General features: G+C 27.6%; 11 protein-coding genes and 1 long non-coding RNA gene across 20 annotated transcripts in view; 5 read left to right on the top strand and 7 right to left on the bottom strand.

The window, feature by feature from the left end:
* Positions 1-33,211, top strand: part of LOC127289949 (microphthalmia-associated transcription factor) — a 113,071-nt gene extending 79,860 nt beyond the window's left edge. The window contains exons 6-7 of the mRNA XM_051318282.1: positions 20,102-20,384; positions 25,937-33,211. Of these exons, the coding sequence (XP_051174239.1) occupies positions 20,102-20,384; positions 25,937-26,173 (520 nt within the window). The 3' untranslated portion in view covers positions 26,174-33,211. The remainder of the gene's footprint in view (positions 1-20,101; positions 20,385-25,936) is intronic.
* Positions 33,212-91,803: 58,592 nt separating this feature from the next.
* LOC127289953 (junctional adhesion molecule 2A-like) lies at positions 91,804-258,716 on the top strand. Its single transcript, XM_051318286.1, has 5 exons — positions 91,804-92,516; positions 197,953-198,155; positions 212,203-212,338; positions 230,976-231,109; positions 252,235-258,716. Exons 1-5 carry the CDS (start codon positions 92,270-92,272, stop codon positions 252,547-252,549), a joined length of 1,035 nt encoding a protein of 344 aa, XP_051174243.1. The 5' UTR covers positions 91,804-92,269; the 3' UTR covers positions 252,550-258,716.
* On the bottom strand, positions 136,392-291,501 carry LOC127289957 (uncharacterized). Its single transcript, XR_007844238.1, has 6 exons — positions 291,411-291,501; positions 290,821-291,165; positions 290,576-290,670; positions 290,059-290,314; positions 269,497-269,592; positions 136,392-136,525 (listed from the first exon to the last, which is right to left on the bottom strand). It is a non-coding gene; the product is annotated as an uncharacterized LOC127289957 (long non-coding RNA).
* A 1,650-nt stretch (positions 291,502-293,151) lies between these two features.
* LOC127289906 (myotubularin-related protein 14) lies at positions 293,152-297,762 on the top strand. The gene is made up of 7 exons (XM_051318168.1): positions 293,152-293,464; positions 294,579-294,953; positions 295,143-295,723; positions 295,878-296,197; positions 296,276-296,822; positions 296,896-297,228; positions 297,383-297,762. The coding sequence occupies exons 2-7, from the start codon at positions 294,831-294,833 to the stop codon at positions 297,546-297,548; spliced, it is 2,070 nt and encodes a 689-aa protein (XP_051174125.1). The 5' UTR covers positions 293,152-293,464; positions 294,579-294,830; the 3' UTR covers positions 297,549-297,762.
* LOC127289908 (peroxisome biogenesis factor 10) lies at positions 297,748-299,498 on the bottom strand. Its single transcript, XM_051318171.1, has 3 exons — positions 298,712-299,498; positions 298,384-298,635; positions 297,748-298,309 (listed from the first exon to the last, which is right to left on the bottom strand). The coding sequence occupies exons 1-3, from the start codon at positions 299,003-299,005 to the stop codon at positions 297,995-297,997; spliced, it is 861 nt and encodes a 286-aa protein (XP_051174128.1). The 5' UTR covers positions 299,006-299,498; the 3' UTR covers positions 297,748-297,994.
* A 339-nt stretch (positions 299,499-299,837) lies between these two features.
* LOC127289909 (ras-related protein Rap1) lies at positions 299,838-328,804 on the top strand. The gene is made up of 4 exons (XM_051318173.1): positions 299,838-300,312; positions 326,011-326,319; positions 327,204-327,485; positions 328,558-328,804. The coding sequence occupies exons 2-4, from the start codon at positions 326,137-326,139 to the stop codon at positions 328,645-328,647; spliced, it is 555 nt and encodes a 184-aa protein (XP_051174130.1). The 5' UTR covers positions 299,838-300,312; positions 326,011-326,136; the 3' UTR covers positions 328,648-328,804.
* A 455-nt stretch (positions 328,805-329,259) lies between these two features.
* LOC127289907 (carboxylesterase 5A-like) lies at positions 329,260-342,175 on the bottom strand. Of its 2 annotated transcripts, none has more exons than XM_051318169.1 (4): positions 341,950-342,175; positions 337,921-338,191; positions 333,361-333,470; positions 329,260-332,159 (listed from the first exon to the last, which is right to left on the bottom strand). In XM_051318169.1, the coding sequence occupies exons 1-4, from the start codon at positions 342,109-342,111 to the stop codon at positions 330,846-330,848; spliced, it is 1,857 nt and encodes a 618-aa protein (XP_051174126.1). In that variant the 5' UTR covers positions 342,112-342,175; the 3' UTR covers positions 329,260-330,845. The 2 variants fall into 2 exon arrangements, with proteins under 2 accessions (XP_051174126.1, XP_051174127.1); XM_051318170.1 differs by having other exon boundaries at positions 341,864-342,089.
* Positions 342,176-344,175: 2,000 nt separating this feature from the next.
* LOC127289905 (acidic mammalian chitinase-like) lies at positions 344,176-347,728 on the bottom strand. The gene is made up of 6 exons (XM_051318167.1): positions 347,634-347,728; positions 347,223-347,286; positions 346,708-346,978; positions 346,106-346,496; positions 345,300-345,592; positions 344,176-345,111 (listed from the first exon to the last, which is right to left on the bottom strand). Exons 2-6 carry the CDS (start codon positions 347,284-347,286, stop codon positions 344,967-344,969), a joined length of 1,164 nt encoding a protein of 387 aa, XP_051174124.1. The 5' UTR covers positions 347,634-347,728; the 3' UTR covers positions 344,176-344,966.
* A 1,263-nt stretch (positions 347,729-348,991) lies between these two features.
* On the top strand, positions 348,992-353,140 carry LOC127289903 (putative inactive tyrosine-protein kinase Wsck). Its single transcript, XM_051318158.1, has 4 exons — positions 348,992-349,528; positions 349,652-349,812; positions 349,916-351,666; positions 351,744-353,140. Exons 1-4 carry the CDS (start codon positions 349,359-349,361, stop codon positions 351,810-351,812), a joined length of 2,151 nt encoding a protein of 716 aa, XP_051174115.1. The 5' UTR covers positions 348,992-349,358; the 3' UTR covers positions 351,813-353,140.
* LOC127289904 (protein trapped in endoderm-1) lies at positions 352,577-360,844 on the bottom strand. Of its 7 annotated transcripts, none has more exons than XM_051318160.1 (4): positions 360,687-360,844; positions 357,222-357,412; positions 354,698-354,944; positions 352,577-354,472 (listed from the first exon to the last, which is right to left on the bottom strand). In XM_051318160.1, the coding sequence occupies exons 2-4, from the start codon at positions 357,340-357,342 to the stop codon at positions 353,824-353,826; spliced, it is 1,017 nt and encodes a 338-aa protein (XP_051174117.1). In that variant the 5' UTR covers positions 357,343-357,412; positions 360,687-360,844; the 3' UTR covers positions 352,577-353,823. The 7 variants fall into 7 exon arrangements, with proteins under 7 accessions (XP_051174117.1, XP_051174118.1, XP_051174122.1 ...); XM_051318161.1 differs by having other exon boundaries at positions 360,653-360,842; XM_051318165.1 differs by having other exon boundaries at positions 357,222-357,396; positions 360,653-360,842.
* A 3,774-nt stretch (positions 360,845-364,618) lies between these two features.
* On the bottom strand, positions 364,619-379,519 carry LOC127289902 (laminin subunit beta-1). The gene is made up of 14 exons (XM_051318157.1): positions 379,215-379,519; positions 377,963-378,099; positions 376,306-376,350; positions 375,143-375,368; positions 374,592-374,900; positions 373,792-374,354; positions 373,535-373,714; positions 371,505-371,830; positions 370,980-371,390; positions 370,578-370,770; positions 369,084-369,530; positions 368,501-369,008; positions 367,337-368,420; positions 364,619-367,274 (listed from the first exon to the last, which is right to left on the bottom strand). Exons 2-14 carry the CDS (start codon positions 378,027-378,029, stop codon positions 366,291-366,293), a joined length of 5,343 nt encoding a protein of 1,780 aa, XP_051174114.1. The 5' UTR covers positions 378,030-378,099; positions 379,215-379,519; the 3' UTR covers positions 364,619-366,290.
* Positions 379,520-385,207: 5,688 nt separating this feature from the next.
* Positions 385,208-392,447, bottom strand: LOC127289901 (glycine receptor subunit alpha-3). 2 transcript variants are annotated; one of them, XM_051318156.1, is made up of 9 exons: positions 392,035-392,447; positions 390,483-390,627; positions 389,827-389,909; positions 389,527-389,670; positions 389,142-389,224; positions 388,592-388,726; positions 388,233-388,333; positions 387,426-387,752; positions 385,208-387,164 (listed from the first exon to the last, which is right to left on the bottom strand). In XM_051318156.1, exons 1-9 carry the CDS (start codon positions 392,121-392,123, stop codon positions 387,012-387,014), a joined length of 1,260 nt encoding a protein of 419 aa, XP_051174113.1. In that variant the 5' UTR covers positions 392,124-392,447; the 3' UTR covers positions 385,208-387,011. The 2 variants fall into 2 exon arrangements, with proteins under 2 accessions (XP_051174113.1, XP_051174112.1); XM_051318155.1 differs by having other exon boundaries at positions 385,212-387,197; positions 392,035-392,444.
* Positions 392,448-418,095: the final 25,648 nt, after the last annotated feature.

Raw genomic sequence — 418,095 nt, 5'->3', positions numbered from 1 at the left:
ATTTTTTTCTACACTTTTAGGTGTATTTTGTGCAAGAATATGCAATAAAATCTTCTGCCTAAGAAAAATTGAATTTTTTTTGAAATTTTTTTTTTGACCTGGATGACTTTTTGGTGGTAATAGAGGTGTTCCTCTACTCGGATTTGTCTGTCGATTTTTTTCTACACTTTTTAGGTGTATTTTGTGCAAGAATATGCAATAAAATCTTCTGCCTAAGAAAAATTGAATTTTTTTTGAAATTTTTTTTTTGACCTGGATGACTTTTTGGTGGTAATAGAGGTGTTCCTCTATTCGGATTTGGCTGTCGATTTTTTTCTACACTTTTAGGTGTATTTTGTGCAAGAATATGCAATAAAATCTTCTGCCTAAGAAAAATTGAATTTTTTTTGAAATTTTTTTTTTGACCTGGATGACTTTTTGGTGGTAATAGAGGTGTTCCTCTACTCGGATTTGGCTGTCGATTTTTTTCTACACTTTTAGGTGTATTTTGTGCAAGAATATGCAATAAAATCTTCTGCCTAAGAAAAATTCAATTTTTTTTGACATTTGTTTTTTGACCTGGATGACTTTTTGGTGGTAATAGAGGTGTTCCTCTACTCAGATTTGGCTGTCGATTTTTTTCTACACTTTTAGGTGTATTTTGTGCAAGAATATGCAATAAAATCTTCTGCCTAAGAAAAATTGAATTTTTTTTGAAATTTTTTTTTTGACCTGGATGACTTTTTGGTGGTAATAGAAGTGTTCCTCTACTCGGATTTGGCTGTCGATTTTTTTCTACACTTTTAGGTGTATTTTGTGCAAGAATATGCAATAAAATCTTCTGCCTAAGAAAAATTCAATTTTTTTTGAAATTTTTTTTTTGACCTGAATGACTTTTTGGTGGTAATAGAGGTGTTCCTCTACTCGGATTTGGCTGTCGATTTTTTTCTACACTTTTAGGTGTATTTTGTGCAAGAATATGCAATAAAATCTTCTGCCTAAGAAAAATTGAATTTTTTTTGAAATTTTTTTTTTGACCTGGATGACTTTTTGGTGGTAATAGAGGTGTTCCTCTACTCGGATTTGTCTGTCGATTTTTTTCTACACTTTTAGGTGTATTTTGTGCAAGAATATGCAATAAAATCTTCTGCCTAAGAAAAATTGAATTTTTTTTGAAATTTTTTTTTTGACCTGGATGACTTTTTGGTGGTAATAGAGGTGTTCCTCTATTCGGATTTGGCTGTCGATTTTTTTCTACACTTTTAGGTGTATTTTGTGCAAGAATATGCAATAAAATCTTCTGCCTAAGAAAAATTGAATTTTTTTTGAAATTTTTTTTTTGACCTGGATGACTTTTTGGTGGTAATAGAGGTGTTCCTCTACTCGGATTTGGCTGTCGATTTTTTTCTACACTTTTAGGTGTATTTTGTGCAAGAATATGCAATAAAATCTTCTGCCTAAGAAAAATTCAATTTTTTTTGACATTTGTTTTTTGACCTGGATGACTTTTTGGTGGTAATAGAGGTGTTCCTCTACTCAGATTTGGCTGTCGATTTTTTTCTACACTTTTAGGTGTATTTTGTGCAAGAATATGCAATAAAATCTTCTGCCTAAGAATAATTGAATTTTTTTTGAAATTTTTTTTTTGACCTGGATGACTTTTTGGTGGTAATAGAAGTGTTCCTCTACTCGGATTTGGCTGTCGATTTTTTTCTACACTTTTAGGTGTATTTTGTGCAAGAATATGCAATAAAATCTTCTGCCTAAGAAAAATTGAATTTTTTTTGAAATTTTTTTTTTGACCTGGATGACTTTTTGGTGGTAATAGAGGTGTTCCTCTACTCGGATTTGGCTGTCGATTTTTTTCTACACTTTTAGGTGTATTTTGTGCAAGAATATGCAATAAAATCTTCTGCCTAAGAAAAATTGAATTTTTTTTGAAATTTTTTTTTTGACCTGGATGACTTTTTGGTGGTAATAGAGGTGTTCCTCTACTCGGATTTGGCTGTCGATTTTTTTCTACACTTTTAGGTGTATTTTGTGCAAGAATATGCAATAAAATCTTCTGCCTAAGAAAAATTGAATTTTTTTTGAAATTTTTTTTTTGACCTGGATGACTTTTTGGTGGTAATAGAGGTGTTCCTCTACTCGGATTTGGCTGTCGATTTTTTTCTACACTTTTAGGTGTATTTTGTGCAAGAATATGCAATAAAATCTTCTGCCTAAGAAAAATTGAATTTTTTTTGAAATTTTTTTTTTGACCTGGATGACTTTTTGGTGGTAATAGAGGTGTTCCTCTACTCGGATTTGGCTGTCGATTTTTTTCTACACTTTTAGGTGTATTTTGTGCAAGAATATGCAATAAAATCTTCTGCCTAAGAAAAATTCAATTTTTTTTGACATTTGTTTTTTGACCTGGATGACTTTTTGGTGGTAATAGAGGTGTTCCTCTACTCAGATTTGGCTGTCGATTTTTTTCTACACTTTTAGGTGTATTTTGTGCAAGAATATGCAATAAAATCTTCTGCCTAAGAATAATTGAATTTTTTTTGAAATTTTTTTTTTGACCTGGATGACTTTTTGGTCTTAATAGAGGTGTTCCTCTACTCGGATTTGGCTGTCAATTTTTTTCTACACTTTTAGGTGTATTTTGTGCAAGAATATGCAATAAAATCTTCTGCCTAAGAAAAATTGAATTTTTTTTGAAATTTTTTTTTTGACCTGGATGACTTTTTGGTGGTAATAGAGGTGTTCCTCTACTCGGATTTGGCTGTCGATTTTTTTCTACACTTTTAGGTGTATTTTGTGCAAGAATATGCAATAAAATCTTCTGCCTAAGAAAAATTGAATTTTTTTTGAAATTTTTTTTTTGACCTGGATGACTTTTTGGTGGTAATAGAGGTGTTCCTCTACTCGGATTTGGCTGTCGATTTTTTTCTACACTTTTAGGTGTATTTTGTGCAAGAATATGCAATAAAATCTTCTGCCTAAGAAAAATTGAATTTTTTTTGAAATTTTTTTTTTGACCTGGATGACTTTTTGGTGGTAATAGAGGTGTTCCTCTACTCGGATTTGGCTGTCGATTTTTTTCTACACTTTTAGGTGTATTTTGTGCAAGAATATGCAATAAAATCTTCTGCCTAAGAAAAATTGAATTTTTTTTGAAATTTTTTTTTTGACCTGGATGACTTTTTGGTGGTAATAGAGGTGTTCCTCTACTCGGATTTGGCTGTCGATTTTTTTCTACACTTTTAGGTGTATTTTGTGCAAGAATATGCAATAAAATCTTCTGCCTAAGAAAAATTGAATTTTTTTTGAATTTTTTTTTTGACCTGGATGACTTTTTGGTGGTAATAGAGGTGTTCCTCTACTCGGATTTGGCTGTCGATTTTTTTCTACACTTTTAGGTGTATTTTGTGCAAGAATATGCAATAAAATCTTCTGCCTAAGAAAAATTGAATTTTTTTGAAATTTTTTTTTGACCTGGATTACTTTTTGGTGGTAATAGAGGTGTTCCTCTACTCGGATTTGGCTGTCGATTTTTTTCTACACTTTTAGGTGTATTTTGTGCAAGAATATGCAATAAAATCTTCTGCCTAAGAAAAATTGAATTTTTTTTGAAATTTTTTTTTTGACCTGGATGACTTTTTGGTGGTAATAGAGGTGTTCCTCTACTCGGATTTGGCTGTCGATTTTTTTCTACACTTTTAGGTGTATTTTGTGCAAGAATATGCAATAAAATCTTCTGCCTAAGAAAAATTGAATTTTTTTTGAAATTTTTTTTTTGACCTGGATGACTTTTTGGTGGTAATAGAGGTGTTCCTCTACTCGGATTTGGCTGTCGATTTTTTTCTACACTTTTAGGTGTATTTTGTGCAAGAATATGCAATAAAATCTTCTGCCTAAGAAAAATTGAATTTTTTTTGAAATTTTTTTTTTGACCTGGATGACTTTTTGGTGGTAATAGAGGTGTTCCTCTACTCGGATTTGGCTGTCGATTTTTTTCTACACTTTTAGGTGTATTTTGTGCAAGAATATGCAATAAAATCTTCTGCCTAAGAAAAATTGAATTTTTTTTGAAATTTTTTTTTTGACCTGGATGACTTTTTGGTGGTAATAGAGGTGTTCCTCTACTCGGATTTGGCTGTCGATTTTTTTCTACACTTTTAGGTGTATTTTGTGCAAGAATATGCAATAAAATCTTCTGCCTAAGAAAAATTGAATTTTTTTTGAAATTTTTTTTTTGACCTGGATGACTTTTTGGTGGTAATAGAGGTGTTCCTCTACTCGGATTTGGCTGTCGATTTTTTTCTACACTTTTAGGTGTATTTTGTGCAAGAATATGCAATAAAATCTTCTGCCTAAGAAAAATTGAATTTTTTTTTTTTGACCTGGATTACTTTTTGGTGGTAATAGAGGTGTTCCTCTACTCGGATTTGGCTGTCGATTTTTTTCTACACTTTTAGGTGTATTTTGTGCAAGAATATGCAATAAAATCTTCTGCCTAAGAAAAATTGAATTTTTTTTGAAATTTTTTTTTTGACCTGGATGACTTTTTGGTGGTAATAGAGGTGTTCCTCTACTCGGATTTGGCTGTCGATTTTTTTCTACACTTTTAGGTGTATTTTGTGCAAGAATATGCAATAAAATCTTCTGCCTAAGAAAAATTGAATTTTTTTTGAAATTTTTTTTTTGACCTGGATGACTTTTTGGTGGTAATAGAGGTGTTCCTCTACTCGGATTTGGCTGTCGATTTTTTTCTACACTTTTAGGTGTATTTTGTGCAAGAATATGCAATAAAATCTTCTGCCTAAGAAAAATTGAATTTTTTTTGAAATTTTTTTTTTGACCTGGATGACTTTTTGGTGGTAATAGAGGTGTTCCTCTACTCGGATTTGGCTGTCGATTTTTTTCTACACTTTTAGGTGTATTTTGTGCAAGAATATGCAATAAAATCTTCTGCCTAAGAAAAATTGAATTTTTTTTGAAATTTTTTTTTTGACCTGGATGACTTTTTGGTGGTAATAGAGGTGTTCCTCTACTCGGATTTGGCTGTCGATTTTTTTCTACACTTTTAGGTGTATTTTGTGCAAGAATATGCAATAAAATCTTCTGCCTAAGAAAAATTGAATTTTTTTTGAAATTTTTTTTTTGACCTGGATGACTTTTTGGTGGTAATAGAGGTGTTCCTCTACTCGGATTTGGCTGTCGATTTTTTTCTACACTTTTAGGTGTATTTTGTGCAAGAATATGCAATAAAATCTTCTGCCTAAGAAAAATTGAATTTTTTTTGAAATTTTTTTTTGACCTGGATGACTTTTTGGTGGTAATAGAGGTGTTCCTCTACTCGGATTTGGCTGTCGATTTTTTTCTACACTTTTAGGTGTATTTTGTGCAAGAATATGCAATAAAATCTTCTGCCTAAGAAAAATTGAATTTTTTTTGAAATTTTTTTTTTGACCTGGATGACTTTTTGGTGGTAATAGAGGTGTTCCTCTACTCGGATTTGGCTGTCGATTTTTTTCTACACTTTTAGGTGTATTTTGTGCAAGAATATGCAATAAAATCTTCTGCCTAAGAAAAATTGAATTTTTTTTGAAATTTTTTTTTTGACCTGGATGACTTTTTGGTGGTAATAGAGGTGTTCCTCTACTCGGATTTGGCTGTCGATTTTTTTCTACACTTTTAGGTGTATTTTGTGCAAGAATATGCAATAAAATCTTCTGCCTAAGAAAAATTGAATTTTTTTTGAATTTTTTTTTGACCTGGATGACTTTTTGGTGGTAATAGAGGTGTTCCTCTACTCGGATTTGGCTGTCGATTTTTTTCTACACTTTTAGGTGTATTTTGTGCAAGAATATGCAATAAAATCTTCTGCCTAAGAAAAATTGAATTTTTTTTGAAATTTTTTTTTTGACCTGGATGACTTTTTGGTGGTAATAGAGGTGTTCCTCTACTCGGATTTGGCTGTCGATTTTTTTCTACACTTTTAGGTGTATTTTGTGCAAGAATATGCAATAAAATCTTCTGCCTAAGAAAAATTGAATTTTTTTGAATTTTTTTTTGACCTGGATGACTTTTTGGTGGTAATAGAGGTGTTCCTCTACTCGGATTTGGCTGTCGATTTTTTTCTACACTTTTAGGTGTATTTTGTGCAAGAATATGCAATAAAATCTTCTGCCTAAGAAAAATTGAATTTTTTTTGAAATTTTTTTTTTGACCTGGATGACTTTTTGGTGGTAATAGAGGTGTTCCTCTACTCGGATTTGGCTGTCGATTTTTTTCTACACTTTTAGGTGTATTTTGTGCAAGAATATGCAATAAAATCTTCTGCCTAAGAAAAATTGAATTTTTTTTGAAATTTTTTTTTTGACCTGGATGACTTTTTGGTGGTAATAGAGGTGTTCCTCTACTCGGATTTGGCTGTCGATTTTTTTCTACACTTTTAGGTGTATTTTGTGCAAGAATATGCAATAAAATCTTCTGCCTAAGAAAAATTGAATTTTTTTTGAAATTTTTTTTTTGACCTGGATGACTTTTTGGTGGTAATAGAGGTGTTCCTCTACTCGGATTTGGCTGTCGATTTTTTTCTACACTTTTAGGTGTATTTTGTGCAAGAATATGCAATAAAATCTTCTGCCTAAGAAAAATTGAATTTTTTTTTTTTGACCTGGATTACTTTTTGGTGGTAATAGAGGTGTTCCTCTACTCGGATTTGGCTGTCGATTTTTTTCTACACTTTTAGGTGTATTTTGTGCAAGAATATGCAATAAAATCTTCTGCCTAAGAAAAATTGAATTTTTTTTGAAATTTTTTTTTTGACCTGGATGACTTTTTGGTGGTAATAGAGGTGTTCCTCTACTCGGATTTGGCTGTCGATTTTTTTCTACACTTTTAGGTGTATTTTGTGCAAGAATATGCAATAAAATCTTCTGCCTAAGAAAAATTGAATTTTTTTTGAAATTTTTTTTTTGACCTGGATGACTTTTTGGTGGTAATAGAGGTGTTCCTCTACTCGGATTTGGCTGTCGATTTTTTTCTACACTTTTAGGTGTATTTTGTGCAAGAATATGCAATAAAATCTTCTGCCTAAGAAAAATTGAATTTTTTTTTTTTTGACCTGGATTACTTTTTGGTGGTAATAGAGGTGTTCCTCTACTCGGATTTGGCTGTCGATTTTTTTCTACACTTTTAGGTGTATTTTGTGCAAGAATATGCAATAAAATCTTCTGCCTAAGAAAAATTGAATTTTTTTTGAAATTTTTTTTTTGACCTGGATGACTTTTTGGTGGTAATAGAGGTGTTCCTCTACTCGGATTTGGCTGTCGATTTTTTTCTACACTTTTAGGTGTATTTTGTGCAAGAATATGCAATAAAATCTTCTGCCTAAGAAAAATTGAATTTTTTTTGAAATTTTTTTTTTGACCTGGATGACTTTTTGGTGGTAATAGAGGTGTTCCTCTACTCGGATTTGGCTGTCGATTTTTTTCTACACTTTTAGGTGTATTTTGTGCAAGAATATGCAATAAAATCTTCTGCCTAAGAAAAATTGAATTTTTTTTGAAATTTTTTTTTTGACCTGGATGACTTTTTGGTGGTAATAGAGGTGTTCCTCTACTCGGATTTGGCTGTCGATTTTTTTCTACACTTTTAGGTGTATTTTGTGCAAGAATATGCAATAAAATCTTCTGCCTAAGAAAAATTGAATTTTTTTTGAAATTTTTTTTTTGACCTGGATGACTTTTTGGTGGTAATAGAGGTGTTCCTCTACTCGGATTTGGCTGTCGATTTTTTTCTACACTTTTAGGTGTATTTTGTGCAAGAATATGCAATAAAATCTTCTGCCTAAGAAAAATTGAATTTTTTTTGAAATTTTTTTTTTGACCTGGATGACTTTTTGGTGGTAATAGAGGTGTTCCTCTACTCGGATTTGGCTGTCGATTTTTTTCTACACTTTTAGGTGTATTTTGTGCAAGAATATGCAATAAAATCTTCTGCCTAAGAAAAATTGAATTTTTTTTTTTTGACCTGGATTACTTTTTGGTGGTAATAGAGGTGTTCCTCTACTCGGATTTGGCTGTCGATTTTTTTCTACACTTTTAGGTGTATTTTGTGCAAGAATATGCAATAAAATCTTCTGCCTAAGAAAAATTGAATTTTTTTTGAAATTTTTTTTTTGACCTGGATGACTTTTTGGTGGTAATAGAGGTGTTCCTCTACTCGGATTTGGCTGTCGATTTTTTTCTACACTTTTAGGTGTATTTTGTGCAAGAATATGCAATAAAATCTTCTGCCTAAGAAAAATTGAATTTTTTTTGAAATTTTTTTTTTGACCTGGATGACTTTTTGGTGGTAATAGAGGTGTTCCTCTATTCGGATTTGGCTGTCGATTTTTTTCTACACTTTTAGGTGTATTTTGTGCAAGAATATGCAATAAAATCTTCTGCCTAAGAAAAATTGAATTTTTTTTGAAATTTTTTTTTTGACCTGGATGACTTTTTGGTGGTAATAGAGGTGTTCCTCTACTCGGATTTGGCTGTCGATTTTTTTCTACACTTTTAGGTGTATTTTGTGCAAGAATATGCAATAAAATCTTCTGCCTAAGAAAAATTGAATTTTTTTTGAATTTTTTTTTGACCTGGATGACTTTTTGGTGGTAATAGAGGTGTTCCTCTACTCGGATTTGGCTGTCGATTTTTTTCTACACTTTTAGGTGTATTTTGTGCAAGAATATGCAATAAAATCTTCTGCCTAAGAAAAATTGAATTTTTTTTGAAATTTTTTTTTTGACCTGGATGACTTTTTGGTGGTAATAGAGGTGTTCCTCTACTCGGATTTGGCTGTCGATTTTTTTCTACACTTTTAGGTGTATTTTGTGCAAGAATATGCAATAAAATCTTCTGCCTAAGAAAAATTGAATTTTTTTTGAAATTTTTTTTTTGACCTGGATGACTTTTTGGTGGTAATAGAGGTGTTCCTCTACTCGGATTTGGCTGTCGATTTTTTTCTACACTTTTAGGTGTATTTTGTGCAAGAATATGCAATAAAATCTTCTGCCTAAGAAAAATTGAATTTTTTTTGAAATTTTTTTTTTGACCTGGATGACTTTTTGGTGGTAATAGAGGTGTTCCTCTACTCGGATTTGGCTGTCGATTTTTTTCTACACTTTTAGGTGTATTTTGTGCAAGAATATGCAATAAAATCTTCTGCCTAAGAAAAATTGAATTTTTTTTGAAATTTTTTTTTTGACCTGGATGACTTTTTGGTGGTAATAGAGGTGTTCCTCTACTCGGATTTGGCTGTCGATTTTTTTCTACACTTTTAGGTGTATTTTGTGCAAGAATATGCAATAAAATCTTCTGCCTAAGAAAAATTGAATTTTTTTTGAAATTTTTTTTTTGACCTGGATGACTTTTTGGTGGTAATAGAGGTGTTCCTCTACTCGGATTTGGCTGTCGATTTTTTTCTACACTTTTAGGTGTATTTTGTGCAAGAATATGCAATAAAATCTTCTGCCTAAGAAAAATTGAATTTTTTTTTTTTTGACCTGGATTACTTTTTGGTGGTAATAGAGGTGTTCCTCTACTCGGATTTGGCTGTCGATTTTTTTCTACACTTTTAGGTGTATTTTGTGCAAGAATATGCAATAAAATCTTCTGCCTAAGAAAAATTGAATTTTTTTTGAAATTTTTTTTTTGACCTGGATGACTTTTTGGTGGTAATAGAGGTGTTCCTCTACTCGGATTTGGCTGTCGATTTTTTTCTACACTTTTAGGTGTATTTTGTGCAAGAATATGCAATAAAATCTTCTGCCTAAGAAAAATTGAATTTTTTTTGAAATTTTTTTTTTGACCTGGATGACTTTTTGGTGGTAATATAGGTGTTCCTCTACTCGGATTTGGCTGTCGATTTTTTTCTACACTTTTAGGTGTATTTTGTGCAAGAATATGCAATAAAATCTTCTGCCTAAGAAAAATTGAATTTTTTTTGAAATTTTTTTTTTGACCTGGATGACTTTTTGGTGGTAATAGAGGTGTTCCTCTACTCGGATTTGGCTGTCGATTTTTTTCTACACTTTTAGGTGTATTTTGTGCAAGAATATGCAATAAAATCTTCTGCCTAAGAAAAATTGAATTTTTTTTGAAATTTTTTTTTTGACCTGGATGACTTTTTGGTGGTAATAGAGGTGTTCCTCTACTCGGATTTAGCTGTCGATTTTTTTCTACACTTTTAGGTGTATTTTGTGCAAGAATATGCAATAAAATCTTCTGCCTAAGAAAAATTGAATTTTTTTTGAAATTTTTTTTTTGACCTGGATGACTTTTTGGTGGTAATAGAGGTGTTTCTCTACTCGGATTTGGCTGTCGATTTTTTTCTACACTTTTAGGTGTATTTTGTGCAAGAATATGCAATAAAATCTTCTGCCTAAGAAAAATTGAATTTTTTTTGAAATTTTTTTTTTGACCTGGATGACTTTTTGGTGGTAATAGAGGTGTTCCTCTACTCGGATTTGGCTGTCGATTTTTTTCTACACTTTTAGGTGTATTTTGTGCAAGAATATGCAATAAAATCTTCTGCCTAAGAAAAATTGAATTTTTTTTGAAATTTTTTTTTGACCTGGATGACTTTTTGGTGGTAATAGAGGTGTTCCTCTACTCGGATTTGGCTGTCGATTTTTTTCTACACTTTTAGGTGTATTTTGTGCAAGAATATGCAATAAAATCTTCTGCCTAAGAAAAATTGAATTTTTTTGAAATTTTTTTTTGACCTGGATTACTTTTTGGTGGTAATAGAGGTGTTCCTCTACTCGGATTTGGCTGTCGATTTTTTTCTACACTTTTAGGTGTATTTTGTGCAAGAATATGCAATAAAATCTTCTGCCTAAGAAAAATTGAATTTTTTTTGAAATTTTTTTTTTGACCTGGATGACTTTTTGGTGGTAATAGAGGTGTTCCTCTACTCGGATTTGGCTGTCGATTTTTTTCTACACTTTTTGGTGTATTTTGTGCAAGAATATGCAATAAAATCTTCTGCCTAAGAAAAATTGAATTTTTTTTGAAATTTTTTTTTTGACCTGGATGACTTTTTGGTGGTAATAGAGGTGTTCCTCTACTCGGATTTGGCTGTCGATTTTTTTCTACACTTTTAGGTGTATTTTGTGCAAGAATATGCAATAAAATCTTCTGCCTAAGAAAAATTGAATTTTTTTTGAAATTTTTTTTTTGACCTGGATGACTTTTTGGTGGTAATAGAGGTGTTCCTCTACTCGGATTTGGCTGTCGATTTTTTTCTACACTTTTAGGTGTATTTTGTGCAAGAATATGCAATAAAATCTTCTGCCTAAGAAAAATTGAATTTTTTTTGAAATTTTTTTTTTGACCTGGATGACTTTTTGGTGGTAATAGAGGTGTTCCTCTACTCGGATTTGGCTGTCGATTTTTTTCTACACTTTTAGGTGTATTTTGTGCAAGAATATGCAATAAAATCTTCTGCCTAAGAAAAATTGAATTTTTTTTTTTTGACCTGGATTACTTTTTGGTGGTAATAGAGGTGTTCCTCTACTCGGATTTGGCTGTCGATTTTTTTCTACACTTTTAGGTGTATTTTGTGCAAGAATATGCAATAAAATCTTCTGCCTAAGAAAAATTGAATTTTTTTTGAAATTTTTTTTTTGACCTGGATGACTTTTTGGTGGTAATAGAGGTGTTCCTCTACTCGGATTTGGCTGTCGATTTTTTTCTACACTTTTAGGTGTATTTTGTGCAAGAATATGCAATAAAATCTTCTGCCTAAGAAAAATTGAATTTTTTTTGAAATTTTTTTTTTGACCTGGATGACTTTTTGGTGGTAATAGAGGTGTTCCTCTACTCGGATTTGGCTGTCGATTTTTTTCTACACTTTTAGGTGTATTTTGTGCAAGAATATGCAATAAAATCTTCTGCCTAAGAAAAATTGAATTTTTTTTGAAATTTTTTTTTTGACCTGGATGACTTTTTGGTGGTAATAGAGGTGTTCCTCTACTCGGATTTGGCTGTCGATTTTTTTCTACACTTTTAGGTGTATTTTGTGCAAGAATATGCAATAAAATCTTCTGCCTAAGAAAAATTGAATTTTTTTTGAAATTTTTTTTTTGACCTGGATGACTTTTTGGTGGTAATAGAGGTGTTCCTCTACTCGGATTTGGCTGTCGATTTTTTTCTACACTTTTAGGTGTATTTTGTGCAAGAATATGCAATAAAATCTTCTGCCTAAGAAAAATTGAATTTTTTTTGAAATTTTTTTTTTGACCTGGATGACTTTTTGGTGGTAATAGAGGTGTTCCTCTACTCGGATTTGGCTGTCGATTTTTTTCTACACTTTTAGGTGTATTTTGTGCAAGAATATGCAATAAAATCTTCTGCCTAAGAAAAATTGAATTTTTTTTGAAATTTTTTTTTTGACCTGGATGACTTTTTGGTGGTAATAGAGGTGTTCCTCTACTCGGATTTGGCTGTCGATTTTTTTCTACACTTTTAGGTGTATTTTGTGCAAGAATATGCAATAAAATCTTCTGCCTAAGAAAAATTGAATTTTTTTTGAAATTTTTTTTTTGACCTGGATGACTTTTTGGTGGTAATAGAGGTGTTCCTCTACTCGGATTTGGCTGTCGATTTTTTTCTACACTTTTAGGTGTATTTTGTGCAAGAATATGCAATAAAATCTTCTGCCTAAGAAAAATTGAATTTTTTTTGAAATTTTTTTTTTGACCTGGATGACTTTTTGGTGGTAATAGAGGTGTTCCTCTACTCGGATTTGGCTGTCGATTTTTTTCTACACTTTTAGGTGTATTTTGTGCAAGAATATGCAATAAAATCTTCTGCCTAAGAAAAATTGAATTTTTTTTGAAATTTTTTTTTTGACCTGGATGACTTTTTGGTGGTAATAGAGGTGTTCCTCTACTCGGATTTGGCTGTCGATTTTTTTCTACACTTTTAGGTGTATTTTGTGCAAGAATATGCAATAAAATCTTCTGCCTAAGAAAAATTGAATTTTTTTTGAAATTTTTTTTTGACCTGGATGACTTTTTGGTGGTAATAGAGGTGTTCCTCTACTCGGATTTGGCTGTCGATTTTTTTCTACACTTTTAGGTGTATTTTGTGCAAGAATATGCAATAAAATCTTCTGCCTAAGAAAAATTGAATTTTTTTTGAAATTTTTTTTTTGACCTGGATGACTTTTTGGTGGTAATAGAGGTGTTCCTCTACTCGGATTTGGCTGTCGATTTTTTTCTACACTTTTAGGTGTATTTTGTGCAAGAATATGCAATAAAATCTTCTGCCTAAGAAAAATTGAATTTTTTTTGAAATTTTTTTTTTGACCTGGATGACTTTTTGGTGGTAATAGAGGTGTTCCTCTACTCGGATTTGGCTGTCGATTTTTTTCTACACTTTTAGGTGTATTTTGTGCAAGAATATGCAATAAAATCTTCTGCCTAAGAAAAATTGAATTTTTTTTGAAATTTTTTTTTTGACCTGGATGACTTTTTGGTGGTAATAGAGGTGTTCCTCTACTCGGATTTGGCTGTCGATTTTTTTCTACACTTTTAGGTGTATTTTGTGCAAGAATATGCAATAAAATCTTCTGCCTAAGAAAAATTGAATTTTTTTTGAAATTTTTTTTTTGACCTGGATGACTTTTTGGTGGTAATAGAGGTGTTCCTCTACTCGGATTTGGCTGTCGATTTTTTTCTACACTTTTAGGTGTATTTTGTGCAAGAATATGCAATAAAATCTTCTGCCTAAGAAAAATTGAATTTTTTTTGAAATTTTTTTTTTGACCTGGATGACTTTTTGGTGGTAATAGAGGTGTTCCTCTACTCGGATTTGGCTGTCGATTTTTTTCTACACTTTTAGGTGTATTTTGTGCAAGAATATGCAATAAAATCTTCTGCCTAAGAAAAATTGAATTTTTTTTGAAATTTTTTTTTTGACCTGGATGACTTTTTGGTGGTAATATAGGTGTTCCTGTACTCGGATTTGGCTGTCGATTTTTTTCTACACTTTTAGGTGTATTTTGTGCAAGAATATGCAATAAAATCTTCTGCCCAAGAAAAATTGAATTTTTTTTGAAATTTTTTTTTTGACCTGGATGACTTTTTGGTGGTAATAGAGGTGTTCCTCTACTCGGATTTGGCTGTCGATTTTTTTCTACACTTGTAGGTGTATTTTGTGCAAGAATATGCAATAAAATCTTCTGCCTAAGAAAAATTGAATTTTTTTTGAAATTTTTTTTTTGACCTGGATGACTTTTTGGTGGTAATAGAGGTGTTCCTCTACTCGGATTTGGCTGTCGATTTTTTTCTACACTTTTAGGTGTATTTTGTGCAAGAATATGCAATAAAATATTCTGCCTAAGAAAAATTGAATTTTTTTTGAAATTTTTTTTTTGACCTGGAAGACTTTTTGGTGGTAATAGAGGTGTTCCTCTACTCGGATTTGGCTATCGATTTTTTTCTGCACTTTTAGGTGTATTTTGTGCAAGAATATGCAATAAAATCTTCTGCCTAAGAAAAATTGAATTTTTTTTGAAATTTTTTTTTTGACCTGGATGACTTTTTGGTGGTAATAGAGGTGTTCCTCTACTCGGATTTGGCTGTCGATTTTTTTCTACACTTTTAGGTGTATTTTGTGACAGAATGTGCAATAAAATCTTCTGCCTAAGAAAAATTGAATTTTTTTTGAAATTTGTTTTTTGACCTGGATTACTTTTTGGTGGTAATAGAGGTGTTCCTCTACTCGGATTTGGCTGTCGATTTTTTTCTACACTTTTAGGTGTATTTTGTGCAAGAATATGCAATAAAATCTTCTGCCTAAGAAAAATTGAATTTTTTTTGAAATTTTTTTTTTGACCTGGATGACTTTTGGTGGTAATAGAGGTGTTCCTCTACTCGGATTTGGCTGTCGATTTTTTTCTACACTTTTAGGTGTATTTTGTGCAAGAATATGCAATAAAATCTTCTGCCTAAGAAAAATTGAATTTTTTTTGAAATTTTTTTTTTGACCTGGATGACTTTTTGGTGGTAATATAGGTGTTCCTGTACTCGGATTTGGCTGTCGATTTTTTTCTACACTTTTAGGTGTATTTTGTGCAAGAATATGCAATAAAATCTTCTGCCTAAGAAAAATTGAATTTTTTTGAAATTTTTTTTTTGACCTGGATGACTTTTTGGTGGTAATAGAGGTGTTCCTCTACTCGGATTTAGCTGTCGATTTTTTTCTACACTTTTAGGTGTATTTTGTGCAAGAATATGCAATAAAATCTTCTGCCTAAGAAAAATTGAATTTTTTTTGAAATTTTTTTTTTGACCTGGATGACTTTTTGGTGGTAATAGAGGTGTTCCTCTACTCGGATTTGGCTGTCGATTTTTTTCTACACTTTTAGGTGTATTTTGTGCAAGAATATGCAATAAAATCTTCTGCCTAAGAAAAATTGAATTTTTTTTGAAATTTTTTTTTTGACCTGGATGACTTTTTGGTGGTAATAGAGGTGTTCCTCTACTCGGATTTGGCTGTCGATTTTTTTCTACACTTTTAGGTGTATTTTGTGCAAGAATATGCAATAAAATCTTCTGCCTAAGAAAAATTGAATTTTTTTTGAAATTTTTTTTTTGACCTGGATGACTTTTTGGTGGTAATAGAGGTGTTCCTCTACTCGGATTTGGCTGTCGATTTTTTTCTACACTTTTAGGTGTATTTTGTGCAAGAATATGCAATAAAATCTTCTGCCTAAGAAAAATTGAATTTTTTTTGAAATTTTTTTTTTGACCTGGATGACTTTTTGGTGGTAATAGAGGTGTTCCTCTACTCGGATTTGGCTGTCGATTTTTTTCTACACTTTTAGGTGTATTTTGTGCAAGAATATGCAATAAAATCTTCTGCCTAAGAAAAATTGAATTTTTTTTTTTTGACCTGGATTACTTTTTGGTGGTAATAGAGGTGTTCCTCTACTCGGATTTGGCTGTCGATTTTTTTCTACACTTTTAGGTGTATTTTGTGCAAGAATATGCAATAAAATCTTCTGCCTAAGAAAAATTGAATTTTTTTTGAAATTTTTTTTTTGACCTGGATGACTTTTTGGTGGTAATAGAGATGTTCCTCTACTCGGATTTGGCTGTCGATTTTTTTCTACACTTTTAGGTGTATTTTGTGCAAGAATATGCAATAAAATCTTCTGCCTAAGAAAAATTGAATTTTTTTTTTTTGACCTGGATTACTTTTTGGTGGTAATAGAGGTGTTCCTCTACTCGGATTTGGCTGTCGATTTTTTTCTACACTTTTAGGTGTATTTTGTGCAAGAATATGCAATAAAATCTTCTGCCTAAGAAAAATTGAATTTTTTTTGAAATTTTTTTTTTGACCTGGATGACTTTTTGGTGGTAATAGAGGTGTTCCTCTACTCGGATTTGGCTGTCGATTTTTTTCTACACTTTTAGGTGTATTTTGTGCAAGAATATGCAATAAAATCTTCTGCCTAAGAAAAATTGAATTTTTTTTGAAATTTTTTTTTTGACCTGGATGACTTTTTGGTGGTAATAGAGGTGTTCCTCTACTCGGATTTGGCTGTCGATTTTTTTCTACACTTTTAGGTGTATTTTGTGCAAGAATATGCAATAAAATCTTCTGCCTAAGAAAAATTGAATTTTTTTTGAAATTTTTTTTTTGACCTGGATGACTTTTTGGTGGTAATAGAGGTGTTCCTCTACTCGGATTTAGCTGTCGATTTTTTTCTACACTTTTAGGTGTATTTTGTGCAAGAATATGCAATAAAATCTTCTGCCTAAGAAAAATTGAATTTTTTTTGAAATTTTTTTTTTGACCTGGATGACTTTTTGGTGGTAATAGAGGTGTTCCTCTACTCGGATTTGGCTGTCAATTTTTTTCTACACTTTTAGGTGTATTTTGTGCAAGAATATGCAATAAAATCTTCTGCCCAAGAAAAATTGAATTTTTTTTGAAATTTTTTTTTTGACCTGGATGACTTTTTGGTGGTAATAGAGGTGTTCCTCTACTCGGATTTGGCTGTCGATTTTTTTCTACACTTGTAGGTGTATTTTGTGCAAGAATATGCAATAAAATCTTCTGCCTAAGAAAAATTGAATTTTTTTTGAAATTTTTTTTTTGACCTGGATGACTTTTTGGTGGTAATAGAGGTGTTCCTCTACTCGGATTTGGCTGTCGATTTTTTTCTACACTTTTAGGTGTATTTTGTGCAAGAATATGCAATAAAATCTTCTGCCTAAGAAAAATTGAATTTTTTTTGAAATTTTTTTTTTGACCTGGATGACTTTTTGGTGGTAATAGAGGTGTTCCTCTACTCGGATTTAGCTGTCGATTTTTTTCTACACTTTTAGGTGTATTTTGTGCAAGAATATGCAATAAAATCTTCTGCCTAAGAAAAATTGAATTTTTTTTGAAATTTTTTTTTTGACCTGGATGACTTTTTGGTGGTAATAGAGGTGTTCCTCTACTCGGATTTGGCTGTCGATTTTTTTCTACACTTTTAGGTGTATTTTGTGCAAGAATATGCAATAAAATCTTCTGCCTAAGAAAAATTGAATTTTTTTTGAAATTTTTTTTTTGACCTGGATGACTTTTTGGTGGTAATAGAGGTGTTCCTCTACTCGGATTTGGCTGTCGATTTTTTTCTACACTTTTAGGTGTATTTTGTGCAAGAATATGCAATAAAATCTTCTGCCTAAGAAAAATTGAATTTTTTTTGAAATTTTTTTTTTGACCTGGATGACTTTTTGGTGGTAATAGAGGTGTTCCTCTACTCGGATTTGGCTGTCGATTTTTTTCTACACTTTTAGGTGTATTTTGTGCAAGAATATGCAATAAAATCTTCTGCCTAAGAAAAATTGAATTTTTTTTTTTTGACCTGGATTACTTTTTGGTGGTAATAGAGGTGTTCCTCTACTCGGATTTGGCTGTCGATTTTTTTCTACACTTTTAGGTGTATTTTGTGCAAGAATATGCAATAAAATCTTCTGCCTAAGAAAAATTGAATTTTTTTTGAAATTTTTTTTTTGACCTGGATGACTTTTTGGTGGTAATAGAGGTGTTCCTCTACTCGGATTTAGCTGTCGATTTTTTTCTACACTTTTAGGTGTATTCTGTGTAAGAATTTGCATTGAAATCGTCTGTCTAAGAATTGATAATCGTTTCCATAGCAACCATTACTATAGCAGTTTACAAATAATGTAATTATAAATTATTTAGTATATACAAATAACTTTGGATCTGATTTTAAAAAGGCACGAAACTCTATATGTAGGCGCTTTGCGCCTTTTTCATTTTCTGTCTTTTTTATTTCTATTAATAAAGAAAGATATATATACTTTTCCTTGTGAGAAGGTTCAAAGTTGAAGGGAAAAATGGAAGTTCAGTTACGCTTTCTATCCTTCGGGGACTTGTTCTATGCTCTTACACTTTCCGCGTGTGTGTGTATGTCAGTCTATCGTATTACCTAAAAATGTCACAGATAATCTTGGCTAGTGATGTGCGACAGGCAAACGCGGATTCGATTTTTCCACTTGGAAGGATAAGGCAAAGAATTACTTTCTCCCAAAATGGAGCTCTCTCGCATGTGCCAAAGAGAAAAGAGAAGCATCAGAGAAACTAGAAGGGAAAAAAGTGAAAGGGTCGGGAATGACGAATGTTCAGTCATAATAGGCTTTCTATTTGTCGTTTATTTTACCAAAAAAAAGAGGAGAAGAAAATAAAAAAATCGCATTTATTTCAAAGATGACAAATCCCCATCGCCAATGACGCAAATTCGTATTTTTCTTGACAACAAAAAAAAATGACTAAAAGGATAATATGATAAAATTATGTAAAACCTGAATTTTTCAAACAAAAATTTCAATTTAAAAAAAAATTGTTAATAAAATTTCAATGCAATAATATAAAAATAAATCTGATAAATTCCAAAAGTTTAAGAGAGAGAGAGAGAGAGAGAGAGTTAAGCGCATTTTTCCTTAAGGCTGATTTTCATGAATTTTTCCTCCAATGGGTGGGAAATTCTTATATACGAAATAGTGATGCGAAGGTAAAAAGTCAGGACAGACACAAACAGGGAAAAGGAAAGAAATAGAATGTAGAAAAAGAAAATGAAAAAAAGAGAAGACAGTAAGCAGGACGACGTATTATGAAAATTCTTCGTGATTTCTTCGCGGTTGAATCCTCCATCGATATCGCGCAAGACGAATTGCGAGCCTGTGTCGAAGTGATGTAAAATTTTCACTTGCTTGCCCATGGCATTCCACGTGAATTCACTTCCGGAATTTTTCTCCGGATATCCCCGGAGATAGTTCCTCAATAGACAAAAGGCAAGGAAGAAAGAGTGTAAGAGAGAGTAAGAGAGAGAGACTGAGAAAAGGTGAAATATCGTTTATTCGACGCGGGCTTTTTGCATTCCTTCGTAAATTCTTCGCATTAATAATTCCTTCAAGATGTCCCTTCGCTTTTCTTCTCTATATAGAATTTAATGAATATTTGAATAGTGCGCGAGCATAGACTGTTTCAACATTTTCTCAATGATTTGCCCGTATTTAAATTGAATTTATAATTGAATTTTGCTTTTATTTATATTAGAGAGAGAGAGATAGAGACACAATATAAAAAAGAAGGGACAAAAATATTCTTTTTTTGAATTAAGTAAATAAATAGTTGATTAAAAAAAAATTGCTAAACAATAATTCCTTAAAAAAATTGTAATAAAACAGTTTTTTTTACACCCCAAGAAATATTTTATTGACGTTTATTTGAGAAAAATAAAATTTATTTGAAACAAATCAATAATTATTTGCAAAAAAACAAAAATATTTATTTAGCTCTTAAAAAATATATCTTCTCTGGATGCATTACAAAAAAAAATTTTTTGAATATTTTCTTGTTTAATTTTAGATACTGAAGAGGATGTTAAAATCTAGAATTATGTTTTAATTTCCCTGTTTCGTAATGAACGTTATAGTTAATAAAAATAATAGTCAATAATAAATTATTACCTAAAAATAAATTATTTTAGTAATTTTTTTTTTAAATAAATTATAATTATGTAAAAAATTGAATTTTTTATTTTTCAGATATTACGAGATTGTAAGGGATGTGAGGCCAAATAAAGGGACTATTTTAAAATCATCAGTAGAATATATAAAACTTCTTAAAAATGAATTAACGAGAATGAAGCAAAGTGAACTGAGGCATAAACAGTTGGAGAATCAGAACCGGAGGTTGCTCTTACGTGTTCAGGAGCTGGAACTTCAGGCGAAGACACATGGAATTCCGCTTGCGGATTTTAGCTCATGGGCTTCTACATCGGAAGGCCTCTTTAACGCTTATGCCAAGCACAAACTCGAACATCGAAAGGTAAGCTATTTTTAAACTTCACTTTAAACGGTTTTTCTATTTTTTTTTTTTTTTTTTGCCCAGGCAAAGCTATGAGACTGAATTTTAAAAAATATTTCTCCCTTAGAGGCATATTTTTTATTTTTATCCAGTGAAAAAAAAAAAAAAAAAAAATTTACAATAAATTTTTCACATTTTTCAGTTTGCAATATTATATAAAATTTTTTAAATTCTGATAATCTATGAAAAAAATCTCGCAGGTAATTAACGTCCTACAAATAATAATTTTTGCTATATTAAATAAATATCAACATAAATAATAATTATAAAATTCTCCAGGGGAAAAATTTTAGGAATTTATCTGTATAAACGAAAATTATTTTCCACATGAATAGGATTTTTTTTTTTTTTTTATCAAAAAGCTGTGAAATTTTTTTTTTTCGTTACGTAGTTGGTGACCATATGAAAAAGTATTAAAGAAAAAAAGAATGGTTAAATTCGAAATATTGATGGAATTAAATGGTGGGTTAAAAAAATGCGAAAAGATTTATAAGATTTATCGAGAAAAAAATCGACATTTTTTTTTTTTTATTGAATTTCATGTGAAAAGAATTTTTTTTTTTTGGTTTTTCTAGTAAAAAAAACATGGAACTTTTTTTTTTTTTTTGGCAAATAGAGATAAAATAATCGAGAGAAATTGGAGGCTGTGTGTGGGACCTCAAAAGCTTGTAACCGCCTATCGGAGTATATGGCTGGTTCGTTTTCTCTTTGACTCGTCAATCCATGTAAACATTTAAATTGTTTTAAGCTCGTTTCGTAATCTGCATCTGTTTTTACGAGAATCTAGCATGGCTGTTTGTTTTATTCGATTGCTCATTCGCTAGGGATGCGTGTAGGCACTAACGCCCTATTGATACGAGAGTATATGTCTATCTCTCTTTTGTGTTGTATAACCACCAGTCAATTGAATGCTCTTTAAAGGTGATAGTACCGTTGTCTTCGATTTTGCATGACGCGTGCTTTGTAATTTTAATTTTTATGAATGTTTTTAGTATTCTTTCCTTAATTTTATAAGATTTCATCAGATTTTTTAACAATGCCAAAAAAAGAGAAATTATTTTCAAAAGGAACTTTACAAAAAAAAAAATTTATATAGATCAAAGTTATTCTCGATTTTAGAAAAAAAAAAAATTATTGTATTAAGTTATTTTTGATAAAAGAAAAAAATTATTTTCAAAAGTTATTTTCAATAAAATAAAATAATTACTTTCTAAAGTTATTTTCGATAAGAAAAAATTATTTTCTAAAGTTATTTTTGATAAAAGAAAAAAAATTATTCATAAGCGATGGTAATTCATCGGCAATTTAATTAGCAATTAGATAAAAAAAATTTGTTAGCAATCCATTTTTTATTAACCGTTTACTAGGAAACTAATATTTACTAGTATTATTTTCTATTTACTTGAAACTTATTCGTAATTTTTTATTAATAATTATTTAGCAGTTTGTTGTGATTATTTATTTTTACTATTTAGCAATATTTATTAGCAAATTTATTTAGCATTAGCAATAAATTAGCAATTATGAAACTTAATATTAATTGTAAATTATTTATTGTTTTCTATAATCAACATTATTATTAATTTTCCTAAAGAAAAATATAAAATTTATAAAGAAAAGTCTTTTTTTTATACAATTAAGCTAATAAAAAAAAAAAAATAAATAAATAAAAGTCCATTAAAAAAAAAAAATTTTACAATATTGATGAAATCAATTGAAAGTTTCAGGGACATTTTTATTTTGAAATTATCAAGCGCTTATTTACTCTGATTTATAAGTCACTAAGAATTTATAAATAGTTAATTGTAAATAACTTGATTGTCTGTTACAGTAAACGTAATATATTTCAAATTGAAATTGTTTTATTTCAATTGTCATTTCAAATGGCTCAAATATTTATGAAGAAATAATGAAATGACTTTGAAATAATCATGGAAAATTGTATTATTATAGTGACAGGAAAATATTATTGAAAAAACATTGTTATTTTCATACCTATAATTGGATAGAAAAAAAAACCGCTTCTTATAAAAAAAAAAAAAAATTTACATATAATTTAATGGAAATTTTTCAAATTGTGAATTTAAAAAAAAAAAAGATTCAGGGAAAAATTCTTATAATTATCAATAGATAATTTTTAATTTAATTTAAAAAAAAAATTTTTTTTTTTTAGATAATTTCACATTTTAGTGAAATTTTTTGCTTATTTTTCAGTGAGGAAATTATTTTTCTCTATTTTTTCCCCCTTGAAGGTGCACACATTGAAAGTGGATTTAATTTCCCATAAAATGGTATTTAAATAAGTAAATCAGTTTTTGGTTAAAATATAATAAATTATGTGCAAGAATTTGCTGTTATATAAAGTGATTGTTAGTTTAAAGTTGTTTGTCTCGTTGTAGTTCTCTGCTCAATGCGAAGCAACACCATTCATTATCTGACTACTATGAATTCTTAATAGCCCGAATGAGGTGAAGTGTATTCATGAATGCGTTCTCTCGCACTTCCTGTGCTTCGCTTTCAGGAAACTGTGATTTTGTCTTGTGAATCTCTCAGTGAATTGTTTGAGAAAGATGTTCGAAGCTTTTCGTATAGGGTGTGAGTGATGAATTATTACAGGAGATAAAATTCCCCCCCCCTCTCTCTCTCTCTCTCTCTCTCTCTCTCTCTCTCTCTCGTTCTTTGAAAATCGTACTTTACGATCGGTTGCACTCCGATTAGATAACATTCTTCTAAAAAAAAAAAAAAAATGCTACTTTTGTGACGTTCTATTATCAAGAGTTGTGATTTTTATTGAGTCAAATCTTTTTTTTCTCTCTTCTTCACCAGGCAAGAATAAAAAATTTTTTTTTTTTTCCCCTTATCAAGTGTGAATTCTCTACCTTTAACATGATAATAGTTGGAAATTATTACAGTTCTAGATAAAGTAACACATCTCATGTAGCTGAAATCTCTCCGTCTGATTGGTAACGTAAACAATGATAAGAATACAAATTCTCTAAAAGATTAAATATCACCCATTTTTTTTTCTCCATTATTATTTAACTTCTCAATTTTTCAGTCATTTCTTTAATTTTGCTTTTTTTCCCAAAAAAAAAAAAAGGTTTAAAAAATGTTGGTATTGCGGTATTTCATGATTCGATAAAAGTTGTCGGGTTTGAGCTGTCGTGTCCTTGGGAAAGTAATCGAAGATCTGAGGTTTAAAAAGTTTAACCGCATTTGTTCAGGATTGAGAGACATCCAAACTTCTTATATATCCCAACCCCGTACGCTTCGCATTGAAGCAGGAAAATCGAAGAAAAACTTTCACCGCTTTGGCCACACCATTTGGAGTGAGGACTTTCCATGGACCAGTGAAAATGTATATCTGTTTACAAAAAAAAAAAAAAAAAAAAAAAAAAAAAAAAAAAAAAAAAAAAAAAAAAAAAAAAAAAACAACGGGCAAAGACAGTTACAATTCGTGATGAACTTTTTTTTTCTCACACTTTTGCCTCGCTGAACTTTCGATGAAGCAATTAGGCGATTAGGATCTTAATTGCTTTTGACCGCACACGTTCAATTTGCTCGCGTAATGCGACAGCAAAACGTCGATATTTCCGTTGATTTTTCGCTGATATTACCTTGCTCATATGTATATATGAGACTCATCTTCGCGTGCACTAGTGGAGAATGAAAAAAAAAAAAAAAAAAATAGAACAAATCTTCTTCCGTTGAGATTTTATCATTGTGATGACATAACACTCGTCCTTTTAACAAATTAACATGTTCAAGTTGACGGGAATATTACTTTGTTAGCTTGTTTTGTTACGAGTCTCATTATAGCTTCCTAAGTAACTCATTTTTTTTTTCTTTTTGTCAAACTCGAACCGTTATTATTTTATTTTATTATCATGTAAATTCGAGAATTTATTTATAACTTGTTGCAATTTTCACTACATAAAGAAAGATATAGCCGTGATCTCGTTTTTCAAGTTATATAAGAATTAGATCATATATAATAATTCGACAAAAATAATTCTGTCAAAAAAAAAAATTTTGAACCGAAAGAAAAATTAAACAAAATTTGAAACAAGAATTGACACTTCTAAATATTATGATAAATAAGAATAATCAATAAAATTAGGTCAGATAAATATTAGACCTAATATTTATTAGGCTAAAAAAATATTAAGCCAAATACATATTAGGCCAAATACATATTAGGTTAAATAAGAATTAAGTTTAAATAAAGTCCACATAAAAATGAGATCAGAAATAAATTATTATTAAAAAATTATTATTGTAATTGGCTAAATATTTAGCTAACGACGAATTTGGTTAACTAAAATTTACATCCATTGGGTCAAATGAAGGTCAGACAAAATTTTTATTAAATCTAATAATTTGGCCTAATTTTAATTTTAATTTGTGTAATTTTTACTAAATCAAATTCGTCATTGTTTCAATATTTAGCTTATTTCTAAAATAATAATTTATCAATAATAATTTATTTTTGATCTAATTTTGTTATGTGGACTTTTTATTTAGGTTTAAATTATTTATTATTTATTTTATTATTTGACCTAATATTTATTCAGCCTATTATTTATCTGATTAAATTATTAGATTTAATAATGATAAAATGACAATTATATTTCATAAAATTAAAATAAAAATTAAAGAGAAATTTTTTTTCTCCTTAAAATTTTCCAAATAAGAATTAAGTCAAATTATAGTTAAGCCAACTAAGAATTAGGTCCAATACTTATTTGGCTAATAAATAATTATGTTAAATAAAGATTAGGTTAGATAAATATTAGGCCAAATAAATATTAGGTCAAATAAGAATTAGATTTAAATAAAATCCACATAACAATTTGTTCAGAAATAAATTATTTTTGAAATTGGCTAAATATTTAGCCAATTATTTGTTCAACTAAAATTTTCACCAATTGACGAAAAAAAAATTAGGCCAAATTATTCGATTTACTAAAAAATTTGTCCTAATTATTAGATTTACTGAAAATTAAGCCAATTAAAAATTAGGCCAAATAAATGTTATGCCAATTAAGAATCAGATCGACTACACATTGCGTTAATTAATAACTTTATGTCAAGTAGAGATTTGGTTAGTTAAATATTAAGCCAAATAAGAATTAGTTTAAATAAATGCCACATAAATATTATATTTGAAATAAATTATTATTAATAAATTATTTCAGAAATTGGCTAATGATTAATTTGGTTAAATAATTATTAAATTAATTTTAGTGTAGGGCAAATGAAAATTAGGACAAATAAAGATTAGACCTTTTGGAATTGATAATAAATAATATTAATAATAGTAATATAATTATTATTATTATTATTATATTGATAATTATTATAAGCGAGAGGAGTAATTTTCCGATATTCTCGAGAAAAAAAGATTTTTTATTACAATTTAATATGAAAGATTGAAAGATTTGTTAAAAATTTTTTGTTTTTAGGATTAGATGAAGAAAAAATTAAGAGGCAAAAAAAAAATTGTGTTTCAGATGCCAGACGTGATAACGAATGGAGCAGCTGTGTTAAGTATGTCTCAGTTGGAGGATTTGATGGAAGATGATACAAATGGACCAGTTCACAGCGGTGATCCAATGTTGTCGTCACCTCATCTTCAACCTTTGAGTCCACCTGCACCCTCGTGTCATCATCCTCTGCCCGACGATGAAACTCTTGGTAGTTTAGCGCCAACGTCATCAAATCCTTCTGATATGGATATTGTTGCGTAGCAAAAAGCCCCCTCTCTTTCACTATCCATTTTTTTCACCTCCCCCCCCCCTCCGCAACCCTCCATTATTATCTCCCATATCACAAGGTCCACCGAGATAGAAGAGCACCTGCGGCCTTCATTCACTATTGCCAAAGTATCAACGACATCATTTTATATAGTCAATTTTTTTTTTTCTTTTTTTGATTCATCTAAATCCAAAACATTTTTTTTTTGCATTGATTATTTTCTCGTATTCATAAAATTGTTGAAATTTTAGTTTCGAGAAGTTGGATACTTTTTCAGCTGTGCTCCCCAAGTTTTTTTTTTCACCCAGATCGATTACGCGTTCGAGCGGAAGAGAGAAGTTTGTTTCGTTTGAAGAAATTGTAAAAAAAGAAGAAAAAAAAAAAACGGAAGAGTGCACATCGACTCAATTATCTTCATGTTCCTGGGATGAACAACTCTGAAAGAAACAATTCGAAACTTAAAGTAAAGAGAAATTTTCAACCAATTTTTTTTTAAATTTCTTTTTTTTTTTTTTAGCTTGAAACTCGTCAAGTGAAAGCAAACATTGTGTGTATCTGTGAAGGAATGAATTTACAAGAAAGAGAGAGAGAGAGAGAGAGAGATACAAAATTAAGGAAAGGTAATTTTTGAAAAGCTTAATGAAAATTAAAAAGGGAAAAAAGTAGAGAGATGGGATATCCAATGTCCGTTAAGTTTATATCTTGAAAGAGACTTCCTGGACCTCATTTCCAAGTTGGGGAACTAATTTCTAAGAGGGATAAACCGACATCGTAATTTCAACATAGCGCGCTCTCTCAATGCGCCGACCACTATATCAATCTAGAGACGCTGCTTGAAATTTCACGGACATTATTCGATTTGTTACAAAGTTTGCTAATAGTTATTGTCTGTGTGTGAGGAGAGAAACGTTCGATCTCAGCTAATGCCGAGAAAGCGATATTGAATAACGGTGTGCCGACTATTACGCCTTTGATGCACAGTGACTGTCGATATATAGAATCTTAGAGCCTCTAGTGTTCAGCGACCTGTGTATAGTCCCCCCCACCCCACATCTCCCTTCATTCCCCTAAAATTCAAACTTAGTCCTTAGGAAGTCTTCGAAACTTTGGACGAGACACTTTTGCTCATAGACATTTGACACAACTTTGGCAACGAAGGAAGTTTCAATTACGAATAATATACACATATATATATATATATATATAGAAATTTATATTTTAATAGTCAATTTTACATCTATAAAATATAACATTGAGAAAAAGGCTACTAATTAAAAAAGAAAAAGTTCTCTTTGTTTTTTTTTTTTTGCGATTATAAATATAAATGATCCGATATTCGGATTAGAAAAATTCACCGTTTAATGTTCAAGAGCTTCAAAAATATTCAATATAATATGCTATTGGTTAAAAACTATTACCCATCCTACGATAGAAAAAGATATTTTACTAAATTGCTAAATATACTAAAAGAAGAATTTTTCGAGTCTTAAGACACACTTTTACGATATTAATATAAAAATTGGAGATAATTACATACTTTTTTCTAACGGATTCTTTTACTAATACTAGTAATTTTAGTACTTTTAGAAATTTTATTATTTTAGTACGTTTAGTACTTTGGTATATTTGGCACTTTTAGTACTTTAGCAACTTTTGTACTTTTAGTACGTTTAGTACTGAGTACTTTTGGTACTTCAAGTACGGTGAGTACTGAGTACCTTTGGTACTTCAAGTACGTTGAGTACTGAGTACCTTTGGTACTTTTAGTACTGAGTACCTTTGGTACTTTTAGTACTGAGTGCGTTTGGTACTTTTGGTATTTTTAGTACGTTGAGTACTGAGTACCTTTGGTACTTTAGTATGTTGAGTACTGAGTACCTTTGGTAGTTTAGTCTGTTGAGTACTGAGTACCTTTGGTAGTTTTAGTACGTTGAGTACTGAGTACCTTTGGTACTTTTAGTACTGAGTACCTTTGGTACTTTTAGTACTATAGTACGGAGTACTGAGTACTTTTAGTACTGTAGTACTGAGTACTTTTAGTGCTGTAGTACTTTAAGTACTTTTAGTACTTTTTAGTGTTGTTATTACTTTTAATACTTTTTAGTACTTTCACTACTTCAACTAATTTTATTTCTTGTATTAATTTTACTATGTTTGCAAGAATTTCAATATTTTGTCTGATTGTAACAGAATTTTAATACTGAATCTAAAAAAAATTACTCTTACTATTATGTCTGACTAAAATGATATTTTTACTACTGATATTCCAAAATACAGAAAATTTTTTTTTAATACAGATACTAAAAATTATTTTAAAAAAATAAATAAAAAAATACAATTATAATTTAGTATTTAAACACTTCTGTCTGACTAAAAATTACTATTACTCCTGCTATTAAAATTAAATTTTTTTAAAATATTTATCTGAAAGTGTTTTCTATTACCTGAAAAGTTAAAAAAAAATAGAAAACGTTTTGTCTTACTCTAACTCACTTTTTCTATTTATATAAAATTCATGAGAATGTAAAATCTTTTGTCAGACATAAATTTTATCACTATCAAAAGTTACAAAATATGTAAAACATTTTGTTTTGCCAAAACTGTCTATATAAATAAGAATAAAAAAGTTTAGAAGAATTTGGACAAAAAAAAAATGTCTGACTGAAACTGACTTTAACTACTAGTACCAAATTTACCACTAAAATCAACTTTTTAAAATTAATACCAAAAAAAAAAAAAAATTTCAATTAAATAGTAATTTTAGGGTGGGTAAAAATTATTATTGAACCATAGTGTAGACTTAAAAAAAAAAAACAATTATCGCTGCCATAACGATCTTTCCAAAATCACGATGATTAAAGATCGATTATAATCGAAAATCTTTGCAGTAACTTTGAAATAATTTTTCTCAAAGTTTACATTTTTTCCCCTTTTAAATCATAAAACATATTTTCGCGCTGGCCGCGTTTCAATAGCATCACATTTTAATAAATAAAATAATATGAAAAATCATCTCGACAATAGTCATTATTATCCTGTAATTGTGTTTTTTTTTTTTTTTTTTTTTTTTTTTTTTTTTTTTTTTTTTTTTGCCTTTGCTTTAGATAATAGAGTACTCGTCACGATCGATCGCCCAGCATCCAAGGCGCCATTAATTCTTTTGTATTATAGATTAACGGAGACAAGGGAGAAAAATAATTTAATTACGGTTAATAAATATCTTTTTTTCTTCTCCTTCTTCTTCTGTTACTGTGTGCAAGCTCCTTACAGAATTGTTTTTTTCCGACGCGACACAAAAAAAAAAATAATAACCATGAATAAGAAGCGAGGGATTACAAAATATTATGAAAAGAGAGAAAGAAATTTTAAGCTCGACAGTGGGGAGAAATCTTTATAGGTCTGATCTTTCTCGCTGATGTAATCAACACTGACTTTTATTATCTCTTTTGTTTCACGGAAAAAAAATCTTTACCTGAAACAGCGATATGTTTTACTAAAACAGGGATAGTTTTCGCTATTCTAGAGAAACATATCGCTGTTCCAGATAAAGATTTTTTTTTTTTTTTGAGACATAAAAATACTTTTCACTTAAATATAATTTTTTGCGGTTTTTGTAATCCTTTGACTCTGCAGTTTTTGTTGAATGGGAAAATACTGAAAATGAAAGTGTAGAAAAAAATATATATATGTAACACAGCGAGGGGTAAAAAATTGTTTTAATAACGGGTGCGCGCGAGAGAAGCGTGCAATGTATAATTGAATTTCGTGACTTCCAAAGGCGTGTTGAAGGGGTTGAAACGTCAAGTAAATATACATATATATATATATATATATATATGTATAGGAAGAAGAGTAAAACGTTTGAGGAAATCTTGTGTACGCGAAGTGAAGTAAAAGCTCGCGAAGAGTTTTCCGCTTGTACATCGCGACGTGCGCTATACACTAGCTCGTAATAAATTTAACGTATTTCGAAACTAGTAAATGTTACAGCTACTAAGGGTATATATATATCGAGCACTCGTCGAGAGTTTCTTCGTGTTAAAAAAAAGCCAAAAGTTGGCATTCAAAAAATTCGTGGCACGCAACTAACCAACAAAAACAGTCCATAATTCAGTACGAATTTAATTCACCTACAAAATTAATTTTTAATTCGCAATATTTTCGTCTAAAATAAAAAAAAAAAAAATGCTGTTAACTTTAAATTACTATTTCTATTTTTTTTTTTTTTTTTGCTTAAAAAAAATAATTTGTAAAGAATTTTAAATTAATTCCATTAAACAGTTTAATATTAATTTAGTTGTATTAAATTAATTACATATTGATTTATTTGTATTAAATTTAATTTAAGAAAGAAATAAAAAATTGACAGCATTTTTTTTTCTTTTTTTTTTTTTGAAACGAATAATATGAGTTTATTAGTGATAATTTTCGAGTGCGTAAGCAAAAAAGTTTCTCTCGTTAATAAAACATGTCGTGAAAAAAAAGGGTATTGAGAGAAGGAGGGACAACTAACTGCCCGTATGCGTATCAAATTAATAATTTACTCGCGCATCGCTGGTCATGGGCTTCATTTTGAACGTGAGCGCTACATTCACTAATTTTCCATATATTCTTCTCACGTTTTTTTGTGTCAGTAAACACAATCTATCAAATGACCTCAATTTTTCAGGGACCTAGGCCTAAATCAAAGAGCTGGTCAACAAAATTATCTCGAAATATTAAATGTTTAGAGACGAAATATAAAAAAAAAATACAAAACATCAACAGCCAAATCGAGCGAAATTTTTTTTTTTTTTTTTTTAAATATGGATGACGTTTTTTCACTCAACTGATTAAATCATTTTTAAATTAACTATTATTATTGCTATTATTATTTATTAAAATTAATTATGAATGCAATTTTCAATAAATTTAGTTTGGAAAATTTTTTTTTTTAATTATTTTTTCAGTTTTCAAATTAAAATAAATGTAATGAATAATCTATTTTCAAAAAGTCGAAAGTTACTTGAATCCTATTATAATGGAATATTTCAGAAAAAAATAATTCAAAGTCGAATCAATAAATTTTTGTAAAAAATTCTTAAGTCTCATAAACATTATGTATTTGTTAAAAAGACAAAAGCTTGTTTATTTTTTATTTTTGCATTTTTTTTTTATTTTAAATAATTGCTTATATTTAGATAAATAAGTTTGTTTCTGATTATTTGAAAATCAAAAAATTTTTTTTTGTCTACAAATGTAAGGTAAATTTTTGTAAGTTGGATTTAAAAAAAAAATGCTCGAGAGAGAAAAGAAGAATAAAAATTCAAATGTAACTATTTTTTTTAGCAAAAAATCATTTACGTACATAGAGTATGTACCCATATTTTTTATTTTCTAGGAGAGAAAAAATACATAGAACGAATTTATATATATATGAACACATATATATATATATATATAAAACGTGTGTATGTATATATATATATATATATATATATATATATATATATGTACAATGTACATATATATTTTTTTCAAGTATTTTACGCTGGCGTAGACGTGTGTGTCATGAATGATGAAAAAAATAACGAAAAAAAAAATATATGAATAAATAAAAATAAAAAAAAAATAATTCTAAATGTGCATACATATATATATATATATATGTTGTACCGCGGTGTGCAATACTTAGGCGCATAAAAATTCACGATTGCAGGATGATGCGTGCACTCGTGCTATGAAAATGCGATAAATTGCGATTGCAGGTATGCATGTCAAACAGAGAACAAGGGAGAATCCACAATGAAATGAGTGAATCGTATATGACAAGTGTATGGTTCACATTTAAAGGGCACAGGTCAGAAATTGTTGGAAAAAAAAATACTCGAAATGAAAATAATTATTAAATCACTAAAAAAGAAAAACGAAATTTACACTTTCTTAATTTTACATAAAATATAATGATATTTAAAAATTTTTTTTTATTTAATTTCTAATTTTTTCTTTACTTGAAATTTTCCCTGTCAATTTTTTTTAAAAATCTCTTCTAACAATTATAATAATTAATAATTAATAATTAATAATTAATAATTAATAATAAAATAATAAATAATATTATTTTGAAAGTGAAAATTTCGATTTTTGTTATCATTTTCTAATTGTAATTAGCTTAAATCGCCATCAGTATTTTGTCTAATGAAAATTTTACATTCAATCTGTGTTCTTTTCTTTGAGTACTGATTTCAATGTTAATTTTTTAATAGGTAAATATATATATATATATATATATAATAGAAAAAATTTTTTTCAAAGAATGTATGATTATTTGAAAAATATTTGAATACAAAAAGAATTGAAATATAAATAAAAATAAAAAAAAAAAAAGATTGAATGAATAAATGTAAAAAAAAATGGTATAATTAAAAAAATATATTTTTTACAAAATAGAATGTTTGCAATGTTACTTTAACAACTAACTTTTGTTATCTTTTTCAATATTAATTTTTTTTTGTATGGTGAATTCTCCAGAAGTTGCATATATATAAATATTGATAAAAGAATGCATTGTTATTAAAATGTTATAATCGCCGAGATATTTTATCGTTGTTATCACCAGTGTTTCCACTGTTTTTTTAGTGCGTTTAAAAAAAAAAAATGTATATAAAAGTAGATTTTGTAGTATAATTTTAAGGTAGAATTATAGTCAATTTATTGTTTTACACTCTCGGCAGCAAAAATAGTGCGCCCCGTGTATATTGTATCGATTAATTTTTTTTTTTATATCTGATAGAAAGAAAGTAATAATTAAAAATATAAATATAATTTGAAAGTTAGAATAATTTAGTTGACATGTCAGTTTTTTTTTTTTTTTATCAAATTAATTGACACAATTTACACGTAGCTCTATTATAAATGAAGAGAAGGAAAAGAAAATGTAGTTTATATCATTGTTACCTATAACTCTGTTACCATTTTCGCCATAAAAAATTGTTTACAAGCGATTTTGTTACTTTCAGAGAAATAACAATGTCTAAAAATAGCGTTACCAATTGTGTGTTTTATTTATTTTTCCCATCATTTTGTAATGTTTTTCTTTTCAGGACTTAAAAGTGAATATTTTCTATTCTAGGGTTGAAAAAAGATGATTTTTGGCCCTAGGATGAAAAACGGTTATTTTCTACACTAGGGTTAAAAATGATGATTTTATGCCCTAGTACAAAAAATGCGTATTTTCTCCCCTAAGAAGAAAATTTTGTTCTCGAGAATTAAAAAAAGTATCTACTTTGCAATTATTGTTTGACAATTACAATAATTGAAAGAATGATAAAATAAAAATCTATTGATAAAAACAAATTTCCTGAAGGTAGTATATTATGTATATGCAAATGGTGAGTTTTATAATAAAAAAAAAAAAATGAGAGAAAAATTAAAATTGAAGCAATGATAAGTATGAGTGGTTGAAATATCCGAGTGGAAACGAGCCTTAATCGACAGAACGGGTTTAATTATCGTGGCAAAACGTGAAGCCATTTACACTGGAGACAGACGATGGCCGGAGGGCTCGACCGGAGAACCACCACCCCCAAACTCTAATAGCTGTACCAATTAATAATGCATACGAGAGAACCGGAGACCGTGACTATGAATTTCTGCGTCGGAAATGTTTCGAAACCACAGGGGAGATGTATAAAAACGACTATGGTGATTGTCTCATGAAAGAAATTATTTTCTGAGTACGACGCACGATAATCACACAATTTAAATCCAATATAATTCCTTTATGTGTGTGTGTGTATACTTAATTATTGAAAGTAATTTATTTATCAATTTTTTTTTGCATCACTACATGTCATAATAATATTCATTATCCTTAAAAAGGATATAAAAACGTAATTTGCTTTTTTCCGGATATTTAGATTTAATTACAATCTCGTTAACAGAAAAAAATAATGAGAGACTGAATATTTTTTTTCTAATTCTATGGATTTTTTTTAGCTAATAAATATAGTAATAAATAATAATAAAAGTAATTTAAAAAATACAGAATAGGAATAAAAATTTTTATTTGTTATAAAAATCCCACTTGGAAAGATTCCACGGAAAGTGCCCCCTGGAGGTTCTATCAGAATTCCGCCGCAACTTCCAACGTAATTCCGTCGAAATTTCATTGGAATTCCAAAGAATTTCTGATGGAATTCCAACGGAATTAGGACTCTAAAAATTTAAAAAAAACAAAATTAATCGGAATTCCGTCGGAACTCCATCGGAATCCCATAGGTCTGACTATAACTGTCTTTTACTACTGAAAAACAAAAGAATTCAAAGAAATTCTCTAATGCCATGACATAAGCCTTTTTATGAACTAAAATTTGTCTAACTAAAACAAACAATTACTACTGCGAAAAAAATTAACAAGCAAATACTGAAACTGCATTTAACTACTGATTGAAAATTATTAAAAAGGTCTTAATAAATAATGATTTTTAATTAGAATTTTGACATGAAAAAATTACATACATTTTGTAACATATATTTTGTTTTTTTCATAACTGAAAATTTCAACTTGTAAACATGAAAAGGTATTAATTTGATAAAAATCTACTTTTTTTCGGTTTGAAAATTGCATTGCACACACGTCTGACCAAAACGTGTCGTTATACCACTTGTGAAGCTATTCAATTTCACGCTGTAAAAAGAACTTTTTATTCAGATATTTGGAAGAGATTACTTTCCAATAAAAAAAAAAGAAATTCCTTTTTTTCGTAGTAAAGGAATCCTTCTTCTAACCAAACTCGATTAGTCATGAATAGCACAATACTGTTGTTTGACAAATGGCATTCGAAATTTAATTAAATTAAAAAGAAGAATTCTATTTTTTTTTCTCTTAAAAATAACAGAAGAAAAATAATTTAATCTATTTTGTTTTCTTTAATACTCCATTAGTAATCTCTAAATTTAAATTAGTAAAAATTTTAACAAACTTGAATTAGTGACTCACTTTTTGCTTTTGAATTAGTACTAATTCGATAATAAAAAAAAAATTTACTATTATTTACATAAGTATTAAATTTAACTAATTAATAGTAAAAATTTGTTGCTATTAATAATACTAATAATAAATAAATACAGTAAAACCCACGTATATCGGATTTTAAGGGATCGAAAAAGAAACCCAATGTAAGAGGGAATGAAAATTATGCGGGTCCAATATACGATGGTTTTATTGTATTAAATAAAGTTTAAATCCTTAAAATAGCAGGTTTTTTTTTTACAAAATTATTTCACATTAGGGTAAAAATTTTTGAAAACTGAAAATATAAAAAAATACCGACACAGAAATCTATCTTACCGACTGATGGCAATTAACATAAGTCGATAAGGTAGATTTCTATACCGGTATTTTTTTATTTTTCAAAAATCTAGTTAAATTGATTATTTTTTCGCATACCTGTATTCTAGTTAATTTTACCAGAAATTAATCAAGTTTTATTAACTATTTTTTCTTGTTAAAATAAGTAGAAATTTGTTTTTTCTGTGATAGATAAAAGTAGAGAGAAAGAAAGTTTTTGGGAGTTGAATATGTAGGTAATTTTGGAATCTAGTTTGTTTTCCTCTTTACAAAGGTAAGTTCCTAATCGTCTCGAAGTGACCCCAACCAATCGTCTTCTTATTCTATAATACTATATATATATATATATATATATATAGTTTCGTTTTGCTCAACATGAGAAAAGTTTGTCAACGAACAGGATCTTGAAGCTTTCCTCCAACGTCATTGGAAGTTTCTTCAAGTGTGCTTCTCTCTTGCAGGAAGAATTCGAAATTGCAGGTTACTTGGGAAAAGTGGATATATATATATATATATAAGTACAAAGTGACTAATTTTGCAAGCATCCGGAGCCTCGAAGGCGATGCCCCCATTATAATGAAATCTCAGTTGCTTCCGCTCATTCGTTCGGGAAGCTGGTGTATTGCCTCATGCAGCAGGCTCATTTTTCTCTTATTTTTTTTTCTCTCTCTCTCACTCTCGTTTCTTTCTAGCTCGTTTACTTTTTTCTTTATTTTTTTTTCTTATATACAATTTTTCGATTTTCCAGGCGAAGGGCGCAGCGTGTGTCAGCCGGAGGGTCGAAGAGTAAATTGAAGCTATCCATTATACGTTGGGTGTTGGGTTGTCGAGAATCGGGTCGAAGTGAACTGGGAGGGAAGCACGACGAGGTGAAAATAGGGTAGCCGCTAGTCGTGCCGCCGTTTCTCAACACCCCGCGCGTTCGTGCTCACCTGTCGCCCTTGCAAATAGCCTCGAATTTTACCTGTATATAATTATCACCCATTTCTTGATTTAAAAAAAAAAACCCTTTTTCTACAAACAGGTGAATTAAATTGCAATTTCCTTTTTTCAAAACAAAAAAAAAAAATTCTTTCTAATATTTCGAAAAATGTTTTTACATATATTTATTATTATTTATATTTTCTTTTTTGTTTATATAATAAATAATTATAAAATAAATTTTTTTTTATTGTGGAAAAAAATGCAATTTTAGTCAAGACAGAAATACTTTTTTTTTGTTGTAACAAATAGAGAAAATATAAAATACACATTTGCATTTTGAAAAATTTATTACAAATTTTCAAGTTACTTGAAACAATTTTTTTTTTGCTCATTCTTGTAAAAGAAAATCAGTCATATTTACATCAAGTTATTTGAAATTCACAAAGTTGAGACGAAAAGATAAAATGCCTCTTATGAAAAAAGCTACTGGGTAACGAAATATCGTGAAGGAAGAAAATTTCGATGTTCAACGTTGTCAATTCAGTTATTGGAGCGAAAACAAAAGACATGACTCCATCCATTCGATAGCTTTCAATCGCTTTTAGATCCTGTTATTTTTATACTGTCTAGGATGAGTAAAAGACTACACAGTTCAAAAGGTTCGTAGGTCAAACATCTTGCTTTTCCTCGAATTTTATTTTACCAATAAAAAAAAAAGAGGAACTCATAATTTTTCGGAATAAAACTTAAAAAATTATTATTAAAGAATTCTTATTTTTTTTTAAATTATTATATAAAAAATCATTCCACTTAATGTTTATAAATTAATTTCTCCATTGATATAAGTAAAATTTCAAAATAATTAAAAATTTAATTAAAATGTATCCAAAAAATTTTAAAATTTAATTAAAATGTATCTAAAAAATTTAAAAATACAATTGAAAGTCTAGAGGGGAAAAAAAAATATGTACCGTTCGTTATTTGAGCAAGGGACATTTAATTAACTTAATTAAATAATTAATCTCGAGGAAAAGTGAAACGCTTGTTATTTATTTCAAGTTTCGTCTCTTGTATAACAGAAATAAATTTCAGGGATTAGAAATACATCAGCATTGGTTTCTGCGCGTGCCAAATGATATAGAAAGGGATGACGGAAACTAGAATTTCCGTTTACAAATGATATTACGTTCCAAAATCGAAATACACAGGAACAATTGATTCAATTAGTGACTAATTAATGACCGCATCCCTTTTTTTCGGTAACGATTTACAAAGAGAGTATTCAGTTGATTTTAATTATCTCATTAAAATTATCTTTTCATTTGTCAAAAAAAAAAAAAAAGGAAAATGTAAATAAAATAAAATTTCAAAAAGAAATATATAAATATTTACAAGTATAGAATATAAATATAAATTATAAAATTTTTTCTGTAAAACAATGAATAAAATAATAAATAATAATTAATAAATTAATTAAATAATTTCATTATGAAATTCAAAGAGAATTTGTAATTGATTTGCTTAGAAAAACGTAATATGGAACAATATTGTGTAAAAGTGAATAAAAATGGGTTTGTTTACTGTCATGAAAAAAAAAAAAAAAAAAAATTGCTTTGAGTGTCAGACTGCAATAGTGAATTTGGATTAATCGCGTTGTCTCGTAAAAGGGAGTGATATGATGGAAGTACACTGGGTGAAATTACGTGCTAAACCCCTGTATAATGTCATTGGTCGGGCTCACTGACATAATTCACACTATCATGCTCACCTATCGCATGCATGATTTGTGATGATGTCATTGGGGTGCACGAACTGGACAAATTTTCGTTCTCAAGTGGTTTCATGTTTAGCTGATGAGTGCGATAGCAACGTCAATCAGGTTTTTAGAGCATGATAAATTAGGAGTGAGAGAGAGAGAGGGGGGGGGGATCACGCATCCTGTAAACTAAAGCACACGCTCGGCAAAATGAATTAGACAAATTTTATATACTTACAGAAAATAGACAATTCATATTTTAAATTACAACAATCTAAATATGATAAATAATAATATTTTACTCTCCCCGAAATTGATAGTATAATTTTTTGTTATATATTTTTTTTTCGTTTCTTATTGAAAAAAAATTTGTAATTGCATTAGTTGCAGGCAAAAATTGTGTTATTTTAATTGTTACTATATGACTAAAAAGGACAATTAATAATATAAGAATTTTAGGAATTTTATAAGTTTTTATTAAGTCAAATGTTGCACCACTTCTGTAAGTTGTAATTTTTGTTCGGTCTGACTAAAACGTATCATCACTACTGAGAGTTAGATTTTTTAACGTTGGCTGACTAAAAGGGTCTTTTACTACTGATACAAAAACCTTAGCAATTGGACTAAAATATACTATCACTACTGCAAGCGAGAATTTTTTTACGTTTTTTCTGACTTAGATATTCCATTACTACTACAAACTACAATTTTTACGTTTAGTCTGACTAAAACGTACCCTAACTACTGAAAGTTGAATTTTTTACGTTCTGTCTGACTAAAACTGTACCAACACTACTGTAAACGATTTTTTTTACTGTTTGTCTGACTTAATTATTCCATTATTATTACAACCTACAATTTTTACGTTTTGTCTGACTAAAACCTACCATAACTACTGAAAGTTGATTTTTTAACTTTCTGTCTGACTAAAAATGTACCATCACTACTGAGAGTTACATTTTTTTAATGTTGGCTGACTAAAAGGGTTTTTTACTACTGATACAAAAACCTTAGCAATTGGAAATATTTTGTCTGACTAAAATATACTATCACTACTGCAAGCGAGAATTTTTTACGTTTTGTCTGACTTAGATATTCCATTACTACTACAAACTGCAATTTTTACGTTTAGTCTGACTAAAACGTACCCTAACTACTGAAAGTTGAATTTTTTACGTTCTGCCTGACTAAAACTGTACCAGCACTACTGTAAACGATTGTTTTTACTCTTTGTCTGACTTAATTACTCCATTATTATTACAAGTTACAATTTTTACGTTTCGTCTGACTAAAACGTACCCTAACTACTGAAAGTTGAATTTTTTACGTTCTGTCTGACTAAAACTGTACCAACACTACTGTAATCGAATTTTTTTTTTGCTGTTTGTCTGACTTAATTATTCCATTATTATTACAAGCTACAATTTTTACGTTTTGTCTGACTAAAACGTACCATCACTACTGTAAGTGAGTTTTTTTACATGTTGACTGACTAAAATAGACTTTTACTAATTAGACAAAAAATTTGTCTAATTGAAACATTTCCATTAAACTAATAGAGATTTTTCTATATTGTAAACGATTCGTCTGACTAATAATGTCCATTACTACTGCAAAACATATTTTTTTTACATTTAGTAAAGGATATTTTACCATACTGAAAGCTAAAATTTTGTAACATTTTGTTTAATTGAAACGTTCCTTTACTACTAATATAGAGATTTTTATGAATTATAAACGCGTTGTCTGACTAAAACGTTCCATTACTACTGTAAGAGAGAATTTTTCTACACTATGTCTGACTAAAACTTGCTGTTTCTACTAATGAAAAAGAATTCAATTCCACTCACTTTCAAGGCTAATTATTTATTTCCGACGCAATTCAAAAATTTGTTTTTAAAAATCAAAAAAAAATATATTTTTTTCTCATTTAATTCATAAAGAAATAAGAAGCAATTTTGTTTTATTTCAATTTTTTTTGTTTTGTTTATTCTTTAGCCCAAGTAAAATTGTATAGAGTCACTATTGCCAAGGATAAAATTGAAGTTTTACTGTCAGCAATTTTCATTTGCAATATAAAGTGAATAAAACTAAAAATGATATTTCTGCTAAACATGCAATGATATCCCCTGAGAAGATAGAGACGGAAAATGTCTTTGGAACAAAATGAAGCCATGATAATGTAGTATATGATACAAAGAGGTGGTCGAGAGATGTACTCTCCCTTCGACTATTTCTCATTAATCATTTCAGCCTCTTGGCCTTTCCTGTTTGCGTGCAAAAAGGGGCTTTTACCAGAGCGTGCCGTTTTTTTATTTATTTTTTTTTTGCATTGAAGGAAAGAGACTACACATCTTTAAGAGAGAGAGAGAGAGAGAGAGAGAGAGAGAGAGAGATCTTCCCTCTCACAGACAAGATGATGCTTAAAACGTGTAAGAATAAGGATGTGAAATAAGAAAGACTCTCTTGAAGATATAGAGTGAAGACCCGTGAAAAGTAAAGGATCAAGAGACCCTCAAATTTACCCTTTGGCATTTCGAGCTAAAGTGACTTTTGTGGGGAGAGAGGAAAAAAAATTTACCCATAGTCTCCTTAAAAATAAAACTAGGGCGAAGCAAAAAAAAAATATATATATATTTAATTCAAATATAATCTGTTATTTTTTACTATTGTCAAATAAATATTCATTATTTGAACCAAATTGACAAGTTTCACTGCAACAGCAATATGTTTCACTCAAAATAGCGAAAGTTTTCTCTATTCTAGAGAAATATATTGCTGTTCCAGATAAAAAAAAAATTTTTTCCATAAATATAATTATTTAATACAAATAATTAAATAGAATTAAATAAATTTATATATTTTATATAATTTATAAAAAATTTAAAAAAAATTATAAATTAAATAAAAATTGTTTCAAGAAGCAATAATTTTATTTTTTATTTTTTGAGGGGGGAAACTCATAAAATTGAAAAACCACTGAACGTAATTGTCAAGAAAGTGACCCATTAGAGGCGAACAAATCTTGGTGAACGAGGCTGGAATTGTAAAAGTTTCAGACATAAAAATAATTTCGTTGAAACTTACACAGAGGGTGTATGGGAAAGTGTGAAATGCGAGACATTCGAGTCGAGTCACGTGAATCAAGTCTAAGTGTATATGCTTATAAATTTCTAGTCTTGTTTTGCTTACATCGCCACTTGTTGAATCAGAAAAAATAAAAAATTATTTTCTTTTTGCAAAAAAAATTATATTAAAAAAAAGAGAATTTCTAAATTTATAAAATTATTTAATAATTTAAAAAAAAAAAAAATTTTCTAAACTTCCTTTTTTTTACCATACTATGAAAAATAATAGTCAATATTACCCCAACGGGTTAATTTTTACCTGGAAAAAATTAAATTCCAAAAAATAAATATAATAAAATTTTTTTTGAAAACATTTTTAATTTATAATTTCTGGGAAAATTTCTTTTTTCATTTTTATTCTCATGATGCTGTAAATTTTTTTGTGGCAATATTTTCCAAATTATATAAAAAAAAGGGGGGAAGAAAACTAGTGAAAATCTTTTGAATTTGATTTTATTCGATTTTGAAAAAAAAAAAAATTGAAGACAAAAGACAATTTTATGTAGGTCAGTCAAGCAGGTGGACAAGCAGTTGCGATTCGTATTTATTTATTACAAACGCTCCGTAAATTCAAACTTCCGGCCGAGTGGAATCTCCGTTTCTCCGTAAATGTACGATCGCTTTCGATATATTGAGCGGCTATCGATATAACACCCACATAAACATTTTCACATGTATATATGCTCAACATACATATATATTGTCATTTATTTTCCTCTGTGTGCGTAGGTATCCCTATATATATATATATATATATAATGGTGTCTGCGTTAAATCGGAATTGCACGCCTCCGACAAATCGTTCGAATAAATCCTTTCATTTATTATGGCTTCACTCTTATAGCCATTGCTACTTTGCTTCTACTAGGACAGTAATTATTTTTGTGGATTTTTCTTTTCTAAAAATACAACAACAACAACAACAAAAACAATAAAAAAAATACATAGAAAACTTTTGCACCTTGAAATTCGTTTGGTTATCTATTGCCAAATCCTGATTCGTACACCATTTGTCTCACCATTAATTACAATCAAATTGCTCTGTTGTTCTCGAAGCATTTTATACTTTTCTTTTCTTTTTTTTTTTTTATTCTTTTGTGGGAATTTTTTTTTTCTTTTTTTTTCTTTACTGTTTCCACTTTGAGGTCAAATTTTTAACTGTTCTAATTCACGTAATTGCAGTTTGTAACCTTTTGGGAGTAGCGGAAAATCTCATTTAAGAAAAAGGCCATTACAGTTTTCTGTGTCAAAAGATTCGTTGACGGAGAAAAAATACTTTTCAATATATATATATAGATAAAGATGGAAAAGAAAATGGTTGTTTAATTAAATTGGTGGAATCTAACAATTATTATTGATATTACTAGAATATAATTTATAATTTTTATTATAATTATTATTATTATCATTAATTAATATTATCATTATTCTTAATTTTTCTACGAAAGGACTTGTCCCATTTATTGTGAAATGAATAAATTATTAATTTTATTAATATTCTTAATATTATTATTGTTACTATTCACTGAGAAAAATGTTTAGTCAGAGCAAACCAAAATTTGGTTGGGCTAACAAAAAAATTTTGTTGGTATCTAAGCAACCAAACTATTTGTTTGAGTCAACGAAAAAATTTGGTTGAGTGTTTTTTGTTGACATAACAAAAATGTTTGGTTAGCTCAACCAATTTTTTTTTTTGTTAGGTCAACAAAAATGTTTGGTTAGCTCAACCAATTTTTTTTTTTTTTGTTAGGTCAACAAAAATGTTTGGTTGATGAAACCAACCGTTTTTTTTGTAAAATTAAAAATTTTTGTTCTTCCTTATTATCCTTCTTTTTATCTTTTTTATTTATTTTATTATTTATTTTGTTATTCAATTTGAGAGATTTAAACTAACTGTTCTCTTAAGCTGAGAGCGAATTAAATTATTTGGTTGTCGCAACAAAATTTTGGTTAGGACAACAAACAATCATTTGGTATTTTAGACCAAACTATTTTGTTGTGTTAACTAAATTATTTTGTTGTTGTAACTAAATTTTGGTTGGAATTTAAAAATGTTTAACCAAATAATTTGGTTGGCCTAACCAAATGTTTGGTTTAGATAACTTTACGATTTCGTTTCAGCCAACCAAAATTTGGTTACAAGAACCAAAATTGCCTCACCAAACAATTTTGTTGCAAACACTAAATTTTTTTTCTCAGTGTTATTATTACTGTTAATGTTATTATTAATTTTATTAGTATTGTTATTATTTTCACTATTATTATTAGTTATTAGTTATTAGTTATTAGTTATTAGTTATTAGTTATTAGTTATTAGTTATTAGTTATTAGTTATTAGTTATTAGTTATTAGTTATTAGTTATTAGTTATTAGTTATTAGTTATTAGTTATTAGTTATTAGTTATTAGTTATTAGTTATTAGTTATTAGTTATTAGTTATTAGTTATTAGTTATTAGTTATTAGTTATTAGTTATTAGTTATTAGTTATTAGTTATTAGTAGTTTTATTATTATAACAATTATTACTAATTTTAATTACCAATAATATTAATAGAATTAAATTGATTACGTTATTTTTCTTTTGTTTGTTAATAAAATGTGAAAGTTTTTTTTGTTTTTTTTTTGTCGAGCTGTTGTTTTTTTATTTATAGACATTAATTTTTCATGAATGAACATATAGCAAAATTTTCATTGTGGTTGGCAAATTGGCATGAGAAGTTTCAAATCTGTGAGACATGTGTCATTTTAACGGGAACTTTTATTGGGTACTTATAATACATTTTGCGGAAACTGGTCCAATGTAAACAGCCTTAAAGTCGCCGAGATTTGACTCTAATGCAGGGAAATAGGCAAATAAGGGAAACGATAAAAACGAGGCGAAGTGTATGAATGTATGTATAGCAAAAACCCCCTTCAGAAAAAGAAATGACAAAAAAAAGAAGAAGAAGAAGAAGAAGTTTGTATAGAAGGATATTCGTGTCTGGCGTATGTTGTGGTCAATGACGCGATCCCTTCGTGACCGTATATATATATATATATATAGCTCCTATATATGAATATTATATCGCATGTTTTCTTATATATATATATATATATTTATATGTATGTCGTTTTCATATTCTTTAAAATGTATGTTTTATCATAACACTTTTTTCTCTGAGAAATATAAGTTAAGAAAAATGGCGTAAAAAAACAAAAGACTTAATTTGGATAAAATTATAATAATTGGAAATTATAGGTATTGAGAAAAAATAAAAATTAATAGTTTTTTTTTTTTTATTTTAATTTACTTTGAAAATTGTGAATGCCCCCAATTTCTTTACTGTTTTTTGCACTAGTTTTGCATGCTGTTTCAATTTTTTAAAAAGGTTTTTGTCCTCCATAAAATTTCCAACACTCTTGACCTATTTCAACTTTTACGCCATTTCCGCTTCGATAAAATGTCAAAACTTTTCTTTTCTTATATGCATTTTCTCCATTTTACTTGAATTTATGTCCTTTGAAATACGTTATATAGGATCAAAAACACTTTATTAATCGTTACTAACAAAAAAAAAGAAGTAAAAGAGAATAAATATATTTTTATTAGAAGATTTTTTCTCATTACACTGGTCAGTAAAAGGTTCCTTTTAAATTGTAATGACTTTTTAATACTAGTAGAAAAAAAATAGTGAGGAATTTAAAACGTCTCTGTCTGACTATAACTGTCCATTACTACTGCAAGTGAATTTTTTTTTTACTTTTACTCTGATTATAACTGTCATGTTCTACTAATAAATAATATATAAGCAAATATGTAGGTATTGTCTGACTAAAACGTACCATCACTACTGAAAAATAATATTTACATTTTGTCTGTCTAGAACTGTCTTGCACTACTAATAAAAAATATATAGGAAAATCTGCACGTTATGTCTGACTAAAACGTCCCATCACTACTGAAAGAAAATTTTTACGTTTCTGATTAAAATTTGTTATGTACTACTAATAAATAATATTATAAACAAATCTATAGGTTTTGTCTGACTAAAACGTTCTTTTATCACTGAAAAAACAAAAATTTCGAGAATTTCAAAAATTTTTAAATTGTGTGTATCTTGTTTTTCTTATTTCCCCCCCCCCAAATAATAAATATATCAGATGGAAAAATAATAAAAGTTTTCCTTTAAAATACAATAAAAATTCATTTCAATTTATTTTTTATAATTAGATAAATATAAACAAAAAAAAGAAAAATTATTTTTTTTCCCATACCAAGCTCTTAAACTGTAAATTATTGCCAATTAAAAGGGTAAATATTTATTTTTATAGAGAGAAGCTGGAGAGAACTAAAGTTTTGAAAACTTTTCAAAAGAAAATGGAGGATAGAGAAGAGGCTGATTGTTTGGTTTACTTTGGTTTGAGAGAAATAAAATGTAGGTCTCTCTCTCTCTCTCTCTTTCTCTGTTAAGGAAAGGAATCTTCGGTTAAATTTGTAACTTAGCCAAAAAGGGAAAAATATGTGCGAGAATTGGGGTTGACAAGGGGTGACGTAAGCGGGTGGTAAAGAGGCCTGAAAAGAGCTTGAGGATGAAGAAAGATGGAAGATGCAGTTCGGTTGGATAGAGCGGAAAGAAGGAATGGGCTTGCGAAGTTACTGCTGACATTAAAACCACGGAATGGACTTAACGACTCGTGGCGTGTTGGTGGTTTGTAGGTGCACCAATCTCTCCTATAACCCCCCTTGACCCCCCCCCCCCCTAACCCATCACCAAAACCCTTCTTCCCATACATTCTTGCTCTGCCACGCCATCTCCTTTTCTCTCTGAACCTCTTAGCATCAGCACCCCCCACCCCCTCCACCCAAGAAATAAGGAGTTCAAAGTCCCTTACCGTATAGATGTATATATATATATATATACTGAGTGAAATTTCAACTCAATGTGAAATTTTCTAAACGAAAAGTTTACTTCCCCGCGTACTTCTCTTATAAATTAGCCTCTAAATCTTAAGTTTCAACATTTCTTTCAAAAATTGATTTCTTCCCTCTATAAACTTTGTCAATCTTGACAAACTTACTTTTTTTTTGTTATCTTCTCAATTTTTATGAATTATTTTCCACTCCATTGATTTTTGGTGAAAAAATTTTTTTTTTTTTATTTGAAAAATTCACGTCAGAAGGGCGCTATTTTCTTTTTGTTTCGACATAAATATAATTTCTAATTAATTATATTATTTTTCGAACTGTTATTATTATTTTTATTAGTATTTTTAGAATGCTTACTACTTTTTATTACTGTTAATATTATTATTAATTTTCTTAGTATTGTTATTATTATTATTACTATTATTATTATTATTATTATTATTATTATTATTACTATTATTACTATTATTAATTTTATTAATTTTATTGGTAGTTTTATTGTTACTATTGTTATTAATTTTGTTAGTATTTTTATTATTAGTACTATTATTATTAATTCTATTAGTATTTTTATTATTGTTGTACTATTGTTATTAATTTTATTGGTTTATAAAAAAAAAACCTTCTCCTATTAATATAATACAATTAATAATTTTTGTATTTTGTCTGCCTAAAACATACCATTACTACTAAAAGTTATATTTTTACGTTTTGACTGATTAAAATAATTTTTTACTACTGACACAAAAATATTAGGAATTCGAAATGTTTTGTCTGACTAAAACGTATCTACACTACCTGCAAGCTAACACTTTTTTTTACTTTCTGTCTGACTAAAACGTGACATAACTACTGAAAAATAATATTTACGTTTTGTCTGAATAGAACATTTCATCACTACTGAAAGAGAGAATTTTTTACATTTTGCCTGACTAAAAAGTCCTATTACTACTACTGCAGGAGAATAATATTTTAATACATATTGAAATGTAATAAAACGTATTTGATTCATTACTAAATGTAACCGAATCTGTTTTTTAATGTCTTTATTTAAAATTATAGCAAATAATCATAGTTGAAAATATTAATTTAAATAATTAGTAGCTATATAAAAAAAATAATCTATAATTATAATCGAGAGAGATATTTTTTTTCCAAAAAATGTTTTCCTGTTTTTTCTATTCTTTTTTTTTTGATGAATATTTTCTAGTTTTTCTTTTTTTTTTTGCTTTTCAATTTTTATCATTCAATTAAATTTGCTTATCAATATTGTACGATATTTATATATATATATAAAATAATCCCTTTAGATATGTTTTAGCGCACTCAACCAAATATATATATATGTATATATATATATATATATATATATATATATATATATATATATATATAAGCAATTTTATTTTATTTCTCAAATTATACAAACATTGTAAAATCGGTGGTGAAAAAAAAATTTGTTTATCTACTTATAAAATATATGCAATAAAATAAAATGAACGAAAGGAAAACATTTTATATTGTTTATACTCTTTTTTCTATTTTTTAAATTTTTTAAAAAAGCTTATACCTATAAATTGTAACAATATATTTATTTTTTAGTATAAACAAAAAAAGTCCTTTATGTACAAAAGTACAATTGTAAAAAAAAAGAAAAAAAAATCATATGGTTTTTATTCTTTTAATTCTAAATTCTTTTTCAGTTTATATTATAAAAAACGAAGAAAAAAAAATTTAATTTAAAATCACTTTTTTTCTGTATATAAATATTTTTTTTAAATTGAAACATCGAAAGTTGTCTTTTAAGTTAGCTATCAATTACAATGCTTGCATATATGGCTAATTAGATGGGATGTTTTATCACATTTAACTTTGGTCCGAGTAGCTAAAGGGGATATTCTCGAATGTTATGTGGAATATCAGAGAAGATAGCTCTCTCTCTCTCTCTCTCTCTCTCTCTCTCTCTCTCTCTCGCTCTTTAGCTGGGCTTCACAATTTTGTCGCCGCGGCTGCTGAATGGAGTTAACCGGGTGCTCCTTTCGCGAAAAGCAATGTAGGTACAATTCGAGCTGCAATTAAACTAGAGCTTTAATTGCTCGACAATCCAAGTCTTACTATGAATTTCTAATGCGAATTACGAAACGGAAATCTCTTTATTAATTTCGACCAAGGCGCACAAAATCAAGGTAATATTAAAGGCGTGAAGAGAATATTCTACATATTTTATACGCGGATAATGTCCGCTCTAATGTGTCATCCCTCTCTCTCTCTCTCTGAATTTATCCCATAAAATGATAACAAATTTTTATTATAAAAATTAGATTATATGAATTTGTATTATTATATTATTTTATATAATTTTTTATTATAATTATATATTATATATTATATATTATATATTATATACACCCAGAGAAATGTTTTATTGACGTTTATTTAAGATAAAATTTATTTGAATGAAATAAAAATATATTTGTCTTAGAGCATAATCATTTTTTGTTCTAATTAAAAAAAATTTATTTAGCACTAATAAAATTTTTTATTTAAGGCAAATATAATTCGTATTTACTTCAAATGAAATTTATTTGAAACAAATATATATATATATATATATATATATATATATATATATATATATATATATATCTTCTCTGTGTGTAAATTTTTATTTAATTTATTAATTATTATATTTTTATTTATAAATAATATAAATTATAATAATTAATTTCTACATGAATTTTTTTATACCATAAAATTAATTTTTACTATATTGTCATTGGATACTCACCACTGGTACTGCAGAAATGCATTGAAGGTAGTCTACTTCCAAGGGGCACTCTGAAAATAGAAACATATTTCACATTATTTTCATTATATGAATAATTTTGTTTATTATTATTCGAAAATAGAAAAAAAATATTAACAAAATTTTTAAAGCCTTTTTAAAAATTTTTTCAAAAAAAAAAATTTTAAATATATAAATAAAATATATATATAAATAAATATAACAATTTTATTTAGTTTAAATAAAAAATTTATTTGTTTTTAAATAATTTTTAGTTGGTTTAAATAAATTTATTTACGCTAAATAAAATTTTATTTGCACTAAGTAATTTTTTTTTTTTTTTTATCTTAAACAAATAAAAAGTTGAAGTATATTTTTAATTGATTTTAAAATAAATTTCATTTATCTCAAATAAACGTTAAGAGAAAAAATTGCATAACAAAATTTTTTTTAGTCAATTAAAAAATATATACACTAAATTCTTCTTTGCAATATTGAAAGAGAAAATTAATGACGCACAACATAAATGTATAACAATAATTATAGTCACCCACGTTTATGCGTATTGTTTAACTTTATCTAATTATTTAGTTATCAATTATTTAGAAAGTAATTTTCTCGTCCAGAAAGTTTGACACAACTTTGGCCAGTAATTAATAGATTTTATGATGTTGGTGGGAAGGAGAAATTTGACGATGGTTGGTAAGTTGTATTTTGATGATGTTGAAACAAGTCAATGGAGCTCTCTCTCTCTCTCTCTCTCTAGCCTCGACCAAAATTTTGACAATGCGTTCCCAATAAATATTCTCGGATGCAATATACATAGAGAGATACGTCGATATAATAGATCGCTTCTACATTATCCATGCCCCATGAAGCAAAGGTTTGACGGTATTCGTGCGGAAAAGATTCAAATCTATTGCTTCGTTTGTAAAAAAAAAAAAAAAAAAATACTAAAAACGAGTCACTTTCACGGCTACATTTTTTTTCAATATGAAAACTTATTTTAAAACAAAAAAAAAAAAATTTAGTCCAATTCTTTATATCGAATTTCGTGATTACAATTTTTTTTTGTTTTTTATATTCAAAAATCAAATTCTTTCTATTGAATAACTATTTGGATCATATTTTTCCCTACAATATGGATAGGAAAAAAAAATTTAAGGTCAGATTGCAAATATTCGATTTGAGTTTAAAGCTATCGTTGCAAAATAATATAGGATTTGGAGAGGGGTGGCTCGCAATAGGGATGAGAAAGAGAGAGAGAGATGCAAAAGCCTTGATACAATGCGGAGATATTAATATTGGCAGTTGATACATCGCCGCGGTTTCAAGCGTCGGCTACGTGCCATCGAAATACCGGGTGACATTTTAATATTCCATCGGCGTTCGTACATGAACGGGAGCGTATACGAGTAGACTTACAAATTTTGCTGCGACTGCAGGGAAATGAGGGCTGAGAGCATACCACACCTCTTGGAAATCTCCCATTATCGGAGCTGAATAAAGTACGAAAAGAAGCTGTAAAAATCCCCGCCTGAATGAAAGGAAGAGGAGGAAAAAAAAAAGCTGAAATTTTACCCTCTCAAGGCAGTATTCACTTAATAAGATAAAGGAATTATCCGTTTTTTTCTTACAAAATAATTTTTTTTTTATCTTCAATTAATTTTTCTATTTACATTAACAATAATTTGAATATAAAAAAAAAAATGTTTAAAATATTAATATAACGATACTGCACTCCGAAACGTTCAAAAGCGGAATGACTCTCTCGACCTTGCGAGCGCTTTATTTATACTCCGCCTGGTGGGGGGAAAGTCACGCCTACGGCTGGCGAGTCGGCGCACTGGCTCCTACTTCCTCCCCACTATTCTTCCCTCTCTCTCTCTCTCTCTCTCTCTCTCCCTCTCTCTCTCTCTCTCAAATATATTCTTTCGCAACAGAAAAATTGTTTTTCGACAAAAATTTTTCTAATTTGGCTAATTTCCAAATTTCTTTTAATTTAGCATATATATTTATATTATTAAAATGTTGCTCGTTTATTAATTGAGATAGTGTTGGCAAGTGTTTTGTTTTCATTAGAGACGGAATTTAAAAAATTGCCATTAGAGATTGCCAGGGGGAATCCTTGCGAGGAAATCTGCAAGAAAAGTGGGATACGCCATGTAACCAGGGTAACGAGATTCGGGAAAATTTAATAATACCTTGGCACGGCTTTTCGAGGTGATTTATATATTATGATACAACCCGATGTGTGTCCTCGATATAAATCAGGATCTCCTTACCTTGGTCGCAAGAGAGAGAGAGAGAGAGAGAGAGAGAGAGAGAGAGAGAGAGAGGGTCTTAAAAGTGGAATGAGATGCAAGTATTTGTTGCGAACCTATATTATATAATCATATTTTCAAAATTATTTTTTATCACTAATAAATATTTTATATTTTTTTTCAAATTTTTTATTAACTTGAAAAATTCAATGTGATTTAAAAAGCTTTCAAAATGTTTTAATCCAAATAATCTATTGTTAATTTTTGCAAATTTTTTTCTCTATAGATAACAATTTAAAAAAAAGACAACTTTTTTTTTTTTAATTGAATTTGAAATAAACTGATATAAATTATCGCAACTACGATCAATGTTTATTCATAAATTATTGTGTAGGTAATTAAGGTCCGACACGTCTTGAACAATAAATCAAGATTATCCGAAGCAAAACCTTCATAATCTTTGTTTTTGACGAATTAATCACAATTGGCTGGACTTTCTCCGTCAACTTTTGATGGATAGGTCGCACATCGTATATATATTTATATATATATATATATAAACGAGAAATAAATTAAAGATTATATCCATCATAGGATTTTTTTTTATATTGTGATGGAAAAATACGTTCACAGCTTTTTTACGACAATATAAACGCGAGGGACGTTTCTCACCAATTGATATTAATAGAATGAAAAATACGTATTCTTTCAAATACAGCGCTTTCTCTCGACATTTATGACTTTTATATTTACAGGCACAGTTTTTTTCACCCATTGAAAATTTTTAATGAGATTTTATTTTGCAATTGTTTTTCAATTTTTATATTTTATTACTTTTTTGAATTTTTTTTTTTTTTTTTTATAATTTTTTTCTTATGTTCAACTCCTTTAGAGATTACGCTTCTTCTACTTGGTATTAATCTTCTTCAACTCAGGCGTCATAAAAGTTTATATTCAAGGATAGAATTATTGGACCACTGAATCGATGGTAAGGGAAATTCACGATTAAAATTCTTCCGACTTCCCGACGGGTTAATCGAATATTCAGGAGCGTGTTAAGAAAACTTTCTAAAGTTAAGTTTCAGCACGTGCGTATTTCAGTCTTCTTAGAATTGCATCCCGATTGGTCATTTATAGAAAAGACGATTATAAAAACTTTTTCATTAAAAATAGCTCAATGATAAATATTTTCCATAAAAAATAGAATTAAAAAAAAAAAAATAGAAAATTTTTTTATTAGCGTTAAATACCTAGATGATTTTGCTTATTTATATATGTGGCTCGATTTGTGGATTACATATTATACAGTTATGCAAAATAGTATATATATATATACAATACAGCTTGTAACTTAATTATAAGTTATTTTCAAAGTTTCAAAATGAACCTCTAACCTCGACCCTCATAAAGATACACAGGAACAAACTATGAAATCCACTGACACTTGTTTACGACTTTCCTACACGAAATGACCACCCCCTCCCCACGCCCCCAAAGAGTTAAATTACGTATTTCCTATTTTCCTCATGTTTAACGTTTGAAATTAACTTTTTATGTCATTATTCTTGTTTTTGAATATATAAAGTTAGCAATAACCGGAAAGTAGGTTTGTTGTTTTAATTTGTTTATAAAATAGTAAAATTTCATATTGCAGCGCAAACAAAACTTTATACTTAAACCCCTCTCAATTTGGTTTATATTTACAGAATACAATTCACATTATTGCCACTGAAAATTTTAACGTGTATCACATTACATTTTTAATTACAATGAAAATTTTTAATAAAGTCCGTTTATACTAGAAATAAATAAAAAAAAAAAAATTACAATGAAAATTTTTAATAAAGTCCATTTGTACTAGAAATAAATAAAAAAACATACTTTCCTCCAAAAAAAAAATTTATATTACATGATTAAATTAAAATTAATTTTTATGTAATTTATTTTAATTTAATTAAATTTTAATCTAATTTAATTACAAATAGAATAAAAAAAAAAATTCAAATGAAATTTACAACTGTAATTTTTCAATCGCACGTCAGCACTTTTTTTTTTACTTTTAAAGGAAAAAAAAAGAATGTGATTTTGGATTTTGTAAATATGGGGAGAAAAAAGAAATAAAAGGTGAATAGTTATTTGTCAGCGCATCATGCAGAAATGTAGTGGAAATTTGATTTGTAAAATTTACGTGCACTTGTTCCTTTCGTGAAACGAGCAGCTGTTGCAAATCAAACAAGAACCTGAAAACTTTCTCACCCTCGGCGAAATGTGCCTCCCTCTTGCAAATACATTGGGCTCTCTCTCTCTCTCTCTATCTCACTCTTTTTCGCTTTCAAACGCGTCAACTTTCTCTGTTGCGCGCATCACGCTTTTCAAACTCTCTATCATCGTCCGTTTTGCAATTAAAATCTTCTGACACAAGAGAAATGCATTTTCCCAGATTAACGACGAAAAATTCAACGATTGACAATTTTATAAAATATATATATAAATTTTCGAAATATTAAATATTCATTCATCAAAATTTACATATATTTGTTTATATGTTATTTAATAATTCTACAAAATTTGAGATTATTTAGCGCCTTTGAAATTCAAATTTTCCAACAGTTAATAAACTAATATTAATGATAAAATAATTATTCAATATAATATAATTATTACAAATTATAATAATTGTTATAAAACACCGTTCGACAACATTCAACTTTTTTTTTTTTGACCCACAAAAAAATCCAACACACAGAAAATTAAAAGGTATTAAAATAAGCTGCAACGCTTATTATTTTAATCCAATTTTGCTTATTTTAATCTATTTTTGTATTAAAATAAGCAAAATTGGATTAAAATAATAAGCGTTGCAGCTTATTTTAATGTCTTTTAAATTTCTGTGCATTTTTGGAAACTAGGACCCAAAAAAAAAATACCCGTGTCTGACCGTTTTGCTAGATTAAGTCATTTGTGATTTTTAGGGGTGAAAACAGCCCCTTAATAAAAAGTGACAAGATATCTTTTAAAAATTATTAATATTTTATAAAACTTGGTATCTGCGGGTTTTCGGGGTCGCTGATTATTAATCTGATGTCAGATTTTTAAAATTCAAAATGGCGGATTCAATATGGCGGTCAAAATTTTAAAAAGTTATTAAATTTTTTTTTAAACCTTGATATCTAGGGGTTTTTTGGGTCGCTGATGACGAATCTGATGTTAAATTGTCAAAATTCAAAATTACGGATATAAAATAAAAAATTAATAGACCTTTTTAAAAATTTGATCGCCATATTGGATCCGCCATTTTGAATTTTGAAAATCTGTCATCAGATTAAACATCAGTGACCCCAAAAACCCCTAGATACCAAGTATTACAAAATATTAATAATTTTTAAAAGATATATCTTGGCAATTTTCATTTAGGGGTTGTATTCACCTCTAAAAACCACAAACGACTTGATCTAGCAAAACGGCCAGATACGGGTATTTTTTTTTTGGTCCTAGCTTTCGAAAATGTTAAATTTTTTTCTGGGTTAAAAATTCTGTCGGACGATGTTATATATTGACTTATATTACTGAATTTTTAAAACTCTTATTAAGTATCTATTTGGGTCCTAGATAAATGCTAAACAAATATATTTTAGTTGGAAAAAAAACTAAATGAATAAAAAAAACAAGATATTAAAAAAAAAATAATCTCAGTCTGACTATAGTTGATTTATACTACTTAATTATTAAATATTATTTTCTTTCAACTGTATTTAAATGACAAATATGTGAAGAATATAAAAATATTAAATAATAAATTGAAATAATAAATTTCGAATAAATAAATAAATTTCAGTGCAAATAGTAATTATAACAGTGTATGTCTGACCTGTACGTGTTCGTACTACTTATTGTAAAGTTTCCTTTTGTTTGGTATAAAACTTTTAAAGATTTTTATTTTAAAATAAAAACGAAGATATATAAGCAAACTTTAAATATTAAATTTTCTCTTCAAATTCTAAATGAAAATACATCGTGGAATAAATATTCTCAATATCAGAGGAATCTTTTCATTTTGATGGAAATTTTTCTTTTCACATGGTCAATAAATTTTTTTTTTGCATTTTTATTCTTATGAAAAAAGAAAAATTGACTAATTTTACCAGTTTTAAAATCGTCATATTTTTAGAGAAATAATGATAAATATTAGGGAATATTTGTAGTAGAATAGTAAAGTCATTATTAAATTTTCTCTCAGGAATAATTTTTTTTAGTGAAATATTCTTAATTTAAGAAGAAAATAAAGGGATTTTAAAATAAAATATCTTCTTAGTTTGTGAATTAAAAAAAAATTACAAAATTTAAAACACTTCACAAGACGTAATTAATAGTTTTGAAAATTTAGTAGTATAAGTTAATATATAGTCAGACAACTGATGAAAATTTCATTTACAGGTAAAATTATTTATTTATTATATATTTGAATTGACAATTTTCTACAAAATGAAACCAAATATAAAATAAATTTCGATTTAACTCAAAATGTAAAAATAATTAAAACAAGCGTATTTACTTTCAAAATATGAAAAAAGTTTTTTTTTTATTGATTAATAACTATTCAATTTCTGAATTACTTTTATATGAATAATTTTATAAAGATATCTTGCCACTTTTCATTTAGGGGTTGTTTTCACCCTTAAAAACCACAAATGACTTGATCTAGCAAAACAGACAGATACGGGTATTTTTTTTTTGGATCCTAGTTTTCGAAAATGTTAAATTTTTGTCTGGGTCAAAAATTGTGTCGGACGGTGAAATAATTATTAAAAAATGTAAATTTTCTATTTTTATCACCTTTTTTTGTTTATTTTGTAATTATTTGAAGAAAAAAAATTTATTTCTTATTGCAATTATACTTGTAGGAGAAAAAAGAAAAGTTGGAGTAAAACTTGACTTTTTTTTAATATATTTTTATTTGTTGAGAATTTTACATTTCAAGTGTAATTTAATTTTTGCAATGGCGAGTAATTTTGCTGAAGCTTGTTTTTGTGGAGAAGCAAAAAAAAAAAAGAAAAAATCCCCCTTTCTCCCCCCCTAACCCTCGCAATCGCCTCCTACTACTTTTTCGATTTAATAGTAAGGAAGAAGAAGAGAAACACTTCTCGTGTTGTTAAGTACAGCTGCTGTGCCGTTTAATTAAATAATTATTCAGTCAGAAACGAACCCTTCGACTTTTCACCCACGAGCTTGTTCAGTTTTCAATAACTTCCCGGAAACGAATTCAGATTCCAAACTACGATATTGCGTAATGAATTCTAATTAAGGTAACCGAGCGCGACACGGGATATTAAAGCGCTTTCTCTATCTTTCTCTATCTCTCTTCTCTACATATAATGTCAAGATACACACTCTCATCAATTTCTCCTGAGGTCAATGTTACTTGAAAATAATAAGTGGAAAAGAAATTTTTTTTTATTCCCAAACGGAATGAACCAGTTTTTAATTAATTAATTAATTACCATCACTTTTTTAATTTGCTAAAGATCCACTAAAAAATTGAAAAAAAATTTATAGATTTAAATAAAAAAAATATTTTAATTAAAGATTTAAAATTTTTAATTAAATTAAAAAAATAGTTTATTTAAATATAAACTATTGTTAGTTTTTTTTTTGATAGCGGGACATTAAATATATTAATTAATTGTGTGTACGACACTTGTTAATTGAAATATTTTTTATTTTTTTAGCTAACTACAATAAGTTTAATAAATAGAATTAAGAAAACTGATTTATAATTTAATCATAAAAGAAAAATGAGTTCATTTTTAAATAGAAAATTTCTGGGCATTAATTTTTCTTTCTTTTTTCAAATCTTTGTTAGTTTTTCTCTTTTCCCATTGAGTTTTGTAATAAATTGAAAATCTGCTGAAGGTGGAAGTTTTAATTAGGCAGTGACCTAAAATCGAGAAGTGGATTTTTGTAGAATAAACCCTTTTTTTTGTTCTTAAAAAATATAATTTAAACCTATTTTTTTTTTTTGCTATAACGTGAAAATGAGAATGTTTAATTAAATATTCTCAAGTTTGATTAATATTGATATAAGTAATTAATTTTAATTATTAATTAATTAATTAAAACTATTTTTAATTGTTTTAAATTTTTTTCGAATTAGTTTAAAAATTATCATTAAAATTTATTATAATTAATATTATTAAAATTATTATATATTAAAATTGAGATGTTGAAAAATTATATTAGAGTCAAATTCTTGTATACACTTAGAAAAAAATTCGTTTAAAGCAACCAAATTTTGGTTAAATCAACAAAATAAATGCATTGATATACAGTTAACCAAACATTTGGTTGCATAAACCAAACGTTTATTTAGCTCAATTAAATTTTTTCTTTGTTCAAAAAATTTATTAAAATAAACCAAACAGTTATTTAGATCAAATAAATATTTATTTGAATTAACCAAAAAATTGGGTAAATATAAAAAAATGGTACAATTGGTTCAAACATATCTTTTTCTGAGTGTATATTCAGTAGTAAAGGGCAGTTTCAGTCAGACATAATTTTTTAATTTTTGAAATTTTGATTTAAAATTAGTAGTCAAAGTCAGTTGCAGTCAGACATGAAATTTTAATTCTTAAAATTTTGATATTTTGAAAATACAATTTAAAATCAGTAGTAAGAGTCAGTTTTGATCAGACAAAAAATTTTAATTCTTGAAATTTTGATAATTAGACAATACGATTTAATATCAGTAGTAAATATCAGTTTTAGTCAGACACACATTAAATTCTTGTAAATATTGTATAAGTAGTTAATATCAGTTTTAGACAGACAATGTTTAATTTTTTCGAATTTAAACCAAGTAGTTTAAGTAAATTTCAGTCAGACAATTTTTTTTCAAAATTTTTTTTAAAGTTATTATTAGTCGTATACCAGCGAAATATTTACTTTTTTTATACCTTGAGAACGAATAATAATTCCTTGTGATAAATAATAATATTAATTCATATCAGTAGAAAAAGTGAGTTAAAGTAAGATAAAACGTTTTTTATTTCTAGTAATTTTACAAGTAGAAAGTTAGAAAGAACTGTATAAATTCTTCTACTTTTTGTGTGAGTAGGTAAAGTATGTTTCAGTCAGACAAAAATATTTAAAATAAAATATTTAAAATATCAGTAGTAAAATTTTTTTAGTCAGACCGTAGGTTTACTTTCATGTATATTTAGTATCAGTAGTAAAACCAATTTGTAGTCAGACAGAACGTTAAAAGTTACTTTTAGTGTCAGTAGTAAAAGACAGATCGAGCTGTTTATTTCTTTGTATTAGTAGTAAAACTCACTGATAGTTAGATTTGTCTCATTTTTTTTATAGTCACTTATCAATCAACGTTTGACATGCTTTTTTTAATATCAGTAGTAAAGGATATTTTCAGTAAGACATAAAATTCTCCCAAATCTGTTATCAGTACTAAAGTTTAAAAAAAAAATTTTAATAAAGTAGTATTTCATTTTTTTACCGAACAAATTAGTAAAAAAAAAAATACCTCGACTGCAAATGCGGTGAGAGATAAACGAAAATAGAGGAATTTAATTAGTATAGTAGAAATTCTGATGGTATTGTTATCCAGTTAATTCAAGCGACTTCTTGGGAAGATAATGACAAGAGGTTGCTCCCTCTAAGAGACGAACAGAGAATTTAAATAGGTCTTTTGAAAAAGAGAATTTAATCGAATCAATCGGATCCAATTAAACGAGAGAGTGAGTGAGAGAGAGAGAGAGAAATCTTGCTTTCTTATCACAGGATTCATAAAACTGATTCAGGTCGACATTGGCTTGAAGGTATAGGTATAACAGGTGTCCAGAGTTTTCCTTCAAAAATATCAGGACGTGACGTACGAAGAGCCTTGAAAGGAAAGTTTTCAACGAGGCCGACAGAGTGTCGTTGACGTTGGCATAAAATCCAACACGCCGTTGAAAGCCACGAGTACCCCAGTAGCTACTGCTTCTGCTGCTGCTTCTGAATTTGTGAGGAAAAACGGTGACGGAATCGTTCGCCTCGTGCAGTTTCTGCTTTACTTTTCTCATCTCTTTTTCCTTATTCTCAGTTCCATTTGCCATCCTCTTCCTCTTTCCTCCTCCTCTTCCTCCTCTTTTTTTCCTATCCCAGCTTCATTTCTTTTCCCACCATCATTGCCACTACTCACCTTGTCATCCGTTGATAAAAGCGTCCAGCTCCGACATAAACTTTCCGACGCCGACGACGACCGTTTCCCGGTGCATTTTTAATTATTAATTAAGGCGTAAAAGGTAATTCCCCGGCTTAAAACTTCCGGTGCAGCGTCACTGTATTTATGGAACAACGACTTGCAACGATACGCTCATTAAATTGTGGATCAAACCGCGCACAATTCTAATTTCACGTTTTTCTCATTCTAAAACGATAATAAAAAAAAAATTTGCCTTTAAATTTATATTAATTTTTGTAAATAATTAAACGCTCTACTGATTTTTAAATTAATTACAAACAATTATATTATTACGATTAAAATTTTATTGGTTTTATAAATTCGTGCTTGTTTTCTACTAACGATTACTTTTCTACTATCAATTAGCATTTTTCTACTAAAAACCAGTAATTTTTTTTACTAATAATTAGTATTTTTTTTTAACCAATAAGTAATTTTTTTTTATTAACGACTAGTGGATTTCTACTTATAATTAGAAATTTGCTACTAACAATTAGTATTTTTCTACTAACAATTATCGGTTTTTTTTTAAAAGTAAAGCAAGTCTGACTAAATATTGTCTCGCACTACTTACAAAATTATAAATATTTAACAAAAGTCTGATTAAATATTTACTTTTACTACTGATAAAAAAATACAAACGTTTAGAAAGTCTGACTTAATATTGACTTGTATTACTGAAAAAATTACAAATGTTTAGAAAATCAGACTAAACATTGGGTTATAATACTAAAACAAATATTTTTAATTTGAAAAAAGTCTGACTAATGACTTCCTATTACTACTTACTTTCTAATTTTTGTCATAATGTATGATTAAAGCCGATGTATACTACTGACTTAATTACAAATTAAAAAACACTGACTAACAAACTTTTACTACTGATTTTCTAATTTTTGTTATAATGTCTAACTAAAGCCGATTTATACTACTAATACAATTACAAACGTTTAGAAAGTTTCACTTAATGTTGACTTGTACTACTTAAAACATTACATAAATACAAAAGTGCTAACTATTTATTTTTACTACTAATTTTATTTTTTTTGGTCATTGTGTCTGATAAAAAATAATTTATACTACTTAAAAAAATTACAAACAATTAGAAAGTCTGACTAAATATTCACTTTTACTACTGATTTTCAATTTTTTGACATTATGTCTGACTGAAACCGGCTTAAACTACTCATAAAATTAAAGTCCGACTAAATATGTACGTTTACTATTGATTTTCTAATTTTTGTAATTATGTCAGTCCAAAGTTGGCTCAAACTAAACTTGTAGTTTTCTACTAACATGTAGTAGGTTTTTAACTAACAACTATTATTGTTCTAATAACAATTAGCAGTTTTCTACTAACAAGTAGTAATTTTTTACTAACAATTAGCATTTTTCTACTAACTTTTAGTAGTTTTATATTAACAATTAGTTGTTTGTTACAAAAAATTAGTGGTTTTCTCATACATTGAAAAAAAATTTACTTGATTCAAACAAATTGAATATTTGACTATTAATTTCTCAAAAACAGTTACTAATTCATTTAATGAACGAATCGTTGCAATTAATTTAGTCAAAAGTGTATAATTGAGAATTTGAGAGCATTGTAGCTAAAAAGAAAAAAATCGCGCACCAATCAGAGCCTGTAGGCGTGGCTTCCCCCACCCTCTCAATATAGACCAATAGCGCCCATTGAAATTTTGATCAATTTCTCAATAAATAAAACATGAATGTTAATATTTTTTACTAAATTCCTCTATTTTTATTTTGAAAAAAAATACATTTTTCTCTCAACTTACAAGAAGCTCGAAATTTCTAAAGAGAGAAAGTTATATTTTATGACTAACACGAACTTAGTGCCTCTCTCATATTGTGAATATTGAATACGAAGAAAGGTATCATACTTAATGTTAGGGCAAATTGCAAGTTTCTCTCTCTCTCTCCCCACCCTTCTTCATCTCGAGTGAAGTTGAAATCTAATTTCTTATCGCAATAATAGTAGGGCATTATGAACATGTGCTCTTGTGTCTTCTGCAAGAGAGGAAATGCGGCGTAATATTACACCAAAACTGTATCTTCCAGCTCGTCTTACCTAACGACGAGTAACCAAGAGGATCTAAGCGAAGACGAGGAGTATATTACTGTATAGAGTATATATATATACACGTTTACAAGCGCACCATTCTACAATGGACCAAGAAAAAAAAGAGGAAGGAGTGAGAGGTTTGTAAAATGCAAGAGCGGTTCCACTATCATGAAAAAGAAAGTAAGAAATAATGGACGGGAACAGTAGACGGTGAGCTACGAAATAAAGGCCTGAATAAAATGATGTCATAAAGTTCCCCTGTTAAATACTGAGTTCATCTTTATCACAAAATTGTATTTTACAAAACACAACAACTTTGTTTAACTTCTTATAAAAAGAAAAATCGATTTTCATTACAAATTTTTACTGAATAAAATTTTATACTAAAAGATTTACTTTTTTTAAATAATAAACAAATTTTTAATACTGTTACTTCGAAAACCGGGATATTTTACATTTCCGACAACTATTTATATAATTGAGGGTTAACAGTGGATAAATTTAATTTATTGAAAAGGGTGTACATAAATAACAGGGTTGAATAACATTATTCGCGATATTTATTTTAATTTATTGTATTTTTAAAAATAATAACATTTGAAATTAAAATAATAAATTTCACAATCACTTAATACCAAAAACCATAATAGTTTTAGAATATAACTCTCCCAATTCGTTAACACTCCACACCCAAAAATAACGACTATGTTAGCTTGAAATAACTAAATTTGAAAAAATATTTACACGAACCTATAATAATTTTCTTCGAGCACTCCCGTCGTTATAAAACAGTTTTAGTTAAAAAAACGGAAATAAAAAATAATAAAAAACCGTAATTGTGATAAAAATATAGTCACTCTCTTCAGATTTGATCAAAGGGAAAAACGTCACACCCCGACGGAGTATTCTTTCATTTTTTACTGTTTCGAAATGTCACTCCCCGACGGAGTATTCTTTCGTTTGTACTGTTTTAAAACTATTCAAGTCAGTATTAAAACATAAGAAAGTCACCTTCTCATAGGTGTTCATGATTATCACAAATAACACAAATAATTATAAATGTTAAGTTTCTACTCACCGTTCAGACGATCTGAAAGCCCTAAATACGGCCCTCTGTCTCGGTCGGAATAAAAAAAATCCTTTTTTTTTTAAACTCTGCCAACAAACAATACCCTTTTTTTGATGATGCTCGCACACTGGTCAAAATTAAACTGAGACTCTTTTCTTTTAAAATATACTATCACCTCTAATTTCCCTTCGATTACTCTATTCCATCAGGTAGTCGAACCTTTTCGGGTTTCAAGGTAATAAAGGTTTACGACAGTTTCAAAACATATATTTTATTTTGTACACAAAAACAGTTAACTATAACGAAAAACAAAACTTTGAATTTATAAACTGAAAATTAAATAAAATTAATTCTAAACTTTTCATCATATTATTCTATCAGTTACAAATACTATAATTTTTTTTTTGTTTTTTTTCTGTCTGCTTATGAAATTCATACTACTTCACTCTAAATTTAAATTAGTAAAAAATTTCAACTAATTTAAATCAGTGAATTTTTTGTCTTTTATCTATTAATTAATTAAATTTAAATAATTCCAAGGTAAAAAGTGTGTGACTCACCGAGACAAATGTTTAATTTCTCTAAATTTCTGTCAACATTGGACAATTTGTTTATAATTTGAGAATAAAGAAAAAAAAAATTTTCAATTCAGTAGGAAAAAAAAAGAAATTCCCTGAAAGCTTTTTTTTTGTACAGGGAAGAAATATAATTTCCTTCGACGATACATAGTGAGATAAATTCACAAATAACGACGGTACTGAGTGCTGAAGTAGAGAAGGAGGTGAACCGTTTCGCATCCGTTTTTATCATGTTTCCATGGAGCGAAACCAAGCGCGTGAATGAAGCATAGGTTGCACGTGAGGCGAATATTAAAAAAAAAGAAGATATATATAAAGAAAAGACGATAAGGGAATGAGAAAAGTTTTTCCTTTTTACATTTCATCTTCACGCATCAACCTGTCTCAATTCTCAAGAGCTCATTTTGTTTTCATCTCTTGTTCAAAGACGAAAATCATGAATCATTGTATATACTTTACAAGCTTCTTTTATTATCTACTAAACTTCCTATTATTTGATAGATGTACTATGACCGATTTTTTTTTCAATTCCTTTAAATAAAAAATCCACTTTTTTTTTGTGATGAAAAAAGTTTAGCTTTACAAAAATTCTTTGATTTAAAAATACATTTATAAATAGAAAAAAAAAATTACGAAACTAAATCTCATTTTAGTTATAGAAATATTTAATAAAAATAAAAAATTTTCCAATTTAAATAAATATTAAAATGAAAAAAAAAAAATTTCAAAATCTAATAAGGATTAAATGTGTGTCAAGTGTGTTTATAATATACAAATGTCAAAAACATTTAAAATGAAGGTTAAAAACTTTTAAAAAGTCTAGAAAGGATTACTAATGGACAGTAAACAGAACATCGTTATAAAGTACGACGACAAAGTTTACTTAGTGTACATGCACTTTCCTTCTAACGTTCAATGTCTCTAAACTATAATTCACAAACATATTTGTCCTCAGAATTACTCTGATTAAAGCTAAAAAAACATTATTGTCACAGAAATTTAAACATATATCTTTAACAAAAAAAAAACACAAACTATTGAAAAAAAAAAAATAAATAACGAAGAAACAATCACAAGAACAGATTATAAAAGAGAAAAATATTTTTTCATAGAGAAATTAAAAAATAAATAAAAAAAAAATAGAGAAGAGAAAATAGAAGAAATAAGAAAAAAAAATTCCTTGTATTTCTTGGATTTATAGAGATGAACTCTCTAATTTAAAAAAAATATTTTCTTTCTTAAAGAAAACTTCATTTCTTGAAAGTAATATATTTCGTTTAAGATATAAAATGAGTATTTGTAAACGTGAACTAATTTTGAAATTCTGTTGTTTCATTTTTCACATTATTTATCACTTGGAACAATTTTTCGAGACTAGCGTCACAAAAAAAAGATAAAACGCTTTTTACTGAAAAAAGGAGAATATTTTTTTTTATCAAATTCAAAGTAATTTTTTGTTAACAAAAAAAGTTATTGTATGATAAATTTTTGTCGATGTTTGCACTACTTAATATTTGGGGTGAAATTTTTTTTTTTATTTTAAGTGAATACGTACTTTTGTATTACTTAATAGTTCTTCAAATTGTTTTGTCATCATTTATCATTTATGAGAAAAAAAATTAGTATCTTAAGTGGTTGCACTCTATTTGGTGGAATAAGAAAAGAAAAAGAAAAAAAAAAAGAAAAAATGAAGAAAAATGCCATTATAATCGTAGGAGACTAAAAGTCTTATTTACCAAAAAAAAAAAAAATAATATTCTGTAAGAATATAATTAGCTGCTATTTTAAATTACGATTTTTGCATTTTAAAGTATAGAATATATAATAAAAGTAAAATATACACAGAAAAAATTAAAAGGCATTAAAATAAGCTGCAACGCTTATTATTTTAATCAAATTTTGCTTAATTTAATCCAATTTGGTATTAAAATAAGCAAAATTGGATTAAAATAATAAGCGTTGAAGCTTATTTGAATAACTTATAATTTTCTGTGTAATAATAAAAATAATTATTAAACTAAGAAATATTATTTTACGAATTTTTAGAATATCGTTTTTTTTAAACTATCATGGAAAAAATTATCTTAAATTGATAAAGAATATTAAGTGGAATAATAATTTTTTTTTTAATAATACCTCTGTAGTATAAAGATAAATACACTGATCTCTATCTTTTGAAATATGTCACTTGTCTGACTTAATTAAGTCTTTGCTGCTTTTATTCTCATAAAATTTTCTCAACCTTATTAAAATCTTGGGCAAAATTAAATATTTAACTATAATTAATAAAACAAAATTCCTATGAACACTAAAAAATGAAAATTAATTATTTAATTGAATTGAATTTTATATAAATTTTAATAAATCAATAATTTATAAATTTAATTAAATTTTCTTTCCTCATCTATTTTATATATAAAGTAAATACAAGCAAGATGATTTAACATTTTTTTTTTTGCACTATTATGGAATTTACATTGTGATTGTATTTTCTTGTTATTATTGTCGTTGTTAGTTTGTGGTTCAAAATCGACTATTTGAGATCTCAGGGACATATATAGAAGGACAAGATGCAAAAGCCAGGTAAAGCAAAAGCTCAGTAAATACGTTGGTTGGGTGTGAATCTCCTATTATACGAGCTATGGTCGTCTTTAAATTCCCCAAGAGCCTGAGTAATTGGTGATAAAGTTTCATACAAAACAATTTACTGAACTGGAATTAAGTTCTGCTTTGTTTGCAATGTTTCCCTAAATATTGCCATATAATTTATTATATATATATAAACATAAAAAAATGTAAGTGAATTTTATCCAAGTTTTTAATAACTACTTTCATTTTAAATTGAATTTTTAATTTTAAATCTAATTTTTTTTCAAATTAACTATTATATAATTCAAAAATTCACTATTCTGAAATTTTTTATATTATTAATAGAGAATCACGTTTATGAATAAAACATGCGTAAAAATTGAAAAAAGGAGATTTAGAACGTGAAATGTAGTTGTCAATGATTAAAGTGACAGAAATATAAAAAAAAAATCCACAGCAATCAATGTCTTTTTTTTTGAGCGGGAGGAAAAAAACGCGTTTACATGACAGCACGAACGACAGTGAATCGATATCCCTAACGAGTGATGAGGCAGACGGATTTACCATGGCTTTACTGGTATCGCGTGACCCGAATGAAGAACTGAAATCGGTTCTCATTCGCATTTTGTCGCCGAAATCCTTCCACCTGCTCATTTTTCAGATCTCGACGCAAAGGGAGAGGGGGGTTGGTGGTTTGTCGATATTTCCTTACAAATCCCGCGCGAGGCAGTACGAGATCAAAGTCAAATGTCCATTACAAATAATCGATTGTTACAAATTATTCTCCATGTTTGACTAAAATTGACTTGTACTACTTAGGGAAATTGAAAGAATTTTTTTTTAAAGTCTAATTAAATATTTAAATTTTATTACTGTTGTTAAATTTTTTGGTTGTCTGACTAAACGAGAGTTATACTACTGATAAAATTAATCATAAAATTATTGATAAAATTATTTATAAAATTACTGATAAAATTACTAATAAAATTACTATTTATTTAAGAAGTCTTACTAAACATTTACTTGTACTACTGTTTTCTACATTAGACGACAATATGACTGACTAAAATCGATTTAAACTACTGATATTATTTTAACGTAAAGCAAATCTGACTAAATACTGACTCACACTACTTACAAAATTATAAATGTCTAAAAAAGTTTAATTAAATATTTATTTTTGCTATACTGGTAAAAAAAGGAAACTTTAGAAAGTCTCAATAAATATTGACTTGTACTACTGAAAAAATTACGAATGTTTAGAAAGTCTGACTAAACATTGAGTTGTAGTACTGAAAAAAATTTTAACTGAAAAAAGTCTGACTAAATACTTCCTTTTACAACTGATTTTCTAACTTTTGTTATTATGTCTGACTAGAGATAATTTATACTACTGATATTATAACAAAAAAATCTGAATAAAAGCTTACTTTTACTACTAGTTTTCTATTTTACTTTTTTAAACGATTATAATTTTGGCAGTAGTATAAGTCAATGGTTAGTGATACTTTTTATATTTTTTGTAATTCTTATCAATGGTAAAAGTCGGTTTTAATCAGACTTTCTAAACATTGGTAATTCTATCAGTAGTAAAAATCGGCTTTAGTCAGACACAATAAAAAAAATAAAATCAATTGTAAATATTTAATCAGACTTTCAATATATGTAATTGTTTTAAGTAGTATAAATCAGTATTTAGTCAAACTTTCTTAACGTTTATAATTCTGTGAGTAGTATAATGTGACTTTAGTCAGACACAGTAACACAAATTAGAAAACTAGTAGTAAAAGTCAGTATTTAGTCAGACTTTTGGTTAGTAATTTTGTCAGTAGTATAAGCCAACTTAAGTCAGACATAATTACAAATATTAGATAATTAGTAATACAAGTACAGATTTAGTCAGTTCTTTAATTTCGTAAGTAGTATAAGCCAGCCTTAGTCAGACACAATGACAAAAATTTGAAAACTAGTAATAAAAGTAAGTTTTTAGTCAGATTTTTTGTCATTGTGTCTGACTAAAGCTAGCTTATACTACTTACAAAATTAAAAAGACTGACTAAATCTGTACTTGTACTACTAATTATCTAATATTTGTAATTATGTCTGACATAAGTTGGCTTATACTACTGACAGAATTACTAACCAAAAGTCTGACTAAATACTGACTTTTACAAGTAGTTTTCTAATTTATGTCACTGTGTCTGACTAAAGTCACATTATACTACTTACAGAATGATAAACGTTAAGAAAGTTTGATTAAATACTGACTTATACTACTTAAAACAATTACATAAATTGAAAGTCTGATTAAATATTTACAATTGATTTTTAAAAAAAATTTTATTCTGTCTGACTAAAGCCGATTTTTACTACTGATAGAATTACAAATGTTTAGAAAGTCTGACTAAAATCGACTTTTACCACTGATAAAAATTACAAAAAAATATAAAAAGTATCACTAACCATTGACTTGTACTACTGCCAAAATTAAAATCGTTTTAAAAAGTAAAACTAAACATTGACTTATACTACTTAAAAAAATTTTAATTCAAAAAGTCCTACTATTCTACGTTTTATTATAATTTGTAATTTACAATATTATTTTTAAGGTTTAAAATTTCTTAAAAGATTTCGTTTTTGCCAATTCATTTCTTTTTACTAAAACTTTTTTTTTTTTTTTGACAAACGCATTGAGAATGTATTTCACGATTTAGAAAAAAAACAGTTATTTGAAAAGTAATGTGTGTGTGTGTGTGTCTATGGATGCCATATAGTAAAATCGAAAGAGATGTTTTGAAACGTTACGCGTTCCAATAATGCGGTGCAACGTGGGTGAGGATGAACCATAAAGGTTGAAGGTATAGTGTAGTTGTAGGGTGTAGTAGAGGCGGTCACCATAAATACGGCTGTGCAGAAACACAAGCGAAAACCAGGGGGCAAAGTACATCTATAGTTAAGAGAGAAAGCCTGACCTGAATGCGCACCTACACAAATACACACAAATATTACATGTGCTATTCCGCCCAACACGTCCTGATCCCCCATATTCCGCCTTTTCACGCACAACCTTATCTAGATTTTATTCTAACAATATATAAATATAGTGGTAAAACTCATTTGCCTTCTCTATCTCTCGTTTTTTTTTTCATTTACTTTACAAAATATTATTTTTTTTGTTGCATTTTTAAAAATAAAATTAATTTTATAATTAAATTTCTGTGCGACAATTATTTGAAAGTAACTTTAATTTTTTATTATTTGTTATTATTATTATAATTATTATTACTACTATTTATTATTATTAATACTATTATAATATTATAATTATTATACATTGTAATAATAGTTAGAAATCGGCCGATAAATATTTATACTAAATATTATTGTGAGTCGATAAACATGTTACCGACCGCAGAGCACAGTAACGTAGTACCCGATTTTGCCGCGCGGGCCGCATCGCTAAAAGCTCTCTCGCATACGCCCAGCCCACCGATCGGCTATATAAGCTGCGCTCTCGCTAAGGATCGTCACTCTCGTGCTACACCGAGTCCGAGAGGGTCTTACCCACCTGACTAGGAGTTTTACTCCGAAAATCTTTGTAGAGAGTTTTACTCTCGTTCGTCGGGTTTTACCCGTCGAACATTATATTGGTTTTATGTGTAAATAGTGTATAGTAACGAATTGTAAAGTAATGTATCGCGATGTAAAGTAACGTAATGTATAGTAAAGAATTGTAAAGCAACGTAATGTATAGTAAAGAATTGTAAAGCAACGTAATGTATAGTAAAGAATTGTAAAGCAACGTAATGTATAGTAAAGAATTGTAAAGCAACGTAATGTATAGTAAAGAATTGTAAAGTAACGTAACAAATGTATAGTAAAAAAATATTGTATTCCCGCAGTTTAAAATAGATTTTTCGTTCTTTTTACCGTTTTTTAGATATACTTAGAGTTTTACTCTTTGTTTAATTGGAACACGAGTTTTACTCGTCGTTCACCAGTATATCAAGAATTTTTAGGCAGTATTACAATTGATTTCACGGCTCATCGCAGCGAGTTGAAGCCGATTTCGTTAATGCGCGGCTTAAATAAGCGACGTCACCAGATTAATGCCGATTCTTGTTTCCGCGGCTCAATGTATCGCGATAGACGCCGACAATCGTTGTAGGAAACCGACTTCCGCAATTTTACTGTACCCCTGTATATTTTCGTCACCTGTAAATACCGTTGTAAATAAATAATTTGTTTCAATTTGTAATTAACCTGTAATTATCCTGTTATTATTTTTTTGTATGAATCAAAACGAACCCTGGCTCGGCGAGCTAAAATATTGATTCTACAATTACAAACGTTACAACATAATTACTACATTTATATAAAACAATGTTCGTTTTTTAATATAGTGCAGAAGAAAAGAGAGAGAGAGAGAGAGAGAAATATGAAATCAAAAAATTAACATGTAGAAACTTTTGTTACGTTTTAGTTAACAATTTTGCTATGGTTCGTTGATAGGGGAACTTTATTAACAAGTTGGAGTATTAGTTTAATTAAGAAAACATAGTCACGGGGCTTCATTGAATTTTAAGTAGTCTTTCCTCACGTTAGCGCCTTACGAGGTAAACTCACTTTTTCATTTTCTGATATATATTTAAAGAAAATATTTTAAAGACCAAAAAAAAAAAATTCTTTATTTTTTCAACCGTTTAGACAATATAATTATCCAAAGCGATATTAAATTATATCTAAATTACGAAAAAAAAATTTCTATCTAAAGATATTTTTTATTTAAAAAAAAATTTTATTTTATTAAAATTAAAAGATATTTCTTTTTTTTAGGAGGGCAAGGGGGGAGAAATTTTAAAATAAACGAAAATTAATTACATTGATCAAGTTATTAAATTGAAATGATTTTTCAATAAAATTAAAATGCTTTTTAAATGGAAGACATTAAATAAATATGAGATATATACATTTAAAATGACTGCGTAAAATTTTAATTGGTTCGTAAATTGATTTAATTGGGAAAACATAAAGAAAATAAGGACGCAAGGTATTGTTACACTGTGAGTTCATTCTCCCGGAAGACAGGAGAAATACGAAATATATATATATATATATATATTGACGATCTGAGTGCAATTCATCAACAGTGTCGAGAGTTGAACGATTTCGAAAGCTTTCTCTCTCTCTTTCTCTCTGAAGAAAGTAGATGAGAATCACCGCGTCACGACGTTGCAACGCTGGACGCTTACAAATGAGCTTGCAAATGTTGGAAGCGCCTAAGGTTAATAACCTCATCTTGAGTCTTGAACGGAATTAAATTGAAGCTTTTTTTGCTCGGTGTAAGCGTTACGCGACACGTGGCACCACACGAAAATTCACATTGCTTTTTATGCACCAAAACACTTTCTTATCAAATCGAAAATAAATTATTATTATTATTTTTTTTTTTTAATAAAAAACCTTTTTAAATAAGCAATTTATGGTTTGTGTTAAAATTTAATAATACACACAGAGAAACTAATTTTTTTGATTTAAAGAAACTAATTTCTTTGATTTAAAGAAACCAATTTTTTGATTTAAAGAAACCAAATTCTTTGATTTAAAGAAACCAATTTTTTTAATTTGTTTCCTTTCATTCAAAATAAAATTTTCATATTAAAACTAAGAAGCGCTTAAACAATTAAAGAAATTCTAACATTAATATTATAGGTTTAAAGAAACAATTATTTAAATTAAATGAAAAAATTTCTTTGAAACGAAGATAATTTTTTTTTCAGCAAAGAAATTATTATTAAATTTGTCAAAGAAATCCTTTTTCTGGATATATACAAAAAAAATACAATATGAAACAAACGATTTAAACAATTTAAATGTCATTCCAAGATGAAATTAATTTTCTAAAAAATCACCATAGTAAGTAGTATAAATCACTACAAGTCAGACAAACATTATTCCAGAATAGATTTTCTATAAAATTTTATCATTTAAAATTAAAACAATACTTTTTTTTCATTTTTTTTAACTATCATCAACTTAATTTTAAACATAAGAATTATTATATAATTCTAATTAAATATAAAATAAACAATTATCTTTTGATAAAAAACTTTTGAAAAAAAATATTCACGAAATGATAACAAGAAATTAAAAGAGAGTAAAAAACAAATGCAAACTTTTTAGCAGTAAAAAAAGTAATCCAGAAATTCAATAGTTATTATTTGTTGTTACTATGATAACTTTCAACAAGCAATAAAAAAAGTCAATTTTTAGTTTAATGTCAACATTTATTTTGAAAATATTGTTTCTATAGAAACTTTTTAACAAACAAAAGCAATGAAAATAAAAAAAGAACTTTTTTTATATTTTAAAAGTAAATACGCTTGTTTTAATTATTTTTCATTCTGTAGAAAGTTTCATTTTGTAGAAAATTGTCAATTCAATTATATAATAAATAATTTTACCTGTAAATGAAATTTTCATCAGTTGTCTGACTATATATTAACTTGTACTACTAAATTTTCAAAACTATTAATTACGTCTTGTGAAGTGTTTTAAATTTTGTAACTTTTTTTTTTAATTCTCAAACTAAGAAGATATTTTAGTTTAAAATCCCTTTATTTTCTTCTTAAATTAAGAATATTACACTAAAAAAAATTATTCCTGAGAGAAAATTTAATAATGACTTTACTATTCTACTACAAGTATTCCCTAATATTTATCATTATTTTTCTAAAAATATGACGATTTTATAACTGGTAAAATTAGTCAATTTTTCTTTTTTCATAAGAATAAAATTGCAAAAAAAAAAAAAAATTATTGACCATGTGAAAAGAAAAATTTCCATCAAAATGAAAAGATCCCTCTGATATTGAGAATATTTAATCCACGATGCATTTTCATTTAGAATTTGAAGAGAAAATTTTATATTTAAAGTTTGCTTATATCTTCGTTTTTATTTTAAAATAAAAATCTTTAAAAGTTTTATACCGAACAAAAGGAAACTTTACAATAAGTAGTACGAACACGTACAGGTCAGACATACAATGTTATAATTACTATTTGCACTAAAATTTACTCGAAATTTATTATTTCAATTTATTATTTAATATTTTTATATTCTTCACATATTTGTCATTTAAATACAGTTGAAAGAAAATAATATTTAATAATTAAGTAGTATAAATCAACTATAGTCAGACTGAGATTATTTTGTTTTAATATCTTGTTTTTTTATTCATTTAGTTTTTTTTCCAACTAAAATATATTTGTTTAGCATTTATCTAGGACCCAAATAGATACTTAATAAGTGTTTTAAAAAGTTCAGTAATACAAGTCAATATATAGTCAGACAAGTGATAAAAATTTCATTTACAGTTCCAATTATTTTTTTATTAATTTTATTATTGAATTAACAAATCATTGAAATCAATTACAGTTTTTAAAAACATTTCTCTACGAAATGAAACTGAAAATAAAATAAATTTTGTTTCAATTCAAAGTTAAAAATAATTAAAACAATCGTATTTAGTTTTAAAATATGAAAAAAAGTTTTTTTTTCCTTGCCTTTGTTTGTTAAAAACTTCCTATAGAATCAATATTTTTAAAAAATAATTCTTTGACCTTAAACTAAAAATTGATTTTTTATTGTTTGTCAAATGTTATCATGGTAACAAATATAAAAATTGCTATTCGATTTGTGAATTTTTTTTTTACTGCTTAAAAGTTTCCATTTGTTTTTTTTACACTTTTTACATTTGTTATTTCGTGAATATTTTTGTCAAAATTTTTATTCAAAAAATAATTTTTTTCGTTTTTAAATTCAATTTAATTATAATTATAATTCTTCTATTAATTATAAATTAGTTTGAAATTAAAAATTTTCCACCTAGGCAATATATTACACTAGAAAGATATTTTTCGTTTTTTCTCAAGATATGCAAAAAAAAAAGGAAAAGTGAATATTTAATTTAGGATTAATTAAAGAATATGATACCTCCAAGTAGTGTAATTAAACCTTCCCTTCGGCTGACTATAGTACACCGCTTCTACTTAATTTACAAGGTGTAATCAAAAGTATCGTATAACATTAGAGAAAATAAATTCCATCGGCGTTTGAAAAACTTTAGAAACATGCGTAAAAAAAAAATTTTTTTTTTAATTCACTTTGCAATTGCTTTACGTTATTTATCCATTAAATAATGTCTTCATTGTGTATTTTATTTAAATAATTTAAAAAAAATTACTAAGAGAAAAAATCAAATTTTCTTCAATTTCAAACAGAAAAAAAAAATTATAATTTTTTGAAATTTTCCCAAATCTCAGCAATAATTTTTATTAGTTTTTCATATATATATATATATATATATATATATATATATATTCGAAAAAAAATCGTTACACCGACTTATTGGGTATAAAAAAGGGGGGATTTTCTTTAACCCACGTTTGTAGAAAAGCTGATAAAGGATAAGAGTAAGGTAAGGACTTGTAAGGAGTAAAAAAAAAAAAGTAAAAGCATGCCAGCGAAAAAGGAGTAAGAATATTTGTACTTATAGTACCGAAAGACATCAAAAAACAGTGGGAAGTGCAAAGAAGGAAATACAATGGAACAAAGGTCTCAAACTAAAGCCGCGAAATAAACACTCCAAGAGGTTTTTATTTAAAGAACAGAAGAATAAGACCATTGACAATTTGTTTTTTCTTTTTCTTTTTTTTTGAACAATCGACGAGAAAAATGTCAGATTTAGAAAAAAAAATTTCCCTTTCTCGTTTCCTTTTATTATAAACCAAAAGGCTTTCTGTCTTCTTTCATTCAGTTTTATATAGAAAATTGCAAGATCCTGACGTATCTCCTCTGTCACAATAACTTTTCTAGGCCAAAAAAAGTAGAAGTCAAATCATATATATTTTCAATTTTTGCCAATAACTTTGAATGACAGAATACAATTTTAATCGCGTTTTTCTATACGTCGAATATTCTTCAAAAAAAAAATTTATTTTCCGACAGCAACAAAATATCTATTTTTTTTTTTTTTAATCATTAATAAACAAATATTTCAAGAGACGATAATCTTGTTTTTTTGTTTTTATTTTGCATCAGACGATTTGTTTCTTTTTTCCATATTTTGTGGAGGGTTAATTAATCAAAAAATAAATATTCTCTCCTTTGATGGTGGATGACTAATCGTGCATGTGTGTAAAACGTCATGCGATATCGACAGCTCGACCTATCGATCAGAAAGTGTTTGAAAAAAAAAGTGTGTATTTTTAACTTTTTTTTTTCATTGAGGTTACGTATCTGTATATATGGTACAATGCTTTTTTTTCAAATATATAAATATATATTTTTTATAATAATGCTGTAAAATTTTAGTTGGTTTAAAAAAAAAAATAGTTGTGAGCACATATTGAGTCAAGCGAAATATATATATATATGGATAAAAGAACCTTTATCTCAGCGGTAGCCAATAAAGTGTTCAGATTGTTTCCGGCGTTCTAAAAGCCCGCGTCGCACTTTGCGAACGTCGCTCGAAAATAATTGGATGAAAGAGCTCGACTGTTTTTCCGTCGCAGGAAGCCGTATCCTTTCGAGCTGCTTCCGATATGAGGACCGTTTTCCTCAGTATTGCAAACCGAATATTTCCCTCCTCTTTATTGCGCTCAATTTACGGATTTTCACTCGACAAACTTGCACATTCACTCTCGATAATTTCATAACAATTAATTTCTCATTTCTCGTCAACTACTTTTTTATTCTTGTATTTAGACTCGAAGAAAAATAAAAAAAAAAATTTCAGCTAACTCCTTTTATTATTAAAAATATATTTTATAAAAACAAATGAAAAAATTCAATCTTTAAGTAATATAAATTGTTATCAAAAATATTTTTTCTTCAAGAGTTTTTAATTTTAGAAGAAAATTAATATTTATCTACCAAGCATAAAATCATTATTTTTTAATAATAATAATAATAATAATAATAATAATAATAATAATAATAATAATAATAATAATAATAATAATAATAATAATAATAATAATAATAATAATAATAATAATAATAATAATAATAATAATAATAATAATAATAATAATAATAATAATAATAATAATAATAATAATAATAATAATAATAATAATAATAATAATAATAATAGGCAATGAAATAAAAAAATTATATAATTGACTGAATTTAAAAAAATGTAGATAGGTAATTTTTTTTTAATATCTTGTTTTTTTATTCATTTAGTTTTTTTTTAACTAAAATATATTTGTTTAGCATTTATACCGAACAAAAGGAAACTTTACAATAAGTAGTACGAACACGTACAGGTCAGACATACACTGTTATAATTACTAAATGCACTGAAATTTATTTATTTATTCGAAATTTATTATTTCAATTTATTATTTAATATTTTTAAATTCTTCACATATTTGTCATTTAAATACCGATGACAGAAAATAATATTTAATAATTAAGTAGTATAAATCTACTATAGTCAGACTGAGATTATTTTTTTTTAATATCTTGTTTTTTTATTCATTTAGTTTTTTTTCCAACTAAAATATATTTGTTTAGCATTTATCTAGGACCCAAATAGATACTTAATAAGTGTTTTAAAAAGTTCAGTAATACAAGTCAATATATAGTCAGACAAGTGATAGAAATTTCATTTACAGTTCCAATTATTTTTTTATTAATTTTATTATTGAATTAACAAATCATTGAAATCAATTATAGTTTTTAAAAACATTTCTCTACGAAATGAAACTGAAAATAAAATAAATTTTGTTTCAATTCAAAGTTAAAACAATCGTATTTACTTTTAAAATATGAAAAAAAAAATTTTTTTTCATTGCCTTTGTTTGTTAAAAAAATCCTATAGAAACAATATTTTTAAAAATAATTCTTTGACCTTAAACTAAAAATTGATTTTTTATTGTTTGTCAAATGTTACCATGGTAACAAATATAAAAATTGTTATTCGATTTCTGAATTTTTTTTTACTGCTAAAAAGTTTCCATTTGTTTTTTTACACTTTTTACATTTGTTATTTCGTGAATATTTTTGTCAAAATTTTTATTCAAAAAATAATTTTTTTCGTTTTTAAATTTAATTTAATTATAATTATAATTCTTCTATTAATTATAAATTAGTTTAAAATTAAAAATTCAATCTTTATAAGTAATATAAATTGTTATCAAAAATCAGAAATATTTTTTTTTCAAGAGTTTTCAATTTTAGAAGAAAATTAATATTTATCTACCAAGCATAAAATCATTATTTTTTAATAATAATAATAATAATAATAATAATAATAATAATAATAATAATAATAATAATAATAATAGGCAATGAAATAAAAAAATTATATAATTGACTGAATTTGAAAAAATGTAGATAGGTAATTACAAAATTGAAAACACAAAAATTATTCCTGTCACAACAATGGATGACTTAATTTGCCATCATCATTAAATTTATTTATTGACAAACAACACTAATTTACAATTACAAATTTGAAAATAGAAGATAGCTGATTTCTAATAATTTTGCATTAATATAGAAGAAATTATATACAATTTTTTTTTTCGTTTGACAAATTTATTGTTTTCTTACAAGGGGGAAAAAAAGCTTCTCTGAAACAGCGAAAGATTTAACTGAAACAATTAAAACTTTTGATATTCTAGAAAAAATTTTTGCTATTACAGGTAATTTTTTTTTTTTTTTTGGTTTTTTTTTGGTCTTAAATGTGCGGATCTTTTTTTATAAATTAATAGTTGGTTGAAGTGTTTTTGCAAAAGGAAAATTTTTTGTAATTTATAATTGACAGTTAAAGTTAAAAATCGTGTTTATGGCGTTTAAGTGTCTTTTAAAGGCTAATATTTTGTTCATTATAATTTAAATTAATCTATTTAATAAGTCAAAAAAAATTCTCAGTTTGTATTTTCTAAATAATTTATACTAAATAAATTAAAAATTGAAAATACCAAAATATAGTTTAACAAATAAATTTAACAAAACAATTTTTTTGAATCAAACAAATTTCTTTTCTTGTGTGGAACAAACATTTTTAGTCAAATGAAATAACCCTTTTAGTTGATTCAAATAAAAGTATTCAAGTAAATAATTTGGTTGTATCAACTAAACGTTTGGTTAACTGTATAGCAATGTATTTTTTTGGTTGATTCAACACAAATTTTTGTTGTATCAAAACAAATTTTCTTCTTAGTGTAAGAAGAATTTGTTTTTTCATCAATCATAAATCTAATGAACTAAAAAGATAGAAAAGTACAAAAGTTATGTTTTTAAAAATAATTATTAAAGTATAACAAAAAAATTTTCAATATAAAATCGTAGAAGATTTAAATATTGATGAGATAACAAAAATTTACGTTATATTTCTGAACGTATATAAAATATTAAATAAAGTTTTACGCAAATAGTTATATCTATTTTTGAATAGAATTTTTAAGCCAATTTTGCTTTAATAAAGTTGAAGCAATTTGCATAAAAAATGTTGACTTTTCTCCAACTGATGACACTTAGAATTTCTGCAATAAAAGCAATTATAGCCAATGTGTATCCAATGGTGATTACGTAAAAAAGTATTAAAAGCAATTTTTCCTTTTCGATTGCATCTGGTGATACAACTTTGTCGAATCTTTTCAAATTTGGATCAATAAAATTTTTGAGTAATCCACGATCTGATGCACTTCGAATTATTTCATTGAAACGATCAATGAAAGGTGAATTGTATCTTGCTGGCCAGGTTACTAAGTAATACATCAAAGGCTCCTGCAGTATTTTCATATTTAATTCTGTTCCATCAGCAATAAAATTATTTACATTCATCTCAGCATTATTTATTATACACGATACGTTTCTGTTCTTAGCTAAATAAGTTAAGCATTCAAAGTCGTAACCTAAACCAGGAAGCTTTACAGATTTTGATGCTAGTTTCTGGATGTAAGGAAGAGGACTAGTTATCAATGATTGATTTAGAAAATCATACATCATCGGCGTCAACGACGACTCTGCAAGTTCTTCAAGACTCGAAATTTGTGGTTCTACTCGGAAAGTAATATCCAAAATTATTGAGTAAAAATAACCTGAGTAAACAATGCAACATAACATCAAGATACCAAAAAATATTCTTTCTACCATCTTCTCAGGTTCTTTGACAACAGACATTCCCATTAGAATTCGAGTAATGTTAAATGTTTCCCAAGTTTTTTTGTTAAATTTTAACAAGAAAGCCATAATTCTCAGAACAGCAATAGCAATGATGGTTGTAATTATCATGAATAGAAATTCCTGAGAGATTATCAGAACTTTGCTTTCTTTTTTTATATTTGGAATAACTGCTCGTACGGTTACTATCGTCATGATTCGAATATGTGGGTTATTTGGCGCATTATGCAAGAATTTTAGAAGCACTGGGTTTAACGTCATTTCTGCCCTTCTTTCGTTAAGAGTAGATTCGTTTATTTCGTTTCCATTGTATTTAACAGGTGTAATAGAGCAATTCATTGTTGTTTCAAACAAGTCCATGAATTTTCTGGCTTTCTTATAAAAACTATCAGATAATGTGTTACGCAAGTTAGTGTAGAGAAATTTAATTGAATACCCGTGTAGATTTAATAATTTGTTTGGTAACCATTTTGTCTGAGATTTTATTTTTCGAACTCTGTATGTTTTGGAAAATGGATTGTATTTATGCATAATGGGCTGATCATCTGTTTGACATCTCAATGATGTTTCATTTTCAGGCAAATGCTGCAGAACAGTAATGTCGAGGGCATCAAAGAGCCATTGCGCTTTTAGATTCTTTTCATACGAATAAGGCTTTGTTTGATTAAAGAAATTGAACAAACACTTAGGATATGAATTTCCTTGTGTCATGTATTTAAGTTCATGAGTCACAAAATTCAATTGAACTTTAATGTCATCTCGTTTACTGTTTAGAAGAAAAACAAACAATGTTGTTCTTCTTGGTCTTTGTGCCATGGGTGGAAAGTGTTTTTTTAGATCAACTCCTACTTTATCTAAGCCAATGCTTAATGATGGGAATTGTTCCAAAATATCTTTGATAAATGAGTTGGCTTTTGAACTTGAATTCATTAATGAGTAATCATCAATTATAAACATTACCTGGTACAGTCTCGATTTTTCTTTTAGATACTTTATTAATCCCTGAGTATAATTGCTGTTGGCCGTCACTCCTAGAATTACCACCGAAACAATAAAAGACCATAAACTATAGCGTGAGATCTTCATTTTAATTTTTTAATCAAATATTTTTGAATATTTTTTAATTGCAATTACCTTATTCTTGTAAGAAAACAACTTTACTTGTTAAAGGTTGAACACTTTCTGTTGACAGTTTTTCTTTTAAAATGAAAATAGCTATCTTTATCAACAAGATCTACAAGATTGTATCTTTTTTTCTTTTAGAAATAATTGTTTAACAATTTTCAGAAAAATATTGTTCTTCATAAAATAGAAATTTTTCTAATTGTCAACTATAAAGTTGGTAAAATAATATCATGTAAAGTTATTAAAATTTTTTCTTTTAGATAATTTATGAATCCTTGAGTATAATTTCTTTCACTCCTAGTATTAAATAACTAAACAATTTAAGAAGCACAACTGTAGCTTATACAACAAACTATTAAGAGAAATTTTTCTTTTTTCGATGTTTTTGGGTTTACAAATTTTATCGATTCTTTGCGAATTTTAAAGAAAATTATTAAATAGACCTGGATCGAATTACAAAAAATAACCCAATCAAAAATTTACTAATGGCGCAGTACTGGTGCAATACTGGCACCCAGTATTGGCGGCAGAGTTGGCGTAACTTTGGGATGATAACATTTTACCAGTATTGGCTACCAGAGTACCAGTACTGGTAACCACTACTGGTTTTACTTACGATTGTGTTTAATTTTTTAAATTAAATTTATATTATAAATTTTATTTTAAAAAATATTAATTTTTTATTAACAAATTTATTTAATTTTAGTTTGATCTTTTAAATTTTTTTTTTTTTGGTTTATTGCATATCTGAAAACAAATAGAAAATCTTGCAAAATGTTTTAGACTTGGTATCAGGAAACTTTTTGTTTAAATAATTTTACCCACAGAAAAGCAAAAATAAAGTACATTTTAATTTTAAAAAATAAAATCAAGTTGAAAAAATTTTGATGAACAAAATATTTAAACAAAAAGATTCATTGGGTTCACTCTAGAACTTTTTGTAAACTATTATTAATCAAAAAGAAAATCTATTTGAGCCAATACTGAACCAGTACTCCGCCAGTAGTCAACTCTGGTATAATACTGAAATTTTTGATTGGGATAGGATTGATTTTTTTTCTCTAAATCTTTTAAGTAGTGTAAACCATGTTGTGGTCAGACTAGGACAGTTTTTTTTTCCCTCACATTCTGTGTGGTCTCGACTAAATGAAAAATGCTCTTGTTTACTATCAACTTCTGACAGGATAAATAATGAGTCATTATCTTGGGAATTCAGTGATATAAAGTTAGTATGGTCAGACAAATGACTGTTCTAATCGAAAATCTTGAAATACTGCATCTCACGATACGTAATAGTAAAAATTAGCAGATAATTTGAAAATTTCCCAGATAGTTTGTTTCAATTATGTAATATCGCGTGTACATAATTTTAAAAAAGGAATATTTTTTATCAAATTTTTTTTTTTTTTTTTGCTTACTATGCAAACAAATTTTGAAGGCAAGGGCCTTTAACCACATATGAGTTTTCGGTGAAATGCAAAAAAAAAAAAAAAAAAAAAATAGGGGTTTAGCATGAATTTTGAAAAGCAATTTGACAATAGTTTGTCGAGAAGGGACATCGAGACTGATAATACACTCGAGGGAGAAAGAGAGAGAGAGTCTGTAATACGTAACTGTTATTCAAGAGTAGCTTTGCATGATGCATAATGTTCTTATGAAAACGGCAGTTTCAAAGTGTTTTCTCTTGGATTTTTCTCGGCGTCTCGCTCATTTTTTGCTATATTCTCGAATAAATCATTTGACACATTCTCCGTTCTCTCGCTTTCTACATCGAGCTTATCATCCCTTCTTTTCTTTTGGCTACGCCCTGAATAATCTGAAAAATGTTTTTTATTGTGGCATATGTAACAGCCTTTTCATTTCCGATTATGAAAAATGATTTTCAATATATATATATATATATATATATATATATATATATATCCATTTATTAAGATTGACGTCATATATGTAAATTAATTTTTTTTTAAAAAAACCCTATTAATTAATTTTATATTGAATTTTTTCAAACGATTAATTGGTCGGTTTTGTTGTGACAAGAGTTTTTGCTTTCTGAAAAATAAAAATCTATTTTTTTTTTTTTTCATAAAATATAAATGAGAGAATAGCATAATGAGAAAGAGAGATGGATGATGTTTTTTGAATGGAGGGCTTGGAAATATCGACTCCCTTGAATCCCCCTCAATCCAATTGCATCTGTTCCTGACTCGAATTTCGAAGGTTGGTTAATCCTATTCTTGGAACACAATACTAATTGCTCGACTTCTGGCTTGCATATTGAAACTCGGAAATTCAAAGTTTCTACTGGAATGTCAGTCCAACTTTTCCTGCCTGTTGGCAATTAAAATAATACAATAAAAAAAAAAAAAAAAAAAAAAAACTCGATACACGTGATTAGAATAATTATTTTTTTTTATTATTACAATTTTTAGAATCAGTGTATTTTTTTAAAATTTTTTGCACAGCAATTTTATTTGAAAATTTCTATTTTACACCCAGGTGGAAAAGTTCCCGGTAGTGACTACCGTTAGTCACTACTGGTAGTCATTACCGCTCCCGCTACCGGAATATTCACTACCGTTAGGCACGACCGGTAATTTTTCCTAGATTACCGGTAGCCACTACCGGTAATTTTTCAGGTACTACCGGTAGTCATTACCGGTAATTTTTCCTAGATTACCGGTAGGCACTACCGGTAATTTTTCCTAGATTACCGGTAGGCACTACCGGTAATTTTTCCGGTACTACTGGTAATTTTTCCGGGACTACCGGTAGTCACTACCAGTAATTCTTCCGGTACTACCGGTAGTCATTACCGGTAATTTTTTCGTTACTACCGGTAGTCACTATCGGTAATTTTTCCGGGACTACCGGTAGTCATTACCGGTAAGTTTCCGGGAATTATAATCAAAATTTTATTACCAAATAACAAATTTTGATTGTAACTCCCGGAAAAATTTACCGGTAATGACTACCGGTAGTGACTACCGGTAGTGACTACCGGCAGTACCGGAAAAATTACCGGTAGTGGCTACCGGTAGTCCCGGAAAAATTACCGGAAGTGACTACCAGTTGTGAATATTCCGGTAGCGGGAGCGGTAATGACTACCGGTAGTGACTACCGGTAGTCACTACCGGGAACTTTTCCACCTGGGCAAAGTTGATTAATTTTCACAATTTTAGGGTTTTAACTAACAGCTTTTATATTCTTTTGTTAAGAAATTTTGACTAATTGGAAAAATTCTAATAAAAATCATATAAGAACACAAAAGTATATTCTTTTAATATCATATATCATTGTAACGAGATCATATGTTGCCTGTATATATGTCCCTTTTCTATTCAAAATTTTCTTTTTCATCTCTACTAGCTCATTGTGATTATATAAACTCTCGTCGACAATGTAGAGGAAAATTTACCTATTATCAAAAAAGAAAAAAGGTTATGGGTAATAGAAAGTAATTTTCACTAAAAGAAAAAAAAATTTTCTTTTTTCTTAATAAAAAATAATTTAAAAAAAAAATTATTAAAAATACAATTTTAGTTTCAAAGCATCTGGTAATTAATGTAAATTAAAATAGAAATTAAAATTTGAAAATGACAATAGTGCCGCACGGCAAGATGAGAATATTTAGCTTCAATTTAGGTTTGGTGAGAGAAATCCCCCAGCTTCCCTCTCTGTATGAGAACAGCTTTTGTCCAAAACGAGAAACAGAGAGAGAGAGAGAGAGAGAGAGAGAGAAACGGTGAAAACGAGGCAGAGTCATTCGTCGTTGTGTGTCGGGGTAAGTATAGAAACAGTGCCGGGATCTCTAAAACAAGCAAACCACCTTGGTCACCTATCCCATGGTAGTAGTTTCGAGATCGTAGCGTGCTATCTAAATTGTACTTTACCACTCGTGTTGTAGAAACACTGAAAGTACGACTTTTCATGTGGAGGATCTATCCTGAGAAATGCCTAGAAGTGTACTTTAGTCCCTTTCTATTCCCCAAGAGAGATATGACTTGAGATATCTCTATCGAAGATAAATTTTCCCATTACTATATATATATATATATATATATATATACACTTACTTCCATATATACATTTATTTACTCATTTCTCAACCACTTCGCCTCCCCCCTTTCTCTTGAATTATTACATTACTTTTATTTCATTACCTATTTTCAAAATGACTGCATTTATCCAAGTTTTCTCTAGAGTCGAAATTACATTTAATTTATTTTACTTTTCATCAATATAATGAGAGGGATTATTTTCCTAGGGACAAATGTGAAAATAAATTATCAATTATTAATATAATGAGATTAATTTTTTCATTCTCTATAATTAATATTTTTTAAATTATTTAATTAAATAAATAAATAATAATAATTCCCACTTGGAATGATTCCTCGGAAAGTGCCCCCTGGAGGTCCTATTAGAATTTCGCCGGAACTTCCAACATAATTCCGTCGGAATTCCATTGGAGTTCCAAAGAATTTCCAATGGGATTACGACGGAATTCCGATTAATTTTTTCAACATTTTTAGAGTCCTAAATTAAGAAAATTATTATTATTATTATTATTATAAAATAGAACTTTTAACATAGAAATTTTACTAAAAAATTATCTTAGTGTATGACTCAGAAGATTGAATTATTTATCAGAGAAACTTTGTAAAAAAAAATGTATTTTTGATGAAACATTTCCGACTTTAAAAGATTCCCCAGAAAGAGTTCCCTGGAGATTTCATCGGAGCTTTCTACAGAATTATATTCTAATATATAGTAATCAATGATCAGATGATTTTTAATATCCTTTTTTAAGGAGCCTTAAAAACAAAAAGCCTTGTAATTATTATTTCCAATTGTTTAGGAGTAAAAAAATTGATAAAAATTATAATATTATTAATTTATATTAATAAAAATAATTTCTTGCAAGACTACCGAGGGGGAATTTACTCAGGGAGTCAATGGTACACTTGTTATTATTATTATTAAAATGATTAATAATTTAGAAAAAAAAAATTCTTTCTAGATGCTTGTCCAAATGAATACTGGACAATGGAAAGCCATTTGATTTCTAGCTCTGCTGATAAATATTTCATAAAAAATAAAATTCTTTTTAGTAAGGTTTCTATGACAAAAATTCTATTTTATAATAATAATAATAATAATTTTCTTAATGTAGGACTCTAAAAATTAAAAAAAAAATCAATCGGAATTCCGTCGGAATCCCATCGTAAATTCTTTGGAACTCCGATGGAATTTTGACGGAATTCTGTTGGAAGTTCCGACGGAATTCTGATAGAACCTCCAAGGGGCACTTTCCGGGGAATCTTTCCAAGTGGGAATAAATTGAAAAGTAAGATTAAAGAATAAATTCAAATAGAAAAGTAGATTTTAATGCTTTTTTTTGCAGTACATTCGAACCTCGATAAAAGAGCGTTCATTCAATAACTTTGCTTTTATAGAGATTCGACTGTAATTTAAAAAAAAAAAAAATTTTAAACTAATTTTCTTACCCACGATTTTTTAATAAAAAAAAATTCCAAAAGATCTGAAAAATTAATTTTTTTTAAATTGTAGACAAATAGAATAAAAATAGAATTTTTTTTAGTTATTTTCAAAAACAAAATTGCTATTTTCGGGAGAGAAAAAAAAAACCCCCCCGACAAGTATATTCGCATTCAAAGAGGAAAAGTAACTTTTCACCCCTCGTTGGAGGGTGAATTTCAGAACGTAATTGGGCAACTTATTCTGATGGAACATCTAATAAAATAAAACTACTTCTTTTTAAAAATTAATTAATCCAGAAATTTTATTAAACCACCCCAAACGAAAAAGAGGGAACGAGAAAAAAAATGTTATTAGGCCTCGAACGAAAAAATTAGTTCTTCTCTTTTTTTTTCAAACATATTTCACAATTCTTAAATTATTTTGCAATTTTTCGCTCATAAAGTTTTCCTAGCTTTTTTCATGTATTTTTACAATTTTTTACGATCAGCGCGTAAATTGAAAGTATAATATACTTTTCAAAATGCAATTCATGAAAAATAATTTTTCTCCTATTACAATAAAGTTCAGAGAAGGGGGAGGGAGGGGGGGTAGAAAGAAATGCAATTTTTAGCATTTTGGTGAGGGTATATATATAGAGAGAGAGAGAAGGGACTTAAAGAAAGACGAAATAAAAGAACCATGACTCCGAAAAGAGCAGTTTCTCGTTGTCTGGACGTATAACAGCACACATCCCGTTCCCTTCGTTGCGATTTAAGTGAAGTAGTCTCCAAGTTCTCTCCAATAAATTCTTGTTGAGCGTGCAGAGTCCATGTGCGCAACTGAACATTTACTCTACACACGGCAACGTCAGGAGATGAAGTGAAAATGCTCATTCGGCGAAAATAGCGAATAGGAAGTGAAATAAGGGTAACTATTACCCAAATTGAAGACGTGACGATGTTTGAATATTCCGCATTCTAACAAGCTAACTACACATACCTTTTCTCTCTCTCTCTCTCTCGCTCACTCACTCACTCTCTTAATGCCATATAGAAACTTTCAAAGCTAAAGTAAACAGAACAAAGTCATTTTAACAAACTCCGGCACCCAAAATAACCTACCTTTCACTCTATCATTATTCAATTATATTCAATTTATTCTCAATTGATGTGGTTATCGATAAATTAAGCCGATATGATAATGAAAAAAATATTCACTCCTTTTGATATCAATTTGATATATACTTTTACAACTCAGAGAAATGATATATATTTGTCCTAGAACGAAATAAATATTTGTTTTAAATAAATTTTATTTTGTAATTAAAAAAAAATTAGATTTGAGTAAAATAGAATTTTATTTGTGCCATGAAAAAAAAAATTATTTGATTCAAATAATTGATTACTTGACTATTATCACCGTCCGACAAAATTCAACTTTTTTTTGACCCACAAAAAAAGACCAACACACAAAAAATAAAAAAGGTATTAAAATAAACTGCAACACTTATTATTTTAATCCAATTTTGCTTATTTTAATCCATTTTGGTATTAAAATAAGCAAAATTGGATTAAAATTATAAACGTTGCAGCTTATTTTAATGCCTTTTAATTTTTTGTGCATTTTTGGAAACTAGGACCCAAAAAAAAAATACCCGTGTCTGACCGTTTTGCTAGATCAAGTCATTTGTGATTTTTAGGGGTGAAAACAACCCCTAAATGAAAAGTGACAAGATATCTTTTAAAAATTATTAATATTTTATAAAACTTGGTATCTGGGGGTTTTCGGGGTCGCTGACTATTAATCTGATGTCAGATTTTCAAAATTCAAAATGGCGGATTCAATATGGAGGTCAAAATTTTAAAATGTTATTAAATTTTTTTTTAAACTTTGATATCTAGGGGTTTTTTTGGGTCGCTGATGACAAATCTGATGTTAAATTGTCAAAATTCAAAATGGCGGATATAAAATAAAAAATTAATAACCTTTTCAAAAATTTGTTCGACATATTGGATCCGCCATATTGAATTTTGAAAATCTGACATCAGATTAATAATAAGTGACCCCGAAAACCCCTAGATACCAAGTTTTATAAAATATTAATAATTTTTAAAAGATATATCTTGGCAATTTTCATTTAGGGGTTGTATTCACCTCTAAAAACCACAAACGACTTGATCTAGCAAAACGGCCAGATACGGGTATTTTTTTTTTGGGTCCTAGTTTCCGAAAATGTTAAATTTTTTTGTGGGTCAAAAATTGTGTCGAACGGTGTTATCAAAATAAATATTTATTTGAACCAAATGATTTTTATTTGCATTAAATAAATTATATTTGAAACAATAATTTCTAAAATTATTTAATTTGAAACAAATAAAATTTTTTTTCACTGTGCTTAATTAAATTATTTATTGAAACAAGTAAAATATAACTAGGCTCTATTAAAAATATCAAATTGATACCAAAAATATCAAATTGATATAAAAATTTCGATCAATTTGATATTTTCAGTATCAATTTGATTCTTTTAAATTAGTGTGTGAGACAAATATATATATTTATTTAATTTAAATAAATTTTATTTTTCTCAAATAAATGCAAATAAAATATTTCTCTGAGTGTAAATTAATTGTGATTTCAGATTTTTTAAATTAGAGAACTCTCTAAACAGATTTTCTAAAAAAAAAACTCCTAAATATCCCAAATTCAAATTTGTACGATTTAATTTTTTTTCAAATACAAAAATTATTGATTCAAATACAATTTGTTTAATTTAAATAAAAATTATTTCGTTCAAGTAAATATTTATTTGATAATAGTCGAGTAATCGAATATTTGAATCAAATAAATTTTTTTTCAATGCATCAATTATCTAATATTTTCAACAGAAGATAAATTTCCCATCTGAAATACAACATAAGATAAATAAATTCTTAAAAAAAAAATTCAAAAATAAAAAAATTATACCAACTAATAATTCAGTGCCTACATTTATCTATATCGATACTTCGAGGACAAATTATTGAACACATTTTCAACACAGTTAAAAAATTATTGCGCTTTTTAGAAAAGCACTTTAGTCCTAAGATATACATAAAGAAGACTATTTTACCTATACGACAGTAAAGGAAGAAAAAATTTTTTAAAATATTTCCCCCTTCGTTTTTTCTTTTTTTTTTTTTGAAAGAGAGAGAGAGATATGTGTTCGTTAAACGGGAAATTTGAAAACATTGTTTAACTTCGCTTACAGAGGCAAAAGAGTTTTCAAAGAAGAAGAAAAAAAAAGAAGTTTAGTATGTTCGAGAGTTTCGAACAAGTATATAAGAAAAAAGAAGTTGAACAGGAAAAGTAGTGCGCACCCAGTCCTTGTCGGCACTTTTCGTCGTCGATCGCTCGACCTACCTTGTGGAGAAAATTTTTTTTAATTTTCTTTTTTTTTTTTTAAGAAAATCGACTTGACAATTCCTGACCAAAAGAAGGAGACAATGTCACTGTAGACTGTTCTCTCGTAAGTTTTGAACGATCTTAAAATCCTCTATCTCTCTCTCTCTCTCTCTCTGTTGTATATTTCTTTGAAAGTTTCTCGCGCGACATCTGGAACGATGACAAGGGGAGTAAAAGAGAGAGAATATACCGGAAATATTTGTATCGGCAGGTTAAACGAGGGATGAACCGACACGTGACGACTAAGTCAATTCTGTAGGGAGCCAACTGGTCTTTGCGCTATAGGCGAAAGGTTCGTTTCGCCATAATCAAGTTTTCATGAAGTTAGTGTTGTGTTCCCCCTTTCGTCCGGACTCACTCTGTCTCTCTCTCTTTCTCTCTTTCTCTCTCTCAGTTACTCTCTGAAGGGAACAAAGTGAAAGTTCAACAATTCAAGCAATGGAGGTTTTACGATCTTCTATCAGAAAGGGACCTCAACTTTAATGAAACTCAACTTTTCAAAAGCCTCGAGGGAATTTCATGTCCCAACAAAAAAGAAACTGATTTTCAATGTCATTTTTTATTCACCTTCAATCCAATGTATTTTTATAGTGACCAGTTTCAACTTGAAACTTTATCCATTTCCGCATTTTTGTAAAAAAAAAAAAACAAAGTAACTTTTTACTCGTCATCCTTCACTTTTTAAGATTGTGCGAACAGTCGAAAGTAACTAACTGACAGTGGAAAAAGAATGTAAGAAAAATAAATTGTTATTTTTCTGGGTGCGATAAAATTACTGAAATCTGAGGATAAAAAAAAATTCGATAAGGATCTTTTTGCAAAAAAATTTTTTTTATTATTTTTATAATTACAGTGAAACCTCTTGTAAGAGTGCAATGATACGATTATAGAGTTTCAACTGTACTAAAAAAGAAAACAATCAAAATTTACTTCTTGATCTCTAATTGATACAAAATTTATTAAAAATTTCTACTAATTCCGATTAAGAGAGTATTATCAGAATATAAATTTATATTGAATGCAAATTAATTATAATAACGATTAAAATAGCAATCAGGAAAGAAATCAGTAAAAAAAATTTTCTACTTTAGAAAAGGGACCCCCACTTGGAAAGATTCCCAGAAAAGTGCCCCGCTGAAGGTTCTATCAGAATTCCGCCGGAACTTCCAAAGTAATTCCGTCGGAATTCCATCGGAGTTCCAAAGAATTTCCAATGGAATTCCGACGGAGTTCCGATTAATTTTTTTCATAATTTTTAGAGTTCTAATTCCTTTGGAATTCCGTCAGAATCCCATCGGAATTCCATCGGAAATTCTTTGGAACTCTGATGGAATTACGTTGGAAGTTCCGGCGGAATTCTGATAGAACCTCGAGGGGGGCACTTTCCGGGGAATCTTTCCAAGTGGACCGTAAAGGCAATTTACACTAAGAGTTGATCCTCTTTCTGTATTTTCAATCAAAAAATTACAAACATAACCTAAAATTTTTTTTTTTTTTACCTCAAAGAACCCTTTTCTCGTTGAGAATCACATATATCACAATTAGAATCACAATTAGAAAAAAATAAATAAACAATAATTTTACTCTAATCTAGACTTATAGGATTGTAATCAGAACACAGAAAATTAAAAGGCATTAAAATAAGCTGCAACGCTTCTTATTTTAATTCAATTTTGCTTATTTTAATCCATTTTGGTATTAAAATAAGCAAAATTGGATTTAAATAAGAAGCGTTGCAGCTTATTTTAATGCCTTTTAATTTTCTGTGAATTTTTTATTGAATTGTAATTAATTATATTAGAATTCAATCAGCAAAAAATTCTTTTTACGTTCTCTCGTTTTCTAATAAATTTCCCTGCACAAAACATCAGGAAAAACACAACCAAATAGTAACGACCATTTCTAGATAATTCAACTCTAAATGACAAAATACAAAACTAAAAAATCCATTCATAAAAAATTATACCTCTCAACTAAAAAAAAAAAAAAAAAAAACCCCTCTTGAGATGAAATAGAAGTAAATTTTCTATCTTATAAGGAACACTTACTTTTTTACATTAGTCTAAGTGTTCTGTATCTTTTCAAAAAAAAAGAGAGTACAGCTCATTAGATCGGAGCGTTATCAAAGGATGCATCTTGCTTGATTTAAAAGTACGAAATCCTTTTTCTCTAGTGCTTTATTACTTCGAATCGGATTTCCCTTTTTCCATGAAGCTTTTCTCTCTCTCTCTCTCTTTTCCTTCCTTCTACTCTTTCAGAGAAATCAGAATCTATATTAAATTCCGTTCTCATGTTACCAGGAATATCGCTTTGGACTTTATATATATATATATATATAGGGAGAAAAGAGAAGAAAGATGATCCCACGGGGTCGAGGGTCCGCAAGTCGCGTATCATTCCAAATCATCATGAAAAAGAGGGTTTTCTCAACACACAATTCGTATGTACATTTTGTCTGTTTCTGCTTTTTGGCGGTGGCGCGTGATTTTAGATTTTTGGTAGAGAGAGAGAGAGAGAGAAAAAGATCAGGTGTCGCGATTCTGGTAACCCAGAGCGCGCACACACATATATATATATATATAGATATACAAATACATTGGCTTTTCTGCGCTGGCTCAACTCGGCACCCCACCATAGAATTGACAGAGGGGGAAAACCACCCTCTCTCACCTCTTTCTACCTTCAACCTCTAACACCCTCCACCCCCTAGTAAGCACCAGCAGCGCCTCGACTCTCAACCTACAGAGAGCCGGCATCCCCATCTCTCTCTCTCTCTTTCTCTCTCTCATTCTCTCTCTACATCATACTGGGCTTTTGCTGTAACCTCCTTCGCTTCACTCAGTAGCGCCGGGCGTCTCAACGCGGCAACACGTTTTGGAGGGAGATTTTTGACATTTCATTCTCTCCTACAAACAACCCCCGTGTGTATAGGGATCCGCCCACATTCACGAAACTACCCACTTTTTTTTTGGTAACTAAACTTCAACGTGTAAAAAAAAAAAAAAAAAAAAAAAATTCCCCCTCAATTTTATTTAAATATTTTTTACAAAAAAAAAAAATTTTTATTTTTTTTTATTTTTTCCCTTTAATAACAATGTGCAAAAAAAGAATTGGATTAATAGAAAAAAAAATTCAATGAAAATTTTTAAAAGTGGATATTTCAAATAAACGAAAAAAAAAAAATGGAAATTTCGGATTATTATCCAACATTAGACGGAGGTGGTGGTGATAACAACAATGTTAGTGACAGTGATTCTGGTGTTGAAAAAGTTTTTTGTAACTGTGTTTGTTGTGATTATTATGATGATGATGATGTGAAGGAGAAATTAATAAAAAAAAGTGGATTTTCAAGGATGTACTTGGTGACAATTAGTGTACTTATGATCCTGATGAGCCATCCTCAGGGAATGATGGCCCACTCGAGTAAGGGTGAGTTGAAAACTTTTTTTCATCCCCCTTTTTTATAGACATATATATATATATATATATATATATATATATATATATATATATGAAAAAGACATACAATAAATTTTCGCGATGAAATTTAAATTTCATTCAAAATGCTTAAAGGATGTTGACCTTTGACGATGAATGTGAAACTAGCTTTGCTGAAGTGAAATATTTATCTCTTTCGAAACAGAAGGAGAGAGAGAGAGAGAGAGACAGAGAGCAGGCAATTGTAAACCGAGGGCAATTGCAATATGTGTGTTTACTTAGCAGTAATACAAATTGAAACTCAAAATGACATTATTATTATTGCAAAATTAGTTAATTAACAACAGTAATTAGTCAATTTAATTTTCATTAATTTTTGAAATTAATATCCAAAAATTTGTAAACAATTCTTTGGGGTTTTAATTTTTACACGTGTTTTGAAAAAAAAAATTTTTCTTCTATCAACTAAAATTTTAGTTAATAGAAATTAATTACAATTTACGTTAATTTTTTTTAAACAATGTGTACTCTCTAGATTTGAATTAATGAAAAGTGAGCTACTAATTTACATTTACTAATTTTTCTCTCTAAATCTGAATTAGTAAAAATGTTTACTAATTTGAATTAGTGACTCACTTTTTGCTTCTGAATTAGTAAAATTTTACTAATTGTTAGTAAAAGTTACTAATAATTAGTAAAATTTTACTAATTCAGAAGCAAAAATTGAGTCACTAATTCAAATTAGTAAACATTTTTACTTATTCAGATTTAGAGAGTTTGTAAAATATTACTAGTTGATTTAGTAGTTTAAAATTTTTTTACTAAAATTTTAGTAAAAAGTGACTAAAAATTAATGGCAATTCTTACTAATTTCAAATTAGTAGCTCACTTTTTACTGATTCAGATTTAAAGAGTAACTTTAGTAATTTTTTTTTTGTACAAAATTATTTTTGGTAATAAATAAAAATAAACAAAATTATTTAGTTAAATAAATATTTTGTTTTATATACATTTTCCTATCTTGTTTTCTAATTAGATGACTAATAAAAACTTGAATTTTAATTGAGAAAAAGTAAAGGTTTTTTTTTGCTATGACAAAAAAAAAAAAAAAAAAAAAATTGTACAAGATATATAATTTACTGTTTTAGTAGTTAATAAACATGAATTTAGAGTTTAAATTACAGTTTCCGTGAATTTGTTTTATGTAAAGTATATGTACAATAAAGTAGGGAACTTTTAAAATTTTAATTGGGATTGAAAAGAGTTTTGAAGTGTTCTTGTATTGAAGTGTGTGTGTGTTTGTGAATATGAAAATTATAATTAACGATTTTTTTTTAACTATATCTCGTGGAAAATAAATTTCTTTTTCTCTATACATGTATTTAAAAAAAAAGTTCATTGAACAAAACTTTCATTAAATGAGAGAAAATAATTTTTGTTTGTATTTAACAATAACAAAATTATATTTTCTTTTTTTAACAATGAATTTTATTTTTTGATATTATTTTGTTCAATAACGAAGTTTTATATTATTCGTATATGCGGAATATAAATTTCTCCCTCCGTCTATTTTCTCCTTTAATTCATTAACCTACTTTTAATTTAAGTTTATACCATTCTCCATTAATGTAACTCAATTCAATACAATGGATATTAATAATGTAATATTTGCAGTAAATTGAACAGACTGAAAGCTAAATTTGTATCGACAAGTTATAGAAATGAAAACAATTCTCAATATATAGGATTCAGTTGAGAGAGAATGTTAAATTATATATATATATATACGAAAATTTCAAAATAGCACAAATAAACGTATTTGTTTATTAATTTAATATTTAAATGAGCTTAATTTTGTTAAATATTCGCGGAAATATTGACGGAAATACTTATAATTGCTCTAATGAACAAACGCGCTTTGTATGCGTAACAATTAAATTGTTTTCTCAATAAAGAACGCTTTTTCTATAAACATACATATACAGACACATAAAACAGTATTATAAATGCGGTTCTTTGAAAATATTTGTTTGTATATTTCGTTTTCCAAATTGACAAAAAAAAACTCTACCTGTCGCTATAACAAATAAAAAAAAAAAAAAATAACCCCTTCGCGAATTATTTCCTATAACAAAAGCGAAAATAATTGCATTTCTAATTTTAATGTAAACACAAAATCCAAAGTATAAAACATTAGACCTCGCGAAATACCAACCTTTTAATTTCTTGTATAAGTTTCACGAATTATATTTTCTGCCTAGAGAAAAAAAAATACATTTTATTTTTAAAAACCATTAAATTATATATTTATATAAATATAACATAATATAAAGTCCTCAACTTTCGTACTAATGATTTCAAGTTTTCTTTTATTGTTCTTCGTGAAATTTAAATCTCAGTAACAAGAAATTCAAATTATAACTGAACCTTGAATTCTACTTAGCTCCAATTATTTTCCTATTAAAATAGCAATTATATTTCCGACAAAAGGTATATATTCTTTATATTCATCTCAATTATTTTGTTTAAAAAAAAAACACTAAAATCGGATCTTCACAAATCGTTAAAAAAGAATATAAAAAAAATAAAATTCTGACTACTACAAACAATAATAATCATCATTGTTATTATAAAAATGTATCATTGATTATCTACTTGACAGTAATGTTTCCATTTGTAATTATACCAATAACTGTAATTCTAATAATGATTATAAGTTTTAATTATTGTAAGTATTAATGATTATAAATAATAATGACTAAGTATTAATAACTTTATATTAATTATTGTAAGTATTAATAATTTTAAGTAGTAATGATTGTAAGTAGTAATGATTGTAAGTAATAATGATTGTAAGTAATGATGATTGTAAGTAATAATGATTGTAAATAGCAATGGTTGTAAGTAATAATGACTCTAAGTAATAATAACTAAATATATATAACTATAAGTATGAATAATTGTAAGTATTAATGATTGAAAGTAATAATAGTTGTAAGTATTAATGATAGCAAGTATCAATAGCTGTAAGTATTTATTAATGTAACGAGCAATGCTTGTAAACAGTAATAATTGTAAGTATTACTGATTGTAAGTAATAATGACTAAGTAATAATAACTAAATATCTATAACTATAAGTATGAATGATTGTAAGTATTAATGATTGAAAGTAATAATAGTTGTAAGTATTAATGATAGCAAGTATCAATAGCTGTAAGTATTTATTAATGTAACGAGCAATGCTTGTAAACAGTTATAATTGTAAGTATTACTGATTGTGAGTAATGATGATTGTAAGTAATAATGATTGTAAATAGAAATGGTTGTAAGTAATAATGACTCTAAGTAATAATAACTAAATATCTATAACTATAAGTATGAATGATTGTAAGTATTAATGATTTAAAGTAATAATAGTTGTAAGTATTAATGACAGCAAGTATCAATAGCTGTAAGTATTTATTAATGTAACGAGCAATGCTTGTAAACAGTAATAATTGTAAGTATTACTGATTGTAAGTAATAATGATTGTAAATAGTAATAACAATTGTAAATATTAATGATTGTATCAATGATTGTAAGTAATAATGACTGTAAGTAATAATAACTAAATATCAATTACTGTAAGTATGAATGATTGTAAGTATCAATAACTGTAAGTATTAATTACTGTAACTACCAATGCTTGTAATACTTACAATTATTACTGATTGTAAGTAATAATGATTGTAAGTATTAATTTTTGCAATTTCTGCAAGCAAAAAAAAACCTTTACCTATAGAACAGCTATATGTTTTACTAAAACAGCGAAAGTTTTCGCTAATCTAGAGAAATAAATCGCTATTCCAGAAAAACTTATCGCTGTTCCAGGTAAAGATTTTTTTTGCGTGTGATGATTGTTATTACCACTATTGCTTTATGAAGAATTTCACCCAAATATTACTCAAATTCGAATAGAATTGTATTTTTAAAAAAGTATAAATGTAAATCTATTCATCATATCTTGTTTGAAATAGTTTTTTTTTTTTTTATTTTAAAATTTAAACGTTCGCAAAATTTCAACTTCATTACAAAGCTTTCATTGGCAGTTAAGAATGATTGCTCTGTTTTCAACAAGCGCATCTACTATCAATCAACTTCTCTCTCAATCTTTTCAAGCCATAAGTTCCGGAAAGTTTTGCATATACTTTTCAAAGTTTATATATATATATATATATATATATATATATATATATATACTACATTATACACAAATACAATTGGAAAACGATCCAAAGCATTTTAAAGACAAGTAAAAATATTGTTTCAAGAACAAATATTAAAGTATAATTTTTCCAAAATATATTCATGTTTTCAATTAAAAGACGATTTTCTATTTTTTTTTTTTTTGACAAAACTATGCAGTCAATATATGTATGTTTATTGGGATGAAATATTTTAATTAGAATATAACTCGAGCTATTTTTAATTATAGGAAAATCGAATATCAATTTTATCAAGTCAAAATGAATATATTGCATTGTTGATGTGCGCGGAAAGTTTGAAACCTAAATTCAGAATGAAGCCTAAAAAAATAAAAAAAATAAAAAAAAAATTGGTGTGTGCTATAGTATATGGTCGACTTTAAATTAATTGAAAGTCGCCTGTCGCGCGTTGCGAATGTGGTGCAGTTACAAGTGTGCTATATACTAGCGTTGCTTTAAAGGTAGTGAAGTGCCGAGTGACATTTTGATTCGTGTTTAATTAAACACCGATTGCAAGTTTTCCAACTCACCCTCTCCCTTACCATGTCTACACGATTTGAAAATGTCGTTCGCAAATCGAAACGGAATTTGTCTCGATATATACTTCTATTTTTTTTTTTCATCACATTTTTCCATTTTTCATTGTCATATAATTTCTATTTTTATTTCAATAATAGTAAAATTTTTATCTAGCCAATAAAATTTATGCACAGTGTAATTTTAACTATTCGGCAAAATAACAAAAATTTTTTAAATAAATAAAATATAATAAATAATAGAAATAAATAAATATTAATAAAATAATAAATAAAGGAAAAAAAAATGAATAAAAATTACGAGATAGAAATAAATGGATAAATTAACTATAAAAAGAAATAACAGAATATTTGAGATAAAATTTTTTAAAAAAATTTCTCCGGGACAAATGCCTTGCAATTTGAATTGAAAAATTGAATTGAGTTCATCATTGGTGCTCAAGATGTATCAAAGTTATGCGTACAATTTGACATTTTCATTCAAATAGTTTTATATATAGATATATGAGGGGTGAAATTCACAAGTCCTGAAAATTCAGGTTCCATTCAATGAATACAAAAAGACGTGATAAAAATCACTGTTGGATACGTGGTGGCATAATTCATGAATACAGTCTGTGTGTGTGTGTGTGAGAGAGTAACTATTCTTTTGAGGTCAGCCCGTAAGCAGCTGTACCCTTCAACTTTTATTCAAAAAACTGATTCTTCATTTATATATACATAATATATATATATATAAAAGATCTGCCAGTTATATTAAAAATTTTGTAAAAAAAAAAATTGAGATAAAAATAAAAGCAATAATACCACATATTGTCACAGAAAAATGTATAAATCTTTTACATGAAACTAGTTTTTTCTTTTTAAATCTGATATGAATTTTGAATTATATATTCTCATTTAAAAAAAAATAAATAAATTTAAAAAAAAAACAAAATGACCAAAAATGGTATTTAATTAAATTAAATAATTAATTAAAAAATGGAAATTTTAATTAAATTATTGTATTAAAAATAATAATAAGTGGAAAGCGGCAATAGTATTCGAAAAAAATGAAAACAAAACTAAATAAAAAAAAAAATGAGAAACAAAAGAGATTTTGAAAAAAGGGTTTAATGATCGCGAAATTAAACTTTCTCATCGAAATACGATCGTTTTGCAACATTTTCTTGCGATCACGCAGAGAGCTCGTTAGAGCTTATACGAGTCTCGTTATTGCTTTTGGGATAGTTAGTTGATTGCATCCAAGCTAATGGGTTCCCGTTCGTTGAAAAAAAGTGGGCATACAGGGAAATAACCATCGAAACTCACCCAAAACTCGGGGTAAAAAAAAAAATCGTCCATCCCTATCGATTTAAAGCTTACAACTTTTCAAACCCAAATAAATATACAAACTCGGAACTATTTTTTTCCCTCACGATAATGGATACCACAATTCGATACTGTTTTTTTTAGTTAAAAAAAAAATCTAATAAAATATACAGAAAAAACTACAAAAATATTTGTAATACTTTTTTTTGAATAATAGTGAAATAAATTTTATTATTTAATAAAATTTTTTTTAAATCTAATATTGTAAATATAAGAAAAATATATATATATATATGGTGTAAATTTCGTCGAAGAGTGGATATATGGTTAACCTATTCATCACCCACAGGCAAAATTACACACACCGTCCCTGCAATCTGATCCTTCGTTAAGGACACTCGAACTTAATATCTGTTATGTTGGGTAATAACGTTCGATCGATACACCTCGAAGGGTATCTCTTCGTATAAATCAAGTACACATAGGAGTCCACTAAGGACAAGATCCGTAAATTAAAGCCCTAAGAAATTATTAATTAAAAAAGTTAATAACATTTTGTTATTAAAAAGAATTTATCACAATAGAAACAAAAATTCACTTTACTCACCGATAAACTCCTCGAAGCTTGTTCTCTCGCCTTTTTATTTTCGCAGTCTACCTATAAATTAAAAAAAAAAAAAAAGAAATTTTTGATTTAGTATCTTAATATTAATTACATTCATTATATTCAATATTATTTATATTCATTACTAATTAGATTAATTATTTATTATATAAATTACCAATTATGTACTAATTATATTTGATACTAAATTCAATATTACATTAGGTATATTAAATATCTTTCCATTGTTTGGAACTATCGTCGATAACAATTAAATCACTATCGCTTTCAAAAGGACTATATATATATGAAAACGAAACTTAAGATCGAATAATCATTTGATTGAATGAAGAAAAAAAAATACTTTATTTATGCAACCGAATTATTTGATTAAATCGAAAAACATTTCATTGTTCAATGATTTTCGTAAGAAAAAATAAAATAATTAAAATACTAAGATATAAATTCAATTAAACGACAATTGAAGGAATTACAGCTACAAACATTACATTCGAAATCTAAATGAAAGAAAAAACTGTTGAGATAAAAAAATAAATAAAATGGAAAAAAAACAATACTTTTTTTTAAAAAACTCATCAATGAACAATTAAGTTTTGTGCGGAAAAAGGCAATATTTTCAAAGAGAGAGAGAGAGAGAGAGAGAGAGAGAGGTACTATTCTCTCTCTCTCTATCTTTCTGTATAGGAATTAAAGTTTTAAGTATAAAGCAAAGTACGCTCTTTTGTTTTCAACAATCAAGAGTCAAGTAATTTCTTTCTTTTTAGTGAATACACATCAGACAAAGAATGAAGGAAAATATTCTCATTCTTCCAAGGGAAAGAAAGAAAACTTCCAACCTCTTCAATTTATGGGATACATTTCTACTATACATACGTCAAGTTCTCTTCAATCTTTTGGTTCATATATATATATTCATTCAACGACAGTGCAGGAATGCATCACTTGAGCAGTTTTCCCATTCTTTTGAATTGTTTTTCTCCGCTCTTCGTCTTTCGTTTATATTGTTCTTTCGTTTATATTGAAAGTTATTTTTCAGTCATTTTCTCATAACACACATATGAATATATATATATATACACATTTTGAATATATTTGCATCGATCTTTTCAAACCGTTCACTCATCACGAATATACGAGCCGGATATATTTTTTTTTTTTAAAGTCGATTTTCATTTTATTATACACTGCGTAAAAAAAAGGGCGAGTTGATATTTAACTTCCAATGAACTTTTATATAAAATGTCCCTATTATTTTAGAATTCAAGCAAATTTCATAAGAAAATTCAAAAATCAAATTTTACTCATTTGAAAGAATTAACAAAAAATTTGGTACCATCTTTTTTTTTACTATTTTAAACTTAATAGAAAATTGTAAAAATTCTCTCAATGTGAGAATATTTTGAGGTCCACAGGATATAATGGAATTAAATTCTCTATTCAAAATTTTTTTAATAAAGAATAAATTTATCAAATAATAAATAGTCCAAGTAATAGACATTCCAAAATAATTCCAAATAATTCCAAACAATACATATTTCAAATAATAAGTATTCCAAAAAATAAATATTTAAAGTAAGAAATATTCCAAAAAATAAATATTCAAAGTAAAAAATATTCCAAATAATATATATTCTATTTAAGAAATATTCCAAATAATTCCAAGCAATAAATATTACAAATAATAAACATTTAATGTAAGAAATATTCCAAAAAATAAATAATCCAAATAATTCCAAACAATAAATATTACAAATAATAAGTATTCCAAAAAAAAAATATTTAAAGGAAGAAATATTTAAAGTAAGAAATATTCCAAATAGTACATATTCCAAGTAATAAATATTCCAAATAATTCCAAGCAATAAGTATTCCAAAAAATAAATATTTAAAGTAAGAAATATTCCAAATAATACATATTTTAAGTAATAAATATTCCAAGTAATAAATAATCCAAATAATAAATATTCCAAGTAATAAATAATCCAAATAATAAATATTCCAAGTAATAAATAATCCAAATAATAAATATTCCAAATAATTCCAAGCCAAACAATAAATATTACAAAAAATAAGTATTCCACAAAATAAATATTTAAAGTAAGAAATATTCCAAATAATACATATTCCAAGTAAGAAATATTCCAAATAATGCCAAACAATAAATATTACAAGTAAAAAGTATTACAAAAAAAAATATTTAATGTAACAAATATTCCAAATAATACATATTCTAAGTAATAAATATTCCAAATAATTCCAAGCAATAAATGTTTCAAATAATAAAGATTTAATGTAAAAAATATTCCAAGTAATAAATATTCCAAATAATTCCAAATAATAAATATTTCAAATAATAAGTATTCCAAAAAATAAATATTTAAAGTAAGAAATATTCCAAAAAATAAATATTCAAAGTAAGAAATATTCCAAATAATATATATTCTATTTAAGAAATATTCCAAATAATTCCAATCAATAAATATTTTAAATAATAAATATTTAATGTAAAAAATATTCCAAGTTATAAATAATTCAAGTAATGAATATTCGAAATAATAAATATTCCAAGCAATAATTATTCTAAATAATGAATATTCCAAATAGTAAATACTCGAAATAATAAATATTCTACACTGAAAAAAAAATTTATTTGTTTAATTTGCAAAAAAAAAAAAAAAAAATAAACAAAAACTCAAAATTAAAAAAAAAGTTTAAATCCTATACATCAGTGTTAACATAATGTGATAAATAAATTTAAAAAGAAACGAGACATTTTTCTCTCACACAGAGGAGAAGGAATGAAAAAGATATTTTTATATTTCAAAGAATAATTCTTTTTTGAAGCGTATATATGGAGTTTATCACTGTGCGGGCACTATATATTTTATGAGTAGAAAAGGAAGTGAGGTTTAGGATGCTGACGAGGTCCCTTTCTTCTTGGCCAATCGCCGGAACCCACAATCGGACAGATGGGCCGATGACTTTATTATCCACCCGAGACTTTCGAGACCGTTCTCCCTATTATCGCGTTACGGCCCTCGCAATATAATGGCGCGCGCGCCGAGAGAATTATCCACTAGCTCTCTCTCTTTATATATATATATGTATAGGCGATAAAATAGGCGCCTTGCATTGAATACGAATTTCACTTTGCCCACTACTGTGTGACCATTGGTTACAATTCTGAGAGTGTGAGAGAGTAAAATAATTGACATCCGCCTTTATATAGTGTCAAAGCAAGTGACCCGCTCAAGTGCGTCCTGATGTTCCTCTTTCTCTCTATAGATATATATAAATGTCAATACAAAATCCTTCAGAGAATATTGTTCCGTTTAACGGAATTCAAAACATTTTCTCAGAAATTCTCAATTTTCAATAGGATCCTTAATTATAGTGATGATTTAACATTTCTGATTTAATCTCAATAAATCTCAATTTATTAAGAGTTATTATTATTCATAATTATTATTTATTGATTTATTATTATTTATATTTACTATTATTATATTTTTTTATTTATTAATTTTTATTAAAAAATAATTTTTTTTTTTTATAATAAAATCTTTAACGTCCGAGTAGAATATATTTGAATCGTTGGAGGAAATATTAAAATCCATTTGTCCGAATGTTATTTGTTTTTTTTTTATTTAACCATATCTAATTTTTAATTTATTACTATTTATAATAATATTTTTATTGTTTTTATATTTTTATTTATAATAATTATCATTTACTGTTTTATTATTATTTATGTTTATTAATCCTTAATTTATTAATTTTTATTAAATTTAACGTTCCACGAGGGACCTTAAAGGAAAAAAATTTTTCAGTTATGTTTAGTGATAGTTTTATTTTGATTAAACGTTCATTTTTAATTAAGTAAAACAAAAATTAGTTTCTATTGTATATTTTCGATGTAATGTAAACATTAGTAATTTATATTAAGAGTTGATGCTCTTTCTTTATTTTCAATCCTAAAATCACAGACATAACCTAAAATTTTTTTACGAAAAGGGACTCTAAGGTCCCTTTTTCTCTTAGAGTGTCAAAAATAATAATTTATTTTCATTTATTATAATTATCATTTATTGTTTTATTATTTATCATATTTTTATATTTATAATTACAAAATTTATAATAGTTATTACTAATAATAATTATTAGAATTTATAAATCTGTTATTTTTTTATTTTTATAAAAACTAATTTCTTATTAAAATTTTACTAAATGTTTTTCTTTTTTTTAGTAAAAATAATTGTTTACTACTCTTAGCCAGAAATAGAGAAACTTTTCTTTGTAAAATTCAATGAATTTTTAATATTAAAAATAAATTTTTGTAAATATTTTGGTTTATAAGCTTCTAGATTTTCTTTAATTTTAGTACTTTTTTCCATTTTCTTTTTACCAGAAAAAAAATTGATGTTAAAAAAACGAAATTAATAATAGAAATAATAAATGCATAGATAATGATGAGACAAAGGATTGAAAATGAATTGTTCATTAGGTTTTTTTTTTTTATTTTCTTTTGTGGTTAAGTTGATGCACGTGTAGTTCATTTGAAAATCACTCATTGAAGCCTTCATTACTCTTTTGCTTTTTCCATTACGCCTCCATTTCTGCTTTACTCTCGTATATCCCTTGCATAATTTCGTTTTCCTCGTGGCACCTTTCTTTCTTTTCGTTTTTACCTTTTCTCTCTATTTTTCCCTCTCTCTCTCTCTCTCTCTGGTTTACTTTATCTCTTTTTCTCTATCATTTCTTTTTTTTCGTTTTTCTCGTCCTTTTTCGCGCCCCATCATTGGTTTTGCTTCCGGGCCATTTCGTAACAGATCCATTAGTACCTATTTCATTTTGATCCCATCCTATTTTAACCCCATCAAACTTTGACCCTCATTCCATTTTATTCTAGACGCAATTTTATCCTTGACGCATTTATCCACCCTCTCACTCTATTTCATTTTGACCTGATTATTTTAGTTTCGTTCATCACAATTTTAACCACTATAGAATTCAACTTGCCTATATATACATATTCTTTTTATTGTTGTACTATTTTTTTCTACCATTCACATTCCGGTACATTTTTAAGTTTGCTGAATATTTTTTTTTTTTTGCAATTTAATTACATTCCTTCACTGAATCTTATCCCAGGTGAAAAAATTAACGTTACTAACATTACTAATGTTACTAAAGTTAGTACCTATAAAAAAATTAAAAGTATCTAAAATATATTTTCACAGAAACTTTGACACTACTTTCCCATTATCACTTTCACTTCCACTTAAACTTTTTTTAATTTTCATTCCCATTTCCACTTATACTTTTTCTAATTCTCATTCGCACTTCCATTCTCACTTCTACTCTTTTTAATTCTCATTCCCACTTCACTTCCACTTTTTCTAATTTTCATTCCCATTCCTATTTCCACTTTCAGTTTTATATATTCATTGCGACTACCACTTTTTCTAATTCTCATTCCCGCTTTCACTTCCACTTCCACTTGTTCGAGTTTTCATTCCCATTTTCACTTCCACTTTTTCTAATTTTCATTTCCATTTCCACTTCCACTTTTTTATATTCATTGCCACTTCCACTTTTTCTAATTCTCATTCCCACTTTCACTTTCACTTCCACTTGTTCCAATTTTAATTCCCATTTTCACTTCCACTTTCTAAAGTGAAAATGGGAATGAAAATTAGAAAAAGTGAAAGTGGAAATGAGGATTAGAAAGAGTGGAAATGGGAATGGAAGTGCGAATGAGAATTAGAAAAAGTTGAAGTGGTAATGTAAATAAAAAAAGTGGAAGTGAAAATGGGCATGAAAATTATATAAAGTGGAAGTGAAAATGGGAATGATAATTAGAAAAAGTGAAAGTGGAAATGGTAATGAAAATAAAAAAGTGGAAGTGATAATAGAAATGATAATTATAAAAAGTGCGGGTAAGAACATTAAATACTTCCTGGTGGTCGATTTTCGACAAGTTTCTTCAAAAATACAATTTAGAAACAATTTCTTAATTTTTTTATAGGTACTAACGTTAGTAACATTAGTAACGTTAGTAATATTAGTAACGTTAGTAATGTTAATTTTTCTACCTGATGGGGTATTTAGGAAGAATTTGAAAAATTTCAAAAATATTTGCTATAAAGGAAAATCACATATACGTATGTTTTTTCCATTGTAAATTAAATTTTCTATTTAAATTAATTTCTTTGTTTTTATAGAAAATTTTTTGTTTTTAATTATTTATTTTCAATAATTTACTGTTTTAATTTTATTTTCAATTAAATATTCTCTTGTCATGTGTAATTAATAATTAATTAATTTAAATAATAATGATAATTTTAATTACCCAATTTTAATTATGTTCAAAAGTTTATTTGCTTTCATTTTATTTCAAAAATTGTGAAAGTAATTAAATTTTACTAAATGTGAAGAAATAGTAAACTCGTATATTTATTTTGTGAATTAAAAAAAAAAAATGATTTTGAAGAGAATGCAATTACATTTATATATATATATATAAAACTGGTATAGGGCTGGAGGCGAAATTTAAATTAATTCGTTACTGTCATGGTATGTTCTGTGGAGGATTTATTTTTTTTTCGGGATTTTAATTTTTGTAATCGAAAAAGAGTTAATGAAACATAGTTACTCTCTGATAATAATAGTATTGGAGTGAGAGAAAGACTTGTATATATATATATATATATATATATATATATATATATATATATATATATATATATAGTGAGCGTACTAAACGAGAACAGTTGATTCGACCATCTCCCCTTTCCCTCCCCTTCGACCTGAAACTCGTGCCAAGTACTGACCCTTGATAATCCATGAAATATTTCATCCCTTGCGGCTGAAATTATTGGCGTGTATCGATGTCCGAGGTTCAGGTCGACCACACTTGATTCACTCGTTCTATTTACAAGGAAACAGAAAGAGCAACCATTTTCTGTGAACTTCCGCTCGATTTGATCGATTCTTTTTGTAAACATAAATTTTAAAACACCTATTGAATACTCTCTCGTGAGCTTTTACATATTTTTTCACCAAAAAAAAAAAAAAAAAAAAAAAAATCCTAATACAAATTCTGTAATATTTTTAAAAATCTTTAAAATTTTATATTTTTTTTTTTTTTTAAATAATTTTAAAGTCAATAACACATTTATATGAAAAAATTGGACAATTTTTCATTTCAAATATGACTATCTGAGAATTTGAAAGTTATTACTTCGACAGAAAATTTGAAATGTGCGAACACGTACCACAGTGATGTGAAAATTCGTTTTCATAAAAATGCCACTACCAAAAGGTGCAAACGAGCCGAGCTAGAAGCAACCATAACTTCATTTGTTGCAATAGCCTTATTCCCCCCCCCCCTTTCCATATTATCATTATACTCTCGGTATATAGCGTAACGTTTCGCACAATATATAGTCGAAAGTTTTTACTCTTTTCAAATAAAAATATGAAGAAAAAAAAATACTCTTCTTACACATTGTGTTTATATATTTACAAAATTTATGTTATTATCTAAATTAAAAAAACAATAATTATAAATAAATTTACATTAATAATATAATTATATTATACAACTGAATTTTATTGTAAAAAACATTAGTAATTTACACTTCCGTTTTATGTGAAGAAATTTTTTTTTTTTTTAAGAAAAGAAATATTTTCTATAGAATAGAAATATAACAATTTTTTTTTTTCAAGGATGTTAAAAAAGTAGGTCAACTTGACAAATAAATTCTTCATCTTAATTCGAAAAAAAAATATATAAAATTGTTTCTTTTCTTCAAATGGAAATAATAATCTTTTTTTCTATTCTTCGTTAATACGTGTGGTGATAAATGTTTAGAGCACATATTAAGAGATATTTCTCTTTTTTTTTTTTTTGATGGGGTAACGCAGGAAAGAATAAAAGAACAATCCATAAGGGTTGCGCGCAAAGCTTAACAATATCGTCAATGGGTTTCCCGCAGTTGGCAACACCTTTTCTATGAAATGCGTCGTCTAGGGCTCACAGGGGTGGTTGGATAATGGCAAAAAAAAAAAAAAAACAAGGAGGGATGGGACTCATCCTCCTTTTCACGTTACAGACACTGCGATTTCTCTTCATTTCTCCATGACACGCATTATTTCCCAGCAGTTTATCACAATTCCCGTCTGCTTTTGGTCGTTGGCTACTCTTCTCTACTTCTATACTCATTCTTTTTTCATATATAGCCACCCTGCGGATATATATATATATATATATATATAAACACATCCCTCTCGCATTATTTCGTACGTGAATTTATCGATATAAGAACAGTGGAAATTTTACTACAATTTACTATTTTCTACTGATAGTAAAATTACATTTTTTAGACGATATGTCTGACAGAAATAGGCTTTTACTACTGTGGATAAATTTAGAAGATCAAAAATGTTTTGTCTGATCAAGACAGTATTGTTCTGTATGACTAAAAATGTATTTTACTACTTAATTCAAAAATTGAAAAAAATTAAAACTTTATTGTCCTGACTAAGGGGGGGCTTATACTACTTTTACAAAAAAATGGAAAGATACTGAAAACGTTATGTCTGACTAAAAACATATTTTACTACTGATTTGAAAAATTGTATAAAATTATATCGTGTTGTCTGACTGAAGTAGGATTTTACTACTTTTATCTAAAAATTTACAGGTATTTCAAACATTATGTCTGACTAAAAATATACTTTACTACTAATTTCAAAAATTATATAAAATTATATAAAATTATATCGTGTTGTCTGATTAAAGTGGCCTTTTACTACTTTTACCAAAAAATTTACAATGTTACAAACGTTCTACCTGACTGTAACTTATTTTTTTACAACTAATATTAAAAAATAGAATAATTACGAATGGCTCGTCTGACTAAAACTGAATTGTACTACTGATACTAATATTAAAAGAATACAAAAATTTTGTCTGACTAAAAATTTACTTTACTACTAATTTCAAAAATGACAAATTAATTTGTGTTGCCTGACTAAAGAGGGAGTTTACTACTGTTACTTGCAGAATTTTTGTCTCTCTGTCTGTAACTTAATTTTACGACTAATTTTAAAAATACAATAATTAAAAACGCCTTGTCTGACTAAATCTGTTTCTTACTACTGATAACAAATTTAAAATTTAATTAAAAGTGGCTTCTACTGCTGTGTTTGAAATTACAAGAATTTAAAACGTTTTACTTATTTCTTGAAAACAAAACCTCTTCTTAAGAAAAAAACTATTTTTTAACTATCTACTGCATTTAGGTTATTTAAAATAGTCAAGATAGTTATTCTATCTAGTTTCTAGATACATGAACTTCCTGGAAACTATACTGCAACTATCTAGTTTCTAGATTTTTCAACTATATGGAAACTATATCGAAACTATCTAGTTTCTGTATATAGAAACTATATCCGAACTATCTACTTTCTGCATATGGAAACTATATCGAAACTATCTAGTTTCTGTACATTTAAATTATATGGAAACTATCTATTCAATTTCTAAGTACGTGAACTTTATCGAAACTATCAAGTTTCTTGATACTTTAACTATATTGAAAATATGTAGAAACTAACTAGTTTCTGGATATTTAAACTATTTGGAAACTATCTAGTTTCTGGATATTTAAACTATGTGGAAACTATCTAGTTTCTGGATATTTAAACTATATCCGTAATATCAACTTTCTGTATAGGGAAACTATATCGAAACTATCAAGTTTCTGTACTTTAAATTACAGGGAAACTATCTATTTAATTTCTAAGTACGTGAACTTTATCGAAACTATCAAGTTTCTTGATACTTTAACTATATTGAAAATATGTAGAAACTAACTAGTTTCTGGATATTTAAACAATTGGAAAACTATCTAGTTTCTGGATATTTAAACTATATGGAAACTATCTATTGTATTTTGATTATTTTAAAAAATCAGAATAGTTATACTATCCAGTTTCTAAATACATGAACTTCTATACTGCAACTATCTAGTTTCAAGATACTTCAACTATATGGAAACTATATCGAAACTATCTAGTCTTTGTGTATAGAAACTATATCCGAACTATCTAGTTTCTGTATATGGAAACTATATCGAAACTATCTAGTTTCTGTACATTTAAATTATATGGAAACTATCTATTTAATTTCTAAGTATGTGAACTTTATCGAAACTATCAAGTTCCTTGATACTTTAACTATATTGAAAATATGTAGGAACTAACTAGTTTCTGGATATTTAAACTATTTGGAAACTATCTAGTTTCTGGATATTTAAACAATTGGAAAACTATTTAGTTTCTGGATATTTAAACTATATGGAAACTATCTATTGCATTTTGATTATTTAAAAAAATCAGAATAGTTATACTATCCAGTTTCTAAATACATGAACTTCTATACTGCAACTATCTAGTTTCAAGATACTTCAAGTATATGGATACTATATCGAAACTATCTAGTTTTTGTATATAGAAACTATATCCGAACTATCTAGTTTCTGTATATGGAAACTATATCGAAACTATCTAGTTTCTGTACATTTAAATTATATGGAAACTATCTATTTAATTTCTAAGTATGTGAACTTTATCGAAACTATCAAGTTTCTTGATACTTTAACTATATTGAAAATATGTAGGAACTAACTAGTTTCTGGATATTTAAACTATTTGGAAACTATCTAGTTTCTGGTTATTTAAACTATATGGAAACTATCTATTGCATTTCGATTATTTAAAAAGATCAGAATAGTTATACTATCTAGTTTTTAGATACTTGAACTGCATGGAAACTATATTGAAACTACATACTTTCAAGATATTTTATAAATATGGAAACTGTATCGAAACTATCTAGTTTTTGAGTATTTAAACTATATGAAAACTATCTAGTGCATCTAGATTATTTATAAACGTCAGTAGTCATACTGTCTAGTTTCTAGACACTTAAACTAAATAGAAACTATCTAGTTCATCTATAAATTATTTAAAACAGATTTCCTAGACAGAATCTATCTAGTTTCTCAGTGAAAAAAAAGTTAATGACGTAAAAATATAAAAATTTTAGGCAGTTTCGGTATAACTTTACCTAACCAATTAAACGAGTCGTTTACTATACAGTTACTATCTTGATTATAATGTACTAAAAAAAAAAGAAAAGATAAAATTTCCAAAATAGTATTTTTATATGGGGGAATTTATGATATTAAGTCAAGTCAGATTTCTGAAAGGCAATTCTATGCAAGATGAATGCTTTAGAGAAATGAGAGAGAAGGGTGTGGAGAGCATTATTTTGGTGGAAAGGCAGTGAGGCGAGGAATTATGGTCCGAAGGGAGAACATTAATGCACTACCCTTCGACGATCCTCCCAGTCTAGTTTTCAACGTTAAGCCACTGACGCTAATCGGTGACGAGATAAGGTTAGAAGCTTCCAGTTTCACAGTGATTATGGCAATTATATTTTACAACGTAATAATGAGAGGCCCACATAACAATAGTGTCAGTCAACTAGACGACAATTTGTCAAGACATCATGGCTTATATACTTCTCATATTCTCCTATTTACAAGCAAATATTCATTTAAATTAACAAGATTTAGTTACCAATATTCATTTAAATTAACAAGATTTAGTTACCAATATTGTTTATATTATAATAAAATTTAAAAATCAATATATTTTTTCAAAACTAAATATAAATTTTATTCTTTTCACACAATTTTTGTTTTTTTAACAAATTTATTTTAAAATAATTATTATTTTATTGTAATAAAAAAAAATAATTTTTATTTAGTAAAATATAATTGAAATTTTCATTTCTTTGATTGAAACTATTTTTCTAATATCGTTAATTAAAAATTATTTACTATCGCAACTTAATTATATATAACTATTTTGTAATTTGTCAGAAAATAATAGTAGTTTCTTGCAATCTCTGGATTGAAATATATTTATGTATGTATATATGTATAACCACGACACAAACACAAATGCGCAGATGGAGACCAAACTTTCTAGATAATGCGGTAAGAATTACTGAACCTGGGTGCATAAAACCATGAAGATTAACTGCACTGCCTTCCAAATTTACGTAATTAATTAGATTTTTTTTTTCACATCGGCAAAGAGGAAGAAAATTTATCGTCATTATACTACACAAACGAAATAAATTTTCCCCAATAATTCTCTCTCCACTTGTGTGTGTGTTTTTTTTTATTTTATTTACATTATATATGAAATCAAACAGGAAATTAAAAAATTTTCCCAAAAAAAAAAATTGAATTTCTTAATTGTGTTCTTAATTTACTAAAATAGATAAATGCTAATTGAAATGTTACGTAAATTACGTTATTATTTTTAAATTTCTTAATTACATTCGTATCCAATTTATAAATCAAATTGATATTAAATTAATTTTTTTTTCTTTTTATCTACGTATATATATATTTTTTTTGATAAATCGATATTATATTTCATGTTTTCTCGTTTCATTTTATTTTTTTTTATAAATATTTGAAGTCTTGTTTCTTTATACCAGCAGCGATGCAATAGTTTCAATTTTTTTTTTTATTTATGTAAAAACAAAGGAATAGCCCGATAATTAAAAAAATTCTAAAAATATAAAATATCGTATTATTTTATTATTGTAAATTAAACAAAAAGTGAAAAATTTTTACGAAGAATTATGTTACATATATGTTTCTATTAAAATACATTTATTCTGACAAACAAAAATATATCACAAATAATAATAAAACATTTTATATTTATTTATTTTAATCTGATATCAACCTAAAGGAATATATATTGATAAAAATAAATTTAAAAAATTTTATTCACAAACACTGGAAATTTTAAATATCTAAATATAAATTTTATTTTTTTTACTTGAAAATCAAATTGAATTTTAAAAATTTTACTTAAAGAATAATAATTACATAAAATAAAAATATTTTTTAATTTGTAATTTTTGTTTTGTTGTATTTCAAATTTAATTTCTATTTCAACATTGCAAATAATTTATATATCTTTGCTCATTTTCAGCACAGTGTGCTTTTCTGATTATGAATAATTTAAAATTATTTTAGAAATTGTGCATTTCAAGAACATCTAAATTTTCTTGAAAGTAAATTAAACCGCAAGCGAAAACAGTGCGCCAACCGTTTTCAATTATAGAGTAATTTGCTAACCAGTTATCCAATTCTATTTTGAACGAGTTAGATTATATGTAAAGTTGGATGCGACAATAAAGACATATAACGACATACCATGAAATTGTATATGTTTATATTTCACCCCTACTCAAACCATCATCACACAAAGGCTAATAATTTTAATGCAAGCATAAAATAATTAAAAAATTTTTTTTTTTTTTTAATTATATACAAAAGTATAATTGTCGAATTTTCAACCATTTAATTAGCATTTTGTGTCATTGATCATTTAATATATATATATAACGGTGATAAATTCGAGTAATTAAATCAATTTGCCTCTATTTACTCGACGCTTATTAATTAACGACGAATAACAGCATTTAATTAGTGAGCCTCAATGGTTAAAGCATTGGATTTAGTCTAAAAGTTCATTATATATCCAGTCTCTAATTATAGTCAACCCCATTTTCACACCTAGTTTAGAACTTTGCTTTTCATTAACCAGAGATATATCTCATTATCAGCATTCAATATTTACAATTGATTTTGATTTTTTTTTTTAAACTATTCTGATGCTTTACGAAAAATTTAAAAAATTTACAATTATATTTTCAAATATATTCCACTTTGTTAATTCAGATATTTATGTATGTCAGTTTCACAATGTTCAGTAACAGAATCGACTCTTCACATTTTCGCATCACTGAGAATAATTTGAATTTGTTTCACTGATTCTTTAATAAGGCTGAAAAATCATTTTGACATGTTCATTTAAAACATAATTATATGATTCACTAATGTACGGGGATTTAAAACATATTAATTATTTTCATTTTTTATATATTCGAATAATAAATGTGCTATTTTATCAGACTATGAGTTTTTTATTTATTTATTTTATATAAAATATTGGAATTTATTAAAAAATAAAAAATTATTATATATTAATATTAAAAAAAAATTTTTTTTATTGATTAATTCAAGAGAGAGAAAAAAAATTATTCACGAAATTAATTGACTATATAATTAGTTTATAAAGTAAAAATTTCAAAAGAATTAAAATCAAAATATTATAATACTGAAAAAAATTATTCGATTCTAATAAGTTACTTGACTATTGTCAAATAAATATTTATTTATATCAAATAATTATTGAGATGGTATTTGTTTTAAATACAGAAATGGTATTGATTCAAATACAGTTCCACTATTTCAAAAATTATTTGGTTCGAGTAAATATTTATTTGATAATAGTCAAGTAACCTATTTGAAACAAATAATTTTTTTTTACAGTGTAGCTAAGCAAAAAATTTTACTAAAAAATATGAAATTAAAAAAAGATTATTCAGTTTTTTTTTAATTTATTATAATTATTTTTAAATATCTTGACGATTTTTTTGTATCTAATTTCAAAATAAATATTTGTCAAAAGAATTTAAAAAAAAAATGATCTAAAAACCACATATTTTATTTTATGAACGATAAAAGTGATCAATTTAGGGAATAAACTATACACATATGAAAATGCAGAGACTATATATATATATATACGTTATTGTCGTGATATATATAATCGTGACATGCTTTTGTTGTGATTGTCAGAGCTTTTAATTACTCATGAGCATTCTGAGGATTACTACGAGTCTCGGTATTCCCCGATCGCATATTAAAGGCCTTTGGTAGGCATTATGCGGTAGTCAAGTTGGTTTATGACGCAACCCAAGTGTAGTGTCATCGCATTCGTGTGTATGTATGTATGTATATATATATATGTAAATATGCTCCAACGTATATTATCCACTGAACTGAATACTCAATATATTTCAATATCTTTGATCCACAAAGTCTTTCGAGAAACGTCTTTTCTAGTTCTTGGGTTCACTTTCTTTAAAATTCACCAAATGTATCATCGTCGTCAACCGCGAACTCAAGGGAAATTGCAATTTTTTTTTCCTCTCAATAAAAAAAAATTTTATCCTTTTTAGAAAAAATAAAATTTATAAAAAATATTATTTATTGTTAACTAAAATGCTTATTAATATTTAAAACGTTCACTTTCAATTTTTTCATAAATATCTGGTTAGTAAAAAAAAAAAAAAATCAAATTCAGGGATTCGAACCCAAGTCAATTGATTAGAAATTTAGTAACTAAACCTCGAGGCAACTCAGTTCCAAATGTCTTTCTATTTGCAAATCGAAAAATGCAGGTAAATTTTAAACGATGTTTCTCTAAATAAAGTGTATCGAGAAATAACAATTTGTAAACCTGATAATAATTCAGAATTTATACTTTTTACTAAAAATAAAATTCATAGAAAATATTCCTTATATTATTAACTAAAACGTGCACTTCGACTTTTTTTTTAAAAAAAAAAAAAAATAACTGGTTAGTAAAAAAAAAAGTCAACCCTGCACCAGGATTCGAACCCAAGTCAATTGTACAGAAATCCATTAACAAAACCTCGAGTCTACTCTCTAAATCTGAATCAGTCATATTTTACTGATTAGCAGTAGAAATCTACTAATTGCCATAGTGAGAATTGAGCAACTGATATAATTAGTAGAAATTTACTGATTCAATTAGTAAAATATCAATTACTGATTGAATCAGTAATATAAATATATGTCGGCGGCCAAAAAATCTACTGATATAATAGTTAATTTTAAAGGTTATGTTATATACAAATTACTGATGTACACAAGTTATTTTCTATTGCTTGCATATTCATTAATTATATTATTAAATTTCAAAAAAATAACTGAAACTTCAGTTAAAATGAAAATTACTGATTGAATTAGTAAAATTTCTACTGATTCAGATTTAGAGAGTATTTAGTTCCGCACCGAAAAAAAATATTCTTGTATTCAGAGGAAAATTCCTCTTACAGAATCCTTTTGAATTTTATTCTTAAAGCAAGATTATTATTCTTTAAATGAGACTATTTTCCTCTAATTTCAAGAGGATCGAAACAAAAGGACTATTCTAGAGTATTCCTCTTATATTCAAAATAATCTTTTTAGAATAAAAATAATACTCTTAGAATTTAGAATAATCTTCTATGTTTAAAAATATTCCTCTAAATTCTAAGAGGATTTCCCATTGAAAGTCGCTCATGCGCAAAGATGATTGCGTCATAAATCGAATGTTATGCGTGAAAAAGTTTTAGTTTCTCTGTGAAAAAAGGGGAATAAACCAAAACGGATAATAATCTTTTAAATATCTTGATAGAATTACAACTTACACAATACGTGCCTATTTTTGAAGGTAAAAGAAATTTTGAAGAAAATTTAAATAATTTTGAGGTTATGCTATTTAAAATTTTATTTCATTACAATTTTTATTTATTTTAATTTTATTTAAAATAAATTTTCAAATTTAATGAATTATATGTTTTGCACATAAAAATATTATTAAAAATAGATTTAGTTGATTTTATTCTAAAAAAAAAAAAAATTAAAATCAATTTCAATCTATTTATACTCAAACAGGATGTAAATCATGGAATATTAAATTTTATTCCTTTTAATTTTATAAATTATATCTATGACATACAAACTAGATGATTGCATTTTTATTATTTCAGAGTTCTTTTTAAGATAATCCTCTTAAAATAAGAGTATCCTTTTTAAAATTAAGAGGAATAATTTTACATAGATGACAATCCTCTTAAACCTAGAGGACATCCTTTTGCAGCATATACTAGAGGAAAATATGCATTGAAATAATTTGAAACAAGAGGATTTTTTTTTTCGGTGCAAGTTTTTTTATTTCTAAATTGAAAAATAGTTTTTCAATTAATTTTTTCTGAATAAATTTTATCCAATAGCCATTTTTTTTTTTTTTGCATTAACTTCAAAAATACAGTGCAAATAAAATTTTCTATAGACTAAATTGTTTGAGAAGGAAGAAAACGATGTCTTTTGAACTGAGAATGCAAGTGAAATTCGTGACAAGGAGAAATTGAAAAGCAACTGCTGATTGTCTCTCTATTTCAATCGCTCTTCAAAAGTAAGATTCCTTATTCACGGATCTAGCAATAGTCATGTCACTTTTCGCTTTTCAATTGGACGCGCGTTTTCCATGAAACAGAGTGATCATGTTAGTTAATACGGGAAAATCAGTCAGTGAGAGAGAAAGAGAGAGAGAGAGAGAAATTCAGAATAGTCGAGAGAGTCGTACAAAGGGTGGGGCAGAACATCAATGGGGAGGTTTGGAGTGACAGTCATGGAGAAGCTGCTACGACGAGAGAAGCGAAGCAGAGAGACTAGATAACGTTAAGTGCATTACGCTTCTGCACAGGCTTGCAAGCACACTATATATTTTATATATATATATATATATATATATATATATATAAAAGCACAATGACCAAGCTGCACAAGTTTCTGCTTTCTTCAACCCCTTTTGTTTTTGTATCGGCACCTACCTATTTGATTCTCTCTTTCTCTATTCCCCCACTTTTCTACTTTTGTATTGTCTCTTGTCCTACCCTTACATGTACGAGAAACGTGACGTTCATTTTAAGTTCACTAGACTTTTTCCGCATTCCCAATGAAAAACTCGAGAGTTTTCTCTTTCAATTTACTTCACTTTGGTCCTTTTTTCTTCATTTTTTTTTTCTATTTTGTTTTTGTTTTCCAAGAAATATCTAATTTATCTGTACCTGTACTTGTATTAAATTTAGATTTTTAGCCTCTCTATTGTCATTATACATAGCCACTCGTTCGAAAGAATTACAAATATAATTTTAAATAAAAATCTTATCGATTTTAATAAAAGGTTAAGAAATTTTTACACTGGCGAGAAATGAATTAATTTTTTTTTTTTAAATAGTAGTAAAAGACAATTTTAGTCAGGCGAAATGATTTAATTTTCCGTAATTATGAAAATAGTAGTAACAAGAATTTTTAGTCAGAATGATATAAATTTTTGTACTTTTCGTAGTAGTAGTAGTAGTAGTAGTAGTAGTAGTAGTAAAAGTAGTTTTTAGTAAGACAGGAAGTTTTTACGATTTTCCTATAAGTAGTAAAAGTAAATTGTAGTCAGACAAAAAATTTTCTCAGTATGGTATTATTAGTAAAAGTCAATTTTAGACAAAAGAATAACTATTAAGATTTTTATTTTTATATTAGTAGTAAAAGTCATTAGTCAGACATGATGTTTTAGCGATATTATTCCAAGTAGTAAAAGCTGTTTTAGTCAGACAGAACGATAAAAATGGTTCTAATTTTTTATTCTTTTTTTCTTTTGATAAAAATTTAATGACTAATATCATTAGTTAATCAGAATTCTAACTAATTTTAAAGGCAAGTTTGTTCATCAGTAGTAAAAGTAAATTTAAGTAAGACGATGTTTTAAAGATTTAAAGTCCGAATCTACGACTTTTTTCCTCTTAAAAAAAAAAAAAAATTAACAGAGCCGAGTTAAATTTTTCGTCTGAGGTACCCACAATTATTAAAATTACCAAAATAAAATATCGTCTTAAAAAAAGAATTTTGTATGTGTGTTAAGAAACAAACCCTTCTCTTTATAATTTCTACCTCAACGCAGACGACTTTTAAATACCATTTTTAATTTCATTTTTTTTTTTAAATTTTTTTTTCCTCTCCCACTGTAAAAATGTATAATACTACACTCACTCGGTTAGCTTCATTGTTGACAAGAAAAAAAAAAAAAAAAAAAAAAAAAAGAAAATCCCTCTTTTGCGAGAGCAGTAAACTTCTTCAATGCAATCACCCAATTTTTCTCTGTTTCTTTCATCGTTTCTCATTTTCCTCGAGCGCGCGCCCTCGACGCGAAATCCCGTTTATATATATATATATATATATATATATATATATATATATATAGTACCTCGCAATTGCGTGTGCAAGTGACACTCAAAAACACGGGGAATATCAACTTCAACACATACAGTTATTTTATTATTCCTTCATTGGATTTTGTGCCTTCATTTTCCATTGCCCCTCCTTAAACAAGAATTTTTCTTTATTCAAAAATTCCTTTATATAGAATATCGTCTTTCAAGTAAATTAAATTCCCAACCTTTAGGGGGTGTGATACTTTTTATTTGGAGGAAAAAAAAAAAAATCTCATATACCCCTCCGGGCATCAAGTGTAATTTAAATGAAAATTCATTCGCAAATGAAAAATAAACTCTCTTGTTTATAAATACTCTTCTCGTTATAAAAAAAAAATATATATTCATTTCTTTTTTTCCTAATAATAGTCATAAGAGAAATATTTCTTTTATGTTTATAATTTTTATATTTTAATATTAAATATTTAATTCAACAGAAATGAATTTATTTTTAAAAATTAAAAAATCATTGTAACGTACAAAAATAATTAATTATTAATATGTTTTTTGCCAACTGGGAAAATAATAATAATAATAATAATAATAATTTGCGTGGGACACCGCAACTTCTTGCTAAACTGAGAGTATATTCTTAGTTGAAACTTTAAAGGCAAACAGTCATTTCAGTGAGGTTTATATATATATATACAATCTTGTGTGAGCCGACAAGAGGTTTTCTCTCTGTTATTATAATTTTACATGAATGAAATTTATAAATGGGATTTATAATGAAAGTGTAATTAAATTACGCGCGTAAACTTTGACTACAAGGCTGTGTGAGTCGTGATAGCGACGAAATTGAAGCTTACTGACCGTAAAATAGCAAGCATAGTGATTCACGATTCATGCGTATTTCGTGCATGTGTGTGTGTACCTATAAATGCAGATATAATACACTCGAGAATTCGACGGTTTATGGAAACCAAACGTTAGAGGCTTGTATGATTGTGAGCAGTGTGCACACATTCAGTACAAATATACACATATACATATATATAATACATTATATCCATAAATAAATAAATAAATAAATAAATATATATATATATATATACTGTATTACATATACATATTTACATGAGCTTGTATACACTATGTTATATGTACGGCTTTATAAGGAAGAAAAAAGAGCAACGGGAGAATGTTAAATACATTATATGCCTTGCCAAGCTCAATTCCTGTACAAAATATAAAAACATAAAGAGCCAAAGCTGTATGGAAAAATTCCCGGGCGGCTATTTTCTAAAAAAAAAAAAAAAAATTTCACCTTTTAAAATGTAAACGAAAAATTTTAAATAATTCATTGAGAAAGAAATTTTCTCCATTTTTTTATGTTCTTATATTTTCTTTTGTTAAGTGTTTCAATTTTAATTAAAAAAAATAATTATTTACAATATCTAAAAAAAAAAGTTTTCAGTCCCCCCCCCCAAAAAAATAATATAAAATACAAATTTACCACTTGGTCGTATTTTCAATAATAATAAATTAAAAAAAAATCAATGAAATTAAAAAAAAAAACAAAGAGAAAAAGAATGGAGAAAATTTGTTATTTCGGTAGCAAAAGAAGTCTTAAGTTTTTGTAATTTTTTTTTTTTATAAGTAGTAAAGGTCAATTTTGGTCAGACAAAGCGATTTATCTATTTTGTACTACCTAATACTAAAAATTAAATTTAGTACCACGGGAAGTTTTTGCGATTTTAAAAAAAAAATTATTTTAAAAAAATAGAAATGAAATGAAATGAAATAGGAAAGAAGAGTAAAAGGAAAAAGAAGAAACAAAAAAAAATACTAGCAAAAGCAAACAGAAAAAAGAAAACAAAAAAAAAAAACAGTAGAAAAATGGAAGAAAATGAATCCAAAAGAAAAATTTTAAATAAGTTTTTTTTTATAACAAAAAACAGAGGAAAAATATGAACGAAAAATTCTTGTACAAGAATTATATAACTGGATAGGAGAATTTTTATATAATTTCATCACTTAATGGGTTCCTCGATTGAAGTAGGGTTTTAGATCATTGGAAGAAAAATTTTTCAACTTCCACAGAAGCTTGAAAGACGAGAGTGGACTTTAAAAATTCAGAGTGTAAATCAGCGACACGACGACGAAGCGTGCCGCTGACAAGTCTGCAGACTGCAGACCAAGCAGTGCTTTCTTTCTCTATTTTTTTTTTTATTCTTCTCTTCTTATTTTCCCTCACCCACTCACTTCTTTTCTCTTTTCCCCTTCTCACCCTCTCTCACTCTCTCTCTCTCTCTCTCACCCTTTTTTCTCCCTCTATCATTTTCCACGAAACGACACATTGCACTTTCAGGAAGAGAAAGAGGGACACACACCAGAGATTTCTTTTCGTGTAAAAATTACTCTTTGTCAGTTATAATCTGACCCTTTTGCGTGTTTCCTGACTATGGAAACTTGTGACTTTGCTTGTCTCGAACAAGCTCCGTATTAGCATCTCTATATATATATATAGTTAACAAGCTTGCAAAAATGTCTCCATGATTTTCTGCTAGGAAATTACCTTGTTATTTCTACAAGACATTTTTTTGACGCGTTTGATCAAATAATTCACATACCTTTCATTACTTTTATACTCTTTTATTATTTTATTTCACGCCCTACACTATATTAAGAAAAATGTAAAACAATTTTAAAACGAATGAAAAAAAGAAAGTTAATTAAAAAAACTTCATTAAATCAGTTAAAGCTCCAACGTGTCTACTCTTGTAAGAGATAAAAAATTAATCCGAAAGAAAAATTCAAAAATAAATTCCCCTTTATCTCGAAATAAAAAAAAAATTGAAATTGAATTTTATAACTAAAATTAAATCTAAATTTTTAATATTTATTTATAATTGTTTATAATAAAATTTCAAAAAATAATTTCCTCAATTCCTGTGTGTGGTCGTGAAATTATTGTATACTTTATAATGGGGATTGAGATAAAGTCTGGTTTACTGCATTAAATTTTATATATAATTTATGTGATGAACAGATGTAATTTTTAAAACTGAATATGACCAATTATGCACTTCCTCCGGGGATAAATGATAATACGTGCACGTACACAATGTGTCCTAAAACCCCCAGAGAATATTCTCAACGAGACGGTATCATTATAGCCAGTGACCCTTTTGATCCCATCCAATTGAGTTCGCTAAATTTCTCACTCATGACGAATGGGTTTAGTCGAGCATATAAATGATAGGCACTCAAGATTATAGAAATGGTCCAACAGTATACATGAAAAGCATTGCTCATTTAATAACTTTATTCACATTTGTAATTTATATTTGAAAAATTTTATTTCAAACCATTACGTATATTTAATGCACTGTCATAAAAGTATAATAATTTTATTGACATTTTTAAGGCAAGCAATGTTATATCTAGTTCATTAAAAATATGATCAATTGAGCACAGATTATTATTTACATTAACATACAATAATACTAATTTTAGAAAAATAATAAGAAACTGAAAAAAACATATGGAGCAATTTTCAGCAATTTTAAACCCGGGAGTCTCGATCAAAAAATGTATGGCGCACTTTTTGATTGGTCCAGCGGATGCTGAGCTACACTCAGATAAATTTTACAAAAAATTTTGAAAAATTAAATTTGCGAGATAATAGATCGGAAATACTGTCAAAATCTTAACCCGGGAGTCTCAAACAAAAAAAGTATTGCGCACTTTTTGATTGGTGCAGCGGATGCTGAGCTACACTCAGATAAATTTTTTAAAAAATTTTGAAAATTAAATTTGCGAGATAATCGATCGGGAATCCCGTCAAAGTCTTAACCCGGGAGTCTCGAACAAAAAATGTATGGCGTACATTTTGACTGGTCCAGCGGATGCTGAGCTACACTCAGATAAATTTTTTAAAAAATTTTGAAAAATTAAATTTGCGATATAATTGATCGGGATTACCGCTAAAATCTTAACCCGGGACTCTCGAACAAAAAATGTGTGGCGCACATTTTGATTGGTCCAGCGGATGAAAAGCTACACTCAGATAAATTTTTTAAAAAATTTTGAAAAATTAAATTTGCCAGATAATTAATCGGGAATACCGCCAAAGTCTTAACCCGGGAGTCCCGAACAAAAAATGTATGGCACACTTTTTGATTGGTCCAGCGGATGCTGAGCTACACTCAGATGAATTTTTTAAAAAATTTCGAAAAGATTAAATTTGCGAGATAATTAATCGGGAATACCGCCAAAGTCTTAACCTGGGAATCTCGAACAAAAAATGTATGGCGCACTTTTTGATTGGTCCAGCGGATGCTGAGCTATACCCAGATAAATTTTTTAAAAAATTTTGAAAAATTAAATTTGCAAGATAATTAATCGGGAATACCGCCAAAGTCTTAACCCGGGAGTCTTGAACAAAAAATGTTTGGCGCACTTTTTGATTGGTCCAGCGGATGCTGCGCTATAATCAGATAAATTTTTTAAAAAATTTTGAAAAATTAAATTTGCAAGATAATTAATCGGGAATACCGCCAAAGTCTTAACCCGGGAGTCTCGAACAAAAAATGTATGGCGTACATTTTGACTGGTCCAGCGGATGCTGAGCTACACTCAGATAAATTTTTTAAAAAATTTTGAAAAATTAAATTTGCGATATAATTGATCGGGATTACCGCTAAAATCTTAACCCGGGACTCTCGAACAAAAAATGTGTGGCGCACATTTTGATTGGTCCAGCGGATGAAAAGCTACACTCAGATAAATTTTTTAAAAAATTTTGAAAAATTAAATTTGCCAGATAATTAATCGGGAATACCGCCAAAGTCTTAACCCGGGAGTCCCGAACAAAAAATGTATGGCACACTTTTTGATTGGTCCAGCGGATGCTGAGCTACACTCAGATAAATTTTTTAAAAAATTTCGAAAAGATTAAATTTGCGAGATAATTAATCGGGAATACCGCCAAAGTCTTAACCTGGGAATCTCGAACAAAAAATGTATGGCGCACTTTTTGATTGGTCCAGCGGATGCTGAGCTATACCCAGATAAATTTTTTAAAAAATTTTGAAAAATTAAATTTGCAAGATAATTAATCGGGAATACCGCCAAAGTCTTAACCCGGGAGTCTCGAACAAAAAATGTATGGCGTACATTTTGACTGGTCCAGCGGATGCTGAGCTACACTCAGATAAATTTTTTTAAAAATTTTGAAAAATTAAATTTGCGATATAATTGATCGGGATTACCGCTAAAATCTTAACCCGGGACTCTCGAACAAAAAATGTGTGCGCACATTTTGATTGGTCCAGCGGATGAAAAGCTACACTCAGATAAATTTTTTAAAAAATTTTGAAAAATTAAATTTGCCAGATAATTAATCGGGAATACCGCCAAAGTCTTAACCCGGGAGTCCCGAACAAAAAATGTATGGCACACTTTTTGATTGGTCCAGCGGATGCTGAGCTACACTCAGATAAATTTTTTAAAAAATTTCGAAAAGATTAAATTTGCGAGATAATTAATCGGGAATACCGCCAAAGTCTTAACCTGGGAATCTCGAACAAAAAATGTATGGCGCACTTTTTGATTGGTCCAGCGGATGCTGAGCTATACCCAGATAAATTTTTTAAAAAATTTTGAAAAATTAAATTTGCAAGATAATTAATCGGGAATACCGCCAAAGTCTTAACCCGGGAGTCTTGAACAAAAAATGTTTGGCGCACTTTTTGATTGGTCCAGCGGATGCTGAGCTATAATCAGATAAATTTTTTAAAAAATTTTGAAAAATTAAATTTGCGAGATAATTGATCGGGAATACCGCCAAAGTCTTAACCCGGGAGTCTTGAACAAAAAATGTGTGGCGCACATTTTGATTGGTCCAGCGGATGAAAAGCTACACTCAGATAAATTTTTTAAAAAATTTTAAAAAATTAAATTTGCGAGATAATTAATCGGGAATACCGCCAAAGTCTTAACCTGGGAATCTCGAACAAAAAATGTATGGCGCACTTTTTGATTGGTCCAGCGGATGCTGAGCTATACCCAGATAAATTTTTTAAAAAATTTTGAAAAATTAAATTTGCAAGATAATTAATCGGGAATACCGCCAAAGTCTTAACCCGGGAGTCTCGAACAAAAAATGTATGGCGTACATTTTGACTGGTCCAGCGGATGCTGAGCTACACTCAGATAAATTTTTTTAAAAATTTTGAAAAATTAAATTTGCGATATAATTGATCGGGATTACCGCTAAAATCTTAACCCGGGACTCTCGAACAAAAAATGTGTGCGCACATTTTGATTGGTCCAGCGGATGAAAAGCTACACTCAGATAAATTTTTTAAAAAATTTTGAAAAATTAAATTTGCCAGATAATTAATCGGGAATACCGCCAAAGTCTTAACCCGGGAGTCCCGAACAAAAAATGTATGGCACACTTTTTGATTGGTCCAGCGGATGCTGAGCTACACTCAGATAAATTTTTTAAAAAATTTCGAAAAGATTAAATTTGCGAGATAATTAATCGGGAATACCGCCAAAGTCTTAACCTGGGAATCTCGAACAAAAAATGTATGGCGCACTTTTTGATTGGTCCAGCGGATGCTGAGCTATACCCAGATAAATTTTTTAAAAAATTTTGAAAAATTAAATTTGCAAGATAATTAATCGGGAATACCGCCAAAGTCTTAACCCGGGAGTCTTGAACAAAAAATGTTTGGCGCACTTTTTGATTGGTCCAGCGGATGCTGAGCTATAATCAGATAAATTTTTTAAAAAATTTTGAAAAATTAAATTTGCGAGATAATTGATCGGGAATACCGCCAAAGTCTTAACCCGGGAATCTCGAACAAAAAATGTATGGCGCACTTTTTGATTGGTCCAGCGGATGCTGAGCTATACTCAGATAAATTTTTTTAAAAATTTTGAAAAATTAAATTTGCAAGATAATTAATCGGGAATACCGCCAAAGTCTTAACCCGGGAGTCTTGAACAAAAAATGTATGGCGTATATTTTGACTGGTCCAGCGGATGCTGAGCTACACTCAGATAAATTTTTTAAAAAATTTTGAAAAATTAAATTTGCGATATAATTGATCGGGATTACCGCTAAAATCTTAACCCGGGACTCTCGAACAAAAAATGTGTGGCGCACATTTTGATTGGTCCAGCGGATGAAAAGCTACACTCAGATAAATTTTTTAAAAATTTTTGAAAAATTAAATTTGCGAGATAATTAATCGGAAATACCGCCAAAGTCTTAACCCGGGAATCTCGAACAAAAAATGTATGGCGCACTTTTTGATTGGTCCAGCGGATGCTGAGCTATACTCAGATAAATTTTTTAAAAAATTTTGAAAAATTAAATTTGCAAGATAATTAATCGGGAATACCGCCAAAGTCTTAACCCGGGAGTCTTGAACAAAAAATGTATGGCGCACTTTTTGATTGGTCCAGCGGATGCTGAGCTATACTCAGATAAATTTTTTAAAAAATTTTGAAAAATTAAATTTGCGATATAATAGATCGGGATTACTGCTAAAATCTTAACCCGGGACTCTCGAACAAAAAATGTGTGGCGCACATTTTGATTGGTCCAGCGGATGAAAAGCTACACTCAGATAAATTTTTTTAAAATTTTTGAAAAATTAAATTTGCGAGATAATTAATCGGAAATACCGCCAAAGTCTTAACCCGGGAATCTCGAACAAAAAATGTATGGCGCACTTTTTGATTGGTCCAGCGGATGCTGAGCTATACTCAGATAAATTTTTTAAAAAATTTTGAAAAATTAAATTTGCAAGATAATTAATCGGGAATACCGCCAAAGTCTTAACCCGGGAGTCTTGAACAAAAAATGTGTGGCGCACATTTTTATTGGTCCAGCGGATGCTGAGCTACACGCAGATAAATTTTTCAAAAAATTTTGAAAAATTAAATTTGCGAGATAATAGATCGGGAATACCGTCACAGTCTTAACCCGGGATTCTCGAATAAAAAATGTATAGCGCACATTTTGATTGGTCCAGCGGGTGCTGAGCTACACTCAAATAAATTTCGTAAAAATTTTTGAAAAATTAAATTTGCGAGATAATCGGTCCGGAATACCATAACTATCTTTAGCAAATAGTAGCGAACAAAAAATGTATAGGGCACTTTTTAATTGGTCCAGCGGATGCTGAGCTATAATCAGATAAATTTTTTAAAAAATTTTGAAAAATTAAATTTGCGAGATAATTGATCGGGAATACCGCCAAAGTCTTAACCCGGGAGTCTTGAACAAAAAATGTGTGGCGCACATTTTGATTGGTCCAGCGGATGAAAAGCTACACTCAGATAAATTTTTTAAAAAATTTTAAAAAATTAAATTTGCGAGATAATTAATCGGGAATACCGCCAAAGTCTTAACCTGGGAATCTCGAACAAAAAATGTATGGCGCACTTTTTGATTGGTCCAGCGGATGCTGAGCTATACCCAGATAAATTTTTTAAAAAATTTTGAAAAATTAAATTTGCAAGATAATTAATCGGGAATACCGCCAAAGTCTTAACCCGGGAGTCTCGAACAAAAAATGTATGGCGTACATTTTGACTGGTCCAGCGGATGCTGAGCTACACTCAGATAAATTTTTTTAAAAATTTTGAAAAATTAAATTTGCGATATAATTGATCGGGATTACCGCTAAAATCTTAACCCGGGACTCTCGAACAAAAAATGTGTGCGCACATTTTGATTGGTCCAGCGGATGAAAAGCTACACTCAGATAAATTTTTTAAAAAATTTTGAAAAATTAAATTTGCCAGATAATTAATCGGGAATACCGCCAAAGTCTTAACCCGGGAGTCCCGAACAAAAAATGTATGGCACACTTTTTGATTGGTCCAGCGGATGCTGAGCTACACTCAGATAAATTTTTTAAAAAATTTCGAAAAGATTAAATTTGCGAGATAATTAATCGGGAATACCGCCAAAGTCTTAACCTGGGAATCTCGAACAAAAAATGTATGGCGCACTTTTTGATTGGTCCAGCGGATGCTGAGCTATACCCAGATAAATTTTTTAAAAAATTTTGAAAAATTAAATTTGCAAGATAATTAATCGGGAATACCGCCAAAGTCTTAACCCGGGAGTCTTGAACAAAAAATGTTTGGCGCACTTTTTGATTGGTCCAGCGGATGCTGAGCTATAATCAGATAAATTTTTTAAAAAATTTTGAAAAATTAAATTTGCGAGATAATTGATCGGGAGTACCGCCAAAGTCTTAACCCGGGAATCTCGAACAAAAAATGTATGGCGCACTTTTTGATTGGTCCAGCGGATGCTGAGCTATACTCAGATAAATTTTTTTAAAAATTTTGAAAAATTAAATTTGCAAGATAATTAATCGGGAATACCGCCAAAGTCTTAACCCGGGAGTCTTGAACAAAAAATGTATGGCGTATATTTTGACTGGTCCAGCGGATGCTGAGCTACACTCAGATAAATTTTTTAAAAAATTTTGAAAAATTAAATTTGCGATATAATTGATCGGGATTACCGCTAAAATCTTAACCCGGGACTCTCGAACAAAAAATGTGTGGCGCACATTTTGATTGGTCCAGCGGATGAAAAGCTACACTCAGATAAATTTTTTAAAAATTTTTGAAAAATTAAATTTGCGAGATAATTAATCGGAAATACCGCCAAAGTCTTAACCCGGGAATCTCGAACAAAAAATGTATGGCGCACTTTTTGATTGGTCCAGCGGATGCTGAGCTATACTCAGATAAATTTTTTAAAAAATTTTGAAAAATTAAATTTGCAAGATAATTAATCGGGAATACCGCCAAAGTCTTAACCCGGGAGTCTTGAACAAAAAATGTATGGCGCACTTTTTGATTGGTCCAGCGGATGCTGAGCTATACTCAGATAAATTTTTTAAAAAATTTTGAAAAATTAAATTTGCGATATAATAGATCGGGATTACTGCTAAAATCTTAACCCGGGACTCTCGAACAAAAAATGTGTGGCGCACATTTTGATTGGTCCAGCGGATGAAAAGCTACACTCAGATAAATTTTTTAAAAATTTTTGAAAAATTAAATTTGCGAGATAATTAATCGGAAATACCGCCAAAGTCTTAACCCGGGAATCTCGAACAAAAAATGTATGGCGCACTTTTTGATTGGTCCAGCGGATGCTGAGCTATACTCAGATAAATTTTTTAAAAAATTTTGAAAAATTAAATTTGCAAGATAATTAATCGGGAATACCGCCAAAGTCTTAACCCGGGAGTCTTGAACAAAAAATGTGTGGCGCACATTTTTATTGGTCCAGCGGATGCTGAGCTACACGCAGATAAATTTTTCAAAAAATTTTGAAAAATTAAATTTGCGAGATAATAGATCGGGAATACCGTCACAGTCTTAACCCGGGATTCTCGAATAAAAAATGTATAGCGCACATTTTGATTGGTCCAGCGGGTGCTGAGCTACACTCAAATAAATTTCGTAAAAATTTTTGAAAAATTAAATTTGCGAGATAATCGGTCCGGAATACCATAACTATCTTTAGCAAATAGTAGCGAACAAAAAATGTATAGGGCACTTTTTAATTGGTCCAGCGGATGCTGAGCTAAAGTAAAAAACAAATTCGGAAATAATTACGAAAAATTAAATTTGCGAGATAATCGTTCGGCAAAATTGCCAATAAAATTCGGAAAAAGTTTCGAACAAAAAATGTATGGCACACTTTTTGATTGGTCCAGCGGATGCTGAGCTACACACAAAAAATCGTGGAAAAAATTTTCGAAAAATAAAATTTGCGTGATAATTAATCGGGAATACCGTCAAAGTCTTAACCCGGGAGTCTTGAACAAAAAATGTATGGCGCCCTTTTTGATTCGTCCAGCGGATGCTGAGCTACAATCACTAAAACTGGGGAAAAATTTTCGGAAAGAAAAATTTGCCGGATAATGACTCGGGAATAATGCCAAAAAATTGAGCAAAAAGTCTCGAACAAAATATGTATGGCGCAGTTTTTGATTGGTCCAGCTGATGCTGAGCTAGACTAGAAAACAAATTTGGAAAAAATTTAGAAAAATTAAATTTGCGAGATAATCGTTCGGGAATACCGCCAAAGTCTTAACCCGGGAGTCTCGAACAAAGAATGTATGGCGCACTTTTTGATTGGTCCAGCGGAAGCTGAGCTACACTCAAATAAATTTTTTAAAAAATTTCGAAAAATTAAATTTGGGAGATAATTGATCGGGAATACCGCCAAAGTCTTAACCCGGGAGTCTTGAACAAAAAATGTGTGGCGCACATTTTGATTGGTCCAGCGGATGAAAAGCTACACTCAGATAAATTTTTTAAAAATTTTTGAAAAATTAAATTTGCGAGATAATTAATCGGAAATACCGCCAAAGTCTTAACCCGGGAATCTCGAACAAAAAATGTATGGCGCACTTTTTGATTGGTCCAGCGGATGCTGAGCTATACTCAGATAAATTTTTTAAAAAATTTTGAAAAATTAAATTTGCAAGATAATTAATCGGGAATACCGCCAAAGTCTTAACCCGGGAGTCTTGAACAAAAAATGTATGGCGCACTTTTTGATTGGTCCAGCGGATGCTGAGCTATACTCAGATAAATTTTTTAAAAAATTTTGAAAAATTAAATTTGCGATATAATTGATCGGGATTACCGCCAAAGTCTTAACCCGGGAGTCTTGAACAAAAAATGTGTGGCGCACATTTTTATTGGTCCAGCGGATGCTGAGCTACACGCAGATAAATTTTTCAAAAAATTTTGAAAAATTAAATTTGCGAGATAATAGATCGGGAATACCGTCACAGTCTTAACCCGGGATTCTCGAATAAAAAATGTATAGCGCACATTTTGATTGGTCCAGCGGGTGCTGAGCTAAAGTAAAAAACAAATTCGGAAATAATTACGAAAAATTAAATTTGCGAGATAATCGTTCGGCAAAATTGCCAATAAAATTCGGAAAAAGTTTCGAACAAAAAATGTATGGCGCACTTTTTGATTGGTCCAGCGGATGCTGAGCTACACTCAGATAAATTTTTTAAAAAATTTCGAAAAATTAAATTTGCGAGATAATTGGTCGGGAATACCGCCAAAGTCTTAACCCGGGAGTCTTGAACAAAAAATGTATGGCGCCCTTTTTGATTCGTCCAGCGGATGCTGAGCTACAATCACTAAAACTGGGGAAAAATTTTCGGAAAGAAAAATTTGCCGGATAATGACTCGGGAATAATGCCAAAAAATTGAGCAAAAAGTCTCGAACAAAATATGTATGGCGCAGTTTTTGATTGATCCAGCGGATTCTGAGCTACACTAGAAAACAAATTTGGAAAAAATTTAGAAAAATTAAATTTGCGAGATAATCGTTTCGGAATACCGCCAAAAAAGTAGTCAAAAAGTTCTCAACAAAAATGTATAACGCGCCTTTTGATTGGTCCAGCGGATGCTGAGCTACACTCACAAAAATTTATGAAAAATTTTCGAAAAATTCAATTTGCGTTATAATCGCTCGGGAATACCACCAATAAACTAGGGAAAAAGTTTCGAACAAAAAATGTATGGCGCACTTTTAGATTGGTCCAGCGGATGCTGAGCTAAACTCAAAAAAATTTATAAAAAATTTTCGAAAAATTAAATTTGCGAGATAATCGTTCCGGAATACCGCCAAAGTCTTTAGCAAAAAGGAGCGAACAAAAAATGTATGGCGCACTTTTTGAGTGGTCCAGCGGATGCTGAGCTACACTAGAAAACAAATTTGGAAAAAATTTAAAAAAATTAAATTTGCGAGATAATCGTTCCGGAATACCACCAATAAAATAGGGAAAAAGTTTCGAACAAAAAATGTATGGCGCACTTTTAGATTGGTCCAGCGGATGCTGAGCTACACTCAAAAATAATTTGGAAAAATTGTCAAAAAATTAAATTCGCTAGATAATCTTTCGGGAATACCACTATAGTGATTAGAAGAAAGTTCTGAACAAAAAATGTACGACGCAGTTTTTGATTGGTCCAGCGGATGCTGTGCTACACAAGAAAACAAATTTGGAAAAAATTTAGAAAAATTAAATTTGCGAGATAATCGTTCCGGAATACCGCCAAAAAAATTGTTAAAAAGTTCTGAACAAAAAATGTATGGCGCAGTATTTGATTGGTCCAGCGGATGCTGAGCTACACAAGAAAAAAAAATTTGGAAAAAATTTAGAAAAATTAAATTTGCGAGATAATCGTTCCGGAATACCGCCAAAAAAATTGTTAAAAAGTTCTGAACAAAAAATGTATGGCGCAGTATTTGATTGGTCCAGCGGATGCTGAGCTACACAAGAAAAAAAAATTGGGAAAAAATTTAGAAAAATTAAATTTGCGAGATAATCGTTCCGGAATACCGCCAAAAAAATAGTCAAAAAGGTCCGAACAAAAAATGTATGGCGCACTTTTTGATTGGTCCAGCGGATGCTGAGCTACACTAGAAAACAAATTTGGAAAAAATTTAGAAAAATTAAATTTGCGAGATAATCGTTCCGGAATACTGCCAGTAAAATAGGGAAAAAGTTTTGAACAAAAAATGTATGGCGCACTTTTTGATTGGTCCAGCGGATTCTGAGCTATACTAAAAAATAAATTCGGAAAATTTTCGAAAAATTAAATTTGCGTTATAATCGATCGGGAATACCACCAAAAAAATAGTCAAAATGTTCTGAACAAAAAATGTATGGCGCACTTTTTGATTGGTCCAGCGGATGCAGAGCAACACTCAGATAAATTTCGGAAAAATTTTTGAAAAATTAAATTTGCGAGATAATTGTTCGGGAATACCACCAAAGTGATTAGAAGAAAGTTCTGAACAAAAAATGTATAGCGTACTTTTTGATTGGTCCAGCGGATACTGGGCTACACTCAAAAATAATTTGGAAAAAATTTCGAAAAATTAAATTTGAGAGATAATCGATCCGGAATACCATAAGAGTCATTAGAAGAAAGTTCTGAACAAAAAATGTATGGCGCACTTTTTGTTTGCTACAGCGGATGCTGAGGTACACTCAAATCAATTTCGGAAAAAATTTTGAAAAATTAAATTTGAGAGATAATCGATCCGGAATACCATAAGAGTCATTAGAAGAAAGTTCTGAACAAAAAATGTATAGGGCACTTTTTGATTGGTCCAGCGGAGGCTAAGCTACACTAAAAAACATTTTGGAAAAATTTTCGAAAAATTAAATTTTTGAGATAATCGCTTCGGAATATGCCTAAAGTAGTTAGAAGAAAGTTCTGAATAAAAAATGTATGGGGTATTTTTTGATTGGTCCAGCTGATGCTGAGCTTTAGTAAAAAACAAATTTGGAAAAAATTACAAAAAATTAAATTTGCGAGATTATCGGTCAGGAATACCACCAGTAAAATAGTGAAAAAGTTTCAAACAAAAAATGTATGGTACACTTTTTGATTGGTCTAGCGGATGCTGAGCTACAGTAAAAAATAAATTTGGAAAAAATTAATTTTTGGAGATTATCGGTCAGGAATACCGCCAATAAAATAGGGAACAAGTTTTGAACAAAAAATGTATGGGGTACTTTTTGATTGGTCCAGGGGATACTCAGGTAGGTTGACAATGAAATTTGTTATTTTATTAAATTGCAAATCATTCGCTCCGAAATACCACGAATTTCTGAACCCGGGAGTGTCGAAAAAACAAATGTATGGCACACTTTTTGATTGGTCCAGCTGATGCTGAGCTAGAATTAATTCTTCTTAAATAAATGTAGAATACTAAACTGTTTAATTAGCTAGAGATGGAAAATTGAATTTTGAAAAATTTTCTGTTCAACTGATAATAGAATGAGAATGACATACAACTGAGAGTATTCTCGATTGTTTCTTTTTAGTTTCGTGTATATATAAACAAAAGAAACAGAAAATTAAATATGCAAAACAAAACCCTATCCTTTGCAAAAACCGTGATGCGAAATATCTCTTGCGAATAATAACTGAATGGGAGAAACATTGGACTCGCTATTATTTAAATTTACGCTCGGGTGCAGTGACTCTCTCTCTCTCTCTCTCTCTGCAAGTTTTCTGAGAGTCATTACATATTTTGAGGAAAGGACGCAGAAAAGAAATTTACATCTTTGTGAAAAACTGTTATTATCCAGAAATTGGAATATACTTGGTTGATTTTTATGCAAATATTTACGTATATAAAACTTCCCTCATTTCCTATGAGAATCATCTCTCTCTCTCTTTCATACAATTCCATAAATGAAAAAAAACATTTTTCACTCATATACAAAAATTTTTTTTTACACAGCAACTGTGGAAACAATTTTTTTGCGAATAGTTTTAAAACAAAAGAATTTGTAGTTTATTTTTTTTTTGTTTTAAACGAGGAAAAAGGCAGTATGAGAAAGTTTTCGCTCTTGTAGAAAATTTGAATAGAGCCTGGGTAACGATATGGAGGAACAAGAACTCATATGACAAGATGCAGAGTATGTTCCCATGCGCAAAAGGGTGGGTTAGGATCACTCTTTCACCCGTTAAATTGCAAAATATCCCACGGGAAATTCTTCTCGCCGCCGGAAGTTCGTATACACTTCCTTGAAACTAGTGTTCCGCGAACAACGAAGATAAATGACTCGGGCATCGACTTACGATGCGTTCGCATCTTTTTATCAAAAGAATAAATCAAACTGTTTTTACGTCATCATTTTCACTGGACGATCGCTAATTTTCTGCTTTATTTACCATTCGCATTTATAATTTTCACTTTTCAACTATAAATCTTCATTTATATTTAACTATTATATTTATTATTATTATTTTTTTTAAATAAAAAAATATATTCTGAATCTCTAAAATTTTGTTTCTAAGGAAATGGACCACACATGTGATAGTTATTGTTCGGCAAAAAATTCAAATGTATCTTTTCATCCCACGCGAACAATACGAATAATTTTTACCTGACAGATAAATGTGTTTCTGAATCAAAAAGATATCCTCTTTCTTTTTTTTTAGAAAATTAGCTGATTGTTCGAGGGAGAGAGAGATTGAAAATTTATATAAAGCTTTTATATATTAGTACACTCCAGATATATATGTAGAGTATATAACTGGTCATAAATATAATAGACGAGAATGATGAATAGCATTCGTTCGCAATAGTTTTGTCCTAAAGTTGCTGGCGTTGCGGTAACAGACGAATGGAGCCAGTGTGTGAAGTGGCCGAATATTCTTGCCTGGCTCAATGTTCCTCGCCCTGTAGCTTGTAATTGAATCGGTTGCATCAGAAAAGCACGTTTCTGGCAGTTTGCGGATGCTCCCCAGGGAACCGGAGAGAAAACCAGAGAGAGAGAGAAAGAGAGAGGCAAAGAAGCGAAGGAATGACCAGAAAAGAGATAAAGGGTGTGAGAATTAAAGGATGAGTGGATATCGAGAGCCAGCTCTGCTTTCTGGGTAATCTTCTCTTCAGACTACCACCGAGCCGCCCCCACGCTTTTCCAGCTTTAGTAGTTCTCATTGCAAAATGTTAAAGTCACTATACAACTCCCTCTTTCTCTCGTAACAGATTAAAGCTCCACAAATCAAATTATTTATTAATCGACTGCTTCTCACTAAATCCTCTCTTGTAACTTCTATATATATATATATATATATACTTCTCTCTATTTTCAAATAAGATTATTTATTTATTCGCAAAAAAATTATCCTCCATCCCCATCAATGATTCTGTTGCTGAATTTTCCAGTGAATTGATTTATTCATATAAATTTTTTCTAATCCGTATTTAGTGAATTACAATTTTTTTTTTTGATAATAAGGAAACGTCAATATTTCCTTATACCTAGGGTTATATTTAGATTCACTTATATTTCCCATTCTAACCTGATTTTCTATATCTATACCTCTTCTTTTGATTATCTCACCTATTTTTCTCCTTTCAATCCTATATTTTTCAATCTCCATCGTGCTATACCCCAAACTATTATAAAATTTTTCCCTTTCTTCTGAATATTTTTCCCAATTTCCTTTTTTCTAACCAGCATAATTTAATAAGCCGTTCATCATCCTGATTCGCCACATGTTCCTCATATTTTATTGCTCTTAGAGCCCAACCAATATTTATTTTTCTCATATTTGTTTCTTTATATATTACATATCTTGAAGTATTAATGTCCAATCTTAAAATCCATCTGATGTAGTCGATAAGTATCTTTTCCAATTCTTTCTTTTCTTCCCAACCCCAAATTTCACAGAATTGATTGGTATATATAAAATTCACATTTAAGGTAAATTTAATAAATTAATGAAAGTTAAAAAATAGAAAATACACATTTTAGCTAAAATTTTGTATTTATTTAAATTCAAGTTTAAATATAAAATAATTGTGTTAGTTGGATTAAAACGAATCGATATAATTGTAAATAATTATAAATTACATATTATTTTTCATTAATATTTAGAAATTTCGGTTAAAATATGAATTGTTGATTTTTTAACTTCCATTAATTCTTTAAATTTAACTCAAATGTATAGGTACTCAAATGTTTATATTATTATATTATTTTTGTATGTATATTTCAATGTTAATGTTTTCTCCACAAGGAAGCAAATTTTTTGCTGATCGTAAAGAGGAAGCACAATGTTTTTATTTTTTTTTATTTTTATATAAAATTAAATATTTTCTATTATCTTATATATAATCGTATTGCATGCAAATATTAATTATTTAAAATCAAAAAACTCACCACGTGGTCTTCATCCTAAAAACGGCGTTGTTTTCCACTTTTAATGAAGAAAAAATACTCACACGCGATTGTAATTATTTCGAACACTCCCGAAAATTACATTAAATACTTATTTTTATTGAACGAACGCGGTTTTAAGATATTTCGAACACTCCCGAAAAAATTAGAATAATTTTTTTTTCTCAAATTGGAAACAATTTTTTTATCGCGATTTAAAATAAATTCAAACACTCCCGAAAAAAAAGAACATTTTTAATTTAGGAAAAATATTTATAAAAAAAACACTCCCGACAAAATTTTTTTGGTTTTAAGAAAAATTAAATACGCACACTCTCAAAACGATAGACAAAATTAAACTGAATTCAAAATGTATTTTCCCATTGTTGATAGACATTTTACTATACCTGCTATTCAAATCGAGTCTATAGTCCCTGATCGAAGGTCAAAACACTAACTTGAGATGGAAATAGAAGACGAACTGCATTATCTGAAAAATAAACAAACAAAACCAATAATAATGTATTTTTACTTTATATATATATATATAATTAAATATAAATAATCTGTTTCTTTTTTTCAAGAAACAGAAAAAAATCTAATATATTAATTTACTTAATGATTTTTTTTAGTTAAAAATTAATTTCACATTTTAATTATATTATTAATTAAAAATTGTTTTTTTTTTAATTTTACAATTTATTTAAATGGCATGTAAATTAATTTACATATAAATTAAATATCAATAAGCGATATAGCAATCAATGAAAAAAATGCATTATTTAATTTCAAAAATAATAATTAATCGTTAATAATTAAATTAAATGTATTGTATGTATTATTAAATTACAACTATGGATTATTGGATAATTGAGTAATCAGAGAATGTTAATTTTCCTAAAATATGAAATATGCCCATATATGTGTATAATTAAATTATATATTATACATAAATAAAATATATATTTAGTTTATATATAGATAGAATAGTAATTAAATTGAAAATTCAGTAGTGCGGCTTGAGAGAATGGATATTGCTCGAGCATATATAATATTATATATATATATATATATATATATATACAGACAACGTCAGACAATATAAATTTTATGGCAATACGAAATTTGCTTCGCAATTTATAATGTCGTTTGGTGAACCAATGTACTTATTATGGACTTATACCTAACATCAAAGAGAACGCAAAGCAGAGGCCATGAGTACCGGTCAAAGGTTTAATTACCTCTTTACACCTCAACTACAGGCTAATTGGATTAAGCCAGTGACCGAGAGTGAGAGGAGAGAAGAGCCTTGGCTAGACAAAATATAGTTTGGATTATTAATTTTACAAGAATTTTCTTTAAATTTTCATTTGCTAAAAAATTTTTTCAATTCTTCGGTTAAACTAATAATTTCTTAATTTTGATCATTGGTAAATTTTCATTCTAAAAGAAGCAACGAAATTTTCAATTTATAACCAACTTAATAACTGGTAACTTTAACTAATTTTTTTTATTAGTAGTAAACTGAAATAATAGAAACTTTGAACTAATGGTAGTTTTAATTAGTAGTAACTTAATTAGTAGTAACTAAATTATTAGTAAGCTGAATTATTCGTAACTTTAATTATTTGTTTCTTTAACTATTGGTTGTTATAATTAATGTTAAAATCAATTGCTGTTAACTTAAATTACCATCAATTAATTGTTGTTTCAAATACTGATAACTTAAGATAATTGAAGCTAAAATTAGTTGAAGTAACCAATAATTAAGGTTAATTCTAATTGAAACTCCAATTTAAAGTAACGAATAACTAAGGTTACTACTGTTTGAAACTACTATTAATTGAAGTTAACGTTACTTAAATTTACCAATAATTAAGGTTATCACTAAGAAAAACTATTATTCATTCTTTTTACTTGAAACTACAATTAGTTGAACTAAAATTAATGAAACTACTAATTGAAGATAAAATTAGTTAAAACTACTTATAAAGTTAACATTAATTAAATTTACCAATAACTAAAGTTACTTTTTAATAATTAAAGTTACCACTTATTGAAATTACAAATTAGAATTATTAGTTTTAGTTACTATTAGCTTAAGTAACTAATATTTAAGGTTACTTCTAATTGAAGCTACAATTAGTTAATGTTATTAATAATTAAGGTTACTGCTAATTAAAGTTACTTATAATTAAGGTTGACATAACTTAAATTAACCAATAATTAATGTTACCACTATTAGAAATTAGTATTAGTTCTTATTAGTTAAAACTACAATTAATTGAAGTCACCAAAAATTTAGGTTACCACTAATTGAAACTACAATTAGTTAAAGTAATAAATAACTAGGGGTACTACAAATTGAAGCTACAATTAGTTAAAGTAATTAATAATTAAGGTTACTGCTAATTAAAGTTACTTATAATTAAAGTTAACGTGACTTAAATTAACCAATAATTAAAGTTTTCACTATTAGAAATTTGTATTAGTTCTTATTAGTTAAAGCTACAATTAATTAAAGTCACCAAAAATTTAGGTTACCACTAATTGAAACTACAATTAGTTAAAGTAAGCAATAACTAAGGATACTACAAATTGAAGCTACAATTAGTTAAAGTAATAAATAACTAGGGGTACTACAAATTGAAGCTACAATTAGTTAAAGTAATAAATAACTAGGGGTACTACAAATTGAAGCTACAATTAGTTAAAGTAAAAAATAACTAAGGGTACTACAAATTGAAGCTACAATTAGTTAAAGTTATTAATAATTAAGGTTACTATTAGTTGAAGCTACAATTAGTTAAACTAATAACTAATAAAAGTTACCAGTAATTGAAGCTAGCATTAGTTGAAGATACTTATAATGAAAGTTAACATTACTTAAAATTAACGAATAATTTTATTAAATTTACTAATAATTGAAGTTACCACTAATTGAAACTACTGTTACTTTGTATTAGTTGACGTTACTATTAGTCGAAGTAATAAAAGTTAACACTAGCTAAATTTTACCAATATTAAAATCAGTTTTAAAAATATTTGTACCTAAAAGATTTTTTTTTTTGCTTTTGAAATATATGTTTTTTTGTTTGGTATAATGACAATTTTAAAAAATAATATTTCTCTACCCATATTTAAAATGTCAACTTTCCCCTTTCCTTTGAAATATAAAAACATACACAAATCATCGACGTTACAATATTAAACAGACGATGATAAATGATTTGACAATAGAAAACTGTCAAAACAAGTTTGAAAGAAAAAGTATTTGTGTTATTATAGAGGGGTATATTACAAAACGCATTGCGTGAAAATGAAGAGGGTGGAACGCGCATTTAGTTTCGATGCCCATTCTGAGATTCACTGTCGGAGGTCGACTTACCATTATATCTATATATATATACATATACAGCATCAGAGTGAGGGTTGATATTCTGCCAAAGCATGAGGTTGCCATGTACCATATAATGGCTTAATATTCCCGATCGTGCCAACAGGCGCCTATACAGACGCGTTGTAATTTCCCTAAAGCGTGCCAGAACTAGACAGATGCCTTATTAATAATCCTCCATCTCCGCATGATATTGGGCAGATATACACATATAGTATCCCACTGTCGACGATGAGAAACTTTTGTAACCGCGAAAAAAAAAGATGGCTCAATAAATTTCATTCACGATCCATTCTCCAGGTTCATGAAGAAAGAAAGAAAGAGAGAGAGAGAGAGAGAGAGAGAGAGAGAGAGAGAGAGAGAGAGAGAGAGAGCCAAAGCTTTCCAATTCTTTATTTATTGTTACAAAAAGGGCATTACAAATTTGTCGCGTGAGAATTCAAGAGAGATGGAAAAAAGCACTCGTCAAAATTGCTAGGAAAATTTATTTAAAAAAAAAAAAGAACCCAGGTGAAAAAATTAACGTTACTAACGTTGCTAACGTTACTTATGTTACTTATGTTACTAACATTACTAATGTTACTAACGTTAATACCTATAAAAAAATTAAGAGTTTCTAAAATATATTTTTACAGAAACTTTGCCACTTCTTTCCCATTACCACTTTCACTTCCACTTAAACTTTTTATAATTTTCATTCCCATTTCCACTTCCACTTTTTCTAATTTTCATTCCCATTCCTATTTCCACTTCCAGTTTTTTATATTCATTGCCACTACCACTTTTTCTAATTCTCATTCACACTTTCACTTCCACTTGTTCCAATTTTCATTCCCATTTCATCTTCCACTTTTTTATTTTCATTACAACTTTTTTATATTTTCACTCCCACTTCCATTCCTAATTTTTTAAATTTTCATTATCACTTTCACTTTTTCTAATTTCCATCTATGGTAATTAAAAAAAGTGGAAATGGTTGCGTAAATGGAAGTTAGAAATAGTTTTAGTCAAAATGGCAACAGCTAATGAAAATTAGAAGTGGAAAAAATGGGAGTAGAAGTGGGAATGGAAATTAGAAAAAGGGAAGTGGGAATAAAAATTAGAAAAAGTGGAAGTGGTAATGAAAATAAAAAAGTGAAAGTGGAAGTGAAAGTGGATATGAGAATTAGAAAGAGTGGAAGTGGGAATGGAAGTGCGAATGAGAATTAGAAAAAGTGAAAGTGGAAACAGTAATGAAAATAAAGAAGTAGAAGTGATGATAGAAATGAAAATTATAAAATTTGCGAGAAAGAACATTAAATACTTCCTGGTGGTCGATTTTCGACAAGTTTCTGCAAAAATACAATTTAGAAACATTTTCTTAATTTTTTTATAGGTACTAACGTTAGTAACGTTAGTAATATTAGTAACGTTAGTAATGTTAGTAACGTTAGTAATGTTAATTTTTCTACCTGGGAAATGAAGGAAAAAATTTAATTTTTAAACTTTCTCCAAACTTAAAATGGAAAAATATAAGATTAAAAATTTTTAGCCAATGATAATTAGAATAAGAATAATTATTATTATCAGTAAAAAATGTTTAGATAATAATAATAATTAGAATAATGATAATTATACACTGAGAGAAAAAATTGGTTGTGCCTACTATTTTTGAGATGACCATTTTTAGTTAGTAATCACAGAAAATTAAAAGGCATTAAAATAAGCTGCAACGCTTATTATTTTAATCCAATTTTGCTTATTTCAATACCAAAATGGATTAAAATAAGCAAAATTGGATTAAAATAATAAGCGTTGCAGCTTATTTTAATGCCTTTTAATTTTCTGTGATAAAATAGCAAAAATACTCTTACTAACGAAATGGTAATTGCAACCAATCGTTTCTCTCAGTGTAGAAAAAATAATAATAATAATAATAAAAGATTAATTAATCTATTGTTAAATTATGTATAAGTAAAGTACTATAAAATTTTTGGAAAAAGAAAAACTGTTTCTATATGTATACATGTCGTGATGGAAAAATAATGTTTGCGGGGAAAAGATATGATGCGATGCATTAAGAAAAATAAGTTCCCTAAAGTGTTTGGGAGAAGAATAAAAGAATGAAGAACGATCTGATGAGGTCTATAGGTGAGAGGTCGCTACACTATATATATATATATAAAATTCGAAACGAGATATCTATTACATTAGTTATAGTTGGATATCGTTTATGGGGCCATACCTCAAGCAGAATTGAGCCCTGAAAACGTTCATTGTGTCTATCACAATGGACGGATTATAACGGCCACTGAACACTGACCGTTTCGCAACGATGAGAACGACGTGCTGTGGCAAACGGATTATTACCTTTGCCAGTTCGCTGCAAGTTAAATAAACACTCACGTTTATATATATATATATACATACATACACGAGTTCTTCCGACAAACTTGGAAATGTACACGCGCGGAATCCTTCCGGAAAACCCCCAAATCCACGAGCAAAATAATCCCCCACACAAATCTCTATAAAATTGCAAACACCTTATCCATAAATTATTTACGTCCAACTGAGAATTAGGAGCAATTTTAAATTTTGATAAATTGAAATCAATTTTCTGTTCATTTTCGAATTTTTTTTTTTTTTTAAAAAGTAGAATAGGAATTGTAAAATTTGATCTAATTCTTCTTTTTTAGGGTTCCGTATACATACGTATTTTCGCAAGGAGATTAAAGGAAAATTATAGCGAATCCAATTGGAATTGAATTTAATATAGTTATAGTACAATCGAAAATTTTCCAATCATATTTTAATTAATTTAGTGTTATATATTTTATCTTGTCTAATTTTTATTTGTCGTAATCTATTCAGGCCTAATCTGTATTTGATTTAATTTCTAATTGGCCTAATATTTATTTAATCTAATTTTCATATTTTACCTAATCATCATTTCACCTAATTCTCATTTGACTTAGGATTAGTTTTACCAACTCAGGTTAAAAATTAATCAGCGATTAAATAAACCTAACCGACCAATCGTGAGCGATTAAATTGGCTTTAATCGTTGATTAACTTTTAACCGGAGTTGGTGAAATTGGACCTTAATCTTTCTCTCTTTTCGGTATATATAATTTTTCATGAACATAAATTTTATTCGGTTCAATCCTTATGTACAATATTTCCTTTTACGGTATAATTTTTCATTAATCCTAAATGGTCCTTAACTAATCTTATTCCTTCCTTCTTTCTTAATTAATAAAATCTAAATTTTATTTAGCCTAATTTTTCTCTAACCTAATTTGTTTTTTGGTATATAATTTTTATTCATCCCAAATTTTATTTGGTCTAATTTTTATTTGTATAAACTAATTTCCATTTGAAATTATAACTGGTCAAATTTTTATTTAATTTAATTCTCTAATATAAACGGCTAAATAAAAATCAGATTAGAAAAAAATAAATGCAGATGAGAATTAGATAAAATTAAATACAATAAATCATTTGCCAAATTAATAAAGAAAATAATTCCATTTAAAAAGTTTCATTAAATCTGGTGTTTTGGTTTTTTTTTTTTTTGTTCTTTTATTTCTGTTTGCTCGTTAAAGAATCGCCAACCGAAACTTGTTAGTTGGAATATTTTTCGGGAGGGAGGTAAGCAATCAAGGAAATGACATGTTGTTACGAGTAATGAAAGAATAATGACCGAACTGAGGATTAAAAAGAGAACTATCGCGCGGGCATTTGCTCTGGACGATCGCAAAAATAAACGAGGGCGACGGAGCGTAGGAAGAGTTTTGCCACGAGATGGGTAAACTTCCAGTTAGCGAGAGAGCAAACGAACGTTTCTTCTCATTCACCTTTCTCTCTCCTCATTCTCTCTCTCTCTCTCTCTCTCTCTCTCTCTCTCTCTCTCTCTCTCTCTTTTTCTCTCTTATTTTACTCTCACCAACCCTCCCGTGACGACACGACACGACCCCAAAACGCTTTTCAGGAGACGCATAAAAGGTCCACCCGCTGCTATTTTACAATGTTCACTACTCCTGGTGCGACCCCAGTGCAAAATTTTAATAGCTCCCCCTTCCTTCCCAACCATTCACCAAACTCCTGACATTATTTCACATGAAAATTACCTTATTTTGACAATGAAACTAATGTCATGTCATTTTAGATCCTTAATTATTTTCCGAAATCTCTGTTTTTTCTCTTTCTAATTAAAAAAAAAAAAATATTTTCTATTTTAAACAAAAATTAAAATAAGTAGTGTTAAAATTTAATCAAAAACTGAAAAAAAAATTATTTGATACGGAAAAAAATATTTACCTGAAATATCGAAAGATTTCACTAGAGTAGCGAAAGATTTAACTGAAACAAGTAAAACTTAATAATTAGTGAAATGTTTCGCTGTTTAAGATAAATATTTTTTTTTTCTATTATCAAATAAATATTTATTATTTATTTTTAGTCAATTAAATGGTATTTGTTTTAAATTAAAAAATTGTTTTTAAATAAAAATTATTTGGTTCAATTAAATATTTATGAAGTTTATAAACTAAAAATTTGATTAAATATAAATTAATAGTATTTTAATACTACTTTTCTTTTTTTTTTTTGGTGTTAAAAAAAAAACTTGAACTTCCTGTCAGTTTTAAGAGTGCTTATCTTCTTTACTGTTTAAAAATGTAAACACTTTTGCTGTAATTTTGTTTCAAGTTGAATGTATATTTTTTGAGTGAAATTGTGAGACGTAAATTAGATTAGCAAGAAGCTTATTAGCAGACTGAGTAATTTTCAACTCCACTTAGCTATACACATTTAAAATAAGAAGACCGATTTTCACAAATTTAATAATTTTACTTTCATCGGAGATTTAAACTTCGTTACAAATCCTTGCGAGATAAGTTACCCTTCAAGTAAAACTAGAAATCTACCAGTTCGTATATATATATAACTTTCATGACGCGGAGGGCTCTCCCGTTAAAGTGCTACAGGGATATTAACAAGTAATTAGAGTTTCTTATAAAACTTTCGTCAAGTTTAATTTCTACGATATTGAGTAAATAAACTTCAATAAATAAACGCGTATCTCTCTCATGCAATATATAGTTAAAGAATATTCTATATATATATATATATATATACTAGAGAGGCAACGCCCCCCTGCGCGCTTCGCGCGCCAACCCCCCTATTTTAATCATTTTTTTTTAATTTTCCATTGATCTTATTTTTCCAAATGAACCACCTATTTCAAAGAATTATTATTACAAATTCATTGAAATCTGAATAAATATTATTAAAATTAAAATTATTAAATTTTAATTAATAAATTAATTAAATTAATAATAAATAAATAATTAAATAAATTAAAATCGACATTAAGAAATTATTTTTAAAAATAATTTCAATGAAATTGCCTAACAACCAATAAATTATTAAAAAGTCTTGAAACGAACATAACCTTTAAATTCAAGTCATTTTTGGCGGAAACTCCATCTTCACTTGTGGCTATATTGAAAGTCTTGAAATTTACATAACCTTAAAATTTATGTCATTTTTGGCAGGAAATACAGAGAGAGATGAGGGAAAGGGGGAAGGACTTACTGCTTTATTAGGGTCTTAAAACAAACATAACCTCAAAATTTAGGTCAATTTTTGGCGGAGGAGGGGAAATGAGAGGAGGGAGGGGGGACTTGCGGCTATATTCAGAGCCTTGAAACGAACATAACCTCAAAATTTAGGTCATTTCTGTCGGGGGAGGGGACTGGCGGCTATATTCAGAGTCTTGAAACGAACATAACCTCAAAATTTAGGTCATTTCTGTCGGGGGAGAAGAGAGGACTTGCGGCTATATTCAGAGTTTTGAAACGAACATACCCTCAAAATTTAGGTCATTTTTGACGGAGGAGGGGAAATGAGAGGAGGGAGGGTGACTTGCGGCTATATTTAGAGCCTTGAAACGAACATAACCTCAAAATTTAGGAGGGGGGACTCCCCCCTCCTAGGTCAAGAATTCTTGAATCAGCGGCGGCGGCGCTTTTTAAAATAAGAAAATAAAATTAAAGTTGGAAAATTGTTTTCAGTTTTAAATTACGAAAAGAAAATTATTTATTCAATTTACGATTTAAGAAGCAAAAAAAAAGTTTTATTAAAAAAAATAAACAGAAAGATAATAATTAGCATAAAATTGTAGATTGCCTTTTTCAAGATTTGCTGACTCGGTGAAAAATAGAATTTCAAAAAATATGCATAACATGACAGATAAGTTTTCGAAACGAGAAGATGGTCTGTGGGTGTGAGAATTTCCATCAGAGAAAATAAACTCGTGTGAAAATTGCCCCTCGGTACCGTACGTTCGATTTGCGAAACGAGGTTTGCACATTTGATTTGCCGCATCGTCGTACCGATCTATGATACACGTTTCTATATATATATATATATATATAAAAAGCGCAAGAGAGAGGGAAAATAAATAAAAACCTCTATCCAATTTGACGTTGGGTATCGTGATTGCATCAACGTCATGGATTTGATTTAAAATGTACTAAATAATAATTAAACAAAAATATTGACAGTCATCGAATTTGTATTATTTTGATTTAAATTGAAAAGAATTTGATAAAATATTTTCTTTTTTTCCACTAAAATTGTTTGTAGATTTAAATAATTTTTGTTATTAATTCTAAATAAATTCAATCGAATAATGTCTGACTGTAATCCACTTGTACTACTAATAAAATTACATAAAAAGTTCAAATGTCTGATTGAACATTGACTTATACTACTTAGAAAATAAAAAAAAAACTTTAAAAAGTCTGACTAAATATTTATTTTTACTACTGGCTTTTTAATTTACTCACTATGCCTTAATAAAACTCATTTGATCTACTAATAAACTAAAAATACTAATAACTATAATTAATACTAATAACTAAAAAATTATAAAGTCTGACTCAATATTTACATTTACTACTGATTTTTAAATTTAATTAATAAATTAATTTAATTTAATATATTAATTTTATTCCGTCTGACTAAACTAAAGTTCTACTACTGTAAGTCTGTTTAAATATTTACTTTTACCACTGAGAGACTTACAAAAGCTTAAAAAGCCTAATTAAAAAAAGTTTAGAAGGTTTAACTAAATATTTATCTGCACTACTGATAATATTACAAAAATTACAAAAGCCTGACTAAATATTTACTTTAACTACTGATTTTTTAATTATATTTTAATTAAACTGTTAAAATTTTAAAACAGCCTACTATTTAAAAGTTAAGTAAAATTGTTTCCCTGATTAAAAAAAAAAAATTACAAGTCATTCGAAAATTATAATTTAGATAAATTAGTTATTTGCAATAAATAAAAATTAATTTAATCTATTTTTCCAAAAAAAAAAAAATTATAAAAAAATATTAAAAAATACTTAATATTTGTAATTTGTCATCGATCATCTTTATGGATCGTTTAATTATTTAGATAAATTGGACACTCCATCGGAAATAATTTCCTTTTTGTTTCGAATCTCATTTCTTTTTTTTCTTTTTTTTTTTTGCAATTGCTGTTATATAGTAAAATAATACAATAACAATTTTTCCTTGTATTTTTGAAGTGGTAAAAATGCAAGCTACATGCCAGACAGCGTGGCATGTAAACTGATCGACAAGCATTCACAGCCACTTCGACGGCTTTTATGTGATCGTAAAATAACAATAGGCATAGTGCACAGCCTCGGGATTTTGAATACAAACATATATATCCTTTTCTCTGTTTCCCTTCATTTTTTTTCCCTCTTTTTTCGATAGATAGAAAATGCTATTTTGAATGTAATATTACACGCCGCGCCGTGAAAGCGATTTCTCTATGGGAGCTTAGAGCACTGTTTTTACAGAGAAATATTCCTGTAGAAGCGAAAAAAAAAAAAAAAAAAAATGGTAACTTTTTTTTCGAGTACCTATTCTGAGGTTTGTATTCGCATTCAATGTGGTTATTGTCATATGTTTGCAAATTTATTTCAACAAGAATTTTTTTTTTTTTTTTTTATTCTCAAGGATATTTGGAAACTGGATTTTTTTCAGATTCTTGTTCATGTATATGGTAATTCATAGAAAAAAAAGTGTATTTTCTCACACACTTTGTGAGGTAAATTTCAAAAAAAAAAAAAAAAAAGAAGTTGTACTATGTAAGGTAATTTTATGATACTGTCAATTTTTTTCTACCTCGAGAAAGGTCAATCTTATATCACTTTGTATAAAATAAATTTCATTCAACGTGCATTGAGGGAAAAAAAAATTTTCTTCTTTTATTTTACCAAATATTTTCTGTTATAAAATTTAAATTTATTTTTAAGATACAATTTTACAGTTCTTTGCAAAATATAAATTTTTGATATTTTTTTCCAATTACAAGATTTTGTTGAAATATTAAATAAACATCTTTCAGGTATTTTTTAATGTAAATTTTTTTTTCGAGTAATTTTCCTTCATTGTAGTTATTATATTATAGAAAGTTAATATATAATTTTCGACATTTTTTTTTCTTGAACAAATTTTAATTTTATTTAAGCACTCAATTAAATTTTCCAACTTAATTACAATGAAAAGCATTTCCATAAATTCAGATTTTCTCAAGTCTGTATCAGTATGCAAAACTTTAACATCGTCTCATCCATAATCATGATTCTTACAGAATTTACATCTTGTATTTCGTTGACACTTTTCGATATAATAAGAATATATTTAAAAATTACTTCGATTATTATTATTATTATTATTATTATTATTATTTATTTAATATTAATTTTTTTCAAAATTAATTTTTTTGAATTAATGAAAATTAAAAGTTTCTAAAAAGGTTATCACTTTTTATTTTTATTTTATATAATAATTTAGTAATAAATTTTATAACTTTTTTTTTATAAATTATTATTAGTGAAGTCGTATTCTTATATTATTATAATTATTATTATTTTTTCTAAACACTGTTTAAATTTTGTACCTATATCTTTTAACACGATAAAAAAAATTTATTTTATTCAAATACTTAATTACTTGACTATTATCAAATAAATATTTATTTGCATCGAATAAATATTTTATTCCATTATTTATTATCAAAGAAATAATTATTTGTATCAAATAATTATTTGTTTGATCGAATTAAATGATATTTGTTTCAAATATAGAAATTATTGGTTCAAATAAAATTTATTTAATTAAAATAAAAATTAATTGTATTCAAATAAAAATTAATTGTGTTCAAGTAAATATTTATTTATTAATAAGTCATGTAATCGTGTATTTGAATCAAATACATTTTTTTCAGTTCATTGTCTATTTTCTAAAATGAAAAATATGAGTTAAAATATATTTTTAGAAGAATCGAAGTAGAACATCTTATAAAATATGAAATTCTGACTTTCAAAAAAAATATATATATAAAGAATTGTAATACTGCTATTATCCTTCTATTTCCATTATTCTCTCTGCCTGTCTATGTCCAAGTCTATCAAACAAAAATTGTCTTTTTTTTTTTTTTTTTTTTTGAAAGCCCCGAGAGTGTCTTTTTTTTCTATTCGCGTAGACGGTTACAACCATTTATATGAAAAATTAATGTTATCAGACTCGGAAATTCATTTCTCGTATTTCGGAGTAGTTGAGACGGTATCTGACGGAATAAAACGAAGAAAGAGACAATTTGACGTTGTTATGGGAAAAGGGATAAGGAGAGACGAAAAACGGAAGTGAAAGGAGAAACGCGATAAGAGAACAGTAGTGGAATGAGAAGGAAAATGGTGGGAGGAAGAGAGAGAGAGAGAGAGATACGGATGGTGAGGAAGAGAAGGGAGGGGGGGGGGGTAAAAAGGACCAAGTCAGAAGAGAAAGAGAGACAGGAAACATCCGTCTAAACGTGACTCCGCCCAAAATCCTTCCCTCCTCCTTCCCCCCCCCCACCTCCAGTTCAGTGTTCCACCCACACGATGGAAATCCCTTCGCAGTGGCAAGGACCCTTAGACTGCTAATGGTTTACAAACAAACGTTGACGTATGAATCTATGCGCGAATCAGCCGTGACGAACCACTTATACACAAAGAAAGACGGATTATTAATTTACGAACGGGACCCAGACTTATTATTGTCCCTTGTGAGATGGCGTCTGTTCCGAACAGGACAAATGCTCAGTAAACAGAAGAAACGAAGGGTGTTCCCATCTCAAGAGGAACCAAAGTAAGGACAAACTGAATCGTTCGTTAATGATGCTGTCAATTCTACAAACTCTCCATGGCTTCAATGAAACTATATATATATATATATTTTTTTTTCCATTCGCATTCATTCCAAAAATCTAATTCATATTATATGAGATGGGATTTGCGACAAAATATTGTTACAAGAGTCTTTTGAAAAGACCCATGAAAATTTTGTATGTAATAAATGAAGAGGAAAGAAAGGGGCGTGAAGGGGGCAATTACGAAACAAAATTTACTAATATTTTTTTCTGCTATTCTCTTTGGACAGAACAAAATATTATAAATGAAAAAAATAATTAACAGTAATAAAAGGTCAACAACAAAATAATTATTATACTGATAATATAAAAAAGAATAATAAATTTTTTCAGTAGTAGAAATAAATATTTAGTTAGACTTTGTAACTTTTTTGTATTTTTTCTAGTAGTAGAACTAAATATATAGTTTGTTTAATATTTTGTAATTGTACCAGTAGTACAAGCTAATTATAGTAAGACAGAATGAATATCGTACAAAAATCAGTAGTAAAAGTAAATATATAGTCAGGATTTTACGGTTTTTTTTTAAAATTTTATTAGATTAAATTGGTTTTATTGGAAAAAAATGACTAAAGTTGAAAATCAGTAGTAAAAGTAAATTTTCGGTCAGACTTTAAATTTTAATAAGTTTATCAGTAGTACAAGTCAATAGTTCATTCGACTTTCTATAATTTTGTTATATTACCAATAGTGCAAGCTAATTATAGTCAGTCAATAAATTATAAAAATCAGTAGTCAATGTAAATATTTAGTCAGACTTTAAATTTTTTTTAATTTTCTGAATAGTACAATGAAATGTTTAGAGACATTGTCAGTAGTAAAACGTTAATTTAGTCAGACATAATTGCATTTGATAATAAGTAGTAAAAGTAAATATTTAGTCAGACTTTCCCATTTTTTTTTTTGAAAAAATTTTATTTTATGAAATCGGTTTTATTTGAAAAAATGACAAAAGTAAAAAATCAGTAGTGAAAGTAAATTTTATAGTTAGATTTTAAATTTTAATAAGTTTATCAGTAGTACAACTCAATATTTTATTCGACTTTCTACAATTTTATTATTTTACAAGTAGTCCAATTTAATTATAGTCAGACAACAAATAAAGTATAATATTTAGTAGTCAATATAAATATTTCGTCAGACTTAAATTTTTTAAATAGTACTAGTAAATATTTAGTGAGATTGTCAGTAGTAAAACTTTAGTTTAGTCAGACATAATAGACATAATGATTAATTAAAAAAAAAAATAGTAAAAATAAATATGCAATCATAATTTTTAAACGTTTGTAATTATTTAGTAGTGCAAGTCAATGTTTAGTCGGTCTTGCAAAGTTTTTGCTAAATCTATGGAATTTTATTAGTAGTACAAGTTTTTTACAGTCTGGCATAACTGATAATATAAAAAAAAATAAACAGTAAAAAAAGGTTAACAACAAAGAGAGATGAACAAAATAATTATTATAATAACAAAATAATAATTATACTAACAAAGTAAAAAAAAGAAATAGTAAAAAAAAAGTTATTAAAAAATGTTTTTTTTTTTTTGGAAAGAAATGTAATTAAAAAAAAAAGTTACATAACTTTTTTGTTTTGAAAAATTTATACAAATATTCAAAAAGAATAACCAGCTGTGGTGTACATGGGAACTAGGGAATAAATCGTTGTATTAAAAATTGCAGTAGAGTAAACCGAATTTGGTCAGACGGAAACGGTAGGAAATTTAACCATGTCCTATCAGCGTTTTATTTTTCATTGCGTGTGACCACATTAAATGTACTCTATATTCTGTGTAATTTTGTCGACCTTTATATATGTTATTGTAATTGACACTGAGAGTTAGATAAAGAGAGAAAGAGAGAGAGAGAGAGGAAAAGAGAAAGGAAGAGAGAGTTCTGCAACATTTTTGTGGGCAAAAACTAACTTGAAAAACAAAACATTAAATGTCTAAACATTTATAATTATATTTTAATTTAGGTGAAATTTTCAAAATTCTCTTTACACTAAAATAATATATATATTTTTTTTTTTTTGTTACAGGTGAGTTCACTTCCCATCTATTTTCCCTTATTATTCCTGGTGAGTAATTTTTTATTATTTTCATATTATTCTTTAATTTATTATTTTATTTTTATTATTATTATTATTATTATTATTTTAAATTAAACTTTTTAATTATTTAAATTTGTATCAAATTACATATGTAATATTGTTTGTTTCAAACTTGTGTTCTTTATTTATGTTTTTTAAAAACAAATTTTAATTGCATTTTTTTTTATATTGTTCACTTTTTCATATGCGGTAAATTTGAATTTTTTTTTTTTAATTCTCTAGGTTGAAATTTGCGTAAAGTGGGAAAAAAAAAAAATTAAAAGAAACTTTTTTTTTCGACTCGAGTCAAAAGATAATTGCTCCTCATTACCTGATGATATAAGCGTGTTATATATTGTTATCAGATTGCAACAGCCATGTTATGGTGCTGTGTCCTTTAACCAAAGTTTCCCTAATGAGATAACGTCAAGGAACATATTTATCTCAGCGAAACTATCTAACAGTGAGAAACGTGATTATCTAGAGAACATTCTCCCGTTTAATATAATCTCAAACATCTCTCATGTCGTTGAAAACTTTTGTGATGGAATTTTTCACCCGTTATAACTGTCCTCATCATGATGCGTTTATAATTTGATACATATATATATATAACATCCGAGGAAAGTATTTTTAAAACGTAAAAACATTTTATTTGAATTTCTTAGCAATTTTTGTTTGTTTTTAAACTTATTTCGACATTTTTATTGTTTGATTTTATTTTTTGCATGAAAAAATTATAGGTTTAAATTTAAATTTTATTTAATTAAAAATTATTTTATCAATTAAAAATTTAAAGAAATAGTTAAAATAAGATATAATTGACAAGAATAAGAGATAATTTTCAAAATTTTTGAGATTTTGTTATTTAAAATTTTTTAAATAGAAAATAACAAAAAGAATAAAAAAAAAAAAAAAAAAAAAACTGTGAGAGAAAATTCATGGGGATGGTCGTGGTGGCACTCTGGGTGATGGTACAGGTATACGATAACCATATCTATGGAAGAAGTGAGGCGAGTCGTAAGAGGAGGCAAGAGTATTGCAGCTTGCGCCCTCAGGAGCTCTCTCAGTGGCAACACCGGGGTTGAGAAACGGCTCACTTCCGCTACTGCCGGAAATGGAACACCGTTTCATTCTTAGGGGAGTACAGTGAGAGAGAAAGAGAGACTATCTCTCGGTACTTTAAAGAAGTTTAAAATAAGACATGTTCATTATTCTATTATATAAAAATAATGACAAAATACTGCTCTCAAGAGATTTCATTGTTAATAAAAATCAAAATAAATTATTTTTATAAAACTTTAAAATGATAAAATATTTATTAAGAATCGAATTATTATTATTATTATTATTATTATTATTATTATTATTATTATTATTCTTTATAAAAATTAATTGACAAAATATTTACCTGAAACAGCGAAAGGTTTCACAAGAATAGCGAAAGATATATAATTGAAATAAGTAAAATTCTTACTACTATAGTGAAACGTTTCGCAGTTCCAGGTTAATCTTTTGTACAGTAGTAGAAGTGAATATTTAATCAGAAGTTCAAAACTTTTCTACTATTGTTAGTAGTACAAGTAAATATTTAGTCAGACTTCAATTTTTAAAATTTTAATTGTAGATAAAATCGGTTTTAATCAGACAGAATTATTTAATTTGATAATCAGTAATAAAAGTAAGTATTAAGTCATAGCCATATTTAGTCAGACATTTTTATATTTTGTAATTTTATAAGTAGTACAGGTCAGTGTTTAATTTGACATTTTAAGTTCCTTTTATTTTCGTCAGTAGTATAAGTTGGTTATAGTCAGACCTTATAAATAAATTTTAGTACTAATTTTAAAAGTAGTAAAACTTTGGTTTAGTCAGACAATAATGGAATTATAAAATCAGTAGTAAAGTTTAACATTTAGTCAGACTTTTTAAATTTTTTTAATTTTCTCAGTAGTACAAGTCAATGTTTAGTTGGACATTTTAACTTTTTGTATAGATAAATTTTAGTAGTAATTTTAACAGTAGTAAAACTTTTGTTTAGTCAGACCTTTTAATTTTTGTAATTTTCTAAGTAGTACAAGTCAGTGTTTAAGCGGACATTTTAACTTTCTTCTATATGTTAATTATCAATAGTACAAGTCTGTACTTAGAAATTTCCATTTCTACTGTAAAAAAAACTTTATTATTTCAAAAAAAAAATAAATTTTAACTATGAAATAAGATTGCTAGCTATATATATATATACATATAATCGTGAAATGCGGATTTTCGTCAGTATTTGTGAATAATATGTTTGTTGGGGAGGGGATGGGTCTCTCTTTGAATGCGTGTGCTCGACGCGATCTGTACTCAACTTGCACAGTTTCTTCAGAGAATGTCAGGAGTGAAGTGGATGACAGCTTTCCCAACGAGACGATGCAGGACGACGTGACATCGTCTGAACGCCTCGCAGAGTATGACATACAGCTCTGTAATGTATGCATTCCTAGAATGCATGAGCATATTCCCTGGTTTTCGTGGCAGAGAAGAGACTGCGTCAAGCACTAGAAACTCATCTATATATATATAGATCCACCTTCTCTGTTTTTCTCTGATTTTCTCCTCCTCCCCCCAACCAATATCTTTCGAATCTTCCCTTGGGATGTCAATCGTCCTATCTTATTTATTTATTTATTTTTGTTTTGCATTTTTTGTACTGCATGAAACCACTCTGCAAATAGCATTAATTTTTATTTCCTATAAATTTGCCGTTTGAAAAAAAAATTCTTCAAGAGAAAAAAGGGGGGGGGGGGAGTAGAAAAAAGGTATTTTTACAGAAGGAAAAAAAAAGAAATAATTATTTGTAAATCAAAACTGAAATACAATATAAAAAAAAATTAATTTTAAACTCTCTAAATCTGAATTAGTAAAAATGTTTACTAATTTAAATTAGTGACTCACTTTTTGCTACTGAATTAATTAAATTTTACTAATTATTAGTAACTTTTACTAAACTCACTTTTTGCTTCTGACTTAGTTAAATTTTACTAATTATTAGTTACTTTTACTAATAATTAGTAAAATTTTACTTATTCAGAAGCAAAAAGTGAGTCACTAATTCAAATTAGTAAACATTTTTACTAATTCAGATTTAGAGAGTTTTAAAGTAATTTTTTTTTTTTGCTTCTGATTTATACTTTTTTTAATCTGCAAAGAATTAGTAAAAAAATTTAGTGAAAATTTTAACTAATTTTAATTCCTGACACAGTTTTTTTTTTTTTTTGAATTAGTTCTATTTTACCAATTCGAATTAGTAATTAGTATTAGTGTAGTAAAAAAATTTTTGTTTAATATTAATTAAGTTAAATTACACTAATTCAGAAGCAAAAAGTGAGTCACTAATTCAAATTAGTAAACATTTTTACTAATTCACATTTAGAGAAAAGAAATGTATGAAAAAAACAAAAACAAATGAAGATGAGAAAAACTTTGCAATGATAATTTTTCATTCTCCTTCTTTTATGGTGAAAAAAAAACAATTCTACTTTCGTTAAAATGATTTACCTAGACGGGAAATATATTTGTAAATAAATAATGTAACGAAAAACCGCGAGAAAAGACACGAGGAAAAGTAGAAGAGAAATATTGAAAAATTGAAATAAAGTATGAATTGCATGATGTGTAATAACGAGAAAGTGAGAAAGTGATCGATAAAAAACTCATCTCGAAAATGACAAAAGCGTAAAGAACATTTTTCATATGAATTGCTTTCGACATGCAAAAAAAAGAGAGAGAGAGAGAGAGAGAGAGAGAGAGAGAGAGAGAGAGAGAGAGAGAGAGAGAGAGAATAAGAGAGTGGGGTTTGAAAACAATTTGTTGAAAGTCTTAATATTCGTTCATTCTGAATAACGTGACACATGTATTTTTTTTGCCCCTAGGAAAAAAAGAGGTGCTAAAATGGAAGGTCCTCTCTCTCTCTCTCTCTTTCTCTCTTACTTGACGAAGTTCACTATATGCTTGAAATTTTATCGCTGCGCTACACATTGTCAAGCCTGAGTGATGAAGACAGACGATAGCAATAAAAAGCGCAAGAAAAATGTACGACAAAACTGCGCGAATTCGTTATTTCGAGACTTACTTCATGGACTCTGAGACATGGTAGATATTATCATTTTTGAAAAAAATCTTTTCTCTTCCAAGGAGGGTGGGGGAGGGGGTGGGGGTAAAAAAAATATTTTACAGCTACGAATGAATTTTTCCACATGAGAAAATAAAACACTTTTTTTTTTTTTTTTAGTGTTTGATGCATTTTCGGTTTTTCAACTTCACAAAAACGCAAACACGATGATACTAGATGTTATTATATGGCGAATAAAATGAAATTTATTACTCCGGATATTGTTCCTGAAATTTTATTACCGGCGAACATTCCAGACAGATTTATTTCGATTTAATGCTGATGTTTTTTTAATGTTGGCATTTTTATTGCATTATGTGAAATCGAATTGATCTTATCTAAACAAAAGCAATGTAGATTATATTTAAAAAAAAGAGAGAGAGAGAGAGAGAGAGAGAGAATATTTTATTTTTTTCTAAATATTTATTTACTGGTATAAATTTTATTTATTTCATCAATTGAAGTAAATTAATTGTCAATTAATTATTTAGCTAATTAATTAGTAATTATTAAAAATTGAATTCTAATAAGAAATTTTTGTTTAATAATCAGTGGTAAAAATAAATAATTAGTCAGACTTTTTTTAATTTTTGTAATATTCTAAGTAATAGAAATAAATATTTAGTCAGACATTTTTAATTTCGTGTATTTTTGTCAGTAGTATAAGTTGGCTATAGTTAGACAAGAATAAATTTCAGTAGTAATTTTATTAGTAGACAAACTTTGTTTGAGACAGACATAATAACTAAATTATAAATTCAGTAGTGAAAGTAAATATTTAGTCAGCCATAATGAGTAAACTAGAAAGCCAGTAGTGCATGTAAATATTTAGTCAGGCTTTTTTAAATTTTGTAATATTCTAAGTAGTGGAGATAAATATTTAGTCAGACATTTTTAATTTCATGTATTTTGTCAGTAGTATAAGTCGGCTATAGTCAGACAAGAATACATTTCAGTAGTAATTTTATCAGTAGTCAAACTTTGGTTGAGACAGACAGAATAACTAAATTATAAATTCAGTAGTGAAAGTAAATATTTAATCAGACTTTATAAATATTTTTATACTATTATCATATAGTACAAGTCTGTACTCAGAAATTTTAACTTAAATTTTTTTTCCATCAATTATAGTTAGCTAATTAATTATTAATTATTAGAAAATAGATTTTAGTAAAAATATTTTTCTTTCTCTTAAAGTGTTAATTTTTAAAAAATATTTATTCACAATATAAACGTGCCAAGTATTCCCCAAATGTAAATTAGTAAAATTTTTAACTAATTTGGATTATTTACTCACTTTTTGCTTTTGAATTACATTTAACTTAATTAATATTAAACAAAATTTTTTTTTACTACACTAATACTAATGACTAATTCGAATTGGTAAAATTAAACTAATTCAAAAAAAAAAAGAAACTGTGTCAGGAATTAAAATTAGTTAAAATTTTTGACTAATTCTTTGTAGATTAAAAAAAAATATAAATTCTAATTGTTCTTGTAAAAGAATAAAAGAAAAAAAATTCCTTTAAAAAATAATTATTAAATTAAATAATTATTTAATAAAATGACATTTTATTAAAAATGTCAAGATTATCAAAGGCTTTCTCTCATATAAACACACACACACACACAGAGACTTGCCATCGACAAAGTAATTTTTGCAAAGTAAAATAAATTAGTATGCTTATTAGAATATAGCTCATGAGTAAAGATAAACTTGAGGAAATTAGTTTTGAAAATTTGTAGAGAAGTTTCAAGTTCCATCGACGATGGAAAGTTGGTCTGACCGAGATAACGGAAAGTTGGGTTCCCCAGTACATTAAGGCGTTTCGCTGCTTAATGGCTGGTAGGATCTTTTCATCGACAGCAAAAAGGAAAGGAAGTAAAGGAAGGAAAGAACGAGCTGAGCGAATGAAAGAAAGAAAAAAAAAAAATCTCAACGTTGATGGGGGTGGGGGGGGACGAAAAAAAAGGCTTCATAAGATGAAAGTCGTCAGTGAAGCTCTACTCGGTCTTCAATTCGTAATAAACGAATCTTGAATGTTACAGAAAAATGGTTTGGCAAGTCAAAATGAAAGAGAAATATAGCGAACACGATAGAGATATATAATTTATATATATATATATATATATATATATATATATAAAAAGAACTTAATCGTCCGTATATTCTAGAATTTATTTTTTTTTGAAACGATTATCAAATCCAAATTCTTTTTTTGTATTAATATTCACAGAATTTTTTTTTTTTAAACAATTGAAATTGTACAAAAAAAAAATTAATAGAGTGTAAAAATAGAAATATCAATTTTTTTTTATTCCGGAGTCATTTGTTTGGATTTTTATGATGTGTAGTTGGCATTGAAGCTTTTTGGAACGAAACTTCCGCTCTTGGGAGGGTAAAGCAGTTTGAAATTCGAACAAGTTTCCAAAAAATAAAAAAAAGAGTATATATATATATATATATATATATATATATACAAAAAAGGGAGAATATATAAACATCTCTCTGGTAGTTTTGGTTAAAGTCTCTCGACCCTTTTCTCTCTGTCTCTCAGGTGGTGAGTCGTGATGTGAATATTTTCCGGCTTGTGCTATCATCGAGATGAAGGTTAATGTTAACATTACCGTTAACCCTTACTTCCTGCCACAGGGGAAGCACCGAGGCACAATGAGAGAGATAAACTTCCGTTGGATATAATGTGCTTTAATTACTGGCTTAGGGTTGCTTCTAAACAATCGAAAACTACCAAAACCCCCTCGAGACTAAATCACGCAAACAAGATGCACTATGCATATATACTCATTTTGCTTTTCCTCGACAAAATGATTGATATGAAAATAGAAGAAGATAATCTCAATTTTTTTTTATGCAAAAAAAAAAAGAAATTACACTCCCTTTAATAATAATCAGAAAAAAAAAATTCATTATTATAATTAATTAGTTACAAAAATCATATTTTAATAAAGGAAATTATTTTCCCTATACTTTCGTACATATTAAAAAAGTATATAATTAACAATAAAAACATTGTTGTTTACGGCTTTTTTTACTTTGGACGGCAGTATACTTAAATAATTAATACCCCTTTTTTTTCTTCATAAGAAAAATTCTCTATTTTAATAAAATATTTCTGTTATTTACTCAAAAAAAAAAAAATATATATATATATATAAAACTTCGCGGATCACAAAAAATTCATGTTTTAATAAAAAAAAAACAGATATTTTCCACGTTATGTATTTTATCACCTACTTTTTTTTTTATTTTATTTTATTTTAAAACCGTAAAATACGTCTTTTGCTTGCGCAAAAAAAAAAAAAAAAAAAAAAAAAAAATGTTGAATTTGTCCTATAAATGTAAAAGGAAAAAATTAACTGAATATAATATTTAAAAATTAATTAATTTAGTATATTAAAAAATTAAAAATTGGAAATTAAAAATTAAAGAAAAATAAAGTTAGAATAGGTAAAATTTAAGAAAGTTATACAATATAACGATTATTCGCAAAACTACAACACTGGGCAAAGTTTCTGACTTATTTTCATTTGTGAAAACTTGGATAGCGTATATGACTGATATCTCGAAAAGGAAACAAGGTTGCGTAGATTTCATGTCTAAAGTTCAAAATTTATATATATATATATATATATATATATATATATATACATAATATTCGTCCTCTCTATTCGCGATAGAGAATCACGACATTTGTGCATGAAACTGAGGCAATTTCAAATGATGAACTTTACGTCAGTGGCCCCTCTCAATCCCCCACCCTTAGTTCCTTAATTGGGTCGACTCGAACCAAGATAATTTCTACACGTTGAGAAGTCTTATCTTTTGTCTCAATTCAGACGAAAGATCTTCCCACTAAAATTATCTCTTTTGTGACGAATTCGATGTGCCTCTCCCTCTCCCCCCTTCCAATTTTCTCACCAAGCGCGCATATATTTTATCAAGAAAACTTTATTAATTAAATTATAAAATTACTTAATCCCGTGTTAAACAGTTTTCGAACTGTCGATTATCAAAAACGTTCAAGTAAATTAAAAAGTTATTTTGTCTACTTAATTTTTTTTAATTCCTTCCTTTCTTTCTCTTTCTTTTTTTTTTAAAAAAATTTAAATTATTATTAATTTAAAAAAAAAAAATTTTGAAACATTTCTTCGAAAAGAAACAATTTTTTGTTTTTCTTTTTGTAATCATCATTATAGTATAAAGTTTTTCTTTCTCTCTTGTTTTAAATTACAAAAACGACTTTCAAGACGTTGAATATAACTTTTGAAAATATGTACATTTACTATTCGCATAGATCATGTCAGAGAATTTTTTTTTAAAAAAATACTCTCTCTTTCTGTTTTTGCTATTTTGTGCGAAAGTTTCTCATTACATACACACGCAAGAGGAAGAGAGAGAAAAAAAATTTCAACGAAAAAAAAAAAATAAAAGAACAACACGGAAGGAAGGGTCCCAGAAAACTCAGCTTCCAATCGAAATGCATTCTGTTACAATGTGCTAAAGTTCATATCATCTTCTCTCTCTCTCTCTCTCTCTCTCTCTCTCTCTCTCTCTCTCTCTCTCTCTCTCTCTTTTCTCGGGTCCTCTGTTCTTTTGTTTCCCGTTTCACACTCTCGCGCCCTGAAAATAATATCCTGTGTAAAATCGCAGTATTCCTCTACTTTTAACATTTGTTTTTTTTTTTTTAAACATTCGTTCTCCATATTTTTTTTTCTTCTCTTACAATCTCTTTTTCAATTCCCCTTCCCTCTTTTTTCCCTCCTACCTCCCCCCCTCCCTCTCTCTCTCTCTCTCTCTCTCTCTCTCTCTCTCTCTCTCTCTCTCTCTTACCTCACATTTCACGTACTCTCCTTTAATTCCCAGCAGTGGTGCTTTTCTAAATTGACTTGCAATCTGGTGAGATAAAAGCTTCCTTCGTTTTGTAAAACCATCCTGCGGCTATTCAAGAAAGAAGTGGCTTGTTCGAAGAGATAGAGGGTGAAAAGACAAAAGCGAAATGGTGGGGGGGGGGGTGAGAAAGAGACTTCTAAAATCATCTGAGGGAAAGTGGTTGACTAACTCATTATGTTAGGTGCACCCTCGTTGCTCTCACGTGTCATCAACACTTTACGAGCAAGAAATGGGCGTGTCTTAAGTCATGGACCTCGAGAGTCCAGTTTCTCCTACAGAAAAGTGAGTAAGATAGAGAGAGAAAGAAAGAAAAGATACTGCAAAAAAAAAAAAAAAAAAAAATTTACCAAAAAATCTTAAATTCTATTTTTTAATTTTTACCAAAAAATTTTGAAAACAAATTTATTCGTTTATTTCGAATATTTGCGAGAAAAAAAGTGAATTTTATTTAATTATGAGAAGTGAAATCAAAAAAAAGATTTATTATTACAATCTTGTAATACGTATATGGAAAAAGAGAAGGAACGAGAGAAGAGAGAGAGAAAGAGAGACAGAGATCCTTATAATTTACGAATGTGAATTTCTTTGAATGTTTCATAGTTTTACTTTGATAAATGTTTGACCCAGAAATTTTAGATTTTTTTATTTTATTTTTAAACTGAAAAAGATTTAAAATGTTCCATTAGTTTATATTTTCAAAGATTTTTTTTTTTCACTTTACCCCCATTGCGGAATTAAATTAAGAAACTATTCATATAGTTTTATGTCATTTTTAGTTAGAAAAATCTACATTCTTTATTGCATTTTCAACAACAGTAGTACAAGTTAATTTTAGTTAGAAAAAACCTTTTACGAATTATTACGAATTGGTGTAAGTAGTAAAAGACAGTTTTAGTCAGACAAAATTATTACAATTTTTAGTAACAAGTAGTAAACGCTAATTTTAGTCAGACAAAACAGAAATTATTGTAAGATAATTACAAGTAGTAAAAGATATTTTAAGTCAGACGAAACTTTTTTAAATTATGAAAAATTGTTGCAAGTAGTAGAAGGAAGTTTTAGTTTGTATTTCTTTTTTGTAGCAAGTTGTAAACGATAATAATTATAGTCAAGACAGAAATTTTATAAATTGTAATATTAGTACCAGTACTAAAAGATAATTTTAGTCAGACGAAACATTTCCGAATTATTGCAAATTTTTGTAAGTAGTAAAAGGCAGTTTTAGTCAGACAAAAGTAGGAATTGGTACAATTTTCGTAACAAGTAGTAAACGATAATTTTAGTCAGACAGAATATTAGATAATGTCAAAATTTCTGTCGTTTTTTTTTTTTTTTTTTTTTTTTTTTGCTAGTAGTAAAAGTCAGTTTCAGTCAGTCTTATCCTCTTGTTTTATTATCTCAAATAATTGAGAAAAACAAATCATCTCTACAATTAATTTATTGTTTTCCATTAATGTACAAATTGTACATTTCAAAAACCAATAAATAATATTAAATTTTAATTGAAAATCCCATAATTAGCATACATATATTGTATACTCATAATAATAATAAAAAAAATAATTATTATTATAATTAGGTATAATTATTATAATTATATTTATATTACTATTATTATTAATATAATTTCAATAATAGTTATTACATATATGAAACATCGAATTTCAATAAATAATCCAAATAATCTCAATGACCTGTATATATAATAAAAGAAAAAATTTTACGAGTTCAAAATCAGAGAACGATTCTTTTCCTCTCTATTCATATATATATATATCTGTAAATTTTTTTTCTCTCTCACATACACTCACTCACAAAAAAAAGTGTATCTTTACAAAAAAAAGCAATTTACTTGCCATATTTTTCCAACTATCGGTAACACATGCAAATATCAGTATTTTGCTGAATAAACGTAAATCTTTGGAATTTTTAGTAATGCTGTAAAAATGGTAATTAACTTGTAAAACAAAAAAAGAAAAAGTAATAAAATTCAATTCCCTTTTTTTTCTTGTTACATATAGTATTTTGATGTCACAGTGAAAAAAGAAACATACATTTTATTACTTTTTTTTTTCCAATTATCACATTTTCAAACTAACATAACGTCGATGAGTTCATTATAAGCGGTGAAGTGTAAACTTTTAAAAATGATTGCATCTGTACGAGAAATAAATGTAATTACAAAGTCACCAAGTCATTACCAAACGAATTCATTTAACCAGTGCATTTCAACTTTTTAAATTCATTGCTTCTCTCTCTCTCTCTCTCTCACTCTCTCTGTATCCCTCTCGTAGCCTATATTCGTAATCACATTTTGCCTCTTTTTTTTCCTTTTGTTCATTTTATTTTCTGAAACTCCAATGGTGCAATGTGCAGAGAGAGACCTGCATTTTGCATATTTTATGACACTGCCGCGCCGCTAGGTGCCCTCATTGGCTTCACATATATACATATATACATCTATATACATCTGTGTAAAGGCTGAAGACTAATTAATTATTATTTGCTAAATGAAATGAAATACAAAAGCCGTGAAAATTCACAATGTCGATCGAAATAAAAGGTGAAATGGTTAGTAAATGAAAAGTTTGGATTGCCCCGTTGTTATTGTTCCTCTATTTATAGTTGAGCATAACGTATAACTTATAAAAATTCTAATGTTCCGTTGTTTTTTTTTTTCTTTCTTTCTTCTTTTTTTTCTCAAATTATACTCGTTTAATTTGTTAAAATATACTTGTTTAATGTTTAAACTAATATTAAATGTAATTTTACACTCAAGTTTCTTTTTTTTTACACATTTTAAAATTCATTGTCAGTTCAGATTTTAATTAAATGAAAGAAAAATAGAATACATTTTTAGCAAATTTTTTTTATTTCAAAAATGTACTTTTGAAACCTTTAGAAAATATTCCCATATACTTTTTCACCCGAGTGTTGAATAAAATTCAAGCTACTTTCTTCCCGTACAGTCGCTGACAAAAGAATTTTTATAAAACATTAATTTTTTCTAGATTTCAATTAAAAAAAAAAATTGATTTTATTTAATTAATAAAATTCAGTAAAAGTATAAAAAAATACGTTTCCTTTAATTTCGAAAAAATGACTTTTTTTAATTACTAGAATTTGCAAGATTAAAAAAACGTAATTCTTGCAGGCAAAAGAAAAAAAAATGTTCTTTTTTTTTTTTTTATCCAGTGTGTTTCAATTCTATTTAATAAAAAGGCGGGGATTTGTTTGGGAGAGCTATAACTTTCACAGAGCAGAAGCAACAAAAAAAAAAAAAAAAAAAATAAAGAAAAAAAAGGAACTGACTAAAAGTCCGTTGATGCAGAATCGAGATGAGTAACGAATGTATCTCATTCGTCACTAAACGAAAAATTTTTTTACCGATCAATACGATGAAAAGTTGAGCTCTGTGTGTGATAACGAACGTCGGATCGTGACGTTTGTTTGTATACCGGATACACGCTCACTCCCACAAAACTGTCACTTTTTATTATTCATCGCACCTAAAACTTATCACATGGAATTTTTAAATTTCTCATTCCCCCTCACTTCACCCCTATTTTCACGTTTGGAATGTAAATGTCTCTTCCTTATATACTTATCGGCATAATTTTCTTCAAATTCCCCTCAAAAAAAAAAAAAAAATCATTGCCAATAACTTTTCTCCTAGAAAATTTTTTTCATTTCTTCTCATGAATTTTTTTTTATCTTATATTTACTATTTATTTCTCTTTACTTGTTTTCGAATATAAAAAATAGTAATTAGTAAATAAAAGTAGTAAATAAATAAATAGTAAAAAAAAAATAAATAATAATAATAATAAAAAATAAAAATAATGAAAAATAACAAAAAATTTTTTATTACACTTTGTGGAAAATAAAAATTTTGTCCGAGAATGTACAGGGTAAGAAAAGTATGTTCAAAAAGTCGTCTCCTAATTTAGGTATGACAGTAAAAATTAAAAATTTTTTTTTTCCTCCTCTTTGGAATACCCTTACTTTCAAAATCTCCATATTTAGTAATTAATTAACGTCGGTGTAGGAACTTGCCAAAAGTACTTAAGATTCAAGTAGCCGTGGGTTGGGTTTTTTTTCTACCACCAAAAAGTGGAAAAGACAAATAGAAGCGTAGAGGAAAAAATAATCACCAAAAAATAGAAAAAAAACAAAAAAAAAAGAAAAGAAAAATAACGCAAGAAATAAGAAAATATATATATATATATATATATATATATAGAGAGGTAAAAAATAAACGATAATCTGAAAAGTTGCACGTCATTCTACCCTGTATAGAAGTGGTCACGGGAAAAAATATATATATATATCACTCTCTCTCAGATTTGAGGGATCCTATACCTCGCGCTTTTCTAAGCCGAAAATAATTGTGGTCGAGCGAGGGAAACCGCGACGTGAGTTGAGTATCTGCCAAGAAATTGCCTTGTATATATATATATATATATAAAAGAGAGAATAGTCGTACCAGCTGAGACGAGAGTATAAGTGAAGAAGCGAGATCAGAATGAAAAAAAGGTATTCCAATATCATATCCTTTTATAAATCGTTTCTATAAATAAACATTCACTTCTGTTTTTAGCAAAAATATTTTTCTTCAATATACATCATAGTTTTCATTTAGAAAATTGGAAATTGCATATATAACTTTGCTATAAAAATAATTATTATCGATAAAAATTAAAAAATTTTTTATTCGAAAAAAAAATTGCTGTGTAACTACAATTGCGTTATCAGTTTAGTTTATCATCCCCCCTTTTTTTTTTGTTTCCAAAAAACGTACCAATGGTTTGATTGTCCTAAAAAACACTTGTCTGGACAGCATTCATTTTCGAGGGTCGCAGGAAAATTTATTTCTTTAAAAAAAAAGAGAGAGTAAGAAAAAACTTGACCTTCGACCTTTTCTTACGATAAAACGTCTTTTATACGAGAAAACATTTTGTTTGCTAAATAAAAACAAAGGGTATCATTGGGAATATTACGTTTCAGTGTGTCTGACATTGTTTTTTTTTTTTTTTTTTTTTCACATCCGTTATTTTTTTTACAGTATTAAGCGATTATTTTTATTATTTTATTTAAATTTAAATTTTGCAGCATTTAAATTGTTTTGTCTGACTACGAAATTAATTTTACTACTTTTATTTATTGTAAGAATTTAAATTTTTAATCTGAGCCAAAATTACTTTTATAAATAAAAATAAAATTTACTACTGATGTAAAAAATTGTAAAAACTTTAATTAGTTTGTCTGACTTCAACTTACTTTTTACTATTTAAAATACAAATTGTGAGAATTTTTAAATTGTTTGTCTGACTCAAACTTACTTTTACTATTGACTTACTTTATTAGACAATTGTTTTGTCTGACTTAAAAATATTAATACTACTGACTCTAAAATGAAAAGAATTCATAAAAAATTTTCTGACAAAAACTGACATTTACTACAAACAAGTAATTTATTTTTGAATAAATCGAGAAATTTCAATTAAAACTCATTTTTTCCACTGATAATAAAATTACTAGAAAAAAAACGTCCTGTCTGACTAAAATATTATTCTACTACTAATAATATGATTATAAGAATTACAAATGGTGAAATCAAAATCGATAATCAATTTTTCGATTCCAATATCCACTATAGGAATTTAAGAAAATTTTGTCTGACTAAATTTACATTTTACTACTGATAATAACAAAAATTAAAAATAAAATCACTATCGACTATTTTAATTTTAATTTTCTAATTTGTAAATAAAATAATTTATTGTTTTATTATTATTATTATTAAAAATATTATTTTTTAATTTCTTCATTATTATGATTATTATTCAATCGGCAATTTAATTACAATTCATTTTAATTTAAAATCAAATATAGGAAAACAATATTTTCCCGCAGTGAATATTGTATTTAAAAATGAAGAAAACCACGCTTCTACACACAAAAATATATAGGTATATATAAACGAAAAACAATTTAAAAAATATAATGGAGGTCGTTTGGGGTTACGAGATTAAATTGCACATGTTAATCACAGGTACTTCTCGTTAGACGATAATTTTTCTGGCTTTGTTCTTAGCCAGGGCGTATGAATTGAGGGAAAGAGAGAGAGAGAGAGAGAGAGAGGTTCCCTTTTTCCATTCCTCATATACCGTTTTATATACCTTTTGCGCCAACATACACACACACATATATACAAACAGCAAAGAATAAACAGAGAAACTGTGTGTGCGCGCCCAGCAAAACCCGACGCGAAGGGTGGCTGGTGACGAGAAAACAAGGAGGGCGTTTATTAAGGTGTCCCTGAAATCCCTTGAGGCCAAACCACCCAAACCCTCTACCCCCCTCCCACCTACCCCCTTTACCCCTCAACACCCTATGGACCCTCCGGCTTGAATTCCAAATGAATTTCCAGTCCAGTCGTAACTCAAGCTTAGAATAAAATAAAATAAAATGAAGAAAAAAAGAATGAGAGGATCATCGATTTAGACACTTTTCATATTATTGTATTTTTTTTTCTATTTATTATTTTTGTAATGTACTCTAAAGTTGGAAATAATTTTTCTATTATATAATTCTATTTCTATTCCAATTCCTATTTATCTTACTATTCTTATTATATTTCTATTTTATTTTCTATTCTATTCTTTTTTATTTTATTCTATTCTATACTGAAAAAACAAATTTATTTAATTCACATAATCACGGTTACTTGAATATTATTAAATAAATATATTTACTTCTACCAAATAATTTTTATCTAAAACAAAAATTTCTTTACTTCAAACAATTACCATTTAATTGACTTATATAGTTATTATTTAATATACAAATAAGTGTATTTATTTTTACAGTTGTCAAGTAATCGATTATTTGAAACAAATAAATTTTTTTTTTTCATTGCATTATATGATTACCGAATTTAAATACAATTATTTAAGTCAATTAAATGTTATTCCTTTGAAATATATAGAAATTATTGTTTTAGATAAAAATTATTTGATTCAAGTAAATATTTATTTGATAATAGTTAAGTAAACAATTATTTGAATCAAATCAATTTTTTTTTTAAATTAATTTCTATTTAATTTTTTTTTTCATTTTGCAAGTTAATTATAAATACAAAAAAGGCTATTATTACACAGAGAGAAAATAAATATCAATTTTTTTTTACTTTTACAAAATTTAAAAATAATTAAAAAAAAAAATTGTTATTTTCTTACCTCGGTGGTAGGAATTAAAAAACAAAATTTATTTGTATCTGCAATTATTCTATCACATCCCACTTGGAAAGATTCCCTGGAAAGTGCCCCGCTGGAGGTTCTATCAGAATTGCGCCGGAACTTCCAACGTAATTCCGTCGGAATTCCATCGGAATTCGATTGGAAATTCTTTGGAACTCCGATGGAATTCTGATGGAATTCCGACGGAATTCTGATAGAACCTGCAGGGGGCACTTTCCAAGGAAACTTTCCAAGTGGGATAATATAGATAATATATTATAATATATTTTAAATACCCAATCAAAAATTTACTAATGGCGCAGTACTGGCGCAGTACTGGCACCCAGTATTGGCGCCAGAGTTGGCGTAACTTTGTGATGATAACATTTTACCAGTATTGGCTACCAGAGTTGGCACCAGTATTGGTAACCACTACTGGTTCAGTACTGGCGGAGTACTGGCAGCTTTGTAATTTATTGTATACGAAAAGAAAGCTTAACTGTAACAGAGATAAGTTTCACTCCAGATAATACTTTTTTGGTATACTTAGGAAAAAGTGTCTGAACTTTTTAGTAACCCAAGACAAATTAAATATTAATTAAATTAGTCAAATAACTAATTAATATTTTATTATATAAAATCGAAAACACCAAGAATTTGCAATTCATATATTGCAAATTACAATAATTTTATTGACCATTGAAATATATAAGTTTGTAGGTTCAACTATTTTTTATAATTTCTATTAAGAAAGGTTAATTGTATATTTTTATTTTATATTAATTGATAATATAACATTTGTGCAATTTTACTTGCGATTGTGTTTAATGTTTTAAATTAAATTTATATTATAAATTTTATTTAAAAAAATATTTATTTTTTATAAACAAATTTATTTATTTTTATTTTGATCTTTGAAATTTTTTTTTGGTTTATTGCATATCTGAAAACAAATAGAAAATCTTGCAAAATGTTTTATGACTTGGTCTCAGGAAACTTTTTGTTTAAATAAAATTTTACCCACAGAAAAGCAAAAATAAAGTACATTTTAATTTTAAAAAATAAAATCAAGTTGAAAAAATGTTGATGAACAAAATATTTAAACAAAAAGATTCATTGGGTTCACTCTAGAACTTTTTGTAAACTATTATTAATCAAAAAGAAAATCTATTTGAGCCAATACTGGCTCAATATCGGCTCAGTACTGGTTTGCCAGTACTGGGAGGGTGGTACTGAAACAGTACTGATACAATGAAAATACCATTACTGGTTCAGTACAGACTGCCCAGTCTCGGCAGCCACTACTGAACCAGTATTGCGCCAGTAGTCAACTCTGGTATAATACTGAAATTTTTAGTTGGGTATATAATATATTATAAATATATTATATATTATAAATGTATTATCTAATATAAATTATAAAATATAATTATTTATCATTGTTTTAAATTTATAGTGTAAGTTATAAAATTTCTGTAGATTCTTTAATGTGTTAGTAGTAGTACGTGTTTGTTATCTCAGACGAGTATAGATGTTAAATAGAAGTACGTCTATACAATAGGAACTTGTAAATCTACTGTGCGGTATATTTGTATGGCAGAGTACAAGTTCGCGGACAGTATATCTGTGGTGAAGCGTCGCGTGATAAAGGGATCGGGGGTAGTGGGTTCAACTAATTTATAGCTTCACTGCAAAATATTGTTCCCGCCGCAGAGATTAGTATAGCGGCCCACACAGTTTTTAATTTCCTGTTTTTTTTTTGTTTTTCATTTTTTTTTTTTTTTTTTTTTTTTGCGACAACCAACTACTCATAACGTTACATATCGTTAGTCAAGTGAAATACAGCAACAAAAAATACTTAGAGATACTTCACGAGGAAGAAGAAAATTACTCCAGTTAGTTTTTACTCATGATTATATCAATTTGAATGAATTGTTTTTATACTAAACTAATTTATGCCTTATAAATACAATTTTTAAAGTTAGATATATTTTTTATTCTATATATTTTTTTTATTTACTTTTTTTTGCTTATTTATTATTATTATTATTATTATTATTATTATTATTATTATTATTATTTTGTAATTTATTATTATTATTTGCTATTATATGATATTTATTCTTTCTATTATTTCCGTTTGATGTTTATTTAGTATTTTAAAATTATTATTAGATTTTGATTCATTTATTGGCTATTGTTGTAATATTCAATGTCTGATATTATATATAATTAGTTGTAATTAATTAAATGAATTTAATATTCAATTTACTGTGTTTGTTGTTTTTTGGAATATTATTTAAATTCTGTTAAATGATTAGAATTTATTTATTAAACGAATTTTTTTTTTTCTTTTTTTACAAAAAATTTCAATTGGGGAAAAAATAAATTTTTTACTATAGTGAAAATCAATTATTATTATTAATTATTTTAATAATAAATTGGTAAAAATATAAAAACGTTAGAGCAATTGCGTTTTAGTCAGACAGACATAGAGGGGGGGGGGGAAATGACTATCATTTCCTTATGAAATAAATAAAAATTTTTGTTGATACTTTTATATATTTGGAATATCTCCAAAAATTTATTTCTGAGAAATTCAGCAATTTTCTTTTTCTTTGACATCGTCTATATTATACTCGCTCATCATTTACCAATGAGTAAGATTGATTATAATTAATGTCAGACAAACGAGAGAGCTTTAATCCTAAAAAATATATATATATATATAACGAAATGATGAAAAAAACACCCAAAGAGAGAGAGAGAGAGAGAAAAATAAGTTACAACGGGAATACGTAAAAACATTTCGAGTCACTAACAGTAACAAACCTATATATGAGACCTGCATGCGGAAATGGACGACATTTCACAAGGTCTGACGGATTGCGAGCTTTTTCTGCTTTAGTGTTTTTCGACTAAATATACGAGTCTGTTATAATGAAATCCGACTTTATACTTTAGAGTAGATAGAAGCTTGTAAAGAAGTCATGAGGGTGGAAAAAATACGAGCTAGGGGTGAATTAAAGGAGGGCACAACTGTATTATATCATCAACACACACAAAAAAAGGGTGGGCTTAAGTGCACACCATAATCATAATATATATATATATATATATATATATATATTGTTCATAAATAAATAATGAGGGTATAAAAAAATTGCTCTCTCGTCGGCTTTTTTTTGAAATTTTACCCAATTTTCTTGTTTTAGCTTGTCAAATTACAATTTTAACTTTTTGATTACTTTTTTTTTTACAAATCCTGTAAATTTTACTCTTATTACAATGAAAAAAATGATTGATGAGATTTTGTCAACTCTCTATTCTTTATTATATATATTAAACAAGATTATTTTAAATTTAAAAAAAAAAAAATTCTAGGGGACTAAAATTAAAATTCATTTTGCATTAATTCTGGAGTATAAATTAATAACAATGTAAGTTACATCGACATGTAAGTATAATTTAACTTGTCAGAAGGTAGTTGATAATTTATAAACGATTAATTATTAACGATTTAATGAACTTTCTCAACTTCTGATATGTTACATTTTCACTATCTAATATTCCTATTAAAACTAATTTAATTCATTTAGTTGATTATTTAATTTCAAAAGTTGTAACCAAACTTCTAAACTGAAAAAAAAAATTGATTTTATTCAAATAATCAAATAAATTGGACCATATCTATATTCCAATCAAATATTTATTTCTATTATAAATAATTATTATTATTGTAGTTAATTAAATTGTATTTGATTTCAAATAGACAAAATTATTGGTCCAAATATAGTTTATATTTAATTTGAATAAAAATTATTTGGTTCAAGTAAATATTTATTTGATAACAGTTAAGTAACCGATTATTTAAATCAAATTTAATTCATCAGTGTATTCTAATTTTTTTTTTAATAAGCGACAGTTTTTTTTTTTTTTTGTTCCTACCAATATATAATTTCGTAATGGAAATAATAATTACTTTATCTCTAAATTATTTGAAGTAAAATTAATTTTTTTTAAATAAAATAAAAATAATTAAAATGAATAATCGGTAAAAAAAATGATAAATAGGTAAGTTTCTTTTGAGTATAAGTATACTGAAAGTGGTATTGCAGAATAGGAGTATAGAAGCAGATGCGCGAGTTTGAATTTTGGGAGTGCCACTGGTGAGCGGTGATGGTTGGGTGGGGTTGGTCTGTGGCAGATAACGCAGGGTAAGCTTCACGATACCCAGGGGAACACTAGGCAGGCTTGCCAATACCGGCAAAGAGATAGGACGTTGAGAGAGCTAAACCGTGGCAACGCGAGGAAATCCCTGTTTGCCTGACATCTGCAGGTTCTGGATATTCCAACTATAGGAAGCTGATTTACATCACTGTGAATCTCTCACTATATAACCAAGGCGCACACACACACACACACACACACACTTCATGTAAATCATCACTAATCTTGTACCTGCTTAGAGAAGCCTCCCCCGAACACGTTACACAGACAGATAGTAATCACCTTAATGGAAAATTTTCCAAATAATCCATCGCCATTGAAATTCATCCCTTATCATTATACCATGTATGCAATTTTTATTCTCCTTATCATAAATATTTTTTTCTTTTTTAGTTATGTACGTTACCAAATTTAGTTTGTTGATGTTTATTTTTTGAACTTTTTCACTCACCTGAAACAAAGGAAAAGTAACAATTTATTTTTTTTTTATTTATATTTATTTATTTACAATACCTAGTGTTATTATTGTACACTCAAAAAAATTTTTATTTCATTCAAATATTTTTAGCTATACTATTAAATATTTACTTGAACTAAATAATTTTTATTTAAATTAAATAAATTCTGGTAGAAACAATAATTTATGCATTAATTTATTTATCAAATATCATTTAATTTGACTTAAATAATAATTATTTAATACACATTCGGGAAAAAATTTGAAACAACCAAATTTTTGGTTGAATCAACGAAATAAATACATTTTTATACTCTCTTTAAATCTGAATTAGTAAAAATGTTTACTAATTTGAATTAGTGACTCACTTTTTGCTTCTGAATTACTTAAATTTTACTAATTGTTAGTAAAAGTTACTAATACTTAGTAAAATTTTACTAATTCAGAAGCAAAAAGTGAGTCACTAATTCAAATTAGTAAACAATTTTACTAAATCAGATTTAAAGAGCTGTTAAATAAACTTTTGTTTTGATTTAAATCAACAAAAAATTTATTTATTTTAAATAAATATTTATTTGAATCAAATAATTTTTTTTTTTAAACAACCAAAACATTGAGTTAATACAAAAAAATGGTATATTTGTTTCAAAGAAAATTTTACTCTGAGTGAAAATAAATGTTTATTTAGGAGTCTAAAAAATTTAATCAAATTAGTACACTGAGAAAAAAAATTTAGTGTTTTCAACAAAATTGTTTGGTTAGGCAATTTTGGTTCTTGTAACCAAATTTTGGTTGGCTGAAACAAAGTCGATAGAGTTATCTCAACCAAAAATTTAGATAGGCCAACCAAATTATTTGGTTAAACATTTTTAAATTCCAACCAAAATTTGGTTACGACAACAATATAACTTAGTTAACACAACAAAATAGTTTCGTCAAAAAAAGCAAATGATCGTTTGTTGTCCTAACCAAAATTTGGTTGCGACAACCAAATAATTTGATTCGCTCTCAGCTTATAGCTTAAGAGAACAGTTAGTTTAAATCTCTCACAAGAATAGGTAGTCCAGTGGTCAGAGCTCCCGACCTTCAGTTTTAAAACAGAGGTTCGATCCTAGGCGGAGGTGAGATTTTTCAAAGTCCATAAATATTTCAATTAGATAAATATAAATTCAATGTTAAATTGATAAATAAATAATAAAATAAATAAAAAAGATAAAAAGAAAAGAGATAAGGTAGAATAAAATTTTTAATTTTACAAAAAAAAAAAAACTGTTGGTTTCATCAAGCAAACATTTTTGTTGACCTAACAAAAAAAATTTGATTGATCTAACCAAACATTTTTCTTATGCTAACAAAAAACACTTAACTTAATTTTTTGGTTGACTCAAACAAATAGTTTGGTTGCTTAAATACCAACAAAAATTTTTTGTTTGCCCAACCAAATTTTGGTTGCTCTGACTAAACATTTTTCTCAGTGGAAAACATTGAGTTAATACAAAAGAATGGTATATTTGTTTCAAAGAAAATTTTACTCTGAGTGGAAATAAATGTTTATTTAGAAGTCTAAAAAATTTAATCAAATTAGTATAGTAATTTTAGTATCAAGTAGTAAAAGTAAATTTTAGTCAGGCGACTATATAAATTTTTTTGTAATTTAAGACTTCAGTAGTAATAGTAATTTTAAGTCAAGCGCAATGATGAAATTCATAAAATATTTGTCACTAGTAAAAGTAAATTTTTGTCAAAACAATAGTTAAAAAATTTCGTAATTTTACCACAAGTGGTATAAGTAAATATTGATCAGACAAAATTTTGTAACAATTTTCTCTATTTTAAAGCAAGTAGTAAATGTAAATTTTAGTCAGACACAAATTTTATTTTTCACAATATTCCCTTGCATTTCAACGTAAAAAAAATACATATTTTTGTTTGGGGTCAGAAAATTTGCTCTTGCTAACAATTTTCAAGTTTATATAGATATGAGATAAAGACAGCGAAAATCCTAAAGAGAGTTAGAGGGATGAAACTTTTGTATTTTTTTTTTTTTTTTTTTTTATTTATATATACATACAACATTGTTTTGTCCGATGGATATATTCTGTTGTGAAACTTTTTAATCTTTAGCTGTAAAAACGAAAGATAATGTTTCACTCGGATCGGTGGTAAGGTATAAGGAGAGAGGAGTGTAAAGAGAGGGGATGAAAATTACAATAAAATTTAACTTCAGAGGGATAAATTTTCCCTAACTATAAAAACTTTCTTGGATAAACTTTCAACGTGGCAAAAGCTATTTGTAGTCCTTTCAAACTTTATTATGTTTTTCTTCATTGCAAACATACAATGCGCAATTTATTGTCATGATATATTTTGCTTCTTTTCTATTCTTTTTTTTACTCTCCTTTCTTGTTTCATTGTAAAAATTCTTTATTGAAAGAAATTTTTATTTATTTCTAATTAGGAAAATTTTTATAAACTATTTTTTTTTATTCTTAATTTTAATATTTATTCTAAAATTAATTTTTAGATATCAATTATTGTGTGTGTTTTTTTAAATAAAAAAAAAATTGAAATGAAAATTGTGAATTAAAATAAGATGAGAATATATACACACTTTGAACAAGAGACAAATGTCAATAAAGCCAAGAACAGATGAATTCCAAACAAATGTTTCTCATCATCATGTTGCAAATGTTGGTGTAAACCAAAATTGACTCAATAGTGTAAACAGTCTGTAGAATTAACGATATGCACGGAGAGCAGTTATCTATCCTATGTGCCATGAGACCAATGCAAAATGGTCCAAAGCTTTCCTAGTGACGGAGGATCATCGGTGGCTGGGAGAACTTTGAGCATTTCAAATGACGTTGCACTATTTGGATGGTTTACTTCCTCACTTTGTATATATAAATACGTGCGTCAGAAATCACCAACGACGACGAGAACTAAACTTAACTTTTTAATTGATTAATACAACTTTCAATCAATTACAATCTTCACTTATATCTGTATCCAAATTAATTATTTTACTGTTCAATAAAAAAAAAAAATGCTAATAATACTAATAATAATTATTAATTTTTTTTTCTAATATTAATACTTTAATAACACCAAATAGTTTTATTTTGTTTTTAAATAACCAAAAAAAATAATATTTCTATTTTCCAAAAGAAACAATAATAAAATACCGAAATTTGTTCGCAATGACAGTGAAATTGCGCATAAAGGAAAATTATAAGACCGCAGAAAACAGTTTTGCCTTTCATGATTGTTGAGAAAATATCACCAACTTCATTTGAATGTTTCCTATATACAGAGGGCGAGTGAATCTAGTGTTTTTGGCCCATTGCCGAAAGTTCCTTTTGGATAGGCCAAAAAAGATTCGAATGTCTTGCTTTAATTTTTTTTTTTTTTTTATTTATATTTATTTATTCCTCCTTGTTTTTTCTTCCTTCTCAAATCTAAAGCTTACGGAAAAAGATAGTAGCCCATACAAGAACACTTTATGAGTCCGGTTTTACGAGATAAAAAATAGATAAGGAGAATCGTTGATGCCAAAAGTCGACTTTTCTTTTTTTTCTTTTTTTTTTTTTTTTTTGGTTCTCCAATACACATGTTGATTGCAAAAAAAAGAGTCCTAAGTCTTTTCATGGTTATCGCGCGCCCTGAGGGGGAAATAGAGCATGGAATACGCGAAATCGAGGAAAGGTGAAATAATGGAAAATCCAGAAGGATAAACATTCTGGCATTTGTGTCTATGTGTGTGTGTGTGTGTGAAGATGGAAGTGAGTTTTCGGATCGTGGCCAATAGCAATTGCAGGAAATGCTATTGGCTTGCTGAGGTCACTTTTGTGAGCCACGAGTAAAACGAATATATATACACACACATACACAGGAACACGTAACAGTCGTCGAGAATGATTGTTTCTCGAGTTGAAACGAGCCTCGTTGTATCAAAGATGAGATCCTGGGGAAAAGATTTTTCGCGAAATCTTCGAACAGGGAGTGATAAAAGATGTGGGAGAAAAAAAAGACAGAGAGAGAGAGAGAGAGAGAGAGAGAGAAGGATGTGTGATATGAAGAGATGTGTGAGAAACTGGCTCGAATTTACGACGATCGCACAATAAAACCTTATACTATAACTAACCAATCTTTCATGAGCCTTCACGCAAACGGTTTTTTTTTACCATCCAAACAGACAAACCATAAAAAAAAGTGACGAAATATGGCAGAATTATTATGTAATTCAAAATAAATTATCGATATCTAGATAAAATGATAGAATCTAAATTTGATGATCTAGATTAAGAAAAATGATATACAAAATTTTAGTGACAGGAATTTTTTCACTTGTCTGACCAAAAAAGTACTATACTACTAAAAATAAAAAAAATAACGAGAATTTTAATTAACAAAGATTAAGTCTGACGAAATCTTAATTTTACTACTGATATCTCGAGAAAAAGAATTTTTTATACTATTTTTTAGTCTGACTAAAATTTACTTTTACTACTGAGAAATAATAATAATAATAATTAAATTGTGTCTGACTAAAATTCTCTACTACTACTGATAATCGACTTGTCTGACTAATACTTAATTCTACTACTGATATCGTTGTGAGAATTTGCAATTTATCAAATGAATTTTTTTTTTTACTTCCAACAGGAAAATAACAAGTTTGAAAATTTTTGACAGACTAAACCTATATTTACTACTAATAATACTAATAAAAAATGATTAAAAAAAAATTTTACTGACATTTTATTGACAATAAAATTACAAAAATTTAAATAATTGATTATTAAAAAGTTACTTTTATTACAAATATTACATTTTCAAGATATTAAACACTTGTCTGACCAAATTTACTTTTACTACTTACAAATAATTTAAAAATTAATATAGTTCATGCTAACTATAACTTACATTTACTACTTTAAAAATACATTAAATTAAACGAGTTTTCTTACTATTTTTATAAGTCTTAAATTTTGTTGCTTTTTTAAAATCTACTTTTACTACTTATAATAAAATAAAATCAAAGATTAACAGAAGTAGAGTTTTCCTCTCAATATAAGTTTACAATATTCTTTCTCTAATTTTCTACTCTCTAAATCTGAATTAGTAAAAATGTTTACTAATTTAAATTAGTAACTCACTTTTTGTTTTAGAATTAGTTAAATTTTACTAATTGTTAGTAAAAGTTACTAATGATTAGTAAAATTTTACTAATTCAGAAGCAAAAAGTGAGTCACTAATTCAAATTAGAAAACATTTTTACTAATTCAGATTTAGAGAGTAAAATATATTTTAAACTATATTTAAAATATATTTTAAATATTTAAAACATATTTTAAATATTTAAAATATGTTTGAATATTTCAAACTTAAAATAAATAAAACTATTTTAATTAAATTCTAAATATTTAAATGAAATTTCAAATATTAAAAATACATTTTGAATATTAAAAATAAATTTCTAAAATATTTTAAAAAAATTATTTTCTAAAACCCAACTTTATGAATACTAAATTTACACTGACAAAAAAAATTTAGTGTTTGCAACAAAATTGTTTGGTTAGGCAATTTTGGTTCTTGTAACCAAATTTTGGTTGGCTGAATCAAAGTTATCTTAACCAAAAATTTAGATAGGCCAACCAAATTATTTGGTTTAATATTATTAAATTTCAACCAAAATTTGGTTACGACAACAAAATAATTTAATTAACACAAAAAAATAGTTTCGTCAAAAAAAGCAAATGATCGTTTGTTGTCCTAACCAAAATTTGGTTGCGACAACCAAATAATTTGATTCGCTCTCAGCTTATAGCTTAAGAGAATAGTTAGTTTAAATTTCTCACAAGGATGGGTAGTCCAGTGGTCAGAACTCCTGACCTTCACACTTAGAAAAAAGATATGTTTCAACCAAATGTACCATTTTTTTAAATTTACCGAATTTTTTGGTTAGTTCAAACAAAATTTGTTTAATTCAAATAAATATTTATTTGATCTAAATATAACTGTTTGGTTTATTTTAATAAATTTTTTGAACAAAGAAAAAATTTGATTGAGCTAAACAAAACGTTTGGTTTATGTAACCAAATGTTTGGTTAACTGTATATCAATGCATTTATTTTGTTGATTTAACCAAAATTTGGTTGCTACAAACGTATTTTTTTCTGAGTGCAATTTTAAAACAGAGGCTCGATCCCCATGCGGAGATGAGATTTTTCAAAGTCCACAAATATTTCAATTGGATAAATATCAATTCAATCTCAAATTGATAATAAATAAATAATGAAATAAATAAAAAAGATAAAAGAAAAAGAAATAAAGAATAAAATTTTAAATTTTACAAAAAAAAATTTTGATCAACCAAACATTTTTGTTGAAAAAAATAACTGTTTGTTTGATTAACCAAAGATTTTTGTTGACCTTACCAAAAGAATTTGGTTGATCTAATCAAACATTTTTGTTATGCCAACAAAAAATACTCAACCGAATTTTTTGGTTGACTCAAACAAATTGTTTAGTTGATTAAATACCAACAAAATTTTTTTATTAGCCCAACCAAATTTTGGTTGCTCTGACTAAATATTTTTCTCAGTGTAACGATAATAGTGATATTGACAATGATAATAGAGAAATATCGTACAGCTATTAAAGAATAAAGCTATCTTTGCATCAAAATCATTAGAGCAATATAGAAATTAATCTATTTTCTATTGACATATACATAATGCATATTGCAATATAAGGAAAGAGATATTACCCAATGAATTTCTCATGAGAAATTAGTCTTGCATAATAATGGCGTTCGATAAACAAATTAGAATTGAGCAAGATGTGGTATGAGGAAATACCATAGAATGCAACATCCTCTATTTGTGGTTACAATTCGATTTTCTCCAACGTAAATCAGCAACGTCTAATTTCCTAACGCCGCTGGGTACCAACATATCAATTTCATTGTATCAGAGACTTGTTGTTTCTCTGTGTATGTATGTATGTGTGTGCGTCTGTATTTTGCTTATATACACGACGACGGGGGTTTTCAAATAAATCACCGCGCAGTCTAATTTCCTAAGAATACCTCGTCGAGTGGAATAATGTTAATGTTAGGAGAACTTCAGAAAATAGAGTTTCAAAGGGATGAGGAAGGAGGAAAGGGGAGGTGGGGGAGGTCTGTGGGCATTTCTTCCTTCCTTACATTTGCCTTGAAATGTGCAAAATGAGAGAATGAGAGTGGGAAAAGTACCAAAAAAGACAAAAGGAAGGAGAGAAAAGAGAAATGAGCGAAAAGAAGAAAGAATTTTTCGTTGAAAGAGAGAGAGAGAAAGTTTCCCCCTCGTGAAGAAAAGGATCATGAGGGTAATTTAAGATAACAAGTTTCCACCACGATTAGCGTAAAATCAAATCACTTCTTTCATCTCCATGACTTTAATTCTACTCATAATTTTCATTCGCTCGACAATTCAACATTTTCAAACGAGTGAAAAATTTGCTTTTTTTCCTTTTCTTTTTTGTGTCTTGTCTAAATCAACATTTTTTGTTGAAATAATTTCTTTTCTTTTTTTATTCATTGTTTCAATATTTTCTTATTTAATTGGAGTCTTTTTCTTTTTTAATTTCATAAGGAATTTCGAATTTTTTATTATTAAAATCTTGTTTGTGGACAGAGTAAAATTTAAATAAACAAATAAGTAAATAAATCAGTTAATAAATGAATAAATAAATAAGTAAATAAATATTAGTATTTGAGTAAACGATTTTCTTTGGCAGACAAATTATTTTTATTAATTTTTTTTTAAGCAGTAAAAGTAAGTGTTTGTCAGACACGAGTGTTTAAATTCTTACAATTGTAGAGTTAGTGGTAAAAGTAAGTTTTAGTCAGACATGAATTTAAAAATGCAAGTTTATTGTTAGTAATAAAAGATTATTATGTTTTAAAAAAAAAATTATTATTCGTGCTTTGTCAGTAGTAAAATGTAGTTTTAGTCAGACTTAGAAATTTAGCATCAGTAGTAGTAGAATACACTTTTAGTCAAATAACATTCTAGAATTATTTTAAGTACTTATAAATATAATTATTTATTAATAAAATAAAATTATAATAATTAATAGAATAAAATAAATATTTACTCTTGTCGGGCGTATAAAATTTTCCATCGAACTATCAGTAGTAAAAGTATGGTTTTGTCAGACACTTTAAACATTCATTATCACAAAATTTTACATTATTAGAAGGAAAAACAATTTAAGTAACACAATTTCCTGTTAATTTATCAGTATAAAAAAAGTACATTTCAGTCCCGCAATTAATCTTTACTTTTTTTTAATATAAATTCAATCAAAATATAAATTAAAGAAAACTATTTTCCAATAGAGAAAAAAAAAATAAGGCCACACGCAGAAATAGTAAAAGAAAAAAGTAATTTCACAAGATAAAAAAGAAGTTATTTAACAAAAAACTATATATATATGTATAAAATGTAATTCTCTGTCGTTTATGAGCCTAGTGAATGATGGCCTAGTAGATAAATAGTCTGCGTGATGAAGGAACATAACTTGTTGCACATAAAAGTCTCGTTCGCAAGTATGATGAAACAACCATTTCATTTTGTGGTGAAAAGATTTGATCATCCTTGAAGGAAATGGTTCTTGAATGAAACTCATTCCTGTATTTCCAAGACAATACTTGTTTATAGGATATAGCTTTTAGAAGAAAGAAAAGCGATAAAGTAGACCGCTTTGGATTTTATTGATCCAACGGTTTAAGATTGTGTGCGCTTGCAAAGAAAAACCCCAAAGGATAATCTTCATCTCACAGGATTCGCCCTCTATATATATAAGTTCACTTGGCGGGTTAAGACTGCCCACATGGAATGAAGAGCGAGGGACTACTACCTTTTTTTTTAACCCGTGATTTAGCCGAGATTCGTGTTGCCGCAAGACAATGATATCCATGTGAGAGTTGAAGAACATGTACGATCCGTGGCGGAAAACTTTTATGATACATTGTACCGAGCAGTAATTAAAACTGGCACGGAACGTGAGTCGCGTAACGAATGATGATTGCGATGATGATAATAATAATAATATGACGAGCAAGAAGAGAGAGAGAGAGAGAGAGAGAAGCGATAATAAAGATAAATACACCAAAATCTAATAATGTGACTTTTGGACTTTTTCTTTTACAATTAAATTACAAATTAGAATCATTCTCATATATATGGGTAAAAAAAAAGAAGTAAAATTCTAACTTTGAAATTAATTAGCCAATAAGTTTCTATATATTGATATAATCTTAATGGCGCTTCAGAAATAAATTTCATATACTTTCGTGAAAACTTTCCAAGAAACTCACTTGGAAAGATTCCCCGGAAAGTGCCCCCTGGAGGTTTTATCAGAATTCCGCCAGAGTTCCAAAGAATTTCCGATAGGATTCCGACGGAATTAGGACTCTAAAAATTTTGAAAAAAATTAATCGGAACTCCATCGGAATACCATCGGAAATTCTTTGGAACTCCGATGGAATTCCAACAGAATTACATTGGAAGTTCCGGCGGAATTCTGATAGAACCACCAGGGGTCACTTTCCGGGGAATCTTTCCAAGGGGGAAATTGCTGTCAAAGTTCGCAAGATTTTTTTTTTTTTTTTCAATTTTACAAGCGACAAATATTTATTTAATTCAGGGTGTCTACTAAAAATCTGAATTAAAATTCCAGGACTTTTCCAGGACTTTCCAGGACAAATTTCTTATTTTTCCAGGACATTAAATTGGATGACTTTAAGGAATAAAAAAATTTTTAATTTAACTATTGTTTTTAGAAATTATTAAAAAATTAATTAATTACTTAAGTAAATTTTGATTTTACTTATTTAATGAATTTTTTTTTTAACTTGATTGATAAAATTAGAAATTTTTGAAAATTTAAAAGCAAAATATAAAAAATTCAAGAACAAAAATTTAAATTCCAGGACTTCCAGGACTAGTAGACACCCTGTTAATTTAAAAAAAAATTATTTAATTAATTATTTATCAAATAAGATTTAAAAAAAAATTTCCATTAACAAAATTTATTTGATATAAATAATCAGTTACTATTATTAAATAAATATTTAATTGAAACGAATAATTTTTCAAATCAAATAAATTTTGTTTCAAATAGAGAAATTATTAAATTGTAAAAAATTGTGTTTTACCCCTTATTTTTGGAGTTGATGGATATTAGTGTAATTTTCGACTCACCTGAAACAAAAGAAAAAAGAAATTCATTAATTATGGAAAAAAATTTTAAACTATGTCAACAACTATGAAACTGAAAAATTTTCACAGCTGTATTGAAACAAAATATATATATTTGTCTGAATGGTATTGAATTTTTAATAAACCGTCAAACAAATATTTGATTTAAAAAATATATATGGAATAGAGAACAAAACATGTTGTTGAATATTTTTCTTATGAAATATTTTTTGTTTTTTTTTTTTTTGCTTTGTTTTTTTTAAATGAGTATAAAGTATTTCCTCCCGCTATAGAGGTATTTGCGACCAGAAGTTTCGTGTCAAGAGGAACAAAATCGAATTTTTCACAACGGATAGTTGGAAATATTCGTTGACAGCTCCATTTCCGGATAAGGAGGGATCCCTTTTTATCAATACCCGTGTCACTCATCTCAACAAGAAAAATAAAAAAAAAAAAAAATTCATATCGGAAATTCCCATTCTATCAACTTCTATGTAAGTAACCTTTTTATATATATATATATATATATATATATAAAAAAAAGAAAAAAACCCCCGATGGGAATGCATTTGCGGAACACTCTTACATCCTGAATCTTGTACGTGCTCTTCTGGAAACCCATCCTTGAATATGCTGCACTATCCTTGTAAGCGAGCATAAAAAGGAATGTCTTTCCTGAAATATGCAATAATCTTAAATCTTGTCAAAGAATAATTTAGTAATTTTTTTTTTTTTATTAATAATTTCCAACTTTACTAAGCAAAGCCTTTTTTTAAAGAATAAAACAACAAAAATTGCAATAAAGTCTCAATCAATTATTATGACAATAAAGAATTTTAATTATAGTACAAAAACAATAATAGTAAGGTACATATTATTATATTAAAGGTTAAATATAAAAGAATTAAAGAATCGTATTACAATTTTAGAAAACTAAAAAAAAAACGCATTTTAATAAGAAATTCATGGAACATCAATAATCAAGAATCTTGCACGTGCTTTTTTGAAGACACAATCTTTGAATATGCAGCAAACTATTCTTGTCGAGCTAAAAGTATAAGAGAATATTTCTTTCTAAAATATTCAACAATCTTAAACTGAGTAATTTATGAATATTCAGACATCGTTCAAGGATGATACTTCTTCTTTTTTTTTTTTTTTTTGCAAATTTCGAGCGAGCTTGTCGTTTATATAAACAGAACATTATAATATTGAAGTGTGAGGGTGTGAAACGTTTAGAAATTTTACAAATATGTTTTAATCAACAAAAGCTGAATGCAAGACTTTAGGGTCAGAATATCAAATGTGAATTAATTCATGTGCCAAAGTGTCTTTAAGGAAAAAAACATTGACAATGTCGACGAAATTCAACAAATTTTCCCCACAAGTGTCGAGTTGCGCAAGCTAATATTTGAAGTTCCTGAAATAGTTATGTGCATGGCTAAGTTAATGAGCTGGTGCTCTAATAATCATTTCCTTCAGGAAGAGCGCATGTCTGGTCTCGAAAATGGAGTGAAAGAGAGCGAGAGGGAGAGAGAGAGAGAGAGAGAGAGAGCAAAATTAGTAAATGCAAGACAAGGGCGAGGAGAAGCTCAAACGAAACTTACGAGAACAAGATGAAGGGAGAAACTACTTCATTTGGCAAGGAACGCTTAATAAGCTACCAGCTAAGCAAGCATCGCCTGAAGCTAATCTTGCTTCCATTCGAAGATTCAACTCAATTCTCAATCATGAATATTTTCACTCCTCGTACAAAAGTTACTTTAGTTGAATTCAAAATATCATTTTCATTTTATAGATAACGTGAATTGTCAAATTTCACAGAGACAGAAAAGGAAAGTATACAAAAAAAAAAATTGATATTTAATTGTTGTCAGTAGTAAAGATCAAGTTATTGTCAGACAGACAGTTAAAGATTTAGTTATTTTATTATTAGTAGTTTCGCAAATTCAGTAATCTCATTTTGCGAGTTTCGTTATCTAATTTCGCTAATTCTGCGACCCTGTTTCGCAAAAAAAAAAAAAAACCGTGACGTAGTTTCACAAGGTCTGTGATGATAGTTTCGAGGAATCTGCGAACTAGTATCGCGAATTCCGTGATCTAATTCCGCGAAAACCATGATCCAGTTTCGCGAATTCCGTTATCTAATTCCGCGAAAACCTTGATCTAGTTTCACGAATTCCGTGATCGTATTTCGCGAAAACTATGATCTAGTTTTGACGAATCCGCGACATAGTTTCGCGAATTCTGTGATCTAAGTCCTCAAAAACCGTGATCTACTTTCGCGAATTCCGTGATCTAATTCCTCGAAAACCTTGATCTAGTTTCACGAATTCCGTGATGGAATTCCGCGAAAACTATGATCTAGTTTTGAGGAATCCGCGACATAGTTTCGTTAATTCCGTGATCTAATCCCTCGAAAACCGTGATCTAATTTCGCAAATTCCGTGATCGTATTTCGCGAAAACTATGATCTAGTTTTGAGGAATCCGCAACATAGTTTCGCGAATTCTGTGATCTAATTCCTCGAAAACCGTGATCTAGTTTTGCGGAATTCGGGACTTAGTTTCGCAATAACAGTGATCTAGTGTGGCGGAATCCGCGACCTAGTATCGCGAATTCTGTGTTCCGATTCCGTGAAAACCGTGATCCAGTTTCGCTAATTCCGTGATCTAATCCCTCGATTACCGTGATCTAGTTTTGCGGAATCCGCGAAATAGTTTCACGAGTTCTGTGATTTAGTTTCGCGAAAACCGTAATCCAGTTTTACGAATTCCGTGTTCTAATTTCTGCGAAAACCGTGATCCAGTTTCGCTAATTCCGTGATCTAATCCCTCGAATACCGTGATCTAGTTTCGCAAATTCCGTGATCGTATTCCGCGAAAACTATGATCTAGTTTTGAGGAATCCGCGACATAGTTTCGCGAATTCTGTGATCTAATTCCTCAAAAACCGTGATCTACTTTCGCGAATTCCGTGATCGAATTCCACGAATGCCATGATCTAGTTTTGCGGAATTCGGGACTTAGTTTCGCAATAACAGTGATCTAGTGTGGCGGAATCCGCGACCTAGTATCGCGAATTCTCTGTTCCAATTCCGTGAAAACCGTGATCCAGTTTCGCTAATTCCGTGACCTAATCCCTCGATTACCGTGATCTAGTTTCGCAAATTCCGTGATCGACTTCCGCGAAAACTATGATCTAGTTTTGAGGAATCCGCGACCTAGTTTCGCGAATTTTGTGATCTAATTCCTCGAAAACCGTGATCTAGTTTTGCGGAATTCGGGACTTAGTTTCGCAATAACAGTGATCTAGTGTGGCGGAATCCGCGACCTAGTATCGCCAATTCCGTGTTCTAATTTCTGCGAAAACCGTGATCCAGTTTCGCTAATTCCGTGATCTAATCCCTCGAATACCGTGATCTAGTTTCGCAAATTCCGTAATCGAATTCCGCGAAAACTATGATCTAGTTTTGCGGAATCCGCGAAATAGTTTCGCGAAAACCGTAAACCAGTTTTGCGAATTCCGTGTTCTAATTTCTGCGAAAACCGTGATCCAGTTTCGCTAATTCCGTGATCTAATCCCTCGAAAACCGTGATCTAGTTTCTCTATTTCAGTGTTCGAATTCCACGAAAACTATAATCTAGTTTTGCGGAATTTGCGAAATAGTTTCGCGAATTCGGTGATTTAGTTTCGCGAAAACCGTAATCCAGTTTTGCGAATTCCGTGTTCTAATTCCGCGAAAACCATGATCTAGTTTTGTGGAATCCGTGATCTAGTTTCGCGGTAATCGTAATCTAGTTTTGTAAATTCCCTTATATAATTTCGCGGAATTCGTGAACGTATACTATGCCGCGAGTTCCGTTATCTAATTTCACGAAAACCGTGATTCCAAATGACAATTCAATCAGACTCAATTTGAAGTACAACAAAAATAAGTCAACGACATAAAAACATGGCGCCATCTTATTAATTTTCATTTCACTTTAAATTAAGTCTGAATTCAACTCATTTTAAATTCAGCTTTTTTCTGTACGTAAATAGTCAAAGATAATGTGTTGAAAATCCTTGAAATTTTGAGAAAATCAGTATTAAATATAACATTAAGAGAAATTATTTGAAAGCACAGCTAAATATATTACTGTATTAAATATTGAATCATCATCATAGTGAATAGAAGAAACGCGAGAAAATGTAAATGGTAACTTAATGAATTTACTCATATAATTAGTTTTCGTGCATATAGCCCTTTATATATATATATATATATATATATATCTTAAGATTTTGTATTACATCTCTAAGGTGTTTTCCGCCCTTTAATTGTGACTCAATTTCTCGTCGCTTGAAAGATTTTTCATTTCCTGGCGTCAGCAGAGAGAGAGAAAGAGAGAGGGAGTGTTACTGTTTGCACACGGAAGACAGTATTTACACAAACAAAATTAGATAATTCCGTGAACCCAACACACGCGACGACTGCAAGGTGGTTTACAGAGAGATGGGAATTGAAACGTATTAACAGTTTCTCGCGCGCGCCTATCTACTACATGGGAAACTCCTTACACGCTGATGCTCCCGTTCCCGTCTGATGTTAGTAGTGCAGACTCTCTCCTTCATTACGGGAAGTGCAACCAAGTTCTCTGGTATTGAAACACACTATGACGCGCGACACCTATCTCACTCTCTCTCTCTTTCTCTCTCTCGCCCTCTCTTATATACTCACGCTTTATGCACATATGTCGTTCACCGTTGTTTCTGTTTATCTTCCTAGCCTTCACCACCACTGAAATCGTGTGTCACATTTCTTGCTCCTTCGCTCACATTATATATAAACTTGATGCAAAACCGACTTATAGTATAGTGAAAATCAGCTTTGTCATGTACATGTCTTTATGAGTAATTAATAATTAACTTCTGATGCCTTATTTATACCTAAAACATTTTCATTATTCAGGGTTTGCAAAAAATTACCCTATTTCTCTCATGGATATTTTTTTTTACTAAATAGAAATTCGACATTTTTTTTCTAACGTATTTTTTTACTTTCAGTTATTTAATTCTATTTCCATTTTTACCATTCTACTTCCAATTTCACTATTCCACTTTCACTTTCACTAGTTTATATCCACTTTTACTAGTCTACTTCAACTTTTACCATTCTACTTTCAATTTCACTATTCCACTTTTACTTTCATCATTCCACATATACTTCTCCCATTCCTCTTCCATAATTCCACTTTCACTTCTACCATTTCTCACTATTTTGGTGATAAATAAGTAGAAATAGTAGAATAGTGAAAGTAAAATAGTGGAACAGTGGAAGTGGAACAATTGGAAGTGGAAATAGAATAGTATAAGAATAGTGGAAATGGAATGGTGAAAGTGAAAGTGGAATTACATAATGGACCCCCTGTTATTTTCACCTATTCCAATTGTAAATAATTTCTATCCAATATCGTACATTATTATTTAAAAATTTCTTCTTTATTTTATATTTTTTTCTATTTATTTTTTTATTTATATTTAATTATATTTATTTACATATAATTTATAAATTATTAATCTCCATTCAAGAATTAAAGAACCAAAATTTAAGCCACAATGCCACATTTAATTATTAATTTTGCAGTATAAATAACCAAAACATTTATGAGAACAGACATTATAATAATCGTATTTATTCTCCCGTGAACGTGAGAAACATAATTTGCAACGAAAGGGATAAACGTAACTCAATGTTTTGAGCTGTTTTATACATATAAGTCAAAATCTACTTGGTTAAGCGTCGTTCATGTTGAAAAGGATTTGAATCATGGTGGAGTGCATTTTACTTGGCGTGTGGGAGTAAAAAAATAAAAGTAACTCTTTTTCTCACCAACTCTTGTGACAAAAGAAATGTCTTTCACGAAAGACAATTTGTGTGCGAAAATTTACAAAATGAAGAGAGAAAGAGAGAGAGAGAGAGAAAGCGTCGTCAGCATTCATGGAAATCGCGTGAAACGTTAATGTCCGGTGGATTATAACCCGACAATAAATTACGCGGGCGAAACGACTATAACACAACTCCTCGCTTGTGAATGTGTATATATATGTGTGTTTCGAACGAGCGAAAATGTCGCAGGAACTATATTAACCCACCACCATATAATTCAATTTCGCACGCCGTTCGCTTTTCCCTACATGCCACACTGCTTTTCGAAATATACACGCGCCAGCTTTACATTTTAGTTGTTGTTGTTGCTGTTGTTGTTTGTTGTTGTCTCTCGAATTGCTCATTTTTTATGCTCTCGAAACATTTTCTTCACTAACTAGAAATTCGACTCAATTTTTTTTTGTTTGTGTACTTTACAGCTATAATTAAATTTTTAATTACAAAGATTAAATAAAAAAAAAATTTTTGTTTTAATTTGAAAATTTTCAAATTTTTTTGTTAGATGAAAAAATGGTTATTTGTGTAATTAAAAAATATATATATATATATATATATTTATCGAATTAGATCAGCTGTCACGTAAATTGTTATTCTCTGGATTTAAGCGGTCACTCACCAGTTTCACCACAAATTCAATTAATGAATGCAACAGTGTTAGCATACGGAAACCTTGTTTCTCGTGTATTGGAAACATTTTGGAATACGTTTTAGGGGGAGAATATCAAATTATCCGATAATAGATGCTGGGCTGGGTACCTTTTACTCAATGTGGGCAGCATCAAAACGAGAGAGAGAGAGAGAATGATAAAACAGTAAAATGTTTTTGCCTGTTTGTTGTCAGTGTGGTGGGTTTTCTCGTCCGAGTTATTCTCTCCAGAATGATATTGTTTCGTGGGGATGTAAAACGTCACGACGCTCCTACCTCGTTGAAAATAAATGGTACTTCCGCTTTTCTACCATTTGTTTTTCCTTCTGTGTTTCACATCGACCAAGAATGTTCGCATTTACGAGTTGTCTCCCTCCCCTCCCCTTCCACTATTTGCTTCCTTCAAGACGTTACATTTTTTTTCAAATACAAATCAACTATGAGAAACTTAAAAAAATTTATTATTTTTACAAAAGAAGGTAAAAAAAGGTTAAAAAAGGTTTTAAATACAAGAATTATTTTTTAAATGAAATAAATTTTTTTTGGGGATAGAAAAAAAGAATATAATTAAATTACAACAAAATGCAGAAATATGTTGAGGAAAAAAGTTTTATTGAATGGATCGAACATACTTCTTTTTACGCAGTACTCCATCTACGGAACATTAACTTTTTTAATTTAGTTAGAAGGATAATTTATCAATATTAACTCTAAGTGAATTAAGGGTGGGGGGGGTGTAGATTGGAACACCGATCATTCATTTAGAAAGCTAGATTATTAATCTAAGTCGCGGTAAGTGATCGAGATATGAAAGGAAGAACTGAGAGAGTGAGAGAGAGAGAAACCAAGAGAGAGAGAGAGAGAGAAAGGAGGGGGGTAAAGAGAGAACTTGGTCTCTTTGCAAAGCAATGAACTTCTGCGTTACTCTTAATCCCGGTTCAGTTCAAAGTTACACGAGTTATGGTCCTGATTCCTTCGAACTTGGCTGGAATTGGCTATACACAGGAAGAGCCAGCCTCAGAAGCGCGGGATTACACTCCCATTCGAAACTTATTCTCGATGACCCAGAACCAGTTCGATTCCACACGATTCGTTGCTAACCACTCGAATTAAAAGTTTATTGTATTTCCCTTGAAAGTACTTTTACGCACCTGGCATATAAATTGCGAATCAGCAAAAAAAAAAAAGAATTCTCATTTTTCTTCAAACTTCTTTTTTAATTCAGAAAATTGTCAAAAAAAAAATTCATTCCATTTAAAACTCAAAAAAAGGCAATTTTTTTCCCACGAAAAAATACAAAAAAAAAATGTATTTACAAATTCTCAAAAAGTAAAAATTCTTATTTTTCTCAAGTTGAAAACTTACATAAAAATGTTGGAACAATAAAAATGTAATGAAATAAAGTAGGAGAAGAGAGATTTTTGCCTTATCAAAATGTTCAATCAAATGGGATTGGAAGACGAAAGGACCTTTTGTAAAAGGATATATATATATATGCGCGCGCGTATACACTAAAACTGTTTCTGAAACTTTGAGCAATCTATCTTAGAACTCACATTGCCCACCACCCCCTCCTCCCACCGCTTTTCCTCAACCCCCCTTTTAATGCAACCTACGAAGTTTCTGTCTCCTTCATTTCATAGGTAAACGTTGCCGCTTTCCAACGTCCGGACGCGCGAGAGTTTGAAACAGTGCAACTTCTACATGGGCCATATATTTTAATTATACACACCACAAAAGCCATATACTTTCTGCAATATTCGTTCTCAAAAAAAAAAATACATGAAAAAAGACGAAGATCCACATAGAATATACTGTATATATATATATATATATATATATATATATATATATATATATAGGAAAACTGTGGGATAAACTTTAGAAAACAAATATTCCGTGACGACGACAAAACTTCACTATATTTTGTAAAAGATTTTTTTAAATGAATTCATATTTGCAAAATAATTTATTTTAGATGTCAAAAGTGAAAAAAAGTTAAAGAAAAGGCAAAATTGGGGAAATTTTGTAAATTTAAAGACAAAGTAGCAAGGGAATTTTTTGTCAGACGAAATTTAATAAAATCGTCACATTTTTAAGTAGTATAAACTGTATTAGTCAGACAAATAGAAAATTTCTTATTAAAAGTATCATAAACGTAAGTTTTTGTCAGGCAAAAATGGTTACATCTTGTAATTTTATAATCAGTAGTTTCAATAGATTTTAGTCTGACATGGAGATTTCAGTTTTCTTATTTTAGTAAAAGTGGAAAAAGTAAATTTCAGTCAGACAACGATTTAAATTTTGCAATTTCAGCATAAATACGGTGAAAGTAAATTTTGGTCAGACAAAACGGATAATTATTTTGTAATTGACTGATCGTAGTAAATGTAAGTTTTAAGAGTAAGTTAATATAATTGTTCCATTTTCGAAATCAGTAGTTTAAGTAAATTTTAGTCAGACGATTTAAATTTTGCAATTTTAGTATAAGTAGTAAAAGTAAATTTCAGTCAGACAACAATTAAAATTTTGTAATTTTAGTATAAGTAGTAAAAGTAAATTTTAGTCAGACTTATAATTCTTGTAAATTTAGTGTCAGTAGTTTAAGTAAATTTTAGTCAGACTTGTAATTCTTGTAAATTTAGTGTCAGTAATTTAAGTAAATTTTAGTCAGACAACGATTTAAATTTTGCAATTTTAGTATAAGTAGTAAAAGTAAATTTTAGCCAGACAACGATTTAAATTTTGCAATTTTAGTATAAGTAGTAAAAGTAAATTTCAGTCAGACAGCGATTTAAATTTTGCAATTTTAGTATAAGTAGTAAAAGTAAATTTTAGCCAGACAACGATTTAAATTTTTCAATTTTAGTATAAGTGGTAAAAGTAAATATTAGTCAGACCTCCAATTTCTTGTAAATTTAGTGTCAGTAGTTTAAGTAAATTTTAGTCAGACAAATAAAATTTCTCAAGTTGTCAATAGCTTTAGTTCTTGTTTTAGTTTGACAAATTTCCAAATCATGTTATTAAAGTATCAGTAGAAACATACATTTAAAGACAGAAAAATCACAAATTCCTTTTATTAAAATATTAGTAATAAAACATAGTTTTAGTCGGGCGACAATTTAAAAATTATTGTCAGTGGTTAAAAACTGTTTTAGTCAGACGAATAGAAATTTCATAGAATTAAGAAATAAGTAGTAAAACTACGTTTTGGTAAGCAAAAAATACTAATCTCTTTACTTAATAAATTTTTTTAAAATTCAGTAGTAAACGTAACGTTCAGTCAGACAGAACGAAACTGTTGTAATTCTTAGAATTTTACACGATCAGTAGTAAAAATAAGTTTCAGTCAGAAAAATTATTTATTAGTCAGATACACAGACACAACGGTTAATTCTAATAATTTAATTATCATCAATAGAAAAAAAATGAGATTCTGTCCAAATTTCTCAATTATTTCAAAAATAAATTAATATCAATAGTAAATATCAATTTTCGTCGGACAAATAATTTTAATTACTACTTATTTTCATATATTCCCATGTATTAATAAACCTGAATAAAATAAATATCCCTGAAAATTGAGACAACTTTCAACGACTAGAAATTTCTCTACACTCTAGAATACTAATTAGTAAATAAATTTCAATTACCCTTAATTCCACATTTCTAAAATTACATAAATATATACATAAATGATATCGTATTTTTTTTAACGATACTTTCAAAAAAAAATTTGCAAATAAATAGAAAAAAAAACGTGTAGACTTGGCTGTTAAAAAAATGTTGACCTAATTTTTTTTTTTTTTTTATACCTTGAACATTCGTATATTTCTATGAGGTATTCATGTTTCAGTGAACAAACCTTGGTTTACAAACTGGTTTCTAGAACTTACCAAATTAACGTTCCGTTAACGTAACCCACGTTCATAAAGCTCGTTGGATATAACTTTTGAGTTACTCGAAAGGAATTTTGCATTTCACTGTGTTTCCCCTCCCTACCTCTTCCTTCTATTTCCAGTTTTCCGACGAGTCAAATAACAAACCTAAATTGCGCACTTCTTGTGCATTAATGCAAATCTTCTCATTAAAATTGTAATCTTATTGCGTGAGTGTATAAACTGATTAAAATATAACCAATTATAAGTTTCTGTTTAAAATTCCCCTCAAACAAAATTTCTCTTCTTGAATAACAAATAAGAGAAGATTTCTTAATAAGCTACATTGAAAACATTTTTATTCAAAAACAACTTTTTTTTTCTATTATTATAATTTTTGCTTTTAATTTTGAAATTTTTTTTTTTTAATTTATTTTTGAAAAATTTGCAAAATCTAATTTATTTAATTATAAATGGAATATTTTAGAAATATTCCACTAAAATAATTTTTCTATTATGATGTTTAAAACTATTTTTTCTTTTATAATTTTTTTTTTAAATCTATTTTAATTTACTGTGGCATATAACTATTTTTTTTTGTTTCTTTGCATATATTTAAAAACATTGGAGACTATTTTTTTCAGAAGTAATCCTAACTCGTATAGCTGCTGGATTAATTAAAGTTTATTCTTTCTTAATTTAAAAAGTTGCGATTTTTGCGCGGCATTTAGCTCTTAAATGAAAACAGCAATCTTCGCGTTCCTTCTAAAGAGAATTTAGCACGCGACAGCAATTATGTTTTAGTAGTAGGAAAAAAAAGCCCCTGCGTTCGGTTTACCACAAACATTAATTTCAAAGTAAAACAAGTTTCTTAGTTGGCATTTACGTGCATCCTTGAACCATTAAATTTCAAAAAAAAAAACCTTTTGTTTCCCACTTATAATTTACAAAAATTTATAATTTTTTTTTCTTTTGTAAAAAAAAATCTAAATATTTGCTTTTTGTCAAAAACCGTTTTCTTTTTATTATTTTTATAATAAAAAGGCCTTGTACAATCAATATTTTTTCGTTTTTTTTTCTAAATCCAAAAAAAGTTAATTAAATATTAAATATTTTAATTTTTTTTATTTTTCGCCACTAAATTTCAAACTAATTATTCTATTTACCATCTCATATTTTTTTTCTAATTATCCCAAAAAGTTAATTTTTTTAATTTCTTTCCTCCGACACAAAAAATTCGCAATATTTTCTATACTTTTTCGACGGGAGTAATTTCTCTTTTCACAGGATGATTTCTTTAAAACTGAAATTTAACAAAATTGGAGGACAGGGCAATTTCAACACGTTTTGAGCCTCGGAATAAAACCGGAAGTTGTTCATCGCAGGGTGAGAGAAGCGGGGGGGGGGGGGGTAGTTAAGGTTTTGGACCAGAGATGAAGTGCGGAGAGAAACGTACAGATAATTGGTTTTTGCCGACAGCAAATCGGAAGGGCGAATTACTGCAATTGAGGGTTCGTGATTCCCTCGGACAGTTCTACAGATAATAAGAGTTTCCCGCGAAGGAGAAACTTGCTTGTTAGAAGACCGGAAATGAGTGTCATCGATAAAAAGAAGAGGGCTCGCTTGCAATTTTTCCTTGCACGCTGCTTGAAATAAAATTCAATTTCCGTACACTGACCGACCCTCATCGAAAAACCTTTTATACAAAAAAAAAAAGAAAAAATGCTACTATACTCTACAAAAATAGAGGAAAAAAATAAACCAAACCAACTTCTAACCAAAAAGTAATAATACCATATTATTATTATTATTATTATTAACTTTCTTAGAATTACGTTTCAAACATAATGGAGAATAAAAAACAAAAAGAAGAGATTTATTTTTGAATGAATAATAAAAAAATACTAAAAGAATTGAGTAACAGTTAAAAATAAAATTCTAAATGTAATTTTTGAACTGGAAATTGTAAAGAGCTTTCTTGGGCATTGGGAAAAGTAGAGTATTCAAAAGGCCAAGCAAAAGTCGATAGTACCAGCGACAGATTTAAGGTTCTCTCACTGGGAGCAAAAAATCTTCATTTCGTTCGTGTAGAATAGAAAGAGAGTCAGAAGACTTGTAAGAAAGAAGACAGCAATGAAGAAGAAGTATTAGAAACCTTGGTATGGGAAAGAGATCGGTGGAAAGGCTTCGGGACACTGAAGGGAAACGATTGAACGTTTCGTATCAATGCTGGATTCGAAGCACACACACACACACACACATACACACATACAAAAAGAATTACAAGCAAAAAAACCATCACCCCTTTTTCTTTCTTTTTTTTTTTTTTTTGCTTCATTTTTTATATCCCAACTAAAGAAGAAAAAGATATCTCTTCACACGAAAATCTTCACTTAAATTCTCATATTTCATGGCTATATGAACTTAATTATAGAGTTGCATGAATTCTTTTTTAAAAAAAATTTTATTTTCCTTTTTATTAATAAAAGAAATGTATGAATTTTCACTGAACAGTAAATTTATTTGTTCAATAATAAGAAAATAAAAAAAATTATTTATTTACTTTTTATTTCCTTCTTTTTAGCAAAATTCTTTTATTCTCTGCATTTATTCTTTATCGTTTGTCAAAACGATTGACAATTGTGAAATTTTCTCACATTCAATGAAATGAAAATTAATTGTATATAAAAATTATTAGACCATATTCTTTATGCTAAAAAAAAAATATATAAAAATTTTTTATTTCTCTCTCTCTTTATATATTTAGAGTCGTTCTTGAATTTTCCATTTCTATCACCTAAAGATAAAAACCAACTCCAGCTGCATTCTTAGACTAAAACTTTTCAATCGATAACACTTACTTTCAGGGGAAAGAATTTCTCGTAAAATTTATAGACCCTTTGTTTTAAACAGAAAATAGATCAAATCGACTTGAAAAATTATATCCTTTTTCTTTGGTCTCTCTACCTATATATAATACTAAAATCTTCGTTTTCATTCTTTGGATTAAAATAGATTATTGATGAAAACATTATTGATAAAAAAAAAAAAAAATGATAAAAATTAATTTAAAAAATAAAAAAAAATCATAAAATTAATAACAATATTAATTGAAAAATTAATAAAAAAAAATTATAAAAAAATTAATAAAAAATAGATTTAAAAAATTGATTAAAAAAAAATTATTTTTCAAAAATAATCGTTATTAATTAATAAAATTGATTGAATTTATAATTGTGAAAGTTTTCTACACTCTGGAAAATACACGATGAAACGCTAACCGCAATGGAAACAGTTGTGAGTGACACGATGGTTAAAGTAATCATGTGGAACATCAAAGCAACGTGTTACAAATTTCCACAACTTAAGGAATTCTCTCTTTATAAAACGTGTGCAAAAGTAGAAATTGAAAATTTTCTCTTAAATTTTACTTTATCAATTTAAAATCATTTTCTATTTATTTTTTATTTATTTTCTATTATATTCAAATATTTTTGAAAATATATATATATTTTTTTATTTTTCATTTTTCTCTATTGTCAAAAAATATTCCCTAAAAAATATCTATCATGTAAGAAAAATTTTTCTAAAAATTCAAAAGAAAAATTCCTATCAAATTCCCCGAAAAAAGAACGAAAAAAAATTTTCATATAACAATTAAATAAAGAAATAAATTCAGGTTAAAAGTGCAATTGCACCGTCATAAATTGTATTGCATCCTGCGGTAATCGAGTACTTGAATGGGATTAAAATGTATTTTATGTTTATAAATGAAAATGAAAATGTCACTCAATAATATTGATTTTTCATTGATAGAATGGGAGCGGAAAAGAGAAGCATCATGATACATTTTTCTCTATCTATTGTTGATGTGTTTATTAAATCCTTAACCCTATATAACAAAAAGCATTGCAGGAAAAGGGAAAAAGTCTCTTTTGTATCACTCGATAGAACTTTAATGACAATGAAACTATATAGAGCTTCCCAACATTCACTTAAATGTAGTGGCATCGTAAATGCAACTCTCTCGTAATTGTTGCTCAGTACCTACTTTCTACGCTATCCCAGTAACTTTACCCAGTTTCCTGGCCTATTTACTAACTATTCACGAGTTTAGATACTGAAAAAGGCAAATTGCAGATATAAAACTTTCCTATATATAGATGAAAAAAAAAAGAAAATTTATCTTTCAAATCCTTTTCGAAAAAAAATTCCAACTAAATTAAAATAAAATAATAAACTTTTTTTCATGAAAAAAATATAAAAATTCTTTTTCTAAAAGAAAAAACCATAATTGATTTCATGTTTTTGTTTACACATTCTTTATAACGATGTTAGTATCCTAAAGGCTAAAGTATAATCTCAAAAAAAAAAAAGAAAGTTTCAAGTATATACAAGGTAGTGTTTTAGATTTGTTCAATAATTCATGTGAGTACTTAGAGGGGCTTCTTTGCTTGATGTTTCAGGTGGAGACATAAGAGTGAATGTCATAGTGCCTAAGGAAGCCGAAGTTGGCACATCCATAAATTTAAAATGCGAGTGGATTCTCAGTAAAGGGGATACTCTTTACTCGGTAAAATGGTATAAAGACGATCACGAATTTTTTCGATACGTTCCCGACCAGAATCCAAAAATTCAAACATTTCCATTAAACGGAGTCTATCTTGACGTAAGTACACTCTTAACGTAAATTTTTTCAAAACCCTTAAAAAAAAAAAACCTCATTTTAATTTTAATGAAAGCATGTTTGATTTAAGCCGCATGGAAATCACATTTTCTTGAGAATTTTTATTCTCAACTAAGTTTTTTATCTTCAAGATACCGCGAGAGAATAGAAAAAAGAAGGAAATGAATACAAAGTAAAGTGAATAAAAGATATTATCAAGAGAGAAGGATAGAGTAAAAAAAAACATGACGAAACGTAAGTTTTAATTTGATAATGAGCTTTAAATTAATCATGCTTTTAAGAAAATTATACACTTGAGAAGAAAATTTTGATATAAATATTTAAGTAAATTTTAATCTGATGTACGTTTTTTCCCCTCTATATATATATTATATCTTGATTGTATTTTCATTTGCTTCCTGTAATAAACTTAGGAGATTGTATGATATACCATCTATCCTTATGAGAAGAAAGTTTTCAAGTTTGATGGGCGTCTTTATAGTATCTTAAAAGCGTTTTAAAACTTCTGAACATCTCATCATGATCACTTCAAAGTTTCTAAGTTCTAAAGACGAGCGCCTTTCAGATAAAAATATTACAAAACTATAATAATTTTTGATAATAAAAAAATGAAACAAGACTTCAAAGTATAAAAGTCGACAGCTAAATACAGTTTTTTTTTCCCCACAAAATAAATCTCAATTATCTTTTAATTTATTTTTTGTAAATTTATTTTATATTTTATAAAGTATTCAATCCAATTCGATAAATTGATACCTTCAACCTTTGAATTAAAAACAATAAAATTCTAAATATCGTATTTTTAAATAAAACAGACAATTCTTTTTTTTTTTGAAACTAATTAAATATAATTTGAAATTAAGATAATTGCGAATTTAAGGAAAATAACCTCTTACAACGATAGATGGGTATAGTATTATCTTGTCAGATGACACTCGAACTACGCTTCGGGCAATGTAATGCGCTATACATCTTTCGTAATTCTCTTCTCCTAAGGAATTTGGCAGGATTTGCATTTAGACGACTCACATCTCGACGTTGGCTCGCCATTTCCGACTCGTGGGAATAATCTACAACGGAACCTTTACAAACCCAAGGAGAAGTACTTCTCCCCCAGAAAGATATACTGCACGTCGAAAATGCCCTGGATCGCATTACCCAAGGCATAATATAACTCGCCTCCCCCACCCCCCTCCCCCTTTTCAACCCTCCTTTTAACCATCACGAAAAATTATGTAATGAAGCGAACTACTTTCACATGAAATATTTTCCAAGATATTTATGTCTTATATATATATAAATATACTCATATGAAATTATTTGCCTACCGAAAATTTCGAGAATGAAAGTGATTTGGAAATATTAAAAATTCCTCAGCTTCATTTTTTTTGTAAAGCCAGACTAGAATAACAAAAAGTTTTAATTTAAGATTTTTTTCAAAAATCTCTTTTCAAAAAACTGATAAAAAAAATTGATAAATTATAAACAAAAAAATATGTCTGTAATAAAAAATGGAAATACTTTGAAAATCGAAATAAAAATTCTAAATGAGAAATATTTACTCTCTAAATCTGAATTAGTAGTTTTCTACTAATGAAATAGTGCGTATTCGTTTACCAATTGAATTAGTAACAGTTTTGACTCTTTTTTAGTAGAAAACTACTAATTACTAGTAGAAAACTACTAATTCATGGAGTAAATCGTATTTTTTACTATTTTAAATTAGTAAGCCGATTTACATAAAGAATTAGTAATTTTCTACTAGCAATTAGTAGTTTTCTACTAAAAAAAGAGTCCAAAACTGTTACTAATTCAATTGGTAAACGAATCCGCACTCTTTTATTAGTAGAAAACTACTAATTCAGATTTAGAGAGTAGTCATGAAGAATCGAACCTTCGTTATCTTGTTTATTGAGAAATCGAGTATGGAAACCACTCACCTACTCTCTAAATCTGAATTAGTAAAAATGTTTACTAATTTAAATTAGTAACTCACTTTTTGCTTTAGATTTAGTTAAATTTTACTAATTGTTAGTAAAAGTTACTAATGATTAGTAAAATTTTACTAATTCAGAAGCAAAAAGTAAGTCACTAATTCAAATTAGTAAACATTTTTACTAATTCAGATATATGGAAAATTTCAATTTTCAAAAATATTAATTTTTAATGAAACACGCGAAAAAATAAAGTAGAATTTTTATCCCGCATTTCGGTATAAAAATTAACTGCAACAAATTTTATCCTAGTTAAAATCGAATTGGTTAAAATTACCTGCAACAAAATTTATCCATCATTTTTTCAGTGATAATGCAACGAATTTTAAACTATAATTGAAAGTTTTCTGAATTATTTCGTCGGAAAATCTCTCTCTCTCTCTCGAAAAAAACCATAAAATGTAACACACGTTATATACATAAAATTATCTTACTCAAAAAATTGGATTTTCCCCAGAGTCGAGTTGATATCAAAGAAGCATCGTGTGCGATGCTTTTTCAGGAAGCATTTCCATTTAGAGGAAGACCTCTTCCTAGCAAAGCTGAGGAACAATACAAATGTCGTGTGAGCCACTTCCTCTTTGACCAAGTACAAAAAAAAAAAAAAGAAAAGAAAAAAAAAACTCTTTCCTTTTCCACGAGAGAAATGAAATGGCTGGCCGTAAAGTGGTGCAAGGACGAAGACGACGACGACAACGATCACGATCAGGGGGTTTCTTTCCTCTGTGTATATGTATATATAGGTGTACACGGAATTCAATGCAATCAATCTTTTCTCACATCCTTGGGTACAGTCTGTGTCTGAATCAAGAGTTCAAGCTATTTTCACCAAATGCCAAAAGACCTAACACTACGTCTATTTTTCTCTCTCTCTCTCTCTCACTCTTCCACAGGTAAATTCGGAATAATTTCGAATGTCGACTGTACAACCATCCGAAAGCTAGCTTTCGACTCGATTCGTCTTCTTGGCATTGCCGACGACCTCAGCAGCATCAGAACTACTAAAATGGCTCGGAACATTCGTACAAACGAGGCACTAGGGTTCGTTTTGTTACCCCTCAGAGAGAATGAGAATTCCTCCCGCGATTTTACTCAGTAGTTTACTACCTTTCTTTTTTTTTTTTTTTTTTTTTTGCCCCCACCTCTAGAAATTTGACAAAAAATTCCTCGCTTTGGTATTTTTCAATGTTTCGAAAAACAAAAACATCACGTTTGCTTTTAATACTCGACAATTTCAAAAATTTAATTACTTTTTTAATTGTTTTTCCACCATTTTTCAATATGGCTTTCAAAAACCGCTATTTGTCCTATTTTTAGAAAAGAATTTTGTATTAATTAATTTTAAATAAAAAAAATATAATATAAAGGAATAAAAAATAATAATAAAAAATAAAATTACATATTTTTACTTTATCTAATTAAAAAAAAAAAAAACAATGAACTCGCTGAGTTGAGTAAACAATATTTCCGCAAGATCATAAAATTTGCATAAACATAAACATCAAAATACTCTCATTTCATCTTAATAAAATTGCCTCATGCAATAAATTTATCGATAAACAAATCATAATTAAAAATTTAAAGACAAACACATAACATTAACAAAAAAAATATATATATTTTAGAATAATATTAAAAATAATAATATACAGTGTTTTCTTTTTTTTTATTTTATTATTATAATTTACTACTTTTTTATACAAAAGGACATATTTTCCCCTCTATTGTAAGCCAATTTATATTATCAATAATTTAAAGAAATAATAATAAACATAATAATAGCAATGCAAATAATAAAAAAATGAAAGGAATAGAAAACAATAGTTTAATAATAGTTAAAAGAATATAAAATAAAAGTAAATTTCTATAGAAATAAAAACGACTTTAAACAGAACATATGAAAAAAATAATCGAGGTAATTAAAAAAAAAAATGAAAAAAAAGAGCGAAAATAAAATTCTAGAAAACCAAGAGCGAACGACTCACGAGTCAGGTTGTAATTTCATTTCATACTTTTATCCACGTAAATTTATCACTTGCTACCGGACGTCCGGTTTAATCTACTAATTTGCGTTATACAGAGAGTGGGTGTCTTCTCCTTCTCTCTCTCTCTCTTTCCCCTTATGTAGGTAATGTGCTGCGTCGGCCTGCACACGTAAACGTGCAGTGCGAAAGTAACGAATGTGAGACGGCCCCGACGGAATCACGAAAACGTGGTTTGCAACATTCTCTTTTGTCCGCCAAACACAAGCCAAGGGAAAAACTCACTTTGAAAAATTATGCTTCATTTTCTATGTTGCCACCGACAATTTTCCACATTCAATCCCCCTTTTTCTATATATATACATATATGCCTCATGTGGAAAAGTTACACAATTTTTGAGTGACACTTCTAAAATGAAATATCATACATGAACATATATACCTATCTATGGTAACGGCACCAGTGAAAGAACATTTAAGGAAATGCATACTTTTATCATTTATTATTTTTGAATGCAGTTATTAAAAATTTTTTTACCAATTTTTTTTCGATAGCTAATTAAGTGTAGAATGCGAAGGTCATATTTAATTTTCATAAATATAAGATGTTAATTAAAATTTTAATTAATAAGTAAAACATACCTATTTCACCAGTGAAAGAACAAATTGTCTAATGAAAGAATTTTCTGCATCCAGTGAAAGAACAATGTGAAATATATATTTAAAATATATTTAAAAAATATATTAAAACAAAGATAAAGTAATCAAATGTTTGTAATATACTAAAATAAAGGTAAATTAATGATAATTATGAATATTTTTTAACTAAGTTTGCGGAATCTTATTTTTAATTGAAAATGCATTTATAACCTACAATCAATCATCTAGTTGCAATTTATTTTGACAATATTATTGTAACCTAACAGTGTTAACCTATTTGATTTTTTCATTTTTTTGTTTAACTTCAGACTATTCGTTGAAGGTGTTCCTTTATTGGATTGCATTGGAACCAGTGAAAAAACATTTCTGTTCTTTCACTAGTAAATAAAAAAAAAAAAAAACCCAATAACGGAATTTGCTTTTCTTATGGCAAATTAATATTTTATTAGCTTTTAAATGAAAAGAAGTATTTCTAATACACAAGATAAATTTAGTTTAAAGAAGACCGACGATTTAAGGCAGTTTAAATTAGTTAAATGTGAAAAAAGAAATAACGTGTCAGAGAAGAGTTCTTATTGTTGAAGATAAATTTGCAACACAACATTTTTAAAAATTATTTTTTATAAAATTTACGTGTTAACTCTCTAGGTATCTTAGATACTAAAGACGTAAATTAAATAAGGAACATAAAAATATATAATTTATAATACCAAATTGCTTATTACACTAATTAGAATGCAAAACATGAAATTTGTTCTTTCATTGGTGTCAGTTCCTTCACTGGTGCCGTTACCCTATATATAAAAATTCTTCATTTACCCCGTTTTTATCTAAAACAGTATCTATATATTTATAAATATTTTATATATATATATATATATATTTTAATTATAAATCTATATATAAATTGTTCTATTTAGACATCTGCTACAATTTTTTTGAAATATAAAATTTCTAACAATAAGTCATTATTTGTTAAGTTTATGAATGCGTTAAACTTTTGACAAGATTCGATATATATATATATATATGTTCTGTCGAAAATTGCAATTAACAAAGTTTAAATTTACCCAAGAGCGCGTCTCATTTTCTCGTATCAATATCGAACCATTCAAATATGTTTGTACGCTCTCGATACGTCAAGTACTAACGTTGAATTTCCATTAAATTCCCCCCCGTCTTGTGTAATTTCCGGCCACGTGATCGGCATGTTATAAACGAAGGTTCTATACTGAAAACAGCTCCTTATAATATATCGAAAAGCAACTTATGCCAAAGACACGAGGGACATAAAAAAAAAATATAATTTGAAAAAAAAAATAATTTTTTAATAAAAACTTCCAAAATTTTTTTTTTCTTTTAAATAATTTTGAAAAACAATTTTTAATAATTCTGTATTAAAACAAATTATTTTTACACATATAAAAGGAATTGTTACACTGATAATTGATTTGTTACTCTCTAAATCTGAATCAGTAATTTTCTACTAATGAAAGAGTGCGGATTTGTTTACCAATTGAATTAGTAACAGTTTTGAATCTTTTTCAAGTAGAAAACTACTAATTGCTAGTAGAAAACTACTAATTCATGAAGTAAATCGTATTTTTTACTATTTTAAATTAGTAAGCCGATTTACTCTATGAATTAGTAGTTTTCTACTAAAAAAGAGTCCAAAACTGTTACTAATTCAATTGGTACACGAATTCGCACTTTTTCATTAGTAGAAAACTATTAATTCAGATTTAGAAAGTAATATAGAAGTAATAAATTTTGTTTATGCAATAAATTTTTTTTTTGTTTTATTCAGTTTTTTCACACGGAGAAAAAGAAAAAGTAATTTTTACTACTTTCAGAGTAAAACTGGACCAACTCGAAGTTTCTGCGCATCTCTGGCAATTTTTACTCCAAAAATAGTAAAATTTATTATTTCTGTAGTAAATTTTACTGTTTCCGTAGTAAGTTTTACTATTTCTAGAGTAAATTTTACTATTTTTGGAGTAAAAATTGCCAGAGATGCGCAGAAACTTCGAGTTGGTCCAGTTTTACTCTGAAAGTAGTAAAAGTTACTTTATAAAAGAAATCTTTTTTCTCCGTGCAGTTACAAATTTTTCATTTTTAACTTTTTTCTATAAAAAAAAGAAAGAATCACTAAAAATTGTTTTCTCTTAAATAAACCTTTTATTATTAAAAAACAAACATGAAGCACTTTTTAAATTATAAAATTCATTAAAATAAATTTCATATCCAATCACGTGTCTCAAACAAAAAGTCGATAACTTCGTTCTTCCTTCTAAGAGAAAGAGAGAGAGAGAGAGAAAGCATTATATTTTTTTTTGTTCCCCTCGATATATCTTAACTGGAGATTGAAAAGAAAAAATGGATTTCTTTTGATGAAAAGGAGAGCGATAAAAAATTGGCAAGAAAAAAAAAAAAAAGGTGAAACAAATTACAGGAAATGGTAGATCGGAAACTTGTGAACGAGAGTGGGAAGGGGGGGGGAGTGTTTTATTTGGTCGTAAGATTTTGAGAAACGTTCTCTCACTCTTTGAGACTTTGAGAAGAGCTATCGAGGATGATAAGTGGCTCTTTAAAAGACACTTGCGCGGCGCGGCAACCGTTGTAAGAGAGAGATTCAAAGACATGACCGTTAACGCCGCGGCAGGGTAGCCATATCGATGCTGTGAAGATTACTTTAAACTCTGTGATTCTCACGAGATACTAACATTTCTCTAAAGTCCAAATGATTGGTCGTTACAAGCTTCGTTAAAACTTACATAATATGTTGACATGACTTGAATTGACGAGTTTTTTCTTACACTTTAGTTGAGTGAAGGTTGAAAAAAAAAATTGAAGAAAAAAAGACGAAAAATCTATCAGAAACGAAATTTTTCTTTCAAAATAATTCCATTACCACTTTTTCTAATTTTCATTTCTATTTTCACTTCCACTTTTTTAAATTTTTATTCCCATTTCCATTTTCACTTTTTCTAATTTTTATTCTCATTTCCATTTCCACTTTTCTAATTTTCATTCCCACTTCCATTTTTTCCAATTTTTCTAATTTGCACTTCCATTTCCACTTTTTCTAATTTTTATTTCCACTTTCTTTTCCACTTTTTTTAATTTTCATTCCCACTTCCATTTTTTCCAATTTTTCTAATTTGCACTTCCATTTCCACTTTTTCTAATTTTTATTTCCACTTTCTTTTCCACTTTTTTTAATTTTCATTCCCACTTCCATTTCTTCCAATTTTTTTAATTTGCACTTCCATTTCCATTTCCACTTTTTCTAATTTTTATTTCCACTTTCTTTTCCACTTTTTTTAATTTTCATTCCCACTTCCATTTCTTCCAATTTTTCTAATTTGCACTTCCATTTCCATTTCCACTTTTTCTAATTTTTATTTCCACTTTCTTTTCCACTTTTTTTAATTTTCATTCCCACTTCCATTGGGAAAATTAGAAAAAGTGAATGTGGAAATAAAAGTGGGAGTGAAAATTGGAAGAAATGGAAGTAAAAATGGAAGTGAGAATGAAAATTAGAAAAAGTAGAAATGGAAGGAGGAATAAAAATTAGAAAACGTGGAAATTGAAGTGGGACTAAAAATTAGGAAAAGAGGAAGTGGAAATGAAAATTAGAAAAAGTGGAAGTGGAAATGAAAGTTAAATCGAATTACATAATCGACCCCCTGGTTGAAAATTATACTTTTTTCCCTTTGCCACACTGAGAAAAATGTTTAGTCAGAGCAACCAAAATTTGGTTCGGCCAACAAAAAAATTTTGTTGGTATTTAAGCAACCAAACTATTTGTTCGAGTCAACCAAAAAATTTGATTGAGTGTTTTTTGTTGGCATAACAAAAATGGTTGGTTAGCTCAACCAAATAATTTTGTTTGCCTAACCAAATGTTTTGGTTGAGATAACTCTACGACTTTGTTTCAGCCAACCAAAATTTGGTTACAAAAACCAAAATTGCCTAATCAACTCTCTAAATCTGAATTTGTAAAAATGTTCACTAATTTGAAATAGTGACTCACTTTTTGCTGATGAATTAGTTTTTTACTAATTTTTAGTAAAAGTTACTAATAATTAGTAAACTTTTACTAATTCAGAAGCAAAAAGAGAGTCACTAATTCAAATTAGTAAACATTTTTACTAATTCAGATTTAGAGAGAAACAATTTTGTTGCAAACACTTAATTTTTTTTCTCAGTGTCATATCAGAATTAATAAAAAAAAAAAAATAGTTTTAAACGAAAAAAAAAAAACACAAACAATGACCTTTTACTCAATTAACTTTGGAATTGCAAATAGTGACTTTTGAACAGGGAAGGTAAACAGAAACTGTGTCACAAGTTATGAGAATCAATGGAAACGAAGAGGAATGGAAGCGGACAGATGCCGCTTTAGACACAAATGATACGCCGCAATCGTGCTGATTGTAGAGAGTCAAGTGGCAAGTTGTGGCCGCTGAACATGACGGATAGCGCTCTCCTGATAACTATGTAACCACATAGAGAAACGTTACACATACATACATACATATACAATGGAAAATGTATTTTCATCGTCAAATATACGAGACTTGATCTCGACAACATACGGAGGTAACGGATTCGTAGCAGAATTCCTGTTTCCGTATTTCTGGGACCATCAGGCACCACTCGCAGTTTCGCCTATTGTCTTTTCGATTCCGTAGATACACATACATGTGTGTGTGTAAGTGTGCGTTTGTGAAATGTTCATATTGTTCCGACTCCTAACTTCATTGATAGAATGCGCGCTGATGCAACTGTCGAGCTTATCGATAATTTATGGGTTACTGGTGTACCCCCGAAACACCAGACACGACTCAACTGGCATTAGCTTCGATTAGACACATCCATGGTCCAATTAGCCTTCTACAGTACTGCGAAACCGGTACTCTGTAACGGCTTTTCCCCAGAAACGTCACGCGGGAAATTGAGCGATGGTCTCGATTGATAGGTGTTCTATTGAATTATCCGATGACTGATAGTCTCCGCACATTTTCCCTTCGACCACCACACACACACACACACACACACACACACACACACACACACACACACACACACACACACACACACACACACACACACACACACACACACACACACACACACACACACACACACACACACATAGATACACAAGAGAGAAATGAATATTGGCCCTGCAATTGGGACCAAACTCTAATTCCCAAGTTGAACTCTGTAATTCCATGAATAACGTGTTTTCCCGATGTTCCACATGAGAAAGCATCTAACGGTATTTTTTTTTTTATATTTCCCCTCTTTTTTTTTTGACGCGCCAATATATTCAACTAATTTAATTTTTGTATTAGTGTCAATTTGTGTTGAGTTATTTTATTTTCGATTTTTTCCCTTCTTTTGTTGATTGAAAATGATGAAGACAATATTAGTTTGAGTTGTATTATTTTTTGGTAGTTTGTTAATTAATTATGTTTGGTAATTTCACAGAAAATTAATAGGCATTAAAATAAGCTGCAACGCTTCTTATTTTAATCCAATTTTGCTTATTTTAATCCATTTTGGTTTTAAAAGAAGCAAAATTGGATTAAAATAATTTTATATTTTTTATTATTTTAATCCATTTTGGTATTAAAAGAAGCAAAATTGGATTAAAATAATTTTATATTTTTTATTATTTTAATCCATTTTGGTATTAAAAGAAGCAAAATTGGATTAAAATAAGAAGCATTGCAGCTTATTTTAATACCTTTTAATTTTCTGTGTTTTCTGTCAGTTGTAAAAGAGAGTTTAAGTATTTCATTTAAATTTTGGTAGCAGTAAAAGTCAATTTACATCAGACAATTTTTTTTAAATTCTTCTAATTTTACTCTTTAAATTTGAATAACCGAAACTTATTATTGTTATTATTATTATTATTATTATTATTCACATATTCAAATGTAAAAAGTAGTATCAGTAGTAAAGTCAGTCAGTAGTAAAAGTAGCATTTAGTCAGAAAACTGTTTAAATTCCTGTTATTTTGGAGTCAATGGAAAATGTAAGTTATAGTTCAGAAAAATTGTTAAACTACTTTTAATCGTAGTTTCAGTAGTAAAAATAAGTTTTGGTCAGACAGAACGGTTTTATTTTATGTATTTTTAGTATCAGTAGTAAACATAATTTACCGTCAGACATATATGTTAAAGTTCTTTTAATTCTAATCACAGTAGTAAAAATCGATTTTGTCCAGACAAAATTTAAATTCCTGTTATTTTAGTATCAGTAGTAAAAGTCGGTTTTTGTCAGACCACAAAGATTGAATTTCGTCTATTTTTAATGTCGCTAGTAAAAAAAAAAAAGTTACACTCACACAATTCTGTTGAAATTCTTATAATTTTATAATCAGTAGTAAAAATCAATTTCAGTCAGACAGAATGTATAATCTCTTTTGTAAAAAATATATTTTATTATTTAATCTTATTTTAAAATAGAATATCCTTCTCTATACCGCATATTAAAATAAAAAGAATAATAATTAAAAACTCAATCTTTAATTTATAATATTATTTCCATATTTAATAAAATACATTTATTTATATATAAAAAAAAAATTAAATTAATTTTGTTCAATGCTGTTTTCTGTCAAGATGAAAATATTTTATTTTTGTATTAAAAAATATTTAATTATTCAAAAGAATTAAATTACATTTTTAATTACTATATTAAATATAATAATATTTCAAGGCTTTTAATATATTTTCTTTAGTTTTCCCATTTTCTGACACTATACGAAATTAAATTATTTCGAAATATTAAATTACGTTTCTAATTATTAATTTCTTTATATTTTCATTGCTTTCATTTATGTCTGACACTGTATGATCCCTGACTATTTACTATTTCATAACGTCCGTTTATTAATTAACTTCGACTACTTTAATAATTTTAATTGAAAATAGTTAATTACTTGAACACACATTTCAATTTTAAATATTGAAAGAAATATTTAAGTTCTTCTTCAAAATTATATTTTTTTTGACCGTAAAAACAAATCTCTGGTATTCTTTTTTAACTAATTATTATTTTTTTTCAATTATTATATTATTATAGTTATTATTTACCTTTAATACACCTTGACTCCAAAAAAATTTCCCGATGAAGAATTTGAAAATCAATTTAAAACATGCCAACAATGTTTACAAAACTCACCTGAAACAAAAGAAAAATAAATTTAATATAATATGTGACAAATAAGTCATTATATATATATATATATATATAAATTTTTAAACAAAATAAAGACTTGTTATGCCAACTGTAAAAAAGTCAAATGAAATTTTTTATCTCTACTTAATAACTCATAACAGATTTTAAAGCACCCAAAAAAAAGAGGAGAAAGAGGAAAATGGGACAGTTTGTAAGAGAAGATATAATATGAAATTTTGAGATGAGAGGACTTCATTTACGAGATTGAGATGTCGAATAAAGAAGACGAGCTTTTTCAAGCGTAAGTCATAAATCCTCTCCGAAGGAGAGTTTCGACATAATTTTCCCCGAGCTTTGTCCTTTCGTACCGTAAACATCATGTTAACTCCCAAGTAAAGGAAGCAAGGTTCGTATTATTCCCGGAAATTTAATCTCCTACACGACGGAAAATAGATGGACGAGGAATTCGCTGCGGATTGCTGGAAGCGAATCTCTCTTCTCTCTCTCTCTCTCTCTCTCTCTCTCTCTCTCTCTCTCTCTCTCTCTCTCTCTCTCTCTCTCTCTCTCTCTCTCTCTCTCTCTCTCTCTCTCTTTCCAAACCCATGTGTCGTTTCAGCCAGGAGAATATATTTCAGTTCTAGTATTTCTTGACCATTGGTATAATTTACTAAGGCTATCACTCGTCGCGGATTTGAATTTTTAATGCCCCAGGGAGTCACCAGAGCTATATATGCTCTCCCGTAGATCGTCGCTGCAAAGGCAGAGGTACTCAATCTTCTTGGGATCGTTTCTTTTAACTTTTTCGTGCAGACGCAAAGCCTGAACACGAACTTTTCTGATCGCCCAGAAGGTCGCTCTGTGCAAAACTGCATGTCAAATTCTCTATCTCGCTTCACTTTTATCCCTTTCTCAACAAAGTTCAAGTTTCGCGGTATTTTTTTTTGTAACCCCTTCTCTATGTAAATTAATAAGTTTTCAAAATTTTTTTTTATTGTAAAAATGAGTTAAATTTTTTTTTTCTTTGTAACTTTTTCTTCTTATAATGATCTTTTAAATAACTTTTTTATATTCATTTTTTTAAATTTTTACTATTGTGGCACGATTATTACTTTAAAAAAAAATATATATATTTTACTATGTAACTACAAGGGTAATGTAAAACTTGTTTATTTAAGTTTTTAGAACTTTAAAAATAAAAATTTTTAAAAAAAGTATTAACAACGAACAAGAAAGCTATATATTGCTTTTAAGATTGTTTACTTTCACAAGTCTTTTTGACGTAGCAGTATATTTTCAATAGGTAAACATGTTCGTTGATCGAAAGAGCCTTACTGTCAACTTTTCCTCCCATATATTCTTGTTCGATACTTAAAGATAAGCTGATTACCTAATAAGAGAAAAGTTCAATGACAGCATCAAAATATTTCTCAAATAAAAATATATTAATAAAAATAATAATAATAATACTAAACATTATATAATAATTTATAATAATATATAATAATATATAATAAAAATTATATATTAAAAACAATGTTGTTTCAAAAAATTTGTGCAAATTTAATAGCAAGATATGTTTTAATTTTCAGTAGTACGAATCGATTTTCGTCAGACAGAATATAAAATAAAATAAAAATAATTATTTTCTATTTTCAGACTACTCTAAACTTTAATGATCTTTAATACGTAATGTAACATTGAAATTTTCTTTTAGTTGATTAATTTTTCATATTTTAATACTGAAATACTTTAATACACGATGTATCATTCTTTTTATATATTCTTTTTACTTTCTATAAATTTTACAGTATTATTCAATTTTCTTTTACAATATTTCCCATATGGATTGTAATTAATGTTATTAAATAATTCAATCCCATTAAAATACTGATTAAAATATTTTATTTATTCTAAAGAAAATAATTTTCTACTATCGTTCAGTGTAAATAAATCCTATTATATATATACATATATGAAAATTAATATAAATTTTTTTAAATTATTTTTTGAAATTATTTCAATTGTAATAATAATTTTACTGAAATTTATTACGTATTTTAAATATAATAAAACAAAAGGTGAGAAATGCAAATTTTAATCGATAATTTTCTTGTGGTAAGAGAGACATATGTTTCAAACAATGGCTCTTCATTACGAAAACAAACATTAATGGTTTCTCTCTTGGTTTATCAACAGAAGACGGAGAAAACGGAGAATTCGATACGGTTGACGGAACTTACTTTGGGAAGTTCCGGCCAATACAAGTGCGAAGTATCCACGGAGGCACCAAACTTCGCCACAACTTATCGCAAGGCAAATCTCACAGTCATTGGTGAGTAAAAAAAAAACAAGAAACTTTACACCTAATGAAAATTAATTAATTTTCGATGTAATTTACTTTTTCTATTTGTTTTTTTTTTCACCAACTTTTATCATCCTTTATTTTTTTTTAATTTGTATTTTAGTTTTTAATTTCAATTTTTGTAGTTTAAACATTTTTCTGTAAAATCTATTTCAAATATAGAATTTTATAAATACTATTAAAATATTTAAAAAAATAAATCTATTTTGAAATTCGTTTTTTTTAATCAAACTTTTCCTAGCAACGTAAAGGAGATGTTGCAATCTCTCATATATATATACAATGAGCATAAATCGCAATTAACCGTAAATTAGGCAAGTTTTCTTGGGAATAACTTTCTAAGCATAAGTCTAAATGACTGAATATATTTGTTGGGACGGGTGGCGTACTAATTTAACCTCAATTACAATGTTCATTGTGTAAGAAGGTATGCCATGAAACATCATATTTCAAAAGCTATGTGCTTTCCAGAATACGCCAATATGAAAGTCCGCGAGCATTCTCTCTCTCTCTCAAATTCTCTCTCTCTCTCTCTCAAATTCTCTCACACACTGAGCTTTGGCCGACCAAAGGTCGACCTCATCCACTTACAATCTGGCAACAGAGGTACCAGTGTAGCAGAATCCGCATGGAAGCCCCGAGCTGCTTTTATTCCTTCCTGCAAAATACGAGGACCATGAATATGTATAAGAACAATTTTCATTTGCGATAATAATACATTCCGAACAAAGTTATGTGTCCTGTTGGGGGAAAAAATATCGGTTCGCTATCTAGCCGAGAATTTATAAGAGTATATTCGCTTTCTCAATTTTTATCATTTTTGAACAAAAAAAAAAAAAAAATATAATCTATACTAACGGAAAATCTAAATTTTTAACCAAAATTTAAAAATTAATCTAGTTTGACAAAAAAATAAATTACAATTTTTTTTTTTTTTTAATATAAATTGAAATAAACCAATCGCACATCCCAATCAATCAGTTTCAACAAGATTTGTTTAATAGTGAAATCTTTTTTACGATAAAATGAAATTCATTTTATCAATTCAATCTATAAAACGCTGCGAGTTATTAAAAATTGTAACAATTTTATTTCGTGAAACGCTCCCTTGTATATTTTACCATCAATGGAATTTTCTATTTTATGCTTTTATAAGTTTCAAATGAAAAAAAAAAAAAAAAAAAAAAAAAACTCACAAAATATATTAAACATCGACTAATATTCTTCATTGAATTTCGATTAATTTCCTCTCCAATTATAACGATGAAAATTAGAAAAAAAAAATTTATTTTCAAATTGAAAAAATTATTTTCATGAAAAAAAAAAAAAATTCGTTTTTCTCAATATTTTCAAAGCAAACATTAATCGTCAACAGAGAAAATTGAATTTTCGATGATAATTTTCTTAATTTACGAAAGAGATAGAGAGAGAGAGAGAGGAAATATTTCCGGTTGACTTTACGACATGTTAAGACAATTAACATTGTTGATATAATGCGCATCGCTCGCGGAAACATCTGCGGAAATAATGTTTGTCTTCGCGAGATTCGTTCTATCAGGCACGTCACACACGTTTGATTCTTCCCACTGGGCGTAAATCACAAGCGAATAACGAGAGGGTTGAAAAAAAGCAAATATATATATATATATTCATTCTCACCAATGCGAATTTGGAACATTGAACGAGAGAAGCGACAAAATTTGTATCTGTCTACGTGTGAACGTGCGCGAGAGAGATGAGAAAAAAAAACCGGTAGGTCAGAAAAAAAAATTTACATCATTTATCACCATTTATCATCGAGCGTATTTCTAACTGTATGTAGTCCTATCGAATTCTACGATTGATACTGGCAAAATTTGCTATACTCACGTAAACAAAACAAAAAAAAAAAAAAAAAAAAAAAAACTTCCCGACAATTCTGATTGACCGACGAAACTTAATTTCACTCGCTTGTTGTTATTAACGTCTATTCCTCCATTTGTACGAAAATTAAAAAAATAAAAAAAAAGAACAGCGATGTTGATAAAGCGCCGAGTACATGTAAAAGCGATTTATGTCCTCGAATCAAAAGTCGCGAATGCACACTTTCATTTTGCCTTTGAAAAATAATTGTTTTGGCTAGAAAATTTATTTTTGTTCAATTATTTTAATTTTGTCAAAAAAAAAAAAAAAAAAAAAAAAAACATTTTCGCATTGAAAAAAAAGATTTTGTGTTTCCAACAAAATCATTTCGTTAATGAATTTTGGTTCTTGTAACGAAATTTTAATTGGCTGAAACAAAGTCATAGAGTTATTTCAATCAAACATTTGGTTAGTCCCACAAAATTATTTCGTTGTACATTTTTAAATTTCAACCAAAATTTTGTTACGACAACAAAATAATTTGATTAACACAACAAAATATTTGTTGGTTTGATCAAACATTTTTGATGATCTAATTAAAAAAAATTTTGGTTGAACTAACCAAACATTTTTATTATGTCAACAAAAAATACACAATCAAATTTTTGATTGACTCAAACAAATAAATTGCTTATAAATAACAACAAAATTTTGTTGTTGTCCCAAACAAATTTTAGTTCTCTCAGTGCGAGAAAAAAAATGTTTCGAATTTAAAAAAAAAAATTTGAAAAAATATTTTGTGAGATAAAAATATATAGATAAATATTATGATATGGATCACTAGTCGAGATATAAAAAAATTCTAATTGTAATTGTAAATGAAAAGAGAAAGATCTTTTAACGTTAAAAGAATATCAACAGTAGAAAGTGAAATAGTGAACTAATTTTTAATGTTATGGAATCGTTCACTCTAAGCTAAATAATCAAGAATCTCCAAGGAGAAAAAATAATATATCTTTCGTAATCCCAGCCATGGATTCCTACGAGTTGAGAGGCTTTTCCAGGGAAAATATAGGCTCCTGGATTATGCATGAGCCGCACGAAGCGGGATTTGGTTTTCCCTCGATCGTTCACCTTCCAACATTCGTTGTTGCATTTCGAGCTGAGAATATTCATCGTTCGACAAGGATTAAGGGCACCAACATTCGAAATTGCCAGACAAACCACTTTACTCATATCTCACGAGCCAAGATACTTTTTTTTCCTCTAACCACCCCACCCCCTGTCCCCCATATCTAAACCCCCTCCCCCACCACTCTTTTCCTCTTCACTATCTCTCGCGCTTTATTTCTCCCAGAATCCTGAATTCATCAATTTAAATCGACTTTTATTTTACACTTTTCTTTCTGATTAATTTATATTCGAAGACTTTCAAGTGTTTCTGATCCCTTTTTAATTAAATTTCCGAACAAAATCGTATTTCAAACGAGATTCATCTCAAAGGGGAACTACTTTTATAATTTTTTTTTTGTTTTATTTATTTTTATTTGTTGTTGTTAATTTCAGGTTTAATGTGATTTTTTTTTGAAATAAAAGTTGTTAGATACTTGATTAATTAAAAATGGTAATTAACAGAAAGTTAACAAGTCTGTCTTAATATTGTACCATTAAAAAAGTTACAAACGTTTGTAAACTCTAACTTAATATTTACTTGTACTACTGATTTAAAAAAAATAATAATTTTTTTTACTAGAACTAATTTAAACTACAAGTAAAATTACAAGGTCTGACTAATTATATTGACTTGTACTACTGAAAAATTTTAAACTCTGACTAAATATTTTCTTATACTACTAAATAAATTACAATGGTGTATATTTTGCTACTGATAAAATTAAAAGCTCAAAAGTTTGACTAAATATTTACTTTTACTACTGATAAAATTAAAAGCTCAAGTCTGACTAAATATTTATTTGTACTACTGAAAAATTAAAATATCAAAAACCTAACTAAATATTTACTTTTACTACTGATAAAATTAAAAGCTCAAAAGTCTGACTAAATATTTACTTGTACTACTGAAAAATTTAAATATCAAAATCCTGACTAAATATTTACTTTCACTACTGATAAAATTAAAAGCTCAAAAGTCTGACTAAATATTTACTTCTACTACTGACAAAACTAAAAACTCAAAAGTCTGAATAAATATTTACTTGTACTACTGAAAAAATAAAGCCTACCTAAATATTTACTTGTACTACTCAATAAATTCCAAACATGTAAATAATCTGACTACATATTTACTTATACTACTGAAAAATGAAACTGTCAGAAGTCTGATTAAATATTTACTTTTACTACTTGTTTTTTTTTAGTAATATTCTTTACCAAATATGGTTTGATCTATAAATAAAATTAATTATTAAACAAAAACTAATATTTTCATAAATAATTAATTATTAGAAAAATACATTATTTTAAAATCTTTTAATTATTTTATAATAAAAATAATTTTTTTTTAATTAATTTGATTTTCAAATGAAACTTGTCATTTATAAATATATATATATATATATATTATATTTATATTAATCAAGTACAAGAATATACTTGTTGATTTGTAGCGAAAAACTATATAATTATATTTCTCTAATTGTAAATACAAGTTTTCAAGTACTTCGTGTAACGCTTTACACACCCGGGAGATTGAAATCTACCTGTTAACAAACTGTTTTAATTAGCATTTCTATTTCTCATTACATCTAGAAAACTTGGCAAAAATATAAAGAGTTTTTTTTAATTAAAAGAAATCTCTTCATTATTATTTATAATTAAAAACCATAAATTCATAAAAGTTTTAACTAATAACAATTATTATTATTATTATGAAAAAATTTCATTTTTTCACGTATGTAATTATAATTTAATTTCTAATTAATTTTTCATATTTTATATTTATTTCCTCTATAATTAAATAATTAAAATTTAATACTTAATTTTTTAACATTTTTTCTATTTTGAAATCTTTTCCTGTTCCAGGTAAATTGATTTTTTTTTTATCTCAACATCTGGATGAAAGTTCAAAGTAATTAGTATTAATATGCGAAAGACATTTATCGAGATATATGCCAGTGAATTTCAATTCATTGTTCAAGATTTTCGTTATTAATTACAAACTTAGGCTCAAAGTTCCATATAGTTTGATAAAGTAAATCTTGTATGTGTACTTATGTATTAGATATATGTATATATGTGTGTGTGTATTTTATATGATTGAAGAGAATCACGTTTCAAATTGAAATTAAGGGACTGGTCGTGCGAAATGAATGCCTCCAATGTGTGTAATTTGAGTAAAGTGCATAATTGGAATACAACAAATGGACATTACATATGGCCTATGGAGCACACACGCTCGTCGGCCCAATGCCAATTCATTAAAGGTATTCAATTGGCCGAAACATTTCGAGTTCGCCACGAAAATCCAGCGTTACCAATAGTTACTCGAATATAGTTTCTATCGGATTGATCATTTGTGGGTACAACGTGATTGCTTAATTACATCTAATCGGCCTATGACAGCTTCGAATCAATTTCCTCTTAATTACTACATGCAAATTTTTTTTTCTTCAAATCTATTAGAAAAAAACAAAAATTTGTAAAATTTTTTCTTTCTTCAAAATATAAATAAAAATAATATTAATAATAATTAAATTTCAAATAAAATTCTCTAATTGAATAATTAAATTTCATGCTCCTATTTCATTATATTATGTTAATATAATGAGGGACAAATTTTCCACTTTTAGTTCTTATTAGTTTTAAAATAGAAAAAGTTTTTTTTTTAAAAGCGTTCTCATTATAAATTTTACCCGAGACTCTTTGGTCTATAAGCAGGTAATTGGAAAGATGTCAAGGAAAAACAGGTCCTCGAGCCTAGTTTGAGTACCTCGAGTGCCTGAGATACTGATATCGAGGGTAGAAAGCTGTGGCAACCACAAATCTTAAACAAGAAGTAGTATATAGGAAGTGAGCCAGGGAGAAATTGCTTTCTTGGTCGCGAGATTCGCTCGTTTTCCTCTCTCTCTCTCTCTTTCCCTCTCTCGTTCTCTTCACCCCTCATAATCCAAGGACTGCTTCGTAATTATTTCAAACGGGTTAATTCGACCTACCTTCTCCCTGCCGCCTACTTTGTCTTCGACATTACACATTCCCTTTCTCTCAATTTTCTAACTTCCCACCTACACATCCACCCAACTTACTATTCTTATATTAAAATAAAATTTTCAAATATCTTACTCTCGTCACACGTTGTTATTATTATAATTCTTCATTTTATTTTCCTATTTTTTTTTTTTGTAATTTCTAATTAATACCTATTTTAAATTACAAAAAAAAACTAATTACTGAATTAAAGAAACTCAAACTAATTAAACTGATTTTCAAATTAAGTTACAAAAAATTTAATTAAAAAAATAAAATATACAATAAATATTGAATTTGTACGATTTATTAATTTTTTTGTGAATAAATTATGAGAGAATAAAAAAGAAAACCTCGAGGACCGTGTGATTTTAACGAGAAGAGAAATTAGTTTTCCAGTAGGATGAAAAAAAAAAGTGATTAAATCTTCTATAATTTTTATATTCCAGAAGATGATGTAGATCATGTGAAGAGCTTAAATTTCATCCTACTTCATATTTTATTTTTGTACTGCACCAAGTGGTTCATCCTCAGAGAATATATATATATATATATATATATATCAAGTTATAATCTCTGTTCATTTCGTAGGAATGTCGTGCAAACTTGAAAGTGACTCTCACAGAATTCGACAATAACTTCCAGTTTATAAAAGATTAGCCAATTAGTGTCATTTTTTTTTTTTTAATACAAGAAAGAAATTTTTACTACTTATACAAGAGCAAATAAAATTTTCTATAAATAATAATTACGTGGATTTTGGTTAAGATTTAAGAATACTTTTTTTCTCTATCGTAAATAAACGATTTCAAGAGAAAGAGAGAGAGAAAAAAGAAAAAGAGAAGAGAAAATGGAAAAAATGTTTCCAAGAAAGGTAAGGGATGCGGTTCATTCGGTTGGAAGGTGCCTGATGCAGAAGAGTAAAGCGATTTTAGGCACTAGATGCCCAGGGGGATTTGGCGAGAGTCCAAGATCAGTCAATCGGGTGTACGTATCCTCAGATTTGTTCTGCTCTCCAAATCTTGTCTGTAAGAAGCTTTTTAGCCACGGAAACCTTGGGAAAAGAGGTTCAAGAAACTTTATTTCTACCGGTTTCTGCGGAAAGAACTTTTAGGAAAATTTACATTTCAACTTGATGCCACGACTTTTCTCTCATTTATTGCATTGAAAAACCTTTTTACCACGCATATACATAGTTTTTTAGAAAAAAAAAACTCACATTTCCCCTTTGAAAATTACCATCACTTTTTTTTTCACAAAAAATATTTTAAAAATCCGTAAAAAAAAATTTTTTTTTTCTTTTCTTCTGCAATAATGAAATAAAATACAAAAGAGGAAGAACAATTAGTTAATTAATTAGTTTAAACCAATGAGTAAGGGCAAAAAAAAAAAAAATCGATTTCTCAAAAGTGAAAAGAACCCGTTTTCCAGTTTTGTGACAATGCGAAATTATTCACAGGTTTAAAGTGCAGACAAAATCGATAGTGGCACTTTACTTCAATTATCGCTAATAAGTGATCAGACGACACTCAATTAAGAATTTAAACGAACCCAAAGAGATTCCCTCGTTGGAATCCATAGCGTTAGCGACCAAGAACTCAAGTCTTGGAATAAGCCAAAGTCCCTTTTCTCTCTCTATATGTACCGCGGGGTAACAGCTTTTCTCCAACTTGCAATTGATTTAGAAAGTAATTCACTTCCAACTTTTAAAACTTGGTTAAATATTCCTCTCTCTCTCTCTCTCTGTCTTTTCATCTCAATGTCGATCAAATATCTACGATTAAATATCTCGATATGCTAAGGAATCATTGAAATCGTTTTTATAATCTACCACCAGTGAATTAATTTATTAAAACTTTCAAGGAAATTTTAATATTTAAAAAATTGTAATACTATTTTTTTATTGATATAAAGAAAATAGTTTTATAATAAATTTAATTTCTATGTAATATTTATTTTCAAATGAAAATAACATTTATAAAAAAAGGAGGTTTTATATACAAAAAAAAAAAAAAAAAAAATTGTAAGTTGAAAAGAAATTCAAGAGACGTGTATTAAAGTTTCTAGGTGTGTGAAGAGGTTGAATAACGAGTTACGATAAAGGTATCGAACATCCAAAGGAAAAACGATTTCCGATGCACTAACGTTAAGGCGAAACTTAAGCGCCAAGCACGTTTAGAGGGTGAAGATCAAGTCAGTAACGGGGAAATTCACGAAATTTCCATCGCTGCCTCCGATAGATAAAAGTGTCGAAAAGTTTCAAATTAAATATATTTGCCTATATATATAGATACGACGCGAGTGTGGAAACGAAAAAATAGAAAAAATAAATCGTCGCCTCTGTTAAGTGGATAAAATTTTAACTAGATTCAGCGATATATATATATATATATATATATATAGTGATAGTAGCAAATATAAAATGAAAAAAGAAATCGAATATCGCGTGTGCCAAGTCGCTTAATAGTACAGTCCAGCCATATGTTGCGTAATATCGCGATTTCTATGATAACGTTTCTCCCTTACAGAACTTTCTCCCCTTTGTGGATTATATGCCCTCGACAAGCATACGAATGGACTTATCATGTTTTCTATGCCATGTACACACGATACGTGCTCATCAATCCAATTCTTTTTTCGGCGAGATGCCAAATTTATGAGACTTTATAAACAGTAAACATATAAATTAAAACCTAATTTTAAAATTTATTTAAAAAAAAAAAATAAAACTTTGCCTCACAAAATTTATGTATTTATTCTCTAAATCTGAATTAGTAAAAAATTTGATTCTAATACTCGATTACTTTGACTATTATCATTTACATAAACCATATAATTTTTATTTGAATCAATAAAACAAATACCAATTTAATTGACTCAAATAATAATTATTTAATTCAAGTAAATATTTATTTAATATGAGTCAAGTAAATCGATAATCAAATAAATTTTTTTTTTCCCCGTGTATAAATTAAATCCCTGCGAGGAAAATAATATTTCACTGTCTGACTATTATCAAATTATGAGAATATATTAAATAAACCTTTCATTATTTCCCACATTGCAAACATATATTAATTTGTTCATATAAAAGAAAATATTTACAATTTAATTTAAATTCAAATTAAATAGTAATTAAAAAAAAAAAAACTTAAATTTTCAAAAATCCACTTAATTAGAATTTAATTTAACTAAAATTAAATTAAAACTATAAAACAATTATAGTTAATAATAAATTAATTAACAAATATCCTCGAAATATTCGACTAATGTCAGAGGCTTTTATCCATATTGCAAAATATGGAAAATAGCTGAAAATTATATTAAATTTCTATATAGTTATATGTTTATGAAATATAAATGTGAAATTGAATTAGAGGGTAATATTTGAAATACCTATACACATATAAAGGATTCGCCATTTAAACTCAGTGAATAGGATAGAAAATGACCTCATTTTGAAAAGGGTACGTCAAAATTTTGTGTGCGTTATTGCACATGATGAAAAGCCCTTCATGCTAATATAATTGCTTATAGGCGTGTTCTTAAATGCGCTTGCACAATAATATATTTCTGTCAGAAATTTCCAAACTCTAAAAGGCCTATATAATATTTTTACGATGACATTAAAAATTTTCAAAGGCACTAATTAATATATGTGCTGCGTAATAATAACAACAACACAAATACAAGCGAGAATGAGATGATATTTTCCTCATTTTTTTTTTTTTTTTTTTTAAACAAAATTAAATTTTAATTTGAAAAAAATAATCTTTTCTCGTATTCCTCGTTTCTTGTTATATTAACTCAGTATCAAATAAAAAAATAAGAAAATATATACATAAATAAAATAAAAATAAAGAAAGAAAGTAAATATTAATTAAGAAATTTAGTATACTTTGAGATTATTTATGATGTTTACTATATAAATATTTTTTTTAACGAAAGAATATTAAATTTTGTGTTTAATAACATTTTAATTAGTGAGCGCGACATTAAACTTAATTTTCAGTAGTAACAGTCAACTTTCAGTCAGACCGTATCTATCCACGTATTAAGTCATTTAAACTAATACTCAATATCAAAGTTTTCTATATTTAATAAAACTTTGTTTATAATAATGAAATTCAACTATATTTAAATTTTTAATTCAAATAAAGCTGATTAGTTATTAAATAAATTAAAATTTAATTTCAACTAAAGAATTCATTTTTTTTTTTTTTTAATATTACAAATCTTTATCATTTATAGTAGAAAATTTATAATTTTTTCCAACAAATTTTTCCACGAAAAAAAAAAATCGTTAAGTACTTTATATTAAAACTCGATAATTCATTTTCTCCAAGTGTTGAAATTTCATTTTCGCATTTTTTTTCTCCAATTTCTCTATTTAATCAACATTATTTTTTAAAATTCCTCTCGACTCGCGATTCCCATCAAAAGCGACTCAATGAGATTGAAAACAAAAAAAAATTGCTACACTCTTTCTTTCAGCACTGACATATATATAACACTCTCTCTCTCTTTCTCTCGACTGTAATCCAAATGACAAGATCAATATCCTCTTTTGTTTCATTCCTATCGCTATATCGAATGACTGTAATTACGTTAATGCTCGGTTCATGTTTCCCAGAATAAAAAATAATTAGATCGAAAGATGCATTTCAGCTTATATATATATACATAGAAGAACAAAATATCATTGTATTTCATAATAATAAAGAAGAGTATATGTCACATGATAACATCCATTAGCGAGACAAACAAGTTGCTGTTCGTTAATGAACGAATAATTCACACACACACATAAAAAAAAAGAAAAACAGAAAACGAGAAATGATTTTTATATTCATTTCGCGAATGCAGCTGCTGAATATCGTTGAATAAAAGATCCACATTGAGTAATAGGGAAATGGCAATGTCAATTGACGCTGATAAGTAAAAAAGCAAAGCACAATCAAAGAACTTTTTTTTTCCCTCTCTCTCTATCTCTCTTTATCTTTTTTTTAAAACTACGTTTCTCATGCAAACTTGGGAAAATAAGAGAAGAACATTACTATTCGCTGGGGTTTTCTCGTTTGAATAGTATCCTATATATATAGTGGCAAGGGCGTACATCGTGAGCACTTAATTTGAAATCTAAACGAGTGCACGAGCCACCCGCTATATAGGTCGCCGCAGATATAATTGAATTAGACCAACCAACCGAATGTCTCCAAAGCTTAACTCGATTTCCAAGACCAATGAAGATTCCACTAATTTTAAAGAAGCGAAGAGCGCAAGATCCGACCACTGGAATCATTCCTCCCTCCTCAACCCTCCCACCCCTCCTTTTTTCGACCAATCAGAAATAAGGACAATTTATTTTACTTTGACCCATACGCGAAATGAGAGAATGGCCCAAAAAAAAAATCTTAGCTAAAGAGCTAATCTACATTTATTCTTTTACAATACTAAAAGAGTTAAGTTAATAGTAACTCAAAACTGTTTCCTTCAAAGAGTTATTAATTTTTCATATTCGAAATATCGCTGTCATTAAGATAATAACAATAATAATAATAGTAATAATAAAAATAATAATAATAAAAAAATTAGTAAATATTTAATAAGAAGTTTTAAAGATTTATAATTTTCTCAGTAGTACTAAGAAATAATTATCAGACTTTCTTAATTTATTTAATTTTATAAGTAGTAAAAGTCAATATTTAGTCAGACTTTTGATTTTCTATTTTACCAGTAGTACAAGTACATTTTTAGACAGACTTTTGAAATTTTAATTTTTTCAGTAGAACAAGTGAATATTTAGTCAGACTATTTATACATTTATAATTTTTTCAGTAGTGGAAGTAAATATTTAATCAGACTTTAATTTTTTCAGTAGTAGAAGTCAATATACAGTCAAACATTTTATTATTTATTTTTATCAGAAGTACAAACAAATATTTAATCAGGCTTTCAAATAGTTTGTAATTTTTTTCAGTAGTACAGGTTAATATCTGGTCGGACTTTTTAAATTTTTTTTAATTTTATCAGTAGTACAAATCAATAATTAGTCGTACTTTTTAATTTTTGTTTTTTTTTTAATTTTTTAAATAGTACAGACAAATATTTAATGAGACATTCTATCCATTTGTAATTTTTCAGTAGAACAAGGCAAATATACAGTCAGGATTTTGATTTATTTGATCAGTAGCATATCAGACTTTCTAAACAGTTATTATTTTATCATACAAGTCAATATATAGTCAAAAATTTTGAATTTTCAAGTAATTTTATAAGTAGTACAAGTCAATGTCTGCTCAAATTTTTTAAATGCTCGCAAATTTATCAGTAGTACAAGTCAATATTTAGTCAAAACTTTGTTTAATTTTCCTAATTGTATCAATAGCACAAGTCTGTTACAACCAAACAAAAAAAACAAATTTTAGTAATCATTTCTTTGAATCAGAAATTTTTTGATATTTTCTCTTTTTTAAAAAAAATTAAAAAACATAATCTAAAAATTAAAAAATTTTAACACTACTTATTTTCTTTTTTAATAAATTTGTTTTAAATATTACAGCCAGTATTCAGTCAGCATTGTGCCAGTTGTAAATTTTTTTTTTTTTGTTTGTGATATTTTTCCATGGTACAAATCAGCAAAAAAAAAAAAAATTCCTGCAATTCATTCCCAATGCTTGAGCTAATCTGCATGACTACCTACAGCTTACGATAATCCATAAAACTGATTTCTCCCAGGGGATATCTTCTTCTTCATGCCATTACTTTTTCATTCTCATTCTTTTTGTTTTTTTTTTCTTCTCTCTCTCTCTTCTTCTATTTCCCCCCTCTCTTTTTTCCCTCCTTTGTGTTTTAAGTATAGAGATCCTATTTGCACTGTGAAACGCTGGGATACGGTTCGTTAGAAATAATCTAAGTAGAAGGTAAATATTCGAATTCAGTTAATTGCAGTGAAATTTACATTATAGTGGGTTGAGAGTTTTCATACTTTACTTTCTTTTTTTTTCTCTACTTTGTCATATTTCGTCTGTTTTAGTCATTCTTTCTTTTATATTTTTTTCGTTTGCTTTCATCTTATGAATATGACTTTCATTCATTTGTACTATATTTCATTCGTCAGTTTTACCTGGTGTTCTTTATTCCCTCTCGAACTTTCAAATTTTTATTTCAACTCTCGTCGTTTCACCTGGTTTTTTTTTCTCATTTTTTTTTCTGCTTTTCATTGTGTGCAATATTTTACTTTATAGTCGGGCAATTTTTCATAAACAAAATGATTTCTTTCAAATTCACAAAGCAATTTCAACTTTTTTTACAGCAATTCTTTGTTTACAAAATTTACAATTTTTTTTTTTAATTATATTTTCTTCTTTAAAAGCAAATAAAAAGAACGAATTTTTAATTATATTTTAGTCTTTTTGTAACAAACAAAAAAAACTCAGCAAAAACTAATTTTTATTTCCAAAATCACGAGAACGAATTTGAGTATTTGAAAACTCTTTTAACATTTTCCAAACTACAATTGCATTTACATCCTGAAAAAATTTGTATTTCCGAGGAAAATCAAATTTTCCTAGTTTTAGTCCAATAAAGCTATTCTACTATTTAATTTGATTTTACAGAAAAAAAAAATGCCTCAGATTAAGAAAAATGTAATTTATCATCAATTCCATTCAATATCAGTGAATAAGAAAATACTTATATTTCCAACTATACGAAAAAAAAATTTTTAAATAATAAAACTGAAATACGGTCTCTCTTTATGGTTGAAGTTTTTGAAATTAAAAACCCAAACCATTTCACCTTTATATATTTTTTAAATTTCCTGACTATTCTTACTCTAGGCATTTAAATTTATAAATCATGAAACATGAAAGCACTTAAAATTACTTTTCAAAACCATCTGGAATGTGAAAAGCGTACATAAAGCCTTCATTTACAAACTATTCCACATCTTGAAAAACTTTCAATATCTTCCCATGGCTCTGTGAATGTCTCCCTTGTGAAAAATTTTCCATCTTTCCATTTTTATATTTATATATTTCCTGATAAGCGGGTATATATATATATATACATATGCAACTTATATACATATAAATACGTCCTAGCGTATGCGTACTTTTGGAGTATCGTAAATATTCATGAGATCATAAATATTCATGTCCGCAGTTCAAAGAGAATGGTTTAAAGAAGGAAAAACCAGGAGAAACGACGTCAAGATCCTTCCAGGAAATATCGTCTTTCCTTTCCTGGTCTCGAAGAAAACCAACCTCTCTCGTCTTCTGAGAATACTGGCAATTGCACCAAAGAGCAAAATTTTTAAAGTGACTTGATTCAATTGGCCCATCAGAAACAACCCTTTGCCATATTTATCAATAACTTCCCCCTTTTTTTTTTTTTTGGTCCTCTTTTTCAAAAATATTTATCAATATTCCAAAAATTGTTCATTTTTATCTCAACAATAGCATCTATTTTCTCAAATTTTATTAGAGAGAGAGAGAAAGAGAGCAATATTTTATAAAACTTATTAAACTTGAAAGCAATATACTCGTGTGAATTATAAATTTTTTTCCCTTTTACTAATTTCCAATGGAGTCGTTCATGATCGATGAGACCACTACTAGACTTGCCATAAATCGCAAATCGATCCCAAAAGGAAAGGTATGCCTGATTTACGATCTCGCTTTATGTGAAACTCATCATGTGGGAAAAAGAGAGTCCGCAGGTTATAGGCGCAAGAGCACGAAAAGGAAATTAAGGATCAAGGAAAACTGCGGGCATACCATCTCCTCACTTCGTTTATATCAAAAAAACTTAAAATTGCCTTTTCCCCCTTGTATAAATATTAACTCAAAAAATCTCTTGTCTGACCATAAATTGACTGCCAACTCAAAGTAAAATCTACTCCAAAATTTTTACATAAAAAAAAACAAATTGCTAACACATTTATCAATTAAAATTGTAAGATAACGACAAAAACTTTCGTCAATAATAAAGATACATTCATATATATATATATATATATCGCTGATTACGAATCTGCTGATAGTTTTCAAAAATTCAAAATGGCGAATCCAATATGGCATCAAAATTGATGGCAAATGGTTTCTCAAGCAAAAACGTCTATTACTTCTAGATTAACACCAGATTCGTAATCAGCGACCCCAAAAATCCCCGAGTGGCAATTTTCAAGTGAATTTAATTAATTTTATGAAATTTAATCGCCATATTGGATCGGCCATTTTGAATTTAAAAACTATCATCGGATTCGTAATCAGCGACCCCAAAACCCCCTGAGTAGCAATTTTCAAGTGAATTTAATTAATTTTATGGAATTTAGTCGCCATATTGAATCCGCCATTTTGAATTTTTGACAACTATCATCGGATTCATAATCAGCGACCCCAATAACCCCTGTGTGGCAATTTTCAAGTGAATTTAATTAATTTTATGAAATTTAGTCGCCATATTAAATCCTCCATTTTGAATTTGAAAACTATCATCGAATTCGTAATCAGCGACCTCAAAAACCCCCAAGTAGCAATTTTCAAGTAAATTTAATTAATCTTATAAAAGTTAGTCGCCATATTAGATCCACCATTTTGAATTTTCAAAAACGCCAGACGTCATCGAAAAGTATAAAACTATTTTTGGGCAGAAGGGGGCTTCAGAGAGAGAGAGAGAGAGAGAGAGAGAGAGAGAGAGAGAGAGAGAGAGAGAGAGAGAGAGAGAGAGAGAGAGAGAGAGAGAGAGAGAGAGAGAGAGAGAGAGAGAGAGAGAGAGAGAGAGAGAGAGAGAGAGAGAGAGAGAGAGAGAGAGAGAGAGAGAGAGAGAGAGAGAGAGAGAGAGAGAGAGAGAGAGAGAGAGAGAGAGAGAGAGAGAGAGAGAGAGAGGGGGGGGGGGAGGATCAAACGCAATTATGGGATTTAGCATCTTAATTAAAATCCGGATATTTGACTGTGCATAAGGCATTATTAAGCTTGCAAATTTCCATCGAGAAATGAAACTAAATTTTCCCTCGGACAACAGAGTTGATGTTTAATGGAGCATTTCGTTGTCGTGAATGTGTCTCATAATCCAATGTACCAATTAAAGCTATTAGGGACACTAGAGCTACGGTTGTGGTCATCAAGCTGATAACCCTACTAATAATCGACACTAGAACACTTTCGCATGTCATCAATGCTGATAAACTGTATTCACGAATAACTCATAATATCCCTCCCCCCCCTTCCAATAGTGAACAAATGTTAATTTATTCATATCAAACGAAATAATGTTATATCACACGAAATATACTGCTACTAATAAATACCCTTTAGAATTCAATGAATCAACAAATATTATTATGGAAATTTTCAATTTAATTCTCCGCGGATTTCATATTAATAATTATCTTCAGCCATTTTGAGAGAGAGAGAGAGAGAGAGAGAGAGAGAGAGCAAACTTTTTAATTAATAATTTATTATATAGAGAAAAAAATCTCGAATTTAAATAACTCTTGTCGAAATTAATCAATATTGTGTTCACTAATCATTGGATAATTTAATTCGAATTCAATTGAATCAGGGGAAATAATAAACTTAACTTATTATTTATAACTTCACGGAGAGAAATAGATGGTAAGAACTTATGATGTTAAGATGGTAAAAAGTAGATATTATCCGGATCCGGTACTATCAAAGATGTTACAAAATGTATGGTTATGTTACCCACTACAATCAAGATGTTACTTCGTACAATCTGAATAGTAACTGATAGAATCCAGATTGCTGTCCGTATATCTAGATAGTACCCCATACCGTCTATTTCTCTCCGTGTTATAGTAATAAGTAATAAATAATATAATAAATAAAGTTTCTTATTTTAAATCATAAAACTATCAAGTCAACAATTAAATTATTTTTATTAATTGAAAAATAATTACTAAAAAATGGTTATCTTATACCAGACTTTCAGTTATAAAATCTTTAATAATAATTCATAAAATAATAACAAAAACTAATTTATCAAAAAAAAAAAAAAAAACAAAAAAAAAATATAATCAGTGAACAGTATACGATGAAAATTAATTCTAATCCTAAATATGGCTTTTATATGCTAATTACCTTCAATTAAACTGAAAAAGCATTTATTAATAATTCGATTATGCAACACCATTAATATTAACAAATAGATGCAAAATATTCAAAAGTCCTTTAAATAATTAAATTATTATTAATAAAATAATATGTAATTAAATTTTAAAACTAACAATTAAAATTTTTAATTAAAAAAGTAATTAATAACAAAATTAATTACTTGAAAAATATTACATTTTTTTTTTCCTTTTTCATTTTTCATCTATAATTATATATCATCAAATAAAACTTGCAATTATCTATTATTACCATATTAAAAAAAAAAAAACGGTAAAAAAAACTTTTAAAAATCGGTATATTAAAAATAAAATTTAAATAATAAAATAAAATAAAAAGCTGAACAATATCAAAGTGAAATGAAAAGTAAAAAAAAAAAAAAAAAAAAAAAAAAAAAACTAGATGTGGATCTAGAAAATGGACATAAAATTTTGCAAATCGTGATCCAGGTGAAGTTGCTTCATATATAAACTCGCGTGGCTTTTGCGCGAATTGTGAACAGAATTCGAATGAGGAAAGTTCGGGAGCAAAAACAGACACCGTTGTGCTTAGTACTGGTTTAATTAATATCGCAATATCCGAAGGTCTCTCTCTCTCTCTCTCTCTCTCTCTCGATATATATATTTGAATATTCGTATATAGCTTCTGGTTTTCTCATGTACCATTTACTGTAGTGGAACAAATACAAAACGCGCGCAAACTTGACGTGTATATTTGCACAATGTTTCGAGCATTGGCAACTCTGCTGTTTAAGCTAATTATTAGTTACTAGCTCCTAAATTACAATACAAGTACCGAAATATTTCACGAGAGGTCAGATTTTCAATTTCAAGTGTTTCAATATCATGTAACATGATTATATTCCTATTTAACCAATGAACGTCAATATTCATTAAACTAGATATATATTGTAAAATAAAATTTTCCACACTCGAAATCAAATTCAATTGTAATTCAACAACCACAAATTGAAAAGTCATTCAAAATTTTGCAAAATAATTGACAATTTCTAGCCACACATTGAAAAAAAATTACTTGACTAAAATCAATTAAATATTTATTTATATTAAATAATTATAATAATAATAATAATAATAATAATAATTAGGTCAATTAAATGGTATTTATTTTAAATACAGAAATTATTGATTAAAATAAAATTTATTTAATTCAATTATTTGGTTTAAAAAATTATTTAATCCAAGTAAATATTTATTTAAAAATATTCAAGTAAGCAATTATTTGAATAAAATAAAATTATTTTTTTTTTTCAATAGCAGTATAAAAAACAAAAAGTCCCTTAAAAAAAACATTACTCGAAAGGGTTAATTTTATTATATGCGAGAAATATATACACATAGAGTGATATTAAAATAATATTTGTATTGAAAATAATTTTTATGCAATAAATCAAATTGGTGTTTCAGTACCACCGGAAAGAAATCCAGAAATCAACGGTCTGGCTGGTGAATACACAATTGGTGAAAATATCACCGCTAACTGCACAGCTTTTGCCTCAATTCCAAAGGCAAAAATGCATTGGACCATTAATGGAGAAACGGTGAGATACTTTTTTTTCATAAATACAAAACAATTTTTTTAAAAAAAAAAAAAGTAACATATTTACTAAATAAAACAAAAACCTAATTTTTAATTTCACAAAAAAAAAGATGTTAAAAAATAAATTAACCTTTTTAAAAAAAAAAAAAAAAAAAAAAAAAAAATTATATGATATAAAAGTATCAGAGTTTAGAAAGAGGTAATAAAAAGTCAATATGTTCCACCTATATAATCGAGGAATCACCTTAGTAGAAGTTCCTTTAAGCAAAGTAAAAAGCGATTCTCGCTTTTCCACTTGAAAAGAAAAATTAATACAATCTTTTCCGCTGGGTGAATTCAATGGTTAAAAGGAACGGCAGTGAATCGGCCTATTGCTCAAGAATGAGGGTAGCTCACTTCGAAACTATATATATATATATATATATTGGCTAGAAATTGAGTGCCTCGCGGGGGAAATCGAAGAGGCTTCCCTTATCTCCTACGTGCTTTTACACGACAAAATAAAATAACCTCCTCTCCCTGTCACTTTTGATTATGTAGACTTGAATGTTGCACTTTTTTTTCCTTTCTTTTTTTTTTGTGCCATGAAATCTAGTTTCACTTCTGCGCCAATGTCGACATCTCGCCAGTAAGTACATTACTATCCAATAACGCGGTATGTTCTTCCTGCTTGCGGATTTGCACACAAGAAAATTGCGGTTGACACTTCTGGTTATGCCTCTAGAGATTTTGCCTCTCTTAATCTTAACCAAAATAGTATACAGAAAATAAAGAAATTTACCCCTAACCTAATATTGCAATTAAAAAAATTAATTTTTTAATTTTCATTTCTAACTGCGGGTGGAGCAATTAAAAATTCTTATGATTTTGTGCAACGAGATGAAAATGTTTTTTGATTACAAAATTAATAAGGCGTCTTTTTCTTTTTTGAAAAAAAAAAAAAAAAAAAAAAAATTAAAATGAAATCTTACGTGTCAAAAGACATGTTTAAAAGTCTAATTTAAACATTTCATTTAAAATGTGACCTTTTCACTCCCAATGAAATAGGATTAAGAAAATCTGGGTTATGAGGCAAACATTAAAATATATACTTTTAATAAAGTATAGTCTGAAGGAATATACTTTAAGCTCAAATAACACCTTTATGTCACTAATTACGAATCTCATAAAGACATTTTATGCATATTATCTCATTTCTTCTCTTTTGCGAGCAAAACTTTCCACGTATTTTGTTACAGAAACCTTCATACTTGATTAACGATTGTCATAACTTACTTAATTATTCAAACCATAATTCCTTAACTATCCATTACTCAAATGATGAGCATTTTAAAAAGGCTCAAATTCAATTTTCTATCTCTAAACACTGTAACATATTTTCAACTTATATTTTCATTCACATTTTTATTATTTTTTTTTGTTTCTTTTTTTTCTTTAAGATTAGACGCAATATAAAAAAACGTAACATAATTATTAAAAGTGAAAAAAATAAATATTCAACATGAAAGAAGAATATAAATATTTATGAATATTATCATGCTTAAATTATCAGAAAGTAAAAGTTTTTAAATACAAGAGACGAAGTAGAGAAAATTCTCCAATTTAATCCAATATTTGTAACGCGCTCTAAATCTCAAAACCATCTCTCATTCAAATTGACCTATATGAAAAAAGTCATTAATTTAAACTTGATACAACTGTAATTAACCTACATACCTGTAATTTTCACATATCGCTTACCACTGGACTTTTTTTTAAAAAAATAATTGTTATAACAAAGAAAATATATAAAATGCTTTTAAAAGAAAATATATATTTTTTACGTTGCGTTTCTATTTCTATAAAACTTTTACTTGAAAATCGCGAAATTTCTTTAACAAAAATTAATTACTAGTATTATTATTAATTCTATACATAAAAATGAGGGGAAAAAATAATAAATTCTCTATGATTTTCTCGTGACACAGTATTTTATGTATTTTACTATGAATTACACACCTACTATTTAAATCTGTCTCTCTTTAACGAAAGAGGTTGAATTTTCACTAATGACTGACTCTAAAGTTACTCTCGACTATATATTTTAACCCCTCTTATCACCATAACGCTTGACTTGAACTAATATATGACTGAAGATTGACTTCTCGATATAATCCCTTCTTATCGTCACTAGAAACTTTGATTTTCTACTGTATTATCAGACTATATAGATTGATCTCAATTACTTTTTATTTTTAACGTTTTATATCAATCATAGATATATTTAAAATCAATTATCAAATTTTTAATTTTCTGAAAAAAACTCATTTTTGATAAAATATTTTTATCACATATATTTGTAATTAAGGAAATGAACATTTAAAATTATAATAGAGATGAAAAATCTACATTTTTAGATTCCATATTATAAACTACTAATTTTGCCATGACCTAATTCAATAATTTAATTAAAAAAAAAGACAATTAAAAAAAAATCACAAAAAAACTAAAACTGCTTTTCTATAATTAGAGAAACGATGTTTTAGCTTTTATATATATACCTATACCAATCGATTAAAGTTCTTTTTCGAAAGATTCGTCTATAATTAATTAAAAGTGGATAATTATAGAAATTTGTTACCAAAAAAAAAATAAATATTACTGGGCACAAATTGATTATTTAAAAAATCGACTCGGATTTAATTAGATCTGTACAAAATAAAAAATTTTTTAGAGCCATTAATATTCTAACAATATAATTTAATTTTTAATTATAGTTATTTTAAAAATAATTTTAGTTTTACTTTTAATATAAATAAATAATAAAAATAAATTAAAAAAAAGGCTAATTGACTGTAATTAGCTTAATTTTGTAATGATTTTTATTACTACTATTAATTATAATACTGTCTAACTATCTACGGGAACAATCATTATCTCAAGAAAAGTTTATTTTTACAACCGTCTGACTATAGACTAACGACGACTACTTTAGGGATTTCTTTTTATCGACTAATTTACTTGATTTTATTACGTTCGCCTATTTATTGACCCTAACTACCAAATCCTTCCTTATCTCAAAAGAGATTGTTTCTCTACTTCACGATTTATCTACAATTCTTTTAAATAATTTTTTTTACTATAAATACGTTCGAAAATTTTTGTTCTGATTTATCGTAGGTTGGATGCTGTTGGTCCATTCAAAAAGTGACTTATACATTTTTTTGTAAACCACTATCTGCGGATAAGTGTTTATTTTTGGAAATTTAAATTTTCAAAATTTTTTGTATACTTTGGTCCATCGTATCTCGGATGCTGTTGGTCCTATCGAAAAGTGACTCATACATTTTTGTAGAGCACTATCCGGGGATAACTCTCCTATTATGCCCGAGAGTTTATCTTGAAAATTTATATTTCCAAAATTTTTGGTCCATTTTGGTCCATCGTACCTCGAATGCTGTTGGTCCTATCAAAAAATATTCCATTCCATTTTTGTAGAGCCATTGTTGGTCTCTTCAAAAAGTGCCACATAAATATTTTGTAGAGCGCACTATCTGAGGATAACTCTCCTTCTATTTCGGAGAGTTTATCTGGAAAATTTTAAATTTCAAAATTTTTTGTCCACTTTCGTCCATCCTATCTCAGATGCTGTTGGTCCAAGCATAAAATATTCCATTCCATTTTTGTAGAACACTTTTTGGGAAATATAACTCTTGCTGTTAACGAGAGATTATATTGATAATTAAAAATTTTTGTCTACTTTGGTCCATTGTAGGTTGGATGCTGTTGGTCCATTCAAAAAGTGCCACATAAATTTTTTGTAGAGCGCACTATCTGAGAATAACTCTCCTTCTATTTCGGAGAGTTTATCTGGAAAATTTTTAATTTCAAAATTTTTTGTCCACTTTCGTCCATTGTATCTCAGATGCTGTTGGTCCAATCAAAAAATATTCCATTCCATTTTTGTAGAACACTTTTTGGGAAATATAACTCTTGCTGTTAACGAGAGATTATATTGATAATTAAAAATTTTTGTCTACTTTGGTCCATTGTAGGTTGGATGCTGTTGGTCCATTCAAAAAGTGCCACATAAATTTTTTGTAGAGCGCACTATCTGAGAATAACTCTCCTTCTATTTCGGAGAGTTTATCTGGAAAATTTTAAATTTCAAAATTTTTTGTCCACTTTCGTCCATTGTATCTCAGATGCTGTTGATCCAATCAAAAAATATTCCATTCCATTTTTATAGAGCACTATTTGAGGATAATTCTTTTGCTGTTCACGAGAAATGATCTTGATAATTAAAAATTAAAAAATGTCTTTTTTTTGGTCCATTATAGGTCGGATGCTGTTGGTCCATTCAAAAAGTTCCCCATAAATTTTCATTAATATTATTTTATTCTAGAAAAAAATTAATTTTCTACCTTCTTAAAAGATAAATTTTGTCTTTAATATATATCGATTCTAACTGTCGGAATTTTGAATTTAAAATAATAATTAACACCGAACGAATGCATGACAATGACGGTAATTACGGTTTCGTTTGCGGATTGAGTTCCACGTTTGAATTCCCACTTGAATTTCAGTGGCAGTCGGGAAACACACAAGAGTGGACACGATATTACACGTTGATTTCGACATTCCTCAAGAAATACCATCGATTCGTGATCGCGTAGGTAGAACAGAGTTTGAATCGGTTTCAGGCGACCTCTTGGAATCTCTGTTGCCACATGAGAAGAGCGAGAGGACAGAAAATGGAGGGAAAGGAGAGTAGGAGGAGGGAAGGGGGGGAGACGTATAGAACCGAGACGACTCGAGCACCCTAGGGAGCGCTTTGCGAAAGGACGCTTTGATCGTGTTTCCGACCACTGGGAAAATTCGACGAGTTTCCACTGGAGCAACTTTCGTTTCCTGAACTCGTCCTTTCCCACTTTTCCCCCCTTTACCAAGAATAAAATGCGACGATCGAGACACTCGACATTTTTAATATTATTCCGAAATGTAGAAGAATAAGGGACCAAAAGGGGCAGCAAAATGAAAAAGAGGAATTGAAAGAATGAAAAAAAAGTAATAGAAACCGAAAAAAAAGTAGAAAATAAAAAACATGAACAAAAAATAAAAAGAGAATTAAATTTATTGAAATAAAAATTAATTTCTTAAAACAAAATTTTATAAACTAGATTTTTCAAAGGCACAAAAAATGCGAAAATATTTTTATGATTCTACTGTATTATTTTTTGAATTCTATTTTCAAAAATTCTACTGCCAAAATATTTTTCAAGTCCCGTAACAATAAAATATCACCAAATTAGATATATATATATATATATATATATATATATATATATATATATATATATATATATATATATATATATATATATATGTATGTATTATATATAGTATATCGTGAAACTTTTGGATTTTCACGAGTTCCAAGTGCGAACACATAAATCCTTTTTTGTAATATTTCCGAATGGAAATTGATTAGCTGTTAAGAGTGCGCGTTATTCTACTTTGATAGTCTCAAAATGGGAAGTGATCCAACTTCAATGACTTTCAAATGGGAAACGTTCAAATTTTCATTGCTCTACATTGGAAACGATTCAAACTTTATGGCTACCAATTTTATTATACGATTCTATCAAATTTTAAAAGATATCCACTTTGAAAACATTTCATTTTTCAATGTTATATAGACAAACTCCCATTGATTAGTTCATTTAAGTTCATTAGTTATTGAAAAAGAAAAAAATTCTGGTCAAAATCTTTAAAATAGAAAAAAAAATTATTAAAAGGACCTTTTATAAATTTTTTTTTTCAACAAAAAAGGAGATTTGCACGCTCAGTTAATTTCTATTTTGTTCAAACTAGAGAAACTGGGAAGGCGCTGGTTAGAGCTCTTATTTAAATCTAGTTAACGACTTAATTGGAGGTTTCGGAAGTTCTATTTAAATCCCTATAACTTGTTTAATTTTCTTAAATTCATAATAACTTTTTATTTAGAAAAATTTAAACTAGGAAAACTTATTAGGCGCTAACCAGGAGGCTAATTTAAAACTAGTTAACATCCTAATTTGGGTTTTGACTAGAAGTTCTGATCCAGTTCCTAAATTGTATAACTTTCTTTAATTTCTAATAACTTTTTTTTACAAAAATTTAATCTAGGATAACTTATCAGGCGCTGGACATGACCCTAATTTAAAACTACTTAACACCCTAATTGGGATTTTATCTAGAAGTTTTGGTCAGATACCTAATATGAAAAATTTTAAAAGTACTTGTAAAATTTTCTTCAATTGCTAATAACTTTTTTACAATAAAAAAAATCTAATCTAGAGAAACTGGCAAGGCGCTGGTTAGAGCCCTATTTTAAATCTAGTTAAAGACTTAATTGGAGGTTTCGGATGTTTTGGTTAAATCCCTAACTTGTATAATTTTCTTCAATTACTAATAACTTTTTTTTAAAAAAGTTCAAACTAGGAAAACTTATTAGGCGCTAACCAGGAGGCTAATTTAAAACTAGGTAACATCCTAATTATGGTTTTGCATAAAAGTTCTGATCAAATTTCTAACTTGTATAACTTTCTTTAATTTCTAATAACTTTTTTTTACAAAAATTTAATCTAGGATAACTTATCAGGCGCTGGACATGACCCTAATTTAAAACTACTTAACACCCTAATTGGGATTTTATCAAGAAGTTCTGGTCAGATACCTAATATGCTAATAACTTGTTTACAATAAAAAAAAATCCAATCTAGAGAAACTGGCAAGGCGCTGGTTAGAGCCCTGTTTTAAATCTAGTTAACGACTTAATTGGTGGTTTCAAAAGTTTTAATTAAATTCCTAAAATGAAAAATTATTAAAGCACTTGTACAATTTTTTTTAATCGTCACTAACTTTTTTACGAAAAAGAATCCAAACTATAAAAACTTGCTAGGCGTTGGTCAGGGCACTATTTCTAAGTAGATCAAATTTTTGCATAATGAAAAAAAAAAGTAAAGACGATTTTCACGACAAATACATGAAATTGTCGATATTGGAGAACACAATATTTAATTGAACTCAACTTGGACAATATATATTGAGGATAACTAAAGGTTTCATACCAACACTTTGACTGGATTAATGGTTTACGGACACGTGACTGGATGAGCTCGATTCTTGTTAATATAGTCGAATGCGTTTGAGCACTTTGGATTATGAACTAATTGGATAAGCAGTATTAATACGAAGCGAGGGCAAAGTCCTCATTAGATTCACTCAATATTGCAGGGCAATATTCGGCGTTACGATGCCACGTATACACATAATGTGTACACGTGGCCGTTCACCTTCCACCGCATCCAAGGGATGTGCGATGGGTATAGCGAGATCACAATATCGGGATACGCCATATAAATTGTGTGTTCTCTCGCACGTGACTGGAAGTAAATACGAAAATGCGGATTTACCTCGTTACCGGTCAACAAAATTAATAGGGAATTACGAGAGAGAGAAAAAAAAATAGGAGAAACAAAAATTACACGCTCTTGATCAATCTATTTTTGTTAGCAGTCACTATTATACAATATATGTTATATAATTTTGAAATTTACACTCTAAATGTTTTAGGAGGGACAATTTATATTAAATATATTTTTCCTATAATTTAAGAAAATCTCCTTTTTCTTTTTTATAACAGCGATAACGAAGAGATTATTTGCAAAGAAAAAGAAGAAGAAGAAGAAGAAGAAGAAGTAAACTTTTCATTTGTCTATAGGGAAATGAACTACAATGGACTCGGAGAAAAAAAAGAGGGTTTTAAAAAGTCTCGTCGACCTATAATCTAAGATCATAAAGAGCTTCCTTGCGGTGTATATAGCAAAAAATTACGACAATGCCGATAATGATAAAATTCCGTACGTAAATATAAAATGAGCCCGAGTGCATTATCGTGTCGAGATGAAGTTATAAAATAAAGATAAAAATATATGATTTTTTATTTTCTTCGGTAAGAAAACAAAATTTTTAAATTGTTAACAAATTAATGTTAAAATATCAAAATTGAAAAAAATATTATAATTTTACAAATATTGTCATTTATATAGAATATATATGTATATATTTTAAAGGAAACAAAAAATGACATGTGTATTACACAATAATACATAGTAGGAGAGGGAGTGTCCGTTATATTTGGAAGTAATATCTTCTTATAAGGAGGTATTTACATTTTTATAACAGCATTGTTGAATGCTCTCTGTGAGAATTTCTCCTCGACTGGAAAAAGTAGAGGATATTAAAGTCAACATGAGTTTATACCAATGTGCATTTCATGAGAAAATAGAGCCTGCGTGTGTACAACAGAAATTTCCCGGTAATGCGTTACAAAAGTGCACTTGATGCGAAAAGTTCTTGAAATGGTTTCATTCCTTTTTCCATGACTAAAAAAGAACAAGTGAGAGAGAGAGAGAGAGAGAGAGAGAGAGAGAGAGAGAGAGAGAGAGAGAGAGAGAGAGAGAGATGTTAAGAGCCAACACAAATAGTACCACTTCAATACAATATCCATCGCTCCCTAAAACAACCAAACTTTCCCTCGAAACAGAAAATAAATTCTCTCATATTAAATTAAAAACAACTAAAATCACCCAATTTTTAAATTTTCTCCTGCAAATATAATTTACGTATTTAAATTTTTTTTTTCAAAACAATATAAAATAGCAGACATCTAACAAAAAATTTGGATTATACGATAATAATCGTATTTTAACTGTATCGAAATTGCTCTTGCATATATATATATATATATAAAATAACGAGTTTTTATCGTTGTAATTTTGAGCTGTCATGTTAAATACGAATTTACCAGGGTAGTGTAAAATTTAACAGTTACCGGAAATTGCAATATCGCAATAATCTTATCTTGATCGCATATTTTACAGAATTCTTCGCAACACCGATACAGGTTAGAATCAAATCAATTTTGAAATCGACATTTTCCCGCTCCATGAAACTTCTGCTTCGTTCGACTTTTTTTTTTTTTTTTTTTCTTTTGCCCATTTATTTTCGACTACCTATATAATAAAATTCAAAATTGCAACAAAATCTATATATTTTTCTCTCTCTTTTTTTCCATATTACGAGATAATTGAAATTTCAATATATCGGAAAAATTCAACAAATAATCAAAAAAAAAAAAAAAAAAAGAAATTCTGATTTTGTAGATAAAAATTCTTTTTGACGTAAATATAAATTTTTATGATACAATATACTTTAAAAGAGAGTTTTGAGTAATAGTGTAAAAAAGAATGAAATTGTGCGATCAAAGTTCCGTACAAGTAATAATAGTTAAAGTAACGTAAAATTTGGGACAACCTTCCAATTTGAAAGTACTCTAATTTTGATGAATGCTCTTTTATAAGAAAAACCAAAATCCTTCCACGATTAAAAAGCTTTCAACTAATGTATTTTTTTTATTAAAAATAAAATATTCTAGGAATTGAGATTTCTATTTAAAATTTAAATCTAATTATCTAAAAAAAGATAATTAAATTAATTAAACGTGTTCGATTTACTTAAAAAGGTTAAATGAAACGTAAATTTTTTAAAAAAAAAAAAAAAATCCTGACAGTTATGAAAAGAAAATTTAGATATTGCATAAATTTTCTTATCCGTAAAGAAAAAGAGTTTTTTTTTTCAATGAAAACTGACACTGAAAAAGAAACGTTAAAAATTTTATAGCAGAATAAGGGATCAAGGGAGATGAAATGCGTAATTTAGAAATCTCACTTTCATCCGAGAAGAAGAAAGATAGTGGGGATCAGATCCACAACCTCAACTGACAGGAATGACGTACATTCTCTGTTCAACGTTAAATCCTTTTTCTCTCATCGTTTTATCTCACACTTGTTAAAAGAAATGAAATTTCTACTTTTCAAATTAAGTATATTTATTTATGACTCTTTTGCCCTATATGGATGTGTATAAAACATTAATGAACTTTAATTTGAATATTATGAATTCCGTTTTTTTTTTTACTCTATTTTAACATTTTTTAATTTAAATTAAAATTTTAAACAGTGACCTATACTACTTAGAATCTTTAAAATTAATATAGTTTTTATTAATTTAGAAATAATTAAATTGTGTAGATAAAATACACAATTGAACGATTTATATATAAAACAGTCTGACCTCAAATTGACTATAACTACTGAAATAATTATTTCTTTAAAGTTAAGGGGAAAGCGAATTAGTTATTATCTGTAACTAATTAATTTTTTTCTGTGTAAAAACTAAATAATTTTATCTAGTAATTTTTTGACAAAAATTTTTCCTAACCGGAAATTTATATAAAAAAAAAAAAAAATTTTTTGAGTACATTACCACTTTCGAATTGACAGATTTTGAAATTGTTCAATTTTCGACTCACCTGAAACAAAAAAGAAAAAAAATCATTCATTAATTATCCATATTTGAGAAAAAATACAGATATTTTATTGATGAAAGAAAAAAAAAAGAATTGAACATTTAAAACTAAAAGCGAAATACAAATACGAATTTTATTTTTACATAGTTTTTCCTGTTTGGTTTTCTTTTTTTATTCTTTTTTTTTTTAACAAGATGACGGCTGTAAACATTAAATTGAAAGTATGGTCGTGTTGACCAGTGTCATTAAGATGATGTTAGCAGAAAAACAGTCATGTGAATGTTTTTTTCATGTTAACGATCAAAGCAAACATTTTTGTTACGACGCATGGGATCAAAACCATGCATGTAGGTAGAAAGTAACCATTCACGTTGTGGATTTTGATGGTTATATTCGCTCGTTAAATCTCCCATTGATTTCAAATATCTATCTTATGCTTTCATTCGTGTCAGATAAGATTTACTTATGACATGCAAAATGTATTTCAGAATATACATTTTTCACTATATTTTTCCAAATTCAAAAAAAAAAAAAATTCTTTTTTATTATTTTTAAATATTTAAAATTATTATTTATTTTTTAATATATAAACTAATTATTATATTTATTTTTAGTATACAAATTTTTATTTTTATTTATTCGTTATATTAACCATATATCTTCAATAGTGAAATAACTCCGATTGAATAAAAATTTTATCTCTTGAATTTATGTTAACAAATTTACGTCTTGTTGACTCAATATTTATTAGTTTGTTTAAAACATTTCATTCAATGTGAAAATTTCAATTCTCCATGTTTCAATACTTTTCCAAAAACAAAATCAATTTTCAATATTTACACTCTCTTTTCAGTAGTTAAATTATTATTCAATTTATTATTTTAAAAATGTGCTTTAAAAAAAATGACGATATCTCACGGAAATATATGATTCGACAAAAAAAAAAAAAAAAAAAATTGCCAATTGAAATGATAAAATAAAATGATTACCAATATTTCCATCAGTTCATAAAATAAAAAATATTTCTTTTTATTCCTTTGAGGGAATGAATTTAATATTTGTTTAAATAAATATATCTATGTATAATGAAAAATAAAAAGTGGTTGTTTTAATCATTTTGACATATTTTTTTTAAAAAAAAATAAAAAACAATTTCTAGTTTTTATAAATATTTGAATATTTTTTTTTTTAAATTCTAATATTAAAGGAAATATTAAGTATTAATTTGTTTCACTATTAAAGTGAGCGCTTTGTAGAAAATAAAAATATAGTTTTTTATAAAGAGCAAAGGTCCTTTTTTTTAATTTTCAAAGAGGATCTTTATCCCTAGAGAAAGTGGCAATTTTATTTGTCATGGTGCATGCGATTAGTCAATGTCAAATGCGTTTAACATCACGTATTCAGGACAATATTACCTCCCTTGAAGGGAATAAAAATTTAACTTATTTTTTACTAGGAGAAAAATTTCCCCATAACCATTCCTTAAGGAATTCTCAACAAGCTCAACAAAATATCAAATGTTCACCTAGATTTATTGAATTTCCTGGCAATATTTTTCAACACCATCAAAAAAAAAAAAAAAGAAGACAACATTTTTTCCTAATAATATTAATACATACATAATTATTACATTTTTTAATTAATATTTATTATTAATATAGATTAAATAAATGATTTTTATAAAATAGATGTATTTGAAAAATGTCTTCCTTAGTAAAAATACCATTGAATGACAAAAAAAAAAGATTCATAAAGACATCTCAATAAAGCTTTTGAAATTATTCACACCTGTATTAAGATGACAGGAGCACAAACATAAAAAAAAAACGTGAAATTTGAGAATTTTGGAAACAGGCAATTTCAAGAAGAGCCATATCATGTATACATATATATGTACATATATATACTGTGAAAATTCAATGCTCTGAAGAGTGCAACATTTCCTCGTTTTTCTCTGACTTACGTTTCCAAGAGAATAGCGTGGCATAATAAACGTGCAAGAATGCCCGTAAGAAAAGTTCGTAACCCGACACTATGCGCCATAAACGTGACGCTGTGGCTGCAACAGGGGTTTTCCCCTTCTGTATACTGTCTCTCTCCCTCTCTCTATAGCCGCAATGCAAGTGGCCAGCAGAGTGCTCGTTAAAACTTTTCGAGTCCTGAATATTTTGCAGCAAAGTGAAAGTTTTTTTCCCGGATTATCAAGGAAAATGTTACGTCTCGACTAATGAGACAGGCAAAGTGAACACTTCCATTTAAAATAAAAAAAAAACCAAAGCTACAAACTATACAACTAGAGATATGCAAAAAAAAAGTTCCACAAGTGCTTAATACTCCAACCCTTATTGTACCACTTGTACTTTATTATAATAGTGAAAAAAAATCTCACAAATTGATCAAAATTAACTGTCATTTATTAAAGAAACTTCTCAACGTTCGTATAGAAATATTTCTTATTTTCCAATAAAAAAAAATTTTACTGAACTTAAATTCTTTTTGAAACTAATTTAAAATTTTTTTTTTTTTTATTAACTTTTATATTCATCTTTGAAAGTAAATTCATTATTCCTCTTGTCTATAATAATCCCGAGGTGTAAAGTACTCTCTAAACTTGAATTAGTAGAAATTTTACTAATTCAATCAGTACTTTTCATTTTAACTGAAGTTTCAGTTATTTTTTCAAAATTTACTAATATAATTAGTGAATATACAAGCAATAGAAAATAACTTATGTAAAACAGTAATTTGTATATAACATAACCTTTAAAATTAAGATTTCAGTAGATTTTGCGGCCGCCGCCATATATTTATATTACTGATTCAATCAGTAATTGATATTTTACTAATTGAATCAGTAAATTTCTAATAATTATCAGTTGCTCAATTCTCGCTATGGCAATTAGTAGATTTCTACTGCTAATCGGTGAAATATGACTGATTCAGATTTAGAGAGTAATCTTTTTAACCCTAGGGAATAAGGTAGTCTTTTTATTACTCCCTGGAGTAAAATATCAATCAAGGACAACAAAAAAATTTCGTTTATTTGTTCTACACATACGGAGAAAAATGAAAAAACTAATAAAGTAACTTTTACTCTAGAAATAGTAAAATTTACTCCGAAAATAGTAAAAAATAGTCCGAAAATAGTAAATTTTACTATTTCTAGAGTAAAAAATGACAGAAATGCGCAGAAGCTGCGGACAGTTCCGATTTTACTTTTTAAAGTACTCTCTTAATTTGAATCAGTGAAATTTCACTGGTGAAATAGCTAGAAGTCAATCTATTTTACCCATTACCGATAATACAGATTGACTGATTCATTTAGTGAAATTTTCACTGGAAATCAGTGATATATGACTGATTTTCAGTGAAAATTTCACTAAATGATTCAGTAACCGACTTCTAGCTATTTCACCAGTGAAATTTCACTAATTCAAATTAAGAGAGTAGTAAAAGTTAATTCATTCGTTTTTCCATTTTTCTCCTTTCACTGAAAACAAATTTATTTGATTCAAATAAACAATTGAATATTATCAACAAATAATTATTATTTGAAATGTTTGTAATAAATACAGAAATTATTGGTTAAAATACAATTTATTTAATTCAATTATTTAATTTCAAAAATTATTTACTAAATATTTTATTTGATAATAGTCAAGTATATTCGTTAAATTTGAATCAAGTAATGTTTTTTATTTTTCAATGCAGAATGATTAAAATAATTAATAAACAATAAAATTGATATTTATACGTGAAATTATTCGCTCATTGAAAATCTACTTTTTATCAAAGTAAAGCTACTCTTCATCAATATACTTTGGAATAATATTATTTTTAAATGCTTTGTTAAGTGGAGACTTGTAAAGTTGTCGAACACTTTTCATTTGCTTTGGTGGCTTAAGAGAGAAAGAAATGATTGAAAGTGGAATTCCCGATGAAGAAAAAGGGACCTTCGGTTAGAGTAAAGTTGCACGTCTAAAAGTGGTAATGGCAATACTTTACTGTTTCCAAAGAGAGAAATAAAGAAAGAATGAAAGAGAAAAAAATAAAAGAGAGAAAGAGAGAGAGAGTTGTTTGATCAACGTCGTTATCACTCGTTTATATCCTTCGTGAGAGAGAACTCGTCGAATATTCATTAAAGTTTTTCTCAGAATGAGAATGTCGACTGCTTGGATTAAAGGAATGGGTCGGAAGGGAAAAGAGGAGAGGGAAGTGATGGTGGTACAATCGAAGGGAAGCTGGCATCAAATTGATATCGAATAGTGAAGCTGCAAAGGGAAATTAGTTTCAATGAGTTGCAGGTGCAGACTGAGATAGAACTAATTGTAAGAACACGTTCAAACTATATGCAACTGAATTCAAGAATAGTTTATGGGTAAGGTAAGGGAGGTTTCTGAGAAAGTTGCGTAAACTGATACAGTGTGACGAGAGTGGGACTTTTTTACATAATTAACTTTCACCTGCTGTATTTTAGACCTTCTCACACCTTATCTAATTAGACTTTATCAAATTCGGTTCCATCAAATTACATTTCTATCAAGTTAGACTTTCATAAAATTAGATTTTATCAAGCTAAATTTTACGATATCAGACTTAATCGCATTAGATTTTATCAAGTCAGACATTATCGAGTTTGATTTTATTTAATTAGAAATACTTATTTGATTAAATTTTACCTATAGGCTAATTAATTAAATTTCTTTAAATGATTATAATTAAATGAATTTTGAAATTTTTTCCGAAAGAAAAAAAAAGAAAATTTAAATTAGCTTCTAATTAATTACATAATTAATTGTTATTTTTGAAGTAAAATTTAATGAACATGGAGAAATTGCCGAAGGGAATAATATAAATTTAATCATTGGATTAGATAATGTTTTCTGAACTAAATGACTCGTCGATTCGATCAGGCGTAGAGTGAAACTTTACCATCTGAAAGCTTAAGTAATTCATGGCCATTCAAGCTTTCTCTAACCCATCGAGGAGGCTTTTACAGCCTTCGATAAAACGAAAGTCTTGCTGGGCCCGGATTTATCAGCCTCAAAAGTACCCTTGATCGAATAAATTCTATGCAATAAAGCCACACTATCTCAAAACAGTTAAAAAAAAAAAAAAAAACAGAAAAAAATTTTAGCTCACATTTTTACATCTTTCAATACACTCTCTGTTAATTAAACAATCTCCTCGAATTTACAACAACATATCGAAAATTCATTTGTCACTCGTGAGAAACAAAACAATAAACTATATTTTGCTAGGAAAAAAAAATTTTTTTTTTTGAAACAAATTCTGTTTTGAGATTGTGAGGTCCTTTTGTGTTCTATTTAAAATAAAATAGGTGTATATGTGGTACTGAGTCCGATTATAAAACCCATTAAAAATTAGTGGTTGACTCCGCAAATTTTCTACGCGGATGTTCTTCATGATAGTGGCTCGCGGGAAGACGTCTTTTCACTTTATTCGCGAGGAGATGAAAACGGGTACTTATCAACTGAGATTACTTTCCGGGAGTTGAGGGCTAAGGTATAGGGGTCGCTGAGCTCAGATTGCGTGGAACTAAGAATATTACGAGTGAAATATTAACATTAGCACATTTCAAAAAAAGAGAGAGAGAGAGAGAGAGAGAGAGAGAGAGAGAGAGAGAGAGAGAAAGCTAACTTTTACATTTCTTTCCACCCAAGACATCCTTTCCTGTCTACATAATCCTTCCTGTATATATATATATATATATATATATATATATAAAATCTTGAAACATATACGCTCCTTGTACTCGTCAAATATTACATATTTTAATCATTAATTATCGAATTTCTCGAAAAATATTTTATTTACTTTTTACTCTCAAAATTTAAATCATTTTTAAACAGTTTTCAAAATAAAATATAATTTATAAGATAATATTCGAAATCTTCAAAACAAAATTTATTGATATAATGGTACATGTAACAAGCAAATGTTACAAGTGTTATTAGGTTAAACATTACAAGATGAGATATTTCATGATATCGACCAATGAATTATCTTGTACAGACAGATGTCGGATGATCATTGTTCGCTACTCATCAGCATCCGTTCATTGTACTGTCATCAGAGGCGGATCCCACAGTCTCGTTCTAAAGGGTGGGGGGTGGAAGAGGGGTGAATAACTGAATTGTCATTAAACCCTATATATATATATACATATATATCTATCTCTCTCTCTCTGTCTCTTTTCATTATATTCGACAATTTAAACACTACTTGTTTGAATTTCACAAATATCCATTGTTCAAGTTTAGACAAAGTAATACCTGTTGACTAAACATCATTGTCATGAAAATAGATCGTTTATCAAAGTACAATTTACATCATTTTCTATTGTGACAATAATTTTCCATTACAAAATACGTCAAGTGAATATTAAATATTAAATTTATAAGGATTTTTCATTTAAATTATTTATGTTAAAATGAATTTACTTTTCCAATTATACAATGTAATTAAAATCAACACAAAATTATGACAATTAAATTTCTAATTATAAAATATATCATTTTGACATTTGTAATTAATACATAACATTAATTAATAAATATATTATTGTTCAGAAATACAATTACATTGGATAATAATTTACCCTACATTTATATTCCAACCAAAAATTGCCAGAATTCACTATTGAAGCGTTCGCCAGTATTGCGCCAATAGTCAATTTTTTGATAAAAACTCTCTAAATCTAAATTATTGGAAATTGAACTACTAATTTAAAATGGAACTTTCATTAATTTTTAATTATACTTTTTACTAATAAAACTTTAGTAAAAAAAAAATTTTTTTATTTTCAAAATCTTTTTTTCCTCCAACAAAATTGCAACATCCCAACTTATTGGAAAAAAAAAAAAAATTAACAAGAATTGTGAATGTTTTTCTTTTGATATTATATCTATATCAGTGAAATGTAAATAAGTTCGTTATGAAAATGTCACAAGGGACATATACACTGTGGGACAAAAGCCCTTTGAGCCGTGAATCACAATTCATGCATTCCAACTTGGGACCAATCGCGTAAATAGCATATGGCAATGAATTATGCAGCTTGTCATATCGCAGTGAGCTACTCATCAAACATAGACGAGTATGCACACTCACTAGAGGTAGAAAGACCCCTGTTTGCATTGCCGTACAAATGCACCAGGCGAATAAACGAGCCGTGCACGATTGATGGACCAAATTAATCTACAGGTAAAATCGATTTTCGAAATCATAATTATCGCTTAACAGTAATCAACACCGCATGCAGGCAATGAGTCAAAATACTAATACCAAATATTCAAATTATATATACACACACAACGACCTTTAATTTTACAATTATTTACGAGAAAATTGTATACAAATATATACCCTTTGACAGATGAACGTAAATATATTTATATAATCAAAGGAAAAAAATACCACACATCCACAAAATTCACACATCAATATGTTTAATAATTATAAATCAAATATTTAAAAAATAAATATCAAATTTCCCCTTTTGAGGTTTGATTTAAAATTTTTTTTTACAAAAATGTTATTACATTTGAAATATAATATATTATATTTCAAAATGTTTTTTTTTTTTTTTTTTTTTTTTGTCAAATACAGAATTTATTTATTATTGATGGAAATAAGATTTAAGGACAAGGGCAAAAAAAATTCATATTTCTGGATAAATACTTGGTTTGCTTTTTGAAATTACAATGACTTGGTGTGGATCTCTGGAGATTTGACTGTTCGACGTTGCAACGAGAGAGTATAGGGTAAAAAGAAAAAGGGGAAAAGACAGAATAAAAGGAAGACAGCCAGTGGCAAGGGACGACATGGAGGACGGACCGAAAGTTTACTGTACTCCAGGGAAATGGAAGGCGATACAAGTTGCACGTTCGCACTTACCAATTGCTTGCTTTTCGTTTTTTTTTCTCTTCCTTTCTCTTAACTATTTTTAGAAGTTTACACCTCTATAACATCCGAAGTATCGTATCTCGTGTTCTCTTTATATAATGACAAATAATACAATATATAACTTTATACTCTATATTTTAAAAGACTATATATACATATATACCTACTTTCAAAAGAAAAAAAAACCACTAAATTAATAATCGAACCGTACGTGACAGAGAGAAATTTTAACCAACAATATTTGTAAAAAAAAAAAAGCAAATATTTATTTAGAGGAGAATAATTCTTTTTGATAAAATAAGAAAGTTTAAAATGATAAACAAGAAAAGCCTAATTAAATATGCAAATAAGGTCATGTTAAGTCGATATAATAGTTGGATAGAGGTTAGGAGGAAATGATGGCAATTCACAAATAGTGAAGTTGAATATTGGAATGGACCACTCTTGTGGTTACTCCGATCACATACCTTTTAAGCTGTGTGTTAACCGCAAACCATAAAGCGTTCTAGTGAATGTAGCTGCCATACGATTCCACGTATAGATGCCTAGTTTAAACTAAACTACGTTTATCGCTTTGTGGTTGAAGTCTCCAACTAGAAGTTAAAACCATTCCGCGAGGATGGTTGTTACCACTGATATTAGCCAATCTGTCCTTTAATCCCTTTTTGCACAACTAAATTCAAAATGTTTTCCAAACTGTTTTCATTGACGCATATATTGTTAATAAAAAAAAAATTCTTTATATATTTTTGTAAGAAATTTTTTATTTATTAACAATTTCTCACATACAAGAGGAAGGAGAAAATAGAAGAAAAAATCTTACGTCTGACTGCAACTAAATTTTACTACTAATGCCAAAAATTTAATAAGAAAAAGTCTGATCTGACTAAAACTGACTTTTACTACTGCTATTGATTAAAAAACCTCTGAAATTTTCTGTCTGACTGAAATTTAGTTTTACTACTAGTCATTCCAAGAATTTGAATTTTGTCTGACAATTGAGGAAAAATCTTGCCTGACCGTAACAGACTTTTACCACTAATGCCGAAATTGTAACAAAAAAAGTCTTGTCTGACTGAAACTGACTCTTACTACTTACAAAAACTCTGAAATTTTCTGTCTGACTTAAAAGTAGTTTTCCAAGAATTTCAGTTTTGTCTGACAATTAAAAAAAAATCTCGTCTGACCGAAACAGACTTGTACCACTAATGCCGAAATTGTAACAAGAAAAGTCTTGTCTGACTGAAACTGACTCTTACTACTTACAAAACCTCTGAAATTTTCTGTCTGACTTAAAACTAGTTTTACTACTATTAATTCCAAGAATTTTAGTTTTTCTGACTTTAACTGTCTTCTATTACTGAATCTAAGAAACAAAAAATTCAAAGCAATTATTCTTAAATTCAGTGTATTATTTTTGTTCTACTAAAATTTAATGATAAATTTCATTAAAAATATTTTCAAAAAAAAAAAAAAATAATAATATTTACCCTCTGTCGGTATATATTGTCTTTTAAAAAAAATAATATTGATGTGTATTTCTAAAATGTCAATTCCTTTGTGAATAAATTTAACCTACACCAATGGTTACTTAATCAAATGAAAAATATTTGTGAGCGGAAGCAATGTATTATGCAAGTAACCACTTAATCTTAGCTCTCACACTTGGAGACATTTAAGGCGCGATGCCAAGTTTGAATCTAATGTTGAAGTCAAAATACGACATTTCTCACAAAAGCTCCTTTCATGCTTCATAAATAAAAATAATATCTCTCTCAATTACTTTTTGCTAAATTGTTGTCTCATTCAATGGTATATATATATATATATATATATATATATATATATATATATATATATATTTAAATTTAATTTAACGAGAGTTTTGACAGTTATTTATCGACAAAAAAATAATTATCGAAGATACGTCAATTTTAGCTTGTTAAAATTTAAAATATTAAAGAGATCATCATCGTCTTGACGTATATTAAACAATGATTTTTAATTAACAAAATTTACCAATTCTGAGAATTTAGTCTCGCATAAAATTTGATTCAAAAAATCGATTTGAGTTAAAAAATGAATCAATTCAGTTTGAATCAAATACAATTTATTTACTTCAAATAATAATTTAGTTAAAATATTTTTTTCCAAAAAATTCAATTTTTAATGTTATTAAAAGAAAAAGGTACGGCAAAAGTAAAGAGAAAAAAAACGTCTGATTAGGAAAGTAGAAGAGAAGATGTATCACATAAAGAGAGATATATGGTTTTAAGTAGTAAAAAGTAGACATGAAATTTTCAGTAGTACTAACCAGTAATGTAGGCAGACTTTTTTTTGAGAAATAAAAACAAGACTTGGGTATGTCAGACATAAAAATTTCAGTAGTACATATCAATGTTAGACAGTCAGAAGTAGACTTTTTAGTAATAAAAAACGAATTTTCAAAAAGTATATATATATAAACTAAAACATTAAGAAAAAACATATTTACGAATTCAAAAACTTCTAGTAGTACAAAATATAATCAGACACAAGATTTAGGCCTTTATTCCGATGCTAAATTTTTTATTAAAATAAAAATCTAAAAATTTTACCAAACAAGAATTTTAAAGCAATAAACCAAATGCATCAACACACCTTTTGTGAATACGTGACTAATTAAAAAGCAAAAAAAAAAATAAACAACGATATACCTCAATTATTTTTTGGAAAAATGTTTCACAAAAAAGAAATTTCCTTGAAAAAAATATTAAAAAAAAAAAATTCATCAAATAATAACGAAAACTTTCTTTTGCTTTCAGGTCTCGAGTAAAAATACAGTGAATCATCCGCCAATGCAACCAATCAACCCCTACGGTGTTGCCATTGTTCCCAACAGAATTGGATTGCGAATACAAGCTGATGCAAAGCATCATGATCGTGGTCGTAGTGAAGTCAAAATTCGATGTATAGCAAAAGTGGGTTCAAAAAATTACGAGACAGAGAAACGAGTTACAATTTATCAATTGGATAATCAAAGGCTGCGTGCCAGTGATCTTAGAGGAGGTTCCTATTCAATTCGCGGTGAAATTTTACCCGTTATCTTACCAATTTTCTTGGCATTATTTTCAACGTGACCTGTACAAGAGGGCAATACAATCAGTCGATTTTTTTTCTAGACAACGTGATGTCAGTATTATTTAATATACTCGTTTCACGTCGGTTCAGTGTCAGTCGTCCGATCCTTCGTATATATATATATAAATAAAAATATTATATATAAATACAAAAGTTAAAAGAAAAGAAAGAAGAAAAAAAAAACCTTTAAAAATTAAGAGTTATAAATTTGTAAATGAAATTCGATGTTGAATGAATGTGAATAAATGATACCATAAGCGTTTTACATGATGAGATGAGATTAAAAAGTATAATCATTATTCTCAATTTCAATATTAATTTAATTTATTTATTTGAAACATTTTTCCCTGAGAAATAATTGATTTCTTTTTTATCTAAATCTCTTAAAATGAATCAACGAAATTTCAAATTAAGAGAAAATAATTACAAACAACGCTGTAATAATATTTATCAATTTTTCTACTGAAACATACAGTCAACGAAAAATTAGAAAATGTTTTTTATATCCAATTTTTTTATTTTATTGCAAAAAAGTTGTTTTTATATATATTTACTATTTATATAATTTATATATATATATATAATAATAATGAAATAATGTTTTGGGAGAGAAAGTGATGAATTGATTCCATATCAAAGTGTGTCTTTTTCGGTAAGTTTTTGTCACCAATTATAACCGCTTAGAATTATTATTATTATTATTATTGTTATTATATAGGTATATTTGGATGGCAATAATTCTCATCAAGCGCCAAAAAATATAATGTGTTAAAAAACAAATGTTTTATCAATTATCTCCAAACGTTATGTATTTTTTTTCTTGAAAAATTGTTAATAGAGTTATTATTGCTATCCAATTTTTGTAAATAAAACAAGAAAAAAAACTGATTTTTCCAACGATCAATCTCATCGTGTATATAATATATTCAAAAAAAAACCTTTGAAAGTTAGACAAACTATTTATTAAAAAATGCGGCCAACGTTTTTCTGTCAATTTTAAAAGGGGTGGGGGGGGAAATATTATTTTTCAAAAACACAATTATTATTAATCCAACGAAACATAACGAAATTTTGCACACATTACTAATTATTATAATAATGAAAATCGTTGTAAAATTAAATAATTTCCAAATTGAAAAAATAAAAAAAAAATTTAAAACATTAATAAATACCGATAAGTATATTCAAAAGTTTTAATCAAATTTCCCGCCCAAGCGAATTTAAATTTTCATTTATTAAAACAATATCAGGAGTTTAATTTTTTTTTTCTCGTCTAAAATGAAATGTAAATGCAGCGCATAATTTTCAACTTTACGTTATAAAAAAAAAAAAAACTGAATACCAACTTTTTCCCCCGTTTCTAAATTTGTTAAACACAAATTAAACTTTTAGAAAATATAAAAAAAAGGTATATTTTTAAAACGAAAAAAAAAAATTAGAAAAAAATCGGCGTTTAAGTTTAAAAGAAAAAAAAAATTCTCCACCTCTCAAGGAGGATTGCTTCTTGACCTAAATGGATGTCTTGCCAGTGATTTCTTTATCTTTCTCTCTCTCTCTCTCTCTTTCTCTCTCTTTCTCTCTCATTCTCTATTTCTAAAGTCATCTTTCTACTCGTGGAAATTATTTTCTGAAAATCCTGTCGCAGACACGACTCGTGGTCAAGTCAAGATGCGGAGCAGATGAATCAATAAGAAAGTCAGCCATGTCAAAACCATTACTCGATGTCCCACGAATGTAAGTTAAAGTGTTCGCAGAAAGACGGTAAAACGTTGGCCGGAAAACTGTGAAAGAATTCACGGATTCCGTTTTACAGTTCGCTCGGCTGCTCCTGACACTGAGACCGGAGATATAGAAGAATAAAATAGACAAGGGAGAAGTCGAGATTTTAAAACTTATGGAATGAGAAATAGACGTCAGTTAAAAAACAAGAGGAAAGTGAATTAATTTTAAAACTAGTAATATAGTTAAAAATGATAACGAATAAAAAAAAAGAAAAAAAGAATATCAACTCAATGAAAACTGAGAAATAGAAAAAGGGTTGATAAAAAGAAGGCTCTCTTAGAAATATGAATATAATTTAAATTTATAATTCGAAATTACTCTCCAAATCCGTTCTTTAAAATTCTTTAAATCTATTTGGTTATATGGAATAATAAAATATTATTTTATACAAAATAAATTAATTTAATTGTCCAATAATAATTATTATAACAAAATTTAAAAAGAAAAATTTATTATCAAATATTATTAAATGTTTTAAGTCTGTAACTGAAAAGGGTTTTTTTTTTTAAACAAATTATAAGACAAAATTACAGTATTTTCAATTTGAAGAGTCGAATTATAAATTCTTTTTTCCAAGCAATTATATTCTGTTTGATAAAGTATCAGCAGATAAAACTTTTTTTTTTTTCTTAAAAAGAAAAAGAACGTTGTTTACAGGAAAATATTTGTATTCAAGAGGAAATCTCCGTAAAATCGACCCTCTAATTGCTTCGGAAATAACATTTTCCCCTCCAAAGATAATAAGGGTTAATTTCAGAAGGGTTACAGAATTTCTATTATATTTCTCATTAATTTTGATAATTTTTTTTTTCTGTTAACAAATAAGAAATGATTTTCTTCTAATTTGTTTTAATTTTAATAAATTAAAATAAAAAATAGAGAACGAAACAAAACACACCTAGTCATCATTTTTTAAAAAAAAACCTTAATTATAAACAATTTTTTCTCTTTAATAATTTTAATTGCTTTCATAAACTGAAAATTCAAGAAAATTTATTTTATCTTTTCTATTTGAATTTTTTGAAACAATTTGTAAATTTTCCAGACAATTTTTCCCATATACATAATTAATTATACTTAAATTTTCTCATATATATATGTATATCAATTTTTATTGCTACAAAGACGTAATCAACTAATTAGCATATTTTGTTAATTATTCAAACGCTCGAGTATAGAGAAATAAAAGCAAAAAAAATTAGAACACGAGAGAAAGAGAGAGAAAGAGATAAGAACAACAGAAAATATAAACAGAAAAATGAAATAGAGTGAAGTGTATATAAAAAAAAAATTGAAAGAAAAATGTAATGCAAAAATCGAAAAACTATGTAAATAGCTGAAGGAAGAAAAAAAAATCCACGAGATGGGGAAAAGACATAAACGTAATAAAGAAAATAATAAGAAGTAGCAAGGTGTGAATAAAAATATGCGACTTAACGCTGCGACTAATGTCGCTGCACATATCACACAACACCACCGATAAATTTTCCTCTCAAAAAAAATAATGTAAAAAAAAAAAACTCATCTAGACACTATCTAACAAAAGCAAAAATATACACCTCGTAAAATAAATACACTCATATAATAATATGGAACAAGTCAGTAAAAATTCCAGTAGATTAAGTGCCAAAAGAAACGCAAGATTTCTCTTCTATGTGGGAAGAGGGAAAATGGACAAAATGCCATATTTTTTGTTATAATCATCGTAATAATTGTTCTCACATATAAATAGAAGAATATATACGTGGGCGAACAAAACAATGATTTATCCTTTGAAATAAAAAAAACACACCGAGAACAGGAGTGAAAAAAAAAAATTTTTTTTTTTTAGGGTTAATGAGCAACTTTTTATGTCGAAAAAGCACACCTATTAAATATAAGGGCAATTTATGCATTGCACTGTTCACGTTCGCAAATTACTACCGCGCTGTTATGAAGGTTCGTTGGGAGCTTTCAAGTTCCAACTAATAACATATACGCGCTATATCGCTTCTGGCGACATGAAAAGTGAGCGAATTTATTATACCACTATATTTCGGAAAATGTCCTTATTATTTTCATTAAACGTCAATTAAACATTTTAATAATAATTTTTTTTTTTTTGTAATGTCATTCAAAAAGAACGGTCAAGTGGCTGAAAATGAAAAGTAGAAATTATTTTTTTTTTCTTTGAATCCTTAATTTTCCTATTTCGAAACTTCAACACTGAAAAAAGGGTTTGGTATTGACAACCAAACGTTTAGTTCGTATTTAAGCAACCAAAATTTTTTTGTTGAATCAACAAAATTTTAATTGTCTGAATCAAAATTTTGTTTGACACAATCAAAATTAGAAAAAAAAGGATTTTTGTTGTCCTAACTAAAATTTGGTTGGGACAACCAAAATTTTGTTGATTCAACAAAAAAATTTTGTTTGCTTAAATACCAACCAAACGTTTGGTTGTCAATACCAAATCCTTTTTTCATTCAACTCCAGACATTTCGATATTTAATTCCACAAAAGTGAAAACCATCTCCTAATAATTTGCAAATTTTTAAATCTAATTCAGTTAAAATTTTAATATAATTTTTTGCACTAAGAATTAAAATACCCAAAAAAATGTATTTCTATTTGTTTATTAGACAAACTTATTTAATTTATTGCAAAAAGTTAAAATTTTAATTGTATTTAGAGTGTATAACCGAATTATCAAAAAGTAAAATAAAAATTTCAATATGTGTATAAAATATTAATATTATATTTTAATCATTAAAATATCGTATAGTAAAATAATTGCCTCTCTAAATTTGAATTAGTGAAAAAGTCACTGGTCTCAAATTAGTCGATAAATTCTAGCTATTTGAATCAGTAACATTTCACTGATTTTCAGTCAAAGTAATTGATTCTCCAGTGAAATGTCAATGAAAACCACTGATTCAAATAGCTAGAATTTAGCGAATGATTTGAGACCAGTAACTTTTTCACTGATTCATATTTAGAGAGTGCAATTTTAATTCATATAGCAAAAAGTCAGTCATTGATTAAAATTATTAAAAAAATGTAACAAATAAACATTTTTTTTTTTTTAATATTTTCATAACAAGGAACAAAGTACGAAAAATAATCATGTAAAAACAAAAGCACTCACTTAGAACTCATTTTAAAATACCGTTTTTAACCATAATAATCAAAAACAACTGCTCCTGAAAATGTTTTTCTTTCTCGACATTTTTCCTCGACCTTTTGCTTCAAACTACTTAAATAACGAATACACCCGTACATATATACCAGTCTGCCTATATATTTATGTCATGAAACATTTTCTCGCTAACATTTACGTTTTTCTTTCACTTCTTCATTACCTTATTCGTTTTCCCGGAAATTTTATGACTGTGTAATTAAACATCAAGCTGGCAATATATACATATACCTATATATATATATATATAAAAAACACAAGTAAGATCATTCTTAGAATCGGCTTTTTTAAGGCGCCTCCCTTTTTTTTATGTGAATTTAACTTGGTTGTAGCATTTTTTTTTTTTACCACTCTCGCAACTTGTTTTATAGTTCAATTATCAAGCTACGTAACAATGTACAGATTGAAGCACTAAAAATTTCATTTCTGACATGCAGGCGATAAAGTACATCAGAGCCTTCGTAGAATACACCTTTTTCTCTATTTTTATTATTACCTTTTTTAATTTCTAGGTAGAAAGTCTCTGTCTGGAAGTTAAGTTTCCTCATTTTTTTTTTCTTTTTGGTTTTTTTTTTTGTCACGAAAAAAAATCATGGTGAAAATGAACACAAAGAGATCGTTTCTTTGACATTATTCTCGTCATTATTATTTTTATTTTAGCCGGTCTCATTAAACTTTACCCAGAGAACTTTTTGTTTTATAAACAATACAATTTTCTCTAAAAATATAAACTTTTTGTCTTGCAACATTTTTTCTTTTTTTTCCCCCTAAGTGACATTTCTTTTCATTTCACCCCAATGGGAAACTGCCACGAGTAACCATTGGCGTATTAATGGCCCAATGATGGGAGCCAATGAAAAAACCATTGGCACCCAATAATGGACCATTATTGGTAAAGTCATGGGCTGTCCACGCCGATGCCAATGATTGGCAACCATCATTGGCAAATTATTGGCAACCAATAATTAGCCAATATTAAAAATTTTAATAATAATTTAAAAAATCAATAATTTAAAAAAAAAATTATATTTTTATTATTTTTTAATAGTTATTATTATTATTATTTTATTTTTAATAATTAAATTAAAATAAAAAAATGGTCATCAAAGTATTAGTGAAACTATTTCTTCCAAAAAAGAGTTTGTCTCAAATCCAATTAATAGAAGAGACATCGGGCAGAAAAAAATTTCGACGAGAAAAAAATTTTAGATCACTGCTTATATACCAATCAAGTGGCATCTCAACTGCGAGAATCAGTGATGTTCGCCCTCCCTTTGCGGCGTTGAGTGAACTAAAGTCCAGAGCTGAGCCATCAGCGCAGCGCGGGAACATTTAAAAAATTTGATTTTATTAGATATTTTATTTTATAATAATTAACGAATTATTAAGTATGACATTATGTTATTAATAATTATTAATGACATTAATTATTTATTAAGTTAATTATTTGTCATATTTAAAATAAAATAAAATATCTAATAAAATCAAATTTTTCAAATGTTCCCGCGCTGCGCTGATGGCTCAGCTCTGGACTTTAGTTCACTCAACGCCGCAAAGGGAGGGCGAACATCACTGTTTCTCGCAGTTGAGATGCCACTTGATTGGTATATAAGCAATGATCTAAAATTTTTTTCTCGTCGAAATTTTTTTCTGCCCGATGTCTCTCCTATTAATTGGATTTGAGACAAACTCTTTTTTGAAAGAAATAGTTTCACTAATACTTTGATGACCATTTTTTTATTTTAATTTAATTATTAAAAATAAAATAATAATAATAATAACTATTAAAAAATAATAAAAATATAAATTTTTTTTTAAATTATTGAATTTTTAAATTATTATTAAAATTTTTAATATTGGCTAATTATTGGTTGCCAATCATTGGCATCGGCGTGGACAGCCCATGACTTTACCAATAATGGTCCATTATTGGGTGCCATTATTGGAATTATATTGGCATCCCTGGCTCCCATTATTGGGCCATTAATACGCCAATGGTATTTTTCCCATTGGGACTGTCCAGATAATAGAGACAATTTTTAATTTTTTAAAATAAACACTTTACTAAAGTTTCCATTAATCGGAAAATTTATGTAAAAATTAAAAATTCCTATTTCTACAAAAAAAAGAAACTTCCAAGTTTTTTTTTTTTTCAACCAAAAATTTTGTTTTCTTTTAAACAGCAAAATTTCAAGCGCTTTACTTTCGAATTTCAACGGGTTATTGACATTTTCGTAAGCAGAGTGCTTGAATCCGATTTGAAATTTTCAACGGTGTGATCGATATTTCAATTTTACGGCTCGACGAACACAAAAACCATGCGCTTTTCGCCAGTCCATCCAAAAAGTAATCGGACTCTTTGTACTTTTCGGGTTTTCCTACCCAACCACACGAGATCACTGTGGAAATTCTATTTTCGTCAGGAATTCGTCACTTGACAACGAAATTGCTGTCGAGAACTTGCACAATCCCCCCCCCCCTCCACCCGAAACGAAACAAAGAGCGAATAAAGAGGACAATTGCTTTGCCTCCTTCAAAATCTTTTACGTGCGAAATATTCCACACACAGTCATGTTTGAAATTTTTATAAAAGACGAAATTTCCACCTCCAAGAACATATAGTACATTCCGTTTTCTATTACCTTTATAACACTACAGAAAACTGTACTGGAAACGTTACAATTTCAAATATAAAAGGAAAAATGTAAATTCCACACGAGAACACGTTAAATTCTTTTACAAATCATTCATTTGTTTCGGTTATATTAGAAATAAAATCAAAAATAAAATTATTTTACGAATTTTTTTACAAAATATAAAAACAAAATTTCCCAATATATTTTTTCAAATGTATATATATATATATATATATATATATATATATATATATATATATATACAATAAATCTGCTCTTTGGAATATTTTCAATTGACATTTATATTTATGATTTTATATGATTTAGGTGAAAAAATGAATTTTAAAGTGGGACAAAAAAAGAAGAGAAAAAGGTAAAAAAAAAAAAAATGAAAATGAGATGGTACACTGAAAAAAAAAATTATTTGATTCAAATACCGGTGTATTTGGTTATTATCAAATAAATATTTACTTGAATCAAATATTTTTTATTTGAAGCAAATATATAGTATTTGAATCAAATATTTCAGTATTTGAAGCAAATAACATTTATTTTATTTAAATAAGAAATATTTGATTCAAGTAAATATTTATTTGATAATAACCAAATACACCGGTATTTGAATCAAATAAATTTTTTTTTCAGTGTATAAAATTTCAACATGCATGTGCACTTTGTGGAAAAGCATTAAGTATCGAAACTGTCAGTGAAGAAAATTCAATAAATCCCCTTTTCCTATGGCAAATCCTTTTTCTCAGTGTCTAGCAACGTTACGTTAGTACCTTATGGTTCTCACTATTTGCGCTATACTTCATGCCTGTCAGAAGGATCTGCTGCAGTCTTGAATTCAATAGAAAGTTGCGCCAGAGAGTATTAACAAATGACAAATCTTTTTCCAACTCAAGAAAACAACAAAAGATAACACAACTTCTCACACATATACACACATACTTCCGGTTGGGGGAGGAAAAAAAAACACACACACACAATCACTTATTTCATATAATAACGTTGGTCAAACGTCAACCAGATAAAGTTACATTTTGTAAACTGACTAAAAAAAAAAAATGCTACCGAGTCCACGACTTTATATGATAAGAAATAAAATATGACGATTTCTTCCATTTTTTTTTGTTTTTTTCGAAAATTTCATATTTTTCCAAAAAAAAGAACCATATATACGAGAGGAAATTTCTATTATTTATATACACACACGAGTTTTGCGCATGAATATTTTATTATTTACACCGGAAAGGAAATACAATATTTCGTTTCTTGAATTCATTGTTTTTGTCGCATTTAAACCAGGATACACACTGCTCCTGGCACTTTTGTACATAAATATCCTACGAGTATGAAGCAGAATCATGTAAAATGATCAAAGTGAAAATAAAAAAAAAAAAATTATTATACGATATAATTATCGAGGAGTTGATATATGTAATTTTTAAACGAAAATAAAGTATTTTAGCGAGTGGAAAAATTTGTATTATAAACTTTTCTATAGTTTATTTATATAAAAAATAAAATTTTTTACTTTTTGAACTTTCTTCAATTACAATTAATTTCATATAGTATCCAATATTAATCATTTTATTCTTATTTTTAATAAAACAAAATTTTATTCAATTTATTACAAAATTAAATTTACAAAATTAAATTCTTAAACAAAAATAAAAATCAATCAATACTATAACTTATTTATTTATAATTTAATTTATCTATAAAAGAAAATTGAAAATTCGAAGAAAGACCAAAAAGTAAATAATTGTTATAGTTAAAAAGAAAGAAAAACTAAACGAGGAATTGCGAAATTAATCAATTTATGTAATGATGCTGCAGAGAGAGAGAGAAAGAAAGAAAGAGCGAAACTGGAGAGAATATTCTTCGTTTTTGACACACTCAATTACTTATCTTTAATGATAGTTATACGTGACGATTCCACAGACCACAAGGACATGAAAAAAAGATGATAAGAAGTAGAAAAAATTGCTGGTATGGAAAATATCGTGCGAAATGAAAATTGCAAAAACCTAGGAAACTGTTTTTTTTCCCCAAGTTTCAAGCACGATATTTTTACATTGAGTATAAATATAATACTATGTGAATATATTAAGCAACATATTATAGATTATATTATAAATAAAATAAATTATAAATATTAAATATATTCATTACAGATTTAAAGATTATATATACTAATTGATATATAATATATATGTATATATTATATATATATTATGTATATTATTATATTACACATTATGTATTATATATCGCGATAAAAATTTTTTGCATATGAAATAAGATGATCAACTTTTTTCGTAGGCTAGTTTTGCGTTTTATTTTTTTTTTCTTAATATTTAAATTAAATTAAAAGAAAAAAGAGAAAGACATTTTTTATTTCGAATGAGCGCGACGAAACGAAAGAAAAGTATGTGCATGTACCTGCGTGAGAATTGATAATCTCACAAATTATAGTCGCATTGAAATAGAATTCTTCGAAATTATTATATTAATAAACCCTGTAAATATGTCGAATTATTATTTTACCGAAATATCATCCTTTATAACTCAGTAAAACAATACATTTTTTTTTTTCATTTTATATAAACACATTTTTAATGAATCCCCTTTTTCAAAAAAAAAAAAAAAATAATAATAATATATATAAATACAAAATTCTTTGTTGTACATTTTATGAAAATATATATATATATGTATACACTTTACTGAGTTATTGAAGTCGATATTCCATTGAAAACGTATTGCAATGAATTATTGCTGGCCGATGAAAAACAGTTATGAGTTCAAAGCAGTTGTATAACTACAAAACAAGCTCAGAAAACGAATTTCAAATTTAATTACAGAGCTGCGGAAAAAGTCAACCCGTTATTGGAAACTATTTAAAAAAAAAAATTGAGAATTGTTGTTACGAAAAATATGAAAATGCAATAGAATGAATAGATGTGCGCTGGCGTTGTAATAATAAGAGATATGAAGAGAAAAAAAGAGTCAAAAATGGATTTAAAGATCCATTTTGTTCGGTATGTCCTTAACAAAAAAAAAAAAAACTGATTTAATAAATCCCTTCATCACAAAATTGGTCAATTTTTTCATTCCTTTTCTTTCGAATGTTTTCCCAAATTAAAATTATTTTAATTTAAAACTTTATAAAACGTCTCATAAAAATTATTACCATTTTTTTTTCTATAAGAATAATATTAAAACTAAAAAAAAAAAGAAATTTTCATTCTTCGTGAGATGTCAAGAATTGGAATTAACAAATGTAATTAAGTCGTCGAGTGGCTGTTGTTTTATTATTCAAGAAACGAGCGAGTCTATATAAAAAGAATTAGGAAAAAAAACGCTTACAGTGTCCTGCGACTTGTCGCGTAAACAAAAGCGAGGGTCCCGATAAACTGGATTTTAAATCCAAGTATGAAACGTGATGATGTTACGAAAGCGACGAGAAGCCGTTGCAACAAGGATCTGCTTTACGAGACGAGATTTTATCCTCTCGTTCCTTCGGGCTCCAATTTTCTCTGAGAAAATATCCAAAGCACTGTATACGCGAAAGTAACTGTCTCTCTCTCTCTCTTTCTCTCCCTCACTCACTCTCCTCATCCTTCCTCTTGGAAAAAATAAATCTGCCTAGCCTAGAACCTAGATGACCCTAAAAATCCAATGGAGATTGCAGTCACTTCCAATTCGGTCTCTTTACGGTTTCTTTATGCTCTCTACAAAAGACTACCTATTTTGATAGGCCAAAACGACCACGTACTAGGAAAAGGTCACTTGATCGAAATCTCGATTGCACACACCCTTAATCGCGAAAAAAGAAAAACTACCAACAATCCTTACTTCAATTTCCTATTTTTTCTATTTCTCCAATTTTTAGTGGTTTCAATAATAATAATAATAATAATAATAATAATAATAATATCACGACTGCAATTCTTTGAGATACAAAATTCATTTTTGACATTTACTTATTTATTATACTTGTTTATTTTGGTTTTTTTAATAATATACTAGTAAAATTTTATATCAATTTCAATTAATGAGTTTCAATAAATATCGCTTACATATATTATAGTAATTAATTATAGTTTCGTTTTCTACTCTTCGCAAAATTATCTTTAATAATAATCCTTTGAAATCAAAATTGTATTGAAAAATATTAAATATCTGTTTTCCAAAAAGGAAAAAAACCTTGTAAATAAATGATCCTTATGACTGGATTTATATGAAATATAAAATTAATTATGAACCTTTATACATACATATATATATATATAGCAAGTGGCGCATAATTTATCATGTTTACATGCGCCACTAATGGGTGGAATTTAATATTAGCATTTATTGACATGACTTATGAAATAGAAGTAATATGACATTCAAATCGAAATATTATTGTGCATAACTAAAATATAATGTGCACATGTATATGAAATACATTAAAATACGTGACCTCGTTAACGTAATACATAAATATACTATACAAATGGGAATCCAGAAGTATCTATTTGCAAACAAATTATATATATATATATTACAGATAAATATATAAAAAGTGGTAAGACCTCTATTGTATGTATTTACTTTCAATGTGAAAAAACATTTTTTTCCAATTCTCAGAAAAAGACAACTTTTCAAAAGGCTTTAATAAATTTTTCAATCGATTGAAATGAAATAATAAATACACTGAAGAAATTTTTTTTTTAATAATCGGTTACATGACTATTATCAAATAAATATTTACTTAAACCAACAAATTTTTATTTAAATTAAATAATTTCTGCACTGAAAAAAAATTTATTTAATTTAAATACTCGATTACTTGACTATTATCAAATTATTTATTTTTGTATCAAATAATTATTATTTAAGTCAATTAAATATGGTATTTGTTTCAAATACAAAAATTATTGGTTCAAATAAAATTTATTTAATTCAATTAAAAATTATTTGGTTCAAGTAAATATTTATTTGATAATATTCAAGTAATCGAGTATTTGAATCAAATAAATTTTTTTTTCAAATGTGTATTTGAAACAAATACCATTAATAATAATTATTTGATACAAATAAATATTTATTTAATAATAATAATCAAGTGACGGAACAATTGTTTCAAATGTATAATAATTAAATTTTAAATCTAATAAATAAATAAAATTAATTATAATTCTCTTAATGAAATAAAATTATAATTAATATAAAATTTTTATTAAATAAAAATTGTAAATATAATAACTAAAATTTCAATTATAGATTTAACACTTTAATTAAAATATAATTATTAAATAAAAATTGTTTCACATTAAACGATTTAAAATAAATTAACTCCATATAAATTATATTCCACTTGAAATTCTTTCCAAGAGAAAACTATATGAATTTTAAAAAATAAAATGAAAAACAATATGAACGTTAAAAACTTCAATTGGAATCTAAACAATAAAATTTGAAAAATAATTAAAAATAACAATAAAATAGATGCATATGCTAAAACACGTGTATTGCTATGCATACAATTCTCTTGTGTCGCAATCACGCAAGATGTCATTAAAGCTCGTTCCACGCGTCAGTATTAATTTTCCAGGGACGGCGCATTGGAAATTCCGCTCGTTGTCCGTGTGACACGATTAGGGTTGTTTCGGACAGTGGCATGCATTTTCTCGTCGCCATAGAAATCCGGATTCCGAGAATAGAGCGCTTAAGCTCGTACCAGGGGTTAAAACAATCAAGTCGAATTGCGTTAGCACCAGATGAAAGCCATGCATGTGCCATTGAATCTGCCCTCTTTATTATATCACGGATTAGCTGTGTCAAAGTAAATTGGTTTATTTCGATCCGTAAATACCGCAAAATAAAAAAAAAAAAATTCAATTTTTTTTCCCTAAACATTTTACTATCGACGACTTTTCTCATTTCCCCGTTTTTTTAAAAATTATTTTTACGATATTAACAATTCACTATTATTTTAATAATTAATATTTATTTATGTAATATTTTCTTTTTTTAATGTTCATATTGTTTCATTTTTGGTTTTTTAATTCTCAAAATTACTGTTTATCTCTTGCTCTCTAACTCTTGAGTTATTAAAACCACTGAAAATTTTGGACTTCTCTTTCGCAAAGTTTAACGAAGCTACTTGATAAAATCGGACTCAAAACTACCAATCTCCCACCTCCGGGACATAAGTGCCCGATAAAATCTCACTCAAAATAATACTCGTGAAAGTCTACTGAAATTCTCCAAAACCAGGATTTATACACAAGTTGGAATAAAACTTTTCAAATAAATTCCCTTCATCCGTGAGTTGTCAAGAGGAAAAATATAATCGTAATGTAATAATCAATTTCTCTATTAAATGATATCATTTTAAATAATAAAAATTGTTTAAAAGTAATAAAAAAAAAAAAGTTCATTTTCAAAAACACTACATTATAGAATTTAGTTTTATACTTGAAACAAAAGTAAAAAGTTTCACAGCGCAGTAAACGGGCGTTGAAAATTTCCATTAAAATAAGACTTTAAAGATGGTTTCAAGTAGTCTATGTCAGTGAATAGTCAGACAATGGTTAATATTCTCATTAGTATTCTGAACGAAAATACATGAGAAAGGAGAAGAAAAACAAGTTCATGAACGGTTCAATTCGAAAATTACAATTTCCTACAGATATTTCAATAATTCAAGTAGTCGACAATTTCTAGTCAAACAAGCGTAAAGCACACAATTCACTTATTAGTATTCAATCCGTAATACAAGCGATCAAATCATATATAGGGAAAAAAAAAATTCACAATCCTTTTTTTATCAATCAAATATAGGGATCTAATTAAAATGTGTCAAAAAAAAATTCAAATATTACATATTTCAATGTATTATAATATATCATACATAAAAATATAAATAACATTATTAAAATATTAAAAAATAATTAATTTTATATATTCAAGTGTCAAACAATTATTGACAATGTCGACCAAAAAGGCGAACAACTTAAAAATGAATAAAAAGAAAAATCAATAAATTAGTCAGCAAATTAACAATTAATTAATTCGCTGTAAAAGCTCGATCGGAGGTTAGTTCATTAAAAGCTTCCATGTCAATTACATTCAACATTTAGAGGTCCTTTAATTGAATTATAATTTGATGAGAGATTGAATTCGATTGAAATTCTGTATAATTTTGGATTTTCGATGAAATCAGGATTTTAGCCTTATTTCAATAATATGAAAATCATGAATATATAACACGAGAGAGAGAGAGAGAGAGAGAGAGAGAGAGAGAGAGAGAGAGAGAGAGAGAGAGAGAGAGAGAATGCACGAATTTTCGAGTGCTTTTCTGTAGTACATGTATGATTATCGTTTTTGGCGGTAAATTAACGACAAATTCCAAATTTGTTGCCCTCATTTGATATCGTCGAGCGCGCGAAATTAAGCAAATGTTGGCAACGAATATTTGTCCGCGTGAGAAAAAAAAAAAAACATTGTCAGTATGCCAAAAGTTTGTCGACAAGTTTTCGATTTAACTCATTGTTATCGAGATTTATGTACATTTTTTTTCATTCTCGTTTTCAATTGAAAAATTAAAAATATATTTCAACTATATTTGCTCTTTTTATCTTTTCTTGCGTTTATAATTTTTCTTATTCTTTGCCTTTCAAATTATTATATATAAAGATAATTCATATTTAAAATAAACTAAATTCAAAATATTTGAAAAATTTCTTAAATTATAAAAATTTAAAGAAAACTTCCTATATATATATAGTTTTATTGGAAAATAAATATATTGAGAAGAAACTTTAAAAAATATAAGAAAAAAGTTTTTATTATAGAAAATTTATTAAAGAGGAACAAATATTTTATCAAAAAACTTTCTCATATAATAAAGAAAAAAGAAATGAGAGGATACAATTTCTTTTAATTAAAAAGGAATTACATTTCTCTCTGATCCTAGAGCATAAATTCTCATGTTTAATTTTCATCATTATCTCGTTATGTACACATTTTTCATCATCAAATCTCATAATTCACGACAGTTTACTATAATATACAAAGATAAGTAAAGTTTTTCTAATATTCCAAGAAAAATGAACAAAATATAAAAAATTAATAAAACTAGAAGTAAGCCTCGAAAAATAAACTATATTGCTTTATCATTCCTGGGGGTGGGGTGATTTGTAGAAAATCCACTTTTAAATTATGGCTCCTAATGCGAAAATATCACGACGACGTGAAATGCTTAGAAAAATGAAGAAGATAGAAGAGAAAAGGGGAGAGAAGATAGAAGAAAAAAAAAATAAGGGCCAGTGTGATAAAATCGTATTAAAGCATTAGAGCGACTATATAAGGTCAGTGGAAGAGAATAGAAGACTCAGAGTTTGGGGAAGGGGGGATGACCTGGGAACGAGAGAAAAAAAATGAAGAAAAAATAGTGATAGAAGAAACGGTTGGCAAACCTGACACAGAGGAACGAAAAGAGTGAATAACTTCGTCTACGTGACTTCTTTGGTCGTGACGAAAGATTGATGCGCTCCTTTCGTCACCATAAGACCTTGTCCAACCCCACCCCACACCCCCCCTTTTTTTCCAACCTCAACTTCTTTTACTCCTATAGCCTAACAAAGGATTACCCGACTACACTTCTTTCATTAAAAACAGATTCTCTTCTTCAAAACTACAATTACCAAAAATCAAACTATTATACCTTCATATATATCTGATTTTTCAAAAAAAATAGAGAATTATATTTCAACCAATAAAAAAAAATTAATTTCAGTAGAAATGTAATTTTAAAAACTGAAATTTATTTAATGATCAATTTAATGATTTCTCGATTTCCTTTCTTGGGGTTTTCAACTACTAGAAACATCAATCGATAGTGACTTCCAATTATTGGGGACTTACCTCAAACCCATAGTGAAGAGCCCCTAGGAATTCGGCCTTTGACAACGTTCTCTATGTAGCTCTAATATTTCTCCTTTGATTAATTAAAGCTCTAATGCACTTGTGGCTTTAGTCAGAAAGTTGCTGTGTTTGACGATTTAAAAAGTGGGTGCAATTATATCAAGGACTAAATCTAAGGCAATATATACATTTTTTGACTATTTCAACGATTCGTTTACTAAATGAATTAAATTTTTTTTTTACTAATTTTTAGCGAAAAAGACTAATTGGTAGTAAAAACAACTAATTAGTAGTAAAAAAACGAATTGTCAGTGGAAACTCTAATTTAGTAATTTCAATAAATAATACAAAAAACAATTTTTCACAAATAATTTCGTGACACATAAAACTCAGACCTTTATAATAGCAAAAAAAAGACTCACCGATCGATGTATTAATGACAACATTCCTCTCCGCCACTTCTGAAGATGAACCACTTATCGTTGTATATATCCTTCCCATATCCTTCACAACAATCACTGAAAAATAAAAAAAATAATATTTAAATACACATCAAAATTAAATATACATATTTCAAATAAATTCAATACTGAACAATTAAAACAATAGAAATTTGAAAGAAATAATATAACAAATTATTACCAGCACGTTTGCCAAAAAAAAGTTAAAATACATTTGAGTGATGTTCAATTTTCATTAAAAAAAAAAAAAAAAAAAAAAATGAAACTCTAGTTTCACAATTGGAACGATATCCACTGTAGTGAAACGAATAAAAGAAAATTAGCAAAAAGTGTGGAGCAATTTAGTTTTATCTCAAAGGATCACCGAGACCGGGAGTAATTTTTCTGTTGAAAAGAAATGCTACATTATTTTCAAAGCATTCTTTTTTTTCGCATCAAAATTTACTCAATTATTATTCATCCTTTGTTAAACAGCATAAAATTAGAAAGCGTCAAAATATATATACAAATTATTTTTACAAAAATTATATATATATATATATATAGTTTATATTTATTTTTTTAAGTGGAACAAATGAATAATTTATTCGTAAAAAATACCTAACGAACCATCGTCGTCGCTCAAGTTTAAAATGTTCAGTTGGTGTGTGTGTGTGGAGGTTGTAATGCACAGTTTACTTGTGACTCGTTCTCTCTCTCTCTCTCTCTCCGTAAAACTAGAGGTCGACCAAACACAAGCGCCAGCCAAACACACCAAAGAATAACAGAAAGCAAAATAATTCTTTGCATTCGTACTTTTTTGTACTCTTTGTTTGCCGCAAGTGAAGTCTCACAGAAGGCGAGAGGTCCCATTCCATGACCCCGTTATTATTTTATGTATACAAACGCAAAAGAAAAGAAAATTCTTTTATATATATATATATATATATATATATATTCAGTGCCGTTTTACATTTATAACTTTATTATGGACAAATTGCTTATTAAAATACTGATCACACGATTAACTGTAAAAAAAACAATGCGCACCACATTATTTTTTCACTTGTTTTCAAAATAAAAGTGTGGATTTAAAAACTAATAAGTTTTGATTAAATTTACTTTAAACTCATACTGTATACTATAAAACTAACAGAAAAATTAAACTAAATTTTAACCTACAAATATAAAAGTATAAATCATAATAATAATAAAAAATAACTAAAAAAAAAATACATGGCGGATATTGTTATACATATTTAAAATTGAAGTAAGGATAAATTTAAGTTAATTAAAATATCCTTTTCCTTTCTCATAAGGTATCTACTAAGATTGAAACTACGCTAATGATACGGAACTTTAGAAATTTGTAATTTCCAAGGGAAATCTTCATATAAATCCACTATTCTGTCATATATTATTATTCTCATCGCTATATCACTAATCGTTATCGCAGCACTAGAATCATCACTATTCACATCAAACTAATCATATAATTAATCAAATTACCGATCCTTAAGATTTTCATTATTATATAATTTTAACGAATATGGTTATAGCATTTACATTATTAATTTTAAATCATCAGAAACAATAATTGTAACAAGAAACTTGCATTGTAAAATATATCAAGTATTAACGGAAATTCTCTCTACATATAAAATATAGTTGAACATTAAATTGTGTATTTTGCCGCAATGATGGATTTTCGTAGTACACAGCTCAATTTATTGTCAGCTAGTCACATAAATATTCGCCAAGATAGCCTGGAAAGTTAATGGTTTGTATACATGGTTTGAACATTAATCGATTAAAAATTCATTCAAAGTTTAATCATTTCCGTCACACTGCTCACCACCTCATATGTATACATATATATATAGAGAGAGAGAGAGATAGCTGGCTATAAGACATCAAAAGCCATTTTCCAAGGCTAAATAGATTCTTTCGATGGTGGATCGAACCATTCCTGGACTCAATCGACAGGAAGCGAGCTTAATAGGGCGAATCATAATTCCTTTCTATTCTACTAACCTTTTTGTAATTTCCCTATTTTTTTTTTTTTTTTCTTTCTATTAAAGCGAGTTATAAAAAAATTTAAAAATTAAATAATAATTAATTCAAATTTCATATTCAGGGTGACCAATGACCATTTTTTTTTCGATTAATGTTTAGGTAATAAATATATATTATTTATAAAAAATAAATCTCTAACCTTCGTCAACCGATGTATCAGATCTGTCGAAAATACGCGGAATTAAAACAAATTTAAAACACTCTCGAAACAAAAAAAAAATTTCTAAAATAACAATTTAGCATTGTAAATTTTTTCGTTCGCGAAAATATTTCGAGCACTCCCGAAGTTATTTACATTAATTATAAAAAATATCAAAAATAATAAATTTTGCACAAACTCACGTTGACCACGTCTAAACAGGTCAAGTCACGAATTACAACTGATTGAATTATCTTTTGTATTTTCCAACTATATTGTTTATGACCTTCGGCCTAAGGTATACTTTTATAATGTAAACATACACCTATGGGAACACAAGTATAAAACTAATTTCAAAATCGATTCGACACTTTAAAAATACTTTAAAAATACAATGGAAAATTTTTTTCTACTTGCAACTAATTATTAAGGTCACAGATAAAAAAATAAATATCTTGTAAAATATTTTAAAATATCAATGATATAATTTAAATGTTTTTATTAAAATTATAACCAACACTGAAAAAAAAATTTGATTCAAATAATTTTTTTTTATTTAACTAATTCAATTATTAAATATATATATATATATATATATATATATATATATATATATATATATATATATATATATATTAATAATTTAAATGTTATTTAATATAAATTTTCGATTTTAATTAAAAATATTAGGTACAAGAAATTATATTTCCCAATTCGGAGCAAAATTGCCCGCTAATTCCCAGTTTTTCACGGTCAGTGGACACCCTATATTAAAAAAAATTTATTAATTTTTTACAATTCAAAATATAACAAAAATTTATGTTATAAAAATGAAACGACGCAAATTGAAATTGAAAACAAAATTGAGTTAGATATATAAAGAATTTTTTCATCGAAAGCAAAAAAAAAAAATTAGATTAATTTATTTCGTTGAAATAAATTTTCACAGACTGAATGTGAAATGTAAAGTTGAGATATTTAAAGTCATTTTCTTTGAGTCTGAGAAAGCTTGATAAGCAAGTCACCTTTAACATCCAACCTCTAGTGGTTCGACATCAGCGACGAATTGGTGTCGTTCGTCTCCACTTTTACTGCGTCAGAGAGAAGTCGTGAGTGCAGGGTAAATCTGGATAAATGCGTTTTAAGGTTAAGATCATTTAGAATTCTCGGTACTCAATGCAAAACACGTTTCACTTGGATTACCCATTTCTTAAGTAAGTGTCCCTCTTAAAACGAAATCTAATCGACATCAATGATCATCAAATATACAATTACAATTTTTCTTCGTTTTATTATTATTGCGTATAAATCAACGATGTCGACAACTATTGCGCTAAGAGAAAATCACAAAAATACAATTTTAAAAAGAATTTAAAAACCACTTCTTGAATTCAACAAGAAGAAAATAAAAAAATAAAAAAACACAAATCTAACTTCTAGCCAGTGTTTCTTTATTTTCTTCTTTTTGCTTTTTTTATATTTCATTTCTCAATCCAAGTTTCATATTAACCGCGACGACATAATCTTTTCTTTCTTGGAGAATCGTTTTTACTTGGGGAAGTATATAAGACATTAAAGCGGTTCAAGGAAAAACGCCTCGAAACTTAGCCAGAGATTCTGACTTTAAAAGAATAATACAAAGTTAGTCGATAGTTTTATTTTATTCACACAATATATGTAACATATAAAAACTTATAAAAATCAAGTATAAAAGTTATTTAATTATAATTTTTGTTTTTCTATATTCTTAATTAATTATTGATAATTTTACTCTTAAAATTAAGTATTTTTTTGCTTTATAACTTTAAAGTTCCTTTTTGCATGCTTGTGAAATTTAATTTTAAAAAAAAAAGTTAAAGAGAAGAAGCTGCACATTCAAGATAAAAATGTGTTTTCTTTTTTTTCATCTTTTGAAATTAACCACTGTAATGTCATATATACAATGTGTTCTTCGTCATGGAACGTTCTCGAGTATCCACGAACACATAGGAAGAGAAACGAGCTTAGATGAGGTTGATTTCCCTGTAGGGCAGTAGAGGGACACGTATAAGCCAGTGTATATTCTCGACCCGGGGTCTCTTTTCCACGTGACCTTAAAATTCGCGACGTTGGCTTGGTCCCATCTCCCAGCCTCGACGTCGACAAACGCATTCATTCCACTTTTAGAAAAGTTTCACCAAAACCTATATATATATATATATATATATATATATATATATATATACGCGAATATAGGTCCGCAACCCGTGCCAAATGACCTACGAGAAACGGGACGCGAGAAGATAACTCTCTCGGAACAATGATTCTACTCAAAAGGCCAACTTTTCTCCGCATGTTATAAAGTAAAAAGCGATATGGTATCTTACTCTCGCAATCGGTTTAGTTGGCATTTTAGTGATTCTACTCGTGATGACGCGCTCCTTTTCCAACGAATAATTCCCAGAATTCGTTGAGTGCTAGAGACCCTAATTAAATTTCCATTTTAATGAAAGTGTTTCGTGGCGAAGTCTCGTTATGATCCGCAAAACAGGGCAGAGCATGGCAGCAAAAAAAAAAAAAAAAAAATGAGGAAAGGAAACAAAAAAAAGTCCACTATCAGATTCGCATTCTAATTTTCTATTGAACGGACTTTTAGTCAACTTTCGTGCACTAATTGACTTTAAAGGAGCGATAATAGCTAGAATTTTTATTAAACATTATAAAATCACACAAAAATTTAGGCACTTTTACAAAATTTAAAATAATTGTTTAAGAATTTAATCGCAGTTATATTATAAATTATTATTCAAAACACGAAAAAAAATATTTATCTGGAACAGCAAAATGTTTTACTAAAACAGCAAAAGTTTTAATTCAATTAAATCTTTTACTATTCTAGTAAAAGTGAATTTTTTTTTCCATGAAAAAATTTGAGAAACAATAATATTAATATAATATTAATATTTTCTACTGTCTGACAAAAAATTGACCTGTTCTACTTGCCACTGAGAATTTAAAAAAAAAATGTTAATTTTATCAATTTGACAACAACACAGAAAATTAAAAGGCATTAAAATAAGATGCAACGCTTCTTATTTTTATCCAATTTTGCTTATTTTAATACCAAAATGGATTAAAATAAGCGAAATTGGATTAAAATAATAAGCGTTGCAGCTTATTTTAATGCCTTTTAATTTTCTGTGAATACATTTTTCACATTTTTTTATAATTAGCGAAAATATTTGTTACAAATAATAAAACGAGAAAATGCAGAGAAGAAAAAAATACGAAATTAGACACACAATAATAATAATAATCAACAAAAAGCCGAATGCATTGTAAATTGACTTATACTACTTAAAATACACATAGCTGAAGGGGAAAAATTCTTCACCGTTGAAAACGTTGATAATCTAGATAGTGAAGTATCGCGTGTGGCTGTTGTGCATTCCTTTCAGCTTAAAAGCTTCTGCGGTGCTAATTTTATGGCAAGTAAGAGATTTAATTAATCCGTGCACTAATTGTCGGGCAAGTTTCAAGTGAGTTCACTTTTCATTTTCCATGTCAAGTTATACGTATATGTACATATACATACGTACGTATATAATATAATGCAAAACCAAGTTTTCTCGCTTATTATGAAAATTTAAAAAAAAAGAAAGAAAGAAAAGAAATATGTCGCGCTCCTTTAACGCGTCTTTTCCAAAAAGGAAAGGAGATCTCACGTATATAAAAATATATTAAATGAAACTAAAATGCAGAACACATTTAACGGAGTAATTGAAAATTCACTCTGAAAAAGTAAAGTCTTTTCCAGAGGCTCTTTTCAATTTTCCTCCATTCCCAGCGACTTCGTTTTTTTTTTTTTTTTATTTCTCTTTCACTTGATTATATTTTCAGTCTACCATACATTAATATATATTTTAAATTGTTTAAAATAATAATCAACAGTCAAGCATCACAAAATTTCCAAAATTTCTTGATAAAATGTTAAATAAAAAAAATCTAGGGTCCATCTTTTTTTTTTTTGGTACACTATATAAAAAGTTTCCAAACATATTCCAAGTAATAAACAATTTAAATTTCCCGAGTCGAAATTTAGACTCTCTATAAGTTCTCTAAAAACCTCCTTTTATCCTCCTTTTATTCTCTCCAACACTTTCATATACCCTCTTTTCGACCTCGAATTTGCAAAAGTGGAAATATCTGCTATATTGGAGGCTGAAAGGAGGGTTTAAAGATGACTAGAGAGGCTTAAAGGAGGTTAATAAAAAAAAAAAAAAAAAAAAAACGAAAAAATAAAATTAAAAAACATGTAAAAATTGGATTTTTTTTTTCTTATGAACATTATTTATTGACCCTATTGAAGATATATTTATTGGTCTTTGTCGTAATACTATAAAACTTTTAGCAGGAATAAAACTTCGAAAAATTCAAATTAAGAAAAAATTCCAAGATCTCTTTTCAACCTCTAAACATGCAGATTTGGAAACAAGCGCATGATTTTAGGCTGAAAAGAGACTGAGAAAATCGAGGGTAAAAAGAGGGAAAAATTTCGACTCGGGTTAAAGTAAAATCTAAAGATTTTGAAATTTAGGGTGGGCGCCAAAAATTGTATTTTTCAAAATTCCCTGACTTTTCCCTGACTAAAAAACTTTTGAATTATTTAATATTCTGCATTGCTGATTGAAATTTTTATAATGCTTTTTAAGTAACAATTCTATTCATAAATGAAAAGATAAGATAATTAAAAAATTGTTTAATAACAAAATTTTATTATATTTAAAATTTTTATTATAAAAAAAAAAGTAAATACTTTGAAAAATGAAAAATCTGACAGCACCATTATAATGAGCTATATCACAAAAACGTCTAAATAAAAAAACTAAATTGATATTTAGGTATAAAGTTTTTTAATTTGTGGTTTCTTTTAATCAAAATTCCCTGACATTTAAAGAATTTTTAAAAATTCCCTGACTTCTCCCTAATTAACAAAATTCCTCGACTTTTCCCTGATTTCCAGTTTTTCCATAACTTGCCGTCACCCTGAAAGTTTCTTGAAAAAAAAAAAAAATGTAAAATAGAAGAAAAATCAAAATCATTCAATGACAATTGAAGCTTCCTAACTTTTGGTCGTATTTTACTACTAGTAGTACAACTCAATATTCAGTCAGATTTTCTTAATTTTTGTAATTTTATCAGTAGAATAAATCCTTTTAATCAGACTTGTATAATAAAAATTCTAACGATTTTTCAAAATATAATTTGCAAAAGAGATTAACATTTTCGAGTTTGATGGGATAGAGAGAATGAGATAAAGAGAGAGAGAGAGAGAGAGAGACAGATCCCATGGAATCGAGAGATGTAATTGCTCTTATGGTAGTGGGTGTGTAAAGGGTAGGTGGGTTTCTGAAATTCTGCGTGTAAGCGCTAATTAACTGTATGTCTTACCGGAAAAGCCCGGAAGGAAGGACGTGGTAGTGATGGTGGTAGGTTTGGGACTATAGTACACACACACATATATATATATATATATATATATATATATATATATATATAGTGACTATGCTGAAAACGCGAATAGCTGGAAAGAGAAGAGAGACCTAAAGTGACACAAAGTCTATGATGGTGGAATGTTGAAAGCTAACACCAACACCCCCGAAGGACTATGTTCACTGAGCATTCTATGTAAATAGCATCCAGTTTGCTTGAGGATCAGCGTCCCTTAGATTTCGGGATTTCAGCTTGGGTCTTCGCCTTGGGTCTTTGCCTTTCAGACACCTTCCATGCTACTACATCTTCTCTCCACCCCCAAAACCTCAGACGTATTATTGACTTTTCGAGAACTGTTTCTCCACTCATCGAATCCACCTCTTTCTTGAGGGGGAGGGGGGGGGGGGTGGTGGTTCCCAGGGTCACTTAAACCTCACTCCTATGAATCCTCCGTAGAGGATTAGCTTCTAGAATGTTCATTACTTAGTGTTAGGATCCAGCAAATAGATTCTGATCAAGTCTTTCCTTAGATTCGAATTTAGGACAAACTTGCTATACACTTTGATCCAGTGTGTCTCTCTTCGCACGGACAACATTTCTCTGAATTAATTATCTCTTTATTTTCTTTTTTGACAACAAAGAAAAACTAATTGCAAACAAAAAATTGTTCCTTAAACAATTTTTTTTTTTTTTTTTTTTAAATGCGAGAAAAATTTAAATTTAATCCTAATAAAAAAAATATATTGACCTAGAACAATTCCAAAAATACTAGAAACAACATTTAGAATAGAAAAAAAATTAATTCGACTGAATAAAAAAAAATAATATACAAAATTGATGATTCGCTCAAAAGAAAATGGGTCAAACAAAAAATTTATCTTATTTTAAATCAAAATTTTGGCAAAATATAAGTATAAGTTATAAAAAAAAAATAATTGATATAATTGATAACATAATATAATTATATGAAATATTTATAAATTCAAAATAATTTCCCTTTACCAACATTTCTCTTTATACTTGTTTCGTCAATTAAATTCACGGTATTTAAAATTCAGACATCAATTATGTAAATGTGAAATTAACGTAATACGAAAGTATACACATTTATAAAATAAAACGTTGAATTTTTCATTTACCATATTTTTAATTACAAATTTTTCTATATAAGCAATTTTTTTATTTTTTCAATTTACTTTTTTCTTGGAATTAATTTTATTTTTAATAGAAATGTGTTTTAATAACTTTGTGTTAATTAGTCATATTTGTAAATTTACTTTTTTTCATTCCTAACTATTAATTCTTTTTTTTAATCATCATTTTTTTTTTAAATTTCTATTTTACTTTAAGTAATTTATGGGAAAAATTTTTCACATTGATAGATAATTCATCAACATAATTATAATTTATTCTCTTTTTGATATTGTGAAAGTAAATTTATAAGCTGATTTTGCAGTGAAACCTAATTCCAGTTGCAAATTTTCTGTTTTATTTGAAAATGTCACAACGAACCAAAAGTTGGAAAAGGTTTTAATTCTCTAAGTAAGGACAACATTCTACGACGATGTTCCATATTCATAACGCTCTATTAATTTTACGATGGTTTCGTTCAACAAATTTAGATGCCTACCAGGATGTTCATTCCAACATTATCTCATTAGACACGAGATAAATATTTAAGTAATTGAATTTTCCATATACCATAAAATAATATAAATTTTTTAACTATTATTTTTATACTTTATTATGTCTGACTAAAACTGTCTTGTACTACTGATAAAATTACAAAATTCCAGTAGAATGTCTTACTAAATATTTACTTTTACTACTGATTTTCCAATTGAAGAAATTTTAAAATATTTTAAACTAAACAAACATTTTTAAAAATTTCCTTTTTTTTAATAATCAATTTTAAAGAAATGCAATTTTTTCACTATTTGCCTAAAAATTCCGTGGGGTATAAAAAACCTGATCTGATGAAAGCTCGAACCTTTATTTCACAAAAAAAAAAAAAAAAAAAAAATCGTAGCGGATATTCTGAAATTTTCAACGAATTGAAATATGCTCACAGAATGGCTTATATGGGCTAATTTTTTCAAAAAAACTTGAAATAAAGAATATGTGAATGAAATATAACTGCCAATATTTTTATAAAGCGATTTTAAATATCCTTTACTGAAAAAGGTACTGAATTTTTCATTTAAATCATTGCCTTTTTTTTGTTAATAAAATTTTTAATCTCATTTTTAATAAAAAAAAAAATTCAATACCACTGTAAATTGTGGAGTATATTTTTAATATCAAAATAAATTCAAACAAGATATAACGCTTCAAATCCATCAAAGATTAAAATTGCAAATTTTTAAAAATTGGACTTAGGGAAGATATTTTGAAAAATAAAAATTAAATAATGTCTCTTTATATTTTACAACTTTTATTGACAAGAAAAATATCATTTCAATTCTCGTGTATATATAAATCAAAGCTTACTGTCAATATAAATTAAACAATAAAAATTTATTGTTATTGAGATGAAATCTGACACACAATTAGAACAAAAACACACCCACGCAATGCAGAAATAATTTTTTTTTTTTTTTGTTCAAGAGCCGTGGGAAAATAGTTATTTAAAACCGAGAAGATTTTCCGGAATTGTTCTGCGTCGCCGATAGGAATTCGTTCTCTGAGCATGGATTATTTTAAGCCATGGTATGTGCGTATATGTATGTGAGTGTGGCACAACTACAAATGGACATACAAGCACGTTTTCCCGAAGGATTCACTGGAATTTGCGTTCCGATACGTCTACCAATTGAAACCACTTGAAAAGCAGTGGTGCAGGTCGATCATTGTTTTCTGAGTGGAGAGGTGGAATTTTGCGGCAGATAATCGATTTCGTGACGGAGTTAAAAAATAAAAATCCATACACGAGAGAAAGAGAGAGAGAGAGAGAGAGAGAGAGAGAGAGAGAGAGAGAGAGAAATGTGAGTCCTTAAAATTTCTAACTATACACACTCAGTTACAGAAAAATGTCCCTCAACAAAATTTTTCCAATCAACTTTTCATTGTCATGATATAATCCAATTGTCATTTTCATTCTATTGTATTCATTTCTACTTATTGCATATCCTTTTCGATTTATATTTCAACCGCTTTTTATTCATATTTTATTTTTCATCCGTTTTACCATTCAAGAATAAAAAGATTTTTATCATTCAATGAAAGAATGGGATTTGACAATAAAAGTGGTTTTATTGAAAGAAATTTTCGATACGATCAATATTATAATAATAAGAGTAAATAATATATATATATATATTATTATAAAAGAATGTTATTTAAATATTAAATTTCAATAAACTTTTTCAATATTTCTAAGACGAAAGAGAAATAAAAAAAAAAAAAAAGTAAATAAATTTTTAAGCAAACAATTTATAATCAAATATTTAGGTGTCTGCGGCGCATAATATATTTTAAAATCGATAAAACTCGTGAAATCAGAATAGAGACGAGATACTGTTGAAGATTAGATCAAATCCGTTTTCATGCTGGGTGAACTATGGTTCGGTATACACAAAACGTAAATTGCAAAGCGCAGTTGTCACCTGTAGGACAAACGACTCTTTTCTTTTTCTAGGGATCTATGACTCACGATAAATCCCGTCAATCTGATAGCTTCGATTTTGCATTGTATAAAAGTTGACATATTCAAAAATGAAGTTGTGATTTTTCACTCTGCACAGCAAAAATTTTAAAAATAAAAATTCACTGCAAGCTACGTATATACAGGGTGATTTTTATGTTCCGGACCCCCAAAATATCTTGAAAGGAAATAGTTTTTGAGAAAAATGTTGTATACAAAAGTTGTCAGGTTGAAAAAAATCTATTAAACTGTATAATTAAAAAACGGGCCCAGGGCCTTATATGGGACATACAGACAAAAAAGTAAATTTTTTAAATGGAACCAAGTATTTTCAAACTCAGATTCTTGTAGCCAGTGATTTCCTCTTTTCAGACATGTGGTAACTTGTGGGCCCAAAGTTAAATTTGGGCCCAAAATTCGATTTTTTGTGGTTTTAAAGGTGATTTTAATGTAACTTAGTTCCAAGGGGTTTTCGTGGTCCATGATTACGAATATGAAGTCAGTTTTTAAAAATTTTCAATAACGGACCCAAAATGACTAATTAAAATTGAAAAAAATTAAGGAAAATTATGAAACTTCTTATTTTAGACTTACTTAGCCTGCTAATTGTTAATTCAATGTTACTTTTATTGCTCTTAATTTAGTATCATAAAACTTGAGGTAAAATAATTAATAGATTTTTCAAATTTTAATATTTAGGGGCTTATAAGGCCCAAAATTAGATTTTCCTTGGTTTTAAAAATAATTTTAGTGTGACTTAGTTTCGAAGGGTTTTCGGGGCCCAAATTATGAATCTGACATCGATTTTTAAAAATTCAAAACAGCGGACCAAAAATGACATAAAAATTAATAAAATTAAGGAAAATTATAAAACTTTTTATTTTAGACTTACTTAGCCTGCTAATTGTTAATTCAATGTTACTTTTATAGTTTTTAATTTAGTATCATAAACTTTAAGGGAAAAAAAATTGATAGATTTTTACTAATATTAATGTTTAGGGGCCTATAAGGCTGAAAATTCTGTTTTTAGTTCTTTTAAAACTCATTTTTAAACAACAAAATTCGATATTTTGTGGTTTTCAAGGTAATTTTAGTGTGACTTAGTGCCAAGGAGTTTTCGGGATCGCTGATTACGAATCTAAAATCAGTTTTTAAAAATTTTTAATAACGGACAAAAAATGAATGATTAAAAATGAAAAAAATTAAGGGAAATTATAAAACTTCATATTTCAGACTTATTTACCCTGCTAATTGTTAATTCAATGTTACATTTATTGCTTTTAATTTAGTATTATAAACCTTGAGGTAAAAAATTAGATTTTTACAAATTTTAAATTTAGGGGCTTATAAGGCCCAAAAAACGATTTTTTTGGTTTTAAAGGTGATTTTAGTGTGAATTAGTTCTAAGGGGTTTTTGTGTTCCCTGATTAAGTTTTAAATTCATTTTAGTGTAACTTAGTTCCAATGGGTTTTCGGGCTTCTTGATTACGAATCTAAAATCAGTTTTTAAAAATTCAAAATAGCAGACCCAAAATGACTGATTAAAAATAAAAAAAATTAAGGATAATTATGAAATTTATTATTTTAGACCTATTCAGCATTTTACTTGTTAAGTTAATGTTACTTTTACACAGCTCTAAATTTACTATCCTTTGGGGGCAAAAAGGAAGATTGGTTTCTTTTTCAAATTTAAATTTTGGGAGCTTATGGGTTCCAAAAGTGGATCTTCTGTGGTTTTAAGAGTTATTTTAGTTTCAGGGAATTTTCTAATCTAATTTTTGGCCTTATAAGCACCTAAATTTAAAATTTGTAAAAATCTAATTTTTACCACAAGGTTTATGATACTGAATTAAAAGCAATAAAAGTTACATTGAATTAACAATTAGAAGGCTAAATAAGTTGAAAATAAGAAGTTTCATAATTTCTCTTAATTTTTTAAAATTTTTAATCAGTATTCTTGGGTCCGCTTTTTTGAATTTTAAAAAACTGATTTCAGATTCGTAATCATGGACCACGAAAACCCCTTGGAACTAAGTCACACTAAAATTATTTTTAAAACCAAAGAAAATCTAATTTTGGGCCTTATAAGCCCCTTAATATTAAAATTGGTAAAAATCTAATTTTTTACCCCAAGGTTTATGATACTTAATTAAAAGCAATAAAAGTAACATTAAGTTAACAAGTAAAATGCTAAATAGGTCTAAAATAATAAATTTCATAATTTTCCTTCATTTTTTTCATATTTAATCAGTCATTCTGGGTCCGTTATTAAAAATTTTTTAAAACTTATTTCAGATTCCTAATCAGGAACCCCAATAACCCCTTAGAACTAAGTCACACTAAAATCACCTTTCAAATCACAAAAAATCGAATTTTGGGCCTTATAAGCCCCTAAATTTAAAATTTGTAAAAATCTAATTTTGTACCTCAAGGTTTATGATACTAATTTAAAAGCAATAAAAGTAACATTTAATTAACAATTAGAAGGCTAAGTAAGTCTAAAATAAGAAGTTTCATAATTTTCCTTAATTTTTTTCAATTTTAATTAGTCATTTTGGGTCCGTTATTGAAAATTTTTAAAAACTGACTTTATATTCGTAATCAGGGACCCCGAAAACCCCTTGGAACTAAGTTACACTAAAATCACCTTTAAAACCACAAAAAATCGAATTTTGGGCCCAAATTTAACTTTGGGCCCACAAGTTACCACATGTCTGAAAAGAGCAAATCACTGGCTACAAGAATCTGAGTTTGAAAATACTTGGTTCCATTTAAAAAATTTACTTTTTTGTCTGTAGGGCCCACATAAGGCCCTGGGCCCGTTTTTTAATTATACAGTGTAATAGATTTTTTTCAACCTGACAACTTTTGTATACAACATTTTTCTCAAAAACTATTTCCTTTCAAGATATTTTGGGGGTCCGGAACATAAAAATCACCCTGTATATATGTAAAATCTGAAAAATAAGCTCAATTCGAGTTTATTTTTTGAACTGACTAATAGAAACACATGTTTCAAAACAAACCCTCGGATATATATATAACTATTGTTTGTATAAATTTGAAGAGCAAATAAAATACTTTTAATATTATTGAATTCTAAAAAAAAATGTGTCAATATTTTTTTAAAATTCTATTTGCAAAAAAAGAAACAAACATTCCAATGAAAAAAATAATATTTTGAAAATAAAAAAGAATTTTTATCGAAAATAGAAAAAAATATTTTATTTGTTAACCAATCAATTAATCATCCATTAGTGAATTTAAATTAAAAAAAAAAATAATAATAATAATAATCGACAAAATTTTTAATTATCAACCGAAAAAAGTACAAAGCGTAAATTAAAAGAAGAAAATTGTATAAACTAGCCCAAGTGGTAATTGCAATGTTTTCTAATTAGTACGGTTGATTCATTGTATGAATGGCTAATTTGAGAGGGTGTGGTAAGTGGAAAGAGAGAGAGAATGCAGAGTGAAAGCTCTGAAATTTATCGAATTGTTTCGAGACACGGAAAAAAATTCTTTATTTTTTTCCGGTAAATTTTTCAAACAAAAAACTTTGTACACAAAATTAAAAATAAAATTAAAAAAACAAAAGAAAAATAAAAAAAAAAAAAAATTTTTTTCACATCATCCTCCATTCGCATGTATATATACTCGACTTGTAATGAACAGAGGAACTTGAAAGTAGTCACGCGAAATCGAATTTACTTCACGAAAGGTTTTAGAGTAGTTTAGGTTCAAGAAAGGTTGGAGAGATGAAGTTCCGACCATAAATGCAGAAACGTCTTCCTTGAAAGTTTGCTTTTTCATGGGCAGTTCGCCCTCTTGTGTAGCCTCCTTTTCAGGACGAGTACGTAGAACACGTTCACTCGAAGCGAAGAGAAATACTCGAGTAGGTGCTCTACGTGACGTTTGAACCCTATGACCCAGGAAAAGGTGCAATATACACAAAAAAACAAGTAAAGAGCATAAAAAATCTGATGGTTTTCTTCCATTACTGAGTTCGTATCAGAACTTCCTGTATGGTCCAATAAAGTCTCTCTCGCTCTCATGATATAATTTCAAGATATATCTAATAGTTAAGTAATTTCAAATTCCCAGTAATTATTAATTATTTAATTATAATTTTAAAAGTACATTATAATATATTAAATTTTAATTATCATGTTAAAATTCACGAGAAATTCAAAAAATCATTATTATTTATTAATAATTATAAATTACAGTAATGTAGTAAAAAGATTTTTACTAAAATAATTTTTTAATTACTAAAAACATTATACAAAGATTCATTAAAAATGAAATAATAATAATTATTATTATAATAAAATAACAATAACATTATAATGACATTTAGTGTAATTAATTGAAACATTCAAATAATCAGTTAATATCAAATATAGATCTAATAATTTTCAATTGTTAACTTCAAATTAATATATTTACAATATATTCTTATTTAGGGAAAATAATTAATAAAAAATATAATAATTAAGTTCAAAAACTTCTCATTAATTTTAACAGTCAATTTAAAAATTAATTATTATTCAATCAAACATTGGAGAAATTAAAAAAAAAAAATCAAATTTAAATTACCAACATTTTATAAAATAGATTTCCCCGAAAAAATTATTTTAAGTTTTTGATTTTTTTTTTAAATTACTAATTGAAACAAGCGAACTCCTATATTGAATAATAATAATTAAAGATATGATGAATTTTTTATCGAAAACCCCCATTTTCGAATTCATATTGTTGAAGAGAAAAAATATTCTTTTGCAATTTTTTTTTTTTTTTTTTTTTTTTTTTTTAATTTTAATACGCAATATCGAGATCACATCCATTTGCGATGATGTAGAGCATAAAATTTTAAATAGCCCCTGCAAAAGTAGATTATACTCTGTAATTGAATATTCTGCGAGCGGAAAAGCTTTGCCAATTTTGGGATTCGTCGAATTGACAGTCTCGCCACGAATCGTCGTGCTGGACGTACAGATGTATTCGTTATATCGACTATACAATCATTGAACAAAACAAGAAAATAAAAAAGAAAAAAACAAAAAAAAAATTGACACCTGCTAAACGCACGAACGAACAAATACAATTCAATGAACATATGTTACTTTTAATTTTATCTGATCTTTCATCTGATATTGACTCCTTCCCCTTTTTTTTTATTACTAACTCAAAGCCAATCAATGAAGAGTTTCAAAAAAAAAAAAAAAAATATTCTACTATTTCTAACTAATGAAGTTTAAAAAAAAATTAACTTCTTTTCGCGAATCAAGTATATTTAATTTTTTTCTCAATGTGACACTTTTACTTAAAATAATAATTCTTAAAAAAAATATGTGATTTTTTTTCTCTAGTATAAAAATGTTCTTTACAGAAAAAAAATATATCTCTTATTATGACTATTTTTTGTGTTTATAGCGAATTGTGGATTATTCAAGAAACGTGAGTAAACTGTATGTTCAAATTTGTATTCCATCCAGAATTCGTGTTCAATGTTTTATTTTTTTTCTTCTTTTTTTTTTTTTTTTTTTTTTTGCAAAATGTAACCAGTGTCTTAGGTAATCCTGACGGTTGAATAAAGTTATAGCTATATAGCAAAGCAACGGAACGAGAAGATCAAAAACAAAAGTGTATAGTATACTTAAAAAGTTATAGTCCTCTAAAAAGATTTATAGGAGCACCATATATATACACAAGGTGCACATATGATATACAGAAACTATAAACACTTTATGGTGCACACGTTGACCATGTGATACAAAATGACGTCACACATTACCAATTATTTATATCCCCGTCTATATTCAGAAATGGAGAAATTTTTTATTCCTAATAAAATATATTTCAAAATATAAAGAAACAATCATTAAAAAAAAAAAAAATTCAAAAAAGAAGACGAAAATAAAAAATATCCCATTAATTATCAAATAGTTGGAAAAAGAAATTGGTCTTTGGAAATTATAATTATTTTAATTAAATAATTAACAATTTTATTTCTTTGAAGAAGTTAAAATACAATTTTCAAATTGATAAATTTAATAACGCATTTTATTTATTCAAACATAAATGAGATTAAAAAGGAAAAAAAAAGAGAGAACCTAATCTTTCGAGAAAGGGTGAGTATAAAAATATTTGATCTAAAGGCGGGAATGTAATTTATTATGCCATTCTTGTCCCCTGGGTCCTCAAGGAACAGTGTATTATATTGGTCCAATGTGGTTTGGTCCGACACGCAGGTCTTACGCGAAATGTACCTAGCTGAGCACAGTTACGAGCAAATTAATTACGTGTAAGAACCTGCGAACACGAAACTTGCATTTACAACACTAAAGTAATTTAACATAGAATGAAGTACGATGCCTTTTAAACATTAATTAAATCCCTCTTGAATGTGTGTGATCGAAGAACAAGTACCTTTCATACAACAAAATCTTCTTACAAGAACAAACTTTTAATATCATCAAAACCAATTATTACTATCACTATTATAACAATATTTCTCACTTTGTTCTAATTTCAAAGTCTCAAAATTCATTTCTATAATCTTAAAGCGAGAAAATGCAAACTTCATAAAGTAAACTTTAATTGTAATATAATTCTACATTCAAAGAAGTTATAAATTTAATTACAACTATCATTTTAAATTCATTAATGTATAGAGAAATTCAAATTTTATAAAAGTTTAAGAAATGCAAATCAAATTAATTATTAAAATAAAAAATTATTCCTTTTTTTTGCAGCTGATTTCGCTAAACAAATGAAAAACACGAAATACAATTTCTTCCAATTTAAAATGATTATCTTTCAATATTATACCCCCGCCCCCCACCTCCTAAGTGAAAACAATCAAAATTCAAATTTCAATATTTTGTGGTGCAGATTTCATACTTCCAATTTAAAAGCACTCAACATTTGTCACTAGCGAAAAGCTTTTATCATCTGAAAACTGAGTATTTGCCGCATTTTAATCTCCATGAATAACAAATTTTTTCTCTACGGAATAAAAAATTTTAAAAAGTGAATTTTCTACATTCGTTATTCGTCTCCTGTGTAGATTCACCATTTCCCGTATATATTTCGATTCATCAAGTTTATGCAGCTCATAATTTTTTTTTTCATTTTTTTAAAAAAATCTCATGTATATGAGAAGAAAAAAGGAAAATTTTATTTTTTCATGAAAAATAATTCCAATTTCCGAAAAAAAAAATTAGTTTAAATTAATTTAAATTAATTAAAATTCTATTTTAATTTAATAAATGGAAAATAATAAATGAGAACCAGTCAACATTTAAAAAAGGAAAATTTCTTATATTCAAAGAAATTTAGAAAATCGAAGAAAAGATTTTCTTTAATTTCAAAAAATTTAAAGAATACAAAATTGTTGATTAAAAAAATTTTTAAACTTTCCACCAATTTAAATGAACTCAATAAACTTTTTTTTATACAGTCGAAATATTTTTATATTAAACAAAAATAAAAATAGTTTCGTTTAAAACAAATAAAATAAAGAAAAGCAATTTCGATCCAAGTAGAGAAATTTTCCGAAATTGTAAAATTTTTGATTAAATTTAACATGTTCATTGATAAACTATATTATATATTCCAGGGAGATAATATCGACAAGTTTTAGGATAGATTTCCAGGAATGTCTTTCTCACAGAATTGTGCAAGTGAATCAAGACAAAATGAACGATGCGGCACATTGTCTCTCGATGTCACTTGAATGAAATCACCTCTCTCTATCTCTCTCCCTCTCTGTCTTCATATCTTGGATCTTTGACAAAGTTACTATCTGGTAAATGCCATGCAACTATCAAGAAAGTTTCGACCAAATACGGGTAGTTATTAGATAGCCCTGACCACCTCCTCTTCCATCGCAAGTTTCAAGTCCTCGTGTTTGTTTGCTTCCATAGAAGAAGAGACTAAAGCATATATAGTTGATATAGAGGAAAACAGAAACATGTTGTCAGTACGAAGACATGACCTAAGACGTAATATGTGAGATATAAACTTATTACCCCAGACTTTGTATAGTTAAACGACTGTCACTTGCAGAAATGTTAAAACAAACAATTCACCCTCAAGCTACTTATTCTAATCTTTAAATTTTGACAGAAATTTCAAAATGCATTGAATTGGAAAATTATACCTTATAAATTCAAGGTTAACATTTCATTTATAATGGAAATTTTTTTTATACATTATATATAATTAAATATTTAAAAGAAAAAGCACGTGTTTAATATGCAGTGATTGCAATTAAAAAAAGTATATTTGACTATAAATATATTAATTATAATATAAGATTATATAAAAAATATAACATAATTAATCGTATACTTTTAATATATTATTATATTATAATTAGTATTCACTTTATTAAAAATATATATTAAATGATTCATAAAATATATTTTTTAAATGTTGAAATTTGTTTATAGTTAATATTTATTTGTTTACTCGAAATTTCATAATGTTTACGATACATTATTTATTTTCTATATTAATTATTATTAAATTATTTTTTAAAAAAAATAATATATCTGAAACCAAATGGTGACATCTACCAGTGGAATTTTTAGTTGCAAAAAGCTTTTACCCTCTAAGATTTTACCCATCGTCGACAAACTTTGGTTGTAAAAAAAAATTTATTCACCAAACTGATGAAAAATATCAACGACTAATAATTTACCTACTATCAAAAAATCATATTGTTTATGGTAACAGAAATTATTTGCACTTGCGTTGCGAATTGATTAATACAAATATTTAAAAATATTAATTTCTTTTTTATTTTTCTCTAAAATAAATATATATATATATATATATTAAATAATAATTATCGAAATTGTTAATAAAACTGTAAAAATAATATTTAATTATTTAAATTACGAAAAAGCTTAATTCAAAAACATAATATGTGTAAAAAGAATATAAAATCTTTTTTTATTCAATTAATTCAATAAAAAAATTAAACAAATAAATAGTTAACTATAGACAAACTTTTTAATTTAAAAAAAAATATTTATTTATTAGATAAGATTTAAATTTTGTTAAGAAATTCCCAATTTCAAATATTTCATTTAACTTAATAAATAAATGAACAATATTAAAGTCAACTATGTAAAAATTATTGACTCAAAAATATAGATATTAAATAATAAAATAGGTTTTCAGAATTTCAAAAAAAATTTACCTTGAATGAAATCCAGCGATGATTGCTACTGGATTCCTTCCACAATTGCACTGATTCTAATATGCACAAAAAAACGGTTTTAAAGCGCGCACTGACTCAAAACTTTACAAACTTCTCTATTTATACTATTTAAATTTATTAAAACTATGACTAAGTACTTTATCAACAAGGTGTACTTTTAATATTAAAATTTGTTTATTTTTCATTCGTTCTCATTGAATAATTGATTGACATAATTTATCTGTCTTTGGCATGGCTGAAAAAAAAGAAAATTATTTTAAATATAACAGAGAAAAAACATTAAAAGCTATGAATTTATAATTAATTATTTTGCAAACAATAAACCTAATTTTTTATTATTCAATTAATATTATTTTTTCATTTTCTTTTTTTAAATTAACTTGAGTATATAAAAATACAAATATTGAATAATAATTAATTATTTTTTTGAATAATTAATTCAATCTGAATTAAAAAGTTGGAAAATAAAAAGAATTTATTTATTATTATATCTTACCTTAACTCTTAATTCTCAAATATTGACAATCTCTTTAAATTTCGTCTTTTGTTAACGAAATATTTACAGCAAAAAGTGGTCACCAAAGAGAGGAACTGAAAGAAATTATTATTTAATATAAAATGTATAATAGTTTTAAAACAAAATATTTGTAAAATCATGACAATAGAAATAAATTATATTTTAATTCCGTTAACAAAATGATTATCAATATATATTATTATAATAATTATCAAAAATTTTACCATAATAACGTGTTCCTTCCCAAATTAAGATCCTTTCTCAGCATTTCATTCAATTAACCTTCGGAGATCCCTTCTCTGGGTTGTAAATTGAATTTTCAATTCAAAGGACAACCTTTCAAAAAGACCGAGTGTTAAAAAAATGGCATATACTTTCAGGATTGGCTATTTCCTATCTCAATTTTTCAAAGATGAGATCGTTTCTTAGCAATTCATTCAATAAACCTTCGGAGATCCCTTCTCTGGATTGTAAATCGAATTTTTAATTCGAAAGACAACCTTTCAAAAAGACCGAGTATTAAAAGAATGGTATATGCTATAAGGGATCGGTTATGATTACCAAGGGATCTGAAAAAGAAAATTTTATTAACAACTGCAAAAATTGTAAAGAAAAATATCTAACAAAATTACGATATCAATTAAAATAATTAGTTTATTATAAATTTTTAATTTGTGATATTAATGTTTAATTAATGACTTTAATTAATTACCCAAAAATATAAAAATACATGTAAATAAAGTAGATTTTCGGGTAGAACATTGCTTTTGTAATTCAAGTTTCAAAATAAAAAGAATTCATTATTAAATCTTACCATAACTCTTAATTCCCAATTATCGACAATTTCTTTAAATTTCATCTATTGTTAATGAAATATTTAAAAAGTGACCACCAAAGAGAGGAACTGAAACAAAATATTAATAAAAACATAATAAAAAAAAAAATATTTTTTATTTTCATTTCGATAAGAAAATAATGAACAAATATAATCTAATAATTGAGGTTAGGTTTATTTGTTGCATATACGATTAGCAATTTATATTATTTTATTAATTATCGCTAATTATATTCATAATTCATTTCGCTAAATGATTATCAAATATGCCGTAATAAATCAGGTTATGTTTATTGTATGTACTAAGTGTGTACGAACAAATGTTTAGCAATAATATAACTAATTATTTTATTAACTATCACTAATTATATTCATCATTAATTTCGCTAAGAAAATGATTAACAAATATGCAATAATAATTAAGGTTATATTCGTTAAATACGATCAAATGTTTAGCAATATATATATACTACTTTAGTAATTATCGCTAATTATTTACATAATTAATTTGGCTAAGAAAATGATTAGAAAATATGCAATAATATTTAAGGTTATATTGATTAAATGTACGATCAAATTTTTAGCAATATATATTATTTTTATAATTATCAAAAAATTTACCATAATGACGTGTTCCTTCCAATATTGAGGTTCATTCACAGCATTTCATTCAATTAAACCTCGGAGATCCCTTCTCTGAGTTGTAAATCAAATTTTCAATTCGAAAGACAACTTTTCAAAAAGACCGAGTATTAAAAGAATGGCATATGCTTTCAGAATCTGTTCCGATCGCCCATGAATCTGTAAAAACAAACAAATCAACACTAATTACATGAACTGAAACTATTTGTCGAAAGATTTTAACAAAAAGTTTCAACACACTGCTAATGAAAAGTGCAATGAGCAGCCAACAAAATGTTGCAAAAATTCTCCCGACGCCATCTTGGAAAAATTGACAAATGCAATTTTGTACTTTTTTGATTGGGAAAATTTTATGCATATTATTGGCCATCACTGTATTTATATCAAAAGCTGAGAAATATTAAGCGAGAACTCAATAATATCAAAAATAATTCTCGCAAAATAATGTTGAAATGCCTTATATGGTCATTTGCCCACGGCAAATGACATATTTCATATTTAAGCAATATCCAACACATTATTTTACATTACTTTTATAAAATATAACTTTATTCATCTTTAATTACTGTTGAGACACAAAAGTTTTATAAAAAATAGGAAATAATTACCTTTTTCGATCGAAAAATCAGGAGGAGAAAAAGAGACGCCATCAATTCAACGGCTATTGAACATGTAGAAACATCGACGATTTCCAAGATCGTGATTGGTTGACGAAATCAATGGCTAGGAGTCAAACGTAGGACTCTGATTGGTGGACAAATTTACTCCACTCAGCTCATTCACTTCCTGTATTTAAATTTGAAACAACAGAAAAGAATTCATTTGTATTTCTAAATATATATACTTATATATTATATTTAACCACAAGAATGAGAATCGTAAAAGTATTTAAATAACAAAATTACATTCTATATAATAATAATGTTTGCTTATGCTTAAATAAATAATTTTTTCTGTAAAATACATGAAATAGCATGAAGCAGGGTTGGGAAGTTAGGAAAAATTTCTGGCGCTTACGATAATTACCGAAAACTTACCAAGTATATTATAGCTGCCCAACTCTGAGTATAACCTTTTCACATAAAGTTAAATGTGTGTGTAAGTGGTCTGTCATTATGTGTGTTTACAACCTACAACTTTTGAATCGAATTCTCTCTCACATTCACAGGATACAAATTTTATGTACTAATAAATTCAGCGTTTGTATGAATTTGTACGTGTGACGTAGTATTTATAGCCGTCAAGCAAAACATGATGGCAAATGACGAGTGACAACTGACTTTTGGTGACGTATTTGAAGAAATTTTTAGAGAAATTTTGACGGACCGGTCAGAAAAACATAGAAAAAAGGAGAATAATAACATAGAAGAATGTCAAAGTGCTCAGGACAGGTATGTTATCCATATTGTTCAACAAAAAAATTTACTCCAAAAAACATGTGACGTTTCCAACCTCAAATTCACCTTTTTCTATTATCTGAGATAAAAGACATACAATTAATTATTTTTTTTAATGTCAAATGATGTCTACTTTTTTTATAACCTTCAATTTCCTTTACAATAGTCTTTCTGCATTTCGCCAAATACTTGTCAAGCGTTTTGCAAATTTTATAAGGTTATGTTTGCTGTCACATGCCAATGCAAAATACGCAATTCCTTTCGGAAAATTTTAAAGAGCCCGTAGGAATTTTGCATATTTTTGTATACATTTATGTCATAAAAGTACAGTAACTAGGTTTATTTGCAATTTTTAAGTTTCAATTTATAATTATAACCAACAACGCCATGTGCAAGCACGTCGCCAAAAAAAAAAAATAATCTGCGGGGTGGGGCTTAACGTGGGCTTAATCCAGACGTTGAGGGTAGGGTCAACAAATTTAAAATCACGTACCTCACAGACGTCTGATTTATTTTTAGATTTCACATGGTTTACAATTTAATGCTTCACCGACCTTGCTTGAAAAATGATTATTCTTTTTAATCACAATTATGCAATGGCTCTCAATATGAAGTTCTCTTTTTTTGTGTAAAAAAACAGACTTAAATTAATATTTAAGTCGCATGTTTATAGAAAAAAAAAGGATTAGCAAATTTATATATAAAATCGTTTATTTCAGCAATGTGCAAAGTCTATTGTAATATTCTGAACAAACAACTTTGACCTAAACTTGACGCATAGATATTGTTTGTAAACAATGAAATAGAAAACCCATTCTAGTAAACATATTTTTTCATTGCAAAAAAAGTATTTAATTTCCGTTTTCGATCAGACAATGTCCTTTAACTTTGTCCACTTTTATTCTTTCGTACTTTCCAATATTCTTTTATCATTTTTTGGAATTTACGTTTTTTCACGATACTCCTCCATTGATTTCAATGATCAGTAAACGAATTTAGCGGAACATATTTATTTTTAATAGTTTTCATTTTAACTCTATTTGGGGGAAGAAATTCTCAATTTCTTATATCTTAAATATAATTGTAATATAATTTTTTATTTTCACAGTTTAAACCACATTTTTGGAATCACTCTCTTCTATTATATCAATGCAAAGAATTACGCTGTGTATTTTCAAAGACTAAGTGTATTTGCAAAAGTGTAAAAATGGATGAGCTGTGATTTATAAGAAAAAAAAAGGTATACGTTGAAATTAACGCCTGTGCCATTTTATTCCATTCAAGAGATTGCAAAGTATTCAGGTTGAATTATCTAATTGAGTATTAGATACTTCAGATAGTATTTACTTTTTTTTTAACGATGGAGGGAAATCACGTTTACAAACCCGAAACAGTCATGACAGATGTCAGTATGCAGGATTTACAAAAATTGTTGATTTATTTTTCGAAAAATACCTATCGAGCCCGTGATGCCGACAATACGGTAATTATTCAATTCTTTGTATTTATTAAATAATACTTAAAATTTCCAAATATTTCTTTCTTTTTATTTCAAACTATTTTTAATTCCAAGAAAAACAATTTTTGGATGTTAAAAATCTTTTTTTTTTTTGTTGAATAAATCATATTTTATTATTATTTAATTAAATCAAAAAATTTATAATAATTTCAGAGCCAATCCATAATGCAAAGATGTGTATTGCTTGCTGACATGGATTATCAACATTCAGTAATAAATAATAATGAAGGTGATTTGAGTGCTCATTATCCGAGTCATTTAATGATCCTAGAATATGAGAAAAGTAAATTTCCGAACAAATGTGATATTCCATCGTCACTGCCACGCACTACGGATACAATTTATGAAAGTATGTGCGATCCAATTAGGTTAAAGGAATTGATAAAAAGCGCAAGATTTGCACGATGTCGATCAAGGTTTCCATTGCCCGTTATACTTTATAATGGAAAATACATTTGTCGATCGTCTACCTTATCGGGAGGACCGGAAATTTATGGAAGATCAGGACTCGATTATTTGTTTGCTTGTAGTGAAACGGGAACAGTTGTAGATGAAAGTTATAAAGACAACACTGACGATGGATGTAGTCGTGAATCATTTGACAATGATTGTCCCGCGGTTAAAAATCAATTTGATAAAGTAAGGAAAAAAGATATAAAACTCCTGAAAACACTTAAAGTTGGTCATATAATTGATTTTATGGTCGAAAACAAGAAGGTCAAGTTTCTTATGAAGTGAGTTTTAATTGGTTATAACGTTTAATTAAAATGTACAAAAAAGGAAAAAACGTTTTTTGTTCTATAAATGATTTTTATTTAATTTATAATTAATAGATTTTTATTTTATTTATATTCTATAAATAAATAAAATGACACTTTTGTTTTCCAGTGTAACTTCCTCGGAGAAGGTCGACAGTGTTGGGAGATATTCAGATTTTAATATTGTTTCACTGCCATATCCGGGATGTGAATTCTTCAAAGAATTTCGAGAACATAATTATGCAGCGAATCATCTTGTTTTTGATTGGACACAGGCTCATGTCGATGCCCATATTGGAGTTCCTGAAGACCAAATATCATCGCAAATAGAAGTTAATTGGGAAGAATATCGAGATTGGGATCTACTTAAGCTTACGCAAAATTATTTGAAACTTATTCTGCGATATGTCAATGAAAGTGATTCTGGAATTTTGATTCACTGCATTTCAGGTAATTTTTCTTTTCAAATTTTGCATTATGAAGAAAAATTTTCAGAATTTAAAAAATTACAATTATTTTTTTTTAAAGGTTGGGATCGCACCCCATTGTTTGTCTCACTATTGAGATTGAGTCTTTGGGCAGATGGAGTAATTCACACATCGTTAAGTGCATTCCAAATTCTCTATTTTACAATTGCCTATGACTGGATGCTCTTTGGTCATGATTTAAAGGATCGTATGAGCAAGGGAGAGGAAATATTTTTCTTTTGTTTCTTTTTTTTGAAACACATTCACGACGAGGAATTTAGTGTACATTCGAGGGAGCATCGTAGTCGAAATTCTGTATTAAATCATCACGAAAGTGATTCACAACTTCGTGATGAAGACTTTAGTACATTTACGCCAAATATTAAGAATCGTCATTCTGTTTTGCGTAACGACAGTGATTCACAATTGGACAATGTAATGTTTGATGGCGAATCAGTTGTTGCTCTCAGTACTGTTAGCTCAAATCTCAGCCTAAATAGTTGGTGTAGTTCCGTAAGTCAACATAGTCGCGATAGTCAGGATAATAATCCGCCTTCAGTTTTTCACTGTAATTCACAGGAGAGTCAGGATGACATTCATAGTAATGGGTAAATTGAAAATTTATAGAATCTAATTTTTATTTATTTAATTCATCAATTTAATGAATTTCTTGTATTTTAGAAATTTTGTACCATGGACATTTTACTCGTCGCCAAGTAAAGAGAGCAGTGGAAATGGATCTCGATCGCCATTGCCAACAAATCGAACATCACCAGTGGCAGTTCCAGTTCCTGGACATCTTCGGCAGAGGAATGAATCCTCTTCATCAGGGGGATCTTGGCAAATGATTTCCGGAACTGGTAGTTTGCGTGGCTCCACAACATCAAATGCTTTGCTCTCGGATGGTCTCGCGTCGAGTTTAGCTTGCAAACCACTTTGTGAAACTTGCACCGGACACGCATCACAAGAATCTAGTACTACAATTGTTGACGATGAAACTTACACATATTTAAAGTAAGTAAATGTTTTGTTTTATTTGAAAAAAGCTTTAGCAGCTTCTAGATCAATTTTGCTTTTCATTAAAATTTTTTTCTTTTTTAATTTAAAAATTTATTTTAAAAAAGTAGAATTTTTAAAATAATTTTGACAAAATTTTTCTGTCTTGCAGGACAAGGAGGGAGAGGTTACAATGTTTACGAAATATATTTTATGGCGCTTACAATACAGTTGGTTTTAAAATGAAGGAATTTCCAGAAAGTAGTGGAATAGGACAAATTCTTGGGAATTTCGCTGAAAAAGTTGGTTTTATTTCTGTTCAACGCACATCATTGTGACCATCAAAAAATGTCGCATTATCGGCTTCCCCACAGATTCTTGAATTTGTTAATTGTTAATTCTTTCATTCAACATTGAAAATTTTATAAGCCAATACGTGAATTATTAAATAATTGTATATTATGGTTTATTTGGATGAGATATATGCCATTGCAATTAAGTTGCAATGTCAATGTACAAGACATAATAAACTTGATATTTTTATAATATAAATAGTTTATTTTTTTCAAAATTCATTTTTACGTGTTTTACAAAGTCTTATGACTAAAAAGAAAATTTCTTACTGAAAAAAATATCTTTACATTATGTTAACAAAACGTAGAAAAAAAATTTATCTCTTCTTTAAAACAATATAATTTACAAAACTAAAATTATAAAATAAATGTACAATTTGTAAAATTTCCTTGTTTAGAAAAAAGGAAAAATTTCTTAAAATTTGTAATTATTATAAATTCATCAGAAAAACGATTCTGGAAGGTGAAACATGTTCTCTGCAGAGAGGACATCGAGGTTTCGTGCGTAACCATTCAGCGAGACAGAACCAACAAAATAAATGTCCACAAGGTGTTGTGGTATTTGAAATTTTCTCTAAACACAATTGACAACGAACACTTGTGCTGAGTGCGACATTTTTCATTTCCGTATCATCCTCCAGTCGATTGTCCTTTTGAAATAATCGCAACATAAATTGAACAATTGTTGCAATTCCTAATAATTTTAAACCCCAACTTATTCCATTGGTAGGTCGACGACCATAAACCTGCAAGAAACATTTTTTTTTTCAATATTAATTATTCTTTAATTAATTTTTTTTATGAATTCTTCAATTATTACCTTGGCATAATCAACTCCTATTAATCTTTTTCCAATACTATAATATCTACCAAACAAATAAAATAATCCACGATGAGCGAGAATTAATAATGGCACAATGGCCCTCAGTTTTGTAAGAAAAATATTTAAAAATTTCACAGCTGCAGGAGTCAATTCATTGTGGGGATTATTTATAGATTTTTGTAATCTTTCAAGAAGTTTTAGAAATGCCTGCTCTCCGAAACATTCTAAAATTGCTGCCAATACTCGTGCCTAAAAAAAAACAAGAAAAATTTTAATTTAATTTAAAAACCATAAAATAAAGAAGTAATTAATGATTAAAACTTACACTCAAAGGTGGAACTTTACAAGCATCCAAATCAACTTGAACAATTCCAGTATATTCTTCACCTAGTGTCTGATTCCCCATTCCCGATGTAAGAACAAAATAAATAAATCTTGCTGGAACATCTGATTGCATAAATTGTAATAAAGATCTGTATTTTTTGAATTTAGCCAAAACATTTGACAATTTTTCACTCAATGTCCACACAAAATCATTGTCTCTTTGAGAAGAACGCAAAATTTCTGCCTGATTTGCACTATTTAGTTTCTTAAGAACCAAATTCTTTTTTTGACTCATTTTTTTCAAAATGATTATAAAATTTTGAACAGTCACACTGAATTAATTCATTTAATTAAGAAATTAAAAAAAAATTCAAAATCTGGCGCCTTTTTTTTACTTTTCAGATTCCAAAAGTAAACATAACCTATAAATTTTCCTAAATCGGACTTTTGTCAATCAACACGTCTCACAATGCGTATAAATCACATTTTTATTTATCACAATTTTCACATTAAATGCAGATTCATGAATACTAAACGACAACATTTATTATTGAAGGAATGATATAAAACTACAAGAAATATAGAGAAATTATAAACATTTGGTTCTATAATTAACGACACAGTAGCCAACATTATAAAATTCTTACCGACAAAACAAATCATTCAAAAATATTTAAAAATTCTTATTAAAAGTAATAGTTAATTACCAGAACTTGGAATTCATTTATAAAACAAAAATATTCATGTAAGTAGCAATTAGACTTGTAAAATTTTCCAATAATATAGAAACAAAGTCAGACATTTTGAATACTTCGCTTAAAATCAGTTCTACCACTGTGATAATAAGAATTTTTTCTCATTTTTTTATCTTTCTAAAAATAAACATTTTCTAATAAAGAAAGCTTATAAAACATTATTAAACTATAAAATAAATTAAATATCTAGTAAATTCTTTTTTAAAAAAGACATTTAAGTATGTGTACAGTTATATTTCATTAATAATAATTAAAGAAAATTGTGAAGTATAAATTTTCTATTCAAATTTAGTGCGCGTTCTGGACAATGTCGGTAAAACAGATTGTAGCCAATCGCAGCGCCGCGACAAGAAGCGAGTAGCCAAACTTTAGCAGCCAAAGCAAAAGCGGCGAGGCAGAGAGGCATCGCCCTAGATAACGGTAGAATTGTGTAGTGTCTCCTCGTTGTCTTTTTCGCACGGGAATTATAGTGCAATTAATTCGCAAGAAAGAAAAAGTGTCAAAAACTAATCGTCGATTTTCGCGTCAATATTAAATCACGATTCCGATAACAGTCGTCGATGGAATTTTCGCAATACAACGGATTCGTGTTGAATTGAGAGTGACACACTAGCCGCTTCACGGTATTATATACGTGCATTCGACTTATAAAAGTGTACATTTATTTTCTCTCCATGAACTCATGACGGTGCAGTGACCAAGTGAACAGCGTGGCAGGAAGCGATTAATCGCCGGGGAATCTGTAAAACAGGATAGACAAAAAAAAAAGGCGAGATTTTATTTTACAACAAGGACTTGGAGACGTTGCAGCGAAAAACGAGAGTTCTGCTTGCGGGATAGATAGAAGGTATGTGAGTATATTAAACAATATCTATAGTGTTTATTTTGTGTATGCATTTTCTAAATAAATGAAATAAAAAGAAAAAAGAAAAGCCACCCCCGCGTGGTGCTCTTGATAAATGATTGGAATGCCGATGGCCCCCCCGCACCGGAAATTGGTGCTCCCGCGCGTTTCTTACATTTAAAGCCACTAAAAAAATCCTTTTCTCCCCCAGGGCCCGGCGGACGCCTCCATAAAGTTTTGTTAATGTTTCCTAATTTGGTTAATTACGAAACCGGCGCCGATCTTGTTGCTATTTAAATTGTAAAATTTCATAAAGACATTTTCGTTAAGTCCCTGTGTTTTCTAACAAAGCTCTCCCCCTATTAAAGAGATTGGATATATATATATATATTTTTTTTTTTTGAGGTTTCTTCTCGTTTCCCTTCCTTCGTCAATGACTCATATATGAGAATCATCAGGGCAGGAAATAACTTGGAAAGAAAGGAAAACCGATAGATAGCCTTTGGGTCTCTCGACATATCTGGGTTCTCTCTTATCTCCTCACTCGTCAATTTTCTATCTCCTTTAGTTAATGTTTCACAATTCTCTTCTCTAGGTCTTCCAATTTGAATCATATTAATTATGCGCAAGGTCAATGAGACACAAGAGTGTTTCTTGATGGCTTGAAATGCATAGAAGGAATCGAGAGTTCATTCAGCTTTCGCCTTCACTGCACGTGCTACCTCATAGATGGAGCTCGCTCGATCAAACTCCTTCATCAGTGTCAAGAACTGTCGCCAAATTTTTCATCCACCTCGACTTGCAAGACGAGTGTGATAAAGTGGACTAGAATGCACGTGTTTTAGATGTGAAAATGTCTCGGGAGAACGTATGTCCTAGATAGAGTTGGACTTTATTGGTCTTTTTTTTCTGCTTTCCAGACACAAAAAACAAGTCCCAGGCACTCGAGAGACCGGAGACACCTTGTATTAATAAAGATTTTATGTTTGCTTCGGGAGTTCATAATGATAAATTTCAACAGCTTCCGGGGGATCGTAAATGTCTCAAGGACTCGAGTAATGTCATTCAAAAGTGTTGATTAGAAATGTTGACAGGTGTTTGAAACTATTCAGTTGGAATATTTTGATAATTAGATTTTGAGGTTCAATTAATTGATAAATTAAATTTATTTTCTAATTTATTACAAAATAAATTATTTCCAAATAATTGCAAATATTTTTAATTTCCTGTTTATTTGAAAATATTTAAGGTTATGTAAGAAATTATCAATATTTTGAAATTAAAGATTATTTAAAAAGTATTTCAATATGTAGAAATAATTATACGAATAGGTATAAGAAAATATTTAATTGTTTAAATTTCAAATTCTAATTAGCTAACAAAATTTAAATGTTTATTTTTTAAAATCAAAAAAAAATCTAATTATCAAAACAAAATTTGAAATGAATATATATGTTTTAAAGCGGAAATAATTATTAGAACATGGGAATAAATTTCGGAACTAGAAAATCCTCCTCCAACTGTTTGTGTGTTTTTGGCTGATTCAAAATATTTTTCGCAATTCTCCCAAGAAGAAAATAGAGAAAAGTCACAATCGTAAATTATTCCACCAAGTTTCGCAAAACGTTTATAGATTTCAGATTTTGGCAACATGACAAAACTTACTAAACCAAAGCAATGACATCACGCATACAATAATTTCAAATTAGCCTGTCCTCAATTTTAAAAACGATCCTTTCTCATGTTAAAAAAAAAATAGGTGAATTAGTGTTTTTAAAATTTGCAATCCATTTTGAAATAAATATAAAATGTTTCTTAAAAATATGAATTTTTTTTTTATGAATGAAGTTGTTTGTCTCGACTCAAATATATATTTCATATAAAACCTTGATAACTGATAAGAAAGATAAACAGAACATCTGTTAACATAATATTGACACTGTAGTTAATTATTTTTGGAAATAATACTTTTTTTTAAATTTCATTTTAGAAAATGTTTATAAATATTAAATTATTGCAAATAGTAAAGAACAAGCTAATATTATTTTTTTTTTACTTTCTTTTGTGTGACTTGCGTGTTTCCGGAAGTGACGAAGTTACAAATACAATTTTCGCCCATTTGGAATACTATATCCATGTCGAAGGTTTCAAAGGACTTAGGTCAAAGTGACTTTATCTTTCGTTCACGCGCAGTGTTCTTGTTCACGAGCAGTTTCCTTCGCGATAAAAAATGACCTACTCTCTCGATCCATTCCGCAATTGTGGAAGAAGATTTTCCGCCAATTACAAACAATGTGTTCTGAACGTAACTCATATATATATATATATATATTTCTGAAAAGACTCATTGTCACACAAAAGTTTAGTTTTTTTTTCTATTCCAAAACAATTTATATAGGCTATACAAACAAATAAAAAAGAATTGTCTCGCTTTCCATATATAAAACATTAAAAAAAAAAAAATTATTAAATGGAAAATTTGTTTTTCTTTGAACAAATAAAATTTTTAATTTCTTCAAGTAATTGAATTATTATTACATTATTATTCGAAAAATGTGGAAAATTTACATCAAAAGTAATTTTTGTGAAATTAATTTTTAACAAAATTTTTATATTTAAAATTTTTTTTCAAATTTATGGTATTTAGAAAAATATTATTTTTTTAACTAATTCCCGTAATTCCAGCTACGGAATTTAATTAATTACAGTCAGATTTTTTTTGTTAGTAATAAAAAAAAATATATTTTTAATTTTTATTTTTTATTAGTATCAAAAAAGACAAATTGAGTAGAAATTGGAAATTTTATATATATATATATATATATATATGTAATTAAAGGATTAGAAATGAGGGTAAACCTAATAACACATGAATATGCAATATGAAATAAGTCTTATATGGTATCAGTATTAATATATATTTATATACGGGATGATGGTGATCTATATAGTGCTTCTTACATGAATCATATGAGTGGGAGTTGTGATGTTCTGAAATAGATTTTTGTACCCCCAAGATATATAAGCATTGGAAGTCATGATCGTTCTTTTTTGTCGCGTAACTTTTTTTTTCTTCCTTTTTTTGTACATCTCAATCTAGTAATAATCTTTCTCTTTTCATTCAGCAATTTTAGTTTTTTTTTCTTCTTCTTCTCCTCCTCCTCTCTCTCTCTCTCCTACACTCACCATTTCCGCTTATCTCCGGGAGACCCGTTAATTTTACTCAATTTACCGTAATTGCTCGTTCGCTTGTGACAATTCGATTTGTCACTTTCACTTAATAAATTTCTACAGCGAAAGCAATAAAGTACCGAACGATTAACCCTATGACGTGGTCGCTTATCGACTCTTCATTTTGCATGTGCTTCAAATTCTCAAATGTTCGAGAAAATGCAATATTTATATTATAAATTTTTTTTTTTTTTTTTTACAAATTTTATATTAAATATTTTGTATGCGCTAATATATTTTCTAATTTTTTATTAAAAGAAGTTATTTGACAAAAATATTTTTTGGCTAAACTTTATACGAAAAATGAAGTTTTTTAAAGGATTGCTTTTGTCTCCAAATATATTTAAAATTAATCAGCATTGAATAGAAACTAGGTTAATTTTAACAATCCCAAAAATCTCAGTGTTTTTATGGTATTGAAATTCTTCTTTTTTTTCTGTAATTTAATTGAATATTTTTTATTATACTTTTGATTATATATTCGAAATATTGATTTACTTTTTTCCCAAAATCGGTGTATTTATATACAAAAGTTTTATTCTGATAACCGAAACAAGATTTAAATTGAATTCGATTTTGTAATTTAATTTTTTTTTTCCCATTTCAAGTTTCTGCTTTGTGAGTTAGATAAAATGTTTCCTGTCAGAATATTATATATATATATATATATATATATATATATATATATATATATATATATATATATATATATATATATATATATATATATATATTTCCAGATGGAACTCGATTGTTGTCAATGTCAGATTTATTGGTATAAGGGATTTAAAATATTAATCTTATAATATTGAAATTTGAAGTAATTTCCAGTTTAATCATTTTTCTTTAATTTTAATTTAAAAAAACAATGTATATAAAATACAATAGATTATAAAATGATATTCATAAATTAATTTTCTTTTGAAAATAAATTTTTATTTTATTATTGAGAATGACGATAAAAATTTCTGCATTGGCGAACGCATATTAAATAAGTCAAGTATTAATTTACAGAAATATGAAGCAATTAAAGTTAAACGAGAGACGAGTATATATAACACATAACTAAAAATAAAACCGTCCTTGTAATTTATCTGTACACCCATAAATTGATAATAATTTTTCTCACATATATTTAACAGAGAGCTTTCAGCTTTCAATATTGGTTTACAAGTTTCACCAGTTAGTTTATTAGAAACAAAAAAAAAAAAAAAATAAAAAAATAAAAGGGAAATATTGTGAAACAGTGTCACGAAAAAGGAGGCATTGAACGAAAATATAAAATAATTACCAAAGTAATAGCCACAGCATATCGAACATCGGAGGGAAAAAGTGAAACTATATATATATGTATATTGTTGGAGAAAATTTGCGCGCATAAATAGAGTCTGAAATTGCAATATAAAATAAAAGCGATAAAAGCATATCCGACAGCAGTCAATATAATAAAATTTTACTGAATTTTATTTGGCGAGGGAGAGTACAGGTTGAATAAATTTTAACGTGAATTATCGGGAGTTTTTTTTTCGGTGTACAAAAAAAAAAAATAAGGCATATTATGAAAAATGAAAAGGATAACGAGGAGTCTCTTGAACTTGTCTCGAGGATATGAAAACCTCGAGAAAGGAGTGACTTCTCACGGTGGTAGGGAGTTAAAGAGGAAGGTAAACGTTCGACAATGAGACGTCAGTTCATATCCAAGGGTCCCCAGGACCCCATAATGCTCTATGAGATTCACGAACCATGACTCACTCAAAGTCACGCAACTATATTAACTCATGTGAGCCCTTTAATTGTTCAATTTTTCTGGTACGAAAACTTCCAAGTATACAAGGGAACTCTTTTTTTGTTAATATAGCATTCAAAAAGTCGTCAAATTTTTATTGAAAATTTTATTTAAAAAAAAGTTTTTTTTAAATTTTATGTCATTCTCAATGAAAGTGAAATTATTTTTCAATAATTTAAATTAATTAAAACTACTACAACACTACTTTTTTTATATTATACAATAGTTTATAACATAAAAAAAAATGTGTCGCTAGATTGAAAATTTAATTTAAAAACAAAAATTGTTTGGAAAAAAAATTCATATATACTGTTTCACTAAAGCTCTTGAAAAAACTTTAAAGCTTTTCAAATCTCTGTTATTGAAAGTTACGTTCGCAGTAATCTTTAATCAAAATTGATAGCACTCTAAAGCTTTTTTTTACAAAAGCTTTGCCAGTTTATTGAAAAATATTTTTACTCGACTTTTTTGTCATTGTTGTATACTAAAGATTTATTTATGTTTTTTTTTTATTTTTAATTAACAATCGTTTTTTTCGAAAAAATTTTTTTCCAATAGAAAATTTTCGTTTATTTTAAAATGAAATAGAATTATCACACGTTTTGCTATATATCTCTCTCTCTTTCTCTCGCTCAAGTGAGATGAAATACTGCTAATAATTTTCTAGTACGATGAGGTATTTTGTCATGCGGTGTAACAATCGAAACAAGGAATGCTTATGCAAATGAAATGCAGACTGAAATGTCAGGGATGATAATCATCTTATGCAATTGTGTTTCATTCACTGTTAGGAGTAATAACGTATATGTCCCATTTATTGCGAGCGCATATCAAGTTATATCCACATTATCTCTAAAATATGTGTGACAGTAATGTAATTAGATAATTTTTCACAGTTTGACTAAAAGAGAACATTACGGAGGATATATAATTCTAAAAACAGAATCTATTTACTTTTATTATCCGCATTAATTTTAGTATTTGATTTTTTAATTAACAAATTTGAATTTCAAATATGATTTGATTAAAATAATTAAATTTTTTTGTATTAGATTCTTTAGTTTAAATTTTGTTGTTTTATATAACAAAAACCAATTATGTAAGGAATTTTTTTTGTAGGGAAACTTTTTCGTATTCTTATCAATGCGGCTATAAAACAAAATACAAACAACACAAAAAAAATATTCTTCTTCTTTTGTATAATTGATATGTATATATATGTGTACAATTTTAATTTCTAAAATAGAATAGCATCTGTATAGTGTACAAAGATATGTCTTTACTTGATTCTTAGAATTTGGAAAACAAGGTGCTAACTTTTGTTCCACAAAGAATCCCTTGTCTACCTTTTTTTTCTTCCTTTAAGGTGGCGCATTATTATTGCTTTTTCATTTACTTTTGAAAATTCAAACCACCATTAACGAGCAATTTTTAATATTTTTTATATTTGAATGTACTCGCAAGGGTTTTTTTTTTAAAAAAAAAATTCCCACAACAATTTTTAAGGTGTTATAATTTCATTAATGGATTTTACTTTGTATTCTGTGTTTTTTTAATTTGCTTTTAAATTAAAATTAGAATGATTTTGATTTCTTCTAAATGTTTGACAAAATAAAATTCTATTTATGCAAACAATTTAATTATTATTGGTTTTCTAAGGTGGACTTCGCAGAACTTTAGTTTACACGTAATTTTTTGCACGCAACGCACAGTTGTGATTTATAATGACTCATATATATATATATGTATATGCATAATTGCAAAATATTATTATAGTTGTGACATATTTAAAAAAAAGAAATATTGTGAAATTGAAACCAGTGATCCACAAAGAATGCGATTCAAATGTTTTACTTTGAATTGTTTATTTTTTCTTCAATAATTGCAATATATATTTGCAATATTCAAACGTATTCCATAAGTACCACTTTTAATAAATAACTTCTTGTGTCAGAATTTTTGAAAATAACATCAAAATCATGTTTGGAAATTTTCAAAAATTTATATGAAACTAAAGTCCGCAACGTTTTTATAAACGAAAACGAAAAAATAATTAGATAATTATGTATTACTTTGGCATAAAATTAAAAAGTTATTCGGAGGTAACTGGCTTCTATAAAAAAAATTAATTTCTTAAAAGTTTGTGCAACTCAAAATTAATAATAAAATGACTTGAAAAAATCATTCTATTTTAATTTTTCGTTTTTTAAAAACGTTACGGACTTCAGGTTCATAAATTTATAACACAGAAAAAACGCTGGATAAATTTTGTTACGGGTAATTTTAACCAATGCTAATTCACATAGACAGTGGCGTACTCAACTAGGATAAAATTTGTTGCAGTTAATTCTTATACCGATTTTGGGGTAAAAATTCTACTTTTTTTTTAGTGTGAAATACTAGTTGTTGAGATACAATTTCATAATAAAATAAGGATTGATAAAGCACTGAAAAAAAAATTCTGGTTAGGCTATATTTAACATTACTTTCTAGTTATGTTAACCAGAATTCTAGTTGAAATAACTAGAATTCTCGTTAAAATAACCAGAATTCTCGTTAAAATAACCAGAATTCTGGTTAACCTAACCAGAATCAAAATGTTAAATATACCCTAACCAGAATTCTGGTTAGGCTATATTTAACATTACTTTCTAGTTATGTTAACCAGAATTCTAGTTGAATTAACTAGAATTCTCGTTAAAATAACCAGAATTCTGGTTAACCTAACCAGAATCAAAATGTTAAATATACCCTAACCAGAATTCTGGTTATTCTAACTAGAATTTTTTTTCAGTGAGTGACAATGTTACACTGAAAAAAAATTCTGGTTAGGCTATATTTAACATTAGTTTCTAGTTATGTTAACCAGAATTCTAGTTGAATTAACTAGAATTCTCGTTAAAATAACCAGAATTCTGGTTAACCTAACCAGAATCAAAATGTTAAATATACCCTAACCAGAATTCTGGTTATTCTAACTAGAATTCTGGTTATTCTAACTAGAATTTTTTTTCAGTGTAGTACTGTTAATAATTTCGAGTTGAGAAGTAGAGAAGATAAATATTAAATTTCGAGAAAAGTATGTGTAAACAACGTGTGCTTGAAGCCATTAAGCACGAGAGATAAAGTGGTAAAAGTACTTCATATTCTCTGAGATATAACACATATATATATATATATATATATATAGAGAGAGAGAGAGAGAGAGAGAGAACCCAGTTTTTCCCTTTGCATGTTATTCTCCTATTATAAGAAACGATTGTGCAACATCACGAATTCGCTTGGGAATGATCCTGACAGTATAATGCCCACATTTATAGTCGTTAATCTCTTGCACTTAAGGGATGTTTCTGACCAAATGAGGGTTCCTATAATCTTCACCCTCGAGCATGGTACTTAAATGGGAAAGGACCATACCTATAAACGATTCATATAATATGTCACATTTCAAATCAATTATTTTCTATATAAATTGAATAGATATTTATATAGAGTTAAAAAAAGGAAATTCTACCTTAATAGAATTTTTGTCGTCTTTAGTGAAAGAATTACGTCAGTAGTGAAGTTAAGTTGGATTGAAATTTACGTCGTCATTCTGCACGTGCACACAAGATTCATCATACTTATTTTCATTCAGTTCTTTGAATATTATAACTGAAAGTTATTCGCAAACGTGCTTTCTAAAATCACAAACAAAATTTTTCTTTACTATTTATATATTGATATATCATATTGTTGCATAGAAAATGAATTTTAAATTCTTTTTCACATTATAAATTGAAAAATATAATAATATAATGTTGAAAAGTAATCTGTTTATCTTAAAATGACAATATGTTTTATTTATTCGAGTACCCCTTCTATAAAGAAGAATTGCCTTTAATACAAGTGACAATTGCTTAATTATGAGAGAAGAAAGATAGATCGTGAAATCGTCGATAGTTACGGAGATTGTGATAATAATAGATTTAGAGATCAAAAAAGAAGACATGTCATAATCATCTGTAAATGTCACTTTGATGATTGGATATAATAGATGTGAAGGGGAAAAAATAATAAAAATTTTAGGTCTTCTTTTTTTTTAATGTCGGTTGTTAGAAACATATGGTGGATTTATTTTCAAATGACCGTCGTTACAAACAAATGCGGTTACTTTAATTTAATGGTAGTTGAAAACATGGTATTTAGAAAATGTCTTTTTTTTTTGTTAATTAAACCATTTTTTTCGATTAAAATTTATTTTTAATTTATTTTTGTATAAAAATTGAATTATGTAAAGAGAAAATAAAAACAATTTTCTCATAATATTATAACAAAGACTCAGAGTTTCTTCTTTATAGTGAGTAATTATTTAAGTAACTTAACAGTAAAACCTTTATGACGTAATGTGTGAAAATCGTAGCGTGTATGAACTATGGAATGTGCTTTATTACTGTCTGGAATTCACTGTACATTTAATCACTAAACGATTCAAATAACTGCTCTTGATGAACGTTTATAGAACTGTTAAGACGAACTTTAAAATTTTTCTTATAAAATTTTATTTCACATGTTACGTTTTAGAAAAAATATTTTGATATCTCTAATTTTAGGAGTTTTTTTTTTATATTATTTCATTAATTTAAAAAATAGTTTTTGAATTTTGAAAATAAGAAATTTTTAGTTGAATATATTGGAAAAAAAATATTGTCTTTTATCGTAGTTATCGGTCAATTTAGTTGAACCCCAGTAACAAGAATCAAGTTTTGCCCAAGTAAAAGAGTAAAGACCGTTATCTTTTATGCTCCACTCGAAGTACACGTTCATACAGGTCATTGCGCAATAAGTGCAAGGACTTTTCAAAACACTAGAAAATGTCGTTTTTGTACAAACACACACTAAAAGTAAAACTCGTTACAGTTCTTACCAATTTCGTTCTCGTAAAGACAAAAATACAAATCGAACGTAGAGGAAAATTGGTTATTGTTCTTTTTGTTAAAACTAATTTTAAATCTTGTAGGTTTTGATTTTTAAAAGAAAATTCGTAGAGAACAATTTCTGTAATATTTTTTGATGTTTGATACACGGAAAAAAGGGTTTGGTACAACCAAACGTTTGGTTGGTATTTAAGCAACCAAAAATTTTTTTGTTGAATCAACATAATTTGTAATTGTCTCAATCAAAATTTGTTTGACATAGCTAAAAATTAGAAAAAAGGATTTTTATTTAAAGTTTGATTGAGACAACCAAAATTTTGTTGATTCAACAAAAAAAAATTTAATTGCTTAAATACCAAACCAAACGTTTGGTTGTCAATACCAAACCCTTTTTTCAATCTATATATTACTCTATAATTAAGGTACTTATCGTCGAATATTCTCAATTTTTTTCTTTTCCGGCGTATATAAAATATTATTCACATATTTTGATCAAGTGGATTTAGATCCTCTTTTAGGGGGAAGAAAGTCTTTTATATAAATAATATATGTCAAATAAAGGTCCTTTTTTATAAATGACAAATTGGTCCTCTATATATAATTTATTGAAACGAGTTTTTTTTTTTTTTTTTGTTTACTCCTAAAATTAGAAATACAACCTTGAAATTGTCATATCTATATGGGTCTATATAATCGTCGTGAACTGTCTTGCTATTTTGGTGCAACCTTTCGAGTTTAGACAGATCTGTTCACCTTCCATTATCGATTTTGTCAAGTGTGCTGTAAATAAGTTCTCGTTGACGGGATAAGATTTTATTATGAATTCAATAATTATCAAGAAATATATATATAGGGCTTTCTTTGGACAAAACGAAAATGTTATCATTAATTCAATAGATTGAAAATAATTGTTTCATGTTGTTTTTAATTTTGAAGTATTCAAAATTTGATAAATGATGTCGTGACTATCTTTAGAAATGTTTTCTTGTTAATTATTGTAATTGCTTATAATGAAATGAGGTTTTTTTTTTCTTTTTTCTTTGTTAATTTAAATATTATCTCTGTGAGATGCGTGAGTGTGTGTCTTCTGTATAGTATCGATCCAAAACAGATTCTGAAAATCGACTAACCACAGGCTTGCGAGGCAGTCAACCTGTCTCGCATAAGCTCTTCGTGGTTCCACAAGTAGGTCACATCACGTTTTGCAATTCCTAACTGGTGAGCGCTTAGGGCTGATTCGTTGTAACATGGGCCAAAGTTGAAAGCCCGCAGGAAACTGGACTAGCATATCAGACAATCGAACATTGCGAGAGAGAGAGAGAACATTATAATGTCTGATTCTCATACACATAACAATTTATCTCCAATTAATTAGGATTTCCACCTGATGAAGATTATTTCAATTACATATTATTCCCTTTTTATTTGTGTTAACAAATTTATCAATTGTTTCAAGTTTCATTTTTATAAAATGGAATTATTATTAATTCTGATTTTTATAGGAAAATATTTCCATTTTCAAATACATTTCTTAAAACATTTTATTTCTTCTTCTCTAAAAAAAAAAAAACAGATTTTTATTTTACCTCGAGAGATTAAAAATTTATTCTTAATTGTCATCAATTGGTTAACATTTGCAGATATCGAGTTTTTTTTTTTTTTTTGCAAATATTCGCTCTCTAAAAGGTCAAAAAGCTCCTGCTTGACCTGCTCTGGAAAGATTTAGAGAAAGACCGAGAGTAATCCTTCTTAAAGCTGGAAAACTGAATTCGTAATGGAATTCTATCCATGGTATTTAAATTCTTACGGAATCTCTCTGAGATTTTGTTTTTTTTTTTTTTTTTTAATGAAAAGAATTTAATTTATACTGTCTAGGAAAAATTATTATAGAAAATAGATTTTTATTTGAGTTGAATAGATTTTTTTTTCAATTTTGAAGATAGTGATTATAAATTTTAGGTTAAATATTATTTGAATAAATAATTTTTAGACAAATATGCAAAAAAAAAAAAAAATTAAAATTTTATTCTGACATTGCTATAAATTTGTATACGGATAATATTTTCAATGATTAATTTTTTAGTGTAGTCATTTCCGTATTTGGAAACTAATGACAAATTCTTTAATTTGAAAACTGAGAAACTTGAATGTATAGTCATTCATCAGCAATAATTTAATTTAAATATATTTTCAAGATGTTTTGCCTTATAAGATTTTATTTTCTTTGATTTATTTATTAATTACAAAATTAAATTTTTTTCTCCCAAGTTTTATAAAAATTTTCTTTAAATTCAGACTTTTTTAAATTGATGTTTAAAAATAAAACCTTTTTTTTTAGATAGGTATTTGTTTAAAATTTAAAAAAAACGTATTTATTTTCAAATGAAACTTTTGTTTTCTAAATTACGTCTCATTTATTTTTATTCGATTGCTGCTTTTTTAAAAATAAATATATATATATAATGTTATATTTCATCAAGTGGAATAAATAAAAAAAAAAAAAAAAATTTCCCTCTTCCTTGAGAGAAATGTCATGAAACAACATACACTTGAACACTCCTAAATAGAAAATGCAAAAATTCTGTAGAAAGAGAGAGAGAGAGAGAGAGAGAGAGAGAGAGAGAGAGAGAGAGAGAGAGAGAGAGAGAGAGAGAGAGAGAGAGAGAGAGAGAGAGAGAGAGAGAGAGAGAGAGAGAGAGAGAGAGAGAGAGAGAGAGAGAGAGAGAGAGAGAGAATTGTCAAGTATGCGCAAGTTCTCTTATAAGAATGCAGTCACTCCTCAAATTCCTTTTTTGCTATTTATCATGAGAGTCAAAATACTATATTTATAAATTTACATTAAATAAAAGATTGTAACGATTGAAGTGCACACACAAAGTATACTATATAAGGGATAAAAAAAAGGGGGGAAAAAACATTTACATATAACTTGAATATATTTTCTGTTTATTCGCATCTTTTATATACTACAAGACGAGCTATATACACTTCGCGAATATTATATCCCGCGAGCAAAATTATCGCCCTAAGATCAGAGTAAATTCCCAACAGCAAATTGTAAGCGTGAGAGAGAGAGAGAGAGAGATTTTGGTACATGTATAAAACCCTTAACGCTTACGTTATCACGTCGCTGTGTGTCGTGGGGGTCTACGACGACGTCTGCTCTTGCCACATCAGTTTTCAGCTCGTCAGAAAGATGCTTTCGTCCTTCTCGCGCGAACATCAATATTATTGAAGAAGGAGAGAAGGGAAGATTGTGTAGGTAGCAAAGCGCGTCGCCGGAAACCAGCGAATTTCACTCAACTTTCAGCTTGTTAACTTGTTTTTTCAATCTTCCAGCATTCATTTTTCATCTCTTTAACTGGCTTTTTTTTCTTTTATTTTTATTGAACCAAATTTCATAGAGAGCAGAATTTTATATTTCATTATAATATTTAATTAATTAATCTAATTTATAACGAAATTTTTATAAAAAGCATAATTTTCATATATACAAAAGAATATGCACGTTTTTAATGGGAATTTTTGTATATTTAACGAGAATTTCAAACATAATTTTTATTTAAATGAATTTTCTTTTATAAAAATTTTGCTATTAGATGAATTTTTATTTTTTAACGTTACGAATTAATACACTGAAAAAAAATTTATTTGATTCAAATACCGGTGTATTTGGTTATTATCAAATAAATATTTACTTGAATCAAATATTTCTTATTTGAATCAAATAAATTGTATTTGCTTCGAATACTGAAATATTTGATTTAAATACTATATATTTGATTCAAATAAATATTTATTTGATAATAACCAAATACACCGGTATTTGAATCAAATAAATTTTTTTTTCAGTGTAGAATTTATATTTAACCGAGTTTTCTTTTTATATAATTCATATTTAACTGAATTTCACATTTTATTGAATTTATATTTAACCGAATTTTCATTTGATATAGAATTTGTATTTAATTCAATTTCCATTTAATAAAACTTTAATAGCAGAATATTCATTAAGGGAAATTTTATTTAGCCGGATTTTTACACGCAATGTTCATTTAACAGAATTTAAATAAGACTTCTTTGTTTAAAGGAATGTTGGCTAAATTAAATTCGGTAAAAATGTAAATTCAATGAAATAAAAAATTGCATTAATGTTTGAAATTCTGTTAAATAAAAATTCGGTTAAATAAGACATTTATTAAATGGAAATTCGGCTATAAATGAGAGTTCAGGTAAATGTGAATTCAGTGAAATAAAAATTGTAATAATTAGATTTTTTGCCAAATAAAAATACAGTTCACTAAAACTTTTTGTTATTTGGCTAAAAGAAAGTTTAATAATACTGTTAAGCGAAAATTTTGTCATATAAAAATTTTCTTGATTAAGATGCCTGTAGAAAAATTTTGCTAAAATTAAAACACTCGTTAAATATTGAAATTTGTTTTAATAAAAGTTGAAAGATAAAAATTCTGTTTAATGAAAATTTGATTAGGTGAAATTTATTTTACATGAAAATTCGATTAAATAGAATTTTCATAAAGGATTTTGGTATATATATACAGTTCAATGGTCGTGAAATAGAATATTTTCGAAACATTTTCTATCTCTTTTTGTAATATTCGATATTGTTCAGGTTAGATCATGTTCTTCGAAAGAATTCCCAAATTTCAGGAGAGTAATTTGAGTGATATTATGGGTTCAAATTGCCAAAGGGTCCAATCATAATGAACGCATCGAAGATTCTTGATGGTTGAACAAAATTAAATCTAATTTTGCAGTAGAGAGAGAAAATAATTTAATATATTGGGCCAACCTTGTCGAGAGAGAGAGAGAAAAGTACAACATACTTTTGCCTAATTTGTGCTCTCTTTCAATATATAGGTATATACGTATATATAACATACAGTCATGCATCACGCGGTGATAAAACTTTATCGCTCGTTGCTGGAGAATATACTGACCTGGTGACACATACGAAATTCTGCCACCCATTAAAATGCTCTACTTTCAGGCACAAAATTCCACTCGGTTACCAAAAGCTGTATATATATTTTTTTTCAATACTTCTCTCTGTGAAATAAATTTTACCGTCTTCAATGTAAATAATTTTTCATTAAATTTGTAATCTTCAAAAAAAAAAAATTTCAAAATTAGTATAATTTTTAATTTTCAATTGTTTTATTTATTCTGTATAATTGACTACTAATTTAATTAATTGCAAGCTAATCTTGTATGCAATTTAGATATTGTAGATAAAATTTATAATTTGTGCAACTAAACAGATCTCATGAGTTTATATTATACTAATTAGAAACAAATTTAGAGGAAAACTTTTAATGGGACAAGTTTATTATTAAGTTCAGATATGTGATTAATTAAAATTGTAAATTAATCCATAGAGAGAATATGTCTAATCTGAATAAATTCAAACACGACATTTTTTTTTCACGTTTTCTTCTCTCGATGAGTTTATTTTCTCTATAGGCATCAGTGTCATTACAGTAAATTTTTTCTGTCGTATATAACTCCAAGCTCGTAAAAGGACCTGCATTATTCTTATTGATTAAGTGTGCGCACCTATATACGGTATTACAATTTGCCATGAAACTCGGTTACTTTTTTCATGTGCTCATCAAAAAAAAAAAAAATAATGAATTTCTAAAATAGGATTTTTAAAACCAAAGCTTGGAAAGTAGCAATAATAGTTTATGTAGTACAATAGAAATATAGGATTCATTGGATTGATGCCAAAAAAAAGGGAAAATTATTAATGTTAATTTAAAAAAAAAAAAATTTTTTTTTTTTAAAGAAATGAAATTAGCATATTTTTATACAATTTTTATTTAACCGAATTTTTAATACGAGCAAATAAATGAAACTTGCGCTAAATGAAAATTTGATAAAATAAAAATCATTAAATGAAAAATAATTTACTTAAATTCACTAAATATTAATTATGAAATAGAAAAATGTCAGTAAAAATATTAAGTCATTTTTTTAAAATAATTTTTTATATTTGGTATACTTCACCAAAAAAAAAAATTACAACATAATAATTTTTATTCTCCTTTTCACTGGAATTCTGTAACCTCAATCTCGAAGTTTTATCATTACAAGCCGCTAGTATCAAATCGATAGCCATTGCAGCAAAGAAGATAGAGGCACGCGACATCCCGAAATTGCACGATTCGCCACCGCAGTAGCGTCTAAAGTCTAAAGTATATGGAAAATATGCTACGTTTTCAAAAAAAAAAAAGAAAATAAAAAAATTGTATTTTCTTTTTTTTTTTTTTTTATTAAAAAAAGTTCACTTTTAACTTTTTCTCTCGTATATATTATGAAAAGTTTTCCCTGTCCCTTATTTTCTATTTATCGTAATTGAAATTTTTTTCTTCATAATGCAACCAGAATATTCTCTTGGGAAAATTTATTTATTTAATATAAAAAAAAAAAAAAAATTACCAGTGAACATAAAGTTTTTATAATCGACATCATGTGTTTTCTCTGGAAGAAAAAAAAATATATATATATTCAGTAAATTTTTTCCACTGGATATATATAATTTTATATGTGAGACTTGATAAGTCTAAATGTCAGACGTTTTGAGATATATTTGTTTTTCATTCGGTTTAAGATAACAGTTCGATATGAATTTATTGACCTGTAAATGATATATATGCATATGGCGCAGAGACTATTACAGGTCACTGAATTGTGCATCAATTCTTTCGTATGTCTTACAGGTATATTTTCAATTTTTTTTCCCCAAATTCCACACTGTCTTGAAAATTCCAGTGTATTATGTTTAAAAAAAAATTATTATAAAATTTATAATAACCATATAAATGAAGTACTGTAATTAAATATATTTACACGTATTTAATTAACTAATTAATTTTTATTTTTGAAATAAGTGAAGAGAGGAAATTAAAAAAATTTACCTATTTATTATTCCTCACGTTTTCTCGAAGCTGCGGGAAGAATTTCTTTGTCGGTTAATTAATGAAATTTATAAGAAAAATAATAATCTAATAATAAAAAAATTTTCTTTTTTTGTTATAGGTAAGTCGTTTGACAAATTAATCGTCTCAGCCTGCTGTGAAGTTTCTGGTGAGTGCAAAAAAACAAAATTTAATATTGAAACAGAAAATTGAAGGCAAATTTAATTTTTATTAGAATTACATTTCTTTTATATTATTAAAAGATGAAAAAACAATTTTAAAAATATTGAAGATTGTTTTAATATGATCATTATGCTAACGAGACAAGAGAGAGATTTTGAATACCAAGAACTGTTTAAATGAAGCATCCTGCAATTCAGGGTTACAATGAACTTCTTTTTTTTTTTTTAAGAGAGATAATCAGAGCTGTAATTTTATTGATACGTTCATTGTAACGAATAAAGAAGCAACAATTACTGCTATACTTGACCATGACACTCGAGTCATTTATTGCACCGTAAGATGCTATTAATATTTCTCCTGTCTTCTTCATTAACTTTAATTACATTAACCTTCTGCAACCTTCATTCAAAATAGTTGCTAATTAAATGAGCCGGAATTTATCTTCTGTCACCTCCCTGACATATTAATATAATTACATTCGCTATTTAAACTTTTGTCATTAAATTTTCAAAAAGGGAAAAAATATTGATAATTTGAAATTATTTCATTTATTATTATTTATAATTTAATACATTTTTTTTATTAAATGTAAATAATTGTTAATTTTTTTTCTAGTCTTTTTTCTATTTTTATTACATTTGCCTTCAATATTCTATTGTAAAGAGAATATTTTTCAAATACGTATATTTCTTTCGAAAACAATGTAATTTGAATAATATTTTTCCATCAGTTTAAATTTTGGAAGATGGATTTTCATTTGCTGTATTAAATGCATTATCTTTTTTTTTTGAAAGTAGATGTTCCTTCTACAAATTCCTGCTTTATTCCTTCTTTTTCTTCTTTTTTAATGAAGATTTTTTTTTTTAAATGAAAATTCATTTTTCTAGTTGAATATTTAAAACAAAAAAAAAAATAAAAAAAAGAGAGAAATGCAGACGGAATTTGCGGGAATAAATATGGCGATATAAGCTGATCCGAAAAAAAGATGCGTGTAGCGAATAGACGAACTGGAGCATCAGCCGTTTGCAAACTTGTCTATTTTGCTTTTATACTCGGGGAAAGAGCTCCGAGTCAGCTCAATATACTTCCACATCCATATGTGGATATAGTTATAGAACTGCGGATGTTGAGTGTACGAGACAAGCTTCAGTAATACGTCAGTGCTAACGAAAACTGGAGAAAGGAACTAAAGAGAATACTCTTTGCTTCTTTTTTTTTTTTTATTTTTTTTTCTCCAACTCACCTACGTGTGCTCGTTAGCTCGCGTCCCACTTCGATCAGATCTAAGGACGATTGTAATGATTTGAAAATATTTCTCTTATGCAACGAAACTTTCATGTGACATCTAATTTGCATTTTAAAGCCTCTTTGAAACAACTGCGTTCATTCAAGATATATTTGCACATTTTTTTTTTTTTTTTTTTTGTTAAAACAAAAACATTTTTAGAATCTGTGCTGTAAATTTGAATTTAGAATTCGTTCAACATTAGTAGAAATTTTCACTAAGTTTTAATAAAATTTGATTTTTTTTTTACTAAAGATTTAGTGAAAAATTAGTAGAAATTTTTACAAATTTTAATTAGCAAACGAATTCTAACTAATTAAAATTGATTCAAATTCATGTGAAATAATTAAAATTAGGAAAGAATTTTATTTTATACTTTTTATTCAATGTGCGATTTATCTGATAATTATTGTTAATCGTTACCGCTTTTTTTTTATTATAAAAAAAAGAACAGTTTGCATTCACTGTTTTCCGTGATGCGATGGCAAATCTAATTCGTGGTCGTCTCACCGTTAAGAATCTCTCCATATATATGTGTGTTAATTCGGGAAATTCGATTTACAATCAAACCACTGAGAAACGATGTTTACATTCATCGTAATTTATCAACGTTAACGAAACTCCTTGTAGTTAGGAACTATACAATTATACGAATTGAGACTTAATTATATATATATATATATATATACAATTTATGCTAGAATTAATTTCCGAGGATTCGAAAACAAGTGCGTCGATTTATTTTCAAACTTTCATTTGAATTGACTCTCATTTTTGAATTCTTTCATTGTTTCGATTTCAATGAAAGAAAGGAATTAGTAACAAGTGTTTGATATAAATTCGAAAATATATATTTTCTTTTTTATAAAAAAAAAAAAAAGAGACGAAATCTCGATCGTGAATCATCTTGGCAATACTTTTTAAACACGAAGTAATATCCGGCGTATTCACGAAACCTATCGCGATTGGAATATTAAATGAAGTTGAATGCGAGAAAGGGGATGAGGAAGGCGTCGCGACGGAAGTTAATTCCAATCGACACGACGATGATTTGGAAGAACCGTTTCTTATTTCAAAGATTCTCGAGACTAATCTCTCGAAGATAGAGAAAGAGAGCTTTAAAATGTATGTGTAAAAAAAAAACCACGCAAAGAAAGTTGACATAAGGAATGGTCGTAAAAATACTGCAGTGAATATAGGTGTGGCTAGGTATTACAATGCGGACTCGCCTCTTCATCAATGAACCTCTTTTTTTCTCTTTCGTCTTATTCTTATCTATATTTCCTTCTTCTTGCATGCTGCAAACCTTCGTTTTTATCTGATGATAATTCAACATAGTAAATCAGAAAAAAAGCGAATTTGTCACCTATAAATATAATTATTATTACTAATAATTTTTAATTGTTTTTTTTTTACTAGAATGGTTTTTGAAATTATATTTATGTGTTTGTTTTCCATTATAATGGCTTTTCGATTTGTCTCTAATTATTATTCTCTCTCGCTTTTGAATTTGAAAATTCTCATGTACCATTTTCTTTTCATAGTCTGTTATTAATTATTATCTCTCGTTCATTATCAATGTCAGGGATTCTCTATTTATTTGTGACATCAATTCTTTTTTTTCAAAATAATTAATGCAGACTCGAGATCTTGATTAGTTATAACAAATTGGTGAAAGTTTCGTATAGATTGAAAAAAAAAGATTTCTTTTTAATTATCTGAAAAATAAAACAAATATTGCACCCTTTTTAATAATCAATAATATTTGATTAAAAAATATAATTTAATTTTTGAATTTTTTTTTATAAAATTTCATTTTAAAAATAAAATTTTATATTTTATTTTACGCTTTTAATCTATTTTACTCTCTTTTATCTTAATTTGTCTAATACTAATTCTCAGCACTTTCTATAACTGATTCGCACGAAAAAATGTTTTTTTTTTTTCAAATTAATTAGCTCTGCATTTATTTCATTAGGAAAATTTTCACTAGCACTTGAATAGCACTTTGAATTCTCACATTCTAGAATTGTGTGTGTATTGCTTAATTGTTCCTTCACGTTGGTTGAAGTAATTATAAATATATGTATATGTAGTAAACATAATTATTGTCGATTCCTCTGACATGAAAATGAGAACAAGGTCATCAGAAGGAATTGCATGCCTTAAAAAAGTAGAATTTTCCAAAAAAAAAAAATAATAAAATCCCCTCCTCTTTTTCAATAATGTAAAGTAGTTAATTTTCGACAATAAATGAAAATGACACTCTTTTCTCTTTCCAAATAAATTAATGTGACATACTTTGTCATCGATGGCTAATTTATTTACATTGATTTTGCTGCTCTCACTGCACACACCATATAGAGCCATGGTGCAAAGAAAAGTGAAACGCAACTTACAACCAATCAGAAACATTTCATATATATATAAAGAATCAAGTTCTTCGATATAGTAAGATGTGGAATGTAACAAAGATTAACTTGAGATTACATTGTTGCTAATGTTTCACCACGTGTGTGGGGGGGTTTTGATATACACTTTGGAATGTAGATCTATAATATCCGATATAAAACTGTTTATAAATGACGAGAGAGAAAGATGTTATGTTTTTATTCCTCATTAAATTACCCATTTCACTTTGATTATATTGCCAATTTAATTTTATTTGTCTACAATAATTTTATTTTATTACGGCAATTTGTTTTTTGTTTTTATAATAGTTGCGAAATGGGATTTAGTCTTCATTTCCGTTGTCTAATGTAAGAATAATAATTCTCACAAGTTTTATAAAAATATATAGAAATTTTTCAATTTGGATTTTAATTCATTTTATTCTACAAATGTTAAATTTTTTTTATTTTTTTTTTATATTTTTATATATTTATAAAATATATATATATTTATAAAATTTTTATATATTTATATTCTGATTTTTAATTTTCAATTTAAACATATTTACCTCTCTCGTAGTTTTTATACTGGATTAAATTATTATTTTCTGCACAATCCATAAATTTAAAATTTATAAATATTTTTTTAAACAAAACAAAAATCCAGCATTTTATTTAGAGAGAAAAATATTGTATTATTAATTATTGCATTATTTTAACTAGAAAATTTATGAAAAATTATTATATAAAAAAAAAAAAATTTTTTATTTTTTTGCATGAATTGCATTTTGTTGATTCAAACGGTTAAGATCGAGAAAGTTTTGTATACGTAAGAATTTTTAAGATCGGCAACTTTTTCAATCGCCACAATCTGTCATATACGTATAAAAGTATAGAGAATTTATGAGTGCACTTGACTCCACCCTTCCTCTTTTTAGTATTACGAGCCACTGTGACACACTTTTACACAATAGAACGGTCCGAACAAGTCCAACAACCGCGACACACGACATATTCGCGTCGCGTTTCATTCACAGTGACAAAACAGAATGAAAGTGATCACGATCGTTTTTTTTTTTTTTTCTTTTCTTTCTTTCTTCAATATATAATACAAAATTCTCTCCCCATGAGCCAAAAATTTTGAACGTTCAAATGAACAAAATTTTTTTTGAAACCTCTTTAAGTACGAATTTTATTAAAAAATATTGTTTTAAATATGTAGAAAGAAGTTATTAATTTAATATTTGTTTAATTTACTGTTTTATTTTACATTGAGATTATAATTTTTAATAATTTATAGATTGAAAAAAATATTTTGTTCAGAACTTTTAGATTTCTCCCCTCACGATTAGATACAAATTTTTTAATTTCTTTTTTTGAAAACGAATTTTTTTCTTTCTAAAAAAAAAAATCATCTTATTGAAGAAAATTTTCTTATAATTGAATCATATCTAGATATAGAATTGGATATTACGAAATTGAATCAGAGTCGATATTATTTTTTTTTTTTAAAAAAGAAAAATGAAAAACTGATTTAATTTAGATATAGAAATTCGTTGACTTTCTTTTCTTAATTTTTTGATATAATATGCAACCGTACTAAATTATAAAAGAGAATCCAAGTTTTTATTTCTGTTGTGAACAATATCATTGGAGTTTGTAACTTTTTTTTTCTTCCTCTTCTCTCATTCTTCATTTGTTTTTTTCGTTCTTTCATCTTCTCTATCTCTCTCTCTCTCTCTTTGTATATACGAAGAAGTTAAACTTAAAGAAAATTTCCTATATGTGTGTTTAGGTTAAAAGTTGTATGAGAAAAATGTTGCTGGAACATCTGTTGCCTTGTACAGCAAGCACTATATGCCGGTTAGCAGATTTAAAAGCCTGCTAAGCGGGCTCTGAAAAGCGTCTTTTGTATTACTATATTTATTCTTGAAATTTAGAAAAGCGAGTTTGAAAATATAAATTGAGCTTTCCACTGTTGATCGTAAATTAACTTGTCGCCGTTTTAAAATTGTTCCTCTTAAATAAATTTTTGATGCAAAAATTTCCTGAATTTTTTTTTTCTTTAATGTATTTTCAAAATTGACAATAATATTTCTCATGTTAATTCTTCATATTTGAAAATAGTTCTTTCAATAATTAAAATAGAAATTTTTTTCCAAATATCAAAATTGAATAGGTAAAAAAAAAGTTTAATATAAATTTTTATATAAAAATATAGGAATTGACTTTGAAGGAAATTACTCGACTTATGATGATGGTCCTTGGAGTGTTATAAAGAAATGCTTCTCGAAGAGAATGTAGGATGTGGGTCATCAAGGGCATATAACTCTTCGGAGGACGCCATAATCCTGCCTCGTTAACAGAGGATAAAAAAAAAAAACTAGATTTTTTTTCGTCCCGGCTATTTCATTTAAGTCTCTCTCGACTTCTAATCTGCACTCTTCAGTCTTCAATTTCCAAAATGACTCCAAGTGACTCCAGAAAGCTGAATAATGTCAGAATTTTTTTTCCTCCCCCTAAAAACTCTTTTCTAAAATGAGTTTTTTTTTTTTTGTTCCTGAATTCATCCGAACTAAAATTGATTCTGAATTTTCTTTGTTCTCATGCAATATATCTTTATTGTCTTTAAAATCATTTCCGACAATTTGTATTCTCGATATAATATGGAAAAATATCTATTCTGGCCTTTTTTAAATTGATTTTAACAAATGGTAATTTTCCAATAATATCTCTACCAGAGGTAACATTGATCTCTTTTTGAAAGATGAGGACATTATTAAAAAAAAAAAAAAGGAGGAAAAAAAAGAATAGAGTTTAGATGGGAAAAAGGACCTGCGGTTTGATGTAGAAGTGATCGAGTCCAATCAAGTGTATCGAGACTCGTTCGAGCAGATAACGTATTTACAGCTCAAAGTGGACATTCGACGTGTCTCGAAGCAACTCTGTGCGAGTTCACCAGAGTACGAGAGACACGTCTTCATATATATGATTATTATCTTGAAAAAAAAAAAGAACGAGATGTCAATCTTATTCCTCTGAAAAGAGAAATCAAACAGAACTCTTTTTTTTTTTTTGCCTTGTCCAAGGGAAAACAAGAAAAATTGACCGAAAACAAATTAGAAAATGAATTTTTAAATTAAAAGACCCACGCACATATATATATAGAAGAAAGTTCAATAAAAATGATGGAAAAGTTTACTCACTCTGAGTTAAAATTTTATTATAAAATATTGCAATTTTTTTTTTATTTTTCACTGTATTTAAAAAATTTATTCTTTTATTAGAACTTTTTCGATTTTAATTGTTTGCAAGTGACATTTATTCACTTCTTTTTTTTTGTCGATAAATGAGGGGGAAAAAACCCACCATTAAATTTCGCCTACGACGTTATTGTTGTAGAAATTTTTTTGAATATAAACGTTTGAGTCAGATTCTAAAATTAATTTTTACCTTTCATACTTTGAATAAACCGGTATTATTAGACTAGTACATAGTAAATAAAAGCCTTCTATAATATTCAACCAGCTGTGGTGGAAATTAATGCTTGTAATGCTTTTGACATTTAAAAATATGGATCATTATCGTTACTTGCGTGTGACGCGCGCGGTGAAAGCTTGAGCTTTTACTTTTCAACAAATATTTAATAATTCACTGCCACTCGTTTTTTTTATTTTTCCAATTTATGCACAAAAATTATTATCTGCATTTTTATCGCATTATATTTTGTAAGAGAATTGTATTTTTTATATTTGTATATATATTTTTGTATTTTGTTCTTGTACTTGTATTTTGTACTTTTTTTTTTTACTTTTGTACTTGTATATAATGTATTATTTTTTCAAAATTGTACGCAAAAAACGTTTAGTAAAATATATTCCGCGGATTTTTTGTTTTAATAAACCAATTTTACTAATCTTTTTTTGTAATTTTGACCATTTTGTGATGCATTTTCAAAAAATGAATTTTTTTTTTGTATGCTTTTATTTATATTTTTCTTCAGCGTATTTGAAACTCGAAAGTTTTCGGGATTTAGAATCGTTTTATCAAACGACCACTGCAGTAAAGTTGGCCTAATTAATTTTTTGCCCAAGTGGCGAAGGTTCAACGTCTTTGCACACCTCGGATCTTTGTACCCGCGCAAGGGTTAATCGATAAACGGTCAAAAGCTGAATTAATCTCGAACCACTGCCGGTAAGATTTGGCTCATGCAAAATAATAAAAAAAAAAAAAAAAAAACAACAACCAGTGTCCTTTTTTTTCTCCGATCACTTGATTTCGCGAACGGTGTCATTTATGTAAATTATTTCGGTATGTAATCGGATATTTAAATCGTTAAAATTATTATTATTATTTATTTAATTTAATAATATTAATATAACGATTGAATGAGAAAAATATTTTTGATAATTCGTGACCAGACAAGTTTTATTAAATATTAAATGATTACTCATCATTCATTTCACTCAACGAAGCATTGCGAATTTACTACCGGAGTTCACTAATTTCTCAGTTAAACAATTAATTGTCTCGAAGAACTAAGAATCCTACTCACATCCTCTATTAAAGAGAATATTAGAAATTATCTCTTTCTTTTTTCCTCACCAAGATCCTGCAAAAAACAATTCATTTATACAAAGTGAGTTATTTCCATTTTTTTATTTATCCTATTATTATTATTATGAATTGAAATTCTTTTTTTTGTCTATCCAAATCAATTCCAATTTTTTTTTCCGCTTCATTCAAAACATCCTTACTGGTTTTTTCATTCAATTATATATTATTATAATTTTTTTTTTTTTTTAATTTTATTAAAGTTTTGTGAATTTTTTTTTGGTTTCATTTTTCTTTTTTTTATTTGCATGTTTTTCTGGTTTTCATTTTTAAAATTCTATGTAATTCTATATAGCATGCCTCAGATTTTTATTGATGGTGAAATATATATTTAACAAATGATAAATGTTTTCAGATCTATCTCGCTGAAAGTGAAAAAGAACAAGACGAGGAGGATTCGGTGACCCCTTGGCTGTGATACGAGGCAGATAGCTAGATAAGACAAAGAAAGAGAGAGAAAGAGAGAGAGAGTGAGAGAGAGATGCGTGAATATAAGATAGTGGTACTGGGCAGCGGAGGTGTTGGTAAATCTGCCCTCACTGTTCAATTTGTACAAGGAATTTTCGTCGAAAAATACGATCCAACCATAGAAGACAGTTACCGTAAGCAAGTTGAGGTCGATGGACAACAATGTATGCTGGAAATTCTAGACACAGCCGGAACGGTCAGTTCTTATACTTCAACTTGATTTATATACGATATGTCCTTTTTCTTTTGATTACACAGACGCTTTGCAAAAATCTTTTCACTCATCTCCTTCTACGATGGAGCGACAAATGCTTTTTTATACATTTGAGATCCACTTTTTCTTTTTCTCCGTTTGTTCTCTATAGTAGATTGACGACTACTTTCGAGGAATATAGAAACACTTGTTTTTATTTTTTTTTCACTAATTTCACTGTTTTTTTTCGCCATTATATTTTTAATTAAATTTTTTATTGATTGTGATTTTAAATTAATTTAATTTTCAATTGATTGCATTTCAAATGTTACTTTCAATTAACTAAACTTGTTTTACATTTTTTCAATTGTTTTTTTTTCATTTATTTATTCGAATTGAAGGAAATTAATTAAATTATTTATAATTGAAAATAACAAATATTATTTATTAATTAAAGATTAAAAAAAATTTATTCTCTTTTTGGCACTCAATTTAATTAATATTTTATGTGTAAAATACTTTAATTGATTTGAAATAAATTAAAATTTTTTCAAAAATCAAAATTGTCAGGAAAATAAATAATATAAAACTTACAATACATTAAAATTTGATCAAAATTAATTGACTTTTAAATATATTTAACTAAATACAAATATGTTTGATTCTTGTAAATATAATTTTTCTTCCGGAAATGATAAGAGACATAATTGATTGATAATATAAATATGTAAAATTTAATGAAAGAATGAAAAGGTTAATTTGATTCTTGCGCCTGGATAAGTATTTTATATATAAAAAAAAAAATTTTATTTACTTGTATATTATTTTAATTTTTATTTAGAGAAGTGATGTAACTGTCATTAATTATAATGTTTCTCTCATGATAGGAACAATTCACAGCCATGAGGGACCTTTATATGAAAAATGGCCAAGGCTTTGTATTGGTGTATTCGATAACGGCACAGTCAACGTTTAACGACCTCCAAGACTTGAGGGAACAAATCCTGCGGGTAAAAGACACGGATGATGTGCCAATGGTGTTGGTAGGAAACAAATGTGATTTGGAAGATGAGAGGGTAGTGGGCAAAGACCAGGGCGTCAACCTTGCCCGGCAATTCAATTGCGCCTTTATGGAGACTTCTGCCAAAGCCAAAATTAATGTTGTTGATGTAAGTATAATGTATATGTATCAAATATACATTTATAATTCATTATTTTAACTTTAACATATATATATATATATATATATATATATATATATATTATTTACATCACGTAGTTCATTATAATGAACTACAATATTTGTCTGGTCAATTAATCGTTTTCGATTTTTCCAGAAATTTTTATTTGCCGTTAATTAATTATTAAATAATTATTTTCTTAATAAATGACACTGAAGTTACCAATGTTGTATCGACGAAAAGAATTTTTTTTTTTTTCCTAAGATTGAATATTTCTCCGCCTTGATTGAAGATTTTTAGTGTTTAAGGATGTATTTGGGACCAAAATAAAGAAATTTCAATTTAAAAAAATTGTTTCTTGACCTTTAAACTTATCTGAAAATGAAAAATTCGTTCGTTGATTCGTCGAATCAACGTTGGTAACTTCAGCGTCATCTTAATAATTTAAAAAAATGGGTATTTCATTTATTAAAAAAAAAAAGAAAATATAATTTTCGATCACATTTATTGCTTTATAAAAATGATGTTAAATGAGAATTTTTTATAATTTGGATATAATTTTCAATATTTAGTTAAGAAAGAGTTGAACATGAATAATTCATTGTTGAGAAGAGATTAATTTTGAAGTTAAATTTAATGAAATAATGTAAATATTTGTGTGCGGGCGGAATACGTAATTAAAAGACTTTGAAAAAGGAAATGATCGTTAATTGATGTTATTGAGAGTGATAAGAGAAATTATTGCAAAGTAAAGCAAATATTTTTAAACGCTGACTTAATGTAAATTTACTACAGACGATTTTATTTCCTGAAAATTGAAATTAAAAAATCCAGAATATATTTTTTTTTTTTTTTGACAAAATCTTATGAATTACCAATTTGTATAAATTAAATTAATTTAAAAAGAGTTGTTAATATTTTACTAAATTTTAATTAATTGAATTATATTTCTCAGTTACATAAATTTGTATAATTATTGACAGTTTGTTATTTAACTTACAAAATGTTAATATTTACTATCATTATTATTGTTATTAATTTGAAATTATTTTATTTTTAGATCTTTTACGACCTGGTGCGACAAATCAACAAAAAGTCACCGGAGAAAAAGATAAAGCAGAAAAAGAAATCGGTGTGCCTACTGTTGTAAAGTAATGGCCTAGGCCATGTTCTCTCGTAAAATAATCCGAAGGAGATACCAGTGGTTGGTGAGGGTAAATGCAAAAAAAAAATAAAACAAAAGGATAATTAGTGAAAGAAAAAAAAACCACAAAGCAGAGTAAAAGGGGTCTGATAACGAATTAAAAGATGAATAACAATTGATAGGGTGGGAGGGAGGGGGGGGGTTATAAAAAAGCGTATGATGGCTGTAAAGCAAGAATAGACGACTATAAGAGAATAAAATGGAACGAGAGGGTTGAATATTATTGTATATACGTTAGTCCCGGGGTGGTTTCGCCTGGCACGCGCAAACAACTGCGCACAAAAAAAAAAGAGTAAAACTGGCCCCGAGACACTCGATTATCACTGTAGGAGTTTTGCATTAAAGAAGAAAAAAAAGATGATTAATTAATATTATATATATTTAGGAGATGATGATGAAGAAGAAAAAAAAAGAGGAGAAATAAAATGTTTGGATGTGCGCGTGCGTTGGCTCACCAGCCCCCATGAAATTGTTCGCCGCGCACCTCTCTTATATATAATATAATAATTATACATAGACGATACATACATTGATGATGATGATTATTATTATTATTAATTAATCGTTATTATTATTATTATTATTATCGATGCGTCAAAAATATTCATAAGTTATCAACCGTTTGTTTCTCAAACAAAACAAAAAAAAATGTTTTTTCTATATCTCTCCAATATTAAAACAAAATAATAATAAAAAAAAAAAATTTTTTTTTATTAAATGTTACGAATGCGGTTGATCTCTCTTCCCTTAAAAATAATGAAAATAAATAAAATTAAACAAGATCTCCCGAAAATCAATTTTCGTCGATGTTTAGATCTGAATTTACGAACTTATTAAAATAGTGGCATATTCAGGAAAGTACTTTTCATGATGTATGTTTTTTAAATACCATATATTATACGTTTTTTGAAATATAATAAATGTTTTTAGGCAAAAAAAAAAAAAAATGAAAAAAAAATTTTTGAACAGAAAAGAACAATTCTTTCTACGAATTTTAATTTGTACTGCGTGACACAACAAGCTGGACACTATATATATAATATAAATATATATATATTTAACCTGTAGAAGATTCTTCGTCGATATTCGATGAGAATTCGTTTTTTTTTTTTATTGTGCAAGAGAAAATTGATCTTTTCACTTGTTTAATGCGCGCGAGCACCACACTCTTTCTAATAAAATGCATCATTTCACTGCAAAAATTCGTGAATAATTGACTATTTAAAAGTGTTTCTGTTTATTCACCTAAAAATATTTTTGTTTTAATTCAGCATCACTTTATTATAGTCATATCACACACGCTATATTTTATATTTACGGACAATTCTTTTTTTTTTTGTTCTACAAACTTAAACAAGTTATTATATTGCAATTTTAGACTTGGTTAAGTTTGTCGGAGATTTTTTTTCTTAATAAAGAAAACATTTTCATAGAAAATCGTTTTGAAATATTATATATACTATAATTATATAGTCACTGTTAAAAAGATTCATTCGTATTCTTGATTCTATTGCACACACACACACACACACATTTACTAACTATTCTTGATTTTCATTTCACACATTTTTACTACCTATTCTTGTTTCTATTTTTCACACACATTTTACTATACTTATTTACATTATCTCTTTTTTTTGTTTTTTTTTCTTTTTTTTTAACCTTTTCTTTGTTATAAACGTATTTTTTCTCCATTTACAATTTTTTTTTTAAAAAGACTAGACTATTCACTGATTCCAAGGGTTTTTGTTATTACAAAGCCACTTAACGAAAGTGACTTTCTTCTTCTTTCCCATTTTGGGAGATGGACAATAATATTGTAATTTTTCATTTCTTATATGTAAGATTAAAAAAGATTGAAATTTGTTGAAAATATAAACATTCGACGTCATAAAATTGACAAAAAATATCGAATGTGAAAGCTTTTTTGAAAATGTTGATATTTTTTCTATGAAAGTGCTGAGATTTGTATTTAATTTTGTCTGCTTTTTCTTTAATTATGGCAATTGCAATTTTATTAAATTTAAATTAAATTTTTCTTAGAAATTGGAAGGTAAAAATCTCGAAATTTAGCTAATTTTCTTTTTTTTTTTTTTTAGATGACAAAAATCTAAAATTTTGCATAGAATTTGGAAATTGTTTTTTTAAAAATATTGTAAGACAATGAAAAGAGTGAATCCAGAAAAAATGGAAAATTTCTGACTCGATGATCCACTTGTCATATTGCAACAAATATGTGTCGCTTCATAAACAACTGTTGGATAATAATCATTCCAAAAAGCCAATGCTTTATAATCAATGACCTTCCAATCGCTCATCTCTGATTTAATATCCTTGATTATTAAAAGTCCTGGATTTCTCTCGGTATAGGGATCCCATTTGACAGTTGGTAATGATGGATTACCAGAGCGTGCAAAATTTGCCAACATTGCCATCATACTTTCGGACATTTTTTTATCAGCTGGATTCCATTGAATATTAGTGTTAATCGAATAGGGAAGACCCCAGACAAATGGTAATTCAAACATATGAGGTACACCGGCCCATTTAGGAACATCGCGCGATACCACTTCTGTTTTTGGTCGATAATCAAATCGATAAACATAGGCCTCTTCTTGTTTAGCTATTTTACCCGCCAAGAATGTTAAACCGGCGGCATATTTTTTTTCTGTTTGTAAATCAAGAAAACGATCACGTAAAATTGTTTGATCCTTAGTTGGTGGATGTGGTTTGTAATAAAATAAAACTGCTTCTGAGACAATTTCCGGTTTTGATTGACAGGTATCATTCTCATCGGGTAATCCAATTTCTGATTCAGTATCATATCTAATCATTTCTTCAAATTTATTTAAACTCAAACGACCATCGACATTTTCACTGCCAATTGATTCAATGTAACTTAATGCTTGTTCATTATTTGTGAATCCAGTGATAAGAGGCACAGCAGTGAAGCCACCGCTGTTTAGTAAATCTTTTGGATCCATGGGTAAAAATGGATCAGATGAATTATTTGTATCCCTATCGAGAATTGGACCCCATGTCTCAATATCGGAGAGGTGTTTTAATAATTCTTTTTCACTTGCTCGACGAAGACATATCATAAGATCGGTTGTTGGATAACGATTGCAGCCAAATTTTTCGGTTATAAAATCAACTATCGATGCTTCTTGATCGGGAGTCCGTACAGAGCCAATTGCATCGCCACTGAGAATAATAGCTTTTGTAAATTTACCACGACTTAAGGGACTTAAAATGTGTAGGCCAACGCTAATTCCTCCAGCACTATGGCCAATGATCACAATATTTGATGAGGAACCATCAAAGAGTTCTATTTTGTTTTTCACCCAATCGAGAGCCGCTATTTGATCTCGCATTCCATAATTTCCTGGCGCTTCTCCATCCATTGTCGTGAAGAAGCCAAAAATGTTGAGACGATAGGCAACAGTCACGACTATGACCTGTGGAATAAAATTTTTTTTTTTATTTTTGTAATTCAATTCATTCAAAAAAAATTGCAATTTTGTTAATTAGAAATGTAGAAAATAAGAACAAACATAAAAATTAAAATAAAATTAAGAAAAGATTAAATAGTAAATGATCTTTTGTTGATGTAATAATTAGATAAAAAAAAAGGAAATTATGTAAATGAAAAATTTGTAAATAGTTATTTGAATTTAAATAAACTTTACATTAGGGGAAGTAGATTTTTGGGGGATAATATTAAAATCGTAAAAGATTGTAAAGTTAACTTAATTTAAATTACATTTTATTTTATCAGTGATTAATTTATTTAATTGACTTTAGCTTTTTTGACCCAGAAATGAATATTTGTTATTTTATCATAGTGATTCAAGATTTGAATTAAAACTTTGATTTTTCTACTTTTTTTCTCTTCATTTCTGATGCTAATTGAAATTGTTCAAGAAAAGATTAACATAAATGAGGCATGTAATACCTCTTACGAACTGTTTATGCAATCTGTTGTAAAATGCGTTCACTGACTTCCTTTCTTTTTTCTTTTTTTTTTCTATTGTGCCCTACTTCAAAGTATATAACTTTGCTATTTATTCTCTCTCGTCAATTTAATGAATATAAATATGAAATTTAAAAAAAAAATTAAACGGCTGGAATTTGAAATGTAAGTTAAAAATGAAATTGAAAACAATTTTCAAATATTTCTCAAAAGTTTTAAATTAAAAAAATTTTAATTGAATATAAATTTTGTTAAATTGATTTAATTTGTAATTTTGTAGGTAAACTATAAATTCGAATCACAAACTGTAAAATTTAAAAAAAAAAAATTGAATAATAGAAATAGCAGGATATTTGAAATCGTGATGAAATGAAATAAAAAAAAAAAGATGTTTTAGCAGCGTAAAAAACTAAAAATAAAATTCAATCAGCAAAAAAAAGTCGATAGGTTTGATTAACAAGAAGCGATTTCGTGTGTCGTGAAAATATTCGCGAGATGTTGACTACAAGGTCAGACAGTGACCTTGCATATCGTTCGAAATGCATTGACATGCCCTTTGTAATTTTTTATACTTAATGACACGTAATCGACATTTAACTTAGAGTTCATTGTAAAAAAAACCCCAGAGACTAATATACTGCATATACATTATATACCATGAAAACATTAAGTACTATGAACTTGACCTTTTGCTTGGTGACGAAAACTGATGCATCCCAAATTGCTGGTGTGCCCGTATTAAAATCTCCACTGTGAAACCACACAATTACTGGCCAACCATCGGGAGGTCGTGTTCCTAAATTAATTAAAAACTTATTAATTTATTTATTAATATACAATTATTATTTATTATTCCACACAGAAAACAGTTTATTTAACATAAATAAATATTTCGTTATTATAAATTTAAAATTCAACTAATTTTTAAACTAAATTAATTTTTTATATTTAATTTTCAAACTTTATTTTAAATTTCAAAACAATTTTTGACTTTTATAAATGTTTTGTTAATTAAAGAAAACTGTTTTTTTTTGGATGTGTATGATTTAATCAAAATAAGATAACAATATTGATTCTAATATTTTTTTTAATGCACTTTTCAACTAAAATCATATTAAATATACGAAACGTGACATGAAACGATAAGACCACTTAAAATCGCCACTTTTGTCCTTATTATTCAACTATGTATAACTATAAAGCATCAAGAAATTAGAAAACTAACTAAAGAAAACCTTCGCTTGAATAAACTATGACTCAGCCGGAATTCAAAATGAATAATAATTATTCTTCTGAAGGATACTTAAATCAAATTGATTGATTAGTTTTCTTGTTATACTTTTATGTTGGTTTTTTTTTTTTTAGTTAGAAATTCATGAGAATTTTTCGCGGAAGGAGGAAAAGTGTATTATCAGGCAAATAAGCGTAAAAGATTGCATTTCTCTATTTATCATATTTGAAACGCAGCTAAAAGATTTATTAGTAAAAAAAAAAATATTTCTCTAAAACAGCGAATATTAGAAAAATAAAATATAACTGTAACAGGTGAATAATTTTCTTAGTAAAATTATTTTTTTTTTCTAATATTTCTTTTATTTTAAAAATTAAATTAAAAAATTGAATTTTCAAAATAAATTTTATGAATTTAAAACAATGAAATTCTTTAAATACTGAAATTGTTTTTAAACACAAATATTTGATGTTTTAATTGAAATTTCATTGTTCAACACTTGAAACTTGAAATATCTACTAAATTTAGTTATAAAACTTTGAAAGTTGGCTCGATCTTAATTTTTGTTCGGGAAATAAAACTTTTTTTTTTACTTTATCTTCTATACGCCTCAGTGGATCTTTGCCAAATATTATTTAATCAGAAGAAAAATTTAATAATTTTTATACGATTTAAAATTTTGAAATATTTTTACAAAGGAAAAAAATTTTTTTTTTATCAAATTCGATTGTATTCTTCCATCTATTTACATATATTTCTATACAATATTCCAAAAGAATGAAAATAAAACAGATATTATATTTTCAAAATGAATTGCGAAATATTTTAGAAAATTTTGAAAAAAGATATATAAAAAAATGAATTTTTTTTTTCACTGAAAAAAAATTTCATTTTGAAAAAGGGAATAAATTATTATTTCTTTTTTCAAATTGTGACCTTAATTTGTTGTATGGGATTTAACCTTGACCTCCGGAAGATGAGAAATAATGGTCAGATTGAGCTGATATTTTAAATTACCATTATTATTTATCTGAGTCTCTCGCTAGATTTTTTCGAGTATATATATATATGGTCAGAGTTTTTTGTTTAATTTTTGAAGATTAGGATGGACATTTTACATTATGCTTTAAATTATTTGACTTTCTCTGTCTCTTTCTTTTACTCTTTTACTCTTGAGTTGAACAAAAAGTAAATTTTCGTGACTGGTGTCCCGTATCTCGACATCAGCTCCCCTTATGTACTGTGTGTATATGAGCCAAGAAGATCGCGTGCCACCGCGTGCACCAGTTACTGTTTCTGTTACTACTTATATATCGACCTGGTATAACGTTGGGTTCCAATGCGTGATTAAACCCCCCTCTGATTCTTCCTGTGTCCCATTGCCCATTGTGAAATTTTTTTTCTTCCCTTTTTTTCAACCCCCCCCCCCCTTTGAAGGTCATAAAACACCCAGACCTAGGTTACTTTTCCAATTTTTTTTTCTTTTTTCTTTGCTGATGTATAATTTTTTCTACCTTGTGATGATAATTTCGATTTTTTTTATTTTTCTCTCATCAACTTTGAAAAAAGTTCTTTTGTTTCACTTTTGCGGATAGTCTTATTTTTTTTTCTATAGACAATTTTTTATGCAAATTCTTATGGAGGGAAAATTTAATTAATTTCTTATGAAAATATATGAAATTAAGGGAAAACTATTAATGGGAATTATTTTTCGAAAAAGAATTTTTAAAATAAAATTAATTTTATGGTTTCTTTTTTTTATAATTTTACTCTCTCTTTTGATTTAATACCTTGCTTGGATGATTTAGATTTGAAATGTTAGTTATGTGTCGTTTTTTGTTGTCATTCTGTAGAATAAAATTTATCTCAAAGACATTTAAGTATTATTTATGATAATTAATGGTAAATTTATAAAAAAAAAAAAAAAAAAACTATGGGGACTAACCCTGATGGTAGTGCCAGGTACTTTCATTTTTCTTTATGGCGTGAAGAGCTTCTGACATGGCACCTTTCGACACACCTCATGGCAATCATTCTAATTCTTGGCTTCATCTCTCAACCAGTGAATTATTAGCTTTAACTTATATTTCTTTTGCAGAATTTTAAATTGTACATAAAAGAAGAGAAAATTAATGTGTTTTTTTTCACTTCCACATTTTATTTTTTGCATTTATGCAAAAAAATACATCCTTTTTCTTTCTCTCATTATTGAAAAAATAAATTCTAATTTTCCAATAGAATTTCCATTTTTTTTTTTATAAAAATAAATGATTCATAAGAGGAAAAAAAAAATGTAAAAATTTTTTTTAATCGATATAAGAAAATATCTTGAAATTCTTTACGTGCGTATATTTAAATTTCAATTATTATGAGCTATTTGAATCTCTGCATTGTTATTTCATTTCATGGCCTACTTTTATTTTTTTCTACTAAAAAATGCAACTTTTTCCAAATAAACTTTTTTTTTTTTTTTTGAATACGACTCAAAATCATTCACGCGAATCAAAGAACTATATATGCTACTATTATAAAGTACTTTAGGATTATGGTTTTTTTTCCTAATCTTTCTAGATATTTATTGCCATCATTTAAAAACAGTCATGTTATGAATTAAAGTTTTTTTCTTTCATTATATAATGATAAAAATCTTTTATTATGATTTGACCTCATGTATATTTCCCCTCATGTAGAATGAAAATTTGGGGACAAAAAATACTTTTAAAGGTTGGGGATCAAATTTATATTATGTTATACTTTTTTTTTTTTTTAAACTTTTGACATTGCATGTTATGGTTCTTTAAAATTTACTCACTGGAAAGATTGTCGGTTAAATATAACTTCATTTTTATCGCTTATTTTTCAAATATAAATTGATGTCATTTAAAGATATAAAATGGCTGTGAAAAAAAAGGAACATTCATAAAGAAAACGTTTTATAGTCGATATAATAATTTATAGAAAAGTAATTAATTTTTGTTTCAGAAATACACAGAAAATTAAAAGGTATTAAAATAAGCTTATTATTTTAATCCAATTTTACTTATTTTAATCCATTTTGGTATTAAAATAAGCAAAATTGGATTAAAATAATAAGCTTATTTTAATGCCTTTTAATTTTCTGTGTAAGTAAAAACTATCACTCTTTTTTGATTATTAATTTTTTTTTTTTACAATCCATTGAAAAATAATTCATTTTTAAATAATTTTCATTAATTTGTTTAAAAAATATTTAATTTAGTAAATTTATAAGAAAAATAGTATATTTTTTAAACGATATAAAATAAGATTTATGTGTAAGAAAAAGAATTTTTATCACCTGGAAAAAAAAATGAATATTCAACAAACAGAAATGTTAAGAATATAAGAAATTGAGTTCAAAATTAAAATATTAGCGAATTTATTAAAGAGAGGAAGAATGAAATTTACGTGCTTTTTGAAGCAATCGTTAAATGATTTTTCTAAAAGGATAACACAACTTCTGCACTAAATTTTAATCATGCGTTTACATACATACTAGCACTCCTTCTTTGCTGCAGAGAAAATTTCTGAGCAATTTTATTATACAATAAGTCACGCGATATAATAAATTATAATTCTCTTCAACCTTCCTCCGTATATAGAAAAAGTATTATTATATATATTAGAAAAGAAAAGTTGAAAAAGCTTTTTGTATAAATAATCCTGACTTATATTAAGGACAATACGATAAAATGATGAATAATTTTTAAGTAACAACTTTTCTTAATTTGTTTTAAAATTCAAAAAATGATTCGTAATTAAAAAAATAGGAATATATTTTTTTTCTGAAATAATTTAAGAAAAAAAAAAAAAAAAATTTGTCTTAATTTAAGGAAAAAAAAACACATTCTGACCTGATTTTCTATTATTGTAAAACATTTTTCAAGTCGAATAAGTAGTTATTTGCTTTTTAGTTTGAAAAGTGTAATTTTTTATTTTTGGAAAGTTTTTATAATCATATAGAATTGATTGATAAGTGATTTAAAGTATAACTTACCGTCAGGTATAAAAATATTCAAATAGAGGCAATCTTCGCTGAGACCAGGATCTGGAAGATCCTGTGGCAATAATCGCATATATAATTTTTCATACAACTTTCTTCTCGATGTTATTTGTTGACAAGATGGTGCAAATTGAGAGGCATTTCTAATGCCATGCCATGAAGGAAGTGGATCTGTAACTGGAGCAGAAAACCTCAAAGGTCCAGTTGGTGGCTGAGCGTAAGGGACGCCAAGGTAAACAATTACCCTTGTTGTTCTGCTCAAGACCTGTTTTGGAAAAAAATATTTTTTTTTTTTTTTTTGGTTTTTGTCATTAGATATCACAATTATTTAATTAAATATTTATGTCTTTAATTTATTTTTTACATAATATTTATATGCGTATAAAATATACACTGATTCTGTTTCCTTTCACCACACCCGTTTTTCTAGAGCATCTATATCAAATCTGTTTTGCTCTCTTTTCTCAAGTTCTAGTTGATTTCCTCTCAGATTTCTTATACAGAAGTCAACAACGAGCGAACAAAAGTTAATTAGCCTACTTTTCGATCAAGAAAAATAATAGAAAATTATTCCTCTTTTTATATATATATATATATATATATATACCCATAAGGCAGATGTCCCCATTTTTAATCGAATCGTTGTGCATTGCGACAATCACGATTTAAAAACTAATTTTCTATTTATCTAATTTGTTTAACCATCGATACTTTAAAGTACGATTAAAAAAAATCCGTTTATTTTAATTAGCTAAAACAATTTTTTTTAATTGCAAATTTTATATATTATTATTTTTTATTTTTGTCATCAATTTGAAGAAAAAAAAAAAAAAAAAAAAAAAAACTGTAAACAAAGGAGAAAAAAGTGGAAAAGTTAATGCGACCCGTTTTCTATTTATATTTTATTTTCATCAACTATCGCGTAATTGTACCTTTCTTTTGTCCACCGTGAGAAACTGCGAATAAACCGGATAAATTTATTTTTGGCCAAGGATATGTTTTATTTTGTAATTATAGTACTTTTCTAGATGTGAAAAATTTTATTTTATTTTTTTTAATTTTGGCAATGTAATTGTAATTTTTTTTTTTATTACATTGATATTCATTTTTAAAATTTTGGATAAATATTTATATTTAAGTAAAAGAATAACCATATTTAATGTACATTTTCTGTTATTGAAATTCAATGCATGAATAACTTGAAGGTAATAAATGTGGTTTATCGACCTTGTTTATCAAATTACTTTTGTTTTAATTTTTTTTAATGAATAATAACTATATATTCTCTTAAAATTATCATGTTTGAGAAATTATATTATTAATTTATATTTATTAATTAACATAAATAATTATTACAATATTATGTATAGTTAATTGTAATTAAATAATAGTTATAATTATAATAATTTACAATTAATTATATATATATATATATATATATATATATATATATATATATATATAATAATTATTACATAATAATTACAAATGAAATTTATTATGCAAATATATTTTTATAATTTTTTTGTCGAAAAAATAATTTCTAAACAATAAAAATGTTTAAAGTTTGTTTGAATAGCAATTTTTTTGAGAAAGGATAGATATTTTTTTTTTATATATTATAATAACAAATTATTTTCATTCTTTAACCGGAAATTATTAAACATTATTTAACGTGTTAAAAATACTATTTTCAATAGTATAATATTTACGAGAGTTATTTATTTTTAAAATGAACCAGAGGACATTAACCTCCAGTTTTTACTTCATTAAATCAAAAAATTACAAGTAAACTGATAAAAATCTACCTTTAAAATACTTTAACTTGTTATACAATTTTATTATTAACTCACTTTTTTTTCCCATTATTATTTATTTTTGCGTACATTTTTCTTTACCGTAAAAAAATATTCAAATTTATAGTTTTTTTCCCTTTCTATGAACTATAAAAATATTTACCTTTATGTAATTTATTATTCAAAATGTAAAACTAACTTTGAATGAAAAACCACAAAGGATAATCATTAAAAAGAAAATTTGAATTTTTAAGTAGACAATAAAAAAGTTTGTTTGAAAAAGAATAAAATCATGTATAAAATACAACCGTTTATTATAATAAATATATATATATATTATATATTATATATTCTTTTTACTTTTTAAGTTATTCTTAAAGTACAATAAAAAAGTGCCATTTAAACAAACTTTGCATATTATATCCTTTCTGTATTATAATCTATAACAATCTGATACACTTTCTATTCATATTGAGGATAAACCCGATAACATTTATTCCCATCATAGCTTTCACGTATTGAAACAAAACTGTATTTATATATATATATATATATATATATATATATATATATACACACAAAAAGTGATCGACCAGAGTGAACGCAAAATAACTATGAGAATAGACGGAAAAATGTGATTTAAAAAAAAAAGAAGCGTGTGTGAAGCGTGATTGAAAAATTTTAAGCGCATTGTTCATTTTAATATTAAAAAAAAAAAAAAATGACAAAAATTAAAAAATAATATGATATGAGGGAGAATGACAAAAGATGTGCAGAGAAATTTTTTGTATTCAAAAAAATATTTGATTTTATATAACAAAAATATTATTTATTTATTTAACGATAATTATTCCAAAGAAGGGAGGTTTTTTTTATACAAAAATGTTTAATTTAATTATAATTGTATTTTTCAATTTTTTTTTATTTTTTGAATTATTTGTTATACTTTACATTTTTTTTTCTTCTATCAATTTTCTTTATTTTTGCTCTATTTATTATAATTAAAAATTCTTTTTTTTTTACTTATTTCTGATTTGATTTTTTCTATTCACTTGTCAAAAATATTTTGCTTTGACAACAAAACATTTTGATGACATTTATTTATAATAAAACTTTTTTTTGGTTTGTTCTAATACTTTTTTTGCTTAATTGAACAAAATTAAATAGTTAATTTTTTATATATATAGTTAAAAATTAAAATTTGTTTAAAATTTTATAGAGATAAAAATTTTTTAAATATTAAGATGATTTTTAAATTAATTAAGAATATGACTGCTAATTTTTTTTTTAAAAATAAATTTGAAAAAAAAATAATTCCTTCTAAATTTTATTTAATAAAAATTTTAACTCCTTTAAATTGTCGACTCAGTTCTTGCTTTTGAATTAGTCAAATTTAACTAATAGTGGAAAACATTTTTTTACTATCGAATTAGTAAAAGTTGATTATAATTCAAATTTTCTTGCGACTGTCAAAAATGAGTACATCAATGTTTTGTTGTCAAAATATATAATTTTTTTTAATAAAAAAAACAAAAAAAAAATACTTAGGGAAATAAAATTCTCGGAGGTATAATCGAGTGCATGAAACATTTTAAAAAAAATATTCCTGTCTGTTCTAAATTTTTTTTTACCCATCCAGAGAAAAGATATAATGATAGTTGTCTCAGAGTCAAATAAATATTTATTTGTTGTCAATAATTATTTATTTATTGCAAATAAATATTTATTTGTTATATCAATAAATATTTATTTCTTGCAAATAAATATTTATTTGTTATCAACAATTATTAATTTATTGCAAATAATTATTTATCTATTACCAATAATTATTTATTTATTGCAAATAAAATTTTTATTTACTCCAAAAAAATAATGGAATAGTTGGCTGTGAGACAAATATAAATTTATTTAATTCAAATATATTATATTTGTTTCAAATAAAATATTTCTCTGAATGGAAAGTTTCAAATATATTTTTTATTTTCATTTAATAATTAATTGTATCAATTTTTCTCGAGATTTTGAAAAATATATGCGATTTGAAAGAATAAAAAAGGGGGGAGGAAATAAAAAACAAAAAAAAAATAGGGGTTGGGGGAGGGGTGGAATTATTGACTGCGCGTTAAGTAAATAATATTTACCGTGCGAACAGTGAGGCGAAAGAATAAAATGCAATGCACTCTAACGCAAGAAAATCTGAGGAGGCGTCATCACGCGTTATCCGCACCTCCTTTCCGACGAGGACACCCTGTCCAGGTATCCTAACTGTTGGTGGCTCGCGAACAATTCCCTGACGTGCGTGTGTCCTTTGTGATTCATTGTGAGGAATTAATCCAAGGAAAATTATTTCCTGAAGAAGCGCGACAACCATCCATGCCGTGTACTTCATTCTGCAAGACTGACTGATTGGCCTCGGAAGCAATACAACCGCGGTTCTCCGAACCCGACTGCTACACGACGGTTCGCGTGACTAGACTCAAACCCCCCCCTCCTTTGACTATACACAAAAACTTTTCCTGTATGTACATATGTATTGGTTTTTATATATGTGTACCTGGAGAGGTGAAGAAGGTTGAAAAGGTTTTAACTTTAGGTTTTAGGTTCATATATGTCTTGCTCAAGCCTGCGCGCTCTCTTTTCTTTTATGATATATAGAGAGAAACTCTTTCGTCTTTCCTTCCACTAGGTCTTGAACTTAGATTTTTATGCATATAATTGACGAATTCAGTTGACATTGACTTATTTCAAGGTGGGAGAAAATTTCCCCGTCACTTATCACTTGATTTATTAAACATATATATACATATATGAAGTTCAAGTTTGGGATATTGAGGAAAATTATGTTGGATTTCTTATTTTAAAATTAAATTTGATGTGATTTTACCTATGGAAAAATTTTTTTATTTAAAACAGCGATAAGTTTAGCTGAAATAGCAAAAACTTTTGCTCTTTTAGTAAAACATATCGCTGTTTCAGGTGGAAATTTTGTTTTCCATATGAAAGAGGAAAATCTTATTTTAAGGAAAAATGATGTCTTATTTCAAAGTTGCAACATTTTTAAATCAGCTTTTATATTGAATTCCTAGACAGATTTTATTTACTGATTTAAAACTGAATTTCAGACAGGTGATAAACTGGCTTAATTTTCGATTCATCTTAAAATACGATTTACGTTTTACTCCCTTGAACTAAAATTAGTTGCATTACTCTTATTTTAATATCAAATTCGAATAAATTAAGCCTCCATTTCACTGAAAAGAATAAAATCTTAATTTAAGGGGAAAAAGAGTCTTATAATATTGAAATATTTTAAGACGCAACTTTTGCTAATTTTCTCACAGTAAATGGAAAATTTTATTTTAAGATAAGTCTGAAAAATGGTATAAATCTTAAAATAAGCTTTCTTTTTTGTCTTAAAATAAAACATTATTCTTTTTACACAGTAAAAACAAAGTCTTAAACCGTTTACACCTTAAATTAAGCCCATATATTTTGCATAAGTCTGTCCTTTTTTAATTGGTCTGACTCCGTTTACACCTTAAATTCAGCCTCAAAAATAGGCTGAAATCAAGATTTCTTTTTTAGTGTGTAGTAACCGAGGTAGATTTTATTTATTGATTGTAAAACTTTAAATTATTGAATTAAAGACAGGTAATAAAATTAGAAACACAACTGAAATTAAAACAATTCTTTCTTAAATTAAGACTTAAAACGTTCAGAATTTAAATTTTATTTTATTCTAAATTCTAGTTAAATTATTAAATAAATAAGATCATAATTTTAAAAAATAATTTACAAATTCAGCAACTACTATACTGATTTTAAAACTTGTCTTAAATTTAATTCCATATAATTTAAATGTAATTAAAACATATTTCTTTTTTTTTATTTCGTTTCCTAATGTCCCAAACTATCATGTTAGAGAAATTTCAATCATTGTGCTATCTTCATCATCAAGATAAGAACACAAGTTCCCTCTTAAGTCTTCGCGACTTCAGGATTTATCGATTTTCAACAAATTAAACGACAAAACCGGAAATGTAACAGGGTTGAAAATAACATTCGTGGAAAAGGGGGCCAAACATATTTATCCTGCAAAGAAAATGTAACGGCTGGTTCGTCACTGACAATAATTGAAGTTTACACCACACCTAGTACACCTTTACAATTGTTTTGTTTATTCTATAGAGGAATAAATTTTAAATTCATGAAATTTAGAATAAAAAAGTATAAAGAATTTTTTTTTTACTAATCTTTTATTTATATATAATTATTTTAATTCTCTTTTATGATAATATATAAAAAAATCATAGTCTCCATGTTAAGATTAAAAATTTGATAAAATAATATATTTTATTTAAGTTATTAAAAAAATCAATAATTTTTCCCTAAATCGAATTTTCTTTTCTCTGTATACAATTTTGATGTAATTGATGATTATATATAATGAATATTTATTTGATTAGATTTTAATTCAGTTAATTCAAGTTTTAATTTACATGTAATTAATTTTCCTCTGCTTATATATGTGTGCAACGTTACAATAATTAATGACACGAAATATCACCTGACAATGAAAAATTCAATCGTGACCAAGTTAATTTCGGCTAAATTCACACTTTGCCCAAGGCTATAACGCTTAAAATATATTTTATACACATAGATAGATTAAAAATTACGATTAGATTAAAATCTAAAAAGTTGTAATGAAAAATTACTAAAGTTAATTCAGTTTAATGCTTGTTTTTTATATGTATATAACAAATTACAATTTTAAGTTGAACACAAAGAGGAATATTTACATATATATAAATTAATATAGATATTTTTGGTAAATTTTTCAATTACTTTAATTAATATTTTTTATTTGCTTTTTTATTTGAAACTGAAATAAATATGAAATACTTACTATAAATTGAAAAAATATTTATTTGATTCAAATAATAATTATTTAATACAAATAAATATTTATTTGAATCATATATATTTTTTTCAGGTATGTGTATGTATTAAAAAAAATGAGCTGAAAGTTTTGAACGTACCATGTAAAATGAAACAGTAAATTAAACAATTATTAAATTAATAAAACATCTTTTTAGATATTTTAAACAATATTTTGTAATAAAATTCGTACTTTAAGAAGTTGCAAAAAAAATTTCGTTCACATGAACGTTCAAAAACTTTTGGTTCATTAAAAAAAAAAAAAAATTAATGAACATAAATATGAAAGTAAAAAAATTGTCTTCAATTTCGAAGCACTCGATTTAAGGTATTTAGAAGAGGATTTTTTTCTCCACACATTCCATTAAAGTCATCAGTATCCATACTCCACACCATGGCGCCACCGAGATTATTATTTTTGGCATATTGTGCCTTTTCCCTTATGGAACTGAAAAAATAAATATTTAAAAATTATAATAGCAAACCAAAATTAATTTTTCTTATTTTATAGAAAAATTTCAATTTAAATTAAATTAATTTCAGTAAAATCAAAATTTACTGATTTAATTTTTATTAAAAAAAGATTTTTTTCACTGTGCTAATTTTTTTATTTTAAAATAGAAAAAAAGAACTTACTTGACATCATCAAATCCAACAATTTGATTTCCTTGATAAGCATATGGTACATGTTGTTCCGCATCGTATTCTATTCTCCATCCTTTTGTTTTGATATTTTCACAAACTTCATAATATGCTAAAGTACCAGGACTGTTTGTAAATCGTCCAGGTAGTCCTGAACCAGTTGTTGGTGAACCTCTTTTATGTAGATTTGGATTAGCGAGTGTAAATGATCTTCCATAGAAAGGTGTACCAAGATTTATCTTCTCTCGTGGTGCACCTTGTGATATCCAAAATTTCACAGAGGCGTCCTGTAAGAAAAAAAAAATTCTTGTGATTTTTTTCCCCCTCTTTTTATATTAAAGAATCGAAAATTACTTTATATTAATTTATTCATTAATATTACTTTGAAATGAAAATTAATTATTCAAAATTATATAAAGAAAAATGATTCAGTAAAATTTTTAATATAAAGTATATTTTTAAAAAAATAGAGGAAAGTGGATTTATTAAGAGTTGATTTTACACTTTTTGGAAAAATTAAATAAACATTTGTAAATTTTCCTTATTTGGTTAGTAATTTTAACAAATATTCCTTATTCTTTTTTTTTATTTTCACTAAGCGGTAAAGGAAATTTACAAAACTTTATTTAATTTAAGAAAATAATATACCATAGATTTTAATTACTTATTGAAAATTTTTTTGTAAATATTGAACTTTTTTGGAATTATATTTAAAATTACAATTATTTTTAATTGAAGGGAAGAGTTGGCAAACAATTTATTTATTTATTTTTTTTTTTTTTTGGTATATATATACTTACACAATTCAATTGTTTTTCATCAGGTGATTCTTGTGGCGATGCAAATAGTGGAGCATTATGTCCAACCCTACCATCATTGCCAGTACCATGATAATCGTATGTCATTAAATTAATAAAATCGAGATATTTTGAAATTTCTCGAATATTATAAGAAAGTCCAGCGGAATATTGAGTGGGATTAACGGCAGCCGATAAAATAAGACCTTCACGATTAAATCTTTCTTTTAATTCCCTTACTAAATTAACAAAATTTTCTTTATCAGTTGGTCTTGATCCTGGTCGTTGACCTGGATATTCCCAATCCAAATCAAGACCATTGAAGTCATATTGTTTCAAAAATTTCACCGCTTCATTAACAAATCTTCCTCTCAAACCTGGATTACTTACTACACTGGAAAATTTTTATAATTAAATCAACACTAAGATTTCTCTGACAACAAAATTTAATTTTCCAAAAATTTTATTAATTTTGTTATTATATTTTCTTTATTGTAATAATAATAATAATAATAATAAAGAAAAAATCATTTTTTGTTAAATCAGGACTTTTGTCTTTTTATCATTTATTTAATATTAATTAATTAATTAATTTATAAACTTACTTGGAAAATTTTTCTGAACCTTCACCCCAGCCTCCAATTGCAGCTAATGTTTTAGTCGATGGACTTTTATTTCGTAGTGCATTAAAATTTCTAAATCCATTTTGCGTTACATCAATCCATGGATCCAAAATTTTAATGGTACCATCATTATTTAATCCGATAAATGAATAAATTAAATGAGAACAAAGGGATGGATTAATTTTGGAAATGTCAAATTTCCCTTGATTCTGACGATATGACGCCCAACTTGCAAAATAGCATACTACTTTTTCTGAAAATTTTTCAATTTAATTACACATTTAATAAATTAATCAATTTGTTTTTAAAATCGAATTATTTTAATTAATTAATAATATTATGATTTTATTATTATTTTTTTAATACTATTATTTTTTTAATACTATTATTTTTTTAATACTATTATTTTTTTAATACTATTATTATTTAATACTATTATTATATAATAATTGTATTACTATCATTTTATACTGTTATTATTATATCTTTGTTCTTACTTTGACCACTAATTATGACAGCATAAGTTAGACATGTTGCAATCATCAGTATCAATTGACGCATCTATTGAATAAATATTTCTTACAATATAATTATAAATATTGAAAATAATTATAATTTTATTATATTATAAAGTGAAAATAAAACTACTAAATTGATTTCTTTTTCTATTTTCTTTTTTGGTTTTAATAAAAATTAATTTTTCATTAATTATTGCAGTTGCTTGAAGTTTGAAATCTGTCTTTACACTGCAAGTTTTCGAGATAATACGTTTTTCCTTATACTCATAGGAAATGCAAAAAAAAAAATGAAATTGATTATTCTCTTTGTGAAATTTGCAAATTAATTTAATTAATTAAAATCATTTTTCAAACACCCTTTTGGTAAATTTTAATTTATCATTCATATACCTTTAATTTCTATTAAATAATGTCAACGCTTCTTATGTTGTTAACAATAGTGAACTAATTAAATATCAAGAGAAGTCTTTTGTATATATAGCATTGTCAAGGTAGTAATCTATATATTTGAAGAAAAAAAAAATATTTCGACGCATATAAGGAAACATTTAAAATTTATATTGTGTGTGGCTTATTAAATACACGTTTATCAATAATTATTTCAAGAAAAAAGACATTTAAGTTATCAATATTTTGTGTGTGTGTGTGTTCACTTGCAAATAAATATTTAAAGTCTATGACGTAAAATATCGTTTATAAAACATTAAATAGGTAAAAACATCTTAAAGTGTCGATGTAACTTAAAAAAACTGAATTGTTCATTTGTTGCTTTTGTATATACGTATAAAAGATAACAATACCAAAGTTATGTTTACCGTATCTTAAATATGGACATTATTGACTATCAACCCGATAATGATTTTGTCTACATTTTCCTGTTCATCTATATATGAAAATTATATTATTAATGAATATGATAATTTTATTTTTCATTTACAATTTTAACAGAATAATTATCGATAAACAAGCGCGACAAGTAGAGTTTTCATTTATTCAATACAAATTAAATTTATGACTCAATTTTTTCATAACTTTATATATAAATATATTTTATACTTGGAAATGACAATGTTGTGATCACGTCGTAAATTAAAAAAAAAAAATTATCAATTTTTATTTTTTTTTTAATATTATTTCTATGAATTTTTCAGTGAATCATTAATAGTAATCCGCGCAGATTACTATAGAATCTTTTGCTTTGATAATTAAATAAATTCATTATCTCTAAATTACATATATTAATTAATAATTGATTAATTATAAAAAATTAAATTTTTTTTACAATTATTTTAATTTTTAATTAATTTGTTAATTTATCTGATATTAAATTCTAATTCTTTTACAATTGGAAAATAATTTTTTTATTTTCTCATATTTTTTTACTGTTTTTGTTATATTTTTATTTATATTAATTTGTTTAATTAAAAAAAATTATGTTAACTTGTTAATTAAATTGAATTTCTATTTTATTTACAGAATATCAACTATTAATTATTTATCATATGAGATAGCTAATTATATTTCTAATTATTAATTGATTATTGTATTTTATATTATTGGTTTAGTTTAAATTATGTTAGAAATAATATAATACTGATAATAATAATATTCTATAATTTATAATTTCTATTATTAATAATATAATATTATTAAAGATATTAGAAATTTGAATTTTCGCGCCAAACGAATATTCTCGGTAAAATTCTTATTCTCGTACGGTAATTCCCCTACAAATGAAAACATTGCAACCGCACCCTGTGTTGTCAAACCTGTCAAACAATTCCCTTTAAAAATATGTCAAGGTTTCATTTTAATCCTTTTAAACATAGTATTTATATATTTAATAATCGACTGCGATAATAAAACAATAATTGCGAGTGTTCAGTGAGAAATATTAAAAAAAAAAACTCATTAAATACATATAAGGAAAAAATTGACATTTTAAACATAACCTCAAAAATTGTGCGTGTTTTCATTTTTAATATTATTTCTTTGTTAGCTATTTGATAGCTGACTCAGACTTCATTGTTCTCCTCGGAAAAACATGCCGCAGTTCTTTAATAATTCTGTTAAATATCAAACGTGAGTGATTATTTTTACAAGAAAAAAATCAATATGTTTTTATTATGGTGCATTTTCCTCCTTGGAGTTGATGTTCTATTGGGTATAGAATATCTTGGATGTTATGAAAGTTCATCAAATGATCCTGAATTAAATGTTCCAAGTTCGAAAGATTTTGGTTCACCTGAAGGTTGCATTGACGAATGCCGATCACATTACTTCATGTGAGTTTGATAAAAAAAAAATATAATTGTTCTTGATTTTTATACGACTTATTTAATAAAGTATAGTATGAGTTTTTCTTGAATTTAATTATTATTTTATTAATTAAAAATTAATTTTTAAAGGTTCGCGGGTCTAATGGCTGGTCATAAATGTTATTGTGGCAGTGCTTTCGGAAAAAAAGGATTATCGGAAAATTGCACGATGCCGTGTTCAAGTACACAAAATGACACGAATATGTGTGGATCTTTTAATGCAATGAGTATATATGCAACTGGTCGAAAAGGTATTTTTTTTTTTAAATTATAATTTATTTTTGCTTTTATGTTTTCATTTTTTAAATATTGCGAGAATATTCTTATTTTTACAAAATATTAATTTATCTTTAGGTCCAAGTCCACCGAGAAGAATAGACATTTATCACGATCAACCGCGTTCTTTACGAGTAACTTGGCAACCACCTGATAATCCAAATGGCAATCTTACATCCTATACTTTACGAGCCGAAGTAATAAAAACTTACGCCACTACTCCACTGCCACCAATTGAGATTAAAGTCGAAGGTGGCTTTTCAAATACAACTGTTTTTCAAGGTCTTCAACCGGGTACCGAATACAATATTTCTATTGTTGCACACAATGTAAATGGAGTTAGCGATCCTGTTTTTAACACTGATCGCACTTTAATTGGTCCACCAAATAAACCAGAAACACCGCGAATTCTCGAAAAATTTGCAAATACAATGATAGTTGAAATTTCACGTGGTAGTAGTGAAAATGGTCCAATAACATTTTATCAAATTGTTGTTGTATTACCGGGTATTTTTCCCCCAACAGGCAATGATATCGCCTATCCAAGTTATCATCAAACACACGGTAAAGACGATGATCTTGGTTATTATGTGACTGCTGAATTTGATGATTTTGATTTTCCACGATATTCAAAATTCACCGTTGGCAATGGAAAAACAATTGGTGGTTATTATAATTCACCATTTGAATTAAATACAACACCACAAATTGGATTGGTTATTGTTTCGAGAAATCGTGACAGCGTTCAATATAGTTATTCCGATTTGACAAAAAGTTTTCCAGATCATAAAAAACTCACCCCCATCTCGCCAACGAACGTAACGGCAATAATTCTCTGGATAGCGATAGTAATTCTCAGTTCTCTTCTATTAATATCAATTGTCCTGTATTTTGTTCTAAAACGAAAACATCGACGACAAGATCGTATGCACAAATTACCCGAACAGCAGGAATTAACATTACAAGGACCATTATATGAAGTTGATAATATGGCATATATTCCTGAGGATATGCCAGAACAAACAAATCATTATCAGGATTTAAAATTGAAAATATGGACAATTCCGAGGAATTTTTTAAATTTTGACAATGTCCCATTGCGACGTAGTCGTTTTGGTACAATTCATTGGGGACAAGTGCAAAAAGATGGAATTACAATATCGTCGAGTGTTCATAAAATATCTGATACCTCATTAAAAAAATCAGAAAAACGTCAAATGCTACGTGAATTGGATATTTGCATTAAAGGTGGATCAATGAAATTTTTAGCGGGTCTTATTGGTACATGTGAAACATCAGATACATTATTTATTGCCATTGAAATGCCATCGCAAACATTAAAAAATAAATTATTGGCATCAAGATCGGGTGAAATATTTCCATCAGAGAAAATTTTGAAAATTGGCTCATCAATTGCCGCTGCATTGAGACATTTGGAGAATAATAAAATTATTCACAATCAATTGTGCGCGAGAAGCATTGGAATTGCAAGTGATTGGACGCCAAAAGTCATGGGCCATGGAATTGGAAAATATGCATTGGAAGATTTTAAATATGCACGATGGACGGCAATTGAATGTTTCAGTAATCAGAAAAAACATCAAGCTGGTGTTGTATGGGCTTTTGGTGTACTATTATGGGAAATGTTGAGTATGGGTGGTACACCGTACTCAAATCTTCAGCTTGACAGTGATGTTGAGGAGGCATTGGAAAGAGGTGTGAGACTTGAACAATTGAGAGACACACCCGATCCTGTCTATGAAGTTATGCTCTCTTGTTGGAGTAACGATGAACACGAACGACCCACTTTTGATGAATTAATTCGATTGGTGAGTTTTTTTTTTCGAAAGAGAAACAAAAAAATTTTTTTCAAATTTTTTAATTTGTTTTCTGTCTTTTCTTGCAGGATACATTGAGCCTTTGTCCAATTACAACAGTTACGGAGCCTTATCTGCCTGAATTGGAGCTTAATTAGAAAAGATAAAACAATATTTTCGTCATTAATTTTTGCTTAATGGAGAAATAAGCAAAAGAATATCAAGTATTTTATACACGCGCAAAAAAGAAAATGAGGAGTTACCAAATGTATTTAAAAAAAAACACTGCTGACAAAGTTTTTAGATCTGATTCGAAGTACTCCGCTTTCATATTATTAGTATTTAATTTCACAGGTAATCAAGAAAACATAATTTTTTTTTTTTTTTTTAATGAAATTTATATCCGTCCATATTTAATAGAATTTAAGCAAAGTGAGATTCACTCTGTCGATATTGATCGACAATAATTTACTTTTTTTTTATTTTTGTAATTTACAAAAACTAATTTTTTTTGTTTTATATATTAAAATTTATTTCTATTTTTTATTTTATGAATTACAATTTATATTTTATAAATTAAAATTTCTATCTATTGTTTTTTTAAATAGATTGTTTGGTACTTGAAAAAAAAGAAACTATTTTATGGTAAATAGTTTAATATTTTACTCGTCCATCAGACTTGTGCTAAACAATTTATAAATTTTGAAAAAATTTTAAAAAATTATTTTATTGTACATTTTTTTTAAATGAACCTTTTGTGTTCTTAGATTTTTTAATATTTAGTTTGTACTTTTTAATTAAGACACATTTTTTTCGTAACGAAACAGAGTAATAGATATTAAAATTAAAATGATCGATATTTAATGATTTACAGTTCTTTTAATTATACAAAGAAAAGAACAAAATGTTGCATGTATTTCGAAGTAGTGTTTTTTTTTTTTTTATTTCAAAAATAATTAATTGAGAAATTTCTACTTTAAGAGAAAGAAAATATCATTCAAAGTGCATTTAAAAACTAAAAATATAAAAAAAAAACTCGACTGTATTTTTCGAATAATCTCAATATTCTTTAACTATAAGAAAGCGTATTTTTTATGCCATATGCTATACTAATATGAATAATTACTATTATTCTAAAACTAGAAAATATGAACAAATTTACAATAATTGTGAGAATTTCGCTATTATAAAAAAATATGAATGAGATTAGAAATAATTTGCAATTCGTTTTTTTGTATCTTATTGATTGTGTATTTACATTACAGTATTCGTCCATTCCATTTAAACTAATTTAAAGCTTCAGTACTTAAAAAGCCATATACAAACACACATACAGATATACAGGTTCACATGTTTATATAGCGAGTGTAATACCAAAAATGAAATTTTGTATTCGATTTTACTGCATTTTTTATATTAAAAATTGTTTCTTTTTTCAAATAAAAATTTCTATAAATGATTTCTCGTAGAAATATAGATATTATAATTTACATCTTATTATAATTTAACTTATAATTTTAAGTTAATTTTCAGGTGTAATTTTTTTTTTTCATTATTCCTGAAAATTAATGAGAGAAAAATTTAAATACCTTGGATTTTTTTTTAAATTTTTTGCGAATTTTGAATACGTTTAATTTTTTATTTTATTATCAAAATAAAAATTTCAATTTTTAAGCTTAAAAATTTGAATTCATATCTCATATATATTATTTGAAAATATTTATATTAATTACGGCATTTTGAAAAAATTTCTCTTTCGCTACACGGCCTTTAGAAATTAATTTTAATTACATTAATCTAAATTTAAATACCTCACTTGTATAAAATCAAAAAATAATACTTGTTTAGAGAGCTCTCTTGATCTTTCAAGTTCACTCATTGATTTATTATCTAAAACTTTGGTTCAAACAAAGTTCAAGAAAAATTTCTTTTCTCGTTTCTTTTTTTGCTGTTCGCTTTTTGTATTCTTATCATTTTTACTATGATTCAGATCTAGGGCCTTAAACTTAAATCAAGATAATTAATTATATCTTTATCCATTCTAAGAAATGGTTTCCTCTTATATTTATTAATTATCTAAAAGATTTTTTTTTTTTTGCAGATGGTCCTTTTTTCAATTTCATTAATAATCTCTTATTTCGACAGACTCTCGGAATTATTAATTAATTGTCATGTGGGTTGTGAGGAAAATTTACTCGATTGCGAGCAAATTGGCTTTGGTCCTCCTAATGCAGGTGTTTTTCGACTTCCACGACAGAGTAATTGTCGATAAGCAGCACGATAAAGTTTATTTGTACCCGCGTAAATAAATGGATTTATAACTGATGATGCCCATGCTAAAATTGAGGCTATCACATGAAAAATTGGCAATTTCACTTTATCTTCAACAACATTTGCTATCATTAATGGCATAAAGCAAAGTAAAAAGCAAAGAAAAATTATTAACATCAATCTCGTGACTCTTGAATCTTCACGTCTTTGAAATCCCGTACTTTTTCGCTTACCACCACGTGAATGGGCTTCGAGATTTTTACGACTACTTCTCACACGATAGTAAATACAAAGATAAGAAACAGTTATCACAAGACATGGCACAAGAAAGCCTAAAATGAAGAGTAATTTTTTTGGACTTGTACCATTTTTTTTTAATATTGTACATGAAAATGTTGTCTGATCTAATCCAAGTCTACCCCAAATTCCAAGTAACGATGGAATTAATAGTGAGAAACTTAGTGTCCAAATTGCAATTAACATCAATGTTATTCCACGGCTCGTATAAATGTGTGGATATAAATCTGATCTTGATATCAAAACGTATCTGAAATTAAATAGAAAAATTAGAAAAATTCCAAATATTTGAAAATAATTTCAATTATCTGATTAATTATTCAATAATTTTAATTAGATTGAATAATTGAAAATAATTTTTATATTATTTTCAAATTAAAATATTTGATGAAAATTGAAAAAAAAAAACAAATTTCGTCTCATTTGAAATATAATTTAGAACTGTAATGATTTTAAATGACCCCCCCCATCTCACCTGTTGAGGGTGATAGCCACCATACTGAGAAGTGATACAGCAACATTTCCGTAAAAAAATAAGGGAAACACTTGACAGAGTGCGTCACCAAGTACCCATGCCTCATATAAATATCTACTCGCCGTTAGTGGTAAATTTACCGATGAAAATATTAAATCCGAAACACTAAGACTTATGACAAATGCAGTCGTTGCATGTTTTCTCAGTCTTGTATATTTTAATAATGCCAAAACTGTTATTAAATTTCCTGAAACAAAAAAGAATGTTTAATAATCTTTTTTTTTCTATAGAGACTTAGTAAATGAAATTTAAAAAAAAAAAAATTGTCGAAATTTCGTATAGAAACTAAAAAGAAAAAAATAATTAATAAAATCAGAAATAAAATTTGTTCTTTTTGATTTTATTTAGAAAAATAATTCGAAAAATTGAAATCAAAATTTAATAAAAATTGTTTATTAATAGTTATTTAAAGATTTATGAAGAGAGAGATTTATGAAATATCTGGAATAGTTAAACTGCATTTAGGAGTGAAAGTTAGACTAAATATTTCATATATTCTATACATAGTAAAGAAAATGAGTGGGTGTTTTTCACAATATTTTCTTAATTTGTAACCCTTATGGTTTTTATTAAATGAGAGTAAATTTAATGGGTCAAAAGTCTCATATATGTGAATTAAAAAATATCAAGTGTTATACTAACTATATAAAGAATGTAATATGAGAGAGTCTATGACTGGTGCCGCATTTCATATAATAATAAAATGGGTGCTTGTAAGAAACTCAACTTGCATTCGTGACTCATTAAATTTCTTATACACAATTATGTGTATCATTCTATATACCTATACTGATTATAAACGATTGAACAGGAAATTAGTTTTAATTCTTCCACTCTCTTAATCTATTCTTAAAATCAAAATTAATATGAATTTTGTTCGATTTATATAAATTTAGCTTATATCAGATTTTTGAATAATAATAATAATTTTTAAATAAATCCAAAGAAAGAATAATTAATTCTTATATAATTGTTCTTATAATAATAATAATTTAATTATATTAGTTCCTATATTTTTTTTTAATATAAATAAATGATAAAAAAAAATTTTCTAATATAAATTAGAAGAAAAAAAAAATTCAATTATATAATAAAACGTTATTTTTCTATATTATAATAATTATATTTATTTGTAGTTTATACTTCTGGATTATTTTAAAAATTATTTTGGAATTTTGAAATTATCTTTATACATGCATCCCGAGCGCTGTTTATGTTTACATTAAAGTATAAAGGACCTTAAGTCAAAGGTTATAAAATCCCAAGGATAATTAAATCAGTTGCAATTCGTCTATTGACCTGTTTAGACATGATTTATAATTTTTGAGTGTTAAATTTTTTTTTTTCATTCTAGTAAATTTTTTTTTATTCTATGAGTGCTCGAAATTCTTAAAATCGCGATCGATTAAATCTTTATAAAAAGTATTCTTTATTAAAAAAAAAAAAGTATTTTTTAAAATAATTTTAAGGTCAATTCGGTAGTGTTCGAAATTTTTTTAAATCGCGTGTGTTTCCAATAGGTCTGTTTTACATCAGTTGTGACTATAAGGTTAGAGAAATATATATTTTTTATAAATTGTAATTATTACATGAAATTGTTTTTTCTATTAAAAAATATTTTTTATACTTTATTTAAATTAGAAGAGTATATTGTAAAATAAATATAAATTTTGTAATTAATTTATGGGGTGACCTTGAATTGAACAGTTGGTGTCACCACCCTAATTACAATTATAATGGCTTTTATAAATTTTAAAAGGAAGTCCTTAAGTATATACAGGGTTCTATATTTATATATGTATATACACACAAGAAAGTTCAATGGGCGAACAGAAAAGGTGAAGGAAGGGGTATGGCTGAGCAATCGAGACATAAATTGGCTTAGATTGAAAAAAAGAAGTGAGTTTAATTAACGAATGCAGTCAATCGATCTGCATTTAGCCGATAGATTTTTTTTTTTTTTTTTATTTTTAAACTGCATATATTGACTCATCAAATCACAAAAGCTAATATTTATTTTTCTATAATGTCAATTATTTCTTCAGTTATAACGAATCATTTGCAAATATAAAAAAAAATTTTTATTAAATAAATTTATTTTCACATTCCAATTATTGTATTTAAACATACGTTACTATATTTATTTTTACAATTTACTATTTTTTATAAAAGTAAAATTTATTAAGCCTATTAATTATTAATTTTTAATTTATTAATCAATTTTGAAATATTAAAAATAATTTGTAATATATAAAATTTAGTGACGAATTTAAATAATAATTGTAATAATTAATTTTATTTAGAAATTGATTTAATTCAAAAACAAGTTTCTTTGGGTTGGAAAAATTTGTTTTTCTAATATATATAAAAAAAAATTGGTCATGTAGAGCTAAAGTTGAAAAGTTCTTTTGAAAATGTGAATATAATAATGAAAAGGGAAACAGATATTAGGAGCATGTCTCACCTAAAATTCCAACGACGCTAAACAATATAGCACACACAGCTGCGATGATAGTCACAAATCGTGGTAAAGATCTCACACTATCATCTTGAGCAAAAATTGTTTCATTTAAAATTTCCCCCATTGTCGATAAAATTTCGATTTTCCTTTATTTTTGATTCTCTCGCGCCTCATATCCCTTTAAAAGATTTGTCCTGAAAATATAATTTTTAATTTAATATTAATTTAAAAATAAGAAAAACCATCTAAAATTTTATTTACAATTAATTGAAATAAAAAAAATTTTTAATGCTATTAAAAAATTAAGTTATTAAATTAAAAAAAAAAATAATAATAATAAAATAAAAATTTTAATTAATAACAAAAAGCAAATATTATTGTTATTATAATAATATTATTTGATTTTTGTTATTAATTAAAATTTTTTTTGTTATTAATAATAAAATTTTTTAATTTTTTTAATATTAATAATGTGAAATAAATAGTAATTACCAAAATTTTATCACTTGTTTCATAAGTTGTTAATTTTTTTATTTTAAAATTAATACAATAATTAAAAAATAACATTAATTTCTAGACTTAAAACGTGATAATAAAAAAAAAAAATGTTTTAATAAGTAATTAGCGAAAATAAGTATCCAAGTGTTTATGTTTTTCTTCACCGTGTAAATGGAGTTGAAAATAAAAAGTTTTAAATGAAAAAAACAAGTTATACAGCCTCGATTTTAAATCTGGAGTTCTGATGTAATAATTCCTATCACAAACATTAAATTTATAGCACTTTTTCTGTTGCTTGATATAAAAAACTTTCAATATACAATTCTTTACTCTTGGTAGTAGCAAACAACAGGCAACTGCAGTTGCTTCTCAAAGACTGACTATAGAGTTTGCCTTAGGACACGCACGAGGGACCTTCTCTTATCTAACGTACACTAGAATTACGCCTTTCCTTCTTCTTACTTTTAGTTTTTCCTCTCTGTGCGTTAAACATGTGTTTTAACGAACATATAGAGACAACTTGTCAAATGCATTTATTTTTTTTAACTTCAAAGTAGGGAGGAAAATTATTATGTTTGTTTAAAGCTAATGCTTTGATCCATTTGAATTGTTTGTTAATTAATTATTTTGATTTTTGAATAATTATTTAAAATTTAATGTTAAAAAAAATTTTAATGTAATTTCTATTTTTTTCTTTTTCTTTTTCTAGAATAATAAATTCATCATTTTAATCGCCTGCTTTTAAATGAGAGAGGTTGATAACTTTTCAATTTATATATAGAGTCAATATAAATTACGATATATATATATTTATTAATGGCTTCGATATTAGTTTTGTGCTATAGTTCAAAAATAACTTTTGCCTTACGTCTCTATTGCCCATTAATTTTTCTCGTTCTTATGTCAAACTCAAAAATAGTATTTTTGTATGTAAAATTAGAATTTATTTTTGGAATTTAAATAATGTATAGTTTCTAGTTTGTAGCGTATAAAAATTAATTGTAATTTTTTTGTTGATACATTTTTCAATCTGCATTTTAATACTCTTTTTTTTCATTCAAAAAAATGTTGTGATTTTTAAATTTAAATTAATTTAAAGTAATTTAGAGTTAATATATTTATTTAAGTTTCAAAGATTTTTTTTTTTTTTTTAAATGACATAAATATTTTGCGTAAGATTGTTGAAAATTTTCTCACACTAGAGTCGTTACTTTTTTTCGGGGTTTCTGTTTTTTTTTTTTATTTGCAAAAAGCTATTCAAGAAGAACGAATCTGTCACCCAGATGTAGTCATTAGGTAGTTAAACATGTCCTTAAGTTTCATATTCTCTGTCAATGCCAATTTAAGAAAAAGTTCATTAAAATATCAAATAACATAGATTTAGAAGAAAATTTTACAAATAAAGAACATTTATCTTAATTTATTATTCTAATTGTTTTCTTTTTTGAAATATTGTTTCTGCACGGAGAAAAAAGATTTCTTTTATAAAGTAACTTTTACTACTTTCAGAGTAAAACTGGACCAACTCAAAGTTTCTGCGCATCTCTGGCAATTTTTACTCCAAAAATAGTAAAATTTACTCTAGAAATAGTAAAACTTACTACGGAAACAGTAAAATTTACTACAGAAATAATAAATTTTACTATTTTCGGAGTAAAAATTGCCAGAGATGCGCAGAAACTTCGAGTTGGTCCAGTTTTACTCTGAAAGTAGTAAAAATTACTTTTTCTTTTTCTCCGTGTGAGAAAGTAAAATTTTTTTAAATAAAAATTTTTTTAAATAAAATCCAACAGTTTAATTGAAAATATTTAAAAGTTTTTGAATTAAACAACAATTTTAATTAAAATAATCAATAATAATAATAATAATAATAATATTAAATAATTGGAATAATTAACTTTACAATTACAAGAAATTCATTGTTATTCAATTAAAATTGCAATTTAATGTATTTTAATTAAATAAAAATTTATAATTTCCGGTCTTTTGCAAAATTCCAAAGTATTATGTATTTCGTAAACATTTTATGTAGAATATTATTTTTCTTTCATTCATAATTTTATACTTTCACATTGTTTAGAGAAAATCTATTGCGTAATTCTGGACCAATTATATATATATATTTCGAAATTATCGCAATATTATCTGTTCCAAGTTTTTTCTCCCATATATTGATTCAAGAGCAAGATAATAAAGACATTAAAATGTGTCATTTCTATTTATTTATGAATCATTCCCCTCTCGATTGCAAAAGAAACTTTTAATTTAAGGAAATGTGTGGTTTACAACGGAAGTTATTTTATTATTGAAATATTTTAAACATTTATATTATTATTATTATTATTTTAAAAATTAATATTTTTTATCCCATTTAATAATTTAATAATAAAATTCTAATTAATGGCAAATTATTATTATTTTTAGTATTATTATAATAATCTATTACAACTATTGTTATAGTTCACATAGAGAAAAATTAATGGGACCCCATTTACACTTTGTCATTTAAAAAAAAAAAAATTGCATTTTTTTTAATGTATTCAACAAAAACAATTTTTTTTTTAAAGAATATTTATAAAATTAAAAGAAAATTGTAAAAAGGCGAATTACCTTAATAAAGATAAATTAATTTTCAGTTTAAAATCGAAGTAAAATCAACTTAAGTTTTGAAAACTTCAAAATTAAGGGTTTTTTTTTAATAACAAAAAAAAAATTAATATTAACGTACACATTCTATATGAATTATTTAAAAAGGAAAAAAAACCACTGATTATAATTTACATTTAATTTTTACACACTCACAGAAAATTAAAAGGCATTAAAATAAGCTGCAACGATTATTATTTTAATCCATTTTGGTATTAAAATAAACAAAATTGGATTAAAATAATAAGCGTTGCAGCTTATTTTAATGCCTTTTAATTTTCTGTGCTTACATTAAATATATAATAATATTTTAAACTCGTAAACCTCGAGATATAACATCCAATTGTTAATTATAAATTCTTGAAACGAGAACAGTGAAATCATCACACATTATCACAAAGATTCTATTATCATGAGCGTTTTGAGCTCAGAAAAAAAAAACACGTGCGTTCGCCTTGACGGCAAAGCATAAACTCATACGAAGATTCGTATCGTATTTTAATAGACCTCATCGTCAAATATAATATATATTTTTTTTTTGCGCCTATATATAGTAGTGAAGAAACGAGACTCGAAGTGCAAGTATATAAAGGTGAATTCTGCACTCCGATTGGTTTAGTTATTTACTAAACGAAAACTGGGCAGAAATGGTATAGAGCAGCTGTCAACCCTCTAAGAGAGAGTGTTCCCCGTTTGTCGAACAATTCACTGAAATGGCTCAATGGCAAATAATCCTAACGACCAAAGGTGCAGAAGTTAAACCCTATATATATATGGTATATTCAGACAGGATGCAGGAAACGATCGATGCTCTCTCACTGTAGAAAATATACAATTTCCGTCAGAAAAACAATAACTTTTGAATAGGTCCAATATTTTAATTTTACCATATATATATATTTTTTTTCGACCTTTGATTCTCTGTTTTGATAAAAGCGATCTCATATATAAAGGCCCCTTTGAAGGGGGCAAAAACTCACGGGTCATTGAATTTGCACAAAAATTGTACTAGTTAATTATTAGGCTATGAAAATTATTTTGAAAATTTTTATGGTAAAAACAAGATTTATTAGTTTACTACTTTTAATAGATTGTAATGATAAACAGAAGTAATTTTTAATTCTACTCGAGGTAGTAGCTCAGTGGTTAAAGTACTCTACCGACTAGGAAAGGAGCATTGGGTTCGAGTCCTGCCTATACAAAAGCAGTTTTTTTCATAAATTGAAAAATGATTCAGAAAGAGACTAATAATTAGAGCCTAATAATTCTCATAGCCTAATAATTAACTGGTACAATTTTTGTGCAAATTCAATGACCCGTGATCCAATATTATAAATTAATTATAATATAAATTAATATTACTAAAATTTCGAATATTATCATCAAATTACAAATAACCATATATAGACTCGAAAAAATAATAGTTACGATTGATTGTAGCTTCAAATAATGGTAGTTTCAAAAAATAGTAGTTTCAAAAAATCGTAGTTTCCAAAAATCGTATTTTCAAATAATGGTAGTTTCAAAAAATAGTAGTTTCAAAAAATCGTATTTTCAAAAAAATGGTAATATTTTAAAAAATTGTTTCAATAATTTTTATTAATGGAAATCAAAAAAAAATAATTTCAGGCAATGGTTGTTTTTCTAAATTCTACAATGGTTTTTTTTGAAAAATCATTTAGTTTTTCTAAAATCTCATTTTTACGTTTATCCTTAATATTTCTCAACTTTTCAACAAAGTTGAAAAAAAAGATGCATGAAGTACTCTGTTAAAGTTCTCATATATTCGTCTAAAACCTCATAAAGCCGTCGACCCCTGGAAAGTAAATACATATATATATATACATATACACCAAAGCGCAGGGGTAACATAATACAATCAGTTTTCGTATACACATCAGAAATCTTTATCTTCGTCACTAAAACTCATATCGCGAATATATTTTTCCCCATATAGATAAATAAATATTCTAGTCATAGAAAATTTCCCCCTTCAAAAAAAAAGCAAAAAAAAACCCACTTTATTCCTCTTCAGTTTTACGATACTTTTTTATTTATTAATTTTTATATAACAAAAATTTTGCGTTATCCTCTTAGAATTTATTTTATCTCAAACAAAAATAAAATGGTTTTTATATATTTTTTTTTCATTGAAAAATTAAAATGGAAAAATTAATATAGTAGTTTAATAAAAAATAAAGAAAAATTACTGTATTAACTTAATTAAAATTTTTGTATTAATTTACAATTCGTAAAATTTTCTGTATTAATTTAGTAAACATAAAGGAAAAATTTAGTTAATTTTTACTATAGTTACATATTATTTTGTAAAAAATTACTTTAGGAATTAAAAAGAAAGTTAATATAATTCTGTATTAACTTAGTAAAAATTTAGTAAATTTTACTATACTTATTTAGTAAAAAAATTACCATTCTTAATTAAAAAAAAAAAATTTTTTCTCGCTGTTTTTTTGAACAATTATAAATTTTTTCATTTTCTCAGAAAAATAATATAATTTATTGACCTTTTAAATTTTAATTAGTAATATTATTTATTGTTATTGTTGTAATTTTACAAAAGATAAATGATTTTTTTTCCATGTAATTATTGGTATATATGCAGAGATTCCTCAGTGCCAATCAAAGAGAGAAAATGAGAGTTAGCGAGTTAAACGAACAGTGATTAATCATAGGATATATTGTGCGCGCGGGGGCGATATGTCTTGTTAATAATAGTCTTTTTGATGCATGAAGAGAAAGAAACACATTTATCGCGTTTGATGAGCAAATGGAATATAGACGGCCGTATAATATCAAGTCAGCAAAATGATAACGCGAATGAATGGAACCCTGTATCATTATAACCGATGAATCAATTTTTCAAAGCAATTGCCACTTGTAAATTAGAGAGTTCGACATTAAAATTATTTTTCATTGACAATCAAAAAAAATTTTTTTTCGTTTTATAATTTTTAGCGCCAACTATAAAAAAAAAAAATACATTACATTCTAATAATTTTGTTAAAATTATTTATTTAATTCTTTAATTTTCAATTTATTATTTAATTAATAATTAATTTAATTATTAATAATTAATTTAATTAAATATTAATATAATTGAAAAAATTAATAAACACCGCGATACAATAAATTATTTATGAATTCTTGAATTTAAATAAATAAAAAATACATGGATCTAATTATCAGGCAATTAAATAGTAATTTATTAAAATTTAACACCTTTGATGGTCCAACAAGCATCAATGAACACAAATGACTTCGTTTAGCTTCATTTATGAAACGATAATAATTCATATGAACATCCTGTCTTGACGACCAAAAAGATCTTCAGTGAATCTCAATTTTTCTTTCAAATAAATATTATGATTAGAGTCGTTTAAATTTTATTTTTAGTTTCTCAAAAAGTTATTTTACTTTTCACTGTGTCCTAAAAAGTGGCATTAATAAAATGAAATAAAAATTCCAAATTGAAAAAAAATATATATATTATTAACATTCTATTTTGGAAATATTTCTTTTCTTTTAAATATAAAAGAATAACTTTTTTCTTGAATTTATATTTTTGAATTTTATTTTGAGATCCCCTGGCTTTGAATGAGACCATTGTATAAGAGTAGCCCTTCAAAATGCATTCACCCATTTGAATTCAACAGAGCTTCCATTCATGGAATGCCGCAGTCTCTGGTCACATTAGAAAGAGAAAAGAAAACGATTTTAATGAAAATAAAAAAAAGGTCCTTAAGGAGGAAAAAATATATATAACGATCACGCACCTCCTACTGTTTCGAATTTATTATTTGAACCGCGAATTTAAATCACTAAAAAAAAAAAATTATTATTTTTTATATTCAAACAAATTCACTATGTTTTGTTATACAAATTTTTGTGGAATATTATTTGTTCGTTAAGAAAAAATTTTTTTAGTAAAATTTCATAATTAAAAATGTTTTATTAATAAATAAAAAAATAAATGCAGGTGTTTCAAGGCCAAGGAAAAAAATATTTTATTAAGATAAAGGACTATCAGGTCTATCGTATTTCTCATTTTATCATTTCTGTCCGGGATTCAAAGAACTAAAAAATATTTAAAAAAAAGCTCCAAGAAATATTTTTAAAAATATTTTCGAGTTAAATTTAATAATTCATTTTAAATATTCACTAAAACAAAGAAGTAAAAATATCTTCTTGGATTTTTTTTTTAATTCCTCTTTAAATTTTTTCTAAATTTTGCTTCATTTTTCTTTTTAAATTTCCTTTATTTTTCTAAATATTCTCTAGCTTACAATGATAACAAAGTATATTAAATATATATATACGAACCAAAACGCGGTTCAAATATTTGATTTACGATTTTTTTTTAAGTTTATTTACTGGTCATTTTAATCTCTGTGCAAAAAATCTCTATAAAATTCAATAATTCTTAAATTATTATTATTCTTACTTTACTAATTATCTAAGAGAGTACAAGGCATCCTGCAAAAGATATGGATATGATTCTGATGAATTGTTATATAATAATATCTTTATGTACATTCTTGTTCAGTTCGAGTAAAAAGTATAATTTGCCTCTTAAGCTATTGAACACGGTGGTCCAAATTTATATATGGCACTTGTAAGAAAGTCAGAGTCACGGAATAAAGACGAATTTTTTTTTTGTTTCTTTTTTTCAACTGGTCCCAAACTCAATTTTGAAGATTCATTTGGAATGCTTTTATTATTTTCAAAGTATTAATAAGAAACGGAATTTTTTGAAATTATATATATATAAAAAAAAAGAATTCTTATCACTTAATCAGTGTATTTGATTTACAGTTTCTTATTTGTAAATTCATCACTGGTATTTTATAAGTACGTCAAATTGCCAGAAAATTTTTTTTAAAAATTAAATCAGAGGGCTTGAAAAAAATGATAGATTTTTGCAATCGTTTAAAAATTAATTGCAAATTTATATCTTTTTTTGTCATTAAGAAGATAGAGAAATTGTAAATGTGAAGAATAAGACTTAAAAAAAAAAGATTTCTTGTATCTTAAATTAAAAAATTTAACCTATCGATTTAAGTTTGTTTTATTTTTCTAATTTTCAATCATTTTTCTTAATTTTAAATTTAGAAGAAAAATTCTATTCCTAAACTTCAAATTTAATTGATGTTTCTAATTTTTGGTTTAAAAATTACTAAAACTAAAAATAATAAAAATTCGCTATTAACTAATTATGAGTATTAAAAACTAGTATTTAAAAAAAATTCTCTTTCATTATATTTTTTGAACTTAAAAAAAAAATATGAGCCTACCTCTTCACATTTACATTATTGCAGAAAGTCTCGTCAAATAATCCTATACATATATTACAAAATCTCTGACTATTAAAACCCATTTATTTTTGATTAACATAATTTTCTATAATTGAAAATTTAACAAGAAAAATATATTCAAATTTTTATCATTTCTTTTTTTCAAAAATAATAATTTATTATTATTTTCTCGATTCTTTTTATCATAAAATTTTTGCATTGTTCAAATTAAAAATTAAAAATAATTTAATAATTCTATTTTCCATGAAAATTTTTAATTATTTTGATTCAATTAAAAAATATATTAATCAAAAAGTTTGGGCACCATTGTAGCGTCTTTAATACAGAGAAACAAATCTGTAATATACAAAAAGAGATTTATCTGAAATAGCTAAACGATTCACAGGAATAGTTAAAATTTCTTTTGTATTTTACAGAAATATTTAGCTATTCGATTAATTTTGAAAAGAAACTATTTCAGATAATTTTTTTTGTATATATATATATATATATATATATATATATATATATATATATATATATATATATATATATATATATATATATATATTGATGAAAAATCTGTATACTTGTTATCAAAAACAATTATTTGATTCTAAGTTGAACATTGTCGGTATTCTTGAGATTTTAATTCAATGCTTTCAAGTTGACGTGTCATCTCTTCAGTAAGTGCATCAACGTCTGCCATAAGACCACTTAAAATTCTCTCATTATCCTTGTAGACACTTTCCATTCCATCAAGATCTTTAAATTTCGCCGATGTATCGGCTGTGAGCTCAGAAGCTTGTTGCAAAAGTCTCTTGGCTCTTTGAATATTCTCCTTGCTCTTGTCAACTCTATCATTCAATAGATCACTCGCTTCTTTGTATTGTCTACCAAGTTGATTAGTTTTATTCTCAACAATTTTAGCATCCTCTGCAACTCTTGCTCCCTCGTGTGAAATTTCTTGTTTCACGATAAATTCATTTTTACCAACGTGAGTTTGTAATTTTTTCAATCTCTCCTCTAGACTGTCAACTGATTTTGATGTATTGTCAGCTTTCTTTTTTGCATCCCTAGTTACCTCAATGATTTCAGTTAAATCTTTTTCGGATAGCGTAATATCTTCATTGGCTTTTGTAATGGCTGATTCAGCGAGATCTTGAGCTTCCTTGGCTTCATTTAATAGATCACTAACTTTACTTGCGAGATTTTGTTTTTCGAGTGCAGCATTTTTGGCATGTTCGGCACGAGCTGCTAATATCGTTGCTCGTTCCAAATCATATCGTGTCTCTTCGAGAATTTTATCAGGATTTGTAAGTGAACTGACAATGTGTTTGATTTTATCAGCTAGTTCTGTGATTTCCTCGGGTTTCAAAGGAATATTTTTCTCGAGTACTTGTTGAGCGAGAGTTCGTACCTGCGATGGCGTTGGATGATCATTATTCTCCGTTTGATCCAGTAGGCTGCTAATTTTATCCGATAGATCAGTTATGTTCTTCATTAGCTCGTCGGAACGATGGCGAGCATCTGATGCAAAATTAAAGGCATCTTGGGCATTTGATCTTGCAGAGGTTGCGTCATTCTTCACTTCAATCATCTGAAAATTTACCATTTAATTAATTCATGTTCGTTGATTAGATAATCAAAAAAAATACTTACGTTTCGAAGCAGTTGCTCAGCTTCATCCCTGTGACTCTTGATCCTGGCCGATTGTTTTTTAGCGACATCCAATGCTTGATTTGCTTTGGTAAGAGCTCCAGCATCACAAGCAAGACCTCCACATGTACCACATCCAGCTCCTCCGCACACGCTGCTACATTCAGAAACATTTTGTCCACACATATTCAAATTTAAAGCAGGCATCAGCTGCCCAAAGGAATTGATCTTCTCATCTAATTTTTGAAGTGCATCCTTATTTCTTTCATGTGCTTCAGCCACAGCATCGCTATTTTTAGCAATTAATGATTCCGTATGTTTTTTATATCGTTCGGCGTCATCCAAAATACTCGTTGTATCATTGGCCATTTTTTCAGCCTGTCTAGATTGTTCAGCCATCATTCGTGTGACATTCAAAGCACCCTGAACATTTGCCTCCTGCAGAGATGTAGCATTCTCCTTCAAATTCACAGCTTTCTCATGAAGATTATTTGTTCGATTCTTCAAATTCTTTAGTGCAACATCATTCAAATTAACCCTTTGCTTAACATTATTCAACAGATCATCAGCTTTCTCTAAAGTCACCGAAGAATCGGAAATACTTTTACTTAAATCATCTGCCAATTTATTAAGTTCATCGAGATCTTGACTTCTCACTGATGCATTTCCAATGAGTGTTTTCACCTGTTCAATGGAAGACATCATATCATCGAATTCCTGACTATAAACACCAGTGGTTCCGACTTTTTGTATTCTTGACGCTTCACCAATAACGTAATTTGTTTTATTCTTCAAACCCTCGAGGATCATGTCCCAATTGTCGAAACATTCGCCACAGGGACTGCAATTTGGTGCAAAACCAATGTAACTACGATCACATTGATCACATTTGTGACCACCAATACCTTTGTGACAAACACAGGCACCAGTCTCACGATTACATTGCTGGCTCGCTGATCCTATTTGATCACACTCGCAGGGATAACATTCCACATTTGGATTGCCCCAGTGATTCGCTTGACATTCGTTGCATCTTCTGCCACCAAAGCCGGGACGACACTCACATGTTCCATCAAAGGGATTGCATCTGAAAAGGAAAAAGCAAGAAGAAACATGAAAGTATTAGATTGGATCAACAAATCAAAATGAAAATATTACTATCCTCACCTGTCGGATATACTTCCAATGGCATCACACTCACAAGGATCACAACCTTGTCCACTGGCTATTCTCCAATGATTTTCTTCGCAGGAATCACAAAGTTGACCCATCACATGTGGCAAACAGGGACACTGTCCAGTTCGATGATCACAAGATCCAGCTGATCGATCAGTACCAAGAACATCACATTTGCATTGCTGACAATCCTTCAGCAGAGCATTGCCAAAGTAATCTGGTTGGCAAATTTGACAATTTGGTCCAGACGTATGATAGAGACACTGTAGACAACGTCCTGTATGAGGATCACAATTTCCCGGCCTATACAAATCGGTATTATTACTACAGTCACAGGACGTGCAACTTCCACCTGCCACTTCTGGATTGCCAAAATAATTCTCAGCACAACTATCACATCTTGGTCCCGAATAACCTTCACGACATTCACAAATCACATCATGAGTCACTGGATCAAGAGAACAACTGTCTGCATACGAGTGACCAGAATCCAAAGTTCCTGCAATGGAAATTGAATTAGAATAAATCAGAATTCTCTACATTTCTTTTAAAAAGGAAAAAAATTCACACTCACCTGGACAGGGACAAGCTCGACATGGAATATCAACTCCAATTCTTGGATCACCATAGAAAGTGGCAATGCATCGATCACAATTGTGGCCAGTTGTTGAATCTCGACAATTTAAACAAGCTCCCGTTTGTGAATCACAACTGTCGGCGTGTCCATTGCATTCACATCGTTGACAATGGGGGAAATTCCAAAATCCAGGTTCACACTGCCCACAAGTTCGTGAATATGTGTTTGGTCGACATTTACAACGACCAGTTTCAACATCGCAAAAATTATCCAAAGCACCAACACCATCACAATCACATGAAATACATCCTTGTGGACCAAATCCATATGTTCCTGGAGCACAACGATCACAACGTCTGCCAACAACATTTTGTTTACAGTGACAATTCCCACCGTAATTGTCACAAAAGGCACTGTGCGATCCAGTTGGATTACATTCACATACTGGAAATATAGAAGGATCAGGTAATTTATCTTACGTGTCTTAAGAGTTTTTAGAGAAATGTTTTGATTAAAGTGATTATTAGAATTTCTATCAGGATCTAGATCAGGATTAAGGTTCTAGATCAAGAACTGAATCTAAATTAGGATCTAGATCATCAGTAGGATATATCAGGAGTAGGATACACATCAGGGGTAAGATCTAGACCATGAGTAGGATTTTGACCAGGAATAGGCCCTGATCAAGGGTTAGAACTAAAAGAAGAGTAGGACTTGGTCAACGGTAGGATCTAGATGAAAAGTAAGATCTTGTCCAAGAATAGGCCCTGGATCAAGGGTTGGAACTAAAAGAAGAGTAGGACTTAAATCAGGAGTAGGATCTTGACCAGGAATAGGCCCTGGATCAAGGATTGGAACTAAAAGAAACGTAGGACTTTGATTAACGGTAGGATCTAAATCAGGAGTAGGATGCAGATCAAAAGTAAGATCTTGTCCAGGAATAGGCCCTGGATCAAGAATTGGAACTAAAAGAAGAGTAGGATACATATCAGGAGTAAGATCTAGATCATGAGAAGGATTTTGACCAGGAATAGGCCCTGATCAAGGGTTAGAACTAAAAGAAGAGTAGGACTTAGGTCAACGGTAGGATCTAAATCAGAAGTAAGATCTTGTCCAGGAATAGGCCCTAGATCAAGGGTTGGAACTAAAAGAAGAGTAAGACTTAAATCAGGAGTAGGATCTAGATCAGAAATATGGTCTAGACGAGGATAAGCCCGTGGATCAAAAATTGGATCTAAACGAGAAATAAACCCTAGATCATTGTTAGGATCTTTAACGGGAATAGGCCCTGGATTAAGAGTAGGATCTAGAATAAGAGTAAGATTTAGATGATCAGTAGAATGTAGATTAAGTGTAAAATCTTAATAAGGAGGACTTACATCAAGGATAGGATCTAGATCATCAGTAGGATTTAGTTGAAGTGAAGGATCCAGATTAATATTGAATTCGAAGAACAGAATCAAGCATAGATCTTGAATCAAAAAAACTTACAATGAGCACCATCATAAACGTAGTAACCGATGCTGTTGTAGTACTTGTTACACTTTTCTGGTGCATCATGATTATAACCAACGTTGTTGAAGTACTCGCTACATCTGTAACCATCATATTCATGGCGTCGCAGTTCTCCCACACCTGGATCAGTGAAGATTGGAATAAAATCTATCTTTGGCCTCAGTACAATCTAGAAAAACAGAATATGGAATCAAAAAAAACACTTTGCAGAAGAAACAGACTTTAATTCCAATTTATAAATCAAGATAAACAAATAGAAAAGCTTGATCATTGATCATCTTTAGAAGACCTTGATCTTAAATGATTCTTTTATATAGCAAAAATTGAAATCAACATCTCATCAGAAAGTGGAATTAAAAAGTTTCTTAATCATCTTACTGAATCAACAAGAATCGAAGCCGATGGTGTATCAGCGGGACCATTGAATTTCCTCAAGGTCAACAGAATAGAGTATTGTTTTCCAGCTTCCAAACAAACTGAAGGAATTGCAACAGCACTTCTAGCGTTTGCTGGCAATTGGGTCCACAAACGATCATCATCTGGCTTCCATTCAGCACAGGGACCATTAGGATCAACTGGTTCGTTCCGTTCAATGACAATTTGCACATCTTCCCACGTACCAGCTTGCACTGGCTCATATCTCACTATAATATCATACCACATTGATCTATATATATCATCAATAGTGAAATTCAACGTCGATCCCTCCAGGGCTTTCATGAATCCAATTCCCGTCCATGTGTTGTTCCTTCCATCTCTGTACGGCTCTCTGATCACTACTTGGCAATTCTGAAAATGAATTTTTTTTTTCTGTTATTACTCCTTTTTCTTATTTTCATCTTTTGAATTATTTTTGTATTATTTTTGATTTTTTAAATTATTTTTTGAAGCTGAAACACTTACGTCAGTTCCTCTTGCCAGCTCTCCCTCATAGGTCAAAAGATCAAGATAACCCGTGTAATAACTTTGTTCGGGTTGATTGCACGTTCGTCCAGTGACGTGTGGTCGACAACGACATTGTCCAGTGACAACATCACAGGAATTCTCCAATGCACCACCGGGATCACAATCACATGGTTTACAACCATCAGCATCATCCGATAGACCATAATACTCGGGTAAACATTGATTACAATCACGTCCTGTCACGTGTCGTTTGCAAGTACATTCACCAGTGAAAACATCACAACCCTCATTGTTGACAGTTCCAAGAATATGGCAAGTACATGCTGTAAATTTAATCAATAGTTTCGAAAATTATCATCCACTACTTTACAAATTTGGAATGTAATTCTTTATTCTATAACTAGCAAAATTAAAAGCGCGCCAAATTGAGTATTTAATTATTTGTTATAAAGAAATTAAAGATTAATATTATTAATAATAATTTAATTTAGTAGAATATTATTACATACTAAATGATAATAATAAAAATTATATACAGGCCTCGGATTATACGACTTTTTCCGACTTTTTTCAAAAATACGACTTTTATCGACTTATTTTAATAAAATGCGATATTTTTTTTTACATTTGAAAAAAAATGTAAATAAAATACATTTTTTTAGTATAAAATGTAGATCCTCTTCAGATCTTCTTCAATTCAATTATTTAACAAATTTTAAACTAAAATGATTCTTCACTAAAGTAATTATTTTTGATAATTTTAATTAAATACATCACAACTTCAATTATATGAAAATTATTTTTCAATTAAAATTTTTATGAAATTTAACAATTGTTTATAATTAAAAAAAAAATATTACAATAAAATTGAATTATTTTCTAAAAAATTTCAATTCAAAATAAACTAAAATTCAATTATTACCCGAAATTTTAATTCAAAATCAATTAAAATTCAATAATTATCCAAAATTTTCAATTTAAAATTTAATTATTTACCAAGTTTTCAATTTAAAATGAAATAAAATTCAATTATTTTCTAAAATTTCTATTCAAAATTAATTATCCAAATTTTCAATCAAAAATGAACTTAAATTAAATTATTATCAAAAATTTCAATTCAAATTCAATTATTTCTCAAAATTTTCAATTCAAAATGAACTGAAATTCAATTATTTTCCAAATTTAAAATCAAATAAAATTTAATTATTCTGAAAAATTTGAATTCAAAATTAATTGAATTTTCAATAATTTGAATTACTATCTGAAACCATTTTTCAATTAAAAATGATTTTCAAATTATTCTATTTTGTCCGCATTTTCTAATAAATTCTTAGTGAAATCATCTAAAATTTTAATTAAAAATCACTTAAAGTTTCAATTAATTTCAAAAATCTCAATTTTAAATCTTTGAAAATTCAATTAAATTTAAAAAATGTTTTCCAAAAATTGTTTGATAAATTATTTTTAGTTCTGTAAAATTTAATAATTGTTTGAAAATTAACAATATCTTTTGAAATTTAATTATTTCTAAAAATTTCAACTTTAACCCTTCGAAAAGGATTATTATTAAAAAAAAAAAATTTTTTTATTTAAAAATCTGTAAAATATTTTTGTTAAAATAAAAAACAAATCCATTTTTTTTGGTACCTTAAAAATTAATTTTTAAAAATACATTTTTTTCAAATTACTATCATGTACGAAATTTCCTGGCGCATCTTTTTTCTCATCATAAATTTTTTGTATTTGTATATACAATTTTTGAATCAATATACAACTTTAAAAAAAATTTCGTTGGTAAACGTTGTGTACTTCAGCTTTCTGAATTGAATTTTCGAATTTGGAATTTTAAACAACTTTGGCAAAAATGAGAAAAAGAATTGTCAAAATTTGACACGTCATAAGATTACTATTCAAAAAAAAAAAAAAGTGAAATCAGAAAAGGCCAACTTCAAGTTAGGACAGAAGGACAGACCAAGCATTTTATTATTATATAATTTTCAAAACAGTTGAAAAAAGTTTAATTTTACCTTGACATCCTTCGGGATTTTTCTCGTCAAAATTCCAAAAGCCATTTTTACACTCGTTACAATTACGTCCTTGAACATTGATTTTACAATGACATTTGCCTGATTCTTCACCGCTGAGAATATCAGTTCGTGAATCACAAATTCCCTCGTCCAATGATCCACGAGGATCGCATTCGCAGGCTGAAAGAGATTTTTTTTTTTTATGTAAAATTTTAGGATAACAAAATCAAAATTTAAAAATTCTTGAATAAACTTACGTTGACAAGCATAAGGATCAGAAATATGTTTACTCTCATCGTGATAATAATAAAGTGAGCATTGCTCGCAATTTTGTCCTCTCGTATTGTGTAGACAATTATCACAAACACCACCTGATAATTTTCCCGATCTTTCATAAACTGCTTGATCAAAATGACATGATGTTGTGTGATTATTACAATTACATTCACGACATGCATTTGTTTGTTTTCCAACTGCTGGCTTCCATGGTAAATCATTATAAAAATCTTCGCATAATTCACAATTTAATCCTTTTGTATTGTGTGTACATTCACATCTTCCATGTACCATATTCTCTTCATTAGCCACTCCAGGCAATGGTAGACATCTCGATGCATGACCATAGCATGAGCATGATCCTCTTATTACCATATCGTTGATTGCATAATAATATTTTTCACGAATTTCCGCACGATTATCTAAAAGATCATCGCCAAGTGTATGTAGTTTTGTGAAATTTATTCTCAAATTTGTTATCTTTAGAAGATTTTGCACTTCCTTTGAATAGGGATTGCTGATCAATAAATTTGATGGCAGAACTCTGTAATTAAAATTATAAAAAGACATTTTTTTTATCGTGAAGAAAAAAAATTAATTTTTGCAATTCTACAGAAAGGGGACAATTTTTTTTTTTTGTAAATTAGCTTACGTCATGTTATCCTGGTCCAAACTGTAAAATGGATTTTGGAAAAATTATAGAAATCATTTTTTTTTATTAATTAAATTCTTAGGAATAAAAATGAGAGAATAAAAATTATTGCATATAAAGAGGTATTACCTAAAAATAAGATCTCCATTTTGTGATGGTGCAACGTGTGAATATCTCGTTTCACATATGACATCTGTTAATTTTTGTGGTGCATGTGTTGGTATACCGGGGAAAAATTGTTCGCAATTGTGTGCAAAATATCGATAAACCTGCCATGTTTTACCAGAATCATAAGATCTTTCAATTAACATTGCAGCTGGTCGAAATGTTTGAAAGCGAATAATTATATGTGTAAAATGAAATTCTGCTTCCAAATCAAATGTGACTGTTACATTTTCCACTCCATTTTCTGCTTGCCACCATGTTCTATGTGGTACTCTAAAAATTATTTCAATAAATGTTGATAATTTTATTTTTAAATATATAATTTTTTTTGTTCCCAGATTTGCGTAAAATGGAAAAATTTCCAGAAACCTTGTGAAAATTTATTATAGAGATATAATTGAAAATATTTCTAAATAAATTATTAAAATATTTTTTTAATAGTGGATGCATTTCGGTACGTTATCTCTAGAGTAGGTCTTTAGGTAGTAAATTGAATTTTTTAATTATTTACTCACCCACTAACGATATTTTCAATACTGTGTTGTTTCTTTTGTGATGATGCATCGCAGAAAAAGCATTTTTTTCTATCCTTCAAATGTGAGACAATACAATATCTCTCTGGTCCATTTGAACCACATGTCGACGATGCTTTTAATTTATCTGTCCTTCCAATTAATAAATTACCTGTCGCAGGATAACAGGAACTCTGTTCGCAGGGATGAATTCTCTTTGGTTTAATGCCTAAATCGAGAAAACAAAAAAAAAAAAAAAAATTGCAAATTAATTTTCCCTAAAAACATAAAGAAAAAAAAATTTTTGTTCTTTTTATTGCGCAGTGAAAACTATTTTTTTTCTAAATAAATAAAATAGCTTGCAGAGCAAAATTTTTTTTTTTTATCTTCCCAACAACACCACAAAGAGGGTTAGTCTTTTTTTGCAATATTGATCATTTGCAGCAATTTTTTTTTTTGTGCAAGAAAAAAAACATTCTTAAAAAGTCCTCTCACCGGTGATTTAAAAATAATTTTCAGAAGCTGTTCGCTTATCAAAGAAAATTTAAAAAAAAACGGTTTTTTAAAAATTATAAACCAAAAAACGGGAGTAGATTATTTTTTGGATATGGAAAAACAAAAATTTCACAAAAAAATAAATAAATAAATAAAAGGAACAGCTACTTTATTATTGAGGTGATCATTCAGTAAAATTGCTATAACGTGCCAAAGTGCCAATAAGTGACGAAAAAATTAGGTAAATGTGCAGGGTTAATTTTTTGAATATAATTCCTTTCCTGTAAAACTATATGAGGTGTACCTTGGGTACTTGACTCGATTGGCCATTGAGAATAATAATTTTCACCAAACGCCTCTAAAGGCGACATGTCCCCTCTCTGGACCGAACGAGAACCTATAACACCCCTTTAACTTTTATATGTCCGGGGTAATATTTTCCATATATATATATATATGATTTCCCATTAAAGCAGAATTTTTTTTTATTTGTGTAATTAAAGAAAACAAATGCGTTGTTAAAAAAAAAACGGTTTCAATGTTAAACAAATATGAAATAGTTTATTAAAACATAAATAATTAAACATAATTAAACATAATTAAGCATAATTAAAAAATTAATTAAAACTTTTTTTTTTGATTAATATAATTCTCTTTTTGTTTAAAATTACCTCTTATTGGTGGCTTTGGTTGTCCATATTGTGGCTCCCCGAGACCTAAAAATAAATTTCCACATAGTGATAATTAAAAATTTAAACTACCTTCAATTATAATTGAAATTAAACATAGTTAAAAAATTAACAAATAATTTTAAAAATCAATTAATACTTTTTGATTAATAATATAATTTTTCTTTTGTTTAAATTATCTCTTATTGGTGGCTTTTTTTTTAAATTTAAAAATTGAAAAATATTTTTTAAACTAATTAATTAATGTTTAAATTTGACTTTTTTAAATTTGAATTGTGTCTAATGAAATTTGATATTTTTTGAACGAAATTTCGATAAGATCAAATTTTCATTAATTAGAAAATTAAAATAAAGGAAATATTTGAGAATTTTTTTTTATATTAGTTTTTTTCCTCTATTTTTAGGAAGCTAATCATATTTTGTCTTTCATTATAAAATTATTTATCTTGAGAAATAAACGGATGTTTGTGATGTGTTCTCCCTTCGGATACGATATTTCAAATCACAGATGTGTGAATGTTATGTTCATACTTTCGTAAATAATTTATTTTAAAATTGATTCTTTTTTACTTTAATCTAAATTAGTTTTGAATAACAAAAAAAATTGTTTTTTTTTTGGTATAGAAGATTTTTATTTTTTATAAATAAAATTTTCTTTATAGAAAATAAATTAAAAATTATCAACAAAATTCCTTGATAAATATTTAAAAGGGCCATTAATATATATATATATTTTTTTTTCTTAATATGTAATCTATATTTCTCAGTATTTTCGGGAGTTTCGAATTTTTTTGGGATCTCGATCTCGTCGACGGAAGATGGGGTCGAGAAGGTCATTTGAAATATCTAATCAGTTTTGGATAAAAAGAGGCACTTCTTGTCGTCGTTAGGGAAGAGTATAATAAAATGTGGACTATATTCGTTTATTTCTCGCCCTACAATTATTTGATTATGAATTCTTACGTAATTTATGAAAATAATTTTTATTAACAAATTTTTATTTAGAGTATTAATAAATTTTTATAATTAAATTTTTAAATATTTCTTTTATTTGAAATTGAAATTTTATTTTTCTATTTTTTTTTTTTTTTTAAATTAAATTTTCTTCATTGAGAACTAATAGTAGGTATAATTATTATCATTTAAGAAGTTTCGAGTGACCCAACATGATATGATAATTTCCATGTCGTAATGTATTTCTCTTATATATGTATGTTGAATCAAAGAATCCGGGATATTTGTTAAAATTGCTATTAACGCTATCGTGGGAAAAATTTTATTCATAGAAAAAAAACAATAGAATTGATTTCTTTTTTTTTTTAAATTTTAATTAATATTATCGAAAAAAATTTAAATTATCGAAAATTTAATTTAGAAAAAAAAAGTTTATCAAAACAAAAAGTTTTAGTACACTGACTATTATAAAATAAATATTTACTTTAATCAAATAATTGTACTGTATTTGAACCAATTATTTTTGTATTCGGGACAAATACAATTTAATTTATTTGATAATATAATTAACCGATTATTTGAATCAAATAAATTTTTTTTTTTCATTTTATATAATTGTAAACTTTGTTAGTATTATAGTGTTAAATTAATTAATTGGATTAGTTTTAATATTTAAATTATTTACCTGGGCCAAAAATAGTGAAGAGGAAAATAAGATTTCCTATTAAAAAGTAGTTTCGAACTCCAACCATTGTGAACTGGTTCCGAGTTCTGCGGGTTTTAGTTCCACTGGAAAATGGCTACCACGTCATCTTCATTTATCTATTTCAATAATAATAATTCAATTTAATAATTATAAAATGCAATATTTGTGAAATTTTTAATTTTTTTTTTCTCTTTTTTTTCAAATATATTTAGATTTTCCCAAAAATATTTACTATATAGTATATCAGTTATTGTTTTTTGAGTTAATATTTTTTGGAATGATCGATATAAAAAAAAAAAATCAATAAAAATAATCTTTAAAAATACAAAAAAGAAAATCCTTTCTTCATATATATTCACAAAATTTTCGTTACTTTTTTAATTTGTTTTTCTATATAAAATATTTTTTTTTTTAAATTTATTAATTAGTAACAAATGGAATTTTCTTAAACAAATTTTTTTTTATAATTTCATATAAATTCTATTGAAAGTACTTTTTTAAAGTTAATAATATAACAATAATAAAAATAATACTACTACTAATATTAATAATAACTATTTTAATAATAACAATTGAACAATTAAAAAATTGAATTTATACACCACAAAAAAAGAAGTAAATTTTTTCTCATTGTTTTGTGTCCCATTTTCCCCAATGTAAAATTATTATTGTAAAAAGGAAAAAAAAAATTGTTTAGTTGGAAAAAAAAAAGAATAAACGAAGCACTCATTCGCGTACAAAATATGTCTCTGCATAGAATTGCATTGCAATCGAATATTTCTTTTTTTTCCTCACAGGAAACACAATATTGTAATATCACGTTCACTGAACTGAAAAATCACCCAACATGTGTTGTTTTTAAATAAACATTTTTCAAAAAAAAAAAAGAACGTGAAAAATTACACCTAAAATTTCATCAAGTTTTTCATGAAATGTCACTCTTATGTATACACGAGGTTTTTGCCTGACAGAAAAGCCTTACAGGTTTACTTTCAAAGACTGTAATACCAAGAGAGTATGTCTCATAATTTCTCTCTCTCTCTTCCTCCCTCTCTCTTTTCTGTCGTTCTTTCTCTTTCTCGCGGTTAGTTTCTTTCTCTCCAATTCTCTCGCACTCGTTTTCTTTTCTCTCTCTCTCTCTCTCTCTCTCTTTTTTTCTCTTTTATATACCTCTTACAGGGTACCTATAAAGCGTGTTCTGCTTATACCTATTCGGGCAGTTGGTATGTACCTGGTGTTGTTGGGTCCGATCTTATAGTCGAACGGGCCCCACTGTTGGTCCAGCGCACCTCTCTTTCTCTCTTCTTTTAGACACACAATAAAATTTTCGTTTTCAAAAATTGAGAAATGATTTGAGAAAAAAAATTTTTTTTTTTTAAATAAAAATTCTTACACTAAAATAAAATAAAAAAAAAACACCAAGATGATTTTTTTTTTTTTGAAATATTCCAGCTAGACGCTGACGCGTCTCTCGTTTGTGAGTTAAAAAACGACGGTTCTATGTGTACTCAAGAGAGTCTGTAGCACTCGGCACTGTCGGCGAGCGAATGCGGGGGTTCAGGGGACCGGGAATTGGTGGGAGGGATTAAATCTCAGGACGGCAACTTGCCTATGTGTTTGTGACTGCTGGTAAAGATTGCACTCGAGTACATGCTCTACTCCGGATGCTGTGTGCGTTTTTTTTTTTTTAAAAAAACCATATCGGAAAAACAGAAAAATTTTTTATTTTGAATATTTGAAAATTTTTTCTTAATTTTGACACCGTTAATTAATTAATTCAAAGTATCATTGAAGTACAAATTGTATTTTTGAATTCGGTTAATCATTAACAGAATTGAGAAAAAATTTAATTCAAATAATCGGATTACTTATTATATCAAATAAATATATTCATTTTTTTCTTGAGTGGTATTTGTTTCAAATATACAGAAATTATTTTTTTCAAATATATACAGTTTATTTAATTCAATTAATTGATTTCAAAAATTATTTTAAATATTTATTTGATAATATAGTAAACTAATTTATATTTGATTTATAATAATAATTATTAGTTGAATTACGATTTAATTGGATTTGAAATTATATCATTAATTTATATAGATATCGTTAATTTGTGGTATTATTTGAATTTAAAGTAAAATAATAATTAATTAGAATTTTTTTTTAAAAAAGATATACACAAAATTACGGCATTATTTTCTCTGAAAAATAATTTGACTATAAAGAAGTAAGGAAAAGTGGGGCTACTTTTAGTTTTTCTATTAATAGCAACGGACTTGTTGGTGATTCGAGACGTAGACGGTAAATATTCATTTTGAAGAAGGCCTTTCATAAAAAGAGATTTTAGAAAAATGGATTTAAATATTTCAAAATTATAAACAATATTCTATAGTCGAGAATTTTTTTAAAAATTTCAAAAAAAAGTTAATTCATTTTAAAAATTGTTATTAATTTTTTAATTTAATTAATAATAAAGAATATAATAATAATAAACAATAATAATAAAATAATAATTATTATTTAGTAATATTGAAATTAAGTTTTCGAATCTTTTAAAATTTAATATTACGAAATGTATATTATTTACCGTAAGTGTTTATAGGTATTGCGATAATAAAATTAAAGGCAAAACAGTTATTACAGTCATTTTTCAGCTCCTAAAAAAGATTTTTTACATCTTGAGAGATTGAAATGTTTGACAGCAAAATTTTCTAATTGGCTTTAATAATACGAATTACTGAGATTGCGTGGGTGAAAATGACTCTGGTCGGTATAAGGAGCATTATTATTTAGAAGGGTTACATTTTACCTTGTAAACTTATGCTTTATCGTTAAATTTCCGGTTGTTTCATATAGTACAAATATATTCTTAATGAATTCGTTTTAAACATTTATAGAAAAGAATTCATTTTTCTTTTCTTATTTTTAGAAAATTATTACTAATATTTCTAACATTATTATTTATTTTATTTATTATTTTTAATTTTATACTTCTGGGCCGAAAGTCTGAAGCTTAATTAATAAATAAATATTTATTTTATTTATTATTTTATTGAAAAATAGGCTAAATAAATTTTTCATTTAAAAAAAAAATTTAATTTTATATTTATTATAAAATTATAAATTATAAATTATCAAAATTGAATAAAAATAAAATTTTTATGAACATCAGAAATTCTTGTCACTAAATTCCTAATATATGTAATCCCTTAGGATAATTTGAGCTAAATTGTTCCCTTTTCATACGATTTGAATGGAAGCAATCAAAATCATTTTATATAGTATTCATTCACAAAAGTCCTTATATTTCAAAGATCTCTAAATCCTGCACAGGATTCATCGCAGCAATCATAAAAGGAAAATTATCAAACATATATGTTTTATATACATAAAATTAATTTACTTACAAATAAATAATAGGAAAAAATTATTTTAATTTAATAATAAATAAAAGTATTGAAAATTAAATATAAGCAAAAATAATATTTCCAAAAATTAAAAAGTATATTTGTGAGATTTTTTATTTAGTGCACTATAAAGATATTATTATCTTGTGTCCTGGTTTTAATGAAAAGAAATCATTTACACTGATGGTCCAAATCTTTACTCATACTCTCGTTAAATTAACGTAATTTTTGTTTATGACAATTAAAATCTCCTATCAGCAAAATTTTTTTACCAATATCACGAAGAAAATATAACATTTAACAGTTTTTTTTTATGCATATACAATACTTTTGGCATTATTATAATTTTTTTTTAATTATATAATTAATTGATAATATTATATATATTTTATTTATATTATTTATAATATAAAATTATAATTATTTATTTATTAATATTACTACTCTGATTAATTGATTAAAAATAATTCATTGCATTTTTAATAATAATAAATAATTTAATAATAAGTAGATTTAAAAAAAAAATATTATAGTCGGGTCGTTGCCACTTTGAAAATGTCATAAAATAATAATGGCGAAACTTGCATTCCATATAAAGAGAATCTTTAATGGTTTTAAACATGAATATATATATACTATGAAGCTTCTGTCATTAATCTACACTGTGTAAAGTAATTAGAAAAAAGATTTTTCAGAAAAAATTCAATTTCATTGAATTAAAATTTTCGCTATTTATTTTCTATTAAAATAAATATTAAATTTTATTTTACAAAAAAAAAAAATTTAACAATTTTTCAATTTTTCAAAATATAGTAATAATAATAATAATATTAGTGTTTTTTTGTCGTTATTGGGAAATTTTCTTTGGGATAAAAATTGACACACGGTATATATATATATATATATATACAATATATATATATAATATAGTAAAGGAGGTATGGCCTTAGTTTACACGTGTTGCACACTTGTAATTCTCTGGTTTTTCTCAATCTGTTTATTCCTTTTAGTTTATCTATACTTTTTTCAAAACTTACGGAAAATTAAAATTTTTCAAGTTTTTCATAAATTTTAAATTTATGATATTTATACGGCGTTTAATTATTATTATTATTATTATTATTATTATTATGTTAATTTAAATTGTTTTATATAAATTATTTATTTTAATTTTTTTTTAATTTATTAATTTTTGATAATAAATTATTCTTAAGTGATATTTAATTAATTAGTTAATTAAGAGATAATAATTATTTTACATAAATATTAAAAGAGTTATAAATTCCCGTGTGGAAAAAGCCACGATCTTGCCCTCAAGAGTTCGGGGCCCCCGGCGGGGGCCCATGAGGGCTGATCCATATGGCGAATCCATGAGGGGCACCGTAGGGGCCCCGCATGGATCGCCCTCATGATCGATTAGCAAAATTTTCTAAGTCCAAAAATCAAATATTTTTTTATCACCAAAAAATGAATGTTTCCAATGATTCAGAACAACGAAAAACGCGTTTTTAATAAAAATATATTTACACTTTTTTTGAAAATTCACCTGAGATGATTCATGATAATAATCATAAAGCATATAATTAATTATATTTTATAAATTGCATTTGATTGGAAAATATAATTTAATATCTTAACTTTAACTAAATGATGTTAAGCACTTTTCTTTGTTAGGTATTTTTCAAGTTTAAATAGCATCAAGAAGTTAGCATTCGTTTTGAAGTAGCGTGCGTAGCGTAGTTGGTAAAGCGTTAGACTCATAGTCCGTAGGTCGTAGGTTCGATTCCCCCCATGCGTTAGATTTATTTATTTCTCAGGTTTGCGTTTAATCATTAATTCTATGTATGAATTAATTGAAAAATGAAAATATCCGTTAATAGTATGCATAAATTACATATTTTTTAATTTTTTAATTAATTAATTTATTATTACTTTTAATTATATCCGACAGTTAATTAATTAGAACGTTAATTAATAAATTCAATTTGAGTAAGAATTTAATTTAAAATTGAATAATTATTAAATAAATATGTTATTTATTCATAACTTAAGCTTATTTATTATTAATTAACTTTTATTATTAATGTTATTGATTAAAAAACATTATGGCAAACTTGAGGGCAAGATGAGGGCAAACGTGAGGGCCCATAAGGGCGCCCGTAGGGGCACCCTCATGGATCGCCCATGCGGGCGCCCTCATCGATGAGCATGTCGTTTCCATGAGGGGCCCCTATGGATCATCCATATGCGGCCCTCATGGCATGAGGGCGATCCATAAGGGCCCCCGCTGGGGGCCCACATCACTTTTCCACACGGGTTGATAATTTATTTGATTTAAAAAAAAATTTTGTTAAAATATTTAAGAAATTCTTGTTTTTTTCTTTAAAATGTTGAAGTACTTTATACCATTCTTTGATTGGAAATATGATTTATGTCAATTATATGAATCGATAAAATCAATGGGGGTTAAATACATTGTATGCAAGTTAGTCGTTTATCTTCATTCAATCTCAAAATGAGCCTTTTAACTTATGTTGAGTTAATAGTCTATTTAGTCACCTCTGAATCTAGTTAAATGCTGATTTAAACCAAAAATTACTTTATTTTAAATAAATTACAATCATTTTGTTTTATTTTGAATTTAATAATTTTTTTTTTTTTAAATTCAAAATTGACTATAACATGAAAAATAAAAGTAATTAATTTTTTAATTATATTAAATAATAATTTAAATTAGATTAGAAAATTATAATTTAAAATTAAATTTAAAAAATAGGATTTAAAAATAATAATTTAAAATTAGATAAAAAAAAGAGAAAATTATTTTTGAAAGAGAAAACGAATTATTTATATGGGTAATATAAAAAAAAAGGAATCTGGGTTAATTGAAAGAAAATAATGAAAATGATTTGAGAGCAAAAAGAGTGACATCGAAATGTAAAATCGTTGATGTCAAAAAGGAAGGAAGAGATGCGTGGGTTTATTATCTCTGAGTAACCCCGGTTCTGATAAGAAAATGCCATTGCCTTCTTTTTTCCATATATTATACATTTTCTTCGAACTCTTACATCTTTTTCAATTACAAAATAATCTTTTCAATATCGAGGAGAAATAATGTTTAAACTAATTTTTTTACAAAATTAATTTAATTAACTATTAAATTAAATAAACAATTTTTATGATAAACGAAAAATATGGAATAATTTTTTTTTTTTAATATTAAAATATATTTATTTATTTTAATATAAATATTCAAAATCTAATTGCAACTGAGAAAAGTGATTATATATACCTATTGAAAAATTATATTTTAAAAAATTAACATATTTTTTTTTATAAAAAACGGAAAAACAAATTCAGTGTATTATTATTAAATAATTTTTGTAAATTGTCAATTTTAAATTTTGAATTATAATAAATATTTTTGAAATACCGATAGAGGAAGAAGATTTATACAAAATTTCATCACTAGAGTTCACCACTTGTCAGAGTCTAAATTTATATTATAAATCATATTTTCTAATTATTTATAAAAAAAAAAATTAAATTAAAAAGTTTCAAATTCAATCTATTATTTAAATTATTTGCTTTTTTATTTTTTAACTACTTTACTAAAAATAGATATTTTTACGCCTTCTATAAATAAATAATTGAATAATACAGTTTTAAAATTTTTTATATTATGAATAAATTACATACAACATTATTCTTTTGATTTTGAACATTTTTTTCTTAATTATAATATGTGATATCAGCATTATTTTCTTTAATATTATAATAATTTGTAATATACAAAGTCGAAATTTGATATCGATTATCGTTTTTATTTGAAAATAAAAGAGCGCTTTAATAATTGAGAAATTTTTTTTTTTCTTTATTTTTATTAAAGAAACAAATTTTATTTTTAATATTGTTTCTTGAAAATAATATATATCTTTTTTAGTTATTTAATAATATTTATTCAAGCATAATAATAATGTAGTGTTTGCAAATCTCATAATATTATATTTATGAGATTTAATAAATATTTATAATTTATAATTATTTATAATATACACGCTTTCCGAATTATAATATACATATAACTTTTTTTTTTAAACCTTCGAGTTTTCTACAAATATGTTTGTGTATGACTGTTTGACTAATTTACATTTTTTTTTCTTTTATATTTCGCAGTTTTTTCATTTTTTTTTTTGTAATATCTCTTGAAAAAATTGAGTTTTTCCCCCTAAATTTAGAGACGATTATACCACACGATTGAAAAGAATTTGATTAATTTTATTTAAAAAAAAAAAAAAGAAAAATTAACTAGAACAAATTTTTTAAATTAATTACAATTATCACTAGAATTTTTTAAAGTTTTATTGTAAAAATTTGGGAAATTTACTATATTAGAAGGGAATAAAAATTTTTAATCTCAGAATAAGCGCTTCAAATATTTTTAGATATTCACTACTGTTATGAATATTAAATTACATTATGGCTTTTAATTTTTTTCGTTGTATTTTTAATTCTAAATTCAGAATCTTGAGTCGTAGAGATATAATTTATATTTCATGATCATGTGGTATTTTTTATTAAACATCAATCTAAAAAAAAAAAAATGTCGCAAAATTTGCAACAATTCATTATTTGTAAGAGACGGTTTCCTTTATAAGCAATTTTTTTTTTTTTTAAGGGCATATGTGGGACATTACTGTGTCCCAGGTTGAAATATTTTAGAAAGTAAAATTTTCACGATGATCCAAACTTTTTTTTTAAATAAATAAATTTAAGAAACAATAAATTCGACAACTATTCATTAATTAACTAAAAAATTAAATAATTAACTAATTATAAATAAGTAATGAAAAAGCCAATTAGTTATTGAATTAGTATTTAGATAAATAATTAAGTGACATTAAAATTGAACATGCAAGAAAATTTTTTTAAATAAATTTTTAATTTAAAATTTTTTTTTTTTTTTTTGAAAATGTTTAAATCTTAATGATAATGACAATAATTCTATTGTGTAAGATGCGATGTGCTATATAGTTTTTTTTTCTTTAAAAAAGTCTTAAAAATTGCAAGTTTATTATTTGGAGAAAGAAATTCTTAATACAGTGAACTCTCGATAAGTGATGGTAAAAATTTGAAAAGACGGTAGATACTCGATAATTGAATACATGAAACACTTATCGTATGTTCAGTGTACTTTTTCAATTTTAATATAAAAGAAAATTTTATCTTTTAAATTTAAAATTGTAAAATAATTTAAATAGATAATTCCTATCGAGAGATTACTGTATAATATAGAATGCTCTTAATGATAATTTTCGGGCTAGAGAAATTGACTGCTTACCGTTTATTAATTTTTTTTTTCAAATAATTTCTTTTTACGTTTATTTCTCTCCATTTGTCTTTTTTCTCTTTATTTATTTATTTTATTCTTTTTTCAGATTTTTCTTCTTTTGTATTTCTAATTTTTTCTTTATCTATTTTTCACCATTTTTTCTTCTTTTCTTCGTTCTGAAGTTTTTTCTTTTCTTTTAATTCTGCTCATTCCCCTTAGGCCCTTTTCTTTTTCAAAATTTTTTATTTTATTTTTCGTGGAAAATTGGTATTTTTTTTTTTTTTTTTTAAATATACTCGGCAAACATAATCCAATACGAGACGTTGAGTAATGTGAATAAAAATGGAAAGAATACTCTTGAAAATCGATCTATACTGAGGGCGCGCATTTTTCCTCTTTGGGCCGGTGTTAGACCAGGTGGTGGACCCGTTGTCGATTTCTGTGATCGACCCGATAGTAACATTGCATTCTCCTGTGTGACAACCAATCACAATCATCAATCAAATTATAAATATTTTTATTCTGTGCCTCGAAAATATTAATTGCTTTTTTTTTTTTTTTTTTTTTTTTTTTTAATTTTGATACTTTAAATATTTTTATACTAATAATTTATATTTTATTTTAATTAATATTTGATGTTGTTTTTTTTTCGAGGCACAGAAAAAAAAAAAAAGATTGAGACTGTTCAGCCAGGCATTACCTTGCTGGCGATATCGAAGATTTTGTCCAATTTAGTGGAATCTGGACCGGATGATGATGCTGGAGGTTGTGGCGGTGGGGCTGGTTTTGGTTTTGGGGGTGGCATATCGTGATCACCAAGTACAATATTCACTAGACAATATTCCATTAAGGCCATGAATACAAATATTGTGCAGACTGACATAAATGCATCGACAGCCTTTAAATATGATACTGGCGGTAGTGATGCTTGACTTTTTGCATGCTGAGTCGAAAGTGTCAGCAATGAAGTCACTCCAAGTGTCACTCTCGCTGGCGCTGCTTCCGGTTTTATCCAAAAAGACACCCACTAAAGTCAGAAATATTTTTTTCTTTTTTCTCTATTTAATTTCAATTTTCCAACAAAAAAAAAGTCAATTCTAATTCTTAACGTTGAAAAATAATTTTAATACTATATAATATTAAAATTAGTTAAAATTATTTAAAATTGTTTAAAATTTTTTAAAATGATCTAAAATGATTTTTATAAATTATTTAAAATTATCAAAAATTATTTAAAATTATCTGAAACAATTAAAATTATTTAAAATAATCTACAATTATTGTATAAATTATTTTAAATTCTCAATAATTATTTAAAATTATTTTATATATTTTAAATTATCAAGAGTTATTTTTAATTATTTTTATAAAATTATTTTTATGAATTATTTAAAAAAAATGTACAATTATTTAAAATTATTTTATAAATTATTTTAAAATTCTCAATAAAATATTTAATAATTATTTTGATAAATTATTTTAAATTAAATATATTGTATAGACTTACCGACATAATTACAATTAAACACGTTGGGACATATGTGTGAAATAGATAATATCCCAATCGACGTTTCAGGACGAAAATTACCTCTAAACAAGTGAAATTTCCTAAAGAAAAAAGAAATTAATATTTATTAATTTTATTTCTCGTAAAAGCAAAACCAAAGTTTTTTTTTTTTTGTCAATTAACATAATTTTTTATATTTTGTCGTTTTTAGAAAAAAAAAAAAAAATGAACAAAAAGAATTATAGTCAAAAGAAAGAAAATAAAAGAAAAATTTTTTTTTATGGTTTTCTTATAATGTGGAAATAAATTTTTAAGTAATTAATTTTGTTTTTTTTTTTTTTTTGATAAGAGACACTTACCAGTAGAATAGACCTGCGTGCAGTCGGCCGTATAATTCTTAACAAGTTGTAACTGGGGTAATTCAATGTTTTCGTCGACAACAAGGGGTACGTCGGGATCCCACTGGAAAATCATCTCATCCGTCGTATGCGATACTGTCGACCGAGATTACTTTGTCTTATTATAAAATGAAAAATTTTTCTTTTCAAATAGTATAATTTTTACCAAGGGAGTTAAATTTTTTTAATGAGCGCTTTAATTTAAAGACGTCTCTTTCTCTTTCAATGAATTCAATGAAAGACCTCTATAATGATATTAGAGAGTGCAAAATCTACTTTTTGAATATAATTTAATATTGATTATATTTATAGATTTTCGTCCCACAAAAAAAAAAAAAAAATACAGAAATATTTTCTATTTGGTGAATATTATTGAATATTTATATTTTAATGAATTTTAAATAATTATATACAATTAACACTATTAACAATATACAAATAAATAAAACAAAGTAAATAAATAGAATTATTATAAATAAACAGATGTGTGTTATTTGAAAAAAAAACTTACAGCTCTCCATTTGCAGTTTACATTCTTGCGTGTCGTGTGGATATATAAGAAAATTCATAGCACAAGACAGCCTTAATGTCAGTCTAAAAGAAATTTTCAACTTACGTTAAAAAAAAAATTTTTTTTTGCAAATAATAAATTTATTTCTGATTTAAAGAAACAATTATTTAAAATTTAATCAAAATGGAGAAAATAGAAAGAAGTTTTAGAAAATTTAATTAATTTTAATAATAAATAATTAGTAATTAATTATTAATAATTATAATTAATTAATCATTAATAATAATTAATTAATCATTAATAATAATTAATAGAAATTAATTATGTTTTATTTTATTATTATAAAAATTAAATATAATTTATTTATGTTATTCGTTTTACATACTTCACCATGTAAAGAATTGTTTTATCCTTATAAAGCCACAAGTAGTGATTTGGAATCGTCATTGTTTGAAAAGTGACGGATTTCGCATTCTTGAAAAATGAATCCGGTCGCCACATATTCTTCAGCCAATCGACTTCTAATAATCTTGATTAGAAAAAAAAAAGAACAACCAAAATTAATTTAAACAAGAATTTGAAAAAAAAACTAAATTTTACGAATGTTTTTTTTTTTTTAATTTTATTCTAATTAATAATTTTTTTTAAAATTTGTTTATTTAATTATTTTTTATTATTAACACACCTATATTCGGACGTCATGTTTTCAGGAAGCCGCAGCCTATTGTCCTTCCAAGTTTGAGCGAAAAAAATGTCCGCAGCATAAGTCTGTAAGTTTTTCATTTTATTATTATATGTATATAGTTATAAAAAAAAAAATTTTATTTATAGAGAAAAAAGGGTTAAATAATCTCTCAAAAATTTGTTGTAATTTTTTTTTTTATAAGTAGAGAATGTTTAACTTTAGTCAGACTGTGAGTTATAAATTAAAAAAAATTCAAGGTATCAGTAGTAAAAAAATAGTTTTAGTCAGACAATAATTTTAAATAGTTATTTATATGACAGTAGTACAAATCAATTTTTGTCAGACAATACTTTTTGGAATTTTAATTTTTTCAGTGGTACAAGTCAGTTTTAGTCAGACAATTATTTTTTATTTATTATAATTTTTCTATCAGTAGTATAAGTCAGTTTCAGTTACGACAAAGATTTTTCTGAATTATTGAAAATTTGTTGAATCAGTAGTACGAACAACTTTTTTTTTGAATTATTATAATTTTAGTTTCAGTAGAAAAATGTTATTGCAGTCAGACAAACATTTTTTGTCAGTAGTACAGATTAATTTAAATTCAACTTTCTTGAAAATTAAATTAAACAATTAAAATAATAATTAAATCCTACCATCGAAGTTTCATCGATTGAATCGAGACCCATGACAGTTACATGAAAATAAACAGCAGTTGCTTGTCCACCTTGTTTTGGTGGTCTCATCTTATCATAAAGTTTTGGATCCTCTGGTAGCAGGTCATAAAACTCTAAACTTCTCCTAATAAATTTTAATACATTATTTATTAATTAATTATTGTAAATTATTAATTAATTAATTTATTATAAATTATTAATTAATTAATTTATTATAAATTATTATTTATTATTCTTAATTTTTTCAGCTTAAAAAAATTGATTATTTTATATCTCAACAAATTATTTGCAATTTGAGTTTTCTATCACGTTATATATATATATATATATAGAAAGAATTTTCGTTTATTTTCACTTCTCTTTAATAGCAGAAGAATATATTTTTCTTTTTTGAGGGACATCATACTTGAAACTTTTGATTCGTTCATTGTGACAAAACTTATTTCACTTTCTTCAATCAAGGTCTGTTCTTTTCTCTTTTTTTTTTTTTTTTTTTTTGAGTTCAAGTGTAAAGTAGAAGCTTAGATTTAAGTTTTTGTCCTTGGCCCATGATTGGTTACCAATGTCAGTTCAAATCGCAAGTCCAATTCGGTATATATTTTTATGAAAAATTTGGTTTAAATAAAAATTAATTGTTTCAATTAATAATTATTTTGTACAAATAAAATTTATTTGGTTCAATTAAAAATTATTTTGTACAAATAAAATTTATTTGGTTCAATTAAAAATTATTTGTATTAAATATAATTTTATTGTTTGAAATAAAAATTGTTTGGTTGAAATAAAAATTAATTTGTTTAAATAAATATTTTTTTTTTTTTTGATAATAGTTAATTAACCGATTATTTGAATTAAATAATTCACTTTTAAATTGAAACCTTATGTAAATATAAGGTTTTTTTTTTACAAAAAAAAAAGTGCAGTGGAAGTTATTGATTATTAAAAAGAAAGTTCATAATTTGCACTTTTTACAACATGGCACTACTTGATCTCATTCGACGCCTAATTCTACAAATTCAATATGTTCATTAATTAAAATAAAATTCATTAGTACATATTTAAAATGAAAAAATAGTATATTTCAGTTATACTAGTATATAGACAGTATAATATGATTTTAATTAAAATTGATTTTAATTAATTATGTATATATAGTTGCAATCAACTTAATTATTATCAATTATTATTTTTCGACCAAGTGAGAATTTTTTATAATTAAAATTATGAAAATAATAAATATTTTAAGAAATAAAGGAACAAAAGTTTAAAAAAAAAAGGTTGAAAAATACACTGTAATCAATAAAAAAAACAGAAAAGTCAAAAATAGGTCGAAAAAATAAAAATTGTAAGAATGAAAAAAAAAACACAGAAGTCAAAATAGGTCAAAAAAATTGTAAGAAATAAAAATAAAGTCAAAATAGATATAAAAAAAATTGTAAGAAATAAAAACGTGGAAATTAAAATAGGTAAAAAAAAGTAAATAAAAAAGAAAATCAAAAATAGGTGAAAATTTTTTCGTCTCCAGACTTACTGGGCATCCGTGGTGGTAACAAGAAGTAGAAGAAGTATTGAAGAAACGGAAGCGGAAGGCATGCCTCCTATTTCCCGTGACTCCTCCATTGTTAGATTTTTCTTCAATGCATTTTAAACACTGACAATATAACCGGAAGGACTCAATATTTAACCGGTAGCAGGCACCACCGACGGTGTCACTTTTTATTAAAAGAGGAACCAATTTCGAAAAAAATTTTTTTTTTTTTCTTTTTATTTTTATTAACAACCCACCAACTGACTCACTGACTTACTGACTGACTTTCTTGTGGCTGTGATTTTGCAAACTGTGCAAAATTTCAGGGGGGGGTGTGATAGAGGTGGAAAGAGTAAAGTGCAAAAGAGGATGAGATAGAGAAAGAGGGATCCGTGTTGGTATGTACCTACACAGTAGGCAGTATTACTCTCCCCACTCTTTCAAATAAGAAAAGGGGGGTTGTAACAGATGTGACGTGATCGGTAGTTTTTAACGAAGGAGTGGGGGGAAGATGACACACGATGGAAGGGTTAAAAGTAGAATTGTATAAGACTTGTTATATATATATATGTAGTATACGAATTCTGTTATAGTGGCTATTATAATCCCTGGTGAATTTCGTCACTGGCTCTCAATACCTGTCCAACCCCCCTTCTTTTTTTTTCGCATACTTCACATATTTACCCCTTCGACTAAATTTACCCCAATGCGGTAACTCTCGAGACTTTGCGTCTTCTTTCACTTTATTGTCACTTTTTTTCTTCTTTCTATTCTCTTTCTTTGGTTCCGCACACCAATGTATTGTAAATCGTGTTTGCACTGGCGTTGATGTTACGGACTCTTTAGAGAGTCTATTCTCTATTGGAAAAACGGCACGTGCGAGTTTAATACAATTTAAAATAAAAAATTTTAATTATTAGTAGTGTTTCGAAATTATAGAAAAATAAAACATTTTTTGTCAGAAAATAATAATTCATTTGAGTTATGTCTAACTGAAATGTAATTTTTCTACTAAAACTGTATAAATTTTTATTGTATATATTTATGTCTGACTTATACTACTGATTTTACAATTATTAAAATTTTAAAAAAGTTTTGTCTGACTGATATACTGACTTGTAGTACCCCACGTGAAAAGATTACCGGTAAACTCCGCGAAGTAGCTCCGCGGAATTTCGGCAGAGCAGCTCCGCGGATTTTCCGCGAAATTTCCGCAAATTTTTTTTTTGCATAATAATATATTTATGTTATTATTTAAAGTAATATAATATTAAATTCAATACATTCTATTTAAATTACGTTTTATACTTTAGTTAACAACTGAGACAAGATTTACTGTTAGACACGTCAATTTTTTGAAAAAAAAATATTGATAACCTTTAGGATAATTAGGTGGTTACAATCGGTAAGGATTTTTTAAGGATTTTAACATTTCAAGACATGATAAAAATACGAAGCATTAGAAGAATAACAAATCGATGTCACTCAAGAACTAGGCAGCAGCAAGAATACAATTTTTTGGGGAAGTTAAACATGTCGTATAAAATTTTCATATTACGAAGCCATCAATAAGTAACGGTAACGACCGGGAAATCATTTCTTTTTCCAAACCTTTTTAAGAGCTTATAACCTGTATTTAGATTATAAAGTTATTTTCTGAAAGTTTTAATTGTAACCTAATTTAACCCTACTAAAAATTAAAATATATAATGAGTGAAATAAATTTTATTAAATAAATAGAAATCAGTATCATATGGCAAATGCATTTTTATTTTTTTATTAATAAAATTTTTATATGAAATGAATTTTATTATTGTCTTATAAAAAGGATAAATACAAGTAAAAAACTATTTAATCTATTATATATTTAACTCTCTTTAATGCAATAATCTGATATTAATTTTGGGATTACTTTTTTAAGTAGAAAAGAAAAATACATACATCTTTACCGGCTATAACCGTGAACCTATTTTTAAAGTTTTCAATTTTTTGTTAACAAAATTAGTGTCAAAGTCTTCTCTCACTTGTTAACTAAAAATTAAAAAGTAATTTTAAGTAGAATATACACAATTTAATTTTATATTATTTTAAATAATAACATAAATATATTATTATGCAAAAAAAAAAATTTGCGGAAATTTCGCGGAAAATCCGCGGAGCTGCTCTGCCGAAATTCCGCGGAGCTACTTCGCGGAGTTTACCGGTAATCTTTTCACGTGGGACTAATTCTATAATTATAATAATTTAAAAAATACTCGTCTGACTAAAATAAACTTAGACTACTGACTTAAAAATTATTAAATCTAGGTCTGACAAAATCTGACTTGTACTACTGATTTTACAATTGAAATAATTTAGTAATCTTTTGCCAGCCTTATGCTGTTAATATTAAATCAAATATTTTTTATTTAGAGAGAATTTAAAAAAAAAAATTTGCTCTAAACATACATTTGGCCGTGAACAAATGCAGCACAAAAAATTGATGATAGCAAGATAGCAATTAATAAATCCCTATAAAGTTATCTGTCTGACTAAAACTGACTTTTTTTAAATTATTATAAATCAAAAAAAAAAAAAGTTTATGATTAAAATTAATTTGTACAACTAAAAAAAAGGTAGTCTGATTGAAACAAAATTTTTCTACTAAAACTAAAATTATAAATTTCCATAAAATTTTATCTGACGAAATTGACTTATACTACTGACAGAAAAATTATAATAAATAAGAAATGATTGCCTAACTATAACTGACTTGTATCACTTAAAAAATTATAATTCGAAAAAGTTTTGTCTGACTAAAGCTAACTTGTACTACTGATTTTAACAATTATAATAATTAAAAAAAAATTTTATTCTGATTGAAACTAACTTGTACTACTAATTTTAGAATTATAGATATGAAAAAAGATATATGTCTGATTGAAATTGACTTGTGCTACTGATTTTACATTGACACTGATTTTAAAACATTTGTCTGACAAAATACTGATTTCTACTACTGATTCTACAATTATAATAATTTAAAAAAAAAGTTTGCCGGACTATAACTGCCTTATACTACTAATTTTTCTGCAATTTTAATATTTCGTAAAGTTTTGCCTGACTGATACTAACTTTTACTACTGATTTTATAATTGTAATAAAAAAATAAATGTCTGGCTGAATGGTAATTTTACTACTGATAGAAAAATTATAATCTTTTATGAAAGTAATTTCTGACGGAAACTGACTTTTACTACTGATTTTACATTCATAATAACTATAAAAAGTTTTTCTGTCTGACTGAAACTGATTTGTACTACTGATTTTACAGTTATAATAGTTATGAAAAATTCTGTCTGACTGAAATTGCCCTGTACTACTAATTTAACAATTATAATTATTTTTAAAAAATTTCAGTGGAAAATTGTTTTATACCACTGTTAAAAAAAAGGTTTGTCTAAACTAAATTGACTCTTACTATTGATATAAAAATTTTAAGAATTATTTTCGAAATAAAAAAATTCAGTAAATTTTCTTTTTATATTAATGAGACTTTCCCTCATCGTCGGTGATCTATTTTCTTTCCCTTTGGACACCAAAGAAGTTGTAATTGTATCTGTTCACCACTTTTTCACTTCTATGTAACGTGTAAATTATGTAATGATATTGTAAGATTCCTTGAATATGAATCAGAACACAAAAGAACTTATTGTTATCTCCATTTTTGTGATTCATAGTCAGTTATTGTTACTGTATACTCACACTTGTATAATATATATATATATATATATATATATATATATATATATATATATTAATTATATATCATTATGCTTTCGTTAGTTACACTGAAAAAAAAATTTATTTGATTCAAATAATCTTCTACTTGACTATTATCAAATAAATATTTACTTGCAACAAATAATTATTTTGTTGATAATAGTAAAGTAATCGATTAGTTAAATCAAATAAATTTTGTTTTCAGTGTACCGTTAAATCGAAAATTAAAAAAATTAAAATTGCAATATATTTCACATTGAAAATAAAATTTTGCATGAAAAAAATTATTTTTTATTTATTTTTATTTATTTTTTATTTTTTGAATAACGAAAAGAAAAATGATTGAATATATTTTGCGCAAAGTTAGTAACCCTTTGAGTTGATGATAAATCTCGATCGTGTGGCATTGTTTGACTTGAATCTCGTTCTTCCTCTTAAAACTCCCATCTCCTGGCACTTCCTTGAAGAGTGGCCATTCGAGTGAGTACAGCACGACGACACAACGGCTTTCTATTATCGCGGCACAATTTTTTTTTTTTTTTTTTCGGATCAATATATTGAGCGCGACATATCCACCGAGGCGATGAAGGTGGAGAGAAAGAGAAAGAGAGCTAATCCGGTCGATTCGCTTCTCGTCTCTTTTAGAATCTTCAAATACCGCGCGCGCTAGTTAGGCATGTGACCCCCGCCGTTGTTTCACCGGCTTTTTAAACAAAAAAAAAAAAAAAGAATAAGAAAAAGAAGGGATGAAAGTCTTCTCTGTGACAAACTCTTTTGGTCACATTCCCTTTTTTTCTGTGTGATACTTCAGTATCTGTTGTTTAGAGTAGAATCGACCTCTTGTCGTTTTTTTTTGTGAAAAAACGATAATCGACACTGTAGCACTAAAAATGGTTTTTGATTGTTAAATAAGTCTTTTGTTTGACACTGAAGAGATGTTAAATTATATAACTGAAAGTAATTTTAATTGTAAAATGATAATAATATAGTAACGATGTAATTATAATAAAGTACAATTGGTTTTAAAATTATTCTAATATTAAGAATAAATCACTAGAAATGATTTAAAATAATTTTTAATTTTTATGACATAATTTTTTTTTTTAATTTCAGAATATTTTTTTTAGACATACGTCTCTCGCGTCTTATCATGCATTGACATTCCTTTAGAATATTGAGTTGAAAAAATTTCTGAACATTTTCTTTTGAATTTTGTAGAATCATTTTTGTACAAAAAAAATTTTTTTTTCGATAAAAGTAATAGACAGTACTAATACATAAATTTTAATAATTCATAAAGTTTTGTCTGACTAATACTGACTTGTACTACTGATTTTTACAATTATTAAATCTATGTCTTACTAAACCTGACTGATTTCACAATATTATTAATTAAAAAATTGTCTGACTAATACTGACTTGCACTACTGTTTTTACAATTGTAATAATTATAAAAAAAACTTTGTCTCACTTATAATGACTTATACTACTGATTTTTACAATTATTAAATGTATGTCTGACTAAATCTGACTTTTACTACTGATTTTACAATTATAATAATTTAGTAATCTTTTGCCAGCCTAATGCTGCGTTAATATTAAATTAAATATTTTTATTTAGAGAGAATTAAAAAAAAAAAATTTGCTCTATAAACATACATTTGGCCGTCAACAAATGCAGCACAAAAAATTGATGTTGCAAGATATAGAGGGGAAACATGTCTTGGCGTTCTATCTGACTAGTGCTCTCGACAATTGACAAAGCCTGCCTAATTACATTGTGTCCAATTCCTAATGTAGCTGAAAAGAATCGAAAAAAATCCCTTAATTGTTTTTAAAGTATTATTATTTTCATTATTTGCTACTGATAAAAAAATTTATAAATTATAATTATTTTAAATTATAAAAAAAATTTATAAATTATAATAACACTGTAGATTTTTTTTCAACAGTGTACTTTTGAATTAATTTTAAGCCAAAAACTTATGTTTCGAATTTTATTTGCATTTCTTTTTTTTTTGTAGTTAAAATGTTAGTCAATGAATAGTTAATTATTGTCTATTATCCTGAAATTAAAGGGTATTTTCCTGGAAAATGGTGCTAGTTAGATGAATTTGATTGGGATGTTAGAGAAAGAGAAATAGAGAAATAGAGAGAAAGAGAGAGAGAGAGAGAGAGAGAGAGAGAGAGAGAGAGAGAGAGAGAGAGAGAGAGAGAGAGAGAGAGAGAGAGAGAGAGAGAGAGAGAGAGAGAGAGAGAGAGAGAGAGAGAGAGAGAGAGAGAGGAAACTTGGTCCCGTGTGGTAACGAGGCATCGAGGGCATCTTCTTTCCTACAATCAGGTCATCTGGCCTATGCAACTGGGAATACACCAGAAGCATCTCGAGGCACTTTCAGTGCTCCTTCAGCAATCCATTTCGCTCTGCATTCCACCCCAGAACGACCGCAGTGTCGACGTCACGGTTCTTCATTCCTATGACGTCCCGGAAATGACACACGACAAAATTTCATGATTAGAAAAAAAAACAAAATTTATCGAAATAAAAAAAAATTATACACATTTATTATGAAAATTTGATATTTTCTATTTGATACTAATAATTGAAGTAGGGGAGACCGAGGAGGAAAGTAACAAAAATCAGTTTTTTTATGCTAGAATTAAAAATATTTGTCGGATAAATTTGTCCAATATATTAAATGAAAGCTTGGACATTCACCTTTTAAATAAAATTTGAATTAAACATTTATAATAAATTGACAGTTCACAGTATAACTTTTACGCAAGCTCTTCATCTGTTACTTTCCTCCTGACCCCCGAGGAGGAAAGTAACAGTATAAAATTATGTAAAATTCTTTAGACTAATGACTATTATTAATTAGAAATATTTTTATTAGGAACACATAAAAGCTTAAGTACACTTTATACTTATTTGGCACATATTTGGGACATATTTAGCACATATTTCGAACATTTTATGAATTTAGCTCATTTTTTTTCTTAAAGATATTTTATGCTTACCTAGATCACAGGTTTTTCTTAAATAAATCTCTGTTATTCGTAAAATTAAATACGATTTGCTTCAATCATTAGTTAAAACATGGACAATATCGACAACAGGAGAAAAGTAGCGTGTTACTTTCCTCCTCGGTCGCTTTTTTCTTGTATGTCAACAAAAAAGTTAAAACTACACAAATGTTAAATTGTTTGTTTAAGCACAACTTAAAGACAGATAATAAGGCTATAAAATAACGAAAGGCACATTTTGAAAAACAATAAAATTAAAGAAATACGAGACTTTGAAAATTTGAACGAAAACTTACTTTTGACGTTTTTTCTGCACGTCACACCGGAATCAGACCTAACCTTTCCTGTCAGGCTCGGACACACTATGGAGGAGGAAGGGGGAACAGTGCCGACTAAAAATATGTTTGAACCATGTCTATCCGATAATTTGTTTAAAAGTTATAAGCTTTGTTACTTTCCTCCTCTGTTACTTTCCTCCTCGGTCTCCCCTATCAGTAGTAAAATGTATATATTTTTTTTTTACAGCGAAAAAAAATCTTTCTCTTGAACAGCTATATGTTTCTCTAAGCTAGCGAAAACTTTAGTCGTTTTAGTGAAATATATCGCTGTTCCAGGTAAATATTTTTCCTTGTAGCAGCAGTAGACAAGGCGTTTTTAATTATTTTTTTTAAATCAGTAGTACAATTCAAATATTAGTCGGACAGAACTTTCACAAAATTATTTATATTTTTTTTGGGGTCAGTAGAGTAAGTCAGTTTTAGTCAGACAAATTCGTTTTGTATGTAGTACAATTAAATTTTTGTTAAAAAGAAATTTTCTAAATTATTATCATAATTGCAAAATCAGTAGTACAAGTCTGCTTTAGTCAGACATAATTTTTTTTGAAATTAAATAATTTTAGAATCAGTAGTATAAGTCAGCTTTAGTAAGACATAAGTTTTCCGAATTGTTATCATTGTGAAATTAGTAGTACAAATTGGACAGAGAACTTTTTCTAATTATTAAAATTGTAAAATCAGTGATGCAGGTTAGTTTCAGTCAAGACATAACTTATTTTTTTTTTTTTGACAATAGTATAATTCAGTTTCAGTCAGTCGAATTTTTTTTTTTATAATTTTAAAATCAGTAGTGCAATTCAGTATCAGTGAGATATAACTTTGCTAGTTATTATATTTTGTTATTGCAGTAGAAAAAATTAGTTTCAGTCAGACCAAATATTTTGGATCTTGTTTTAGATCTTTGAAATAGGTAAAGAGGGAAAAAAATTCAAATGATTCGTTAATTGCAAGACTAGAAATTTTTGAAGAATCTCTTTGGACAAGTCGAGCTGACAACCCGTTTACGTCAACGACTTAATGACGTCACTCGGTCTATCGAGAAAATCAGATAATTCGAGTATTCGATGCGCGTTCACCTTATTCTCCCTTCTCTCTTTCTCTCTCTCTCACACTCGACTTGCTTTTTTTTCACATACGATTTTGCCGCAATCTACATTATTATTATCCAATACACACAGAAAAACAAAGCATCGATTAGGGTTTCCAATATTAAAATTATCAAGTACTCTCTTAATGACACTGGTCTATAGTGTTTCTTTGACAAATTTCTATATATATTTACTTAATTACACAGTTTTAAAAAAACTCTTGATGTTTATTTTCTGTTTTTGAAATTTTTTTTGTCTGACTCAAACTGCCTTGCAATAATAATAATAATAATAATAATAATAATAATTTATTAAGTTATGTCTGACTGAAACTTACTTGTACTACGGATAGAAATATTTCGATATTTTATTAAAGTTATGCCTGACTAAAACTAACTTGTACTACTGATTTTACAATTATAATAATTTAGTAATCTTTTGCCAGCACAATACAATTCTATTGTATTGTTTGACAACTATTTTGTATATCAGCATGAAAATTAGATTTGTAAAATTGTCAGATAGCAGCCGTGTATATATACATGGCCGCGGATTTTCGCGGACGTCAGCTGAGTGGCTTGAGGGATATAGGGTGAGAAAATAGAAGAAGGAGGAAAGAAAAAGGGAACAAAGAGGAAACGGAGGTGAGTAGGTAAAATGAGGGGAGGGGGTGAGAGAAAGAGAGAGAGAGAGAGTTGAGGTATAGACAGACCTTTACTGCCTACTACCAGCATCTATCACCGAGGTGGTTGAGGAGAGGCATTTGAGATGGTTTGGAGACGATGCACGATAAGCACGCTCGTCCCTCTTTCCTCTGACCTCACATTCTTACTGCACCTTCTATATATATATATATATATATATATATATATATATATATATATATATATGTCCCTTTATTTCAACTATAGGAAGGGATTTATTGTATTGAAAACAAAAATTTTAATTAAAAACGTAATTTAAACTTAAGAATGTAATGTACAATAAAAAAATGTATACTTACCATTATGTAATTTAAAAATCTAGATATCAGTGGTACAAGTCAGTTTTAGTCAGACAAAACTTTTCTAAATTATTATATAAATGTAGAATCAGTAGTAAAATCAGTTTTAGTCAGACAATTCTATATTATTTATTATAATTTTTTTGTTAGTAATTCAAGTCAGTTTTAGTCAGGCAATTTTTTTAATATATTTTTTATTAGTAGTACAAGTCAATTATAGTCAGACAATTATTTTTTATTTATTGTAATTTTTTGCTTCCTCGTGGAGGAAGCTTTGTAGTCCTTTCGTTTATAAAAATTTTCAAAGTGGCGAAAACAAATTTTTTTCTTTATAAAAACATGTTATATGAGATCCTGATCAATTGTCTGCCTAAGAAAAAATGATTTTTTTGGGAAATTTTTTATGGTTATGGGTCCATTAGGGGGATAATAGGTGACTTCCTCTACTTGTATTTGGCTTTCAATTATTTTCTACACTTTTAGGTGTATTTTCTGCAAGTATTTGCAATGAAATCGTCTGCCTTAGAAAAATTGATTTTTTTTTGGGAAGTTTATTATGGTTATGGGTTAGAGCTGTGCAATGTTCGAATCCAATTTAATTTTGTTCGGTTTTTAATGACCCAGACTCGAATTTCGAACTTTCGACATTCGAATTGGGCTGACTCGGATGTCGAATTTTCGACATTCGAACTCGGCGTAAAAATTCGAACAGTTCGGTTCGATTTATTTTGCACAGGTCTAAATTTTTTCATTTCACAGAATAAACTGAACTCAAAATGATAGCGTATCCTACTCATTTTGATATGCAGCAAAAATTAGTCAGGTTGGTGGCGCCACTGTCTATGTCGTTTAGCATTGACTCATTTTTGCTGCATATCAAAATGAGACTAAGTTTTTTCTGTGTTTCCAGGAAAACATTTTATCTAAAAAAATGAAATAAAATTGATTATTCTTAGTCTACATGCTGATTAATTTTATTTCAATTTGTAAGGAATTTTTTCATTTTCCAGGAAAACATTCTATTCAAAAAAATGGAATAAGATTGATTATTCTTAGTCTACTGCAATTAAGGTTCAATTTGTAGGTTTTTTTGAAGGTACTAAGTGCTGTTTTAAGGTAAAAAAATAATAGAGACATGCTGATTAATTTAATTTGACATTGAAAGGGATTTTTTCATATTCCAGGAAAACATTCTATTAAAAAACAAGTTGTAAATTCAGATGTTCATTACATGAACATTTTGCTTCCTCTTTACGAAAAAAATTCAATTTTTCTTAGGCAGAAGATTTTATTGCATATTCTTGCACAAAATACACCGAAAAGTGTAGAAAAAAATTAACACCCAGGTCCGAGTAGAGGAAGACCCTTTTTAAGACCAAAAACGCATCCAAAAGCATAAAAAACTTACCAAAAAAATTCAATTTTTCTTAGGCAGAAGATTTTATTGCATATTCTTGCACAAAATACACCGAAAAGTGTAGAAAAAAATTGACACCCAGATCCGAGTAGAGGAAGACCCTTTTTATGACCAAAAACGCATCCAAAAGCATAAAAAACTTACCAAAAAAATTCAATTTTTCTTAGGCAGAAGATTTTATTGCATATTCTTGCACAAAATACACCGAAAAGTGTAGAAAAAAATTGACACCCAGATCCGAGTAGAGGAAGACCCTTTTTATGACCAAAAACGCATCCAAAAGCATAAAAAACTTACCAAAAAAATTCAATTTTTCTTAGGCAGAAGATTTTATTGCATATTCTTGCACAAAATACACCGAAAAGTGTAGAAAAAAATTGACACCCAGATCCGAGTAGAGGAAGACCCTTTTTATGACCAAAAACGCATCCAAAAGCATAAAAAACTTACCAAAAAAATTCAATTTTTCTTAGGCAGAAGATTTTATTGCATATTCTTGCACAAAATACACCGAAAAGTGTAGAAAAAAATTGACACCCAGATCCGAGTAGAGGAAGACCCTTTTTATGACCAAAAACGCATCCAAAAGCATAAAAAACTTACCAAAAAAATTCAATTTTTCTTAGGCAGAAGATTTTATTGCATATTCTTGCACAAAATACACCGAAAAGTGTAGAAAAAAATTGACACCCAGATCCGAGTAGAGGAAGACCCTTTTTATGACCAAAAACGCATCCAAAAGCATAAAAAACTTACCAAAAAAATTCAATTTTTCTTAGGCAGAAGATTTTATTGCATATTCTTGCACAAAATACACCGAAAAGTGTAGAAAAAAATTGACACCCAGATCCGAGTAGAGGAAGACCCTTTTTATGACCAAAAACGCATCCAAAAGCATAAAAAACTTACCAAAAAAATTCAATTTTTCTTAGGCAGAAGATTTTATTGCATATTCTTGCACAAAATACACCGAAAAGTGTAGAAAAAAATTGACACCCAGATCCGAGTAGAGGAAGACCCTTTTTATGACCAAAAACGCATCCAAAAGCATAAAAAACTTACCAAAAAAATTCAATTTTTCTTAGGCAGAAGATTTTATTGCATATTCTTGCACAAAATACACCGAAAAGTGTAGAAAAAAATTGACACCCAGATCCGAGTAGAGGAAGACCCTTTTTATGACCAAAAACGCATCCAAAAGCATAAAAAACTTACCAAAAAAATTCAATTTTTCTTAGGCAGAAGATTTTATTGCATATTCTTGCACAAAATACACCGAAAAGTGTAGAAAAAAATTGACACCCAGATCCGAGTAGAGGAAGACCCTTTTTATGACCAAAAACGCATCCAAAAGCATAAAAAACTTACCAAAAAAATTCAATTTTTCTTAGGCAGAAGATTTTATTGCATATTCTTGCACAAAATACACCGAAAAGTGTAGAAAAAAATTGACACCCAGATCCGAGTAGAGGAAGACCCTTTTTATGACCAAAAACGCATCCAAAAGCATAAAAAACTTACCAAAAAAATTCAATTTTTCTTAGGCAGAAGATTTTATTGCATATTCTTGCACAAAATACACCGAAAAGTGTAGAAAAAAATTGACACCCAGATCCGAGTAGAGGAAGACCCTTTTTATGACCAAAAACGCATCCAAAAGCATAAAAAACTTACCAAAAAAATTCAATTTTTCTTAGGCAGAAGATTTTATTGCATATTCTTGCACAAAATACACCGAAAAGTGTAGAAAAAAATTGACACCCAGATCCGAGTAGAGGAAGACCCTTTTTATGACCAAAAACGCATCCAAAAGCATAAAAAACTTACCAAAAAAATTCAATTTTTCTTAGGCAGAAGATTTTATTGCATATTCTTGCACAAAATACACCGAAAAGTGTAGAAAAAAATTGACACCCAGATCCGAGTAGAGGAAGACCCTTTTTATGACCAAAAACGCATCCAAAAGCATAAAAAACTTACCAAAAAAATTCAATTTTTCTTAGGCAGAAGATTTTATTGCATATTCTTGCACAAAATACACCGAAAAGTGTAGAAAAAAATTGACACCCAGATCCGAGTAGAGGAAGACCCTTTTTATGACCAAAAACGCATCCAAAAGCATAAAAAACTCACCAAAAAAATTCAATTTTTCTTAGGCAGAAGATTTTATTGCATATTCTTGCACAAAATACACCGAAAAGTGTAGAAAAAAATTGACACCCAGATCCGAGTAGAGGAAGACCCTTTTTATGACCAAAAACGCATCCAAAAGCATAAAAAACTTACCAAAAAAATTCAATTTTTCTTAGGCAGAAGATTTTATTGCATATTCTTGCACAAAATACACCGAAAAGTGTAGAAAAAAATTGACACCCAGATCCGAGTAGAGGAAGACCCTTTTTATGACCAAAAACGCATCCAAAAGCATAAAAAACTTACCAAAAAAATTCAATTTTTCTTAGGCAGAAGATTTTATTGCATATTCTTGCACAAAATACACCGAAAAGTGTAGAAAAAAATTGACACCCAGATCCGAGTAGAGGAAGACCCTTTTTATGACCAAAAACGCATCCAAAAGCTTAAAAAACTTACCAAAAAAATTCAATTTTTCTTAGGCAGAAGATTTTATTGCATATTCTTGCACAAAATACACCGAAAAGTGTAGAAAAAAATTGACACCCAGATCCGAGTAGAGGAAGACCCTTTTTATGACCAAAAACGCATCCAAAAGCATAAAAAACTTACCAAAAAAATTCAATTTTTCTTAGGCAGAAGATTTTATTGCATATTCTTGCACAAAATACACCGAAAAGTGTAGAAAAAAATTGACACCCAGATCCGAGTAGAGGAAGACCCTTTTTATGACCAAAAACGCATCCAAAAGCATAAAAAACTTACCAAAAAAATTCAATTTTTCTTAGGCAGAAGATTTTATTGCATATTCTTGCACAAAATACACCGAAAAGTGTAGAAAAAAATTGACACCCAGATCCGAGTAGAGGAAGACCCTTTTTATGACCAAAAACGCATCCAAAAGCATAAAAAACTTACCAAAAAAATTCAATTTTTCTTAGGCAGAAGATTTTATTGCATATTCTTGCACAAAATACACCGAAAAGTGTAGAAAAAAATTGACACCCAGATCCGAGTAGAGGAAGACCCTTTTTATGACCAAAAACGCATCCAAAAGCATAAAAAACTTACCAAAAAAATTCAATTTTTCTTAGGCAGAAGATTTTATTGCATATTCTTGCACAAAATACACCGAAAAGTGTAGAAAAAAATTGACACCCAGATCCGAGTAGAGGAAGACCCTTTTTATGACCAAAAACGCATCCAAAAGCATAAAAAACTTACCAAAAAAATTCAATTTTTCTTAGGCAGAAGATTTTATTGCATATTCTTGCACAAAATACACCGAAAAGTGTAGAAAAAAATTGACACCCAGATCCGAGTAGAGGAAGACCCTTTTTATGACCAAAAACGCATCCAAAAGCATAAAAAACTTACCAAAAAAATTCAATTTTTCTTAGGCAGAAGATTTTATTGCATATTCTTGCACAAAATACACCGAAAAGTGTAGAAAAAAATTGACACCCAGATCCGAGTAGAGGAAGACCCTTTTTATGACCAAAAACGCATCCAAAAGCATAAAAAACTTACCAAAAAAATTCAATTTTTCTTAGGCAGAAGATTTTATTGCATATTCTTGCACAAAATACACCGAAAAGTGTAGAAAAAAATTGACACCCAGATCCGAGTAGAGGAAGACCCTTTTTATGACCAAAAACGCATCCAAAAGCATAAAAAACTTACCAAAAAAATTCAATTTTTCTTAGGCAGAAGATTTTATTGCATATTCTTGCACAAAATACACCGAAAAGTGTAGAAAAAAATTGACACCCAGATCCGAGTAGAGGAAGACCCTTTTTATGACCAAAAACGCATCCAAAAGCATAAAAAACTTACCAAAAAAATTCAATTTTTCTTAGGCAGAAGATTTTATTGCATATTCTTGCACAAAATACACCGAAAAGTGTAGAAAAAAATTGACACCCAGATCCGAGTAGAGGAAGACCCTTTTTATGACCAAAAACGCATCCAAAAGCATAAAAAACTTACCAAAAAAATTCAATTTTTCTTAGGCAGAAGATTTTATTGCATATTCTTGCACAAAATACACCGAAAAGTGTAGAAAAAAATTGACACCCAGATCCGAGTAGAGGAAGACCCTTTTTATGACCAAAAACGCATCCAAAAGCATAAAAAACTTACCAAAAAAATTCAATTTTTCTTAGGCAGAAGATTTTATTGCATATTCTTGCACAAAATACACCGAAAAGTGTAGAAAAAAATTGACACCCAGATCCGAGTAGAGGAAGACCCTTTTTATGACCAAAAACGCATCCAAAAGCATAAAAAACTTACCAAAAAAATTCAATTTTTCTTAGGCAGAAGATTTTATTGCATATTCTTGCACAAAATACACCGAAAAGTGTAGAAAAAAATTGACACCCAGATCCGAGTAGAGGAAGACCCTTTTTATGACCAAAAACGCATCCAAAAGCATAAAAAACTTACCAAAAAAATTCAATTTTTCTTAGGCAGAAGATTTTATTGCATATTCTTGCACAAAATACACCGAAAAGTGTAGAAAAAAATTGACACCCAGATCCGAGTAGAGGAAGACCCTTTTTATGACCAAAAACGCATCCAAAAGCATAAAAAACTTACCAAAAAAATTCAATTTTTCTTAGGCAGAAGATTTTATTGCATATTCTTGCACAAAATACACCGAAAAGTGTAGAAAAAAATTGACACCCAGATCCGAGTAGAGGAAGACCCTTTTTATGACCAAAAACGCATCCAAAAGCATAAAAAACTTACCAAAAAAATTCAATTTTTCTTAGGCAGAAGATTTTATTGCATATTCTTGCACAAAATACACCGAAAAGTGTAGAAAAAAATTGACACCCAGATCCGAGTAGAGGAAGACCCTTTTTATGACCAAAAACGCATCCAAAAGCATAAAAAACTTACCAAAAAAATTCAATTTTTCTTAGGCAGAAGATTTTATTGCATATTCTTGCACAAAATACACCGAAAAGTGTAGAAAAAAATTGACACCCAGATCCGAGTAGAGGAAGACCCTTTTTATGACCAAAAACGCATCCAAAAGCATAAAAAACTTACCAAAAAAATTCAATTTTTCTTAGGCAGAAGATTTTATTGCATATTCTTGCACAAAATACACCGAAAAGTGTAGAAAAAAATTGACACCCAGATCCGAGTAGAGGAAGACCCTTTTTATGACCAAAAACGCATCCAAAAGCATAAAAAACTTACCAAAAAAATTCAATTTTTCTTAGGCAGAAGATTTTATTGCATATTCTTGCACAAAATACACCGAAAAGTGTAGAAAAAAATTGACACCCAGATCCGAGTAGAGGAAGACCCTTTTTATGACCAAAAACGCATCCAAAAGCATAAAAAACTTACCAAAAAAATTCAATTTTTCTTAGGCAGAAGATTTTATTGCATATTCTTGCACAAAATACACCGAAAAGTGTAGAAAAAAATTGACACCCAGATCCGAGTAGAGGAAGACCCTTTTTATGACCAAAAACGCATCCAAAAGCATAAAAAACTTACCAAAAAAATTCAATTTTTCTTAGGCAGAAGATTTTATTGCATATTCTTGCACAAAATACACCGAAAAGTGTAGAAAAAAATTGACACCCAGATCCGAGTAGAGGAAGACCCTTTTTATGACCAAAAACGCATCCAAAAGCATAAAAAACTTACCAAAAAAATTCAATTTTTCTTAGGCAGAAGATTTTATTGCATATTCTTGCACAAAATACACCGAAAAGTGTAGAAAAAAATTGACACCCAGATCCGAGTAGAGGAAGACCCTTTTTATGACCAAAAACGCATCCAAAAGCATAAAAAACTTACCAAAAAAATTCAATTTTTCTTAGGCAGAAGATTTTATTGCATATTCTTGCACAAAATACACCGAAAAGTGTAGAAAAAAATTGACACCCAGATCCGAGTAGAGGAAGACCCTTTTTATGACCAAAAACGCATCCAAAAGCATAAAAAACTTACCAAAAAAATTCAATTTTTCTTAGGCAGAAGATTTTATTGCATATTCTTGCACAAAATACACCGAAAAGTGTAGAAAAAAATTGACACCCAGATCCGAGTAGAGGAAGACCCTTTTTATGACCAAAAACGCATCCAAAAGCATAAAAAACTTACCAAAAAAATTCAATTTTTCTTAGGCAGAAGATTTTATTGCATATTCTTGCACAAAATACACCGAAAAGTGTAGAAAAAAATTGACACCCAGATCCGAGTAGAGGAAGACCCTTTTTATGACCAAAAACGCATCCAAAAGCATAAAAAACTTACCAAAAAAATTCAATTTTTCTTAGGCAGAAGATTTTATTGCATATTCTTGCACAAAATACACCGAAAAGTGTAGAAAAAAATTGACACCCAGATCCGAGTAGAGGAAGACCCTTTTTATGACCAAAAACGCATCCAAAAGCATAAAAAACTTACCAAAAAAATTCAATTTTTCTTAGGCAGAAGATTTTATTGCATATTCTTGCACAAAATACACCGAAAAGTGTAGAAAAAAATTGACACCCAGATCCGAGTAGAGGAAGACCCTTTTTATGACCAAAAACGCATCCAAAAGCATAAAAAACTTACCAAAAAAATTCAATTTTTCTTAGGCAGAAGATTTTATTGCATATTCTTGCACAAAATACACCGAAAAGTGTAGAAAAAAATTGACACCCAGATCCGAGTAGAGGAAGACCCTTTTTATGACCAAAAACGCATCCAAAAGCATAAAAAACTTACCAAAAAAATTCAATTTTTCTTAGGCAGAAGATTTTATTGCATATTCTTGCACAAAATACACCGAAAAGTGTAGAAAAAAATTGACACCCAGATCCGAGTAGAGGAAGACCCTTTTTATGACCAAAAACGCATCCAAAAGCATAAAAAACTTACCAAAAAAATTCAATTTTTCTTAGGCAGAAGATTTTATTGCATATTCTTGCACAAAATACACCGAAAAGTGTAGAAAAAAATTGACACCCAGATCCGAGTAGAGGAAGACCCTTTTTATGACCAAAAACGCATCCAAAAGCATAAAAAACTTACCAAAAAAATTCAATTTTTCTTAGGCAGAAGATTTTATTGCATATTCTTGCACAAAATACACCGAAAAGTGTAGAAAAAAATTGACACCCAGATCCGAGTAGAGGAAGACCCTTTTTATGACCAAAAACGCATCCAAAAGCATAAAAAACTTACCAAAAAAATTCAATTTTTCTTAGGCAGAAGATTTTATTGCATATTCTTGCACAAAATACACCGAAAAGTGTAGAAAAAAATTGACACCCAGATCCGAGTAGAGGAAGACCCTTTTTATGACCAAAAACGCATCCAAAAGCATAAAAAACTTACCAAAAAAATTCAATTTTTCTTAGGCAGAAGATTTTATTGCATATTCTTGCACAAAATACACCGAAAAGTGTAGAAAAAAATTGACACCCAGATCCGAGTAGAGGAAGACCCTTTTTATGACCAAAAACGCATCCAAAAGCATAAAAAACTTACCAAAAAAATTCAATTTTTCTTAGGCAGAAGATTTTATTGCATATTCTTGCACAAAATACACCGAAAAGTGTAGAAAAAAATTGACACCCAGATCCGAGTAGAGGAAGACCCTTTTTATGACCAAAAACGCATCCAAAAGCATAAAAAACTTACCAAAAAAATTCAATTTTTCTTAGGCAGAAGATTTTATTGCATATTCTTGCACAAAATACACCGAAAAGTGTAGAAAAAAATTGACACCCAGATCCGAGTAGAGGAAGACCCTTTTTATGACCAAAAACGCATCCAAAAGCATAAAAAACTTACCAAAAAAATTCAATTTTTCTTAGGCAGAAGATTTTATTGCATATTCTTGCACAAAATACACCGAAAAGTGTAGAAAAAAATTGACACCCAGATCCGAGTAGAGGAAGACCCTTTTTATGACCAAAAACGCATCCAAAAGCATAAAAAACTTACCAAAAAAATTCAATTTTTCTTAGGCAGAAGATTTTATTGCATATTCTTGCACAAAATACACCGAAAAGTGTAGAAAAAAATTGACACCCAGATCCGAGTAGAGGAAGACCCTTTTTATGACCAAAAACGCATCCAAAAGCATAAAAAACTTACCAAAAAAATTCAATTTTTCTTAGGCAGAAGATTTTATTGCATATTCTTGCACAAAATACACCGAAAAGTGTAGAAAAAAATTGACACCCAGATCCGAGTAGAGGAAGACCCTTTTTATGACCAAAAACGCATCCAAAAGCATAAAAAACTTACCAAAAAAATTCAATTTTTCTTAGGCAGAAGATTTTATTGCATATTCTTGCACAAAATACACCGAAAAGTGTAGAAAAAAATTGACACCCAGATCCGAGTAGAGGAAGACCCTTTTTATGACCAAAAACGCATCCAAAAGCATAAAAAACTTACCAAAAAAATTCAATTTTTCTTAGGCAGAAGATTTTATTGCATATTCTTGCACAAAATACACCGAAAAGTGTAGAAAAAAATTGACACCCAGATCCGAGTAGAGGAAGACCCTTTTTATGACCAAAAACGCATCCAAAAGCATAAAAAACTTACCAAAAAAATTCAATTTTTCTTAGGCAGAAGATTTTATTGCATATTCTTGCACAAAATACACCGAAAAGTGTAGAAAAAAATTGACACCCAGATCCGAGTAGAGGAAGACCCTTTTTATGACCAAAAACGCATCCAAAAGCATAAAAAACTTACCAAAAAAATTCAATTTTTCTTAGGCAGAAGATTTTATTGCATATTCTTGCACAAAATACACCGAAAAGTGTAGAAAAAAATTGACACCCAGATCCGAGTAGAGGAAGACCCTTTTTATGACCAAAAACGCATCCAAAAGCATAAAAAACTTACCAAAAAAATTCAATTTTTCTTAGGCAGAAGATTTTATTGCATATTCTTGCACAAAATACACCGAAAAGTGTAGAAAAAAATTGACACCCAGATCCGAGTAGAGGAAGACCCTTTTTATGACCAAAAACGCATCCAAAAGCATAAAAAACTTACCAAAAAAATTCAATTTTTCTTAGGCAGAAGATTTTATTGCATATTCTTGCACAAAATACACCGAAAAGTGTAGAAAAAAATTGACACCCAGATCCGAGTAGAGGAAGACCCTTTTTATGACCAAAAACGCATCCAAAAGCATAAAAAACTTACCAAAAAAATTCAATTTTTCTTAGGCAGAAGATTTTATTGCATATTCTTGCACAAAATACACCGAAAAGTGTAGAAAAAAATTGACACCCAGATCCGAGTAGAGGAAGACCCTTTTTATGACCAAAAACGCATCCAAAAGCATAAAAAACTTACCAAAAAAATTCAATTTTTCTTAGGCAGAAGATTTTATTGCATATTCTTGCACAAAATACACCGAAAAGTGTAGAAAAAAATTGACACCCAGATCCGAGTAGAGGAAGACCCTTTTTATGACCAAAAACGCATCCAAAAGCATAAAAAACTTACCAAAAAAATTCAATTTTTCTTAGGCAGAAGATTTTATTGCATATTCTTGCACAAAATACACCGAAAAGTGTAGAAAAAAATTGACACCCAGATCCGAGTAGAGGAAGACCCTTTTTATGACCAAAAACGCATCCAAAAGCATAAAAAACTTACCAAAAAAATTCAATTTTTCTTAGGCAGAAGATTTTATTGCATATTCTTGCACAAAATACACCGAAAAGTGTAGAAAAAAATTGACACCCAGATCCGAGTAGAGGAAGACCCTTTTTATGACCAAAAACGCATCCAAAAGCATAAAAAACTTACCAAAAAAATTCAATTTTTCTTAGGCAGAAGATTTTATTGCATATTCTTGCACAAAATACACCGAAAAGTGTAGAAAAAAATTGACACCCAGATCCGAGTAGAGGAAGACCCTTTTTATGACCAAAAACGCATCCAAAAGCATAAAAAACTTACCAAAAAAATTCAATTTTTCTTAGGCAGAAGATTTTATTGCATATTCTTGCACAAAATACACCGAAAAGTGTAGAAAAAAATTGACACCCAGATCCGAGTAGAGGAAGACCCTTTTTATGACCAAAAACGCATCCAAAAGCATAAAAAACTTACCAAAAAAATTCAATTTTTCTTAGGCAGAAGATTTTATTGCATATTCTTGCACAAAATACACCGAAAAGTGTAGAAAAAAATTGACACCCAGATCCGAGTAGAGGAAGACCCTTTTTATGACCAAAAACGCATCCAAAAGCATAAAAAACTTACCAAAAAAATTCAATTTTTCTTAGGCAGAAGATTTTATTGCATATTCTTGCACAAAATACACCGAAAAGTGTAGAAAAAAATTGACACCCAGATCCGAGTAGAGGAAGACCCTTTTTATGACCAAAAACGCATCCAAAAGCATAAAAAACTTACCAAAAAAATTCAATTTTTCTTAGGCAGAAGATTTTATTGCATATTCTTGCACAAAATACACCGAAAAGTGTAGAAAAAAATTGACACCCAGATCCGAGTAGAGGAAGACCCTTTTTATGACCAAAAACGCATCCAAAAGCATAAAAAACTCACCAAAAAAATTCAATTTTTCTTAGGCAGAAGATTTTATTGCATATTCTTGCACAAAATACACCGAAAAGTGTAGAAAAAAATTGACACCCAGATCCGAGTAGAGGAAGACCCTTTTTATGACCAAAAACGCATCCAAAAGCATAAAAAACTTATCAAAAAAATTCAATTTTTCTTAGGCAGAAGATTTTATTGCATATTCTTGCACAAAATACACCGAAAAGTGTAGAAAAAAATTGACACCCAGATCCGAGTAGAGGAAGACCCTTTTTATGACCAAAAACGCATCCAAAAGCATAAAAAACTTACCAAAAAAATTCAATTTTTCTTAGGCAGAAGATTTTATTGCATATTCTTGCACAAAATACACCGAAAAGTGTAGAAAAAAATTGACACCCAGATCCGAGTAGAGGAAGACCCTTTTTATGACCAAAAACGCATCCAAAAGCATAAAAAACTTACCAAAAAAATTCAATTTTTCTTAGGCAGAAGATTTTATTGCATATTCTTGCACAAAATACACCGAAAAGTGTAGAAAAAAATTGACACCCAGATCCGAGTAGAGGAAGACCCTTTTTATGACCAAAAACGCATCCAAAAGCATAAAAAACTTACCAAAAAAATTCAATTTTTCTTAGGCAGAAGATTTTATTGCATATTCTTGCACAAAATACACCGAAAAGTGTAGAAAAAAATTGACACCCAGATCCGAGTAGAGGAAGACCCTTTTTATGACCAAAAACGCATCCAAAAGCATAAAAAACTTACCAAAAAAATTCAATTTTTCTTAGGCAGAAGATTTTATTGCATATTCTTGCACAAAATACACCGAAAAGTGTAGAAAAAAATTGACACCCAGATCCGAGTAGAGGAAGACCCTTTTTATGACCAAAAACGCATCCAAAAGCATAAAAAACTCACCAAAAAAATTCAATTTTTCTTAGGCAGAAGATTTTATTGCATATTTTTGCACAAAATACACCGAAAAGTGTAGAAAAAAATTGACACCCAGATCCGAGTAGAGGAAGACCCTTTTTATGACCAAAAACGCATCCAAAAGCATAAAAAACTTACCAAAAAAATTCAATTTTTCTTAGGCAGAAGATTTTATTGCATATTCTTGCACAAAATACACCGAAAAGTGTAGAAAAAAATTGACACCCAGATCCGAGTAGAGGAAGACCCTTTTTATGACCAAAAACGCATCCAAAAGCATAAAAAACTTACCAAAAAAATTCAATTTTTCTTAGGCAGAAGATTTTATTGCATATTCTTGCACAAAATACACCGAAAAGTGTAGAAAAAAATTGACACCCAGATCCGAGTAGAGGAAGACCCTTTTTATGACCAAAAACGCATCCAAAAGCATAAAAAACTTACCAAAAAAATTCAATTTTTCTTAGGCAGAAGATTTTATTGCATATTCTTGCACAAAATACACCGAAAAGTGTAGAAAAAAATTGACACCCAGATCCGAGTAGAGGAAGACCCTTTTTATGACCAAAAACGCATCCAAAAGCATAAAAAACTCACCAAAAAAATTCAATTTTTCTTAGGCAGAAGATTTTATTGTATATTTTTGCACAAAATACACCGAAAAGTGTAGAAAAAAATTGACACCCAGATCCGAGTAGAGGAAGACCCTTTTTATGACCAAAAACGCATCCAAAAGCATAAAAAACTTACCAAAAAAATTCAATTTTTCTTAGGCAGAAGATTTTATTGCATATTCTTGCACAAAATACACCGAAAAGTGTAGAAAAAAATTGACACCCAGATCCGAGTAGAGGAAGACCCTTTTTATGACCAAAAACGCATCCAAAAGCATAAAAAACTTACCAAAAAAATTCAATTTTTCTTAGGCAGAAGATTTTATTGCATATTCTTGCACAAAATACACCGAAAAGTGTAGAAAAAAATTGACACCCAGATCCGAGTAGAGGAAGACCCTTTTTATGACCAAAAACGCATCCAAAAGCATAAAAAACTTACCAAAAAAATTCAATTTTTCTTAGGCAGAAGATTTTATTGCATATTCTTGCACAAAATACACCGAAAAGTGTAGAAAAAAATTGACACCCAGATCCGAGTAGAGGAAGACCCTTTTTATGACCAAAAACGCATCCAAAAGCATAAAAAACTTACCAAAAAAATTCAATTTTTCTTAGGCAGAAGATTTTATTGCATATTCTTGCACAAAATACACCGAAAAGTGTAGAAAAAAATTGACACCCAGATCCGAGTAGAGGAAGACCCTTTTTATGACCAAAAACGCATCCAAAAGCATAAAAAACTTACCAAAAAAATTCAATTTTTCTTAGGCAGAAGATTTTATTGCATATTCTTGCACAAAATACACCGAAAAGTGTAGAAAAAAATTGACACCCAGATCCGAGTAGAGGAAGACCCTTTTTATGACCAAAAACGCATCCAAAAGCATAAAAAACTTACCAAAAAAATTCAATTTTTTCTTAGGCAGAAGATTTTATTGCATATTCTTGCACAAAATACACCGAAAAGTGTAGAAAAAAATTGACACCCAGATCCGAGTAGAGGAAGACCCTTTTTATGACCAAAAACGCATCCAAAAGCATAAAAAACTCACCAAAAAATTCAATTTTTCTTAGGCAGAAGATTTTATTGCATATTCTTGCACAAAATACACCGAAAAGTGTAGAAAAAAATTGACACCCAGATCCGAGTAGAGGAAGACCCTTTTTATGACCAAAAACGCATCCAAAAGCATAAAAAAACTTACCAAAAAAATTCAATTTTTCTTAGGCAGAAGATTTTATTGCATATTCTTGCACAAAATACACCGAAAAGTGTAGAAAAAAATTGACACCCAGATCCGAGTAGAGGAAGACCCTCTTTATGACCAAAAACGCATCCAAAAGCATAAAAAACTTACCAAAAAAATTCAATTTTTCTTAGGCAGAAGATTTTATTGCATATTCTTGCACAAAATACATCGAAAAGTGTAAAAAAAAATTGACACCCAGATCCGAGTAGAGGAAGACCCTTTTTATGACCAAAAACGCACCCAAAAGCATAAAAAACTTGCCAAAAAAATTCAATTATTCTAAGGCAGAAGATTTTATTGCATATTCTTGCACAAAATACACCGAAAAGTGTAGAAAAAAATTGACACCCAGATCCGAGTAGAGGAAGACCCTTTTTATGACCAAAAACGCATCCAAAAGCATAAAAAAATTTCCAAAAAAATTCAATTTTTCTTAGGCAGACGATTTTATTGCATATTCTTGCACAAAATACACCGAAAAGTGTAGAAAAAAAATTGACACCCAGATCCGAGCAGAGGAAGACGCTTTTTATGACCAAAAACGCATCCAAAAGCATAAAAAACTTACCAAAAAAATTCAATTTTTCTTAGGCAGAAGATTTTATTGCATATTCTTGCACAAAATACACCGAAAAGTGTAGAAAAAAATTGACACCCAGATCCGAGTAGAGGAAGACCCTTTTTATGACCAAAAACGCATCCAAAAGCATAAAAAACTTACCAAAAAAATTCAATTTTTCTTAGGCAGAAGATTTTATTGCATATTCTTGCACAAAATACACCGAAAAGTGTAGAAAAAAATTGACACCCAGATCCGAGTAGAGGAAGACCCTTTTTATGACCAAAAACGCATCCAAAAGCATAAAAAACTTACCAAAAAAATTCAATTTTTCTTAGGCAGAAGATTTTATTGCATATTCTTGCACAAAATACACCGAAAAGTGTAGAAAAAAATTGACACCCAGATCCGAGTAGAGGAAGACCCTTTTTATGACCAAAAACGCATCCAAAAGCATAAAAAACTCACCAAAAAAATTCAATTTTTCTTAGGCAGAAGATTTTATTGCATATTCTTGCACAAAATACACCGAAAAGTGTAGAAAAAAATTGACACCCAGATCCGAGTAGAGGAAGACCCTTTTTATGACCAAAAACGCATCCAAAAGCATAAAAAACTTACCAAAAAAATTCAATTTTTCTTAGGCAGAAGATTTTATTGCATATTCTTGCACAAAATACACCGAAAAGTGTAGAAAAAAATTGATACCCAGATCCGAGTAGAGGAAGACCTTTTTATGACCAAAAACGCTTTCAAAAGCATAAAAAACGTACCAAAAAATTCAATTTTTCTTAGGCAGAAGATTTTATTGCATATTCATGCACAAAATACACCGAAAAGTGTAGAAAAAAATTGACACCCAGATCCGAGTAGAGGAAGACCCTTTTTATGACCAAAAACGCATCCAAAAGCATAAAAAACTTACCAAAAAAATTCAATTTTTCTTAGGCAGAAGATTTTATTGCATATTCTTGCACAAAATACACCGAAAAGTGTAGAAAAAAATTGACACCCAGATCCGAGTAGAGGAAGACCCTTTTTATGACCAAAAACGCATCCAAAAGCATAAAAAACTTACCAAAAAAATTCAATTTTTCTTAGGCAGAAGATTTTATTGCATATTCTTGCACAAAATACACCGAAAAGTGTAGAAAAAAATTGACACCCAGATCCGAGTAGAGGAAGACCCTTTTTATGACCAAAAACGCATCCAAAAGCATAAAAAACTTACCAAAAAAATTCAATTTTTCTTAGGCAGAAGATTTTATTGCATATTCTTGCACAAAATACACCGAAAAGTGTAGAAAAAAATTGACACCCAGATCCGAGTAGAGGAAGACCCTTTTTATGACCAAAAACGCATCCAAAAGCA

This window comes from Leptopilina boulardi, unplaced genomic scaffold (genome assembly GCF_019393585.1).
Source record: "Leptopilina boulardi isolate dan_hultmark-lab unplaced genomic scaffold, ZJU_Lbou_2.1 LbouV2_51, whole genome shotgun sequence".
NCBI classification, from domain to species: Eukaryota; Metazoa; Arthropoda; class Insecta; order Hymenoptera; family Figitidae; genus Leptopilina; species Leptopilina boulardi.
The sequence above is the reverse complement of the archived record's forward strand: the minus strand, read 5'-3'. Positions and strand labels throughout refer to the sequence as shown.

What these genes read in the sequence shown, in the direction of transcription:
- LOC127289901 (XM_051318155.1), bottom strand. Translation starts at nt 392,123, where the DNA reads ATGGAGGAGTCACGGGAAATAGGAGGCATGCCTTCCGCTTCCGTTTCT. An exon ending in GTTACCACCACGGATGCCCA is followed by an intron (nt 390,628 to 392,034) that starts GTAAGTCTGGAG and finishes AAAATTTATTAG; the next exon opens with GAGAAGTTTAGAGTTTTATG. An exon ending in AACATGACGTCCGAATATAG is followed by an intron (nt 389,671 to 389,826) that starts GTGTGTTAATAA and finishes TTTCTAATCAAG; the next exon opens with ATTATTAGAAGTCGATTGGC.
- LOC127289905 (XM_051318167.1), bottom strand. Translation starts at nt 347,286, where the DNA reads ATGCGTCAATTGATACTGATGATTGCAACATGTCTAACTTATGCTGTC. An exon ending in TGTCATAATTAGTGGTCAAA is followed by an intron (nt 346,979 to 347,222) that starts GTAAGAACAAAG and finishes AAAAATTTTCAG; the next exon opens with AAAAAGTAGTATGCTATTTT. An exon ending in GTTGGATTTGATGATGTCAA is followed by an intron (nt 345,112 to 345,299) that starts GTAAGTTCTTTT and finishes TTATTTTTTCAG; the next exon opens with TTCCATAAGGGAAAAGGCAC.
- LOC127289902 (XM_051318157.1), bottom strand. Translation starts at nt 378,029, where the DNA reads ATGGTTGGAGTTCGAAACTACTTTTTAATAGGAAATCTTATTTTCCTC. An exon ending in ATTGAAAATATCGTTAGTGG is followed by an intron (nt 374,901 to 375,142) that starts GTGAGTAAATAA and finishes AATAATTTTTAG; the next exon opens with AGTACCACATAGAACATGGT. An exon ending in ATTGGAAGTATATCCGACAG is followed by an intron (nt 368,421 to 368,500) that starts GTGAGGATAGTA and finishes TTTCCTTTTCAG; the next exon opens with ATGCAATCCCTTTGATGGAA.
- LOC127289908 (XM_051318171.1), bottom strand. Translation starts at nt 299,005, where the DNA reads ATGAGTCAAAAAAAGAATTTGGTTCTTAAGAAACTAAATAGTGCAAAT. An exon ending in GTAAAGTTCCACCTTTGAGT is followed by an intron (nt 298,636 to 298,711) that starts GTAAGTTTTAAT and finishes GTTTTTTTTTAG; the next exon opens with GCACGAGTATTGGCAGCAAT. An exon ending in TAGGAGTTGATTATGCCAAG is followed by an intron (nt 298,310 to 298,383) that starts GTAATAATTGAA and finishes TGTTTCTTGCAG; the next exon opens with GTTTATGGTCGTCGACCTAC.
- LOC127289953 (XM_051318286.1), top strand. Translation starts at nt 92,270, where the DNA reads ATGGAAATTTCGGATTATTATCCAACATTAGACGGAGGTGGTGGTGAT. An exon ending in TAAACGGAGTCTATCTTGAC is followed by an intron (nt 198,156 to 212,202) that starts GTAAGTACACTC and finishes GTTTATCAACAG; the next exon opens with AAGACGGAGAAAACGGAGAA. An exon ending in GGACCATTAATGGAGAAACG is followed by an intron (nt 231,110 to 252,234) that starts GTGAGATACTTT and finishes TTTTGCTTTCAG; the next exon opens with GTCTCGAGTAAAAATACAGT.
- LOC127289906 (XM_051318168.1), top strand. Translation starts at nt 294,831, where the DNA reads ATGGAGGGAAATCACGTTTACAAACCCGAAACAGTCATGACAGATGTC. An exon ending in CCCGTGATGCCGACAATACG is followed by an intron (nt 294,954 to 295,142) that starts GTAATTATTCAA and finishes TAATAATTTCAG; the next exon opens with AGCCAATCCATAATGCAAAG. An exon ending in TTTGATTCACTGCATTTCAG is followed by an intron (nt 296,198 to 296,275) that starts GTAATTTTTCTT and finishes TTTTTTTTAAAG; the next exon opens with GTTGGGATCGCACCCCATTG.
- LOC127289909 (XM_051318173.1), top strand. Translation starts at nt 326,137, where the DNA reads ATGCGTGAATATAAGATAGTGGTACTGGGCAGCGGAGGTGTTGGTAAA. An exon ending in TTCTAGACACAGCCGGAACG is followed by an intron (nt 326,320 to 327,203) that starts GTCAGTTCTTAT and finishes CTCTCATGATAG; the next exon opens with GAACAATTCACAGCCATGAG. An exon ending in CCAAAATTAATGTTGTTGAT is followed by an intron (nt 327,486 to 328,557) that starts GTAAGTATAATG and finishes TTTTATTTTTAG; the next exon opens with ATCTTTTACGACCTGGTGCG.
- LOC127289907 (XM_051318169.1), bottom strand. Translation starts at nt 342,111, where the DNA reads ATGAAGTACACGGCATGGATGGTTGTCGCGCTTCTTCAGGAAATAATT. An exon ending in GTGTCCTCGTCGGAAAGGAG is followed by an intron (nt 338,192 to 341,949) that starts GTGCGGATAACG and finishes TTTCCAAAACAG; the next exon opens with GTCTTGAGCAGAACAACAAG. An exon ending in GAATATTTTTATACCTGACG is followed by an intron (nt 333,471 to 337,920) that starts GTAAGTTATACT and finishes TAATTAATTTAG; the next exon opens with GAACACGACCTCCCGATGGT.
- LOC127289904 (XM_051318160.1), bottom strand. Translation starts at nt 357,342, where the DNA reads ATGGGGGAAATTTTAAATGAAACAATTTTTGCTCAAGATGATAGTGTG. An exon ending in TAGCGTCGTTGGAATTTTAG is followed by an intron (nt 354,945 to 357,221) that starts GTGAGACATGCT and finishes TTTTTGTTTCAG; the next exon opens with GAAATTTAATAACAGTTTTG. An exon ending in GTGGCTATCACCCTCAACAG is followed by an intron (nt 354,473 to 354,697) that starts GTGAGATGGGGG and finishes ATTTAATTTCAG; the next exon opens with ATACGTTTTGATATCAAGAT.
- LOC127289903 (XM_051318158.1), top strand. Translation starts at nt 349,359, where the DNA reads ATGTTTTTATTATGGTGCATTTTCCTCCTTGGAGTTGATGTTCTATTG. An exon ending in TGCCGATCACATTACTTCAT is followed by an intron (nt 349,529 to 349,651) that starts GTGAGTTTGATA and finishes TAATTTTTAAAG; the next exon opens with GTTCGCGGGTCTAATGGCTG. An exon ending in ATATGCAACTGGTCGAAAAG is followed by an intron (nt 349,813 to 349,915) that starts GTATTTTTTTTT and finishes ATTTATCTTTAG; the next exon opens with GTCCAAGTCCACCGAGAAGA.